Here is a 444,243-nt window from a genome sequence, read left to right on the forward strand (position 1 = left end):
TAAAGAATAACCTTTTAAAGTAGAATAGTTGAGAAGCTACTTCGAATAGATCCGGGAATAAGCACTTTTGCAATAACCGTAACGGTTAAGTACGCCATCCACTTGTATTCTCATAGCTGGTGCAAAGGCTTCACCTGCTGCATACTGGTGCACTAAACTTGCCGACTAGACGTCATTCTCGTCACGTGTTTTAGGGGAAAACTAAATAAGATAGTGAGTAGTTTTCGGGTGGTCATCACACATATGTTTACTCCTTTATATTTAAACAGAATATCCACAGAACTTATTTCTGTGTCTGATTTAACTGAAATATTTTTATCCAAATTCTCTGCTAGTTTATTTCAGGTGGTCAATAAATACCTAAAGTGCGACTCAGAAGCCGGTTAGTTAGCCGTGTTCATCATTCAAATCATTTTAAAAGAAAATAAGACCGTTCTTTCTTCCCTCCGAAACCGACATCCGAAAACTATTACCCGCAATAAGAAACACATAAGATCAGTGCTGACTATAACGGGGAGCTTCTCACCCATTTGAATAGCTCCAATAAAAATCTATTAGGCTAGAATCGGGTAGCAAATGATATTTGCTGTGCAAAGCTGGCCGGCCTAAGCAAACAGCCGCGGCCGATAGAGCAATAGTTCTCTCTCGCGATAGTTTCTGACTCCTACGTACACTCGCGGCCCCCAAACTTTGGCACACACGCGGAAAATTATAAATATTCAAACGCTACAACTTGCGAAGTTTACGAACTTTACGGTTAGGTTTAATATTAGTTGTAGTTGAAAGAATAACCACTTCTTAGGGTAAAGTTTTTTCGGACTCAGATTTACCCACAAAATGTTGTGTATTTACGATCTTGAGCGTTATTAGAAAGATGAGTATATTTTAAGAAAGTAGTTGCCCGAGAAGGACATATAGCTTATTGGAAATATAAAAGACGACTTAACACCATTTTGAACGTGAAACCCATAACAAACAATTGGGTTCTAATGTTGAGCATTCCTGATGAGTACATTAGTCGTGCAGGCAGTGTAAGTCAGTGGCCACCATTTCCTTGGGCGGCGAGTGTTGTCGCGAGCAATACTGTTTCTTGCGCTATGTATACATGGCAATCGGATGGTTGCGCTACCTCCACGCATGATCTGACCGGCCACTAACTTTGGTATAAATATTGTTATTCTTATGAAAATAGTTGAATGTGACACCGATCTTATTAGCAGTTCCGTATCTTTATTGAACACGAGAAGTGAGAAATATAAAAATCTAAAGAAAGGCCCAGTTCACCTCTGCACTGCACCAATACAGTTCCAACTTAAAGAATCAAATTATAAAATAATATTGAAGTGGTATTTAAAGTGGGGTGAGCAGAAGTCCAGGGGTTGGTCTCATTTTTCCCCCGTTTTTCATCGTCACCTCGGGCGGCGTGAATATTAATGAATAGAATTAATTGATTGAACGAACCCATCAATTATTCGGCCCATAATTTTATTTGCACACTGTTAAAAGTTCACGATCGTGTACTATGCAGATTATGAAAAGTTTTTTAATTTGTATGATGATTTTAGCAGTTTGAAGAATGTTGATTGGATCTCCCTTTATATAACTTCGACAGGGAGATTCAAAGAAAATTTGCGTTAACAGCTCTATGTATAGGTAGTTGGGGAAAATACACGTTTTATCTAATGTGATTTTAAATAATATTAAAAAACTGAATGATTACAATATGCATTATGAATTCTGTACAGTCCTTAAGATTGACCTCATTGCAACAGACACACAGATCTAATAAGTTGCCCATCTTGTCATCTCATAGTCCCAAATACACTCAACCCGTAAACAATTAACAATTCAGTCTTCAAAATGTAGTGCTTCAGAGACTTAGACATTCCCTATTTTAGGAGCACTCGATTAAGTGTCAAGAGTCAGGTCACCTAGGTAACAGGTCCTAGATTCAACTTTGGCCTAAGTAATTCAGCCGACAAAGCAGAAACAAACATTTGCACTGGAAATAGAATTTCAAGAACGCTTTTCAGTTTAATTCAAGTTCGACGAGTTGCTTTGTAACGAAGCTGGTCGTAGTGCACTGTGCACCTTGCATACCTAGTGACTCGTGATGAGTAGTGACACTGTCCACAGTCAGATGTGTTTGGTATTTAGATAAGTGGGAGATTAGTGCCGGTAACAATCACACCAACAAGATAAATATCCAATCAAGGAAAACAAAAGCTGTTTACAATAGTAATAACACCTGCAATACTCGAAGATATTTTTGGGTTTTACAAAAAGTAGGTTTCCCAAAAATTCCAACATAAATTAATTGGTACCCTACAAAATATAATGACAAATTAATTGATACTCTATTAAATATTGGTCTAACAAAAGCATCACAAGCCACTGACCAACATAAAGCATTGTGTAACAGCATATCACCAATTACCATCTCTCTATTGTACATATAATTATTGGCAGCGTCGCTCGTCGTCTGCGGAGCATTGTGCGAATCTAATTTATTCGCGTGAATGGAGTGAGCTCTTTTATGTAATGTGCTCATTATGTGCCCCGCACTGCGCTCGCTAGGGCTGACAATCGACCTATCAGGTTAGTGCATGAGTGAGGACTGTCGAGGAATTTATATAACTTGTGTTGCTCTTTTGTGTAAAGACTTAATTGGAAGTTGTTTTGGGTATGTAAAATTGTGTACGTCGATAAGGGATTACTTGGTGTATCAAATAAAAGAAGAACAGTCTGCAATTAAACAAGCCCTTCAAAACTCTGGCTCGCTGGGCGATTCTTGTATGCGATGATTTGATTGTGTTATTTGTGTATTTAACCATAACCGCATTTAACCATACTATGTGTAGTCATGTAGTAAGAAGAGTATTAAGCAATACATTCTGTTAAACGAATTCTGAACATACGAATAAAAAGTTTTGCACGTTTTAGAGACCTTGCAACAGCGCCACAAAAGCTAAGGAAATTACCGAAACTGAACGCCTGCAGTCCCTCAGGTGTGGTGGTCACTCGTCACACACTAGACAGCCCTGCGCCTCCCGAAGCATTAGCAGCCACTGCCAACAATGAGACAGCGCTGAGATTACGCCCTAATGTTGCCTTTGTTTAGTAACGAGCGGGCAAATTGTGCCCCTTTGCCCCTTTGTGCCACTAGTTTCAATTTATGTGTTTAACGGTTATTAATGCCATGTTTAATTAATGGACAGGTTAATTAGGGGGTTGTTTTCTCTGTAAACGGTGGTTGTCCGTCAGAGTGATGGCTGGAGGGTTTTTTGTTTGCTGTTGTGGGACTGTTTGTCTTCGAATGGGCGCTGTTTGGAGACTTAACGGTAAGTGACGGTTTAGCTGTTTGTATCGTTTTTGTTTTGATTAGTCTAACTTAGTAATTTTGGTATCAAAATATGTACCTTCATTTTAAGAGATAATATCAATGTATTAAACAACACGAGTGGAAATAGTTGGTACGATAAACACATATACAAAAAGCGCTACAGACTTGGAAATACCAAGAAGTACTTTACTAACTTAACTACCTCAACCATCCTTAAATCTCCCAAAAATACTGCACATCCGATCCAAAAACACGACTATAATAATTTATATTGAGCAAGTGTAGCGGTACGGGCAGCGAGCCTATTATTTAGTGACGTAGTTTGTCCATAATGGCCGCCGTTCCCGCCATAACGAGCCGGCCATGACATCGCCGACACAAACTCATAATATAAAAACATTATGAAGATACGCGAGCACGTGAAACTATCCCGAATATATAGGTAGAAGCCATTTGGCGTATCTAAATGTGTGCAGGGGAATCATTTAGTTGTGCGTAAGTGCGCCATTGTGATCCCGGCTCGAGTGGAATGCATCAGGTGATTATTTGGGTCCCATTGTTCCAATTCGGAATCGTCACTGAGACTTATGAGAACCTCTTTTGTCTATTTAGAGAGTTCCCTTTCCTATTTCAAGGCGCAATATGCAATATGCAATTGGCGTTTAAGTACAAGAGACAGTAACTTCTGACTACCTTATGAGGATGGTTTTAGGAAAGAATCGAACAAAAACACGTCGCGATAGAGATCTACAAGGTCCATCGATCGTCATCAATCAGATCATTATTTGTTTTTGATTTAAGATAAAATCTGTTTACAATCAATTGTTAGAGCAACACTAAGCCACGTAGATCAATACAAAAACTTTATTAGCAACAAACATAATTATCATATTCACACATATTCTGTTAATTAAGTCGAGACAGCGAAGTGTTCGCCTAACGTTAATTAATTACATAACAGGTAATGTTCTAATTAATTAGTTCACAGTGATAGCGGCGGTCACTTCAAAGGACACAACTGACGCAGGATGCACGGATCATTGCACACGACGACGAAACATTGATATATTGTTTCTAAGAAAATGTCACGAAGAAAACTTATTTCACGATGAAAATGTCACGATTTGTCGTAAATAGGTTGTGTTATTTATCAATCATCATTAAGTTATTTTAAGTAACGTAAAGACATGTTTGCACGGTAGAATTTAGCGGTATAAATTACTCCTAATGTCAGAATTATCTCCAATAATTTCCTGTTCTTCCTCCGTTTGCAAAAAAAAACAGCTAGATCATGAGCTACGCAATGAAGCATTTCCACGTAGCCACCTTGGGGGTATATTCCCAGCAAGGCGGGTCCATCAATCAAAATTTGATATTGATAAAAAAAACCGAGTGGAGTGTCTTGTCAAAAACTTCGCTTCAATTAAATAATCGGGGATCACGTTAACTTGATTGATATTTTCACGAAAATAAGTTACCGACCTCTTAAAAATGATTAATGGACTTTAAATTCGGTGACACCTACCTCCAGTATGGTTTAAGGAGTCTTTTTGTTATTTCCAACACCTTGTTTGCGTAAGATTTCCCGTCGCTGGTGAATTTGATTTTAAAGAACGAAAAGATTTTTCCGAACTCTTTCTCCTTTATTCTTTGGTTTTGCGTTGGATTGCGATGTAAAATTAAAAGTGGATTGATGGACTCCTGAACCTAATTGGCTAATTAAACCTTTCATTACCTTATTGGCTAATTATTCAAATTCCCGAATGATTTATTGATTATTCATACATAGTCATAATATTTTCTTTGCATCAAAAACGTGTCTCCTACATCGTACAATCTCAGTCAAAATAGCACGCAACTTTTCTTGATAAACTAAAAGACACAAAACTGCTGAACCGATATCATCTACATATCGCTTTATTGCATTTTACGTGACCCTATCCCGAATAACATAGCTGCAACCTTATCAATATGTGCATAGTTGCACACAACGTCATTGTTTTTGTTTAATTCCCCTATCAGAAGCACAATAGATCAGACATTAGCATATTCCGACAATGCCCAGGATAAGCCGCCGCGACTAATGCCGTGTACTGATCTAATTATACCTAATATTCTAAGTACGACACGTAATCTCGTGTTTATCATGTGTCTACATCCGATTATGTTGTGTAATAGGTAGTAAACTAAATTTTGTCGTGTCGGGGGACCGCTCTAATTCATTACTTTAGATACGTGTTTTTGTTTTAAACGAATGTTGTAATTAGGTAGGTATCATTTGATTTATGTAAGTATTTATGAAGGTAAAAAGCGGTCCCCCGACACGTCAAAATTTAGTTTACGTAGTGTTAAAAGTTATTTTTTGCTTTTTATAGGGTTTAGCGTTTTTAACCTTTTGTCATAATTATTGCGTACTTTTTTTGGGTCGGGGGTTTTTTTTAATTTATAATTTAATTTTATTTCATGCTTTTTAAAGGAGCTCCTTAATTTTTCCTTCTTTCATTTAATTTATTTTATCTTAAGATGGGGTCGCTATATGCGATCTCGGCCAAAGGAAGCTGTTTAACAATCCTCATGACAAACTGGCTCTGGGAGAATTGCATTCTAGATTTTCAGCAAAAATATAAATCGGTTTATCCGTTTAATTCCGGCATTCCAGGGTTTCATCCGCCACATCCCATTTCCAGCATCAGGTTCTCGTCAATCAGAAACATGAAGAGAACTCGTCAAGACAAATTCAACGAGCCCAAACTCGATGGGTTTACTAAAAGGCAGTTCAGGGTTACGTCTCCTATCTTCGTGCCCTAACAGCAGACCAGCTCAGTGGTTCCAAAAGACATTAGTGTTTCAAATTTCAGATCCCACATATACTTGCAAGTAAACTGAGCGTGTAACATTCCTATCACATCTAGCAAACGAGCTGATGACCTTGAAGACCTGAACCGATTTCCACCAAACATAGCTAAGAACACTCCCGACTGACATACCTTTTAAACAAAAAAAAACGCATTACAATCGGATCATCCGTTTGGGAGCTACGATGCCACATACACACACACACACACACACACACACACACACAGACACGTCAAACTTATAACACCCCGTCGTTTTTGCGTCGGGGGTTAAAAATATTTAAACTGTTTAAGCTTTCAGAGAATGTTGATGTGTAAACATTGGTTAATTATGGAATTGGTACCTAGCTATAATTTTTACATAATCCATAAATATATGATGGAAAATATAATATCATCTAAAATCCAGCATTTAAAACTTAAAATACTATAAGTAGTCCCCAGTACCTACCATATTTCAAAAAGATGTTATTGAAGAAAATTCATAATAATTACGAAGAATAAATATAAAGTGGGGTCACAACTCGTAAAATGCGACGTTCAGAAGCCATTATACTATTTAAATAGCTATTACTAACGTCCATTTATTTACCCAGTTTATGCGGCGAAGGAACGTGTCACACTATTTCATTTCTCTTATAAATTAGTGTGAAGAGGGATGTCGTATGGTCCTTATACTGAAAGAATTATATCACTTGTTGGAGGTTTTATAACCACTTCACACGCTCTTGCATTGCCAAGAGATAAAGCATTTTGGTAGCTTACCACGTGCTCATAATGATGCACAATTGTTTGAATTTGAAAATTAAAGTTCACTAGTTAAAGCTTGTGTTAGTTAAGATGCGGACTAAATAGACACTTCTCCAAAAAAAAGTTATCATGAAAAAACACTTGTGTTCAAAGAGCTGGGCTGAAAAAAGTTAAGCTCTCATACTAGTTTATTAATGAAGCTATACAGATACAGAAATCAATCAACGTGAATACAAAAACTGGTGCACAGCAATGCATTCCACAATCAAATGCGAATGATAATGACGTTGATCACCGCTCGCATTGTGTACATTCAAATCCCATGAATGATGGCTCCAAGCCATTTATTTGCGCAGCTAATTGGATTATACGGGCATTGTCTTATTTCTGTGAGCCTGTGTACCGCCATAATGATGCTGTAAGCTACTTACACTAATCAGGTGTATCAACAAGCTGGATTATTATACAAATGTGGTTGGTAATTAAATAAAAGCATGTTATATACTAGACTCATTGGGAATGCTAACATATTACATGTGAAGCTATTTATTTGATATTAGAAATAGGCCATAAAAAGTATTAATAATAAAACAAATGAAATCTGGAATCTGCATACATGAACTTGTCAATTTATACCAGTCATAGTGTTTCATTTTTCTTTTTCACCGATTTCAAGAAGGAAGTTCTCAACTCAGATGTTTCTATTTTTTTAATTGCACTTTTTTACACCAATATACTAATTTATTTAAATACAATTTCAGTCCAAGACTACAGAGTACAGAAGGTAACAAGCGAGTTGCATCGTATGAAAGCTTGGGAGTCAATATTGAAACAGTCGAAGTGCGCGCTAATCTCGCACTCCTCGAGTGCCGCTTTGTACAGAGCCTTGCAATCGGAAATAACTTCCTGCATATTCCTTTTTGTTTGAACAAATGCTTTTTTAGATAGTGAAAAGTATCGAGATTGTGTGTGGGCATTTATTTTAGTAAAATGGTTTTTAATCCCTATCATCTGCCCAGCCTTTTCCCAACTAGGTATGTATTCATGCCTGACCATCCCATTCCGAGTCTCAGCCATCGGTATCTGAGTGAGTACTTAGTAGTGTCGAAGTAGTATATTGGCCCTTACATGGAGAAACTGCCTTTCAGATCAAACATAGGCAACCCACGTTAACCTAGTACATGGTATTTACCCGAACTCATTACAATACATATAAGTAATCTTTCTTACTAGAAATATCATACTAATGACAGACAATGATAATAAGCTATTTGAGGTTTTGTATGCAGACAGCGATTGGATTTAGGTTATAATAGATACCTAATATAATATCAACTAAGCATTATTTGCATTCTAATTTAATTAAGTTCAGTTGTGTTTGACTAATTAATCTTTGAATAATTAATGTTTAGGTTTTAGATATGTTATAATATCTTATTCTCGAAAATTGGGCTAATTGTAAAAGGTGACATTCAAAATTTTCAATCCACAGACTGCTACTGGGATATTTATAATTGAGAGAAAAAAATACCAATGATACCATTATTATAACATTAAGTTTTAATGTGGTCATGATATGTACATATGTATCTTATTCTTCACGTAAGTTTTATTGTCCATGACCACATAAGTTTTACTATCCACATCATTTAAATAAAGAATGCATCCAACATGTAACATCCACTGGACACATCTTTCCAAGGAAAACCACGGGACGATTAAATATCTCAACACCCTCAAACCTGACATCTACGCATTCTGTAATTACATGACAAAGACAGTCCGCCATCGCCTTAGAGGCGAACCATTGATCTCAAATAACCAACAAGCAACTCACAGCAACAATTAAACTGAAACAATACACTTGTCAATTAGGGTCGTTCCCGTTGCACCGCCTGTCATTAGCTCCCAATACGTCATCAGTCAGGTGTCGCGATAATGACGTCACAGCTGTCAACAGCTAATAACGCGACAGGTGTATCTATTATGTCGCGGCAATTAATTAGATGTGACGTTAGGATCGCGATCGGACGCCATTACCGAAGATCAATTAAAGGGATCAGTGAAGCAGGCATGATGTAAGTTCACTTGAGGCGATGTATAGAAATGTGAGTGTTGACAGATACCGCAGCAAGTCCGGAAAGATTTTTCATTGTAGACTTTGATATTACTCAAGCCACGAAACAATCCTTGTGTTGATTCTGAAGATTGTAAAAAAAAATGCAACCCATGGACTTGGTTTACACTCAATACTCTCTTGACATTTCGTCCATATATTAATAAGTAGGTCAACCTAAATTTTGAGCAACAAAACTTCATTCACCCTAATTATTTATCTCCTAGAAATCCTAGAGACTAGACACCACAAAACAAATGAACATAACCTACAAAATAACAAGACGAGCTCCTATTTACATAGTTTAATTCCGTTTGTTCTGCAAACAAGGCGAAGCTTGTTCAAAAGTCTCGTATTCCTACAATATTTTCATTCAGCACACCACTTCGCATTATAATAACTTCCACTTAGACTTCCGTATCGAAAATATGGCAGTGCGTTAAAAATGGAGGTTTGTAACACGTAGCCGCGATACTTTAATTCAAGCGACACGCTGCGAGCGCTCCTATGCAGGCGTGACCTTTCTGTTTGTTGAGCTCGGTGCTCTGCGCATTGCACGAATGCTTATTTGGGACTGTTTTGTTACAGCGAAATAAAGAAAGAAAGAAAGAAAAACAGAGTTTATGCAAAAACTATAGTGTTATTCGAAAGACATTGGTAGCTCGTCGATTAGTGTTATGGGTTTGTATTTACCTAAACCATGCGATATCCCACAATTTTAGTTCATTGTGTGCATGTCGGAGTTGCATAAACGACACCAAAGAAACGTCACTGCTCATACCTAACCATTTTTTTTAAACTCTGTTTATGTATAGCAGGTTGTATGTTTGTATCAAGTTCTCTCTTCACAATAACTATATTAAAGACATGCATAAACTACAAATAATTTAGTATCACCATTTAAGCTCACACATACAAAAGCAAAACTCAAAATCTCCCGAACGGGTAGCACACCGCGCACTGCAGCGGCAGCGGCGAGCGACATATAAATTATTTTTATGCTTCCTACAGCGCCGCGGACAAGCGCGAGGTTTTGTCTTAGTCGCAGAATTAACAACAATACATACACGGCCACGCAACGTTCCGAACCGGCGGGTTCGCGCGAAGCCTCGCTAAAAATTAAACTTATCGCCGAAAAACAATGCAAGCGCCACGGGTAATAAAATTAACTGCAGTGAGATGTTAGATTTTGTATGACTGCAGATTTTTAATGAGAATGAAGCTGTTGTGTATGGTAATAAAAGTGGTGTTTACGATTTTTGTTCACAAAGAGACGTGATCATAAAAACTTTGTTTTTGAAACTATATGCGAGGAGCGTCGGTTATGGGTAAAACTAATGACACATACTATAACCACACCGTACATTACTGCATCCAGAAGATAATGTTTTACGCACGCTACAAACTCTAGAATTCAAAAAATTTAGTTGATATTACAATAGCGAGAAGAACCCTTTCAATTATTTTTTCATCTTTATCCTGATTTTCCCCACTCAAGTTACAGTTTACCAAAACAAGCTGTGACTTCCCTGCTTAAAAATACCAAGAAAACTAAGATAAACTTAGTGTCGCAACTTCACGAAATTAGTTTTGTAGTTATCCATTAATATTAATAGTGGCGCAGACTAATAACGAAGGTTGGAAGCTGAAAGAAGCGCTGAACTAACTGCTCTCCGTGGGGAAACTGATACACATTCATAGACTGTGGCTTTTGCCGTAACGTAACTACTATTGAACGGTATTCATATCTACATGTTGTGCTGTGTTTTAAAATTGTAATCGATTATCGACAAGGAATAGTGATGTGCTCTTATTTGTTGGTGGTTTTAGAACTGTAATTAAACTACACTATAGCAGATGGTAGGATGGTAGGCGTGTTAATTCTACCAGTTGTAAAGATGGGATTAAATAGTAACTTGACTGACTTTACTACTTTGTAGAATACAAAAACGATTTCTTACATGACCTGTGTAATAATTTAACATCGCGACTTAATCACCTAGATAGAATCAAACACAATGCATAATCGTATGCAGTTGCAAGCGCTCAAGCCCCGCTCCTCCGTATCCCACAAACCATTCAAAACGTCAAACGTTGAATGAAATATGAGAATCTGACACTCGATATGACTATAACCAGAAGATGCTACTCGTGTGAAGATGAATATCGATTCACTAACCGATTCCAACCGATTCTCGAGTCACTACCACGTGTGTAGAGATGTCGTTATAAAGATTTAAATTTCGAATTTAGAACGCTGGGTGATTGTTTTTTTTTTTTTTATTAAAAAATATAGATTTTTAGAGTTTTTTTATTGTTTTTTAAGGAGTCTTATACCTAGTTACTGTTTGCTCATTCCTTGCTAAATAAATACCTACTCGAGTTAGGTACTGAATTTGGGTGACAACGATTTTAAGTTAGAACCAAATAAATTCTGAACGTTTACGTTGAAATATTCAGGCCTGAAGATTTATTTTTTATAGACATTTAGTAGGTATTACATAGTATCGATTAAGCTGAGAGCTAGAAGCTAGAAGCTAGAATTTATTTGATACCTGAAAATATTTATGGCTATCCCACAAATGTAAATAACCTCTGTATGTAAAAAAAAATGGTTGTGTTACGTAGTTGCCATCAAAGGCGTCAGCATATCTAGAAAGCTTGTTGTTACACATGCGGTGACATGTGCATGGCTTTTCATCAGACATTACAATCTTGTTTTAGTTACCAACTTGTCGTTTCACGCAGTCTTATTTGGATCTTACAGGATTCTTTTAGAAGGTTTTCTTATTTCTGGACAATCCTGTTCTGATCTACAAAATAGAAATCAAAATTAAATGAATTCTCCATATAAACAAAGTAACAAACACATAATTTTTACTCCAACAAGCGAATGACAACACTATAAGTTGAAAATTAAACCGCATCACATCCCCAGCGATGTGAATGGTGACACCGATATCATTGGCGCGGCTCCATAAATACACCCCTGAGAAAAATACCACCCACTTATAATATTAAACGAACAATTATTTATATGCGTGTAAATCAGACTGTATGGGCCACGTTTTAATAAAATATATCATGTTATTTACGAGCCTAAAAATATGTTTTTTTATCTCACTTTTGCGTACTAATGTGGGCTACGTTTTGGGTAAAATTATTGTTATTTAATAGGTCGAGTCTACAGCTGTTTTCAATTCTAATTTATTTAGGGTTAAAGACAGTTGCCGATTTTATTTCAAATGTAGCAGGTTTTCGGGCTCCACACGGTGTAAAAGTATCGTTTTTATCTTTTTCTTAATCATTTAGGTATATATCCTAATTGTACTTTACATACATACATATCTATCTACCTGACCCTATTATCCACCTGCATTTAAGCAGAAAAGTATTAAGTTACTATCAGGCATAACCACTCGTATAAACCATCACTTTTGCAAACTCCTATCACTTTTCACTAGATAAGTACTACATCTAGTAAAAGTTTCCTCGCTTGAAGTTTGCTCGCATCGTTTCCTATTTCTTGCCCACTTCAATACTTGCTCGCCATCGATCACTTCAACTAAAACTAAATATAACTAAAGAAACACGAATATCTCGTTCCTGTTTCTTTCAATGTAGCCAGGCAAAGCCAGGGGCAATAAGCTAGCTTCTCAACGTACTGACTGGGTAATCCGATTAGAATATAAAAATAAATGTTGTTCACATTAGGGTTACCATGACAATTAAATATGAGTTATAAAAATAGGGAAATATCCTTACTAATGTTCTAAATCTGTCTCTTTGTCATTGTGCTTTTACGCCGATAAAATTTCGTACACAGATAGTCTAAAGCCTGAGAAAAGACATAGGTAAATTTTTTCTCGGTGGCGAGAATTGGTCCTACCGTAGAATAAAACCACACGGAATTACATTACGTTTAAAAATATATTTAATAATTATAGTTTGTTAATAATAAAACAGCACTTCATGTATCGTTAGTAAGTTGCCGACAGCATCTGCCTACTATACACACAGTGTTCGAGAAATATTTATGTTTTAACTATGTAAAAGAGCGAACCTGCAGCAACTCCCGCGGTAAAGAAAAACTTATGTTCCTCATATTTCTCTTTGATCTCCACGTTTGCATCGTTAGCATATGAAATGCTGTTCTGCTGCATCTAATTAGACTTCAACTTTACTTGGAAAAATGGCTAAAAGGAAGGCTATCGATCTACGAGCAAGTTTTAGAATATTTTCTCTGGTCATTTTTGCATTGAATTTGCATGTTAAAACTTTTCTATATGAGCGAGATGAACTTCATTTATACATAGGGATATGTTTGCTAAGAAGGAATGTACTTCCTATGGAATAGTGAAAACGCGAGAAGCAGAATTGGGAAAAAACTTCAAAAGCGAAATCATAGCACAATTTTTAGGCAACACCTGCAGCCGAAACTAGATATTTCGGAAAGCACACGTTTACGGCTACGAATGACATTCAATAACGCTTCCATCCGCCATGTTGGCGAATAATTCATGAATGTATTTGTATTATGCATACGGAGCGCCATTGCGGGGCTCCCGCCCAAATTCCACACTTTATAGGCAAAGTTCGCGGGTTGACATCGTAAAGCACATTGTCCTTTATTACATCATCACGCAGCTCCGTAGAAAAACATTACATTTGAATATACCTACACGTAAAAGTATCAATTTTTAAGAGGACGAATTGGAATTTTTGGCGCCAAGGATGTCAATTTTTCTCAGTAAATACAAAACGGATCAAAATACAACTTGGTTACCTGAAAGTTCATGATATAAGCCTTATTTTGTTAGTTGTAGAAACATGATTAGGTAACTTTTATAACAGAGAAAAATATATCAAACATACCTCTTTTTAAAAAGAGATTCACATATTATGGGCAAACGGGACCGATTTAAGCCTCTTAACTTTTTTAGTAGTTGAGTATATACATACTCTTTAAAATGGTAGTAGGAATTTTTATTAAATTATCATTTCTAAATATTAAAATTACAAAACCATTTTGTCGCTTACGACTTTTAGTTATAAGCTAGCGCGCGTATTGTTATCCTCGCCCCGCTCAGACGCTCCGACCCCTTTTGGCGCCTTAGATGCGCGTGCCGGTTATGGAATTATTGTTGACCACTTCCTCGCCTTAAGCATACACGTAAACATCACATATTTTTCAGTCCGGGTTCTATGAGTGCAAGTGACGGACACTATTGGTCCTTTCACATGTCAGTTTTATTGTTTTTGAAAATGTTTCTCGATTTATTCCCAAACTATATATTTTCCGTTACTTAGTCAAGAATTTTGACTTTGTAGTGAAACTGAAGTGATTAGGGTACTGAAATACCTTGTAGAGTTACATAAGTGGACCAATCTACCTACTTATTTAAAAGTCTTTCAGAATATTTACAGAAAGTGGCTTAATAGCTAAAACCACTATCTAATATGAATATTCTACACACCTACAGAGAAATATAACAAAAACAAGTGGAATATTCCGATATTGTCTCACTCAACACAAACGAGATACCGAAAACGGCTAAACGTAACACTTCTCAAACAAAATATTCAGTTAAACGTTCATACGTGTGCTCTAAGTGTCAGCAAATATTGAATAACCCGCTCTGCCTGCCCTACGTGACTGCCAAGCGTGATGCCAAAACACTGGCATTAACCTTACATCTCACTAACGAAATTCAATAACGAAAATCCAGCGAACTTTTGCTATACCAAGATACATCTTACACCACAGGCCTTTAAACCGACACAATGGAAAACCACTTTTATGTCCACAACTTTAAGGTTCAACTTAACGGTAATGTGAAAGTTTGTGGTTATTTTAAGAATCGTTAAACAAGGGTAATACTGGTTGCGAATTTTACAAAGACGGTCCGAGAGCCGCAAGTTTAGATTAAAATAGTTGAAGTGACGGCCTCGTATGACACACGCCTCAGACATTGTGTTTATTAGCTTTTGGACTTCAAAGACGACTTGTTTTCACATGCCTCGGTTAAGCTTCTTAACAAAATAGTTTGCTTAAATGATTATGAGATTTTAAAAGTTCCAATCCATGTTTAGATTAAATGCCGCTCCATCTGGTTTTTGACAGTTCGAAACCTTTCAACAATTTCACATATTGGATAAGTTGTATTTCACTTGGAACATACTTCTTATTTGGATATTAACTTTATAAACATTCTCTATGGGCTACACTGTGAAATTGTAGTGATAGATCTACCTAGAAGGGTAGTTTTGTTTGTAAATCCCAATCTCAATACAAGTAATTCACATTGTCTTCCCCTCAGCCCATACAATACGTCGAAATGTTTCCGTATTTCGTCCCCCTCAATACTACCAACCCATAACGGAAAGAAGAGGATTTCTTTCAAAAGAATTCATATTATATACCTACAGGACGTTCACACACACGAGCCGGAATCCAGCCGTTTAAGGAGTCACAGTTGAACGCTGGCTTTTGAAAACACCTGGCGTGTAGCAAGCTCTGATTACTCCCACCGTCAGTTAGCATTATAAAGGCGAAGCTGCGAAGCCCCGGGGACAGGAGCCACCTCCACTGGATTAAGATATGCAAATGATATCGGCGGCGCACAAACGTGCAGACAAAACAAGTCATTCGGCACACCTCCTGTATCTCAGCGATTGGATCGTGTGTGAACGGCCTATTGCCAATGCTACAATACAGATAAGGGCTTAATTAAGACTGTATAATATTGTTATTTTCTCATATGAATGGAAATTGAAGAAAAACAGTTTTAGAATGGCTGACTTCCGTAAACATAGATTATCTACCTACGATATTGTACCTATATGCTTTCAAATATTTTTCCTGCTTATTCAGGCAGCGAACAATGCTTCTATTTTTAAATAAATACAGCATCTTTACACAAGTAAACATATCTATGCATGAAAACCTTTAACAAAGTCACACGTGTAGGGTGACCACGCTCGCGACTCCGCTGGGAATCGTCCTGATATAACACGATCATAAACACAAGTAAAAATATATTCCATATTATTTACTTGGAGAATTTCCACGAGCTGTGACTGCGGGCTGTTTGAGACCTGGTGTTTTTCTTTTATATCTTGACGAGATAATATTGTATGAATAACTTATAACATCTACAAAGATTCAATAGAAAGATATTCGGATTTCGAGATATTAGGTCTTATACGACCTAGCCCCGCCCTTAAGATATACGAACCTTGAACGAACGTAATTTTTCGTCATAATAACACATTTTTGACATGAATTATGGTATATATACAAAAGGAACAAATATCACTTTTCAAAATTATCAAAGCGTACTTTTCCAAGAACTGGTCCTGCAATATCTTAACAAAATATCAAAAGGATTCGTTAGAAAACCTTGAAACCTCGAGTAAACCCGCCTTCGCAATACATTTCTGAAAAGCTAATATCAATAACATTGACCAATTAATCCTTTTCAACTGGTTTATTTATTGGATTTTGTGGCTTTTTCCTAGAGATTTGGACGTAGGTAGATATGGTTTCATTTTCACTTTTATGATAAAGTTTTGTTTGCTACACAACACTTACTTTAAGAGTACCAGTCCCTGTAAACTTTTAGTTGGCCGATAGTTAGCTGTGTCAGTGTGTCAGTCACATTTTTTTTTTTTGCAACCATCGTGTGAACAATCGGCCGACTGTGTAGTCTTGCAGTGCATCTCAATTTTCTTACACAAGTTATGGCGTAAAACGTAGATACTTGTTTCAGCAGAACCGATGACGGATAGATCTGATGGTTTTTTTTAGAATCAACGTTCTACCTATCGTCAGATGAAACTACCAAATCTTCTTCTTTCTCGAGAAGAGAGGACTTGACCAGCTCATTGCCATTATTTGTCTGCATAACATAACACAACAAAGTCTCCGGTCCGTATATCTGTTAGCAGCCGGCCGTCCGGCGTATTGTGTCCGTGTTTATCGCTTCCGGGCCGTTGTGCCGGCGCGCCACCGAAACCGACCCGTTTGCATATTATGTGCGACCCGCGACTCCGCGTTTGTAATAAGCTCGCTAGTTGGACTTAGTTTTAATTATTACGATGCAGCTTAGCCTAAAAATAAATATGTTTGTAAAACTTGCGGTTTTCTTCGCGTCCCGGGAGAATTTTTCCAGTACAGTTAGACAGAAAAGCATACTCTATTTTGAAATAAAGAAATCATAGATAAATAAATCATACACCATAAATAAAAATCTTAAGTACGACGTACTTGGTTTAATAATAAATAAGATTTTCAAACAAGTAAATTTCAGGTCAAAAAAACGTCACGTACACCAGCTTCCAAGGACTAATTATTCTGTAACTATCGAGAGCTGCATAATTTACCTACTTATAGGCTCCTGGCCTCTAGTCAAAAGGGCAAGGGACTGCCCACTCGGATTTGCATAACTTAAATCCGATTGGGTTGCCCTTTGACAAAGAAGGTCCGAGTGTAATTAGGTCAGATGCAATGTACGTACATTAACCGACTCCACATTTTTGATAAGGGTGTGCGTCAACTTGTCTGGCAAATACGTAAATAAATTGTATTTTAAATAGACTGTCTGGGGCATTTGTTTTAATCAATTCTTCGCAGCTATTACGTGCTTTTTCAAATACTATCGATGCTTTTTCTCAAAACATGTAAAAGTCTTAATATTTTCGTTATCAGACCCATCTCAACGATAAAGGTTCACCGCAACGATGCCTAAAATGTTTGTTAAGTATCTTAATTGAGTTCTTAATGACCTAACATCGAAGTTCACCGTCCCCAATATCCCGCAAGATAACCCAGGAGCTAGTTATTAGCCAGCGAGCTGTAGGTGAGCGCTGATCATCACATTATCTAGAAAGATCTCCGATACAATGGCTGTTTATAAGCGGCAAAACATCGCCGTATCTCCGCGCCAGTTAAAAGATAATGCTCGCGTAGTCTCCTCATAACATTTGCATATCTTAATGCGAGCCCGCGGCAGCTCTCCTCCCGGCCGATATAACAATACCTAGCCGAACACTTCCGATACTAGCTAATATTGGCTCAATAAACTATCGGCGCGGGTTTACAAACAAACCATAGGGAACGATACGAGACTCGTAATTACAGATTAATTATAATGGATCTAGTGTTTAATTGTTGGAATATGTAAATGAACGCGGTCTGCGGCAGAGCCGAGAGACGCGATGTTGTTAGGTATTGAAAGCATTTTCAGAAAAACTGTACATCGGGAAATTCGCGGAGACATCAAAGGATGGGCATTCATATGGCGCACAATAGTGGTGTGCGCATGCAGGTGAATGGGACGCCGTGCGGCAGCGCGCTCGCGTTCCTATAAAATTCAAAAATGGAACTATGGAAGAAAGCGCGCCTCGTACATTCTGAGAGTTTTGTGCCGGCACAATGGCGCCACTCTGTATAGGAATTCGTTCTAGTTTATTACGGAATACATGGCTTGTAAATCTTTTGTTGACATATTTATATATGCTCCGGTGCAATTGTTTGGATATTTCATTGTTGTAGGTACAGCTATTTACTGGATTTATGTAAGACTGCGGTTATGCAATTTCTTCTCTATGCATATGAAAGTTACATAAATAATTAGGTAAATAGTTAGACATGTACCCAAATAGACGTAGCTAATTAATCATGTCAAGCTTGACACCTGCCCAAAGGTATCTATAAATTACTGATACAACGACCCTGTCAATAACGTAAGTAATGAATACCTACAGTTATTATTTATTGAGCTTCAACTTGCTTCAGTTTTGCAGTATGTACCTAAATAATGAAAACCACTTCGCTCAACCAGAATAAAAATGCTTAAGATAAAAGAAGCCTACTAATACCGTACCGAACATTTAAATCAGTTCAATAGTTTTCAGCAGAAAGACGTAGTTTTGCATTGCCAATATTTTATTTTTTCATCCGCAACCTCGGCTACATAAAGAGCCATCTACAGTTTTCAGTGAACACTACGCGCTGACGTTACCAACTCGCTAGCAAGTGTATCTCCTCGTCGCTAGTATTTTACGAACAATGGGTTCTCGCAGCAAGGAATACCTTTACTCTATCGTCACAGTGTTTCACGCTAGCTCATTTTGTCGTGTGGATCACTCGGTTTGTAGTGCTATTTTAAGTATTTATTATTTCTCAAAGCGTTTAGACAAGAGTTTATTTCAACTTACACTCTTACAAAACTTTCAACAATACAAAAATAGAACCTCATAAATAGAATTCAGATCGAACGTGGATAACGCGCAGACGTTGCGTTTGAGGGATAGCTAATCGCTTCCTACTACACTTTAATACTAGAGTAGGAATACTAGGATAATAAAAAAACACGTGTGTCATTAAACATTTTATTTTGTCATAAGTCGTTTACGTGGACAAGCAAATTGTAAACTACTTTAACTTAAATACATTCAATCGTAACTTTATCTTCAATTCCCTGCACTCTCTTCATCCCAGCATCTTCTTACCAACAAAATTAAAAATAATTGTATTATCCCTACCTGAAGTCAGACTCTAATAATTAAAATAAAATGTATCTGGTGCTTAATGCACTTTACGTGCCTTACAATTAATTTATAATCTTAAGATTTATTACGTCTAATATCTTATATCCTTAAATTTAAAAGAACATGAAATATGGCACTAAAACTAATTAGTAAACTAAACTAAAATAACCATAATACTCTTTGTATTCGACTAAATCAAACAGTGACAGAAAATCGACTAAATCATTACAAGATCAGACTAAAGACTGTACTTATTCATAAATCGAGTATCTTTATTAATGTGCTTACATTAAAAATTGGACTAAATTTATTCCTTAACTATTCTCACTTGGAGTGGATATAGAAGAATTCTGTTCTTTGCAATAAAACACATTATTCGTACTAAATAGTGGTGAATCGAACATACTTCTAGAAACTACATATTTCCAAACTAAATGTGTACTAGAGGTACATTCAGCAGAGAATTTTGTGATTATTTCTGATTGTTAGTGAATTCTTTGGCACAAAGTATCATTTTTATGCCCTAAAATTACGAGTATGTTCACCCCGCTTAAGATGTTGTACTGCAATGGATAGAATTTCTGCCTTTTTCTTTTCATTAAATTATAAACATAATAAATAGAGAAATCTTAAATAGAACGATAGTATCTCGTATTTAATGCAATCTTTGGTTGTTTACTTGATACGTACGCATATTGTACATTTTTCTCCTTACGATGTATAGTCATCCAACGTTACTATTTGTGCGCGTGTTTCAGAATGTCTCTCTGTCTCTCTGTTATCTTTAAGTTTTTGAAATAATCAAAATAATACTTGATACAGTAAAGATAAAGAACAATCACTGAGGTAAAACTTTACAATCCGAACTATTTTAGTCGATTGGCTTTAATAATCGACTAAACTAATTCCCCAATCTGCACATACTTATCCTACATCCACACCAGCACAACTACAACTCTAGCACATCGGCGATAGCTAATACAGTACTAATACATGACGAATGACACCGAATCTTTCTTATCTTATTCAATGAGCGATTTAGAAGTCCTTAAATCGATCTTGACTATTTCTGTCAGTTTTTACAGAAATAATGATTTATGGAATGATATTTTTTACCTCTGCATCTGCAATTTAAACTCTGAATCACGTTAATTAGAAATAGTGAGATCTTTTGTCTCGGGCTCGATAAGCAACGAAGAGTCTGGAATGTGATAGGACTGCCCAGAAAAATGTGGGTTTAAATTTCCAAATAGCATTCTATGTAGGTAAGTAGGTTTTACACCAACCATCATGTCTATTCCTCAGATATCCGTCATGTGAGTACTATAGCAGCGATCCTGACGACGAGCTTGGTGAGCAGTTTGGCCTAGGCCTGCTTGGCGTCCTGCTCGAAGTCCAGCAGCTCGGCGAGGTTGCTGATCTCGATCTCCTGCACGCGGTTGCCGGCGAACTGCATGAAGTCATGCGGGGGAGCGTCGGCTGAACGCTTGCGGACTGGAATGGAGAATATGACGGGCTTTCTTAATGATGGAGGTTCATTTATAAAAGAGTTATATTTAGTAGGGTTTTCGGCAGAACTGCTTTTAAATGTCAAGGTTTCTTTTCAAACTACGTTAATCAACTTATGTTATGTTGTTTTTGAGGTCCGTTACCGTAAAGTACAAATAGGGATAATATTAAAGTCACAAGTTTTTATTTCAAAAAGGCATAAGCAAACTGCTATGGACAGTTACAACAAAAAAGATTCCTATGCAGAATAATAACGAATGATGAATACTCACTGACAACCCCAGTCTCCTTCTGCAGACGGTAGATAGGCTTGCCCATGCAGGCTTCCCTCGCAGCCCGCGCAGCCAGCGAGTCAGCATCCCGCGGCGGCAGCAGCGCGCGCAGCTGCGTGCGCACGCGGCTCACGTCGAACTCGTCCCCGCGCTGCAGCCCCAGCAGGAACAGCTCCGGCTGCAGCGACAGCTCGGGGTCCAGGTCCATCGTGAAGCAGCGATCAGAGTCCACGATGCCTGGGGACAACAGAGCAGTTGCATTGGACCGCTTTTAAGAAATTGAAGTCCTTCTTTCAAAGGTGCCGAATGCGATGAAAAGAAAACCGTATCTGGTAGACATCTATTCCTCTTTAAAGCACAAGAGAGTGTCACATGAGATGATGATGAAGATGAAATAATTGGCAACTGAAAAACATTTTAGCTAAAAACAAAATTACAGTAATTCAACCGAAGATACCAGAATCTACTGTAATAAGAAATATTTAGCAAGATTTCACAGCGACAGACATAATTTTCTGGCGACATAAGGGGACCCGTAGTTCTGTGACTCACCAGTAACATTAGTCTCGAAGTCATGGATGAAGCTGACGGGGTGTCCGTTGTTGAAGACGGAGATCTTCTCCACGGAGTCATCGATGTCAATGTCCAGAACCTCGCGCAGCAGGTCGAACAGATGCTCTGGGTCATCGTCCATCAGGCTCACCACCTTATAAACGTAAAATAGGAAGGATTTTGAATAGAGTCAAAAAGGAGTATGTGTGATATGTTTTTTGATTTGGACTTATTTGAAAGTCGTTTCATTTTTCCAATCAATTAATATGGACAACGTTATAATAATTCTAGTTTGGTTGGCATATTTTTACGGAATATGTTATATATCAGAAGCGGAAGATCGATTTAGGCTAGAATATAAATTAATTCAAGACAATAGATTTTAAGGTGTGGACAATTATTGCAAGCATCACCTTCCTTTACCATTGCCTCTCATAGAGAGATGCTAATGTTACCTGAATGCTTGGCTCGATGCGGCCAACATTGGGGGCAGTCTTCCAGCGCAGAGGCATCTTGCGAGACTCCAACATCTGCAAGTCCTGGAACGTGCAGACATTCTGGTTTATCCTAGTGCAAAAACTCGGACGATTGAAGATTGGTTAGTAAGCATATTTCTTTTTTTCCAGCAAACTTCGAAAATTCGAAATATATTTTAAATATATTTAATATTTAAAATACTTTATGCACATTGTACAACGGCGGACTTAACGCCTTAGGCGTTCTCTGCCAGTCTACCTTAGGGTGGTGGTGAAACAGAAGTGGTAGGTGCAACATAGTTTGAGCATAAGTGCAAGAAAATAAAAATAAATATATTTATGTATATATAAATATAATAAATATACAGGGTTACTGGTAAGTAGACCGCATCCTTTCAGGAGGTGATTGTATAGGTCAATACGGACAAATTTGACCATGGGATACCCTGGGCAAAAGTTAACCCGTTTCGAGATAATCGAATTTCAAGATCAGTCGTCTAGGTACACGTATTAATTTTCAATATTAGTCAAAAGGATTTTTGTGTGTTTTTGGATAGAAGTAAATCACTTCATAATAACAAACCATAAAACTGTACAAATCACAGAGGAAATTATAGCGAACAGCAATTACTTTTTTAGTAGCTATTTTCTCAAAAATATTACTCTTCATTTTTTTGTGCAGAATACTTAAAAAACATCTACATTTATCTAGCTATCCAAAAGGCACAAAACACACACAAATCCGCAAAACGAGACTTTTAACTAATAATAAAAATTTATACGTGTACCTAGACGACTTCGTAAGAAAAGATCTTGAAATTCGATTATCTTGAAACGGGTTAACTTTTGCCCAGTGTACCCCTTGGTCAAATTTGTCCGTATTGACCTATACTATCACCTCATGAAAGGATGCGGTCTACTTACCAGTAACCCTGTATATGTATATATATATTACTGAATCCAAGAGAAGAAAGTGAAGAAAATGAACTAGTGTAATGATTCCGCCAACTTGCCATGGATGTGATTACGCAGTTTAATTTTAAACGTGTGTCGACTATTTACCATCCTGACCTCCAAGGGTAGCTCATTCCAGAGAAGGATAGATTTAACAAAGAAGGAAGAGTGAATAATATCTGAACGGTGAGCAGGGCAGTGAAGAAGACGATTATTAGAGGAGCGGAGATTTTTATTGTGCTGTGAACACACATACTGAAAGTGGGAGGTTAAGTATGCAGGTGAAGACGGGGTATATAGTATAGAAAAAAGAGTAGTTAATGCCCTCATCACACGTCGTTGTCTTATCGGTAGCCATTTAAGTTGCGCTCGATACGCTGACACATGATCATACTTGCGAAGGTTAAAAACGAATCGAATGCAATTATTGAGAAGATTATTAAGATTATTGAGAAGATTTACATACTACTTTATAGAATTTGACGAGCCATGTTTTGAAGATTTGTAATCGTTCTATTTATTATAATCGAAACATTCTAGTGATTTTTTAAGCTTTCATGAAATATTGATAAAGCTTTTGTTTGCTGACATCAGAATTTATACAATGTAAATAACACAACTCTACATTCTGGCAGTTACTGTTCCCCGATAGCGAACATAATCCTTGATTTGCAGCCAGAAAATGTATTTGATTGACCTACAAGTGCACATACACTAGCTACCAAACTCATCAAACCAAGACTATTCTAGAGTCCCTTTGTGCCACCACGAACCTATCCCTACTTCTGCACGAGCCTCCTTGTTTTATTTTATGAAATCTGAAAGTATCGACGTTCGCTACCATGCCTAAAGCAGAAGGAGTGGTGCCGCTGACTGAAACCTTACAATGAGGCGTAAAATATTTATAATAAGCCCATCTAATGAAGTCATAATACTCTATGTATGAGTCACATAACTTCAACAAGAAACGCCATATTTAGTTTATAACAGACGATCAAGTTTAAATAATACATTGCAATTTAAACCGTAGCCGGCCGCGTCGCAAGCGCATAACAAGATTACAATAAATTGTTTGAAAATAACAGACTTCCCATGCTGCGTTCAATTAAGGTGTAGGGTTTATAGAGGTCGGAGTTAACTGGGCAGGTCAATCGGCACAATGTAACACTGACATTGAACACGATCGCGAGTTATCGTCACAGCTGCTATGTGATAGCTGGGGACTGCGACGTCCGGTGCACCAGGCACTATTATTATTGCGTATTTGTTAATGATAGCTTACGTGTTGTAAAATCAATTCTGTTTTCCCAAGGACGTGGACGATACCAAATATAATGAAGGAATATGCCAATTGTATTATTTTCTATTGTTGCAGGGTGAAGACTGAAGGAATAATTTCAGAACCATTTATCAACAACATACAACCACTAATGATAATGATTTATCAACTAACAATTAAATAAATTCCTCACACAACAATATGAAAAGGTATCTATCACATTTTTCTGAGCTAGGAATGGAAAGTAGGTCGTGCTATGACATCAGTGGCGTTATGATAAGTTTCCCCTGTAAAAGAAATAGGCCAAGTACTTACCCACTTGTCTAAACCGTGCGTGTTGCACGTAATATTATCTGCATATAGCTTTAAGTTATACCTATAGAAAGATCTGACTGAAATAACAAACGCCCTTGAAATTCGATCGGTCCCTACTATTTGTCATGTGTTTACGACTTAGGTATTGTTATTAAAAGGGGCGATATTCGGTTAGATTGCATGTGAATTCAGATTACATTTACCGCTATAAGTGAATTCGTGTTGAAGAATGGAACCTTGCAACTTTTATGTTCATAGATGCTTCTGGAAGCCTTTCAATAGGCAGTTTTTTTATTAAATACCTAAGTATACCTAAATACAGGAAAACAAACAACAATTTTCCTTGTTGACCAGAAAATTGATGAGTCAATTACGTAAATAAGTTACTTTGTTGACACCATTTTAGGATTACACTAAAAGGGAAAATGTCTACCAATATCTACTTAATTTTCCGCTTATAAAACTCTGAAAAGCTGTTCAGATAAATATATGAAGACATGCCCTTGCCTCGCCGCATCAGCCGCCATTTCAACCTAAAGCAACAATATTTAAATTCTTCCATACGTACCCTAGACAGAGGAATAGAGCAGAACCCTTGGTAGTGGTTGTGCTGTGACACATCCGTGGTGACCTGTTCGTAGATCTGCAGAGCCGTGATGACTCCCATCAGAACGAGCAGGAATACCGTGATGGCCATGCAGAGAATCGCGCCGACGCCGTGGCGTTTGCGAGGACCTGTCGGCTGCATTTCGATAATTTCCTGCAATAATTGAATGCGTGGACATCATTAATAGGAGGTTTTTTTTAAAAAAAAAAAACAATAATTGGTAAATATTAGGATAATCTGTAAAAAAAGTTGTGGCTGCGTCCAAGTTTGTAGATGTATGTAAAACCGTCCTAACCTACGGTGCACAAACTTGGTCTCTCACGGAGTGTCAGAAGTCCAAACTTTGCCAAAGAGCAATGGAGCGGAGCACTCTGGGTATCAAACGGACAGACCGCATACGCAACACCGTCATACGCTCCAAAACCGGAATTTTCGATGTGGGCCGAAAAGCAGCTCAATTAAAATGGAACTGGGCTGGGCACGTCAGCCGAATGCATCCTGATAGATGGGCCAACATTTCGGGGTAGGCCCCGAAAGAGATGGCGGGCTGTCCTGGATGCCTACAACCCTGATTGGTGGGAGATCTCAAAAGATCGAGAGCTGTGGAGACAAAATGGGGAGGCCTTTGCCCAGCAGTGGGACAGTACGGGCTAAGAAAAAAAATGTAAAACCGCAATAAAAACATTTAAGATAAAGCGCGGGACAGAAAATAAAATACCAATATTTGAACCACATACAATACTTGTTACATGCATCGATCGTTATATTTTTAGCTACAAAACCATATCTACTCTGTAAACTGAAAATCAATAGCTGCATTATAGATTAATGCCGCAGAATATTATATGTAGTAACTGCATCGACATTATTTAACTGCGCGGTGAGCGCAACTCTGTTTTTAGCTTGAAGATTTATTTCAATAGAATACAAATCATTTTATTTTAAAGAGAAGTTCCAATAATTTTTGTGTATCGTCTAGAAACGGCAAAATGCATCGCCGTACGATCAATAAACAATTTTTAAGTCTAATATTATTATACACCTATGATTTTCCACATCAAAATTAGTATATCATTCTATAATACGTACTTCATCGCAATGGTTTTCGTCTATCAACGGGACTTTCTTAATCGTGAGGCTCGGCTTCGTTAACACGGTCATCTTTCCTAGTTTTATCTCTCGATTTAAACACAATTGTTTGTATTTTACGTTAAAACAACATACACTCCGATTTTGACTGCGACAAATGCGGAAGTGCGTAAAATGAAGGAAAATTCATCAATATCGCACGAAATATTACCACTCACGAAAAATGTTTATTATTTCCTATTGCAACATTGTAAAATATTAAGTCAAATTATTGAATTAGTCGATTTCGGAGCGAGTTCTAGTCTGTGTGCGATTTAAAGTTCAGGAATATATTCATGTTTCTAGCAACATTGAATTGTAAGTTGTCTATGGTTAGTTCAACCGAAAAAAAGAAAGAAAGAAATTCGAGGAGGAAACGGACGATTAGTTTCGTGTTGTAGAATATTCTGTGTTAAAAAGAGGTTAATGAATCAGCAACGCTAATAGTGCCGTTAAAACATGTTTGATTAGTTTTCTTCGTCATTATTTTATGTTGATCCTTTGTTTCATTGTGTAATTACCACGTTTGTAACGAGACTGCGAGCACAAAAATAAAATGGCGACTGATCAAGTGAAGAACCGCATGCATGTTTTCAAGAACACTGGCAAAGATGTCGACGTAAGTATGGAGACGTAGTTCAATGTCTTGTAATAACGTAATTATAGCAAACATAGTCAGCGGTGATAAAATGACGTTTCGCGTGTGATTTTTAGGAAATGCGCAGGCGGAGGAATGAAGTTACAGTAGAACTGAGAAAAAATAAAAGGGAAGAAACACTTCAGAAACGTCGTAATGTGCCTATCAGCTACTCAACAGACGAGGATGAGATCGAGAGGACCCTGGCGTCCACGGACCTCAAGGAGCTGGTGATGAACGCAGCCAACGGGGACAACCCTGACGTACAGCTCGCCGCCGTGCAGCAGTGCAGGAAGCTGCTGTCGTCAGACAAGAACCCGCCCATCGACGACCTCATCGCCACCGGCATCCTCCCCATTCTCGTGCAGTGCCTGTCCCGGGCCGACAATCCCACATTACAGTTTGAAACCGCTTGGGCCTTAACAAATATCGCATCTGGCACCTCCGCACAGACAAACAAGGTTGTTCACGCTGGTGCTGTCCCTGTCTTCCTGCAGCTACTCATGTCTCCACACGAGAATGTGTGTGAGCAAGCCGTCTGGGCACTGGGTAACATCATTGGAGATGGCCCTGTGCTGCGAGACTTTGTCATTGAACTGGGAGTAGTGAAGCCACTGCTGAGCTTCATCAAGCCAGATATCCCCATCTCCTTCCTCCGCAACGTGACCTGGGTCATTGTCAACTTGTGCAGGAGTAAGGATCCTCCACCACCAGTCAAGACTATCCAAGAAATTCTTCCAGCCCTCAATGTTCTTATCACGCACAATGACAACAATGTAAGTACTATTACAAGTTATTCACCTAGTTTGTAAAGCTCATTGCTAGGCCACTACAGTTCGTTCAACTCAACACTAAACATAAAATGCCAAACCTAATATTGAGTAGAAATGCAAACCAATACTCTATTCCCACAGACTTACATTAAATGTGATGGACTTAAAATGATGTCATAATAATATTATTGAATTTTGGTCTCATCAAGAAAAAAATGTTCTAGAATATTTACAACCGACTTAGAACTTTAGAATTGATTAATTTATTGAAGGCATACCAACAGCTTCTGTGTAGAAAAAGAATTAGAATTAGTTTTTGTTTTTTCAATTTTAGGAATTTACTTCTTGTTTATTATCTGAATATGCTAAGAGATCAAACATTAACGTCATTATGACTCAGACAATCAGTGGATGTAGTACAAATCTATTAAGTCATTAGTATTTATATTGCACATATTTATAGTCCTAATCTTCTTAAAATGTCAGATTTCCTATAATCGAGTTAAAATAAAGAATATCACAAAGGTGTGTCTTGCTTTGTTGACTTCAATTTGTTTATCTGGCTGGGAGCTACATTGATAAAAACTTATCTGTCTCAATATCTTGGGCACCTCAATTGATAACTTTCAATCCTTTTGTTGTATGCTCTTCCTGGGTTTTTTTTAATCATAATTAAATAGAACATTATATATCATCAATACATATTAGAATGTGGCTAAAAATTTATCAAAAATCTATATGTAGGTATTTTATTTTTATCAATACCCACTAGGCATAAAACTAAATGTTATTGTTAGTACAATAAACATCTAGATAACTTTTTGTTCTTCAATCCAAATAATAATAGTCAGTTTTTAGTCTGAACATAAGTCAGACAATATGTAAAATGTAACACTGTGGTTTAACTCTTGTGGTTTCACACATACTAACAACACCTTTATGCAATGTTCCAGATTCTAGTAGACACAGTTTGGGCAATCAGCTATTTAACAGACGGTGGCAATGAACAGATCCAAATGGTGATAGAATCGGGAATAGTTCCAAAGCTGATCCCGTTGTTGTCACACAAGGAGGTGAAGGTTCAGACAGCGGCCCTGAGAGCCGTGGGTAACATTGTGACCGGCACAGACGAGCAAACACAAGTGGTCCTCAACTGCGACGCGCTGTCGCACTTCCCTGCATTACTGTCACACCAGGTATGATCTTTTAACTAAATTTGATTTATGTCTGGCTGTAAAGCATATTTGTGTGGTCCTACATGATTTATTGACCTGTCTCTTTCAGTGCATCTGAAACATCTGGCCATAAATTGTAATTCCATACAATGTGTGTTATATACTAAGATTTTATTTTATGTTTACAATATACTCTATTTAAATCAACAAATTAGTATTCTGTTAACAAAATGACTACCGAACATCGGCATTATTTGCGTCGTAAATAGGTACACGTGTTACTTTACGGTTACACGATTAAATAACAGCGCCGCTAAATAAACCGCTGCGGCGCTACCTCAGTCGAGTGCTGAGGAGCTAAGCCAATTTACTGTACTTTAATATAACTTAGAATCCAGGTAAGCTGTAGTACCAACGCTGGTTTAGCCCTTCTAAGCGTCGCTATGTTTAGTCTACGGGCTGTCTAATGACGTATATCTTCTCATGTGAGCCAATAGGATGGCGCCAATTCGTTACACAGAAAATAGAATAAAATCGAAATGTGCATGCATTTCACACAGAAATACACAAATCGTTGTATGTGTGAACGCGTAAAGGTGTCCGCGTCTGGTAGCCGGCCAACATGGTAATTATCTATTATTGTACGCGCGCCTTACCTACACACACGCTGCTTTCAATGTGTTCACTTATAACGTTATAGAATACAGTTAATTACTTTTTCGTTACTTTGCAGTAATTTATATCAGTGACTACTATTCTTCAAAGTTTATTTTTCGTAATTTTATTTTAGTTGTAATAAAATAGTAAAGTAAGCACCAATGTCGAAAAATCGTTGTAATAAATTCAAATATTTACGTTAAACGGTTGAAGGGTCATTGACTGATGGTGATAACGCTAATACCTACCATCGGTTTCATGGACAGTTATTTGGCGACCGTTTGTGGCTTTCCCGGCTAGTCGCGTCCGATGCAAAGCTATTACCGGCATCCTCATAAGTAGATGTCTATATCCTTTTATTTATAGCATCTGTGAGGTGCCAGGTTTACGTATGTTTGCTTCGGTAGCGGTACCCTCGGCCCTCCAGAAGGAAGTGTGCACATACTGAATGCATTATTATGCACAGCATGTATTGCAATTAGCAAAGGAACCGGTGCGCCATATGAAGCGCCAACAGAATTTTAATTAATGTATTTTCAAATGTTGTTATTATTTGATAAGAATATTGTAAACATCCACTTATTATGGCTAATTAATTTGATAGTTCTCATGCAATTCATTAAATTGTAGCATCAATTTTAATTTAGTCTAATTTCGCCTTTGAAACTGTAATACGATTTACTTATCATTTTATTTTTTCTATAACAGAAAGAGAAGATCTGCAAAGAGGCCGTATGGTTCTTGTCAAACATCACAGCGGGCAACAAGCAGCAGGTGCAGGCGGTGATTGACGCGGGCTTGCTGCCCAAGATCGTGGAGAACCTCACCAAGGGAGAGTTCCAGACACAGAAGGAGGCGGCGTGGGCGGTCTCCAACCTCAGCATCAGCGGCACCAAGGAGCAGGTGGCCGCCCTCATCAACTGCGGCGTCATCCCGCCCTTCTGCAAGCTGCTCAGTTGCAAAGATACTCAAGTTATCAATGTAAGCTCCTTTTTCTTTAGGTCACGCTATAAATAGGCATGCTCTTATTTTGGTAGTCGTAATTAGTCTGATGATGTTGTAAAATGAATTTGCTGTTTATTTCAATCAATCTGTACAATATATGCTAATAATTTCTTTTGTTAAGTAATCTTAAAACCTTCACCAATGTCTGTGCAGGATTTTTTTTATTTTTAAAATGTAACAGATTCTGAAACTTGAATGGTTTTAGAAATGGTTGAAAATAATATTGTAAATATTATATTCTTAGGTTGTGCTCGACGGTTTAAGCAACATGTTGAAGATGGCAGGCGAGAACGCCGACCAGGTCGCGAACATGATTGAGGAGTGCGGAGGCATCGACAAGATCGAAGCCCTGCAGAGTCACGAGAAGGTGGAAATATACAAAATGGCCTATGACATCATTGAGCAATACTTCGCAGGAGAGGTTAGTAACAAAGCACTATTTGCTTATGTATTATTTTGGGCTTGTCAATTCCCTGGTGAGAAATTTCTAGGTCTAGTTTATTTATAAGCAACAACATGTCATGGCCAAGTGGAGTTATTAAATGATGTCATCTTTTATATTGTCTGGAATTTGTGTCCGAACTTGTTGGTCTTGGGTTATTTCAGAGCCCGGAGGAGTTTATGTATTCAAGTGATGAGTGTTTGTTCGTATGTAACGTGTTATCGTGCGTTGCAGGAGGAGGACGCGACGCTGGTGCCGACGGCGGCGGAGTCGGGCTTCCACTTCGACGCGGCGGCCGCCGGCCCGCACGAGGGCTTCCGCTTCTAGTGGCGGCCGCCGCCCGCCGCTACCGGGCAGCCGCCGCCGCCCGCGCCGCCAGGCCCGCCGGGCCCGCGGGCCTGGGGGCCCGGGCGCCGCGGCGGGCCCGCCCGGCGGGCGCGGGCCCCGCTCGCCCCGCGCTGCGCGGCCCTGGTGCTGGCGCATTGCGGACGTGACGTCGGTGCTGCGGCTTCCTTGTGATACAGCTCCAATGTGATGTTTGAAAATTTCATCTTGTTTTTCGATTTCGTATGTACCGAATAACGGACGATGGACACGAAGTGGATAGCTTTAATGTTAAGTGCCGCGTACGCGACGTATGCGTTTAGTGTAATCTGCTTACCGATTGAATTGATGCTTTTGATATAACATAGTATTTATGTTTCGATTTTAACTCAGAAAGTACGGTAATAATTGCAGTCTCTGATTCCGGGACCGGACCTTCCGTGTCCCGAATGAAATTATGTTAACTTCAGCCCATTTGTAATGTATCTATATACCAATAAATTCTGTCCAATATAATAATCGTTTAATTTCAAAAACTTGTTACAATATTAATTAGAATAAATTGATGGCAGAGAGTCCCGATGCATCTGTTTGTAGATGTAGTCGTATTGTTTCTGGAAACAAATATTCGTATGAGTGGAGCTGAGATTGTGCGCGAGAGCGTCGTGTGACGAGAGTACTCACTTTCCTGAGCTCGCAGGCGTAGCACTTGACGTTGCTGTAGCTGTCCTCCGAGGGCTCGGGCAGCGACCGCGCCGTCACCTTGCTGTTCAACGACTCCGCGTCGTAGAACAATCCCACCTTTTGCTGGAAACTGTCATGACAGACAAAAACGTTTCAATACTATTGTATCTGGATCGTTAATGCTTAAATGAGAACCAACTAGTTACCGGAGTCTACTTTGGAATAATCTCATGATTTCATGCACAAATTAATTGCTTGAAATTGAACGGCGTGTATAATAAGTTCATACGGTTGCACCATTCGTGTTCAATATTGCGGGATAATAATTCACAACCAACACATCATCGTGATGACACGAAGAAGGCGTCGTGTGCGTTCGCGCAGCGGAATGTTGTTGAATTTAAAGATTTTAATTATGCAGATAATTAGTGTATGACGTCCTATAATTGTGTATGGTAAATAAAAATTTGTGTATGCAGCCATTGTGGAGAAATTCACCAAAAACAGATTCCGCTGGGCGAACGATGGCGAACGTTGTCCTGGCGGAACTTTTTTTAATCCATAGACTTTAGAAGAAAAGAGATGTGTCCAAAAATTAGTGTGTATTTGTGTATAATTGATTATGTATGAATGAAATCAGTGCATGCATTAACTTCGGAGAAATTCAAGTTTCCGCTACGCGAACGTTTGGCCATTAGCTAGTTTTCATATAAAGCGCTTACATAGAGAGCTGTAGATTTTTACACACGTTGTTTTGAATTTGTTTATATTTGTTTAAAAAACAGATTTAGAAAAAGTCGTAGGGTTTAAAAGATAAAAATATAAACGTAAAATACACTTATTAGGTCTTAGTTCTTAAAGTATGCAGTTTGGGGTCTAGATTTTCACGTTTACACAAATCTTGTAAGTGTCTCCAACATGTTGCCAAGTATCAATGATGTTCCGTTAGTAATTAAAAAGTTATAGGATATTTTATCATGATATATGATGAATAGATCACTGTTTACAAAGCAGTCGAATATCACGACGTTCTAAAGGAATTGCATGGTAAAATGTATGCCAATAATTAGTTTAATCATTCAACTATTCACTTGCAAAATTTCATGCCATTAAATTCAGTAATCAAAGAAAGACAATTATAATACTGACGGAGCATCGAAAACCTACATAATCCGACCAAGTTCGGATAGCTACAAAAAAGCGGCCGTGCCATATGTCTAAGAAACGTTCTTAACTTGGAAGGTTAGTATAATTATTAATATGGTACAGTTGTGTACACAAGCGTTAGGAAAAAATAAAACAATTGCATTTCTTGAATGAAAAATATTTTTTTTAATAATAACGCCACTATCTACGACATTTTAGTTAAAATACGTAACGTTTATTAACGTTATTTTTAATCACCTAGTTAAGTAATTTATGTAAGTAACGATAATAAAAATATTTTTGTACACGGATATTTAAATAGAGAAGTACTTGTTAATTGAAGATTTATTTTTATCGTAGATAGTGGCATTATTATTTAAAAAAAAAATTTCATTCAAGAAGCATTGTTTTATTTTTTCCTAACGCTTGTGTACGCAACTGTGCCATATTAATAAATACTAACCTTCCAAGTTAAGAACGTTCCTAGACATATGGCACGCCGCTTTTGTAGCTATCCGAACTTGGTCGGATTATGTAGGTTTTCGATGCTCCGTCAGTATTATAATTGTCTTTAATTACTGAATTTAATGACATGAAATTTTGCAAGTGAATAGTTGAATGATTAAACTAATTATTGGCATACATTTTACCATGCAATTCCTTTAGAACGTCGTGATATTCGACTGCTTTGTAAACAGTGATCTATTCATCATATATCATGATAAAATATCCTATAACTTTTAATTACTAACGGAACATCATTGATACTTGGCAACATGTTGAGACACTTACAAGGTTTGTGTAAACGTGAAAATCTAGACCCAAACTGCATACTTTAAGAACTAAGACCTAATACGTGTATTTTACGTTTATATTTTTATCTTTAAACCCTACGACTTTTCTAAATCTGTTTTTAAACAAATATAAACAAATTCAAAACAACGTATAAAATCTACAGCTCTATGTAAGCGCTTTATATGAAAACTAGCTAATGGCAAACGTTCGCGTAGCGGAAACTTGAATTTCTCCGAAGTTTATGCATGCACTGATTTCATTCATACATAATCAATTATACACAAATACACACAAATTTTGGACATCTCTTTCTTCTAAAGTCTATGGATTAAAAGTTCCGCCAAGACAACGTTCGCCAACGTTCGCCCAGCGGAATCTGTTTTGGTGAATTTCTCCACAATGGCTGCATACACAAATTTTATTTACCATACACAATTATAGGACGTCATACAATTATCTGCATAATTAAAATCTTTAAATTCAACAATATTCCGCTGCGCGAACGACGGCGTCGTCTAATTGGCAGCGATCGCGCGATGGCGCGATGCGTTTTTCATCTCACGATCTCACTTGCGAGGTTCCGAGGTTCAAATAGGACACTCTGATGAAATCTGTATGTTTGAACTCATCGAACGACGAAAACGCATCGTGTCATAGCACAATCGCTGTCAATTAGGACGACGTCTTAGATGAAAATCGCATCGCGCCATCGCGCGATCGCTGCCAATTAGGACGACGCCGAAGTGTTTCCGTTCCTGTTAATTGATCAGGGACTATTTCCCTGCCTACCTATATCAAAAATCCCTAAAATGATGACTGTGGTGGACAATATTGTCTTACTTTGGCAACGGTTTGGCCCAGTGGTTATCGAGGCGGTTAACTTTCATGATGTCATTGAGTCGCTGCAACAGGCTAAAGTTCTCGCTCTGTATCTTGTTCTTTCTATCGAGTTCGCGTTGATTCTTCTTCAGTTTGAGCGCGACGTGCGGGCGGGCGGCCGGTGCACGGTCGTCAATGGCTGGCAACGCGGACCTTACCTTAAATTGCATGAAACAGTCAATCATTTTTGTTGTACCTATAATGGTGCAGGAATTTAATGACGAACACGCAACGGAAAAATATAGGAAATCCTCCGATTTACCTTCAGCCGTCTCGCGTACCCTCTAAACTTCCAATTAAAAAAGGGCATTGACATCAGTAAATCTTAAAGTCCAAAAATTTATGCTAACCCTGCACTGTTATGTGATAAAAGATATCAGGATGTCTATTTGGTCCTGTGTTTCAGGTGTCCATTTAAATTTATAAGCGTAAGTTACGATCAAAGTGAATACTGCTTACGAGGCATTTTCACTGATCTAGGCAAATATCACGCCCTTCCGAACATTGAACTTTAATCAGACCTCGGTACTCACTTTAGAACGATGATCTTTGAATCTGCGATCCTCCCACGGTTGGATCAGTAGTTTATCTCTGCGTGATAACATTCCGATAGAAACAATTAGCACGGGACCAGCAGTCTAGCTCGTGATCTGTTTTGATTGTTATGGCTTTGTGTGATCAATAGCTCTTCGTAACTGTGATACTATGTATGTCTGTGTAGTATGTAACTAAGGGTTTGACTATTGAATTTATGTATTAAAGATACTATAACGGTACCTGTAATAACAGATGTGAGAAGAATTTTATATTTTGGCCTACCATCCCTCATTGATAAGACAATCTATCTATCCTTTTCTTAAGATCGTTCGTTCCTTAAAGTTACTAATTCAGTTCTGTCGATACGATTACCCAGGGTTTTGCCCCATAAATAATAACTAAGGGATTAAAATTAATTTTGGTTAACGGAATAATCATCATCATCATCTTAGCCATAGGACGTCCACCGCTGAATATAGGCCTCCCCCTTTGATCTCCACAGATGCCTAATAACGGAATATTAATAATAAAATAGCTAATGGATTTCTTTCAACACGTCTGAACTGGCCATACTCCGAGGGGGAAGGGGAATAAAACAACAGATGGCAAATTAATAAATAAATTATTGTTAAATATTACATACTGCACTTACATTGGCTCGTTACATCGGATAATATACATTCACAAAAACGTACAAACACAAGTTCACAAATACAAATTATAAAATAATATACTTTGAGCAATATAAAAATAAAAAACCGAATCACTCTATAATCTATATCTAGTTATATACTATTAAAACGTTTGATACAGTAATGTAGTTTAGTCGATTTTTGAAAAACTGGTAGGGTGGTACTTTAGTACCAAATACTTAAGTTTTAAGCTAATCATCGCAAGTGTTATTATAAAAAGCTTTAGGAATGTAAAGTCGGCTTTAATTCCTTTCTAAGTTTGGCAATGTTTATTTTATAAAGCTTGTTAAAATTAGTGCACTATAGTTTTGTCATTCGCCATCGATTACTATTTGTTTCTCACTTGAGACATACAAATCAAGACACTGACACATTCCTTTCCTCTTGTAAAGTCTTAAACAATTCAATATGTCCATCTTAATTAGATCCCGTGCTGGTCGCTACTGGCTTTGTGCTTGCTTTCAATAAATGCGGGTTCAAATGCTGCGTTCCAGGAAGACTTCGTTATACACGGTGTGTTTTGAACAATTGGATCAAGGCAAAGCTCTTTCACAACCTCTCAGTTCAAACACACACTGTGTATATGAATAAATTTCAAAATAACCCGACGCGCTCAAAACAAATTTAACTTTCAATATTTTGTTGTAAGAAAAAAATTGCTCAAAACCTGCAGCGGCGGTACATTTTGCTATTTTTTTTTTTACTTATAATTCTCTACACTGAGTTTGCCTCGCATTTTAATTCTAATTACATTATTGAGTATAAAACGTATTAAATACATCAAAAAGATCTAGTAACTTACGATCATTGCGTTTTGAGATATGACTTGTGTCGCACGTGTCCGTTATGATAACTTGCAGTAATTATATGAAGACACTAAACTATGATTACTATTCTAATGAACGTGACCTGTGTGGTGTATGCCACAACTGCCACAAGTCCCGTTAGTAGAATAACACCCATGTTTTGGTATTTCAATTAATTATACTCATTCATGTTACATTTTCATAACCACTTTCAAATATTTTTGAAATAATTTATACATATTGTACAAATACAATACCTAATTTTAGGAAATGTTTCGTCGAAATTTAATTCCATAATTCTATGTAGATACAATGCAGAGCATATAACTATGTATGTATATTTACATAATTACTAACACGCGCCTGTAGTGTAACCTCACCTCTGAACTAGTAATTGCATTGTTTCACACAAGTGTAGACAAAAGTTATATCTCAAACATATCACATGTAATTAAATATAGTGCGTTATCAATGTCAGGAGACATTGCCTTCTCAAGGATGTTTTCCGTTTAAATTATCTAAGGAAAATCATATTTGAAGCATCCTCGACGTAAACTTCCAACTCATTAGTGAATAGCAACAATTTAGCAAATGCAAATGAGACCAAATACATCCAGTAATATTATGATAATAGTTTTACTTTATTTTCGGTATATTATTATTTTATTAATATAATCTCAAATTAGTCATAGAATGTGTTACGTAGTTAAATGCAAATAATATAGTGACACGCGCAAACATTACACACTGAGGAAAACATCCCCGATCATCTATCATACAGTGTTACATGTAACCTAACCTTATCGCTAAGTTTTCGCATACAAAAATCTCTACACTTGGTGCATCATCAACTGTCAATGTGTAAAATAAAAAGTCCATACAAAAATAAATGTTCCTGTGTAAAAGCTATTTAGTTAATACTTGCGGCTACGGAGTGACAGCCCGCGGGTGCTACAACTCAAATATCCAGGTCCAACTTAAACGTAATAGTCGAATGTGATTCGTATTTTAATTTATATATTGTTATCTACAAAATTATTAATACATTATAAGCAATTAATATGTATAAAACAACAAATAAGCTGCCATTGTTATTTTTACATGTGCTTCGAGACGCGAAGTGCGCACAACTAGTTTGTCCGTTAGATACATAATGCATGACATACAACCGTTCATTCCACTTAATAATAACGAATTCGAAGTCACATAATACAATTATCGCCGCGAATAGAACTGATCTAATTAAAGACTTTATTCATTTAAAGCTTACACTAACATAGGTTAATAATTAAATTTATAAAAAATTGAAATAATATTCTTATTTGTATAAATTCATATTATTATAATGGTGTATTTGTGACTGTGGCTAATTAACCGTAAAGTTTAGTTTACAAACAAGTTGCGCGCACTAACTTCATAACGTAAAATAAATCTGCAACATAACAGCGTGTGATGCCGGCGTATAATATTGACTAGCGATTGTCACCTCAGTGGAAATCAACCCTTTGAGATTCCATGCCCACTACACCAGTTTAAACTTTATTTTTAATATATTCACAGGAATATTACCTGGATCCTATTTGTCATTTTATTAGTGACAAAATGGAACTGGTTTTGTGTAATACAGAAGTCTGTTGCGCGCTTTCTTTTCACGACATTAGCGTGATAATCGTATTCATGACAAAATAATTATCGCTACACATTACGTAGCGTGGATCAGCTTCGTGTTTCATTTGTATGATGGGTGATTACTTCATTTGTCAATTTGCCACTAGAGGTAATTAATGAAATCACATCTATTTCGTCGCGTGTTGTGTACGACTTGTGAGCAATTTTCTCATCAGTATGTCAGAAGAAATATTTGCTTAATTTATGCTGCTTTTTTGTGATAAAGTTTAAACTGGCATAGTATCAACCAAGCGTTACCTAATTCGTTGTCATAAAGACTAAAACGTAGGAATATTGTTAATGTTTGATATATTTGACTACGCGATCCCACTAGTCAGACTTATACAGTTGGTGCGTCCGCGCGAACTAGATCGTTCTCAGTCCGCGCGGTACTAAACCGGCTGCGATTGACAACTTGTGGACGAACATTGAAATGTTAGAAGGTAAGGAATGTTTTAATAATACTTTCAATTTTGGAGTATGATACTCAAAATTTTAAGAAGTTGACAATAGTTTAGGAAATGTTATAAAAAAGTGACAAAGGTTGATGATACCACGAAACTGCCAATCGCAACCGAGTCCTTTGCACGTTAAGCACGATAGAAAAACCTTACAAAATTCCCACTCACTTACAATAAGTTGTCTCACACGTTCCACGATTTTCCCTGATCATGACTTACATTATATCTTACTCGGCCAAACATCACATGTGTCCGACAGCGACTCGCTCGCTCCGACGCTACACCAGCGATTACATATGCGTAAACACAGTTAACTATAACTCATTGTAAAAATTACACTATCCAACTTACCTAAATAATATGATATAAAATGTTATTAAACACTAATAGAGATAAAGAAGCCAATTTTTGGTTTTGTTATTGTTGTAATTAAGTCTAGGCGTTGCATCAACGCCGTATCGTACTAAGTCATAGTACAATAGGTGTTCAGCAACGGACAGATTCGCGCGACATTGTACTATTGAATGATGCGAATCGCTCGGGAATCTGCCCGACTCGACAGATGGACTACTTTCGTGCAAAACCCGGATACGAACGGTACAAAATTGACAATGCATATACGGAAGCTCTGAACTAGACGAAGGAGTAAATAGTGGGTGATGCGGCTGCGGGTTCAGCAGGGCTGCGTGGCCTTGGGCAGCGGACGCACGAGGTACAGCTTCTCGCCCTGCTTGTTGGTGTAGATGGGCGCCCGCTGGTAGTGCTGCACCAGCTGCTCCAGCGCCGGGAACTTGCGCTGGCCGATGCAGTACAGGCTGCCCTCCACGTGCACGCGGAAGTGCTTGTTGCGGCCCGGCGCCTTCAGCGACACGGAGTAGTCGCCCACGTTGGTCTCCGAGTCGCGGATGAGGAAGTCGCCGTCGTGGCCGTGCGTGTTGAGCAGCGCGTCGCAGTGCGTCCGCGAGATGGCGCCGAAGTACCAGGCGCGGCCCGCCGGGCCCCCGGCCGGGCCCCCCGCGGGGCCCGACGGGCCGGCGGCGTCGTAGGGCTGCGTGAGGTAGTCGGCCAGCTCCTGCAGGTAGTTGCGCGGCACGAGCCCCACGTGTCCGCGCGAGTCGCGGGCGCGGTACCACTCGGGGTCGGACGGCGGCCGCTCGATGATCTCGAGGCGGTCTCCCTTCTCGAACGACAGCTCTTGCTCGTTGTTCGACGTGAACGAGTACAGCGCCACCTGCGGGGGACACTGACACTATTATTTACAATGGTCTTTTACTAAAGCATTTTCAGTTTTCGCATATTATAAATTACAATTAAACAATCTCAGCCAGCCGGTAAACATAAACATACATTTTGTACCACATTACTTTATTATAAACACGTAGAAATATGTGGCAGTTTCAAAGGTAAATTTTACCTTTCTGGCTCATTCAACTTTGCCTCCCCAGACCCCTGACGGGATTAGTCCGCCACTGCGTATCTCGCAGATGAAGTTATTTCAACAATAAGGACTCACAGTATTGTGATGTGTATTGGTACTCACCACGATGTCGAGCACGTTCTCGGCCATAGCGTAGGTGTGCACCGGGTCCTCGTTGTCGCCCTCCTCGCTCGTGTAGTTCGATGGAAACCTGAACAACCAGACATCATATTATTACCAAATAAACTCGAGTTATAAAAATACTACCGGATTTACCATGTAGCAAGAGTGCAATTGCTACTGGCCCCGTATTTCCATCAAATATTAGCACTCAATTGTTTCAGAAGTTACCCTTGGAAAATAGGTATAATATGCGCTTTTAATGTTATCTTAGCTGAGCAGTTAATTGGTGTTACTCAATCACAACATTATTATTTTAATTATTTACTTATTTGTTTTATTAATGTTTTGTGTTACCAAACGCATTGAAATGATACAAGTATTGTTACACTACAAATGCAATTATACTGGTCGGTTGTTATAGATAGACTGCGCTATAAATTAATTAACTTCTATTAACCATATAAAGCTGTGACATATAAGATCGTTATAAATAGCGAGCTAATAAATAAATAAATTGCAAAATACCACATAACATACCGATACAAAAATGTCAAGACTGTATATAAAGCTATAGAAAAACTATTGAATGCATTTCTTGATTAGTTCATTATTGCGACAATTATTTCAGTTACTAGTAGGTACTACACGAGACAACTTTATTCCCCCTTTCTCTCGAGATACTTAAAACAGAGTTATGCTTGGCTCAAACGTTGGTCTCCAGCAATAATAGTCGGAGTACTCACCATCCAGTATGCTGTTGGTACTGTCCCCGCCACCAGCCATCATTGCTCTTCTCAAGTATGAGGATCCTCGTGCCCTTGGTGAGGGACAGTTCATCGGGCTGCTGGGCTTGGTAGTTATACTTGACGACGGCCGTGCCCAGCGCGTCGGCGGGCTCCACGCGTCTCCCGCCCGCCTCGCCGCCGCCCCGCACCGGAGAACTGTTCGACGGCAATGTCTTCGATCCGGAGCCTTTCTTCACCTTCTTCTTGATACTGGAAGATAGGTGTACGTGTACGTTATTATTCATCATCATTGTGGGACGAATAACCGCGGACTGATTAATTCAAATTGGTGGTCGGTGTGTTGTCAGCGATTCGCATTGTTCTCAGTTCTGATTTCACACTTGAGACGTCACTACATGTCTATAAGATTGAGGATTATCCGTATGTATTCTAGCAGTCACTCAATATCACTATAACATAGGAGAGTAAAAGAAGCGCGTGCGGCACGGAATAACGAAAGCAGTACAAATGGCTTATAGGCAACGGCGCAGCGACTGATGTGTTTATTGTTATTATTTCCTCACTAACAATGTTCTGGCATATTTTATATTGGCTTGTTTTCTTGCTATGTTTTCCTATTGTGTGATGCTTGTGACACATATATGATATCTGAATGAACATAATATGAATACTCGTAGTACGCAGATGGAATTCACCTTATACAAAGTGTTTTAAATTTTTCGAAAAAAAAAAAATGTTTTATGAGACCTCATGCGGCTCATACGTACTTACAGTATAAATAATTGTGTAGTATTTTTTTACAAATATATACAAACTGTTACTATGTGATATGTCCTTGATACAACAGTTTTCCCTGCACATTACAACAGTGTACGGAAAGAGAAACAGCTGATATCCGCAGCACTATCGTACGCTTATTTGTGTACTTTGAATATTGTTGTAACACGTGGGAAGCTAGCGTAACATTACAATGTAAACTCCATTAACAAGACAATGTGTGACAATTCCTAGAAATCTACTTGAACTTTTACTTGTGGAACCAGAATTAGATAAATTCGACTTTTAATCACTTCTCTGTCCCATGAGTCATATGTGATACACACCGATTGTTTAACTATTGTGTCTGCTTCGTGGACAATGAAGTGGTTAACCAAATAATTGTTGTGATGTGGAAATCTTCGAAAAATCTGATGATGTGGAAATCTTCGAAAAATGTAGTTTTGTGAAGAAGTAGGTTTTTTCAACTTTTTTTCGTTCTACGTACTTAATTCTTTTAGGTTTATTTGAATGAATGATATATTTATTTGCAAGAATATAGGTAGTTAACATCAGTTCTTAACATCTAAGGGTTTCACTATATTCGGCATTTCTGCCGTGCAAATATTTAGATTTTTTCATCTTCCACATAGCATGCAGTACACATTTGTCTAATAATAATCAATTACATAAAGTTACTTGTTGTTAAGTTATTTGTTGACTAGTTTGACCTTGTCTTATTAATCAGAATCAGAAGCTTAAAGGATGTTTCAACATAATATGTACCTGCAAAAATAAACTTAAATAGTAGTTCTATTAAGGAAAAATATTCGGCAATATCATTATGGCATAGAGTGCATTTTAGCAGCTTTTTTGCTAAATGCACGTTCGATAGCGCGCATGTCACCTTTGTCACACATAGATAACACTCAAGATCGCGGGATGTTTGTTTTGAGTGCAAACTTTAGATTACTGCACCTAATATTTAAAGCAATATGTCATCGGATATCTTCGTCCAATGCATTTTATTTATTCATGGCAGTTAAACTGTATAGAATTTTATCAAGTTAGAAAAGTGAAGGTACTCTTTCTGTTACGTTTTTACTGGATATTTCCTATGCTTAAAGGTTGCAATTGCATAAATAAGAAAGAAAGAAAGAAAATAAATTTTATTGCGCAACAATAGACGCATACATAAATGATTCAGGATGCTTACAGATACTCACATCTTCGTAACTTATGTTGTAGTGTCACAGTACTCGGATACTAAAATGTTCATGAAGACGTTTCTTTAATTTGCAAGTTCATCTTAGCACACTGGCTAAATAATTCCTCAAACCCGGACTTATACTACATACCTAGTACATCTGCAGTCAAACCATATCGTGTAAACAAGGTTATCATCATATTTTGAATAGTTTACAGATTGCAGACCGATTTGCGAATATTTCGATTTATTATACTGCACATCGGGTTACTAGCGATAAGCATTACAAATATAGTTGTGCATTTTATTGATTGTTCGTATGCACTGTGATTCTTTGTATGGTATGATAAGGATTATGTAGGTACTATAAGGTTTTTAATGTTAATACAACTATTCCTACTCTTGGAAACTTCTAACAAATGTTATGAAACAGCTAGAAAAATTCCGCTATCGACAGTGAGTGAAGCGTGCCATTTTACAGCCACTAGGGAGTATAAAGCTTGTTGAGGTTTAATTAAATAATCATTTGTTGAGTGCGTTCAGCGCAGCGACAGTGTCGTAGTTATAAGGCACTACTGGCATTTAGAAAATATACCCTTTGCCTAAAAGAAGCCTTCCCTATGTAATTAATAACTGTACAGTGCACTCTACTCAGTCAGCCTTCCAATAAGTAACTCCTGAGTGGTAATGTTTTACCACGATCAACATTTGCCTAGCATTTCCCCTACTATGTTAGGGTCGGCTTCCAGTCTAACCGGATTCAGCCGAATACCAGTTTTTCACACGAAGCCATCTCACCTCCTCAACTCAGTAACCCTAATACCCCTTTTTTGGTGAAAACCCTCCCGCTTTGGGTGCAGCGTGAGGGAGTGTCAGATTCTATTGACTAAAATCCACCATGTTTTTTCTTAAGCCGTTTATGTACCAGGGCCTCGTAAACTCTTTCGGACAACCTCAAACCCAGTCCCGACAGGCTTTGGCCTTAGTTAGTCCATTGGGGCCCCCAATGGACTCTCTTGCTTACCATTCTATACAATTGTTCTGTGGGTCTTACCTGTCAAACAACGAAGGCTTCTCCTTCTTGACATAGTTGCTGGGCACATACCCGGACTGGGAGCGCGCGTTCTGCACGCGCCACCAGTGCTTCGAGTCGTCCAGCAGCAGGTAGCGCTCGTTCTTGCGCAGGTCTAGCTCCTGCGCACCCTGCGCCGCGTAGTCGTACTTAGCTACCACGTAGCACACGTCATCCTGAAAAGAGGGAAACATTGAGTTAAACCACTAGTTTCTTGCCGGCTCTTCTCCATGAGACCAACTTTTTGGAACTAGTGTGACGTTTCATAGGAGCCTGCAAAGATCTATTTGTAATAAAAACATTTGACTTTGACTTTGGAGGAAGGAAGGATGAGAGTGTAAACATATTTAGAAAGTATAAGAGTTTATTGTTGTCATCATCAGCCTTTGCTATACGTGTTGGGATAGAAAAGACACTTCATTCGCGAATTACTATACTTGAGCGCGTGTTACTAGGGTCTCTAGTAGTCTCGGTAGTTAGCTGATAAATTGGATGATTATTTGACGAAGATAAAAGTCGTCATAACCGCCAAACGAATCACGATCATAAACATCAAAATAACTAAATCTGTGTATTCTTAGACAAAGCGTCGATGACAGCACAGCTAGCCGGTGCTGTGAAGGAAAAACCCAATTTGTTTACAATATGCTGATAATACAATGCAGTGAGCGTATTTGTAGTAAAACACTCATTATTCCGGTAATTCCTGAATGTCGGATAATATTATTACGTCAGGAAAACAGGTCACTAGAAAAAGGCGGATTTATCAGAATATGTTTAGTAATTCTGAAGAATCTAGACTTGTATTTATGCACTCAGCATAGGTAAGACACACCGTCAAATCATCTTATTTAAGCTAATGCTTAAGTTGCAGGCCTGGTGAACCAACTGCCAAAAAAACAGGTTATCAGTTTGACCTCTGTGTATTGTATGGTAGGTTGGGTGTGATTATCTCATGTTTAGCTGAGCCGATTTTGATGCGGTTTTCAGCATAGATAGTATTTGTCAGACTTAGGAGAAGGTTTCAGGTATATTATTGAAGTCAGTTATATTTTTATGTAAAAAGTTAGTTGTTAAGTATTTTAGATTAGTATGGTCATATGGAACTTACATGGTCCTTTTTATAAAGTAAGAATAAAGTAAACAATGTAAAGCCACAGTCCAGAATAATAGTAATGATTGATTATTTGTTCAAGTGAAGCTGAATACATTTTTAATGCCTGTTTGTTGTGGTTTCAAAGAGGTTTTCCTGTTTGTTCCTTACTGGTTCTATTTGTGCAAAATTGACAGATAGTGACAGTTCAATGTACAATGTAAATAATCTAATTACAATTTACTAAATATCAGATTTATTTCTTCTTATGATATGCTTTCAAATCAGTTATAAGAAGAAAATTACAAATAACATAAAAATTATTGATTGACAGCAAATACCTTCAGTCTTTAGTTTAACTTTTACATAATTATATCAATAAGAGTTTGTGCAGGTGTGCATTCATTCAATATTTATAGTTGAAAAAGGATAACCATGTAGGAAAACTAAAAACATTACGAAATCATTCATTGTTTGTGGTTTCATTGTCTCTATTGATATTGCTGTGGTGGGTTTACACAAATTCATTGATATTACCCAAATAAGCAAAGCTGAAAAACTTTTTCCTTTTTTCAACTTCCTACTCTCAGATAGGTATTAGGTAACTTTCTAGAAGTGAAAATACCCAACATACTACTTGTAGTATAATTTGTTTTTAATCTGTTTAGCCTTCACCAGTTTTTAAGAATTAGCTTCCAAAGCAAAGCAGCTAAGTACCAGCCTATGTGACCACCTTAACCCAGTTACCCCATTTTTATTAATATGAAAAATTATTCCCCTTGGACTGGGTGGAAGCTACTAGTTAAGTAAATAAATTAAACCTTCTCTGAATAATATGTTGTATTAAGATAATCAGTCTAATTTAACTTATACATGCCATCCACCCTGACTCATTTCTGATAGGATAATTGTCAAATATGTACATATCCAGAGTTCATATTTGTTCAGTTATAATAAGCCTCATTGGGAAGGTCATTGACTAATAATAATAGTATTCGAGTAAAACATTAGATAGTGAATTACTCATTTCCTAACATGCTATGTTTATTACTAATTTCGTCATCTTCACTAACTTCCAACTATTTCAAGGCTGATACAGTTAATGTTGTGGGCATTTTGAAACAATGTTTTATTTTGTATAAGAATTCATTATACAATGAAAGCTTATTTCAGGCTATTAGATTGAATTTAGGTAGGAACATCTGACTAGGAATTTTCTTAATTATGAAACCAGTTATCCCTAACTATTTATTAGCAGACATTGTCTTGAAGAAAAAATCTGTTAGCTTTTTGCTGTATTTACCTCTCTCATTATCAGAGAATTTATGATATACTAGCAACCCACCCCGGCTTCACATAGGATATCAGTATTTTCACACAAACTCAGCCTTTGCTAAATGCTAAGTTTCTGCTGAGTGACATGGTGTGCCCTACAAAGGTGTCATTACAATGGGTATGAGCTAATTTGTTCTGTATCTTTTGTTTTATCAATTACACTCACTTCTCCATTCAACATGCTAGACAATGTGGTGAAGTGTACTCAACTGATTAACTACACATAGATTTAAAAAATTGTGAAAGTGTTAACAACATGAATAATAATGCATAATGCATGACAGACATACTGTGAGCCAAATAGTGCAAAAACTACTTTAGCTAATCAACTTCCTGCACAGTTAATTCCAAATTACTGCCACTTTATTAAAAGTAGGTACTCCTGGCCAATCAGAATCATATTCTAGCTAACTCTGACCATTCTGCTATCTTCTTTACTGCAGATTTGTATGAAACTAGTTAGAAAAATTGACCCTATGATGATTATGTGGAAGTTGTCATACCATTATATTACTTTTAAGTAGAGCACCAAACAGGATATGCCAAATTAAGATCATTAAGCTAGCTGATGATTATGTTAGGTAGTGGGTGTCTAGTGAAGGTTTACCTGTGCGTTTTTCCCGTGCCTCGTGTTGGCCATGGCGTGCGGCGCCGGCAGCGGCTTGTTCGCCCACACCGAGTCTGCGGCGCGCGCCGACCGCGTCTCCAGCATGACACCCCCAGCTACGGATCCGGTCGGTCACCGCACTCGCCTTCACTGATACATTGCGGCCAGCACTGGGACCACTGCACTGCACCACATACACTGCACTCTCGCAATAACACCACACCGATCGATTCACGACGCACCACCACTACAAAATCTAATGATTGTTTATTGTAGGACGTGCGAAAATCTGATCGAAACTCGAAAGCCAGAGAGACACCAAATGAGCTTAGCACTAATCGACCCCTCAGATCTTCCAAATGTATAATATTGCACAAAAACAATTGTTATGGAAGTGTCTTATAACATTTATACTATTTTTGGTAGGATTTTCACTCAGTATAACATAAATTAACGATTAATTTAATGAAAAGTCTCACTTGTCGGTGGGGCAAACGACGAATCAATAGACAACTTTATTTTTTTAGAAAACCAGGTGGATCATAGACTATAATAGATTATCATTTCGATGCTCAAGTTTTCAATTTCTTAGGCGATTATTTTCAATTGAATTGAACTCTAGAAAATATTTTCCTTATCTATGTGAAGATCACCCATGCATGAAGTCAATGAACTGGCAACACCTTCATTCGTTTGTGACGTTTTGCTACGTACCTATGGTGTGTTTTCGCTGAAATATTTTTAATGGGTCAAAATCATTGATTTTAGTCCCATAAGACGCGATAATGTCTGATTCGGAAGGTAGTAATTACTCAGGGAGTGGGTCTGACGCGGGTAGTGTGGCATCCCGTCGGTCACGGAGGAGCGCCGCATCGAATCGTTCAGTGCGTTCGCGCTCGGGCTCCCGGTCGAGATCTGGCAGCCGTAGCCTGTCACGGACCCCGTCCAGAGGCTCCAGATCACGCTCTAGGTCTAAGTCTCGCTCACGATCCCGTTCTAGGTGGGTTAAATGTTAATAACGAAGCTAGCAATGATCTGTACAAAATATACAATGTATGTTTGCAAGCCAAGCTGTTGTATCAGTTTGATAACATTTGATACTATATTCACAGTGGTATGAACTTTATATGCTACGGTATTGTCGCACTAAACAGGACGTATAATTATGAGTATTGAATATTGAGTAAATTGCAACTAACCTAATAACCAGATTTAGTATCAAAATCTATCATTACCTATTATCCTTCTCTTTAAAATTATAAAATAGATCCACAATTGAACATGTACTGAAAGATATTAAAAACTCATGGAATAAAGTGACAGCTATCATTTCAACCAGAATATGAAGAATTTGTGTGAAGTAAAAGGTTTAGATCTTTACGACCATCCTCTAATTCTCGAGAATTCACCCATGATTGGATATTGAACTCACACATTATGTATCAAGTTGCTTGTGATTGCAATTTTGTTTCTTTATTGCTTAGTAAATGACTTGCCTTCATTCAATGTTTCAACAATTTGTTTTCCACTTAAATAAGCATTTAGAATTGTTATATATGTTATGGACCAAGTGATAAATTGGGCAGTATACATAATGCCCGGTCATTATGAATAATGCCCAATATGAGAGTGCAATTTGATAATAATTACTCAAACAATCAAATTGACCGGGCACTATACATATTGCCCGTAACCTTTTGGGCAAAGTAATACAAACATATTTAATTTCATTTTTTTTATTGTTATTGACATTTAACTTAAAATAAACTAAATATAACACATCCCATATCAATTGACAGAGCATAGAAGTAAGCATGCAACATGCAGTAAGCATGCAACATGCAGCAAGCATGGCTTCTGTCACGGCTCCGGCGCTGCGGGGCTCCGGCGGTCCCATGCGAGCTTATCGTCGCAGATTGTTTTCACGCTCACCACCGCAGCTTCGGCTTGCTGGCCGGCTAGGCCGGCCAGCCTCAGCCGCGGTGGCGAGCGCTTCAACTACCTGCGCCTCAGCTCGCAGGCCGCCTCGCCCCTCCGTGCCTACGCGGTTCTGAATTGCACTCTAGGGGTAGGGCAGACAAGACTACGTGGAGTCGGTTTTGCAGCGATTCGTTTTCGTCACTAAGTTCAGTTTTGAATACAATGTTTTGAATCCAAATTAAATTCTACCATAAAAAAACGAGCCAAGAAAAATACTATAATTTCCCATTAAAATAGAACATATAATTTAAAACAATAATCATAAAACATGTAGCAAGTAACAGGATTTATTTATTAGAACAAGTGCCACCCTCGCAACACATAAAATATAGCTTTATTATCAAATTGCCCAACTATCATGTAGCAATATAATAATGCCCGTGCAATGTGATAAATAATGAAGTTAAGATAGTTATTAATCACTTGGCCCGATAAAGCTAGACATTATTCATAATGCTCGGGCATTATAAATAATGCCCGAATTAATCACATGGCCCATAACATATACATTGTTACATGTACAGAACAAGAAATTTTTCTGTTATAGGAGTCGTTCAGCGGGTTCCGATGGTAGTCGCAACAAAGATGATGAAGCAAAAGAGGCATCGGGTGATGAAGAAGTTGAGGTATACATATAATTGTTGTTCTAAAGTGTAGTTTTTATGAAGGAGTAACACAAAAATTACCCTTATTACTTGTATTGTGCATCAAGTCTTGTGGTTGCAAATCTCAGGTCAGACTACAGAAAGTAATAAAACGGATGTCCTGAATAATGTTAATCAACAAATCAATAACTTCAAATAAAAACACATTTCAGAAAACCAATAAATGACATTCAAATGAATAAACCTAGTCAATATGTTCCAACATGGTCCAATCTTGATGCTAAAGTGATATGCTTGATTGCAGGATGAACAAGAACCAGAGGGTGAGGACCTTGTGGACTCAGAGGAATATGAAGAAGACGAGGAAGAAGAAAGACTGAGGAAGAAGCGCAAGAAGGACAGTCGCTATGGAGGCTTTATTATTGATGAAGCTGAGGTAAGGATGTTTACCATATAAATCAGTTATTTACTAGCCTTGGTATATGCTCATAACTTGTCTTTTGCTCCAATAAAATATAATAGTTAATATCTAAGTTCTGATAAAACAATAATGAGAAAAAAAACATTTTTACCTAGATATATTTATGCCAAAGCATATTGCACTGAAGACATGGCTGTTGGCAGACCTTATTGTAAAATTTTGTTTCTTGTTGCAATAGGTGGATGACGAGGTTGACGAAGATGATGAGTGGGAAGAGGGAGCACAAGAAATGGGTATTGTGGGCAATGAAGTTGATGAGATTGGACCTACCGCCCGAGAAATCGAGGGCAGGCGCCGAGGTACCAACCTCTGGGACTCACAGAAAGAAGAGGAGATTGAAGAATACCTTAGGAACAAATATGCTGATGAGTCAGCAGCCCTCAGACACTTTGGCGAGGGTGGCGAGGAAATGTCGGATGAAATCACGCAACAAACCCTGTTGCCTGGTATCAAGGACCCCAACTTATGGATGGTCAAATGCAGAATAGGTGAAGAAAAAGCCACTGTCCTACTCCTGATGCGAAAGTTCATTGCCTACCAGTTCTCAGAGGAACCTTTTCAAATCAAATCTGTTGTGGCACCAGAAGGTGTCAAAGGCTATATTTACATTGAAGCCTACAAGCAGACACATGTTAAAAATATCATTAATAATGTAGGTACACTTAGAATGGGTATTTGGAAGCAGGACATGGTTCCTATCAAAGAAATGACTGATGTGCTCAGAGTAGTCAAGGAACAGTCTGGGTTGAAACCAAAGCAGTGGGTCCGGTTAAAGAGAGGTCTCTACAAAGATGATATAGCTCAAGTTGATTATGTAGATCTAGCTCAAAATCAAGTGCATTTGAAGTTATTACCTAGAATAGACTATACCAGACTCAGAGGTGCACTGAGAACTGTTCAAAGTGAAAGTGAGGCAGCTAAACGGAAAAAGAAGAGACGCCCTGCTGCCAAACCTTTTGACCCTGAAGCTATCAGAGCTATTGGTGGTGAAGTTACATCTGATGGTGATTTCTTAATATTTGAAGGCAATAGATATTCCCGAAAGGGATTCTTATACAAAAACTTCACAATGTCTGCCATATTGGCAGAAGGTGTGAAGCCTACACTGACTGAATTAGAAAGGTTTGAGGAACAACCTGAAGGAATTGATATAGAATTAGCAGCACCTGCCAAAGATGATCCTACTAGCTTACACTCATTCTCAATGGGTGACAATGTGGAAGTGTGCTCTGGTGACTTAGCGAATTTACAAGCTAGGATTATCGCGATAGACGGGTCGATGATAACCGTGATGCCGAAGCACGACGCGCTGAAGGACCCGCTGGTGTTCAAGCCGAACGAGCTGCGCAAGTACTTCAAGCAGGGCGACCACGTGAAGGTGCTGGCGGGGCGCTACGAGGGCGACACCGGGCTCGTCGTGCGCGTCGAGCCGCACCGCGCCGTGCTCGTGTCCGACCTCACCATGCACGAGCTGGAGGTGCTGCCCCGCGACCTGCAGCTCTGCTCCGACATGGCCACCGGCGTCGACTCGCTCGGCCACTTCCAGTGGGGGGACATGGTGCAGCTCGACCCGCAGACCGTCGGCGTCATCGTCAGGCTCGAGAAGGAGAACTTCCATGTTCTCGGCATGCAAGGCAAAGTGATCGAATGTAAGCCACAAGCTTTGCAGAAGCGGCGTGAAAACAGATTTACTATGGCCCTTGACTCAGAACAGAATACGATTCAGAAGCGTGATATCGTGAAAGTAATCGACGGACCGCATGCCGGACGTAACGGAGAAATCAAGCATCTGTACAGAAACTTCGCGTTTCTGCAATCTCGTATGTACTTGGATAACGGCGGTATATTCGTGTGCAAGACACGGCACTTGCAGCTGGCTGGAGGTAACAAGAACTCCAACGCGTCAGCCGGTCTATCTCTGGGCTTTATGTCACCACGCATTCAGTCACCTATGCACCCGTCTGGTCGCGGCGGCATGACTCCTCGAGGACGCGGCGGACGCGGGGGTCGGGGCGGCGGGGTGACGCGTGACCGCGAGCTTATCGGACAGACCATTAAGATCACCGGCGGGCCTTACAAGGGCAACGTGGGTATTGTGAAGGACGCCACCGGCAGCACCGCTCGCGTGGAGCTGCACTCCGCCTGCCAGACCATCTCCGTGGACCGCTCGCACATCGCGGGCGCCGGCAACACGTCGCGCGACGGCGCCAGCTCCTTCTACACGCGCACCCCCGGCCGCACGCCCACGCTCGGCGCGCAGACGCCGACGTACCGCGACACCGGCATCAAGACGCCCATGCACGGCTCCGCCACGCCCATCTACGACGTGGGCGGGCGCACGCCGCACTACGGCTCGGCCACGCCGTCGCACGAGGGCGGGCGGACGCCGGCACACGGCGCGTGGGACCCGGCGGCCGCCGCCACGCCCGCGCGCCCGCACGACTTCGAGTACGGCGCGCTGGACGACGCCGACGCCGCCTACGCCGGGCCCTTCACGCCGCAGACGCCGGGCACCATGTACGGCTCGGACCACACGTACTCGCCGTACCGGCCGTCGCCGTCGCCGGCGGGCTACACGGCCGGCTACCCGGGCACGCCGTCGCCGGGCGGCTACTCGCCGCGCTCGCCGTACGCGGGCGCGGACGCGGCGCCGGACTGGCACACCACGGACCTGGAGGTGCGCGTGCGGGCGCACGAGGACTCGGCGCTGGCGGGGCAGGCGGGCGTGCTGCGGGGACTGTCGGCGGGCACGTGTGCGCTGTACCTGCCGCAGGAGGACCGCGTCGTCAACGTGCTGGCCGACCTGCTCGAGCCCGTCGTACCGCAGTCCGGAGACACCGTCAAGGTAATATACCTCATACCCTATATTTTCACTAGCTTATCACTTTATAACAACCTTATTAGTTTCTGTCGATTCATGAATCTTATAATCAAACTTACAAAATAGAAATATAAAAACATTGTCATGTTATTTTAATTCAGGTAATCGCCGGTGAGGATCGCGAGGCCGTCGGTCAGCTGATCTCCATAGAAAATCAGGAAGGCGTCGTCAAGTTCGGCACGGATGACATCAAGATCATGCAGCTGCGACACCTGTGCAAGATGAGCACCGCCTAGGCGCTTCCTTATGACGACACATAAACTAGCTTTACTTTAGGGGATACAATTTATTTTCGTTGTGACTGTAATCTTTTGACTGTTTCTAAACTATGTTAAGCTTGATTTCTGATCTAGATTATGTTTCAAAAGTATTTTCTCGCAGGTTGAATGTCATCTCTCATACCACTCATAAGTAAGTGACATTTCATAATCAAGGAATTGTTCTTTTTAAATACTGGACTCAAAAACTTACTGTTGATTATTTTCCGACACCTGTACGTACTGTACTCTTACAGTTAACTTCTATTTAAAGCATTAGTTACGAAAATGTTATATTATTTACAGAAGTATAAATAAACTTTACAAACTGCAATGTAAAAATAATTTGTTTTATTTGTCACTTATACTTCCAGCCAATATAACACGTAGATTTTGAGGGTGCTGCCCAATGTAATTTGAGGACAAAAAGCGCTTATATAAGCCTGATTTCAATAAATGAATTTGACTTCGAAAGACGTTATAGTGGAGGTCTCTTGCACTATGATGAAATCTATACTAATATTATAAAGAGGAAAACTTTGTAATGGATAAACTCAAAAATTACTGGACCGATTTGAAATATTCTTTCACCATTAGAAAGCTATATTATCTGCGGGTAACATAGGCTATATTTTAACCCGGTGCGGGCAGTAGCTCCCACGGGACGCGGGTGAAACCGCGGGAAAACTTCTAGTATTTTAATAAAGAGGAAGCAATAAATACATCTAGTAATGATTTTATTAACATTTATTCAATAAATAATACAAAATTGGTTTTCATTGCAATGCTTAAGAATTTCAAACACAAAGTTACAGTCAAACTGAGCAAACGACCTACCAACATACACTGATGTTACATCAAGATTGTTACAATTTATTTTATTACAATATGATTACATCGAAAAATATAAAGATACCGTACAGTAACACTCGAGTTCTCACATTTAAATACATCAATGGAATTTTATGTTTGTTCAGGTAACATTGATTATATTACTCAATTTATTTAAAATAGTATTATATTAAAAAGGGATGTAATTGTAAATGCTCAGCGAAATGCGGCCAGAAGTTAAAATGCTGCAACATTGTTGAGTAACACTGACTAGCCCTACCTGTCCGTAGTTTCACGCTAAACTATAACATCAGCCATGATTTACAAAACAATAAAAACTAATCAACAAATTTATAATCCGATCTAATTATGTTGACACGCACACATCTTGCTCACTACGCCTCACGTAGTTGTACAATGATAAAATTGTTACATGATATTCACAAAGTAATTAATAAGTTTTCTTATAGTTAACTACAAATAATCATGAATGTTTTATTATGCTTGTACGAATGCATCATGTGTCAACATAATCGTACTACATTAATACATTAAAACATATCATTTTGCTAACATTATGCAACACAATGAGCTCGCCTTGAACACTCATTTCTTAAATGAGTCATCATTATTATAATACAAATAAACAGATGAACAAAAATGTATTTATTGCAAAATTATTATTATTAGATTGCAAACACTATCCCCGATCCCCCTAAGTACTAATACAATTATCTTAGTCTAGCGATGTTTCGTCCCGACCACGAAACGGTTACTTTGTCTTTTAAAAACGCGTAGGAACAAAACTATGGTTTTCATGGTAGGGACAATAGCTATCTACACATGAGATGCTAGGCCAATATATCTACACGATATCCGAGGAATCCTATAATAATGACGTAAAATTTACTCCCCAATCACGCGCAGCGCATTCACCACATCAGATCTACATAATTTTAAATTTACACAAAGAATCTCATCAGAAGCGTTCGACCAGTCAAACGGTGTACTTAGTTTTTATACATTGAACGTGCCGATCATCCGTCCGCAGTCTCACAAGCGAAAATTTAGTATTACAATAATACACACTAGGATATTTAGAGGTAAAGTGAATATGTACAGAATGTTCAGGAGGCGTACATGCGCTTGATGTCCTCCTTGTACCGCTCCTGGATGTCTTTCCGCTTGATCTTGAAGGCGGCCGTCACCAGCCCCATGTCCGGCGACCACACCTCCGTCACCAGCTTCACCGCCGCCGGCACCTCGAACCGCTCCAAGCCGCCTGCGTAACGCAATACAACACATTAGTATCTCTGCCAAGCCTATAATATTAGGAAAGGAATCAAAGAATTTTATTAAGGTAAGTTATTTTTCAAAGACCCAATTTTGAGATTATAACAACTAAATTATCAATCAGCCCTCACAATTCATCTAGTCTTGCATTTAAAATAAAATTCTTGTTACAAAAAAAAACACATACATTTCCTAGCATGATCCGCCAACTCCTTCACCACAGCCTTTTCAACACTAGGGTTCTGGCACAGCTGTTCGAAGTCCATCTCCGGCAGACCAGCCCTCGCCGCCAGCTCAGCCAGGTGCTGCGGGTGAGGAACCAGCAGACACACCGTGTAACACTTGGAACTGTCGCCGTACACACAGATGTTCTCCACGATGGGACAAGTCTTGAGTTCCGCTTCCACTTTGCCGAGGGACACGTATTCGCCGGCTTGTAGTTTTACTAGGTCCTTCTTGCGATCTGTTGAACAGAAAAAAGGATTTTATAGAATAGAACTAGAGATAAATGTATGGAAAATTAGGCATCAATGAATTGAGGGCAATGACCGGGGGTTCAATAACCTTTGGCATTTGTACTGAAAACAGGTGTCTGATTATTGACATTAGCTAATATAATTAAATAGGTATCTGTGAAAATTATTACATGACAGACAAATACATATGTCTTCTTGTAAATTAAAGGCGGGACCGAAATTAAAATTAAAATGTCCGCGAAATTCTTGTAATATGGTACTGACCAATAATTTTAATGCATCCGTCGTGGTGCAGCTCGCCGATGTCTCCGGACTTGAACCAGCGCCGTCCCTCGGCGTCGATGAACTCCTCCTTGGTCTTCTCGGGGTTCTTGTAGTAGCCCTCCGCCACGCAGTCGCCGCCGATCACTATTTCACCCTGAAATAGACAGGTACAGTTATAATGTTGTAGTAGGTGGACTTTGACGTCTGTTTTTTACGTCGTTGATATCAATACAAAAAGCCAAATAAACAATTAATATTGATATACATAGTAAAGGGGAAATATTTTAAAGGTTTCAAAACTATTGGACGTTTTCTTTTTTTCATTATTGGAACGCTACATTATTTATATGTTATAGTCTGATTTTTAATTCGAGTCAGTAAAATGACAGGGACAACTGTCACTTTCACAAAAAAGGGTGACCCACTACAATAGTGATGTTCCACAATCGATCGACTTAGAAGTTTAGTCATGATTTTAGTCCTGCCAATAACAAAAAAAATATATAGCAACAGTATTTTATGTAATATTTAATAACATGTTTTCAGTTTAATTTCCGTAAATTACATATTTATGTTAATATAAAGCCAATTTGATATTAATAAAAAAAATTTAATGTATGTACAAATAAATAAATGAATGTAATCTAGACTAACTTTTAATTCTCGATTTAAAAATCTCGATTTTCCACATGACTATTTATTTGGGACCCTATTTTTTTAAAACTGTGCAACACTGGAAATGTCATTTTACTGACTCGAATTAAAAATCAGACTATACATTGTATCTGGGTACGTGCACTGGACAGTGGTTCTTATAAGACTCGGAAAAACAGCTAGCCTTGTTAACAGTGCTTGTAGTTTACTAAGCATTGATTATTGTTTGAGCACAGTTTATACATAAGACGACAGTACCTGTGGGTACGGCTTGTTGTCGACGCGGTAGCCGCCCTCATCCCAGTCGAGTAGACGAATGTCAGTGCCGGTGGTAGGTGCCCCGACCCTGCCGGTGGAGCGGTCGTGCGGGTCCATGACGGTGGCGCAGGACGTCGTCTCCGTCAGCCCGTAGCCCGCCACCACGTCGCAGCACAGGCAGATGCGGACCTACAATACATATATCATATTTATAACATAACTAAGTAGAATGACGGTATTCTTATTAAATATTGTTTAAAATGACTATGGCCTAATGTAATGTATGTACGATTACCTACACTAATTGACAGGTGAGATATTATGCTATAAATGTACAGCAAGTAAAAAGAAAGTAAAGTAACTACAAATTTTCGTTTTTTTTTCCGACTTAGTAACCTTTCGTTTTACAGGGACAATATATTGTCTCATAGTTATAGTGGTAATAGTACCTGCGCGTGTGTGTCGGGCGACAGCGGGGCGCCGCCGGAGATCATCATGCGCACCTTGCCACCCAGCAGCTGACGGATGCGGGAGAACATCTGGAAAGGAATCACACTGTTAGCAACCGTGGGTAAAGACAACCAGTAACATACTGATGATGTCATAACGCCAAAGATGGCGTACGCTTGACCAGCTGACCAATCAGACAGACGTTCGAAAATTTCAAATTCTAGTTGGTCATGGCGTCTTATTAAACTGTATATTTTCATACCAAAACATATAAATTATTTTGAATTTTTTAATTACAGCATTTATAACCTATATCTTTTTTCATAGTACAAAAATGACAATGATATTTAATGAAACAGTTATCTCACCAGTTTGTTGAGTATGGGTGTGTCGTACCCGCGTCGCATCCAGGTCTGCTTGTACGTGTAAGCCCACTTGAAGAAGGCGCTGGCGAACTCTCCGCTGCGGGACACCTTGTCCGTGATGCCCTTGCTGATGCGGTCCATTATCAACTGGAAACATAATATGTGCGTGAAATACACGTTTAAATAAGAAAACATAGTAAAAAGCCATTGAATTTCCACAAATATCTAAAAAAGTATTAAGTTCTTGGACCTAAATAACTTTGAAGGCAAAGGCAAAGGTTTTACTTCATATATTCCTATTAATTGACCTGAAATTTGGTATTCTACAATGTCTAAAATCACAATTTGTAGTTGTGATAGACTGCAGAGCTAGTTATCTTTCAGACTTGCCAGATCACAAACTTAATATACATAATTACTTCGACTTCAATAAATATGTATTAATAAGTGGGTACTCACAGGAACAGTGGTGATGCAGGTGGGTTGCAGGATGGTGGCGTCTCCCTTGGTGCCCTTCATGATCTTGCTGGACGTGTCCAACATCGTCAGCGGCGTCGAGTAGCCGATCGGGACGCCTGCAAACATTAACATAGCATTTACTTGGCAGCTCTAGAGTCTCTCTTCAATACTGATAAGTCTTATAACGTTGCTCCTCTGATTTCAGTCTTTTGATGACTCGCACATGCAGTGTTCCTACATTTTTACTGTTGCGTGGTCATTACAGCCAAAATTAAAGTTATTTGACGTAAATTACCTTCATCGTGAATAATGAGTGTATTAACTAATGTGCAATATCCATACTTCTTTAGCATAAAACCTACTCATCAAGTACACAATTAAGAGTCAAAAGCCAAGGTTACAAAACTTGTCACTCCTACAATAGTACAGTTATATTTATATGAACTGCAGCTCATATAACGAACAATAAAACGACACGCTCAGACAAACGTGGAAACGTCTCGTAAATCGTGTTTACGAGATGTTTTTGTACTTCGAGTCATAACCGAGATAAACAAATTGTCATCTTCACGGACTTTGCTTAGTGGACTTTATGTAGGTATGTACCTATATTTTTTTTTATTATATTTAAAATAATATGTAGTCAATACAGCGTCTCTATATCACAAAATTTCGATTTTTGTTACATGCTTTTTCTTTCAGTTGCTATATTCTCTAACAACAATAAACTTATACTGCATACTTTGTGTATGTATGATTATTGACTCTTCATGCGCAAAAGACTAAACCAATTTTGATAAACATTGAACATAAGAATAACATATAGGCTACTTATTATCCGAGGAGCGGGTAAAACCGCTGGCAAACATTTCGCTCGGAAGCTGGCATAGGATTTTTTACTCAGATATTACTTAGTTACATGTAAGACAGTAAGTCCAGCTCCAGCACTCACCTCCAATCATACACAAATTCTCAGCCAGCAGTTCAAAGACATGAGCCAAGGGCAGGAATCCCATGAGCACATCTCCGTCGAAGATAGGCATGGCGTCGGCGAAGGCCTTGAGCGTGGCGAGCATGTTGCGGTGCGACAGGATGACGCCCTTCGGCACGCCCGTCGAGCCCGACGTGTACATGATGATGGCTGTGTCCGAGGGAGACGGAGGGACTGGCTCTGCGAATGTGAATATGAGGAATAAGTTGGGTGTTGTTGGAAATTTAGATAGAGTTTGTCACCATGTTGGAAGGGAAAAATTGTAATCTCGACTCTTAGTTGACATCTCTTTATACCTTTAACTAAAATGAAATACTCACCAATTTTCGAGGAAGCTCCCTTCAGCACGACCTCTTTGTAACCAATGATCTTAATGCCGGGTTTATAGCCTTCCCTATCGATGGTCTTGAGCTGGTCCTCCATGTAGATGATGGTGTCGACCTTGGGCGTCTTGGCGAGGATCTTCTTGAACTTGGGCAGCAGGTCGTAGGTGGTGATGACGGTGGACACGTCGGTCTCGTTGATGCCGTGAGCGATCGCCTCGTCGCCTAGTGTCGCGTAGATTGTTACCACTGGAAGAATGAATTTGAATATTAGAATGTTTTAGAGGTCAGTGACCATTTCCGAATTCAGCTTTAGTTATGGTGTACATTTTTTGACTATATCTTTTGTTTAAATGAGTAATTTAAATGTAATTTGCGAGCTTTCATGTATTTCAATCAATAAGAACAGTCAAATTAAGATTGTTGTTGACAACGAGTACAACCTTTCTTCAATTTCCCATCGATACAAGATACTTTCTTGTGCTAAGCAGAATTTTGGGACATGGTATCAAGAAATAGTTTTCTTTCAGATGCAGCTGTTGCACCAATGTCACCATAATGGCTTGGGAATAGTTATAGCATTGCTTTTCAAGTATAGTTTTAGCCAAACTTTTATCGTCATGGTACTTGGAGATGGGGGGAAGATAGGGATGAATGCTATATGTGCACAGTCGTGCTCAGAATTAGTTACGGTCCGTCATTGTGACTTACCAGGAATGCTCTGCTTGAAGCAGCCGTGCGCGGCCAGCATCCACTCGGCGCGTGTCTCTGCGAACATGACGACGTTCTGCCTTGGCGCGCAGCCCAGCTCGCGCAGGCCGGCGCCGAACTGACGCGCCTCGCGCTCCACCTCCACGTACGTGCGCCACTCGTACGGACCCATGTTGAACTGGAGATTAAGACAAGAATAAAGTTAAAGAAAAAGACAACAACAGCATCCGTAAAGTAGATAGTAGTCCATAGTGAGTACGAGCAAATCGTCCCAACTTGGGAGAGACCCTTATCTAGCAGTGGACGTTTTTGGTTTATGACGACCATGCAAGTAACTTAGGTCTATCGTGTCTATAAATTGCGCACTGTGAGCACTTGCTTAGGGCCTACATACTCTGTTGAGGGTACTGCGAAATACAAGGTCGCCTTATTTTAAGGCGGTAGGAGTCATTTTTTGTAAAAGAAAAACTGGTTTACACTACTTTTTGAAAAACACTACAAAAACGAAAAACGTCAGCGTTTTTTTTTCATGGTGCATTTCGAGGGAAAGAGCATATGCATGTAATACTGCTGAGTCACCAACCATTTGCTGACCACCAGCGTACTCTCACGTAACCAATGTCAAAGCTATTGAAACTATATCAATCGTAGGCAATCACACTGCAAATTGATTTGATTGATTGATGGACTTCTAAGGTCAAAGAAGGCCAAAGGTCGACCATGCGTTTTGCACCTGTGAACTTTTGTGTAGCTGCCAGGCGTACCAATATGAATTAGATGGTGGAATCAGTTCTAACAAGAGCAGGGGGACGAATATTTTTCATACCATGTGCTTCCTTATTAAAAATACACCCATACTATAGTTTTAATCTGCACTCCCAGAAACATTAGATTGCATGGAAGCTCGCTAAGCCTCTCGCTATAAAATTTTCTGATGACCATCGTATTCTGTTTCTATGAAATTGTTTGACATTCAAGAAATGTCTCGAAGGTTCAAATATACGTGGAGCGTATCGTACCTTTTTGAAGACTCTTCCATTAGGCTGTGGCTCGTCCTCCTCGCTGAGCACAGTACGCGTACCGAGACAGGGCCGGTCCGCCCAGCGCGCGGCCGCGGCTCGCAGCATGCTCTCCATGGACGTGACGCCGTCGCGGATGAGCCGCAGGTGCAGGTCGCATGGCGACGACACCGAGCGCACTGTCACGCTGTTCTGTGTTGTCTGGATTATACGAGCCTGTCGACAAATGCTTGGATAAGTCATTTTGAATGGGCTGTTCAGTTTTGAAGATATTTTTGCAACACCGATCTTACGGGTACCCCAATTCTATCACGGAACGCTTATTTACTCGATATGTTCGTGCGAAAAGGTTAGCCAAAAATTTAATTTATTATAATAAACAACTTTTTGTGTTTTCATTATTGTTTCTGTAGCGGCCATCATCGCGTTGTCGTGGGCGGCGGAGAATGTTAAAACAGGTCAAACGAAAATAACAAACACAATGTTTCAGTTCGTGAATATCTGTGGTTTATGTAATGTATAACGACCAGTATTTAATGTTCAATACTGCAATACACGCTCAATGAATCTCCAAAGTCATTAATCAACTTTATGGAATTGCGAGCCTTTTTCAATTCTGGCAAAGAACCAAAACATTTTTTCTTTTTCCAGCAAATTAATTCATGATTTAATAAAAACTTAGTTGAAGCTCCGAATAATAAAATAATACGTGGTAATGCCGAAAGTTGTTGACACAACTCAGAACTTGGGCTGTTCTGTTATGAATACTACATGAGTCCGAATGTGGAGACTTTTAGGGTCAATACCCAGTGTCGCTAACGGAAACTCTGCAAAGCTATTAGTACTGAAAAAAAAACAGGTTTTTGAGAAAAACCTCATATTTTTGGCATTATTAGGGACATTGAACTTCGGTAAATTTACCCTGATGTGTATAAAATACCTATTTGTCGCATTCTATTTGAACGGATGTTTTTACATGACCATGCTCAAACATAAGAGCCTTGGGTTACGAGTAAGGTTCTTGACAAGTACTAGTTCCTTACCTTAATTCGTCTGGATAGCGCTCGCTTCCTCCACGGCCTCTGTACAATGAGGTGGACGGGGAAGGTGAGGATGTCGAAGACCAGCGCTACTGCGCGGATGGTCTTCAGTACTGCCGACACCCACCATGACTCCGGCCTGGGGATAAAACGAAAAATCTTATTATTTCACTGTTTTTTATTTAAAAAAAAACATGATTGTCTATCTATATAATGTTCTTCTTCAGGATACATAGGCTTACATTTCGTGCAAATATTATTTTTAAGGCCTGTCCCATTAGAAGCCTGAATAGGCAAAATAACGCCTTAAGTAAACTTTGTGCATGAGTTCCTGCAAACAGCGAACTCAACGCAAGTCTCATAACTACTAACCCAAAGAAAAACTGTACAATGTTGCAGAAATTTTTAAATTCATACAAGTTATCCAGTTACCTTTGCTATCATAAAACTTTTAAACTAAGTGCTTGTTATTACAGAAGCTAACTTGAAAAGTACAGCTACAAGCTACACTGTTGCATGATATTGTAGCCGACAGATAATTTTCCAAGACCTAGCACAGTTCACTTAGTACACGACCTAGATCGATTTATCATTGCAAGTGTTGCTGTATTTTTCCTAAAGACCTTTATCATAAGGAAACTACATACTATCATACATACATACCAGAATTCTTCCATTCATCAAGACTCAAGCAGACGGATCATCATTTGAGAACGTATATATTTAGACTAGGGATTTTATTTCTTGTTAAATAAGTGACATTAATCGACCTGTCTCCACAAACGTGACTGTCACTTATATAATATAATATAACGTACGGAGTTTATGTTATGTTTGTGTCATTAGTGCGAAACGTACGACAACATTATCTAGATAAGGCTCAAGGTATGTAAAGGTTCAAGGCGTTCATGTGAGCTATGATCGCCTTGGTTTTTATCTAAGCACTGTCGTATCGAAGTTACTAACTGAACATTTGGTACATATTTATATCACTTACTGAAACCATCCCTTAAATATTAGCTGTCAAAGAATAACATGATTTGCCCTACTGGGAAATAAGAAATTTGTTCTAGACTGGGGTCTTAGGTCATGTCGCAGTAAATTTCTTCATCTAGTCCTACCGCATTCGCCTTGAGCTATATTATATTTGTGCTACACTACTCTAGCGTCTGCATCTTGTAACGACCCTGCATTTTTAAGTAATGAAACTTAGTATGCCTAAGCGTATAAGCTACACTAAATGAAGGAAGTTTATCAAATTACCGTTTCATTTTCGCACTCTAAAACCACTACGACTACATAAAACCAAAAATTTTTGATCCTACGTGCAACTGTGAAGCTTAGCAGTTCAGGTTAAAGTTGGTTATCCGCCTGAGCACGAATGACAGTAATTTTAAGGTCAATTGCGCTAAGAGCCCGTCGTTTACCATAAAAAGTAACATGTGCAAGGAACAAGCCATGCCTTTTATAGCCGTTGCACAGACGCCCCTTTAAGCTAAAAACTGTTAGTGGAGATTTTGACTGGTAGCATTTCATTCATTCAATTTACGAGGGTTTGGGAATCCAAAATGTCAAATAAATCAACCGGAGCTCGATGAATTGTGACATTAATGAATTTTTAATTGAAAGAGATGATGTGATCGATATTTTTTAAACGCCAGAAAGGTCATAAATACAATCGTTAAACATACTCGTACTTCCAATGCGCGTAGGTTTTACTGAAAGCCTCGTGTAAGTCCTAGCGTGGGAGTCTGCTAGAACGTGGAAATTAAATCCGCTTATACACTCTTTTGCAAAAAAAACGGGCACCTATGCGAAATCTTAGTTTTAAGGACTTCACGTGTATTTCAAAGGGTTTTAATGATTGTAGTATGTTTCTAGCATCAAAAGAGTTAGCCGAGCATGCGTGAGAGTGTATTCTGAATTTGAATTTTGTACAATTCCTAAGAAATTGGTTAAACCTTGTTTTGGACTAATTGCTGGCAGAAAGTTCGTCGGTGTTTTGAAAAGTTTTTGAAGTGATTTTCAGGAAAATGATAATGCAGTTTTAATTTATGATTAATGAACTTTTTTGTTAGATCAAAACATTTTTGAAAAACTATGCGTATTTGATAAAATTTTCACTTGCTCTAAATGGGCTATACTGATGATTGATGGCAATGTTAAGAGTTTCGGTATTTTAGTGCAAAGCGTTCTATTGTTTAGATATTGTACCCACGTGTTTTGAAATATCGCATTTTCATAAATAAACACTATTTAGAAGAGTATCAGTACCTTTGGCTGCGACAAAACCAATTTAAAGTAAGCAGTGCCCATCACAACGCGTCCCCTATCGGACTTTGACATTTTTAAGAGTCTTGAAATTCTACAAAATACAGAAAATAGCGCATAGATTGTGAGCACGAGGTCTTAAGGTCTCGTAATCACTGATTTTTAAACAACCTCGTCTCTTGGGAAACTCCGTAGACCTCTGAAGATCTATGAGTCTGAGCGTTCAAATAGCGTGTTTTCATCCCACGAACATTTTATTAAATAAACTTGCCTACACCGAGATTTTCTGGCATCTGCAGCACTTTCCTGCTTAAATCATAACAATAATTGGCTATCTGCATATTTCTTAAGAAACATACGTTTGGCCAATAATTTTGAATTCTTGACTCCCTTTCAGCTAAATCGTCGTTTAGTAACCCGATACCTATGGAGTTATCGAGAGCTTCAGCGAGGCAATCATTTGACTTTTTAGATAGCTTTAACCCTCCTCATCATTTTTCATGTGGTTAATTTTAACATTTATCACAAAATTTGGTATTTTTTAAATGTCAAAGTCCGATAGGAGACGGGTTGTGATGGGCACTGCTTACTTTAAATTGGTTTTGTCGCAGCCAAAGGTACTGATACCCTTCTAAATAGTGTTTATTTATGAAAATGCGATATTTCAAAACACGTGGGTACAATATCTAAACAATAGAACGCTTTGCACTAAAATACCGAAACTCTTAACATTGCCATCAATCATCAGTATAGCCCCTTTAGAGCAAGTGAAAATTTTATCAAATACGCATAGTTTTTCTAAAATGTTTTGATCTAACAAAAACGTACATTAATCATAAATTAAAACTGCATTATCATTTTCCTGAAAATCACTTCAAAAACTTTTCAAAACACCGACGAACTTTCTGCCAGCAATTAGTCCAAAACAAGGCTTAACCAATTTCTTAGCAATTGTACAAAATTCAAATTTAGAATACACTCTCACGCATGCTCGGCTAACTCTTTTGATGATAGAAACATACAACAATCATTAAAACCCTTTGAAATACACGTAAAGTCCTTAAAACTAAAATTTCGCATAGGTGCCCGTTTTTTTTGCAAAAGAGTTTATTTATATTCGAGTTTATATTTCATCTGCTGTATCCACTACTAGGTCTATTGTTCAACCATGACTGGAAAATTCTAATCATTGTGAAATTATAGTGCGGTAGCTAATTAATGATAGCCTATTTAAGCATCTGCTTTCCTTTAAATAAGAGTTCTTGAGTAGATCCTGATCTAGTTAGTGTTTCTTGGAACAACGAAAGATGATGACTGATTTTATTTATGAGAAAAGAATGTCTGTCTAATCTCTAACATTCAGATAAAATATTCAGTTACATCGTTGAAATATTCGTTCAAATTGAATCTCACTTTTCAAAGGCCGTCTGTCAATTAGAGTTGTCTTTGTCTCTATTATGAAAGAATCAATCCTGAATACAGCGATGAAAAAAACGTAGGTATAAATCTAGTATAGAACTATTGGTTTCTCTCTGTAAAACTCAATTTAACTTTCATTTGTTTTACAAATGCATCTCAATCAGACAAAGGCAAAGTTTCCTCTCGATACGAGGTCAGTGTCAGGGGGCGGATGCATCTAGGGCCGGCCGGGCGCGCGGCCATGACCTGCGCCGCGCATGCGCCGATACACCCCCGGGTGCATCCTACATACACACATATACTAACAGCCACCTACTGAATATGTAAGCGCATGCCTGTTGCAAGTTGCGAGCTTAATTACTCTCTGGAAACGACGGTGAGAGTTTTAAGGTAAATGGGAGCGGTAATGTGGCGTTGATATTTCCCAGGAGACATTTTAGTAGTTATCATGTTATAATAGTAGCCTACGAACACATTTTTGGAGACAAAGACGAGTCTGTCTAGTCGTTAATTCAGATTCTTCAATGACACTCCAGTATAAAGAGATTTAGGTTGGTTCTCAATAACAAAGAGTTTTGAATGACATTTAGAAGACGCCCACGTCTCGCCCAGTTTAGCAGCCTAGATTTTTAGTCTGGGGCAAAAACTATTTAGACCGTTGGTACGTTAATCAGAATATAAACTTAGTTTCCAATGACGCTCAAACGCAATTACATCACGGTTCTTTGCATCACCAATAAAAACTCGATCTTTGTCCAAAAACTACAGAATATTGTTTATAAAGACATCTAATACATCGACCTTGAGAGCTTCTCTGAAATACGTGTATTGTTCATGTTCAACCCTTTTGGAACATAATCTCTGTGCCAATTCTATCAAACCTCTCAAATCAAGGTCAGAAAATTCGCAGGTAAGACAGAAACGGGTCAGAATGTTGTTTTACCTGCTCTTGAGACACAAAAAACCCTATATAATGCCGTAGGTATCTTGTATTCAGATCTTATAAGAGCCTAGCCAGACCCTCTTAATGTGAAGTTGAAGGGTCCGCTTTTTTAGAACACTTCTTTCAGGACTCTTGGGTATTTATTAAGACTTAGAGGTCCTTATGAGTTTAGTGATGTGAAGAGTTGGACTCCTTTGAGTGGTTGAATCCCATTTTAAGTAATACTCGAATCTCGAACTAGTTACATATCGTAGTACCTGTGCATTTACTAGATTAGTCCATGCAAAACAGACTCGGAACTACCCTATAACTTATGAAGTAGTCATAACAAGTGACGTATGTAAACATTGGTTGTATGTACTGCGTTATGAGGGCAACAGTGCGGTGTCACCTTGCTACTATACTTAAATAATATCTGTAGGAAACTGACGTCTTGTCTGTAACCACCAGCCCCTGGGCCGTTATCGTAAAATCTTGTACAACATTGAAATGACCACAAATGCAACATCGTGGCTCCGGACAAGAATTTTATACTGTTGTAAAAGTTTTCTTTAATAAAACTTATATGTTGTGTTGTTAGTTACTTTGTGTGGTAGCTCAGAGAAGTACTAAAGGGACACCATGTTGCAATTCTTGATGAATTTAAGAGACAGCCAGAGATATACGTATTGCACAGATTCTATCAGGAAGCTCATACAAAGAAAGTGCCATTAAACAACATAAACAAAACCTAGCAGATTGAAAAAGTCTAGATAAAGAGCTATTTTCGCATGATAAGGTCCCCCCATTAGTGATTACTCAACGGACACACATGCGAAAAGGTGGCGCGAGCGCACACGTCATATTTCAACCAATCACAGAAGGATGCGTGGAATTATAACTAGTCTTTACTAGGTTGCTTTTTTAGCTGCAATTACTTTGACTAATGTAGGTACTTCTTGGATTGAATTAGGAGTCATGTATAGAATTGAAACAACTAGACGCCGCAATATTTTGATGATGATTGTTAGGTTAGATGGTTTTTGTTTACACTGATAAGTATAAACTACAACGCATCATTACATTTCTGAATAATTGTATATCAAATTGAGATAATTAATTGTCAAAATCTCACTGAATACTAAGAAGATAATGTTGCAAGAGCCTTGGACTTTGTATGTTATTGTGTACTTTGGATCTTTATGATAATGAATTTCATCGTAATTTTGCTGTGTTTGTAGGTACTAGACAGAAATATGTATATCCTTACAAAACCTACCGTAAACTTACTAAAAACATCACATCATGCAATGAAGTCTTTTTATACCCTAGGGTTTACCCTAGGGTATAAAAATACTGCTGGGTCAAGTCCCTCTCTGAGGGCACATAGATATGTAATGGTTGCTAGAACATTCCTTGCGTCAGCTCAGCTGTCAGCAGGAATCGTACACGGTACAAGGAACAACACAGCATGGCGAATCGCGTTGCATGTGCAATGTAAGACCCGTTATGTATGAATCACTTTTTTGCGATGTGAGCTGCTTGCTCAACACATTTGTATGAAGTACTTCTTCGCCAAAATAAAGTATGCAATCTCGTGCCACACGATGATATTTGTTATGCAAATTCGTAGAACATTATGGTCGAACACATCCATTTCTGGAGATGAGGCTGGTAATTCAATTATGACTTGATAAGTCGGTACAAATCAAAGGACTTTAAAATAATTCGGTTTTGTGTGGGATAGTAAAGGAAGCCGATTCCGATTGAAGGTAAACCCTTCAATACTGGGGAAACGTATGTTTTTCCACTCATAATATAAGTAATCGCAATTACGCATTCAGTTTTCATGCCTACATTAGCATGCGAATTTAAGACCTAATTAATAGCTTCCAGTTTCCATGAGTCATTAAAATAAATTAAATGATGTCTACGTTTCTACGATATCTGAATAAATAATAGTACATTTCGGCTTTAAAGTTAATCGTACATGTGACCAGTTACCTCACAGTCGAAGTCCAGAGATTAGATATTAGCATGTAGGTTACGAATGATTTGTGTAGTTTTACTATTAATAAAGCAATTAACACTTTTGACATGTTTACACTTCATATTAGAGACAAACGGATGGGATAAACTTGTGAGAATTTTAAAATTGTCTTTATTTAATTTAAGTTGAACATGAAACAAATAAGGTCACGGAAATAATAATTTTGTAATGTCACTGGTCCTCCATTATTACTCGTTTTAAACGAAGCCTGACATTGTAGCTTCCTGTAATTAGATACCGTGGCCTTAGTGCCTTGCGTTACTAGGTCGCAAAATGAAACTACCAACTTACGACCATCTTAAAAATTCGTAATGAAAACTATTTTTTATGTCATCGAAATTGAAAATACATGCTGGACATTTTATGGTCGGAAAAGAACATTAGGAAAATATAAGAAAATAACAACACTCATTAGTCACAAAATGCTTCGAACAAGACATCGTTTAGAAAAATCCGTTAGTTGATAACGGAATAATGACGACACAAACTACAAAGGCAGTTTTACCCAACCTGTTCCACTATAATCAGTTAAAATAAGCAAAGGCTGACACAATAACATGGCATAATAGCAGTTAATTCAACTCTCATAGTTTAGCAGACAGCGAACCTTGACTGGCTCGCCTTGGCACTGTAATCTGCGCTTGCGCCCCACTTGCGAAGAAGCACAGATTAACAAAAAAAGAAATTGCGCGCTATTCTTATTTTTTTTCATTTATTTATAATCGTTTCTATGAAATAATAAATTGGCGTGTGAAACTAGTATTGGATTTTTTCTGGTCAGCTAGTGCGTAAAACTGACTTATTGACGTAATAGACAAGCCTTTAAAGACGCAACAGACTAAACCAGTTTTTTTTTTGCGATTTTTTAGTTTTTTAGCATTAGGCTATTGGTTGTTTAGCTCCGCAAATTATTTTTAGAGTGCCTGGACTTTGCACCTAGGTTATTTAAAGACGTTTAATCTGTATTACAAACAACTTAAACCTGAATTGGGAAATTAGGGTGTAGATGTTATCTACCTACACAGCTCTGCCAAATAACCCTTCGGGGTAGTTTCAGTTATGTAATAACGTAGTTTCATGCAAAAAAATGTCTGGAGCTTGGAGCCAATTAGTAGATATTCCAACGAGTAGGTATAATGAGAATAAATTAATTGGAATGACAATTGTAATGAAGACGGCAGTATATTGTCAGGTTATCTAAAGGTCGGTAGTTCAGTCCAATCTTGTTGGACTCTGGTGCACATACTGCTACTTTTTAAAGATTTAATGACCTAGATTGTTATTAAAGTATTATTTTGCCTATTTTTTAAATCTGAAAGTTCACAGTCTTTTACCAATGCAAACTAACATTGTTTATAAATGAACCAGGGTTCTAATTCGGAGGCATTCGAATCGATGGAGAATACTAGTGTAATGATTCAACTACGGATGGCACTCCTTCAATTACATTTTAATATTTTTATCACGAATGTCTTATTAAAAATGATAACAATCGCTAGGTGGATACAATAATCAGTTGATTACTTATTTAGGTACAGATTACAGCCGTGGAAATTTCTTCACGTCCGGATCGGCGCCTGTTGGTGTACCTATTGTACTTACTAATGACACAGTTCTTTAGATAAAATACTGGCTCAATTAGATTATTATTTTATCTTATGAACTAATTACTATGACTCCTTCATAAGCGTATCATAAGATAAAGTATTCGATAGTCGTCTACAAAGACCCGGGCTTATTGAGATAACAAAGAAAAAACAAACAGGCAACACAATTTTCCTAATGAAGGAATATAACACCAGCAATTTTGGAAGTGTTCCAAAAGACATACTCTCCCTAGTTGGGTAATGTAAAACATGAACAATTTTAAAGTTATCATCACTAATGCATGTCACATAGTCAATTAATTTTGTCCACATGATTATCCAATTAATATTCCGTTAGAAACAAATTTAATATCACGTAGTAATTTACCTACTTGTTGGACATTGATAAAGTGTCTAGACTAAGTTAAGCTGATCTAACTTGCTATCTATTGGAGATAAACATCATTATCATGCTTTATTTGACGCTGTGTGAATGTGATGGTGAAACTTATGAAGTTGATGTAAATGATGTGGTTTGTAAAAATCGGGAATATCTTTAGTGATTTAGGACAGAGAAAAATTAACACAATTACATAGATAAAATAACGATAAGTACTGTAGGTAGACAGAAAAGTTCGGCCTTCATTTTCCATAAACGTAAACAAGTATTGTATTTATTTACGTAACATTATGATGGTGATAGTTAATTAAATTACTTCCTTCTTGAGGATTCCGAGCACTCAAATTGTAATCTGCTTATGTCAAAGCGTCCTTTGACATGCCATAGATTAAGCCATTAATAAGTAACTCCCACAAGTTAAATAAAACTGATACGTTCCTGAAAATAAAATCCGGAATTCTGATTATTGCTTGCTAACTTCACATAAGTTTTAAGTAGCTAATACAAGCAATAGAATTTCGAAAATTTTATATAGTTTAGAGAGCTGAGACATTTCGACCTAAATGTTCAGTAACATCAACAAACCAAGCTTTCTTACTAACACTGGTTTTTTCATCAGATTTGACCTAATATGTAGGTACTTAGCTATTAGGGGCAAGTTATGTAGTAATTAAGTCAATTGTTACCTTAAAGAAAACTACCCCGAACATAGTCCTCTTAGGAGACATTCCTATATCTACAAAAACAGTTCATGAATTTCGACTGTGACAATAGATTTGTTGCAGTGTGCAGAGCAAAATAACAAATCTTATAACAAAAGACGAGAGTAGAAGACATCTGTGTCATATCTACCTGGGCTGCGCAAAAACTAAACCAAATCAAAGTTCAAGGCGACTTATCACTTCCTGAACCAATAGCATAAAAACTAAGTACCTAAGTACATAAACGGCACGTGTAAATATTATGTCCGAAGCTGTGGTGTAACGAAGTTGTACAGCCAAGTTTAGATAGCCAACAAGGATGACGGTGAGGCAGGACCGTCCGAGGTGAAAGTTAGTGCTAAATGGATACCGGTTTGGCTTTGTTTCTGGGGCTGGTTAAGCGAGTGATAAATGTAGGTTTTTCAATGGCGAAACCATATATCATAGATGCAATAAGTGCTTTCTTTGTGTGGTTTTATGAGGTAAAGATAGTGTACTCGATTGAAAATGGAAAACCAATACAAGAAGAATGGATGAGGTATAGAGAAATGAGGTTATAATATACTTAGTGAGCCACACTAAGTCTAGGTTTTGTGAGATTATAATGTTGTATTGTATTATCTCAACTTCATGCTTATTGATACTCATTTAATACGCTAAGGTTATTTGCATTTATATTTACTCACGTGCAATATTTTTTAAAGGTCGAGAAAATCTCATTTCATGCTTACTGTATAAAGCAAGCGTTAAGCCAGTAAGAGCCAATAATCGTTTTAATCTGTTAACTTTGCTAAATACTTTTACGACATCTGATAATTTCTGTTGGTAGTCAAGTAAATGATGATTATTGTCAGATTTTGTGATAACATTACATTTGTTATCATATAGATTTTAAAAAATAAGTATAATTCAAAGAAAGAGGTAAAAAGTTAAGGATTATAGTTATCTTCAGAAAAAATACGATAAGGCACCTGATGAAATATTATGTAGTTAGGTAGGATTTAGCTCAAGGTGTAAAATTGCATAAGGCAGGGCTGATTCACGAAACAATGATAATTCACTTAAAATTACTTAATAAGTAAATATACTTACAATAAATGTAAACCGCAATAAGTAAATGTCTAATGAAAAAATATAATTTTGTTAAAAACAGCATTTTCACTTGAACAAATTCTGTCCTTAGGCCACCATGCACTGATTGTACTACATACGTAACAAATTACCATCGCGTGGAGTCAGTAGTCACGCGATGCGCGTGAGTCGCTAAAAATACCGCGTTCACAGGGTAGCAAGGATGCACTAAGTTATTGTGCCAGTATTAAACCTGTTCCACTGATGCATTCTCCTGCAGTTAGGCAAACTAGTTTCTATAACTACATTTAAATACTGTTCTCGTTACCTAGTGGCTGATTTTATGGACACTTATGATGTTTTACGCTTTGCTAACACAATCTGTTTCCTTGAACTTTGATCGCTGATTTTTTATGATTATAAAAACAAGCCATATTTTCAGAATATGTAACAAAAAATTTACAACTGCAAGATTTAGAATATAAAACCATTAAAATAAACTCAATTTCCTAAATAATGTTTCCTATGCTTCCAGACTGATTATAAAATTAATGCGGTAATTATTTTTTTACGCACTTGAAATCTCCACTTTTCCAGAATATTTTTTTCACAAGACAGATGAGCTGCTTATTATAAATACAACTTTCCACACGAATACTGCAAAAGGGAACACACCACTAGTAACAAAAGAACATAAAACAGAAACTACTCACTGCCTACTATCTGGCATTCCCATTTTGTGTCACAATTTCCAATTTCACAAAGCACAAGAACTTGCAACGACAGACTGCGGTCAACTAAGTCAGGATTACGACCGATAAACCTTATATGCAGGAATTATCAAGCAATACTATTAATAAGGGTGATAAGTTATCTGATAATAGGAATAATGTGAGACGGATGTGTTGCGACAGTGTTTGTCGATGTCCAAGACGATAGCGGTCTGGTCGGGGACACTTGACCAAAGATCAACAGCTCTAGTGGCTAGCCTGGTTATGTAATCAACTCATGTTACTAGATTATAAAGCATACACAGTGTATTGCTACGAAACTGCATCGGGATTTGGCGCTTACAACAAATGTTGCAAAACTGCATTTTCAGAATTAAACTTCCAAAGATTTCGGGAGTTTCAGCAGCCAAAACAGCCTCCAAAATACATATCCTAAACTATAATTTGCCCCCATCGAGAAAATTATCATGAACACCATAAATAGGTATAGCACAAAATTGATCATGATGAGATAGAAATAACATGTGGTCGTAAATTACTGGCTGAGAAAATAGCAATAATTGTGTATGATAAGCACAAATATCTATCAATGACACATTACTATTCATAGATCACATGGACGAGCAGATAACATAAACGCAAGTCAATGCTGATAGTGTAAATTGCCTTTTTAGCGAGTGTCTTTTGGTTTGCCATAATTATCATCTTAATTTATTTAATGCTTTAGTTATTATAAAAGCAACATTTTGTTTTTGAAACCATTATTAGACAGAAGGAATGAAAATCTTAATTGAGGATGCCAATGAAATCGCAGACAATAGTTTTAATAACATTATCAAATAACATTCAAGCGACGCGTGACAATTGATCCTGCAGTGACTCATAGGATCAAATTCCAAAAAAAAACTTTACATTATCTTGGTTATAATTAGGTGACTCCGTACTGATTACACCATGTCACTAATCCTGCAATCTTTTAATTAATAGTTCGAAAGTCATCATACAGATATTGACTAATTATTTCCTTTACATTTGCCCAACGAGTGGTGGATAGTGTATGTTTATTCATCGTAATATCGTAATTCATGTTGACTATTTGAAGGTTGCTAACATTATCTGGTCTAGTTTGTTAATCGAATTTACTTAAAAACACAATTCGTATTAACAAATATGAAACGATATTTCAAAACAAGTAATTTGCAACTCCTCGAGCAAATGCGCAAGTCTTCCGTACATCAGGAAACTATTTGTTATTTGTACTATTTGTGAAGAAGCTGCCAAAAGATTAATGGGGGTGCCCCAAAGCCTGCTTCTATTCATCAGGTTTTTGTTTTTTTACGATTTATGTGCATTAAAACCATGACCCCATTTTGTCTGAAAGCCTTGCGAAATAAATCTTTTCTCCATTATAACGCGTTGCAGTAACTAGACTAGCTAGTAGTAGACCATGACCCTCATGAGGACATTGAGACTACAAATCTAGACATAGCTCCAACGAAACAGATTTATCACGCGAGGCCAATTGATTCTGCAGCGTTCCTGGAACGAGCCACGTGTTGATATGTGCACTTACAAAGAAGGAAGCGACTAGAGAGTAAGGCTAATTTATATACCATATTTACATACCGTTTAGGGGAGGCCATTTCTTTCTTTAATATTATTTTCAATTTAAAAGGAAAAGTGAGTACTTATTACAACAGTGCATTGTTATTCCTAGACGTCTAGTTAAAAATATATTACCTTGACGAGATAGGACGGAGTATCAAAGGAAATGTGTACCTCGTGTGTTCATAAGTTTTGAGACAAACTTTTTACTTATAAAAATAAAAAAAGAGTTACTGGCTGCTGTATATTTCTTTTTCTAATTTTGAATTTGGAATGTCTAATTTTGAATTTTGCATTTGGAATATTATTTTATTTAATTTTTCTCGTAATGGAGGGAACAAAAGAATTACGTGCGACCGTCATTTCACTATTTAAGGTGGGAAGAAAACCTATGGACATTTTCCGAGAGCTGGAAAGTTTTGGTGTGAGCCGTAACTTCGTGTATTACACTATTAAACGATACAAGGAGACAAGTTCTTTACAAGATCGGCAAAGAAGTGGTCGTCCACGCTCTGTGAGGACGCCTGCGAACATTGAAATCATCCGAGTGCGACTTCGCCGAAATCCATGTCGCACTCAGAAGAAACTCGCTCTGCAGACCAATATTTCGCGCGTTTCAGTCAAAAGAGTACTGAAATATGATCTCAAGGTTAAGGCGTATAGCCGTAGGAAAGTACACTGTTTAAACGATCGCCTTCGTCAATTGCGACGCGAACGTTGTCCAGTACTGCTTAGGAGACACGATGCGAGGAAGATACTCTTCACCGACGAGAAAATCTTTACCGTCGAAGAAAAGTTCAACCGACAAAACAATAAAGTGTATGCCAAAAGCAGCCAGGATGTCCCAGCTTCAGCACGGAATGTCTCGCGTACTCATCATCCGGCTAGTGTCATGCTATGGTGGGGAGTTTCGTACGAAGGTGTCACTCAGCTTCATTTCTGCCAACAAGGCGTCAAGGTGAAAGCCAAAAATTATCAAAGCGACATTCTAGAGACTGTTGTGAAACCCCTGCCTAATACCCTATTCCATCACAAGAATTGGGTTTTCCAGCAAGACTCGGCGGCATCCCATAAGGCTAAAACCACCCAAGCTTGGTTGAGGGAAAATGTGCCGGCCTTCATTGCGGCGTATGAATGGTTCTCTTCCAGCCCCGACCTCAACCCGCTGGATTATTCTCTATGGACCGAATTAGAGCTCAGAGCCTGCCGAAAGTCCCACCCAAACTTGGAGTCACTTAAGCGAGCTCTTGTCCGAGAAGCGAAGCTAATTCCGCTGGAAAAGATTCGTGCCGCCATTGATGACTGGCCAAATCGTCTAAGGGCATGTATTAAAAACAGGGGTGGTAATTTTGAATAATAATTATATTTAATTTTTACTTACTATCTACTTCATGATTACTATTTTTTTTATAAATGTAAGTTTATTATTTAAAAAGATATGCAACTTTTATTTCGTCTCAAAACTTATGAACACACGAGGTAGAAAGAGATATTAGCAATTTCCTCCAGTATAAGGACCTTCCGGTCGATATGATGAACAAAGGAGAATTCACCGGTGATCGAAGTACATTTATTTACACAAAGTTTAGTCAAGTATATATGGAGATCAATTTCGCAGTTTAACGAAAATTATTAAAAGAATGTTGGCAGGTTTGGTCTAAGGAAAATTGGAATAAGATTTTTGGCGCGACGCAAAGGACCAAAGAGTGTCCTCATAAGTTCGGGGAAACGAACGACTGGTTTGGAAAAGACTTTTACATGTTGACGTTGAGGGTGAGGGTCCAGTACCCTGGAGTTTGAGATCAACATTAAGCTATGAACAACATCTTTCATGAGTTCGCTTACGTACGTGTAAATATTTCAATGAGCGTTTTCTACAACACTATCGCTACTCCGTCCGATGCGTAGTACAAATACTACTGTTGATCAGATCTTATTATCTGCCAAGGATTATCTGCGGTCAAAGACCCAGTTACTGAGACCATTATCAATAATGTTACCATTGTTTGCTAAAACAATAGAAGTGCAATTATAAACAAACACCTAAATGTTCCATAGAAAACTGGACTTTGAGTCTACATGGCGTTTGATACAAAAAGAAAGCATTTCAATGCCAAATGAACATAAAGATTTGTTGATCGTCATTTGAATAACAGACGGAAATACACGTGAGTGCAGAAAAAACCTTCACAACGAAAATAAAAGTGGTATCTACTGGAAGTAAAGTCTAGCCGCCTCTGGCAGTAAGCCAGCGCCGTTAATATGTAAGATAGTGTAAATCTTAGTGCAAGCTGCAAGATTAGCGGAGAGTTGTAAAAACAAAGAATAACTACTGAACTAGTTTCTTTTTATGTCACTTCATACGTAACGTAAACAATGAGTCCAATCTCCGAAGAAAGAGTTATAGCCGTGATTGTAGAATTTAAATCAACACACAATTCCTCCATATTTACGGACATCTGAGTACTTGGAGGATATTTAGCTATGTATTAAATATCGCAGTGACCAATCAGTTGCCCTCAGCAATATAATAACGGCAGTATTTCCTAACGACCGGTTATTGCAGCGATCGAAACTGAAATAGGAGACCATTTTTGAGCAAGGAAACTGGCTGATATCATGTCGTAAATTATCGATGATGCTGAATGGACCTTCAAATATTTTGCAATGTATCGAACATGCTGTTTTCGTGGTTAGTCCCTGATCCAAGACCATTGAGAACTAATCTTAGTAACTATGTTACTGGGTTTGGCTTTGGGAAGGTCAGTTATTGGATCGCTTCATATAAAACATTGGTACTAAGTAACCTTCGATTAGCCTGAAGAACTACTCTAAAGATAGAACAAGGCTCATCGTGTTCAATGAGAAGTAGGAACCGCAATTAATGTAATCTTAAAATATGTACCGTCAGTTTCCATGAATCTGAAAATGCTACGATATTAAATTAGCTTCCGTGGATTTTATTTCCGCCGTCTCGGAAACAGCGGAACGGACCTTGTCAATTGGTCTGGCAATTAAGTTTCGTTCGTCTCGCCTAGGTTTTGAACAAAAGCTCTCAATATACAAGCCATATATTTTTCCAACGCACTTCTGAGCCTTTGTTATAAGATGAAAAATGCTTCAAATAAATGCATGCAGTAAAGACAAAAATATAGTGTAAATTGCGTTTACGAGACTTTCACCAGCAGTAAACTGGCATTTTTTAGCATGGAATACATAAGCTAGATCTAGTTCATGTCGATTTGAAATAAGAGAATGGCCTATGATGCTATTAATTCAGCATTACTTTCACATTGAAAGAGCAGCTAACATATCCAATTCCGGATCTGGGTTGTGGTCTCCAATTAATGATTTGGATGTATTAAAATAGGATAATCCACCGACTACTTGTAAGTGTAGTCATATGAATAACACGACCGATAAGCCGGCCTTGACGGAACACGCTAAATTGTACAATGCCCTCGTGATAATTATTGTAATTATACTTTTTGTGGCAGTTTTACGATTGATTAATTATGTAACTACGTCTAATTGGTGTAAATATTATCCCACCCAAAACAAAAATGTGAAAGACTGCCAAGTTCGATAAAATGGGAATGCTTCGCCTATAAAAGAAGTGAGATCTGAATAAGTACCAAGTTCCATACACATACCTCAGTTAAAAATAGTTACTTTTTAATGATGTCACTTGGCAAGTTTTCACACACCTTGTTATAAACCTACTAAACGCAATGAATCAAGTATTTAATTTTCTATTAAAACTTGCCACCACCCCCCGCTAGATACTGGTATGTGCCTATCCTTTCCATACAACCGTGTTGGATTCTCACACTTGTATCAGGGCTTATAACCTACTCATAAGTGTAATAAATAAATGTAAACTTACGTCTCATTCTCGTCTATAAACATTTCTGTGTGCTTCGACCTGAAACAAAAGCAATTAATAAATGAAAACAATCAATACAATATCACCACTTAACATCTACAAAGGATTATGTAACAAACAGGAGTATCAATTCATAATATATCGAGAGTGCAATCGCAAATACTCGGATTTCCAATCATCCTCCGAGCCTTTTCCCGAACTATGTTGGGGTCGGCTTCCAGTCTAACCGGATTCAGCTGAGTACCAGTGCTTTACAAGAAGCGACTGCCTATCTGACCTCCTCAACCCAGTTACCCGGGCAACCCGATACCCCTTGGTTAGACTGGTGTCAGACTTACTGGCTTCTGACTACCCGTAACGACTGCCAAGGATGTTCAATGACAGCCGGGACCTACAGTTTAACGTGCCATCCGAAACACAGCCAATGGTGTCTAAGATATACTTAGAAAGTACATACAAACTTAGAAAAGTTGCATTGGTACTTGCCTGACCTGGAATCGAACCCGCGCCCTCATACTCGAGAGGTTGGTTCTTTGCCCACTAGGCCACCACGACTTCGACGATACTCGGATTTCCAATAGCGCCGTTAAATCGATGCAATCTGTTTGCGTTATTATATGAATCGAGTATACTATTGATATTAATGCGATATCGATTCTGAACTAGCTAAGTCATCTTTTAACTAGTAAGTGTGATATAAAAGGTTTTATATAAGATGTAGGGATTATACCTAATTAGATGTTTCACAATTACTTTTGATAACTCCAATGACTCATTAATTAATAATGAATGACATAGCTAAATTAATTTTGGTGTCATGATCCAATTTCTAGAATAATTTCATAGCAACTATTATTAGAGTATCATTTCGAACTGATAAGAAATAACAAGAATTTACTTGAACATTGAGATTCTTTACACATTCATGATTCCTTAAAAAATAAGCGATCCAAAAGAACAGAAACTAATAACTGGAGCAAGCTAACAGTATACATGGAACTTTGACATTCAAGCTCAACGTAAAATAACACAGCGAAAATCTATTAAACTGAAAACACAAACCGAAACAGAGAACTCATCTTCAAAAACAGAAGCCAGAAACTCAATTTTGAACCGAAACATAACACAAACAAGGTTTATTTTAGTGCAAACATTGGTTGTACGTCATAGTCGAGCCCCCACGAGTTAATTTTAGCGCCGACAAACGAAATACTCCATGCAGGTCAGACTATGTATTGATGACAACAGCTATCTAGGTTTGGGAGTGAAGTTATGCTTACACATGCTTGTATGCCGTATCGTTTATCTCGGGAATTTCAGGAATTTAGTTAGTTGTGCGAATAATCCTGTAACTACAAGATTAACCTACAACAATGACCCTGAGAAAAACGATGATAGTTGCAAAGGTAAGGATAACGTCTCCGATGTCAGAGACAATGAAAGAAAACACAAACTCCGTGTTGTTGAACAAGACGACCGTGGGAAAGTAAATCCTTATTCAGATGACAGACCGTGCGAAATTGTCACGAACATGAAGACGATAAACGAATAAAAATAAATAAAAGTAATCCTTCGGTTGGAGAAGAAATAGATGATATTTGATTTAGTTTAGACCCACAACAACTTAAAGAAATTAGGCGATTACATAAGACAGTAAAGATAACAGGCGAGCTTAAAATAACTCAAATCCTCATAGTAGCAGTACTAAAAAAGAATATACCACGAATATCTTAATCCGAAGCTTAACTTGTGATAAACACATGCAGTCGTAATCTTCATCAGCTGTTTGTCAATAAAAAGCATTAACCGGTCAGAGATAAAGGTAACTAATGGCCGCAGCAATTGGGTTGCCCTTGATACACTGACCGCAACGTTCGTGTAATTAAACTATGGACTGTGACCTCATTTAGGTAGGACCTGCTTCTGGTAGTTGTGGTTAAAATTGTCAACAACGTTATCTTTACCGTTTCAAGTGCTGATTCCTAAATCTGTGGTCGATGATTATGGAGTCATCTGCATAAATATTACAACTATCAACTGTAAACTTGATAACTTCAGGATGCCTAATATAATTTCGAGTTTTCAAGTGGTTTAGAATATTATAAAGGACTACTATGAAAGTAATGATACGATGCATTTTTCCCTGTAGCGAAGTCGTATCGTTTATCGTAGTTTTTTTTACAACTACCTACTATAATTTTCCTTATGTAATTAAACATGAGGATAATTTTATTATGAGGAAAGAAATCAAATACAAAATGAGTCAGATTTATTTCCAGCAAATCTGCAAATAGAGGAATAAGCTAAATGTCAGACGAGGACTTGGACATAATGTACAAAGTTCAGTTGCAATATCATCGGGTTTGTCTGAACGGAAAATGTGCAATGGTTTCCCAGAATCATATGTTATTGCATATGTGTGAATCCATATGTAAAGTTGACAGGTGTGAAAGCAAAAATTCCCATACCTTTTCTTACAGATGTGTCAAACGTTTGTTTCATTTTTGTAATGTCAGTGCTACCTGATTGCAAAGATAAATGAAAGAATAATAACTGTTATTATCAGGTGCCTTTCCATGAATTGTGCAAAATGAACCGATCTACATAATTGGTCAGTTTTCAGAATGGTTAACTACCGGATATTGAAATGCCTCATGAAAATGGTTTCGTGGAAGGAGATGAGATTAATTATACACCCAACAGGTTATTCGATCAAAATTATAATGTAATTTTGTAATAGACTGGTATAGATTTCAGATATTTTAGAACATAATTTTGTCCACAAGTACCCCCGAGCGTTTCTATGTTTGGCGAATAAGCAATTTCACAGAATTTTGACAAGGTAAGCACAGTGTGTTCTCATTAAGAACATAATACTAGACATTTAGGACAGTCGACTGAGTTCACTAATGTAGTACCTACGTAACAGTGATGTCGCGTCGACAAATTCCGCGCAAAGCTGACAAACGCAATTACACAAGCTCGCGTCTTTTAATTAACATTTAACAATTAATGCTCACTATTTATCTTCATTATGTATCCTGTGAAGACAGACACAATTAATTCTAATAAAAAACGAAAGGTAATACGAAAACGATCTGTTTTTCCTGAAGTCCAGTCTGCCCAAAAATAGAGACTATTGCTGCATCCGAAACTGTAGAACTCAACGCGTATTCAAAAACAGTACCCTGCCCCGGGATTCGTATAAGAAAGGCTCGATACACTGTCACAAATCATCATAAACGTTATTTTAAATCAGAAGTTTACTCACGTCATTTTGCAATACAATGTGTCACGCGAGTATAGGACCCACTCAGACGGCTTGATGACACGGGCTATTCGGGCGACACACGACACGGGAATAAAGACGAGCACGTGATGGCACAGCACCACACGATCCCAATTAAACCCCAGCACACAACGCACACAAACACCACGACAAACAACCGCCAGTTAAAACTGCGGAGGATCGAAGACCTTGCGGGAAATATGTCACTGAACTGTTATGAAAGCAAGGCTATAGTTAAAATCAATATTTGCATCAGTTACAAATACTAATTTGTTTATTTTGATACGCAAAAGAATGACATGCCGCTATAGCCGACATAATAATGTTCATATTACATTTGCAATACTTTGAAATTGGATAGGTCGAATTCGTCGCATCGCCTTTTCATGTCGAATATCTGTGTGCAAGGTAGTCTGATGTGTGCACTCAGCTTAGGTTCGACGGCACACAATACGGTGCGGAGTCCAGTCGATCAATTGTAACACAGCACCAGATTTGCCAGTGACATCATGACGAATTGAAACCAAATAAAAACATGGACTTCGGACCTCGTCACGGATCACAACTGACAATTTGAACCACATACCCGTATACTTCATTCAGACGATGAATGGACGTAGTACATGTTGTACGCTTTCGATTGTTAGCTAAATTGAAATACTAATCGACGTGGACGTAATCAAAATATTTGCTACGGATATAAATGGCGTAATTTAACAAGTGTTATGTTTATATCCAAACGATGAACTGCCTTATCTGTTCAGGGAAGTTATGAATGCAAATAAAGGGTATTTAGCGTAGGCTACAGAGAAATAGACACGATGACCTGGAAAAGTTGAGTCATAGTAAATGTGAGAGTTGAACGGCATTGTCGTGTAGCTTGGAAAACCCATGAACACAGGAATTGTCTCTAGGCTGTGATTTTAGGTTTTGTAATTAGGAAAACCCCATTCGCCAGACCGAACAGACATATTTATCAGGATTTGTAATCATCAATAGGAAAATCGACAGTGTAAGACATTCCAAAACAATCGGAAGAAAACATTTTGTTAAATATTCAAGTCAATTACCATAATGAGGGAATGGCGTTGAACTTAGCTTTTGTTGTCTGTGCTATGAGTCACTTCCCGATATGTAAAGTTCTTTGATTAGCACGTAGGTGTTCGTAGCGAGTGCGAAAATATTTGGACCCTGTGTTGGACGAACAGGATGCATTTTTTGGATTGTTTTTGTGCCAGGATAAAAAATACTGTGCCAAGGTTGGCTCGAACTAAAATTTAAATCAAAATATAAATAATCTTTTTTTTTTTTTATTATTTATGTCCTGCAATCTGTCTGTCTTTCTGACTTGACATTTAGCTGGATGTTATGAATGTGGAAAGGGGCGTGCGTGTCATGCATCCAGTGATGCATACACCTGTGTTATTTACAGTAGATCTTGGGGTGCTTTTCTGTTTAATCTTTTAAAGGTTGGGCCGGTTTCCATGAGTCCTTGTGCCAGGGTGTTGGGATGCTGAGAGAGTCTCTTTTTGTATTTTTTAAGTGTTTCTAGGATCTCTTGTTTTACACTCATTATTTTCAGATCACGGTGTATTGCTTCATTGGTGATGTACCAAGGTGCGTCTGCTATCATGCGCAGGGTTTTAGATTGATATCTCTGCAGTATTTCTAAATTCGAGTTTGCGGCGGTGCCCCATAGTTGCAGTCCATATGACCATATCGGTTTAAGGATAGTCTTGTAAAGAAGTAGTTTATTTTCCAGTGTGAGTTGAGATCTCCTTCCCAGAAGCCAGAACATCTTTCTTGTTTGTAGGCTAAGAGCCTTTCTTTTTGTGAATATGTGTTTTCTCCATGTAAGTCTTTTATCCAAGTAAATGCCAAGGTAGCGAGCATGGTCAGACTGAGGTATCTGTACTCCATTGAGTTTTACGGGGGGACATTCACCATGTCTGAGGCTAAAAGAAACATTTATTGACTTGGCTTCGTTTGCCTTTATGCGCCAGTCCTTCAGCCAGCCTGATATGTCATCAAGACCTCTCTGTAACATTTCTGAAGCTCTGATAGGATCATTACTTGACGCAAGAATGGCCGTGTCATCAGCAAAAGTACCGATAAGTGATCCAGTTGGCGTTGGTAAGTCTGATGTGTAAATCAGGTAGAGGATTGGTCCCATGACGCTCCCCTGGGGTACTCCAGCGCTGGTTTGGTGTAATCCAGATATATCTTCACCATGTTTTACATAGAAATGCCGTTGGGTGAGATAGGACCTTATAAGTATGTAAAAGTTGATAGGTAACGCATTCCTGACCTTGTATAACAGTCCCTCGTGCCAGACGCGGTCAAATGCTTGTGAAATGTCGAGAAACGCTGCGGAACAGTACATTTTATTTTCAAAGCTATGGTGAATTTTTTCTACTAGTCTGTGTACCTGTTCGATGGTACTATGAGCAGCACGAAAACCGAATTGATGATCAGGTAGAAGCTTTGCTTTTTCAATTTCAGGCAACAGTCTTTTAGGAAGATGATCTCAAAGAGTTTGGATGTCACAGGCAACAGGCTAATTGGGCGATAAGACTTAACATCATCGGGGCTTTTGCCTGGTTTTAGAATAAGAATGATCTCTGCCACTTTCCATTGGGGAGGTATGAAGGCCCTTCGTAGGATAGCATTGAAGAGATAGCTTAGGAAGATAATTGCCTTGTCTGGTAGCTCCCTTAGAATTTTGGAGTAACTAGATCATAACCTGGAGCCTTGTTTTGGTTTAGCTGTCTGATGATTCCCAATATTTCCTTATGTGAAGTTTTGTTAATCGGTGGATCTAGTTGGAAAATTTGGCTTAGTTTTTCGTTGACTAGTGATGTTTTAGGGCTTGTCTCTGGATTTGGTGTGAATACTCTTTTCAAGTGTTCTGCGAATAGGTTTGCTTTTTCTGAGTCGCTCTTTGCCCAGTTTCCGGTCTCTTTTCGTAAAGGAGCTTGAAAGGGAGTCGGTCTCTTTAATTTCCTAACTACTTTCCAGAGAGAATAGTCTGTTGCAGCAGTTGCATCCAGGTTTTTGATGTGGTTTGAGATGTCTTCGTTCCTGTAGTTGTTTAACAGTTCTTTTAGTTCTGCGGTTAGTTTGTTGTAGATCTTCTTGTCTTCGGGATATCTAGTCTGCTGCCAAATCTTTCTGGCTCTTCTTTTATTTGCAACTGCTTCTTTAATTGTTCTGGGGTATCTAGCGGCCTTTTGTGTAGCATTTAGAGTAGGAGTAGCTGCCCAGGCAGATTGTTGTATGCAGTTATTAAAGTATTCAACAGCTTCTGTGATATTATCTTCTGTTCTAAGAGGAATATTAGTGTCAAGATGACTGTTCACCAGTTCTCTGAAATATTTCCAGTCGGTATGTTTATTGTGCAATCGGCAGGATGGTGTGACGAGGTGAGTTTTATATTTCAGTTCGGCTATAACAGGAGAATGGTCAGAGGAGAGCTCAAAGCAAGAGTAGCATTTAAAATAATGTGCTGGTATTCCCTTTGTTACGAAAAAGTCAACTAGGTCCGGTTTCTTTTTCTGATCAGACGGCCAATATGTTGGTTCGCCAGTTGATATTACGCTTAGTTTCCCTTCTTGTATGGATTTGTTTAGTTCGCGACCTTTGGATGTCGTGATTCTTGATCCCCAGTTGACGTGCTTAGCATTATAATCACCCCCCGCGATAAACCTATGCCCCAAGCTGTTAAACAGGGCAGAATATGAATCGCTCTTTAGGTTATGTTTTGGGGGTATGTATAAAGCTGATATTAGTAATTCACCATGACTGTCCTTAATTACTATATTTGTAGCCTGTATAGCGTCGGTGCAGTATGAGTTTGTAACATGGTGTTTGATTTTTTCCTTGATCAGTACTGCCGAACCACCGTGTGCCGTACCATCCGGGTGCATTGTATGGTATATTTTATAATTTGGTATGCTGAAAAATGATTTGTTTGTAAAGTGTGTCTCTGCCACCAGAAGAATATCAATTTCATTTGTTTGGAGGAACATTTTGGTTTCCAAAATGTGTTTTGACAGCCCGTTGGCATTCCATATAACTATTTTAATGGGTCGAATTTTGTGATAGATTAGTCGTGAGGTTGATAAGGAGATTTGTTAACGTGGTCATTTGTAGCATGATTTGTTTGCACATTTCTAGCAGTTGTTGCATGTCAGATTGGTGTGTTTGCATTGATTCCTTTTCAATTCGTTGAGTATTGTATTCTCCCTTGACGGCTTGTGCATAATTAATGTTTGGTTTGCGGGGGTATTCACGTTGAGGTGGCTTATTGAACTGAGATTCTTGTGCGGTATTCTTCGTTTCAGTAAGGCTGCCTTCGGCAATTTGATTTGAGCTGTCTTTATAGGTTTTGCTCCTGAGAGGAGGGTATTTTTGTTTAACTATCTCCTTATAGATGGAGCAGCCCTTATAATTTGCGGGGTGGTTACCATTGCACAAAGCACATTTTACTGAATCGGATCGTTCCTTGCGTGGGCACTCTGCTGAAGTATGATCTCCTGCACATTTAATGCACTTGGGCTTGCGGCGGCAGTAGGCTTTCGTGTGGCCGTAATGTTGACAATTAGCGCACTGTGGTATGCTGCGTTTAGGTCTTGGAGGTTCAAATACTACACAACAATTTAGTAGTTTTGTAACTTTATAAACTTCTTTGTTATTTGTTTTTGGTTCAAGTTCCACGATAAACATATGCAGGGCCTTTTTTGTGTTTTGTTGCTTGATGTTCCAGATGTTGGAGACATTGTGACCTAGTTCCTTAAGCTCATTGGTGATCTCTGCCAAGTCAACTGATGGGTGCATATTTTTAAGGACAACCTTAAAACTCCTTTCTTTCTTTGGCTTGTAGGTGTAGAATTCGGTTTTCCGGTTTTCCAATTCTTTTACTATTTTTCTGTAAGTTTCTGGATGTTTAGGTTGGATTTTGACTTGTTCTTCTCTCAGTACTTTAATTTCAAAGTTATTTATTGCAACACTGTTAAGCATTTCTAATAGTGGTTTGATGTTGGAGACTTTGTCTACAAAAATGGGGGGAGGTTTATCTGGCTTTTCTGTTGGTTGAGGAGGGCTAGCTATGTTAACTTCTAAGTTTTCAAAACTGTTAGACGTTTCAATTGGTTTGCTTAGCCAATAGTTGTTAAGTTTGGTTTGTTTTTCGCTTCTTTGTTCATCTGGGCTATCACGTTGCCTTTTTTTGGAAGAAGTTACCATTTTGAAGCCTTCGTTGCTTTCGTCTGGATTTGGGCTGTTTTCATTAGTATTAGTAGTTTCAATATTGGCTATGTATTGTATAGGTGTAGTAGCGGTATTGGCGGTTTGACTCTGTGATCGCGGTCTGGGAGAGAAGAGAGTTTTGTTGAACACTTGTTGTGTTAAGTGTTTTTTCGGTTCCGACATCTCGGATTTTTCTACCGATTGGGCCATTTTTATACGGAATTATTTTCTTAGGACTGGCAACACTGGCTCGTAGCTGTGACAGTAGATGTCAGTTGTCATTTTGGCATTGACAATAACATTTCATGTGGAGCAGATAAAAGTTAAATCTATTGAGGGTAGATGTTAATTCACTGGGATAAATTGCACTTTTAAAATGCAATTTTTTGCCTGTTTTAGCTAGATTTAACGCTGGATAACGATAACACGGCACTATTAACACTTTATTTCCACTTTTATCGCATTCACAGTCACTAAATCACAGTTTTATGATGAAAAATTGAAAATATTTGGAGAGCACTTGTGCTTATGAAGCCGAATTGACAGCTATCAATATAATATATAATAAATAATCTAAACCTTGGTTTAATTTAAATTAACTGGTTGCAAGAAGGATCTTTTGCAAAAAAAAGAACAAAGATGATTTTATCAGCAGAATAAATCTTAATTCATACTTAAATGTCTCTGACGGGAGTTATGAAAATGCTTAGTCGCTGTCTGCAACTTTCTGCAAAGTTGCAACTATCCATTACACAACCGGCTATAATTTGAAATCATAGATGCTAAGAAATTAATTCTCGTCATAGAATTTTATTGAATAGGTTTCTATTTACGTCAATCGTATCGTATATTCGGATGATCACATCGATGCTCGGTAGGTCATTGTATTTTCAAACAGCGATCAAATAAGTATACAATGGTTATTGGGCGTCATTGTCAAGGCCAAACATCACTTATATACAACACGCTCATCTCCTGTAGTATTTTAAATCTCGATATGTATGGAACACTAGTGTAAGGAATCAATTGCTTTCAGAAATAAACCCAACACTAAAACGCCCGCTACATACGTTCCATCCATGAGACCATGGCTACTGAACTACATGTTTATGTATATTGTTTGGCGAATTTATTACTTCCACGAACAGACCAAATATTTGGAAAGAATGCACTACAATAACGAGATAAACTCAAACTCACGACCACGGGAGAGCAATGACCCAAAGCTCACCGACTCTAATGATACCCTCGAACGCCCAAAAAAGTTAAATACTAAGAGACGATACAGATGTACTTGTAAGGGGTAATAGAATTTACATTGAAATTGAGCATTTTGGCCAAAGAAATAGGGCCGAGACTGAATTTGCATACGTATTAAGGCTTAAAGGAAATTAGAATTCTAACGGGACCTAGCAACGAGACGTCGCCCAAGCACATAAGGATTACATGCTCCATATAAATATAACGCAAATCATACGAAATGGCTCAACTCATGTCCTCGACGAGATTGAGCAAGATTTAAATCTCGAGACTTTTAGCTCGATCCAATATACGCAAATATTGGAATCGGTATCGAAATCCGAGTGGTCTCCGTTAGCAATGTCGATATGAAATACCGATCGCAACACTAGTACGACGGGGCCGAGTGCAACTGACCGCGTTACTCAATTTCGTGTTGCTGCATAATTTCTACGGTACACTGCACTGTGCACATGTGTAGAGTTGAAATTATATTTAACTAAAGGATACATTATGTTTTGTGTATTAATCCCTCAAGACATTGGTATAAGGTGAGTCAAGGAACTCATTGAATTCAAAAGAAGTCTAGAAAGGGTCTAAATTGTACCACCAAAAGGAGTTACTCTACTAACTCTTACATTCAAGTTATCACCATGTTATTAAAATAAATTATGAAACAAAAAAATATTTATAACTTATCGATAAGAGAAACGGGACAGCATTTCCTTCTAATAATCAGTAATTATTGATAGCAATAATGCATTTCAGTGCATAAAAACATGTTTATTAATCAATTTATCAGTATCGGTATCCGCCAAGCGACGGCCCGTCCGTGAGTGTCCTTACGGCGCCTGTATTACCATTCTTGGGTTATCAGCGGGTTAACAACATGATACCACCGTCTCTCTACACCTACAATCGGCCGAACTGATAGCCTCGGTTGAAAGTTCAATAGCTCGAAAGGTCACTTTATTATTCCACAGCGGAGTGTCGCCTTCAGAAACCTATTTTTAGATATTGGGACACCACAAGTAGCGTTGGATGTCCAGACTTAAGATGCTAAGTTACGAGGATTGTTGAAACGGTATCACCTAAAAGGAAAATGCGTAAAAATGAAGATTGTCAGCAAAAAGAATGACCTCGAAAAGAAGATGAAAGTCACATTAAATAAAAAATACATAAGACAACGTCGTTCTTTAGCAAAACAGCAATATTGTCCATGATTATTTTGTTGTTTAGTTCCAAAGTCTTTCCTCGTAACCTTATTTTGCTGATCAAAGTCGAGTCAAACAAGAAGGACACTTCGGTCTTCCACGGAATTCGCCTTGTGAATTCTAAGTACCGTACTCGAGTTGCCAGGAACCCATGTGCGTAAAAGAGTAAAAATAAAACATCTTTATTAACATTCTGATAAAGACATTTCTGTTACTTTGTTACTCCGGCAGCTGTGTTTGAAGACTTTGAATAAAACATTCTACTTTTGTTTGCTTTAATTTTATAAGGATGTTTGAATTGCTGCGTCTTTTTGTCCCTTATTTTTTGTTTTGTCATTCTTTTTGGAAAGTGGGTATTTACTCACATTAAGTGAAAACACTGGTGCACTAGTCTATAGATTATACACGCAACAGTTAGATAACGTGTTAAGGTTTCTCGGCCATGTGTAATTGCGTACCTGCTGCCGCGTGACTATATTCTCATATTATTATTACGCGCACACCTGTTTCTATGCATTATGGCGTGTGTATTTAATTAAGCGGGCCATTTCATCAGTGGTAGTGAAAGAGTAGGCGCGCCAGACAATGCAGGATCGGATCAATGACCTCTGTGCGTATTCGCCGTCATGAAGGCGTTCTTAGGTGATACCTGTGTTTGTGCATAAAACACTAGTGTAGGAAGAAGGCGCACGTCTGACAGTATCTCAAGTGTATAAGCACAATACTTAGTTCACTACTTTTTGTTTTTCGGCTATTCACGCTATTGATAAATCATCACGTTGACCCATTATACCACCTCGTGATTTCTTATCGCCTGGTAGCTACAATACGCGCTGTCCTCTATTATCTGTGGGAGATTTACGAGGTGTTTATTTAAATTAAAACCGTATCGATGATAATTGCATATAAAGTCATAACATAACATGCGATAACAGAATACCAATTATTGAACAACAGCTTCATACGTGATGTTGATAAGTAAATTGAATTATTTAATCTCGGAGTGCGCTGATGAGAATCACTCGACTGATGAAAATTAAAAGCACACAGAACTAAAATTAAAAAGCTGATAAAGATACGATTTTCTTTATAATGTACGAGAGCATTATGTGAAGTCTGAGTGACCGAGTAGCCATCCACATAGGGTAAAACAATTGGAAACTTGTGTAAGGATTATTAATAGATATCTGATAAATTTTTGTGTGAAGACGAAAACCCAGTCATGACACTCATTAGCTAGAAAACCACGAAGGACATACGAGAATATCCGAAAGGAGGAAAATGCGTCAATAAACATGTGTACGTACCTAATATACTGTACCCTTCTCTTGAGCTTCTTAAAAGACAATACCTGCCAACAGTTTCGTATATTTTATCTTAAGAAAACGAAAATTCTAAACAGTTTCGCGTGTATCCGGCCAAGGCCTTTTACATTCAATGTCAAGGTTCGCTTTATTAGAAGGGGAGCAGGGGTTGAGGTGCAAACAAAATTAACACGTAACCGCTTGAATACTAAGATGTATTTGAAGATTTTGAAGACAGTTATCATTACAACAGCTTTCAGAATAATACAGAAAGGAGAAACTTCTGCAGAACTAGGTAACGCGAAAGCAGAAACGTCTGAATAGCGGGGTTTATGCAAATCTTCTAAAATAAATAAATAATTAAAAGAAGGATGACCTCGTTCAAGTAGTCATTGACTCATTACCCACTTATGTATTTAAATTCGAAATACTTATACATATTTATGTGTACTTTGCTAAAAATAACAATACAATTGACATTGTGACGATTCAATTAGAACTTGGTCAAGTTCGAATTAGTTCTAACTGTTCATTTAGTCATCGGAACAGTATCTAATTTTTTACGAAAATTGAAAAAAAAAAAAGAATGAAAAAATGAAATTTTTTGAGGTCTCAAGAACTACTCAAAAGAGGTAAGAGAGCGGTCATAATCATTAAATTGCTTAAAAGCGAAAGTAACAGTCGTCATGAGCATGGGTGAGATGGGTTGTGTTGCCAACCAACAGAGTCAACATCAAGACTTCGACAAACATCTTTTAGAAATACTCCAAATCATCAAGGAAAAGGTGTTTGAAAAAAAAAAAATACGATATTGAATGCATGACAGTTTGGTATAAGGAAAACGCTTGTAGTTAAATCAGCTGACATAAATGAAGTTAAAAAAGTCGAAGAGAACTGAAGCAACCTCATGTTCCAATTTTGATCAACTTAACCCTTTGTGTACCGAACAAACCTATTACAATTTGGCAACCAAAAATGAAAGGAAGTTAAATATTTACACTAGATAAGGATTTTCGACAAGTGGTGATATATCATTAGAAATGACTGACACAATGTATCGTACAAATTATGCGAATGACGCGGGTACTATTCGCAAGGTATTGACCTCGGGAATATCCGCCTTGTCTAAATAAACATAAGTCTATGTTGATGTGTTCATTGAGTAAGAATAGTAAAACACATTGATGGGGTTTCTACACCATTCATGTGGCTTTAATGGTGATTTTTCCTAATAAAATAATTTTATTTGTCTACCCGCAAAAAAAATACTGTAGAATAACTTCAAATGTGAAAGTTCTAGACGCTAAGCATAAAAAAGTTAAGCCAATCGCCAGACCTCTTTGTTAACTTTATGTTCAATTACAAATAAAGTCAGGTGCGAAAAGATTGCTATCAATCGGTTTGCGCATTCTCTAAAATAAAATAATGAATAGTTTGTTTAACTTTGTTTACACACGATAACGCACGATTACTATTATTTGATCTACGATACTAATTTAATTCATCTTATGCGTTATGTTATCGCTAAGAACCCTTAACAAGGGTAATTATAACTGTTCGAAACGCGGTTAAACTTTGTACTTCACGTGGTAACACATGACTGTAATAAACTTAAGTCACTTACCGGCTTAACAGTAACTGGTAACCTAGAACTATATTAAAATATCACTTAACGACTATCACAGCCACTCGATAAAAGAGAGAAAAAAAAGTAACTTTAGTCTAATGTTCGGCAAACGCACGGTGTGTCCGGCCGGCGCGATGCGCGTTCGGAAACTGAGTCGAAACTCGAAAAGCACCAGTGACGTGGAACGGTGAAGGGACTGTACCACGTGTGGCGAACTCGACTTGTTTTCTCACGCGGACGAAAACCAACAATCTTGTTTGAAAGAATCGGAGAGTGCGACAGAATGCGATTTAGATAGAAGTGAATTAGGAGCCCATGGTAGACGCGGTGGCGTGATCGTGCGATACACAGCCACACGTGGCCGTGATTGTTGATACATCATCCAGACTCCCTACGTCACCGCATTTCTGTTACGCATAAAAATATTTATCAAAACCATGTCTTTCAAAATAGCTTTCAGAACTGCCATTTATGGTGATTGATCTCACCTTGGACACATAATTTTAAGCGAAAACAATAAGTCGCGTTAGGAAACAACGTCAAGCGTCATTATACATAATTTACTTCACATAATGATGGGCTGGTATTTTTCTCGTGATTACAAGTTAGAGTTACATACAACAAGCAGCTAGTCAGTTTTATCATAAAACTTCACATCGGGGTAATTTAAAGACTATTGTTATATGAAGCAAATATTTTACAAGGAAGATTTTCACGGGATAGAGCTTTAAAGAGTGTGTAATTTTAAACACTCCATAGAATTAGCTCCCTGATCAGACTTTCGACTTCAAAACCGACTGCGAAAGCTTGGTAGGCTCGCCAGACATCAATACGAGAGTACAAACATCTCTATAGCTTGGTGCATCTGCACTCAGCCGGCCGTCCAACCCGCTTCCATTAATCAAACTCCGAATGTAGTCGTAGTGGGTTATAGAAGGTCACCCTCCCCACGACAGCCTAACAGGGTGTACGCCGGTTGTTATTTGGACGACGAAGCTAATCCGCAATTGACTGGCTTTGGCTTTCAGTGCAAAGCCGATCTGCATACAGAACGACATTATAAAAGAGGATGTTGGTAAACATAATAAACCAGTAATGCATACCAATTCTAATATTTTTCGGAGATCGCAGGCAAGGAGTATTGCTTAAAGATTTTTATTTCAGTCTGTTATTGATTTTTATCTTCTTATCATAAAGATAAGCACTGCTCTGTCTACTGGTAGTGCCAGTACGAAAAAATCCAATAAATCTCCTGAAATCTTGAGTGAGTCAAGAAATAAGAAAAATTGGAGTTTATGAAGAACACAGATCTTGAGTGTTCGCTTGATGACGTCAGCATGAGTCTGTAAGCATTCGTGAAACAGCCCCTGGAGATCGAAGTTATTTTCAGACATGTTAGATTTTCTTTAGACACGACTCCTTTGTTTATTGAATGTTCAAATATTGGAATAATAATTACATTGTGGAGCAAAGCTTTTATTGTTTCAGCATGAAACAAAACGATTGCTTGAGAACTTCATGTTTTATCAGGCATTTCATGTTACAATCGTAGGGTTCTTTCAAAGGTTCTTGGGAAGTAATACAAAGTCAGCAGACACTTCCCAATAAATTAGGCAGACGACGATAACAGATATCCTACTTGTTTAATGAGCTTAATAAAAACCGATTGTTTGTCATTACAGAAGCTGCGAATAGAATAATTCCTTAACAACAAATCGGGACATCCTGCGGAAGGTGACAAGCTAAACTGAACTTTAAACTCGATGATATAAGAGCTAATGGTGCGGAGGATATAAGATGACAAGTTATTTGTTGTGTTATAAAGACTCCTACACACGTGAGACAATGGGCAAAACGTGCGGCTGAATGACCTAAGCACGCTCCGTGTGCAGTAACCATGTTCTTTGTTGTTCGTAGACGTTCCGGACTTTGCACTTACTGATTAACTCTTCAGATTTTTTATAACGCATATGTTGAATAATATGTCATTTGTTTAATGCTTTTGTTGCACTTGTGGATTTTACACTCTTAAAAAATAGCGTGAACAGTCATACAGGATAAATTGATAATATATTAACTTTGAACTCTAGACTAAAGAGTAACATCGACGTAACATACAAGGAAATGCAATTCCTTGTTAATGAATGAGTGACGCAATTCAATCTGGGAATTGACTGAACGCTCCCATGAGTAAGATCGTTCAATATAATATGTGTACGTAAACAGACCGCCGCGATATCGACAAGAGATTCGTTCTAATTGAATGAATCATTACGGTTGAATGATTCGCGAAGATAAGATCAGATCATAATATAAATAACAACTACTAAACAAAAAGGAAAGGACAGACGGTTATGAGGACAAAATAACAAAGCAGACAAACTTATTTAAAGATATCACGTTATTGAGCTACAGATAAAAACAATCTTGGTAGCAAGGTTATTGCACTAATATTTGAATTCAAAACAAACTTTTCTAATACCATCGTTGACGCACACTTATGAAACTACTTACGAGCTTCAGTCGGTCGGTCGACTTAACAGGGGAACATCGTGTGTACAGCTTAAAACTTGCTTCAGTTTTGTACACGGGCAAATAAAGCTAGTTCTCCTACTAAACATAGGTATACACCAGATACACAGGAACCAGTGATCCGGAAAATACACATGATCAAACAGAATGCGCGATACTAGGAAATAATAATAAATTAATGCTTGTGGTTTCGGAATGTCAATTACATAATAAAACCAGCGGTCAGAGTTCGACGTGAGCTCAACTGTTTGTTGAGGTTAATTGATTGTGGCGTATTTATGTAACTTTTGTTGCAAAATCGTTCAATACTGTTACTGTAACACCAGTACCCTTCGTGTGGTCGCCCTACAAACGGATGGTACTCGCCGGAAAGCAACTCTCGCGCAGACGGGACGATGGGATAATGGCCGGGCTCGGTTCTGGGGGCGAAGTCCGTACTCCCGGACGAGAATAGACGGGACGGGCGTTACTTCCAGTGTAATCAAATATGGGTGGACTGTTCTCTCGTTTACATCCCCCACAAGATAATGCGTTTAAATATTATGGTGGTCACTTACTGCGGGCATCCGGTTGGCAGCAAGTTTGAAGGCCAAAACACTTCGCCATAATGGGGGTTAAAATGTTTGGCACCGGAAATTGCTATCGAACTAAAATACATATCGATCATTACAGGGTAGATTTAAGTTCAAAAACTACATAGAAATAAATAACTTCTCTTAAATTAGATTAGCAGTTATTTTGTCTCGAAAACGCTTTATCGTACAGATTCATCATCCACCCAGTCAACAAATCGATTACTGATAAGTCTATTTGAGTAACAAACAATGTGACACATAATATCTTTCCATCTTACAGTACAAACTCCAAGGATAGTAAGCTGGGCGCGTAATCTATGTGTGTCAGTAAACATGGTCGGGTACAAGACACAGCGGTCATGTGCTGTGCAGCCACCAGTCCAAAGTGTTAGAGCCCCCGCAGACCACAGACTTTTTATCGGCCGATAGTTTGGTCAGGCTCTTAATCAGTACGCAGATGTAAGCAAGTGCGCACACTATGACGATTTGGTATCGGCCGATAAAAAAGTTTGATGGGCTTCCCGATTCCATTCAAACTAAACTGTCGGCAAACTATCGGCCGACCGTATAATCAGTATTGGCTTCCTACCACACGCGCACACATGACGATTTTTTAGTCGGCCGACTAAGTCGATAAAAAAGTCTGTGGTCTGCGGGGGCTCTAAGAGCCCCCGCAGACCACAGACTTTTTATCGGCCGATAGTTTAGTCGGGTTGGCCTGCTAGTACGCACACCGAGCCAACTAAACAGTTTAGTCGGTGATGAGCGCGCAAACTATCCAACAGTCTGCCGACTATTTGCTAGTTTCTAACCGACTGGTGAAAAAAGTGGTCGCACCGCACAATGAAAATTAATAAACATTGCATAGAAATGTTATTATTGCTCTCATACACCGGAGAAGGAAAATTAAAAAGCTCATTCCAATCAGGAACAACAGCTTCACAAACTTCCTCCCACAGTCTTTTATTTACATTTATGTCAGAGTACTCTTTTAAGTTTTTCTTATAAAGTGCAGGGCGTTTTTCGACTTCCTCGATCAAAGATTCCGAAATAAGTGACTGAGAATTGGGCGACGCCATTTTACAAAACACTCGCGCCCGACCATTCGCTGTCAAAGCTCGGAGCGAACTGAACTATCGGCTTAGTCGGCCGACTAAAAAATCGTCATGTGTGCGCGTGTGGTAGCGAGCCAATACTGATTGTACGGTCGGCCGATAGTTTGCCGACAGCTTAGTTTGAATTGAATCGGGAAGCCCATCAAACTTGTTTATCGGCCGATACCAAATCGCCATAGTGTGCGCACTTGCTTACATCTGCGTACTGATTAAGAGCCCGACCAAACTATCGGCCGATAAAAAGTCTGTGGTCTGCGGGGGCTCTTAGTGTGAGGCACGCGTGTCCCTATGAACTCTCGCCCCTTGACACACTTAGCCCCACCGCGCGTGCTGAAAGACCTAGCTTGAGAGAAATAACTTGTATTCGAGACGTTTATATTCAAGCATTTTGTCTTCATTTGCTTTAGCCTTGCAAAGCTTTTGTTGGTATCTGGGATACTTAGGGTTTTAAACCTAGCCATTTGTAAGGGGATTCGAAAATCAGTAGTCTCTAGGCAACATTTTGGCAACTGTATCAACAGTCAACAAAATCGAATCGAAATTTTCGAATCGAAAGAAAGAACAATGGAAAAACTGGGGGGGGATAGTGAAAAATAAAAACATAAACTAAGCTAATGGTAGCACTCCAAAAATCGGGAATCAGTGCAGATTGATATCGACAAGCTATCCAATACAGTTTGCGCGTTGCGGTGAAATGGGACTAATTGCTCTCGAAATAGCGTATCAGTTAGTTTAAAAAGTAATGAAGAAGAGCAACATAAAACCCTTTAATGGGCGTAAATAAAAATATGCTGAGAGATAACGACGGAAAAGTATGAGAAATATGATACACATTGATCACAAGAAACGTTAGCCTTGTAACATAAATTATGCAGATACTATATTATAAGCATAGCTAATAGAAGATAGATCAATGAAGGCGCGCAGGATGTCTGATCGGATAATAGACAGCTACGTAAGGCTGCCTTTTAAGTTCTGTCGTTTGCTAACTTCCCGCGATTATTAAAAAAAATTATATATGCCATTTGAATCTTTTTGATTTTAGAATTCGAAAACAAAAGAATGTTTTTAAATAGGTCGAATAGTTTTATTGTATCATCCATTCAAAGGTGACAGGTCGGTTGCAAAAATGGAAATGTGTAAGGAAAATTTGAGTGCGATAATTTTCTACAACTTTAAAAGGGGATTGTCGAGACTTCAGTGCTTTAAAGAGACTAGTTCTGTATTTAGTGATGTAGCACCATTCCTTAGGGCCGCAGAACGCTGATATTTAGAATTTCAACCTGGGCACTCTAGTTTCAGTGACAAGCCACGTGAAGGTCGTCCAAAAACCGCCATGATGCAAGTTTATATCGAGGCTGTGCTTCAGCTAATCCTCGCAGACGGACATGTAGCATATAGTGAAATAGAGGCATCCGTGGGCATTTCAGGGACCACATTCAAAAATATCCTACACGAAGAACTTGGCGTAAGATAGATGATCTCTCCTTGGATACCACATTTTCTTAGCGACGACCAAGAAACAGCCCGAGTAAGTTGTGGACGTAAAACTCTACAGCGATTCGACCGAGGAGAGTCAAAGCAGGTCTATGATATAGTTAATGGTAACGAGTCCTGGATATATGCTTACGATCCGGATTCTAAGCAGCAGTCAGCTGTCTAGGTCTTCCAAAACGAGCCAAAACCGACCAAAGTCGTACGCTCGCAAAGCACTTAAAAAAAATGGTTGCCTCGTTTTTGGCAAAGGGTGATCATGTCGCCACTATTGTACTAAAATATCGCGAGACGGTTACCGCTGACTCGTATACCACTTTTTGTTTGCCAAAAGTCATCACCGAATTTAGAAAAAAATATCCAAGACGTCGAATGATACTGCACCATGACAAAACAAGTTCGCGCACCGCCCGCCAAACACCGATGTTTTTGAGTTCCCAAAATGTTTAAATATTGGATCATCCACCTTACAGCTCTAACTTAAGCACTAATGATTTTATTACATTAACCAAAATTAAGAAAATTCTTCGTGGACTACCTTTCAGCACACCTGAAGAAGCTGTTGACGTATACAAATCGGCCGTTTTGACTACCCCCACTTTGGAATAGAATAAATATTTAAAAACTGGTTTGAATGCATGCAAAAGTGCATTAAATATCGCTAAGTATTCTTAAAAAAATAATAAACGGTAATAACCTATTGGATTATCTATACTTATTTCAAACGACACAACTTAAAAGGCAGCCCTCGTAGAGCCCAATGAAGGCTTGTAATCTTATACCTGGAGCATTGGAAGTGGATTATCGTGAAATATGCTTTGAAGCGCGAGGAGCTACTGCATCGACCGTGTTATTTATTAACTCAACTGCAACGGCTGGTGCATATGCATTATAATTGCTGTTAATGTAAGCATTCAGGTTAGTGAACGCAAACCAGATTGGTTAAAAATATTATTTGAGTTAGGACGATAATGACAGGTAGTTACTTCTATCACCTTGAACGTAGTAATTATCGTCTTACATTTCATTATAGTAGTTTTATGCCTTTTGGACTTTGTAGTCATTTTTCTGTGTTATGCCCTAAAGATTACAAATGAACAAACACGATACGATCCATCCGTGTTCCTCTTCCATGTGATAAATAACAACATAAACGACATGATGTGTCCGTAACGAACAGTTAGACAGCTAGTGATAACAATCGAAGGACAAGCTCTCCGCGCCGGATAGTCGGATGTGAGAAGACCAGATAAATGATAACAATGTAGGAGACAGCTATGATGCTTTATTTATCATAGTCTGAACTATGAGCCAAGACAAGGGTGATAAAAAGGTGTTGAAGAAACATTATTGCCACCTAAAACTGATCAGAATACTCAATGAATTGAAAAAACAATTAAGTCAATACGTAGGTCAATATTTAAATTAAATAACGTAAGTTTGTATCCAAAAACATTTTTGTAATAAAACGATGACTCAGAACCCGAAACATGTTTAAAGTTAAAATAATCGTTAACACTGCTTACCTAATGCATGTGTTTAATCATCACATGACACTATTAACTTAAAGTCTGTATCAGGTAGCTTGGGTGCAAAGAACGAGGTGGGTACTGCCTTTATCTGAAGAAAGACAAGTGGGTCGCAGTCTCGCAGATAAAGGCGGCTCGCCTGATGTGAGGGCGCGTCGCCCTTTGGACGAAACGTGGTAGGGCACGCCGACAAAAACATCTTGTCCGATGAGATAATGACCTCCAAGTAGCATTATCATAAAAACCGGATATTAGGTACAAAGAGTCACATTGTATTTATAAGTTTATACTCTTTGTAAAGAACTTATCTCCAATTCTGATAAGTAATGAACTAAGAATATTTTTCCTAGAAGCTAGAAAGATGAGAAAAATATGACGAGAAGAGGAACAGGCACGTAGCCAATTCTGTAACAATGCAGTTTTTTTCCAATTACGGTGCGGAACACTAAAAATAACTGCCTGTCTTTGGCTATCTGTTTATAGTTCAGTCTACTGTAGCTGAAGAGAGGAAGAGTTAATGATAATTGAGTTATTTGCTAAAAGGAACGTCGGATATTTATTTTTATCAAACGATTGAGGAGTCTTGTTTAAGCGAAGTCCATGGCCATGGCAATGGTGGTGTAAGATACAATTTTCGTTGGTTTTCGCAGCACTATACTAATGATTACAATAATCTCACCCCGTCAAAACAGTTCGGCCTCCTAAACGTTTTTCTACAGGTTTTGTTGGTTTGTCAAGCGCAACGGTCAAGCTGGTTGCGTGCAATACAACCGACATGAATTACGTACTTACTGCACAACAAAATTGAACGCCACTTTCTTTTGCAGACAACCGAGAGAGAAAAGTGCGGCCCGCCCGACTCTTATTATAAAACTATTTAATCAAATAAAACAACAAAGGGGAATAAATAGTTTAAAAGTTTACTATGAAATATAAACAACGGTAGCAATACATATTTTATTGAGGCTGCTCCGACGGGAGTAAGATTTAAAAGCTTTTGTGTACTGAAGCTTTTACCAAGTTTGTTGACCCTTAACATTCCGCCATATTTGATGTCCATGGAATGAGTACTATCCATTAGCGACAGTCGTCAGGTTTGCGACAGTTTCAAGGAATAATTTCTTGAGAAACAATGTCATAAATACTAGAACTGATGGCGTAACATCAAATAATTATTAAGACCATTCAAAATATTTTTTGATCAAAATAATGGGCAGTATCTTTTATATGTTTTGGAACTGTAACGACTGAGGAAATAAGCCAAGGTCAATTAAAAATCATCGAAAATATTATAACAGCCAATTAACGGAGTCGGAAACTCATCGACGATACTTAATTTGCGAAACAAAGTCATATCTTTTTTTATACATTGAACTGTACCAAGTTAAGGACATAAGCAATCTATTGCAGGATGGACCAAATGTAACTAAGCATCGTAATAGGACTAGGGCCAACCTTTCTAAATTATGTACATTCGTTTACTTAATAACTCAGACAGATTAATGTCTTTGGCTTATCCAGTAGCGACCTACTATTTCGCTGAGCACTTATTAGACACTCCGAAATAAATGCTTCAGCTTACAAAGCTGAACTAAGCCAACAATATTTTTTTTGCAAAAGCTGGTCAAAAATATATCATTGATTTTAATTAACATTTTAAACCACGATAAGGTCTACTATTAATTTCAAGCAATAATAGCAAGTAATATTAATTTTTTGCATATTTTTTAAATCCCAGCAATGCATATTTTTCCCGACAAAGAAATCAGTTGCAGTCGGTAGCAGCGGGCGTCACACGTGCGCACACGACGCGTGATGAGCGCAATTTGGGGGACCTGAGCGGGAAGTGCAAAGTCCACGGCCTTGCGTGACCCTGCCGTGCGAACAACTTCAGATTATGTGGGCTGTGGTAACAACTTTATCTCAAGCGGTTCACGCGTTCGATACTAATGTTTTGTTACAATTGATGCTAAATGTTCGATTGTACAATAAATTAAATTGCATATGTGATAATGATGTCCTCATAGCTGATTATCAGCAACAGCAGCTATTCTCATATAAGGATTAGTCAACTGCGCAGGACATATAGTCACAAAAACAGTTATAGTGCACAAGCATTTGCGCACTTCTGTATATGTCTAGGTATTCAGATATCCTCACAAGCTTATTCGCATTCCAGGCAACTACATCCCCCACCCGTTCAATAAGCAGCCTATCTATGTTATTGAGATGCATTAGCTGTATTACTATAAAGTTTCATAAAAATTTATATTAATACAAATACCCACATATCCTCATACTCATCCAAAGTTACATTTTTATATTATTGTGATGAAATAAAGCATGATGAAAATTTAAGTTCAGTTGTTATTTTAGCAAGATCAGAATCTTCATGTGCGGAAAACCCAGAATATAAATATGCAGGATTGCCGCACCTAGACATATGAATGACTCCACTAGAATAAGCTGGTGATTTATATCAAAACCCTAAACCTGTACAGTGGAACTTTCACAACATACAATAATGTTATAGAAATTGATTTTTTTTAAAAAACCTACTGAAGAAAGTTACTGAATAAAAAACAATTGTATGCTCACCATGTATGCTGGCTGATAAATAATTTCACAAATGAGAGAAAATTAAATTTCAGCTGCAAAAAGGCAACTTACAAAACATATAAATTACATGTAACATATTACAGTAAACCACTAGAATGATTGAACAATGTATCATCTCATATTAATCATTTAATATTGTCAGTTCATCTCGCAGCTCTATAAACCTTGATGCACCATTCTTAAAATATTTAATAATATGCACTACATAAAAATGTTAACATAGCAGTGGTCAACATTTTATGAGGAAACTCAACATTTATTGAGAATTTATTAAATTAAGCTTTGAAAAAAGGAGATTGATTTTTATTTATTTAAAATCATAGCCATGGTTTATCAGAAAATTGAAAGAGATATGCAGAAGTTATCGCAGTCGGTATCAGTTATCGTCAATAAAATTTTGTTATGATAAAAATTATAAACAAATAAGATACGCCGCACATAACAAACCAGTCAAGCTGTGTTGTTCTATTTGTTAAAATCGCAAATGAAAACAATAATGATTCAACCTTTTAAGCAAAAAATTAGGTGGCCAGACATAATTAGCTAATTTTAATGAATATTCCGCACGTGGAACCGCTCCCGATAAATATTAATTAAGTGAGTAATGAAATGAAGAAATCCCGATAGTCAAACATCGTCTGAGGGTATTTATAACAAGAATAAGGGTCGAAATTTCAGGATAATGACACTAAATCAGCTTAACGTTGTCATAAAAACAATTTTAAGGAAATATTTTAATGTGCAGTCAAGTATAACAAGAAAATTCAAATAAGAAATCTCGCATAGAATTTTCTTTTAGGTTATATTTTTTGCGATCGGTATATTATTTTCATACAGGACTAATTACAAAATATTGAAGTGAAATACTCACCTAGTGTCCTTCCAGGGCCACTGCGTATATTACACTTGTAAATTATCACCAAATTTTCAAATTAATTCGAGGTAAACACTAGCGGGATTCGTAACGTCCAGCAAATCCGAACCAGTTAGTGTTGTACTCTACAAAACAATTTGACACTCAATCGATTAAATCGATATGAAGTTGGATTAAAATGCGTTTAAAACTCAACTACAGCCGGTTGAAGCGTACTAGGAGTTAGCATAGTCTTGTAATCTCTTATAAACACATTTTATTACATTGAAGTTTATAGCGGGTCCTTAATTTACAAAAGAGATTTAAAAATTCTCAAAATTTTCAAATCGAGTTGCTAATCGATTAGACCTGGCAGCCCTAAACGTGTTGAATGTGTCGTATTTTTGTTTGGGGTGGGGGTTCTCGCCTTGTGACCAATCAGAGAGCTAGAAAGGGCATGAAGAAGGTGGCGTGATCGCTACGTCACCATACATACCCGCCATAGACGGGCTATAGCACAAAGTAATCGATAATACCTGACAATGAATGAAACACACAATATAGAAAAGATTACACCCTAGTTACTTAACAGATGGGGTTGCTTTTGGGAACCTTTGCATCTTTCGTATTTATTTTATAATCCTACTTTCATGTTGTGCCTCGGCGTTGCATTATTCGTTAGTTAGTGACATCTATAATAGTTTATAAGAACTACTGAATATGAAAGTATGTAAATAAAAATGATTGCAATCTTATAAAACTTTATTTGCTAAACAACATATACCATTTCCCCTCTTTTTCAGGCTTATAATTTGATGATAATCTCTAAATACTTTATGAAAACCTCCAGTTCATGACACACAGATGGCGTTATTTCCAAACTCAGATTGAGTTTCCAAAATAGATTCCTCTCAATTTGTTTAGTATTCAAAATTATTTTAAAAGAATTAACTTGTCTGAATTATGCTAACTTTTTAAAATTATGCTCATCAGAAACTGAAAAGCAGTGCGCATCAATTTCTATCTGAATTATCTTATTATATGAATTATATTTGCATCAAATCTGAACACAACTCTAAAAAAGTATTTATTCGACGCCCTTTAGAATAAAATATTTTTTATTTACGTTAGCAACTATGTATTTCTGTCACATTTAATACAACGATATGATTCCGTTAATTTAGAATTTTTGTTTACCTATCTTTAATTATGTAGTTTCTATTTAATTAAATCGTTTATTTATTGTTAAATTAATTTTGTGCAGTTAAAAATGTTTAAGCATTATAAAGATTTGTCTGACGTGGTGTCCCTTTTGGTGTACTGTCCCTCTGAGCGATGTTACTTGTTTACTAAAGAGTCGAGTGGTGAAACATGGTTACCTTCGAGTAAATGCGAAAAAAACTGCTGGAAAATGACCGCTCATAAAATTAATTTTGATGTAAGTAATACCCACCTACTAATGCTGCATTAGTAATCCAGTAGATAAGCAAGTACATACGTGTGGGTAGGTATATAGGGGAGTACCTACCTTTATATGGGGAGTAATAGGCATCTAAGCAAGTGCATTAGTACCTATACCTAAAAAATAGGAATGAGTGTGACGTCGTAAGTAAATTATGATTGTGGGCATGCATGCCCACAGTGCCCATTACAGTACCTAACTATTTAGTAATCTGTGCCATTACGGCTGATCCTTCACTACGCTCAGCTTAGTATACTTACTAAAGGTAATCTATAGAACGCGCCAAAGTCTAAGGCGACTCAGTCGGAACATTGCGGGCGTCGCTGCATTTACTTGATTTCCATGTTCCTGCTATCATTTGTATAGATGCAAGGGTACCACTATCCCAAATTCTTCAAATGATTCTGCATCTGCAGCTGTTTGGCGTTGACGCCGGCACGACCTGCCATCCGCTCCGAGTGTACAAGATCTGGCTACCGAACCACGTGCTGCACTGTGTGTACCATGCCGTATACAAGGTGGCCGTCAAATCGGACGTCAAGAAGAGGTTGAAGTACAAAGCTGTAAGTATCCTGTGGTGCTGTTGAGTAAGTCTAAAATTTGTCTTGAATGCCTTTACCTAAAAGGTCCAACCTGCTTGATCTCAGGAAGCCTGGATTACGTTTTCAGTAACAGTACGTTTCTAACACCAACCATGCAGGGCATGCGGAACCGACTACAGTGGCTGAATGCGACGGAGCTGGAGCGGCAGCGAGCTCACTCCAATCTCCGCAGTCCCGAAATAGTATTGTTCGCGCTCATGGCCACAGGCGAGCTCAAAGATCCTGATAAGGATCCGGTACCCACTACCCTTACAATATTTCAATAATTATATTTGGTACTCGTACCTAGGTACCTATACTAGGTATTTGTATGATCGAATAACTTCGAGTTGTGCTTGAGTCTCCGATCTCGAATCAATCTTTAAAATACGACCCGTCAATTGATGCTAAAGCTATATGTCTAGGTAGACTTGAATCGTGCTTCGAAAGGTCCATCGTAGTTCTATGTAAGTCTTTGAAAATAAGCTTCCTTTTGGCATACTACCTCTAATATTAAACTTATGTAAATCAAGTTTTTAGTAGCCAAAAAGATTTTCATTAGCCCTTCCACGATCCAAAGTAATCGATATTGAAATGCCTTTCTGGAAGGAGATTGAGTCCGGTGCGTTGATCGAGATTTGCGAAGAGAATGTGGTTATCACGACCGACGCGGCTGGAGGAGCCGTCGCCATGATGACACCCAACATGCAACTGTTGCAAGCTGCCGGTTACAATCGAGACGGTTAACATCCTTTTCCCTTCTTCCTTCATAATCTTTTACCTGTATCAATGACGAATACTTATACTTACTGAAATTGATGCAGATCAAATCAGAATGTATCGCGAGTTCGTGCTGATGGTGTTTCCCGCGGTTTACATGAGCGTCAGTATCTTCTCTCAGTTTATGGTTGACCTCGGCTGGCAGAGGGCACAATGCCAAAACCTCTTCAGGTAGTATTTTACAAGTGTATATTGTTCAGGTACTACTGATCATATGCAACTCCTTATTGACTATGACTGATCATCAATCTCTACGAGTTTAGAAATGTAGGTAGATTAATCTACTCAGCGGCAAAAAAACTGTTGGTAGTAATTAATAGGTAGTCTTCGACCAATAGACGCACTGCAACTTCTCAAATAGATTTTTTGCGTAGAGCGGCAGACATAACAGGTCGAGGAGGTTTATCCTTTCTGGAGTTGATGCTTTGGTCGGCTGCGCTGGAACCTGCCACTCAGCACAGCGGCGTGTCAGCTGAAATACGATGCAGATATATCTTTAGGTAATCACAACAGGTCCTACTTTTGATCTGCTGCCGGACGACCAATTTTTTACATAGAGTTCCCTTAACTTGCTTGGTCCAGGTACTTCGATAACAATCGGGATATGAAGTTGGAATATGTGGAGTTCAAGGAGCTAGTGGCAGCGGCCCGTGCTGCACGACAACTGCCCATTGACGCTCTCAGTGTCGCTAAAGACGCTGACGTTTGCCTAAGGTCTGTACAAACTAAGTACCTTCATGCAATTCAACTAAACACCACTGCTTCAGAAGAAGGTGTTATAACGTAAAATTTGTAACACCGTCAGGCAATTAGGTATGCAGCCAAACTCACAGCTGCCCCTAGCAGAATTCCTCCGAGGAGTTGGCGAGCTGCGGTTGAGAGGCACCAGTTCCCTACTGCGGTCGCCAAGAAGTATCTCGGCTTACGTCGTGGATCTGCAGTTAGAGTCCTTCTAATATTACAATGCGCATATTTTTTTTACAATACATAATAATATTATGACAAATAAGTATTTCACGATTTTCAGAGAACGGGACAAACACACTCCAGCTACAACGTCAGCTGCAGCAAAAATTTCTGCCGGAACTGGTAGGATGACTCACTTAATTGCCTCTCTCTAACGTTGTTAGAGTACGCTCAAGTAGCAAGTCCATTAGTAGTTGAAAACGAGTAGATTGTCAATTTATGAAAAAATGGGAAAGCAATGGAAATTCTTGAAACCAATTAGATGTTATATATTAGTTGCAAGTCGTAGGATCCTTTGAATAGGTATCCCTTGAAATCTCTGGGTATTGTTTGGTACGTGGTGTGAGTGTCATATGTCCGGGCAGGGTCGTCGACGGTGTGTCCGCGCTCGGGGTCGGAGGCGCGGGCGTCGGGCGGCGCGGGCGCGGGCGCGGGGGTGCGGCGCCCGCGCGACTACAGCGTCGCCGTCTACAGCGTGCGCATGCGCCGCCGCCCGCCCAACGAGCTGCTTGAGCTCAGCAACTTCGATGGCATGTTCTTTTCATTATACACAATCATACATGACACATTTGTACCGGCCCCTTTGATTTAAATACAATTATTGAATCTACTTAACAAAAAATATGTCTTCTTGAAATATGTCATCATCATTCTCACCCTGATAAAGTAATCACTCCTGAAAATATCACAGCCGTTTAACAATCCAAATGTAGGCGCCTTTTGTTCAAAATACACAGAGGACGCAGTCAGCCCGTCGACCGCGAATCTCTTGATGAACGCCGTGCAGTCGTTCGATCTGCTCGGACCGAGTTGTATGCCCGTAGAGGCGCTGGCTGCCGTGCACTACTTCGCCAGTACCATTGAGAGACCGCACGTTAGTACTATCACTATCATTCCAAGAGATCGCCTTTCTGAATAGGCGCATGCGATAGGCTGTATTGACTGACGTAAGTACATTGTGTTTCTCAACATAGAAAAAGAGCGCATACGCTGATCAAGAAGAAGAATCAATGAGGAATGATCACTTCATTCCCACTTCTTTTGGCAAACCTTATGTAAGTATCGCGCATAGCTTTATTTTCTGTTTAATCGACATAATGAGGCATTTATGGCCCCACTTAGTTTAAACCTTTATACCTACGTAATGTTTTTCTAAATAAGGGTTTAGCATCTAGGAAACTAGTCTTCTGTGGACCATCATAATGGGTGCGTACAACACGGAGTGGTGTTGCAGCAACGCCGGCCATCGGGCGGCAGTTCCCTGAACATGGTGAAGCAAGCATGGGCGTGGAATTCTCCCGCCGAGGAGGTGGCCCTGGGTTCGCTGCTGCTGCGGCTGGCAGAGGCCGTCAAGCCCATCTGCGCTAGTGAGCCGCGGCTGCTGCGTCTCACCTCACCTGTATACGCCGTGGGTGAGTGCTTTATTCTTGCTGTGGCTATGAAACAGTGCTGTCTCCAGAGAAAGATGACACAATAAGCAGATACGTACATTCGGTATACTTTTTCTTTCACTTCGGTGGATGTACCTAGCTAGCTAGCGTTTAGGGACTGGTGTTTCTTGGCATTGAGAACTTCCTGACTTGGAACTGGTTCCCATATACTCTCTCTCTCTTTCCAGCTATGTTTCCCACATGGTGGTGGGGTCAGCTTTCCTAATTTGTCTTCTCCACTCCGCTCTATCTACGACATCGTTCTCGGACTCCTGGCACTCATGTCTGGTTAATGTCTGGTTCTGGTCCCATATACAAATGTCCTTATTTCGTGTGGTGGTGCAGGCGACCTGCACGGCAACCTGGGCGCGCTGCTGACGATGGAGAGCGCGCTGTGGCCGGCGGGGTCGGCGCTGTCGGCGGCGCGGCTGCTGTTCCTGGGCGACTACGTGGACCGCGGCGCGCACGGCACGGAGCTCATGGCCTACCTGCTGGCCGCCAAGCTGCAGCGCCCCGACGCCGTGCTCATGGTGCGCGGCAACCACGAGACCAGGGACATACAGAAGATGTTCACTTTCTATAAGTATGATCTGTTATCCTTTTACAGAAACTGGAGACTCGCCGTCAGTTGCAGAAAGGCCCATTAAAGTCAAAGCTTCTTTAAATCTATTCCTGAGTCTTTGCTAACAAGATAAAAAATTAGTTAATACATTTCATGAAACTTTAATTTGAATGGGTCTTTCTGCAACTTACGGTCTGGTAAATCGATCAAATGACTCCATAAATGACTTCTTCTGTTTACTTTACAGCGAATGCCTGATAAAATACGGAGATCTCGAAGGCAATAAAATATGGAATGCAATAAACAATGTGTTCGACGTGCTCCCCTTGGCTGCCGTTATTGATGACAAAGTATGTTTTAGCGTTTTGGCAAATGGATTTTATTGGAAGTTTAGAAGAAAAGAATTGAGTTTACCTATTGGTGTAACCGCAGGTGTTCTGCTGTCACGGCGGCATCCCGCCTCCGTGGGTGTGTCCGCTGATATCTGCCATAGACAAGGTGCCGGTGCCTCTGACGCGGCCCGCCGAGCAGAGCTCCATAGCCTGGGAACTGCTGTGGAATGATCCCATCAAGTTAGCATAATACTTTCAACTGCTTTTTTGGCATATCACTTCTAAATTGACTAGGCTGTCTTCTTACATAAATCAAAGGGAAAAAGATTCACGGCGTAGGTAGGTACCATGTTACATGCAGTAAAAACACGTCTGAATGTCTCCAGGTCTAGTAGGAATTTCCGTCTCATTTAACTACCAGACAAAACGACATTTATAGAACCTAATCCTCGTTATCTGAAGGCCGAACAAAATGACGACGACCCTACAACTAGAACTGGCCTCCAACGAGGGCTTCGCTGCGAACACGAAGCGCGGCACGGGCCACGTGTTCGACCAGACAGCGCTCGACCGCTTCCTGCTCGCCAACCAGCTGTCACACGTGGTGCGGGCGCATGAACTGCACCAGAATGGATTCATGGTGATTGTTCGATTTCATCATCTTCCTGTATTGCTAGTTCGTAGTCACATCACTACTTAGTATAAAACAAACCCGTGCGAAGCTGGGGCGGGTCGCTAGTTTGCTATAAAATTAGAATGTTGCCACATTGCTAAGCTCGTCACAACTAGGGCTGCCATCTCGAATTTCGCCAAACCCGGACAAACATTAAAGAAACCCGGACATTTGGCGTAAATCGCATTTTTTCCCCGAACGAGTACGATTTTTTTTTAACAATATAATACCTAATTTGTAATCCATTTACTATTAACATATACTTAAATTCAATGAGGTGCTTCTTTACATGAAATGTGTCCGGGTTTTCCCCGGACACTTCTTGAAACCCCGCCCGGACGGCCCCCGGACGGCTTCCAAACGAGGACAAATCCGGGGAAACCCGGACGGATGCCAGCCCTAGTCACAACCAACTTTTGCATGAAAGTTCATCATACTTTGCCTTTCTATTGCTGTTGAAACTCAGTGCCAACTCCGCGGGCGGCTGATATCGGTGTTCTCGTCGTACCACTACTGCGGCGGCACCAACGACTCGGGCGTGGCGCTGCTGGAGGGAGGCAAGCTGCGCCTCATGCGCGTCAACACCGACTGATGTCACCACCCGCCCCTGGGTCCCATCGACCTCATCAACTCAATACGTGAAGAATTTTGCCACTCAAAATTCATAAATACAGAATCCGTTTTATACGTGGTATGTATTTTTTTTGTTGTACATGAATGAAAACACAAAATGATTTCAAATTATTTTATTTATTCCATCACTTAGAAAACTTCGGATTACCTTTGCAGGCGAAACAAAATATCTAAATTATAATTATAATATGAATTAAGTTATTTATCTTAACTATTCTTTTTATAATACAGAGAGATACTTAACGCTAGGACTAAAAACTTGCTTCCATGACAAAAAGACAAACAATTTTGTTATTTTAATTAATCAACCATAGCGGATTTAAGCAAACGTAAAAAAAACACGAAATTAAGTTGCATTTATCAACTACAAAGAAAAAGCTTATAGGAATGAAAAATGTACAACGCTGTCGAATTCTCTTAGCGACACACGACGTCACACTGGGCGAGAGAAATGCTTTCCAATAACGCTCAACACAACCCGGCAAGGTGAATACTTCTTATAAATTATTATCAAATCACTCATAGTCATCACACTCAACATTATATTTATTTTAACATTAATTACTATCTACATAATCTCTCATACATCCTCACGCATGCGTCGTATACTAAACATGGAAATCTTACGTTCATACGATTATCACAACATTATTTAATAGATAGACTTTGTTCCGGTTGCTTTTGCCTCTTTGTCATGGAATTAAATTAACATGAAGAGTGAACTGATGAATACATCGCAATCTACGATTGCTTTGTGAGTACTTTTGTATGTTCAATAGGTATTATTGGAGTGGACAAGCTTCTGTCAGATCATAAGCATTATTTTGTTGATAAATGAAGAGCCCTATAAATATGAAATTGAGTAATGATGTTTGTGCACCTGAATATGTAATTTTAACTTGTTTTTTTGCTCATTTCGTCACACTCAAACAATACCTTATGATAATGGAATTGAATTTATAAATTATAGTAACAAAAAATACATTAATTTTGCCATCAGTGTTTAGACAAAACCGAAGTCATAGTTCTAAGTTATCCATATAACATCTGACCTTATAGTAACTGGGAATGAAAGGAAAAATTATGTACATTAAGCATTAATTTGTTATTGAGTTTACGCGAAACTTACTAGGCATCAAAGAGTATTAAATTATAATGGGCTGAGGCGCGATAAAGTGATGATACATGTATTACATGTTTAAAATGCTTTTTATTTCACACTTTCAATTTATATAACAATACACTGCAATGAAAATGATGGAGAAAGTAGTATTTAAAATAATTTCGAAAGTAACGCGTAAACACGATGTCGAGACCATTCTACAGATGAAATGATATTCTACACATAAACTCAGATATCTAATATAACCAGTTTCTCACATACCTATAATATAAACAATCATTTCAGACTTGAAAACTGACAATATGTCCATTTGTATTAAAATCCATAAGTTAGTGATATATTTATTTTGTGTTCTAACATACGATGTTGTTTAAAGACTTTTTTATTTAGTAGTTATTTGTTTAATTTGAGGGACAATTTTGATTAGTAAAATTACGATTCATAAGAAAACATGAAACATTTCAGCAACTCTAGAATGAGATTAGTGATGTGACGTGGTCAACTAATTAATCTGTTATGTGACATAACAGCTCGCGAATATTTTATTAAACACATAAGTTATGTTCAAATTTTATTTACAGTACTTCTACATGTAATATTTATGCGGACAATCAAACTGACTCTATATACAATACATATAATAAAATTTTTAGGATAGCATGCCGCGACCGTAATAGTAATATAGTTGGTATTACATGATTGAAAGATATCATAGGATGGTAAGCCATTCGTCAAATTAACAGATTTGAACATTTCAATAGAGATGAAAATTACACTTAGGTACATATTTCTGGGATTTTCAACAATATTTTAACTACTTATTATGAAAGGTACAACTATTATTAGTATACGGTACAACGACAACAACAAGAATTAAGGAATGGAATACCATCCGCTGACTGAGTGAGAGCCAACTTCCTAACTTACATTGTATAGATTTCTTTTAAGGTGTTGTTATATTCCCCGTTCGGTTAATCTGGCGTTGCGGGCATGTTGGGTACAGAAAGTAAATAGATCACTAACGGCTGGTGTCGGCTAGAGCAGCAGGCGGCCCGTGAGTATCTCGAGCGCGGCCTTGCGGCGCAGGTACGGCATGTGCGCCTGCGAGAACGAGTAGGCCGCGCCGCGCGACGAGAACTCCGCGAACGTGCACGCGAACATGCCGCAGTCGCTGCCGTTCATCTGCTGCGGGATGTCCTGCACACAACATACAATCAATTATTATTTATTTCTTATCATCAAAATACATGAAATTGGTAGTTCATTAAACACACATTCAATAAAGATCAAGCTAGTTTAACCGCAAGAAATCAGGCTTATATTATTAGGCTGATAAATCAGAATTTTTTGACCGTCTAAAACAAAAGACAGCCCCCAACACACCCGCCCTTAACCACTTTCTATGTGTTTTTGCTGAGAAGAAGGGGCGTAACAAACACTTCAGCAACACATGTCTGTCTATTAGGTAAGCTTGGAACACTCACTCTAAGACACTCAGTCTTCCAGCCGCTATCGTCGAAGGGCGTCCCCTTCTTGTCTTGGTGCTCGTCGCGCAGGTACTGCAGCAGCGCGTCGAGGCAGGGCTGGTTGCGGCCGCCCATGCTGTCGAGGTAGTGCACGCGGCGGCTGCGCATGTGCACCAGCGCCACGCACCAGTGCACGCCCAGGTGCACCGGCACCACCAGCAGGTCGTGCGCGAAGATGTCCACCTGGAATACGTACAAAACATTCTCACTTTTACTATTTGTAGCCACCTATCATGGCGCCATCGCCAGTGCCATGCGCAGAAACCAATAGGCATGATGACAGGGTTCAAAAATAACGATTCTAATTAGTCCGCATTTTAGACCGGCTAAAAATATTAGACACATAATTTTTATTTTAACAAAACATTAAATATTTATTAAGATCAGCTGGTGGTGGCGAGGATGATTATCGACACTCGCAGACTGCTCGGAATTTAGTTGCCGAAAGCAGTAATTACTGGTAACATGAAAAGAATGAAGAGAATAATAATAGCATTTATTCCACTACATTGGGGTCGCCTTCCACGCTCAGATTTTAATCTAACTTGATTTTTAAATTAATATACTTACTATCAACTGACAATTCCATTTTGTTTTTGTGTTATTTATAAACATTAAATGCAAAATATGTTCGCAAATGGCTTTCAAGTGTCACGCGAGCGACGTGAGCGTACCTAGATGCAAGATTCACTGACAAAAGTTTTCAATGGTACCTTTCTCGTCCACCTCCGGAGTCCAGCCTGTCCACTTTGCATGAGTTTAGGGTAGAAGAAGGTGTTGGTAGCGTACACTTTAGGCAAGTCCTTCCGCTCCTCACTCCTCTGCATCAGCAGGTTCATGTAGAAGTTGATCACTTCGTCGTTCAGCCAGTTTAGTCCTGACAGAGTTTGCAGGTCCCGCCTGGAATAAATAATTGTCATTGATTTCTTTCTATGTGTAACAAGAAATGTTAAAAAAAATTTTACCAGGTAAATTAAAAATGAATGATGCATGTGGTTTAGTTTTACTGCAAAAGTGAATATGTATTAACAAACCTGTGTATCCTCAAATTGAATTTCTCAACTAGGAGCTGTCCAGGAGGGCCCGGTCCCAGAGCTCTGTTCACCAACTTCTCTTGTTCAGGGGTGAGGGCGGGCAGCTCTACCGTGGGCTGTGGCTCCTCATAGATGCTCTCAGGTATGCTCAGCTCATACTTCAGCTTATGCTCCAATTGAGCTATCTTCTGCTCATTGTTCACTTTAGATATAATATCTGACTCTCGCCGTGCATCTTTGAGCTTGGCTTGTGTTTCCTGTTTCTTCTTCTTATATTTTGAATCTAATCTTGACAGCCAATCCCCGGAAGTGATAGCCTTGTCCCTGTATGAGTCTTTGAGTGTGTTTATTGGATCAATCTTCTGTGAAGATGTAGTGGATGACTCTGATGGAACTATCTCTACTTCTGAATCTGATGAGTTTATGGATGCTACTGTAATAGGATCATACTCCTTTGATGCATCACTGTCTCTACTGGCAACCAATCCTTTTTCAACTAATTTAATTTCATTTAAAGCATTCTTCTGTGTCCTCTGTGTACGACGGAATGATGCAGCATCTTCTGCTAGATTGACTATATCTAGAGATCTATTCACTGACAATGGTTTTATAGAAGTTTGAACCCGCCGAATAAGTTCCTGATAGTTTCTCTTTTCATCTAAATTAAACACTTCTGAGAGTGTAGACCTAGCATTTCCATTTAAAAATCTATTTCTTGCAAATGAGGAGAGATTCGATGTAGTAGGTTTTGCAGTTTGCAACCACCGAGGAAGGGGGGTGGGAGCTTTTTTATATGATTTGGTGATTCCAGGAGGGGCTTTGAATTTGCTATATGTTCTGGGAGACAAATTCAGCATGCTTCGGTCATTAGGTTTTCGGCTTAACTTATAATATTTGGGTTCCTCTTCAGCTCTATCCGTGACATCCTGGCCGCTTTTGGCAAGAAAGTACTTGTAAGGTCTAGTAGGGGGTGGAGTGGTAACCCTCTTTACAAAGATTACATCATCTTCCTGATGATTGTGGTCATTTTCGTCATCATCATCCAAATCAATGTATACTGGAGTTGGCTTTTTTGATGTATTTTCTGGTTTAGATTCCAACCATGTTACCTAAAAAAGAAAATTTATGTATAATTTGCAACTATTGTTAGGTTTAGAGCTACGTTAGAAAACATGGGCCACCTACTTCTTGTTCATCATTTTCATCATCTAAGACTGCATGAATATCATGTATGACAGGTCTGACCGGTGTGTGCTTCCTAGGCTTCCTCAAGGGTGTAGCCGGTCCATTTTCTGTCAGCCCGACCAATTTGATTGGCACGGTTCTGACGCGGCTCTTGTTAAGAGACTCATTAGGTGTGGAAGTGCTTGCATGACCCTCAATTTGTATTGGCACATATCTCACATTTTTGCTTTGTCTCTCATCTTTGCTCCATTCATCTAAAACAATAATTAACAAAGACTTTTATTGGATGTGATCAAATACAAAATATTGTGATTAAATTGTTGTTCTTGAAGCTCAGTAAAGTGATAGTTGGATACTACACATGCAAGTAGATACTACAACTGGGTCTTTAGAAAGCAGAACATAATGTGAACCACAACAGAGAGGGGAAGCAACAAATAGGTTAGTTTACTACTATCCAGGCAATTTTAGCTATTTGGAGCTGAAGGAGGTACCATTTGCGGACATGATGTCTGGGAAGCTGGTCCTTTTCAGTTGTTTGAGTCTCTTGAGGGCCGGTGTTTCATCGTCGGACGATAAGTCATCGTCGGCCCTGGAAAACAATCAAAACGTGTACACCATGCCAATACATTGTTTTTTTCAGTCGCCAACGCGTTTACCCACTTCCAAAACTTGGACGCAACTTTAAGTGGTATCCTAAACATTTTGTATTGTTTCGTTAACGCAATAAGAATTATTTTACATCGACTTTGCCGCCATAACTAGTGTTGTAAACATGTAATGTCATACCTGTCTCGTTTGAAGCTTGTTCTTATCGGCGGAGTTTCGTCACACCAACCTAAAAGACTACGAACGTAAGCCACTACGGACTTCATCTTTAGTAAAATTATGTTTCCATCACCTATTTTGGTTGTTTTTTTTATCACAAAACGCTAAAAACGCTACTCAACCTCAATAAAGACAACTGTGCAACACCACAGACAATAGGTTACAGTTACTAGTGATGTGACATGCTGACATTTAACTACAGTGCAAAACACTCCGATAGTATATTGTCTACGGCTGTTTTAGTCGATCATTTTACTGAGGGAGACGCCTGCAGTTAGTCCAGGTTTTATGGGTACAACGATGATGATTTACTGCTTATTGATTTACTTTATGCCTTAAAATCAAACATTTTGAGATGTCAGACGACACATTATGGAGTGTAAAACTCTGTAATGTGGTTGTAGGAGGCGTAGTAATCGCATGTGCCTTATTAAAATCGTTTGGATATTACAAATACCCAGATGGCAAGAGTTCAACACCTTTGTCGGCCTTATTGCCACCTATGGCCAAGTGTAACACCAAAGGCGCCTCCTAAACGATAAATTGGTCAAAAATTAAATTACAATATTAGGAACTATGCAAAGTTGATTAATATAAAATTTTTGTAGTGGTGTAGAGTTAATATTAAAATTTTGATTGCGACTAATTTACGATAACTCTATACTTATAAGTAAGGCGCACAATATTTTTTTATGTGTCCAAGGGCCATGTGAGATGATGGAAAGTATTGCTAATGGACCCCACGATTCCTTAGTGCCGTTCTGGCTGGACACCATCGCTTACATACACTAACTAATATCGTTAAATTCCTAGAAATCTCAATTTAAGAACCATTGTAGTCGCTTACGAAAGATAAAATTAATATAAAAAGAGTACCTGCTTATCAAAGTACTCTAGAATAATTACTAATTTCCTGCTAGCTTCCAATTTTGCAGTCTTCTTGTAAAATCATGAAAACGTCTCAGTTAATAATAATTGTGATCGCAATATGCGCCACTTCTAATCAAAGGCTTGTGTGTACTTGGGAACCATCCTATTTTTAGCACTGTGTTTATTTGATACTTGCACATCACATACTATTGTAACATTCTCGATTCGTGTCGAACAAGCTCCATCGTTCCTTCCTTTTGATCCAAGTAATGTAGCACTGTTTATCCTTAAAAAAATATCTTATCTTATCTTTGATTATATATTGCATCGAAAAAAGTTACTTCTTTTTAGTTTGTTTTATTTAAACCAGGTATAAGATAAAGTAAGGATGTTGGAACCGATAATGCAAATACTGAACCAAAAATCTATAATATTAGCGAGTGCATCGCCAAGCCGAAAAGAACTAGTAAGGACTATTGTAAGTATTACTATTTAATATTTTTGGACATTTTTTATAGCGTGTCGTCGTGGTCTTCCTGTCCTTATCCTAATTTTATTTGGGGATGCCGTCGTCGGCATAACGTAATTTTCTTCTTCTTCTTAATTCTCTTATCTGCAATCAAATATTCTTTCCATCTAACTTGGCTCTTATTTACCATTATTGCATAAAAAAAATTGGGATTGCACTGGATCATCACTGGATGCACTGAACTGTTTCTCCCACTGTGATGGCGGGATTAATCCAAAGCAGTGTGTGGCACATTAGTTTGCAAATATTTTGTGCGCAGGAGACTTCAGGAGTTCCACGCAGTGCATGCATACTTGTATATAAAAAAAAGGATTTTGAAAACTGCGCGTCCTGAAGTGATTCCATTGAGTTTCTCCAGAGGACCTTTTCTTTTGTTGAAAGTCGGTTGAAACTGGCGCCACAGGACATGCACGGAATAGTGATGTGATTTTTTTCTTGAATGAATGTTCCTTCTGAGTACTGGCAATTGCAACCTTGACAAGACAAATGACGTTGACGTTTTTAGCGATTTGAATTTTTACCAAAAAAAAAGTTCAAAAAACGTGCTATTGTTTATGTTTATGTCCTATGTGTATGTAAAATTAATTATAAAAGCATACAGCTTTAAGCAAATATGTTGCAACCGGTTATGCACATTTTGAAACAAAAAAGTATAATTTTAGCTAGTGGATCACCGAGACGAAAAGAACTTATTGAAAATATTGTAAGTACAGCCAGCTTACAGCTAACCTACTAACCAATGCAGGATTCTAGATCGAAGATATATTATTTCTTATTTTTTTCAGGGTCTCAAGGTTACACTATGCCCATCGTTATTTGAAGAGAACCTAGATCCAAAGAGTTTCAATAGTTTTTCTGAATTTGTAGAAGAAACTGCATTGCAAAAAGTTTTAGAGGTTGAGAAAAGACTTTTATCAGAGGGAAAGAGGCCTGATGTAGTTATAGGTGCCGATACAATGGTTACTTTGGGTAAAGAGATGTTTGGTAAACCTACTTCAGAAGCAGATGCATTTAACATGTTATCACGGTGATTGTTTTTTTTTTATCAAGGACTGGATCAAATAATATAAATTGCACACTTAATATTTACCTACTATTAAAGACAAGCTGTTAACAGTGCGTCATGTTGCTGATTCTGAGCCATGAAACCTTTGAACATTTGATGAAAAAAATCATCATTACATAATTTTGCAGCTTATCAGGCCGTGGCCACACAGTGTACACAGGAGTGGTGGTCAAGACACAACACAAAACTGTGAAATTCACTGAAAAAACCGATGTCTTCTTTGGCAATGTGGATGACAAGCAAATAAAGGGCTACATTGCTACTGGAGAACCTATGTAAGTTCCTTGTGTCTTATTTCTTATTTACTACTAGCTTTTTCTCACGGTTGATGAACTTCTTCCCTTACCTGGCTTAAATACAACCAGGCATAATCTAGCTTCCCAACAGTGAAAGAATTTTTCAAATCGATCCAGTAGATTTCTGAAATACCTTCAAGGTACAAACAAGCAATGTCATTTTTCATCTCTATAATATTAGTTAAGATAACATGTATAATAGACATAATATATCTCCCTAGAGATGTCAAAACCCATTTTTATAAATTGCTATTGACGAAGATGACTGACCATTCCCAATGTTATAAAAGAGCCAAAATTCAGAAAATGATAATCAAATTGAATTGATAAGCATTTTTGCAATATTGGGTGTGGTCAGTTATTTTTCCTGCAAGTACTATCTTTGATATGCTTTTATCAAACATTATCAGTTTTATAAAATATGTTTTCAGGGACAAAGCCGGGGGCTATGGTATCCAAGGTGTGGGGGGTACATTTGTGGAACGAGTGGAGGGGGATTACTTCACTGTTGTTGGCCTCCCACTGTATAGGCTCAGCTCAGTACTATATGACATGTTCAAAGACCAAATATGATGTCATTTATGTATGTTTGTTCCACTAGTACAATGATGCAATAGTTCAATATTAGTTATAAGGAAATAATATAAAGTGCTCTACAGTATCAGTAATTATAATAATCAACAAATAGTATGTTGCAAGGTGATAACAGTAACAAATGAAGGTTTTAATAAGTGTCATTTAATCTATGAAAAGAGGAAGTATAGTTAACTATAAAAGGCTCTTGTATTATTCCACATGGGATTTTGAATTAGCTATGCCATTTATTATAACAGTATCTATTTTTTTGTAATAATAATACAATTTGTAATAGAATTATACAATTCCCTTATGCTGTGATGTGATTGTTTACCTATCAGAATATAAGTGTAACTTATACTAGTTAATTTGTTATGTTTTACTTACAATGACTTAATAAATGTTGTTTTTCAATATATTTTAAAAACTTTTTTTTGGTTGGTGGGAAATCATTAGATAACAGATTGACCACTATGAATAGTAGCTGTTCTGTGGTAGTAGGTGTGTAGACTTTATTTGAAATATTGTCTAGATATAGTTGACACCTAGATACTTTTAAACCATGTACAGCTCTCGCAATCTGGAAGGCGGAATAATCGGAGTTCAAATATGCACATGTGGCCTATGTTAAAGTGTAACTATACGACACACGCAGCGACAAAAAGTTTGGCGGGAACTATATCTCTATTACTTTCCTAGTTATAAGTAAATGAACGTGACTCTGTGAGTCTGACCATCGCAACACGAAGCTGATTGTTTACTCGATCGTTACTCGTGTTTCAATATGCAGACAGGTTATAATAAAATTATGGCCTCGTGTGCATCTACTTTGAAGTAGGTATATAAAACCCATAGGTTAGATGGATTAACAGAATAGTGCCTAAATTAAGCAATCAGGCGTTACTTTGCGGAAATCTCGGACATAAAATGTTAACATATAACATATAGGTATAACATAAAATGCTAGTTAAGTGTGTGCGGGTTCGATTTAGATCAGACAATTTACTAATTTGTTTAAATCATCAACATAGCGCTCTCACAGCCAATTTCTTCATCAAAAGTAAAATTCAAAGTAAAAATCAAAGTAATGTCTAAAGTAACAGTAACGGTAAAATTCGCTTTTTCTAGGTATTAGTTTTGCTGTCACTTTAGCCTCGAAAAAACGATTTTGACCGTTACTTTTACTTTAGAAATTACTTTGACTTTTATGTTTGATGAAGAAACTGGCCGTAAGCCTTCTAGCCGCAAAAATAATAAGGGTGGCAAAAGGGTCAACTTTTTCCCACAAAAGCGAGTCAGGTAAGCAGGCAGAATTACCCACCTAAACACTGCAGCCTGACAAGACAATACCGGCGTGGGCGCATAATTACGCAAGTAATAAGCACATAATTTTCTCGTCGTTCGTGTTCCTACTTCATTAGCTAGGTTTTCCGTGTATTTATGCGATCCATTGTGTCGCGATGCTCTCGTTTCGATGGCTGTCATAACGCATGGGAGCCGAGCGCGGAACTCTTACGTATCGATTAGAAGTGCTTCTCGATATTAACGGATTATCGATAAATCGATAGCGGGAAAAGGTCGTGAGATTAGTACTTGTCTATAATACTTAGGGAGGTACAGGCACAGTATCTATCTATTTCGCGAGATTCAATATAGGCAATACAAGCGTTAACAGAGTTACATACATGCACTAATTTCCCAGCGCGATTAACAATAAATAAACATCTGTCGATACACTGCCGGCCAACCATCTCTAACCTCATTATTTTTTGAGTCGGACAAGATCCCACTACGCCTGCTCTAATAAAAAAATCTATCGTGCTCTGTGGGAACTTGAGATTTTGCCACCTGTGCGCATATTTTGTATTCCGAACGAATTCGTTTTGGCGCGTCGAATCACGCCCATAACAGAAAATGCAGTTTTTATTGTAAAGATACATAAATAAGTGAAGATAATGTTTATCTATGTTTTAAGGTCTTTACCAATGATTGATAAACGAGGTGAACCGAGTAGATTGATGTTGTACCTAGGTAACGTTATTTTTGGCGTGATTTGAGTTTCCGATATAAACAATTCGACAGTTGTACCTAAGTACTTAATTTAAATGGGTAATTATTTCACACATAATTTTTTGATAATTAAACCGGGTGATGTGTAGAAGCAAAGGTAGAATTATAATAGCCGATCCTGCTACAACGACTAAAGTATGAAACTAAAACATTTCCTTCCAGTAGTAAACCTATTAATCTTACTTCCGTATTATAATAAAACAATCCTCAGCATCCAAATCTCACCTACATCCGTATAGAGTAAAAAATCGGCGGGGTGTGGGAATCGCGGGCAGATGCGGTATGCAGCGCTCCGCGGCATGTGGCTACACAATGCATTGGCATACATAAGAATATGCCAGAAGGTTCAAAGGAAATACAGGTTCTAGTATTTCTTCGTTTTCGAAATAGGAATGCACGTTCTAATTGATTGTTTAGGTACTTTAGCTTTAGTAAGTTTAGCTTTACAGCTAGCCAGAGTTTGAAATCTGCCTACAGGCCAAGAATAAGCTGAGCGTGCAACGAAAATTGACGTATGTTTTTCAAATAACCGTCAATAGACAATTTTATGGTCCGATTTTTTTTAATTGTATTTTTTACAGGTTAAAAAATACTTATGTAAGTTTTCGTATGTCACGCAAATTGGACCTTCTGTGCTATATTTTTTAAATAAATAGAATATATGTATAGGAAGATAATAGTGATCATCTGTGATGTTTTGGACAACTCTCACGGCTTCGCTAGGAGTAGGAAGGAGTTAATTAATTTAATTGGGATATTTATTGTAAGAGCGGTTAGTGATTACAGCGGGTTGCCATGAAAAATTGGTTTGTCTGAGTAAGATTTTTTGAGTAAAGTTTCTTTGTGGGTAAAGTTTACTCTATTTTTCAAGGGGTTTGGGCAATGGGCCTTCAGTTTAACAACTTCGCACTCTGCTAGCTAGGTACCCATCATGACCACCATTTGTAGACCATGCAGTGTTTAGTGCGAAACATGCTGGAGGTTTGAACTCATCTCGTGGCACCTGAAACCAAGAACTGACATAAATCGGTCACATTGGCATACTTCGTTGATGCTAATTAACTTTACGAACACAAAAGATCGCATGCGCATGTGTTTCAGCTTAAACGTTAAAATGCAACATTGTACATGTTTACTTTAAGCGGAAAGCTCAAGTTCATTACAAAATTAACCGTGTGTATGTTTGTCGCTAACGTTCCCCGAAACAATGTTACCCCTTTGAAGGGCGGCCGTTTCCGGCGCGTCCGGGCGGTTTCCGGCGCGAGAATAGACAATGTCAAGTTCGCATGCGTGTGCGCAGCCCTTGTTGCTGCGCACTGTTTCACTTGAAACACGGTACTCGACATTTTGTAAATGGGTTCGAAACAGACAAAGGAAGCAGAAACAAAGTAGTTACCACGTAGGTACAAACCTTTCGATTATGAAACTAATTGATAGGTAGATTAAAAGGTAAAATAGTTGTTTACAACATAACATTTTGAAAGGGATTCGCCTACGATAATATATTTCAGTGGGCGATATATTTAAGGTCATATATGGCCATGTGTTGAGCTTACAGACGCCCACGTTTATTCTTTGTGTTAGGAAATAAGAGCCTTTAGCCCTTATACTACTTTAGCCTTAGCCTTCGTTGTCAAATTAAAACTATTTTCTCTACAGTCTATGGTCTAGCACGAGTTCGTAATTCAAACGCTTATAATTTATTCTTTGTTTAGAATTTTGTAGGAGGAGGTGGTGTGATTTTTATATTTTCTGTAAAAAGTTATTGGTTTAACAAAATAGTTGTGCAATGGTTTTATGGTTTCTGTATACTCGCACAGAACTAAGGGTTGTGCTTTGGGATATTTTATCTTTGATCATGCAGTATCTGAACTGGTTTGATAGCAAACTGGAGTGGACATAAGAGATTGGAAATCAAAATATGTAAGTGACCTCCATTTATAATATTAAAAGGGTTTTTCTTCTGCCCACTATCGGTGGGCGATGATTAAGGCCGTAGTTCGCCATGTGTTGAAAATTTACCAATATGTTCGCCCACCAGCCCTTTGGGCTTATATCCGTTTTTTTAGATAACACTAAGTAGGTGGCAGTTGTAACTGCGTACCTAATTTATTAATTTGTCGATTGATATTTGATGCAATGTCACCCACACTTGACTATATGTGCATAGGTATGTTGTTGAATGTATTATCTGATATCTCGAGTATTTTACAAAAAAATCCCCAGAGTATCCGCTTGTGACAATCGGATTTATTCAATTAGTTAGCAATTACTGCTGACAAGGTTTATAGTTTGAATCTGAAATATTAGATAAATATTATTGACTGCAATACCAAAATTAGACTTAAATTAATTGTCTACTACATTGTTTATTAAAATAATAATATTACGTAATCGTAGCATCAGTTCTCACGCCCAGCAGTGGGTGTCTCGCCCACTGTTGTCCCCGATACGGTAAAATAGACAAATTTGAAGTTTCATACTTCCATATCAGGAAATTTTGGTAGTTGTTCCCGTGTTTTTACAACCTTTGTCACTGACCGCGTATAAATAGGCAGTTTGTTTGTAACTTATATGATTATTATTTAAAATTATGCAATTTGAAGCTGTGGAACATTGTTGTTATCTCTATTTGGGCAAGTGGCAAGTTTATAGGCTTTTCAAGTTTTTAAATAACTTCCCTTTTTGGGCAATACTTCTTAACCTATAAGTAATCGATAATTTGAGTACATACCTACTGATAATGAATTATACTTATCTTAATTAGCTTAATTCTTGTGAGTTGCTTGTCTTATATATTTTCGCCTGTAGGTACAAAATATTCTTACGTAAACCTGATTTGTAACTTCCCTTTCCAAAAAAATAATAATTTCTATTTTGTGACTTAGCAAGACCACTTGTATTTTTAAATGTATTTTGAAAGAAACCATTTTCCTTGTGTGTGTGTAGGCATTTCACATGCCTATGTGAAAAAACAATCAATGCCAAATGGTCACAAGGGAAATGATTTTTTTCCAAAATACATTTCAGTGACTTCACCACGGAAGACGGGCAAATCAACTTTACAAAACCGTTCATCTTAATAACATTAACTTCTGCGTACCTACTTCACTTTAACAACATTGTGTAATCGTGTCGATACAATACAATCGTCAGGGCTCCAGGGTCTGAAGGTCAAGTGACCAGCGGGGGCGGCTTGACCACTCGTGGGCAACGCTACCAATATGGCGGCCGTTACTATAAGACTTGTTTACGATCAGTCGGGTAAGCAAGGCCGGTAGGTACGTGAAATGTCACATGTGGTTACGTAAGTGGGTAGTGGATAATTAAAGGGCATTTTATTGTTTGTCTACTGTTGTATGTTGAAGCTTGTCCTGAAACTGTAGGTTTTCATACAAACTTCGTTCATAGAAAACCTAACTTAGACTTGATCTTCCCAAAACTACCAGTTACATGTTTCATTGCAAACAAAGTTTGTTGCAGACTCACAATAATCTATTAATTTCCCAGATCCTAGATTGTACCTATCATTGAACCTCGAACTTCGAAAACTATACTTTGATATTCTGTTTTCTCTCTAGTCTTCACCAACCCATCTGTCAGTATAATCTTCGCTTAAAGAGATTGATAGAAGACCTATTGATATTGATAGGTACCTAAGTATAGGTACTATACCCAGAAACAGTACGGTACAACTATGTATCATTTTATAGGTTTACGCTAACTGACTGGCAGACAGACCTAATTAAGTTTTTATCTCAGCATCAATAAACAACTGTTCGCTCACGTTACGTTCCATGGAAGCTCGAGTGTGGGAGCGGTGTCGGGTTCGACTCCCGCGCAGCACAATCGCCACAGATATTGCTCAACCGATATCAACGGTAGTTACTGTAAAGTTATGAGCAATAAAAGGGAAATTATTTCATCTTACAATGGTTCTTGGAAAATTTTTCGACTAGATAGTGAAACCTGTATTTGCTGTGTGGTTTCTCCAAACTGGGAAGAAACTACTCGTAGTTGTATGCCAAAGATACTCACCATTAGTTATTAGCTTATGGACATAGACCTCTAGCTTCTAAGCTTCATCTTTCGTTTACCTACTCCCAAAAAAATTCCAATATAAGGCTTTAATCTGACTCATGTTTTCCTTCAATGTCTTCTTCATCATCTTGGTCGTATCCTCAAGACAGAGGAACCGATTCTGCACCAAGATACGGCTCTCTACATTAAAATTAACCTCATAGAACCCCAATCCAACTGCTTATTTGTGTTTAAATAACAAATGAGAATCAGAGTGTAAGACAAACACTTTTACAACCATAAACTCATTCGATACCTGTACCGTTAATTGTATTGTTACATGGCAACACCTTACGTGTCTGGTAGTGGCGTGAAGTCGGTTTTGTTGAGCGCTGATCATTAATAAGTTGGTAAGACAAAAAGCGTGAGAGCTTTAATGATGATCACGGAGGCTTAGCTACATGACACTTTCGTGTATCGGGTTAACGGAGCTCTGGGTGGCATCAGGAAGAGGCTTCGTGTTTCTACGTTAGTTGGCGGAATATGTTTAATTGATGTGTTGAGGATTCCATTTTTATCGGTTGCCGTTTTATTGTTTGTTGTCCCATTATGAAAGCTTATCATCTATTCGTTAAAATTTAACTTATAAACGCATTTGTAATCACTAAATCAACCATCTATCGTACCATAACCTGATAGTTTGAATTCGACTACCTTCTGTTTCCGGAGTGAAACGGAAGGAGCCTGTCTATATAGGCTGATCTGCGTTAGTAAACGTTGAAAGTAATGTTTGCTTTCTCTGTGTGTTAAGTATTTTGAGGCTAACTATCCATATAGCCCTTTAAATGAGTGAATTCTTTCACTTTCCTCATAAGCACGATATAACGGTGTTCATTTGTTTCGGTGCCGATATTAAAACCAGCTGCTAACCCACCTTCGGATAACTTAATTTGTTGAAACTCATTACTACTGCACATTACCCTACTTCGCAGAGGTTGTGTCACATCGTACGCGATTCGCGGTTTGAGATTGTCGATCGTATAAGCGTAGGTTACAGCTACAGCTAGCTAGTTAGATAATATAAATTGCACAAATTCTAGGCGATTTTAAAACGGTTTTTCTTTTGACGGTTCATCGTTCAGACTCAGATTCATGAGTTACACATTACAGTTGGTTGTTTAATTATTATTGTTATGGTGCATGGGGGGTCACTCAATTCTCTCACAGAGTGGTGTTTCATCAGATACCCCACTTTGTTCCTGCAGGTCGGAGCAAGGATCCAACCTCTAGCACTCGCTCTCAGTGTGACCAAGTCTGTACCTCCAAGCGGCCTGTTTTTACCCGGCATGTCGCGGAAGCGGGTGATTCCCACGCATTGCTTACCGACCTTCCAGCTCCTAACAATGGCTGTATCTGGTGCCATCTAGCGGTTATAACTTATGACCGACATTTTTTTATTTTACTGACAAGGCTGGCAAAATGAATTAAGCTTTTTGTGAAAACTAGTGGGATCTTTAGCGCGTTTCTTTGGTTAATTATCATTCTGTGGTTTTTAGCTTTTCATTGGCTTTTGAAAAATGAATTAAGGTATTGATTTCTGACAATTACGCGAATATTAGACATTTAAATAAAACTACTTTTACGGATTTTATCGCGGTTATATTATATTATTTAATCCCGACGTTTCGGATCCTTTACAGCATCCATGGTCACGGGCAGACTAAGGTGTTGGTCGTCTTGATATATTAGTTACAAACAGCTACCCTACATTTTGTTAATTATTATTGACAATCCGATTCACCTCGAAAAATACCGGTAGAAAGCATTATAAAATATGCAACGTGGAAGACTGCCTGTTTAAAAATAAAATCAATAAACATGATTCGGAGGCGATACGTCAGGACATTTCGTCTGTATTACGTCGCAACATACTGCCCAAACCGAATCTAAATGAAAATCAATATCTAGCGTTAAAAAACCTTCGCGACAGGCCTGAATTAACAATTCTACGTGCAGATAAAGGTAATGCTACGGTGGTGATGGATACGTCAGATTACAATGATAAAATACAAGACCTTTTATCGGATGTAAGTACATATAAACAAGTGAAGACCGACCCCACAACAAAAACATTGAAATCAACTAGTGATTTGATAAAAAAGTACTCCGAAACATTGAATCTAGACGTAAAATACCTAGTTCCTAGCTGCGCAAAACCACCAAAGCTGTATGGGCTACCGAAGATACACAAACCTAATGCTCCACTACGACCAATAGTCAGCCAAATCGACTCACCAACCTACAGATTGGCTCAACATCTGGCTAAAGTACTTTCACCATTGAGAGGAAACACAGCAGCATATGTAAAGGACTCGTACCATTTTGTCAGTGAAATAAAACACCTACAACTAGCTAACAATGAAACTATGGTCAGTTTTGATGTTCAGTCATTGTTTACTTGCTTACCCGTTGAAGACTGCATCAAGATTGTGTCTAAGAAACTAGCAGAGAATAACATGCCTACTGAATATGCTGAACTGTTAAAACATTGCCTAACATCTGGCTATTTACTGTGGAATAATCACTTCTACACGCAAGTGGATGGTGTAGCAATGGGCTCCCCAGTATCTCCCATTGTTGCTGATATCTTCATGGAGGATTTTGAGGAGCGAGCCCTGCAATCTGCACCCGTAACACTCAAATTCTGAATACAAAAAAAATATATTTTAAAAAAAGCGTGGGGTGCATGGTGTCAATAGTTATAAATATTTTATTGACAGATATGAGTACAGTGATTTTAATTTCGATAATATCTTTAAAAGCACCCCACGCTTTTTTTAAATATTTTTTTTTTGTATTCACACTATTATTATCTTATATTCATTGAAATTTTTAACACTGTTTTCTTAATTTAAATTCATTAAAATTTATTTTCTATTTTTTAGTTCGTTTTTCTATAAAAAGCGTGTTTTTTTAGTTTTTTTAAACTATTATTTATTTTCTACTTTTTAGTTTGTTTTAAAACTATTATTTGTTTTGTAGAATTAAAATTCTCTTTAGTATACAAAAAATTGTCAATATTAGAGAAAACGGCTAAAGATAATTATTGGAAATAAAAATTAACATCGAGTCCTGCCTTATCGACTGTAGAGAAAAATTCTAGAAAATTTTAATTAATTTTCTTACCTTATCGACTATAGATGAAAATTATATAAGTTAACAAAAATCATATTTTGCAAATTGAAAAGCCTAGAAGTCGGTGTCTAATGGATGTTACTAAGTTAATTTTGCCACCGACTTCTAGGCCGATGCACCTAAAATTAGTTTTTTTTTTGCTTTTTAGTGTTTTGGGAAGTCGGTTTAATTTTTTGTGTAAAAAGGTTATTTATTTAAAGCTTTTCAGTGATACGAATAGTTGTCACTATCCATACAAGTGGGAAGTTCTCATCAATACAAAGAATATAAGTCCAAACGAGGTATTTTACATATTCAGTTGTCGAGTTCCCTCGACTTTCTCTGGTCTCCATCATCAGGTCAGCTCCAAACCTTCCCTGTTGCATAGGTCTTGTCAATACGAATAATTTAAGCCCAAACACGAGGTACTTTACATATTCAGTTGTCGAGTTCCCTCGACTTTCTCTGGTCTCCATCATCAGGTCAGCTCCAAACCTTCACTGTTGCAAAGGTCTTGTCAATACAAATAATTTAAGCCCAAATACGAGGTAGTTTACATATTCAGTTGTCGAGTTCCCTCGACCCTCTCTGGTCTCCATCATCAGGTCAGCTCCAAATCTTCACAGTTGAATAGTGCATTTACCCAGCCATCTTCTCTATTGAAATTTGGATGTTTTTTACACGCTTTTTATTAGCTTCACCTGTATGTTTGTATGTTTGTAGGTTTGTATGTTTGTTTGTAACCGACTTCTTTGGGCGCGATTTTGACCCACTTTAAACGGCCAGATTTCGTTCAAACTTTGTAGATTTATTGAGGACCGATGACAATACACTAATTTGATAAAATTATTCCATTTTTAACCGACTTCCCAAAAAGGAGGAGGTTACACACACACATCGATTACTCCGAGATTTATAGACCGATTTACGTGATTCTTTTTTTATTCGACTCGAAATAGCTGTCAGTTGGTCCCATAGTCATCAGGTCAGGATCTGATGATGGAAACCCTGAGAAATCGAGGGCAACCTTCAAAAGTTGTAGGCATACATAGGGCAATAACTTGACACTCAGGTGTACGCCATACCACCTGCTTGGAATCCCATCATAGAAACTATTAAATCAAAATCCAAGCCTACAACTGCTCGACCTAAGGATACAGTGAGCTAGTTTTGCGTGAATCGGATTGTCAATAATAATTAACAAAAATGTAGGGTAGCTGTTTGTAACTAATATATCAAGACGACCAACACCTTAGTCTGCCCGTGACCATGGATGCTGTAAAGGATCCGAAACGTCGGGATTAAATAATATAATATAACCGCGATAAAATCCGTAAAAGTAGTTTTATTTAAATGAATTAAGGTAGTCCCTGGAAGGTAGCTACTATGCATAACGTTGTAAGGACGGACTAAAAGTAGTTCAGAATTGACGTAACGGCACATATATACACTTTTTAAATGAATACCTTAATATATTAGGTAGAACTAGTAGATATTTGCTTGTAGCATGTTGCGGTGGCTGTATGAAGCAATGTTGTGGTCAACAAATCAATTGCAATTAATTCTGTGGTGCCGATGGTCTACAATGTCGTCAATACTCGTATAGTTGCAACAATGCATGCAACTGACTCTTAGTGGTTATTTCAAACTAAATAACTCCTTTCACTGGTAGATAGGTACTTGGACTGGTAGACCGGTAGTGCAAGGCCGAAGAAAGAGTTAGGTTGTTCATATAATTTTGTTAGACGGTAGTTCTAAAAAAATGAGACTTTATCATTTTCATTATAATATTGTATGTCGAAATTGATGTGGCTTTCATGCGGTTCTTTTATATTCCAATCATGTTATGTAAGAAATATTAGAAGAAATTGTGCATTATGTTAAAAATAAACGTCGTAAATATAGACAATTTCATGAAATTCGTTTCACATTTCACGGTTGAGTAACATTTTGAATGCTTTTACAAGCTTATTACTTATATTTTTCTATCTTCGTTGTTTTTAATTTCTGTTATAACAGGACATATTCTTTTTGTATAGAAATTACTATAGGATCTGCAGGATTTTTATAAGAGTTATTGCGGAAACAAAATGGCAATAGGGTAGTGTCCAGGGTCGAAATAATGAAATAATATTTAGTCCGCTTTTTAGATAATCAAAAAATATTGGATACGTATTTTTTCTTTTTTTAATTAAACATAAAATGACAAAGATAATACACTTCAAAAATTAGGAGTGGGGCCTTTTACGTCACAGTGTCCTGAAAATTGTAGCAACTTGTGACGTCACACTCAACTTTAACACGCTATATCTTAACAAGTTCTGATCCAATTTAAAAAAGAAAAAATACGTATCGCTTAATTTTGGACAATCTACAAGACGGACTAATTATTATTTTTTAGGAAACTAGCCTATTGCAGATTAAAACTGATAATTCAGTGAGTTACCGGCTCATTTCTTTTATGTTCATATATCTATCTAATCTACGATAACAATCGATCTAAGATTAGGTACATGACGCACACACACCTACAAAATATTCTCAAATAGGTTTTATTTAAAATATGTCTAAGTACTATTAAGTATCATTGTTGCAATATATTACGTCACGGATGCAATAGTGTAACTCCTCATACATATTATTATTCAATCAATAAAAATAAGTCATTTACCAATAAGTGGAGCGGATATTACATGAATACTCTTCACAACTTTAATAGGTGGTAATAAGGTTGAAATTGGCTTGGCTAAATGAGATTACTTGCAATATACATTATGGGCTATGTACTTAGACCAGGTTATAGTTATGATTGAAGAGTGTTGGGTGAAGCCTTTCCTCTTGTTTTGTAAGATAATTAGAGTAAGTATCAATTACGTTGTTATTTAACCGTGCATGCTATGCCATGCCCCACTGACCGATAATGAGCACTTGGGTCGTCGTTTTAGAATATGGAATAGGTAAAATAATGAAATAGATTCTATTTACGCTTTATTACGCCAGTTATAAGGCAGAGATAAGGTCCAATCACATAATCCGAATCGTTTTCCTGAAATTATCGAAATAAATTGAGTATTGCGGTTTTTGAAATTTTGAAAACATAGGACATAAACATTTTATTTGGTTTTAATATAACATGTCTGTACATCTCTCCAAATTATACGAAACTATGCCCCAATCACAATATTAATTTGAGATCGGCGCTACATGCCTCCTTTCATACTTCTTTATCTGACGTCATCTCACAAGTGACATTCTTTCCAACTATGCCTCCCATAGTTTATTACCTAGCTGTCATTAGTCAGATCCTAGTTACCTTGAACCTATACAGTAGCGGCGTAAGGGGGGGGCGGAGGGGGCGGTCCGCCCCGGGTACCACGTCTAGGGGGGTGCCATCTCGGTCGGCACATATCTGCACGACCAGGATGGTACGGGCAAGTCACTGAGGATGCCATTTTAATCTGCAAAGCTTAGATTCACTACTAGTCACTGCACGCTATTCAAATTTTTCAAACTACAACAGTGCATGCGCAAGACGTCTAGGCGGCACAGAGAGGGGTGCCAGTCCGGCTGACACCCCTCTCTTACTTTTTTTTACCTGATTACTTAAATTACTTCCTCAAAGTTAGAAAAAAAAATCCGCTCGCTTCGCTCGCGGGGTTTTTTCATCATTTCTGATTTATTCTGTGCTTACTATTTGAGTCCTCAATCTTAAAAAAGTTAAAGCACCGAAGTAGCAAAAACAACTGACGCTCTACGCTGACGATTTCTGTTAGTTGTTTAGGAGGTGGAGGACTTTTGTGTCCCAAAACTCAAAAAATTTCGTGCTCGCTGCGCTCGCAGCTTTTTGGCTTTCGTCTGATTTTTTTCAAACTTATTTGAGTATTTTTGTGTTCCAAGACTCAAAAATTTCGCGCTCGCTGCGCTCGCGGCTTCTTCTCTTTGCAGTGCTTTTTTTCACACATGATTGAGTACTTTTGTGTCCCAAAACTCAAAAATTTCGCGCTCGCTGCGCTCGCGGCTTTTTTCACTTGACGCTGGTTTTTATAAAACATGTTTCGGTTTTTTTATGTAATAAAACTAGCTCTCTATAACTTCGCAGTGATCTGTCTCCGGTTTCTTTATGTTAAGCCTAGCAAAAAGCACCATGAATGATTTCTACAAGATTTTTAAGTTCCTACTTTAATTTACAATTTTAGTCCATGATTATATTTTGTCGTTTTTTTATTTGGGGGGGTGCTCAATAGGTAGTCCGCCCCGGGTGCCACCCGATGCTACGCCGCCACTGAACCTATAAGCCATTTAATAGATTCCTTAGCATAACGGTGAGGTCCATGACGAAGCGTCAATATTGATATTCCACGGTGTTGCGTAAGGGAAGTCGATATTAATGATCCGAACGGTTAATCCAGCGACCGGTTCTATGCGCGAGACTGTCTGCGCTTGCGCATTTTGGAAGTCTTTTACACCGTAGCGTAATTTTGGTGTCTTTATGGAGATAGGTGTTTTAATTTTAGGAAAACATACATGACATATGTACGAAATATGGTTTAAATTTGAGACAAATTATTGTAATATATTTTTTTGAAATTGAGTTACTGATGTCACAATCGTTGTATTTTATAAAAATGTCAAGCATATCATTTTAAATCAATAGATGCGATTGAAAGTTTGGTACATGAGTATTATGAGAACCGGATTGAACAAAATTTACATCCTTATAATAATTTGCGAAGTTCGCACGCTCCTTTCGGTGTAACTGTCGGCCGCGTCGACCTCGCAAGGCCGCGCATCCGCCGCCCGAATAAGGCTCCGCCTTCCCGCCTTTTTTACACGGCACAGCTTTTTATATCCCACATTCTACCAGTATAAAGTAGCGGTATAGTTTTTTATCTCATAATATGCAGTTTGAATTAGTCTGTATGTCTTCAAATTAATTGGTTCGCCAGATGTAGAATTAAAATAGAATTGTCCAGCTGCCTACGAATTGCATGTCTTCTTTTTGGTGCACTGAAATTATCCTTTTGGACTCTCCCATCAGGTGTAAAGTGATGTAATAAATATGCAAAAAAAAACTTACTTGACACAGAACGTTTTTGATCGACTTTTGGACTTATGTATCTGAATTGGGGGTTCATACCGAATTAATCTATTTTTTTGTGTAGTTGTTTCGTTCAAAAAAGTAAATTGTCCTACGTGTCAGTTAAATGACTGTAACTCGAACAGCCGGTCCATGAGAAATTTTTGTTTTTGTATTGTTCAAGGTTACAAACGGGATGCTGATCACCTGGGAAGGCCAGGTGATAGTTTTGTGAGTAAGCACAGGTGCATGACAAAATTAAGCACAAATAGACAAGTAGTGCTTACTTATTTGTCACTAATGATCAGGAGAATAAGAAATTACTAGATCAAGTAAAAATGGCGTACACTTTAGAATTGACTAGTCTAGTAATAACTTATGTCCTAAATGAAAATCAAACTCATTTCTCTGATGAATTGATAAACTTGACATACTTTCTATAAATATTAGTTGATTTCTGTCAGCTATTTGTTTTGGATATGGGGTTCTGTGGGTTTGTTGGCCCACCATAGGGTTCCACTGTAGGACTAGCTTCCCCAGAAAGTCACCTTCTGATCAATAAAATCAAGCACAGCAATGGCATCATTGTGAATTATAAACGGCATTTGTTTTCTTCACGACCTTGCAGACTTGTGTTGCTGGTTGTGCGGCCGAAGCTAATTCGGGTCCATTGTCTCGGTGGGAACGAACTCAATGTTCGACGGTTTTGGGGTAATCTGTGTTATTTTTTGGAGTTAAGTACAATGCTTAATTAAGACTTCATTTCACAGAGTCATCACAAATCGGAAAAAGAGGACTGCTTTCGATTCAGAGGCGGGCAGGTGTGTAGGTATGCTGTCTTTTTACAATAAAATCTATGTATTAAATACTATTATACTCTTTTATAAGAACCACTCCTTGCTGTTTGTATACCTTCTAATAGACTAGTTTACCTTTATTCACGGCGCCGATATGGACGTATTTTTCGATTTTCAACTATTAATTGCGAAAAGATCTACATTACAATGTAAAGCAACCATTGTTAGGTTTCTGCTCATTTCTATAGAGCAATCTGCTGTTATTGTTCGCCTACTGTTACAAAAAGATCAGCATCTCCGCTCTTACAGCTAAACTTGCAATTAAGGTGTTTAAATAATAATTGTGTATGAGCTACCTTCCCACAAAGTTGCTAAATGTATGTCTGCCTCTTCCAAATTGTTTCAACAGTAATGTCGAAATATGTCGGGATTGCATGCAGTTTCCAAATGTCGTAGGCTTTGCTATTTCCTTTATGGTTCTTTTCCTTGATTAATAAGCAGATTATCCACATAGTTAGATCATAACAACCTGTCTTGGTGTAACTTAGACGAGATTCTTTGATCTGGTGTACAGTCGTTTGCGCAAAAATGTTTTTGGAAAATTGGATTGATAACTTATTTTAGACTACTCTTCAAAAATCTATCGTCTATCCTTCCTGTGCAAGAAACATCCCATCATTTTTCTCATGTTTCAATTCGTACAACTAACAATCATGAACCAAATTAACTTCTAAACGAGATCAGGACGAAATCCTATCCTGAGCTGAATCGATTATTTGACACCCAATAGCTACCTACACTCGTCAGATCGATTGCTGTTGACCCCATGTAACCGAATCTGTTCCCATGAGTCTCCCAGTGTTGTGTGTCACATTCTTCGTCACGGCCCCATTGATGAGAGGAGAACTAGTAGGTTCTCACTGGACACTGGCTTGCAAAGACTTATAGTCGTTGAAAGAAGTTTGGAATGAGACACATACGACTCGTATGTTAACAGTTATTGTGCTTTCGTCATACTCTGTTAATTTTTAGCTTGGAGGAATAAGTTGATCTAGCTTGTTTGCATGTCATGTGCAAACCTCGATTATTTATACAACGTTAAACCTACTGGTTGCTAAAGGGTCATCATAACGTAGATATGTACCATAATGTTGAATGACAATGTTCACTAAGTCGATAAAGGCAAACTTATCTATACTAATATTATAAAGCCGAAGAGTTTGTTTGTTTGAACGCGCTAATCTCAGGAACTACTGGTCCGATTTGAAAATTTCTTTCAGTGTTAGATAGCCCATATATCGAGGAAGGCTACTTTTTATCCCGGTACGGGAAGTAGTTTCCACGGGATGCGGGTGAAACCGCTGGCAGAAGCTAGTTTTTAAATATACCTTTATTATCTTCAAATATTATGTCACATTATTCACCATGGCCTTGTTAACAAGGATCACGGGTTACGTCTCGGGAGATTCCCACCGGCGAGATGAGACGGCGTCCCGCGGGCGGTCGAGCGAAACGTTTGCTCCACACTGGGCTAGGTGAATAAACTGTGTTTAACGAAACATATTGGTAAATTATACCAAATCCATGATAGACTTTAAAAATAGTCCATAAGGTATAGCAGTTGTACCTATTTATTCTTCTACTGCTTTTGCTAAATAATGAAAAATGTTGTTCTATATGTTTAAACGCATGCATTATTTTTATAAACTGCTTTGTTTAGCTACTTGAACAAAATCTCCTCGTAAGATTATACAACACTTTCCCGATGGGGTCTTATCTGGAGGCCACAAACGGAACGCATCAGATGTCGCGAGAACAGGTTGTGTTGCGGTCAGCATTGCAGGCTGCACCCAATTGTCGGGTCTCTCTCCCACGGGCTCAGCTGATGGGTAGCCCTGTAACCATTATAGGTTTTGAGGTAATAATACCATGAGGTGAGAAATGTAAAAAAGAGAAAAAAAATGTGATTATGATGTGAGGATAGTTTACCTGTAAAGATTTATTTACTTTGGGTGGATCTAACGTCGTTTATGAGCATGACATGCTATATGGTTGCTATGCTATTTAGTTAGACTGGTGCAATTTTTGCTCATATTAGTCCCAGATTATCATTATCGCCAATTTACTCTAGGTATCGTGTATTTGCTACACTATTGACTCTTGGATCCTGTTGCAAAACAGCAAACAAAATGACACATTTTGAAAAAAAAAAAATAATAATTTTCATGAAAATAACAACATTAACTTACACCATAATAACAAGGACTCGCAACAAGCCCCATGAAAAGCTTTATTTTCACAAAGGGTTCCAAACTTCATAAACCTTAAGTATTAATTTCACAATTATCTGAGCGTACTATACTAAGTATGTACATACATACTTGAAACAATTTTTATTTCAGTTTAGATTAGCAAATGTCTAAAAGCGCTAATCACGCTCATTAATCGGATAACCAGTTGCATCGCGATAATATAACAATAGTGTTATTAAACATATTTTATCAACTGCACCTATCTCTATGTCTTTAATATTCGTTACATCATATTATTAAGTTATTAGTTAAAGTATGTTGTCATAGTATGTGACTTTATGATAATCTTCAGCTGTTTTCACACGAGATGGCCAGGACAAAGAGTTGCATCAATATTGCTTTAAGAAATAATGTTAAATATTACAAGTTTTTGTTAGATTTTAGAAACAGGTGCACATTATGAGTTAAGATTGAGTTAAGACTGTATTGTTCTTGTAATTTGACGAAAGCTTTCGAGGAGTTATGTATATGTCATTTTAGTGATTTGGCATCCATAAAAAACGTGTCCCAGTTTGTCATTCAATAAAATATTTTATTTTGCTTAGTCCCAATTGGTCATCCGTACTTTATTTTGTAAAAAGTACTGTCAACAAGATAAGCTTTACAATATTGTAATATGTTTTTTTTATTTATGTTGGTTATGTTTTTTTCCGATTCTGGCAAGACGCTATTAATAAAATCGCGATTTCAACGGCGTCACACAACGCACGGCCAAAACCAAAATAGCAGGATCGCATAAATCAGATGAGTAATATACCAATCAACGAGTGTCCATGGGACTGCCCACCGTGTACTAGGACCGCATAACTTACAGGAGTATAGCAGTCAAGAGTGTCGGGATTTTACGTTTTTTTCCTAATTATAGATAAACATACCAATTTACACCATGTCGATGAATTGTATTTTATGTATGTGAACCAATTTTTTGAAAATCCCGGTATAACTTATTTATATATAAAATCAGGTAATAAAACAGAAGCCTTTTATTTTCTAGAAAGAGACAAAATATAGAAGGGGCAAAGTATGGTCCGGTTTCTATTGTTTTGTGTAAGTAACTATTTACTATTATCGGTATTAGCAAAAAAAACATGTGATGTAAATGCATTATTAGTTGGTTATTGAGTGCCCTGGAAGTGTATGTGACTTGTGACCAAAACTTAAGCACATAGGTATACATAAATAAAATAAATATATTTTCTCAATTGTGTATGGATAGTAAAGCACTGGTACTCAGCTATATCCGGTTAGACTGGAAGCCGACCCCAACACAGTTTGGGAAAAAGGCTCGGAGGAAGAAGTGTATGGATAGTAAGAACAAGAAGTTTAAGAAGATAATTGAACTGAAACGTTCTGTTTAGCCGAACAAGGACCAATTTAAAAGAAAAACTGCAGTATGTACAACACAACTGCAGACTACATTCAAATTATTTTTGTTAATTAAATTTTATATCTATATAAATAAAAATGAATTGTTGTTCGTTAGTCTGATTAAAACTCGGGAACGGCTGGGCCGATTGAGCTGATTTTGGTTTTAAAATGTTTGTCGTAGTCCAGGGTAGGTCTAAACGGTGAGCAAATAAGGAAAAATTGCGAGTAACATTCCCGGGACGGGAGTGATTAGACAAAAACCAACTTACGGAATGCCGCAGAACCACAAAAGTAAAGTACAAGGACAGCATAATTCACCGGAGTATAAGTATACCAATAACGAAATTTCGATGCAACTGCTCACCATGTACCAGGGTAGCATAACTTATATGAGTATACCAATACCAAGTGTAGACGCTACTGCTCACCATGTACCAGGGCGGCAAAAAATACATCGGGACGCGGGTAAAACCGCGGGGAACGGCTAGTTTATGAATATTTTTTTTTATGTATACAATCTCTGCTAGTTATGAGCCCCTGGTACTTTTGTTACCGGTACAAAAAGTATCGAGTCACATTTTTAATGGGCATATTGTATGTTGTCTTCACCTGCATTTTAATGTAAATTTTATTATATTTATATGAGAGCTATTAAAACCTTTACCTACATTGAAGTTTTTCATTTAAAATTTCTTCTAACACTTTTATTTCTGACGGTACTCTGATACGTGAAATTTTATGCGGGTGACGAATCGGAACTCAAAATTTAAATATTAAATTATTTATTTTGCTCGAATGACCAATCGGGATTTGGTGTATGGAAAAAATAGTTGGTGACCAATCGGTACTAATGACAAATTGGGAATAACTCCTTTCGAGGGTTTTATTTTTAGAGTATTTCAGTTTCTTGTGTAAAATAATTTACAAAATACATTTGTAGATAGTTTTATGATTATGAAAAAGAACTATTGTTATAATTAAGTATTGTAAGTTGCTTAGGTAGTCGGGTAAATTAGAGTGAGCTACATGAATTTCAGTAGTTTCAGTGGTAGAATATTTATTAGGCTACAGACCTGAAAAACTGCTCAATGCATCCTGAAATGATCAGCTGACACATAAAATTATTGGAATTTTGGTCCTTCGATACCAACCAATCAAAGCTGGCTTACGAAACCACAGGTTCACATACCGAAGCCATATTTAGAACAATTCCCACAGAGTTTGTGTTTTAACAAGCGCAGGCGCAGGTGTGAAGGATCCATTTTACATTTACGAGAATATGTGGCATACGATCGCTTGTTCTCGTTACTTGAGTAATTTAGCTTTTCTTACCAAATATATGTTTGTTTTGTGTTATGTAGGAAACGGTTGGCAAAACATTTAGCTTTGCTTAGTTGTTAAAAAATCTATTAAAGATGACTAGGTATATTAATTAAGTTAGATTTAGTAGCAAAAGAACAGATCATTAAATTGTTTAAGTACACATGAATCTTTTACTTACATAATTTATACATGAAATTACGTAAACCTTTCTATCAATTTTATCCAAAACGACTTAATAAAACTGCATAACACCTTTATAAACTAATTTTATGAACCCTAAAACATTATCGGAATTTTGATTACTTACTCCTTTTAATGCACACCAAATCGAACCTTATCCTGTAAATTTTAAGGTTCGAATTCTAGGTGCGATGATAACATCTTTGAAACCTGTGTTTACGGTGAGTTATTATGGATATTACGTAGAGGCGTAACAAAACCGGACGTCACGTACGGAACCACGTGCACGGATGAGAGTACACCACTATACAGTATACTGAAAGGTGCAACATTTTCTGCTATTCGATAGTTAAATATAGACTTTTCTTTTAATATAATATGCCGTCAATATAATGTGTAGTCAGGGCCCAGAAACTCTGAAAAGCAGTTTTATCAAGGGGTATCAGAGTAAAATTTAAATTAAAAGTAAGTATTTCTAGCTCAAGGCATTAATAAAAGTTAAAATATAAGTGTCAAAACTTGCATATAAACTTATAAGGCACTAGAAATTCTTTTTACGGAAAACCAGCTTTTACAAGGTCCATAAATGAACTTATGATTAATGAAATAATTTGTATATGGTCATTTACTTAATTAAAGAAATTGTACCTTTAATTAGAGGTTAAAGAAATTGTAGGTACCTTTTTAAAATATAATAAATAAGTTACCAAAGCGAGACATCAGATAGGTATAGGTATGTCAATAGAATAAAAGAAAAGTATAACATGATACGACATAGTTATTTGCGACAATAGTTACGAAAATAACACGGTTTTCACAGTTACATTGTTACCGGTAACAATTTGATTACTTGCCATTACATCTAATCAGCAGTGATTGCTATTTCATCAGCTTTGTTTTAGTATAGCGAGGTCTGTTGTGTCTCTACTTTTAGGGACATGTTTTGAATTTAGAAACAGTTGTAGATACAATTTATATTAATGAAAATATTTTTTCATGCAATAGCATGTTCACAATCGTTACAAACTTCGGAACAGATATACCACCGATATCTTTTATCTAATTAGAAAGAACTTTATTACCACAACTAACATCCACAGAAATGTTAAAATTTTTTAGTTGTAAACTTTACTCCTTGCTGTCCTTTAGTACTTTCTTTCACTTTGTAGGAAACGGGAAAGAAGGCGTGACGATTTTGATGGCACCCCATCCTGCATCCCGGGGGGTAAGTAAGCCGAAACTGTGACATAAACGTCAATTATATCAGAAATTATGAAGAGTCAGATGCGTGAAATAGCTTCAAATTGCCCCAAAATAGATGCCATTTGAAGCAGGGGCGTTAAACGAAGTTAATATAGTGATTGAACGTGACTGCGCGGGCGCAGGCGGCTGTGTATGAAATATTACGAGTTTATTGTTTCCTGTGCTTCCGCTTGAGGGGGATTAGGGTGACCAGGTTTTAGGATTTCTAAAGATAAATGCATGGTTAAGGTATGATTCCTTCTCTAGTAAACAACTACATAGTATTTATTGTCTAAATTAAAATGTCTCTCTATTACATTTGTTTTATTCAAGGTGAGTTGTAAAAGAAGCTGAACATTAAGATATTTATCTAATAACGTAATGTTATTCAAAATTAACACAAGCCATTAGAAAAAAGTCCCGATGAAAATCAAACGCATATCCGCCCTAGTCCAGGTGGCGTTTCAAGAGTTTCGCGGTGCGCGTGCGTCGCTCTATTTTCAGAGCAATTAGGAAAGCGCGCGGATTCCACCGGTTCGAATTTCAAACGAGTTCGTATTTCAATATCGAACGTTTGAAATGGTTTGTTTGGCCATTTATGTTTTAATACGTTTTCATGCTTGTTTTATTTTACAGGATATTTTAAAAATGTGTCCAACTTTTTTGAGTGTATTGAGGTCACACAAGTTACTTAATTACTTGCTTTACTGACCTGACGTGTTTTATCTGAAAAATATTTAACAATTTTATCCGAAATCTAGTGACGTATGTTATAGTTATAAGCCGATATTTGGTCGATTAGGTTAAACTATTTTTCAGACTTTTCATCGTCTTATAAATTGTTGAATTCTGTAGATTGCAAAAGAGAATGACCCCAATAAGACCCGTGTAACACAGAAAATAACATATATGTATATGTATGTATATGCAAAAATATTCCGAGAGATATAATTTTTCGGTTTCCATAATTGTAATGTCTTATATGAGTAATAATACCAATAATAAATAACATCGTGTAGTGGCAGCAAGCTTGCCTTGACACGTGCTCTGCGCAGGCGCACAGCTGTTTGTAAAAATATGTTATTGTAGGAAAGTTCGCTCGTGCCAATTATTGTGTCACCTTGGTCAGTCTGGTGTTCGCGTTTACTTATTGTGCTTAATAGCATGACTTGTTTTTTCGAAAAGGAGGCTTCTATCGATATAACAATGTTTTTGCGCCTAAATAAACACTAGGATTTTTGTAGTAGGATAAGGGATACAATCTCGTTTGTTTGTGGAAAAACTGTTTTGATTGAGCCAAATACCTACCTACCCGAATATTGTACGATTGTTTCAATGTTATGTAATTGATACGGTTTTTAGGGTTCCGTACCTCAAAAGGAAAAAACGGAACCCTTATAGGATCACTTTGTTGTCCGTCTGTCTGTCTGTCTGTCTGTCTGTCTGTCTGTCAAGACCCTTTATCTCGAGAACGCGTGGACGTTTCTAGCTGAAATTGGAATGGAATACTCAGGTCTATTGTCCCTTTAAGCTGTGAAAATATCAAACTTCTAAGCCAAGCCAATCAAACGATACAGCCGATTATGTCGATATTTTCAACAAATTTTCGACACTCGCAAAGGAATCAAAACCAATCAGAGTCTTGAAATTTGGCATGAAGCATTATCATATAATGCAAATATAGGAAAAATTCCGAAAATCTCATTTTTTTAGTTGTATAATATAAAAAAAAATATTTTAATAAAATGAAACTTACTACCTTATTTCTCACGAACGAATAAAGGTATCAAATTGAAATTTATACCAAATACCTAAGTCTATTGTCCCTTTAGGCAGTGAAAAAATCAAACTTCTAAGTTAACGCGATCAAAAGATACAGCAGTTATACCGACACCTTAGACGAATTTCCGTCACACGCTAGGGAATCAAAACCTACAAGGTACTTCCCGTGAACTCAGAATCTTGAAATTCGGCACGAAGCAACATTATATAGTACAGATAAAGGAAAAATTGCAAAAATGATAAATTTGAAGTTACATAAAATATTATTTTTGCTTACATGATATAAAATATTTTTTTAATAATTATAAACTTACTACCTACTTTTTTTCACATGAACGCGTAGAGATATTAAAGTTGAAATTCATATCAAACACTTCTTAAATATAATTGCCTCTAAACTGTGAAAAATTTTAAATCGTTCAAAGGTCATTGGGCACCTTAGTATGGAAACCATACCCACGGCGGATACGAACGATATATAGCACAGTATAATGATAAAGGCTCTGATTTACTATGGCATTAGTCGCATCAATGTGAACCATGGGAATCTAGAGAAAATCAGGTGTAAACATCAAATATTTTCCTCATTTCAATGGGGAATTTAAACGACCAAGTTTGCCGGATTTGAGAAATCATTTCTTTGTAGTGAAAGAGTATACTCGCCGTTTATTTCCAATGTCATCAGGTCAGGATCTGACCTGATGACACGTTTACGTTTCTACCGAATCCTACTCTCTAGCAGTCGTTGTTACAATTCGACACTTACAACTCTTCAGGCAGTTTCGAAAAAAAACTGAAATTGTTGCTCGTTAGGTGATTAATCCCTCAAAAATAAAAGATCCCATTAGTAGTGACTCGATGCGTGCCTACAATATTCAAGAGTTGCCCTCGATTTCTCAGGGTTTCCAGATCCTGAACGGTTGGCGGAACCCTCGGTGCGCGAGTCCGACTCGCACTTGGCCGGTTTATTTTCAATGCAAGAACTTTGAATAAAGAATTGCTACGTTTTCGAATTGTTCAAAATAAGGGCAGATTGCTCTAAATCCTTTTACATTCGGATAACAATAATAAACAAATTCTTTTATAACCAATATACAAAAGTAGCCACATACCTGGTCTGTTTAAAATCCCTTGGCACGTTCAGTAAATATTGCCAATTGAAGTGCATTGACCCCGTCCTACGCAGAACGTTCCCATTCCCTTTGCCATGGTTTAAGTACATTAACAGTGAGCCAATGTTAAAACGTCAATAATTGATGATAACGTCAGGTCAAATTGCCGCCAATGTGTGTACAGCAAGAAATTGAAACTGTGTTAATTGACTAGCTTTCGCCAATGGTTTCTCCCGCGTTCAGTCAGAACTACGGTAGCTAATAACCTTCCTCGACCAAATATTTTAATAAATCAGAGTTGTAGTTATTGATGCGTTAAACTGTAGGTCCCGGCTGTCATTGAACATCCTTGGCAGTCGTTACGGGTAGTCAGAAGCCAGTAAGTCTGACACCAGTCTAACCAAAGGGTATTGGGTTGCCCAGGTAACTGGGTTGAGGGGGTCAGATAGGGCAGTCGCTCCTTGTAAAGCACTGGTACTCAGCTACATCCGGTTAGACTGGAAGCCGACCCCAACGTAGTTTGGGAAAAAGGCTCGGAGGATGGATGAGTTATTGATGCATATAAGAATACAAACACACAAGCTTGTCAGCTTTATAATATTAGAGATTACAATTATGGGAACAAAGGCACTATAAGTTTTGACATATTTTTTTTCCATTAATCCATCACACTCGATTCAGTAATTTTACTTTTGAGGACCTACACCACGCCTACACGGCATAACCGTCCATAGATTCCTCGTGTTTTACCATAAACCACCATACTTAGTACTCAGGATGTTTTGCTCCACTAAGCTAAATGTGCGTTTCCTTACACGTAACAGTTTATTTAAACCCAATTGTTGCACGAACTTCTACTTTGAAGTCTGCTGAAGTTTATTTGTAAGACTTTATTAGGATGTATAAGAATGAAGTATGTATTAAATTCCAAGTAGGTGGGAAGTTGAAGTGAATACTAGGAATTACTCTCTTAACACTATCCTTACAAAGTAAAATATTATTGGGAATGGCTGTACCGGTTGAATCAAATCTTTATACATGCATTTTTTCTGGTGCGAAAATAGTTTCTTCAATAATATCAAGCTTTGTGAAAAACATTTTATAAAAGCTCCTTAAAGACCCATCAGTTAAACTTTTCACAAACAAATCTTCGCTATTATCTTAACAGGCATCAAAATAAAAACAAAACCAATGAAAAACAATAATAAACCACAAACAATAAGATTAAAGGTTCTTCAACTCAAAAGCGTAGGTGCTAATGGCGCCATAAACGAACTATTAAAACTCCATGTAGGCGCGACCTATTTCTATACGTTATACATTGCTGGTTTGTCACTACAGACATTAATACAACTGCTACAATAAGCGGTAATGTATGACTGTTTGTGGGCGATGGAAAGCCCTTTAGACTGATTGATAGTCGATAATTATAAGCACATCATTCGACCTTTGTTCTTTGTATCATATAATGAAACGTAGTGATGTGGGCAGATAGAATTGATTTCTATCATACCTACTAATGTGTAGTCCACAAGATCTTCGAACAAAGCACGTAATAGGAATAATATGTCGCAATTGAAAAGTTACAATACAAAAGTTTTTCACTTCTGTTTTACGCTCTTTACGTGCCTACTTTGCGGTACAGGGTAAAAAGTAGCGTAGCATTTTCATCGATGAGTAGGACAGCAATTACGTATTTTTTCTAACGTGTGTCAGTTTCCTTTCAGTACTTTTAAGTGTAGTGCAGTGCAGACAATCACCTAGCACGAGGAAAATAAATTTAATTTTTTTAACTTGCGTGAATTTCATATCTTTATTAGTCACACATTTATATAAACGAATGAGCTTATTAAGATCAAAATCCTTGAGAATTAATTAGCTACGATAAGATCAGTTCAGGAAAATCTGTCAGTTTTACAACAATTCAATGACAGCCCGCCATTGTGGGCGCCATCTTGCGAGTTACGATACCATCGCGCATGCGCAGTGGTGCGGGAGATTCGATCGTATGATTAATCATTGTTTAATTATATGTTATTCAATTTCCTCGCTAGATATTAAATTGGTTACGAACGTGTAATTTTTACTTGCGTTACGTTTTGACTTAAGTTTTTTTTTACTTGAATATCTACTTATGAGTTACGATTACAATTATGTCTGTCAGTTCTGATTGATGTACTAATTAGCTGGAATGATGTTTCAAGTAGTTAATAGTCTAGATTTAAGTGTGTAACTTGGTTATGTGTTTAAACGCCAATCATTCTTGTTAAAGTGTTCATCAGTGGTTTTGCTTGAGGTTACGTGTCTGTATTTTCCATATTGTTCTTTAATATTGTTTTAATAAGTCACAACAAGATGTCGGCAGCCGTCACAGTGGACTGGTCTGCCACTCCTCTTCACGCGTGCTGCACACCGTAATGATGACTTTGTACTGTGTACCTCGACACTGCGTGAGTTAAAAAATTGTCACAAATTGAGCTTCACAAAGATTCGAGAAAAATTGTATCTACCTATCTTTCGGGCTTTGATGTCAAAACTACTTTAAGAACCAATTTAAATACATTTTGTTTGATATACAGCAACAGCTAGTCCTAAGTCCTATCCGGTACATATCCGGGTGCGGGGAAAATTCTATAAAACCGTTGAACTAATTTTAATCACTAGAAATCCCACAGGATACAAGCGAAACCGCGGAAAACCGCTTATGAAAGAGCCAGTTCAGATAATATATGATTGATTTATTCACACCGGATCTGCACCCGTTATGATATAATACACAGAGAAAGTTCCCTGAAGTCGTAACAAGGCGCCGGCCTAAATTCCTCGATATAATAGTTCTATGAAAACCTAAATTTCCCTAAATCATAATAGTTCTATGTTGATCTAAATCGATTGATCTGGTGAATCGGAATCAAGATCTCGTCACATCTATAATTTTCGTAACAGCTTCAAACGCTTATCGGCTTTTTAACCAACCTCCCAAAAATGAGTTTTTTTTTTCTTTAGAACGAAGTACACCCAGATTTTTTCTACTTGTCTCAGTCCAAAATGGTATTAACGTTTTTTTTTCAATAATGATGAACAAAGATGAACCTCTTAAATACGTTCTGACTAAAACCAACAAAACTCAAAGTAAACACGGTCCGTGCGCAGCGAAGTGTGAAAATATTTTCTTCAGTTTGCGCGGGCGCATATGTTTGACCTCCGCATTGTTTTATTTGTTACTCTGCAGAATGAATATGTAGTTTTGTTCCTGGATCCTTTACAATGTATGTCATATGTGTAGGATACAAATAATAGTATTAAAATATTTCCCGGTAAGTTGCTTTTCTTAAATATGAATACGAAAGGAAATATTATTAATGCAAAAGTAATTTCGTCTGACTTACATTTTGTACTTTCTATCGGGAAAGGATTAATGCTATGAAAAACGAGTTACTGTTAAAAAACATTTTACATATTTTTATATAAAATAGGTACATACATAGGTACGTCTATTCCTGGTAAAGCATTGTGTAGGTACCTCTAATTACCACGTTAATTACTACCACTAAAATTCTATTCGTCAATCCTTCCTCTCTAAACGGAACCCATAATACTAACATCTATCTTCATTTATAAGCGTTTACGATCATTTGAATGAGACGCGCGTGCGCCGGTAGCGCGGCTATCCTTTTGTGCGCGCGCGGTCGCGTGTGACACCGCACCTTCGATCCGTGAGGGCTTTGGTGCAACTGGTATTGGTACATTATTTACGAGTTTAGTACTTGCTGTATGGATTATGGTATCTGAATATGAATATTTATGTGGATTACGATATCTGGATATGAGTATTTTTCTAAATTTTGTAAGGTCAGGGTAAATTTTTCTTTGGAGATGGAATTTCCCATATCCCACTACGCAGTAGGTGCAGCGGGAGGGGGCGTTAGACTTTTACAGTTTTAATTTTATCAGTTTCTTCAGGAGTCCTTTGTATACCAGGGCCTCAGTAGATATTTTGAACAGTCCTGCAGCCGTACCAGTAACGTTCTGAAGATGCTCAAATTACTCGCTCAAATTACTATTCCCGCTTTAAATCAATTATCTACCTCACAATTTCATACATACGTACGAAGCAAGTTACCACAATAGTCCATTTCCCTCTTGCGCTGTTGACTCATAATCACAATAATAAAGTAGTGGCTATTTCTAGATCATAATAATCTTCCTCGTCTGTAGTCATCGTTGTTCTAGCTTCCTGGCTCTGGAAACTATTGCAAGAGCGTGTAAGCAGAAGTAGTGGGTTCATAATAACTGTAGGTATTGACTAAAGGCTAGATTATTCCACATGTTTTTCTGGTCTACTCGGTATAGCAAATAGTAACCAATTGCGTGCTACATTTAAACTGCTATCTATTTGGTATCTAACTTTGGTGGGACCTCGCCTTAAGACTATTTGTAGATTTGTCATACCTTGGCTGGAAAAAGATCATGATAAATCCTGGATTATAAAGTCTGGTCTGGAATCACTAACCCGCATTGAGCAACCGTAGTGATTGACGCATAGGTATATTCCTTCTCTGAGAGAAAGACCTGTGCCCTATACTTAGTGGGAAAATAAAAGGCTATGATTATGGAGTATGTTCCCCTCCTGATATCCCTCCAGGAGAGAGGCATGTGCTCACAAGAGGCTCGCATGACTAACTCCGACTCAATAACACTCAATTTCACCGCGAATCGGTCCATATCGATACGAATCGATTACGCGTCGCCGCGAGGAAGCACGAGCGATGACGTAAGAGCTACTCGATCACTCGATACTATCGCAACAAATAGATCAGTAGCATTGTTTTGATAATGTGAAGTTGAAATGTTATGAGAGAATGCAATCGTTCATATTATAGAGATTGTTAGATTAAGATGAAGATTGTAAGTAGATTAAATTGCTCATCTTGCTAGTTACTGGACTGTATTAAGGGAAAGATCCCAAAAGGAGCGTTGACTACAAACATTCTCAGAAAATCATGGTATTTTCTATCGACAATATACTTATAAGCTTTCCTCCATACGGCAAGAATCATAACTCATAAATATAATCGATCATGAATGCAATCGATCGCCGTTCTTCGAATCGATGTATCGTAGAACACATTCATTCTTACGACTTCGTGGCGCTAATACTCTTCATTCACACGGTCGGTTAAGTTTCTGAGAATAGAGTACATCAATGACTGCAGTACTTAGTATATTTGTTGGAATCTATATAGAATATTATTGTAAGGAGAAGTCTTGTAAGGAACCTGTGGAACTAGTTCAAAATATTTTTGTTTACTATCTTAAAATTAATAGAGTTTGTCTACTGAATCTAATGTTTTGTTACTGATACAAAACTATGATAATTGCGAATGCTATATGAATTTTATTTGAATTGGTACGGGAAGTAGTTTCCCCAGAATGAGTTAAACGGCGGCAATACTATAGAAAAGGTTCCTTACAAATTTATAATAGTAGCGCCGACTTATCACCTTTGATCCACCTGTTATAAAAGCAAGTTCAAAGCCTAATTCCCAGTATATTATTTATTAATAAATTCCCAACATTAGACATCCCGTGTCATCGGCCTTATATTTCGGAAAGGGAAATGCTCGTAATGCGTGATTTGTGAATTAAACGACGCTAAACACCGGCCGAGGAAGTAATTTGTAATAAATTGTGAACACTGTGAACTATCGGTGGGAATCGGTATGTTTATAAGTAGGACATATTATGAGAATAATAATATTGTAAATGCCTATCTTTATGTATGTGTGACTGTCCAGGTTTTAAGATGTCACTGCTGAACCGATTTAAATGAGGTTAACAGATACCTAATAATTTAGAGCCTAAGAAATAACATAGACTTTGCGGTTAAACATTCGTGTACAAATTATTCAAGCTTTAAAGCTGTTATTTAATTACCTTTTTGGATTATGATACACAAGGATAATATTTCGCATACTATATTTTGATTCTCAAAACAAAATCCTAGATTCAATTAGAACTATCATTATATGATCTAACATGAAAAACAAGACTTATAACCTCATACTCGTGTTAACAAATAAAGTGATTTGATTAAAATATATAGGTAATTAAATAAAACAAATAAAAACGTGGCCTGATTTCCGGACATTACATGAATCCATCACAAGAATGTTGCAGTTACAGTGCAGCGGTGAGAAAGTTTCTTGCAAGCCATTGCTACCGTATTGATAATTAACCAATTAATATTCAACGTAAAAACAATATAATTACACGTACGCATATCAGTTTCCTAACAGGAAGGAGTTATTTTCTGTTGCCAACAGTAGATAGCACTATTTTATGTGGAGATAATATCTTTAGTTGATACTTTATTTTATAGGTAGCACTTTGTTATTCAGAAGCTGCTGTTGCTTTCTTTTAACATGTTTTTTTTGGTGGGCAGAATCTTTTCCTAACGTAAACTGCTAGATACTAATAATGGTTACAACATCATCTCTCTGATATAGAAAACATTCCATAGGATATATACAACCAAAGTATTCTCGATAAAAAAACCAAGTCGAATTTAAATTAATCCAGTAAAAAAAAAGCTTGTGTTTAAACACCACCCAAAAAAGTACCTATTTTACTACCAAAAAATTCTAAACGGTTACCAAAATGGATAAATGGTCACCAAATAACGTTTCCAAAATAATTATTAGATAAAACCATTTTTTCGTATTATTGACTACTAAAAAAATATATGGACGCCTATAAAATACACTTTAGACCAAATATTATATATTGTCACCACTTAGATGTTACCAATTATGTAATACCATGACTCCTAATTTGGTCATTTTTGTTAGACTAAAAAAGTTAACGATCGCTAGAATATTTCCCAAATACCAATTAATGTACTAGGGTTCCCAAACGTACGTCGCTTATTTATTGTTATATGAATTTGTGTGTAACTCAGTGCGTTTAAAATGTAAGCACGCAACATGCAGCAAGCATGGCTTCTGTCACGGCTCCGGCGGTCCCATGCGAGCTTATCGTCGCAGATGGTTTTCACGCTCACCACCGCAGCTTCGGCTTGCTGGCCGGCTCCGCCGGCCAGCCTCAGCCGCAGCGGCGAGCCTTAAAACTACCTGCGCCTCAGCTCGCAGGCCGCCTCGCCCCTCCGCGCCTACGCGGTTTTGAATTGCACTCTAGGGGTAGGGCAGACAAGACTACGTGGAGTCGGTTTTGCAGCGATTCGTTTTCGTCACTAACTTTTTGGTAGTAATATTAATCTTTTAGTTGGATAGAATTTGGTGACCATTAATCCATTTTGGGAACCAAAAATAATATTTGTGCGAGATTTGGGATTTTTCTGATGTTATTTTTTTTTTTTTTTGGATCATAACATTATATACTTTAGTGCCCTTTTAATAATGTCAATTTAATTTTTTTGGAGTTCATCATCCTCCTGCCCTTATCCCAATTTTATTTGGGGTCGGCGCAGCATGTTTTCTTCTTCCATACGCTTCTATCTGCCGTCATCTCACAAGTAACATTCTTTCTTACCATATCTACTTTCACACAATCTATCCATCGTTTCTTTGGTCTTCCTCTTCCACTATATCCGTCCACGTTCATACTCATTACCTTCCTCACAACATGACTCTCATTCCTCCGCATCACATGCCCATACCACGACAGCCGGTTTCCACGCAGTTTTTCTGATACCGGCGCTACTTTCAAACTTCCTCTAAAGCTTGGGTTTCCTAGGAAAGCGGTGCCGTCATATAGCGGCCGTCTTATTACGGACGCAAATAGACGGTCGTCTTTACGGTGATTACATGTGGAAAGTTCCACGGCTGTTTTAACACACCGTCATGAACTTTTTGTTAGTTGTATCATACTTATTAACCTGTTTTATTTAATATTTCTCAAATTTCACAACACCAATTCTGTTTTAGTTGACTTTTCTATAATCTTTACTTTTTATGTTAGATATTGCCTTCGTGGTTTCGAACGAAATCTATTAAAATTTCGTCGTCCTCGCTGCTCCAAGAGTTGTAACAAATTTTTGACGTTGTTCCGAAAAAAAAACACAAATACCTATTAAAAAAAGCTTCACCGCTTTCAATAAAACGTTCACCAAACTATCTGACACCGTCAAGACGGCCGTCATGCAAACGGCGGCACCGCTTTTTGAAGTTACGGCGTCAGCTACCGCTCTCTAGGAAACCGTCCCATTTTGTTTATATAGACAACGCTCTGGTGATGTCTTTCACCGCTGTATTACGGTCGCTATATGACGGCACCGCTTTCCTAGGAAACCAAAGCTTTATATACTCATTCCTCACTCTATCCATTCGCGTAACTCCACACATACCTCTTAACATTCTCATCTCTGCCGCATGCAATTGTCTTTCATTCGTCGCTTTTGTGGGCCAGCACTCTGATCCATACAAGACAGCAGGCCTGACCATACTCTTGTAAATTTTCCCCTTAAGTTTAAGGGGAATACGAGGGTCACAAGTTGTTCCCGTTACCTGCCGCCATTTCATCCATCCTGCGTTAATTCTGTGCGTAACTGTCCGATCTATTTCGCCATCACCCTGAATAAGCGAACCGAGATACCGGAAATCGGAGCAGACTGGAAGAAGTGCCTCAGCTTAGAGTCTTAAAAATATTTTTGGTGACCGCCTAAATTATACCCAAAAAAAAAACAGATACTTCAACATTATTTATAGTAAAAATAATGATAAAAATAAAATGAACCACTGTTGCTTATTACCAATTACGTTTACTCGTAAACTAGTAATAGCCAAGCGTAAGTAAATCACTGATATTATCAGGGCATAGCATACTGTTACCGAAATAGCTGCTCAATCAGACCGATACAATGAGCCGTCATTTGTCATGATCGCGTCGTACGATTATGTTGTTGATGATCAGTGCAAGAAAAATTACTTTTATTATGACGAGATTTTTTTTTTTAATATCCTTTTATGTACTACCTTTTGTATTCCCTTTACGTACTTCCTTATATACTCCCCTTATGTACTCTCTTATGTACATTCTTATGTACTCACCTATATACTCTCTTATGTACACTCTTATGTACACTCTTATGTACTCTCTTATGTACTCTCTTATGTACTCTCTTATGTACTCTCTTATATTCTCATTTTATGTACCCTCTTATGTACCTACTTCCTTATATACCTACTTAATTATGTTCTCTTATGAACTTCCTTATGCATTCCCCGTATTTACCCACCTTATGTTCCTTCCTTATGTACTCTCTTGTGTACTCTCTTATACTCTCTTATGTACTCATCTTATGTATTCACCTTATATACTCTCATATATTCTCATTTTATGTACCCTCTTATATACTCCTCTTATGTTTTTTTTTAATAGGTAATCTTGTAAATAAGCCTAGTCTATACTAATATTACAAAGCTGAAGAGTTTGTTTGTTTGTTTGAACGCGCTAATCTCAGGAACTACTGGTCCGATTTGAAAATTTCTTTCAGTGTTAGGTAGCCCATTTATCGAGGAAGGCAATAGGCTACTTTTTATCCGGTACGGGAAGTAGTTCCCAAGGGATGCGGGTGAAACCGCTGCCAGAAGCTAGTCTTCTATAAAGGTTATTTATTAAAGGTGGATGTTTAGCTTTCTTGTTCGAAGGTTTTCTACCTGAAATATGTATCTTATTGTTTAGGCAACGGTTAGTCTGATGTATTTTGCTTATTTAGAAGATCAAGGTAAGACAGTAGCAATAATAAAATTCATGTAAATTATCTGCTTTAATTTGCCGTTACATGGATTGCAATGTAAACACCTGAACAAAGTATTTTAAATAATACATAACAATGTGAATACAAATCAGAAAAACAACATTTTTATTTTCCGATTGACGTCAGACCAATTTTAATTTTCCAAAAAAACATGGTGACAATGACAAAGCAAGTTCTTATTGCGTCGTAAGTGCTTTGAAATTTATAGTTTTTTTAAATAATAGTCTTGTATTTGTTGGTAATGGACACGTAATGGTATTAACGCGATCACCACCGTGACCGCCAAGGATGCTCCGAAATAATACCGCGCTTAGGGTTCCTTGATATATGTAGTAATGTTATGTAATTGTTGCTAATTACTCTGTTATTAAATAGTACGAGATTATCTTGTGGAAATTGTATTGTTTACTACAATGTCAAACATTCTTTTTAATAACTCATGAAAATATTTTTTTGTAAATTCTTACTCACATTCTAAAAAATAGAATTCTGTGGTCTATGAATACAACTTAAGTACACCAAAATCTTTTTCCAAAAATATGCTGGTGAGTATTGTGAATTTTCTTTTTTTTGTTTCAGCCTTTCGGCTAAAATCAAAGAGTAGTACTTAGGTATCTGTTATTTTTTATTTTCAGCTTTATATCTGAAAGTTCCCTAATCGATTGATATAACTGACTGTTCGAGGCTCGCTCCACTCCCGTCACGGGTCGGCTCGGTATTGCAATGCCCCCGGAATCGGCCCACAGAACAACAATGAAATCAATGAGCGAGAAGAACAGTGAAAAAATATTCATTCTCTGCGTAACAACAGATGATGGTTTGGTGGTTGAGGATATTCTTGATTGCCTACATTCATTTATGAGTTGATTCTCTAGGAAAGACCCAATTGATAAACGTGTCTATGATTAAGACTGGATTATTTTGTACGGAACCAATCTGACTGAGTCCAATACAGCAAGGAAGCAGACATCCAGGAAACATCTATTTGTTGTTCATTGTTTAGTAATCTCACTTCTTGCTTATAATCCATAATAAAGCATTGATTGCTTCAAAATATGGTGAAATGTAAAGGATACGAAACTATTTGAATTGATAATTAATAGAAACTGGAGTTGCGATCGACGCTGGCGCAATCAAATGGTACTTCGGTTCTTGGAATGTGGAGTAAAATTCCTTTAACGGTACTTATCGAACTTATAGGTGCTTCATGCCTGCGTCTAAAGACGTGAAAATATTTTTGCGGTTTCAACAGTGACGTGTGTCTATGCATTACATTACTTACTCTTGGTGTCTGGGTTATCAATTTATATTTGTTTGTTTGAAAGAGCTCATAATGTCTTCAGACTCTTCAGATAAGATAGACAATTTATCGAGAAAGGCTTTGGGCTACTTTTATCAAGGTGCGTGGAGTAGTTCCGACGTTTGGCAGTTTGACTTACAATGACGTCATCTTAATAAGTATTATTTGGTCCTAAGACGAACAGTCATAGTGCCTTGGCAAATACATAGTCATTATTATTATATAGGTGTATGTTAATGTAAACGTAGAGAGGAAACTCGTCAGCCGTCACACTACAAGAGTTTGTTTCGCTCATTTACTCATATGCGAGGTGTGACGAATGATATAACGAGCAAAAATACTAGCAAGGTTAATGTTAAAACTGTACGCAAAACAAAACATTGAAGTAACACTGATTCTTTCGCGATAATATTTAATTTAAAATAGACTTGGAAAGCGCCATCATAGAAATAAATAGTTAATGAATCATCATTTGTTTGGCTTTTTCCCGACTGTGTCTACATATTTTATGGGCGACTTTGTATGTAGCAATATTTTATTTTGTCCATTTCATCTCGTGGTGTTCCACCGCAGGACAAAAGCTTCCTTTCCTTCTTTTCATGTATTGCCAAATGAGTAACATAAAACTTTTCTGCATGATAAAAGAGAATCCTCTAATATGATATACCCGGTCCTCTTAAAGCAATTTAATAAGATGATTCCAATAAAATTCTAATCAACCTCTAGCAACATAGGGTACCGCTAATTTAGTTATTTTTACAAAACACAGCTTTACCGCAATTAACGTTTTTTCTCATTCCTAATTCAAAGAGAATAACAACGTAATAGATTTTTTGTGGTCGCCATTTTTTCATGTGGTTGAATTTATTTATGATTTGACAATGTTCTTTAAAGTTTTTCGGATGAAATAGATAAATAAATACACTGAATTAATTTTTAACGGCTTCCTGAAGATAAAGAGGTTCCTTAATCGACATGTGTTACATCGATAAACAATAGTATATTATACCTATTTTGTGATTTTATGTTTGTAATACAAATAACTTTTTACAATAACTTAATAATAAATATATATACAACATACAACTAACTTATTACCTAATATATACACTTACTATAAATAAAAATATTTAAAAAATTGCATCAAAAAACTCCTCATCGCTGCCCACCGGGAGTGTACCCAAGAGGCTGGCAGCATTGCCACGTTGTATGGCAATGCTTACTTTTTGGCCAAAATAAAAACCAGCCCTTGGGTCACCTGAAGTGTCAGCAAGTCGCTTAGCGATATCCTTATATAGGAGATGAGCACTTGGACCCCACGGCCCGAGGGTTTCAACCCCAAACGGCTCAAAGGTATAGTTACCCACCAGGGTACTATATTTGCGCCGTTTGAGGTCCTCTGCAGCCGCAGCAGCGGAACCAGCACATCGCGCCGAGCTAGGAAGGTGAGATGGTGCAAGAGTATCGACACAGGTCGCGTCCCATACTAAAGACCTACCCATCTTCCACGGGAACAACGACATACCGTCTGGTCTCTTGCCATCGTCGCGTACCAGACCACTGGGTTCTAATATGGCTGGAACGCCGACGGCAACAAGAGCGCGACGGATTATGTCATTGATATTCGCATGCCGTGCAAAACGGCCGGCGCTGCGGCTACATGACAAGCCGTGGTGTCCAAGGCTGCTGACAGCTTCACCACATGGGCAGCGGTGAGGAGAGCAGCACGGAGCACCCAAACGCAAGCAAATAGCTAGCCGGAAAGTGGTGTCATCAAACAAGGTGCCTATGTTTGACGACGGAAGTGCCAGAAGCCATAAACCCGACTCCCATTCGCCCACAGCCAGAAGGCGCGCTCGCTCTGCAGAAGAAATTGACGTATTAATCAGATTATTCCGTGTAGCTCTGCAGAGCGGCTCATCCCACTGTCTCTGAGAGGATGGGTTGACGGGTAGATCAATATTCGGGCAGGTGATTTTCCAAGCCTCTACAGCCTCAGCCAGGCATGGTACCTCGCAATTGACCAGTGTGGAAGGGAGAATTTTCCTGGTCAATTTCTCAGTACCACGGACGGAGGATATAAAGGCCGGTAAACTTATACTAGAAATTTTGCGGACGCCAAGCCCTCCCATGCGAATGGGAAGAGTAGCCTGAACCCAGGCTCGGTCGTCTAGGGCCACATTTAAAATTGATGATAATGTGTGTCTGATAATTTTGTCAAGTTGTTCCAAAAGGTTTGTGTGCTTCCATAGAGTGGAAGCGCGCAAATAGTATGTTAATTTTGGGCCAAAACAACAATATCTAATGATTGTAATGGCTGAGTGCATGTTAATTTGGAGCAGCCTTTCCGAAATATGATTGAAATTTTGTATTTTGTCCTGTATAAAATTCGAAAATGAATTTTCATATATTGGGGAACCAAGGAGACAAAGAGAGTCCTTATCAATTAATTTAATATCCGGGGCTATTGCATTGAATTTTGAAAGTGTGTCTTGTCTGTCAGTATTGTCCGGTACAAAAAGTTCGCATTTGGAGTAATTTAGATTTAGACCTATTTCTTGAAATTTGTTTTGGAGAAAAGAAAAATCACCAAGTACTGTATCTACTTTGCCCCCCAAGGTTCCGTCATCAAGGTACCAAACGTTGTAATACTGTTTATTTTATTTTCTACATGGAAAAAATGGTGGTTCGTGGAAATTTTTTGAAAGATATTTTGAACAGATCTTCATGTAGTCGAGAACTCACTTAACTGGCAGAAATAATAGAACACCACTCATAGTGCCTGCATCAGACAACAACTAGATATCTACATAATTATCAACACCGGAAAACTCCAACTAGGAAAATGATGAGTTGTGTGTTAGTGTGTAATTTGTGTCTATTTTAGTTGTGTTCAGTATGCGGACACGTTTTATTTAATGTGACTCTGAAGCGATGGTTGGATAACCAAGTTTTCGTGTTTTTCAGTACCATCATTGCGCGCGCCGTTGTATAGTTAAGATGGTGGAATTTTGCAGGGTTTTTGTAATAACTATAAGTAGGTAAATTGAGGTGTATAACAATATGTTCTTTTGTAGAGAATAGCAAGTGAAAGGTCCTTCTCTTGCTGATTAATGTCCTCCTGTGTTAATTTACTCTCAGGGTCCCGGTGACTCTTTAGAGAAGCTCGATACACTGGAACGCAATTTTGTAGGAATATTGCACTGTTTGATTTCACGAGAGCGGTTGAGCCATACATGTGTGCTAAGTTTGTGCATACATGCTCATTGTTTTTGTATGCGTAAACTCGGGAGTACTTTGTATTGGCCTAGTCGTTGAGTCATGCTCAATCAACGGCGGATCCAGGAGGTAGGTCACAAGGTCATGACCCCCCCTGGGCCAGGTTCAGGACTTAAGAGGACCAATAATTGAAATGGTTAAACGCGATGTTTTAAATGTTTTTGTTATAAGTATAAGATAATTTTTATTCCGAGTTAATAGGTAGATACCTACTTAGTTACAAGTAGAGTAGTTTTGCTGAAGAATTCGTGCTCGCAACGCTCGCTCTCTATTCTTTATTTATTCTTTATCCGTACCTAAAAGCAGGAAACGGGACCCTGTTACTAAGAATCCGCTGTCCGGGTTGTCTACATTACATGCTGTATCTCATGTAGGGCCGTGTTAACCTATGGTGCAGGGTGTGCGAATAACCCGGGCGCCTCGATATCAGGGGCACCGCGGGACGCCCCACCACCACGAAATTTCGAAGAAATTACACCCGTTCGATAAGGAAGTTCCACATTGTATCATGATACTGACAAAAAAGTCGCCTTCGCTTTGTTGGATTGATCATTTTGATTTATTTTTAACTTTTAACATCCTCCAACTAAGTGGAAAAATTCTAGCTCGCTACGCTCGCGAGAAAATGACTATGTCTGTACTGTATTTCTGATTGTTTATTATTTTTATTGACGCACCGAAACAACGAACACAAATGGCACTCGCTCTAATCACGGTTCCTTTTTATTTGAACGTAATTCCCAGTCTGATTTGTGAGTCTTCAAACAAATAATTTAAAAAGTTCGCGCTCGCTGCGCTCGCGGCTACTTGTTGCTTTACAATGTACTTAATAAGGTGCTTTTGTGTCGTAGGCTCAAAAAAATTCGCGTTCGTTTCGCTCGCGCAATATTATATCTACCTTGCCTTGACAACTTCATAAGTCAAATATAGCAGAAAAAAATATTAATGGAGTCCTCAAAAACAAAATACAAATAAACAAAGTAGTTTGCGCTTCCGACTGCTTGTTACTTTACAGCGCTTTATAAAACATATGAACTTTTTGTGTCCCAAAATAATAAAAAAAAATACAATTACGTCGTCCTGTCTCGACTTTCATAACTTAAATCTGGCCAACAGTTTGAGCCTACAATGATTTGGAAACATTTTTTAAGTCCTTTACCTACCTACTTGGGTGATGATTGCACCCAGGTGCTACATGAGCTAGAGACGGCCCTGATCTCATGAACCCTTACCAATAGTAAGACAATTGAAGTTTTCACAGAAAATGTTTTACCTACTGTTGCTGCAATAAAAAACGTACGCGCCCTTTTCTGCGTACACAATACTTTTCAAACGTTTAGTCTTCAACCCGAATAACTCGCGCTTTCTTGTATTTGTGTATATTTGTTATACAGCAAGAAAGCGTTTTCATCTACGTTTAGTCCTCGAACTGGAAAAAAAATTTTCGCGCTCGCTTCGCTCGCGCTTTTTTCGATATTGTGACTGTCATTATGTCCAAGAAATCGCGTTCGCTTAGCTCGGACCATTTTCTACATAAAAACACTTTTTTAACCTTAGACCTCGACCTGAACAAAAATTATCGCGCTCGCTTCGCTCGCGCTTTTTTATTTGACACGTGTCTGTAGTATAAAAACCAGAAATTGCGCTCACTCCGCTTGGGCAATTTTCTACATGAAGACACTTTTCTTAACATTCGTAAAAATTTCGAGCTCGCTACGATCGCGCTTATTGTATTTATACTACTACTTTTAATATGAAATGAAGTATAAGCTACAATATAAAAAAAATTGTGACTTGAACACAACTGTGTGACCCCCCCCTGGCGCCGAAGCTGGATCCGCCCTTGTGCTCAATCATCATCATAAAGTGATGTTTATTTTCACAAACAAGTATGGCTCACCGCTTTCGTGAAACTAAACTATCTACCAAAGCTAAAAGTAGGTACATACTTACATAGTTGCCTTTATCATTGAACATTTCTATTGATACTTATTACAACAAGGAAAATTAGGTTTTGTTACCGTTTTTGTTCCTCCATTAATAGTATAAATAGTTTTGTACTATTTTCCGCGATTATACACAAAGGATTTTTTACTATAACTGACTTTAAAAACTAAGATTACATTTATATTCTGCAGGTCATTAGATGTTTTGTATTCCTAGTCTTTTATTTTGCTATTTTTTCAAATGATCCGTTATTTTGGTGCTAGATAGTAACACCTCGGAGTGGCTTCTAGAATATAGTAGATATCTTTACTTTACAAACTAAGGCATAGTTTGTTCCGTTGAAGGCTCTCTCGTTATCTCGGTAACTTCAGGAGCAATATCAAGAACACTTTCAGTGTTGGACTGCCCATTTATCGAGGAAGGCTACTTTTATTCGGGAAGAGCGAAATAGTTTGAGAAATTTAAGAAATGATAATTTGGTTTGATAGACAGAGAGATTTCAATACCAAGATATGGGTAAAATTCGTGCTTATTTCAAACGAACTAAAACAAAACTAACAACATCAATTCCCTAAACGTTCATATTACAAGTTCAAGTTTCAATCGCAAGATGGCGGTGTATCCGGCGAGGCATGTCCGGCGCCCGCGCACGCTTCAGTGGCGCAGTTTCAGCATGCCATGGTATTGTTTAAGGAGCCCATTGTTCGAGACAACTGGGTGGGCTAAATGATGAAATTATTTAAACAGCTGGATAAGTTTCTTGTGAATTTAAGTTGTTAGTAATTGCAGGAATTACAACTGTGTGAATATCTCGGTTCAATTTGCTCAGTAACTCGGTTTTTAATTTGCTCTTGGTAACTTTCATAAGCCTTTGTCAATTTAGGCATAGTAAACAATTTTTTTTTAATTTAAAATAAATAAAACATAATTTTCAAATGTACAATTATAACTAAGTAACATTTCGTACAAATGAAAATAAAGATATACGATAATACCAGTGGTAAGATATCTGGCATTGAAATGTTCATTTAAGTCAATATGAATATCATACATGTAGGTAATGTAAGTTTATTTACAGACTTAAGCTTTATTAAAACATAATGACCTAAAGTCCAAACGTGAAAGAAAACAAAAAACATCGGTTGTTTTGAATACCTTTACTCGAACTTTACTCACTAAACGCAGTATGACTCACTCTCTGGAAAATGGTGAAACGATTATGTGAACGCCATAAAGATGGTGGAAAATTAGTATTGTGTACTTGAAGTGACTCAGTCGAAGTATTTGGTGGTGTTACATTTATCACGGATATAGGTTTTTACTACTTATTGCATATTGGTATTCGCTAAACGACGTCGATGACTACTTTCAAGCTTGTGGTAAATTGGGAGTTTACTAAACTTTGTTCAGTACCATAAATAGACCAATAAATTGCATGACAAAGAATCCTGTTGAAAAAAGGTCCTAGCTGTGTCCCTTGTTGGGGAACCCCATTTTAATCCCGACCATGGAGTGTCTCAAAATATGTTCCGATGCAATTTTATTCTGCATATAAACATAGAAATCGTAATATCTTTGAAAAACAAAACCTACATTTCGATTACATACCTCTTTGGCAACAATCGGTTAAGCCGCACCTTATCAAATGCTATTAAGAAGTTTACAGCTTCGAGTACCGTGCAATCTGACGGAAATATTGATTGGAGTTCACGAGACTTGTGTTTATGTTTCATTATTTAATTGTATTGTTAGGGGGAAGTCGCGTGCGCACGCGCCGCACCCTCGCTCTTATCGCACCACGTGATCGCAGTTTGTGTAATAACAATACCTGAACAATCTGATGTATTGTAATTTTGTTGAATGATTGTTTTTTGGATCAAAATTAAATTTCAACTTAGTTTATTGTCTTTTACATAATTATATCTATAAAAAATATGTATAAATTAAATAAGTACGTTTATTCAATACAGCACTGCATAAATCCATTGTTGATCATCTAAACTTCGTTTTGTTCCGTTTTAATTATATTCCGTAATATGTTAATATGATATTATATTCGTATATTATATTAACTTTATAGATTAAAATAATACTACAATTTATATTTTCTTTAACTTCATAAAGTTAAACTACTTAATACATTTGCGAATATCAAATCAAAACAAGAAAATAATGATAATGATGCATCTATTAAGCCGAAAGCGTGTATGCAGTGTCGCAGGCGCAGCATCAGGCTGTAGCTCGCGGAGGGAGGCGGGACCGCATTCCGCGGCATTTCGCGGCGAACCTCCGCGCGCGACGCACGTGTCGCGCCGCTCGAAGTACCGCGCGCGTACGATCGATTTATTGTTAAAACACGCTGTGCTAGTGACGTTACTCTTTATTATTTTAAGTGCAATGTGCTATGGAGCTTTTTTATGTGTGAACGCCCCTGAGAGGGCTCTGTAATCAGTGTTCTCTTATTTTGGAAGTTAACTCAGGTGAGTCTCTATCTCATGTTCCAAGATTGCACCAAGTTTATGGTCTATTGTGATTTTGTTTTATCACTTAGCGTAAAATACAATCCGGAGGCCGGAACTGTTTTTACAATGCTTTACTTTATTTTAAAATAGTTTAGGAAGTTCGAATGTTCTTTAAATAATTATGTAGCCTTGTTTGTTGGCCTTTCAAGTTTGTTTAAGAATAGGCCAGCGTTTCCCAAACTTTGTTCTACTGTGACCCGGTAAATTTCATTCTCCTCCTTCGTGACCCACTTAAGATTTTGGACCCACTGAAATAGGTATTAGGCAAAACAAAACACATAAATATTGATAGTTTTATCCTGAGGTCTGATTCGACTTCAAGTCAGTTTCTATATTTATTTTTGAGGTACACTAGTGTTGAAAACCCTGCTTCACATTTATAGGTTGTGACAAAAGGCATTAAAAATTGTATTGCTTGATTAGCTACATGCCAACGGTCGAGTTTATTACGGACTAGTAGGACAATAATGCAATAAAAAACGTACACAGCTGCGCTGATTTTACTCATTTCGGCAACTTAAAAGGTACTTAATTGTTGTCGTTATTAAGAGTGGGTGTGATGCTAGATACTTACTAGAGCAGTGGTTCTTAACCTTTTAGTCATGAGGGATCACTTTAACTAAAGATTGTCTTGCCGGGGACCACCTCATCGGTTTACCTAAATTAGCACTCTGCTAAACGCATGTCGGCAGTTGTGTAGGTAAGAAAAACTGGCCTTGTAGTTTCAAAATGCGCGAGCGTTGCGAGCGCGAAATTTTTATCGGACTTAAACCAAATATTATGCAAAATTTAGCCCAAATGTACTTAACTTTTTGTTTGTTGACAGGTGAAAAATAAGGGCATATCGTTTTTTAATACGCGAGCGAAGCGAGCGCGAAATTTTTATCAGACTTAAACCAAAAATTACGTAAAATTTAGCCCAAACGTACTTAAGTAACTTTTTGTTTGTTGACAAATGCAAAAACAAGGGTCATAATACAATAGTTTCTGAATACGCGAGCGAAGCGAGCGCGAAATTTTTATCGGACTTAAACCAAATATTACGTAAAATTTTGCCCAAACGTACTTATCTTTTTGTTTGTTGACAAATGCAAAATTAAGCGCATACAGTTTCTGAATACGCGAGCGAAGCTAGCGCGAAATTTTAATTATTTTTTATTTAAGACTCAAAACCAAAATTACGTAAAATGTAGCCCAAACATATATTTTCATGAATGGGGGGACTAGGTACGACACACCCGATATACGTCCATGCGAAAACGCCCGCTTACAATTATAAGTCAATAAAAATAAAGTTAGATAACGTATAGCAACGTCTCAAAGCTAAGCTTCGCGGACCACTTGGAATGTCTCCAGGGACCACCATTGGTCCGCGGACCACCGGTTAGGAACACTGTACAAGAGGTACTTATTTAAAATATGGAGGCGATGCTGCGACCCGGTATTTTTTTTTCGCGACCCGGTACCGGGTCGCGACCCACCAAATGGGAAACGCTGGAATAGGCTATTAGAATTGCAGAAATAGTCGCTTGTATCCCGGTTCAAGATATTTACATACACTTATGCATATTTACAGAAATCCTTGCAAACTTTTCTAGAGTTTACTTACATCGTTGACTTGTTTGGTGTCATTGAAGGTTTTGTTTGTAATGTTATTTTTTCATATTTCAATTCTGTTTAAAAGAAGTTTGTAAAATCTTCCTATATACCTAACTCGAAAATTGATATGTTTCTTGGTTATTGCTGATACTATAATATCCCGGTTTCTCAATACCACGTGTAAATGATTCATCTGCAGATTGCGACAAACTTTACTCCCTTTCGGTGAATCATTTTGATCCAGATTCTTTAACACAGACCCTTCTTCTCTTTTAGAATCCAAAGCTGTTAACACTTTTTTTGTACCGCTTAACGCTTTGGGTTATTTTAAACCTGTTTTGGAATTTGTATTCATCCCTTTGCCGCACCCGAGTATTGTTTACGGAATCCCAAGTAAATATCAATTACAAAGATAATGGAAGAGGCGTTGGGTGTAAATACCAAGAAAAGCCTCCGCTTGAATCCTAATAAAATTAATCCTTTAGTAAAGCTTGTATTTTTGCACTGGCACCTAATTGTTTTACTCGAATCTTCTACAGTACAAGCTGCTTTAAATTGACATGAGCTTTTTTACAACAAATGGTCTTCATGTTATCTTACCCTTTTAAGTGGATAATTTAACTCGTTGAATTTAAACGTGTCTTAACGCTAAGTAATTTTCTTCTCGGGTGTATTAACCTTTTCACCGCCACGCCATATCGGTATTCCCATGCCCTGTACGCCAAGCCAAGAAAATCTTAATTAAATATCTACTAAAAAATACATAAAAGTAATGATTATTAAATCATTATTTTGTATTTTTCTGCGACCTGTTTTTTGTCGAGTATAGCCGTCGTTGGCGCACAGGGCACGCTTGCTCATGTCGGCTATAGCCGACATTGGCGTTCAAAAGGTTAAATGTGGCTATAAAGAAGACTGTTCTTGTTAACACTTACGCAAAGCTCAAACAACTCATTAGCACTAAACAAAAGATTTCCAGAAACTTGTGAATTGTTTTAAGGGAAGTACATCAAGGTAAATAAAATAGTTAATGAAAAACAAGTGGCAGTAACTGCAATTGTGATTGCAAATTGTTCTGAACTATCGAGTTCAGTAGTTAATCGCTGCAGTTTCGATAAGTCTCAAGATAATGAATGTGCATTGATTAGGTGCTTCTGATTAGCAATTCGAACTTATTTAAATGTTCTTGGGAATGAATACTGCTCAGAATGTAATTGAACAATAAATCTTGATACTTGTCTTGGTTAATTCCCGAAGTGTTTCGAAAAGCTTAACGCGATTATTCTGGGATTCCCGGCTTGGAATAAACAATTCAATAAATAAAGTGATAGGTATGATTAAGAAATTATTCTTAGAATTTCAATTTTAATACAGTTAAGTATACAGTTATGAAACAATATTAGTTTTGAAACTCAAGTGGTCCAGTTGGCTCCGTAGCAAATTATCAACTAGTGTCAAAAACCTCCATGGCAATGTTTTTGCTACGGTTTTTGCTCAAGAAGAACGCAATAATAAGTTAACGGGCTGAATTAGCTAACTATTATTATTGTGTACATCTTTTTTATTTCGTCTTCTCAATTAATATTTTCACATGGTGAAACAGGTATATTTAAACAAAGAGTAATAACAGCTATAGTTGGACACTTATCAGTAATCAGAGAATTACTTGTGCAAGCATCTATATCAGCAGGGATAAGACGACGTCTGTTATGATATAGAATTTCGTCGAGATGGCCTGCCAGTGTTTACTTAGGACCAAAACGTGCACACCTCAGAATTTTACCGTCTTACCACAAAAACTTTTAAACGTCAGTTTATGCCTTGTCTAAAAAAATGTCAAATTATGACGTTGACATATGGTTCATTTTGCAGCCAAAATTTTATTAGACAAGTGTAAAACAGGGTTTAAAGTTTTTGTAGTAAGGCCCTAAATGTTTAAAATACAGACGACGTGTTTGTCAGCCGCAGGCCGGTCACGCTTCTGAGTGCAACTTGTCCCACATCAAATATTTTTTTTGAATCTCTTCTCGGAATTCGCCTTGACACGTCCACCGTGAAGACCGAAGTGGTTTTCTATCAATTATGCTAAATTGTGCTGAGTTTCGCAAAGATTAACAATTCTCGCAATTTCTGCATTCTGCTCCAGTATAGATGGATGTTGCATATATTTTTATGTGGGAACCAGTTGGGACACAATGGTGCTCTGCGCGGCTCTCACGCTCTCTGTGGGTGGTTCTTGCGACATTTCATTCTCGACACTGTCAGCAGCTCGTATTGTCACTGTAAATTGGACCTAGTTCAGCTGTTTAATTGATAACTCGGCTTCTTGACGTTTCATATCAATTATGATTGACAACAATAAATTGGATTGATAATTTTAGAAGGCAAGATTATTAATTTATTGAGTAGTTCTACTATGACTTGATTGTAATTTATTACCTACTTCTCTTTAATGTGATACCTATAATGGATTATCCATTTTGAATTCTGAGATTTAGAAACCTGAAATAGGTACAGTGGTCTACCTATTTCGGGTATTTGACCACTGTAATCATTAATACAGTAACCTGTTTGATTCAGTCTAATATTTTTCGGTGGGGCTTTAGTTCTAGGCAACATCGATTCTTTGAATTCATTGACATTCTGAATTTTAAAATTTCACTTTATCATACCCGCAGTCGTGAGCTTTTAAACGATCTACTTAGTAGTTTCTGCGAATTTTACTACCACCATCAAGATTGATCGATGATTCATTTCGTGAATCACCAATCTCTTTAATGGGTCGATAGCACACGATTTCTATGCTGTTCAGTTATGAACCAGTCTTAGCAATTATCTGCTTCAGCACATGAAAATCACATGCCTGTAAGTGACAAGCGAAAGTGGCATAAAAATCACTATTTGCACACTGATCGAATAATCCTAACATGCGATATAGCGTGTGGTCAATAAAATATTCTGGAATGTAAAATCGCAATTTGTTCATCGTTCAATGCTTGCTTATTATTCATTAATACAGTTGCATTCTTAACACCACAGTCGGTATGATTCGAAATATTTGGTGTTATTGTCTCAGTAGCATTTACTTAATTGTTTGAGCTCCCAAGCCTACTGGTACGTAGGTTATCAGGGCGCCGAGCTTCATTCTCATGGCACACTTGTGATGCACAATCAACAGAATTCGTTAGGCGTAAACGACGAACTATGACACAGAATAACAGTTATGACACGGTATTGCAATCGATTATAGTTTTGTGTTACAAGCTGTTATTTAACTGTGTTATGTTTGTATAATTGTTACAATGATGGTCGTGTTTAAAAGAGCGTGAAACTTTGTAGGAGATTCATTATTTTCAAATGCACTTGTAGTTGTACTGGGACTTTTATTACGGGATTGATTGAATGCAATCCATTCTTCGAAAGTATTTCTTTTCAATTGAAATTCTTTTCCAAATCTCGAATAGCTTCAGGCTCGGTTTATCGTGCATGCACAAAAAATGTTTGATCATTGTAAATATTGAAAGCCGCATTCCTCGTGGCAGCAGTCCGTGACGCCGCACCGGGGAGTTTGTTATCACCGTATATTTAATATTGGAGTGACTTTGAACATTTTTTATTACGTCAATGTCGAGGCGCCGTCGATGCACCCGCTCTTCCGTTCGGACATTCCGACTGGACGTTGCCCTGTTGAAATTGTCTATCACTGTATCAGTAGTACCTACGGTCACGGATTTTGATTCGGATTCCACAGGTTCCAATTTATCATTTTGAGGAAGGATTTTAGTCTCATCATTGATGTAATTTTCAGTCGTCTCAATTACAATTGCCTGGGAAACTTCTACAGTTTTAATAGCTGTAATGTAGAAATGCTTTCTCCACAGTTATAATAATGAACAATTCAGATTTCAGTTTTTTTGCTTTCATATCGGCGAGAACCAACGTATTTACTGACTAAATACAAGAGGATATAAAATAACAATAGTGTGCGGAGGTTAATGAAACCTTGAGAAATTCTACCATTTTATGTTACTAATTGGCTTCTAAAACTATTGTCTGAAGTGTGTATTTGAAGGCTTCGTTTTGGCTGGACAAATAATTTTAATAATATTATTATCTACCTCATATCTTCTCCCAAAAAAACTTACCTCGAATACTCACTTAAAAATATAGTTTCTTTTATATTCTTCAAAATATTCTGAAGTATCACGCGCTACACTCCCCAAACAATTACCACCAAAAAAGTTCATAGCAACAGTGAACAGTGAACATTTCGTCCTTGGAAACCATTTGATATATTTAGAAGTTTATTTAAGCATCGTTGTACCAGCATCCGTTTGCAGTCAAGGCTGAACAACCGGATAGATAACAGTATATTATTAGTTTCCCGGTTAAATATGTAGATAAACGCCGTTGGTCAAACATCGAATTGGGTTAAACCCTTTAGTTGAATTTTGATAGCAGCCGTTTAGAGAACAGATAAGCTGCTGTGAGTAGGATTAACAAGTTTCCATTTAGCGTTGGGTAATTAATTAATAACAGGCCTTTCAGCAATACTCAGTGAATTATTGACTATTGTGATGGTAACACACAAGTTGTTATCAATTTCCTTCCGATATTTTTAGTGGGAGGAATTAAAAATATGCATGACAAAAATGTACCTAAAGGCGTAGGAAATTGTAACCTTACACAATATTTATATCATAATATTTTTGCTTACCGATTATGGCAGACGTGCGGCAAAATCTATAGAAATATTTGCTTCAAGCCATTTTGGGACTATTAAGAGATTATTTACAGTAGTTGTTCGTAAATCTTAATCGACCGCTGTTGTTTCATCAGCTCCTTCATGCTTGTTATGTTATACAATAGAATTGCTTGTCTTAACATTTGCGACAACCTCGCTGAGATGTTCAGCGATAATCTCTTCAGATATAGGTACTCGAGTTTTATTCTTATTAAGATTTTCCTTGTCGTCTGTAATAACAACAACATCTATAATATAACGTTCTTCTATGTTTGTAGATTTACTTTTAATAACGTCAGTGCCATCATGCATTTTCATCTCATATGCACTTATGCTACAATATGACATCATACATGTAGGTAATAGAGGTACAAATCATGTCCTGTTCTCAATTCCTTTGTTTACCAACAAAGATAAGTATAGCGTTTTCATTACTTACGTAGGAGTAACATTTCATTGTATTTTGTGGTTAACAAATACGCGTTACCTCTAAAGGCTATCACGGTCAATTTGATCTTTATCTTCAAAGCAAGCGCCTTTATCAGTAAGTGTAGTGTTAGACCTAAGCGAGTCTACCTACTGCTCTAGTTTATTTTCTAAGCAAGCGAATGTTGTTGAAACAACGCCGCCCACTGAATTATCAACGAAACCATTATTCATTGCTGCTCTAATACGCTTCAAGCCTCTTGAATCTGTAAGTGATGCGAGTAATGGACGCATTATTGTAATCAATGAGCAAGACAATGCTTTTAATTGTATTTTGAGTAAGTAGAGCTGAAAGTCGTATCAAGATAAGGTGTTTATCTTAATCCAAAGCCTCAGGAAGTAGGTACGTAAGTATTGTTCTTATAAAAGTGACCTTTGCGCAGTCGCAGATTGCAGCCACAGTGGCCAATTAATTATGTTCAGTTGACTCACAATTTGCACAGGTTGAACAGCTGCTTCGGTCAATTAACAGGAAAATATAAGTAGTCGTGTTTGTGAATAATGCTTATGCAAGTGATGAAATAAATAAAATAATTAGACAGTAGACCCGGATACTGAGATCTGATGAAATAATTAACATCATCCACATTGACAAGAAGGATATTTTTCAACCACCCGATTCTGTACCTATCTAAATACAACACAAATGAAAGTGCAGCTGCCAGTAAGAAACAATTGACCAATGATCTGACTAAGTCAAGATCTGACTAAGTCAGATCATTGGTCAATTGTTTCTTGACCACATGATGAACAAACCATAAATGTATCTTAATTTTAACTTCAACTAATTTCAGAGCACCAATAAACGTTATTCAAATAAAGTAATTACACAGACAGTTCTAAGTTTAGATTATCTGAATTAGACCAGTGAGTGTTGAGCTATCAAGCGTGGCGCCACATTCATTTGTTTCTCGGATAAACCCAACAGCTATATTATCAAGTGCCCTAACTGTCCCCCGTCGTGAAACAGTGGGGAACTCCCTGGAACACAAGTTTAATGGGCTGAGACAATGTGTTGAACATGCAAAAAATATGTCATTATTATTACAAATTGGAGTTTGCAGGCACTACTGCAGCCCTTGTATGTTAATCTCAACATTTGCAGTGTATTGAGGGGCTGTTGTGATCCAAATCAAATTACCTTCGCCCAAAAGAGCAATCATAATGCGCAGTTGTCAGCGTTGAAGGAAAGATTGTACTAAACTACTAAAGCGTAGTACTGTAGGGTCAGATAGCGATCTCGTGGCGCCGAGTTCATTTGTCTCAATTGGTAGCAGCTGCCAGCCGACCCCACTGAGGAAGGATTCATTACTCAACGTCTTCCTATGCCCAGAGATTCCTGAGGTACTCACTACTCACTCCTCATTTAGTAATTGTGTGTGTCACACAACCTGAGTTACAACCTGTGGAAGACGCTTAACAAGGAAATAACGGCATAGTTTCTGTCTTGGTCATATAATTTTGCCATTCCGAAGTCAGCCATTGGTCGCCTCATGCTTGTGCACTGATACTTTGGTCATATATTTTGACAAGCGTGAAGTCATTAGCTTCGGACCAAGTCATTTGTCGAAAACTGCAAAATCAGGCTAAATTAAGATTGGAAATTCAGTTTCTATTCCATGAAAAAGCTAGAGAGAGTCGACTTATGACCCATAACTATAAAAACGATGAATTCAATATTAATGGTAATGCAGAAATTGATTCAATTGAAGCAAATGATGCGAAAATCGATTGCATTCGAACAAAAAATGGTTATCGTTACACCATTCAATCAAGAAGAAAAGAAAGCTGCTATCGATAATAGAATTAGCTTCTGCAGCCATAAATATAGCTTCAAGTGGCAATCATTAGTAGAAAAAGGCGGTGATCTATTTGTAAAACAGCGTGCAATGTAAATAGTCGCGGCGTGTTCATGCGTACACGCATCGCATTCCCACCGCTTGCGTGACTTTGTCATATATGTCATGGATTTCCACTTGTTTACTATGTCAAATATGCACTGTTCCTTTGGAAATGAAGGTTTTAACATTTTTGTATTGGTTACCTCTGTATTGTAATAGAGTTTTTTTTTGTAACAAAGTAATCAGTGTCGGGCATTCTATGTGACACCAAATTGTGTCACAAATGACGATGAATTATGACCGTTGTACTTTTCCTAACATCGAACCGAAACTATCCCTATCTTATCACTTGGAACTTAGTAAACAAATAATTATTCTTATCAATGCTCTTCATTGCACAACGACTGATACTATTATTATTCTTTTGTTTGTCTTCATTTCTTTGGACTTCGTTATTTATACGCAGTTTTATTTTTACGAAGGGCTGTCACCATTTTAAAGTACCTATAAGCAGTAGTTAAGTGACTGTTTGTAACTGTAGAAATGCAATGTTTCACAAGCACTTACGCTAGCTGCAAAAGGAGATCGTGATATTGTATTCGTATATTTTAGTGTCTGAACTGTTACGGTTAACAATTTGCTTGCTGCCAGCTGCTTTTCTAATGTGTCCATTGAATTCCTTTAACATTCCTTCTCGGCATTTGAACACTCTTAAGTTCCAAAACTATTTCAGCCAAACGTATTCAGTAGTATTTCAGTACCTTTTTTCTTCCTTAAGAATATCTACATTATGGTCTTAGATACCATTTTTACATTAAAAATTAGAGCTTTTTCTTCATCGGGTATGCCCTTAATCTAATCTTCATCATACGTAATGTGTGGTATAACAACAAAAACAAGTAACTATGTATGTTGTATCAAAACTAAAGTATCAATGTCTTGAATGAACCCAATTGACAAAACTGCGAGCAATTGTCTTAGTAACCGTTATTACCAGAAAGAAGCGGTTCAGACAAAACAAAAGACGCACGACGTGCTTCTGTAATAACAACGAAATTAGCTAATTGAAAGGAATTGGACAGTTTTCAGTGGCCGCTCGATATTCGCGAGATGCGAGCTTTAACATTGGCACATTTTGGACGCCATCTTAGATTGTATTTGTTGAATAATGTGACTTTTTAAAGCCGATTACTTTTATGCAAGACTGTTCGTGCAAATAATTTCTGGGATTGAAGCGCTTAAGCAAACAAATAAACGCTTAATAAAACTTAAGGGAAATTTATGATATCAGAAGTATGATTGTAAGTGTAGTACTTTATAAAACTTCTCTTTCCTCCTTTGAGAATTGAACTTTATTTATACTAAGGAGGGTAAATATACGAGTTATTCCCAATTTGTCATTAGTACCGATTGGTCACCAACTATTTTTTCCATACACCAAATCCCAATTGGTCATTCGAGCAAAATAAATAATTTGATATTTAAATTTTGAGTTCCGATTCGTCACCCGCATAAAATTTCACGTATCAGAGTACCGTCAGAAATAAAAGTGTTAGAAGAAATTTTAAATGAAAAACTTCGATGTAGGTAAAGGTATAGCTCTCATATAAATAAAATAAAATTTACATTAAAACACAGGTGAAGGCAACATGGGCATTTTATAAACCCGAAAATGTGACTCGATACTTTTTGTGCCGGTAACAAAAGTACCAGGGGCCCATAACTAGCAAAGAGATTGTATACATAAAAATGATGAATGATGGTGTAAATTGGTATGTTTATCTACAATTAGGATAAAAACGTAAAATCCTGACACTCTTGACTGCTATACTCCTGTAAGTTATGCGGTCCTAGTACACGGTGGGCAGTTCCATGGACACTCGTTGATTGGTATATTACTCATCTGAATTATGCGATCCTGGTTTTTTGGTTTTTTCCGTGCGGTGTGTGACGCCGTTGAAATCGCGATTTTATTAATAGCGTCTTGCCATATTCGGAAAAAACATAACCAAAATAAATAAAAAAAAAACATATTACAATATTGTAAAGCTTATCTTGTTGACAGTACTTTTTACAAAATAAAGTACGGATGACCAATTGGGACTAAGCAAAATAAAATATTTTATTGAATGACCAACTGGGACACGTTTTTTATGGATGCCAAATTACTAAAATGACGAATCGGGCATAACTCAAATATACACAGATGAATAGATGAATAGACCTATTACAAGTCTAGCGTTTAATTGCAACAATTAAGGAAATTAACCCTTTGCTTTATTACGAACTATTGTAGCATTGAAATTATCTTCAGTAGTTGTATATTGAGTCTTTAAACTTTCTAAGATATTTCCTATATTAACAACCTTTTACAATATAAAATGATTTCCTTTATTACATCATTTGATATCTTTTATCACAAAATTGTCAGTGTTCAGTGAAAGTATAAGTTTAATACATTGTAAAGTTCTGCGAACGGCATCGTAATACCATCGTAAGTTACCTGAAACGAGTTCCGAAGAATGCAAAAGTAAGATGGCTGACAAACTTTTTTTATTATTTTTATCGAGCATGGGAAGCTTCGTAATAGTTAAAGGTTTTAAGATAACGAGGTTTTTTATAATTGATTTGCTGGGTATTAATAAATAAATAAATGAGTGCAATAAATCCCAAACTGGAGTTGTTTTTTCAAAAAATAGTTAGGTATAATATGATTCATAAATGAACGAAAAGGATAATAAATCAAAACCATTTTGTGGAGTATTTTTTTAAAACACAGTTCTGTAGTAGGTACTGACAACTGTCTAGATGATGAAATGTAGGTACAAACCACTATTATTCACATAATATTGGTTAACCGCATTCACTTGTAAAACAGCTATATTTTATTCACAAATAAAGGAAAATAGGGAAAAACAGTATTTTCCCTCGTTACGCAATAATATGATACGTGTTGACAACCACGTACTCGGAACTGTGTTTATTATAATAAAGAAAGCTTTAAACTATAGTGATATGTACTAAACACTGGACTATATGATAGGTAATGTATACTGTAAAAGTGTTTTTTTCTAGACGATTTTTTTTGGATTTATTAACTTCTCTTGGTTATCATTCGGTGTTCAGATCTAAATTCTAGTAATAAATCTGGAATCTCTTTTATCTCATGATCAGTAAATGTCAGACAGTTATACATTTGTACGTGTATGTTTAACATTTGTGTCACTACTTTTATGCTACCTAGCTAAGCTTAAAATGAGCAAACAAATGTAAGATGTCGCGTGCTAAAACAAAGGACGATTATATCTTACAACACTATAATAATCGCATAGAAAGTTAAACGCTAAAATTGCACCATTTTGGCTAAAATAAACCATTATACAGTTTAGAAACAAATATGTGTAATCTTTAATTATTTTTGCTAGAATTTGCATACTAAAATTCATATGCAATAACAATGCTTTTTGGGTTTTCAAGTTAAAGCATAAAGCACAAAAGCAGGTTTTTTTTTGCATAACCAAGGGCTTGACAATAAATTTCAATCCACTTACTTTCCTCAATTAATTCTCTACGCCCTTAATTGCTATTAATAGTGTCCATTAGTCAGAAAGCTAGAATTCCACAGCTTGTCTATCTAACTAGGTGGGCAGGAACCAATCTACATATTCACAGCTCTATTTATCTTGACAACCTAGACATTGCGTTGTGTGCTCGTATATCGATCAAGTTGACAACTACAGTTGCATAGACTTATGAATTTATGAGGATTAGGAGACCTAGACAGTTCGATAGAATTATTATATTGGGTTTTCTGTGTCATTCAAACCACAAAAATGGAGCAACATATATTTTAGAATTATTTAGCGGGAAAAAAGTGGGTTTATATGGCCTTGGTATAAAAGTTTGTGAGTAACCAAATACCTAAGGCGAATTTTATATATTTCAGTTCTGATTTTTATTATAATTTTATTGTATCATAAACCTTTATTCTCGAAATATTTACAGCATGGTGTCTACATCCCACATTTCAAAAGCTGCCTATAATATTTATATTGTATCCGGTCGTTGATGTAATTAAAATGATCTAGTAAATGTCTCAAAACAATCCAGATGTGGTTTGAGTGAAAGTGTCACATGTCTAAATGTGTAATTGATGTCGCTCTGCAATATGCGGGCACGACTTGGAGCACCTAACCAACTGGACACACCGTCACTGACAAAGGTTCCCAGTCCGCTCTCTCAGTATCTCTTGTACACATGTGTGCTTGTGTTCGTGCGTATACTTCACCATGAGGTCGGAAAGTATGATGATTAGTATGATGATAGAGGTTTGTGCTTATGTCGGCTCCGGTTAGTAACATGCTCTAAGGAGCACAAGAGTTGGTGTCATGGGCAGTATTTTGTAGCCTGTCGGATTACTTCATAGAATTATGACAGGCGTTTTGTGTTTTCGTCATTTCCTTCAGTAGATTAGATAGAGGACGATGTTGCTAATTTTGCTGTCGAATATTAGGTTTAGATTAAACGTTTTTGTGAAGAAGTTTGCCTAATATATCTGTTGGTAATAAAGCTCGTCTTGCAAGAGTGGTGTTCAGTTTGAAAATTCATTGATGACCTTTTTCGATCAGATGAAGCCATTTAATTAAATATTAAATAAAATAAATAAGTATTTTGTAAGACACAGTCAAAGATTTCAAAAGCCAAATGCCAGTTAGCATAATAAACGACTTTTGGGCTATTGTTAACACTTTTTTAATAATCACTGGAAAATCCCACGGAAAGCGATTGCATATTACTGTCTACGTATTTCTAAATCGGCGCGTCTATTCATTGTCGAAAGCACATACATACATAGTGCAATTATCCTATAATTTCAAAATGCTTGATATATCGCAACTAGAGTGGAAAAATGTTCTCACGCAGTTTTCGCGCCAATGAAATGTCAATCCTGTCACATAAAGTCACGCGCAAATATTTCTACGCCGCATATGGAAACGAACGTGGGTATAAATAATAATAGTCGATTAAGTATGTGTTGGAAATTGTAGAAAAACTGAATAGCCTATTGACACTTAAGATGGAGTAATTCAGTTTGATAGAAAGAGCTTGCCCGATTTGAATTTGAATACTTACACCTAATTTGAATCGTAGTAATACCCACGGGACGCGTGTGAAACCGCGGGAAATCGGCTAGTCGTTTGTAAAAGGCACGTATTAATCAGTTTTTCAATTGTAGTGCAAAATCGTTACTTAAGCACGTCTTATGTCAAACATGAAACTCAAGAAAATCCAATGAAATGTGTAGATTACGTGGAAAATTTCAGTATTGTATGAATGTTATCTAACTTAGCGTTCCAAGCCGCGACATCGCTGGCGGTAAACCTAATAACGCTCTTTGATTGGCTATTACTTTAACAAAACAATTACGAGAGTACTTCGCTAAAACTTAATTTATTGGAACGCTTTATGATTATTCTTTTAATTGGCCATTTTAATGATCAAATTCTTGGGTTTTTCTAGTATTTTACTGCATCTATTTTAGTTTCCAAAATCATGCATGAATCCAACGGCCTATAAAAAAGCATTTTTATTAGTTTTCCGCTAGTTTCCAGGAAGGTAAAGGTTATGAGCTATAAAACGATTATAATGTTTATATTAAAACTGATATTCAAACAATTTTACCGAACACAATAGCCGCACGTCCCTAATAAAAATAAAAAGAGGAACACAAACAAAAAGCAATCCTAATCCCTAGAGAAAACAGTTGAAATTTCTACGAAAACTATTTTGAATATTGGACAGTGAGATCGGAGATATTTGCACGCGAGCTGAAAGCTAATGCCTATTGGCGCGACACTTACAAATGGGACGTCATGCATTGCGTTTTTTGTTGCACCTGACTGATTTAAACTCCAAGATCATCGACAATGGTTACTGATATATTTAATGTACGTGATTGAAAACGCATTTTGTATGCAGTGGTCGTGTATAGGCGTCTTGGTATAATTGTTGAGACTGTGAGCGTTTCGCGAGGAGAATTCCTAATAGATCTAAGAATTCCATAGGGTATAGTATCGTAGTATGATATCACGGTATATTTTATAACTTATTGTTGTATGTGTATTTTTATTGTATGACCTTTTTATACGATGCGATTTTGAATATAATTACTATTAACTTTATTTCGAGTTGCCATGTAAAAAACGTTGTATTTGTTTTTGGTCCTTTATTTTATAAACATGATGATATTGTACATTTTTCTTTGTAAAAGAAAGGAGTGCTTATTGGTCATTGGATTTTCAAACAACTGTTACTAGAATTGCCACAAAGAGATTAGATAGCATACTATGTATTACTTCACCAGTATTGTTGACATATGTACTTACATGACAATCATGACTACGATTGCATACCTCATAGTAGGTATGGCCGTTGAAAACCTATATACTATTTTTTTTCCTTATGATTCAGGCTACAAATACTTAGTTACCTTCTTAAGTAAATAACACAAAGAACTTGTTATAAAGAATAAGACAACGCTAGAAACAAGCTATTTCTCCATATTTCAGCAAACATTGATTCAGCCGTTCTCTGTTTGACCACAGCCATACTCTTGACAAAAACCAGCTATCATATTTTCCAATAGGTTGCTAAGCTAAACGATCGATCCCGCATTCGAGTCCCGTTTCATGCAATTCGTATGACACACGTACAGACGGTTTTTTGCGCGTAATATTGGGACGAGACTTCCGTTTATGACCACCATATGAATTATCTATGGCTTTTTAAAGTCACATTAGTTTGACTTTGTCTATGGATTAAGGTCATTGACCTTACAGCCTTGGTGATGGTGATTAGTGAATGTTATACAACAATAGTTCATTAGAATGACATTAAGTAGTGACATAAGTACAACTTATTAGGAATGTACAAACGTAACTTATTCAATTTCTTGTATTTTTTTGGTTATCAGGGAAAATTACTGTTATTTTCATTTTATATGGAGAAAAACTCATTAGTTGTACCTAAAAAGTTAAACAGTTTTTTTTTCTTTTAACTATCATATATAATCAGAAATAAAACATCGTTCTATTACGTATATTTATTGTAGGAAAACCGTGTGAGCGCAGAAACCTAAGAATGTGTGTTACCGCGAAAGTCATAAAATGTCAACTGAAGAAAATCGATTATAGTCGCGATGCGGTTTCTCGACACATTGTTATAACTGGTAAACAAAGACTTACTTTTAGTACTTATAAAATAAAGAATTGAAGTACAAACGATTCTAAGTAAAACCATAGAAAATATTTTTTGTACGTAGGAATCTACTTACCTATAGCTTGAATTTTTCAAACAATGTTGTTAATCCATTATATATTTTTAGGTACTTAAACAACATAAATAAAACAATACTTAATTCATTTATAAACCAAATAATCCGGAAATGAAGCCCAAAAGTTTCCCGGCGTACACCTCGCCACGCATGTTTCGCATACAAATGTTCGGTATCGCGTGTAATCGACCCCACAACTCAGTGCCAAGGTTGTACGCACCTCGGTCTGTGGAAATACCACGATAAATATAAAAAGCCTTGTCTGATACTATTGTTGGGTGTATTTTTAGCTGTGTTTCAAGTAGGAAATTAGTTAGAAGTGTAAAATAAACTAAAATACCTACATTAACACTAACAGGATTTCCTATAGAAGAATTGACAGCCATTACAAATAAGCACTTTAGCATCTAAACAATACAGACCTTCTTATAAAACAGTGAAAAATAATATTATCTTATCACAAAATCTCACTCCTTCGTTCATCAATCAACAATCAAAATACCACACAACATTTGACTTCCTAATTCAACTTCAATCAAAACCATTCCTTTTGAGGAAGATATTCTTTCATAAACGCACCAAAAAGGGTTCACATCAACATCCTATGCCCATTACAGCTTCCTTGGTCCATCCTAATTAATCGAACCGTTATAGATCACAGAGCATGGCGGATGCGGTTCAAATGCAGCAATAACTAAGTTACCACGTTTATGGCGTGTTAAAATATGTTAATTTAATGAAGGAATTTTGTTAATTATTACATTAGGTGCTGCTGCATCTGGTTTGACTGGACGTGCTAGTAACTGCGCTTATAAGTTTTAATTGGGCAGAAATGTTCAGGAAATTGTAAAGATTTATTTGGGAGTAGAATACAATTAAGATGATAGAGCACCTAATTGGAGTTTAGTAACACCTCATCTCGTTACAGAAGTAGCTATAGTTCCTTTACAAAAGTCAAACGATGATGAAAATGACTGATTTCATATACATATTGCTAAAATACATATACATGTTAAAGATAAACATAGCAATAACAAAGTTATAGATAATGAATGTCCTATCAATTACCTAAGAGGTCGTATAAAGATTTATGAAGTGCAAAGGTCCGCTGCAGAAGCATCCAATGACTAATAGTTTACCGCTGCAGTGAATCAGAGTGACATTTTTATTAGTTGACTCCTCATAGGTGGCGATTTTATGTTTAACACGATAAATATTCTGTTAACAGAAGAACTAGAAAATTAATGATTCAAAGCTTAGCTTGTTGACAAAATAGTTGACCCAAATATTTTTATTCAAATATTACAAAGTGTTAAAAATGTTGTAGAGGACAACTGACATGGTGATGGATAGGTCGCGGCTAATGACTTTCTAGCTAACGAAATTCAGAACAAATAGTTAGTTACAGCCTATTTATCGTCCCACTGCTGGGCACAGGCCTCCTCCCACACGGAAAAGGATTGAGCATTAATCACCACGCTTGCTCAATGCGGGTTGGTGATTTCAGACTATATAGTCCAGGTTTCCTCAAGATGTTTTCCTTCACCTTTTTATCAGCCATTGGTGTGTCTAAGATATACTTAGAAAGTACATACAAACTTAGAAAAGTTGCATTGGTACTTGCCTGACCTGGATTCGAACCCGCGCCCTCATACTCGAGAGGTTGGTTCTTTGCCCACTAGGCCACCACGACTCACAGAACAAATACTATTGTTTATTGAATTCTAGACTACAAAGAAAGTTTGAGCAAAATTTCCTTTCGTACATCACAGAATAACATCCGCACGAGTTGTGACGAACGATCTAACAAACCCACATACATAAGTTCACAAGGGAGATCACGAATCTTGCTTTGTAGCTCCAGGACACACACGCAAACACAAAGTTCACTAGTGAGCAAATCTTGCTATAGAACTCCAGAAACAACAATTATTAAGTTCAGCCTTCCAAAAATGGTTCCTATTTCTTCAGATTTTCTTAATTTTATTCCAAAACCCTTCAATACTAAACCGTGTAGCCGCCAAGTCCCAACTGTAGATATTGCATCGTGCTTTGTGCACGAAAGGTAAGCCAAACACATTCACCACCTCCAAGCGTTTGTTTGCCCGTACCATGCGCCTGCGCATTCCGGCTTTAATTCCGATAATGGTAAATTGGCCGGGTTTGTTTGGAAACACGTCAGAATCGAATTTATAGGACATGTTTACACAATATAGCTCTCGGTTACCGCTGCAGTGCTATTTCACAGGAACCGTTTCGTATTTATGGAAAAGGATTAAACCACCGATTTATAATGCATTGTTGTTGACAAGAACTTATGTTCCGTTTGCTGGTGTTTGGTTTACTTAAGCTTCCGTTCTTGTTTCGGAGAATGAGAGGTGATTTATTGTACTCAAGGGTCAGTTTCTCGTAAACAATTTGGTCCACCAAATCTTTCTACAAAGTTAAGTTAGCACGTACAGAGAACTTTGAATCGCAAATACAGGAGTAAATTCATCTTGAGACCAAAGTACATGGTCTAAATAGCCTGTGAACACATAGCCTTAAACCACAGCACTTCAATTCTGTTGCTTATTATGCATCATAATCATTATGCATTACCTCTTTATCTCCTAGGGTCATAGATATCACATACAAATCCCATGATAGCAATAAATCCAAAGCCACACTCGATAATTTGAAAGCCGGAGCTCTCAGGACCTGACCTTTCGAGTAATTTGCAAGTATTGTGTGGGTTACGTAAAGCTTTGTTTGGTGGCCAGCTGTGCCGCCATATTGGGATCGATTACTATAATATCGACCCACGATTGTTGTGTAGTAACATGGTCGGAATATTGGGCCAATACTTTGCGGTTAGCGTAAAATTCTTTGGAGGGATCGTTTGGTCAATGTACGCATGTTTATTCTTATCGAAAGCTCGTTTTCTCGCCTCAAAAATCAGTTCTTTTTCAAATATGGTGCATTAACCAAATTAAATTACGTTCTTAATAGTACGGTCTTTAGCGTTGATGCAATGGCTGATGTTTATAATACCTAGTATTTTTTTTCTTTCATAAAGACATTATATACGTCATAAAGACATTAAATACTTGAAAACTTCCGTGTGCATACGACTGTTAGATACAAATTAGTACATTAGCGGCATCCGCTTATTTCGTCGTACTTCAAATGGAATTTAAGTCTGGAATTAGCAGTTTCCGTAATCCAACTAGAAATCCTTCGCACTACACATTTGGTTGTGTTGATACAAATGTTGGATCCAACGTTGGTGCCAGTAGGCGTTATTGTTGCGGTTTGCCAACAATACTTTATACTTATGCTAATAGTGCTGTCTTACCAAAAGGAGGAATTATATCTTTTATGTTATCATCAGCATCTTCATCATGGCTATTCTTTGTATGGTTTGTAGTATTTAAATATTCAGTAAAATCCAAATGACTGATCTACTTAATTTGGTGTATATTTGAACACGTTGAAATTTTCAATGGATCGAGTTTTTAATACTCGAAAGATGCTATTTCCTAATACAGAAAATTTCCCATAAACACGGGATTGTATGACATTGAGCCAACTTAATTAAAGAAAATAATTAATTGCTACTTATTGGTTAATTAATTGATCCACATTCCTTGTTTAATGGCACTCTCTGCGTTTCATCCGGTTAACGTTAGTTTTTCGAGATAAGTTGCAGCAACTGCTTATTAGTGTCCGAATACAGAGATCGTTTTATTTGATGTGTGTAATCGAACCTTAAGAGTGAGATACGATATTGATGACCTTCAACTATTTGCGAAATATTTGGATGATCTTGTAAGTAGAGGTTTGCTAGATCTCAAAATCTGTGCAGCTAAGTACAAGGGCAATGAAATAGGTAAAACTTTAGACGACATTGATCTGCATCAATGACTGACAAATCATTTTTATAATTAATGAAAAAAATCCCTTAGCGATAGATCATAGCCGCATAGGAACTACTTAAGATAGCGAAAGATTTCACCAAGTGACCGCCCATCTTGGAAGATTTAGTGGAGTAACCTATGACGACGATACCTTCAAAGTAAACCCGAAACCAGTTTCTGCAGATGTTTTGACAACCTCGCCTTTCTTTTTAACTCGATTGGTAGATATGTACGCTAATGAGACGGTCATAAAATAAATATTAAGTGCACAACCAGACAGAACGGAAGCGATTGAGTTATAAGCAAATAAAGACAATATATCATTAATGACTCGTGTACTCATATTTGTAGAGAAGATAAGTAATTTCGTTATAAGTTTAATTGATGTCACTATTAATTTCTTAAGTTTGGTATTTTAATTCACATTAAAAGATTCTGGTAACCAACATTTTAGAAAGATTAAGAACTTATCTGATTATCCTCTTCATCATAGGTATCATTTAGATGCTATTTAAGAATCACGTTGGGAAGATCTTAAAAAGATTTTTACAATACGTTAGCTCTGTCCAAAAAACTGTAACTTCATATACTTAAAAACTGTACGAATATGATAAGCATCAACATTTATAAACCGATGAAGCAGAACATTGTGCTTCCTCCGACAATAAACCCGTGTACGAGGATATGCATGTCCAAATTATATTCCAAATTACAGTACACCAGTCATTATCTCTAGTAGCAATCGATTGGCTTCATTAAAAATTGATGAATTGCTTTATAATGTTGATTGATTACCGTAATCGTAATGCCCTGTTTAATACGTAGCCGGTCACGAGCGGTAATCGTAATTTGTGCGTTCATTCAACAATTAATATTGTTAATTCGATTTGATTGGATTGTTTTATTAATTGGGGCTTTATCTTTGTATCTTTATGTATTGTGTAGTCAATAGTTTGCAATTGTGTGTAAACTGTACCGTTTAATGTGACAAGATTGTTTCAATTTTCACCTCTATCAGAGATAGAATCACAATTGACAGCAGGCACATTAAAAATCACTTACTTTTAATCTCTTAGATAGCGTTTATCACTCTCGAACGAGATGCACTTACGTAGAAAGCTGCATATTGTAGCTGGATCCCACAAGATTTCCCCTGCCTTCTGGGAAGCTGGCAAAAACAATGGGAGGCGCAAAAACTCGGGATTATTGTTCGACAGATGCCACGGCGCGGCGGATGCGCGTGCGTCGGCCACGCCTGGGGCTTAAGGACGGAATTTTATAGTAGTGCCAGTTTGAATGATTTCGGTAGAGTAAATTGTTACTATATAATTAAGGGGGCCGATTTGCTGTTCATCCACTTTGTGAAAAAAAATACTGTCGTTCTGTCATTCATTGTATATTTTTTACAAAAAATATATGATGCATTACACATTTAATTACATCCTGACACTGCGGCATGATCAATCTAGGAATCTAGCAAATGTATTTGAACAATTTATATTTCTTGTATAAATATCTAATTTATAGAGTTAACCTTCTAAATCCATTTTATGGTTTGCACATGCTTCGCAGAAGCGCGCAGAACATTAACGATGTTATCCATGTGCGAACAAAAACCCCACTGTCAATTGTATCTAAACTAAATTATTAAGTTATGGGCTCATTGTTGCAGTTTCCCACGAATCATGAAATACTTTAGTACTACTTAAGGCTGCTATAATAGGTTGACGCGAAAATTGGAATGGACTTGAGTTATTTTATCTTTATTTTTCCCTTGATCCAGATTTGATAAAAGGTTAAATATCTTTTATCTAGACTAAATGCTATTTAGAAGAATTTTACGGACCTCATTTAAAGCCAGCCTGTTCTTTCTCAGGTTCCAATCTATGTATATCTAATCTCCCTTTCATCTACTTCGGTTCGGTGGCTCTCCCACCATGAAAGTATAGCAGAGAACTTTTGATTAGCGGATTTAATTAATCTGCCTTCCTATCTCAGCCTCTAATCTAGACAAAAAGGTTACTAGAACACAGAAAGGATGTGTACTCCAAATCACAATGAAGTAACTATTATTGTCTATCAACTTTCTTTTATTGCACTCTTGTTGTCTGTACCGAATCTCACGACCTTTGAAACAGCGTATATCGTTATTAGCAAATTGGGGTTAGAAGATAGATTTGAGTTCAATAAGGGCAATTTTATATACTTTTTATATGTAATTGGCGTAATCAAAAACAATTATTGATTTAGAAGAAGATACACATTAAAAGAAGAATATATAACAGTTACGTTAGTTAGAAATCATATCGATATAATGGATGATAGAACGTTTAGGATTGGATATTTAATTTAAGCTTAACTACAGAACTAAAACATCCCACATATAATTTAGTTGACCCTAGAAAATCCATTGCTGATTTGGAAACCAGCTTTAAAACTCTATAAGGCACAAATACAGCAATGGAACTTAAAGTAAGCATAGAATCACAAGTAAAAGTTGTTCATGACTTCAGGCAATATTCGTAAAGCTGTGGCAACGTTTAGACCTTTATCAGCGATTTATTGTAATGGAAGCATTTACAAGTTCCTGGATATGTTGTCAGTCGTATAAATTGTGGTGATACCATCAATTTACTTGCTCGTATATATTTGTCAAATAAATGGTACTGCAAAATTTTGAATTCTACAATTTCTTTAGTCTACTAAGGATGCAATGCATGTATCCGAATATTTTCAATCATAACTTTCACGCCAATTTTGTGATAATAGACAGACCGACATACAAAATTAGATTCGCATTCAAACCAGGAAGCAAGGATGTTCATTGATTTATCCACAAAAAGTCTGCATAACATTCTTCATTCCAAATTCAAATAGAGAACAGTTTTTTTTCTATCAAGTTGATCTATTGAACCTCTTTTTTTTGATATTTTTTTTCTATCACCACAATTGGCCTCCGCCCTTGTTCCGGGGACAACAATGTACTATTGTAGTTTAGTACTCTTCAGGTACTTGCAATACATCCGGCGATATAAGGGATGCTGACATGTGCGCTGTGCGTGCGCAAGTGGCGTGCGATCGGCAAGTGATAGAATTAGATGCAGCTTCGTTAGGTTTGAAGGCAATTAGGGGTCCTTTTTTAAATGTCTCTTGTTTTTTTTGTTTTGACATCATTATTATGGGCTTCGTCTTGAAAAAAGGCTTTGGTATTTACCTTTTGTAATCGATCACGTTTAACTCCTGTATTCTAACTAAAGACCTATTTAACTATAACTTTATTTACCATTTTGTTGTTTTGTTGCGTTTTTGGCACCATCGTTGTGGGCCTAGTCTTGAACAAAGGCTTTATAAGAAATAGATCGCGTTACAGTGCTATATTCTAACTGATGACCTATTTACTTGACCACATCAATTTACCGAACCAAGACCGACATACATCAGAAGATGATCAATAACCCTAATTTCCCTTGTGCCAGGGCCCGGCATGCTGAAACACGTGGCTGTGTCGCCGCACCGCGCGCGCGCAGACTCCGTGAGCCTCGCGTCCTCTGCCTCATGTTGCAGCCTCGGCAGCCTCGAGCATCGGCACGACTCCGTCACGGATCTGTCCCATAGAACGGTGAGTACCATATTTTGTCTAGACATCACCTGTTCATTTGCATTTTAGCGTCCACGTGTCTTCTTAGAACTTGTATTCAACATGTGTCCAACAGCACAGTATATAGGACCCCAAGCTCAGAAGCAACAGGTGAACGTGATAAAGATTTAACGTTTTTATTAGGGGCATTGGAAGCTCTCTTAAATACATTGTATCTCACCTCTGTTACTTTCCTTTCCGTATTCTTTTGCTAGAACAGAAACACTTCCTAAGTTCCCACACATAGCTTATTTTTACTCAGTTTTGCAATAAAACTAGCATTGCACTCTGACATCAGTAACGTAACCTTGCATGTTCAACTCTTACCTCTTGATTACCATCATCCATCATTCGGTGCTTCTCAAATGTTCTAATTACATGTAAAGTGATGCGATGCCATCACAGTGCGTGCATCATCATCCGATTTCACTTTCTTGCCAGCTAATGGCGGAATTTCCTCCGTCTCCCATGAGATAATAACCCCATGGGAACAACTCCGTATAAATATTATAACGACAGGAAATACTTTGTGGACATAGAAGATACTGTTATCTGTAATTGTATTTGAATATGCGTAAACGCTTCTGGGTTTATATTTCTTATTGGAACTTGATGTTCGTTGTACAGTTATTATTTTTATTTTTAACTTCACCAAATGTTTAAGGATCGTTGTCGCGTAACGTTTATGACTGCCAGTTCGGCAATGCAATCGAGATCAATTCCCTTACGAGTTGACTTATCAGTTAAGAAATCGGACGGAGGTATTGCGCGATGCCACATTAATTACGTCGACCTTCTTACTGCGTTTAGAACTTAAAATATTTGCGACAATTCTCAACTGCGTTTTTTATACAAGGATACTGTTGCAAAAATATACATTTTTCAATTGTCTGTAATTAGGTACACCACACAGATGGTCTGGCCATATGCTTTATTCTTCATTTGTTTCTGCATAAGCAAGGTCTCTAACTGTTTTGAGTGAACAAACTAAATATTTTCCACATAAATCCTGGGATTTGTGCACAATGGGACAATTTCGACAATGCGTTCATTACCTCGCTGCTTTTTAATTAAGCTTGGCACTGACATTTTGATGGCCGATAGAGATAGCTGATGATTTCTCGATTGTTTAGCGACATGTGAACTTAGGTTTAGGAGTTAAGTATTGTTCTGTGGAAAGTTCCCGAACGGTGAGAGCATCCGAATTAGTTTTGACCGACATTGTGAGCGTTACCGTCTTGTCAGATGTCGTTAAACTTTGGGAGACCATCGTGGGAAGCGGTTTAATGAATCGTTGTTAGAATTTCTCTCCTTTCTTTGTATGTATTGTGCGAATACCTAAGTAAGATAGAATATAATAAGGCATATTAAAACTTTTAAATCAAAATCTTTGAATTGATAAGAAAAGTGTTATTACTATGCCGATACTTAATATCTGATTCAATGTAGCGCCGTGTTACGTTACAGTATTTCATAATCCGGGATTTTTTTCAACCGCAATTGATTTGCGCAGGATTTCCCGACTATAAAACTAAATGTTTCACATCCAATAAACTATACCGGAAATCTAACCGATAAGGAATTTAATGCACATACCTCTGTGCTATATCATTGTTTAGTATTTATTTATTAGAAATGCAGCAACATAGAGAAGACACGATTAGTGCATAATATTGAATAACAACATTCTTGCAAAATGGTCGCTTTATTTAATAGCTGTATTCCCGCGCCATTTTTGTAAATTTTTGCAAATCGGTTTAGAAGAAACAAACAAACAAAAAAATATTTCCTCTCTATTATATTATGAGTATTATATAGTTTATTTAACTGAAAGCTTTATAAAATATTTGTATTTTTAAGAAAAACATAAATCCAGGCAGATTATTAAAAAAAATATTAACGACTCCGCTAAGTTGATTTAAAAAATTGGCTAAAGAACTATATTTTATTCAGCCTGCCTAATAGAGCTGTCCAATAGTCGATTTATTTTTTCAAACTACATATTGCTTACCATCATTTCTGGCTATGAGAGTTTAATTGTTTTTTCTGTATGTTTATGATCAGCCAGTTTTAAGAGCTGGTCACCATATGCAGACTGTTTAGTTTATTACTATCCTACGTGCTTAATACTTGGTTACAATTTACTATTAACATATGCTTCGTAAATCCCTGTTTATGGCTTACAATATGTATCGTTGCAGCACTTATATAAATAAATACATCAGTCAGATAGCGTATAAAATGATTTAATTCCGCGGATTCATTAAGAATTTATATAATCAGATTTTTACGAGTTCCGATTCTTCACAACATTATGCAAATCGTTCGATGAATCATTAATTAAGGCATCGAAAACATGTGTTCTCCAAAATCTTTAGTGGTTTAGATTCTATGCTAATAAATAGCCTTGGCCTAGATAATCTAATGCTTAGCAAATATAAACAACTAGCTTCCGCCAGCGGTTTTACCCGCATCCCGTGGGAACTTCTTCGTGCACCCGGGTAAATTGTAGCCTTCTCCAATAAATGGACTGTCTAACAACAGAGATATTTTTTTTTATCGGACCGACAGCAGTAAGTACCTACTTGAGATTAGCGCGTTCAAGCAAACAGTCAAACTCTTTAGCTTTATTATATTAAGTAGATATAGATTAAGTTTCACATAGTTTATTGTTATTATGTATCGAAGTACCGTTAAAGTATCCTCATATCGATTGTGGTAAGCATAATGATCACTCTTTAACAGACGTTTCCGATGCCCGACTTGGGAACCTCATTTAATTGTTAATTTGTTCTATAAATGCGATATTATAGGTTTACATACAGACATACAATAGATAGACACGCCCTCGTAACTGTACCTGTCCTGTCTATTGTTTTTGTCTTTTGTTATTGTTTATAGAACCACCCATATGATTAGAGTAATCTTTGTAGAAAAGCTGTCTTCACTTATTTATATAGATATAGTGGTATGTGTGTTTAATGGCGTTCTATTGTGGAATTAAGAGTAGCCTAGGCTATGTCCTTCTCCGGTTCTAGACCGTCTATCTCTGTACCAAATTTTATTTTCATCAATTCAGTAGTTTTAGCGTGAAGACCGGTATACCGGTAATATTAATAAGTACGCAATGATTTACAGTAATTGTGTAGTGTATCAATTATATTGGATTTTATTTTCTGTTGTTTACCAGTTATGGAAATGTTAATAAATCGTAACTTAAAATGGTTTGCGTATGAAAGTTGTTGATGACGTTGTAATAGTATGATGTGTATTGTATTGATATAGTGTCAATATGTGGTTTTCCTTGTTTTTCGCAATGATAAACTTTATTAATTATATTAACCTAAGGGTATTTTATTGAGCGAATGTGCAATAGTTAAGTAAATAACATAAATGTTTTATTCGCTGAGTTTAGAAAATAAATCTTATTTACACGTCTCGTCAGTGTTTTTTTGTGAAACACGCATTTAAACCACAATTAATCCAATAAAAACATTGAACAAAAAACCGCGAAATATCGGTCGCCATATTGTAACGAAAAATTAATAGTTTTATATTTGGAACAAGACAATGCACGCATGCATTCGGGCACACATGCCACGCCGTGGGAACGCATGCTTGCTTGACGCTAATCATGGACTTATTGGACAATATCATGCATGGATTCATGAAGAAGTACTAGTAGGTAATGCGCTTAAAAAATGAATTTCTAAGTAGATACGTCTTAGTTTGAAGCAGGTCTTAACAGACAGCATAATTTTTATATGCATTTCGATGGCTGGTAGGTGACTGGAGGGTTGTGAATTCTCACAGGAATAGCAAAAACTCTGCTGAAGCGGTCCAAATTTTAAAGCTGGCTATTGGACTTATGACTCCGCAAGAACTAGAAATATTTTGAGAACTGCATCTAAAGACCATCTTTCCCTTATACAACATGTAACGTAATTAACGCACACCCTCAAACACCCCAATTAGAATATTATGTTATAATCATAATACATACACTGAATTTTTAATTTAACATGTATATGCATTGTTATTTACTAAATTAGTTATACCAATTCTTGGAGAACTTTTTGGTCATACTACTACGCACGCAAATATCGCGCCGCGCGCCGCTCGACTCGACACAACATAACGAAACTACGGAAAAAGCCGACAATACACGAAGTCTTATTACTTTGAGTTACGGTCTATTTGAATTTGTTTTGACTGTACAGGGTTAATATGACAATAATTTCCGTACTTTTAATTATTTTTGGGATAAAAAATTACCTACATTAAAAATGATATAAATCGATTCAGTAAACGATTCTGAACAAACTAATTTCAGGATGTGCGTTAATTAAGTTACATGTTGTATAACTATCCATTTCATAATAACTCTTTGTATTGTAAGACTTCTGCATTTTCTTATCAAGTTAAGTTCCAAGAAGTACTAATAGACAAGTAAGCGCGTCATCTTGCAGCATATAACCGTTTAGCGCGATATTGATGGCCGCCACATTTGTTTAATTGCGCGTGCGACTGGCCCAATTTCCGTGCAGTGGGGTGTTTATAGTTTATCGTATCGGTACTGCTTTGAAGTTATTTGTTTTAATTTTGGAAGGTACTTTTATATACTTTACCTCTTTTGTTAAACTGATTATGTCGGTTAAATATTTTTCTTAGATAGACTACAGTAGGTACCTTTATGATTGAGTGGGCACTGCTTTCACTTATTATTTTTGCTAAAGCTTACAAAAAATCTAATCTTAGATGCAATTGACATGTGAACGTAAGTAGAATTTGTCTTATTAAATTACTTTTTTCTATGATTGCAACTCCATTATCTTTTACCCATATTTCACTCACAACCGATCTATCACAGTTGCCTAATCATAATTCCACTCCGGTATTATCACGCTGATATCCGGTGGGTATTGCGCAAGCGCAGTGGTAGGTCACGCCGCGTCACTTCCTGCCATTACAGGCTTTCTACCGGTGAAATTGTCTGTCACCCAGCTCTTGCAGACCAGACTGAATGTAGGGCTAAGAGACGAGACAAGGCGTGGAGTTATGTCCTAAGAAAAAAGTTGAAGATAAAGGCTTGATTTTTAGTACCACTAATAGAAGAGATAAACTTTTGGTTTGTCACCTAATAGGTAGTGGTCGGTTTATAATATCCAGAAGTTAAGAGGAGGTACGAATCTATTCATATTGTGTTAAGACTACATAGAGCTTTAAACTCGCTACATATTTATGTATAGTGTCAACAGGGCTAATTAATCTCAAAACAAATGTAGACGTGCCTACTCATGACAGTAATTCTTCGAAGAGATCTTACCTTTAAACTAAACAAACACTTACTACCTCTAAAATAACATTTAACAGAAACAAACATACACAACGCTAATCTAGATAATATGATAAACAGGCTTTTAGTAAGCTTCGCTTTTCCAGAGCATGTGAAAACAATTGAATGTTGGGGACCACGATAGCAGTGCCAAGAAATACAGTTTCTGATAACAACAGCCTTTTGGCTGATAGTCAACCCGGACTTGACATAATTAGCTTTTAAAGTAATATCTACTATGTAGGTTTGAATGTAACTTAGGTGGTTGTGTATAGGTTGAAAAACTTAGATGAATCTTATTTAATAACTTCGATGCTATAATATGTTGGTATAGCATTGTAATTCTTAAATATCGTCGGATTTCGATGCCATTTTGTTTTATTCGTTTTTTTAATATGTTATTTAAACAAAGCTGGAAATTAAGTACCTACCGATTTTTTTTCAAACCTTTTATGAGCATAAGCGTGTAATTAAATAAAAAAATATTATTAAATAAAAATTATATAAGACGCCATTGTAAAACTATTCCTAGACATAATGAATAGATAGACATTATAAACATAGAAATGTTTGTTATAATATTATGTATTTCAGCCGTTCAGTTGCCTGCGTTTATTTAAGAGAATTTGTACTTATGTCCATTGAATAATAATATAATATTAGCTAGGCTAGCTAGCTAGGCTTTTAGCTAATTTGTTATATTTTCTGCATGATATTCAGATGCCTTAAAGACTTTTCGAGAAAGAAAAATAAAATAAAACGCACTCTTATATACACTTGTGTACAATATTAATCCTCTGCATTATTTAAAACTACCTTCAACAGTACTTACAAAACCCATCACAGCCACATTCACAACACGCAAAAACTTGGCTCATATACTCCCCCACAAGAGCCCACTATAGTATCACATTACATGATATCTTACATAAACAATAAACTACTTATATCTTCGTATCATTAGCTCATGATGAGAAGCAACTTGAGCCCGTGCGTAACTGCCAAGTAAGTTGAAACGCCTTCTCAAGTTATATGTAACTATCTGCACTTGTAGGTGATCAGGTTTCATGGACTTAAGTGTAATACTGTTTGTTTAGACTAGGTTTTATTGTAAGCAAGTGTAGTCTGCTGATATTAGAGATGAGGTCTAAGGTTCTAGAATTACGGGGTATGAAGATATGATCATCGTTTTTGTATATAGTGCACAGGAGATTACTAATAAGGGTATTTTCCATGAGCCGTGTACGGAAATGAATATCTATTTTAACCGACTTCCAAAAGAGGAGGTTCTTTTGATCACGTATTTAATTTTGTTATAGAGGCTATAGCACTTATGGTGGCCTGCATAACTGTTTGATTACTTCGTGGAGAAAAGAATAACAAGTTCTTTATCTCTTCCAAGATGTTATTTATTGTCAGATAATCTTTAATTAGGTAGGCCTTAATTAAAAATAATCTTGGTACCTTTATTTATGTCTGCCTTAACAAACCGATAACTTCATCCGATAAAATATCATACTGTAGACACTACACCAACCTTTATTGTTTTAAGTCATCGAACCGTATTGTGGGCTAATCTTTCAAAAGATCTGGGAACAGGGCTTTTAACAGTCAGCTTAGACATAGACATCCTCTAGTAATAATCTAGATATGGGCTAAAAATAACTTTCTGTACACTTACGATGCGCGCAGGCATTGTACGTGACCTTTCTGTACAATAATCTGGTGGTATGCGCGCGCGCAGAATTAATCGCTGCGACACGGATGCGCCAGGTGCTTATACAGGTTGTTGTTAAGGCGTCGTGTGTGCTTTGTGTGGGGAAAGATTTATTTTTTATTTGTTATTGTTATTGCTACTGGTAGCTTGGAAGTAATGTTAGATTAGCCAGTGTTAAGGTGGGAACTTATCACTGACGTATTTCTAAACATTGAATGAGTTTATTTATTGTCTATGAACTAATTTAATAATCGCCATGTATAACATGTAGTAGTATTGAATACAAAATGTGTACTAATACTAGTTAAATATGTATTACTAGGCAGATGTGACTAGTTAGGTATGTGTGTGGGTAAAATCAGCCTAATATTGTCGCCACTACCCTGCCATAATTAAGCAATTCTATACTAATCTAGGTCGTAGACCCACCTAGGGGGATCTTACCACTCCGTATCATTCCAATCAAAAAATTTACTCAATCTGAGGACATCTGAGTGTAATCCCGAATGACTCACGCTAAGACACACGTGGTACCAACAGTGTTATACTTGTCACATGTATGCACCTGCGCAGGATCCAATGATGTCATCGTCTAAGGGCCGTGACGCATGTTTATTTACAATTATTTGTTTGTGCTCATCTCTAGGATGTTAGCAATTTGTACTGTGTTGAGATGACTCAGGTAGGTTGGTTAGGTCATTTTGAATCTTCGATCATCAATGTTTTACCTACCTTTATAGACCTCGGATCATTCGAAAGAAGCCTTTTCTTGCAGATAGTGATAAGTAAAGCTTTTGTGTATTTCTACTTAGGAATTATCAGACTCAATGCCGTATAATCTATTCTAGTATGTTTTTTTGTTATTAAAGCCATAAGCCATTAAGCCCATTGCGATTCGTTATTACTGTTTCGTACAAACTCTTATGTAATCATGACCTCTTAAATATTAATAAAATATAAAACAAAGGATGTATGAAAGTACCTAGAGGTGGACAGAACAAAGCACCGTTAAAACAATTGGCCAGCAAGTACTTGTAAACAAATTAGTCCATGACCTGTCCCAATAAAGATTCCTTTTATTGTCTCTAACAATTACCTCGATCGATGTAATCAATAGGTACAGTCTGCAAAAAAGTCTCTTCTACGAAAATAAACAGTTTTTATTGGTGAAAAAATTATCAAATTCCGCTGTAGGTGTAGCGTGAGAGAGTGTCAGGCTCTTACTGACTCGCACCCATGTTCCTTCTGAAGCCCTTTATGTACCAGGACCCCGGTAACTCTTTCGAACACTTTCGCAAAACTATACAATGGTTTTTGTATTCTATGTTGCGTGTTTTTTTGTTGACTATACCCAATGTATGCCCACACGCAATTTGTGACCAATTAGCATGTAGTAACAATAATTTAATTAAATTGCATGACGGCCAATAGATCGATAACCTGTGACTTGCTCCTGCGACTTTATGTAATACTTTATCGAGCTATTGTAGTGCCGACGCGACGTAACTGGGACTAGGGATGGGGTACTTGTCGATGTGATTTTTGTGCAAGAATGTTGTTTTGTTTTTGTTATAAAATTACTTTTGATATGAATAAAAGGTTGACTGATAAATGGCTGCAAGTTACAATGATATGCAATGGTTGACTGGGCTGCTGCAGCACAATAATGCAAAATCTACTAAAATAATGGAAAGATGTGTTATAACTACGTAAATCCTACAGTAGCATTTTACCAATACTTATATAACATGTCACATCGTGCATGTACGATATTATCTAACAGTGTATCATGGCCAGTAGCTACATGTCGGTCGAATGCATGCTTGTTTATCCTTTATGCATGGTCTATTGTGTAAACTATACTATGCAATCATCGTATGTACGATATTATCTAACAGTGTATCATGGCCAGTAGCTACATGTCGGTCGAATGCATGCTTGTTTATCCTTTATGCATGGTCTATTGTGTAAACTATACTATCAATCTCTAGTAATATAACAAAGATGAAGCAATTTTTTGTTTGTTTGTTTGTACCTCAATGGCCCTGAAACTACTGAACCGATTTGAAAAATTTGTTCACTGTTGGTAAGCTACACTTTTCCCGAGTAATGTAAACTATATTTTATCCCGGTAAGGGCAGTAGTTCTCACGGGATGCGGGTGAAACCGCAGGACAACGGTTAGTGCTCGATAATTGTGCAACTAAAATAATGGACCACCCATTGTGGCTGTTTGGTACTCTATATGTATAGAGCGTGATAGATTTGATTAAGGGTCGGTTCATATCTAACGGAATATGCGTCGCGTATTATCGGTCGCGTAACGCCAGAACTGACAAATATACGGTAAAACATTCAATCATTCACACATAACCGATGATGCGTTAGTGCGTCGATCATACATTTACGATACGCTCGACGCATTTTCCGTCAGATATGAACCGACCCTATGTATGTCGACTTTGTGGTTTTGTTACTGACATTTTATATTTTAATTGAAGTTAAAATTGTGTCAGTTATTGTTTATTTTTTGTACGTCTATAAAACGAGTGTACAAGTTTATGTCGACATCGATAAAACTGTTTACACAATGTTCCCATCCCTAATGCCGGATACCGGACGAAGGGCAAGAGCCCTACATTTCCCCGGGACCAATAGGGCCCAATTGATCCCAATATAGGGCCGGAAGTTGATCATTGTACCCGGATATGCACTTGTTGCGTAGATCCGCGCGTGCGCATACAACTCCACTACTCTACCGTGAAATGTTCCTATTATGTTGTTTTTTCTATAGAAATATAGTTCCTTTGTGTTGCATTGTAAAGGCATTAGGTGTATAATAGGTGTATGCATTTAATGCGCTTTGTGTGAATAATTTATTGGATTTATATGTGTGCGGAACTAATTTTGTACCTAAGTGTACATTACTAATTTATCGTGTATATTTGTACGTATATGGTAAACGGAAATATTTCCTCAATATTAGGTACGCACGTTAACTTTAGCGTTTAGTTAAACAGGAAGATATTAACTTGATTGTTTTATAATCAGAAACGGTAGTGACTTCATTCGTGTGATTTTATAAAAAAATATTTTAACTTCTAAAAGTCTACCTGAAAAAGATAGTCATAATAAATATAAAACCGTAACTAAATCCATATTGCTGTAATGCATTGTTTTAAAAAGAAAGCCTAGAAATATGAGTAACTGTTCAACCTTCAGAAAGTCATATTCTTTATTATTATAACTAAAGGTACATATTATACGACTACAGTTATAGCAAAGAACTGTTATCACTACGCATGCGCACGGGGCCACGTGCAAGTAACCACAGCGAAGTTATTAAATCATTCAATACTTAACACCGTATGATGAGTCATGCTAACGCATAATATTGACACATTTTTGTACGGCCGGTCATCATCACACCGATGACATCCACTCGTAAGTCTGCAATAGTAGAATGTATCAACGACCTAGCTTGTAAAGATAGTGTTCAGAGAACGAAAGACTGTGAGTTTCGTTGAAAGTAGATATCAATTGTATTAGGTACCTAATCCATCTATTATATAAAAATGAATCGCAAAATGTGTTGGTAAGCGCATAACTCAACAACGCCTGGACCAATTTGGCTAATTCTTTTTTTGTTGTGTTTGTTATTGTCAGGAGAAGGTTCTTATGAAAAAAAAAATATTGTAAAGTAGAGAAGTCAGTTGACGGGAGCGAAGCCGCGGGCAAAAGCTAGTAAAGAATAGATTCTTAAATATGTATTTGAAACTTGTCAGGCTTATAATACCAATCATCGGGTATGCAAATCGATCATCTCTCCCGTTTCTGCCCAATCATCATCTTTCAATTTGATATCTACGTGAAGAAAGTTATTGTTTACTTATAAAGCTCACTATTTCAATAAATATAACACAATGCTAGTTTATTATTCTATTTCTTGAATGATCTACAAATAGTAGTACTCATTATACGTTAGTAATAATAATAGCGTGCTTTTCCTAGAAAATAGCATCAAAACAAGTTGGTGACGTCTATATTACTTCGTGCGCTCGGAATAACCAGAGCAGGAAGTGTCAAAGGTATCCTTGTACTTTAGTTGTACTGGCAACAGTGACGCAGTAATACCTATCACTTCAATTGTAAAATAGTTCATTGTTACTAAATGTATTTTCTTATCTCTATATCAAACAGTGTTGGCACGCGTTAATAAAAAAACAACAAAATAAGCTATGAAAAATCTACGTTAATTATTCCTTGACTGATTTCCTCAAAGATTACTATAATTATTTATAAGAGTATAAATATTTTCTTTTGCCATAAATGAGGCATAATCTTCGAACCACGATCGCACTTTCAGCACGGAAAACTCCATAAAACTTTTATGTGATAAAATACATACTTTCATTACGCACGTCATTTTCTAGGAACCAATAAATTCTCGTTACTTAATTCCGTATTACACAACAACGTGTGAAATATCATTGTTATATCAATGACAGGGAAATGTCTTTGTAAGCTCTCTTCCTTCCTTCTTTACTCGACGGAGAGTGATATGTGTCGCAGTAACAAAACGTGCAGTAATTAAACGTTCTGGCCTTGTGTTTGTCCGTCTGTGTATCCGTGTCGGTCAGTTACGGTACTACAGATTGCATATTATATAATAAAATACCTTAAGTAACTAGTAGTTTACATAAAATCTATAACTTTAACTGATAGTCGGAATTTGGCGTAAGAAAGATAACAAGAAAATAAAGTGGTGCAGGTGTTTTACTTGAAATATTTAAAAGAAAATGCAGCTTTACAATTTAGAAGTTGAACAGCAATTTTTCTTTTTCGCAATAGAATATGTATTATGTTATGCATTTTCATAACCTCTCATTATTGAAAGGTTCAACATCGCCAGCTTCTTTCCTCATATTTTCCTTCACCGTTTTAAGCAGTAACCTAGTGATCGGTGATTGCAATCACAAATGTACGTGCTCGGTATTGAACTCATGACTTCCAAGTCAGGGTCGTTAGTACAAAGCCTCTTTTCAACATAGTCGGGTTTTCACAAGAAAGTATAAAAGTACCTGTCATCGCTTGCTTCATTTTATAACATTTCCTCATCTTGGTTTTACCGAAATCGGCTCGATCGAAATCTTGAGGAAATTCGATGTGCTTTTCCCAATGAAATGCAAATTATGGCTTGTCAATTTTAAATAGTTTTTTGATCATGGATGGTGCTATAAATAACATAGTAATTGTTTATTTTCTCGCTCATAAAATTAAATTGTAATTAAAATCACTATTTACGGAATATGTCTCGCGTCGTGTGGCGCCTACCGTGTAAACGGCGCCGGCGCAGATTTACGAGCTAATTAATCAGTAAGCAGTTAGTTATGGCAGTAACTGCGTCGTTCTCTGATATTATTGCTACTCGGTTAACATTGTCCTTTGTTTTATGCCAATGTTACAACTATCAGATATAAATGAATGACTGACACTGACTTACATGCAACCATTTTAATGTAACAATGTCCTGTTTATAGAAATGTTGGATATTCAACCTTTATTGTGTAGTTATTGGTGTTTTTATTTAACGTGTATATATTCCCGTAGTTATGTAAGGTTTAATAAATGCGACTCGCCAGCCGATGTCTGGTACATACAATTTGAAAAAATAAACGAGTATTTGTATTTTTACGAAACTTAGACGAAACAAACTAAAAATCCGGAGGCATTTTGTATCTTAAAAATACAGTCTCTTAGTTGGTGAAATTGCAGAAAGCATTGGACACAAATGACTCACTACACAAGCTACTTTCATACAAAACCTTGACAACTTAAAGCCTATTAAACAAACCTCATGCATTCAACTCATCCGACAACGACTTGGAGACAATTGAGCCACTTTTGGCCACTTTGAGCCACAGATCTTGTGATAGCCAGATGTAGGGGCACTAATTGTCATGTGACGTCATTAAGCGATCTGTCTTTATTTAGCTAATCGACGTATAAGGAAGTTCGCGGGTGAATCATCGAGACTTTGGTCGTGTGATGTTCGGTCACTGACTGCCTGTCATGTGTAGGTATGGTAACGGTGTATTTTGTACTATTGGACTTTTTTGTTATAATTACTTATTAGTAGGCTAGTATGTGATATAGAAGTGTATAATGAATTCCGCCATGTTCCATCAAGCTTCATGTAGTGAAATTGATTCCCTATGTAAACTTGGTAAGTGATCTATCTGTTTTATTTTTATAATGCCTATTAAGTAACTTAACGCCTTGTCTTGAACTTACAAATAATAGCTCATAATCAGTAAGCCTGATTTACATGCCCATTTACAATGCATTACAATTCAAATTCATTGCCACAACACGATACAATACGATTGCCCACATACACATACCATCAAGTTAAATTTAACAACTATTTTTAACATATATTCATTAAGTACCGATTGACATTTCGATACATTAATCAACTCCATGCGCTGCGCTTGCGCATTGCGCACGAGTTTCCGCGACGCGATTGGCGACCTCTAAACGTCAGTGGTTCTGGGAACTGTAATGTCGCAAGCACCCCGAGAGGTCCAAGGCATGATAATAAGTTGTTCTCAGAACTGAAGTATTACCTAAAATGTCGATATTGCTAAGTTTAGGCATGATGTAGCTACCAATAAGGACAAAATTGAGGAGCTTGTCCGGGTTTGTGAGGCATTGAAATTCGTGACTTTAATCGGTTTAGGTTAAAGCAAATGTTGAGCAGTTTTATTATTACAAGAAGATTTACACTACCCGACAATTCAGTGATGAACTCAAAAGTGGTGGGTAACAAATTAAAATTTAAAAAGAAAGAGCCCTCCATTTAGAACGATCACATCAAAGGATCTCAGGCAATGGGTCCTGAAAAAATTAATATAATATTGTCTTCTTGATGCCTACAACCCTGATGGGTGGGAGGTCTCAAAGGATCGAGAGGTGTGGAGACAAAATGGGGAGGCCTTTGCCCAGCAGTGGGAAAGTACGGGCTAAGAAAAAAAAAATATGTCTTCGATCAATCCTAATAAATCGAGAGTATTAAGCAATCTTGCATCGTCATATTGTCAGCAGATGTGTTATTGATGCTGCCGCCGCGATTACACAGTGACGATGACGACTAATTGCTTCGATAGACATGTTACTGTTATAGGCGCAAGTAATTGCTGTAATGCCGCAGTTTCTTCTACACATCATGTGATAGGAAATTAATATTATTTGTAAAGGCTTTGGAAGGCAAAAAATATAACTTGTCAAACACCTCAAATATCTGGCTGATATACATAAAATGTAAATGACCTCAAAATTCTGCAAATTTTCTTTTAAAAGTTGAGTTTTCCAAAAAAGTCTACTGAACCGTGTAGTATAAGTAGTTCTTGTTAAATCTCAATCTTACCTTATCAAAGAGCCTACTAGGTACTACATACCTACCTACCTAAGTAACTACTTATTGAATCTGTGTAGATCAATTATTTGTCCCTTACAGCCACATAAGCCACATCTCGACCGGTTCCGAAGGTTGTAAGCGTAAGTTCACTGCTTCAAGTAATTGGATGCTACATAATTAACATCTACAATAGGAAACAAGTTTTTATACTTACGGTACACACAAGAAAATATCTTGAATTCCAACCAATATGGAAGAGAAAAAGATTGCATGCAAAGTTCTTGGCTTAATTGAAGGAAATCGCTGAATGGTTCGAGGGACCATATTAGGACCAAACAATATACAAGAAGATGCCGTTTCTACATAGTATCGCTCAATCATTATAACAAACACTGATAATTATGTTTCTCTGTGCGTTTCGTGGGTAGTAGAATTTATTACACGCTTATTATTCATCAGTAATATCTCAGTATTTCGGTCACAGTCACGGTCTGGCTACCGCGCGGAATGTCACCGGAGATCTGTAGGGCTTGCAGGAGACGCGATCAAGCGAGAAACTCACACGACTGGTATTGAGGGCAGCCCTGATGGGCGAATACAAGGACCAGTTAATATATAGACTGGAGTCACGGGTTCTTATGTTTCTTTTAATTAAATACGATTGGAATATTCTATATTTATGTCATTGCCATTTAACGATCATCTTATCGATAAATGGGAATATCTCGGCCGATCTATTAAAGAAGTAAGATTTATGTACTGTTATTTTATATTGGCATGGATTCAGTCAGTTAAGGATAACCCTGATAATACAAATAAGGATAATGCAATGTAAGACCTTGCAATTAACAGTCAAAGAATTCAAGATATTGGTTGCAGTCAAGGTCTTCAAAACCTGTTTTAATATTATAATTTAAGACTGTGTAATTGTTTTCTTACTTAAATAGTTAAACAGAGATGCCTATTTCTTCATTGACAATATATTAACACATGAACTGTTATAGTAAGTTCTAAACATATGTATAACTGCACCAACACAAAGGACCAGGTTATTCAACATCACATAAGACCTCGGTTCCTCACGTAGGCGAACCGTGGGCGCAAGGCTTGTATTCTCGTTATTTGTCCAACGTTTCACATCATGATAATTGGATAAAGTAAATTGGAAAGGAGTGTTTACTTTGTGATCTTTCTGATAACGTCAACAAGGCTGTGTGGTCGTATGGAAGGACCAGTTTTTTGCTGACGGCTCAAAATGGTCTTTAGAGTCGACAATCAAACGTGAGATGATTTTGAGGAGGCTTTTGCCATAGTTAGTTACATGTTGTGGTTCTGCATATATTTCAGGGTTTGTTGACGTCCCCCAGAACTGCAGTACGCTAAACTGTTCCTCCTCAAACAAATATATTTCCGCGGTTCAGTGCATAGTTGCGTCCTATTGTATGGTAATGCAGTATACATTATTATGATGTCTGCCGGATTTTTACGCTTCATAGTTTTATATGGGGAACTTATTTATGTGGTAGATTGTATCTCTTTGTTTATTACGTGGTTTATTATTTGATTTACTTTCTGCGCATGTTATACTTTCATTTCTGTTAACAATGTTACCTCTTATGACATGGCGATCTTCATTTGTTTGAAATCGTATTTTGTTTTTTTAATTTACTACACAGACTTGAAATTCAATACCGAAACGTTTTGTATGAAACCTTACACGTTGTTTCGCGATATCGTAACATATGTTTTACACGAACATGGTCAGTGGGTGCGATTCGCTCGATGAGATGCGTGTGCGCCGGCGCGGGCGCACCCAGACTCCTCGCGCATATGGTGACTGCACCAATGATCCATTGTTGTAACTCTTTTTGGGTGCAGTCAATTTAATTTGGGACTTTAATTATGAATGTGCTTTTAGGCTGTATTAATTTATTTGAGTGTTTTTGGTATGCCTTGCGTCTGGTTAAATTTTTAATAGCCTTAGGATGGAATTATTAATTTAAGTTTTCGGTATGTCTCGTTTTCGAGCTTCAGTTTTTAAAAATTATCTAACATTTTTGTTTGATAAAACGTACGTATGTTTAAAGAAAAATGTAAATATATTGAATTCCTGTCGTAAAAAATAAATGCTATCCCAAAACTATATCTACTCAAGTCTATCTGTCATAAATTACATCATAATAATTACTCATCTCCATTCATACATACAAAGTAGAGTCCAATAAATGGCGATATAAATCATTAACAGGGTGGTGCAATAATTACAGATTCTCAGAAAGGTCGTGAGGGCAGGTCGGGAGGCGGTCGTGACCGTATCGGTGCATGCGGCTGCTTTGACTACACGCTGTATATGGTACAGGGTTGCCCAGGAAAATAGTTCACTACAAAACTTATAACAAATTTACCCGACTTAAATAATAATAGATCTAAAACCTTTTCCGAGGTTTGACAAATACTGTAATGAAAACCGCTTCATAATCGGTTTAGCCAAACGTGAGATAATAGTGCAGATGTAGGCCATACAGGTCAAACTAAGAACCTCCTTTCTTTGAAGTCAGTTAAAGACTCCAAAATACAATAGTATCGAAGCTAGATATTTAAAATTATGTTGATGCCTAAATGATTTATAAGCCTTATGCCATTTAAGAAAAAATACGTACTTAGTAATTAATGTATCCTATTGCGATTTTTGGCATTTAGTATACCAGTTATTTTTTTGCAATAATCTTGCGATGAAGCATCCGGCAAAGGCTTTATGTTTCCTTTTTAACAAACAGACCTGTTATTAAATGCAATTTGTTGTTAAAACTATTAAATTAAGACACTCTATCAGTTGCATTTCTATCAATTAAGTTTGATCCTGTATCATCGACAATTTCTTATAGATTGCCGTTTTAAAATTAACAACGAACGCTTCGATTGGCGGAAACTGATATCCGTATCATAACAGTATTTATTCAAAAAACTAATTGTTTTATGAAACACTTTCGCACACTCGTTTCGTTTTTTAGTAAAAAAAAACAACTTTCATTTTTGTATGAACCTTTCTCTTGTTTAGCTTAGCTTAAGCTTGTATCCTGAACAATTATCTACAGTTCTCAAAAAATCATTTTAGAACTGGAATCACACAAGCAATACGAAACGACACCATTATAACATAGTTGATACCATCATCTCTTAGACCAATTTCTTAAAGAACTTACTTGATAATTGAAACGACAATCACTTGATACCTACCACCATCTCATAAACCAATTCTTTATGATATACTCAAATCGTACAAAACGACCAAAAGGACCAAAAGATCAAAAGGACCAGCCCTAAGGATCTTCAAAGAACAATGTCCGCCTCTGAGCTACGAATATAAGACAGTTCTCATATTACTGCAGCTCATAACGAGCCGTGCATGCGCAGGCGTCATATTGCATGGATGCGCCCGCGCAGGCAATCGATACCGACCTTCCGTGGCGCCGTGTTTGTTCTTTATTTAGTGATTATACCTTTTTTGAATTCTTTTGCTAATTAGCGTGGTTTTGGTATTTGTTTTTGGGATTTTAGCGTAAGGCTTATGTTTAGAAAGTAAAATTTGTTTTTTGATAAGATAAAATAAAGTTTGCTTTCAATATTAAAAAAAAAACTAAAAACTGTTTATGTGACTGTACATTATTTTTAAAACTGTAAATTATATGTCTTGCTACTTTATGAAATAATCTCGAATAGACAATACGCACATAAAGACACACACAAAAAGAAAATATTTTAGGGATATAGGTATGTAGGTACTTTGATGTAAAAGTCTATGAACAAAGTTGGTTCTACAAACAATACTACCTACCATCATTAGTAAAAGTATTCGTAAAGAGCTTGTTTGTGTGTTCGTATGATAAGTTCAATGTCAGAGACTGTAATTGTTTTAATTCTCAGAATATGACCTTTTGACGAACTGTAGAAATAACTTATGGTTTGTACAAATTAACGCACAATGATTAAATTGTGTTTGTGTAACATTGTCCCAATTTAAACTAGCCCAAGTGGGTACAGTAATTAGTTTGTTGCCGCTATTTCCAATTTTGGTAGTCGAATAAACGATTTATCAAAATCTTGTGTATGTAAATATAATATGTAAATATGTACGGTTATATTTTGGCATTGGTTGCAGAAAGGTGCAGTTAAAATGACATCATATCTGTTTTTATCTCATTAGTCTTTTTCATAGATTAGTTGACCATTTATAAAAATGCTGTTAGATAAACACTGAGCTTAAAGTCACATTTATAGTTTATCGGTTGATAGTTGTTGGAACAAAAACACAATCGTATTGGTACGAAGACCGGACCGGGCACAAACCGGACCGGTAGTGATGAGTATGAAGTAGATGGTTTACGGGATTAATACGATTTAATTGAATTCAGAACTGTATATCACTACATAGTATAAAACAAAGTCACTTTTTCTATCCCTATGTCCCTTTGTACGCTTAAATCTTCAAAACTACGCAACGGATATTGATGCGGTTTCTGTTATCAGATAGTGTTTCAAGAGGAAGGTTTATATGTATAATAACATTCATTAAATAGTGGCTAAATACTGTTATCCCGTGCGAAGCCGGGGCGGGTCGCTATTTATTAATATTTTGTGCTTGTAATCCAAATCCACTGCCCGGTTACGTTATTTTTATTTAATGTGTCATAAAAGGAAACATTAATTGCAATACTGCCTTTCAAAAGCTTATAATGTGATTGTCATAGGTATTTGATTAATGTTATAAATTGTCATTCATTACCCAGAACTGTGTTGTGAAGGTCATTTTATTTACTGCATTCACTTTGCCTCAAGCACTCTTGCACTTTATACATACCTACCTATACATAATATAAAATATGGCAGATTCTACAAATAAAATAATTTTTTTTTTTATTAAAAATCCCGTGCTCATCACATCACTAGTTATACCTGAATCTCGCACAATGCTGCGCTCGCGCCGCTCTCAGTGCGCATGCGCGTCAATTAACGCGCATCTGTCAGTTGTTTGATCAAACACTACATATACTTATGTAGGTACTGAGAGGCTTAACCGCGGCTTGAAAGACCGGTCTGTATTGTTGGGTTAATAAAAGGCTTTTATTGAAAAACAAATAAATATGAAATCTCTGTGATTGGTATATACTTTAGGGCCTTTAACCGTTTAACTGTTCATGCTTTTTGTATATTAATTTACTCTCCGAATTAATAATAAGTACATACGCGAAAGTATATGAAAGTCTAGCTGCAGTCTAGGCTTTCACGCTTAAATCACTGAATCGATTTGTTTCTTTCAAGTAAATATTCCTATTCTCATAACGATGTTTATAGTATTATTTTTTTACAATCTTACAGTACCTGAATAACTGTTGTAATATTGACACATTGATATTTAAAAAGTCTAGGAATTCAATACTATCATATACCTGTGTAAATAAACCCAGTTTACACAATGCAATACAAATTACCTCAAATGGTCGCAAGTCGGAGCTCAGAACATGTTTATTTGCGATTAGTCGCACTTTCAAGCATCTGGGTTGTGGTCGTACGATTATAATGTCTCCACATTTCCTTGATTTCTTAAGAACTCTGCGACTAATTGGTACAATATAGGCACAGTTGTGTTAATTGTTTGGCCTTTTAGTATAGATTAACAGCCTTACTTATAAACGTGAATTAAATATAAGTAATACTTAAGGGCTGTTTAAGGAAATTCTTACTTATGAACGTTGCTTAAGCATGTCTTAACTAACATTTAATGACTACTTAAGACTTTAAGTAGTGATTAGTTAAAATGTTGCTTAGAAGGTGATTAGAGATTTTATAAGTAAGGGGGTAAGACGTTAAAGAAGATTTGAAAACTCTTCAACATATTTTTTCTGAATACTCATAAAATGTCTCAAGTTAAGATCTTAAGCTTGCACGCATCATTTCCATTTTGTCGCTACGGTAGCTACGAGTAGGTTCGAGTAGGCGTGGGACATACCTATCTTTTTTATGCTTTCATCTTTTTTATAACTCAATTATTTTTGCGTTTCCATGTATAATTATAAATAAATGGAAGAGCGGATCATCCAATTAGTATTGCCAAAGAATTTACGAGAAGTGTTAGAACATTAAATGACAGAAAACATTTCGACTGAACTACTGAAGACATTAAAATAAAAAATAGTTTTTATCTAAGATCTGTTCATCAAAATAGTAAACTGTAAAGCTTTGTTACATGACGTGTTTCTAGCAAGCTCTTATCTAAATACACGAATAATGTAATCAATGTACGATAAACTAAGCAAAGTATCATCATTGGTCTTTGTATACGATCAAAAGTCAACGACAGAAGCCATTAACTGTCAATCTCAATTGACAGTTGAATTCGAGTTTGCCAGTTGAAACGAATAGGTTTTCAATTGCATTCTACGAGGCAAAGGCATGCGTACAAAGTGCCATTAATGCCAATATAGATGAATGAGCTGCACGGGCCAGCATAACTGTTGTGGCAATAAATCGTTTGTCCATTATGTCGTTAGCAGATATTATAATGGTCAGTGCATGAAAACACAGTTAACATAATGCTATAACCAGTTGTCGAAATTTCGTAACACTGTAGTACCTAACTATACGTCTGAATATTTTTTATCTCCAATTTTGGGACTATTTGATCGATTCTTAAATAATACAGATGAGGAGTGATCCAGTCCATTCAGTACTGACACCTCTTTTGTATGTATGACTTTGTAACATAACAGTGGTTATTCCATAAACATGTAATTAGTGCGTAATCTATCATACACATCGCAGAATAGTAACCTTGTGTTGGTTGATGGAATTCGCTTCGGGCGAGCTACGTAACGAAGTGTTGCTCTTTTCGTGGTCCGCTTACATTTTGGCTGATGATCACCATAAATTTAAGTAAGATGAGTACTTTTATAGCAATTATAATATAACCCGTGATGGAATGTGATTCCCAGAATCCAGGTTAATTGATATTCTCTCTATAAACTGTAAGTTTTTCCTCAATATTTTTCAAGGCTTTCATCTCATAACATTTATAACTGTCCAACTTCCTGGTATTTAATGTAAAAAAAGTGTTTTTGCTTGAATTTTCATGTCACAAAAATTATTAAGTTTTTCGCCACTACTATTAAGTAGGACGATAGTAATATGTTTTTTCGTTAAAATCATTGAACGGTGATTATTTGCTGGTAAAAAATTAAACGGTATATTGCTCTGAATAAAAGTTAATCTAAGTAAAAGTTCGACGTAATCTGGTAATTTTTAAAGCTTCATTGAACGACACATGGTAGAGATGATGAGGCAGCTGACTGACAATCTTTTAAAGCTATTTTAAAACAACGACTCGTCATTCGTAGATACTTACCACCCTTAACTGTCAAAACATGAACGTATGAGGGTGCTGACAAAACGGTTTTATTTGTTCCTTTCAATTTTAACACACGTTGAAATCTAATCAATATTATTTTTTGTCAAATTATTATATCACCAGAAATCTCATACAACTGAGGAGCCTGGATAGGCTTAGGAAATCTCCTCAGGATAGGAGGATTCCTATCCTGAGGAGATTTCTAGCGCATTACTGATTTCTCTCTTCTTCTCCATATTGTATCCGTTCTCTAAGATTCAGTTTCATCTTAATCTTTAAAAGGTCAAGTTTAAGTTGAATCCTTTTTGGTCCTTTGATACATTTCCTCAACCCCGCGTTGAGCTGCGGAAGCCGAGATTGTGATGTTAGTGATTGAGCATGACTTCCTGCGCACCTGGCACGGCGCACGTGCTGCGCGCGCTTCTTGTTTTTTGCGCCCGCGCCGCTCTGTTAAACGGCTGTCTTTATACTCTGTATGGTGTAGGGTTGAGCTTTAGAGGTAGTGTTTTTATAAAGGGTAGGTTATTATAATGTTAAGCTCCAGTTATATGCCTATATTATTTGAAAAATATGTTTAATTTTTTAAGATAATATAGCTTTTCTAACCACGGCCTAAGAGAAGCCTAACTTGTAGGAACTTAAGATTACATCAATAATACAGGTGTCCATAAATTAAACTGATGTACAACGAGGAATGACTATTATAATAGGAATGGTCTTCACAATTTTCTCTATACCTATATGTACTCATGAAATGTGCCTTCGAATTACACTATTCTAAACATTCATAACCCTGTCACAAAATTAACAATATATCATACCACTCTATTCTTAGCCAAAACATTCAATAGATCACAACCAGCCAGCCCTAGTCTAAGGACCAAAGAGTTTTTGCTCTGCGGTTTATAAAGGGCTGTCAGCATATGTCTGGTAATAATGGTGTCTGGTGCAGGTGAGCCAGCTGAAGGTAATGGCGGCTTTGTTTCAGAATAATTATTGTTGTTTTAACTACTAGGTGGAGGCCAGACGTCTGTTTAATGATATTAATAATATGTTTGTGTGTGATGACATCCTGAGGCAATTGTAGATAAATGTGTTTGTTGTGTTGATGGTGTCTGTAGTTTTAACTTTATTGTAGTGCGAATGGAAAATATGTATTCACATGATGTCCTCCTAGCCGATTATCGGCTACGGCGGCTGTTCTCATTTAAGGAGATCAGCCAATTGCGCAGGACATATTATAGTGCACGAGCATTTGCGCAGACACAGGTGCACTCCGTATTCCTTCACTCTCATAACCCGATGGGACGGCAAATCCGACACGACCGGAGAGAGATCAGGCGCAGGACCGACATTTACGTGCTCTCCGATGCACGGGTGTATCAATCACCAAATTCCAGGCTCCGGGCTGCCTTGTAAAAGTCTTCTAAAACCCACAAAGCGATTTCGGCCCGACTCGGGAATCGAACCCGAGACCTCGTGCTCAGCAGCCGCACTTGCGACAGCTAGACCAACGAGGCAGATAGATAGAGACATACAGAATAATCAGAACCGAAATATATTGTTTTGTTCTGATTCAGGACTTGCGTCACACGTTTACAGAAATGCATTTGGGCATCAAGCAATTTGGCAGTTAGAACAAATTTTTATCTTTACTTTAGTTAGGTGATTTATTTATTTTCCCTCACGATCATTAAATCGGGTTGTAAAGTCTTCACTTACCTACACCACGAAAAACTAGCTTGCATCAGCTGTCTGATCTATTTAAGCTCCTCTTAGCAAGACCCATATGCTCTTGTTACCAAAGCACTTATCATCAAAGGGGCTGGTTTATGGCATTTAGGAGAACGCCCCGGTGGGCTCGCACCTCAATGTTGATCCAGTTGTCAGTCGTATGTGACGGACGAGCTATAAAACTTAAATAGAAATGTAGGAATGTGATGTGGGCAGAAGGACCAGTTCTAGCAAAAAGAAAATGTAGCAAAATATAGAGAACACATTTCAGCAATAATTTTAAACCAACAATTCATTATGAATTATTCTAAAGTTCACTAAGTTTACTCAAAATCTAAGAGAGCCTACATCACGACGTCGAAAATTATGCATCATCACTTTCATTGTGAATTCTTAAGAAACTTTTTTGGAAGAATGATCCTTCTGCTTCATTTCTGTATTTGTCTTTAACTACATATGCTATAGATTAGGTCAGGTCTCAAGTGGTCCCTTCTTTCGTAAGAGAGCTTTTTATATTTATATTCAATTGTTTTTATGACCCGAACGTTGAAGTTTCGTAACTCAATGTTCTAACCATTTGTTTGAAAGAGGGCAATGCTTTTTGCGCATTCGTCTGGTTTAGCTCTCAATTGTTTTAGAGGTTGAATGAATTGGGACATTTGTTTAGTTAGAATGGGTCATTGAATTAAGTTCGTATTTTTTTTTAATGAAAAGGACTTGTAATCCAGGTGTGATTCCAATAAATTAAAAAGACGAAAATATGCCAAAGTTTTGCTTGACTTTTTGCCATGTTAAGATCAACTTTACAAAGCGAAAGATCTAAACTAAGAAATAATACGTTGTATTTTGAGTTGGTGCATCATTACGGGTTAAACTCCTGTAATCATTTAAACTGAACTTAATAGGATTAAAAGGATTACCACGGATTAACATCAAGTCTTCGAGAGCATATCAAATCCCATTACTACTCAGATCACGACCATTTTCTTTGAAGCAGTTGTCTTGCGACACTGCAGTGAAATACCACCTTATATTAATTAGTTTACTTATTCCATATTACAAAGGAATAGAGTTGATTTTTCAGTGTTTTTGAATGTGATGGTAAAATTGACAATGGGACAAAGATACAGGGGTTAAATGTCGGGTGATGGCACTTTAGATTGAGTTCATTTTGGAACCGTTTTCTAGATAAAGTGTTAAATATTTTTTTGTAGGGAGTCAGTTTACAGTTTTCTTATTTTTGGTTTCAAATAGTAATTTAGGTAAATATTTTTTTGTAAAGCCGTTTTTATAATTCTTTTTGGCAATAATTCTGCATTTGGGTAACACATTGCATAGCTAATGTCAATTCATGATTTTCTTTTCTATTATTTTTAATCTACGCTCGTTATATGATAAATCGTTTTCAACATTCGGAAATATAACCAAAATATATTGTTCAGTTCCGAGTATCGTAACATACTTTCACAGTCATCATGCAATATAATAACAATATAATTAAGTAAGTACGAAATAATTATGCGTTTCCTGTCCAGTCTCATTTTCCTGCAATTTCTAGCGTTTATTGTAGTAATTGTAATGGCCTCGCTAATTTCCTACGCATGTGACCGATGGTGCTGAACCAATGTTTTTGTCGTCTGTACTTTCTGTTTCGTCATTAAAATGGAAATGTTTGATTTATTTTTCAACTGTAAGAATGTTCTGCATCGTGTAATATAAAGAAACATGTACATCATTCATAAATGTATACCTCATCCATCATCATCATTCTACTGCCCTTATCTCCAATTTTTGTTTGAGATTGTTGCATCTTTTGAAACAATTGCACTATTTTATGTCGTTTACTGAGATTTCAATCATAATGTTTACGTACTTAAACTGTGATTTAAACTTAAACTTAAATGCACTTAAACGCAAGATACAAAATGGTAGCAAATCGGCCACTTTTTCTTCAAGAAGATCCATTGCGTTTTTCTAATCTCATTCATCAACCATCACAATTTCAGCACAACTTTATATATCTAAAAGTTAAAACTTATCTATATCGTATCGACCATTGCGTGTAAACTCAATTGCAAGAAGTGGGTTAACTATGGCCAGTGTGGGCGCAACCCGTAAGATGGGCCATTAACCTGTCACTGCTCTGTTATCATTATCTGAACTTAATGCTTGAATTCGTACTGTATTAGTTTTGAAGCAATTTACGGGTTAAATTGGGTTCGTGAAATGTTGTAGAGATGTGGGCGTTTGGTGCATGTCGGAATCTATTATTAGTTTTATCGATGTTTTTATCTTAGTTTTTTTTTTAAGTTTGTGATAAGCTTTTGGATATAGTAGCATGGTATTGTTTTCGTGTAACTTATGTCGTTCAAGGATGATATTTGGGATAAAGTTTTTTTAGCCATTATATAGCTAGCAATTTATTTATAACATATTTTGTCCCACCATTGCATGGAATCTACATTACAGTGTAGTAATCCGTGCCGCCTCTCCAAAACCGAAAACCCGTCCCGTTCCTCCCTTTTGGTAAGGAACCCCAAAAATCAATTGATCAATTCACGAAAACCTAATGACTTATTTATAAACAATTAAACATTACTTAACATAATCCGAACTTACACGATTCAAGTGAGCACACTCGCCCGCATCACCGGGTAATCCACAAATCGGTGCAATCAATTATAATTAGGTAAGACCCGGTCCGGCGGATACGCGCGCCGCTCCGGTCTATAACCGGGTCGGACAAAAACCGTCACGATCAGCCGTGCTTCCCATTTCCTAATTTCCTGCTGTTGGCTTGGCGTCACACCTCATTCAGCCCAATTTAGCGGCGTCCTGTGGTACGCGACACGAAGTCAGCGGTTTAACATAAGAATTGTAAGATAATCCATTGTACATTTTGTAAATCCTAATGAACTTAAAAACTATACTTTTATATTGATCATTGGTAGGGTCAGGAAGCGAGGATATCGGTAAAGTAAATTAATACATAATGTAAATATGTACCGAAGGACAAAAATGTTTTAATTATTTCTAAAGAGTGACGTTTAAGAACTCTCTAAGAATTTTGTGTCCTTTTAAATGACCCGCGTTTGTGTCAAACATAAGTTACAACTCGCTGATTTTGTAGCCTCATCGCTTAATTCCATAACGCGTGCTACTGTGATGTTTTCAATGAAGTTTAGCCGCCGTCCGTCCGTCCGTCCGTCCGCATATTTACGATCGCCCAGACGGAGTAATGGACAGGAAAACATTTTGGCCAATTTCCCACATTAGACTGTCACTTTAATTCAAACGCGCATATTTTTTGACGAAATTACTAAACGACATTAGCGGGAAATGACACCCTTTGATATTTTTTATTTTGAGAGGAAGTAAGTATTGCGGATACTTTTGTAGTAATTTATTATGTTTTTGATTTTTCAGAAATACATACCTAGATATTTATTTATTTATTTATTTAGTACACTATGGAGAACTTACAGCTAAACAAAAACAAAATAAAAAAGGAGGTCATAGTCGATAGAGAGCCAATTAAAAGTCCTCGCTTATAATAACAATATATATATTTTAACAATAGATATATTTTATTTTATTTTATACTATACTTTTCTGTATGGTTCTTTCGACCCAACGAGTCACTGAATGAAACCCTTAAAAGTATTCAAAGTATCAAACGCGACTGTCCGTGTTAATTGAGGCGGCGACGACGGCGCGTGCGGCGCCCGGCTGCGCCTGCGCAGCGGATGTTTGCTCACTTACCGAGCTACCACAGTAGCCGACCAATTGCTAGTGGTGAGAGTAAAGAGTAACTCTTGGGGTGAGTTGGGATACTTAGTAAGTGTCACTGACCTTTGGATACTATGGTAATCGTTTTTGATGATTAAGTATTTACGTAAAATATAATTAATGTGTCTGTTGGACTAATGAAGTAAATTAAGCTGGATGGTTATAAAATTAATTACTATGGCGGTAACTCATGCCAAACCTACTTTTTATTTTGATGAATTGGTTACTAAAGAATTTTTTTTACTACGAGTAACTTAGGAAGCCAATTCAGAAGATACTGTATTAACATCATCAAGAAATGAAGTCATCGACAAGCATCTCATTTACATTCAAACATCTCGACAACTATTATGTTACAAAAAAAGCCGCGACGTTCAAACAAAATTGCTATTACCTCACTTTAACGATGTCGCCGATTACATCCACCGAATTACTATTAACGGTAAAACTAAGTATTATCCTGTTTGTTTGCAGTTGGTCTTGTTTAAATTAGATTGTTTGGCCCCAGGGTACTGCTCAATTTAGTACCGTTACCGTAACGAATAAGTAGAACATCTGATAACTTGGCTTACAATACGGATTGTAAAGTACTGGATATTTTTGATGCTCAGATTAGCGATACAATGCATTTTGGATTAAGTGGTTTTTGAAGGTGGCTAAGTCAAAGCCGCGCGGATCGATCGATCATAAGGTTAAGCAACGCTTGGCGCGGTCGGTCCGTGGATGGGTGACCATCTTGTCATACTGAGTTCTTCCGTGTTTCGGATGGCACGATAAACTGTAGGTCCCGGCTGCCATTTAAACATCTTTGGTAGTCGTTACGGGTAGTCAGAAGCCAGAAAGTCTGACAACCAGTCTTACCAAGGGGTATCGGGTTGCCCAGGTAACTGGGTTGAGGAGGTCAGATAGGCAGTCGCTCCTTGTAAAACCCTGGTACACAGCTGCATCCGGTTAGACTGGAAGCCGACCCCAACATAGTTGGGAAAAGGCTAGGCAGATGATGAAGGTATCTGAGTAATCATTTTATTTTCTGGTGTAAATTAACCTGAAAAATTTGTTGTTGGGAGGTCATAAGTGTCAAGTATATATAAAAAAATCCGTCAATTATTATTGTTTTCTTTCACAACCTTTCCTAAAATAGGTTTTCACTTCAATTTCAATAATTTCTTTTTGAGATTTCGGGACCTTTTTTAGCCAATCGCAAGAGTTTAGCCAGGGACTTGATGTTCATCTTTTGTCGGCAAGTCGGCAACATTGAAACATGTGTATTCAATTATTCGTAGGCGTACATTACATTACTAAGAACACCTTCAACTCGGCCTAACAACTGTAGATACAATAAAACGCCTACTGCAGGTGTTAACCCAGCAAACTGCGCGTGGGCAGAACAAACTGTTTCATTAGCAACACGTGCTCTTGTCACGAATAGATATTAAAGTGGTTACCGATAGTTTTGTAAAGGCCAGCTGCCATTATCTGTATGTATACTTGAATTTCCTGCTTTGGGAATAAAGGTATCTGTTTATTTAATTTAGTGTCAGAACTTGAATTCCAGACACTTCTTAACGACGACAATAAATACTCATCTTTTTATCTTAAGATCAATTCATATTCAACAAATACTAAGCATACAACGCCATCTACATGTTAACAAATGAACTACCACAACAATGTTAAAGCATCGTGCAGTACGCAAGTGTTTGAAGCTATATGCGCGGGAGTCGCTGCGGCGATGTGGTCACATTACGAGCAATTTGAGGCATACGACCATTATTGGTCTTTTTAGACTTATTGTTTTATAATAGGTGTTACTTTATGTCTGTTGTAAGAACGATACAGAAATTACAGATATTTTCTGAGCGGAATGAGTTTTCTCAGTGGTGGGTATTTAGAATTTGCAGTATTTTTTTAAACCGTAGACCGATTTATTGAATTCGAAGTTATTATTATTGTAGAGGTATATGATGATGACAGAGAAAAGTCGATTGCCTGCTTAGACTAACAATCACACCCGACAAAAGAAAAAGAAGAACGGATGTTTTGACATGTTCTTATGTTTGGAGCGGAACAGGAGATTGGAACGAACAACTTGAACAGCATGCTCGTTAAAACCCAAGCATGCGCTAACAAATGGCCATAACCGATAGCCTTGTGACAAGGATGTCTAATGCAAGGTATAAAACTTTTTATCACATTTTCTAACCTGTCACTAACCAGCGTAAGCTGACCCGCACCGCAGGCGCTAGCTGTCAAGTACAGCCTTCTAATTTGTTACAGCGTACTTAGTTCTATTTTTTTCCGTGGGTTGACTTATGCTGGTTAAGTTTGGCTGCCAGTACCGCATTCCTGGGCCGTCCGGTGATAGTTTTTGCGTTTCCTTCGTCGAGTCACCAGTTCAAGTTCAGTGGAGACGAAAGATGACCACTTTTACCGGTGCTTTCTTTGATTAAGCGGTAGAGCTTTCATTAATGAGGTTTTTATAATCATCATCCTCGGTGTAGTATTTATTGTATGTAAATTGTCAGGATATTGCGAACTTAGGACGCGGTATTTAGAACAATAGCTCTTGGGATTCTCGTTCAGTTGAAGATCTCTCACAATGAATTGGTTCATGTTGGGCGATTTTTTCATGAATAACAATTTTGCACAGTCATCTTTTTATTGTTAATAACAAAATGCAGTTCGATGAACTTTTCTTTTGCATACTGGTTTCTGATAACATCTTGCTCCTTACAAAAACCTTCGAAAAAACCGAACATTTCGAAATCGAAGAGGTCCTAAATCATTTCGGAAATTCTCCCACGTTTAACAAATCTTCGGGTTTTGAAGCACCTGGCCACTTGCGAAATGTGTTGGAAGATTCACACGGTCCCAATAGTACGCGTTCGGTTCCATCGATCGGGCCTCGGTTTGGTTTCCGTGAAGGGACAGGTGTCGACTTACCCTTTGTGTGGGGGTGGGAGCTTCCGGCGCCAAGTCAGGTCTTGTTGCAAGTGCTATGTTTTGTACTATATACTTGTTTTAATTGATTTTCATTTAGTTTGTTGTTTGCAATTTAAAATTTGTTAGCATTTTGGATGAATGACATTTGAGTTTGATAAAAGCTTATCAAGTGCAGTTTTTGGAAGAATACTAGTAAATTAGCACAATTTTATTTCGCCCAATATATCTGCCTCGGTAAGATTAGATAATGCTAGCTTATCAGAATATTCACCCTTCAAAGCTTCATCATTCATCGGAAGCTCCATCGAAAGTCACGAACACATTTGGTAATGAAACACAAACTCCAATCAATGTCGATCCAGCCAACATCCTGAATCTATAGAAATCTCGACATTCCCTGCCTCCATCAATAAAATGAGGAAGTAAACGACAGCTGGTTGCAATGTAACCCCCTGTAGAGCGCAGTTCTGTGCTCAAGGCTCAGTGTGTCCCGCGCGTCGCCTCGCACGCACGTCATGTCTGCGCTCGCGCCGGTCCCGGCTCCGCGCATGCGCCTAGCGCTGCACCCCCATAACATCCACGTGAGTCATCTATAACACTAAATCTATCACTATGAAAATCATCCGATGTGCTTTTAATTCATATTTTTTGTGTAATTCTGTTCTTATTGTGCGGTGAGAACAACTCGCGTGGGAACTGGATATTCTGCAATCTTTGCATTCTGTTACACGGAATAATAACTTTATTGGTTGTTAGTTACTGTACTTGACTATCTTGTTTTGCCTGCGATTTGTTTAGCGGTTTTACGAAGTTTCGAAAGGAGTATTGCTGGGTCTTTCCATCCGGAGTTTTAAGTGTTCAGAATCACGCATTGTGTTATACCTGGTTTTATGTAGATACCTTGAATTTTGCACATCTATTGTGTTACCTGAAGCTCATAAACCTTGAGGAATTGAATACCTTACTCGTTCCTCAATTATTATTTGTTTTATGACACGTAATTCAGAACGTCGATTACATTATTTGACAGGGGTTTTCTCACATGAACTCTACCGACGAGGTCAAATTTTATTTGCAAGATTTTTTGTATATTTATCTTTTGTTAACACAGATAAATATTAGCAGTAACTTCACACAGTTTGCTCCTTAAAAACGGAAGTCCGTTATGTTTGCCTTGCTTATCAATAACAGTTCAAAATTACATGTATGACCTAAAATTTGAATTTTATCAGCGCAAGCTCCGGGCAAAAAACGATTATCTCTCCAACAGCGACAATGTCTTATCGTGAAAATGCGGATTTATTCAATCAGTTTTTAAAGCTATTAAAAGCATTTTTTAAACTGTCTGATATTGCACTGGTTTAATTTGTTATGGGGGAGGTTAATTACCAGTGCCTTCTAATTCCGCAGAATTAGACGATTCAAGGTTACATTACATTTCTACATTTTGTCAATGTCGTTATGTCCCAAATACCTGCCCCATATTTTAATAGGGATCATAATAATATGACACCTCCCTGTCAGCCAACCGTGGCAATACACCTGTGTCACCCTAACTAAGGGAGGCCATTCAACAGTGGAAATCATCCGGTTGACAATGTTTAACCGACTATCCATTATAACTTTCGAAAACAATTACCTAAAAATAATTGGTCCTCTGCAGTGCACTAGCAGACGCTGGTAAAAAATCCTGCTGTTTATTTACAATCAGTCCTAAGACTATGAGCAAATATGTTCTGTGACGTTGACAGCATATTGCAAGTTACTAATAAATAAAATCTCTTTGTCCACAGACGACAATCAAAGTATACGCGCGTTGTCTCCGGCCAGACATTGAGTACAAGACCCTGTCTGTGACGTGGGGCACTCGCGCGCAGGAGGTGGTCGGCACGCTCCTGAGCAAGTTCCGCATGAGGCACCGAGACCCGAGGCTGTTCTACCTCAGCATGGAGGTCAGAGTGAGGGCTGCGGGCCTCAGGACCACCCTCGTGCTGGATGACGATGCCAGACCTGCTGCCTTGCAGGCGTGCCATCCGAAGGGGTATTCCAAGTAAGTATTTTTTGTGTGATTGTTTTTTTTTTTTTTTGATGCAGTGTGCGTGACTGGTCAACCTTGTTTACTGTTCAGTTTTCTCGTGACTGTTAATAATGATGAGCTAGGCTACTGAATAATTTAGTCCCTATGAGTGAAGATGATGATTCCTATTTAGATCAAAGTCCTATGGCTTCTAGATTTCCCATTTTCATTGTACCTACAATAAATAATGATGCAATATAACCGCAACGTCATTAGTACGATGTTATTTACCTCCTACTACTACCATGTCATCATTCCATCACTCCTAAACTTACCAATTTTCACAAAAACAATTGACACAGCCCGCAACGAAATCAGCAGGACCCCTTTTCCTTAGAATTATATTTTTAACCCGGCATCGGTCAACAGAACCCTTCGGCCATCGCCGTTGCACCGGGCCGGTGGTCCCGGTGTACCAAAAAAGATTCTACTTATGTCCCTTCTTCCGGCACGCGGGCTATTCTCGTCCCGTAAACATGGCGGCAATAAAAATTATAAAAACTTCGAAAAGACGTCTCTTAGCGTTTATTGACCATATGTATCGTGTTACTCTGTGTTGACAGTTAAAGTACATACTGTTGGATTAACTTGAGTTGTTATGGAGTAGTAAATGGGCCATTCCTATAGTTAAACTTGGGCCTTAGTAGGTTTATAGGCGTTTTGGAAATATTTTATGAGTGCGTTATATCAAAATAAACAAGGGGTAGATTTTTGTGTACTAAATCAAGGATTATTATTTGTTGTTGTAATGTCATTGTTTTCATTAGTAGGAGTTCGAGGCTTAAACGATCAAAAATATGCAATAGTTAATTTTATTTTATGCAGACTTCAACCCACCGAAATAATTAGTAATAAATTATATTTATCTTTAGCGCTAGAACGGCCTCCGAGACTGAGAAAAAATGTATATTGCTCGTTAGACAAGACAAACCGTGAGAATGAACTATTCAGTAAGCAAGGTTCTTCAGAGTAACTATGAATTGGAAAACAAAGAGTCGACCATTTTAGTTGTTAATTTTAATTTTGTGAAACGCTGTTTATACCTTCTTGAGCACATTTTTTATTAATCGAACACTGACAATCTCGAATTGATTTTAAAAACAACTTTGATTTAAAATACAACTTACCTACCTACTTTTTTGCAATAAGACACCTAGATACTACTTCACTACAACTAGATAGACCGATAGATATATCGCTCTTTCAGACCAAAAAAAAACACTCGAGTAACTACACAATGAGAAACTAACCGAAACTTTCCCCATTTGAGAGAGTAATTCCCCATTTTGTTCACTGTTCTTCTACTAGAGAATTTGTAGGATCTTAAGCCAAATTAGCGTAACTTATAATCTCCCTATATTTTTCAGGTTCTCACTACAGATGCGTCCCGGCGGTCTGATCAAGATCTACGACTCGGCGCTGATGTCTTCCTCGCAGTACAAGTGCCTGCTGACCAGCGAGAGGACCACGGCTGACGAGGTGCTGGCCATCCTACTCCATTGCTACGACTCCAACGAGGGTGTTGAGAGGTTCTCGCTCTATGAGGTGTGTATCGACATTTGAAATTCGATTTGCATTGGACATTACTTAGTAATACGATTTTAGCGAATATCTTCTGTTAATTTCTGTTACCCTAGTACTTGTGACAAACAATGATTCAATTTCAATACCATTATTTTTATTGTAAAACATTATTTAGCTAAAGTAAGAAGTAAGTCGCTTATGCATATATCTAGTTTCAATGCACTTCTGATTCCCTAGTACTTGTAGCAAGTAGCAGAATGAAATTCAAAGTACCTCTTTTATTGAATGTGTCGACTGTACTTTTTACCTTGAATTCGGGTAAAATGCTGAAATGAGTCCAGTTCTGTTGCAAGTATAGATCTTTTTCATTTTTAATCAATATTTTAAGTTCAATTTACTTTATAACTTTTTATACAATGTTTTTAATATTCACTCTTTTCTCCCCATTTCAGGTCAGTCCCTCGCAGGAGTACGAGCGAAAATTACACCCCGACGACCTTCCCCTAATGGTGCAGCGCGCCTGGCCCTCCGACAGTGACTGCCACTTCAGGGTGCGACGGAACCCGAGGGCGCCGCCCCTCCCGCCCCGCACCCTGCCCACCCCCGAGGAAACCCCCTCCGAAGACGAGGAGCCTTCCAGAGCGTTGTCAGCTCTCTCCCTCGAAGCTGAAGGCGAGAAGAGAAGATACAGCCCCGTCTACAAGTTCCCCAGCATCAGCTACTGTAGGGAAACCAAGAATGACTATCTATATATCTGACTAGCCGTGTACTTAGCCAGGTTCAGACGATTACGGTGCCGCGCCAAAGGCCGCAAGCACCTAGACGGAACAGTGAGAAAGCGACTCTTGTGAAGTGTAAAAACGGTTCAGTTTTGTGTAAAGTGTAAATATGGATTTTGGATTGTTGAGGTATTTGGTGTAAGCTTTGGGCCCTGACTGATGGAGTGGAGAAAAGGGTGAAGGGTGATTGATAGCTGGTTATTTTTATTTTGTATCACAATAAAAAGACCACTTCGTCATAGGCCGTAAGAACCAAAATAACGAAATAGTACTCCGAAAGCCTGTCAGTCAGGGTTCTCAGTGAGTGTGAAACCAAAGAGTTGTTGCAATAACGATTGTAAATTACCCTAACGAGGCAGTTAATTGTAAGTCACTGAAGGACCCAGAATATTTTGAAGATATATTTTTGTAATAAGAAAGCCAAAAGGCTATGAAGTTGAGTAGTCACAAGTCGAAGATCATTAAAGCTTTTGCCATTTTAATGTTTTGTGGCAACATTAATGAATAGCTTTATGTAAATGCTATGGTAAATAAGTCAAAGCCGATAATGATGCTTAAAGCCGTGAAGAAAACTGTTTCCCTTCCAATGTATTGTCACAAGTTTCAGTGGGTGCACGTAAACTATTTGGGTTTTTTGTATGGAGTATGATTTTCTGTTAATATTTTGGAAGGTGTTGGAACAATTTCTCTTGTATTAACGTCCACAATATTGCAACTATTAAAATGTAATTCTATGAGAATGTATATAATTATTGTATTATTTAGCTAGTAGACACCAAAGAGGCACGCGAGCGATAATATTATGAAGAATTAGATTTATTTAACAACTGTTACGCGATTTAATGTTTAATTTATTTGATATGGCAACATTGGTGTGCGCCATCTCGATATGTTGAGTCATCGAATTTACTTCAAACACGTCTGTAATAAACTGCGATATGTTTTTGATATAAGAAGTTTTATTTCTTCCACCTGCACGACATGAAACAAATGGAAGTCTACAGATTACAAAAACTTTAAACATTTCAATTAGGTAAGTACTAGCCGTTGCCCGCAATTTCATCGGGGTCGGCAATATAGAATCGTCAAAATACTACTTATCCCGTAGGTGCATTCTTTCACGTGACAGTATAATTAGGATAACTACTTAGCAGCCGCACAGATTCATTGATCAAGGTTGTGTTGTGGATGTGTGACCATTTATCTATTTAACAAAAGAAGTAGGTACCTAAAGTTTGTGACGTTGTGAAATCTCTGGATCTATGTAGTTAGCCAATTTGGAAAATTAATTCGCATGGTGCGTAAGTAATTCTCACAGGAAAAAGCTTTAATCTACATAGGTGTGTATGCTTTGAGTCTGACAAAGCTGTCATAATCAGAAGCCAGACAGTCTGTCAGTCTTACCATGGATAACGTGTTGTGTAGTTGACTGGATTTAAGAGATCAGATAGGTAGTCGCTCCAAGCAAAATATTGGTACTCAAACAAAAAATAATTAACGTCTACTTAATACTACTCATTCAAAGTAATTTGTTAGGCCACCATATTGATAGAAGATAAGCTAAACTATGTTTATGAAAAAAATGCACAACTCCATCTATAACTTTAAATGATAATTAATTGTTCCACTAATGTCATCATTTTTGACATTAATGTTCAAAAAACAATTTAGATGGCACCGTTTTAAATTTGGCTTAGATTATTAATTTTCCTTTCATCAAGGTAATAAGTATAGTTGGATTTTGATGTGGCACGGCAAACTGAAAAATTACACCCCTGTTTAAATTAGGTGAATTACGGAAAATGCTATGAATGTAAATTATTTTTACCACCTCGCTCCTTTGACACATTTGATGTATTTTATTTACCACAGATGGAGCTACTTTAACCTTGGCTAAACACAATTTTCATAAAATTTTATTTTTCTTCCGAATTTACTTATAAAGGTGTGATTTTCTGTATAAAGATTGATAATAATAGGCCGATCAACTAATATATGTACCTAAGTTCAAAATTCAAATGTACAGTTTTCAAAAGTAAACAGATTGCGTGTCGTAATATTTTACTTCTTGAATTCACTATCATATCTTTTGATAGAGTGAACCGATTTCGATGAAACAAAAACTAAGTAAGTACGTAGAATTTTTGTATATAAGCATTGTCTGCATTGAATTCGTAGATTTTACGTGATGCGCGCACAAACAAACAGATAAACAGACAAAAATTTCAAAAATGATGGAAATGGGTTCTGTTAGTTATCCTTTAACACGCTGGCTATTTTTTTTGTCAATTTCTTCTACAGATTTATTATATGTATAGATGTGGGACGAGGTTTTTTTTCAAAGAAACAAGTAAAATTCAGTCATCGATATAAAGTATTTTATTTACAAATGATTGCAACAATGAAGTACAGACGATGCAATATAATTACAGAGTATGTTCAAAAAATGGGAAACGGATAATATCTAACGGTACTAAACTTAGCCCCTCTTACGTTCTGTATGTAAAATTTATACAATTGCCGCAAGCAGCGGCGGCGCAGCGGGACGCAGCACGGCGTGCGGCACGGTGCGACGCGGGACAGTGCGATGCGGCACGGCACGGCACAGCGCGGCACGGCGCGGCACGGCGTGCGGCGCGAGGCGGGCGGCGCGGGCGGCGCGGCACTACACAGCGTTGAGCGCGCGGCGCGAGGGCCCGTAGTCGTCGGGCGGGTCGCGGTCGCGGCGCCGCTCGCGCTCGTCGCGCGCGTACTCGCGCCCGTACTCGTCGCGCGCGTACGCGTCGCGCGTGTAGTCGTGTCCGTACGCGTCGTGCGGCGCCGGCGCATGCGCGGTGTGGGCTCGCTCGCGCGGGTACTCGGGCCCGTAGTCGTGGTAGTCGCGCGGGTAGCCGCGCTCGTACCGCTCGCAGCGCTCGCCGCGCGGGTAGTACTCCTCCTCCAGGCGCTCCGGCCGCGCCGCGCGGGACCTGCCGCCTGTCGACCGTAACGTGCACATGTAAAAGGATCTTAGGATATCGACATGATATCAAAATAAAACAAAACCCTTCAAAACCAACACGCACTCGAACACAAAAAAACTGAAAACATGAGGAGGATCACGGCCCTGGAAATCCATCCTGCCTTTGCATCGACCAGGTTTTCTAGGACCGAAGAGCACACACAGCACACGGGGGACTTAGTGGGAACGAGTTCCGGGGCGAGAGGGGGCACCCACACTTACAGCTACGACACTAGGCCGAGAGACATCTGCATGATGACCCCGCCAGTGCGCACTTTACCCGGGACCGGGATGACTACCTGAGCCGCGGCGGGGATCGGCGACGCTGCGGAACACTTCACTTCAGTGGCTGTAGACTATGGCTTACTGCCTTTGAGAAGGTCTACTGCTTGATGGATTTGCTGCTTTATGCTTGATCGAGACGACTTGTTAGGCGGACCGGGTTGCGATGAAAGGACTAATCGTATATGAGATGGCCATGTACCGTGGTCATAGGGAAACTAATTCAATGATCAAGTTCTGCAGTCTTCGACGAAAGAGTAAAAAGTTCCATTCAGTAAACATTTATTTTCAAAAAAAGAAAGTTTCTTCACCACACCCAAGATTTTGTACAGAGGGCCCCATGAATTGAATATTCCAACGCCCCTAGTTTCCACTCATTAAAACGCATACAGTTAGCGTCATTCTGAACCGCAGTTACTTGTTAGCCGGCGGAATCCAGCAGCTGGTTGCAGCTGCTAGATTCTGGGGGTGTTAGTGAAGCGTCACCCTCAAGCGATGAAGCGGTTAGAAGGGTGGGGGCCGCTAGAAATTGTATGCAACCTGGACGGGGCCGGTGCGTGACTATAAACACCTGGAATTTAGTCCTCGCCTGGTGTTAGTGGGCCTGCCCCGACGCTTGTACTGAAATGAACAGGAGGGTCAGTGTGCGGTCCACTTGCGGGAGGGGACAACATCTACCACGACATCTAGGTACTTCACCACGAATGCCGCTATCCAACCGCGGCATTGGCGAAATACATACTACCAGGTACAGTGACAGACTTTATTTACCATTTTCTTTATTGTAAAATTGAGCAGTGGATCCGAATTTAGTCTGTGACTGTACCTCTGTTATTAGTAGACATTGAAAAAAGATTGATAATATGAAAAATGACTATGAACATGAAAAATATACGCTGACTACTAAATAAAAGTAATATATAAACATCTGTAATATAAAAAGCACAGTTCAATAGCAAATAAATAGATTGTACATTGAATCCAAAAGATGTCAAGCGGAGGACCAAAATGAAAAAGTATTTTTTTCCTACAACTGTTTGGATTCAAATATACTTGCACAATTTTTCTACTATAAAATATAGGTGTGTTTATTCAGTATAAATGTGTAATATACTCCATTGTAGTACGGTTATTAGTTACCTCTTTCCCTCTCGTAGCTATAGGAGTCGGACCTCTCCCGGTGTCCTCCAGTGTTAGCGGGGGGATCAAAATATCGCAGTACTCGGTTACACGAGGTATATTCAATATTTTTACATATTATAGGTATATTTATTTTACATAGATTTGTATGTGTGGAAGCCAGTAAAAACCAGTATTGGGTTGCCCGGGTAATTGGATTGAGGAGGTCAGGTAGGTAGGTACTCCTTGTAAAACACTGGTAGGTACTCAGCTGAATTCGGTTAGACTGGAAACCGACCCCAACATAGTTGTTGGGAAAAGGCTCGGGAGATGATGAGATTGGTATGTGTTTGTGTGTTTTGAGTGTAGAAGTAGTTTCTGTTGTTTGTTTTAGTCGACGAAGAAGATATACGTACGCTACATTTATGATGGATCAAATCAGAATAAGTACCTAAGCATGAACAAACATCATAATATTGTCCGAATCGGAATATCCACGTATTTAGACATGAAATAATTACCTGAATAGAATTAAGCAATATTAATATTGTTACTCTTACAACATTGAAAAGTTTTACTTTTGCAATAGCTTAGTCAGCTAGTCGTGTTAAGAGTGTATGAAAAGTGTATATTGTATGGTTCATCTGAACTGAAACGATGCGTCCCACAACCGCAGTAACGATGCACGACATACATAGGTTTGAGTACATCGACAACATAAACGTCAGTTTCCTTAAAACAACTTTTTACTTTCAAAATTCAAACGCCTTAAAATGCGGTATGGGGTGCATCACCTTAGCTCAGACGAGCTGTATCTGTATGTATCTGTGTCCCCCTATTCCCCGCTCACCAGGCATGGCGTGCGCGTTGTGCGCGCGAGTGAGCGCGCGCGCGGGCGCCGCCTCCTCGGGCACCGGCGGGTGCGTCGCGCGCCAGTACGCCTGCAGACCAAATACCACGGGTTAGCTTCTCTGAAGAAGCAGGTTTGCGATACAAAAGGGGTCCATTTGGTAATCTCATGTCATCTTTGGAAATCATATGAACACGTGCCATCTGGTAATCTTTTCTTGGGCATTAAAGAATACTGAAACGCATTTTTACTACTCCTAATAATGCCTCGGTTGCTTCTTAAGTGAATTGCAGGTTCTAAAACTATTTAGATTGTTGATCTGACACTAGTCGATTCTAATTGTGGCCATTGTTCTATTTCCATTATGACCACAAAGAATAATAAACTGACCTCTAAATATTCAGCAATATGTTCGCAAGCGTCCTCGAGCTGGTTCTCATCGAGGATGACGTCGAACATGTCAGGCGGGCACTGCGCCAACTTCTCTGCAGCCACCATCTGCACCGACAGGTTCTTGGTCTGCCCCTTCCCTCGCGACTTGATCAGCCGCTGTAGCACCTGCGGCATCAGACAACACCTGATTGTAGTTAGGAGCACCAACAACATACATCTTAAGCCTAAAAGAGATAAACCACAAACTAGAACTGCAGTCACAAATGTTTTTCTCTTTTCTGAGGTCCCTTGACAAGGTCGTCCATATATTTCGGTACAAAACGTTAATTTATCGTAGATCTTATTTAATAGTTCGCAAAGTACACATTTGAACTGAGAGATTATGTATGGCTCAGCTTATGGCGCACGACTTATTGAGTGGTAGATACATTTTTGCTTTTAGGATTTTTAAATCGCATCTCTCTATCGCTCTAAGGTTTGCTGTTAGAGAATCAAACTCTGAGTTAAAAGCTCGCCTGTACATAACTTATCTCTACTGTGTATATATTTACATTCATTTTTTCTATTTAAATATATTTGTGGGTGCGATAAAGGATAATAATAAATATTTTTTCTTGTGGTCTTGAAGTTTCATTCAGGGAGTTTGGCGCAAGTGTGGATAGACTCAAGTAATACAACCTTGGGACTGGATATTTTCAGGTACACGATGGTGGGAGCCAGTGAAGTCTTGGCGAGCTGTGAGGGATGGTTGATGGTGTCACAGTCCAGCACCACGAGTTGAAGGGTCCGAGCCAGCTCGAATATCCTCTCGATTTCAGCCTGGATACAAACAAAAACCACTTTATTCATTGTTTTTTGTTGATATGTCTATGAGAAATTAGTTGATGAAAAATGAGGTTAGTTTCTTTAGTATTATGGTCTCTTCTTTTCTTGAAGGGCTAAGCAGAGGTATCTATACCTACCTGACATAATAATGTATATTTGCTCGTAATTTTTAAAGTGAAAACCTTTATGTATAAAACGATATGGGGATATTTTGAGTAAACTTGTATCTTGATTTCTAAAAATAAATAAATCTTATTTCTCTTAGATCGAAAATTGGCCACATAAGCGCATCAAGATTTTACACATACAAATATGCAGTTATAGATATTGCTAAGCAGCATTTTTTTGCTCTCACAATACGCGCGTAATTTCCTAAAAATAATGCACGTTCACAAAATGCTACTCGTAACGTCCCAAATATTATCTGACATCATCTTATTATTATTAATTATACGAAACCTTCGTCAAGGTAAATCGGAATCTGGTTTAATTCCATAATTATTATTTGCAAAGGGACGCTCGAGGGACTAAGCATTAAACAACGAAAGACAATATAGAACTTCTAGTTTTAATAGTTTACAAATGTGGTCGAAATTGATACTAAATACGTCTAAAAACGTTCTAACATCAAACTACCTACGGATAAAAAAATGCATTCCTTAACACGAAATTTTGTACCTAATCTATTAACTAATTTCAATCTGAGTCATGCTTTCACAGACTATTACAAATTGTCCTAATATATTTTTTTTACTTCAAATACTACAACACTCTAAACATTGAACATTCACGATTTTAAGTTTTTTATCCATTGTACAATTTATAACCAGCGGCAGTCAAAAGCTTGTAGGCACAGACAATAATATCTAACCAAAAAGTCGCGATCTTAAATAATGCCTATTTCACAAGTAGGTACTTCCGACCCACAAGAAGTAAAGAATAACTTTGCAGTCAAGTAAAGTACCGTAGTATACAAAAAACCGAAGTATCAAAGACAAAAGTGAGTCCCTAAGACGTACCCGCCAAAATATAATAGATAGGTATCGTTTGATGGTCAGATATTATTGGAGCATAAACACTTTTGCTCGCGAGTGTACCTCCACACTTTGACCAATCAAAGAATTTTGGATCTACTCATCTAAAACTACGCTATTTTTTTAGGAGTAGTGATGCGATTTTTTTTTGGTTAGTGGAGCCAGTGTTAAAATTGTCAAAGCGCAGAGGCAGGGCAATGCAAATGATAATATTTTAGTGACTTTGTAATATTAATAATTTCATGCAACACTCCTCATAAAGTACATACTTAACGTTTTTATGGTTATTAGGAGAGGATCAACTCGTCTACCTAATGTTTGGGTTTCTGTAAAAATAAGTGTTAAAAGGAACCCCTATGTTGAGTATCTGTCAGTCAGTCATAGCTCATTTCAGACAATATTAATAAAATAATTTTGAATACTTGCCCACTCTGATGCAAAAATACTGTAAACTATTTAATTTCATTTTGTGTGTGCACAAGTGGATTTTTTTAACACTGGGGCAAATAGGCATTACTAATAAGTGTGACATTTGGTAGGAAAAAAGATCTGGAAAAATACGAGTGCCTTCCCATATGTTTCCGAAGTAAAATTAAAACATCTGAAATCATTCGAGGTGAATTATTACAGACAATTAAAACAATGATTGTTTTTTTTTTGTAATCAGCAGAATAGTCAAATATATGTATAATCTAAATCTCCCTCGGATTGATCAACCAATGTATAATCCTAAACACCAAATTACACTTCTAAACTTCTAATAACAGGTTTGTTTCAGGATTCAGGGAATCATTAGATTACAATAGGATAGGATGCAACGCTTAAATGTTTTACTAGAACTGTCAAAAGGAGGACTATTTTTACTTTTATTTATTTATTTACCTAAGTTTGATTAGTTACTTAGTTTTAGAATTAATTAATCTAACTAAATGGATGAGTTAAGGAGTGTTTGTTAGTCACTAATTATAATCAACTATTATGTAATAAATACCATATGAGCATGTTTGGATCGAGCGAGCGTAGTACTAAAATTGACTATATTCTAATGTGACTAAATCTAGAGAAATGAAAGTATATTTTATAAGTGGCATGAAAAAAAGCTAAAGTTTAATATATTATTCTAACTAGTGCCAAGTTGTTAAGTGATTTGTCTATTTGATCAAAAACACTTCGTTTTGCAGGACTTTGATCAGAGGCGTCTAATAACAAAATGTGGACTAACGTTACGACTGCGGAAGACCGACAAAGGACTTAAACTGCTTGAGAAAATTGGTGTTTTACGAAAACTAAAATTTTGCTCCATATCCAAAAGACGCTCCCTAAAAGTCGCGGAGGTCCGCTAAATTCTAGGTGCTCCTAAGCTCAGCCTCGTACCGTGACTGAGAGGTGGCCGACCTAGCCTCGGGTCCACTCATTCCAAACACGCCCACGACATCACGTGCCTCAAACCACAACACCACAGCTACCTACTAATGAAATCGCACCTGGACCTCGGCTAAACAGTTGGTCCTGTTACCGGCCCTCTCTACGAACGGTTTCTTTGGCGCGTTTTGCGTCCGTTTGGCCAATGATATATCGGACTGCACGCGGGTGATGATGATCCTGCAACACGACATACCTGCACTTCAGCGAGGCAAGTGGACCGCGAGTTGGAACGCTCCATGATGGCTCGTTTCGACGGGTTGTTGAGCAGAGAGCGCTTCGCGAGAGATATGTCGGCCATCACGCGCGTTATTATTATCCTGCAATGTTAGTCCCGTTTGGTCAACTGTTAGTTGTTAGTTGTGTTAGCTTTAGGTCGGTGCCGGTCTCTGAAATAAATTGTTAGCGGCCGTCTGCGCCGGCCTTTAGGCTGGTTCTCTAGTACCGAACGGGTTTAGTCAATTTAGAATTTGGATTAGTCAGATTTGAAAATGGTATGCCAATTAGGTTTGTTAATTTTGAAATACTTTTGACTGATCGATCATTTGTATTGGTAAAAGGAATATTTCAGTCAAAAAATAGTTTACACATGCCAATTAGTTCTAAGCGGATCCAATATTGCGATCCGAGCCAATTTATCGAGGCCTCGAGCATTGCTCACAAAAAACTTGAAAACTACTTATACCACCTGACAACAAATAATAAAAAGATACCACCCTCACCTGCCTTCAAAGCGTCTTTTGAGAAAATCAAACAAAGCCTTCTGCATCATGTCGGTGACCTCGTACCCCTTGAGGCTGGGCCCCACGATGACGACGGGCCGCATGGACGGCACCACGTCGTACGGCGTGCTCGCCTCCGCCTTCTTGAAGAACGGCTTGCGCTTCTCCTTGCCGCCCGCGCCCCGCCCGCGGCCCGCGCCGTCCGACTCCTCGCCTAAAGAGCCAGGGGAATAATCAGTGACTGATACAAAGTAGAAACGTCTAACCTAAGCTTCTGTTTCTTTGTATACCATCCTTTTGGTTTTGTTTGCTGTTAAGTACCATTCATCAAACACCGAAACATTAAAATTACTTACTGTGTTTTCAAAACTCTCAAATAAAAAATTTAAAGCTAACATGCTCTCTTCGATACAACAAGGTCTATATATTTTGGGGCTGTAGCAATAAGGAGCAAATCAAAGTTTTCATTCAAGGTACACAACACATTATTTTGAAAAATATCTGCTACGATACACATAGACAACACCAATAATTGAAAACATCCCAGGTTACAGAGTAGAGGAAAATAACTCAATTTTAACTAGAAGAAGTAAGAAAAAGATTATCCCTACTAGAATTGAAATGTTAAAGACTTAAAAGTCTGAAGGACAGGCATAGCGAGTATATTTTTCCATAAATACGCCTCAGAACATTGTATTCGTATAATAGCCATAATTAGGATTAGGTGACATTATTCACCTTACATTGCCATGGTGGTAAAGTTGCATCTCTTTGTGGCTTTCTAATCAAGGCATTTATATTGTCTTGTCCTACTTTTAGTCAAAGTATAGTTTCTTCAAAATTTAATCTCTTGTCACATTATCCCAGACCCGATTTTTCCTCTACTGTGTATTTAAACACAGAAAATATTCAAGACTTTCGGACCACATTCAAAAGCGTCATCTCACGAGTAACTGCCCAAAATATAACCAATAACCATACCATAAACAAATAAAACATAACATAGCTATAACGTTCCTGTAAAACACCAAGAGATATTAAAGAAAAATATTAAAATAGATAAATTAATAATAGAGGTTTCATGCATAATGTAATGTGGGATGGCAACGGTGTACAATCTCGAACAAAAGTACTAAAACTTTTAATTTCAAAATTCTGTTAACAGAGACGGGGATACAGTAGCAAATATCGAATAAATATATTGAGAAGTCAGTTGTATTAAGAACCTTATTCTCAATATTTCTACCAATATTAACTTATGAGTTTGGTTTTAGTTTTAAAAATTACTCTTTACCGGGTCATTTAAGTAGGGGGCGAAAATCAATTTACTGGACTCAAATTGGGGTGTTCCATAAAATAATAAAACATTTATAATACAAACGAGCTCGGATAACATCTAGATATATTAATAGAGGTGAAAATTTACGACATTTCCTGGTGTCGAGCGATGAGTGCGTGAGCTTACCTCGATCGAACGAAGGCACATCTGAAAATGTGGCAAACGTGAGTGCGAAATACACATTATTCGATGTATCGACTATTGTGCTGGCCGAGTATTCGAATTATTCGATCTCGAGAACAAAAACCCTTCGGTATTTAAACGTCAACAGATTAGTCGATTCGATCTTAGATTAAAAAATATACAATAAGTATAATAGTATAATATTTAAGAATAATTTGTGATTATTATTAAATAAATATAGGTTATATACTTGCTTTGTGTTGAGCGAATTGACTAACCATCGAATAGAGAATAGTCGACTAATCGACTAGGAGTCAATAATCGGTACATCTCTAAGACCAGGAAATTCCGGCAAATTCCACCGATTTGATGAGTGATCATGAATGGCTAGTACAAAGCAGTTATACATACCATATACTAGTAATATAGTAAACATTTGTTTGTATCTAAAGTAATAATTTTGTTGCTAGATAAATAACGAATTTTGTGCGCCTTATTACATAACCGTTTCCAATAGTTATAAAAAAAGAAGTGTAATGTAAAATTTTAAATTATGTTTTCTTAGAGAGTTTCTGCTATTGAAATATGTAAAATAAATGTGGTGTAAATAAGAAATAAATAATGTAGGTATAGGTAGAAGAAGAATATTTCGCGACGAAGTGCAGTTATGTTAAATAATTTTAGTAATTAATATTTACAAAAAAGATGCCAATTGAAACACCGAATCACGAACTACAGTAAGTATAATCGTCTTGCTTTTTAATATAATTGTTAATTTTGAAGATTTTCGGTTAAAAGCCCATTATTTTCGAAACAGCGAGACCAGAGTGTTAGAAAGAGCAAGACGATGTAAAAAGAGAGAGACAAACAACTGCGTTGTACGTTACAGACACTAGATAAAACGACATACATACAAAATAAATAAATACATATAATTATGAGTATAACAAAACATTAGATAGTACAGCCAAATACAAGTACAGGTACAAGTAAACATAGTTTTATCTTTAAACCAAATCAATACTGGTTTCATTAAATTATGACTAAACATAAAACGCAAATATTTTTGGATAATTTCAAAAAAAAAAATAGAATTAAAGTTAAACATAATTACGTTTCATCAAAACCTTATACCTTCGGGAATGAGCCTTGAACCCATTAGTCTTTTAAAAACGAATAAAGTAGTGTATGCCTTTTTATCCAGTGCATGAAAAAGCTTTAGGCAGATGGTCACTCTTGCTTACAATATCCCAATTAATCATTTTAGATGATAATTGTCTTATTTAATAAATTTTAAATAATTAATGTTTTCATTTAGTATTCTTTGGATCATAAAGATTATTGGGATATTTCAATAAACCAATGAAAATCCAAACTCATTCCAGTTCGAAATGTTTCAATTTCCATTGCAACAGCTTCGTCTCGAATCACCAACTATCGATTTTGAATCGACTAAATAATCGAATAATTATTCGACTATCACAAAATCGAAAATATAATTTATATTATTAGTTTTTTTTTTTCTTTTTAAAATTCAAAATGGATAGCTAGTATTCGAGCGTTGACCAGTGTGCAGGTGTGGCGGCGGGTATGGCAGATGACGTACCGGGCGTGGGGGGGGTGCTACCTCGGGAGAGGGGCGGCGCGTGCGGCGGCGGCGCGGCGGACGCGGGCCGCGGGTAGCGCCGCGCGCCCAGCCCCGATCGCACCGCCTCCAGCTTCACGGGCGACGGGATGAAGCCCACGTCGCTGCCCTCCTTCACGAGCCGCCCGATCCACCAGTTGTTGTCGTACTTCTCCTGGAAAACGTACATTGATGTGTCAGTTATGACACTCCACAATGGATTGTAAGGCCGGCAAAACACGAACCGCTTGAATCAGTCAGGGACGACAGCTTCAAGCTGTCGACCGCCCGAATCATTTGCAACTGCTCGAGCGGTTCGTGTATGTCCATAAAAGATGAATCCCATCCCATTAAAGCTGTCGCCCCTGACTGCTTTAAGCGGTCCGTGTATTGCCGACCTAATAGACTGAAATGGTGATTCTTTTTGTTGAGGAGAATATTTTCATTCTTATTAACTTTCAATAGCTTAATCAATAGGTTAACAACATCCTTTGTTTGCTTTACATCTTATCTGCTGGAGCTTATTGAGAATGGAGTGTGACCGTTGAAAGGTGGTCCTAAAAGGATAGTAAAAAGTCAAACATGCTGATTACTCTTTCAAATGTCAAACCTGTTATGGCAAAAGCCCCCAAAAACTTTGGTGTACATTCGGTGTAGTTACCAATTGGCTAATAGCAAAAGCACTTAGATAAAGAGGAAATACAGAAAACGACGTACCTTGATGTGGAGAAAATCGCGCACCTCGAAGGAGATGGCGCTGCCGTGCACCGGCGAGTCGTCGTCCACGGTGCCATCGTATGACACATTGGTGCGCACCGCGAACGCCACTGGCTTCTCCTGGAACATGATGTTACAGCTTCCAGTATCCGACATATTGTATTTTATAGCTAATGTTTGTGAGCATGAAGGTCTGACAACCAGTCTTTACCAAGAGGTATTGGGTTGACGGGGTAACTGGGTAACAGTTAGGTACCCTGTCAACTGGGTTGTGTAGATCAGATAGGCAGTCGCTCTATGTAAAACACTGGGACTCACAACATAGTTGGGAAGTAGTAGATGATGTTTGAGTAAAAATGTTATCATTATCATCATCCTTCTTAACCCAATTTCTATCTGACGTCATTCCATAAGTAAGCTTCTATACAGCCATATCGTCTTTCACACACTTTCGATTTTGCATATATGTTATGCTTATGCTTCGTAAATTTTCGTATGATTGGCTGTGGCTGCTCCATTACACTTAGTTACCCTCATGAAAGCAATGTGCTTAATTGCTCATTGTTAAGTCAAATCAAGTTAACTGCTGAGTCATATGCATAACTTTCAAAAGGATGTGCTTGAAGAGGCACTTCAATATATGCCCGAAAAACAGTTGTTAAGACACCAATATGGCATTTCATTACTTTCAAATAAAATCTTGTAAATCGTCCATCGGATTTATAGTACCTAGAAGTGAAAAAGAATGGCCATAGCCCTTTTTGTATGAGGTCTTTTCTAACAATGTACTTAAAAAAATGATACACATGAGTTATTGTGAATTGAACACTGTTATTAATCTCTATATTCTGCCAGAGCTAACATTACCCTGCGTTCCAGGATAATAATCATAATCATTATAATATGGATGTTAACTGACCCGTGCCTTGTCCAGCTGTTTGATAGCCTGCGCTTCCTTCTCGCGGCGCAGCGCCTCCTTGTCTTCGTCAAGTATCCCTAACCAATATAATATGTGTATGAACTGACCCGTGCCTTGTCCAGCTGTTTGATAGCCTGCGCTTCCTTCTCGCGGCGCAGCGCCTCCTTGTCTTCGTCAAGTATCCCTAACCAATATAATATGTGTATGAACTGACCCGTGCCTTGTCCAGCTGTTTGATAGCCAGCGCTTCCTTCTCGCGGCGCAGCGCCTCCTTGTCTTCGTCAAGTATCCCTAACCAATATAATATGTGTATGAACTGACCCGTGCCTTGTCCAGCTGTTTGATAGCCTGCGCTTCCTTCTCGCGGCGCAGCGCCTCCTTGTCTTCGTCAAGTATCCCTAACCAATATAATATGTGTATGAACTGACCCGTGCCTTGTCCAGCTGTTTGATAGCCTGCGCTTCCTTCTCGCGGCGCAGCGCCTCCTTGTCTTCGTCAAGTCTCCCTAACCAATATAATATGTGTATGAACTGACCCGTGCCTTGTCCAGCTGTTTGATAGCCTGCGCTTCCTTCTCGCGGCGCAGCGCCTCCTTGTCTTCGTCAAGCGACAGCTCCGACGATGGTTGCGAATAGTTCGAATCTGCTGAGCCCTGCAACATTTACATGAAACTGTTAAACAATTGAAAAACTGCTTTGTGAGTAACGTTAGCCTAAGTGTTGAACTAAAATTGGTGTAAATCCAGCCACTTGTAAGTATTCCATATATATTACCTATGACAAAGTTTTATGCTACCAGTAAGTGCCTTTTCTTCCACAGCAGTAATTTCAAATGTTACAACCAAACCGACAATTAGCATTGGATTTTGTCAAGTTACTCCTCTCGCAGTGAAAAAAAATGACTAAATGGGAACATAGATGGGTATCTATGTTCTTTTAGTTTAGCTTTGAGAGCCCATCACATATTCGCCTATTGTGCCTGAATCTTCAAAGTCCTAAGAAGCCAAGATGCAGACAAAAGCTAGAATATCAGCTCATACACATAAAGTATCAGAAATTCAATCTACAACCCTATCTCCGCCACATAATTTGTTTACCAGAGGTCAAGGTCTCATTGACACTTTTGGAATGGTTCCAGAGTTTTATATCTGCAGTAGTCTGTACCGACAGATTTTGATTTATTGCATGGTTGGTACCATTTAACGCAAGCCATTCACGGTTTAGCGATAACTAAATAGGATGTTGAAGGTTATGACGACTGGTATCACAGATTATCAAATTCCTCCCAGAGTAGTGATTGGTTACTAGACGTTAGTGGTAGGTCCGATAGACGACAGTATGAAAGACTTGGGGTGAGATTAGGTATGAAGAATGCAAATATGTTAAGCCCAGTTCTACTCCTGCATACAAAATAGCTGCAGCATATAATGAAAATATTTTTTCACATCTGAAAATGCCATCAATCTGTTTTATGTAACGTATTTAGCAAACATGTGTTTAAGCTCAGTCGTTCACGTCTTCCTATATCAAAGGCAGTCGTGAAAACTTCCACATTTGCTTGTTTACTGACCAAACAAATAGTTCTCATTGCAAAATTCCGATTTAGACCTACAATAAATTGATCTTTGAATACAAGCGATAAAGACCTATAATAATATATAATTGATCTGGACAAAAGGTGCGCAGACGTTTAAAAAGCTGTACACTTTTCAAATGACTTTTACGAAGGACTTTTAAACCATTTAAACTTGACATTAATTCAAAATGCGTCAACCGGTTATAAATATAAGGTTTACAAAACAACCAACAAAGTTTGGTGAAACAAAACTGTCAGTTATAGTTGAACCAATCCATAAGTAGTGCAAGTATTTTGGCACGAGAGCCGAGCGGCGCGCGCATACCCGCAACGCTTTGCAGCAATCATGCAGTTTTTATCTACTATTGCTATAATTTTTACGAAGAAAAACAGGATTAGTAACATTTTGCATATCTAGCAGGTTTTTTGTATAACTTGTATAAAATCTATTAATTAATTGTGGATTCTCTACTCAGCTTCTCTAACAGCTACTCGCATGGGTGGTTTACACCCAAAACAGCTCAGTCGTTTTTGCGTAAATAGTGACAGATCATTGTCCATCTTAGTTTGATCTGAAAATAATTTCCTGTTCCGAGTCTATTTATTTTGTGTTACTTTTGACAAAACTTACATATACTCAAAATAGTAATTAATGTGTAATACTCCGACGTGGTGTGTAAATGAACACTGTTTATCTGGTGTGCAAATCACAATTTGGAAACATTAATCGTCTTGTTGAAAAGACATCTGGAACTGGCAAAGAAATTGTAACTAATTCGTTTCCATATAAATTACATAATTGGCACCCTTTTTCACGGTCGTATCAAGTATAGGTACTCGTAAAAATCTTCGATATAGTACAATCTCATGGGAGGGCTAAGCTTTAGTTACAATTTTCCTTGCACGACGTACATTCAAAAACTAAGGACAGCACAGGTGACAAGCGTATAGAAAGAAACACAGGTGTCTTACCAAGGGCTTGTAGCTTGTCATTTGTCGATGGTGAGTCGTGCCGACTGCATGCAATGCGACACAAACAGACGGAAATCAGACAGACATGCTTGGGGCTAGTACGTAGCGCCACCACTTAAATAATAACTCGATAAAGTCATTTAGTCGATTAACTAATAAAAAAAATGAAGATAGAACCTTCTTGTTGATTGAACCTCTTTTGAATTTGAAAATAGAACGCTGCCAGGACTTATTTCTGGCATTTTTTTAAAATTGTAAGGCAGTTCCTTTTCCTTTTTTAAATGTTTGAAAATAGAAGGACACGGTTTTTCTTAATTTTGCTTTTTTGTTCGAGTTATTATTTAATAGAAGTCACAGCATTTCAGACTTGTGGCGCTAACTGTACACAAAGTAATGTCGGCACATAATCTAAAAAATAAAACGATTAGTTCATGCTTTAATCTGTGGTTTGTTTCATGTTAGTGTCATCTCGGAATTTAGTAACCTTTTAGAATTTTGTATTTTTTTTTAACCAATTTATCACAAATTCAATTATAGCCAATTTAATGTAGAACAAAATTAAAATATATAAGTAAACTAAAAACACGGAATACATTATATATAGATTGTACATAATAAAATAAAGAAAAAAGGAAAAATTTCAAATTAAAACGAATTTACAAAACATTTTGTACAAGTGTTACATGAATGTATGACTGATGTATGTGGATCTGATAAATGAGATGAAACTACCAAATTCTAGCATAATACATGAAACTAAAAGCATCTAGATCAAACCACATTAACTAAAAAAACTACAGACGACGCTCACCTTAGCCAAAGCTTCCAAAAATATTTAAATAAAACAAAAAAATCGTCTTCACACTTACAAACATTTTTACATACAAACTACAAGACGAGGCCGGTAATTTTGAAAAAAGAATTAATTGAATGAAGAACAGAATTCAAATTAATTGTTCTAAATATGAACGGAGAACTTTCATTCACAGACTAAGGAAAGGGCCCATTCAGCCAAGGAAGGAGGTTTTATCTGGCCGCGATTGATCATGGTCTGTACTGTACTGGCTCGTCGGTTTCGGCGGCAGTCTGGCGGGTCGAAGTAGTGACGTCAGCACCTCCCCCCACCCCCAGGCCTGGCTCGATAACCCCCACTGTGCATACTTTACGCCCTTGTTTTTGGGGCAGCGCCAGCAGGGGATTTTTTATTTATCAACCACTGTTTTGGCTAGCTTTACTGTTTTTGTAAACTCCTTTTATACGGATTTTTTGTATTAGTTGGCAGGGTCACAGAATTCGCATTTAGTCGAATAATGGTTTTGTAATGGCAGACTACTGGTCACGTCATTTTAAACGAACTTTGCCTATTTCTAAATCAATGAAACGAGTACTTAATCGAGGGTTCAATTTCATTTTAATTGTCAATGAGACTATAGCAAATTATGTTCAGATCAATAAAACAAGAATATGAATAGTGCATCATATTTCTGGTTTGCAAAGTATCTAAAAGGACAAGAATAAGGAATTTGTCAAATCTTTGAACACAATTTCCTACTGGCTACCTACGTTAGTAAGACTGACTAATTGATTCTGCTCAAGGCGTGGTTTATAAGTATGACACTGTTCACATAATTTTTTTCATACGAAGCAGAGATACCTAGTTAGCTAGTAGTCCATTGAAAGGGCTTTCACACTAGAGGCTACTATCGAGCATTTTACCATAAACCAGTAGTTGGAAAATGCTCTAGTCTGAAAGCACTCTAAGAATGATCTTTCATATTGAAGATCCAGTCAAAACAATGTTTTTACGATTGATATAAAACTGATGGAATGCCTATGTTACACGAGGTGCCTAGTCAAATCCGGCCATCAAACGCCCTGATATTCTAAAGCAGTGCCGTGCATACAATAATAGTAACTTGTTTTTATTAGTCTATTTTCGATGAGTGGAATAGATGAACTGATTCGAGACCACGTGTGCTTAAAGATGGTTGAACAGTCATTTATGTAACTATTAAAGTCTCAGTAGGTACTTATGCAGATGGATTTAGTCATATATATGTCAGTAATTATCCTCAAAAGTCGATGAACAGAACCAGCTTTTGTAGCTGCTGAATAACGTTACTTCCGTGATTCCAATCAGAAATAAAAGTCCATTATTTTAATTATTTAACAACACAAACGCCAGTATTTACTTTTTAAAAGTTCAAATGTGATTGAACACCCAATTGAGCATGATAGTTTAACAAAAATTAATCCAAAAGTTGCTAAGCATCAGTTTCGGAATATTGGATGAAACTTATCTAGGATTCTTAAGTTTACTTAGTCGACATCGACAACATGAACAGACAAACAATTGAACAACGCTATTCTAATTTTAAAATTGACATTCAATCAAATGACTAACGCATAACTTTAAAAGCTTTTAAACAATTGCACATAAAACGTTAATAGGCGAGAATTAAAACGAGAACCAATAGACAAACGAATGCGAAATACATACGTCATCGCAATACGTCAATAGTACTGAATATACCGACTTCAAAGAGAACAATTATGGCTTATAAAACTATAGAATCGCTGCCAACATGATACCCCATTATTGACCAATGACAATGCAGTAAAATTACCCCATTCCACGCTTGAATTTGACATAACGGTCACATAAAACAGATAATGAAAATATTTTGGCGAAAGCGTTCGTGTATGATGTCAGAGATCTTAAGTTGGCAAATTGTTCTTTGATTACGTCATTAATATATCCATAAAATGTATTCAAAAGACTATTGAGAGTGGGATTCAAGGTCTTAAGAACCTTCCAGCAAAGAGAACTAGGCTGCTTTCTCTATGAAGTATGAAGATCTATGAGTAAATCTTGGATCTCACTAAATATACTTAAAGGCGAAAGTTTGTGAGTGTGTATATTTGTTACTGTTATTATATAACTTATATCAGAATAACATACTCGTAAAGGCTACTTCTTATCCAAGTGTGGGATTAAGAAGAAGATTCTTCTATAGCAAGTGGTTTATGCCTGTGGCGGAAGCTAGTGTTTATACTTTGCTTTGTATTGCGATTCTTGACCATAATTTGTTAAGTGACACACGTTAATTATACGTATAGTGATCTGTATTTTTCATGTTTACAATATTTTAGAAGATTAGAAATAGATACCTGTCGTCTTTGAGATTCGCATTATTTCAATCAAAAGTTTAACAAAGAACATCATGATATATTACTAGGTAGATAGAATAGCATAGAGTTCAAAGAAAATCTCACATAAAACATTATTTGTTTACTATTGAGAGCAAAGCCGACAGGTTGTAACAGTGATAGAAGTGAGAAACGTCATAATAAACGAGAAATTAAATAAACTACTTCTTTTATGTAACTTTAAACACCTTTAAAGACGGCTGATTTATCTTTTATAAATACTTTTGAGGCTATCTTATGAGTCATCGACTAATATCGACACCAATGGGTGGAATTGTCACTGTTTCGGGCGTCCGAACGGGTGGTCCTAGGTTCAATTCTCGATACGGTCAACATTAAATTGTGTGATGTAATTTCAAACTTTATTAATTAATATACTTTCAGTTTTTAGAATCTTATTAAAACTTATAAGAAATACCATGGGAGTTTTATAAGAAAATCCTACTATACAAGATAGCATAGATACCTACATAATACTCTATTCTATAAAAACCTGTTCTATAAAAAAATTCATTGTAATTACCATTAACAAAGTAAACACGTAATAATTTCATTCAGAGCTTTGTTTGTATGAACTCGTTCCATTACTCATTTGTTTGGGAATACGTCAATCAAAGCTATTTGACATGGTTTTAATTTTATCTACCGTGGAATGTATGAAAATACCGAAAAGATTTTATTAGGTAATTTGTTGAAGTATTGTTTTTCTGAATCCCAAAAGGAACTCCAAAGGTGGATAGATCCATATTTTGTCATGACTTTTGTGCAGTACTATGGGCCCTAGTTACCTGAAATAAAGGTATTAAATAAAATTACACAATCACTACGACATAGACAGTCTTTGCAAATAAGTTAATCTACCTATAATAACCCTAGCCATTTTCCCGGGGTTTCACTCGCGCCCTTTAGGAACTACTGTCCGTACTGGTATAAAATATAGCTTATGTTACTTGCAGATAATGTAGCTTTCTAATGTTGAAAGTTTGAAATACGTTTAAAATCGGTAATTTTTGAGTTTATCCATAACAAATAAAGTTTTCCTCCTTATAATATTGGTAAAGACGGTGAACGGACGGATGGTGGTTTATTTAGTTAAACGGCTTTTAGGACGGAAAACTGGACTATTTCATGTTTAAGCAAACAAAGAAACTATTATATAAGTGTAGGTATAGGTATCGCAAGATAATAAATTAAGATGGATAACAGAGATGATGCTCTAAATTCATCATTCTTATCAGTATCGAAGGTAATCTGCTAATAGACTGCAACTATAAGATTTATTAAGTTAATTTTATCGATAATAGAGAAATCATACCAAAGATAAGTGTGTTATTACGTGTGCTATATGTATGTTAGTTGATATAATTAATTATTGTTTATTTGTCACTACTATAACGGAGTAGGTAAAGCTGTTTTTGTTTATTTTAGGGACGTACCGATCAGCTTTTATTATACGATTAGGTAATGTCAGAGACAAAAGTAAAGATAATAATGGTTAGTACCTAATATAATTCAATGAATATGAGGGAATATGTATTTGGCGCCAACCATTGGACTTGAAAAATGACAACTTATGGACGACCGTCACTATGCCTAACAACAGTAGAATTACACTGTATAAAAGACAAAGTTATGTTTTAGTTTAAACGTAGGTACAGTGTTGTAAACTATTTCAGTGTACTAAAACATATATTATAGCTTCTATAACTATTGAAACACATAGTATTCAACGCAACGCGAACTAAATGGTCTACAAACAATTAGCAGCTAATCGTTTCGTTGAATACAATGTACACACACCACGTGCGTCCAAATATAATAGACTTAACATTAACGACGGACAAACAAACAAACAAAACAGTACTCGTTCAGAAATAGAGTCTTCTGCGAACAGACGTACTGACTGACACAGGACATTAAACATGCACGTTGCTCACCTGCGCGGAACTGGCCAACACACGCTGATTTACAACTACCGTCAATATTTACATTCAGAACAACAAAGATGTTTCAGACATGTTTCAGAAGTTCGCAAACTATAACAAAAGCTAAAGCACTGTGTTGCCTATTCATAGCTATGTTCCCGTGGCAATAAAGCTAAATACGGATGTACTGATCAGAACAGGGCAGGGCCCAAATACCACTGACACAAATTGCATCGGAACCGCCTCTACCACAACCTATAAACGACCGGCCACAGGGCGGTGCATCACTCGCAGCGAGATGACGTCGGTAAACAAACAACATTATCATTACGTAAACATAAGGACATGGCCCGCCTTATCATCAACATCCACAAATCAACACTGAAGCAACAACACAACACTTGCGCGCGCACCTGTGTAAACAACTTGTTGTACCCGTGCCCTTGGTTGTTGTACCCCATGATGTTACGACATGGCGGCAGGTGGTGGCCACTGCGGACCACCAATGGGATCGCGTCTTGGTCGGCCGTGGTGGCGGCACATCGGAGCTGCCGCACTACCGTCCGACGCGACGGTCGCGAGCGAATGCGCCCGAATATCTCCGAAGTTGGAGCCTGAAGCTCCCCTCGTGCTGCCCCCTCCCCCCGCAGTTAGGTGAATGGGTGCGCGCGCACGGCGGCACTCCGGTTGACGAACCGTGTTGGGAGCAAGATTAGGGATTACCGTAAGTGGGTCACCTCAGATAATGGAGGGCCAATTGTTTCCAGCGACACTCCTGCCTGGACTCAATGGAGTTATCAAGCCAGGTTCCAGGGAAAGGATTGGGCCTCACTTACTAATCAGGAGACTGGTATCACTCACTATTTAAGGTATTACAAAATTATTGTGCCAAAACCTTCAAAAAACTTAGGTAACTTAGGTTTTTAAATCCTTGCTGACAATTTCTTGCGAATTTCAAGTTTTGGTTCTAGGTAACGAGTTCGTTGACCTCAAAACTCATCACTTTTAGAACTTCCAAACTTTATATCTAGACAAAACTATTCATGTCATGATGAGTAATTTAACCAAAAATGCTGACTGCATCATATGCTTAAGGTACATAGACTGATTTAGGGTCTAAAGAATATTCGACTTTCATTTGACGAAGTTACAAGGAAGAAAACTATACTATAGTATACACTATACCTACTTGACTTTATGGCAATAAGAAAAATAATTTCATTATAGTTTGGCCGTTCAGAGAATGCGTTCCTGACACCTATCAGTTAGTCACAACTAGTGATGGGCACAACATAACACTGAGTTCGTTACCGTTCCTCCAAAATGAACAGCCGAATTATTTTAAGATTATTTTCGTTTTAAATTGGCGGAATCATTTAAATTTATATTTTAGTTATTTAAGTGGAAACCAAAAAAAGGTAATATTCATATAATAAAATTGTTTTATTTATTCTTTGTTACAAAGTTACAATTTCTATGCAATAAAGTAAGTACATTGAATTGAATGTGCGTACAGAATATTAATCAGACTCCGATTCGCTTGAGGAGGTGGTGTCTTCATCATCATCTTCCCCTACATGTATAATTATATTATTATCAATAACAGAATCAATCCTGATATCTCGGTCAAAATGTTCCAAAATCAGGTTTTTAGTCTTCTCAACAACCCTTGCCCAGTCATCTCTTGTGACTTCCCCGCAGGCTTCTTTTAGGGTCATCATCTTTTTTGTGCTGAATGGCGGGGAAGTATTGTGGCGAGCGGCGTAACCTTTTATTTGAGCCCAGATTAGCTCGATCGCGTTATATTGGCAATGATACGGTGGAATTCTTAGAACGCGATGACCGTACTCCAGAGCCAGTTCATCGATTTCGTATCGCACATTTGCCGCTTTATTTTCTTTAACTAATTTAATTAGCTCTGCTTTTAGCATCTGCATATTTGCGTCAATGCCTTTTGCTTGTAACCAAGCCACCATTTCTTCTTTTTTATTAGCTTGGGTAGGCGGTTTCTGAATATTTAGCGCCGATGTCAGTTTGAAAAGCAGAAACAGTCCATTAAACAAAAGCCGGATAATCAAATAAAAACCATAGACATAATATAGTAAACAGGACTGCGCACATATTATACTACTTACTTATTGGTGTCTATGAGATTAAGCTATGTGAGACAAATCCGAATTTGCTAAGATTATTAAACACAGATTGGTATTGAAGTTTTAACTTACGCAGTTTGCTACCTTAAGATACTAATATAAGCTTTTAATAATTAGCTGAAATTAGCAGTATTAAATTCATAAAAGTTATCTTATAGTCCATTATTTTCAAATTCTTAAAAAGAATAACAAAACTTTTATTTTATATTATAAGTATAACTGTAAAAGAACTAATACTTGCCTGTTATTTTTAGCACAGCACTACAAATATAAAGCGCTGACATAACCTTGTAATTGCGCAGTAGAGATTTAGAAAAATATTGTTTACCAAGTTATTTGACACTCAGTTTGGACCAAAATTATAACATTCATTGATTATTGATATAATAATGTTGTTTTAAATTTATTTCATCAATTGTTAAAACGGTAAACAATCAGCAAAAAATTTTTATCGTAACTGCAACGCCATTACAAAGTTACGTCGTCAGTTCAATCGCGAAGTGTCAGGAACGCATTCTCTGAACGGCCGAACTATAGGCATCGCCAAAAGCTATTAATGTTAGTATCACGCAATATCATAAACTGTATATTAACGACGCTCGCTATATTTAGAGGCTCTTAAGACTTTCTTATGGCAGTCTATGGGGTTCCAATTTAACTGGAGCAGGTCTAGACACATTATGGAGACATTTGACCTATATTCCCAAAAACTAGGAACGTTTATTTTCTTGATCTGAGGCGAAGCCTTCATATGTAGGAATTTTATAAAGTAAATGAAGAAAACCTATAGTAAAAAAAAACTGCTTGTTTAAATTGAAAAATTATTTCAGTTTCAGATATATTTAGTGTTTGTCGAGGAAGGCTACAGGCTACATTTTATCCGAGTGCTCGAAGTACGGGACGCGGGTGAAACCACATGCGAAAGATAGTTAGTAATATTTATGAATATATGTAGGTGGACGTTAGTTTGTAGTGAAGTAATGAAGAATTCTCTAATAAGAATAAAAAGCAAACAGAATTTAATGAAGATCATCCCACATTTGCTTAAAATTAACAAAAGTTCAAATTGCAAAGGTCAGCAAATATCAAAATGTGATATCTCTTTTCTCTTGTTAACACAATAACTGCTAACCTATGATCTATCACAAGTGAAAAAGGTCAGAGTATCTTCTCGTGCATAAAAGTCAAGCAACGATGCATGCTCAGTTGATAAAGTCTGGCTACATCTTACAAGTGACATTCGACAGTAAAAAATACATAACTAAAAGTTACCTGGACTTCAGTTGAAAGTTTATTCATCTATTTATTCTTAAGCCCGATCTTCAAACAAATAATATTTAGCCCTATGGCAAGTCATGTATTACGGGTGCTAACACAACTGGTATACTAAATAATAACACCTATGACACAGCCAGCAAGTAAGCTCATCAAAGTCTAATACTCAACAAAACATGTCAAAAATATAAAGGGTAAATAAGTTTGATTCTAGTTACCCATTCCAACAATAGCTTCCTACAGAAAAGAAAGGGCATAGAACTTCATAGTTATCATACAAACACCGACCGTACCAAAAATCGAACCTTACGAGACCAAATCAACCAAAGAGTCCAAAATTCAGTCGCTCACCCCAGGAATAGTCTGTCCCACTAAAGGATCGCAAGGCCGGTACTCGCCGAGTTCCGCATACGCCGTGACTCACCGCACTCACACACAAACATTTATTACTGTACTACTGCGTTTTATTACTCTACCTACATAGGTTTTTATTTCATTGAAGAGTATTAGAAGATTTATGGGCGGTGTTTTGTGTCATGTGTAATGTGGTTCTTTAAAGGGCGAAGAAGTAGTATGGGTTTTCTGCAAGATGTTGGGACTACTGGTCCCTTCGATCCGCAAGTTGGCAAAACTAAAGTTTCATAGTAAAATGTCGAAGCCAAATCATTTATTTCCATCTTCATAACATTATAACAATTTTTTTTTTACGGAAGAATTTAGTTGTCCATTACAAATGTAGGTTTCTATCAAGACGAAAGCGCAATATATTTAGAATGTCAATTTCAGCGTTGCCATTCCCAGTCGCGGTTTTTCCTGTATCTATGAAGACTTATAAAAGTGATTTTACTTTAATTTCAAATGCACCAAATCAAGCATTAATTGAAAACGTATAATAAAACAAACTTTAATCAACTACAGACCCCACTACAATATAAATTGGAGCGACAAAATAATACTCGTACAAACAGCGCGGCTACAACCTACGTATTCGCTACGCGCACGTAGCAGTGGAGGTCGTAGCACTGGCGCAGTGGCGTAGCCGCGTAGCGTAGGCATCGCTTGAAGGGACCAGTTGACAACTGATTTTTTTGCGAAAAATAATACCTTTTTTTTCTCAAACTGCAACTTAAAAAAAACTTTAAGCTAAGATTAAAAATAACATGATAATTTTATGTATATTTTTTATCATTTTATATTTTTAGTCCATCTAGAACAGATAACTTTTTTAAATGTTTAAACGTGTACGGTGTACTCTTATAAAATGATGAATGTTATTTAATATCGGTTAGATAAATAGCAAAAGTAATTTTTACGATACATAGTGTATAATATGATACATGATTATGCTAACATGCAAGTATTAGAAAATAAATCAATCGATATTAGGTATTTCAGTAGATGTACTGAAATAGCCTCCACGAGTGATGATACTGAAATAGACTTTCAGGGCACTAGAACCCTCCAACACCCTGTCATCCAAGTAAAAAATCATTATACTATATTTAAAACAAAAACACTACCTCAAATCTGTCTATTCACGAAAAACTGGAAAACTGCTGGACAATTTTCATATGGAATGAAGATTAAAATATTTAAATCTATAAAATGCTCCTTAAAATATGATAAACTGCCTAAGCTTAGGTAGTTCGTTTCCATAATGCTGTTTTAGATTATCTGAATTGTTTCTGAAGTATTATTTTTCAATTCAATAAGTTACACTTCAAAAATCGAAGCCTCCTTTTTAAAATACAGGACATATGCAATACTCAAAGAGCTCCTTTAAAAGGCATTTCCAGTAAGAGACAGTACACTCCTAACAAAATTATCTGCACAAACTACATCGGTTGGTCATTTAATAATTCCATAACAGACCCCAACATCGAAAACACAACCTTACTACCTTATCATACGGTCTAAAATGCCACCACACAAATGCATTACCAAATTAAACCTTACACGGGGCACAGGAAAATGAACCTTAACTCGTTGTAAGAAGGGTTATGATAATTTTGCGGTGTAACTTCAGAGTTGGCATGCGGTAAAATATTCGGTGGAAGCGACAGAGAAGAATGAACTGTGTGTGTATGTTAATAAGGTTGTTTTTTGTTTGTGGTGTTGGGCGCATGCGCTTGGTTCGGATCGATGCGGTGTCGCGCCGCGCCGGCGACGTGTCTGACCTACTTGTGACGCGATGGGTCGCTCGCTCAACTGTGGTGCCACTTTACAGTCGCTTGCTAAGTGACGCCCACATGTTATAAAGTAAATACTGACTTTAATGCTTTGTGTGAACTTAATGTAGGTAGTACAGTTTGTTATGGATGGCTTTTGGAATTTTGCCATAATTTTCGAAAGGTTTTCAGATTCAGACTTGCACAGTTACTGATTAGCATCGGATAAAGATAGTTAAAAAGTAAATATATAAAAACTTTTGAACGAAGCTTTTGAAGAAACTGTTTTTCATTAAAGACTATTTTCTGAATACATAGACCTATATTTATTGTAAGTAGGTAAAAGCTTACAAATCCGATCTCACCTAAAATACATACAAATAACTATCCGTTAAAAATATTATTTATTTAATTTGACATGTAATAAAATAACTATTCAGGAATTTATTCAACAAAAGAGCGCACTACAACCGCGCGTGCTTCCAACTTCCGCAGCGTAACAAAAACACGATCGCACTCCATTACTCGCTCTGTAGAGGTCGACAACCGCTACGTTCATACACAGCCAGCTATGTAACTGTTGCAGGTGTACGTACAATGAACGTGTCATGCCTTTATACCAATTTTGTCTGGGAAGGCACAAGTATGTTTTCTCCTAAAATATTTTTCTACATGTAACACTATTTGTAACCATGTATTGTATTCATTTCTATGGTCATTATGTTTCACTATATCCATCCACGTTCATGCCCAAAACCTCGAAATTGGTGAATGATTTTTTAAATATTTCGTTGTTTCGTTAATGTAGGTTAATGGAAGGGGTTCAGATTTGAATGAACGAGAGTCAATGACCCAAAAAAAACGACCTACCGTGGTTTTATTTTTAGATTAGGTTACGATGAAATAATTTTCGAAACAATTACAATCCTTAATCGTTTACGTATACCACTAGACGTAGATTTATCTAGTTACAGATAATTCTCAGTGAAAAGTAAGATAAAACTGGAGTTAAAGCAATTTATCCGCATCCTTCGCCATGGCATCCCCATGGGAGGAAATTCTACGCTCGTGCTGAGAAGTTTTACCCAGACACCCCTTTTTGCCACATCTTTTGCACATAAAACATTCTACGGGAGTTTAATTCTTCCTCTTTGAAAAAAAAGAAACAAGCAAAAAAGCTCTGACCACAATTCGTGACTTGAAAGAGAATTTTTGTTCATTTCAAAAAATCTTGCAACTTTTTTTTAGACTTCAAAAAGTCGATTACCTATTAGCGAATCAAAAGTCGCCAAAATAAGATGGTGGTCATGTAATAACATGTAATAACATGACCACCATCACGGAATAAGGACACCATAAGGATACCAATTTTACTCTAAAACCATGAAAAATAAAAGTGCCTGAACAAAGAACTGTATTAAAATGTCTTGTGAGAAAACCTCATAATTTTCCTTATGTCAGAATAATATAGAAGATAACATTAAAATATTCAAGTCATGGTGTTTCTGCTGCGAATAGAATGTCAATGTATGGGATTGCTATACAATCGCTTTTCATATGGGGGAAATTATCTCCTTGATTTGTGCAAACCAATTTCAGCTTTATGTTCTAATTTGATGGATTATTTGAGATTGGCAGAGGGGTGTTTTCGATATATTACTTATTTTAGAGGGATGATTCGGGAAATCTTTGCGATAACAGAGAAACTGAAAATAAAAAGTAATTTTGTTTAGATTTTTATAAGGTTTTTGTCGAAACTGTTTATTGAAAGCTTTGATGTTGTCTACAAATTATTGCATTTTCAAACCTTCGAATTACAACAACGCCCAACAATAGAATGAAAAGCTTTTTAAATTCTCAAAGTCAAAACTGCAATAACGTGAAAACACCGCAAAATATACAACTACTAGCTGGTGCCCGCGACTTCGTCTGCGCAGGTTTAGTATTTCGAACAATATGTTTACAAATTGTAGCCTATGTGTTATTCTGATGTATAAGCTATATTATTGTAAAGTTTCATTAAAATCCATTCAGTAGTTTTTGCGTGAAAGAGTAACAAACATCCATACATCCATAAATCCATACATCCATACATACAAACTTTCGCGTTTATAATATTAGTAGGATTATTATTTTCTTCCTCATAACCTACCATAATTTTCCTCATACTCCTCGGTAAATGACCAAAACGAAAATAAACAAGTTCATTAAAAATATAGGGCAATGAAGAAATAGCTTTGTGGAGCGCGATCAAGTAGCCAGCTACTCGAGGGAAATGCACTTGTGGGGCGCCAGTTAAAGCGGGCGACCATCATAAGTGGAGCGAGCAATGTTATAAGCGGAGCGGGCAATATCCTTGTTGATAGTGTGGTTAGTAACAATAATGTGAGGGGCAGTTTTGGTCGGTGATTCACTGGTTTTTGGAGTAAGTGTGATTCAATATGTAGTTTTGGGTGAATATTAGATAATCTTGCAAGCGTTTCATCGACTAAAAACTGTAAACTCGCTGTCACTGCGACTCCACAACAAAAAATCACTGAGTCCAAGGTTTACAAGAGGCCCATCTCATTGGAGGGTCCGATCGTGGCCGATGATACTGATCCTGAGGGCTTTCCACTAGATGGACAAGGTCTAGCAAAGTTGCTGAGTTGAAGAAGGGTATAATTAGAAGAATTTTAGAGGCAAAAATAAGCTTCAGGCCAGGGCCATTTTGTATATGAACATCTTCGAGTACATATTGGTAGATCTTTGCAATATGTTGCTTTCACTCAGCTGCTGCAGTTTTTATTCTAAGCAGCGAGACGAGTCGTATTCTCTTTGACTTTCTAGCTCATTCAGAAGGAGAAAGAGAAATTCTTGATGTGGGTGTGGTAAGCTTACTTTACTGAAATCGTATTTTGTACAAAAATATCACCTAAGTCAGAGGTTTAAAAATTGAATTTCTGTGCTATGATTTATTGTCATCTCATAAAACAAATATGACTAGTAGAGTTATATTCACTGGGGAAACGCTTTTCTGAAAATAAGCCACAACTTCCAAACTAGAGAAATGAAGCCAGTGGCGCCATCTCTCTTCAGTCTACAGAAACTACAAGGCAAAGTTTACGTTCAAGGCATCCGTAGCAAGTCATCAATGAATGGATTCTCACAAATCCGGGTGGAAGCATAGGAAAACCTTCAAGCGCTTACAAATCTGTCATTGAGTACGAATGTATACGTATCTATACATATGTATACATGTATAATGTATACGCAAGTTGTATCATGAGTCATGCGCCATTCATGAACCGAGGAATGTTCACGCAATGGTCATTATGTTTACTGAAAACTTGTTTCAGTGCGATTACTTTAACCCTTACAATACGCACGCATGTCATTATTGAACTATATTACGATATTTTTTTTCGTAATGAAATTGGTGACTAAACAGTTGCTTTTCAAAGAAAACCACAATTGGTGACTAAATCAATGTCTTACGTATCACGATTTCATGCAATTTTCTTGGAAATACAATAACCGTATACTGTAAACAAAAATAATTGTTCATTTGCAAGAAAATGTTGGAAAACTTTTCAGAATTCAGTTTCTCTTCAACTCATGCCATGTGTGAAGATTGCAAACTGTGTTGTACATTACAAACACGATAGTAATTAATAAAAAAATCTATTCAGCAATCGAGACCTTGACCTTGACTTATAGAAGTCTGAAAAACATGTGTCAAGGTTAGGAAAATATTTCATAATCAGTATAATAGTTGATTTATATAAAAACGTAAAACAGTAAAATGAGGAGTTGGCTAAACGATTGGTTCAAGTTCACTCAGGTTCAAGTATGCTTGAGTGTATTGACGTCATTCAGTAGAGTATACCAAATAAAGTTAGCTGAATAGTTTAGCTCAACACCCGCTACATTTTCCGAAGCCATCTACTAACATCACACCCCTGTTTAGTGTATTATTATAAATGCATCACGACATAACTCTCCCGCACTACAACACAATAATTAACGTTTCCAAATTGGCAACACACAACCAATTCCTGGCAACACTGAACAGACACGTATACAGACTATTTATGACTAAAAACTCATAAAAAGCCCGGTAAATAATGGCAAAAAATTATGAATTTCAATGCTATAAACATGTTGACAAGCAAAGGTAAACATCAGAACTTGGAAACGTAACATAACCTCAAAATGTGCGAAAATTTCGTGACGCGTCTTACCCTTCGGAGCTTGTAGCGGGGTCGTCGCCTAAAGTGATCCATGGTGGTTGAGCCTTCGTCATAAGTCGCACATTTCACTGTATACACTTAACACTATGGGTAACTAACTAAGCGTACATAATATTGTGATGAGCACAGCCGCTGGTCTGCGCGACGGCTGCGCGCTAAAAATAATGGCGCGTATTACGGGAGACGCGGGATGCGGGCGAGATTAACACATGGGAGATGTACATTGGTTTGTCTAAACTATTTTATGTGGCTGCCAATAATATAGAAGCATCTAATCCAAATACAGACACTTCAGTCTGAAATGTAGATAACGCTCGATTCCTAGCCAAAGCGAAATCGGTGTGCATTCAAAAGATCGCCTGAAACTTGAAAGGCATTTGAAAAGAAGAAAATCAAAGGTTTCAGCAAAGATTTTTATATCATCTTGAAATAATTAGCTCTGTAACGAGCTTTTAAGAAGACGGAAATGTATTAAAATTCAACGTTCCTATTCTCAATCACCGATGGCGTTTAAAACATGAACATAAGCTCTTTGAATCAAATTGCTGAAAACGACCTGTTGTCGACACACCATCGATCTCCTTTTCCTTAAACACCAGTCTTAAACTAATTAGCCCTACAAAAACTTAAGGAAGTGAGCAGACTGAAATTACATTCAAAAACAGACATTCCCGACCAGGCTTCTCCAGAAGCTAAATGCTTGCTCCAAGCTGAAGAAAGTCCAGCTTTCTCCCATTGACCCTAAGACGACATTTTGCCTATCGAACAAGTTGAATCACTAAAGGGCTTTTAAGAAGCGCCACAGGGTCCAAAACAGTGGTCAATCTGAAAGACGTGGTAGTACCTCTGGTAACTTATAAAGGACACTTACCATTACGACGCGTCAATACTTACTACAATACAATCTACAAAGACCACGGCTATCGATCTCATGAATATATTATAGTCCTTTCAAGGTACCAGTGTAAAGTCTTCAATAACTTATTAGCTTCGTGGAACTGCATCATTTGCATTCTATTCTCAATAATTTATTTAGTAAAGTACTCAATCAATAAATCGATAGTGCTTGGCTAAATCGCAGATATAGAACCTCCAAACTAGATATCATTAATTCATTTACATTATTTCTGATAACTTTATAAAAATAGTTGGTTCCATCATCGTCCATAATGCAATCTCTTTTTCCAAGAATGAAATTATTGCATGTATTCCGACTGATTCATTAATGATATTCAATGTTCAGTATAATATCAAAATGTAGGGTGGGTGATCGGATATTTAGGTGGTACTTACCTCTACGTACATATAAGTGATCAAGTCAATTAAAGATTTTATTTTCGTTTCAGGCTGTGATAAATAAAATCGGTAATTGTTTAACCGTTTCAGTAATCTTAATAAATTTTCAGTATTCAGGGTTACCGACAATGCAAAAGTCTTAAAAATCTGCCCAGTTTTCAGAATAAAGCTCCTGCTTTCAGACTTCTACTTCATAAATCATGCCATTTTCATGATCAACAGAACGCACAATGGAAACCAAACATAACAATATTTACATACTGCCAAAACTATTTTCATATTACGAGAATACGTCCTAACAACGTTAGCCCTGCACTCGATATCAACCTTAACTCTGTGACATAGAGTCTATATTTGTTTGTTACGGTGCTGGTATTTTGTTGGTTATTATGGATGAGATTTGTATAGTCAGTGGTTCCGCGTCAATCGACATTGATCTGTCAAGAGTAACTGGCAACTGATACTATTGTCTTATTATTTAATTGTAATACATTAAGAAGGCAATTAATAAAACAAAAGTAGGTGTTTTATCGCGTTGAAATGCTAAATGGCTCAAAATGTAATTGAAATATTTCATCTGTTCTGTTTAAGATGTATATCTTGAAAGGAAATTCCAAGTTGTTGCTTTACCGATTATAAATTTATGCGTTGGGAGAGACTGAACTGAGTCATAACGGAAGTTAAGTCTGTAAACTCACTTTGATAGATGAATAATCGTAAATAATAATTCATCCGAAACATAATTACCTACGACCCATATTAATTCTCTAAAATGTAAAATATTTTTTTCTGTAAAAACTGAAAACTTCGTGAGCTCGAAAGCGCCCTCTGCAGAAACTTTGCCACACTAACAATAACAGGAAAAGTCGCGAAGTTTCGTTTCACAAAGGTTCGACTGCAGAAGCTTCAAGCACATTTTCGTACTTCATCGCTAGATGGCGTTACGTTCAGTGTTAGAGTTTATAGTTCTAGGAAAAGTGTGCAGGTGGCGCTAGTAGTATCAAAACAAACCTGAAAACATTTTGATGATTTTTTGCACAGAATTTGATTTACAGATCATTAATATACAGTGTTAAACATGCAGCATTAAATATAATACTAATAAATGGATGAACGAAGCGACGAAATTAAAGAAACAAAAATTAAGATTTATGTTCACAAACATATTTCATAGACCATCAATAAAATTCAGCAGATCGTTAATGAATGAAATGAAATATTAAGAAGTTAGTTTTATTGGAAGACCGCCAGTTTAATATAAAGTGTTCACTCAGACGAAACAGTAGGCGATGTGTCGTAGGTAACATTTGCGCAATAGTAACATGAAATTAAATAATACGCGAGCAAAACAAAATAGTTTTTTCACACATTTTAGTTATTGGCTTATTGCCCAAACTGCTTAAGGTGGCGTCCGAATTGCAACGTTGATTGAATCTCCAGACATTATTTCTATGACCCATTTTTTTGGAATATTTTTTTTATTATATTTTCCTGTAATATTTTATGTTGTTTACGCGATCGCTGTTCATTAAAACGAAGCGGTTTTTATGGATTGTTTTCGGTTTATTGTTTGATATGCGTGCCCTAAGGCGCCTGCGGTTTTTGTAGCGACTGCTACAAGATTGATGATCGTAAAGAGTTCTAAAGTTCAGGAAATATCTGCAGATACATGCGTGTGAAATAACGTGTGACGTGTGCGAACCGCAAAAATGTGTTGTGTTTTCATGAGCTTTCATAGAATGAGATACAAGAAGCGGTTGTTAATAAACGAATAGAAAGTTTCAGAAAATAACTTAAAATATTCTGTTAAAGAATATCACTGAAACGGGTCTAATGATAGTCTATGGTGGGCAAAACAAGCCCACTAATACCAGCGTTATGTTCTTTACCTCAAGAGTCTGTATCTAGAACTTTTCGCACACACTTTGTTACTGTTTGCTAAATGGCTTTGCCCAGAAGAAACCCTGGTGTAATCAAATCAACCAAATATTCAGAATCAATAGTAACACTCTTACTTCCAAAATCAAACCAAACAAATACAATCCAAGTACAGATAACATAGAAAAACTTCCCTACTACCAATTCCTACCAATTCCCGTGTGTCACCTCGACTCACAATTCAGTTAGGTACTTACATAAATAAGAAGTTATATATAAACGGCAAGTTAACCAAATATGTCGGCGGGTGAACGACTCGCGTCTATTTCAGACTGTTAATAATTATGTACAGCAAAAGGAACGAGTTGTCTTTGCGTCCGCTGCACTTGTGAATGGCTTCAATATTGCGATTCGTTTTGGACTGAAAATGGCAATTTACTGGAGTTATAATCCTCTCAAACTGGGGGTAAAAGGATTGGAAAGTATTTCCTTTTCTGCAGTATTGGTACTGCTGAGTAAGTAATAGAGGCTCGGGTCGATCGACCAGAAGGTTAAGCAACGCTTGACGCGATTAGGCCGGAGATGATTGACCAACTTCTCTAAACTTTGAAAAAAAATGGCATAAAAGGTAAACTTAGGTCAAGCGACTTAGGTGAAAATCCTCTACCTACTTTGAGCATAAGGATAAAAAGTAGCCTCGGTAGCCTCTCTCGATATTGACATCATTTCTTAGATCAAACCGATCAGGCAAACGCACTTTTCAGCTTTATAAAAATTGAATAAATAAACTTTATAAGAGAAAGTATGTATAAACGAAGAATTACTTCAATTTAAATAGTAATATGTTTTATCCGTGATTCCATTAATCATTACAGATTTAAATTAGACGAAGGATGCTTTTAAATTTTCGACGACATTATTTGCGTCAACCGACTTACAAAATGACGTATTGCATTGCGCAATTTTACACTTGTAGTGCAAAGAATTACAAGCATCCTGTTTTTCAAATAGATCAAAATGTCACTCGTACGTAATCTAAACATATTACAAAAGCTAATTAAAGAAGCAGACTCTAGAAACATCTGTGCATCTATCATCTACCTAATCTTTTTTTAATTATTGCTTATTATTTCAGTATTCCATTAAAAAAGCTATCGCGACTATCCATATTTTTTTACTCAATGAAAATATCTACACGAACATAATTCGATCTATGCGAGTCTGGTACTGAAATTGTGCGGGGCCCAGCAGGGCCAAGGCCTGCCGGGGCTGCGGGTTGTTCGAAAGAGATACCGCGGCCCTGGTACTTAAAAGGCCTATGACGGAACACGACGGTTTTTAGTCAGTAAGAGTCTGACACTCCCTCACCGCTGCTAACCCAGCGGGAGGGGTCATCTGATGATTTTTGACGTCGGAAAAAAAAACAAAAAAAAGGTACTGAAATTGTACTGCAACGGCGGCAGGGGGAAGGGTCATTTGATGATTTCCCACCTTAATATAAGGAATGAAGTGCAATCCAAATATGTATCATACTATTAAATTGAAGCAGTTAGGTACGTTTGCACGAAAGATAACATTACAAGGAAGTTTTAGCCAACATAACCCTGCGAGTCCTAAGATTTGCACCAAAGAGGAGCTTCTTAACATTAATAAAAACCCTAGAGAGAGAAAACGCATAACGTTACATGTGCTGTCGATACTACCAAACCAAGAATAAAATCTCAGACACAACTATACAAAAAAACATTCGAAGCATTCACCAAAACCGTGATCTAAAAGTCATTCGAGTACGTACACGAAATCTAAACGCGGCGCTGAAAACAAAACAAGCGCTTCTTATCCGCCGGTTACATCCTATCTATTAACATATCCTCACGACAAGTGGCCAGCCAGGGGACGCCATGACACCTCTATTTCGAGACCGCTGCAATAACAGTACCGATGGTATTTTTATTACTCACTCCAGTTTATTTCAGTTACAATTTGACAAAATAAAAATAAGAAGGGCTCGCGTTGGCGGCGTAATGTGACACTCTGTTCTCTATACATCGGCGCCTCACTCAACTGCCGTATCTAGTACGCAGAATGAAAGTGTCAATGGATGCTACACTGGATGTTAAACCAGTGGCCCTTTAATGAGAGTGCGTTCACCTCAAGTGGAGTAAATGCATGTGTTTTTGGAAACAGGAACGAGACATTTCCGTGTTTCAGTTTTTCTTTCATACGAGTGGAAAGATTTCAATCTTTATTTTTGTTTACTGTTAAATTGTACGTCTTTATGTTGTGTTTTCGTTTTAAATATGTTCTCTGCTGGAAAATGGATTATATATCATGTCGTGCGCGTGATTCTTATGCTCTATTTATCTGTATGTATCAATCTATTCTAGGATACTTGTAGAAGGGGATTATGAAGCTCGCCACGTGGATTCAGGGTACGTTAACTAGAATTATTTTTGTTCTAGATCCCTTACATTACCTTTACATTTACATCTATCGTAATATAAACTGAAGCACTATCCTTGCTGTAAGTTCTTATAGTTAACCTAGTCATTCTCATGGAAAAAATCGTCAAGAAATCTTTGTCGTGCACCTGTTGCTACGCTTCAGTAAGATCGCTACAATATCGTAAAAAATTAAGTGTCAATGTAAGTATCAGATAAAGCCGATACAAATACCATTTAAAACAGATATCGTGGTCCTTAATCGCGCGTCGCACGTCACCCGCAACGCCGAACAAAAAGGTGGAAGAATCCAGAGAATCTTACATAAAATTAACATTTATGAACGCAATAAAACGCCAAAGAACACTAAACAGCCGACGGAGGCGCTTCCACGATACTTAGGGCGATACCATCGCAGATATAAACACGCCAACTTATAAATTTAACACCTGTCTGACTGTCAAAACTATTCTTTATTACTGGTGCGTATAGCTATATTGTTCATACATTACCACTTGGGTTAATGGTGGCATGGCAAGTTGTAAAAGAAAGTCGGCAATGTTGTGGTGTCGCTGCGATGGCGTGGCACCGGCGCGCACGCAACACCGCAGAACTTATTTCCGCTAAATAATTGCCAGTCATCAAGAGTTTTCAAACGTTTTCGTTGTAATGTTTCTACTTCTGTTTGTTAGGGGTCCTTGTCGGAGCGAACATAATTTGATGTTTTATTTAGCGTTTATCTCGTTTTGAGGTTTATTTCGACTTCCATTTTAAGATTAGACTGAAAAAACTCTATTACATATAAAATTCTAAAGTATGACTCACTTCAGCAATAAAACGGACTGAAGTAGGAGCTACTCCTACATACGTTATTGTGAACATTGAAATTGGTAGTAGGTGGAGAAATATTTACGCAAAGCATTTATAAGTACCAATTATGACAAAACTCTTAAAATTTGTCACTTAGGGTAAACATGATCTGATATTTTTCTTACCTTACATAATTGTTCTATGTATATAGAAGTATGCGTTAAATATGTAGGTACCTAAACAAACGAATAACAGCTAAACAAACAACCTCATTTACCATTAAAACTACTCTCTAATCATACAAATATTACCCAAACATTAGTTGAAGGTGATGGCTAAGTCTATTTCACACAATCCGCATTTCCCTCGAATAAGTCGGGTAAGTATTGGGCGCACGCACTTGCAGTAGCCCCGTTTACATTGTCACGGCTACTAGAAGATAGTAACTGGCTACTGCACTTAATTTTAGCCCACATTTTTCTAGAACAGATAAATAATAAATAAAATAGCTGTATATTTTAAATAATTATTATTTTTATTTAAGAAGACCTGATATAATTTTTTAAAAGACAAATTATATAGTTATAATAACCACGGCGCCAACATTTCAGTAAACAAAAACAAACGCATTAAACATTGAAATATACAATAAGAAAGCCCTATTAATCTTGTGTTGCAAACTTATGAAAGAATTTTCCCGCGTCCCACATATTTAAAACACTTGGGATCGTTCATTTGTTTAGTGGAAATTCTTATAGTGTTGCCAACTGTGTAAGTGATGAACAACGGTGAGATTACGTCGCCTATTTAATAATTGTATGGAAAAACAGAGTATTATTAGATACGAGTGAGACGAAATGTATTTTTGTTGTTTCAAATGTAGGTATTGTACTGTAGTTATTGTTTGGCACAATTCATTTTGTTCAAATTTTTATTAAATATTGCGTAGTTTTTGTACGAATTGCATCCATATTTGAAGGATTTCTCCAAAGTTTTGTTATGACTTTTAGTCAGTTAAAATATATCCGCAATTAATCCTTGCTCATAATATAAATGCTTAATTCTGCGATTAAATACGAAAAAATTAGAAAATCCGTCTATCGCTCTTTCATGGCAAAGTACTGAAAGGTACACATTTACGTAGTCTGCAGCCTGAGAAGTGGCATAGGCTAATTTTAATCCGGGTGTGAGAAGTACTGTCTTCGAGACGCAAGTGGAGTCACTAGAACAGCTAGTTTGAAAATAAAAAAGCACCCCCTATGCCAGTAACTTGCCCCCACAAACGCAGCACGGTGCGTAACGTACAAAGTTAGACAATTAGATGCGCACGCGAGGCGGCGACGTCGCGGCTCCACGTGTCGAGTACACCTTAGTCTACATTAATCTTTATGGCCATTTCCACACTATTTACATCGGTTTTTTATTAAAGTATTTAAGTGATTCTTTTAAAAATGCTTTTGTTTGGTTGTTGATGCTAATCTTGAAGCAACTTTAGTTGGTTCATGTCTTTAAAGTGACTAGATAGTTTGAATTTGAAAGAGCAGGATTTTCATTTTGGCTACGTTTTCTCAGGAATCTGCTAGTTTAATATTTTTTTATTAAGACAGTTACTTCATTACGGCATTACAGTCCTATGAAAAGCTTTTTAAAGCTTGCACTTTACCGACTTCTATGGCCTTTTTATTCGAATTAGGTTCGAGGTCTGTAAAGTGTGTATAAAACCATTCACATAGGTACAAATGAATAGCCAAACCATATTCCGATGTAGAAAATAATGCTCGAAGAAGCCTACAGTAATCAGGAAACATACACCAAGAATAAGACGTTAATATCACTTAACAATTAACGATATAAACCAATCAAGTATTTCGCGAGTTTTTATAAAACAATTCGTCGGGCTATTAAACGAACGTAACTGAATATAAGTGAAAAAAATAATAGTTTCGCTAACGGACTTTATCCAACGTATTTTGTGTGTACCGCCATTAAAGCTATTATGATTGATATCATTATTTCGCGAATTGCGCCAGCACTGCGCGAAAATACCGAGACAAATTGAGTAATTTTCACTACATATGAATTTGTGGGTCGGTATGTTTGTTTGCGTTTCATACACTCTGAGGTACGGGAATTTGATAAAACGTAAAATAATAATTTTACGCATAAAACTGCCTCTATAAAGATGAGCAAGTTAGTCCGCTAATATACATAGATAGGTACTTTACCTACATTCAATGACCGATTATCGAACCGATTAAATGTAATGAAAGTACCAAAAATGACTCCTTCCATATCGCTAAGCAATTGCTGCGATAATAGCAAGATGCTTAGAATTAGATAAATTCCTATGCCAGGCAGAGTAAGGAGCGGGAACTAGCACAACAGTTTGCCAAAATAATAACAAAACAATGTTCATTTAGCGTAAGTTTTAGTGCGAGTACCGTTAGCAAGTTAATTGGGACCATAAAACCGAAAACTTGATTGATAGAACATCGCCATTTGAATAAATTGCTGACGGTACATAACATACCTACTCGCAGTATTAATACTTTTTGCCAATTTATAATTGTTATGTGATTGAAAGTATTGATGAACACCTAAGGTAATGATTGGGAACAATTATTTTTATTCGAATTTCGTGGGCTGTGCGTTATGACTTTCCAATTTGTATTTATTTTTGCGTTATGGCCTAAATTCCGGACTTAATTTAATTTTTGATTACCTTGTAAACTCAAAACTTTAATTGAATAAAATCATGCCTAGCAAAAATATAACATTTTCATGAACAATCTCAGAAAAACACTGACAAAAGATTAATTACCTACCAAGAAAAGTCGAAATGTTGTCGAAATAAAAAAAGCTACTTCATAGTATGCCAATATAGCCAAAACCCCTTTACAACAAAAATAATACAAAACAGGACAAGACTATCGTGTCTAGAAGTAGTTCTTAACGAAGCACTAAAGCAAACTTCGATACTTATGTGAAAAGTTAATACCCTCAAAATGAACTTGTAAATCGACCTTAGAGTAAAGCACACTGCAAACTTTTAGTCGGCCGATAGTCTTCTTCCTCTTGCCCTGTTCCTAATTTTATTTGGGGTCGGAGCAATATGTCGTCCTCATCCATTTCTCCCTGTCAGTCGTCATACTGACACTCACTCCCTTCCTATTCATGTCATCTTTCAGGCAATCCATCCATCTTTTCTTAGGTCTTCCTCTTCCTCTCCATCCATCTACATTCATACTTAGCACACACTTTGTTGCATACGTATTATCCCTCCTCATTACATGCCCTTACCATGACAACCTTCTACTTCTCATCTTTTCTGTAACTGGCGCTACTTTCAGACTTCCTCTAATGTAATAATTCCTCGATAGTCAGGGCTCATAAATCAGTATGAAAATGGATGGTACTCACATTACAAAGATAAGGTACTTAGCCGGTATCAAAACGACTGAAAACATGGACTGGATTCAAGATTTTCCTTTAAAAAAAAAATTACAACCGTCGGCCAACTGTTGTGGTCTGCAGTATCTGGATACTTTTAATATTCCGTAGTACAAGACTTTACCACGAAATAAAGTATATTTTTAGATGGAAAATAAAGACGTTCGCAGTAACAAGACACTAAAGTCACTACACATAATTTAAAGTAATTTTTATAGCTCGAGTTATAAAGAACGTGAGTACGATCTATAAATACGGCGTTTGCGCACATTTCTTGTAATTCAAACATTTGTCACATTTTTATTCAGTTACGCGGTACTTTGTACTACGGAGATGTTTTCAGAAGATTCAGATTTGACATAAGTGCCTACATATAGCCAAGGCGCTAGTGATCAGTCTAGTATCAGTTTGATCAATTGGTATCGGAAACCCAGGTACCTAATTGGGTTGAGGAGGTCGGACCGGCAGTAGCTCCATACACAGGTACTCAGAAGAGTCCAATCAGACTACACAAAATATGTTATGAACTCGCTAGAAATTATTGAAGTATTACTTCTGACTTTCTTATTCTTTTGTATGTCAAAGAAGCACGTGGCATAGCCAAACTGAATGTTGTTATGATTGAGCGCGCATACGCATATATCGCGTTCACAAGTGTTATTGGTATTATTTGAGCGCAATTTGCTATAATTATTTCGTGATTTCAGGTATTATTGCAGTGTAAAGTACAGGGATGATAAACAGTGTTGATGATTGACTTAAGGGAGACTCGTGAAAATGTGAGCTGTTTTAAAACCAATATGTATCTTACAGTAAAAACTTACAGCTAACCATATTCAAAAAATATTGTTGGCAAACGATCTGGACACAAGGACCATTTTTTATAGATTTTGGTAATTTGACCCGCCATTGGCTGCCACTGCCCGCCATATAATAAAGTGAGAACTTTTACCAATCAATCTTAAATGTCATATTGAAGAAACAAGGACACTAAGAGGACAACATTTCCTTTGACAAACTAACAGGTCTTATCAACTTTATTCGTATCTTGTTCAACACATAACACCACTCTACCGACATAAGGAAGCCATCGAGTATGGGGGACAGCTCTCCGTCAAAACAAACATTTTATTTTTACAATTACGTAGGTACATGCTGGCTATTTCTGTGTGTACTTCGTAATCTGGTAGCTTCAGCTCGGGTCACGTAGTGCGGTAGGATTCAGGCGTTTTTCAGATCGGTGATGTTGAGTTAATGCTGTGATTTTAATGATTGATGATCCCGAAATTGGTGGTTGGTTAGTGAAACACGCTGTTAAAAAATATACTCATATTGTTTGTTGCAACTACATTCAGCCCTGAATAGCTGAAACTGTTGGATATTTTTAAAGGTTGTCTTAAAACTGAGGTCTACACCAATTAAGTTTTTTTAAGCAAAAACATTTACATTTTTGGACAAATTATAAAGACGCGTACTACAAAATAAAGTTGATCATCACTTTATCTAATATCAATCTACAATCAATACTACTTCGAACTTACACACAAAACCATAACCACAGTAGCCTAAAAAGAAAAAAAAACAACCAAAAAGAAACGCACCGGCTCCTACATATCCCTTACATAACAGCCATTAATAATTCTCAATAAAAATCATTTTTATTCTCTAGAACGAGGCGCCACAGCTAAATCAAAGGAGCCATAGTGTTGTCCAATCGCGAGCCGAGTGTATATCGCTCAGCGACCGGTGAATAATGCTAGCGACCAGATTAAACTTACAGAGACATTATAAAAATACTTTAATGATGGTCCGTAGGGCTGTGGAGGCGGTAGTGTTTGTCACGTTCTCTGTTAAAATAGGTAAACGCTGTATGATTTTAAATGGTAGCGTCCATTATTTTAATATTTTTAATTAATAAAAGTTTTGTGCAAGGCAGCTTCTGTATCTACATATTTATATCAACCAGAATATGTAGCTATAATAAAATGCAAATGCGGAACAAATGGCTAAGTCATGCGCACCTTCTGGCAAGACATTTAGACCATTCCCAAACTATCCTGACTTAAGTACCCTTACTAAACAAATTCAATTCCTAGCTACCGCAGTCTGTCACATCTACTATTTCCTACGTCCACGGTGTAAGCGAGTGCATCCCACCCACACGTTTCTGTATTATTTCGGTTGGCGACGTCGCGTTGCCTCACCGCAGTGAAATATGTACCCGCGGTCTACTTGCTCGCCGGTCAGATATCTTAGTACCTCTGATCGTAGACATTTTACATACAAACGACTACGGTATTTGAGATTACGCGTACAAAACGAAGATTGTTGAGATGAAGTTACTGAATATATGAATAGTCTGATTTAAGAGACCGAAGAGAAACGTTCTATATACGTAATTTTTGTACTTTAACAGCAAAAGCACAGCAGATTAAACAAAGCGCTGAGAACTGAACCGCAATAGACGTGACCATAGGGATAAAAGTATTGATTCTAATTAGTCCGCATTTGTGTGTGGCAAAAATATTACACAAGTATTATTACGTAAAAAAACATTAAATAGATGACAAAGTCGTGGTGACTTAGTGGAAGTCGTGGTGGTTTAGTGGGTAGAGAACCAATCTCTCAAGTATGAGCTGAAGGGTGAGGATACCTCGGTGGACTTTAAACGCAGATTACGCGCTCCCTGTGCTTACCATGAGGCACCTACCCTCCGAGCAGGGCTACTAATCCTGAGGCGTGAGACCTACCCCCGTCATGGTTCTAGCTGGGCTCCTGGAGTTCCACATCAGGTGTAGGTGTGGTTCAATTTTTATAAGTCAACAGAGAGTGCTTATCAGATTGAACAACTTTTTCTAAAACGTCATACCTCTATATGCTATAGTCTAGCTGGGCCCCTGGAGTTCCACATCAGGTGTTTTAGATCTTCAATTTGTGTAAGTCAATAGAAAGTGCTTATCAAATTGAACAACTTTTGCTAAAACGTCATACCTGTATATGGTATAGAGAAGCTGGGCTCTTGGGGTTCCACATCAGGTGTTCCAGATCTTAAAATTTATTATCTCAGCTGAAAATGCTCATCACATGAAACAATTTTTGCCATGGCACCATTTTTGTATCTCTTATAGTTTTGTTGGTCTGTTGGAGTTCTGCATCAGGTCTTCAAGTTTCGAAGATAAATTATAGCCTATATGTTGACCAGGCTTAATACTGATACAACAAAGAAAAAATCATTGAAATCCGTTCAGTAGTTCGGAAGATTAGCGTGTACAAATCTAAGAAGATGTATACAAACTTTCATCCCCTATTTTATCCCCTTAGGGATGGAATTTATCAAAATCCTTTCTTAAGAGTTGCCTACGCCATAGTAGCTTTATGTATGCAAAGTCTCAGTCCGATCGGTTTAAAATTGACAAAGTTTCATACAAACTTTCATCCCCTATTTTATCCCCTTGGGGGTAGAATTGATCAAAATCCTTTCTTAGCGGATGCCTACGTCATAACATCTACCTGCATGCCAAATTTCAGCCCGATCCGTCCAGTGGTTTCAGCTGTGCGTTGATAGATCACTATGTCAGTCAGTCAGTCAGTCACCTTTGAGTTTTATATATTTAGATTGAACATTTTTGAAAGATCTGTATTTTCATTTTACGAGAAGCAGAAGGAAGCTTAAAAAGCAATAATTATTGAACAATCACACCGTGATTAAACCTTTTAACATCTATTAGACCAGCCCTAAGAGTCTTCTCTATTTTTCAAATAAATGTTTCCCACAGATTCTCACTTAATCACATCATAACATCTCAACTTCAAACTTTATTTTATCGACACAATAACACAGTCAATACTCGATATTCCACTTTATCGATAACACATCTCCTCTTTTCTACGCTCCTAGTCCACACAAGTTGGTCAGTTAGAATTTATAAAGATTATACCTCTACGTTTATTGTAGGTGCTGGATTTACTGGCGTCTGTACCATGGGTAATGTTAGCTATAAATCCCATGGGTTTCCAACGCAAAGTACTTCGAGTACTTACTAACATGTAGTGAGGGTTATTAATCTGGATGATGGCGTTTGGTCAGTAAGTGTGGGTATTGGTTTAAGAGTGATGTTCAATAAGTATTTGGATTTAGAATAGTTTTGGGCTGGTGTTTTAGGTTTGTATTGGCTTGAAACGATGCCTCATATTCGTATTAATGCGAAAGATCTGCATGTCTGATTTTCAAGTCAAAACTACTGAACAGATTTTAAGGCACACAAATATAGTCTAGAGACCGAGAAAAAACATGAGGGACTGACTTTTAATTTCCTTCAAGATGGATTGTGGTTGGATCTACGAGGAACAGCTAGTAAACAAAATATAGAAAGGAAACAGTAATACCTTTTACTTAGAATATTTAAGCCCTACAATGATACTAAAATTGACCACTTCTACTAATACTACTTGGAAATGATTGACATTTGCATAGGGCCATGAATAGACAACTGATTACAAATTGCCTCCCCTTTACTTCCGATTGCCAACCTACTAATAAGCTCACTTATCATAGTAAAGTAAGCTATTAGAAGCACCAAAGAGAATATAGTTTCTTTTCCAATGAAAAATGGATTTTTCAATATCGGAGAAATAAAAAGATCGATAAGGTAAAAATAAATCATACTTTTCTACGATTTAGATGTGCAATAAAATTGATTTACTTTTCAGAGGTCTTTTCTCCCCCTTGTGATTGATACTTTGTACGGCACTATATAAGAAAATTATTTTTTCTCCCGTTACAGTTAATATAATTTTAGCACACGTTGAAAAAATAATTACTTCAAAATACAAATATTGATCACCAGTCTATCATTTATTCAACGAAAAAAAAATACATTAACCTCCTTAAAATTCTTAGAAAACCCATTCACTCTTCTACATGCATTAGACCACGTAACCCAACAAGAAGGACATACTAATAGCTCTTCAAAAATTACTCATACCTTCCATATTTAAAATAAAAAAAAATCAACGCAATCGCCACGTGCTTCCCGCGACGGAAACGTATATGCTTCCCCTCCCGGCCCGCAAGTACATCGCCTTCCCCTCCCGCCCCTCCGTAGTAGCAGCTATTTCTAGTAGCAGAGACACTTCACTTGTACTTTACTGGATATCTCGATGTGATGTGACTTTTCTTAGGTGTAGAGTTAGGAAGGGCTTAGAATGGGCAAATTATTTAGTTTTATGAGTAAAATTAATAAACAAATAATTATAATTGATGATTTGAGTTTATAAATAATACTCTACTACTACCACTAAAACATATACATATACATATGTTCTAATGTACAGATTGGGAGATTTTTCCAAAAGTAAGTGAATGAGACTAAACTGATAGGAGTGAGGGTCCTCGACAAATGTACTTGTCAAACAGCAGTCTAGCTACATAGGATAATATCGTTTTGTATATTATGAAGCCTCAGAAACCAATCTGGTCTGTAAAAGACCGGGCACTTGGATTTAAAAATGTCTGTTACTGCAACATATCAAAATAGAAAACGGGATAAGTACCAACAATATTCCAGTCTAACCATTCCCAAAGCTATGGTGTCGGCATGCTCGCATCCGGAGCGGCGCGGGCCGTCGTAAGAAAACAACGTCGCACGCGCACCGCGCCGAACTGACTCATGTTCAGCAGTTTTAGTTTCATGCGAGTATTATTGTTTGAATTTGATTTGTTTTGTGGGAAAAAATATGTAAACCTCGTATAAACAGTAGGATTTCTTGACTAGCACGAATAAATAAGGACAGAAAAAACTACATACTTCTATTTTAAATTATCATGAGCCTTTTTAGTGACCTACTGGCAGGGAACAGACCTCTTCTCAAACAGAGAAGCAATGAGCGTTAATGCACGTTCTTGCCCAAGGCGGGTTGGCAATTTCAGACTGTTAAGTCCAAATTTCCTCAACGAATGTAGAAAGTACATAAAACTTAACACAAGAGTAATTTTATTGCTTAGCTGTTCGTAATAGACTCACACTATGTTTTTAGATTTATATAATGACTACCTTCACTTGCAGTCAAAGTACCAGCTCAAAATAAACCACAATACTAAGTGCCTACTTAAAAACCAGGACAATACCGATGATTAGTAAAGCTAACATGACGTCACATTTAACGCCTACAACATTACTTACGCGCAAATAATTTCACCTTCGCACCTCTATTGACAAGCGCAATGAGATGTACTAATGGCAAGGAACTGTTTGACAGTGCCACAGAAAATCACAGAATGGAGAACGCATTTTCAATGCTGATCTTAAAGACACCGACTTTCAAGTAAATTTTAAATTAAATCTGGTCATACCTATCCCATCAAAAACATTAAATGTAAAAAAAGCCAATCCTCTACGCAGTTCCTCCACCGTAAAAAGTTTTGAGATCGCATAGAAGCCAAGTCCTGTTCAACTTTAATTGTAATAATAAATCAACATTTTGTGACTATATCAATTAAATAGTTTTGTTCACATTACAATAATATTGACTTGAACACAGAGAAATTTTTTTATCCACGAGCTGGAGGGGCTCGTAGTTCCATCTACACCGAGGTCAAAAGGGGACACGGGAACACATAAAAGTACCTACAGGTAAACAATAAATGTATCTATGATAATAACTGCGAAAAACATTACCCTCCTTCTTTGGCAGTCGGGTAATAAAAATAACAAAGTATTCTGACAATTGTTAAATCTTCGAATTCCTAAAACTGACTCCCAAGCTCCGCCATGTTGAATTCAAGATTATAAAGTATCAATAAGCACTCCATTCGCTCCTCATCCTTGCTATTACTTACATCCTAGGCACGCCAATTGCGATGAGTAACATCATCCGCAATGAAACATTGTTCAAGAGAAATCTAACATGACTAATTGTTTGAGATATAATTGCGATTACGAAAAGGTCGCCTCTGGGAACTTTTAGACATTTGGGTTTTTTACTTTTGGAATTTAGAGGTGCTAATAACAATTCCGTTGATTGATCGCACTTGGATTTTTTTTCAATTGTCACGGTCGCGATGCGTAAGTATACTTTAAATGTTAGCTTGCTGCGTAACTCGACCGGTAAATAAAAATATTACTACTACTGATTAGCAAATAAAGCTGTAGGTAAGCAAAGGGAAAGATGGATTGACTGCCTAAAAGAGGATATGAATAAGAAGGGAGTGGATGTTAATATGATCTCTGATAGAGAGAAATGGAAGAAAGAAACATATTGCACCGACCGCAAATAACATGGGAAAAGGGCATATAGAAGTATAAGTGAACTCGGTAAATCTGTAGGTATGTTAGAACGTATAAGTTTCTATAGCTATTTCGACGCCTCCCACGCAGAAGGTCGGAACACATTTTTTTACAAAAATCGTTTTTTTGCACCATTACAATAATCTTAAATGTTATTACATATTACTAAAATCCAAATTTTAATATCTTCTATAAATAGCGAGTTTTTTAATGGATAATGGTCTTAACAACAATGTTCTCCCGCGCATAAAGTCGCGCGGATAGTTCCGACTGTATGCTCCGATTGATTGGAGCGAGGACGGCCAATCAGAGCGCAGTACCGACGTCGTATGTCAATCGTCGTATTCCAGCCGTCCCACGCAAAACGTCGAAACGTTTATGTTACGACTTTATACGCTGTAATCATACGTGTACTGTGTTCAGTTACGACTTTATATTACTCAATAATTTAATTCTAGGAGTCGTAACTTATTCTTAAGACCATATGCGAGGTTTAAATATAACAATGAATAAAAGTATAAAGACGTATCATAGACATACGGCTGTATGCTCCGTTAAAAAAATAAGATACGATTCTCTGCTTTTCAATTATGGTTGAAAAATCATTAAAATTAACGTTCAAACTGCTTCGTTGTTCTAGGGGCTGCGAATATGACTGCCCGCCACAAGGTATTGGGTTTGATTCCCGTATCGGGCAATATATTATTGGGTTTTTCAATTTCGAAATTCTCATAACACGGAATCTGGAATAGTGCCTAATGTTCGACAACAGGCATAACAATGGGATTAATAACTGTGTGGACTGTAATATTCTCCTGTCTCTTACCTCTCTAACCTATGCTTACCCCTTTTGGGAATAAAAGTCGTGATGTTATGTTTGAATTATGTTAATTTTCTAAGTCTCTATCTATGTATTTTTAACATGTGTAAAGGACAATGCTATTCTTTGTATAGTAGTCGGGCTCAAGTGTTGCCCACAGTAACTGCATAGTGTATAATGTTCCATAGGCTTATATTAGGTCTCAGACCAAAGCATTTCGAAATCTACCCCAGGAGTCCTGAGATAAACTGGTTTCAATCTTATTCAATATTCTGAAAAATATGCTTACAAACGAAGTCTTAACTATTCCACTTTTATTACCTTAATTTAATTATATTAATTGATAAATACGAGTTATAGTATATGACATCTTTTTTTTAACCGACTTCCCAAAATGAATCCGTCGGTTACCAACCGATTTAAACAAATATTTTATTGTTTGAAAGGGTTTACTTCCTAAGTAGTTCGTTTGTCATCCGGTCTAGATATGGAAACCCTAAAAAAATCGGTTGCAACTCTCGAAAATTATAGACACATTTAGTGGAAAACTTCTCATTCGGGTATATGTCTCAGATACCACAAAACAGTGGAGGTTAAGATCTGACCTGAAGATGAAGACGACAGAGAAACGAGGGAATTCCTCAACGGTGTCTACTATCTAGCTCGTATTCGAGAGAGAGTTCTTGATAAGATTTTTATAGTAGATAGCCCATAGCGCAGGGGTCTTGTAGATTTTAACCGAGAATTAATTGCCTTATTTTTCAGGAAATCAGGGTCAGTTTTTATTAGAAACTAATGCTTTTAGAATTTATTTTAAAATCACAGTAAAAAAATTACTCATTCCAACTTATTACAGATCCTGAGATGAATGATAATGAATATGAACAAGACTTATTTGTCAGAAAAGTCTTGTCCGAATAATTTGTCAGGACCCTTGGGAGCGATTTTATAAATATTTGTATTTCGTGTTAAAGTGAAGTAAAGATCCTATTTAACCACTCCGATTTACTGGGCAAAGGGCTCAGGCTTTGTAAATTGATTGTTCATGTGGAATATTTATTTACAACAACTGGTTTTCATGAGGACCCTCGGGACCAATATCTAAAATATTTTAATTTCGTGAAATGAGTGAAATAAAGAGAATTCCCACTACTGGGCAGCTGCCCAAGAATTTGTAGAGTGACTATGTAAGGAGAACATTTGAACTGGTTTTCCTCGGGGCCTCTGGGACCGATTTCAAAAATATTTTAATTTCGTGTTAAGAGTTAAGTAAATAACCTATTTCAACTATTCCCACTACTGGGTAATTCACTTTATAAAGTGACTGTTCATGTGGTATATTAGAAATACGCTGTAACTATTTTTTCTCCACTTTCTAATGCTTCTTTCTTACCATTTGACTTTATTTCTCTAGCCTTAAACTTGTTATTTAAATGGATTTCGACAGTTTGCTCGTCGCATATAGTCGTAATTCAAAACTTACGTCGTTATTCGTGTTGTTTAAATCAAGTTTATGAACGCATACAGTCGTAACAAGAAGATACGACCCTTTTCAATCAAGTATAAGGTCGTAAGTAAGTAAATTGGGTTTTTTTCGGTAACTACAATTTTTTATAATATCCAGCACCTGGAAATAAATTATTTAATTGTTAATTGACAGCATAATGCAAAAATCTCTGTTGAAAACCTTTCAGAAAAAAAATTATCATCACCGAATACAAAAAACGCTCTCCTGTAAAAACGATTTTTTAGCCTTACGACCTTATGCGTAGGAGGCGTCGATTTGGATTATCCATGTCTCACAGACAGAGTTTACCTAAGATGTAGATTAAAACAAAAATAATTTAGGTACGTGACGTTTCTGAAAAAACCCCAGTCAAATAATTATCCGTTCTGTAAGCTGATATTATTCACATTCTATATTATTTTCGCACGTAGTTAGTAAGCTTAGGATGACTGTACATATGTCTTAATAACCAAATGATTCTGTTACTTTTAAATACAGGAAATTACTAGGCAATGAGTGTTCGAAGTTTTGCACATTTTATATTTGGGCTTTACTAGAATTTTGCTAAATGATGATGACTATTGGTTGGAGGATATTTAAAGTGTTGATGATGTTATTACATTTATTTCTTTGTGTCTTTTTGTGGGCAGTAGTCAGAATTGACAATTACCAAGATATCACTTTAGTGTACTTAATAATATTTAAGAGTATCATTGTCTTCTTGAAATTATTGATCGATGGTTTAGATATTTATTTATTTATTTAGCAGATTTTCAGAGTCAGATTAAAATATTGGTGCAAGTTTAAAATTTTGATAATCATGTCTAACAAATAGTAAAAAGCTTTTAAAAATTAAAACCCGTTTACGTGATCAAGTAATTTATAGTTATTGCATTAGGTTTAATTTATTATTATTATGTTCTATGTCCAGGGATAGAAAAACATGAGCTTTACGATCTGTTTATGTATATCTTGCGCAAGAGCAGTAAATGTGGGGGAAAATGGGTCATTAATGTTGGAGCATGGCTTAGCTCGTGACATTTTCGGTAGCAAGATTATAGAACAGTAGCATAGATGTTTTATGTCACGAATGCGGGTGAGCTACACTTGTGTGTGTAAAATGTACGTGCACATTGTCTTTGTATGACTCGACGACTCGGCCACTACTGAGCGCTCCCGAGCTTACGCATACAAAGACAATATGCATGTACACTTACACATACGAGTGTGGCTCACCCACTTTTGAGAGATTTTTATACGAGTAGCAAGGTTCAAAGTACTCAATAAGCAACATATTTTGTAAGTTCTGATACAGTTAATCAAGACCAAAATAATTCCATTATAGTTATGAATTAATCAAAGTTTTTTTTCCAGATTAATTAAGTTATTAAGTTCTCACTGAAATGAAATATCTCTGCAAATTTAAAGTCTACTTGCTAACAAGTGTAGCTAATTTAAGTAACAAATACTCCCAAAAATAATTAAATTAGAAATTAAAACCAACAAAAAAAGGCCATAATTTTTAATTATCACAAACTATATTTTATCGCTACAATAATTTGAATAGAAAATATAACTAATTAACGTAATAATTTTTAATACAGGTTCCTATTGCTCATTATTGAAAATAAATTAGTCTGGACATGTTTACGACTGTACCGTAAAACTTTAGTGGTAAAACATTTTCAATTTATTTTAGTCGGTTAAGGTTATCAATACTTAGATCAGTATTTGATCTTCATTTATCTACTCATTTTTATTTTACTGATAAGAACATGCATTGCATAAAGATAAAGTAACTGTTATTAATTTTCAATACAAAAATATGACGAAAATTTTACATAAAAAATAAATAAATAAACATTACTGACAAATAGATTTTTTTATCGTTAAAATCTAAGTATAAAATTGACAATATATCAGTATTTATTCGTAATATATACAGATTAAATACTTTCTAACTGGCAGTAGGCCACAATAATAATATTGTTCACGAAATTATCGGCAAATCACATCGTTTCGTTTTATTGCCTCGTTTGACGATATCGGACATTCGTGGGACAACTGTGGCCTGCTTTTAACTATTTAGCTAATTAATATGAAAACTGCGTGTTAGCGAAATAATCAGTATTGCATTAACGTACCTAGTGGAAAATAATTTATTTACCTTTTAAAGTTTTGGAACTGTTAACTCGTGATGAAAGATTAGCTTAATGCTGTGATTAATGATTGTATTAACATAATAGGTAACTGAATAAAGCAATGCATTATCTATGTTAACGATTGCATTAAGTACCTGCAGTTACATCTGTGTCGCCATGGAAACCACTATGCAGTGCTCTCCTCGATAAATTGGCCATTTAACATCAAAATATTTTTTCAAACCGATCCAATAGTTTCTGAGGTCAAAGAGTTCAAACAAACAAACATTTTAGCTATGTAATATTGCATATATCCATCAGTTATGAACCGAAACTAGTTAACGACATAAGTTACTTATGACCTGAACCAAAAAGTAGTACTTCTTGAATTTATATACAACAGCTGTTGGTAGCTTTGATAAATATAAAAACCGAAATTAAAAACACATTAATAAAAATAGCTTCTTAATTAAGTATTTTGATTATGAACCGCTTATCTTTCTGTTGATCAGACACAAATATGTTATATTAATTAATAAATTCGCTACTATCGAGTATCGACAGACCTTTCTAATCAGCATAGACTTTACTATCCACCCTATGGAGAACAAAATTACTAGTGGAGATGTCAATAATGCAAAATCTCCTAATAAAATAAAAAATAAGGGAATTCGGGGGACGAGGAACGTTGCTAGCTCCGCCCTTACACTCCTTCTATGGAAGCTACCATTAATTGGAACCCGAATGTTAGTTCTAGTAACTGATCACGCGTACCTTACGTTGCTAGACCTACAAGAAGGCGCCTGACCTACCTTGTGGCACCTTCGCTATCTTTCCTTTCTCCGTTATCAAACCAAAGTATACCTATGTCATTTTATCTAAGAGCTTATGGCCCATAAATTTCATGTCTATTAACTTTTTTTATTGAACCAAAACTGCGTGAAAACGGTACACATACTGCTTAATTAATTTATGTAACAAATAAAACATGTGATTTACGCGTTTTCTAGTAAAAGCTTTATTTTTAGATGGAACGCATTTTACTGTTAGTTTTTTTTAGATTTCGCGTTTTTTTATAACTTTATTTTTAAGCCTACGACATTTTGATAACGAAATTTTTAATCCGTACAGTTACATCCGTATACTGCAAACTTTTATTCGCACAATAATTTGTTTGAGCTCATAAACCTATAGGTACGGAGATGAATAGTAGAGCACATATGTATTACATATGTGCTATTCAACGATCGGATATTTAGTCGTCATCAGATCGACTGAAAACTTTGATTGGAAGATTTTATTTTAAAAAGTCTAATTAAACCACTAACTAAGTAAATATTTTGTTTTATAAATTATCTAAAACGTCAAATATAAGTAACTACCCAAAAAAAGCTAGTAGGTATATTCGATTCAGCAACGGCTGTTGATAATCCAATTAACAAAGCTAGCAAATGAACAATACATAACACAGACTTTTTAAAAAAGCTGAAAATAAATTCATCAATTTCATAATTGAAATGCTTATCAACATTCGTTGCTGACTGTACTGTGAATAATACTCGAACTTCACTATAATACAATCTATATACATTATAATATACATTAAGAATTACATATGAATAATATTACATCTAACACTCATACATTTAAAAATACACCAAATTAGCATACACAGCGATGATGGTAATGAATGGCGTCTACGACCATGCAACACAACCCGCCCCGATAATAATACACAAACAAAAAAAGTACACAGAAATTACGAAAAATAAAACACAACGAAAAAAATTCGAAATTTAAAAACGCAGGATATTATTTGTTTCTGGTCAAGCAATGACAATGAATGATGTCAATGTTCGATTTTGAAATACTTACCTTTGACGAAAAAAGCGTCAATGTTGGCGATGATTCCTGTGAAAGAAACAATAAATATCCTGCTTTAATTGCCCAATTGTTTTTGTAACAAATAATAAATAACAAATTAAATAATCAAATAAAACAATTTTTGGAAAAATTTCACAGGGTTCATTCAAACATTGAAATAGAAAAAATAATATTCTATGTTTCATCACTGTTTATGTTAACTTATAGTAAAGTGGAATATGGTTTAAACTTAGAGTTTAGACATTCAATAAATCGAGTATTTATCTAGTACGTAGTAATTTTATATCCATTCCAATTAGATCCACCATACCATACCAGATAAACCATAGACTTACCATTATGTATAACCTACGTGCTTCATAACCGATTAGCATGTACTTCAAGTATGACTAATACCTTTACTCACAAAATTTCTAAGAAGAAAGCTTTAGAAATTACAGACAGGAGGAAAAATCCATCCAAACACGTCATCATTCGCTTCCCAGTACTAAAGCCCTTTTTATTCCTTACTTTATAATAAGGCAGCCTTATTCGTGAGAAATATTCGGTAGACATCCAAACAACGCATAGGTCGAAATCAAACTTTTTGGTCTGAAATGTTTTATCTGTGGCAACTCTGTAATGGAATCTTTGCCGCCATTTCAATGTGACGGTGCATTTTTTATTGACAGCGCCGAGTGATAAATTAATTCGTATAATAAAATGTAATTGCAATATTTATTACCGATCGTCAATTTTTTACTCGACACACGTGTGCAAATTACAAGTATAACAAAATATGATTACAAGGTTTTATCCTGGCGTCAAAAAAACCGACACATAGACTATAAACAAAATGGTTGCACGTCGATCTTCGTTTGGCAAAAAACCGCGCGTAATTATACCAGAAACGAATGCTAAACGTTAATATTTATTACTTCAATACCTATTAAACATATCGTAGTACAATGGTTGGCAAAAAACTGCAAAAACAATGGCAGACACTTGAGAATCGCATGCGCAAGGCAATGAACAAAAAAGATAAACCCACTCTTTCCTAAATTATCCTGTCACGCTCGCCTATAAAATGCAATTGGCTTAAAAAATCGAAATCGGAACTCGTTAGAATAAGGCTCGTTCACACTTGTTGGAAATTAAATAATAGGAGAAGACTAAGAATTATTGACATGCCGTTCTAATAAGATTCTTGTAAGTGTGTCGTGTCATGCAAGATGGCTTCGAAGAGCAAATATTCTCTGACATAAGAAATGTGTATTTCAAAGATACAGTTTCCTATTGTTGAAGGAATAGAGAGCACCTACACATCAGAGCCCAGGATTCGTAACTCAACGAGACATAAATAACTTTCATTTACAAAAGGGAGAATTGAATTTCGATCAATAAATCAAACGAAAATCGATATACGAAAGAAAGAAATCTGATACCTAGATTTAATCTTCGGAATCAATAACCGTATGATACCGGAACCGTATGTCCAGCCCTAAGAAGCATTACTGCCAATCGAAATTAAACCTTATTACAATTCGTTAGAGTTCAAAAACGGGTTGTTTGTTTGTAAAAGGTTGGTTGCGCGCAATAGGCGCATGCGCGTACCTGCGCAAGGTGACCCGCGCAAGGGCACGGCTGCGCAAGGGCACTGCGGCCCCCTCCCGGCGGTCCCGCGGGCTCCGACACGCCATTACCGAAATGACCATTATGGGAGAATAGGGATGCAGCTACATATCGATAAAGTCAATTGTTTAGAAGAAGATACATAAGTCGATAATATCCAAATCCAAAAAAAAGAGTGCTATTTGGTACTGACCTTTGAAATTGAACTGATTTGGTGGACAAAGATTTGGGTTCAGATTTCTTTCATTTATTTCAATTTGTACCAACTAGAACAATTGAACTGGCTTATTACATTTCGCACGCGAACAGTGATTACCAAGACTTGTATATTTTGTAGATCAATTTTAATTTAGATACAAATCTATGGCAAAGAGTCCAAAGAGACATAAAACAAGGTCAACGGTCATTCTCAAAACAGCACTTACGTTGGTTTTATGTCGAATTTTCTGTTTTAGTAATTGTTAAAGCCGACCTAAAGTCGTGACTTGCCCATAAAGTCTGACTACTACGTTTTAATTGAACGCTGGATGTCGCTTCCTGATTTGTAACTCATCGGTAGAAGTATTGGTATTGGTTGAGTAAATAGTACAATTCACCATTGCTTGTTATATGTCTAGGGGTCCAGATGAGATGATGTAACGAAAATATCAAACAAAGAAGTCATATTATCTGCCTTGAATATTTACTATGTTCTCTAAGATGGACTTTGTTACTAATAGCGAACTGATGGCATAAGCACTTATCGATATAAAATCGATAATCGCATTCTTCCCATCACTAAGCACTTGCCAAAAGTCAAAGCCAGACAAACGAAGCTCGCAGCGACAGGTGTTGATGCCAACGCGGTCTGAACGTATGCCTTGCCGAAATAATGGTATCGATTCTAAACCTTAATAATACTAAGACCTTATGGGATATTCTGTACTTAAGACGTAAGTTGAAGAAGGAGACTTTTGGAAGCATAGAAACATAAACAACGCTTGGCGAAATTACAATCATATCAGGATGGAAATTGCAGTTGGAGGCTAGCGCGACTTAAGTTCCAAATCCTAAGAAGCGGTTTACAATATGCGTGTTATTGAATCATTAATTTGCTACACAGAGAAAAAATAATAAATCATAGAAGCACCCATAAAAAGAACACTTAGAATAGAAGCGAAAGAAATAAAAATCTCCATAAAACCATTGACATCGATATTATTTTGAGGTAAGATGCGTGGGCGTTGCACGTTACTAAAGAGACCAAACTATTTCACACGGGTCCATGTATTCCGATAATGAGCAATGTATGCAAATCAATTGCTCGGATGTTTTACCGATCATTGCCGATGATTCACGAAGTTTAGTTGTGCAAGATTCGATATTTGGAACATTCCAGATTTACTTAATTATGTAAACGATGACTTGTGTTTTGTTTTCGTCTAATGACGCATTGTATATTTTATTTTGAGCTTTTATCTAAACGGTTTTATTAAAATGAATGTCGTTATTGATAGGTAAATGATTAAGTTTAATCTTGCTTCGATATTATTATTATTTATCGAGATATTACGTATTTATTTCTAAAAGATTTCGGCGGGAGTTTAATTGCTAAAACATGTTTAATTCAAAAGGAAGAAAAATACCTATCACTATTCCCTACGGCCGATAGAGACACAATTTTCCTCAACCCCCATCAAAGAAACAAAAAATAATAATTTCATAATTCTCAACCAAAACAAAATGGCAGCTAAAACTTCAAAACAACAGAATTAACGAAAGCGGAAACTAAATAACCTTCTCCGTGCTGCACTAAATTTTTCACTATTAACCCTAAAATGGGGGTGGTTGGAGTGACAAGTGTGAGTGGGGATGGGATGGGATGGGGATGGGGCACTGACAGTCAGTCTGACCCAGTTTTGGAGGCGAGCTTCCGCCCTTTCACTCAAACGCTGAAACTAGTGAAAACGAACGACAGTGTAATTTAAATTCCCGTTTGTTGCAGTAATTAGTTTGTGAAATAAAAAGATTATTTTTCGGATTTGACTTTTGTTTTTCTGTTGTGTCTGTGATTTATTTACAGCATAAAAAAAAACACTTTTTTCAGTAGTTCTTTCAAACAGCAAGCTCAAAACATTGAATCAGTTTTATTCTCATAGATCCCAATTCCTGTAATACATGCCTAACGATGGAAAACTACAATACAAAGTATTCTCAAAAGATATGTGCTAGACTTTTGCGCTGAAAACTGTCACAACAATACAATATTTCATTCTAAACAACACAGATGGCGCCACCAATCCTGTACACAGAACAAAAAAACAAAACGTATTTGAAACCTTCTAAGCAATAATCGAGATATGATTACCGAGCTCAAAAATCAGTGTTCCTCACTTAGATATTATCACCATCAAGTAATAACATACATGGCTTCTTTCGGCCAATTTATTGGTACTTAGAAGCAACTTAATAGCCGAAATTAAGTTCGCACATGCCAAAGTACAGATAGCAGGGCAGGTGTTGGCGCCTCGACTTATAAATCATTTTTTGCGCACCGTACAAAGTTATAAGTTATTTCAGACTTGATTTTGGAATTGAAAGAGTTATCGTCAGCTGTCGTTTGTACGTTGTTTTGAGGCAATTAGAATTAGTTAAAATCGAGGATTTGTAGCAAATAACACAGGACTGCTGAATCATGTTATAAATATGAAACTGTCCAGGTATTTGGAAGCCTGGAACCCCGTGAATGTAATTTTGCGAGCCGTAATTTCACATTAATATAACACTGAATAAAATGATGTCAAATATATCATTTTTTACGAAAAAAGGGGAATTAAATATGTACGATACGAAACAATTTGAGGACTACATCCAAGCATAAGTAAAGAATAAAGTTAAATCCAGCATGTAGCAGTTTCCTCAAAGGTCTTGTTGCAAGCAGCAATTATTACAATTTCCTATATAATTGAACAGCATATAATAAATCTACATACAAAACGATTATTCCATCTCTTAGCTTAGAGGTCGGCAATAATTGACGGTTTTACAGACAGCTCCAAGTTTTTGTGCTATATTAACATACATACATACACACGTTTGTATGTAATTAATACTTAGTTATTATTTTATCAATAGCTTTGAAACCGGTAAGAGTTTGTTTATCGAAATTTTAAATTATATGGTTTTTACTTGATGAATATTTGAACTTTTCGGGTGTAATTATTTAAATTGGTTACAGGTCATATTTGTGGATTGTGATGGTGATACATGCTTTACGCGGTAGTAAATCATAAAGGTGAAGATTTATAAATATTGAGATCGTATAATAATATTGGATCTTAAATGTCAGCAGTTATTTACTTAGCAAGAAGAAGAAAAATTATCGGTTTTGAACTTCAAGTAGGTACAAAACATTATTCTTATTGCCTGTCTTTGATTTATCCACTCATGAAATAACGGTTAGAACCTCCCAAAAAATATTCAACAAAACAATCTAAGAACCCGTCAGTATAAAAAAAACTTAAATTTCCAAAACACGACTGCAATCCCACAATCACGATATAAATCCTCGTTCTAAAATAATTTGTGTGTCGACGTAAAATCATCAATGACCCTCCCGCTGTGGGTTAGCAGAGACAACTCTTACTGACTAAAATCGTCGTGTTCCGTCATAGGCCTTTTATGTACCAGGGCCGCGGTATCTCTTTCGAACAACCCGCAGCCCCGGCAGGCCACCCTGCTCCCACTGACGTCTCTTTGAGGAGCGCGTGGAACAACGCGCGCCGTCGACACGGGTCTGTCGTCTAGGAAGACAGACCCGGACCACCCACGCCACGCCCACAGAACCTACGGCCGGGATGACAATGTGTCTACCATGCCTTCGCAGAAGGAGGACGAGGCATGGCCAAGCCGGACGCGAGGTAAAGCCTCGACATCAAACCTGGACCGTGTCCTGCTGCACTGGTGGCGACGAGTCGGTATGACATGAGATGTCCGGTGCGCACTGGTATTCTGCACTCCTTTGGACTTACCGCAAGGTTTTACTTTACAGTCGCTACCGATATTACTTCTTTATGTAGGGAAAAATAAACCTACCCTATTTGTTTACAGATATGCAGTAAATATATTGAGTATTGAATTTAGAGGAGAACACGTCGTCTTTACGCTGTAGAAGCCTTTTTACAAAGACATATCTGTTCTCAAAGCGTAGACTGAAAGCTCATCTTCAAAATTATCAATCTACAAAAGCAATTTCAATCAAATCTGAAAATATTTGAAATACTCCACAGAATATTCTCATTCCCACAAAAATAAACCACGATCATATTTCTAATTTGGTATCCCCAAAAATTAGCAACAGTGGGTTATGTCGGCGGCTGCATCATAAGTTATACAGGCTTGCACTGCGAAGGACGACCGGTACCCAATGTGACCCAATGTGCTATATCGAGTGCCTCGCACATTGCCTTAGTTCGCTTTTTGTACCACCCAGCGAAATTCGCGGCCTTCTACAACGATTCGAATTTGAATTTAGGAGCCAAAAGCTTAATCAAGGAGTCCATCAACAAATAGGTTCAACTTGATTGAAATTGAGGCATGAAGCAATCAACACAAAACAAACAGAGAAGATCACAATTAAGAAATATCCATTTTAAATCCGTTACAATTGGAAATTCTTCAAACAAATGACCACAAATTGACCCACAATCGATTCTAGAGAATTTGCGAAATTGCGTCGTAAACTTAATTGTTAACTTTCACGGACCGCTACACAATGCCTTGACTATGCCATAAGGCTGATAGTTGTGATCAATATGGTCGAAGTAAAAAATAAAAGAGTCGCACCTAATGTAGCGTAAGAAATGACGTGATGGTGCAAGCAATCCCATATAATCCCCATTAGTGCACTTCGCGAAAGATCCTCAAATACATCTGTCCCGTTCACACAGCAACAAAAAATAAGTACCTAATGCCGAACGCAATCCGTTGCATTCCATACCCTTCGCCATTACTGACCCGTGCTTACAGGAGCAAAGGAAAGTGTACTTTATTCTGTCTGGGTCAGGAGACAAAATAAATGCGCCAAAAGGATCGTTATAATTTTTTCAAACGCCAAGTGCGAAGGGCCCGGCAATTCTTAACTTAATATAAATAACAATAACAAGTCGGCCCGGGTCGATCTTAAAAACCTTTTAAAAACATTGAACGGATTTGACAGATGAGGCTGTATGCCTCATTGTCTTCGCTTCGTATTTTAAATAAGGAATAACGCCTACGTTCAAAGACGATACTTCGGATTATTTTTTGTACAATTTTGATATTTTAAAGTTTTTGGGTTGTACTTAATAACAAAAAAAGTTAGGTTTTCTGATTATATCTGTTTAATGCTGTTGCAATCTGCAAGCAATTAAAATGTGCAGAGCTTCAATCTAAATGTCAAAGGTGAATGAGACCGTAATGCATCCAGAATTGAATCAGGTCAACAAAAAACGACAGATGGCGCTAAAAGCATGAAATAAAAACCAAATCCATTAAAATATTTAAATGCGACAGTAACAAAATATCAAATAGAGCACATTGAACATAAACCAAGATAATCTAACGCCGTTAAAGATAAACATATTTTGGAGAAATAATACTAAATCTGCGTCGGTGTACGTATAATTTATAATGAAGCGAGCGTTTGAAATGTTGAAATTAGCATAAAATAAATATAATATTCGTACAATTACTGTGACATCGCAATCGGAGTGGCCCCGTATGGAAATGTGGCCGATACCTACATGATATTTGTTCATAGAACTTTATACGGGTTTTGTTAATAAATACTTGTGTAACGGATACAGTCTGGTGTCATCGTTTTATGATTGCCTTAATTACTTATTTAAATTGTGTTTTTTGTGGAACATGCTATATTGTGTCGTCGGTATTGTTGGATGGGAATTTTAAACAGTTTAGTATAATATAAAGCTAAAAATGAGGAAGAAATCTGAAGAGTTTGTTTGTTTGCTCGAAGGTGCTTATCTCAAGAACTACTAGACCGATTTGAAAAGTTCTTTCAGTGGTAGATAGCACATTTGTCTCGGAAAGTTGTAGGCTTTTTATACGGTTGAAATCGCTGGTAGAAGCTACTCGATATTATAAATAACTACCACAGTAACTCTAATAACTGTAACTTATGACATGGCTCTCTCAATAGGTATAATAACATTTCCAATGAGAGAGACTAAAATCCTGGAAAAATATCTTAGTGAATGCATCAACAAAAATTCCATAAAAAACAGGTGAATCCACGGAACACAGCTAGTAATTTATTGAATTTAATCTGTTTATCATTATAATAGAAACATTTTTACGATCATAAGTCACATTAAACATCGTATCGTAATATTGTAACATCAATTTACGTCATTTGCAAATCTTATTCATTTCGAATTTAATTATGCATAATTATTTAGTAGTTCCAATAAATTAAACGACAAAATATATTACCAAATATATCAATACCATCTGCTAATTAAACTTATGCCCATAGTTCATTCAATGTTTAATTAGGTAACCAAAACTTTTTTTTCAATGATCTTCCGTCTAAACCTTTGTAGGTTTACCTATAAGGGTACTCTAATCAAAAAAATATTACGAGACAGTTTAATGAACTGGAATCTAAATCATGTTTGGAAACCACTTTTAGTATAATTATGTAACGCGCGTCACTCTGTCTGAGACCGACAACATCCGAAACTGATGAGCCAATTTCGATACGATTTGATTTTGTACCTTTTAATTAACAGTCAGCCCTTGCCACAAAGCAATTACGCTGTTAACTTAATCAAGTGTGTATGTAAATAAATACGTAAAAAGTAATAGGTATTTAAACCAAAGTTTAAATTCCAACAAATAAGTTTTTACAATAATAAAACGAGGAATCCGAAACTTGATTAGTTAAAAATACTTCATAGTCATTACCCGTTTTTTACGAATACATATAATTTTATTACTTTTGCAGTAATATGCAAATTGCGAAGCAAGTCAAATTAGAAATACATCGATGTAACTCTTTAATTACTTGCTAAAAACATTCGTATAAATAAACTAATATAAAGTACCTATATGTTATGTAAATTTTCCACAATTTAGCTAAGTAATTCTTACGAAATGGAGGATCAATAAGTAATCTCTGACAAACATATAAAGACGCGAACAATCTACATATTATTTGAATGTTATAATTAAATCACCAATAAGCACGCTACGCTATTCAAAGCTCGTAAATAAGTAAGCATTAATGGGTGAAAGTAACTTCACCTTTAACACATACCAAAACCCAAAAATTTGGTCAAAAACTACACATTTTAACCAGCTACTGTATAAAAATATTTTTACAAATTATGATTTTAACTAAAATACAAGCTTTTAGACTTATTCTTGAGACTTCTCCACATTACAATAAATGCTTAATCCTTAATTACTTCGATTTGATAGGCAGCCGTTCCTTGTAAAACACTGGTACTCAAGCTACATCTGGTGAGACTGGAAACCGACCCCAACATAGTTGGGAAAAAGTTAGGCAAGTTATGATTAAATACTTCGATTGTAATTTTAGAACGATTTATACTGGCCGAAAATTGGGGATGATAGTTGGTGCAATTTCTGCCACAGATCTAAAACAACTAGAAAGGATAGTGCACATTCCAAAACCAAGCAATAATCTCATTACCGGTCGCGTGCGGCATTCGCGGCCCACGTTTCACATTATCACCAAACTTATCTAAAATCATAACGCTAGTTTCACCTCAAGCGAGACATTTATGTCATTTCATAAATCTGTGATGACCGCCGGCTCGTTTCCGGTGAATCGCCTTAATTAAATGTATCAGCATAAACCGGACTCATTACCATACCGGTTCGTACAATATTGAGTGCACTTTATATAAGACCTGTTCGACGAACGAGTTGTGTGCGCTATAGTTTACCTATTCTACATTCGTACGCATGTTCTTATACAGTCGTCTTTTTTGTGGAATTATGCTTTTTTTCAAAATGGTTAATGAAGATACTAATAGCTTCTGCATGAGTACAGTTCTCGTCAAATAAGTATGCAGCTCCAGCATCAGCTACTATTGAATTCAAGTAAAAGTTGTACGAACAATATTGCGTACATGCAAGGCAACACATGGCTGATTTCATGTGGTTTTTCCTGACCTAATAGATTGTGAAGAGATCCAGTAGGTCAAGGTAGGCAAGGAAAAGGAAAAGCCAGAAATTCCATAATATGAAAAATCCAAGTTAAATATTTTTCTTTTTAGTATCAAATACAGGACCCCATGATCATCATTGACGTTTACCAAAAAGGCCATCTTTTCCGTGATTTAATCAAAGCGTTTTTTGTAGATTACAATATTCTGATTGCGGCTAATGACATTCGTTTGAGACAAAGAAATTGATTAACAGACGGGTTTGTCTTTGATTAGCGTTTTCTCTTTCGGCGTGAAGATTTCTAAACCATAAAGATAAGTACGGGTGACGCGAAGGTTAGAAATTGTGAGAATATCGGTGACACATTCTTGTGCAAAAATTAAAAAAAGAACGTTTTTCGACTATGGATTAATTGATGAGGAAACTCCATAATTATACTAAAACATCAAGACAACTTCTTCATTTCAGTATACGTCGTCGGCTTCCAATGACTGCAAAAGATATTCAAATGGCACCCAGGAACACCAATTCAACGTGCCTTCCTAAACACGGCGGAACTCGGTTACCGATCAACCCATGTGGTTGTTTCTTAGTCACAAGCTCATCAATGTAACAAACAGTCATATTAATTACTTATTTATTGAATGTCCTTTACACAACATGACATAAATTAGGCTATTCTCACCTTAACATGTAATTATTACAAATCCACGGCCAAGCTTGAATGTCGCACATACATCATCGTTCAAAAACATTTACGATGTGAATCAGTCAATTCTTGTTACAATAATTCTAAATTTATGTAAATCAGAACGAAATATTAAAACGATATCAAATGATACGGTGATTAACTTGAGTTTGGTCACTCTATTGGTTGTTTAATTAAGAAATATGAGGTTCCATCATAATTGCAAAATTGTTATGTAAGCTTTTAAATGTTAACTTCATTGTTACTAAAAGCTTTAGACATATTTGTCAAATGGATCTATAGCGCAGCTCTGCGTAACTTTGCTGTATAAATAAATAGGAGGAAAAATAGTCGGTTCTAATTATAAAGTCTTAATAAACACCTAATTCTAATAAATATTCTGTTTTTTAAGTTGGCATGTTAAAATTGAAAAAAATACCTGTCCTCGCTTGTTATTCTTCTTATCGCGCTTAACCAAAACAGAAACCTGATCCATCTCAAAAAAGCATCGAAAACCGTCAAAAATCGATCGCCGCTGGCGCCAAAATTGCAATTAAAAAAAAACAGCCATTACCACAGAGTACAAAAAATTTAAGTCGTTCTTTTTTCAGAAGCAACCCAGCGCCGCATAGACAATGGCGGCCATTATTCGTGACAGTGCGCTCATTACCGTTTTTGCTGACGGTACCACGGTGCATTGTTCGCGCTACCTGTGCTATCGGTACATCGCCCGTAATGATTTTCGTATGCATTGTTTGGCAGGGTTTGGCAGGAGAAATGCATAGAATGATTTATTTAGGTACTTTCGACTTTTTTGTATCGAATAAATCTTAGATCGGCTTTTGTTACTTCCGCAATTTTGTTTTGCAAGATATTGTTAAAGAATGTTTCATTTATTTCGAAAATTGATTACTATATTCCGTAAATTATTTAAGCTTAATATGACGATCAGATATAAAGGTACTTCTTTTAACACCTACATACTCCAAATACCCGAACAACGAAACATTCGAACATCAACCTCGATACGACAAAAAAAACTGAATCATTTACCTACAATTACAACCCTTCTACGAATAGACAAAGTGCCGAAAAGCTTCAAAAAGAATAATATCAGTAAACCCACGCACACACGTTCAACAGTAAGTAATAAAATAAATTCCACATATAAATTCGGTTGGGTCTGTTTTTTTGTCAATTAAAAATTACAGTGGGGTCTAAAACGCAGGTACTCGGTAATATCGGCCGGTACAGACGTACGGAACGATTTACATTTTACTGGCTGTATCTCTGGTTATATTGTTGTGAGATATCGGCCGCGCCTTTGATGGTAATACTGAGACAACTATCGGGGATAATCTAAATAAGTCAAGTATTTTAAAGGAATGCTTTCATTAACATATGATGTTTAGTCGACTACATTCTTCTTGCGAGTGTTTAAAACAAATTTTTGCCTTTGCCTAGTCTTAAAACAGCAGGTCAAAATTTAGGAATAAACGTAATTAGCTTCACGTCTACAATTAACAATAACAAATCATACAACTTTACGATCCAATCACCTGACCCTCTTTTATTACTAACTAACAGAATATTTAGAGCAGGCAACAAAAACAAAAGTAGCGCGCAACAATGCGCAAACGCAGAGTATCGAAAAATATTTTTTGTAAGTAATCCGGACCGACCTAACTCTGAACTCAGATCAGGTAGAAAAATGAACATTGAACATACGAAGGCAATTAACTTTCGGTACCTGCGCACACGCACACATATGTACACAAAATTATATCAAAAAGGAAACTACCGAAGGACCACTCTCTTCAATACATGCTAACAAAATTTAATACTGGAAGAAATATATGAAGAACTTTTTAAGAAAACAAAGTAGTTGACTAAATGGGAACGAATATATGACAGAAACGATTCGAATCATTTTCGGTCTTTACAATGCTTTGCTGGGAGTGGATCTTCTGTAAATTCTTATTCCCTGTCATCTGAATATAAGCGTACGCGCAAGCATCTATGTGTGCGTGTGCGCAACACTTGCGCAAACATGGGGGTGTAACGCCTTTACGGGGTTCTAAAGATAAATCGGTGTGGTTTAATGGCATTCGGAATTTATGTTCGGCTTGAATTTGTTCTTAAGTTATATTAAGTGCCAGTACCAATTGTAGTTTTCGAAGAAGGTATCTTGTAGGGTTTTAATAAGTTAAAGTGTTATCGGGATTTGGAATTAATTAGCCCTGATTCATGGTGGGTTTAGCGGTAATGTTTATGCGTTATGGGTAAGCTTATTTTAGTAATTAAAGATCGCACATAACATTTTTAAATATCAACCAAGTAAAACAGTTAATGTTGGCGCCTATGAGAGGTAGCCTAAGTTTAGCAATGATGGCAATAGGCTGATATGATTATGATTATGGTCGTGATAAAGATGAAGATAAATAAAAAACAATCATATTGCTTCACCGCGACCAAGATACAGTCTCTTTACGTTGATATGTACATTAATAAAATAAAAATATTGGAACTCACAGCATCTGGACCAAAGGACCTAAACCAACCCTACACAATTATGCATCACTGCATCAGAGTCCAAATTGCACCACGCTCCAACGCGGCAACGCCATGAGTAGGCAGAATCACAAACGCAGAAACCAAATCCTTAAACACAAAACTGCTTAAAAGATCGGTCAAATTGACCGGACGAAAGTGCTCTCACTTACATACAATAGCTTGCAAAAAATTGGGAACAGTCGAAAAAAAATATAGCCATATTGTGTTGGTCAGTTTATTGGTCTCGTTTTTTGGACAAGCTAAAGCTATTTTAATGAGGTTTTGAATATTTTGAAATTAGGACCTTTGTAGACGAAATGATTCATTTGTGATTTTAGTGCCATCTAAAATATTTACGGGATCACAAGTAGAATATGTACACACACGTTTAAAATGGTAGATTTCGTTCAAAACACTATATTGGTTCCTCTTAAAAATAAAAAAATCAAAATGCATGTTATACTTTTACTTCCTTCTCATTTTTGTCCACATTCTACCTCCCACATGCAAGCAATACCACATGCATTCAATAGTGCATTTAGCAAAAACAAAAGCGTAACTTAAGGCATTGTTTAGCGACATGTGGCCAGAATTATTTTTACTAAACAATCCACTATGATCTGGTTATTATAGGCCGGAAGTCACATGTTATTGGAAATCGCCATTTTTGATCACCAGAAAACTGGGGTTGAATAACGACTTACTAACAAACACACGTATCGACGAATCAAACTAATTACGATCCTAAAGAAAAATTTTAATTTTTCCTGCACCCTGATAAAAAGTAGTTTGTCCTTTGTTCGGCTCTACGCAGTCATTAGTTTCAGTCTAAATTCGTCCAACACTTTTGGCATGTAAGTGCGATAAATAGGCAGACAGATAACTTTCGCATTTATAATATTAGAGAGGATTATTGAAAAAAAAATTGTACTATTTCTCGTTGTTATTCAATTAACTTGTAGCAATATGCCCTGAGGCGTAGGGCAATAACCGATCCAATAACATGAAGTGCGAATTTTATACTAATAGTTTAACTTTAAATATTCTAAATCGACGTCAATAACTAAATCGGGCCGATTACTTCAATCGCTTTATATAACTGATTGAACTCGCTAAATACTAACAACAGTTGCTATACAACTATTAAAATTAAATGAGTATGTATACCTAGAGCCATTCTGAAGTTAGCTAAAGGGCTTAACAGATCGGTTTACTACGCTGAAATACTTAGGCCACTTGATGAATCGCGAAAATAGTGTTTCTTCATACATTTTAACTGATCGGAACCAACTTCGGAACGGAAAAGTAAACTTGTTGCAATGCGTCACACATAATGACAGTTTTCAGTTTCACAAGCGATCGATGCAGACAAGTGTGATTAGCCGAAACCACCCGCGGCGCGGGCGCACCCGACCATACCCAATTACCAATCCTCCGAATTTATGCGAACTACAAATAATAGGGCGCCATTACTGATTTATGATGTTCTTAGAACACAAAGGTTGCCGGTAAAAAAACTACTTGTTTTAATATTATCGCGTGTGTTCGTACATGAGTCATTTATAATGTAATCGACATGATTCAAGCGCTAGACGCGAAAAAAATTCAAAAAGCTTAAATTGTAGAAGGCCGTACGCGTCGTGTCTGCTTGCGGCAATTAAAAATAATTAGGGAACGAAGATGGCGTGTTCTTGGAAGGACTCGGCGGTACATTTACATATGGCTGACTGCTGAGGCGCGCTTGTCGGCGGAATGCACTGCGCTGATTTCGAGTCTAGTTTTTTTTGCAATTTAGTGTATTGGCTACTATTGATATTGATATTGCTTTTTTTGATTGGATTAGTTTTACATAGATGATATTTCTATATTATCATAAATCTCCATTTAATATAGCGCATGCACAAAGTATATAAATAAAAATAGCTTTAAAATGGCCGAGCGGATTTTGATGAAACATGACTTAGAACTATCGCTGAAACACCAGCTTCACAAAAAAACTGCATCTAAATTGGTTCATTCATTAAAAGCTACGGGTCCCACAGACAAACTTTAACATACATTGATTGTGGTCAAACTTGGGTATTGGATTACTGGGTTGAGGAGGTCAGATAGACAGTTGCTCCTTGTGAAGCGCTGGTACTCAGCTGAATCCGGTTGGACTGGAAGCCGACCCCAACATAGTTGGAAAAAGGCTCGGGAGATGATGATTGTGGTCAAACTTATGAGTAATAATGAGAGTAAGTACCGTCTTTTTACATCAGGGCCCATTTAAACTTTTCATTCATTCAAACCATTCATTTAAACTTTTCCCGTCCCGCTCTCCGCTCTCAGTGGCACCACTCCGCACTTGTAAACTAAATCGTCCACGATTAGGGGCAATAGTGATTGAAAAGGGTAAAGATACCGACCTGTATTAATGTCCATCTTTTATTTGTTATTTTTCCACCAAATAATGCCGGCCAAAGGTTTAATTTACGAATATAGATACGTATAAAATAATATTGTACACTACTTATTACGAATTAAGAGCGGGATGAGGATTGCCCTTTATTTTGGGGATTCTGAGATTTTTGAATCAAATGTTAATAGCAACCTTAAAAATATTCTTTCAGGAAAGAATGGTTTTGTAGTGGATTTATCTAAGATGGCAACTAACGCTGAAAAAGGATTGTCTATAATAATACTTCTACATGATAATAGAAGGAGGATTTAATGTGTCTTTTAAATGAAACCGGGACACAGACTTGATAAAGAATATTGATACGGTTAGCATTATCAAAAAATAATCAATAGCTTCTTTCCGTCGAGACTTCAATACTGCATCGAAGTTTAATTGTCAATAGATGTACTTAATTTTTTTTTTATAATAACATAATATAAGATTCCGTCTACAGAACCCCGCAGTCACCCAATTTCGATATAATATTTGCATCATATTATGAGTCATTCGGGCAGTGGGTCGGCTGCGCTGCATTCTTGTAACAGGTTGCTCCTGCGCACCGTTCCATTCATCGCAAGAGTTTTCCTCTTTCATATCAGATTCACAAACCAAAACGTCCTAAAAAACCACGAGCCTACAACCGAATATAAACCTTACTTTAAGTAGCATAAGGTTGAGATTCGTGCGCTATTGTTGAGGACTTTACGGAGACTTAAGTGATTAATTGGTAGTAAGTTTCCGAGTAAATTCGCGAAGTTTTTAAGTCTTATTTTACTCCAATTATGCGACTGTGGGAAAGTTAGCCCTTATGATTCAGAGGTAAGTAGAAAGGTACCTTTGAGTTGCGCGTGAGTGCAATCACGCGGTGCGTTTGCGCATGCGTCATTGCAAGTAGGTAATGCAATGAGTACTAAGAAGCTGGGTATATCCTGTCTTGAATGACGATTGGTCCATTTGTGATTCAGAGAAATATTACGATAATGTGTGTTAATCTTTCTGTATTTTGATTTCGTCACAGGAATTACGTAACCTTAAATTAATTAAATTAATGATAACCTAGACTAATTTTGTGAAATTCAACTACGTATCCTTTTCAGCATATACAATTTATGAAATGACACTTTAACATTTTACCAACTTTGATTTTAGTAGATACATATTTCTGGTGCTGACTGTACCAAAATTACATTTACATTTCGATCTTTCTTTCAATTTAGCAGGAAAAAATTAGAGGCAACAATTATAATAACCTACCAGACCATCACCACATCTACACAACATTCGTAATAACAAAGATACACCACCCGACGATCAAAGCAGTCTCCATTGGATTGAGAGCACAAATTGCACCAAGCCTGCAGCCTTTGATGTCGAGGAGCAGAGTGAAGCCGCCGGAAAATCTAGCCATTCAGTGTACCGGCCTTTAGTCTACAGATGTTCACTGGTTTGTGTGAATGTCTCTTTGTAATCCTAGTTTTTGGTACCTATGCGTTCTCGCTGACTAATATGGCCGACAGGTAGGTATAACATTGCTGATAGAATGGTCCTTGAGCAACCAACTAAGCGGCCCTTGTATATGGGAGGGGTTCAGTGGTTTCTGAGATATTTCTTATTGAGCTTACTCCAGCATTTTCAGGTAATTACAGTTTCCGCATTAAGTCTTAAAGGATCCATTAGGAAATGGTTATCTCATCTCATAAATGCGCGTACCTAATCAATTCCAAATGATTTTCTTGACTTTCAAACTAACATAAGTACTGCATACATGCTCAACTCGTTCAAATTACATTTCCTCTAACAGAACGCAACATCTCTACGATTGGCAGGCTCTAATCCCATAAAAAAACCATAACAATATAACCAGCACACGCAAGTTGCAAGTTGCACAATACAACATAATCCCGCGGCACTGGTTACCCATTCATACATTACAATAAGGATTACTGCTAATTTTGTTATGGTATTATGCATTTGCAAAAAAAGGAAATCTTTTTAGATTTGCGAAACTGGATTTTTAGCAAAAAAAGAACTGTAAGGACAAACAGGATATTATCCTTATTAAGTATTACAAACCGACCAAGGCCAAGAAAACGCTGGAGCGAAGACTTAGACAGGAAATGAATATTTTTTAGGAAAAAAATATTGTGTCCGTCGCTTTTAAGCCAAAACTACTGTACTTAAAACTAACATCGGTACAGTCTAGTGCCTGAAAAAGGAGATATGCTACTTTTTATCCCGGTTTAACAATTATTTCCTTTAGGACGCGAGTGAAACCGCTGGCAACAGCTTCTATCCACATAACCTATCTTATAGGAACATACACTAGCACAAACAGCTCGGAAGCTCGGAAACTCGGAGCAAACCTACAATATATCGAGTGGAAGGATTCGCACAGATTACATCCGCGTCTGAGCACAGACGCTCTTCCACAGCTAATCGGGTCGTACTATAATATCCTAGTTATAGAAACTAATAGAACATATTTTGTATTTACTTACATGCTTCTTAATGCAGAAAACTGAAGAATTAGATTAGGGATAAAGCCCTTTTGTAAAGGGAGGCTATAGGTTAATTTTTACCCGGATGCATGTAGTTTTCACGGTATGCGCTGTAAAACCGCTGACGGAATTGCTAATTTTCTTTTTTTTTCATCATCAATCTGCTTTTTTTTATAAATGAAGCTTTCTTGCTTGAAGAACCTGCCTACGCTGCTGTACGCTGCTGAACTAAAACTTTTTTTAAAGCCTCAAAGGACCCTATAAAAAACAGTTAATCTACCATCGAAGTGTAAATAACAAAGTAAAAAACACAAAGTTTAATATGGCACAGTCTACGAACTAATAATAAGTACAGTCAGACACAAAAGGAGTAAGCTGCGTTTAGCTGTTAAATCGAGTGTGAAGCTTGCGGTGTAATGTGTTATCGATTGTACGTTTTTATGTTGAACTCGATCAAGTGAGACGGTTGCATTCATTGGAAAACTTTTGCTGTTTTTTTAAACTGTAACACTTTTGTATTGCAGTGTACTGTACGAAGGTACATAGGTTTATTGTTGTAGGTGTGATGTTACACGGTAAAAGTGTTGCTTGGTAACAACTTCTTTAAAATAGAAGGATGTAGAGTATTTTGAAAACGAAATATTGAAAAACTAAGGCATAAAAAATAAATGATTACCATTTCTTGAAATAAAAAAATATTCAAATATCTCTTTATTATTTATAGAAACATTTTTATTTATAAGATTCAATACAAAATAAGTTTGACCGTATTCTAATGTAGGAACTCGTACCAAAGTCGGTATTGTTTTAAATTCGCCATTAACAGCTGTTCGAAGTATTGAAATCAGTTTGTTTGTAAATTATAATGTAGAGGGTACGTTCACCTAGAATGTTTTATACTTGGACCATGGTCATAACAATGTTTTGAAAAAATGTATGTAAGGCTTATTTATCGATAAAATCATATAAATACTGGTCATTATCAGGTTAGCCTATTCCTAATTACGCTACGCCGTAGTATTCGATTCTTTTAATCAATCTTATGGCATCTGACATGGAACTGTGAAGCTAGCGAAATTGCCTTCCCAAACACAGATGTGGACTAACGCTGCCAATTACTTGGATTTTTATCCGAGTGAAGGAAGTTATTCTCTCGGGACGCAGGTGGAACCACGGGGATCACTATAGTTCCTTATATCTGTTAAATGACAACCCCTTAACTCTTCTCTATCAAGAGTGGCTTCAGTTAAATAATTTTACAAACTAACTGCCCGTTTATCCTTGGTGAAGAAAAAAGCGGTTTTCCTCAAATGAACAGAGAAAATTCTAAATCATCGATAAGTACATTCGCATCCCTGACAGCCCGCTAAAGCATGACTCCTGGGGTCATCGTACACCCCAGTACAGTCTATAGAAAGTTCTGGATATTGCCCCCGTGTTTGTGGCCGTATGCTAATGGGGTCTTATGGAATTGTAATGAGACTTGAAAAATAACACATTAAAGCGTTTAAACTGAACATGTTTATTTTTGTACTAGGGCTGCGTCGAAGCAAAGAGGTGTGAATCTTGATGATTGATCCAGCAAAGGAATTAGGTTACATTTTTTTTCCATATTTTTAACTATTATAAAAAAGTAATTTGGGTAGTTTTTAGAGATGGAGGAGCTTGCAGAATCATACAAATAAACAGCTATGATCTTCCCAGAAATATAAAGGGTTAACAAAATCATTGCCTTTTAAAAAGTTGTAATTAAATAAACAGTTTTCTGAATGTAATTCTTAATTAAACTTGTTAAATTCCTGTAAAAAGTATCCACTTAAAGTAAAATGTATTATTACAAAACCCTATGATTACAAGATTAAGATGTTGATGTATTTATAATATGCGCAAACGCATGATCGGAACATTGAATATTTAGCAAATATTACAATATGAACGGGTAATCACTGGTCGCCATTTTGAATTGTATGAGGTCAAATGTATGAAACTTTCATTAAGGAAATGTTGCGGTTTTTTATTTGAGCGAGTGCCTTTATGTATGTGCATTAATTGATTTGTAATTGGCAACACTCGTAGATATGTGTTGCTGGGCTAATGTTGCTAGAGCTACTATATCAATTATTTATTAGTAAATTAAAGTATCTGCCTCCTAAAAAACTAAAAAGAAATTATGAATCTTTATGCAGTGCTCAGTCTGATATTTGCATGTGAACAATGCACTGTTGGTTTTTATCCAGAACTGGAGGCTCAAAAGCCTCCCACTTTTTATTTAAATATTAACTGTTTCATTGGCACCGTTTTGAGAAAACTTAGTTATCTGTTTCTTCTGTAAGTAAACCACATAGAATCTTAAGCATAAGCGTATTTAACATTCCATGTATTTTTTATTTCTTAGCCTTCATTGTCCAACTGCTGGGCAAAGGCCTCCTCATCTCTTCTACACACCTCTCGATCCTTAGAGTGCTCCCAGTCAGGGTTGTAGTCCATGTAGTTTACGTTACTCAAAAACCAAACCAAAAAATAGAAAAAAAAACCTAGTTACAAAAGTAGCAGGTCACATATCCCTCGCTCTCAATTCGCGGCATCAATACACCTACTTGTGCTGCACTGTGGGCTTTTGTCTAGAACTGGGTCGCTGCACAGTGGCACACTTCAGCTGCGCTTACGTCATAGCTGTACTCCAAGATGGCGGCGAGCGTTCATAAGCGGGTTTTAATTAAGTGTCTAATGTGGGGGATTAAAGATGTGGTGGAATTTGTTAGGTGTATTACTGGTGTATAGGTCGCTAATTTGGATAAAGTAGCCTATGTCCTTTCTCAGGCTCTAGACTATCTGTGTGCCAAACATTAAAAAAATAAATTTTAATAGTTTTGGTATAGAAACGCTGCAGAAAGACTTACTTCAGCATTGTAAGTATAGTTTTAGGAACTAAGGAGATGCAAAAAGTTTGCTATTCTAGGATATATATCAAGAACCAGTAACTCTGTGGTGAATAGGGTTCTATTTTTTTTTCTAAATTAAAAATGTTTGATGATTGGTCTCGTCAAGCACTTGATCGCAAGTAATGGATGAAATCTACCTACCACTAGGTAAAGAGCAACACAAACAGCTTCCTAAACGAACAAATTCAATTTAAAATTCTATTATTTACATTCACAATTCATTCCTACCTGGATACATCTCGAACAAATCTGACACGTACCCTCAAGTTCGTAACGAAAACATTGTTTTTTCCTCTCCCATACATTATCGCATAATAGTGTAACAACGGCCTATAATTGGGGTAAATACGCCAAATATCGGCGCTCGTCCTAACCAAACAAGAGGGGTACCTACCCTGCGACATCGCGTGTAGATCGCCGTGTTAGATGCGATATTGTTTTTTTTGGGAAGATAAAATAAAGCCTACGCATACTTTTAGCCGACTGCAATGGAAGCAGGGTCGTGTTGTGGAAATTAATATTACAAAGAGGAAAACGTGTTTGATATGTTTGTTTGTTTGCAACCTAAAAGCTCGGCAACTATTGGACAGATTTGAAAGATATTTCAGTGTCTAGGCACTACACTATCCCGATACAGAATAGGTATTAGAAGATCTCCGGGTCGCGTGTAAGACTAACTTTGAGTGGGTGTATTTCAATTTCTTGTGAAAAATTTGCTCTATTTTTTGTTTAATTTAGATTGAGCTTTGTAGGTGGCCGTTCATTACCAGACTGCCCAACATTTGTTTAACCCCGGAACTCAATAATTACAATCAAAGCTTCCTACACCAGTAACTACAAAAAAAATTGCGCAAAAAACTTGCGACAAAAAAGTCGCAATGTCCACATGCGGACACACGTGCAATGCGATCGGCAAGTACGAGCCATTCTCACGTCTGGAGCGAATCTAACAAAAAGCAGAACGTGATTTATCGACGAGTTTGACACCCCCTCACTTGTCTAAACTACCCTTATGAGCGGAGCTTGAAGCTTGCATTGTGACATTTTGAACTTTTATTTGAGAGGCTGTGTTTTTAAATTGTGCCTACGTACCTATTACGTGTTCATACTGAAGTAAAAACAAAATATTTAGCTTAAGCATATCATTAGAACTGTATAAAATGAAGACCTATCTAATGAGATGTTCTAAAAAAATATATTACAAACGAGAATAATTGCAAAAAAAAATTGTGTAATCAATTAGAATTACACAGCGCGTGGGAAAAAATTCTTAAAAAATGCTAATACATATTGATATCGGATTACTTGTTTTTAGATAAGCTGTTAGAAAGCTAAATCGTACCAACTTAACATGATTTTGTATATTTTTTAGTTTAATAACGTACCTACATCGATACAAGTTTGAGTAAAATTTTAGCTTTTCAGTCGCATATTGTTTTCCTTATTTTTTTAAAACCCGTCCAAAACTACAATAATAATACAAAAATCACAATTGCACACGTCTTCCAGATTTCACGTACATTTATCTTAAGCGTCAAACACAGCAACATTAACGCGACTACCTGTGACCCACCCTCGCGTTTTGTCGCGCAAAAAAATATCGCGCATAATCGTAATCGCATTGTCGCGTCTGACTTGGGCTCTCGCTTTCCTTATACCGATACCAACCTAATTTCAACTGTATTGCGTAAAGTTTAAGGTTTTATTTTGTGTGGCAAAGTAACGTTATTTTTCGAACGTGAAAATTATGTAGCGTAAGAATCAGAATCGTTTTTATGATAAAAGTATTATTATTTGTAATAAATTGTGTGGGGTTTCATAGATTTTTGACAGTGTAATTCTTAATGTTTTTATTTCTTTTATGCTGGTGTGATGTCACGTAATTCTATGGATTTCTTTCGTGGGAATTTAAGTTCGTGGGCGAGATCAAAAGTCAACAGAAAAAGAATGCAATTTTTTGAAGTGCTGACTTTTAAGTTACCTGACCATTTGCTCCTGTACTTAGTGTATAAGAACCAAATTATTGTATTTTATAATTTATCCTTTTTATTAAATTAACTATTTAAACGTACATAAGTAGTATTTATTGCAACTTTCCTTTCTATTTGACTAGGATTACAATAATTAAATTATTCAGGAGGAAAACCCTCAAAAAAATATGACGCAAGGTATCCTGCCATAGCTACGGTACACTACGCTTAAATCAAATTAATTCTCACATATAAACAGCAAATACGGCAAAAATAAGCTTTAACACAATTCAACTTTGCTCCCAGGCTCAGTCTAGTTCTGAACGCCCCGCGGAGTCACCTGCGTCTTAATTTATAAAATAATATTTTTATATTCATTTTTGTTAATTATTTTCTAACATCAAGTAAATACATTTTTATAACATCAGTTTCCTAACAATAAACCTACATATAGGTCCAACCTAAAAGATAGATAGATACACTTCAAGACAAAAAAAATGGGCAACTGATAAGATTGGTAAACATTGTGCAATAGTAATTAGAAAATGCGATTATCTTAACAGAACAAACAGACAATCCAATTTATAGACATTGTTTAAATATTTAGATATAAATAGTGTATTGACTTCTGAAGCCGTAATCCGCGATACATAAAAAGACCAATGAACTTCGCTTGAATTATTAAAAAGAGACACAAACATATACCTATGTTACGCAAATGTAGAAAGCTATGTTAATGCGTGTGCGACTGTTCGAAGGTACCGAATTTATTATTTGATTAATTCTATTGTCGTTTTATTATTTTAGGAGACACAATATCGCTATAGGAAATACAAGAATTCACTAAATAATTTTAACTTATCTTAAATTCTTAAGAGGATATGTAATATTATGATGGAGAATAATATTACATTGATGCGATAGTGGAAAGTGTTTTCCATCAAGTATTTTTAATCCTCTTAAAATTATTGGTCATGTCAACAAACAGCTAGTATTGTGGTAAACTTTGATTTGGTAGGTACTTCAATTGCAAAAAAAATAAAACGTATTACTTTAGCAAATCCGTATTTTATCCTCAATCACAACACAGCAAAACAAAAAACCTATATAAATGTCCTTTATTCCTATAATATTAATATATAAAACAGTTAACCAAGTAACTTTTACTAATTTTCTAATTATTATAAAGAATAAACTGATCCTTCGAGATTTGCTTTAAGAGGATCTTAGCACCAAACACATTTGTTTATTATTTAATAACCATAATCCACAAACGCTCAAAAACGTTAATATACCCGTAGGTATATAGCATGAACACGATATAGCATACTCATAACAGAAAAAAAACACAAATGTTATAAAGTCTACCTGCATTGTTCAAACAGTGTTATGAATTTGAAATAATAGCGTCATGTCGTCGCAACGACCCGTGCTACATCGTTAAATATTAAAAAAAAACACTACCTGTAACTTCGATACGACTTACTACTATTTGAGTATCGCAAAAAATAACTATGAGAAACTTTAGACTCTAAACCAATACCTATAAAGTCGATTTTCAAACGCGTTTATTCGATAGTGCATTTTGAATGTCTGTTCTCAAAAGGATAGACGTCAAATGCAATTGTGTTTTGAAATATTTATGATGTTTACAATAGCTCTTATTTCAACTACATAAGGTTTATTTTAGCTTGGCAATTGTTACACAAGATAATGTTTCTGGCTAGACAGGGGCTTGATATAAACCGTTTGAGATTGTAACCCAATATTGTGCACACGACTGGTTTAAAAAATTTAATAAGATGCAAGATATTCTTAAAGTCAAAATAATCTATTGGTATTACTTTTTTTACTGTATAATTTTCCACTTGTTATAATTTGGCAAAGATCTAAAACAGATAATGCGTAGATATCTTTGTTAGATCTAGATTTTATTATTGTGGAATTGTATACAATTTAAGCTAGTGACGCACGGAAGGAATTATTACTAAACTACTTTAACGCTAATGAACTCCTGTTATTCTTAAGATAAACAATCTTAGTTTGACTTGTTTTTTGAAAAATTGGGTATTGTTATTTGTATATCTAGCTAGCTAAAGAGAATCCTAATATAATGGTTATTTGATTTTGATCCGATTAACTAACTGGTTATAAGGATCACTCACCATTCTCTCATAAAAGTTCAAAGTAAGAAAAAAGCAAACCCTAGAATTTTCGTACTTTACGAAAATAATCGCTTAAAAGATCGATGTGGCTAGAATTCGCACTCAAATAATTCAAAAAGCAAACCCGGAATTCACACAGAAAAAGTAAACGTTCCTACAATAAAAGCTTTTAGTACAAAAACGTTTAAAAGCATTGCTTTACACTGCCTTACCCAACTGCGGTGAAAAAAATATGATTAATGACGTTGGAAATTAAATAATTCGGGCGCAGGTACGGGGTAGTGGCGATTTTTTAGCTATTGTCCCAACGTCACGGCAACGCAGTGTAATTTTTGACCAAGTTCTTTTTTTGTAATTATTACTTTTCAAAAATGTTTTAGGAGAAAATATGGTATGTCGTGTGATCCTTTGTATAATTGATTGTTACGACGATAATACAAAATTATTAATTTCGCGTATGTTTCCTGAAAACTAATCATATGGTGCTTGCAATCAAGAATAATTATTTTAATGAAAAACAAAATTGGAATGCGGATTTTTTAATTTGAATCCACGGATGCAAATTCAAGAAGGCATATTTCATAAGCCTCAGAGTTTAACTCTATAAAGAAGCGCTACTTTAGAAATACAAGATAATTTGTACCTGAATAAAAAGCGGTTCCTATAACGTTCGGGGTATAAACCTGTACCTAAACAATTTATTATTAACGATCGCAAATAATTTAAGCAAAACCGATCAAAATATTTGCAACTACACTTTAAGTTACTTGAACATAAATACTTTATATTCAGTATCATTAAAACATAGTAATAATGAAACAAAAACCATGTTTACGACATGGCTATCAGACTAAAGTTCAAGATTATTCGGGGCTACAATTATATCTGGATTTTTTGCAACAATTATCCTCAGTGATTACACTTGGTAAAGGTTACATTATTTTGGCGATGCGGAAAATAATACAAGACATACGTCATTGTTATTAAAATACTTCGATTTGATCAGACAGGTAGTAAGTTAGTAGGGTCTATCTAGAAACATGTAAGTTACGTTCAAAAGGACCAAAAATTCTTCTAGAGCCAACTTATATGCAACTAAAACAACAATATCTATTAATTAAATTACATACATAGTTAGCTACAAGTCTAACCAAGGGGTATTGGGTTGCCCGGGTAACTGGGTTGAGGAGGTCAGGCAGGGCAGTCGCTTCTTGTAAAGCACTGGTACTCAGCTACGTCCGGTTAGACTGGAAGCCGACCCCAACATAGTTGGGAAAAAAGGCTCGGAAGATGAGTTAGCTACAAGTTAAGCTAATATAAGCTCGTTAAAACACGGGCTGTTTCCTGCGTTCCATACGCATCCGGGGACTTCTTATTGCATCTAGATAAAAATCAAGCCTATCTACTATTCTGATGTAGGTGTCAGCTGTATTACCACTGCACGTTAAGACAAAATCTATTTAGTAATTTTCCGGTTAACAAAAATTAATTCATAAATTAACATTTACATTATAGTAGTAAGCTAGGATAATTTCACCACCCCTATTTCTTAACTAAAAGGACCAACACTAATTCGTGCATGACACTTGCGCCCCCAGCGGGCAGACCCGGGTCGTAGAGTATGTAACTCGAGCCGACATATGGCACGCTCCGCACTTCCGACAATTTTAACAAAAAAATGATGCTTAAGACTGACGCAAAAAATTAAGAAGCTTTGGTATGGCACGCTCCTTAATATTGGGGGTTCTGTATGAAACTTTTTTTTGAGAAAACTACATTCTGCAAACGATAGGTACTGTTCGCGTCCCGTTGGTACTAAGTCGTTCACCCGAATAATCCGTAGTCCATAACCTACCTAGATAAGTGAGCTATCTAACACTGAAATATTTTTTCAAATCTGACCTGTAGTTTCGCAGATTGGCGCGTATGTACATGTATATAATTTACTTCTGTAATTACAACTGATTCCATATCAGAGTAAAGATTACGTCCAGAAAAGGAAGAAACTAAATATTAGATAAATTCTCTTTTCAAGTTTTTTTTCTTTATTAATTATTTCATTTTTACTAAGTTCATAAGTGACATATGGCCTTTAATAAAATACAATCAAATATTTAAACTAACTACTTATTATATACCAAAAGCTAACTGAAGGTCAACTGATCAACGTAGTCGGTCATAACCAATTTATAACTGATAACCAGATCTTACGTAATTGAGTAATTAATATTGTTTTGACAGTGTGCATTTGCATCATTTATTGCAGACAAGTTTATGTTTCCTAGATAAACTGCAGACAGGTAATTGATACTTTTGTTTTTATTTTTTCACTAGTAATATAAATATGTATTTGAAAGGCTTTGATTTTTAATTATACTCAATTGAGAAAAAAATGTTTTCTTAATAAAACAGCTGGCCTGATAAACGAAAAGACTCGCGTTAGCGTTATACTTATGTTACTTTGAAGTATATGACATAAATATTACTGACCAAGTTTCATTAAAATCCGTTCAGCTGCATACACCTGAAGAAGAAGCAAACACACACACATGAACTTTCGCATTTACTACATCAGTGTGATTACAACTTGAGGAATCCGTCATAACTTTATCTACTATTGCTCACGGATCCCTAAACCATAGCAACATGTAAGTTTGAACATACAGATTGCACATGCGTCACACTGCACATGAGGCAGTACCGTCCATCTGTATGCACAAAAACGCCAGCTACCTACTCCGTTGTCTTAGACCGGCACTTTGTCACTGGTCAGAACTCAGGACATTCATTATTGTTGTCATTAAGGAGACAGCTTGTGTAAAGGTCGTAAATCTGGGGAAATAGAATACTTTTTATCCGTTTCCGTGTGCTATGAGATGTATGAGATTAAAGTATTGATATTTATACTTAGTTTTCGACCGCAACTACCTACGAAGGGAAATAGTTCTAGGTACACTAGGATAAAAAGTAGCGGTAGGTGCAACCTACCTATATGTATGCCACTTCAATCTATTCAGTTTTTTCAGCAGAAATTAACAAAACCACTTTTGTATTCATAACATTATTAAAGAAAGATTATAATATGTGCAAGATGAATAAGATACATAATTAAGCAGATAGCGAACAGCTAAAGAGCTAAGAAAAAAATAGCTTTTACGCGAGGAAATGAAAGTATCATCAGTAATTTCAGTGGCAAAGCGTGATGTGTTTCAGCCTGAAGAATGTGAGTGCCGCTGTAATTACAGGCGCATCACATATACTGGCTTTGTCTTTGCACATGTCATTTTGCTGTTAAAATTGTAGCGTATGTAGTATAAATATAAACAGAATTGAAGAATTGGACTTCCACATACATGGTATGTCTATGTGTATGGTAATGTCTTGGAATATCAAAAAATCTAAAAAAAGAGCATAGTTCTATAAACGTCAAATGCTCTAAATAATCACCTCATCCGACAAAACCATTTGATATATTGATGTCAAAATTAATCAATTTTTCCAAGAACCGAATTCCTTCATCGCATCTCAAACAAATCTTTCGCCCACCTCGGCTATAATTATAATACCATTATTTATTGCAAATGATCCTAATGAAAACTTTACTACCATAAAACCATCAATCATATCCATTAAAACACTATTTAAGTTAAAAACCACGAACAATTAACATAACTTGTTGCCTTAACTGTGTCAAAAAGCAGTAAGTTTAATCGAAAAGTTAAAATAAATACAACGATATATATTTTGAACTTTGAATGTCTCGTTCCACTAATTTCGAAAAAAATAGCAAATATATGAATGTGTTTAACCAGGTACGGCCCCTGACCGATTCGTCCAAAATTTTAGGGAAAATTACTGTTAGCTTTAAGAAGAACATGAAAGCATATAAATGATATAAATCTATCTGTGTCGCTTAATTAAAATCATTTAATCTGCAATCGGAATACATTATAGCAACACGGTGCCAATAAACCACATAAATGTAAAAAACATACGGGAGATTATAGTGAGCGTCAGCGCAGCGAAAAAAATTCTATTTATTAACCGAATTCCCAAAAAAGGAGGCTCTTAATTCAAACGCTCATATACTAAAAAATAAATATGCACATTTAATTATGACTCCATTTTTAAGCCACCCTTTCTTACGCTTATTTACTTTCCGAAAAATGTTGAAAACTCCTCACATCATTTCGTAAACAGAAACAGTATGAAAAGGATCTCATCTGTAACGGAAGATCGAAACACGTTCCGAATTCAATTTGCCCTAAACATTTTTATTTACCTTTTATGGCGTTAGGAAATACCTTTTTGCGTTGCGACCTATCCAGCCAGTCGTTATTGCTGGGCATACGATTGTACACCTCGACTACTGTGTTTTTTTGCTGTTCTATACATTTTGGTTAGTATTTTAAGCGCTTTTTGTGAAGTGCATATTTTCACAAGCTATTAGGTATATAAAAAATTGCAAAATAATATTATTTACAGTGCCTAATAAATTAAATAATAGTAACAATTTTTATCTGTATTTGTCTACGAGGAATAATGGAAATACACACCTAGGATCAAGTGGCTTTTCATGTCAAGGAAAAATACTGACAGATACCCAAACCACCTCTGACGTACCATTAACTCTGGCAATTAAAACACCAACGTACCTACATCACGATACGCAATATGAAAGATGATTTTAACAGTTGAAACGCTCACAATAAACTCCCGTGAATTTCCACCAAAACATGTCGTTCCACCGGTAATGTCAGTTCTCCGAGCAAGTGTTTCCGCCATCGCATCGCTCACATCAGCATACAAATGTACTTCATACTAAACATCATCAAATTGGAAAGTACGACCGGAATCACGCTACACCTACTGATTTACGCAATTAGTAGGAATTTTTAATTTATTATTAGAACTGCGGGGTTTATGGATTTTGCCTGAGGCGTTCATCTTTGAGGCTAAAGTACCTGATAATATACAGCCTCTTATATCTATAATTTTTGTGATTGATTTACCATTATTCAGTTGTATGAAAAGTATTGCGGAACTAAGAACCGTATTGAGGTATTTCAAACTAAATACTTCGTTTACAAAGTTCGCTTTAGCTTTTGCAAAATGTAGGCGTATTGAATTCTTCCTGAAGGATTTTCCATTTTCCTTACTTACGTTGAAAATCGTTTTTGGAAATCGCTTCTATTTAAACAACTAGATAAAACTAGACTTCTTAGACCACTTATCTGAAATGACGTAGGCATAGACTGGGTTTATCCAAAATTGCCCTAAAATCTCATTAAAATTGCTAAAAGCTTTTAAAACTGTAACAACCAATAGCCAACTGTTATTTATAGTCATTTTAGCATCAAAACACGTGTTATAAATGTTCACAGATTAAAAAAACTGTTATTTAAGGATCGTATAGTTTTTAATTAAACCTTAATTAGATAGAAAGGTAGGTTTTCGTTAATTACTGTGATGTATTGGCCCGTGTTTTTAATTTTATAGCATAAAACACAGCCACCATCGAATTTAGAGTACAGCTGATGAATATTCAAGAAAATCTAGTGACAGTTAGGTAAGAACACTACTTGCTTAAAACAAACTTAAAACTTACCGCTTACTAACTATTAATCACGGCAATTTGAACCTTAACGCCAATACATAAGTGTTTCGTTTATAAAAGGGGGGTTTCACGTATGTTTGTGTGCGGATCATCACTGACAGATCAGTGTTCTGAAAAAATGCCTCCAAATGGACATCGGCTACTATTGAAGTGTTAAAATAAAATAAATCACGAACAACCGGGGATTAATTTATAGATCAACCAACGTAACAATTACATTTACAAACTCACTCTTATTTCCTACGTCATAAGGTTGAAGTTTCCTTGCGCAGTTGAAAAGTAAAGGTCAGGTTACACTGGGTCATATATTTTACGATTTGGTTTATGGTCGTGTTATAGAGGCCTGTACAAGACGGTGAAATAGGAAAGTTTTGTGAAAGGTCGCAGAGATATATTGTCTCGATTTTGAAACGCACTTGATTTTAAGTCTTAAAGCTCACAGTTTTTCAGTTAATACCTAGTATACATTAATATTTAATATTTGAACAAAGTGATTTGCCTCCTTTTATTACTCATGTCTCATAATAGGATATTTCGTATAGATTTCAACGAATATCAGACTGTCCAAAAATTATGACAAATATGAAATAAACGCTTGTTTTTAAAAAAGGAATAATATCTATCAAAATCTGGTTAAACTTTATCCAAGATTTTGTGAATTTTGGTGTTAAAACAATTGGCTACAACAAATACATAGATAGGTACTATTGAAAACATGTAATTCCTAATAACTAATGTAGTTAATCGGCCCGTGCTCACTATCATTTTCTCCGCCAGTCAAACTGACAGCAAAAAAATGTTCCCTACTAAAATATCATTACAGCACAATAAATTAAAGTTAGCCTCAAGCAATGCACAACAAATGTTTAGCTGGCGACGATATTAATTGTAATCGAAACCGGTTCGAACTAGATACGGCCGCTTACATCTGGTCATATCTGGATAACAGTCGTAAATTTCTAAGATGTCCAGTGAATTTAATGCAATGACGCAATTCGACGGTAAGACACGAAAAGTAATCACACGCATACATTCTAACGGGTTTTTTCAAAGAAATAATGTCGTGTCAATGATTTTAAAAATGTCACATGAATTAATGAATTCATTTACTTACCACGTTCTCGTTCAGGTCAGTGATATTTACTCACGTGATTAGGCTTTTAAAAATGCATTTGAATAGAAAATAAACCTAATTCTCATAGTCTTAGGACATAGTTTAGAACTAGCTGCTAACCGTGAACTTCTTGATGTACCCGGATGGAAATAGTATTTTTATGTCCTCTGGGTCATGATAAGCTTCGTGCGAAATTTTATCAAAATCTGTTTGTAAAGTTGTAAGTATCTATAAGCTGCTGATACCGTTATATACGGATAACTATTTATAATACATATTATTAAGTATACAAACCAACAATTTTACATATTAACATACACCCTTTTTATGTTGGCTACTATTCTCAGTAACAAGTATAAAATATCTTTAAAAAAATCTGTAATAATACATTCACTTCTTAAAAAGTACTTCGAGACAGATGAGTAATAACCTCGTTCACCATATTTACTTAAAAAGCACAAAACTGTAATAAAATATTCGTGTCATACCGATGCCCATATGCTAGAATCCATCTTACATTGGTATTCATCTAATCGGTCTGCCCACGACCGCTCCAATTGTCGGGAGTTACCACGTTATTGCACAATACAGACGACAGAATATTGTATCGTCTTCTCACACTTTGGGTGCTTAGAGCATTTGAATAACCGGAACAGACATGAGCGCAGACTATGAAGTACATAATGTGGAAAAGTTTGCCAATTTTAGAGCGAGAGTGGTGCAACGAGGAAATTGAAAGAAAAGATGTGGGATTTGCCCATACTCGCCGAGCTGGGCATGTTGTTGAGCGCAGTGTGGGATATGTTTTAGCTTTATGATGCTGCTGCACATCTCCGAGCAAGGCTCTGAGCCTGGTCCGTTTTTTAGCAGGGTACACCACGGGCGGGTGAGGCTGGCAATACTCATGACTTACACGAGCTTAAACTAGGCTCCATTTTGAAGCGCCAGGCATTGGCGTATCCAGTTAGTTAAGCTCTCTAAGTTTGGGTGAGACTTGGACACAGTTTTTAAAGATTTAGGTTCGTAACTGTAATGTCGTAAAAGTTTACAACAAGCTTAGATTATGTGTCGAAATCATTGCTCTGGTTTTGTTAAACATCTCTCCCATTGTTAGCTAAGATTTCCGGTATCATCTCTGTAATAAGTTTATTTCTATTCTATTAGTATGGTAATGTATTTCTTTTGTGATGTTCTTAATTTGTTATTGACAGAGAAGTGTTTTGATGCAGACACCTGCACTTCGAGATATATATGACTAGAATTAATTATGCATTTTTTGTGCTTTCGTTAAAAATAAAAGCTGCATTTTATCATAGTAAAAACCTATTTTTGGACTAAACTATGTGGGAATACTCATCCAAGTTACGTCAATCAGTAAACATAAAAATACATTTTGCCATATACTACGTCTATAGGAATGCTATAAAAATATATAGGTAGTTCTGTTTATATAAAAAAAACATGTACTAAAGAGCCACCGGCTGCTAATTAAATTAATAATAATCTTATCTAAAAATAAGGCACTATTATTCAGCGATTTATTCATTATTATATCACCAATATTAAATGGTATTAGCGACAAAAACATCCAATTTACGTAATCACATTAACATTAAATACGTCAAACAATAAACCTGTGAGATACTAGAATTAATATTATTCGGTATTAAATCGTCTGTACCTACCCTTTAAAGTGGTTTATCTGCTTGGTATTTTATTTGTTTTTCTCTCTTACTATTAATAGTATATCACAAATTATATAGGTACAAACACGTATACTTTTTCCTTAGTTTTCACTTCATTTGAAGTATGATTTTTGAAATACATACATAGATGTATCTGATATATCTGATATGACATATTATACCAAACAACACTACTAAAAGGCAAAATAATACCTACTTACCTGCCAGAGTCATATAATTTTCTTTCAATAGAATATACCAACTGAAAGCAGTACTCACTGCATGAAAAAAATAAACAAATAGGTACATACATTCAGTGTTAAAATAGTGAAAATAAAACTAATTATTGCACGGAAATAAAAACGATACATTAGTTAATTAATAGTAATACTAAATGCAACGATTTGGTAATAATTCCCTCCAGTGACACATCGCTCTACAAACGACTAATATGCATCATTACAGGCAGATGGCACTTTCAATTTACATTCAAAAATAACTATATTTCATAATTATACGTTACCAAACCAATGGCGACATAATATAGTATAGTTCAACCATTACCTAATGTATACCTAGTTTCTACATCACAAACATACGGCGATATATAATTTATTATATATTATGGGACGTCGGATTCATTATGGTAGGGTAATAAAAATCACTTAGTGACGTTTATGGGGCCTGTTTTTAATTAACGTCGTGTCAAAACGAAGATGAACCATTAGTGCATTTACGATGTACAAATTGTAATTATATGGTCTAATATGGATTAACGTTGACTTCACATCTGGGAACTAAGACGCGTTATGTAAAACTGTTTAGCAAGTTAGGAATATTTCTATCAATGAACAGTCAAAAGTATCGTGACAAAAATACATTTAACGCGTACAATATTAAGGATCGTCTAATAAATTCTAGCCTTACCTAATATTAACAGGTACCTGTTTGTACCACGCCAAATATATCATCAATAGCCAGACATATTATCCATTTTATTACTTAATAACTCACATTTAAAAGCAATTTCTTTTAAGAAGCTATTCGGCTCACCCACGTAATGGTATGCGCCAATGGTCAACTAATGCGCTTTGATTATTCGAAAAACTGCAATTATATGTTGCCAAAAGATCGCTCGCGGCCATCCGATGTTATTGAAACTGATCTTGGACAAGCATTCACAAATCATATACTAACCAATGTAATATTTTATGTGCGAGCGTTTAAGGCTTAAGAGGTCTAAATGATGTCTGTCTAGGACGCGCATCTAATTATTCATAGCTTTATTTCTTTGGAAATTGAGACTTTAGATCCAGATGTGGTGAATTAATGTATTTATTTGGAGATATTTTCATTTTTTATTTCAATAACATCACACATTTTCTTTTTTTCAGGGTTGCTAATCAGCAATGAGCTAAATGCATCATTCGGTAAATCCTCAAAAAAAAAGAGTTAACCGTCGGATCAAACGTGGAGATAACATTCAGACACCAAGGACGCCACACTAAAAGCATAGGTAAATGAAATAATTTTCATAAATGTATTAATTTTCCTTTGCACTAAAAAAAAGAACGACTAGGTAATACATAAAAACAACTTCAGCATAACCCATCATAAATTTGCGTACGTTAATTCGCACATTAACATCGTTTAAAAAAATTGCGCAAGTTACTCGCAAATCCAGTCGATTAAGTATCGATATTCCATCACACCTCCTCATTACATGTATCGATTACCGTGAGAAACAAAACACTGGCCAATTATAATAAATTACGATTTACGAGTATTATTGCAGTGAAAGGTTGCTCAAATCGTATGTAGCTTAAACTGCTTGTAGTGATTCGTTTCCTGTGGCTGTTTAGTGATCGATTAAGTTACTGTGTGTAGTTAAAGAGTAAAATTGTCTGTTTGATTTTTATGGGATTTATAGTTCAGATTTCTAAAACTTACATTTTTAATTCAAACTATGAAATGTGGGTAGGACAATTTATGTCTTTAAGAAATATCTTTGATATAATTACTTTCGTTTTTTTAAAAAACTCATAAGTTTTTTCAAATCTAATCATCACTTTAAAAACAAACATTACTTCAATAAACTTTAACACAGCCTCAAACTTTCATTTCCTGCTACAAATGAACTAAAATTAAAACCAAACAGCTCATAATTACAAAGCATACAAACACAGAATTAATTACAAATAATATATGTATTCATACTTGTTCGGTAAAATCCAACATTTGTAAAGTACACCAACGCAATCAGTTAACTGCGACCGGTTTTTGAGATTCAAATAATAAAGATACGGAATACTCGTAAATAAGCATATGCCACATACATACTTATCTATCTATATATAAATAATTTCAATTCTAGTGGCGATAAAGATTCGACAATACAAACAGATAGATACTAGATATTTAGTTCATAGTTTTATGGATATCTTTTGAAAGCCTCTGAGAGGTTTGGGTATTAATTCCGATTAATTAAATGGGAGGATTTTATCAGGGTTTTTTAAATTGATTAAAGCTATTGACGATGCATTTGTAAGCTCTGTCTAGAGAAATTAGATAGATTATTGTGTGGTTAAGAATACTTGATAATAAAGACAAGACTCAAATAATTACAATCGACATCTGAAGTGAATGAGGCTTACTTTAGATAGATTTCTAAGTTATCATGTTGAAAGTAATAATTTCCTATATAATATGAGACCATACCATGGTATTTTGTTACTAGACTTATTTAATTAAGCAGCATTTATTTTTATCTCCCAAAACATTGCCAATAAATTAAATCATTTCTGTGCACCATTCTTTATCAAAGTTCTTATCGCAATGAAAAAAAATATCTTAATCTATGTAAATTTTACCGTAACGAGAGCCAAGATCGGCAATTGGTGTGTCGCAAGCATCATTACGTATTCATATAATAAAATAGAAATAACGAGATGTCCCATAACCGACATACCTACTTACAAACACATGTATATGTGTACCTATAGCTACTTGGGTCAAATGGGCGTGTTGTATGGGTGTTACTGCCATGTTCAATTTAGAAAACTAGCTGTTTTTCACGGATTCGTTTATGTACCGGGAGTTTTACGACTGTATTTCAGCACAGTTAAATCTCAGTTTCTTTAAATTGTTAAATTAGTTAATAAGTTTATCAAACTGTAATGAATACCTATATTTCATTCTCATCACGTTGCTGTATGCTTTTCATAAACTGTCTAAACGTTGCACTCTATTTTATTTTCAATGCAAAAAAAAACTAAGGTATGTAAATTCTGGTATTTACTACCTAGACCTACCAAAAAAAGTTGTAAGTACCTAGATGATATCAGTTTGTCTAGTTTATAATAAGTTTTTACCCGTCTAAGAATAATGTGTGCAAATCATTTAAAATAATGTTCTCGATAAAAGATAAGCCAAGTGCCACAAGCTAATTGAAGATATAAAAAAAACACCATTAGTTTTAAAGTGATAGGTTATAAACTTTGTTGCAAAAAAATTGACCACTCATGATCACGATTTTTTTATTCAAAAGGTTTAATAAAGGAATGTACCATTTGCAGATACCTAATTAATATAAAATTCCTAAAATTTTAATGTTACCGAAGTCACATAAAATTAACTGTCTATCATAAAAACTGAATATAAAAACATCTTATTTGAACGTCATACGTTGTATTATTATGTCGGAAACTTGTTCTAAAAGCAAGTAACGTAATTATTAATTAATGTAAATCACATCGCCATTTGTACGAAATCATTAAAAATAAATGTTCTTTAGGCACCTACTTATCTACATACATTTGGTTAACTCTATAAATCTAACGAAAATAATTAGAAGAGCGTAAAATCTGCTTATATGCTAGTAATTATTGAGATTCCGTTAGAGAAACTAGTTATTTTGTTTTAAGTAGGAAGAATATTTTATTGAGTTGATTGTGATCTATGGAATTTAATGTTATTGATCTAATAAAATTTTACCATTTAGTCAGATTCACAGCATGGGTAAAAGAGGCTTAACTCTTTATTAGAATACATTATTGGTAATAGGTACTAAAATCACCAATAGTTTTGGTTTTCTTCACTGATTATGGAGATTTTATTAAAAAATAGAGGTAAGACAATCAAAAATGAGTAAATATAAATAAAAGAGTACCTATTCTACAACATTTTTGCATTAAACATCTTTTTTGTTACAAACTTTATAGTAAACCAAGCACGCTCTCATCTGCCAACCACTACACTGTACCAACATTAAAAAACCAACCACTCATTACCATAAAGGCCACTAAACTCGAAACAAACAAGAAACCATACTACCCATAAAACAATACACAAACACCATACTCTCACTCAGGCCATAAAACCAGCGATTCAAGATAAACATCAATCGTATCGAAATCATATAAAATTGTACTTTTATACCAGTTATTAAGCTTCCATAAAATAAGGATGAGCTGTTTATGAGAATGCCGCAACATCTGATACTAGACGGACGAATAAAAATTGTTTACCAGTAAATGTAACTATAAAACTAATAATGTGGAGTAATTAAGTCGATGTTTGGATATAACAATGAGATAAATAAAGGTATTTTGTTTCGATTTATTTGGTATTTTATTGCTGCTATACCACAGGACTAAAATTATTGTTTGTTATCTCTGAGATGACTATGGGTCACAATCATAGTTAGTTTGGGTTACAAATCTTCTGCATTTTCCAGACAAGATTTAGCGTTTCTAGTAGTGTTTGAATTTAATAAATATTTTTTAGAATCGGCGAAGAAGTATTCCCTTATTTTCTTTTAAAATTTTACACATAGGTTAAAAAATCCTTCATTGCTTGTGAAAACTACTCAATGACGCATATAAAAACAGACTGTAAACCGAAGAACACTAGTGTTATCACCCGGCCTCCATCTACATCACATTCGATCTTACTCACAACAGTATTTACGATTCATACCTGCTAAGTACCTATTAACTACAAATTTAATAGTCCCAACCAATTAACCTTACGAACTCGTTAAAAACTTTCATAAAAAAAACTACATATAAAATAGTCATAAATTGAACATTAATATCTACTAGTAAACTGTTACAAAGTTTTATTGTTATCGTTATAAAAGAGGGTAGTTTTAGTTTCGCGGATACCTGCCGACTGAAAGTTTCGTTAACTGTGAAACAATAATGGTTAATGATTCGAAAAAGTCGCATTAATTGTAAAATAGGCAAGTTTTTAGGGCGTGTAAAAAGTTTGCCAAGTTATACATTTTATGTTAGGGTCTAGTCCAAGGATAAATAAGATTTTGTTATGTAACGCATGGCTTCGTTTCATTGTTGTTTTCGTTTTAGGCTGTAAAAACTGTCTGGAGGTTTAGATTTTAGTAGGTTGTTCTGTACCACCTATTTGTGTGACGAAAATAAAAAATAAAATCTTTATTAAACCCTCAAAGCGATCATACTTATTCTACACTAGCTGTTGCCCGCGACTTCGTCTGCGTAATATAGATTTTTCAATTTCGTTTATTTTATCGTTCATTGCTCAACCCCCGTAGGTGATAGCGTGATAATATATAGCCTATGTGTTGAACCGGCCCCCAGGTAATAGTCATGCAAAATTTGATTTAAATCCATGCAGTACTTTTTGAGTTTATCCGGGACAAACATACAGACAAACAGATAAACAGACATACAGACAAAAATTCTAAAAACTTCATATTTGGGTTCGGAATCGATTATGGATCACCCCCCAAGTATTCTTTAAAAAAAATATTCAATGTACAGTTTTGACTTTCCTATCATTTTATTTTTGCGAAAGTGTCGTACCTAACTTTTCTTTCTGAATCTAATTTTGAAAAAGAGATTGACCATTGTGATGATCATGCTTGTGCTTGTGGTGGTCCTTTGCTACCGCTTTCTTACGTAATAACATTAACATTAAACTTAACCAATCTTTATCAAACAAAAACCAATAAATCGACTCCATACAGTACTTCGGCTCCTTAGATAGTTTCCCATTTCATTTGAACATTCCCATTAACAAGTATAATAGTGAATGATAATCATTAACAGCTATGGTACAATACCAGCCGTGTGTGGTCTCCAATTAATGAGCTCTCGGACATACGCCGTAAGTCCGTCTGTCTGTCCTATCTAAGTAATTTATCTGGACCGTATTGCTTTTCTATTTTATGAAATTATTAAAGGTTTTACGATTTTGTTAACATGTTTCTGTATTGAAGTATGTTACAAAGTAAATGATGGTCTTTAATTTGCCAAGGTGGTATACCTTAAATCACGACAAATCGTGGAAGCAGTTTTCTGCTGGCTATAACGAAAATAGAAATATAGCGTATTTTAAATGTGCATGTGTGTGAAACAGGCCTCAAAAATAATCTCTCCATTATAAATATTTACTAGTGGGTATAATAAGATGGGCCATTCCTCCATTGCAGTTTAACGGGCAGTTACGCGTAAGTATCTCCACATTCACACTTTATTACCTATTCGCAGTGGCATGTGTGATTGACGCGAATAGATCAACGCCAGCCCAACGACTACTACTCAGAAATATTACTGTTTACACCAACAAAGAATACTCGTAAATAGATTTAAGACCACCTAATATTCCACATAACAGTTCCTCTGTTTAAAAACAAGCAAATATACCCACTTAACGTCAGAACAAAGATTTAACAGTGCAGAATAAGATCAGCAACAAAAGCTCGCCGCTTTACAGTTCTAACCTCGAAATTTAATATTTAACATATAATTAATGTTCAAAAACTAAATTGCCATTGCGAGACCGCTCCGAACTCATAGACATAAATCATTTGTAACAAAAGCCGCGTGTACCACAGATTGCGAGGCCCATCGCTAATTGGGCGTCACCATAAACCCCGCATTCGTAACAAAAGTCAATTCTACCAACAAAGAGGTTTAAAAAACCTGTGGGCCCACCGTGTAACACAATCTGGTACCGCGAAAGAACATAAAATTCGGTTGGCTATTAGATTCCGCGCCGTTCGGTACGACGAGCAAACGACATTTTTATATTTTTAAGTGAACGGCCCGCGCCCGCGCACTCGCACACAGGTACACCCCACACACACACTCACACGGTCGTAGTGCAGGTATAAACAAAAATGTGCTAAGTAAAAAATATTATTATAGCATAATGCGCCATAAAACACGAGAGCGTCGGTGAACGGCGCCGGTTCTCAAACTGTTTACCTGCTACGGTGTAGCAAGCTCGTAGCTGCGTAGCACATCCGTAGCCGACAACGTAGGCTGATATTTTCATACGTTGCGAAAAGTTAATGCGTCAATAATTATGTTATGAATGAACTTAACATATGCCTAAAATGCTAATCCCACCCAAAACAAAAATGTGAAAGACTGCCAAGTTCGATAATATGGGAATGCTTCGCCTATAAAAGAAGTGAGATCTGAATAAGTACCAAGTTCCATACACATACCTCAGTTAAAAATAGTTACTTTTTAATGATGTTACTTGGCAAGTTTTCATACACCTTGTTATAAACCTACTAAACGCAATGAATCAAGTATTTAATTTTCTATTAAAACTTGCCAAGTAATCATCATTAAAAAGTAACTATTTTTAACTGAGGTATGTGTATGGAACTTGGTACTTATTCAGATCTCACTTCTTTTATAGGCGAAGCATTCCCATATTATCGAACTTGGCAGTCTTTCACATTTTGTTTTGGGTGGGATTTCATTTATTTTGTAAGGTTGTTTATTTTATTTTTTCTTATGATGAAGTTAGTTAAAGAAATGTCTCATTTATACTATCTTTTAGATTTTTAATATGCACTATGTTTCTTACAAAGAAATGAACTAGATTAACTATGACTAGATTTACCAACTGACTGACATGACATGTTATCATATATTATGTTCGTGGATCAAAGTTACACATTCGTTATTTTCGAAAGCGATTCACACTTGGCTGTTTTCAGATTTTTACTTTACTTTGACTAAATACAAACCTTTGTACCATTCGAAGATATATTATATAAATATAGATAAATTTAGTTCGTTTTAGTTCCTTAGGGGTATAAATTTACACCGGGTATAAAACACCTTCATTATTTTGAAACCGACTCACACTTGGCCATTTTCAGATTTTTCCCTTTACCTTGACATAAAGACCTACCTCCATGCCAAATTTCAAGTCAATACGACCATTGGAAGTGGTCTAGGTTTTTGATGAGTGAGTCAGTGAATCAGTGAATCAGTGAATCAGTCAGTGAGTGTATAGTAAAAATAGCGATTTTCTGACGTCAATATCTCAAGACCTACAATAGGTATATTAATGAGATTTTGTATTTTAGATAAGTGAGGGGGTCTCAACAGATACTAGAATTTTGATATGCGTAAATAAAATAGATTTTGAGTTACAGGGGGGTCGAATTTGGCCCGAAATGGTTCGTGTAATATAACCCACGGCCGGTGTGTCGCCTTTTTTGCTCGAACTTGGCGGACACACTGCCGTGTGTCTAGATTCATGACTATTCATCATAGTCACGTGTCTAGTTTATACACAAACGTAACCGTATGACGCAGATCCTAGTATTACGATATCAGTTATTACCCTTTACAGGGAAAAGAAGTGTATGCCGGATAAAATAATAGGTGTTTCTATTTAAATCTTACTCATTAAAAAAATAGTAAGATAACTTATTTGAATTCGTCCAACAATTCATTTTAAATATTTATATTTATTTTCAATTTTTTTTCACGAAACTAAAGCTCAGTCGTTATTTAAACAAACCACAATTTCATAAAAATACAAAGAACTTTGAGCACCACAGGCCTCTGGTACTAACATAAACAATGTCAATAGTTCCTATTAAATCGGTCGGTATTCGATATACGAATTATATTAGAATAACGTCTGGTAAAAGCAACGTACAATAAATATAGAAAACATCCCACTCTTATAACCCTTATAACATTAAACATAAGGTCCATTTTCGCTTGATACAGTTGGATAATAAAAATTGTTTGTATGTATTTGGCAAGATGTATCTAATAATCAAAGTTTAAGGACGCATTAACTTGATCTAAATTAATGCCAATCGGTAAAGTAAACAATTTCTAATATATTGAACTTCTAGACTGTATGTAGGCGATCTTCAGTCTAATTTCTAGATAATATTAATAGGTAGAAAAGTAGGACTGTAAGTTACAAGACCAGCATAACAGGTAGGAAGGTATTTTGCTCCGAATGGAAGGTATCATTCAGGGAAATTAAAAGTTCACTCACGGCTATTTTTCATTAACAAATATACGACGTTGCCCGGGTAACTGGGTTGAGGAGGTCAGATAGGCAGTCGCTTCTTGTAAAGCACTGGTACTCAGCTGAATCCGGTTAGACGTCGGCTTCCACCGACCCCAACATGATTGGGAAAAAGGCTCGGAAGATGATGAAATAAACCACAAAAACCCATGAAATAGCAATGATACTAGAAATTATCTCTACGTTTAACAGCGATTTTAAGACAATATACATATATGGCTATGGCACAGAGGCAACGCCGCAGGCTTTACCTAATAAACACTGAACTTTACTTTATCAATAATACCTAGAATTACAATTAGTAGTGTATCTGAAGCTTCGTATAAAAATGGCATAATTAAGGCAAATCGCATCATTAACGTATTGACGTCAGCAATTAGCGACTACTTGATAAAATAATAAAAAAACAAATGTTCTAAGAAAATAATGTATGTAGGTAGGTAAAACTGAATTATATAGGTGGTCAATCTTTTCCTTGTTTTAATACCAAAAGGGCAACAGCCTTATTTAAAGAATAAACTTATTACATTGATCACTGATGATTCACAAACGTGTTAGACGTACAGACCTACATAGAGCTAAAAGTGGATGACTTGTATTCGTATAAAAGGTTACAGGTAATTTTATTCGAAATCTGTAATACCTTTAGTAAAGGATGATAAACCCTTGGTAGGTACTTAAAGTAGCTCAACATATGCAGTAAAACTTCCAATATTACTTAAGCATTAGTCTTCGTTACTTTAAACTCCTGTTCTGCCAACAACTCGCATCCGTCAGCGGTTATACTTCAGGCACTTTCCTGTCTCAACAAATAAGCTATCTATCGTTGAAAGAATGTTTCAGATCGGACCAGTGGTTTCTGAGTTGCACGCTTTCAGGACAAACTCTTCAGCTTTATGATATTAGGGGCTCTACCCACTGCACTGCGCCCCGGGCACCGGGTTGAGAACCTATAGGTAGGTATGACTAACAGGCCAAATTCCACTTGATCTACATCTTGCAGTCAGACATAATTTCGATAGAAACTACCATTAGGTACCATTAACAAATATTGTGCAACTATTTGAATCTTCTATCTAATATTAAATTAATTGACGTTCACTTATGCATTCCAATCTTGTTATATTTTCTCCAAGTTGGAAAGGTTATAATGTTCCACCGAAATGTCAATTAATTAAATAACGAATACATTAAGTTTCTTATCGTAAGAAACTATGTAATTATGTGAGAACCTCTATATATACTGAGCAGTTTATTTTTAGAAAGATAAGATAAACATCCTCTTTCTAATCTTGCGAAGTAAACAAAATTCTTTTAGTATCCTGTATTTCTCCTTTTAAAATCTAAAATTAGCTATTTTTGCTAACAAATATTTCAAAGAAATCTTACAAAACAGTTTTTTTGATTTAGACCCTAACTAAAAAGTTTGATAATTTTATTAAAATTTAAGCAGATCAAAGAAGTTTTGCCAATCAAAGCCAATAGTGCACAGCTGAAATATTTTTGTACAGTCATATTGATAAGCCTTTGCAGTGTGCAACGTCTCAAAATTTTGCCGTGAACATCGATTAAGCTTTGCAATAATTTGCTAAAATGTAAGGCGCTTATTTTTCGTTTAAAATAAGCAGTAAATAATTACCCGTGTCTTAGGTAGGAAAAAACCCTTAATACCATTTTTGAAAGCATACAAACCTTAGTATACACCTATAATATTTTTTATAAACAACGGAAGCAGATCTCCAAGCATTACCAACACCAGACTCACCTGGACAAAGCAGAAACTGTAAAACCAAGCCAAACGCTGAAAGCAAGGGGACCACAAACACACATAATACGAACCCAGAACGCTGGAAGATTGGGCTGCAGCCGGCTCTGGAGATCAGGGTCGGACAGTGCGCCCCGGCCCAGGGACCCCGTCGAAGACGCCGACGTCCGCTTGCTGCGCCCCGCGCGCGCCTCGCCGCCACCCTGTGCAAGGACCTCGTCACACCTCGCAACGAGATCACACATTCCTTGGGCCCCTTCCTGGGTTCAGGACCTAGGTAGGTGCTACTGGGTAGCTAATATTCTACGTCTATTCTAGGGCTACTTTTTGGAGACTTTGTACGTCAGCCATTAGGGGTATCTAATCCTCTAGGGCTACTAAGGTCTTCGAAGGGATCTAGACTGTTCTAAGGGTTCTATTTGACTAGGGTTGGCTATTCAACCTTAAATATCTAGGGCTAACTACGTTCTACTACGGAATTTGTTAAAATAGTTTTGACGTAGAACTCACTTTGGATATTGGTAAGGCTTGGAGTCGTGGTGTTGTTAAAACTCGGTTTATAACTGGTAAGGTTATCCGCGGGTTCCATAAATAAAAATAGAAAAGGTAATCTTCATATGAACTAAAATCTTAAAATACATAATGAACTTAAAGTGAGGAGAAATCCAAGTTATGTGAAACACAATAACTTTATCGAGAGCTATTACTGATCAGATTGGATTATTTATACATTTGAATATCTATTAATAACAAAATGAATTATCATTTCCAATAAATTATTCATAAGAAACCAAACACTTACGGAAAAATGAATAATAAAATTATTTTATTTATCTTCTGACAATTGAACACAACTTAAATTACGTCACGATTATTATTCGAATAAATTGGAATTTCGAATAACAAAATCGCATCGCAATTTTATTTATTATACGAAATTCATCCAATCTGAGCAGCTTTGTGTAGTACATACTTAGGAAATGTTCTGTAAACATCGAATAATTGTTTAAAGGTACTATAAAGCCTCATGTGGAAAGTGGTACATGCAGAACTGAATGAAGAATAAAGAAGATCGGAAGATATTGCCCAGTGCCCAGTGGGAAGCGTCGAAATGTGTGACCTTATTGCAACTAAAAAGCATCTATTAGAACTGTATAAATGTACAGACGATACAGCTTTTAAAGGAAAAAAATAGATTAAAAAATATACATATTTCAATTAGTACACTACAATACTTATGACAACTGCAAAATTGCATTTCATTGCAATTTTAGATGATTAATAAATCGTTTTGTAGCGTGCTAGCAACCATTATTGGTACTTTTTATGATAAGTAATAACGTGCGACATAAATAAAGATTTTTTATTAACAGTGCAATTTACATGCATTTGTTGAAATAAAAAAAACAACGAATAAGTCGCTATAGTATCGTCTGCACAAAAAATATATTTCACTTTTGGAGACGGCAAAATATATGAGTGAGACCAATAAGTAGTTCATGATGTAACAATACTAAAATACCAATATATTTCACTTTCTCCAATTTCAAACAAATAATACAATAAATTGTTAAATAACATCCATTTTAGTTCACTTCCTAGCATTTAATTTGGAAATTGCTGAACGGAAAAGTACTAAAACGACATTATTTCTTAAATTCAATATTGTTATAGCAAATGATCTTTGACTTTATGTCTAATAAGTTTCGATATTTTAGTTAGATTTATGCATTAAAGATGTAGGTTATTTGTCTGTCGTATACACGTGTCGTATACCTACATACGTAATGAGTTGTTAAAAGCCGAGCGGAAAATCCGCCGGTGTGAAAAGGCAGTTAAGGCTGCAAGAGTAGCTTAAGTCATTTGAGAAAATATGCAAATAAAAATAAGTGTGCTACTGACCTATATGTACGTATTGTAGATAATAGATACTACTAAACCCAATCTGGGTCTCAACTGAATCAATGAAAATTTTTGGTTTCCATCAAAACGGTCAATGAATATGGAATATTTTAAAATGCTTTACCAGGTGGCTATCACAAAGGATTGTATTGCTTCCCAACTATACAACAGACTACTTATTCGTTTTACACCTCTTGTAATTATATATATTATAATATATTGTATACGGGTAACAAAGATAATTGGCAAATCACAAAATCATGTCAATTCAATGGCTTATCTAGGAATTCTGAAATTGCACTATTCTAAGTTCCGAGGCGACAGTCCGCAATGCACAATTGCTTATTCCTGGAATTTGGAGCAATTTATTTTAGTTAGCTGCTCCAATTCCATTTAAGGTATCTGCCTGACCTGCACCAATTAGGGTGACAAGTAGGCCGCCTGCTAAAAAGGGACGGTTAAATGTCATAGTTTTATTACCTAGACCTGTAGTGGACACTGCATTTTAGAAGGGCTGGTTTATTTTCACGACCCATAATTGGATAAGAGTGATCTAGGCTGAAATAGGGCAAAATATTCCATCTATTAGCTTAAATCAGCGGTTTCACCGCATTTGAAGGAAACTACGCTACCACACTCGAATGAAAAGTAGACTATAGTCTTCCTCGATAGATAGGCTTTGTTTGTAACTCTGAAATAATTTTTCATATCCTTCCACCAGCTCCTAAGATTAGCGCTATCAAGCAAACAAACAAACTCTACAGCTTTATAAGTATAGGTATGTACCTGTATGTACATAGCTTTAAACCGCACTAAATAAGATCGCTCCAAACCCAACCCTAAATCGCTCACTACATACATACCACCCAAATCGTAACATAGGATCGTTTGAAACAATAGAAAGGCCGTAAACATCGATTGCAGTTAAACGTCTGTTCGTTTGTAATGACGCCGTAAATCTATTCAGTGTAGTAGGAAAACTTTTACAGACTATTTGCGTAAAATAAGGATAGTGGGTAATGGTTTTCGGGGTGGTTTTTCACGGGTTAATGTTTAGAGTGTGTTTCTTTAGCTGTCGGTGTAAATGAGTTGTCAGAGCAAAATTGTACGCTGATTAGAAGCTTTAGTGATATTCAATTGAATTGAGGCCTTGGGATTTGTTGAAAAACATAATTTCGTCTAATTTGAGGAAAAACTGCGATCTTTAATGCCTTACTCAATACGAGTGTGGTAATACTTGTACCTTGCGAAACATGGATTACAAAAACTACCTAGACTTGAACAAATTAACTATTGAACTATCCACATTAATAAAACGAAATAATAATTTGGTTGCCTTACCTATTGAATTACAATACAACCGAAAAAACGAAACCATTTACTACCAACCCAAAAACAAACAAAATCCTTCTCTACTTATTACAACCAAAAAATCTGTCATCTACGCACAAATTAATATGATAATCTACAAAACGGCTGTGACCTTAATCATGAGAATCATATAGTTTTCCCGACAACCGGTTTGGGAGGACTATCAATGAACGGCCTCGTTGGTGGTGCGACTCATTCACCTGACACGTCATCACAGAGTCTGGCTGACAGTCTGCCATGAAGGTTCTAGCTAGGTCAGATACCGTTAGCTGATTTTAAATTTAGAAGAATAAATATTCTTTGTTTTCTTTATTTAAAATGAGTTTTTTTACCGAGTGGTGGGTCTTTTAAGCTAGGATGAACGATCGTGTAGTCTGAAGGATCTAGTAAGTTCGGTCTTGATATTGGACCAATAAAAATTGTGACTGATTGATGAAAATAGATTTCAGAAAAAAACCTTAAATTATCAAAAAACAAGAGTAATGACTTTGATATAAAGCCTACTTAAACTAATCGATTCTCTGAATATAAGATGAGGTAATAATATGCGATAATCAGATTTAGATTCATATGTAAAATAACTATCTGCGTCTTCTGCTTAATTAACTTTAATTGACGTCATACATACATTATATTTTACCTGTTACATTTCAAATGGCACCTGTATTAGTTCACATTGTACAGCCATTTTCGAGTTGGACTTCCCAAAAAGACAAAACATATCATATTTACCTCAAAAATTCTTAATAAAGGTACCTACTTAAAATCAGATAAATAATAGTGACGTACATTATGATCTTTGAATATGTTTTTTATTAATGTCATTGATAAGTGTACGTGACTTTTGCAAGATAGGTCACTATTACCAGGTGGTGGCTGGGAAATACTTATTACAATGATATGCTCTTTACTTGCAATAGGTGAGGATACTAAGAACATGAAGATTGGAAGAGGAGTCGATTAAAGGTGAACTTTCAAGAGAGGAGATAGCGACAGCCGCGCACGGTCAGTGTGACAATATTCAAAGTATGCGAATCGTCGTATCGTTTAAGAAAGTAAAATTGAACCGTCTGAAGAGTCGTCCAGATGCAAGTATTTATTAAAGTATGATGAAAGACGCAACCACAAATTATAATGCCAATGCTTCAAAGTATCTACCTTCCGATGATACTACTCCCTCCTTAATTAATGTTGTATCAGGGAAACATACGCAACTTTTTTATCAAAGGATCAATAAGCACTTCACACACAATAAAAATTCAAGTTGTACAATATTCATTTGAACAAACATAACAAATGGAATTTAGCAATCTCCATTGTACCTAATAAAAAATAGTGATGTAATCCCATAAAAATATACTCGACAATTACTTTCGTGGTACATCGAAATTTGAGAAGACTTGTGGCGACATCGAACAGAACCGGTATGAAATACATAAATTTTATTTAAAAAAAAACATGGCCGTGCCCACACTTAGCCGAATTGGTTATTATCTCATTTCGTAGGTACTCATGAGATTCATTACACACTTATTGGCTAGAGAACGAATAAAACCATTTTTGTAGCGGACTAGTGATGTGGTTGTTGTCGATGTTGGACAAAGAAAGTATCTTATCGATACTATTTCGAAGGATTTGACCATATATTTTTGAAACACGAATCGAATAATCGGTAGTAAAAGCTTTAGGCGAAATCAAAACAACCAATACACATTATGACTGTGTACCAACTGTAAGTACAAGATACACAATGACCGATGCATTATTACAATGCTATACGCACTTTACCTCATACTTTAATCCTCATCCAATCTCACTTCACAAGCCTTGTACACCAAAGTTCGATACACCATACATATATCGATATAAAATGCAGTCGGCATCACTGTCACAACACTATTAGGAAACCAGTTCGCGTGTTAATTGCGGTACCAAATTCGTATCGGAATCATTTGAATATCCGTAATTTATGACAACGGCATGAGATGATACTCAGTACTATGTGTGTTAACGTTCGCATACATTATGTGAAATCCCACCATATGGCTTATTTGAATATTTCTTATTATCTTCTATCTAGGTAGGGCTGGTATGTGACAATATATTTTTGGTATATAGACTTGTGTATGTCTAATGATACATAAAATGCTGCTATGTCCGTGAGATATGCTGAGAAAAAGTGTGATATGTTTTAACTCGAAGCTTAAAATTAATCATTCATTATGATTCATTAATGAATAGGATGCATTTCATCGTTTCAGCGAATTATTTCAGGAAATGGCACATATACACACAGATGATCCTTCTAAAAAGTACATACATATGTAAAATCTGTGTTATTAATAGACAACACTAACAAACAACTATTCGCTTCAATTTACATATATGTAAATAAAAAAACTCGACAAAAGTTATAATGAGAGCGATGACCATTCTAATGTTATTTGTGTCTCAAGCTATTGCTAGGATTTTAGAGCACTCAAACATCTGGAATCGTCATAAACATAAATATATGCGAAAAAGCCAATTTACACAAATCTTATTAAGATCATATTGACGCACACATGTATGCAAATAAATGCAAATTTTAAGCTGAGTTGAAGAGCTCTTGAAGCCTGTATACAGTAAATATAATAATAGGTGCCCAAGACAAAAAAAAAACTATACCTATTCAAAAGATTATTTGATTTGAAAAAAAAAGATTTAGATTTTTTGAGTTGACTGATTTGAAGTATGAACAGCGATGTCACATCTTTAGCATAGTGGAAGGCACACCAATGGCGTCTCCAGTTGGTTCAATGCTCTAAGAAACTATTGCTAGGATTGTACAAACTCGTTCCGAGATCTCTCTGTTTCATAAACCTACGACATTATTAAACTTTGACGTCATTGTCTATGGATTTCAATATAATGTCGATAAGAAGACGTTACTATCTTAATTTTTATATTAATGAATAATTATAAATACGTTAATTGTTTAAACTTTTAAATGTGATTAGATTCTTTACCGGTTTTTTGGCATTTCATAGGTATAGTTTTTAATTCATAAATTAACGTCACGTGTAATCTAGAAAAAAATATGTTAAATTGTTTTTACGTTTAAGATTCAAAAGAAGTAGGTATTTTATTTAGGATCAATTGATATAAACAGCGATTTCATTTATCTTATGATATTGAAAACTACCTCCCAAATATAGACCTGTATTATGCACCGAATTATTTCAAAATATATATAAAAAAGTACGCGATGCCATGTAAATTGAATCCCAAAACCAGCCCTTCACCAGTGTGCAATTTCATGGAATGTAATTCTGACTCAGCTCATGACGCTTTATCATATCCTGTCGAAAATTGTAACATAATTAAGTATGCCTATTAATTGCAGTTTTTATACTTGAATAATTCTGTAACTTTTATTTATGCATGTTTATACTGATTAAACAGGTGCATTATGTGGACCTTACCTCATCTGCGTCTTGCGTCAGTTCAAAAAAATAGAATCAATTGACAGGCAAAACTATATAGACAATTACCTTAACAAACCTGAGCTATTACGAATTAAAGACCAATGTGAGACCTTCCTACTACATACTAGAAAACCCAAGACGTCAAACCAAATTCTGCTTTACAAAAACCTTCAAATTTTATTTTTTAACCGCTACCAGTTTGAAAACGAGCATCTTTATTAAAAACATTTTGTCCTCATTAACATAACATTCACTTAGCACACATACATAAAGATGGCCGCCATAGCGAGGCGTATGGCAACACTTAATCCACGACATTTATGTACTTTTTCTAACTGTTCACCCATTGCAGACCACGACATTCTACGACATTTTTTCTATATAAACCGGTATTGGTTTACTTATTCCATGGAGAACAAAATGACTAGCGGAGGTGCCATAACGCAAAATCTCTTAAGAAAGTAGCGCACCAAAATGTGGGGTGTTCGGGAGACGAGAAACTTTACTGTGTCCACCCTTGTACGCCTTCTTTAGACTTGAGCACTATAAGAAAACCAAAAATCGTGTCTCAAAGTACCCAAACGCCTCGTTATTTCACTGGTAACTGATCATTTTGGTCATGCCCACTGTATCTACGTATTTGACCTAGAAGAAAGCGGCTGACCTACCTACATTATAGAATCTCCGCTCATCTTTACTTACTCCGTGACATATTATGTGAATTGTATGTTTGTGCTTATTATAAAAATGTTTGGAAGTTTCCGTTTTTCCCACATTCAATTGGAGTGTTGTACGTAACTGTTTTATAAAAGAAATTGATTGTTTTAAAACGTTCGGTGAATATGTTCGTGCCAATTTTGTTTATTGATGAGTTTGTGTGCGTGTGTTTAATAATTTATACTTGTACTACGAATTTTACTATTGGTGTAGTGCTTGAGAAATTAGACGTGTAGCTAGGACTACATGTCTAGATCTGTACAAAATCTAATTTCAATGTTATCTACTCAGGGTTTTACCCGCATCCTACCTCCCTCACCTAGATAAAAATAAGCATGTCTATAATCTTATTGACTAGGCACCTAACACTGAAAGAATTTTTCAAATCGGTAGAGTAGCTAGTTCCAGAGATTAGCGCATTCAAGAAAACACACAAAATTTTCAAACTATGTATAATATATGCTAAGTAAAAATTATAAATGTGACATTATTATTCCCTATTCCTAAAATAATCTCCTTACAAACGGAGGTCAATAACCTCTCCAGGAGTCTAGACAGCTATTGTCTTACTCTTTACGAAGTCAATGCTTCGCACTTCGTAATGCAGCAACCGATCGATCAACTTTAAAGCGCAACTTATTATATTTAAGCTGTCATATCTCGAAAACGGATGAGTTAAGTATGATGAGGGTACTTCTCATTTAAACGTAAATTAAACCCGAGTATGAGTAAGCCTATAGGTACCAAAAAACAGCAACACTTTATGCTTAGTTATTCTGCGGTTTTTTGCCTAATTTATGAATGTACGGTAAGTAAGATTTATAGTACGATAATGGTTTTAAAGAGGTCTCGAAATTAACAATAACTTTTTATGTTCAAGAGGTATGCGGCGACGGAAGTAAATTGGGATGCTATGCAGGTATAAACCCGAAGTATATGGTTTTATTTGAATAAATAAAATAAATGATATCCATTTAATAAGGTAAAAAGATTTTTGTCAAGATAAGGCAAATGTTATATATCTAATTGGGTACCCAATACTTATACAATTTAATTTGTATTAAGAACTAATTAATTTAAATGAATGATGCCAATTACCCACAAAGTTTAGTTTGAAAAAAAAACATACTACTTCACTACAAGAATACTATTCCAAAATCAAAAAGTTTACACTACCCAATTCCGAATTTTAAAATCCACGCAAAACGGCTTCGCACAAAAAAAAAACAATCGAACGTCACGTCACAAATCAAAACCGATTCCATTTTTAATTTGGAACTTTTTTTTACGCCACTACAAGTATCGGGCGGTAGTTTTTTTACCGTATTTACGGCCAGGACAATGCAACGAATCATGACTCTAGAGATAAATGGAATATGAGCTGAAAAAAAAGGTCCGTGATGTCCAATTTAAAGTGGATACAGAGGGTTTTATAAAAACGAAAGTGCATACAGGTATATCATTGTTCGGTGGATGTGGTAAAAATGTGTGGGTGTGGATGTGGCATTGTCAGAAATTATTTTCGTTAAATTGATTGTTAGAATTAACTTTAGTAAGAAATAAAAATATTTTTTCACGAATAGACAATTCAGTGTATTTTAGAGCAAACCGTTAAAAAGCACAGTAATACACAGATCAGAAGTGTCTAGGGATCTATCTTTTTTACTGATTAATATTTATTACAATTTTTTTTTTACGAATTCTTTCTTTGTTACTCTCTACATTAACGAAACACCAAGCTACCTTTGCATTAATATAAAGGATTTCGCCGTTTTCCTACTAAAAGGATTTTTGACATACGGACATTTAAGTTCGCTAACAAGACTAAAATTTTCATAACAGTTCTCTTAACAATATTTGTAACTTAAATAATTAATAATGAGTTTTACCACCGTGAACACGAACAACACAGGAATATTGACTAAGCATACTCAATTTGGATAAACTCAAATCACGTTGTGGAATGACATAGAAATAGAAAACTCTTATTTGTAAAGAATGTAGGTACATCAATTAGGTATTACATAAATAAAAAAGAGTCATCGTACATACAGCCAGCAGGCATGGAAACTTGAAAAGTTTACACGGTTTGTCTGCGGAAACAGAACATAATTTTGTTACTTAATAATATTATTTTATAATGGTGCGGACACTTTTCTATTATAGGTACTTATGTAATAATTAGTATTAAAAATATCTTTAAAAAAATCAAAAATGAAATATCTATACATCAAGACAAAACTTTACAAAATGCTTCCATCATTCCCATAGCTGTGGAATCATTTCTTCTCTGCTCAAACGACGTCGCCGCTCCATAATAACGATGATTTGAATTAGCGCTACTCTTTCGCAGCGTCGGATCAATCGGATTCGATGCTGCGAAGGAGTAGCACTAATTACCTATATCTTCAATACGTTGCATCTTGTTGTATCTGCATCTCTAGAAATCTGCATTTTTTTTTTGATCCCATGTCACTTTTGATGTGTGTATAACTGCATAAAATATTTGAGGCAAGCTTAATTACCTCATAAAACAGCGTATTACATTCTTACGAAATAGACCCCAATTCAATGAACTTTTCAAAAAATCTCGCATAATTTTACCACATCCAACGCATCCCACATCCCGAAACCCCAACAAAGGTAGATTCAGTAACGAGATATGATATTATTTTTTTGTGTTATCGCGGGGGTGGCCGGGGGTGCATCGAGGACGCGGGACGGGGGCGTCAGGTGGATTCCACTTCGCAACGTATTGTCGCATTGTTAACTTATCGTGGCATACGATAATTTATGAAGGGTAGAGTAAACGTGAGGAGCCCTGACTCTCCTGTTTAATGTTTAGTTAGGTGTACTTTGTAGTTTGCTGTGAAGGTCATTTGGGATCTTAGGGTAGGTAAGGAATTGGATGTTGTTGTCAACTGTAGGTATAAGAAGAACGTTTGTCATAATTTTGGTCACACTGCAGTGCGTTTACAATGATTCTAGCTTTCGTCTCCGGTATCACCTGACTTGCTAAGAACTGCAAAAGCTTTATAGATGCTTATCAAAGAAATTTTGGAATCGATCCAAAATATGTACACACAAAGTAACACTGAACCTCTATAACATTAGCCGGACATGAAGACAGATCATTCTCTCACGGTACACTACTCCACAGACATATTTATCTTAGACAGTCCTCATATAGACTACCTAAAATCAGATTAGGTACTCTTACCATTAGTTCTAATCTTGTATCTAAATCCCAATGATTGTGGTATAAACTTTCAAAGGCAAGTTGCTGCGAGACGCAGGCTCGGATGACGGCGGCGCGTGAGTTGAATCCTAATATAATATAATATCAATTTCGCTGTGTTCAACACTTCACATTCGCGGATGTGTAGGGCTGCGGGAAACCAACCCAAGGTTGATAACAACCACTTTGAAACGATTAGAAATGTAAAACAAGTGCCACTACACAGTGAAACTACCTCTACATAGATTCAAAGAATGCTTTTGTAGGATAAGTCAGTGATGACTTAGATTAATCAACCTCCTTTTCATGAGGCTGACCTCATAATAAAGTCTTATTTCTTAAGTTTGCGATACCAAATTGCGAGGTCTTCATAACTTGTTCACACGGTGTTTTTAAAATAGCGATAACAGTCACGTACAGAATCCCGAAAAAAAATATACAGAAACCCAAAATGACGGACGCGATCAACTACAAAAACGTGACACCAGCAAATCGCGATCAAAATATCGATTAAGGATCGAAAGGGCTCGCTGATCACAATCGCAGCCCTCACAACGAATCACCCATAACTCGAGAACTTACAAAAATCCATTACCAAACCATTTTCCACAAAGAACGTTGTGTGCACAACCCTACGAACACTCAGGTACCTCTTATCGCGCCATCTTTCCACTCGTATTGTTTATTTCCTTCACACTTATACCAAATTGAACGATATCAACATCATGCAATTACCACCCTTATTTTTACAGCGCTAAGGGTTGCACAAACTGTTTGCTAAGCTTGTAATACAAGTACAGAACTTCATCTCTGTCGCAGCGTGACGTTTCATTAGAGCTTCAAGATTAACTTATTAAAAGCATTCGTGTTCTTTTTTCGAAATGCTCGTACGCTTTGAAGTATCAAATGCGCGCGCAAATGGATATTTGGGGGGGCTGACGTCATCATATAGGTTCGTAATGTTGGTACATTATTTTTATTTGGATATGGCCAAGTGTGTGTGGGAATGTGATTCCGTTTAGGGACAGATAAGTTACAGATTATGTTTTGTTAAAACTTTTTGTTCGATAACTTTTGAGCATTTTGGTCCTTGTTTACATTTTGGGTACCCTTGTTAAAAGTACTTTGCTCTTTTAAAAGGCAGGTGAATGAGTAATAGGTAATTACGGGGGTTTATTTAAAAAAATAGCATGCAATAAAATTCGGAGTAGCAGCATCTATAAATATTAATCATTCTCTGACGCAAAACACTTTAAAATTTATTGTTATCTGAATTAATTAACACACATGTTCAGTACAGGTAAATCTGAATCTTGTCAAAACATTGCAATTTTCCTCATTACTTGTTCGATTATCTTAGATATGTATTTCCCCAGTACCTACATAAATTACCAAAAACCTGCAGGTTTAAAAAAAGGTTCTTTATCCTTGCGAATAAAACAGCAATAAATTGATCTAATAATAGTCTTTAGCATGATCCGTTGTCATCGAGACCAACCTGATTTCAAAAATCCTCTATGCAGAATTTGACGCATATCACTTTATTTTGTGATCATCGTCTGACCAACCTTTTCCCAAATATGTTGCGGTCAGCTTTCAGTATGCGGCTGAGTATCAGTGTTTTACATGGAGCTATTGGCTATCTGAGCTCCTCAACACAGTCATCCGGATAACCCGATACCCCTTAGTAAGACCGGTTGTCAGAATTTCTGGCTACCCGTATCGACTGCCTTTGAACAGATTCAACTTCCAAAAGCATTCTATCACTTAAAGAGGGAAAAAAATATTCCTCCGAAGACTATTCGAAATTCGGTACTTCAAATTCCCCTTTCAAATAATACCCAACTTTCACTATCCCCTGTCAATATGGCGAAGTATCAAAATCTGCGCAAAAGCAAGAGTTGTTCGCCCCACCTGCCGCCGGCGACTCTTTGATCGTTAATAATAACAATTATCGCGTGCGCCCGCGACGCGCCGGAAGGTGACCCCCGGCGAGACGGTGTTGCCAGGACACTCATATGATACTGCCTTAAAATATTTATTGAGGGGAGTGGTATATTGTGAGGCATAACGATTAAATATCAGTAATATTGAGAAGGGTTGTTAGTGGATAGTGCATCCAGCGAAATTCACTTTCGCAAATGACATGAATATTTGCTTACTTATATAAATCGGTAATAACCTCTGAACTTCTTAAGTATTTCTTCACCACATCTTCTTTGCTTATTTCACTCTACATTCCACTTAACCAACAGTACAAAAAGTAACATTAAATACCCGTTACCAACAATCACCCAACTAATCTGGCAACCCATCAAAAAATTCGCAATTGTTCCAACGCCCAATGCCAAGGCCACGCAGGGCGGCGCGGGCGCAGCCGGTCTGCGCTCTTTTTGTTTCTCGCGCATGCGCCCGCCAGAGTCAAGGGCACGGTGACCCACTTCCTGCGCAGCCTTCGCGCCGCGAGCACGTGTCCCGGCAGATGCTACACTTGTTTGTTTTTTAAATTATTTTATTTGATAGCTTCGAAAACGACAGGTGCTCAAAATGTGAGTATGATAATTTGGTATAAATAAAGGACGAAATTGCGAATTTTAGATGTAGATTTGGTATTAAGTTATAACGGTTTTCTAAGGCCCAGACGCCTAATCAAATTAGAAACAGATTGTAAATTATTTCTGAGAAAGAGTGTATAAATTATATTATTGATACCATGACTACCCACCTCTAACCATAATATTCCCAACAACAAATCATCATCAAAACATTACAGACGCACATTAAATTCAAAGCACATTGTTCTACAAAAAATAAAATACAGCCTCACTAAAACGGCTAACTAACGAAGGCAAATAAAACAATACCAATCTAATCTTCTAACAACTACTTTCAAACGAGAGCTCAACACAGACCAGATTATCTTCAAACTTACATTAAAACTAATATAAGAAGATCTCTATGAGTTTTAGCATAAGAGCCTACGCCTACATAGACAATAAAATTTTTAACACTGTCATATAACACCAACATAAACCGACTTCGAGCCAAAAGGTGGTGTAATGCCTTTCACATGAGCTTAAACACGTACTCGCGTCGTAAATATATAGATATCTATAAAAATAACTTACGGTAATGGCGTTTCGCAATTAAATGTCTAATGTTTTGTAATGTTCGTGAATAAGCCGATGTAATCTTAAGTTGGAGATGTTTTACTGTTGAATTAGAATGTAGGAGTAAGCTTTTATTGGATTACGGTTTTTCATTTACAACTCTGTTTTAAACGAAATATACATAAGGTGAGAATATATTTGCAGCCACTACTAGGTACTCAAAGGGCCCCAGAAGGAACAACGGTTTTAGTCGGTGAAGGTCTGACAATCCTAGGGGGTATGATGATAACTTAACGGGTGATTTCTGTACGAACTACAAAATGCTCTATAAAACACTCGTAAATCACAGTGGTTTTATGACTATGTATTCAATAAGGACCGACATACTTAACATGCAAAATAAAACTGTTCAGAGAAAGGTCTAATAGGGAAAACTATTCTCATCACCGCCCATAAATCCTATAACATCATTAAAATGTAAAAAAAAAACTACAAGCCATAAGCCATATATCTCGAAGCCTACGCTTACGAAACACAGCTATAGAAAACATAACTATTGACAATATCCGCGATATTTTATGTTTTATATCCGCATTAGGCACAATCAACCTCCTTCGAACCTATAAAATCCATGAACTTTGATTTTAACTAATGTAATCAAAGAATGTAAGCTGTGACAACGTGTTGCGTAAGTTTTTTTGCATAAATGAAGATACATTTCAGATATGTTACTTTTTTCTCACCGTTTCACTTTCGAACTGAAACTTCATACACTTTGGCAAAGGCTGTCGTGAATATGCCTACCAAAAGTTTGATCCGTTTCCGATACAACTATGATTTTCTTTTAATCCATTTTAGTTATTTAATGTACAGAAAAAAATTGCACTATATAAAGTACTTAAATCCTAGGTTATTGGATTATATTATCAGGTATATTACGAGTTTACTTAAGATGTGTAATGAAGACAGTACCTTTACTCACTTATACGTGCTCCTATCAAGTCGCGACTTACTTCGTTCATACTAACCACACACATTCATACATTCATTATACGGTAGGCAGACATCTAAATGTAAATGCCACAAAAGTAATTTACGCAAGACCAACTAGTATTGATTTCCAAAATTCATAAATTTACGAGTAACGGTGAAACCTATATGCGCGTGATCGTCGCGATGGGCTTACGGTGGGGCCATAAGAACAGATATATTTGTAGGGCGTCAAATATTTTTCAGTAGGTTTAATCTTGAGCAATAAATCAACGATGTGTTTTTTTTATTATTTGTGTTAAAATAATAAAATAACGTATTTTGTGGCTTACGCTAAACTACCTTAATTACCTTAGTTAGAGTTGGTGATTATTTGAGATTTCTATTGATGACAGTCACGAAACTGTCACACTTGGTATAGGAGCTTGACACCTCTAAGTTGCAGCAGGAAAAGATCCTGCTGCAACTTACCCCTACCGATGTAGTCATATTTTTTCAGCACAAAACCTGTGCTGAAAAAATGTTTTGTGAACTTTGCTAATAGACAATTTACTTATCGAGCAGGTGGGTTACCAAAACAATTTTATAGCTATCCGCTTATCAAACTCGCTAATTTACTAGCCACACATTTACATGATTTAAATAAAAATCAGTACGAAACCTCGACCACAGAGATAGAACTATTTATATTATAATAGGTATATATTATGTTTCCTGTTTTGTGCGACTTTCTATTGTGCTGCGATAATTTATTTAATTTGAACATCATCTGTGGCCTATTGAAACCAATGTTGGGCACCATCAAATTGTTGGCTTGTGACGTCATTGAATTTGAATAATTTTCTCATATTGTTTTGAAAATAACAGCCAGGCTGTGAATCTCTTATCTTTGTAGAGCAATAAAATTAAACTTTTAATTTTGCCAACGTTATCAACACAATTAAGTATCCATATTCTAGTTCATCACAACACCTAAACAAGTTTGCGAGATATGCAATTTCCTTTCTAAAAAATCCCAAGTAAAATACAAACTAAGGATAGTCATGCAACAAAATATATTGGTTTATGATACATAAAACTAGGCATTACGTAATCAACATTAATAGCATTACAAAACTTAAGCGCTCATCAAATGCTCCACTTTTGAGCACCCAGACATTTGTCACCAACATTGGCCGGGCTCAGACGACCAACAACCAATACACCAACCCACATCAATAGGTTTCAATAGTGCTCGTGAATAATTCATACACTGAACTCACACATCTTTAGTAAAATCTTGTTTATATTTATGGGAAATATTGAAATATTCTACGCGTTCAACGCACCTGCCTTTAAATGTAGGCAAAATAACAATATGAATATAATATTGCCGTAAATAACTTTGGACTGGAGCAGATTGTGAATGACGTCTGCCATTTGCTCCTCATACTAGTTTTGCTTGCAGCGACGTTCGTTTTTGGAGTATGCACACATAACGTAGCTTCAATAATATATTCACAGTATAAAAATAGAGGTTTCTGAGTACTTCCATCATGAGGGAAGATTCACATCATGAACTCCTCATAAGCAGAAGGCCTATATTCAGTGGATGGTAGTAGTGGATTTACCTATCTACATACTCAAATAACCATTAAGTTTAACAGAAATGTATCTCCAAGACATACATTTCTGTTAAGTGAATTATATGTGAAAAAAAGATAAAAAGAAAGAATGAAAACAAACATACTGACGTTCACGATATTCGCGATTATAATATTTATTAGTACCTATAGCTATAGAAATATTTAACTATTTACCAGTCTAGACAACTACCGCATAAAATTAATAGTGACGGTCATTAAGACCAGCAGTAATTTATTCAATTTTATTGTTTTATGGACTATCTATAGAAAGCAAGTTATTTTAATCACAGATTTGTATAAAAACTAGACGAATAGATCACAAAAAAATAAGTACTTATTTGGGTTGTATAATCTTAATAATTATACAACCCAAATATGTACCTATTACTACACGCGAAATTGAGTAAAACGAAATGTTATCCGCGAGATCCGTTGGGTTTAGATGACGTCACATGCCTTTCAGAAAGTTCCTAAATTTTCTTTTCTCCCTTTGGTGCATAAAGCGCTATTTCAATAAATCTGTAGTAGCGTATATTAAATAGACTGTATGCACCCTTGGGAGGTCTACCACTTAATTTTTTTTTTAAACCCCTTACAATTTATTATACCAAAAAACCTACACAAAATCAGTCAAAGTACTCCAACAAATAAAGCATATTAACATAAAAATAAAGAGCGTATAACCTGCGCAAACGCAGCACGCACCTTGCTATTATCAACCCACTACTGTTCAAAGAAAAGCTTTCAAAACACATACAAAAAAACGGGAACTGGTTCACGCAGGATCCCGTTGCGTAGCGGGTCCCGCGGGATCGGCGCGAGCGCAGGATACGCACAAACCAACACAAGTATACCTTTGTACACTATAGTGGACAGGTTTCGGAGGTAAACATGGAAAACTGGGTTAATTTTGTTTGTTATTTTTGGATTTTTGTGACAGAAATTAATATGTTTTCGTTAATTAACTGGAGCAGTGCTGTTTTTATGCTTTAATTAATTCATTGACTTATGGTTATTGGAAGCAATATCATTAGTTATGATTTAATAAGATTTCAGATCGAAGTAACTAGAAAATCTAAGTCCCATCATCTTACCATATGGATGGCCTACTAACTCAGTAGTCATTTTTCTCAAAAAAGCTGACTTCGAATTGTATTTACAATTACTATTTTACTATTAATGATGGCTTAATATTCTAGGAATGGAGATGTTATAAGCACAACCAGAATACTGAACTTGAGGCTTCCAGGGATCTGGCTTAGCAATCTAGAAAAAACCTCATCCATAGAATTTGTTTAAACTTTATTATTACATCATACGAAGAGCAAAACTTGTCATAAAGTAAGAAGTAAAATATACAACAGTAATATTTTTGTCACGTAAATTAGCACCATTTGGGTCGGAAGATAACGTCTGCCCACACTGCGTTAGAATTACCCATCCTATAAGGAATAATATTAGCAACTATGTTGAGTCTAACACTACGCCCACAGAGCAATAGATAAAACTGTTAACGAATATGTTATAAATAGTACATTTATTGTTTGATAGTTTTCTGGTGTCAGCATGCATTTGCAAATGAAGGTTAGTACAGAAAACAGCAAGCGTTAGAGTAGATAGAAGATAATTATTTTTTCAGTCCCAGAATCTCTTTTCAGCATGGCTAGCAAAAGGGCCTCCTTTTGTATAGATTTTTTTTTATTATAATAACATGTAAAAATCCTAAATAACATTTTATTTTATCCTTTATTCCAGGTAATGTTATTATAAACACTGTAAAATAAACAACACATATAGAATAAAACATTTCACCCTTACATTTCTAACCACGAACGGCACCGTATCGTCTACCATCCTCAGAGGAATCTAAATATAAGTACCTACCGACATACATACAGCAGTACCGTCCAGCACTGCTCAGTATAAATAGCGTTGCTCATTAAAATGGCGACTTAGCTCCCAATTAACTTCAAAGGGGCAAAACTTAATGTGTCGGTGCAATTATGCGCATGTGCGCGCGGAATGAGCAAAACTACATGTTGGTAGCTATGTACCTAGGTAGACTGCATAGAAACAGATTTGAATAAGTTCGTAAGGTACATATGACTGTGTCGTTGGTCTGACTTTTATGGTATCCTGAATAATATTTGATTGGGTATATGAGGTCCTATGTTTGATTAATCTTTATTCATCTTTTAGTCTTATTTTTGTTTCTAAATCTTTATCATCATTAACCTAAGCGTTGCAATCACAATTATACTTAAAACTGTTGTCAATTTGCAGGTGAGGTCAAAAAATCCATAGTTCTATTTATAATAAATTCATCTATTACAGAGAAAGCACTCCCTGAATGCTCGCAATTTTACTTCATACACCGAAAACACAAGTAACAACAAAATAGCTTACAGCTTATAGCAGCTTCCAATAAATCTACTATCTACCCAAAAATTACCATTGAACAATACACGACTACCAAATTGGGCATTACAATATAAGATGACAACTAAGAATCGTTTAGAATCAAGAAAACGTTTGTCAAAACAAGTGTGAGTCAACTGTTCGCACTTGGAATAGAATCGTAAACTTATTGATGGAGAGTTCATAGACCCGCTATAAACAGACTTACATAGTAATTCGTAGGATAATTACGTTTAATTGGAAGCAAGCGTCAAGTCAGGTTTAAGTTTTTAGGTATTTATTGTAGGTATGTTAGAATATTTTGACAAATTCCGTGTTTTAATAAAGGATCATAAATGAATAAAGTAATGAAAGTGAACTTTTTAATAAATGACTTTATGGTAGATACACTTACAGTAATTTGCACAACTTAACTATAAGGATAAATGAACCATTTTAAGTTTTCAATTCACCGATTTGACCTACTGGCGGCAATTTCACGACTGGTTATGGTTTGTTCAACTTTATAGTTAAATGGTGCAACTCGCCGTTAATTTATTTAATTAAAATTAGGAGTAGACTTTTACACAGATTTTGTCGAAAAATCTGATCATCATTCAATTACTTCTCGTCATAAAAGTATCGTTATCGGAAAATAACGAGTAGGGTAAATGCACCACATACTGACACTTTACATACTACATAAAACCCGAGTAATAAATACGACCGAACAACAAAAAACATGGATTTACATGAACAAAATAAACCTCACAAAATAATTCGTAGACCAATAAATTCTATTTACAACTGGTCAGACAGTAATAAAAGTATATTATAAAAACCAAGTGCAAAGACGCAAAATTAATCGTCAATTTACTGTATATTGTAAATTACTTGGAGAATTAAAGCTTGAGATAGCCGTTCTACGAAATATTCCAATAATATTAATTGGGTTGGCGACTAGGATAAAAATAACAACTCCATTTTGTAATATATGTCTGTAAGTAAGTAAAGGACATTGTTCAATTTTGGCCTAAGAAACGATGTGAATATAAATTATACTATAATTTTCATTTAATTTTTTATTGTTTGAAACATATTTTAGTTTTCCACGGACACTTCAAATAAATAAATTCCAAAAAAAAAGTTGGGTCACAATTATTGATGCCTTATAAAATGTTTCCGTCAGCCAGTGCTGCCAGTTTCGGAAGTTTTCGCGATTTCGGTAAATACGGACCGAATTGAGAACCTCCTTTCCGAAGTCGGTTATTAAAATTAGTTGCTAACACTTTATTCATTTAAATACCTAAATTGACTAGCTAGAAAAAAACTAGTATTCTATATGTTTTAAGCGAAATCGCGAATTTCTAGCTTGGCATTCGAGTAGGATTATAGTTTTCGTAATTGGCAACACTGGTGTACTTCAGTCAGTTTGCTAGAAGTCAGTTTGATTTGATTGCTTTGCGACTATAGTTTCTTTTGTGATTTTCTATGCGTTTCATGGTTTTATTCTAACAACTTTGGCTTGATTACGGACTCCGATTAGATTGCGTACTTGGTAGACTCGGCTGTGTGTAAAGGACTGGATTTTCCTGGCATTTTCGGATATTGCTCTGTCTGTGATCGAATTTAGTTGTATTATAATTACAACAATGGATTCAAAATATAGTATATTGTATAAATTGTGGATCTGCTGGAGGTTCTTTGGTATTAGAAAACGAAGATATACTTCGTTGCATACAACAATGGACTGTTCCCCGTATGGTAAGTGGTCTACGAAAGTGTTTTTCTAATTTTGATAAGAATGTTACTACCTACTTATGTTTTCATAAGCACACAATTTCTCGGTTTTCAAATTAATTGCCACAATTGCAAGTTACTTGACATTTACTAATGTTTTATTGTATTTATTTATTGCAGGTTAAAGCTCATGACCTTGTATGTACGACGTGTTGGTCTGAAGCAGTCGAGCATAATAAGATGCAATGCACTGTTGGACGCAATTGTGTACTTTGTAAGAAGCCCCTACCATCAGGCATTACTGTTGCAATTGTATCGTTGGGCGTAGAACAGTGGGCTGTTGTGCCCACATAATGACTATAATTTGGTATTTAAGCTGGGCGAGATACCAAAATTCAATTGAACCCCCTGCTCAGTTCTTAGATAATATATTATTGAGAAATATTGATGATTAAAAACCTTTAATTGAATATAAATATTGTTTTTATTGCACATCCTCGAAAACCTCTTTCATTGTTATTGGTAAACCTTACTTTAACTGTTAAATTATTTTGTGTGGTAATGACATTTTTAGTATGGTCTGTGCCTTCTTGGTAATAGACCGAGGGTTCGATTCCCGCCTTATGGCATGTAGATAGCTAGGTAACTGTCTAATATAAAAGTAGTAACAATCATTTAAATAAATAATTCTCCATCGTAATAACATCGATATTTTATGAATTGTGGTGAATGGAACTCTTCCATTTTGGATACTCATGCGTTTTATCACAAATCCAAAGTGGATTCACTATATATTAAGAAACGTAACGTTGAAAGCAAAAGCGTTTAGGTAGTTGTTTTTCATACAAATTCTAAGCATTTATGAAAACTAGTCACACGGCCCGTCTTCGCACGGTGGCAATGTAAAACCTTGGTGTAAACCTTCCTCTTGACCTACTCTATCTATTAAAAAAAATCGCACCCAAATCCATTGCGTAGTTTTAAAGATCTAAAGCATTCATAGGGACAGACAGAAAATGCAACTTTATAAAATGATCATTGTCAAAGAATTATCTTAAACTTGACTAGGTACTATCTCTTTTCCTAGTATCTAGTAGAGTAGTCTTTCCCTAGATCTAGAAGAGAACATATAGACCTGTACATAGTATTGTTGATATTTTGTATAGTGTAGTTTGATTTTTAATTAATACTACTCTGATATTTCACGCAAGCTTGGTTATTTTTTATTTATAACCTCAAAATATTAACTTTTTTCGTAATTATTTTAGTTTCCTGAAGTGTCCGTTCGTGAAAACTTATTTCATAGGATTCCATATAATTTAAAGAGTTAATAGAAGTCACTTTCCATTCGAACGGTTCTTAGGCAGAACATGTATGGAGCCGGAACAATGTCCTTTGTTTTATTATGTCGTTCGTAAAATTAAGCTCTTTTTATAATTAAAACGGAAAATACTCAATGAACTTTACACAGCTTCAAATAAAGGATCAGATTTGGTCGAAAAGATGACGAATTGAGAGACGCCATTTTCAACCGACTTCAAAAAAAGGAGGAGATTCTCAATTCGCCGGGATCTTTTTATTATTGGCTAGTAGAATGTGTAAGTAATTAAAATATCATGTACAATACGAACAGACAAGGATAAATTAATCACGTGATTTTAACAAACACATAAAACATAAAAGTGCAGATTAATTTACGGAATTAATCAACAATACGAGCTCTTTGCTATCCCAAAAGAAATAAGAAACAACTGATATACGAACAACAATAAATTCCTGGAATAAAAAAACAATTGTGTGTAGTCTGTACATCTCAATAACGAGAGCGGTGCGTATGCGCAGATGACTGGCCATATAATTGTAATTAGTCAACTGGGAAAAGGGTTTGACTAGGTAAACTGTGGACTCAACTAGATTTTGTATGCCCAAGATAAGACAGTCATCAATGGGAGACTTGTGAAATGTAAAATGAAATAAATCAGATTTATAAAGTATAAAAGAAGACCCAGGTACACATAGATACTTTGCTTGTCTGCCAGCCTGCCCAATTCATCTAAAAAACTGTAATTTTCACCCAAACACAATCCTTTCATAATAGCTTCCAAAACCTTATTGCACACAATTTGGCATATAACAGACATATATAAAGATACCCTGCATTTAATGAAGCCATCGTAAGTGGAAAAATCGTAACTCATCCCCACAATGTCTAAGGAGCACCATACAAATTCGTATTTTTGTTCCAAGTCTAAACTGTCGGTCCTACCAGTTCTGTACACCCATATGGTCATTACGCGTAAGTAACATTATTTATGGTCTATAAATCTGCGCGGGATCATTAGTCCGCGTGTGGGCACCTTTATGGCGTCCGATGAGCTGTTTACATTTTATATTTATTTGTAACTACGGCCGTACTTCAGTTATTTATGAGATAACTATCTTGGGCTGTGAAATAAAGATAGCATTTGTACAAGCAAATAAGATTTTTAGTACCAGTTTCTTGACCGTCAGCTGTCTTCTGCTAGTTAAAGTTGATTGAATACTAGTATGTCCCTAACCATAACTTCTCTAATTTGTTTGGGATTTTCGTCAACATCTTCGCATTCACGAAAGCTGTTCCTCCAAATGAACTCAAATATGGCTCATCTGAAATATTTGAATAGATACTAAGAATTCAGCATCATACTTTACAGACAATGGAAACCTACTAATTGCTCAGCTTTAAAGCTTTTTTATTCAGCGTAGGGTCCAACATGATACATACAGCCAAAAACATTCACTCCATGCCCAAAACATTTTCCCTCAAATTGCGACGATTTAAAACTTTTTGCTTTCGATCCATTAGAATATTCAAATGTTTTTTGCACAAAAACACCAAAATAGAAAACAATGCGAGACGGTTTTGGGCTGCTATTATCCGAACGAGTATTTCTTTTGGTTAAGGAATCGCGAATATCCCGCTACATACTATTATAATAACTGTTAGATATTTAGGGTAGATGTAGCTGTTGTTGGCCGTTGAAATATTAATCAAAATAATAATTATTATATTGGTAGGTGATGGTGATGGTTTGAATGTTAATTTTGAGAGTTCATAATTAATTTTTTTGGCCATTTAGTATTTTAAACCACAATTAAAATAGGAACAAACATGGGTAGATTTAAAAACTTCTGGAAATTTATAGAAAAATCTGCTTGCTGAATGAAAAGTTACGAGTCGATGTGGAAATACAGTTTTACACTGTGTAAGGACCTACCACCTAATGTTATAAAAAAACAAAAGCTAGTAGACACAGTGAAATTAACATGAGTGATAACAATGAAATGATTGACATGAAATATGATTAGAAGACAATTAATTTAGGTACATAACCAACCAATAAATTCTAGAAATAAATATTAGCTAAGAAAACTATTTACCTAAGTGAAAACTTTTAATAAATAAAAAACATTTTCATATCTACATAAAATATACATAACTGGCACTATTCTATCGAAAGCCTAATTTATTAATGCAATTCCTAACTCCTTATTTATAAATTCTGTTGTCCTGATAACTGTCGCCGGCACCTCGCTGGTCAAAAAATCAACAGTTGACTCACCGCCATTTTGGGCTGTATTTAATTGACTTAGAAAAATGTCTGGAATAATGCTAGAGTCGTTTTGTTGGGGACAGTGAACATTTGAAGCGCTTTGTTTCCGCGTCTTATTTACAAGGGCTTCAGACGGTCAAATGTATAGGTAAAGAGTTAGGAAAGTATGGAGTGGACAGTGGCGCGATCTTTACATACAAATTATTTTTAATTAATGTCCAGTACAATTTTGAAGAGTCTATAAAAATTGTTGTTCAACTGTATGACCACTAAGATCTAGAAGTTTTTTAAACAACAAGATTTTTATGGTCCGACTGAAAAACTGAATATAAAACTGGATATAAGCAAGATATAAGGTGTGCACTTAACGTTATTCGACTTGATAAGTATTTTAGGCAACTTTTAAGAAAACACTCGCAACTTCAAGCCTAAAATAGTTTTCAAGCGATAAAACAAAGCAGGTGATACTTTCACAAAATGAAATAGCTTGATGAGTAACGAAGTTTCATGATGTTGATGAGTCACAGGGTTTTCTCAGTGATGTCGGCTTCCGTCGACTTTCCGCCAGACGGATAGACAAGCTGAACGTTCGTAGAACTACGACTATCACCTACGAAATATCACTTTGTCGGTCCTTCTGTAGGAATCTGCATGAACAATGAGTAGGTGAGAAACATAAAGTAAATAACCGCTAGAGAGCGCACTCGCCAATTTCTTCTAAGAACACGACTCACCACTGCGGGCGGGGGGACGCGGCATAATCCGCGGCTACTATTGGTCAGTTCACGGTCGCTACTAAAGGATCGTACTGATCGTAGCCTTATAGTACGCGCAAAATCACTAACTTTTGGCGAGCGTCGGGGCACTGTATGCGCAGTCAAGTGGTTTTATAGTCTTTGGTGAGAAAGCATCTTCTTTGAAGCTGGACATGGAAATGTGTAGGTACATGAAAATGTATTAATACAAAGTTGATTGTTAAATAAAGCTAAAAACTAAGTTTTACAGCGGAAAAATAAATAGGTAAGACAACAATACAAATGAATGACACGCGAATGTTGTGCCTTATGTTTCTACTAGTAGTGTAGTTCTATTAAAGAAACCCATGTTTAAAGGATTGTGGTCTAAAACAAAGAAAAACTTGTCTTCACAATACAATCCTCTTAATTGCAGAATAATAATATGTTGTAAGTACACGTTTACGGGATGTCCTCTCTAACCCTTCTAAAGTCGCGTACCTCTAAACAATAGTCGGATTCGTAACTTTTTATTCGGCAAACTGTATGCCTTCGGAATGTAGGCAGTACCGCATAATGAGGGGTCCGAAGCTCTAAATTTATTACGACGCCGCCAATGTTTCTCAGAAACTACTGAATTATTCGCGAGCGGCGCGGCTGCGAAGGTATGCGCCTTCGGTTCCCGGCAGGCACAGTTATGTACGATATTCTTACGTAAGACGGAGAAAAACTTTGACAAAGTATCGGCTATCTAATTGGGTTATTATGTGCTCGGCTCGACTTGATATTTGGGAGCGAATATTAGAAATAGCTTAAGCAGGCTTCCCAGAAGTTGAAAACGTTTACATGATTAATAGAACAATGCCCTTATTTGATTGCTGGTTGGTCATGCCAATTAAATCTGTTTCAAATGGGTGAGAACGCAAAAATAAACAAAGACCGGCCTTGAGGATCGACTGCATTAGTAACCTTATAGAATCTACAAGCTTCACATGACCTTTATTCATTCAACAAAAAATGATCTTTAAATCCCGTAGTGATCCATCGATCTAGAACCATATATAACGCCTATTACCTGAGCCCAGACAATGGAAAATAAGGCAAAATTCAGGTCCATGCTTTTCCTTAGCGGTTCTGCAGCGTTCACGCACACAAACAAAGATACATCGTTCTGCTTCTCTTTCCTCAAAGACTTCCAAACGCACACACACATGCATTCAATGCCATATTTGTTTACACATAGACCTAAGCAGGCTTCGCGCTACCTTCCACCTTATATTCAAAGCAACTAAAATGTACGCATGTATGCGTGCGAAGACCGACAACTGTAGGAAGTTATGTGTGTTCCTAATAACATTTGTGCACGGACGTCACACAGAGGCAAGCAGACAGACAACACAGCAAAGAAATTATATCAGTGGGTCAGACGGCCTTGTGCGATTCATGGAACGGCGCGAGCGCATGACTCGCCACGCCCACCGACGGGGGAGGGGTGTGTTAATTAACATGTGTATACCAAAAGTAATTGAAACTTAATATTTACGTCAATGTTTGAAGATAATTAATGTTAAAAAGATTTAAATTATGGTTTTTGCATATCATGCTGTAAAATAGGGGTAGACAAAAAATGCCTTTGGTTTGCATGAAGAAGAACACATAGCACGTTTTCCTTCGTCAAAAGCTTGTTCATACATATATGTAAATAAAAACCGGCTTATTTCGGAAACTCGTTACATCTAGGTATAAGGATAATAAATCATTAAGACCCAATGATACAGCATTGATATACAAAGCTAATCACGACAAATGATTAACTAGATAATAAGATCTCAAACAAATGACAAATATCATAGAACTCTTACTCCATATATTAATTCCTCAGGATGGCACCACTTATGTTTCCAAGGCACACATCCTTGCATTGTTACTAACACAAAATTATACCACTTTTAACACTAACTACGATCATCAAATGGACACTAGAGTAACACAAGAATTACTTTCAATTTCTACCATCGTTGGTACTATTTCTACAGGTCCTCTAAAAATCTCAGCTGACCAAGATTGACACTACAGTGATAGCCAAACGACTGACGATAGAAGCTGTCAAATGATCTATTGCAATAGTGATGTGACTACATTTTGTACTCAATAGACAAGTCGATAGATTTTGATGACGGCATAAGCACAGATTACTAATGGCATAAGTACGATTTTCATAGGCATTTAACAAAAAGTTGGGCATCAAAAGAGTCAAAGGAAAGTGTAAGAGTATTTTATAATAATTCATCAGAGGTCATAACAACAATGAGGTTGTAATTTGCAGCATCTATCGAGAAGGAAATTTAGTTAGTGCCTATGCGCTTATTGTCGCAAAGGGGACTTTAAATTGAATAATAAGCCTACAAATACTATAGATTTATTTCGGTCCTGCGCCTGACCTCTCTCCGGTCGTGTCCCATCGGGCTATGAGAATGAGGGAATAGTGAGTGCACTTGTGTCTGCGCAAATGCTCGTGCACTATAGGTAATATGACCTGCGTAGATGGCTGATAAGGAAGTTCAGGAGTTGGCGCTAGATAGGTGTAAATGGAAGGAGCTGCACCGACAAGAGCTGGGCTCTTAAATTAATGGAAATGGCTGATCTCTCATCTAATATGAGACAGCCGCCGTGGCCGGTAATCGGCAAGGAGGACATCATCATCTTACGGAATGATATATTTACGGATATATGGATTTGGAATGACAAACTAAACTAGGCTTTTCGTGATTTATGGCTATATTTATGATATGATATTAATATGTGTATTATTCACCTGCCATATAAATAATTCTGTTTCTAACGACGATTGGATCATAGATCAATCATATTTTGATGGTTTTAATATAATTCCAATCTGTCCTGTTCATTTTCTTGTTTTAACACTACCCGGACGGTTCAAACTTAAGCTAAGCCTACTTTGATTCTAAATCTCGAAGATAATTATAAAGATTCCTGTAAATTTTATCATACTGAAACCATAATCATATCCATAACAATGTTTTACTATTAATAAAATCATCGAAGAGGCCAAATATCAATTCGATACATATAAAGAGTAGGTAAACATGAGTCATTGAAACAAACAAAAGAAACAACAATTAATCAATACTTAATGACCCGAAAACTAATCAAGCAGAAAAAATAGCACCATCGCTCCACATAGTGTGGGTGTCGCGAAATGGCCACATAATCACATAAACATATAAAGCAGCATATAATTCTAATTATAAATCCGTTTGTCAATTAAAATCAAACGGATCGGGTTGATATCGCGTGCGTCCGCGCAATTTAGCCGAGCTCGTGCCAATTCTACGAAAACGTACTATAATAGACGTTTGGGCTTATTACTTGAAACAATAGACGAACGGTGCAAAAAATGGCGTAATTGCAGTTTATTTATTGTAATTGATGCCTTTTGGGTCAAGTTTTTTGGGTTTATTTATTTTATTAAGGTATTTACTTAAGTATTTGTGTGTTTTAATGGTAGATAGTAGAGGTTAAAATGTAGTTATGGGAAATACGATAATTGGTTTAGAAAACAATCGTATTTTATGGACTATAATAGAAATAATTGCCCTTGAAAACTACATCATCGACATATAGGGACTACGAACTACGCAATGTCCCTAATAACAATTTTATCAACAATCAACGTTGATTTTTCGCATAAATAAAGTAAACTTTTAAGTTCACAGAGTCAAGTTATGTCGGCAAAAGTGCGACGACCTGTCCAACTGCCGAATAAAGTTGGTTAAAAAGGATTAAATCTTATGAAAAAGTTAAAAGAGTTACAATCTTCTAAAATGTTAAAGCTTCGACTATAGCAGTCCATTAGTTCAAAATTACAAGTGACTGGATTTACCTTACCTCACCCCCGTCTTCTATGAGCCTTTTCAAATGGTAAACAACAACCTACTTTAGGATATTGTTGTTCCTTGAATATCCCATACCTGATGTGAACATAGAATATTTAAACAATTCACTGTCCACGTCACGGACACAATAGAACCATTTCTATGAACCGCATTTTGAACATTGAACTTCTATCGTGCTTCAACACTACAAAATTAATTATAAGCGGACTTGATATGTAACTGATGCCCATTTTCACCAACAATCTCTTAATCTAAGTGCCACTTAGAATAAGGGCTCTCCCAATTTTGACATAAATAACTATGGATAAGGGATACCTAAACTTTGGTGAAAATGAAATTCAAAGTGTTCCGTAAATGCACTTAGGGGATCCCTTAATTTAGGTATTTGTTGGTGAAAATGGGCATTAAGCTTTCAGAAGACCGTCTCCTCTTTAGGCTACCTATAGATGATCACTACGAAATTAATTTCGGCAGAATTGTCTTATGTTCTGATCCTGACTTTGAAAAGACCAAAGTCTTCTCGTAGCTTTCAGAAGACCGAAGTCTTCTCCCAGCTTTACAGAAGACGGGGGTTAAGTTCAACGCTCTAATACTTAAAATTAACTTACGTTTTTACCCGTTTATCTCATAGAACCTTAGTATAACTTATTCTAGCTTACTTGTAAAGTGAGTAGAAGTTACCTGAGGGTGTTGGCGGTGATGGCGCGGTGGGTCGCGGGGATCCGGCGCGCGCGCCGCGCTCATGCCTCAGCGCCGCCGGCGCATGCCCCCCACGGCACCGCCGCCGCTCTGTGAAGACAATTGTGCGTTAGTCATCTGGATTATAGAAATGAGCAGTCTTACGTTGCAGGTATGGGTACAAGAAATCAAAAACGTTAGCAGATAAGGGTGTATCGGGGGGGGTTATAAAAATGGGTAGGTAGATATTCCTTTCGCACTTCTTAGTTGAACATGTCTGGAATAATAATGTTCGGCTAGACGAAGGCTGGTCAACAAACAGGATAACAAGGACATTTAGCTATCGTCATCAAAACTCCAGAGCATGAAAGAAATGGAGGGGGAAGAAAATACTTTTTTTAAGCAGACTTTAGATCACTGTGGAAGTGTCCCAATGCCTCTAGCTTAACACTTGTTATTTCAAAGACCACAAGCAGAAACTCAGTACAATAACAGGCTATAGTGGGACCTTCAAACTAACAGAACCATAAAAGCCTGACTAGTATAACAAGATTATAAAGAGATATCTAATAGACACGTGTTAATTAGAGACCAGTGAAGAGTTCCACGTCAGGCGATAAGTGGTGCTTCCCATTACTTTTACTTTTAACCATTGTGTGCTGGTGTCTATAGCTTGTTTAGTTGACAGTTCTTTGTCAATTATATGGTGACTTGCTTCTGTCAGCAGTTTTAACCATGTCCCGTGGAGACTACTTCACACACGTATAAAAGTAGCCTTCCTCGAAAAATGGTCTAACACTGGTTTTTTTTTTTATCGGACTAGTAGTTCCTGAGATTAGTTCGCTCAAGTAAAGAAACAAACTTGTGAATATAGTTATATTAGAAATTAGAACCTATGGTTTTTAGATGTATACATATATTTGAGCTGCAGCTTCATTTATCCTAATTGATATGATAGAACTGATATAATTAACAGATATTAACCTTTTGAACGCCAATGTCGGCTATAGCCGACATGAGCAAGCGTGCCCTGTGCGCCAACGACGGCTATACTCGACAAAAAACAGGTCGCAGAAAAATACAAAATAAACCTATTAAATCATTACTTTTATGTATTTTTTAGTAGATATTTAATTAAGATTTTCGGGCTTGACGTACAGGGCATAGGAATACCGATATGGCGTGGCGGTGAAAAGGTTAAGCGTAAGCCTCTAAAATTAAAAAGGGTTAGAAAGTAGTCCAATATCCAGTACAAAATCTATTCCAGATCAGATAACGGATGTCTAGACTTAGGCAGACTTTTAATCTCATCAATCAGGCTTTTAATATGATTCTTAAATTCAATCTTCATAATGATTTCGATTAATAATATGCAAATGTCGCCTTATTAGTCCACTCTTAGGTCTTTTTGCATAAATTGTGTTGAAATGCCTATAAACCACCGGTGATCGTTGGAAATAAACTTTCTCGCCACACCCACTAAGGTAACTCTAATAAAAGAAAGTAAACATTTGAAACACGGAGGTAATAATTTATTGAACGTAATTCATTTAGAGATGCGAGGTGAGAACACCAGTTCTTGGCGTACGATTATTGTTTTTTTTAAGCTTATTATTTTTGTTTATTTAAATATCTATCGTGATAAAAAATTAGGATTACTTATTATATCTTTCTCTATAAAATATAAGAAAAAAACATTGTGTGCGCTTGCGCATAGTCCAAACCTTAATTAAACCAAGCAGCAGCATTAAGACAGAAATACAATAAAGACAGTATTAAACATTGAATCCAATCCCGATAAAAACAGTCAAGTTAAAATTATCCGCTAGTCTTATAGCAATTTTACTAGGTGTGCTGACAAAAGTCCACTTTACCCTAAGCACAGCGTCCGCAGTGCGTACTGTCCGCAGCACAAAGGTTACAACGCACTGCCTTCGAAAGTTGTTTGTCCGCTCACAGCCTGTCCCCACAATACCACCAGGTCAAACCATCCACAATTCCACTCATATGACCACCTCATTAATATCCAAACGCCATTGATAACGGCCCTTTGGACTTTGACCACCAACTTATATTTATTAGACATTTTTCTATTAGTTTTACGATTATAAATAGCCAAGAGCAGTAAGCTCTTTAATGGACAGACAGCGGCACGATTTGCATGCCAAACAACGAGTTTTGTTTGTCCACAAAAACATTCCTAATGTCAAAGTGCCATGTTTTTGAATATTTAATCAGTCCCAAATTGATGGCGGTATGACAAAGGCTGTATGTAAGGACCACCCGTATTCCATATCTAAAATTATAGTTCGGCCGTTCAGAGAATGCGTTCCTGACACCTATCAGTTAGTCAGGACTAGTGATGGGCACAACATAACACTGAGTTCGTTACCGTTCCCCCAAAATAAACCGCCGCATTATTTTAAGATTATTTTCGTTTTAAATTGGCGGAATCATTTAAAATGTATATTTTAGTTATTTAAGTGGAAACCAAAAAAAGGTAATATTCATATAATAAAATCGTTTTATTTATTCTTTGTTACAAAGTTACAATCTGTATTTCTATGCAATAAAGTAAGTACATTGAATTGAATGTGCGTACAGAATGTTAATCAGACTCCGATTCGCTTGAGGAGGTGGTGTCTTCATCATCATCTTCGCCTACGTGTATATTACGTGTATATTAGGTACTATCAATAACAGAATCAATCCTGATATCTCGGTCAAAATCTTCCAAAATCAGGTTTTTAGAGCTCTACCTCACTGGGACGCCATGGCGACGTCGCCAGCGGCACAGGTCTGGCTACTTCTGGCATCCAAATGTCGCCAAGTCGAGTGGCCATGGCGGCGTCTTGACAGTCAAATGTTTACGTCGTCGCTCAAGAAATTGCAAGCTGACTGGCGACCACATTGGCGACTGTGTGAGGGAGGTGCGCTTTACCGTGTACATTATAGTGGCTACTGTGGCCACGTCGCCAAGTTGCCACGGTAGCCAGAAGCCACATAGGGAACTGTAGCTCGTGGCCACGCCTCCAATTTGGTGACGTTACCAAACCTTCGCCAAGTGAGTTAGGTTCCATACATTTCAATACTAACTGCTTGGATACGTAGCCGGCGACGTCGCCATTGGCGTCCTAATGAGGCAGGGCACTTAGTCTTAGCGCACGAAACGACAACAAATGACTATTTAGCGTCACAAAATGACGGCCCATGATGCCATTTGGGGTTACCATTTTCAACCTAAATATAAAAATGCTACTTTCTTTCGCGCGTTCAGTTTGATCATAGTTTTATTTTTATATTTCATAAAAGTTATCCTATAGTCCATTATTTTCAAATTCTTAAAAAGAAAAACAAAACGTATTATTTTATATTATAAGTATAACTGCATAAGAACCATCAACCAGAACAGATTACGATACTTGCCTGTTATTTTTAGCACAGCACTACAAATATAAAGCGCTGACATAACCTTGTAATAGCGCAGTATAGATTTAGAAAAATATTGTTTACCAAGTTATTTGACACTCAATTTGGCACAAAATTACAACATTCATTGATTATTATTGATATAATAATGTTGTTTTAATGCTCAACAATTGTTAAAACGATAAACAACCAGCAAAAATATTTTTATCGTACTGCAACGCCATTACAAAGTTACGTCGTCAGTTCAATTGCGATGTGTCAGAAACGCATTCTCTGAGCGGCCGAACTATAAAAACACATCGATTCTTTAATTAAATATTCAAAAATGATCGTTCTATTTTCGAGTCCATCCTTTTCACACCCGCTGAGAGCTTTCAACTGTCACTATGACAGCTACTGTCGGCCAGTGATGAAAGGCCTTCCTCGCCCTTCTGTGGGCTCAGTAAATACGGCGAAGGCAGAGGTTAAGACAAGATTGAAAGGGCTCTAAATGAAGCGGCCATGTTTGCCGCTACTGCAGCGCCTCCCGCAGGCTTTTATGTAAATTGGTCAAGGTCGGTTGAGGTGTTTCAAAATAGATTCTCTCAAAGGTGAATGATTAAACCGCTGTAGAAAAACTGTATCGATTTTTCCTTGAAAGGGTTGAGAGAAGCTACAGGTCTACGGTGAAGGCCACGGCGAGAAAAGGGCGTACCTTGACTTAAAAAAAAAACAGCAATTAAAATTTTACGTACCTAATAGAACTGCTAGGAAACCCCATAGACCGCGATAAGAGACCAAAAATATTTTGAAGGTTATCAAAAGTCTTCTCGAGATAAGATAGTCTTTGAAAGTGGCAGAACAGGCTGAACACACAGTCACAATTTCAAAGACGATAAATTGAATTACAATATAGGTTTCCGTGTTCTGAAGAGTTGCAGTATAACAGAAAATTACAGATAATAACACGTATGACGCAAAGCAGTCGTGCTTGGAGCATGCGCCCCAGCTACCTCCCCGTAATTGTATTAATTTTCTTTTCTTGGACATCGCTGGCCTTTGTCTATAAAAAACATATATTTTAAGGCGATACGCCACACCCTACAATCTAATTAAGCCATCTGTCATCCATTGAAGAAAATATTCATTGATATTCTGAGCTTTGGGGATAGGGAGTAAAATGTATGAACCCTGAAGGAGTACTTTCAATAAAACAGGGATATAACTAACGCACTTGATAGAATAGACCTTCAATTACAATATAAAAAGATAATCCTAGCTCAGACTAACTCAGAATTGTTAAATTGAAACCAAAATATGGATCGAGCTACCCTCAAGTATAAACTGTCAAATACTCACACAGCATACAATGTTACGCCCAGTTTTCACAAACAATATCCACTATGTACAACGGGTGCACAGTTTAGTACAACACAAGTATGATAAATATGCACTTTTCTAATGAATTTTCACAGTTTTCAGGGAGGCCTGAAGGCTGCAGAGCCGTATCACAGTGACATTTGTCATGTGCGGCGCGCGCTCGGAGTCCTTCGGCAACGTTCGGGTGTCGTCGGTCGTTTCCGCGGCGCTTCGGGCTCTGTCGGGCGGTATTGATCGGGAGCAGTCGGCCGGCGCCCGGCGGCCGGTCGCCGGTGGCGCCCCCTCTCGGCGCTAATGAAAGCTGATGGGCATCCATTATTTAGCAGCCTCCAAGACTGTGCGGTACGCGAAAATTAATGGCGAATTTATTGATTTATTGCAAGCGAAATTGAAGATTGATTGGTTAAGTGAGTTTGGCTTGTCTGATAACGATTAATCTATTTGTAGCTAAATAGTTTGTCACTTGTAGGTACTTATTCATATAGCTTCCTACTGATATTGTTATCAATACAGATAAGCACAGATTGATTGATTTATTGAAAGTTGCGGAACAACTATTTTCAATTAACAGAATTATAAAAGTTCATATTTTAGTCACTAACGATACCTGCATATTATAAATTATTATTATTAAATTACCTACAACTTTCACAACTACTACGAGCGACGAATAAAATAACAGTTCGTTGCCAAGCAGAATATTAAATTAAAAAAAAACTGTTAAATATTTTACAACCAATGATGTTTACCATTTTAGCCAAAACAACACCGCGTGTTGGATCGCGTGGAATATAAAATAAATAGTGGAACATTATTCTCCGATTAGATTTGTAGAAATAAAACATTTTCGCGCCAAGATGTGATTAGCTCCATTATTTATGTTAATTAATTGTATAAGACAGGTTGTAGATGGTACTTATTACAGCTGCATTTACCTAACAGTTACTTCATCGAATGTACCATCTAAGAAAGAAGTAGGTATATCCGATGTACACCATAGATAGGTACCACTTTACAAAATGCAGGTGCCATTTTATCACCCGACTAGTTGGCTAAAGATGCTTTTATTCCTTTTGATAATGATGACATGCTGGGTCATTGACCTTCTTTCTATGTACGGGTTGCAAGTTTAATCACTTAACAAGCTCTAGTATCAGTGTTTTCATGTCTACCTGTCACCCTCTGAAATGGAATGGTAATTCTTCAGCATTAGGCGCCTATTGTTACCTAAATATAAGTGGAGGTGTCCTGAAACCCCAGATTTTATAGCAAGTAAAGAGGCACAGTTCTACTTAAAGCAGAGTTTTCTTAGTACCAATGACTAATGTTCCTTAATCTTCTTCAAAGCACTGCAGCAGCTGAACAGCGAAGACAGTAACGTCCCTTCGACTTCACAAGTTTATCACTAATGTAGATGGATGTTTACTTTTTTGTTAAGGAATTTAGCTAATTAAAAGTTTGTCCCGGAACTGATGAGCCACAGTAACGGCGTGTGAAGAAAAAGACCTGAGTACAAAAGAGGAGGATAGAAGACGGATGGGTTTGCTTATTGGCGAATTTTTCCTGTTGATTTTGCTCTGATTTTGTAACTCCAAATAAAAATAAAAGATTCCTATGAACTGAGAAGCTTCTCTTTTTTGAAGTCATTTAGCCAGTTATTTTAGGGGTGTATGGGACATGGAAAATTCTATTGGCAATCATACACGAGAAAAAAATTCACAAGATAACCGACATTCAAATGCCACAAAAAACTTACTCTATTTTAGCACTATTTTACAATAAACCTAAACAAATTTCAAAATTCCAATTTCCAGAATATAAAATCAAATCACACTAAAAAAAAAACCTAATCACATCCCTAGCACATCGGTGCGTTATCGATGAGTTAACGGTCCGTCGAGTCGGCGGGCAGATCGAGTGCACTTGTTTTTCACTGTCTGTGGGGCTAATTGCGCCATTTTTCATTTGCGGCCCTTCCGCGCCCCACCCGACGCCCTACGGGGTGGGGGCCACCCCGTGACCAGACTTGGCTATTCTTGGCTACTGCGTGTTTACTAAATGGATGCGTACAATGTTAGGTTTTGTTTTATTTGAGTGGTACTGATGGTTTTTAATGAGGGTTTTATTTCGCGAAGTCATTTGGATTTTTGTTGTTATTAATTGGTGTTGTCTTTGTATAGCATGCAAAAATAGCATTTCATGGAAAGCTTAGTTTTAGTTTGTAAAATAATAATTTGACAGTGAAAAGTGCAATGGATCGAAGTAGAAAAATTTCCTTGAAAATTTTATGCATCTATGAAGGTTTACACAATAAATGTAAATTTCCGAAGATTTCACAAGCTTCATAATTTATTACCTCTCGTAGGAAACTGGGCTCCTCAATCCTCGTATCAAAGTGAAATACTCACTGATACAACATTCACCACCAATACAATAAAACCCCAGCTACTACAAAAACCACTCAAAAATACTTTCTGCCATTCAAAAATATTCAAAAGATGAGTGACCAACAAAATTATGTAAATACATTCAGCTTCTTATAATTGTGTCGCTCAATTCAAACCAGACTGTCGTGATTAGATAACTAAATTAATTTGGACATTTTGCATATCCATACTGATCTGGGAAACTAAAATGTAACTGTATAGGCGTTAGAACTAAATGTGAACGTATTATGTTTCTTTGGAAATGAATGGCAACATGCTTAGTCGGTATTATTATGTCCCCGCTTTGACAAAACTTTGATCTGTGAAAGGTGAATAGACTTAGCCGGATCAAACACTAGGTAATAGACGCCACGCTTAAGTTAGAGGAAATCTGTATTTTGTTTATAAAAGAAAAAAAAAAATATGTTAAAAAAAACACATTGAAGTCATTGTCAAATGAAAAACCCAGATGCAACAGAGTAACAGTATTTTTGACTACGTATCTGACCTCCTCAATTCCTTTACCCTTTATCCGGACAACCCTCACAAGAACTGGTTGTCAGACACTCTGGCTTCTGCCTATTTATCAAAGCATCGTTTAAGTACAGAAAATCTTAACAGAATTTTAACCCCCTACTTCTTATGTCGGGGATATCACTTTTTGGAAATTTCTCCAGAAATAGGAACTTAATGAGCTCAGAGCGAAAAGAAGCAGTGATTAATCGACCAGATATAGAACGGATTAGTTAGGTACTTTCACAGCTAGGTGAAGAAGATTTACTAAAAATAGTCGGTGGCTCTCCTACATTTCATGGCAAAACAATCATTGTTTCCGTTGGTGTTGTATAAATATTGATTGATTGATTTTAATACAGTTATAATAAATGTAAGTCCTTATTGAGAAGAAAACTTCTTGTTCTGGGAACAAAAGTGGGCTGCTGCCGGAATAAAACATAATGAAACTATTGCAACATACGATAATATGAGTCGTAAAATCACGAAGGATGATTTCTAGAATATTTCCTCAATAACATAATTAATGTAACTAACTATTAACCAAGCTAACAGCTCGTAATTCTCGTACATAACAGTCTGACGTAAATATAGCACATTAAGATAAATGTTAATAGATTAGATAGTTAACAATTAGAGGTCCGGCATTAACCGGGCCGGTACATCAATATAAAGTAATGTCATTAACGTAAAATAATGCTAATGAATCTGAACCGACCGCCAGACATATCGCACCGGATACATATCTCAAAGTTTAATGTTAGCATCTAATTGGTCTTACTAGTTATAGGCAAGGAGACGGTGAGAGTGGGAAAATGTTTATCTGAAACTCACAAAGGTTGGAGTTTTTTGACGAACATTGAAATCTCAGAAAAATAAAACCAAATAGGTAAACATATTTCCACGAGATCAACTAACTACGTAGGAATTTCTGTTATCAGGCAGCAAGCATCTTCATTTTACGTAGTTTAGAGCGAATCTTCTCTCAACATTGAATAGTTATCACCACTAAAGGCACATGTATTACAAGCCTCCTCACGCACTATTCAGTCTGTTTTAGCTACAAATGATACCGTTACCCAAGTCTCGGTCTCCTGGCCTATACGTGTTGTCTGTCGTCCTAAAGATCAGCTTTCCAATGTTGCTACCGGTTCAACGAACACTATGAGCCTTTAGTATATCTGTGTGACACATTTCTCAAACACAAAAGCGTTTTTTTAATAGCCTTGTTTTTTAGTTTTGCATATATTTATACACTAATAGGTGTTAGAACTAAAGCACGGTCTTTACTTAAGAAATTCATTCGTTATTTATGACTGAGATCGACTGATACTATCTGCGTAGCACCTGCAGATTCTTTTATAAATACGCAAAAGTCATTTGACTAATATTAGTTTAGGTACCCCAAAAGCCTACTAGTTGTTCGAAAGATTTTCTTAGAGGTATGGATGTTTTATTTCAAATTGTTTTTGTACGTGTAAGCTCTGGATCGGTCAGTGGTGACCGAGTCATCAGACAATTTCCAAATACATTTACATGCACGAGTATAGCTCATCCGCTTTCATGTCCACGTTCAAACTACGTGCAAATCATCATTAATTTCTTAGCAAATAATATACCAAAAGATTTATAGCAAAACCATAATAAACATACTAAAATTCGCATATAACAATAAATTATTTTTGCACATCAATTCTAAGTGCTACGCCTATTAATAATCAAAATGATTACATTCTACAGAATCTTGTCTCCGCCATTACGGAGTTGTCGCGGTAACTTTCCAATATTGCGCCTGCGCCGGTAACGGTTCAATGGACATAATTAGTGACGTACCTGTTTTATGTATATTTACATTTTTATGTGATGGCAACACGCTAGGAGCGTGTAGATCTTTCTAAACAATTTATTGGTTTCTAGTAGTGTAGACTACCTAAATTAGCATAGCTTGTTTTTATTGAAATCTAGTCTGTTATTAACATCTTTAGTTATAATTAAGACCTGAAAGTCGTAGTTTTATTTCCAACTTTATACCAACTACAGTAAGTTGTTAATTCAGAAACACCTAAACTTTAAGCACGGGTTTTGGCCAGTGCTTGATAATGCAGAATTCTCACGCATGGTCAAACATAATAAAGATAAACAATATATTCGGTATTTAAGTAGGCTATGTAAGTGTGGTGACACCTATCCATAGGTCTCACCAGGTGCAGGCAGTCACTGAGCGTTACTTGCGTTAAAATATATCTACTATAATCACGTTACACCTCGTTCTCTAACTCTGTTAACACCCAATAATATGTTATCTAAACTAATATTAGTAAGACGAAACATTATTTTGGTGTCACCCAAAGGCTTCGTAACTACCACCGGACCGACAATATTCTTTCTCTGAAAAGACGCAGAACACCATCCCATGGTGAAATATGCTACCTATATTTTCACCCGGATACGGGAAGAAGTTCCCCGGACCGGGGATGGATGGAACCGCGAGAAAAAATATCTTTCATATTAATATAAACAATACTACTGACTTTTAGAGAATATGCAAGTAGCATCACAGAAGTACATCGTAGGTCACGGTTGCTTCCGCGTCCAACCGAAACTGCGATAGTTCTTCTCTAATAGAAGAGATGGCGCCTTTGTTAGCACTAAACTAAAATAATATATTTAGAAGTGATTAGAGAGAATTGAAAAACTATTTTAAATATAACATCAATATGTGAAGTGTTTTGAATGTTTGAACTGCTTAACAATTTGTGTGTTCATAAACAACAGTGACAATCTCGAAGTCGGAATAAGTATTTTTACGTATTTTTGTCTGCACAAATGTTTTTAATTCTTTATCTCTTTATTCAACATACATTAACATTTTAAATATCCATTTACGAAAACAAAATTGAATGGTTTATTTCTCTATAAAAGTAGGTAGGTAGGTAATCAATTTCCTTAATGCACCACTTACAATTTTGCAAAAACTACATGCCTATTTAAGTATAAAATGATGCAGCTGATTAGACCCAATTTACATGAATTTGCGTATTTGACCTCCAAAACACAGGTGCTTGAATAGCAGCTGACACAATTTTATTTCAATTTAGAAACTTATGTTATAAATATAATGAGTTAGGTACCAGTGTTATTTTTAAAAACCTTTGAGCATTTTTGTAATTTTCCTGTTTGTGACGAATTTATTCATAGGTATATCAAAACAAAATATTTAACTTCTTATACACCTTTCCGCAGTGATAAAAAGACGTACATATTATTGCATTTTTATATGTAAATAGTGAAATATGCGACGGATATAACAACCTCCATGTCGGTTAAGAGGTCAGACAACCCGACAATTAAAATTATTATTTAGTAACAATTTCTAATTGCTTGCTAATAATCTTAGTCTGCACAAACCGGTCGTGTATCAGTTTCGTTGCAATTTCGTAAAATAACCAAAATTAATTAGGATGCGTTCATTTGCTAGAATATTGGTTTACTTATGTTTAATTTTTATTCGAATTGTTCCGTGAATTTATATCTTATTGGCCTCGATTTCATTTTAATAGCATTTATGATGATGATGATTAGGTATTTAAGTGTAAATATTTTTTTCTTAACTAAAGACTTCACAGTTACCTATCTATTTACCTAGATATGTCTTAAAAGAACTTAATAATATCGTTTATTTCCAGACATCTGCAAAAAAGATATGTTGATGAAAAGCCCCTGAAACAAAAATAAAATGCGTTTTCAGTGCAGTTCAGTTAGAAGCTACAAAGGTAGGTGCAGACCATATGTCAATGACTACATTTCTGTACCAAGTCAAGCCTTACTTTTCACACTACCCCTACACAAAAATAAGCTTGAGGAGTGGTCATCAGCTGTAAAGTTTTGTCCATAGATCGTGAAGATAACAGCAATAAACTATAACTCGGCATTGCACTGGATTACGACGAGGGAGCGCTGTCCTGACGACTTTAGGCGCGAGGGCAGTCACCGCTCCCTTCACTATTTTATTTTGCACACTTTATTGTGACCATTAAGAAATTATTTTTAATTTCTTTCAGTGAATTGGAGTAGTCTTGTGCGATGCTTTGGTGTATAATATAGAAAGGACTGCGTAGTTCTAGGACTAATGAGTAGCGTAACAATTTTTAAGGTACGATTTTTTATGGGAAGCAGTGGTGTGGATCGCTGAAAACCGCGGAGTGATGGACCTTGTGGGAGGCCTTTGTCCAGCAGTGGACATGTTTCGGTCAAGGAAGGCTATTTTTTTACCCAGTGCGCCGAGTAGTTCCCACGGGGCGCGGTTGAAGCCGCTTGCGGAAGCTAGTCTATTTATGAAGCATATACTTTAAAAGAGATTAATATAAGTATCGTTGGAAAATTCCTCAATGAAATACCTCGATTATTAATAAATATTATCTACACCCACATTTCATTCATAAAAGTGTTCGTTACCTAATCTTTATTCGATAGACAGGTATATTCTATTTTAGGGGGAAAATCATTTCTTAGTAATGGATTACTAACTAATCGTAACGAAAGGAAAATGTCTGTTATTTTGCGCCCTTAAATTAATAATTAATTGTTGACATTAACACCCACGCTGATCTGGACGGACTAAAGAAAATACGAATTATAAACGGCTTATCAGGAATCGCAAATCCTGCTTTAATAATAGACGGGAAAATATTTATCTACGTAGTACGTTTTGTTATTTAGGTAGGTACTTCTTCGATGCATCATTCGATGCCTTTTGTAAGATAGAAGGACCAAACTTGAGGACTAAAAGAGCATCATCATAATCATTACAAAAAAAAACTTTCGCCAAGAAACAAAACAGCAAATCGTAAATATCATTTGTATAACATGACGACGTCAATTAAGTCACCCCCACCCGAACTATATCAAAGCACTTAGCAAATAAAACATCGCGGCATCACTCGGCAATAAGTCGGTAGATGCCGTGACGGGTCGACATTACCGCCGAAGACAACGGTAGGTGCGGCCCGAGGCCTATTGACCGCGGTTTGCGCGTAAACACCACCGCGGAACACGGAACACCCGCCGAACAAACTCGCCAAAACCTTTCGCCGTACGCAACGTCCATCGACCATACCAAATTGATTCGCCTTCTACGAACAATCCCCAACCAGCAATGGATTCCGTAAAGTCGCAAACAACAGTCAATGAACTTTGGGTAAGCCGCAAGCTAACCTCTAGATGAGTGCGTACAAATCACGTTTCGCGCGAATCAATACTTAAGTTCAGGCGATCGCCCCCCTGCAATAAACAGTGGGGGAGTAGTTAGGGGCGCAGGGGGGTGGGGGGTGAGTTATCGACCGCCCTCCGCTGCGCCCACCTGACCGTCACTAATCAGGGCTCATCCCGCGGACACCTAGAGTAATTGTACGCACTTTATTGCTCGAATGTACTTTTGTAGTAGTAGTGTGCGTGGGATTTGTGTATGTGTTAGGATATTTGCGTCGGTGTGCGTGCGGTACAGGCGTCGACATCAACATAGATATAGCGTCGGATGTCCGGAATGGTAATTTGCTTTATTGGGGCGGATTTGGATGACGATAATTAGGACTACGAGTCCTTGTTTTGTTAGTATAAACTTGCACCGTCGTTTGTACCTACGTAAACAAGTTGGATCCGGAAAACAAACAGGGGTCATTGATTCGAATTGTTATTTTCTAGGCACCCCTGTGATTTGAATTTCGCATGCGTAAATAATTATCCACAGGTAATTGTGCAATTATTGAATATACTTTTAGGTAAGCAATAAGACATAGATCAATAAAATAAACTGCAAAATCAAACCAACTCATTCATATGAAGTAAATATATTTCCTATACCTATGAATACATCAACAACAAATTCAAATAGCACCCCAACACCAGCCAAATTGACCCCATTAAAAAACCGATACCCAAAATCCAAAAATCAAAGACCGTTGAACCGTCACGTCACCCCCGCCCTTCACATACACTTTCCAAATCTATTTCCACCGTTGTAATTCTACGTGTAATTTAGTTGCGGAAGTAAGCAGGAGTCATGTTGGCAGTCACGCGAGCGACGCCGCGCCGCAACGCTAGTAGCGATTGCTTGTTACTTTTGTAATTGTAATCCGGGAATATTTTTGTATGGGTTCTGTATGTTTGGTAGTCAATTAAGCGAGTTTTGGGGTCCAATTTGATTCGAGCGAATTTCTTATAATAGATAAACGATTCAACAAATATTTGTGAAACCAAAAAAGTATGTGCAAATCAATAAAATATAAAAAGAATGCAGGAAAGATCCCAAAAGCCAAAACACTATTTACTTTTTCTAGAAACGTAATTCCCTATCGTCAAACCTTCAATGTGTCCTATTTTGTTTTCACAATCTGTGTAGGGGTACAGGATGCGATAATAAGTAGCAAAACGAGGACCTAGCATAACCGTACTGAGCCTTCAGTTAGAACATATTCCTTTCCCTCAATTAGATACATATCACTATCACGAATGAAGATCAAACAAACCGGATAAAGCCAATATTCTGATCCAGACTTCTCTGTTACAATTCAACTGCTACAAAAGCCTAACAACGCTCAGTTACAGCTCAAAAGAACTACAATTAGATTTAATCAAGGCAGGTCGGAACCCCAAAGCGAACTACCCCTAGTTACGGTAAACACGAACCAATTTACATTATTACGGGCTGTAATTACCGCGCCACCGCCAAGTGTTACCACGGAGACCAGCTGAACTGGTGCTGATATTTCGATAAACAAATCAAGGTTTCACACAAACCGTTTAACAGCTGTCATCAAAGAGAGCCTAAAGACAAAATACCTATATATTTTTCTTTTTTATGGTTGGAGCACTGAATTCTGTACTCCTGTCTACTGAATTCTCTCTGCCCTTCAGAGTGCAATGCCTGCTTTCTGACAAATGAAGCAGGAAGATCCGTTTGTTTGTAGGTTATTCACACTCTTAAAATATTTTACAAAAATTTCTCATTATTTTTCCTTTGAAAACATTCTTAAGTTTATCATCAATCGACGCATGAAAAGTAACCACAAACGATTTTTGCTAAACGTTACAAAAAATATTAATTCAAGCATAAAAATATTAATCTTGGCACAGTTTTACCAAAATGTCCACGAGCACAGTAAGTATATTCCAAGTCACGCTTATCCCGGACTAAGACCGTGACATTATCCCATTTTTTTAAACCTCGGATGTTGTTTACATCTCTGACCGCGTAAACAAAGCGATTTGTCCCCGCTGTTGTAAACACCGCCTAATGTGCACTAGCGACGCCATTTTATTTGTTTTCGCGCCAAAATTAACAATATATCGGTGATAGATTCAAGTCCCAATGAATTGTTATTTGTTTTGTTAGGCGTTTTTAGTTTGGACTCAATTGTGTCTTTATTTGTAAAAGTTTGTGATGTTACTTGTTTTCTTAATTTATGGTGTTTCAGAGAGAAACATTTTAGCAATGTTTGTAAGCTTACAGTTCCCCATCACTTGTAATGAAACGTTTTGCCAAATAAATTGTAAGGAGTTGATTTTATAAAGAAATTAATTTTGGATAAACAAATATTCTCAAGATATTTACCAAAATAATAGATGTTTAGTAATGATTGCATAATTAAAAAACGTCTAGTTGTCACTACGGGCCTTGCTGTCTAACATGTAACCATATTATGCCCCTTCATGCTAGTTCCCACAGAAAGGGACAAGTCCACGTATTACTTTACCACGAAGAATAAGGTTTAAGACACTGTGGTTGTGACATAACCGTACATAATTTTAAAAATTAGCAGATGACATATAGGAATAATCAAGTCTAGATCAGACGGATTGCCATCGACTCGCCAAGAAGAAGAAGTCTTGGCCTATTAACATTGTCCAATCATCTATTGGACACTATGAGCACTTACACAGACTCTCGATCCTACTGAATCAGGAGCCCTACAATAAAAGTCAGAGTATTTTTTACTCTTCTTCCTTTTACCTCTATCGTAACCTTTTTTGACAACTGTCCAGGACTTCCTAAAAGACCATGCGCTTCTAATATTTTTTTCGAAGCATTCTACCCGCCGCGCTCGTCGCTCCGCTACAAAATAGCTGTAGCCTTTCAAACTGCGCCTTACAACCTTTTTCCAAGTAAACTATATTTGTAACGACAAATGATAAGTCGATGCAGCGTGCACGAAGGACAAGGCCGCATGTCCATCACACTTGCATTATTTAGTTCGAAACGGCTATCGATCTAGATTCTAGAGTATTAGGCGTAGTAAGTCAATTTCTTTAATTAGAACTTGCTTTTTAAATGTGTTTTGTTTTTCTTAAAGTATGACCGTGCCTACACCATTATTATTGAGATCAAAGTTATTAAAATATTTCTTCATTCATTCTCAAAAGGGCTAATTTAGCTTTGAAAATCTTAAATTAAAAGCATACAAGATACTACTGTTAAACATTACATCTGAATTATATCTGCGCTCATAAAACAAAAAATCGCCTAAATACATTCACACAAACAAGTCTATTTTCTAGTGTCCACAAAAAAAGTAACATCTCAGTCCACAAAGTTAATCTCCCCTTCTCACATCATTGAAGTCCAGCAAAATATTTAATAAATCCAATATGAAAAACTTGTAGCTACACGTCCGCCCGCCCTACGAAGCCGCCCGCCCAAACGTGGCCGGGGGGCACTCACGCACCGGAAGTACCCGTTCAGCCTTCTTACTTCCTATCCTCATAGGAAAGGTTTTGTTTCGTTGTCTGTGTATTTGGAAATATTGGTACGAGTTACATATCCTGGGTTTGGTTCAATTAAGTAACTTTTTAAGTGTTAGATGCATGTTAAATGTTTAAACTTAGGTATAAAAATATAAGCAAAAAAAACTGCATCAATATTCAATAAATTCCTTTTTTTTTGCAAAAACGGTATTTTTGCAAAAATATCATGATCTATTTTTAACTACACCACCACCATAGTTGTGATATGCACTAATAACCAATAGATTTGTAGCCACCACTTTATGTATTTCATATCACTGAATAACTTTAGTACCTACGTAGTTACAACCAAAAACAAAACTAGAACCAGAAACCCGAAGCTCTAAACAGCAGAAAATCCATTTACAAATGAAAGCTACCGTTGATCGCGGCACATTTATCGTGACGGACGTTTTAGCAATAGGTACCTTTGGACATAATATCTATCGATAGACCCGACCTCGGTCCCCTGAAGAATTCGCCGCGACGCCCATTGAATAACGATAAACCTTTGTCTTTTCTCAATATGCAGTGGACTTATGTCTGTTCCCAATATTCTATCCATTGTCTTTATATTTCTATGAAAACTAATTTCATAGAAATATAAAGACAATTTAAGTAGTACCTAGATTTGTATTAATCCTTTTTAATTATCTTCTTATTCAATTAATAAGTATTCTTCAAAAACTGGATTTTTGTTTCGAGTTAGTAGACAACCGTATTTTCTGTACCCAGTTCAAAAGTTAGCTCAAAGCAAAGAACTTACAGAAATATTAAATATTTCCAAAAACTTTAAGTTTTTTATTTGTTGCTACAAAAAAAATCTAAGAAATTAATAATGAGAGATCAACTGTGTACATATGCTTCGACGGGCCATTGACACTCACTAAAATCGCTGATTCCTAAAAAAAGAGATCTTACTATAAATTACGGTTCAAAGCACGAATTCCAAATCCATGATCATTTACCATATTACACCACAAAATTGGCAAATTACCTACAAATATAGCATGACGCTTTATAGTTAATATGAAATAAAAGCCTTGCATGACTCACCATCCGGGTTAATACAGCCATCGAGTGATTCACTCAACACTTATAAAACAAGTAAAGACCAATAAGACCAACTTCTTGCTTGCAAGCATTTTTCGGCACAAATGACGTCACAAGATTATTTAGAAAAAAAACTATTTATTTATTTACATGAGTCATTGTATCTAAGAAAAAATGACCACAAACGTTTCATAAAAATCACATTAATACAATTTCGAAGGTTTTATTTTCTGACAAACGGTATTTTTGTTGGTTTTCCTTATCGAGCGTTAAATTAGCTAAGTGTTCTAAACTCAATATTTTTCGTAGAATTTTATGTGCGTACTTTTAGAAATTGTTACCTAAGCTAATATTAAAATAACGAATTTACATAAATAGGAAGATAGATGCAGTTGAGGTCATAATTGTTAATCCTGTGCAATATTATAGCTATAAAATATTTTATATGTTTAGAAACCTAGCTCATCCTTTAACTAGGTACCCACATTCGTAACGTATCACATATTCCTCACGCCTCAAGAATCCAGAATCCAAAAAATCCATCTTCCCATCCCTTTGCCGCAAAATAAACGGGCGATATGAACAATAGTATCTCATCATAACCACTACACATCAATAACATTTGCACAGGACCGGACACCCCCCCAGGGTGGCTGGGGTCTCCAGTCACCCCACACAAGTGCGCACAACGGTTCAAATCAAAAGGTTTTCTAGTAAACATTGGATGTACTTCCGCGCTGGTTATACTTATAACTCACACTTTATGTAAGCGTTGTCTGTTGGACTTTGATGGGTTGTTATTTTAACCTGTGTTACATAATGGTTAATTTGGCTTCCTTTTAGGCTAATGTTTATGAATTATTATTTGTTTAGTTTTTTTTTTTAATAGAAAATTATTCTTGAATTTGGATAGCCTGAAAGAGAAAATCAATTGTTTTTCATTGGCAGACAGTATGATGTGTTAATTATATTGTAGGGTCCTTTGAACTCGGCTTCTTTTAAATAGGATTTGATTCTTGACCAAGTGACACCTCATCCTTCCTTGAGTTAGAGAATTCATCCATCGGTCCAAAAATAAAACAACCCCATAGTTTAGGGCTACAATAAAACTGCTAGTATCTTCAGATTCCTCAAAGATCGACAGCCGACACGGCTCAGATCGGAAGGCAATAATAAAAAGGATGTGTGACCCGACCGTTTGTCTTGATATGTGAGGCTCCGAAGGCCGAATGAGGGAAATAGGTCAACTGTTCGCTTCAGCAAGACAAGCTGAAAACAGCCGCTGCATTATATTGGCATTTCTTCATAACATTAGTTCACGCCAGCTATAAAAAGAAAATTTTGAAAAGCGCAAGGATGTAAAGGAGTGCATTCGAGTTTCGCACATTGAATGTTTTGTTAGTACATACATACATAATTTACTTTGAACACATTTTTTTTTTCTATGCATTTATGTACTTATCATAAGATCACGCGTTTAACTGTGTCTTTGTAAATTTTTTTGTTTAGTTTAAGTCATAAAAATCAATTAAGATGAACGCTCTTGTGAATCTGGCGACTGTTCATGAAAGGTTGTACTTTTATATAGCCTTTTAAAAGGACATGGGACATACAATTAAAAGCGATTAGATGCTAAAAATAACCTTACTCCAGCACTTCAAACCCAACATAATTAAACAGACAATTTACCCAACACCACTACGGAAAAAAAACTGCGTATCATTCTTACACACAAACCTGCAGCCCACAAGGAAAGCAATGATGTGGCGGAGTAATCTTTTGTTAAAAAACATCATTAGCTGCCGCCCCCTTCATACGTGACACGGGGTGTCAGCCCGGGGTGGGGCGACCCCAGACGCAATAGTAAGCTGTAATAAGCTCGGACTTTTCTCCGCCACTTTGAGACTTTATGTGCACTGTGTTGTACGTTTAGATATTTATTTTCGGATTGTAGCTTTATTTTTAGATTCAGGGAAAGTATTTTGAGGGAAACGAGTGGTTTGTAATGGCGTTGTGGTTAAATGTGCGAAACATTTGTACGACCGTTGTGTCGTAGATGTTTTATAGAATGTATCGATTCTGCCATTCATCATTCAAGCACTGACACGTGTATGACATAACATAACGGTAAAAAATTACTATGCCATTGCAATAAACTGCTCCATATTTTTTCACCAAAAATATAATCACACTCCGCAATAAAAAAACACCCATAGCATCATTAGGCCGAAACATGAAATCGCCACCAAAAAAATGCCAATTTTAATATGTCCCCCGAATGAAGTAAAGCATTTGTCAACAGCAGCAGTCACCGTGACGGATGAGCCGGCGATGACGGGGTGGGTGGGGGGATCCAGTGCCCCCTGTGGGGGGGGTACTCGTCTTATCCCCGCTGGAGTACGTGTGATGCAGTGCGGCCGCGTCAGCTGAACCTTGGCCACTTCGCACACAAGATGAATTTATTAAAGTTTGAAGTTTACGACGCAGTTGAATATGATATGCAGCTCTTTTTATTTACCTGACACTATCGTATTTTTTTATTGTATTTTATAGCATCAATTGCGTTTTTGGTTGAAACAGACGAATGCTTTTATTCGGTCAATATTTCCTCTAAACTAATTAAAAATAAAGCTACTAATCGTACAGAAAACAATATGACAATATTCTCAAAACCATCCTTCCATACCCAAATCTTTGTTGATTGGTTATTATTTTAACATAAGTATCTAAACCAATTAAAACATTAGAATTCGCAAGCATTTTCAATACAACGCAGCTATGAAGTTAAACACACAAATCAAAACACAGGTGCCAACATCCACAATTTACGAGACAAAGTTGTTCCATAAAACCTATTGTATCCAACATTTAGTAAAACGATACTTATAGGGTCATAAACATAAGGGAATGCATCGCGAGGGTGCTATATGCTTCCCTTTGGATTCTCTACCCTTCCTTGACTTACAATTTGCGTACCATTTGAAGGGGTGTTGATACTAAATATATCGTCAATAAGATTTATTTCTGACCTTTTAATTGGGGTAGTAGACTTTTTGTCATGTGTTGTATAGGTTTTGTATGTCGATATTTTTGAACCTTTTGCACTGCTGTTAGGACTACTTGTAATACAGTAGAGCTATTATAGATTTGTTCATTATTAGGTAGGTACCTATTAGTCAGGCAGAATATTACTCAATTCTAATAACATAATATAAACTGAAACAGCATCAACACATACTAAATCTACAACCTCGGAACCCAACCCTAGCGAGCCGCGGCCGGCAAGTCCGCGGCAGATCCGCGCACCGCTCAGCGCATTTACGATTACACTACAACTATCATTACAAGCGCACTATTGATTCCTAATCCGCACTTCCGGATGTTACGTAACCCCCCCCCCCCGCGGGCGGCGGCCGCGCCCTGCCCCCGCCACCCCCCTGCAAAGATTTACAACCGGCCGGGTAGCGTTTGACGAATGATTGGCCGGCCGTTCGCTTGTTACAGGAAGGCTTTACGGATTGTTTTGTTTTCGGCCACGGATATGTATAAATATCATCAAGCTGGGGAATGGGGTTTGTGTAATTGTTTCGAGTATTGTGGTGGTTTTAGTCAACATGCTTTGCTTTTAAATTGGTTGATTGCTGTCAAAAATTATTTCAATTATCTTCGATGTTACTGATATCATAACAATTTTTCTTTTCGATCATAATTGGACCCAAACCTTTAGCTTAAATTCTATAGTAATAATTATTCGCTATTAAATTGGTCGAACCTATCTATGCTTTCAACTCAAATTCTACAAGCAGTCTACGAATTCTGCGCCCCCAACTATCGGCGAGTGCCGTGAAGATAAGTCCGTTTATAGCGAGCGGCGAGCGCAGGGTTAAGACCTCATTTAGAATGTATTAACTAATGATTGTGCTGTGTCTATGTCAGAGCTGAAAGTAAATGATATAGCTAATGCAGATGAGTATCGTTTGTGAAAGTAGGTAATTTGTGCAATATGTGGCAGGCTAATATTAAAATAACTTTGGTAAATCTGCAATTTTAAAAGGTACTTAATGATGATATAACATAAGTAGTTTTTCATTGATTCATTATTTAAATAGACACTAACTGCATGTGCATTTCTTTCTATTTCCTATTGTACCAAACATCCAAAACAATTGTTCTGCAATTTTAGTCGTTAGTACTTAGTAGATGAGTAATAATAATTATGAATTGCAATTAGCATAACTACAATAGACAATTACTTCATTCATTTAATTAGTTGTAATTTGTATTTAATTACATTTGACCAAACATTAACAGATGTGGGCTTGCACTGACATTATTACATTACCCGCTAATTCGCTAGGGAGTTGCGCTTCGGGGGAGTTTTCACAAAAAATACTCGCTACCAATAAAGGTAGAAGCAACGTATAACACAGGCGAAAATTATCAGACCTAACGAAATAAATGAGCCTATTAAAATAAAATAAATTAATTAAATCCGTATAAAAACAATACTGAAAAGCGGGAACCACTGCTACGAAAGTCAAAGTCATATTTTATTTCACATACCTAAGCCTTTGCAATCTCCTATGAACCGTCACACTAAATGTACCAAAATGTCTAATCCCACCAATAAAATCATCAAGGTTTTCCTTTTTAGACGTAAGCGGACAAAAGGACCAGAATCTTCTAAAAATATTTTCCCAAAAATCCCAACACCCACGCAAACGTTATTCTATTTTTAGCTCGCCAACGCCAAAACAGATATCAAAGTAAAAAATCACTTAGTAATTGTGGGAAATATTTACACAAAACAATCGTTACGGTGAACATTTGTAACGTATCGAGAAATCAATCGATTTACCGTCAATCGATATGTCTTATGTCTTCAATCGTCAGGAGCGCATTACGATGTTACGAGTGAAATGAAACTACTATTGTTACGTAAGATATGTGAAAACTACTATTTACGTACGTTAATGTTCCGGGTATGACTTACTGTGAGAATGGCTTGGGTAATAATAGTGTTAAAGTGTATTACATATTTTCATTGCTACATACATCGTTTTTTTTTCAGGTTTCAATCCTCAAACTTCTCCTACGTGGATAAAAACTGCGCTTGGTTCTTCAATCTATGTAGGTACCAAGTTTTGCCAATATCGGTCAGCTGTTTTATCGTGCAAGCGAAAAAGACAGTTTTATTTGCGTTCATAAAGGAAGAGGTGGTCTTTTCAAGAGTATATGAATGAACTTATCCACAGCTATACTTTGACTTAGTAATCCCACTTCTGATACCAGATCTTTTATACAACAAAGACTATTTTTTTTTTAATTATGACTTCTGAAGTCGATTTTTTTTAAATTACGTCAGTTGTTACCCCCTCTATTTGAAGGCACTTTTATGCAATATCAATGTGGTGTCAAGCTCATTAAGGCTCAAGAGTTATCGGTAATTAATACTCCTTACTGAAGCCGTAGGGAGTCACCATTTCGCGTGAACTAATTGACCGATGCGATTACTTAATCATTACCGAATTATACGATGGTATTGTAGTCGCAGAATTACATTTTGTCAGCTGATTTTCAATGTCAACCATCGTGTGAGGTATATCCGGGTTCAATAACTGTAACCCGGATACTGGAATTATGACACTTATTCGTCACATGCAAAATTGAATTTAAATATAAAGTGTGTAATTTGTGTTTGATGCTCGTGTTGTTGATGTTAGTCTATTCGAATGTTACGCCTTTAGTCATAAGTTTCATAAGTTTCATGAAAACCAACCAAAGACTTAATAAAATATCCTGAAACCGCTTCTCGAATTCGCAAAAATTCAATACACTTCAGACAGTTCACAGAACCACTTCGATACAAACTCCTTACAGCAAACTATTTGCTCACTCGATAAAACAAAAGAGTGGCCACATAAGTGATATTAGGAGAGTACCCGCCTGGCCTAGGCCCCTGGGGTAAGCAGGTATGTAGGTATGAATGTATACTCTACAGGTATAGTATTAGGTGCCTATAGACCGTTGCAGACAGCATCAAGTCCCTAGCGATAGGGAAGGCCCATCTATATTAATCGCGCGCAATCCTAATTCTGAGTGAAAATTTGTGGTATATTGACTTAGTTGCTGCTCAATTGATGATTATTGCAATTTTGCTGTTTTATACCGAGGTAATATTCGGTTTTTCCCTCCTAGTGGAGGAGCACATAAATATGATGCGAAGCTCGCTGGAACGATTTGATAGAAGGCTTTTAGAGCCCTAGCAATACCTCGCTTAGAAGACCAATTGAGGTTGATTGAAATTTTGAGAAAACAGAAAATAAAATTTGTATGAAACAACTGAAAGTAATATAAACAAAATGAAAATAACAATAGAAAAGTACTCGTTTGCCTTTTAGATAACATCATTCAATAAGCCTTTAACTTGAACACCACTGAATCAACATGCGACATTAGCCTATTCTATTCTAAATTGAGACATTTTAACATAATCAGTATGTAGTGACGTAGTTTGCACGTAACCAAACCAGAGTTTTAGTTACCTACTTATAAAAGCTGATCATAGCCACTACGATCGCCATGTTATGCAAATCAGCAGTAGGTCCAACATTTGGACGGACAAAACTTGTGAACTATATGGATAGTTAGAGAGTATAGTAGTAATTTCTAGGGTCTTGTTGGTTCTAGTAGAAGGGTTAAAAATGCTTAAGTTATTTGTTATCTTATTTATAGGAAAACTAAAACTTAAAAGTAGAATTAAAGTAAATGTTTACCAGTTAACATAATTATAACCAAGTAAAAAATATCATCATAGAAATATGATCCTAATCACAAAGGACAATGGGCACAAATATATGGGACCTGGTATACCCCACCAATAGGAATGTCATATATATCATTGGATAGGCCTTTTTATGTAGAACAATATTTATTATGACAGCTTTGCTGAAATGTTTGTCCGTTCTGAGATATAGATCAAAAACTGTGCAAAAGTTAGAACTAAGTAATCTATTGATACCTCAAGTTTTTAAAGGAAAATCTAAGTACTAATAACTTTAAGTCTTGTAAGTACTACTGTGCCCGTTAGGATCCATAATTGTTACTATTATGTAGCATTTCAACCTTTTATTGTACCAAAACTGGATGTTGGGCGTAGTGAGAAACCGCACCAATAGGAAAGTCATACATATCATTGGATAGGTCTTTTTAACTGGAACAACATTTACTATGACAGCTTTGTTCTATTGTTTGTCCGTTCTGAGATATAGATAACAAACAATCTTAAAACTGATGCTAATCAATACTGTAATCTGATTTTCTTTCATACAAGACTTACACTTAGTAGTTCTTAGATTTTCCTTTAAAAACTTGAGTTATCAATAGATTACTTAGTTCTAACTTTTGCACAGTTTTTGATCTATATCTCAGAACGGACAAACATTTCAGCAAAGCTGTCATAGTAAATATTGTTCTACATAAAAAGGCCTATCCAATGATATATATGACATTGCTATTGGTGGGGTATACCAATCTGCCCATTGTCCTTTAGAATAAAACCGGATTCTATTAATACGATTACAGAATGATCACTTGTCGACCAAATTAATTACAAAGATGTTCTCAGTGGGTATGATATTTTTATGAAGCCTGTCTAATTTATTCACTAATCTTTTTGTATCATTTAGTTTAATGCTACTAAAGATGTAATAAATGATTGAACTAATTTCCTGTCGGGAACTCGTTTGGTATTTCCACTCGGAGGTAAATGTTGGTACAGCGTAAGCGAAAGTCCTGGCGCGAGGCGACGCCGCAATAAATTGTTGGCGCACGCGTTATTGGGAGACGAGATGACACGCGTCGCACTGCGATGACGTCCTGAAACATCCATGTTTCATCGTGTCCGGCGTCCGGCGTGCGTCCGGCGGCGGGCGCCGCGTCCGGCAGCCGTGGGCGGCCGCTGTGGGCGTGCAGGCGCTGCACCGCCCGGCCCCCCGCGCGCCCCACGCTGTTTATTCTCGGGCCGAGTGGCGGGGCGCGCGACAGTCGCCCGCGTGACGCGCAGCCGAACGCACGCGTGCGTCAGGTATACACCGGACACGGACGGACCGAGCGGTGCATCCAACACCGGACATCACAAAAAAATACAGTCGTCAACATTTTCGGATAAATTCAAGTTACTACGGTGACGGAAACGCGAGAAGGGTAGGGCGGCGGAGTCGCGGAAAATGCATTTCCCGTGTGCATGGCGCAGGCGGTGCGGGCCGGGGGTGGGTGCATGCGATGATGGACATCGTATTGATTTCTATCTGCCCGCTCCTCCCTTATTGTGGCGGTGCAGGGCGCGCCATCGATCGTTGCACCGGCCCTTTAACTGAACACCGCGACTCGCCGGACACACGATATTTGGACTTTATTGTAACGCGTTGCAGTGTCGTGTGCGTGTACTAGTGACTATTGAGTTTTACTATTTATTGCGTCACGTGGATTCCAGTACGTGAGTTAATAACTGAATTGCAATTAACGATAATTACTTATTAATTGGAAAAGATATTAACAGATATTATATTAACCGTTTTACTGATTTTGTACAATTACATTGAATGTTTTCGTGCTTTGGAGTTCGATTCAGTAACTTTAATTTCAATAGTATTATTTAAAGTTTTCCAATTATTTTGGATAATTTAAACATAATTAGAAATAAAAATTAATTGCAAAAATATTTATTAAGTGTATACTGCGTGTTGAGAGTTTGAATAATGACTGCTGAGTCGATTGCAATATAAATTATTGCAAAAATCTTTGAACTTAAATTAACTTGTTACACTTTGCCACATTAAATTAAATTTTAACCGCAAAGCGAACAAACTTCCGCGTCGAGTAAATTATAAATATTTATCATCGCTCCGCCACCCTTCTCGTCGCATACAAACATAAATTAAACACGAATTACAATAATTAAACACGGAGATGTCACCGCTCGATCCTGCCGGCACAGCGTCTAATTAATCATTGCGCTGATTTCACTAACTAATGTGCGAATACATTTTTCAGAACAAAAACATCCAATAATACGCAATACTCAAAAACAATCAAGCTTTAAATAGAAACTTCCATATTTTTGTAACTGTCGGAGAGTTAGAGTACGGATCAAGAGGGCGCAAGTCGTGCTGGGAGCACGTCGTGTGGATAGTTTTGTTTTGCGTTGCTGTGAGAAGGCATAACGGTGGCGGCGGCACTGGGCGCCCGGCTGGAATGCGCGGGATTGGACACGTATAGCGCGCGCGCACGCCCCGACACGGTGCCGCCTTCCGAGCACCCGGCCATGGCGACCGACACCGGTGAGTACCGACACCATCGTCTGCACAACTCATCTCCCCAAACTAGAGTAGCTACTGAAAGCAGCAAAACTGCAGTGCTGTCGCAATCGGGAGATGAGTTGCGCACTTTACATTATTTGTAGCTAATAACTAGAAATAAGCACTCTATTTGGAAATATTTGCATTAAAAACTTGAGAAATATCTCTCATTTAAGTTCAAAATTAAGATGGATCTTATCTGATTGAAATAGCAAATGTTTCCAAATAAAAGCAGCTGGAGAGGTCTTCTACCTCATCCAATTTAAATTCGGTCTTAAATTTCAATGATCTACAATTCAATGTGTATCCGTATTAAAATCTTTTATTCGCCCCGTAGTTACTTTTAAGACTTCATTTATCCGTGTAACTTTATCTTGTATTTTGATATCACAAATTAGCCAATTATATTGAAACTAAAACAAGCGAAAGTCTGCAATAGTCAGCTGTTAATTTATTCTCCTAAAAAACACCAATTATTTTTTCTACGAAACTTCTCATCACATTTTTTATTATTCTGCCAAAATCAATCTATCATTCGCGATTTTGCGCTAAAACAGAATTTTTCATACCGACATACATCGATGATACGAACCCAATCGAACGCTTGATTCGAATCCGAAAAAAAAAATTGGATTAAATATTGAAATGAGGAATTGCAATGAGACGCAATTGTTTACCAACAGAATGTATACTATAGTAGGTACGCGTGGCTACGTCACACGTACGTATGAGTTCGTTGATATTCGCCCACCCGCCGTCCTGGCAGGATCAACCCCCGCAGGACGGGGGATGGGGCGGCCGGTCTTGTTTAATGACGTCGCTTCACTCGAGGCCCCGAGTTTTTCTTTTATTTGCGCTAAATGCATTTACAAATAATTGTTCGTGGTAAAATGTTTTCGGTGCTTTATTTTTTCATTTTTATTTTTCGGATGCTCGTTTTGAGTGTAAATGGCGTTTTATGGAACAATTGCGTGTTTACTCGCGTATTGTTGTTTTCGTGAGCATTCCAGTAAGACCGAACATTCTACGCCTTATTTGAATATTTTCCAAATGGACACACTAGTGCAAATAATCCTATTAGAAGCAATAAGACGGGTTACCAAAAATTCTAACAAGACAATCCAAAATCAAGTGTTCCATTATTCATCGATCCGGAACTCTATTGTATCCATTTTTACTACCCTAAACGCGTTCGTCGCCGATTTCCGAACGTTCATAGAGTTAATACCGCGCCGGGTACAGATATACGCGTCATAAAAACTCTCCGCCTTCGCATCACCCTTCCAGAGGGGTGGCACGGACAGGGGATCAAAAGCCGTGCATTCACACTCAAAATATATCATGACCTTTTTGATATGAACCTTTTATGGACCACTGTGAATGGGTGTTTAGGGACACTTTAAAAAGTGTATCGATTTGGCTAGCCGTCTCTTAAGAAGCTTTTAAGAAATTTACATATCGTGTATTCTTAAAAGAAGTCTTAAATAAATATATGATTCAAAGATTGACCGTTATTTCTATGGAAATTGAAAAAAAAATGACTAATTTTAAGTTGAAGACGAATCCAGAACGCGGTAATTACTATGGAAAGCAACCATTTCTCAATAACAAAGTCACACGCAAACCAATATCTAAATCCAATAAAGTCAATGAATTCACCAATACGGAAGGGGTTTACTAGAATATAATTGATATTTAGTGACTGTGACACCAAAAAATGTATAATCACTTATTTTACTTCAGTCTAAATATCTAGCTCGGTAATAAATTCAATCCTTCACTGTGACTCAGAGCGGATACTCTGAGATTAATTAGATCCCTAAATCTTTGTAACAGGACCACGACAATCCCAACATCGCTGGGTAACAAACTTCCATTAAAATCTTAAACTTCATCCAAGAAATTCATATTAAAATCATTCCTTGAAACATTCGCGACATTATTATGAATCGAATTGAAAAATTAATTGATTTCAATGCAAAAGCTGATTTAAGGAGATCCGAGATTATCTGATTATAAATGGACAACAAAGACAATGAATTTTTTAATACAATAAGTTATAAGAGCGATGAGATCTTAATTTAGTAGAATATTCATATAAAAATGTGACTCATATTGTTTCTCTGTAGCAGAAATCTTGTGTGTCTATTTTGCGATCGGAAGATTAAGAGACCTGGGGACAGTAAAGGAGTAACTTTCGGTCGAGAGACAAAACGTGGATGTTGTTAACAATATCTATGTAATAACAACATAGATAACTAATTTCCCAAATATTGACCTAAGTGCATACAAAATTAAGAACAGGAAAAAGCAACAAAATCTCTAAAAAACACAAACGCGAAAACAAAGAAAAAAATCTTGGCCAAGACAAACTGGATGTTATTGACTCATGCAAAACGGTTAGCATTAATAGTAAGTGCGATACAATTTATGTCGATCTGGCAACACGTAAAGGACGCCATTTTCTTTTTAAAACTCTCCCGTTGTTTCCGAGATGTGATTGCGCCCGCCGTGCGCAAATTCTTAATGTAAGGAGTCATGAACAAACTAAATTATTACATCTGTCTTTTAGATACTTCGTGTAATATGAATTGTTGGAATATAATTTCGTGTTTTATATTTGCATAATTTTTATTACTCAGTTGCATTTGGCTAGACTGGAAGCCGACCCAAACACAGTTGGGAAAAGACTAGGCAGATGATGATGATTTGCATTTTCATTTTCCGCTCATGATTATGACGTTAATCAAGCTAATTAAATCAGTTTTATTTTTCGCCTGTGTAAAATCAGGTCTAAATACAGCCACACGATATTTTTTTACCCGTTGATTAATTAGGTAACAGTCATCACATATAACAAATACGTATCGTGACTAGTAGTCGGGTAATATCGAATTTGTTTATCAGTAGGTATTATCTAAAGCACCATTAACGACAGACAGCGACTCCTATCAACATTATCTATCAGAGCATACCAAAATCATTTTCACAGGTGTAAAACCCACTTTATGTTTACCCAAAATAAGGAAAACATTGAAATTGATTATAATTATAAAATTATCTAGTAAATCGTACTGTTGTGAGGTATTTAGCGTTAGTCACAACCTGTACTGAGATCCTTGACATTTCCTAATATTAACTAGCTACGCTCATCTGTTGTAAATATCATCAAACCTTGTCTTTTTTTCATTATTTTAAAGATTACTTGTCTTGCATTGAGTATGAGCGTCATCACCAATCTTTCAAATAAAGTTATTGTTACAAACCCTTTTAAGTTCCACATTTGGGTGATTCGATCTCTTTTGGGTGCGATTCGCAATTTAAATAATGTGTACCAAAATGAATTTTACGGATTATTGCTCGCTTAATGTTTTCATTTTATTTTGTTCATGTTTGTGTTTGAGCTGTAAACTTTTGACAAGTTTAGAAGGATAATTTTACGTACTAAAATAATATACCTGGTATTCAAAACGTTTAAACGTCGTAAATACTAAAGTTTAGCTCTAATATGGCGACATTTAAACTTTTTGCGAGGTCAAAACGCCTCATAAATTGTCTCTTAAAAACAAAACAATAAATTAAGAATACTTATGTAATTAAAAAATCGTTTTGGTTACTAAAACATAGATAGTAGATTATAAAATAAATAACTGGCGATCATAAGGCACTTTTTATTGCTTAGGTATTACACAACGGCTAGAAGATATTTATCAAATACATTAAATTAATTCTTTCGCTTCCACGAACCATATGACCCGCGTTGTGAAATGTTTTATGGAAACTTTGACATCTACTTTGCGTTTTCACTTACGAATAAATCAACCGAATTACAACTTAATATTTTAGTAGTCATTTTTATCAAACTACAGAATTTTGATAATATGAGAATTATACTTGCAAGGTAAAGGAAAAGGCTTATATTATAGACTAAATAATTTAAAATTCAGTGAAAGGCTAGATATACTAGGTCTAGAGGTAGAATACACATAATATTAATAATTAATTCAAAATATTAATAAAAAAGATCCGATGACATCTCTATTATCCGCGAATAATAAGATGAGTTATTTCTAACATAATTTTATTATTGCTTTAATAGAATGAAGATGCAAATATTACAGATTATTAATTTTTGAATAAAATAATCACATTTTTCTTATGATTGTGACTACTTTCTTCCTTCCGTGATTTATTTGATTTTGTAGCCTGGGCGCTACTTCAAAAATACGTGAATATGATTTTTAAAAACGGATACACATAATTATAATTTGTTTTGTTTTAAATTTTAAGCATGACCAGTGCCAAAAACCACTCGCTATGATTTCCCATAGCGAGAGATTTTCAGCACTAAAAGCGCTTTCAAACTAGCGGTTTATCCTCTCGGTTCACTTGCAAAACCGGGAGCTTAAACAATTGACAACTACGATTGTTTTGAGCGATGATACACTCGTGTACGCAAGACAGACCGAGCGGATACACGGCTACAATCCGCTAGTGTGAAAGCGCTATAATAAAACTATTTTTTTTTTATAAACAGTTATTTTACGACTAAAATAAATTTGTAAGGTACACTGACTGCTCTGTATGGCGCAGGGGGCGCCGCGGCCGGCGGTGAGCAGCAATACTCATTGCGGTGGAATGACTTCCACTCGTCTATGGTGTCCTCATTTAGGCGCCTGCGCGATGAGGAGGACTTCGTTGACGTCACGTTAGCGTGCGCGGGCGCCACCTTTACCGCGCACAAGGTAACAATTTCAAAACATTATTATTTAAGTAATAGTGTGTAATAAGTAAAAGTGATCAAAAAATTATCTCTATCCCAAGAAAGTGCAATTTCATAATGCTGCAATGTCTTCCCATTACATATTAACATATGCAAATGGAAGAAGCATCGAGCCAACAATATTGCTACTCGATAACGCATGGGAATAAGCCTTGATGCTTTCTCGCAATTTTCTAAGAAATATTGAAAATGTGTATCACGAACATAGGACCCACGATCGAGCCCTTAGGCATTCCATTCGATCTGACCTTTTACTCGCATAGTTTGAATATTTGACATATGTTTTTGCATGTTTGTCCATTAGGTGGTGCTGTCGGCTTGCAGTCCTTACTTCAGGAGGCTACTAAAGGCGAATCCTTGCCAACATCCCATCGTGATACTACGTGATGTTCATGATAAGGATATGGAAAGTCTGCTTAGGTAAGTTTCCTTAACAATAAAAAAATACCAAATACCTCACATTCTAGTTCTTTAGAACGTTCGAGAATTTATGGAGTATTTCTTTCCGTCCAGATTCATGTACCAAGGGGAGGTGCACATTGGTCAAGAGCAACTGAAAGAGTTCCTAAGAGCAGCTCAGCTGCTGCAAGTACGAGGGTTGACAGATGTTCCGGCGCCTGCGCCTATGGCCACTTTGGATCAAAAGGCTTCACCGGTAATAATTAGAAACAATTGAATAAAAGTCCCTGCTGGGCGCCAGTCAATTACTTGGCGCCCAGCATGGTACTTGAACGGTTTACATGAACCTCATGAGAATTGGAAATGTAATGTTAATAATATCCACAGTCCGCATCTTCATGGACTGAAACTGGAAGTGGGGGTTCCCGCGAAGGTCGAGAGGGACAACAGAGGGAAGGGAGGAGACCACGGAAGCCAGATGACGGCGCTGCCAACACACCACCGCCCAAACGAGCCAGATCCTCCGACCTGTACCAGGCACAGTTGAAGTCCAGGTATTAATGAGCATTCCGGGATTGCGAGACACTAAGATGAAATATTTAATTCGTACTTCTTCAACGACATAAAATATATTGTTGCAAAAACATAAAGTGTAGGTAATTAAATTGGTTTGAACACATTTCCTAGAATAAATTCAGGTCCACCTATTTCAGAATATTTTAAGGCACCTGAGGATTAGTGGGAGTTAGTGGTATTTATGAGTGTTTAAAATTATTGGTGTAGGACGGAACAGCTGCTGTCGGTGCAGGGAGCGAGCCCGGAGCGCCTGGGCACTAACGGACACGAACTACTGTTCAGCCAAGCCATGGACACCTCGCAGAACCAGCACTTATCTGGAGTTTCTAACAATCTGGTCAGTTTTATTACCACCACAAAAAATACAGTGGATAATTCATTTTTGGAAAACTAAAGCCAATAATATCGATCTTTCTGCGATTGTGATCCAGTAATCTTCTAACTGTCTACTTTGATGTGTAGTCTGGTGATGGCGAGGAGTCGTCATCGGATGCTGGTGCTAGCGACACAGAGGGCGAGACTCGCGCCAAACAGGAGCCTATTGACTATGACGACCCTGCAACCATGGCCAACACCAACGGAACTCTGCCGCACAACTTCCCCGGACTACTGAATCTACCAGGTATTTGAACAGGATCAGGTTGCGAGGAACATGTGACTCAATTATATAAGTGTTCTTTTGAATCTATGTGCAGTGTGTAATTAATGCAAATTCTTAATTTCTAGGTTTCCCCGGCCTGCCCGGACCATCAGGGATACCCGACAATTACGGTAAGTGAATTCCTAACTCACACTAAATATCTCTAATGATACATGACTCAATAGCACATTACAATCAAATAAATATGTCTGAATAATTAAAATCAATGAGAATAATTTCGATTCCCAATCTACAATATTAATAGCACCCAAAAGAACAAAGGAAATAACTCGAATCATTAATTGTACATTATTGAGTCATGTACCTATTGCATGTAATAATAACACTAACAACTAAATAACGAGAACGACACCAAAGCGCTTAATTACTCTTTATAATCGTTTCGATAAATACGTACTTCGCCCCAAAACATATTACGTAATCGCGGCTTGGAAAAGTTAGCAACCGTGGAAGTTACGTAGCGACCGATCGTCCTAGACGTGCCGTCGACACGAGACGAGTACCGAGTACCGAGTAGGAGCGCGCACTGACGAAGACCTCGTCTGCCCCAGGAGCCACCTGGCCGGGCGGCGGCGACGCGGCCGAGCGGCCCGAGCGGCCCGCGTACGCCGCGCTGCCCAACGGTGAGCCCGGCAGGCCCGCGTGCCCCGAGTGCGGCAAGCTGTACAGCAACAATAGCAACCTCAAGCAGCACATCCTCAACGTGCACGCGGCGCACGAGCTCGCGCACTCGTGCCCCGTCTGCGGCAAGGCCTTCAAGACGCGCCAGTACATGCAGATACACATGAACTCGATACACGGCGTCAAACAGAGGAGGCGCGACCCCGCCCCGTCCGCGGACCGCTGCGACCGATACACTCACCATAGCGCTTAAACGATGTTGTACGGATCTGTGTCTAACCGCCGCCTCTGTGTTACAGGGGCGGCTCTCGCGGGCGGGGCGGCGATGGGCTACCGGCCGCAGTGTCCGCTGTGCGGCCGCGTGTACTCCTCCACCTCCAACCTGCGCCAGCATATGCTCAATGTGCACTCGCAGACCGACCGCGACCAGTGGTTCCCTTGCCAGCACTGCGGCAAGAAGTGCAAAACCAAGCACTACCTCATCAACCACCAGCTGCAAGCCCACGGCATCCGCCAGCGACAGAACTCTTAGAGACGGCGCGACGCCGAGCGCCCGCCGCCCGTCGCGCCGCCGCCGCTCGGCTCGCTCGGCTCGCTCGCCGCCTGGTGGTGATACCGCCGGTAACAGCAAGCGACGCCTACAATAATAGGAATAGATGTGCCAAGGACCTACTGAAGCGAAAACGGAACTGGATTGTTTATCGTATCTATATATTGTATTTTAATATGACGTAATATTTTTAGAGAGTTTATTGCGTTCGGACGGATCGGGAAGTCGAGTTTAGGGGTCGGGTTTGCCAACCGCTTTGCCCGTAGATAGTTTGTGTAACATGGTGCTGTCGGCATTGCAGATGCCGCGGCGCAGGGCGCGTTGGCAAACCCGGCGGTAGGCGATACGGTGGCGGGTGGGGACCTGCTGAGGTACCTGGGGCGCGGGCGCGGCTGGCGTGCCCGCTGTGCGGCGCGGCGCTGGCGTCGCTGGCGGCGGCGCGGCGGCACCTGGACGCGCACTACCCGCGCGACTCGCCCGTGTGCCCCGTGCAGACCTGCGCGCGCTACTTCGCGCACCCCAACTCCGTGCGCAACCACATGCGCATCAAGCACCGCCGCCAGTGGGAGAAGATGAAGACGCTCAAGTGGAGTTGTGGCTGGGCCAACTGAGAACACTCCCACCTACCGGGGATGCGACTCGTTTGATATTCGGCTTTCTAAGGTTAAAATTTAACGGCTGTGAAACGGAACTAAGTCGAGTGGGGCTCGTAATTCAACCAGAGAATATAATGATCTCCTGGATGCATTTTTTCATATAACGCTGTCATGTTCATAAAACATTGTATAAAGCAGTAGGATAAATCGACTGAAAATTATTTTTGTAGTAGAATAGACTGATATCGTTTAAGTAAGGTTTATATTATAAGCGCATTATGACATGTGATGATTGGTGCCATTGATAGAATACGAAGTGCAACTAATGAATGTCGATCATTCTGATCACTTCCTGAACGCCTGTAACTTCCATTGTTGCTTCTACGTTATAGCCAATCGTTTATACGCGTTGTCTGGCGTACTATTTAGGCACTTCTAACTATTATCCATAAAGGGTCTGGAAATGTCTTTATCTCATATCCAATCTGCAAGGACACAAGGTCAAGAAACCCAAAGATTCCGGAACGTTGGCCGCGAAATGAACCTCATTGTCCAATTATAATTCTTGCAGATTAGCTGTGAATTTCGGGGCATGTTAAGACCATTGCTTTAATGCATTCCACTTAACCAGGTAGTAGGTATCCGGCTTTTGTAATAAAGCGTATCCCGGGTGGCAGTTCGCTTGTCCGGACAGCGTTTATAAGCGATTGGCGTTATCCTTCGACTAGCTGTTTGTCTTAGGCTCTGGTGTCCTGGTAATACGTAGCATTAGTTGGTTCGACGCGGGTTCAAGCGCCCTTTAGACGGGACATCATTCTGCCACACTACTTTTCCTCAAACATTACTGGTGCAAAGGTTTAACAAACAAAAGTTTTTATTTTATTTTTACATTCGTTATTTTAAACATAATATATTTTGTTGAAATTTTAGTTTTGAAAAAACTATATACAAGCAATATTTAGGTGTGATGACTTCTATACAAGATTTTATAAATTATTGTTTATGGTAAACTATTGCACCAGTGTGTGCTACTCCTTACATGTATACTTTCGACCATAGATAAGACAATACGAAATAGATTGTAACGAAAATGAATCTAATGCCTTTGAATGCAATAGTTAAGAATAAGTTCACTTCAAATCATAGAGAATTTATTTTCTAAATGATGTTTGTTCGTGACGCTCTGTACGTAAGTCGTGCACAATCTAAAACATATCTAGTCAATGTAGACAACCGGAGGATTTATTTTAAAATGTACATATTAATCGACGATTCCATTCGCATATATTTTTGTAATGAAAAAAGGGAAATACACCAAAAAATAAAACTTATTCTGTTATTGAATGTTGTTGACATATTATATAGCGCATGTATTGAAGCGCACAGCTACTGAACGAAACACGAAATGCCTTTGTTCTACAAGACGTAGCCACAGTCGCTGCCGCCTGCCAAAGATAATATACTGCTCCCACGCGGAACTTAGCCTTTAAGAAAGCAATAAGTACGATGTACTCCATTACTAGTAACAATAGGCCTACAGATAGACTCGCACATTTTATACGTTACCCAAGACATACGTTGCCTTAGCATTTAAATATAATGTATTTAGGAGTGTCAAGTCCATTTGGTAAGCTCGTGTAAATATTTTAGAAGTTGCCTTCAAAATATATGCGATGGAAACGGATGCATTACATAGATCTCCAGAACGAATAAAAAATAATATTGGTTAATTAGCGAGTAGATGAAATTGTTCCTGACGCCTGAGAGGCAATGTCGTATATCTTAATAACTATAAAAAAAATAAAAACTAATAAAAAAATATTTTTAAGCGTAAACTTAGTCACTCAATAACCAAATGTTCAATGTGAGTAAACGATTCTAGTTGCGAATGTATTAGTGATACGATATATACGTAATTACTTAATTTTTACCAGAAGAAAGTGTCTGCTTATATAAATACATAAACAATAAAACTACCAAGTAGAAAGGCTTATTTTTTTATTCGCACCTTTGCGCTGCCATTTCCTCTATTTTCATGCGGACTACACAATATCTACATTTTAAAACTAACTACTAACAAACTACTTACATATAATATAAAACACAAGGTAAGCACTACTATTAAAGCCAGACAACTACGACCCTTAAACATGAAGACATAAAGTATATTTTGATTTGCAGGAGGCTGTCGAAGGACACAGGACCTACTGCGCGTGAGAGCTACCGACCCCCGGCCGTGTCCCAAGTGCGGGAAGATCTACCGGTCTGCGCACACGCTGAGGACGCATCTCGAAGACAAACATACCGTCTGCCCTGGATATCGGTAAGGAGTACAAAATATTTATAAAATTGCTTTAAAAATCAAAATTTCAAAAAGGTTTACCGTAGCCCTAAGATTTTTTCCTATTAAAGTGACACTAAATATTCCCCGGCTGTCATTTAACATCCTTGGCAGTCGTTACGGGAAGTAACTCTGACACCAGCCGAGCCAAGGGGTATTGGGTTGCCCGGGTAACTAGGTTGAGGAGGCCAGATAGGCAATCGCTCCTTGTAAAGCGCTGGTATTCAACTGAAGCCGGTTAGACTGGAAGCCGACCCCAACATAGTTGGGAAAAGGCGCGGAAGATGAAGATGACACTAAAAATTCCAATCGTTCTTTCCTCCCCCCACAGTTGTGTTCTCTGCGGAACAGTGGCCAAGTCTCGCAACTCGCTGCACTCCCACATGTCACGGCAGCACCGAGGCATCTCCACCAAGGACCTGCCCGTGCTGCAGATGCCCACCAGATTCGATCCTGAACTCGCCAGCCAGTAAGTATCCATTGAAGACGAGGTTTCGTATTATGTAGTTCAAAGTCAATTCCAACTTTCAGTTTACTAATCCACGTAACCATAGCATACCAGAACACACAAATACTCTTCAATGTAACCCAAAATACTGTTCTTCTTTTAATAAACAGTCGATCTTAAAGAACTTTTTACGGTATTTTGTAAAGTAGGGGAAAACCAAACTGAACTTTCAAGTTGAGTCAAGACTAAATTAATCAACCCCCTTTTAATTTTCCCAGATTGTTAGCAAAAGCAGGTGTCAAGGTATCACCAGAACAGCTGCGAGCTCGCGCGTCTCCCACCGGCCCAAGACGCTCGGACATCAAGCTTGACGCCAAGTCTGCCGCCTCAGAGAGCAGCTCCATCTGCGGGGACAATGACAACGACGACCTCAGCCAGTCCCGGTACCAGGACAGCATACCGGTCTCACCACCACGTACGTTCAAGGAATTACTTACAAGTCCGTTTAATTCATCTTTCATTTTGCGAAGTCTTAAGTAAGCAAATCATTGCAAAAATATCCAAGGCGACTTAATATTCTACAATTTATTTTGACAGTCAAAGTCCACGTCATACCTTAAAAGTAGGATTTCTTCTGCCCTGATCACACGACAAATCTTTATAAGACTAATTTTATTTTCTCTGCAGATATAAACAACTTGGCAAACACGACCATCACAAAAGTCCCGGCAGTGCGAGCAGTCACCGCTAAGACGGTTGAGAACCTACCACACGGCCTGACTGCCGGACTGAAACACGATGACTACCCACCGGGATACGGAGGCAGCTCAGCACTGCTCGATACGTATTTGCAGTACATTGGAGAAAATATGTTTGGTACGTAACTAATATAGATACAAAGACGTAGCCGTCGTGAATGATAGTACCTAACTATGATTTGCAATTCTGTAACGTTAATTATTTCCACAGGAATGAACGCGAAACTGGCACAAATGAACGCTATGCACATCGAAAGGAAGTCATATGAGGAACCATCGCCACAGATGGGCTCCCTGCCACCTCCGCCGACGAACCTCGCACATCAGCGCTTTCTCAAACAGATGCAGCGGCAATACACTGAGAACATGAGCAAACCTGACATCATGCGCGACTCCGATGAACCACTCGACCTTGGCAAAGAGAGGCAGAGGAACGACAGCATAAGCGAGACTGATACGGACAAACACGACATGGCAGACAAGGACAATGGGAAAGATTACTACAAAGATTATAATGATGACGACCGGAGAGTGAACTCTGAGCAGGACGCCGACAACGGACAGGACGACGGCGACTACTCGGAGGACGAACACAACAAGAACTCATGAAATGAAGGCGTCGTAACTATAAGTGTGTTGAATTAGTCACGTAGACTACGTGTAACACAGATAGGACAATGTTTTGTTGAAATTATCAAAAGGTGCTTGAGTGTTATGTTTTGTGGTCATTAGCTTGATTCGTTTTTGTAATAACGGTTTTAATTGTTGACCCGTGGAATGTCGTTGGTGCCATTTCCGATATTAATGTAAATTTTAAAGTTTTAGGGTTAAATCGGTTGCAGCTAGGTTGAGTCTGGTTACTTTGCATAGAATCGCGAATCTGTCCCGCTGGAGTAGTGAACAGATCGGCGCAATGAATCTCTGCGTGTAGCACGCGTGCGGTTGTCTCGCGACTGCACTTTGGATATTACTTGTTAGTGAGACATTATTTTTATACCCGATGTGATAACACAGCCATAATTCACTTTAGCATTTACCTGACACATTAGTTCAGATCGACTCGCCGCAAGATTGTGAGATTGTTTTAGTAGTTAACGACTAGTGAGTAGTGTTTTTTGTATTGTGTATGTAAAGGTCCCGGTCACGTAGTAGGGCCTCTTACATAGTAATTCCATCCATCTACCTCAGCATTTGGGCCAATGCGGCAAACGTTATAAAGTAAAAAAATAAATATCCACACAAATTGTGAAATTCCATCCATCTACCTCACTTCAATAGATTTTATTTAATATTTTATACAATTTATAGATATAAATAACTGTTGTTTTATGCATTTTGCAGATTGCATTTATATATATACTATATAGAGTATATCGTAGGTAAATATATGCAAGTCATTAGGAGATCGTTAGTGCTGCCCGTAGCAAGTCGTACGTTTACCGTTCTGTTATAGAAGCGCACTCACTAGACAACGTTAGACTGTGTCACCACCGTAGCGAGATAGCATACACCTCAGGTAACATGAGCACTAACTATACGATCCGAATATTGTATACGAACAAATATAACAGAGCTTAAAATCATACTATTATTAAAGTAAATATACATATACGTGCGTATACTGAATCGCGGACGGCGAAGTTATAACGCGATGACAACACGATGTATAACGATTAAAACATTTAAGGATGAATTGAAATGATCGGCGTAGATCGCAGCAGTTCTGGCAAGTCTGAGAGGGCTGAGGTTGGGCATGTTGTCCCTGCACGTTACCCTGTATCATGCACCTGAGACTGACTGCCATCCGAGGGATGAGCAGCTATCGCGTTATCATCCTGCGTGCGATTCGTCAAAAGTTCAAATTTGACACGTAAACAATATATTATGATAAGAGGATATTATGCATGTATATAAATTGAGGTGATATGTAAAGTACATAAATAAATAAATAGTAACAAAAAGCAATAAATAAAGTATACCTTGACGTTGCCTTCGAATTTGTGTAAATACGTGGGTAGTGAATGGTTTGCGTTGGTATTGTGGAAATATGAACCTTATAGTGTACAAGTGAAGGTTTATTTTGTAGTAATGATGTGGGCTCGTTACTTAAATAACAATTACTGTGATTACAATCTCATGTTAGCCTTCAATACTTATACATATTTTTTAGAGTACAATGTTATAGTTATTTAGTATATTATAAGATATTCGTAAGCGAGTCACAAAATTATATTTACTTCCCGCCCCGAACGTTAGGATTCACGTTATTTAAGTATTAGAGCAATAGGTAAAAGCATTTAACCTTTTATATGAGAGATATTACATTTATGAATTTATTGAGATATCTCAGCGGCGCCGGCCCGCAGTCGTCACGGGACGCGGGCGTCGGCCGTCGCAAGGAAATTCATAGATATTATTATTATAGGAGTAAGTTCTACGGGTTGATTGAAAATATTTTTGTTTAGTGTGTTAGTGAGAATTGATGATTAAGTCAGTTTGGTTTGCGCAAATATAACCTTGTTGACATTTAACAGTGTTGCCATAGTGAGTAATGATTTTCGACTGTATATAATATAAGTTTTGTTTGTTTAGGAAAATGAGTGCTTAATATTTGATTATTATGGTATAGATGCAAGTATCTTTTATTTAGATTACTCTGATTACATTCTACTCATTATAGTTCTTTTAGATAAATAGAATTGATGCACGCTGTATTTAACATTAAACAATAGTCAGTTACCAGATTGTGATTAAGGAAAGTATATATTTTTCAACACAAACCACTTAAAATACAGATAATAATAAGGTGGATTTACATGGTTATATCCGGGGACCTACACAACGATCTGGTTGGGCAAGGTAACTGTAATACTTACAAGAGATAAGACGCAGTTTATATCGCCCTGCGCAGGCGACAGCTGTTCACAATAGATCGCACAAAGCCTGCCATGTCGTGTGTAGACTCCTGAGAGGACTTGACAAAGTCTGAAACTAATGAAACTATGTAAATCCCCGGCGCACTGTACAGTTGTTGATTATGCAGAAATTATATACCAGTGAAGATAATGAATATTTAGGACTATAAGTCAATGATATGCTCTCGATATAATACTTACGTTTAGTTACCCTGTGAACTGCAAGTTCGACATTAGTTTTTTTTTCTTTATTTGTTTGGTTATACTAATAATACCTCATTAGCATGACCTATCATGTAAAACTATTTTTATTAGTTTAACGCACAGTAATGATGTTGATTTTTGTCTGTTCGAGTACTTTGCAACTTACGGAAACCGTAGTAAATAAAGCCACATTACAGAGTACAAAATATTGAATTGATGTAGTACAGAAAAATGATATTCTTGCAAGATGTTGTTTCAATGTTAATAGATGTGTATGTTGTCGTAAAGTGCGGTCTCGAACGGATCCTAGCTTATGTTTAGGGAGCACCGTATTAAGTTTGTTCACTGAAGTACCGATTAGATAATCAACTGTTTAGAAACCACCGTTTCACATCACAATATTTTATTCGTCATTATTTTTGTACGAACTAAATTTTGATGTCGATGGATTCAATAGATGAATGAACGAAAATGTTTCATCCGTTCAAGGGGGCTAATCCGATGCTAAGTATGTATTCTAATCATATTCCGGCAGGAAGCTCGATAAGCATACGGATATTTATTGAGTCCATCACAATAAAGTTACAAAATTTAGTTCAGATGATCTCTCTACGCCTCCATAATGATTTATCATGTTTCGTTTCTGGTGGCGCCTCTGTATACGACTGCTGCCATAAGCGTAGCCACCATTCCTTCATACTTTCAACTCTATTGCTGTACTAATTAGGTGTATTTTTCAAAATCATTGGACTCACGTAAACTGTTAAGTATTTATGCAATAATTAATTAAGGTACGATTGGGATGACGGTGCAAGCCGCCATATTGTACACTGACGTCATCCCAGTGTGGTCGTCAGTATTGTTATGATTTTGATGAAGATATACCTAATTGAGACAGACGGATACTTTGTGTATATTATTTTTGATAGTTGGAACAACCACGCCTGAGCCATTGTACATTAGAGTACTAGTTGTACGCTGCTTCATTACTATATACAAGAATAATAAAATAATTGTTTTGAACGTGTTGTTTTATTGGCTTTTAATTACTTTATAAATCAATCATGAATATTCATGATCATTATACTTGGAACACGGTAATGTTTACCTATACGATTACACAGTATTACAAAAGTTGTGCCCACTGTTGCGCATGCGCAGTTTTGACTCAGAGATTAGAACATCATCACTAATCGTAAAAATGTGTCACACAAACCCTCACATTAATATTAATACATAGCATATATAGGTGATATTTAAATAGGTACGTACTTACATATATTTGGAAGGGTCATACAATATAAGAATTTTTAACCAAAACAAAAAAGTGTATTTATTTAATGGAATCACATTGACAAACTTTTAACTCGTTCAATATACTATAACCATCTCTTACATATAAAATAATGCCTAAAGCTAGAGAAATAAATAAAGTATACATATTAATTATATCATTACATACATTTTACGCTAGCTACTCACTATTTACTCTTAAAAACTATACTACTTAATCAAAACCACACAATATTCTTTTTTAAATCTAAAAGCGTTTTGAAATTGTTTTTTTTAATTTTGGTAACGAAATATCATGGATGAATTTGTACATAGATAAATAAGAAGTAATTCTAAGCCTTGTGAGAGTTGCTTATTAGGAATATCGTTATAAAGTCGGCTGCTAGTCCTCTTTCAAGTGCTTCTTCTTAGTGAAGAGGTAATGAGCGCCCAACAGAGCGTTCATTCTGTAACAACAGATGCGATGCCCGTCAGTTCAGTGTTGTTCTAGCCTAGACTATCTCGATGTGAATGTACCGATTTTTGTTCCTCCTACCCGGCAAAAGCATGGTATGGATTTTGATGAAACTTGGCAAAATTATAGCTTAATATCAGAATAAAAAGGCTCTTTAATACCCATCTTCGGGAAGAAATTCCCTCAGGACGCAGGTAAAACCGCGGGTGAAATCTAGTGTGAAATGATAAAAACTAGTTGTCCCCCTTCATATGTTATTATGTAAGAAACCGAGGCATTGCAAGGATTGCCGGGCGCAAATAGAACGATTTGTGTCTCTCTATTGCAAGGGCAGTGAAAATTCAAAATGAAATGATCGCGGGAAGCTACTAATCAACGTAATAAAAAAAAACATAGTTCTGTGTGATTTAAAAACTAACTGTATTCAGTCAGTAGAAGTTTTACGATAACGTTGATAGGTGTTCCGTGTATTGTCGGATCGCGTGTAGACGGACTATAAAAATTCTAAAGCGACTTTCAACTGTACCACAACTGTTCAATGTTAAAAGTTTAAGGTTTTAAAGAGCTATGTTGAAGAATCAATAATTTCATAGCTTTTATTTTTAGCCAATTTTAAGTTATTTTTGTTACACTGACTTCATAATAAACCTTATCACTTTATTGCAACAAAATTTATCATTATCCGTTCAGTCGTAACGTTATACAAGCACTGATTAATTGTTATATAACTAACCTTTATCAAGTTACTACGGGACTTTAACCCTAAATGTATGTATGTTTTAGTGTACCGTTTACTTCACTCTTTGCTGAAATCCGATGTATTGGAATTAAAACGGTAATGTTTGTATGAAGTATTGGAGAAGAATAAACTACAAGCAATAATCTTATATATAAAATGTATCGCTGTTCGTTAGTCCGACTAAAACTCAAGAAATGCTGGACCAATTTGGCTTTTTTAGGTTTTAAAATGTATGTGGTCCAGTGAAGGTTGAAACGATACGATGTTCGCAGGATCAACTAGTAAGTAAATATAAAGTGACTCACAGAAAGGCCAAATGCTATTTCTTGCTAGCCAGCGCTATGCCGAGGCCGACGATGCCGCCGATGGCCAGCACGGCGCCACTCGCCACCGCGATGCCTATCAGACCTTCTTTCTCCATTCGCTTGTTTATTTGACGCTGGAATTGTATAACAGTTGCTAGTTAAGACATATGACAGAAGTTGTAAGACAATAGAAAATGGAAAGTTAAGTATATGTTGAATATAAATATTGAGAAGGCAAATGAAGGTTTTCTTAGAGGCTGAGTCATGGTTCCAGAATTATGTTGAACCTTTGACCTGTTAATTTTCAATGCAACAGCTTTGAAAATAGTAGGTATATAACTGTATTCAGAAGCTAGAAAGTCTACATATCTAAAGAAACCTTAAACAGGAGCATTGTGTAATCATTGGATACGCAATATCAATAAGTATTAGACAGATTAGGCTAGGAAATCCCTTAATTAAGTAAATTAAAATCAAAGATAAAGGGATTGAAACAATATTTTTTCTGCCTCATGAACTTTGATACCATAATAAGGTAATATATAATACCTTTTAACAGGGAAACACAAATCAGTGTCTCTAAAATGAAATATAAAAATTATTATAAAACATAAAGAATACATAACAAACCTCTAATGCCAAAACTTGTTGGTTGGCGGGCTCAATTTCTAAGAAGGATTTAACATAGTGCAGAGCCTTGTTATACTCCTTGATTCTAGCGTTGCCTATGGCAAGGTAGAACAGGTAATCTCTCTTGCCATCAGGGTGTGAGTTGAATAACTCTTTGAGGAGCAGGATACCCTGGAAAATTGTGGTAAATAAATTAGGCAGTGTTACCATACCATCCATCTGAATAAAAGGGATTTTGGCTAAGTGCTTGTGTTAAGTAAATCTATGTTAAATCCTACAACTTACTTCTATAATGAGACAGGGTTTATTTCTTCTAGATCAGAAATATAATAGAAAAAAAGAATGGAAAATTCTGTCATAACTCTACTACCAATTAATTTGTCAAAAATAATGTAGAATATTTTTCTTTGTTTACCATTAATAAAGCACAACAATCAGTGACCAACTCATTAACCACATACCTATACACATATTTTTATAAATAAATGAATAACACCGCACACACAACAGGCTTTGTTTTTGTTTTGTGACAATCACTTCACATATTCTTGCGCTGTACATGTTGGTTTATTTTTAGACCAAGGAGCACTCGTTCTAAAAGTCCTCAGAGACCTTGAAGCCTCTCATTGAGTCCATTACTGAGAAATTGTGATGAAAACAATATCAGAATTGAGCAAGAATGAGTTCTGTTTTTGTGTTTTACTCTCAGATATATCAATGTTTTGGTTGTCTGATGATATGATTTAATTTGTCATGCAGTCAAATAACAAATAACATAAAAACAAAGGGAGCAGTGACGTCAGTAGTCTCCCTCACGACAATGATGCGACGTGCTGTACCTTGCGTATGTCTGTGGGGTACTTGCTGCGCACCAGGCACCACGCGTACTCGAACTGCGCCTTGTGCGTCACGTTCCCTTGGTGCAGCTGCTCGTGGAACACTTTCTCGAACTTCTAAACAGTTAAAACCAGCAAAAATCAGTATTACATACAATGACTCACGAATACAACGTTGCACAAATTTTCACATTACTTGCAAATCTTCCGAAGATACTATTTCATCCAGAACGTCTTCCATAGTTATTTGAATATAGAAATATTATGAAGAATTCAAACGTATTGTAAGTTAAACTCAAAAGGGCATTTATCATTATTTCGCGTTATCAATAATGAAAAATTGGAAAATCAAAGTTTTGACGAATTTGACGTTGAAGCGCTTTGACAGCTGAATTAATAGTTGCCAGTTAAAACCGCAACGAACTGGATATTTAGGTTATTTAATTGTCCAACAATTATTTTAAGTGAAAAATATCAATATTATTCTTTCTTTTTATACAAAGCTGCAACATGCTACTCTGTTTACTACTGTTGGTTTTTCAATTTATAGAACATTCATCGACGAAAATCACATGCAAATTTTTTACTGGCAACTGTAATAAGAGCGTCGAATTCATTTTTTTTTTTTAATTTTGTCATTGGTAATTTATTTAAAATTGTAAACATTGAATTATATGTTACAGCCGTTGAATTATATTATTAATAGCCATTGAACTATATATATTTATATGTTACATTATATATACATAGATACTTATATTATACATCACTGGTGGAATATATATCAGGTGGTCGTTCACAATCACATTAAATAAAATGCGTTAATATACTGGATGTCGATTACACAAAAATAATAAAATATTTTTTCAAACAAAGTACCTACATAGAATAAAAATGCGAGTAGGTATTAGAATACCATATAAGTATCAGTCAATTACAAACAACGGAAATTCTCCCTTGATGAAAACTGACAATCCAGACAGACAGACATTCGATTCCTTCTACATTACTTTTTGGATACTCCTAACTTTATCTCTGCTGTCAAACTCAAATATTTCAAATATAGCCAATATAGCCATAATATAGCACAGTGTTTCCCAAAGTGGGCGATAACGCCCCCTTGTGGGCGCTGCAGGGCTCAAGGGGGGCGGTAAGAGACCCAGAAAGAAAATAGGGGCGTTGTGTAGAGGCCTGGGGGGTGATTTGTAATTTTATTTAGCTAGCAGGCCTCTTAGACAACGACTTGTGAACATCAACTAATATGAATTACAAGATTGCTCAGACTCGGTTCTATATTTCTCTCCACGCAGTTCATATATCTGTCCTATTTTACTGAATATAGAAAAAATAAAAATCATGTCAATGTCAATCGGTCGCTCTGTTTCGTAATTAAAGTAGACACAAACAAATAAAAAGGCAACAGACACACTTTCGAATTTTGATAGTTATTAGTACTCGTAGATATCTATCATGTTTTAACAAGTTTTTGTTAAATAACCCGAATTGTGAATTCCTGTATCAGTCGGCTGGTTCAAGTTGTACGACCAGGATGGCACGGGCAGAAGAGACAAGTCACTGAAGGTGCCATTCTAATCTGCAAAGCCTAGGTTCACTTCATTATTCAAATTTTAAACAAAACTACAACAGTGCATGCGCAAACAAGGCATAACATCGAGGCGGCACTGGAGGGGTGCCAGTCCGGCTGTCACCCCTCTCTTTCTCGTTTATTTATGTTTTTTCCCGGTTTACTTAAATTAATTCCTCAAAGTTATAAAGAAAAAAACAGTTTTTTCAACATTTCTGGTTTATTCTGCGCCCTTTGAGTCAGTCAAAAAATTTTGCTCTCGCTGCACTCGCGCCTTTCACTTAACAGTGACTATTTTCTAATTTCTTTAGGTACCATTGTGTCCCAAAAATCAAAAAAATTGCGCTCGCGGCTTACTTTTGTGCCCCAAAACTAAACAATTTGCGCGGTTTTTTTTAACTTGTTTTGGTACTTTACTCTTCCAAAACTCAAAAATTTCGCGCTCGCTGCGCTCGCGGCTTTTTCACTTATGACTGGTGTTTATAAAACATGTTTGGGTTCTATTATGTCCCAAAACTCAAAAAATACGGGCTCGCTTCGCTAGCGCTTCAAAAGTTTGCAGTGATCTCTCTCCGGTTTCTTTATGTTAAACCAGGCAAAAAGCACCATGAATGACCATATTGCACCATATTTTGTCGTTTTTTTGGGGGGTGCTCAATAGGTAGTACGCCCCGGGTGCCACCCGATGCTACGCCGCCACTGTAAGAGTCAACTTGAGACCTAAGCGCCGCGGTATGTTACCTACCTGCCCTCAGGTTTCAAGTTGTGGGTTATAGTAAAAGTTTCGTTTAGAACTCTCCGTTAATAAACATGTATAGGTCACAATAATTAATTAATTTAATTTGAAGTTATAGTGGTCTTTAAATAGGTGAAAAATGGGGGCACTAAAAATATTTATTCTCAAAGTGGGCAGTAGACAAAATAAGTTTGGGAACCACTGATATAGCATATAGCTCTTTCTTTGAAACGTCAAAGTTAGGTGCACGGTTCCAAAGAGTTGGTCTCATGGAGAAGAACCGGCAAGAAACTCCATGGACACTCTTTTTAAAAGAAAATAAAATTAATTACATATTTCATACAGTTGTATACAGCTGTATACATGATGTTATAAATTATGATAGGTAACGAAAAATGTTTCCTGTGAAGAGAACCTGTGTTAACGTTTCTCTTATCTGAGCATGGACTTCTAGGAATTGTGAGCTGAGTCATGCAAGCATGTAATTAAATACCTAAGTAGACAATAATACGACGATGCAGCGTACACATAGATGTATTAACTAATATACAAGTTGTAGTCTACACTAATATTATAAAGAGGAAAACTTTGTTTGTTTGGTTGTAATGGATAAACTCAAAAACTACAGGACCGATTTTAAATATTCTTTCACCATTAGAACGCTATATATTATAATATAGCGTTCTAATGGTGAAAGAATTTATCTGCGAGTAATTATCTCGCAGATAATTATCTGCGAGTAACATAGGGTATATTTTATCCCAGTGCGGGCAGTAGCTCCCATGGGACGCGGGTGAAACCGCAGGAAAATGGCTAGTTCTAAATATAATCAATCAATGTGGAAACCATGAAATGATAAATACGACAAAATATAGAAAGCAGGCTGTTGGGGAGGCCTTTGCCCAAGAGCACTAATATTTATTTATTTACTTATATACTACAGTCGTTACGGGTAGTCAGAAGCCAGTAAGTCTGACACCAGTCTAACCAAGAGGCATTGGGTTGCCGACTAACTGGGTTGAGAAGGTCAGATAGGCAGTCGCTCCTTGTAAAACACTGGTACTCAGACGCATCCGGTTAGACTGGAAGCCGACCCCAAGTTGGGGTAGTTGGGAAAAAAGCTCGGAAGATGATGATTATTTATACCTATACTACCCTACCTGTGATACAGTTTATGTTAATTATGTTTTAATCTGTGATTAGGTGACTAAAACAAACTGTGCTGAAAAATCATAGTTATACCACAGATTATATAATAGTTACCTACTACGGTTATACTTGCGCCAATACTTAATTTAAGAGCGCTATTACAAAATCGAATTGCTCAGTTGTAGGTAAATTAGACGATAGCCGGCAGCACTTGCGCATGTGTGCGTCTAGTGAAATACGCAACGCACACCTGCGGACCGCCACGCGGCACAAACAAACTTGAGACTTTGCCACTTTTTTCCGAAATAATTTATTGTTTTTATAGTTTATGAAATATTATTTGTACCGATGAATTTTATAACCTAGATTAGCTCGATTGAGTTACAATAAACAAGTAATCGTTTACAATTTTTAAATTATTTAATCGACAACCAAACTTTTCACCATGTTTATCAATTATAAGTAATTGATTTATAAAAAAACTAAAATCTATAATTCGTCTTCCATGTATTGTATCTTCATTTTCCTGCAACAATGAAAACTAGGAATGTAGATAGTTTATTAAAACAAATATGTCACGTATACCTTTTGCGGGTGACAAAAAATACTTACCATATTATTTGTACTGGTATTCAATTGAGTCTGATAGTCTGAATTAAATATGCTTTCATTATCCTGCAAGAATCAAAGAAGTCCAATTACATTATTATGCAACAGCGAAACTAACGACGATGACATTTACGTACATATTTCTTTATAACCAACATCAAAAAGAGAACCCAATCTATAACATTTTCGAATTAGAATATCATGGCCTAATACTTATGTATATTACATTTCAATCAGATCATTATAACTAATAAATAAAATAAAACTCACTAGTATCAAAACGTGTTAGATGCGTAGGTTGCGCTATATTTTCGAACTCCGGCGAGTTTACGCGGCGCAACAGCGAGCGATACGTCCCTCCTCGGTAAGCGCCTGGCGCTGACTAAAGTTGAACACCGCGCGTCACAAGATTTATATTGATTTTTGCATTGCAAACAAAAATTATTTTAAAATATTGTTTTACTTTTAAATAGACCAATTTTTTTTTTCAAGCTTTATAACAATACCACCTTAATTATTAAATGTTTTTTATTTGAATTTGGATTATACTTTCATAGATAAAAAATATAGTTTCGTACGGAAAATTGTGAGTAACTCTCAGTTTTATAGAATTATTTTTGGTGTAATACTGTATGAATTGTAATAAATTGATTTAAGCACTTCCAAGTACAAGATATAGTTGTATCTTGAACATTTTTATAAATGGTTAAATTGCTATATCCTCGAGTACCGAAGCATCAAAAGATACCCAAAAGCAACATTTTATGAAACATCCTTTGCAGAGACAAAGATTTTACTGATGTACGTGGACAAATTAAAATATTTATTTAATACACTTTCAAGATAAATGATCAAACTTTCTGAATCTTATTTTTGTTTTTTTATTGTGATTATATCCAAAGCATCAAAACTCGTATAAAACGTTTAAATTCGCGAAAATTTGTGATAGCCCTCTTAAGCTGAAATTTGTTTGTTTGCTTGAGTATCTACCTACTTATAACTCCATCTACACATATAAGAAAAAATATTTCACTGTTAGCCCATTTTATTTATCGAGAAAGATTATAATCTACTTACTATACTTTTTATCCGGGTGCTTGACGTAGTTTCTACGGACTAGAGAAAATAATGATGGAAGTTATGATTATATGTCGTACTAGACCCAGGACTGAGCAAGTCAGACCAAGTACCCTATCCTGATCAAGAAATAGGTCTATTCTGGAATGAATTGCGTGCAGCCCGCTATGAGATGAGTCAGCTTCGAGACACGCTTCTGGAAGTAACCGCTACAATGAAAACAAATAGTGAACGTCTGGATCTGTTGGAGGCTAGGATTGACGGTTTAGAAAGCACGATCGCAGTGCAAGACCGATCGAATATGGATATCTTAGAGAGCCAAATTACTCAACTTAAACAAGATCTTCAAGATCGGGAGCAGGAGCTATTGTCAAATGATATAGAAATTGCCGGTGTGCCGGAAACCGCGGGAGAAGGTGTCGTTCACATAGCGCTTGCTGTGGCTACTAAGCTGGGAGTCGAATGGATGACCGCGACATTGTAAGTGAGGCGCGCGTTGGCCCGCCGCGGGCAATCGTCGAAGGCGCGCCAGCTCCGAAACCGCGTAGCATTGCGGTGCGGCTAACTCGCCGTACGTGCCGCGATGCGCTGTTGAAAGCAGCTAGGGTAAGACGTGGAGTCACTACCACCGATATGGGCATTGCTGGGAAGCCATGTAAATTTTATGTTAATGAGAGACTCACAAAATTAAACCGCCAGATATTCCAAAGGGCTCGGGAGCTCGCGGCACATGCTAAGTGGAGATTTGTATGGACCCGCGACGGTAAAATCTTCGCCAGGAAAGACAATGGATCCAAGCGTCATAGATTTAGCTCCGAAACAGACCTGATGAGTGTTTTTGGTGGTGCTGTGGTTTGCACTGACGTTTAGTTTTTCTTTTGATACTTTGGTTAATAGTAAGACGATGAAACAGCTGTACTTACTCTGTGTTTCCCAAATAGTTTTTGCGGCGGTTACACTCGACGGCGGCGATAACTCCCGAAACACTGAGTGGACTGTATGGATTAGAGTTATACGCGAATGTATTGCCACAGGGACTTGTTTAAATAGTAAACGAATGCGACACTTTTACACGGCTTTTATTTATCACTACAATGTTATCACTGGTTTACATTAAGTTTACTCTTTAGTTTACACGACTTTATTATATTACACACGATTGTAAACACTACGAGATTTATCACAGCAAAGTTATAACGATTTAAAACAATAGTTTGAACACAATAGAGTTTAGCACAATAGAGATTTAATAACACAATGAAGTTAGAGTTTTAAACACAAAGAAGTTAGGGTATAAGTTTTAACACTAAGTTAGGTCACAAGTTTAACACTATTAGGTCATAAGTTTATCACAGTTTTAAAGTACAGTTTACACAGTTTTATAACACAATTTACACGATTTTATAGAACACAATTATTAGCACATAGATTTATAACAATTTTAAGGGTTTTAGGGCATAGGTTTTACCCTAGTACTTTCACTATTTTCACTGAGCACTGGTTATAACGAGCATTACTTGCTTACTGTGGGTCGACTACAATTTCTCCGAAAATGACTCTATCTTTATACAATATTCTAAGGTCTCAAGTCGTAGGGGTACCGGACGGGTTGCAATTTACATTGACCAATTAGCTATAATTTTACGACTTACGCCTGACCTTTTTCAGTCCCGCTACTCGACACGAGGGGGCTCTTTGATTAAACTAAGCATGCTCATTGGTGAAAGTTATGGAAAGTTACTGATGACCGTTATCCTTTTACGCACACATGTAAACTTTCTTATCTATTGCGCAATGATTAAAGCTATTACATCAGCCAGATATTATTACTAAAAACCGTTACATTCAAAATCTTATTACGTAACAATCAAGTTAGTCACAATCATAAACACATATTAAACAAAGCTTATCTGGCTATCAACAGTATCAGTAATAGCATGTTTCAGTATGCATGTTATAGATTCATTTGGTTTAACAACAATCGATTACCTCATAACATTCCTAAATTAAGTACACATATTATATAAATGTTAGCCTAATCTACTGCAGGCTCGGCGTCCGCAACAGCTCTCCCCCCGGCGCAGCACGCGTAGCCTCCTCCTTCACGAGGACGACGAGCTTGCTGACTGGGCGCCGGAAGACTCCCGTTCGTGTCCGCACCTCGGCGACTCTGATGCCGCCGTCAGGTCCAGGATGTGTGCGCTCGACGATCCCCATCGGCCAGACGTTACGCGGCAGCGTCCCGTCGGCGATGAGAACCACGTCGCCGGTCTGCAGTGGTCGCTCGTTGTTCTGGGGCTCGCCTCGGGGCGCGAGCAAGGGTAGATACTCGCGCACCCAGCGCGCCCAGAACCGGTCAGCGAGCGCTTGAGCGGCCCGCCAGGTTCTGCGGTCCGCCTCGTCGCATGGGCCCGTAGTGGGCAGGCCCGTTGATGAGCCCAACAGGAAGTGGTTGGGGGTGAGCGCCTCGGGGTCGAGGGATTCACGCTCACGTGAGTAAGGGGGCGCGCGTTGACTGCGAACTCTGCCTCAGTCAGCAAGGTCAGCAGGACTTCTTCGGAGGGCGCCCTCTCGTGGAGCGTGGTGCCGAGAGCCGACTTGACGGTTCGCACCATCCTCTCCCAGGCGCCTCCCTGGTTCGGCGCGCCAGGCGGTATGAACCGCCACTCCATCTTGGCCGCCAGCCCTACTTCTTTCAGGGCCGGCAACCACTCGTTGTATGCTGCTCGAAGCTCGGCGTCGGCACCTCTGAAGTTGGTGCCGTTGTCGGAGTACATGATGCTCGGCCATCCCCTGCGCGCAGCCATGCGGCGCAGCGCCATGATGGCAGAGTCCGTTGACAGGAAGCCACCAGCTCAAGGTGGACAGCGCGACACGTCAGGCACGTGAAGAGCGCGCCCCACCTCTTCTCTCGGCGACGGCCCACCTTGACGTTCATGGGCCCGAAGTAGTCCACCCCGCAGTTGGTGAACGGGCGGTGGAACGGGTCCAGGCGGGCACGGGGTAGGTCGCCTGTAGCTGGCGGCCGGGGCACGGCGCGTCTGCGCCGGCAGAAGGCGCAGCTGGCCTCGACGGCGCGCACGGTAGGGCGCAGTCGCAGCACCCAGTAGCGCTGCCGCAGGTCGTTGGTCACGCGCTCCCTGTTGGCGTGACCCGCAGCACAATGCTCCTTCTGTACTAAAAGCTTAGTTAGTGGGTGACGGCCGTCCAGTATGACTGGCCGTTTGGTTTCGGCTGGTGCAGTAGCCGCCTCGATGCGGCCTCGCACCCGGAGTAGCCCGTCCTCCATGACGGGATCCAGCTTGTACAGCCGGCTCGTCCGTGGCAGGGGACGCGCCGACTGCATGCGCGCCATCTCGTCCGCGAAGCTCTCTTCCTGGGAGCGTCGCAGCAGCTCCTTCTCCGCCCGTTCAATGTGGCGGAGCTCGAGCGTGGTGGCGGCGCGCCGACACTTGTCAACGAACAAGAGCGCCCTCGCCGTGGCCCTCACCAGCACGTTGTAGCGGGAGAAGCGGGCTGGGTTAGGCAGCCAGCTTGTAGGGGCCTCGGCGACGTGCAGCGTCTCGTGCTCGTCGTCATCTTCGGGGCTGGCTCGGCAAGGCCAGCAGTGCTCGCCGCTCTGGAGGAAACTCGGACCCTGAAACCATCTATCACTTGCACCAATGGGTGCGGCAGTTAAACGTGTGGCGTCATCCGCCACGTTAAGTTGCGTTGGAAGCCAACGCCATTCTTCCTTTGAAGTTAGCTCGGCGATCTCGCCGAGGCGATGCGCGACGAAGGGCGTGTATCGCCGCGCGTCGTGCTGTATCCAATGCACGACTGTGGTTGAGTCCGTCCAGTAGACGGTTCTTGTTATGTTAAGCCGATGCTCTTTTCTTATAGCTTCGGCTAGCCTGGCCCCTATGACCGCGGCTTGCAGCTCCAAGCGCGGTATGGTCTGCGCCTTCCGCGGCGCCACCTTGGCCTTGGCAGCGACCAGCACGACGTCTGCGGCGCCGTCCTTATTCGGCATCCGCCAGTACGCCACAGCAGCGTATGCCTGCTCGCTGGCGTCACACAGCACATGCAGTTCACGCTCATCATGGTGGGTTGTCTCGTAGCACCTGGGCAGCTTTAAATCGGTTAGGTTTGACAGTTGCGACAACCATTCCGAGAACTGTTCATTGTCCTCTTGTGGAATGGAGTCGTCCCAAGACATTTGGAGCCTCCATAGGTTCTGAAGGATAATCTTCGCCCTTACTGTGTAGTGACTTAGAAGCCCAAGCGGGTCATAGATTGACATGACTGCGCTCAAAGCCTCTCTCTTCGTTGGTGCGCGCTTTCGGTTGCGCACCTCGGCTGGCACGCGGTTCATCGCGGTGTTGAACCCGAGCTCGTCACGTTCAGCGCTCCAGTATAGGCCTAATATCTTGCTGGCAGGCAACTCACCACCCAGTTGTGTAGGTGCAGTAGTGTGCAGCTCTGAAGGCACGCTGCGCAGAACTCCTGGATCGTTGGAGCTCCATCCTCGCAGCGTGAACCCGGCGACGGCGTGTACTTTCTGTAACTCTTGTACTGCAGTGTGTGCCTCGTCGGCGTTATCATAACTTACCACCAAATCGTCCATGTAATGATGGCGTGTGATGGCGTCTAGTGCCAGCGGGCACTCCTCGCCATGCAGCTCAGCGTTGTGGTTGCGCACATAATGCGCCATGAATGGAGAGCTCGCCGCGCCGAATATCATACTTGTCATCTTGTATTCTCGAGGCGGGCTGCTTCTGTCCTTTCCTCTCCAGAGGAACTGCTGAGCTGGCTGATCTTCGGGGCGTATTTTTATACGCAAGAACATCTCTTGGATATCAGCTGTGATGGCCACAGCCTTCTCTCGAAATCTGAATATAATGCCTGGGAGGGAGAGCAGTAAATCGGGGCCTTCCAGGAGTGCGTCGTTAAGACACACACCATTGCTTCGGGCTGCTGCATCAAACACAAGTCTTTGCTTACCTGGCTTGTTTGGGTTCTGCACCGCGAAGTGTGGAAGGTACCAGCACTTGGGCTGGCCTTCTCCGTCCCGTCGCATGGCACTGCATAACCTTTATCCAGTAGGTTATCTATTTGCGATGTATATTGCACCGCGAATTCAGGCGTGGCGTCCATCTTCTGTTCAATTTTGACCAGTCTTCGTAGTGCCGCCTTATAGCTAGGCGGCATGGACACTGCGTCTTCTCGCCACGGCAGCCCCACTTGGTAGCCGCCCTCGATGGCTGTGGTTGTGGCCTCCACAATGGCCTGTGCTCGACGGTCCGCGTCGCTCACTCTTGGCTTGTGAGTGACACCTAGGGCCTCGATCTTGAAATGCGCCTCCACAAGTTCATGAAGTTGATTATCACCTTTCATGTCTCGTTCATGAATATGTAGTACTCCACCTTCAGTGGCCACGAGCGTTCGAGGTGCTGTTCCGTGCACCACCCAACCCAGCTGTGTTCTTGATGCAGCAGGTTGGTTCGGACCTCCGACCCGGAGTTCCCGCGAGACAATGTGTTCCCAGTGATCCGTTCCAATCAATACTCCTGGACGTGTAGGCGCGTAACAAACCTCATTTGCTGGCAGGTCCCGCAGGTGCTTATAACCAAGCAGCGACGCCGGCACTGTTTGCTGATGCAGCTTCAGATCCTTAATTGTCCTTGCTTGAAGCTGGTGGGGCGAGCACTCCTTGCCCACCCCTCTTATCTTAATGGTGACCACCTGGCTGTCCTCCTCCTGCGAGGACATGTTGACGCCGCAGATGTGCAGTGGCCGCACGGTGCCTTCTGCGCCAATACTTTCTGCCAGGCTGCTGTCAATTAATGTGATAGTTGCTCCTTCATCGAGGAGCGCGTGGGTCCTTACCTCCCCCCGTGGTCCTCCTATGACCACGGGGCACATCTTCAACAGGACGGCCCTATTGTCGGCGGCGGCTCGGTTGGCTACCGACATTACTGCTTCCTCCGCCTGTGTCTTGGGTGTGACTGTTTCCTCCTTCTTGGCAGGAGGATCGGAGTGTAAGGTCACGTGATGCGGCCGGCGGCACTCGTTCTGGCCGCACGGCTTTGCCCGGCATAAGACGCGCCGATGTTTCTTGACGGCGCATTTAAAGCAAATGCCGTTTTCTTTAACAAACTCCCAGCGCTGGCCTATATCCATGGCCTTATATTTGGGGCACTGTGTCAGCGCGTGGTTTTCTTTACATAGGAAACATTGATCGGCCGCTGTCTCAATAGCGGCATATACTGCACCTTGCTTTTTCTTGCCGGTGACTGGGAACTTAGATGCTGCAGGCCGGACCTCCCGTTTCTGACCGGCAGTCGAGGCGCTCGCTACTGTTGAGTAAGTATATCTCAGCGCCCTGTCCGCCTCGCGCATCAAAAAACGTGCTAGGCTACATATCTCTGGCTCCGCAGTACCCTCGTTATCGCAGGCGAAGTCACACCATCTCGATCTCAGTATTGGGATTCTATAAAACTCGATCAACAACTCGCATTTCACTTCGATTCGTAATGTCATTTCATACTTTAGGGGAGGTAGGGGAGCGATGGGCACTTTTTCACATTTATTGCATAAAAAATCTGATTTTACAGATAATCAACTTTTATTGCCATTTCTTATGTTTGGCTAGATAAAATCAAAGAGCTATCCTAAAAATTACAATCAGTTTCAACATTACGAGATATTTAAACGGTTTAAATAAAACCGTCGACACGTCAAAATTTTGTTTAGTCTGACATGCTTTAGTTGGTACTTACGTAGTGTTTAAAGTTACTTTTGCTTTTATAGGGTTTATCGTTTATAACATTTTGTCATAATAATTGCGTACTTTTTGGGTCGGGGTTTTTTAATTTATAATTTTATTTTATTTCATGGTTTTTTAAAGGAGCTCCTTAATGTTTCCTTCTTTTTATGATGGTTTCGCTAATGCGATCTCAGCCAAAGGAAGCTGTTTAACAATCCTCATGACAAACTGGCTCTGGGAGAATTGCACAGATTGAGAAACAATAAAGATGGACCTTTGTTGATCCAGGGTTATATATCATTCTAGGGTTTCATCCGCCACATCCCATTTCAGAATTAGGTTCTCGTCAATTAGAAACATGAAGAAAACTAGTCAAGACAAATTAAACGAGCCCAAACTCGATGGGTTTACTAAAAGGCAGTTCAGGGTTACCTATCTTCGTGTCCTAACAGCAGACCAGCTCAGTGGTTCCAGAAGACATTAGTATTTCAAATTTTAGATCCCACATATGCTTGCAAGTAAACTGAGCGTGTAACATTCCTATCACACCTAACAAACGAGCTGATGACCTTGATATACAACACCCCGTCGTTTTGCGTCGGGGGTTAAAAGAATGGTTTGCGACGGGAAATTCCTAAAGATTTAATATAACGAGCAATACAAGAGGTATCAAAAGGTTAAAAATAAAATTAACAGCTGATAAATATGGAGTCCCTAGATCAAGTTGGCAACGGTACCTGAAACAAGATTCTATAAAGGATTTTTAGCGCAGATTTATAACCTCACAAATTTTCACTGAAGAAGAAGAACAAAAATTTACAAATTATACATTACATGGTATGTCCAAGCCTCCCTACCATAGGGAGCATTGGACACTTTGACTTAGTTTATAAAAAAATCGGTAAAAAACTTAAGTAAAACGGTTTTATCTTATGTGCACTGAAAACTAGAAAATAAAAAATAGTTACTTACCTGTCAACCTACGTAGGTGGTTAGTCCCGGTCATATTAGACTAAAATAAAAACGTGGGGCCCATAAACTATTGCTGTAGTACCTCTTCTAGAGGTATAATAGGTGTGGATTGCATCGACTTACTATAATCGTAACTGGAGATTTTGACAATCAATCATTATAACGATCCGAAACCGCAACAAAATATTTAAGTACTTTTACGAGTGTTTGTTCTTGACAACTCACAGAAATGACAGATAGTCTATGGATGAACACCGTTACCAGTCGGTAACGTAAACTACCCAATAAAAAAACTATGATCAAATCAGAATAAAAGGACCCCCCCCCCTTTAATCTGATTTGATCATGTCTCCCAACTGCCCATCTCTCCCCTACCTCCCCTATAGATAGACAGATTTTGGCAGATCTGTCAATATCTCGACTTTAATTTAGTTCAACTTGTCAACACGCTCGATAGTGAAGCGCTAGTGTAGTTTGACAATGTCAATCACGAAACTTTAAGGTAGAATTCCGTGGGTCGCGATTGTCGCAGCCGCGCGCGACAAAAGTCAACCTATGAAAATGTATGGCACCGCTGTCGAGGGCCGCGACAGTCGCGCGCGGACGACGAATTTCGTGAGCCGCTGGCGGCCGTACGCTTCTCAACATGGTCTAGCGCTTAATAACATCTATAGAATTTTAGTAAAACCAGAATTAAATTGTTGACAATGCCGCGAGCAGCTTACGAAATTCGTCGGCCGCGCGCGACTGTCACGGGCCTCGGCAACGGTGCCATACATTTTCATAGGTTGACTATTGTCGCGTCCACGGAATTCTACCTTTAGATCGAAGTCGAAGTGAGAGTGATGTCGAAGTGAGTTATGATATTTTATAGAATCGACATGCAGGTGTGGTGACAGCTTCTCCAAAATTTCCCTTGTAAGTAACGGATTATATAGATATCCGCGACGATCAATGGCTTTGAGTGTGCATATTGTATTTTGTACCTTAACTGCAAAGCTATTTAACTCTGCCGCCGAAGATCCGGGCCGCGGCACGCGTTTCAACTCGTCCAGCGCCTTGTCGATAATCATTTCTGGCCGGCCAAAACACTGTTCCAGCGTCCTCATTATTACAGCCGGATCAGTTGCTGTATGCAGCAGTGCTGCTACCGCCTCCCGTGCCTCGCCCTTGAGGCACGTCCTGAGCCGCTGAAGGTTCTCAGCCGTGGACACTGTATACATATTGGTAGTATCATTGAAGGCTGCCTTGAATGCAAGCCACTCACTCACCGTTCCAGAGAACGCCGGCAGGTCCGTATGCCTCAGCCGAGGGCGCGCCATCTTTTCCAATGTTACAGCAAGTTGATCTATACTATTTCTATTTCTAGACGGCGACCTCTCCCGCGGCCGTTCATCTCGCGCTGGTCTGTGTTCTTCCGCAGTATGTGCGGCCCCCTCCCCCCGTGCAGCGGGGGTATGGGTATTCAGCCACTGGCTTACCTTATTATGCTGGTGCTGGTGATCATCGTGCAGGGCCTCGTCCTGCACGCTCTCCTGATCGTCCTGAATTACAGATACTTCAGCGGCAAGCCGCTTTTTCACCAGTTCAGCTTCCATTTCCAGCTCTCGACGGGTGAGAGCAGCCAGCTTTTCAGCTGCCTCTAACTCGGCAAGCCTTAAGCGCGTGGTCGCGCTGGTAGTCGACCTCACTGACCTAGATGAAGGTCCAGCGACAGCATGCTCAGTGGCTAATAAAGTGGATTGTTCTACCTGCGGTGATGCCGGCGGGTCCATGGAGAGGCGACGCATCCGCTCCCTAGCTATCCTCTCCGCTTCCCGACGCTGCAGTGATGCGAGCAGGCCCGGGTCTCGTCGTTCAGAGGCCCGCCTCTGCTCCTCCAACTCCGTCAAGTCACTCTGGCTACGTGTGATAACCATCGCGATCGGTAGACGGCACACACGTAATCACTTCACTCAACGTTCACTGCACTATCGGTTCGGATTTACACTAGCTGGTCACGACCTCGAGATCCGGCTCGAAGGACCAAAACTGCGGCGGTTACACTCGACGGCGGCGATAACTCCCGAAACACTGAGTGGACTGTATGGATTAGAGTTATACGCGAATGTATTGCCACAGGGACTTGTTTAAATAGTAAACGAATGCGACACTTTTACACGGCTTTTATTTATCACCACAATGTTATCACTGGTTTACATTAAGTTTACTCTTAAGTTTACACGACTTTATTATATTACACACGATTGTAAACACTACGAGATTTATCACAGCAAAGTTATAACGATTTAAAACAATAGTTTGAACACAATAGAGTTTAGCACAATAGAGATTTAATAACACAATGAAGTTAGAGTTTTAAACACAAAGAAGTTAGGGTATAAGTTTTAACACTAAGTTAGGTCACAAGTTTAACACTATTAGGTCATAAGTTTATCACAGTTTTAAAGTACAGTTTACACAGTTTTATAACACAATTTACACGATTTTATAGAACACAATTATTAGCACATAGATTTATAACAATTTTAAGGGTTTTAGGGCATAGGTTTTACCCTAGTACTTTCACTATTTTCACTGAGCACTGGTTATAACGAGCATTACTTGCTTACTGTGGGTCGACTACAATTTCTCCGAAAAATGACTCTATCTTTATACAATATTCTAAGGTCTCAAGTCGTAGGGGTACCGGACGGGTTGCAATTTACATTGACCAATTAGCTATAATTTTACGACTTACGCCTGACCTTTTTCAGTCCCGCTACTCGACACGAGGGGGCTCTTTGATTAAACTAAGCATGCTCATTGGTGAAAGTTATGGAAAGTTACTGATGACCGTTATCCTTTTACGCACACATGTAAACTTTCTTATCTATTGCGCAATGATTAAAGCTATTACATCAGCCAGATATTATTACTAAAAACCGTTACATTCAAAATCTTATTACGTAACAATCAAGTTAGTCACAATCATAAACACATATTAAACAAAGCTTATCTGGCTATCAACAGTATCAGTAATAGCATGTTTCAGTATGCATGTTATAGATTCATTTGGTTTAACAACAATCGATTACCTCATAACATTCCTAAATTAAGTACACATATTATATAAATGTTAGCCTAATCTACTGCAGGCTCGGCGTCCGCAACAGTTTTGTTTTGTGTTCTGTTTGTTCTTAAGTATGTAACAAATTGTTTTATATACCTTAATAATTATTTAATATATCTCGCTACCGATAAACATTATCACATTATATCATTTAGAGACACGGGACTGACGCGCATGATTCAAACGAGTTATAGTTTTTATGATATATGCATTTATCTCATATCTATTAGTGAAAACTTTTATAAATGACTCGATCAAAAAACTTGAATTTGCGTTTGGGGCTACTTAATGTACGATCGTTAAATACCGGACAAGATGAATTGCTGGCTACCGTTGATATTTATAAACCTGATATTCTACCCATATAACCATTTTTGCGAACATAACGTAACCGTTTCGACACTTAGTGTCGACACTGATCTATCTCGTAACATAATCTCGTCGACGTTCCGTGTTAGCGCCGTCGCTGCAACTAAAAATGGGGAAGATCTCGACACAATAAACAAGTAACATTTGGTTTCTAATTTACGTCGCCGTGTCGTAACATTGTTACCATATTTTAACCAGAGATCCCACTAATCATTCAATCATTCATTCGTTCGATCAATTTCGTTGGCTCGTGCGTGAGTGACACGACGAATAATACAAAATACAAGAAATCCCAAAATGATGGTTGAAGTATGATAATGATAATGAAGTAAACAAAGTTTTAGTTTTCATTAATTAATATGGTTTATAATGCTCAAATCTTATTGGGAAAAAAAGTTTACTGTGTAATTTCTTTGAATATGTTGATATTTCCAACGCGCCACCGTAATATCATGTTTTAATAATTCTGGCGAAAGAAAAACTTTTGTTAAATAAAATAAAAATATAAAATGATGCGCATCGAGTGCTCAATAGCTTCCATTTAAATACAATATCAAATATTTTAATCCTAATACAAATTATTTTTGCAAGATTTACTCATTAAATTGGTAAATAATGAACTATGAAAAAACATTTTTGATGTTTGTTATGAAAAATATGCTCGTCGCAACTAGACACAAAGTTACGATAATGTGTCGACACGTGTCGACATGTTACGGTAAATTGTTACAAAATTACTAGATTTTTAAGATGGTTTCTCTTAATACTTGGTTACAGTGTTTTCCAAAGTTTTTATCAAGTCAACATGCCTTTTTGCATTGTTCATCAGAATTAATATCGCTTGTGCCGAGTACTTGGGTTAAAGACGAAGACGTCTTGTTTTGGCCGAGAAAAAGAAAAAACTGCGATTTGGAGCTCGAAAGTTGAAACTTTGGCACTAGGGACGATACCACTAAGCCCCTCCACTAAATTCCGTACTGTTTTCCTGTAAATGGCCTAGAAAAGAATAAGTTTTAAGTTCAATAAAATGGGTATCCGTCATACCAACAATGCAACATCATGAAAAAAATATTATTATAATAAAGAAAAACTTGTGTACGAGTACAATTAGGGACCAGAGATATTTTGGGACTTGGTACTTATTTCTTTAACTCTTCTGTAAAAAGTTGAAGTCCATCGGAATTTACGTATAAGGTTTTTGGTTGTTTACTCATTTTAAATTTCATTAAATGGTTGGTAACGGCAGAAAACATAGACAGTTTGAGAATAACTGGCTCTCGTCATGTTTTAAATGTGTTAAAGGGTTCTGGAACATCGACTACACCATGTTACTACCCAGTTACAACACAATTGTGTCAACATTGCTCACTGGTTACAAACCAAACGCAAAGTTTCTAAAATGTGTGGTTACAACTTAAGCTGTAAAGTATCGAAACAGCGACCACGCAAAGTTACTGAATCTAGTTTCCGTCACATTTTTACTGAACCGTTACAACACATAAAAGCTAATCCCTACACAGTCACGTTGTGTCGTACCTGTTACGAAACTGTTGCGACTTGTTACATCTTTATCATATCTGCGACCAAAAATGGTTGTATGGGTAGCATTAAATGAAACATGGATTAGAGATGGTGAAGAAAGGTTTGCGCCCGTTATGCCTGGCTATACGCTGAAACATAAACCCAGACCGAAGGACAGGCGAGGTGGTGGTGTCGGTTTCTATGTTAAGAAGGGGTTACGAGTACGGATCAAGCCACATCCCGAGTCAACACTGGAGCAGTTATGGATGGAAGTGACAATACCTGGCAGAGGGCGACTGATAGTAGGTACAGCTTATAGACCGGAAAGTGTTCCAGTTGTAGCAGCCATCGAGGCCCTCAGCGATTCGGTGAGTGTTTTTTCATATGCCGATCACTTATTTTTATTGACCGACTTTAATGTTGATCTACTTAAACCGTCTACAAGCTCCGTACAAGAAGTGATTTCTTTCTGTGTACAACATAGCCTAATAAACGTTGTCAAGGATGCAACTCGCGTAAATGATAGGACCTCTTCGCTTCTCGATCTTATAATAACAGACTCACCAGACTTATGTAAAACTATGAATATTCACCACAACCCAGCTATAAGTGATCATGCCTTGGTGTTAGCAGAAGTTCTCATTGAAAAGCCGAAGGAACACCCTAGATACATGTTTGGAAGATCCATAGATAAAATAAATGAGGAAATGTTTGTTGCTGACCTCCTGAGTGTTTCGTGGTGTGATGTTTTGGGCATACCGGATGTGAACTGTCAAATTCAGCGATTTAATGAATTTATTCTGAACATTTTTAACACGCATGCACCAATGAAACGTTTCAAGATAAATACAAAACTTACACCTTGGATTACTGATAATGTTAAACTGATGATGTTGCTTAGGGATAAAGCTTCGCATAGGGCACAAACATCAAATAACGACAGCCACTTAGTTTACTACAGAAGTCTCAGAAACTTAGTTTCAGGATCTATAGATAGAGAAAAAAAAGCCTACTTCTCCTTCTATGTTAATAATAATAAAGATAAGCCTAAACTAATGTGGGAACATCTGAAACGCATATGTCCTTTTAGTTCCAATCTAAAAAGTGGAATGACTGTGCCGAACCATCTTTGTAACCCTAACGAGATAAACGATTTCTTCCTAGAGGTACCGGGAAATAATGTTGTCGATGCCAAAACGTTACAATATTTCATGAACACAAAGATATCCGACAGAGTGTTTCACATAAATACAACAACAATGGAGGATGTAGCTAAAATAATTTATAAGATTAGAACTAAAGCCAGTGGAAACGATTTAATAACAATAGATATGATTAAAAAGACATTACCGACCACATTGCCTGTTCTTACAGAAATTGTTAATAATTCTTTAAAATTAAAAACATTTCCTGATTTGTGGAAAACTGCTAAAATAAAGCCCATACCTAAAAGTTCTAAGGTAGAAGAATATAAAGACTTGAGACCTGTAAGTATATTACCAGTACTATCAAAGATTCTGGAAAGAATTGTATGTACACAACTCACAAAGTATTTAGAGGACGAAAATATCCTACCTGATATTCAATCAGGTTTTAGGAGTGGCCTAGGTACTTCCACTGCACTAGCTAATGTCAGTGACGATATTGTAACAGCATCTGATGCTGGTATGTGTACTATTTTGATCTTACTGGACTTCTCACGAGCTTTCGACTGTCTTAATGTAGAACTTCTTTTGGCAAAACTTTCGTATTATGGCATATCCAAAGAATCGTGTGAATGGTTCCATTCCTTCTTAACAAATAGACGTCAATACGTTGAAATAGAATCGGAGCAAGGTGATCTCTTGAAATCTGAAATGCATTTTGTAAACAGAGGAACTCCTCAAGGGTCAATTTTAAGTGTAATTTTGTTCATCCTTTTTACCGCAGACCTTCCTAAACATATTAAACATAGCAAGGTCCATCTTTATGCCGATGATACGCAAATATATTACTCATTTAAACCAGAAGACCTAAGTGAAGCTGTGGAGAGGATAAATGAAGACCTAAATGCAATCCAGGTCTGGGCAAATTAACACACTTGTACTAAACGCAGCGAAAACAAAGTATATGATACTGGGAAGTAAAGTACAATGTGCAAAAGTGAATTCACAACCATTTCAAGTTAAAATCCAGGAACAGATTCTACAGAGGGTAGACAAAGCCCTTAACTTGGGTTTAGTTATGGACAAGGAACTGCGATATACAGATCACATAAATGGTAAAATTAAAAATGCATTTTTTCGTTTAAAGACTCTATATAAGATACGGAAGTACCTTTCAGAACCAGTCAGGAAAACGCTTGTAGAAGCTATAGTACTCTCACAGTTCAATTACTGCGATACGGTGTATGGACCTCGGCTATATAACAAGACCAAACAGGCCATACAACGCGTACAGAATGCATGCACACGTTTCTGCTATGCTATTCCTAAAAGAGCGCATATTACCCCGTACCTTAATGAAAGGAACATTATGAAGATGGAAACGCGCAGACAGCTTCACTTCACTTGCCTTGTACATAAAGTGGCAATAACAAAAAGGCCTAAATATCTTTTTGAAAAATTAGAATGGGTGAAAGATGTTCAGCATAGAAATACAAGGAGAAGAGAAGCTAACAATTTGGTTATCCCAGCTCATAGGACGTCGCAATTCAAAGGTAGTTTTAAATATTCTGCTGCGAAGATCTGGAATAATCTGCCTCCTCCTCTTCGTCAAAGTATGTCCCACCGTACCCTGAAAAAACATCTGACTCGAATTTTTTTAACACAGCAGAAATTGCAGTAGACCAATGAATCATGCGTCCGTCGGCTCGTTTTATATACTATTGTGTAATTTTAGTCTTCCATGTTATTTAAAATTTCATTAGTTTTTTATTCTCTTTTTTGTCGCTTTCGTGTGCGCTTTAAATTATTAAATGTTGTTCAACTGTCAGGAGCCAGCTGAAAATCAGTGCTGTGCTTGCATGCACAGCGTATACTGAGCTGAGTCTCCTGCTACATATCATTTTTCTCCTTCTGTTTGTTGTCCTATAAATGTAAAGTGTATGTGTAGCAAATAAATGGTTTAAATGGTTTATATCGGGTGTGTCGTTCACAATCACATTAAATCATATCGCATATACTTTATGATATTCTATGACGAATTGTAAAAAAAATAACCTAATCCATTCAGTGGTTTAACCACAGGAGTCATTTTTTCGTTTTTATAGTTTACAACATCATGTGTAAAGCAGAGATAAAGTTAGGAGTATCGTATGTTTTGATCAGTTGACAGCTATCAGTTTTCAAGGGAGAATTTCAGTTGTTTGTAATGACTGACTTTTATATGGTGTTCTAATTTTTGCACATTTTTATTCCATTTACTTTGTTTGAAAAAATCATTTTTTTATTTTACGTATTATTTTATCTTTGTGTTAGGGTCAATTCACACTGAAGGAGCAGCGGCCGGCAGCGGCCGAAATTGCAAGGGATTGAGCGCGAGCGCGGCGGGCCGCGCGGCGCCGCGCGGCGCCGCACCGCGCCGCGCTCTTACATTTTCCGTGCTCTTACGGCCGCTGCCGGCCGCTGCTCCTTCAGTGTGAATTGACCCTTAATCGACATATATTAACCAGTATATTAACGCATTTAATTTAATGTGATTATGAACGACACACCCGATATGATGGCTTTCCCGATTCACTCATGTAAGGATCAGCCAGCTGCGCAGAACATACATAGTGCACTCACTATTCTTTCACTCCGACACCGCCGGAGAGAGATTAGGCGTAGGAACTAGTAAATTCTACCAATTCTTCAGCTATTACCTATTTAAATAAAGGGAGTAAGAAATAAAAGACTAAAAGAATAAAAGACACAAAAACAGGGCTGACAGAGGACAATCTATACTAATATTATAAAGCTGAAGAGTTTGTTTGTTTGAACGCGCTAATCTCAGGAACTACTGGTCCGATTTGAAAATTTCTTTCAGTGTTAGATAGCCCATTTATCGAGAAAGGCTATAGGCTACTTTTTATCCCGGTACGGGAAGTATAGTTCCCACGGGATGCGGGTGAAACCGCTGGCAGAAGCTAGTGGAAGTATAAAATACATTGCCACAAATATTTTGAAAACAGGACAAGAAGAATAAAAATAATAAAAGGCACAATAAAGAACCAAGTTATTTATTTATAAAATTATAAAAAAGGAGGTCAGATAGGCAGTCGTCCTTGTAAGGCACTGGTACTCAGGTGCACCCAGTAAGACTGGAAGCCGATCCAAATTAGTTGGGAAAAGGGGATGGGGGGGAGATGATCTCATACAGTGCAGATCAATCAGCCTATTTGGGCATACAATTAAGGCCCATTACGTAATTAATTATAAAAATAGGCGTGTTAGTATATAATATACACTAATTATAATTAAAACGGACATGTTTATATTTGAATAAAATCAATATGAATTCTAATTAAGTACCTATTGATTTTCAAAAAAATAACACAAGGATATAATGAGCGGTGCCTATTTTTTCCCCCGCGGGGAGTCTGTATTTTTTTTCTGTGCGTGTATTTTGTTTTGTTTTCTTAATCTATATAACCTTTGACTCATAACTGAACGAATGTCTGTCCCACACTTGTCCCAGTTTTTTTTTGCGCCGTATTCATCAACAAATCTAATTATCGTTCTGACGGCATTAGCATCTAAGCCAGGTCTAGGAATGTTGGGATAGGAAACTCTTGCTTCACCTTTTAAACTGCAAACTCTCAAGGCTGGGTCGCAAAATATCTCTGGCATCAGCGCGCGAACTAAATCTGAAGCATCCTTCGCTAACGTTTTAATGTATTCAAAGGAACTAGCATTTATGTATACGCCACTTTCGGGTATCAGTTCCTTAAGTTCGAGGCTATATTTCTTATGCTTCAATGTCCACCTGGAGTCGGCTGGATCGAATTCAGGGGGTAGTTCAAAAGTAGGAATTTCATTCTTTTGTTTAGATTTTTCAAAAGTTACGTCGTCGTCACCTAATTTAGTAGTTTCATTACTGTCTGTTTCAGATTCATGCTCTTCGTCAGCACTCGAAGCAGTATCCTTGTCAGCTTTTTCCTTTTGCTTCTTCAGAGCTTCCGGCAATGATTTATCCAGAGCTTCCGGCAATGATTTACCCAGAGCTTCCGGTAATGATTTACCCAGAACTTCTGCTAATGATTTACCCAGAACTTCTGCTATTGATTCATCCAGAGCTTCCGCTAATAATTTATCAAGAGCTTCCGCTAATGATTTACCCAGAGCTTCCGTTAAAGATTCATTCAGAGCTTCCATTAATGATTTACCCAGAGCTTCTGCTAATGATTTATGCAGAGCTTCCGCTAATGATTTACCCAGAGCTTCCGTTAAAGATTCATTCAGAGCTTCCATTAATGATTTACCCAGAGCTTCTGCTAATGATTTATGCAGAGCTTCCGCTAATGATTTACCCAGAGCTTCCGTTAAAGATTCATTCAGAGCTTCCGCTAATGATTTACCCAGAGCTTCTGCTAATGATTTATGCAGAGCTTCCGCTAATGATTTACCCACAGCTTCTGCTAATGATTTATCCAGAGCTTCTGCTAATGATTTATTTAGAGCTTCTGCTATCCTGAAGCATGGCTGTCTATGTTTTGTTGTATCAGCTGAGTTGTTCGATAGACGACGCTTACAGGGAGGTTGTGAAGTCCCAGCCGCCAGAGGGCAACCTAGAATACAATATCTGTTGTAAACAATCGTTTTTTTTTTGTGTGTCTATGGAGTTTGAGATCATAAGATCCACTCTTTGGAACGTGCAACTAGCTAGACGTTTCAAAAGAGCTGTTTTGATATGAAATATTTGAAAAAAAGAAAAGAAAAATACATTGAATTTGACTTTATCCTATAAAGTGTAGGTATAAATCAATTTGTAGAATTTTTCAAAAACTGCTCACTGAAACGAGTTCAAAATAATTTTCAGAGAAAATCAAGTTCAATATTCAATATCAATTTCAAGTTTCATATTTTCGATTTTTTTCATATTTTTTAGGATTATGGTTCAAAAATGAGGGGACACATTGTTTTTAACTTTCGGAGCGATTATTTCCGAAAATATCAATATTATCAAAACCTATTAAACGATATATCACGCATAGGGTTGGAATGAAAAAAAAAACGCCCCACTTTACGTGTAGAGTACCTTAATAGATCTTTTTTTTCACTTTTTGAGCGTGATTGGTATCCATGTATTGGACAAACATGGCGAAACTATAAGGTTTCCTAGTTTACTACGGAACCCTAAAAAACCCGCGATTATTGGCTTCATTAAAATCACTCGATTGCCAATGTATTTACCTACTATTGTCTTACGTCTATCTACTAATGGGACGATTAAAAGGCTGAGCTTGCCTCAGCCTTTTCCTCCTTTACCGTCTTAACCTCCTTTACCTCGCCAACATTGATATACAAAAACATATTAATGCTCGCCAATTATTCTTTAATCTCGATTGTTGGACATTTTTCTTTCCTGACATACATATATTATCCTTTATGACTCTATGACTACCATGTTCCAAAAAATCATACTGTACAACAAACACATATTCTAGTTTTCAGTAGGTATATATTTGCGGCAACAGAAACACATAGTCTGTAAAGAGAGATAGCTAGATAGGCATCTAGCTATCAGGGTACTTGAAATACAGTGACGTAGTGAGTAGCTTATGACGGACGGACAGCGAGGCCTTAATACCTAATAGGGTGGCGTTTTACCTACTCTATGGGTAAGGAGCCTAAAAAAATAATCAATATTATTCTTACTCACCTGCTTTTCGATCCATGTTAAACAGTTAGTGTTCAAAACAAGGAGTCTAATAAATTTTTTTATCTGTTATTTCACAACACAATTTTTTTTTACTTCGCCGATTAAACATTAATAACAATATTAGATGCGAAATTATAAAACTAGGTTATTGTTCTTTAGTCAGTTAACTGCTCGATCGAAATTTAGATTGTGAACAAGATTCACAATGAAGATTAATAGAAGTCTTTATCAACAAAACCTATTAACGACAGCTTTATTCAGAGGACTAGTTGCAACTAAGCTAATATTGAAGTGACTCAATGATTATCCGAATAGATAATGAATTACGTTTGACGAAAATAATGATATGATAACAAAAAAGTACACAACTATTGTTATCGCCACCCGAAGATAGTAGTCGGCGGCGGGGACAGTCTCCCCAGTTGATGCGACGTGAAGAAGATGTTAAAGCGCCGGTTACGCCGCACCCCACGCACCCTGCCTGTGCGCTGAAGAACTTGACACGAAGTCACGCAGATACGCCTTCTCGGGATCAGGATCAGGAATAAAACACGAGCATTTCTTTCTTCCAACAGCCCGGACGCGTCGTGTTGCTTCAACGGAGACTCGATGATGACTGACTGCGTAGGCGCCGCGGCCCGCCTTTTATTGAGCGGGTCGCGGGCCCGCGTTGAAACAACACTAGCGCCCGGTTGTGGGCGGTTTTATTTGTCACACATAGGTAAATTCTTATATTATTACAATGTATTTATTCTAACTACAATTCCAATTTTAATTCTAATTAGTTTCCAATACGTATACATTACGTTATATATTATCCCCATAAGAATCTACCTAGTTTTCTATGCTAAGTCTCTTAGTCGGATCACCATTTTCTAGGCTAGACCTAATCTAGAAAGCCTAAGTGGTGATCCTAACCTTTGGCCTTGGAGACTTAGCACATGGCTGTGATCCGTATGTACCAACCACCCTTTGACCCATTCATGGTCACGAGGTTGTGTCCTGGCTCTCTGGCGCTGACACCCCTCGGCATTTTACCCTAGGGTAGTGGCACTCACCGGATTCCCTAACCCTGCTCATCACGTCCCATGGTGAAGAGCAGGTCGCCTATTCCTGTAACTAAGCCGCCTTTTCACCACTAGCAGCAGCGGGGCGAGGCCCTTCAAAGCATGCTGCAGGCGACTTAGTTCTAGGTATCCTAAGCATTGACTAAATAAAACCACCCCAACATAATATGTTTATTTTCCAACATTATGTACATATACAAGACATCTTAACTTATTGTTAAGGTACACATCAAACTTGAAACAACATAACACTTATACGTACATAGATCACAGTAAAACATGGCACAAAATAATTAAATAATAACATCTTAATCTAACACATAATATTACAACATAAAACAAGTAAACAAGACACTTAAAGTTACGAAATATTTACAATTCGAGGAAGGAGACCGGTGCGCGCCTAACTTGCGTGGGCTACGTTAGCCACTACTTGGGCCCTCACGTTTGAGGTACCCTTTTTTCGATGCGCGCGGTCTGCTGCTGCTACGCCTATTCAGCAGCAGAACCCTCGTCGCCGACAACTATGAATGTACCTATCTGTTGCACTGTTGCAGGTGTACAGGGGTCATGCGTCATGCGGCCATGCGTCTGGGTTTCCCCAGATTTATCCTCGTTTGGAGGCCGTCGGGGAGCCGTGCGGGCGGGGTATCAAGAAGTGTCGCGGAAAACTCGGACATTTTTATGTAAGGAAGCACCTATTATTGTGTAAAATCTTCATTCGGTGACACTTAATTACTTATCTCATGTTAATAATTGTTGTTTGTTTGTTCCATTTTGCATTAGATTTTGCGAATTGCTGAAGACTGATTTACTTACTTGCGAAGGCAATTAAAACATATTGTTTAAACTGCCTGATTAGATCTAATGCTACCTATGTGTGTCAGTTGCATTATGTCTGTTTTTTATGCTCTTCTTCTGGCCACTTTAGTACACGGTTTCTTAAACGTTTAAGAATACTTACCTTAAAAGTGTCAGTCATTACAAACAACGGAAATTCTCCCTTGATGAAAACTTCGGTCCAGACAGTCAGACATTCGATTCCCTCTATATTACTTTTTGGATACTCCTAACTTTATCTCTGCTGTCAAACTCAAACTCAAATATTAAGCGATTTATCGGCACGGATATTGAGCTCTCGGCGGAAGAGTGGGGATCGCTTTTTGCACTGTACACATAAGGCAATAAACCAATAAATCGCTTCTGGGCAGGTGAAGGTCAGGGCTCAATATCCGTGCCGATAACTATAGCTCTTTCGAAACGTCAAAGTTAGGTGCACGGTTCCAAAGAGTTGGTCTCATGGAGAAGAACCGGCAAGAAACTTCATGGACACTCTTTTTAAAAGAAAATAAAATTGATTACATATTTCATACAGTTGTATACAGCTGTATACATAATGTTAAAAATTATGATAACGAAAAATGTTTCCTATGAAGAGAACCTGTGTTAACGTTTCTCTTATCTGAGCATGGACTTCTAGGAATTGTGAGCTGAGTCATGCAAGCATGTAATTAAATACCTAAGTAGACAATAATACGACGATGCAGCGTACACATAGATGTATTAACTAATATACAAGTTGTAATCTACACTAATATATAAAGAGGAAAACTTTGTTTGTTTGGTTGTAATGGATAAACTCAAAAACTACAGGACCGATTTTAAATATTCTTTCACCATTAGAACGCTATATTATCTGCGAGTAACATAGGGTTTATCCCAGTGCGGGCAGTAGCTCCCACGGGACGCGCGTGAAACTGCAGGAAAATGGCTAGTTCTAAATATAATCAATCTATGTGGAAACCATGAAATGATAAATACGACAAAATATAGAAAGCAGGCTGTTGGGGAGGCCTTTACCCAAGAGTATTTATATTTATTTATTTACTTATATACTACAGTCGTTACGGGTAGTCAGAAGCCAGTAAGTCTGACACCAGTCTAACCAAGAGGCATTGGGTTGCCCTACTAACTGGGTTGAGAAGGTCAGATAGGCAGTCGCTCCTTGTAAAACACTGGTACTCAGACGGATACGGTTAGACTGAAAGCCGACCCCAACGTAGTTGGGAAAAAAGCTCGGAAGACGACCTGTGATACAATTTATTTTAATTATGTATTAATCTGTGATTAGGTGACTAAAACAAACTGTGCTGAAAAATCATAGTTATAGGTACTAGCGCCAATACTTAATTTAAGCTGTTTGTTTGTTTGCTTGAATATCTACCTACTTATAACTCCATCTACACATACTTATAAGAAAAAATATTTCACTGTTAGCCCATTTCATTTATCGAGAAAGATTATAATCTACTTACTATACTTTTTATCCGGGTGCTTGACGTAGTTTCTACGGACTAGAGAAAATAATGATGGAAGCTTATGTTATGATTATATGACGGGTTTCCCGATTCACTCATGTAAGGATCAGCCAGCTGCGCAGAACATACATAGTGCACTCACTAGGTATTCTTTCACTCCAACACCGCCGGAGAGAGATTAGGCGTAGGAACTAGGAAATTCTACCCGTTCTTCAGCTATTATTTAAATAAAGGGAGTAAGAAATAAAAGACTAAAAGAATAAAAGACACAAAAACAGGGCTGACAGAGGACAATCTATACTAATATTATAAAGCTGAAGAGTTTGTTTGTTTGAACGCGCTAATCTCAGGAACTACTGGTCCGATTTGAAAATTTCTTTCAGTGTTAGATAGCTCATTTATCGAGAAAGGCTATAGGCTACTTTTTATCCCGGTACGGGAAGTATAGTTCCCACGGGATGCGGGTGAAACCGCTGGCAGAAGCTAGTGGAAGTATAAAATACATTGCCACAAATATTTTGAAAACAGGACAAGAAGAATAAAAATAATAAAAGGCACAATAAAGAACCAAGTTATTTATTTATAAAATTATAAAAAAGGAGGTCAGATAGGCAGTCGTCCTTGTAAGGCACTGGTACTCAGGTGCACCCAGTAAGACTGGAAGCCGATCCAAATTAGTTGGGAAAAGGGGATGGGGGGGAGATGATCTCATACAGTGCAGATCAATCAGCCTATTTGGGCATACAATTAAGGCCCATTACGTAATTAATTATAAAAATAGGCGTGTTAGTATATAATATACACTAATTATAATTAAAACGGACATGTTTATATTTGAATAAAATCAATATGAATTCTAATTAAGTACCTATTGATTTTCAAAAAAATAACACAAGGATATAATGAGCGGTGCCTATTTTTTCCCCCGCGGGGAGTCTGTATTTTTTTTCTGTGCGTGTATTTTGTTTTGTTTTCTTAATCTATATAACCTTTGACTCATAACTGAACGAATGTCTGTCCCACACTTGTCCCAGTTTTTTTTTGCGCCGTATTCATCAACAAATCTAATTATCGTTCTGACGGCATTAGCATCTAAGCCAGGTCTAGGAATGTTGGGATAGGAAACTCTTGCTTCACCTTTTAAACTGCAAACTCTCAAGGCTGGGTCGCAAAATATCTCTGGCATCAGCGCGCGAACTAAATCTGAAGCATCCTTCGCTAACGTTTTAATGTATTCAAAGGAACTAGCATTTATGTATACGCCACTTTCGGGTATCAGTTCCTTAAGTTCGAGGCTATATTTCTTATGCTTCAATGTCCACCTGGAGTCGGCTGGATCGAATTCAGGGGGTAGTTCAAAAGTAGGAATTTCATTCTTTTGTTTAGATTTTTCAAAAGTTACGTCGTCGTCACCTAATTTAGAAGTTTCATTACTGTCTGTTTCAGATTCATGCTCTTCGTCAGCACTCGAAGCAGTATCCTTGTCAGCTTTTTCCTTTTGCTTCTTCAGAGCTTCCGGCAATGATTTATCCAGAGCTTCCGGCAATGATTTACCCAGAGCTTCCGGTAATGATTTACCCAGAACTTCTGCTAATGATTTATCCAGAGCTTCTGCTAATGATTTATCCAGAGCATCCGCTATTGATTCATCCAGAGCTTCCGCTAATAATTTATCAAGAGCTTCCGCTAATGATTTACCCAGAGCTTCCGTTAAAGATTCATTCAGAGCTTCCATTAATGATTTACCCAGAGCTTCTGCTAATGATTTATGCAGAGCTTCCGCTAATGATTTACCCAGAGCTTCCGTTAAAGATTCATTCAGAGCTTCCGCTAATGATTTACCCAGAGCTTCTGCTAATGATTTATGCAGAGCTTCCGCTAATGATTTACCCAGAGCTTCCGTTAAAGATTCATTCAGAGCTTCCGCTAATGATTTACCCACAGCTTCTGCTAATGATTTATCCAGAGCTTCTGCTAATGATTTATCCAGAGTTTCTGCTAATGATTTATTTAGAGCTTCTGCTATCCTGAAGCATGGCTGTCTATGTTTTGTTGTATCAGCTGAGTTGTTCGATAGACGACGCTTACAGGGAGGTTGTGAAGTCCCAGCCGCCAGAGGGCAACCTAGAATACAATATCTGTTGTAAACAATAGTTTTTTTTTTTGTGTGTCTATGGAGTTTGAGATCATGAGATCCACTCTTTGGAACGTGCAACTAGCTAGACATTTCAAAAGAGCTGTTTTGATATGAAATATTTGAAAAAAAGAAAAGAAAAATAAATTGAAATTGACTTTATCCTATAAAGTGTAGGTATAAATCAATTTGTAGAATTTTTCAAAAACTGCTCACTGAAACGAGTTCAAAATAATTTTCAGAGAAAATCAAGTTCAATATTCAATATCAAGTTTTATATTTTCGATTTTTTTCATATTTTTTAGGATTATGGTTCAAAAATGACCACACACACATTGTTTTTAACTTTCGGAGCGATTATTTCCGAAAATATCAATATTATCAAAACCTATTAAACGATATATCACGCGATAGGGTTGGAATGAAAAAAAAAACGCCCCACTTTACGTGTAGAGTACCTTAATAGATCTTTTTTTTCACTTTTTGAGCGTGATTGGTATCCATGTATTGGACAAACATGGCGAAACTATAAGGTTTCCTAGTTTACTACGGAACCCTAAAAAACCCGCGATTATTGGCTTCATTAAAATCACTCGATTGCCAATGTATTTACCTACTATTGTCTTACGTCTATCTACTAATGGGACGATTAAAAGGCTGAGCTTGCCTCAGCCTTTTCCTCCTTTACCGTCTTAACCTCCTTTACCTCGCCAACATTGATATACAAAAACATATTAATGCTCGCCAATTATTCTTTAATCTCGATTGTTGGACATTTTTCTTTCCTGACATACATATATTATCCTTTATGACTTTATGACTACCATGTTCCAAAAAATCATACTGTACAACAAACACATATTCTAGTTTTCAGTAGGTATTTATTTGCGGCAACAGAAACACATAGTCTGTAAAGAGAGATAGCTAGATGAGCATGATAGCTAGATAGGCATCTAGCTATCAGGGTACTTGAAATACAGTGACGTAGTGAGTACCTTGTGAAGGACGGACAGCGAGGCCTTAATACCTAATAGGGTGGCGTTTTACCTATTCTATGGGAACGGAGCCTAAAAAAATAATCAATATTATTCTTACTCACCTGCTTTTCGATCCATGTTAAACAGTTAGTGTTCAAAACAAGGAGTCTAATAAATTTTTTAATCTGTTATTTCACAACACAATTTTTTTTTACTTCGCCGATTAATAACGATATTAGATGCGAAATTATAAAACTAGGTTATTGTTCTTTAGTCAGTTAACTGCTCGATCGAAATTTAGATTGTGAACAAGATTCACAATGAAGATTAATAGAAGTCTTTATCAACAAAACCTATTAACGACAGCTTTATTCAGAGGACTTGTTGCAACTAAGCTAATATTGAAGTGACTCAATGATTATCCGAATAGATAATGAATTAGGTTTGACGGAAATAATAATATGATAACAAAAAAGTACACAACTATTGTTATCGCCACCCGAAGATAGTAGTCGGCGGCGGGGACAGTCTCCCCAGTTGATGCGACGTGAAGAAGATGTTAAAGCGCCGGTTACGCCGCACCCCGCGCACCCTGCCTGTGCGCTGAAGAACTTGACACGAAGTCACGCAGATACGCCTTCTCGGGATCAGGATCAGGAATAAAACACGAGCATTTCTTTCTTCCAACAGCCCGGACGCGTCGTGTTGCTTCAACGGAGACTCGATGATGACTGACTGCGTAGGCGCCGCGGCCCGCCTTTTATTGTGCGGGTCGCGGGCCCGCGTTGAAACAACACTAGCGCCCGGTTGTGGTACACATAAGGCAATAAACCAATAAATCGCTTCTGCGCAGGTGAAGGTCAGGGCTCAATATCCGTGCCGATAACTATAGCTCTTTCGAAACGTCAAAGTTAGGTGCACGGTTCCAAAGAGTTGGTCTCATGTAGGGCTGCCATTTCGAATTTCGTCAAACCCGGACAAACATTAAAAAAAACCCGGACATTTGGCGTAAATCGCATTTTTTCCCCGGACGAGTCCAATTTTTTTTTTAAACAAAACAACGCCTAATTTTTAATATTACCATATACTTAAATTCAAGCTCATGTAGTACCTAGTATTGAAAGATTGTGACTTAATGTATTTCGAAGGTCATAAATAAGAAAGCTCATATGGAAACTAGGAGTTACCTTCTTGTTAGTAATAGGACTTTAAAACGGCGCTACCTTTCTGTTAGGTTAGACAATTTTTTTTGGAAAAATACATACAACTGTAAAGTGAAGTTGCCGCGAGCGTAGCGAGCGCGAAAATTTTTGAGTTTTGAGTCACTAAAGCACCTAAACTTGTATACCTAATAAAAAAAATCCGCAAAGTGAAGAAGCCGCAAGCGAAGTGAGCGCAAAATTTTTTGAAAATTGGGATATTAAAGTAGCTAAACGTATAAAAAAACAGTGACAAGAAAAGAAGCCGCGAGCGAAGCGAGCGCGAAAATTTTTGAGTTTTGGGACACTTCGACTTCTGCAGCAAATGCTTGTCTATTTGTAATTTTACATGGTTAAACTTCCATGCAAGGCAAGCAATCTCATGTATATTATGTTTTCAAATCGTAGTTGATGAAGGCGAGTCAGTACTGCGATTCTATAAAACTCGATCAACAACGCGCATTTCACTTCGATTCGTAATGTCATTTCATACTTTAGGGGAGGTAGGGGAGAGATGGGCACTTTTTCACAATTTATTGCATAAAAAATCAGATTTTACAGATCATTATCAACTTTTATTGCCATTTCTTATATTCGGCTAGATATAATGAAAGAGCTTTCCTAAAAATTACACTCAGTTTCAACATTACGAGATATTTAAACGGTTTTATTTAGCTCACCCCGTTTGTTTTATTATTTATTCTTGGATCAAATTTAGTATTTCCAATTTCACCCTCTTCCTGTCAACCGATTGGTCTGAAATTTTGTATACACCTTTAATTAAATCCAATATGGCCGCCGGCACAAAATGGCACAGCCCCCTCAATATGGGTATCAAATGAAAGGGCTACACAAGTAGAATACTGTCAGCAACCCAGCGGGGCCAACAGGGCCAAGGCCTGCCTGCACGTCGATTCTATAAAATTCGAACAACAACTTGCATTTCACTTCGCTATTCACTCTCACTTCGCATTCGATTCAGAACGACCTTGATTTTGCATTCTGTAAACATCACCTAATCACTTGCGAAGTGAAGTGAGCTCGACATCGACCAATGCTGTGCTAGTGACTTCCCACTCGACAAAATGTCAACCGAGATTAATCAGTTTTAATTTTATCAGTTTTGACACAGAATTTTAGCTAAATATGATGTTTTAGTTATAATTTGTTATTGTAAGGAATTTGAGGCAGCTTTTAAGTATAAAATAAACAGAAATCTCTAAATTCGTGCTGTGAATATAATCTATGCTTACCCTACGAAAAAATACTGACAGCGCCAATTTGCCTTTCTTGCTGATTTTGAGGAAACCTTATATATTTTTTACTACGGCCGGATTGTTCAGAGCTTCCACTACTTCATTTATGCAACGAGATGCAGACGGTTGCGATAAATAAGTTCTGATGCCCTCTTTAATAACCTTCTGGTAACTGCCACTAGCCAAGAATGATAAAGTACATAGTATCTGTGAAACAATAAATCAATAAAAAATGTAATACCTACTTTATCTGGATTTAGTGAAAACAAAATTGAGACCAATTTGGTTATTTTCATGCTTAAGAGAATACCAATATTATAACTGAAGTACAGAGTCTTTTGAAAACATATCAGCTGGGGGAAACCACATAAAGGGAATACTCCTTATTAAGAACTAAGTGTTTTTCTTATTATTGTGTGCTTGATTACAATTTTTCAACTATAAACTGTGTCAATACTTACTTTTACACGAGTTGTAAGTCCTTTGCCTCGACGTTTTGTGGGCTTTATCAGGGCAGTAAATCAGACTCCAGTTGGTCAATTAGCTCCTTTGACAATCTATATATGCTCACATAGTCATCATCGCGAGTTAATAAAGATAAACTACGAATTCTAGCAGATTGTTGACGCTTTTCTAAATTATCTAAAGCATGAGCTTTTTCTAATAAAGATTTAAGCAAAAACATTCTAGCCATCGTTAAAGGTAGGCACTTAATCACTTTAAAACACTTAGAACTTTATTTAAACACTATTTTAAATATAATAGTCTCTAGATCAAGTTGGCAACGGTACCTGAAACAAGATTCTATAAAGGATTTTTCGCGCAGATTTATAACCTCACAAATTTTCACTGACGAAGAAGAGCAAAATTTACAAATTATACATTACATGGTATGTCCAAGCCTCCCTACCATAGGGAGCATTGGACACTTTTGACTTAGTTTATGAAAAAAAAATCGGTAAAAAAACTTTTAAGTTAAACGGTTTTATCTTATGTGCACTGAAAACTAGAAAATAAAAAATAGTTACTTACCTGTCAACCTACGTAGGTGGTCCCGGTCATATTAGACTAAAATAAAAACGTGGGGCCCATTAACTACTGCTGTAGTACTCTCTTCTAAAGGTATAATAGGTGTGGATTGCATCGACTTACTATAATTGTAACTGGAGATTTTGACAATCAATAATTAATAATAGAAAATACACATACCTTTCATTAGTTTTCTCTTTATAACGATCCGAAACCGCAACAAAATATTTAAGTACTTTTACGAGTGTTTGTCCTTGACAACTCACAGAAATGACAGATAGTCTATGGATGAATACCGTTACCAGTCGGTAACGTAAACTACCCAATAAAAAAAAAACAAAACTATGATCAGAAATCAGAATAAAAGGACCCCCCTTTTATTCTGATTTGATCATGTCTCCCAACTGCCCATCTCTCCCCTACCTCCCCTATGGATAGACAGATTTTGACAGATCTGTCAAAATCTCGACTTTGATTTAGTTCAACTTGTCAACACGCTCGATAGTGTAGCGCTAGTGTAGTTTGACAATGTCAATCACGAAACTTTAAGGTAGAATTCCGTGGGTCGCGATTGTCGCAGCCGCGCGCGACAAAAGTCAACCTATGAAAATGTATGGCACCGCTGCCGAGGGCTGCGACAGTCGCGCGCGGACGACGAATTTCGTGAGCCGCTCGCGGCCGTACGCTTCTCAACATGGTCTAGCGCTTAATAACATCTATAGAATTTTAGTAAAACCAGAATTAAATTTTTGACAATGCCGCGAGCAGCTTACGAAATTCGTCGGCCGCGCGCGACTGTCACGGGCCTCGACAACGGTGCCATACATTTTCATAGGTTGACTATTGTCGCGTCCACGGAATTCTACCTTTAGATCGAAGTCGAAGTGAGAGTGATGTCGAAGTGAGTTGTGATATTTTATAGAATCGACATGCAGGCTAGGAATTGCCTTGGTTGGTGGATTTATCGATTGTTATTAAAAAACCTGTTTGACTTATTATCCTCTCAAATCGAGTGATCGTCCTCCGAAATCTGCTGGCCCTAGGCCTGTATGGCGTTGGTGTGGGCGCTCTGCGATCGCGGCGCCCGGGTTATTCGCATACCCAGGCACCATAGGTTAAGACGGCCCTTTGAAAAATGTCCGGGTTTTCCCCGGACACTTCTTGAAACCCCGCCCGGACGGCCCCCGGACGGCCTCCAAACGAGGACAAATCCGGGGAAACCCGGACGGATGGCAGCCCTAGTCTCATGGAGAAGAACCGGCAAGAAACTCCATGGACACTCTTTTTAAAAGAAAATAAAATTAATTACATATTTCATACAGTTGTATACAGCTGTATACATAATGTTATAAATTATGATAACGAAAAATGACTCCTATGAAGAGAACCTGTGTTAACGTTTCTCTTATCTGAGCATGGACTTCTAGGAATTGTGAGCTGAGTCATGCAAGCATGTAATTAAATACCTAAGTAGACAATAATACGACGATGCAGCGTACACATAGATGTATTAACTAATATACAAGTTGTAATCTACACTAATATATAAAGAGGAAAACTTTGTTTGTTTGGTTGTAATGGATAAACTCAAAAACTACAGGACCGATTTTAAATATTCTTTCACCATTATATCCCAGTGCGGGCAGTAGCTCCCACGGGACGCGCGTGAAACCGCAGGAAAATGGCTAGTTCTAAATATAATCAATCTATGTGTGTCTAAATATAATCAATCTGTAGAAAAGTAATTTTTGTACATTGAAGAAATTGACAAAAAAAATAGCCAGCATGTTAAAGGATAACTAACAGAACCCATTTCCATCATTTTTGTCATTTTTGTCTGTTTGTCTGTTTGTCTGTTTATCTGTTTATCTGTTTGTTCGTTCGGGATTCACGTAAAATCTGCGAATTCAATGCAGACAATGCTTATATACAAATATTCTACGTAACTTGGGGTATTACTTAGTTTTTGTTTCATCGAAATCGATTCACTCTATCAAAAGATATGATTAATTTTGTGAATTCAAGATGTAAAATATTACGACACGCAATCTGTTTGTCAAAACTGTACATTTGAATGTTGTACTTATATTAGTTGATCGGCCTATTTATTAATCTTTACACAGAAAATCACACCTTTATAAGTAACTTCGGAAGAAAAAAAATATGAAAATTTTGTTTAGCCAAGGTTAAAGTAGCTCCATCTGTGGTAATCTGTGTTAAATAAAATACATAAAATTTGTCAAAGGAGCGAGGTGGTAAATGACAATAAATTACCATACATTCTTTATAGAGGATTATTATTTCAACAGATGGAGTTGTGTATCTTCCGTAATTCACCATATTTTAACACGTAGTGTAATTTTTTGATAGACATTTCAATAGTGTTTGTCAGTTTGCCGTCCACATCAAAATCCAATTATAATTATTACCTTGATGAAAGGAAAATTAATAGTTCTCAGCCAAATTTAAAACGGTGCCATCTTAATTATTTTTTGAACATTATGTCAAAAATGACGACTTTAGTATAACAATTAATTATCATTTAAAGTTACAGATGGAGTTCATATCAGGATTTTTTCATAAACATAGTTTAGCTTATCTTATGTGGTGGCCTTAAAACAAATTACTTTGAGTGAGTAGTATTAAGTAGACCTTAATTATTTTTTCTGATGCAAAATATGTAAACTTAATCCTAGAAGAAAGGAGGATCTGTCTCTCGCAAGCGCTGCTAAGCGTGAGGTAGGTAGGTAATGTAGGATTCTGTAGCTTTAAGAACAAGCCCAGATACAAAGTGCAGATAAGAAATGGGAGCTTTCTCGATTTAATACCATACACACGTAAAATTCTTTATGCGTCTGAAAACGTACAAATTGCGCGTCGCATACCAGAGACATGCTTACTTTCAACTTCTGATCGCAAATACACTGGTCACGATTACGAACAGTCTCAGTAAGACCCGAGCCAAGTTTAAAAAAACACCTTTTATATAAAACTACGTTTGATGTCATTCAATCACAAAGACAGAATTGTTTTCTGTTGCAAATCCTATCCACCTGTATCCTATCCTAATCCAGCATGCATTGCAGGTGTGCATTGCACAAAAACCAATGGTATCCTATTCGAGAAGTCAAAAGAGTCGACCTGCCAACGTCAGCTTCTGCTAAGCAAGTGCTCTTAATAGTACCATCAGAATTACATTCATCGTTGAATGAGGTGAATAAATTTTCAGAAACCACAATAACAGTAGGAGCCAAAGCATATGATCGCTTCATAGAGCTCTGATTGGCCCCAGGTGACCAAGTCAGGTCTGATTTGTTCGTTCATCAGATCTTTGAAAGTGTTTCGGTGGATATTTACTGTCGTCCTGTGTGACACAAAATATGGTATATAAACGTTCTCCGCAAGAGCGAAATTTTCCCGGTGTGCGGTAGTGACGCACAGTATACAACACTTATGTTTCTTTCGATTTGCTGGCTCCACCAAGAAATGACAAATTGCAAGCGTACATTTTGAAAATCTTGGCAAAACTGCAGGTTTCAAGTACGAACACATGAAGTGGACTCTCACAGATACGTACATTTTGCCTATTCGTGAACTAATGCAAACATTTTGGTGGAGTCCCGGCTTAGGCCTCCCCCACATTAGGCGTGCGCGATCCTCGGGCGAGTGAGTAGCGCGGGCGCCGCGCGTGCGTCGCGAGCGCGCTGCGTGAGCGTAGCGTTTTGCTGCCCTGCGGCATTTACCTACAGCGTTTAACTGCTAAGGCGTTTAGCGGGCGGCGGGGATAGCGGGCGAAGGGGTAAGAACGCAACTCGAGCGCCGCGTGCTCGCCGCGAGCGCGTCGCTTGCACTCTCCACACAAGCCGCAGGGCAGCAAAACGCGACGTTCATGCAGCGTGCTCGCGACGCCCGCGCTACTCACACGCCCGAGGATCGCGCACGCCTAATGTGGGGTCAGCCTTACCATAGTGAGTAAGTGCACAGAAAATTCCCGTCATACAAGTGTTTCTCCGCAGTAGTGAAACTATCCTACCCTATGCGCCTGCTGATGATGATGACTCATTTTATCATCCATCCAGCTATTCCCCAACTATGTTGGTGTTGCCTTCCAGTCACCGAATCTGTTTGAGTACCAATATTTTGCTTGGACGACTACCTATCTGATCTCTTCAATCCAGTCACATTACAAGACATTATCCATGGTAAGACTGACAGACTTTCTGGCTTCTGATTAGTCGCAGCAGCTGCAGAAAATGTACAAATGACAGCTTTGTCAGACTCAAAGCATATAGACATAGATTATAGCTGTTTCCTGTGAAAATTACTTACGCACTATACGTAATAATTTTCCAAATTGGCTGACTAGATCCAGAGATATTCACAACGTCACAAACTTTACTTCTTTTGTTTAGATAAATGGTCACATCCACAACACAACCTTGATCATTGAATCTATGCGACTGCTAAGTGCTAATCCTAATTATACTGTCACGTGAAAGAATGCACCTACGGGATAAGTAGTATTTTGACTATTCTATATTGCCCACGCAGACGAAGTTGCGGGCAACAGCTAGTTCTAAATATAATCAATCAATGTGGAAACCATGAAATGATAAATACGACAAAATATATGTAGTAAGCAGGCTGTTGGGGAGGCCTTTGCCCAAGAGTATTAATATTTATTTATTTACTTATATACCTACTACAGTCGTTACGGGTAGTCAGAAGCCAGTAAGTCTGACACCAGTCTAACCAAGAGGCATTGGGTTGCCGACTAACTGGGTTGAGAAGGTCAGATAGGCAGTCGCTCCTTGTAAAACACTGGTACCTACTCAGACGCATCCAGTTAGACTGGAAGCCGACCCCAACGTAGTTGGGAAAAAAGCTCGGAAGATGATGATTATTTATGCCTATACTACCCTACCTGTGATACAATTTATTTTAATTATGTATTAATCTGTGATTAGGTGACTAAAACAAACTGAGCTGAAAAATCATAGTTATACCACAGATTATATAATAGTTACTACGGTTATACTAGCGCCAATACTTAATTTAAGCTGTTTGTTTGTTTGCTTGAATATCTACCTACTTATAACTCCATCTACACATATAAGAAAAAATATTTCACTGTTAGCCGATTTCATTTATCGAGAAAGATTATAATCTACTCGTACAGTAGACCGCACATCAGTGGTAACTGTCATGCACCTTAACTCAATAGTAATAAGTACGATTTTCCTATAAAACTGTTACCACTGACCTGAAGTTGACTGTACTTACTATACTTTTTATCCGGGTGCTTGACGTAGTTTCTACGGACTAGAGAAAATAATGATGGAAGCTTATGTTATGATTATATGACGGGTTTCCCGATTCACTCATGTAAGGATCAGCCAGCTGCGCAGAACATACATAGTGCACTCACTAGGTATTCTTTCACTCCAACACCGCCGGAGAGAGATTAGGCGTAGGAACTAGGAAATTCTACCAGTTCTTCAGCTATTATTTAAATAAAGGGAAGAAATAAAAGACTAAAAGAATAAAAGACACAAAAACAGGGCTGACAGAGGACAATTGAAGTATAAAATACATTGCACCTACCACAAATATTTTGAAAACAGGACAAGAAGAATAAAAATAATAAAAGACACGATAAAGAACAAAGTTATTTATTTACAAAGTTAAAACTTCATAACCATCGTCCCCTATCGTTGTCGACTAGGAGCGTGTTCGAGAGCTAAAGTGGTGTACTCATAATATTTATTTACCTTACTCTTACAAGTTAACAATATTTGTGTAAAACTTTTTATATGGGTTTATCATATTTACATTTTAATTAAAAACTTTATTATATTAAAAAACCAAAAAAAACTAAAAAGCATCAAAAAATTTGGTCGACTGGGGCGTGCCCAAGAGGCTGGCAGCATCACCTCGTTGGATCGCCATGCTGATCCTTTGCCCGAGGTAATAGCCAGCCTTTTGGTAACTGAGTATAACTTCAAAATACATATACTAGAGAATATTAAGTCCACCGATTTTTTGGTGTCTGATCATACAGAGCAGTCGTCGGAAAGTCTTGGTGGCCTAGCTAGTGGGTAAAGAACCAATCTCTCAAGTGGCGTGGGTTCGATTCCAGGTCAGGCAAGTACCAATACAACTTTTCTAAGTTTTTATGTACTTAATACGTATCGAAGACATCAATGACTGTGTTTCGGATGGCACGTTAAACCGAAGGTGCCGGTTGTCATTGAACATCCTTGGCAGTCCTTACGGGTAGTCAGAAGCCAGTAAGTCTGACATCCGTCTAAACAAGGGGTATTGGGTTGCCCGAGTAACTGGGTTGAGGAGGTCAGATAGGCAGTCGTCCTTGTAAGGCACTGGTACTCAGGTGCATCCAGTGAGACTGGAAGCCGACCATAAGTTAGTTGGGAAAAGGTTCGGGAGAAAGGTCCGTTACAGAATTAATTATAAAAATAAGCGTATTAGTATATAATAATAATATACACTAATCACGTTCCACGTTCGCCTCCCAAAAATCCGGGACTCTGTAGTCCCGAGGTCTGGAAGAGATATACACTAATTATAATTAAAACGGACATGTTTACATTTGAATAAAAACAATATGAATTCTAATTAAGTATTGATTTTCAAAAAAATAACCCAAGGATATAATAAGCATTGCCTATTTTTTCCCCCGCGGGGAGTCTGTATTTTTTTTCTGTGCGTGTAATATACATAACCTGTGAGTCATAACTGAATGAATGTTTGTCCCACACTTGTCCCAGTTTTTTTTTGCGCCGTATTCATCAACAAATCTAATTATCGTTCTGACGGCATTATCATCTAAGCCAGGTCTACGAATGTTGGGATAGGAAACTCTTGCTTCACCTTTTAAACTGCAAACTCTCAAGGCTGGGTCGCAAAATATCTCTGGCATCAGCCGGCGAACTAAATCTGAAGCATTCTTCGCTAACGTTTTAATGTATTCAAAGGAACTAGCATTTATGTACACGCCACTTTCGGGTATCAGTTCCTTAAGTTCGAGGCTATATTTCTTATGCTTCAATGTCCACCTGGAGTCGGCTGGATCGTATTCAGGGGGTAGTTCAAAAGTAGGAATTTCATTCTTTTGTTTAGATTTTTCAACAGTTACGTCGTCGTCACCTAATTTAATAGTTTCATTACTGTCTGTTTCAGATTCATCCTCTTCGTCAGTACTCGAAGCAGTATCCTTTTGCTTCTTCAGAGCTTCCAGCAATGATTTACTCAGAGCTTCCGGCAATGATTTACCCAGAGCTTCCGGCAATGATTTACCCAGAGCTTCCGGTAATGATTTACCCAGAACTTCTTCTAATGGTTTATCCAGAGCTTCTGCTAATAATTTATCCAGAGCTTCCGCTATTGATTCATCCAGAGCTTCCGCTAATGATTTAACAAAAGCTTCCGCTAATGATTTACCCAGAGCTTCCGTTAAAGATTCTTCCAGAGCTTCCATTAATGATTTACCCAGAGCTTCTGCTAATGATTTATGCAGAGCTTCCGCTAATGATTTACCCACAGCTTCTGCTAATGATTTATCCAGAACTTCTGTTAATGATTTATCCAAAGCTCCCGGTAATAATTTATCCAGAGCTTTCTGAAGTCCTGAAGTCCTGAAATCCTGAAGTCTTGTATTATTGTCGTGGGTTGCATCCGATGGATTTTCATTTGTGCTGCTTTCCTCAGTCCCTTTTCTATGAGTAATAATAGGGACATGTACATGTTGCATAGCTTCGTTATTTCCATCATCGTCGTCGGAAATTTCAATTAACTCTGGTATTTGTGGCTCATTACAATCATATTCAAAATGTTGTGCTTGTCTGATAGTTTTGTCATTTGTTTTGCATGAACATGGCTGTCTATGTTTTGTTGAATCAGCTGAGTTGTTCGATAGACGACGCTTACAGGGAGGTTGTGAAGTCCCAGCCGCTAGAGAGCAACCTAGAATACAATAGCTGTTGTAAACAATCGTTTTTTTTTTGAAGAGTGTCTATGGAGTTTCTTGCCAGTTCTTCTCTACTTCTATTTACTCATTAAAAAATGCTATTACTCTGTATCCGGTTTCATTAATGATAACTCAATTTAGCTTACAGTATTATTGTTCTTAGATTAAATTAATATAGTTATAAGTGATACCTAGTGTTATAGTTTTTTATAGTATAAGTCTTATTTTTTGCATGCCATTTAGGCAGAATGTACACGGGTCAAATAAAATTGTAACACCTAATTGTAAAATTACCTACATTTTATGCAAATAAATAAATCTATTCTATTCTATTCTTCTATTCTATTCTCCATGAGATCCACTCTTTGGAACGTGCAACTAGCTTGACGTTTCAAAAGAGCTGTTTTGATATGAAATATTTGAAAAAAAAAACATTGTATTTGACTTTATCCTATAAAGTGTATAAATCACTTTATAGAATTTTTCAAAAACTGCTCACTGAAACGAGTTGAAAATAATTTTCCCAGAAAATCTAGTTCAATATTCAATATCAATTTCAAGTTTTATAATTTCGATTTTTTTCATATTTTTTAGGATTATGGTTCAAAAATGAGGGGACACATTGTTTTCAACTTTCGGAGCGATTATTTCCGAAAATATCAATATTATCAAAACCTTTTAAACGATATCACACGACAGGGTTGGAATGAAAAGAAAAACGCCCCACTTTACGTGTTTTTTTTTTTCACTTTTTGATCGTGATTGGTATCCATGTATTGGACTAACATGGCGAAACTATAAGGTTTCCTAGTCTACTACGGAACCCTAAAAAACCCGCGATTTTTAGCTTCCTTAAAATCACTCGATTGCCAATGTATTTACTATTGCCTTATGTCTATTTACTAATGGGACGATTAAAAGGCTGAGGCAAGGTTTGCCTCGCCAACATTGATATACAAAAAACATATCAATGCTCGCCAAATATTCTTTAATCTCGATTGTTGGACATATTTCTATTAGAGATGCCACGAATATTCCGCAACTATTCGGTATTCGGCCGAATAGTACGTATTATACGGCCGAATACCGAATATAAAAACATCAAATCGAATATGAAAAAAAGACGACGATTTACGAGATGAGTAATATACTCATGATCATATATATTTATTACCAAAAAAAAAACAAAACAGTACGCAAACGCAAACTTTAGTAGGTAAGTAAAATTAATCTGTGGTAAATTGTGATGAATAAAAACAAGCTTTTCAGCATTTGTTGGTAACAAACGATTACGTTTTTCATCGTAAATGATACTAGCTTTATAGTTTATTATTTATTATTTTATTTTCACCACAAATCGCATAATATTCCCATATGGGCGATTTCTTATTTACTGGTGGAATTTTAATAAATCATTTAAAAAACAACCAATTGAAAAAGAACGTAATTAGTAAGTTATTGCAAAATAGTAGCTTTTATTATTTATAATGAGCCGATAAAGCGTCCCGTGACAACAACATGTACCTAAGTATTTTGCGCCGAATATTCGGCGCTTCGGCCGACAGTGCTGCCGAATATTCGGTATTCGGCCAAATCACTATTCGTGGCAACTTTATTTCTATCCTTTATGACTACCATGTTTAAAAAAAATCATACTGTACAACAAACACATACCTATTCTAGTTTTCAGTAGGTATTTATTTGCGGCAACAGAAACACATAGTCTGTAAGCCTATCTAGCTATCAGGGTACTTGAAATACAGTGACGTAGTGAGTACCTTGTGAAGGACGGACAGCGAGGCCTTAATACCTAATAGGGTGGCGTTTTACCTATTCTATGGGAACGGAGCCTAAAAAAATAATCAATATTATTCTTACTCACCTGCTTTTCGATCCATGTTAAACAGTTAGTGTTCAAAACAAGGAGTCTAATAAAATTTTTAATCTGTTATTTCACAACACAATTTTTTTTTACTTCGCCGATTAAACATTAATAACGATATTAGATGCGAAATTATAAAACTACGTTATTGTTCTTTAGTCAGTTAACTGCTCGAAATTTAGATTGTGACCGAGGTTCACAATGAAGATTAATAGAAGTCTTTATCAACAAAACCTATTAACGACAGCTTTATTCAGAGGACTAGTTGCAATTAAGCTAAAATTGAAGTGACTCAGTTTATTATCCCAATAATGAATAACGTTTGACGGAAATAATAATATGATAACAAACAAGTACACAACTATGTACCTATGTACCTATCTGTTACACGTGTCAAGGGGTGCCATGCGTCTGGGTTTTCCCAGATTTATCCTCGTTTGGAGGCCGCCCGGGAGCCGTTCGGGTGGGGTCTCATGAAGTGTCGGGGAAAACCCTGACAGTTTTATGTAAGGAAGCACCTATTTTTCGGCATTATTGTGTAAAAGTGTTGTTTGTTTGTTCCATTTTGCATTAGATTTTGCGAATTGCTGAAGACTGTTTTGCTTACTTGCGAAGGCAATTAAAACATATTATTTAAACTGCCTGATTAGATCTAATGCTATGTGTGTCAGTTGCATTATGTCTGTTTTTTATGCTCTTCTTCTGGTCACTTTACACACGGTACACGGTTTCTTAAACGTTACTTTAAACAATTCCATGGACACCTGTCAAAATAGTTAATTTGTTAAACAAGTGGCTTTAAACCGCGGGGTCAATTTTGATGACCGAGCAAGCGAAGGATTCTTAGCGAGTGTTTCAATAATTAGAATCCGAGCGGTAGCAAGGGAATCAAAAGAGCACAAGGTGAAAAATCTTTGCACTCGAGTGCAACACGTAACTTTTCATCCCACCACGTTTTACCCTTTGGGTGCGGAACCCTAACAAGGAACAATTTTCTTCTTTGTTTGTACCTTAGACGCTCCGACACTATTGAACCGATTTGAAAAATTCTTTCACTAGGTACTGGAAAGCTACAGTCTTTCCGAGCAACATTATTAGGCTATATTTTATCCCGGTATGGTCAATAGTTCCCAATTTAAGGGGCGCGACTGAAACCGAAACCATTAGGTATAGAACAAGTTACTATATTTGTAAGCAGTTGCATTCGACGAAGCAATGCAATTTATCGCTGTATTTTTTTATGTTCCTATACGTGTTTTAATTTTCTGTCGTTTCACTTTTGCACACCTACTGAAACCGCTCAAATAGGTACACTAGATTATTACAAGAATTCTTTGTTAAACGAAAACACATATCCTATTCCAGTTTTCAGTATTTGTTGTAATAGCGGCAGTAAAAATACATTGCACAACGGGGAAATTTTCAACTGTCTGGTTATAGTTCATGAGATACAGCCTGGTGACAGACGAGCAGCGAAGTCTTACTAAAATCCCTTTTCGTACGGAACTAACCTTAACTAAACCGATTTTGATAAACTCTTAAGTGTGCCCGTTGCGAGCTTTCCAATAGCGAAATATTTTCATAATAAGTTCAGTCGTTTCTGAGCCTTTAGTGTACCTACAAACAAACAAAAAAAATGTTTCCTCTTTACTATGTTAGCATAGTTTACATGTAGTTCGAGTACTTCTTGACAATAGGTATTGTAGTCATTTATTTCTTTCCTTCCTTAAGCGCAGGCCACACCACCAGCTACGCGGGCTTGGCGGGCGAACATCGTTTCACCTCATTACATACTTCGGTTTACACCGCGAGCTACCGACTAACTAACCTAAAGAGCTAAGCTAACGAAATACTCG

At 37.2% G+C, this 444,243-nt stretch overlaps 17 protein-coding genes and 1 pseudogene across 51 annotated transcripts; 7 read left to right on the top strand and 11 right to left on the bottom strand.

Moving 5' to 3' along the window:
- Positions 1–19,445: 19,445 nt before the first annotated feature.
- On the bottom strand, positions 19,446–26,868 carry LOC110380963 (uncharacterized). The gene is made up of 6 exons (XM_021341128.3): positions 26,672–26,868; positions 25,544–25,735; positions 22,407–22,490; positions 21,952–22,105; positions 21,400–21,636; positions 19,446–21,112 (listed from the first exon to the last, which is right to left on the bottom strand). The coding sequence occupies exons 1-6, from the start codon at positions 26,741–26,743 to the stop codon at positions 20,985–20,987; spliced, it is 867 nt and encodes a 288-aa protein (XP_021196803.1). The 5' UTR covers positions 26,744–26,868; the 3' UTR covers positions 19,446–20,984.
- A 159-nt stretch (positions 26,869–27,027) lies between these two features.
- Positions 27,028–32,242, top strand: LOC110380953 (importin subunit alpha-4). Its single transcript, XM_021341117.3, has 6 exons — positions 27,028–27,329; positions 27,425–28,123; positions 29,074–29,316; positions 30,661–30,933; positions 31,202–31,378; positions 31,634–32,242. Exons 1-6 carry the CDS (start codon positions 27,267–27,269, stop codon positions 31,724–31,726), a joined length of 1,548 nt encoding a protein of 515 aa, XP_021196792.1. The 5' UTR covers positions 27,028–27,266; the 3' UTR covers positions 31,727–32,242.
- On the bottom strand, positions 32,076–36,066 carry LOC110381601 (uncharacterized). The gene is made up of 4 exons (XM_021341947.3): positions 35,761–36,066; positions 35,189–35,385; positions 32,408–32,537; positions 32,076–32,337 (listed from the first exon to the last, which is right to left on the bottom strand). The coding sequence occupies exons 1-4, from the start codon at positions 35,830–35,832 to the stop codon at positions 32,272–32,274; spliced, it is 465 nt and encodes a 154-aa protein (XP_021197622.1). The 5' UTR covers positions 35,833–36,066; the 3' UTR covers positions 32,076–32,271.
- Positions 36,067–36,369: 303 nt separating this feature from the next.
- Positions 36,370–48,274, bottom strand: LOC110381585 (SH2/SH3 adapter protein dreadlocks). Of its 2 annotated transcripts, none has more exons than XM_021341933.3 (5): positions 47,748–48,274; positions 44,695–44,888; positions 41,675–41,926; positions 40,932–41,019; positions 36,370–40,634 (listed from the first exon to the last, which is right to left on the bottom strand). In XM_021341933.3, the coding sequence occupies exons 1-5, from the start codon at positions 47,850–47,852 to the stop codon at positions 40,065–40,067; spliced, it is 1,209 nt and encodes a 402-aa protein (XP_021197608.1). In that variant the 5' UTR covers positions 47,853–48,274; the 3' UTR covers positions 36,370–40,064. The 2 variants fall into 2 exon arrangements, with proteins under 2 accessions (XP_021197608.1, XP_021197615.1); XM_021341940.3 differs by having other exon boundaries at positions 36,370–40,622; positions 47,748–48,273.
- A 144-nt stretch (positions 48,275–48,418) lies between these two features.
- On the top strand, positions 48,419–54,309 carry LOC110381577 (transcription elongation factor SPT5). The gene is made up of 5 exons (XM_021341919.3): positions 48,419–48,747; positions 50,275–50,353; positions 50,637–50,768; positions 50,992–53,658; positions 53,796–54,309. The coding sequence occupies exons 1-5, from the start codon at positions 48,533–48,535 to the stop codon at positions 53,928–53,930; spliced, it is 3,228 nt and encodes a 1,075-aa protein (XP_021197594.1). The 5' UTR covers positions 48,419–48,532; the 3' UTR covers positions 53,931–54,309.
- Positions 54,310–54,680: 371 nt separating this feature from the next.
- Acsl (Acyl-CoA synthetase long-chain) lies at positions 54,681–104,503 on the bottom strand. 4 transcript variants are annotated; one of them, XM_064035036.1, is made up of 14 exons: positions 104,383–104,503; positions 79,728–79,766; positions 63,089–63,224; positions 62,046–62,261; positions 61,027–61,204; positions 60,313–60,564; positions 59,954–60,172; positions 59,002–59,117; positions 58,546–58,689; positions 58,177–58,266; positions 57,728–57,916; positions 56,816–56,969; positions 56,263–56,538; positions 54,681–56,064 (listed from the first exon to the last, which is right to left on the bottom strand). In XM_064035036.1, the coding sequence occupies exons 2-14, from the start codon at positions 79,748–79,750 to the stop codon at positions 55,910–55,912; spliced, it is 2,148 nt and encodes a 715-aa protein (XP_063891106.1). In that variant the 5' UTR covers positions 79,751–79,766; positions 104,383–104,503; the 3' UTR covers positions 54,681–55,909. The 4 variants fall into 4 exon arrangements, with proteins under 4 accessions (XP_063891106.1, XP_063891104.1, XP_063891103.1 ...); XM_064035034.1 differs by lacking the exon at positions 104,383–104,503 and adding an exon at positions 93,645–93,801; XM_064035033.1 differs by lacking the exon at positions 104,383–104,503 and adding an exon at positions 82,999–83,080.
- Positions 104,504–105,507: 1,004 nt separating this feature from the next.
- LOC110382239 (uncharacterized) lies at positions 105,508–111,885 on the top strand. Its single transcript, XM_064035067.1, has 17 exons — positions 105,508–105,802; positions 106,243–106,389; positions 106,527–106,664; positions 107,017–107,149; positions 107,232–107,358; positions 107,562–107,687; positions 107,770–107,901; positions 107,993–108,127; positions 108,198–108,276; positions 108,519–108,724; positions 108,829–109,027; positions 109,388–109,565; positions 109,929–110,166; positions 110,393–110,495; positions 110,578–110,717; positions 110,940–111,117; positions 111,617–111,885. The coding sequence occupies exons 1-17, from the start codon at positions 105,635–105,637 to the stop codon at positions 111,740–111,742; spliced, it is 2,553 nt and encodes an 850-aa protein (XP_063891137.1). The 5' UTR covers positions 105,508–105,634; the 3' UTR covers positions 111,743–111,885.
- LOC110381153 (sentrin-specific protease 1) lies at positions 111,882–117,661 on the bottom strand. 2 transcript variants are annotated; one of them, XM_021341377.3, is made up of 7 exons: positions 117,441–117,661; positions 117,146–117,243; positions 116,652–116,905; positions 115,467–116,575; positions 115,146–115,332; positions 114,391–114,615; positions 111,882–114,103 (listed from the first exon to the last, which is right to left on the bottom strand). In XM_021341377.3, the coding sequence occupies exons 1-7, from the start codon at positions 117,524–117,526 to the stop codon at positions 113,942–113,944; spliced, it is 2,121 nt and encodes a 706-aa protein (XP_021197052.3). In that variant the 5' UTR covers positions 117,527–117,661; the 3' UTR covers positions 111,882–113,941. The 2 variants fall into 2 exon arrangements, with proteins under 2 accessions (XP_021197052.3, XP_021197061.3); XM_021341386.3 differs by lacking the exon at positions 117,441–117,661 and adding an exon at positions 117,315–117,438.
- A 1,011-nt stretch (positions 117,662–118,672) lies between these two features.
- On the top strand, positions 118,673–121,234 carry LOC110382072 (dTTP/UTP pyrophosphatase). Of its 2 annotated transcripts, none has more exons than XM_021342562.3 (4): positions 118,673–118,827; positions 119,664–119,905; positions 120,073–120,219; positions 120,672–121,234. In XM_021342562.3, exons 1-4 carry the CDS (start codon positions 118,738–118,740, stop codon positions 120,811–120,813), a joined length of 621 nt encoding a protein of 206 aa, XP_021198237.3. In that variant the 5' UTR covers positions 118,673–118,737; the 3' UTR covers positions 120,814–121,234. The 2 variants fall into 2 exon arrangements, with proteins under 2 accessions (XP_021198237.3, XP_021198229.3); XM_021342554.3 differs by lacking the exon at positions 118,673–118,827 and adding an exon at positions 119,354–119,581.
- Positions 121,235–124,704: 3,470 nt separating this feature from the next.
- Positions 124,705–223,304, top strand: LOC110381433 (uncharacterized). Of its 3 annotated transcripts, XM_064035243.1 has the most exons (6): positions 124,705–124,809; positions 142,307–142,362; positions 187,478–187,620; positions 219,771–220,027; positions 221,422–221,599; positions 222,031–223,304. In XM_064035243.1, coding segments are annotated over exons 1-6 (942 nt in total). In that variant the 5' UTR covers positions 124,705–124,807; the 3' UTR covers positions 222,337–223,304. The 3 variants fall into 3 exon arrangements, with proteins under 3 accessions (XP_063891313.1, XP_021197451.2, XP_049708094.2); XM_021341776.3 differs by lacking the exons at positions 124,705–124,809; positions 142,307–142,362 and adding an exon at positions 163,808–164,057; XM_049852137.2 differs by lacking the exons at positions 124,705–124,809; positions 142,307–142,362; positions 187,478–187,620 and adding an exon at positions 218,406–218,558.
- Positions 155,618–155,800, top strand: LOC135117035 (U2 spliceosomal RNA; annotated as a pseudogene).
- Positions 223,305–224,721: 1,417 nt separating the features above from the next.
- LOC110381336 (voltage-dependent L-type calcium channel subunit beta-3) lies at positions 224,722–356,738 on the bottom strand. Of its 21 annotated transcripts, none has more exons than XM_064035138.1 (15): positions 356,559–356,738; positions 351,795–351,902; positions 322,387–322,515; positions 277,742–277,777; positions 237,263–237,379; positions 235,809–235,928; positions 235,074–235,266; positions 233,471–233,491; positions 232,006–232,219; positions 231,480–231,603; positions 228,681–228,821; positions 228,000–228,167; positions 227,610–227,700; positions 226,781–226,846; positions 224,722–225,333 (listed from the first exon to the last, which is right to left on the bottom strand). In XM_064035138.1, the coding sequence occupies exons 2-15, from the start codon at positions 351,855–351,857 to the stop codon at positions 225,023–225,025; spliced, it is 1,794 nt and encodes a 597-aa protein (XP_063891208.1). In that variant the 5' UTR covers positions 351,858–351,902; positions 356,559–356,738; the 3' UTR covers positions 224,722–225,022. The 21 variants fall into 21 exon arrangements, 20 of the variants coding, with proteins under 20 accessions (XP_063891208.1, XP_063891204.1, XP_063891203.1 ...); XM_064035134.1 differs by lacking the exons at positions 231,480–231,603; positions 322,387–322,515; positions 356,559–356,738 and adding exons at positions 231,352–231,463; positions 239,275–239,318; positions 355,955–356,264; XM_064035133.1 differs by lacking the exons at positions 231,480–231,603; positions 322,387–322,515; positions 356,559–356,738 and adding exons at positions 231,346–231,463; positions 239,275–239,318; positions 355,955–356,264.
- A 20,542-nt stretch (positions 356,739–377,280) lies between these two features.
- On the top strand, positions 377,281–394,583 carry LOC110380998 (protein abrupt). 6 transcript variants are annotated; one of them, XM_021341185.3, is made up of 14 exons: positions 377,281–377,435; positions 378,404–378,690; positions 383,275–383,453; positions 383,796–383,911; positions 384,005–384,146; positions 384,278–384,444; positions 384,674–384,803; positions 384,929–385,088; positions 385,193–385,237; positions 389,076–389,217; positions 389,567–389,704; positions 389,962–390,158; positions 390,371–390,559; positions 390,653–394,583. In XM_021341185.3, exons 2-14 carry the CDS (start codon positions 378,675–378,677, stop codon positions 391,048–391,050), a joined length of 2,019 nt encoding a protein of 672 aa, XP_021196860.1. In that variant the 5' UTR covers positions 377,281–377,435; positions 378,404–378,674; the 3' UTR covers positions 391,051–394,583. The 6 variants fall into 6 exon arrangements, with proteins under 6 accessions (XP_021196860.1, XP_049708320.1, XP_063891411.1 ...); XM_049852363.2 differs by having other exon boundaries at positions 384,278–384,443; positions 384,667–384,803; XM_064035341.1 differs by having other exon boundaries at positions 383,302–383,453.
- Positions 394,574–398,206, bottom strand: LOC110381025 (mitochondrial fission 1 protein). Its single transcript, XM_021341205.3, has 5 exons — positions 398,014–398,206; positions 397,821–397,934; positions 396,982–397,152; positions 396,352–396,485; positions 394,574–395,299 (listed from the first exon to the last, which is right to left on the bottom strand). The coding sequence occupies exons 1-4, from the start codon at positions 398,056–398,058 to the stop codon at positions 396,366–396,368; spliced, it is 450 nt and encodes a 149-aa protein (XP_021196880.1). The 5' UTR covers positions 398,059–398,206; the 3' UTR covers positions 394,574–395,299; positions 396,352–396,365.
- Positions 398,207–405,668: 7,462 nt separating this feature from the next.
- Positions 405,669–412,612, bottom strand: LOC135116982 (uncharacterized). Its single transcript, XM_064035068.1, has 3 exons — positions 411,680–412,612; positions 407,998–409,501; positions 405,669–407,929 (listed from the first exon to the last, which is right to left on the bottom strand). Exons 1-3 carry the CDS (start codon positions 412,610–412,612, stop codon positions 405,669–405,671), a joined length of 4,698 nt encoding a protein of 1,565 aa, XP_063891138.1.
- A 7,268-nt stretch (positions 412,613–419,880) lies between these two features.
- LOC110381494 (uncharacterized) lies at positions 419,881–422,842 on the bottom strand. The gene is made up of 2 exons (XM_049852376.2): positions 422,539–422,842; positions 419,881–421,444 (listed from the first exon to the last, which is right to left on the bottom strand). The coding sequence occupies exons 1-2, from the start codon at positions 422,552–422,554 to the stop codon at positions 420,234–420,236; spliced, it is 1,227 nt and encodes a 408-aa protein (XP_049708333.2). The 5' UTR covers positions 422,555–422,842; the 3' UTR covers positions 419,881–420,233.
- Positions 422,843–426,483: 3,641 nt separating this feature from the next.
- Positions 426,484–429,440, bottom strand: LOC135116995 (uncharacterized). The gene is made up of 2 exons (XM_064035188.1): positions 429,157–429,440; positions 426,484–428,047 (listed from the first exon to the last, which is right to left on the bottom strand). The coding sequence occupies exons 1-2, from the start codon at positions 429,170–429,172 to the stop codon at positions 426,837–426,839; spliced, it is 1,227 nt and encodes a 408-aa protein (XP_063891258.1). The 5' UTR covers positions 429,173–429,440; the 3' UTR covers positions 426,484–426,836.
- An 8,846-nt stretch (positions 429,441–438,286) lies between these two features.
- Positions 438,287–443,145, bottom strand: LOC135116635 (uncharacterized). Of its 2 annotated transcripts, none has more exons than XM_064035190.1 (2): positions 442,995–443,145; positions 438,287–440,501 (listed from the first exon to the last, which is right to left on the bottom strand). In XM_064035190.1, exon 2 carries the CDS (start codon positions 440,287–440,289, stop codon positions 439,204–439,206), a length of 1,086 nt encoding a protein of 361 aa, XP_063891260.1. In that variant the 5' UTR covers positions 440,290–440,501; positions 442,995–443,145; the 3' UTR covers positions 438,287–439,203. The 2 variants fall into 2 exon arrangements, with proteins under 2 accessions (XP_063891260.1, XP_063891259.1); XM_064035189.1 differs by lacking the exon at positions 442,995–443,145 and adding an exon at positions 442,388–442,717 and having other exon boundaries at positions 438,320–440,501.
- Between the last annotated feature and the right edge of the window lie 1,098 nt (positions 443,146–444,243).

This window comes from Helicoverpa armigera, chromosome 6, assembly GCF_030705265.1.
Source record: "Helicoverpa armigera isolate CAAS_96S chromosome 6, ASM3070526v1, whole genome shotgun sequence".
Taxonomy (NCBI): Eukaryota; Metazoa; Arthropoda; class Insecta; order Lepidoptera; family Noctuidae; genus Helicoverpa; species Helicoverpa armigera.

Bases quoted from the DNA above. Each gene is read 5' to 3' on its own strand.
- LOC110380963 (XM_021341128.3), bottom strand. From the start codon at position 26,743: ATGACCGTGTTAACGAAGCCGAGCCTCACGATTAAGAAAGTCCCGTTG. The intron at 22,106-22,406 runs GTAACATTAGCA...TACGTTTATAAG, and splicing joins GCATCGAGCCAAGCATTCAG to GTGGTGAGCCTGATGGACGA. The intron at 21,113-21,399 runs GTGAGTATTCAT...TCTCCATTCCAG, and splicing joins GAAGGAGACTGGGGTTGTCA to TCCGCAAGCGTTCAGCCGAC.
- LOC110382239 (XM_064035067.1), top strand. From the start codon at position 105,635: ATGTTTAAGCATTATAAAGATTTGTCTGACGTGGTGTCCCTTTTGGTG. The intron at 107,359-107,561 runs GTAGTATTTTAC...TTTTTTGCGTAG, and splicing joins CAATGCCAAAACCTCTTCAG to AGCGGCAGACATAACAGGTC. The intron at 110,496-110,577 runs GTATGTTTTAGC...GTGTAACCGCAG, and splicing joins CTGCCGTTATTGATGACAAA to GTGTTCTGCTGTCACGGCGG.
- LOC135116982 (XM_064035068.1), bottom strand. From the start codon at position 412,612: ATGGTTATCACACGTAGCCAGAGTGACTTGACGGAGTTGGAGGAGCAG. The intron at 409,502-411,679 runs GTACAAAATACA...CCTCCCCTAAAG, and splicing joins TAAATAGCTTTGCAGTTAAG to TATGAAATGACATTACGAAT. The intron at 407,930-407,997 runs GTACCTTCCACA...TGTTTGATGCAG, and splicing joins GAAGGCCAGCCCAAGTGCTG to CAGCCCGAAGCAATGGTGTG.
- LOC110380953 (XM_021341117.3), top strand. From the start codon at position 27,267: ATGGCGACTGATCAAGTGAAGAACCGCATGCATGTTTTCAAGAACACT. The intron at 28,124-29,073 runs GTAAGTACTATT...GCAATGTTCCAG, and splicing joins TCACGCACAATGACAACAAT to ATTCTAGTAGACACAGTTTG. The intron at 30,934-31,201 runs GTAAGCTCCTTT...TTATATTCTTAG, and splicing joins AAGATACTCAAGTTATCAAT to GTTGTGCTCGACGGTTTAAG.
- LOC110382072 (XM_021342562.3), top strand. From the start codon at position 118,738: ATGTTGGAACCGATAATGCAAATACTGAACCAAAAATCTATAATATTA. The intron at 119,906-120,072 runs GTGATTGTTTTT...ATAATTTTGCAG, and splicing joins GCATTTAACATGTTATCACG to CTTATCAGGCCGTGGCCACA. The intron at 120,220-120,671 runs GTAAGTTCCTTG...ATATGTTTTCAG, and splicing joins ATTGCTACTGGAGAACCTAT to GGACAAAGCCGGGGGCTATG.
- LOC110380998 (XM_049852363.2), top strand. The intron at 384,444-384,666 runs GGTATTAATGAG...TTTAAAATTATT, and splicing joins CCAGGCACAGTTGAAGTCCA to GGTGTAGGACGGAACAGCTG. The intron at 389,218-389,566 runs GTAAGGAGTACA...CTCCCCCCACAG, and splicing joins ACCGTCTGCCCTGGATATCG to TTGTGTTCTCTGCGGAACAG.
- Acsl (XM_064035033.1), bottom strand. The intron at 63,225-79,727 runs GTAAGTTTACAT...TTTTATCCCCAG, and splicing joins TTTATAGACGAGAATGAGAC to GCCGGAGTCATGGTGGGTGT. The intron at 61,205-62,045 runs GTACGATACGCT...CTTAATCTCCAG, and splicing joins ATGGAAGAGTCTTCAAAAAG to TTCAACATGGGTCCGTACGA.
- LOC110381433 (XM_064035243.1), top strand. The intron at 220,028-221,421 runs GTAAGTATTTTT...TATATTTTTCAG, and splicing joins CATCCGAAGGGGTATTCCAA to GTTCTCACTACAGATGCGTC. The intron at 221,600-222,030 runs GTGTGTATCGAC...TCCCCATTTCAG, and splicing joins AGAGGTTCTCGCTCTATGAG to GTCAGTCCCTCGCAGGAGTA.
- LOC110381336 (XM_064035132.1), bottom strand. From the start codon at position 356,249: ATGTCCAAGAAAAGAAAATTAATACAATTACGGGGAGGTAGCTGGGGC. The intron at 232,220-233,470 runs GTAAGCTCACGC...CTGGCTCTTTAG, and splicing joins TGTGCCTTCGTTCGATCGAG to GCGAGGAGTCGGACGGCGCG. The intron at 231,604-232,005 runs GTGAGGGTGGTA...CTAACATTGCAG, and splicing joins AAAAGACGCTTTGAAGGCAG to GATAATAATAACGCGCGTGA.
- LOC110381153 (XM_021341377.3), bottom strand. From the start codon at position 117,526: ATGAAGTCCGTAGTGGCTTACGTTCGTAGTCTTTTAGGTTGGTGTGAC. The intron at 117,244-117,440 runs GTATGACATTAC...ATTGTTTTCCAG, and splicing joins ACAAGCTTCAAACGAGACAG to GGCCGACGATGACTTATCGT. The intron at 116,906-117,145 runs GTACCTCCTTCA...TTATTGTTTTAG, and splicing joins AGACATCATGTCCGCAAATG to ATGAATGGAGCAAAGATGAG.
- LOC110381025 (XM_021341205.3), bottom strand. From the start codon at position 398,058: ATGGAAGACGTTCTGGATGAAATAGTATCTTCGGAAGATTTGCAA. The intron at 397,153-397,820 runs GTACAGCACGTC...ACAATTTTCCAG, and splicing joins ACCCCACAGACATACGCAAG to GGTATCCTGCTCCTCAAAGA. The intron at 396,486-396,981 runs GTTTGTTATGTA...ATACAATTCCAG, and splicing joins AACAAGTTTTGGCATTAGAG to CGTCAAATAAACAAGCGAAT.
- LOC110381601 (XM_021341947.3), bottom strand. From the start codon at position 35,832: ATGTTATCACGCAGAGATAAACTACTGATCCAACCGTGGGAGGATCGC. The intron at 35,386-35,760 runs GTGAGTACCGAG...ATGCAATTTAAG, and splicing joins TCAAAGATCATCGTTCTAAA to GTAAGGTCCGCGTTGCCAGC. The intron at 32,538-35,188 runs GTAAGACAATAT...CTGTCATGACAG, and splicing joins TGGGCCAAACCGTTGCCAAA to TTTCCAGCAAAAGGTGGGAT.
- LOC110381577 (XM_021341919.3), top strand. From the start codon at position 48,533: ATGTCTGATTCGGAAGGTAGTAATTACTCAGGGAGTGGGTCTGACGCG. The intron at 50,354-50,636 runs GTATACATATAA...GCTTGATTGCAG, and splicing joins CGGGTGATGAAGAAGTTGAG to GATGAACAAGAACCAGAGGG. The intron at 53,659-53,795 runs GTAATATACCTC...ATTTTAATTCAG, and splicing joins AGTCCGGAGACACCGTCAAG to GTAATCGCCGGTGAGGATCG.
- LOC110381585 (XM_021341933.3), bottom strand. From the start codon at position 47,852: ATGCTGGAGACGCGGTCGGCGCGCGCCGCAGACTCGGTGTGGGCGAAC. The intron at 41,020-41,674 runs GTGAGTACTCCG...CTGGTTGTTCAG, and splicing joins TACCAACAGCATACTGGATG to GTTTCCATCGAACTACACGA. The intron at 40,635-40,931 runs GTGAGTACCAAT...TAATAGTGTCAG, and splicing joins AGAACGTGCTCGACATCGTG to TGTCCCCCGCAGGTGGCGCT.